Raw genomic sequence first — 481,398 nt, 5'->3', positions numbered from 1 at the left:
ATAAGCTGCTTGTCGAGTGGTTGAAAAGGACTGTAATTCTCGAACCAGTGGCTCTAATTTTTTTTTCTTTTCATCTATAGTAGTAAATGGCTGTAAATGAAAATAATAATTAAAGCCGTCTATTTCTCTACAGCGAAATGTAGAGGAAGCTCTTTTGCCCATTCACTCTTTCGCTGTTCATATCTTTCTCCATCTATTAACTTGAATGCTACGCAGAATATCCATGAGCCGGAGAGTCTTTACTGTGCATCTTGTAGCTTCAGAAATGATCGTCATCTTTCTGAGCTTAGCCGTATCGATTAAATTGTACAGTATTACAATAAAATCTCTTATCCCTAGCAATTCCATCTATCTCTCCAATCTCCAGATGCGTGAAAGCCCGAGCCCACCAATGAGCGTCATCAGTACGGCTCATATGAAATTTCCCCAAAGCCCACATCATCGTCAGCCATCCCCATATTTTCCCGCCTACTACAGCCAAAACGGTTACTGGCAGTCAGTAATCGGCAGCGTTCTAAAAAGCCGTCGGCTAATTTCTTTGCCCCCCCCCCCAGCTTTGGCCCCGACGGAAATTCGAGATGCTAATCACCGGGTGTTGGAGTCTCTCTGAGACTCAAATGAGAGGGAAAAGCTGGCTGCTGCGTAATTCAGTTATTCGGATTATTACCCGTGAGAACAATGGCCAGCCTCGGAGCGATGTGTCCAGTCTCAGCTCCTTGATTAGCGGAGATTTAACTCTCGGGTCGCCTTATCTCGAACGTTTATATATCGCCGTGAGCCGCAACAGCTGAGAGACTCGTAGATTCTTCACCTCACACTCTTTATAAACCCGCAGTCGTTTTAATTGGATTCCATTTTCCCTCAGCGAAATGGGCAACTCAAAGTCCGTCCTCCGATCCTCGTCCAAGTCCTCGGGCTCTCGAGCAACGCAGAATGGCTTCGTGAACAAGGATTCCCAAAAAGCCGAGATGGTCCAAAAAGCGCCGCAGGTGGTAGCAGCACCGTTATCACCGCCACCTGTTGTCATTGATGGAAATTTGGCTCTGAAAGGCAAGGTCTTCGCCATCACCGGTGGCGCGAGCGGCATTGGTTTGGCAACCGCCCAAGTGTTGTCAAGACGAGGAGCAACTGTTTGCATTGCCGACGTAGATCCGGAAGCAATGAAGGCTGCCGAAGTCTATTTCACTTCACTGGAAGTTCCTCACATGGTCACAAGAGTGGACGTTTCCAAGAGTAAGGAGGTCGATGCCTGGATCGAGTCGATTGTGAAAGCGCACGGCCGGCTGGACGGTGCTGCCAACGTAGCAGGGGTCATCGGGAAATATCACGGCGTTTCACCAGTTTCGGAGCTCGAAGATGACGAGTGGGACAAGATCATCGGTGTCAACCTTACCGGAACCATGTACTGCATGAGAGCTGAGCTGAGGAATATGAACGACCGCGGTTCCATCGTCAATGTTTCTTCTATTCACGGATTAAAGGGTGAGTTATGCTTCAACACATCGATGGGCTCATTGAAGATAGTTTATACTAACACAACATTGGTAGGCTTTGCTAGACATGGAGCCTATGATGCAAGCAAGCACGGCATTGTCGGCCTCACACGAGCAGCTGCGCTCGAAAATGGAGAGCGAGAGATTCGCGTCAACAGCGTTGCCCCAGGTGCCATTTACACGCCATTGATGCAGAAAAACTGGGATTTTGCCGGTCGCCCAAAGGACGCTCCCTTTGATGATCCTACGGCTTTCCAGCGACAAGGCACAGCTGAGGAGACGGCGAATGTGATTGCTTTCCTGTTGGGCCCGGAGAGCACATTTGTGAGCGGGAGTGTGTACAAGGTAGACGGAGCCTGGATTTGAACATGCTGGCTGATGCCATGGAGAGACGATCCCTTGGTTACTTGGCTAGGCGTGACTTTGCATTGTATTGCGGCGTTACATTGCTGGTGGACTTTTTTATTGTTTGTTTCTTTCTCCCAGAATTGGAGTGGCATTTTGTCTTTCGTTGATTATCGGAAAGTTCAGTTCATATACCAAATTCTTCGTATGTAGTTAGTGTAGCTAGCTCATGACTAGAAGAGACAAGATCTGATCTAATGCGTCTCCCGTCTACTTATGGAATTGTTCCAGAATGATTCGACAAAATAGGCAATTCGGTAAGTCGCTGAATAAAAGTCGTAAACCACGGTTTCATTTGAATATACAACTCGGCCTTACTTTCACATTTCACTAATCATCGGGCACAAGGAGCAATCTATCTCGATGGCCAGCCGACTCCACTCCTGTTTTCCTACGTTCCCCGAGATTGCTACACACAGCTGCTAGAGTCAGCAAACACCAGCATCCAGGCATAGTCCCAGAGTGTGCGTTCAAAGCGCAGCACTGGGTTACTTCGCGCTGTTCGTCCCAGCCACATCCCATCTCTGCCACTGAGGTGTGCTGTGGGATCGGCATCATGTGAGCCGCCCAAGAGGGGACGAAGCTCTCTCTGGTTGGAGCATTATTCCGTCGGCACCAAAAGCTGGTCCGGCCGCTTCGCCGCGATCCACCATCTCCACAATCTTCATCATCCCAAACCTGGGGTAAGAAGCGGCCCTTTGCCGGCACATCCCTGCAGCTCTGACAGCGAGAAAAACACGAGAAAAAAAATAAGAAAAAAAAATAACATAAAAAATTAAGAGACAGTGCAGGCACCAAGCCCTGAGCCTTTAGCGGCACTTTAGTTTGGCCGAGGGCTGATGGGACTGGAGCAAATGGCTAAAGCCTCACGAATAGCCCAATCTCCCCGCATTTGGAGACTCGACTCCGAATCAATGGCCAAGTACTAAATGATACGGCATTTGCTCTCGTTTTGAACGCAAACCCATCTCATCCTGCTTGTCAAAAAATCAAAGGCCGTGCGCGGCTCCAGTATCCGTCGGGTCCCCCAATTTGCATTGGGCCCTCTTGGGAGGACTTCCCCCCTTTTTACTTCTCTTGTATGTACTGCTACCAGCTATAACCACACGCCCGGATATTTCACCAACCGGCCCCCATTCTTTTTTTTTATGGTCTGATAGCGGGTGGATTCGATTCGGGAGCCAGCCCTGCGAACAGAGTCAGTCAGAGATAGGACAGCAACTCAAAAAGAGCCATGGCAACCGAAGCCGACGGTGAACAGCGGGATCGCCCTCAGCCTCTCGTCGCTTCTGGCCATGACCGCGGCTCGACGCCCGATGCGGAGCACGCCAGGCCTCGGAAGCGCACCCGAAGAGCGTGCGACAAGTGCAGCGCCTCGAGGACTCGCTGTGATGGAGAATAGTGAGTCTCTCATGCCAGGGTGTTGTGAGGCGTTGGTTGATTGATGATTGATGTCGAACCTGACTGACTGATACAAATGATACGTGTTAAAAGTCCATGTCGTCGTTGCGAAGGTAAGCAAAGTCTAAATCCTAACACTATCTCTCACGACCATCTCCTGTGGGATCCTTCTATTGTTCCCGGGGGCTCCATTCCTGGATGGAGATAGTAACGGCCCCCAATCTCCACCCCATGGCTTCATCCCACGTCACCACGTCATCTTCATAACTGTCATCTCTAACATGCTGTGTCTTTCTCTCTTTCTCCGCTGTTTGAAGACTACGGATATACCTGCCGTTATAATCGCGAAGTTAAGAAACGTGGGCGTCTACCGGCCTCAGCTACAGCAAACAACCACAACAATAGCAATGGTAGCATCAGTACTCGGAGAGACTCCTGGGCTTCGTCAGCTCGACGAGGGAGCATCATACGACGTGATTCTAATATAGGACACAGCGGCAATGGCAATGGAAATGGAAATGGAAATGGTATCTCACGGGCATCTGTCTCGTCTCCATCAGCCACCTCGGCCAGTATCAGCTCCAGCACGCCTGCACGACATTCGCTCACTGATCCAGTGGATGTGACCACGGCTACTACCGAAGATGATCAAATCACTCTACAGGACGCTCGACAAGATGTGCTGCATTCCATCAGTCAACCCTATCCTCAAAGTCGGCCAGCACCGCCGCTCAGCGTCCCGTCTCTCATCCAGGTCGGAATACAGCCACCAATGCCCCCGCGCTCCTCCATAAACAATTCCTTGTCTGTAAATGTGTTTGAAGGACAGTTTGGTGACTCGGAAGTTGCCTTGTCTGACGGAAGTGTTGGTTATCCATCGCCAGTCGACAGGCGATCCCATGTCGAGGCCGCTGCCAATTCACGACAACACAGAGGCTCTTTCAAGTCAACTCCCAGCATTGAGCGGAACCGAGAGTCATTCAGCACAAACAGCCACGATGCAGGAGGCCTGATGCTGGATTTCTTCCACAAGGCGCCCAACGACGACTGCTGGTACAAGTTTCTTGAGCCAATCTTGCCCTACATTCGCAACATCATTCCCGCCTCTGTTGCGTGCGACTTGCTGGAGATCTTCCTGACGGACCCGGGAAGTTCGCTGTTTCGCGTTGCTTCTCCGTATATATTGACCAGAGTCTTCCGCAAGAAGTCAATTACGCATCCGACCAACCCTCGATATACCACGCCCGCGTTGCTTGCGACAATTCTGTGGTGTGTGGCGCAAACTGCCGATGTGATGATGCTCCATGTTCCCGGCACGAGGGCAAAGATTGTCAACGACTTGTACGATTTGGCGACGTCCCTGATATCTGAACGTGACCCAGACCGATGGCGACGAATTCATGGTGAGCTAGATTGATACATGTCGTTATCAACAAACACCGGTGAGGCTGATATGATTTCCCATTTTTAGGTGGTCTCCGAGCAGAAAACGAGACTCCCCATCCTAGGATCCCCAATCCCGCGACAGTGCCCAAAACTACCGTAATCAACGAGCCGGCTGGCGAAATTGACGACGTCTTGACCTTTATTCTCCTCTCCATTGCCGTCTCTGGATCTGATTTCAAATCTGACTGCTACAAGTGGTGGTCCAAGGCAACGAGACTGGCCTTTTCGCTAGGCCTCAATCGAGAAGACGAGCAGTGTGCTGGACCTGTAACTCCATGCGCAAACCCCCTCTGCTCATGTCGAAAGGAGCAAGACGGCAGTTTATATAATCTCGAGCATCGAGAGGAACGCCGGAGAGTCTTTTGGCTTCTCTACGCTCTGGACAGGCATCTGGCTTTGTCCTTTAACTCGGCTTTGACAATCCCTGATTCTTACTGTGAAGTTTATTGTAAGTGGACTGAATAACCCATTCTGCTTTTGTGCTTGATTAATCAACCTTTGCAATCAGCCCCTCTGCCTGAAGCTGTTTGGGAAAACCTCGACACAATTCCTCCAAACGAGATGCCCGTTCGAACAATTGGACCACCAACGACTGCCTCAGGATCCGCCTTTTTCGAATATTTCTTACCGCTCATGGCCATACTAGGAGACATCATAGAAGTCCATCACAGGCGCCGCCATCCAAGACTTGGAGATCTGGACGATTCGCACTCCGTATCTATTATCCAAGGACTACTTACGACATACGAACTGAGTCTCGCGGCGCTTTCATCAGAAGGAAATGACAACGGCATAGTTTCCCTGCCTATCCACACTCCAAAGGGCATGGTTGCCGGCATGCCGTCGAGGTCATCCATGTCTCATCCATACCCACCTTCTACAGCGCCATACAACGCAGGTGATCCATCCAAGATGCGCCTAGCCAAGGCCTATAGCACGCATATCCTACATGTGCTGCATGTACTCCTACACGGCAAATGGGACGCTATATCCATGTTGGACGATGGCGACGATTGGATCACGTCTAAGAGATTCAACGAATGCGCATCACATGCCATTTCTGCGTCGCAGTCTGTCTCGACCATCTTAACGATCGATCCAGAGCTCACCTTCATGTCATATCTGTTTGGCATATATCTCCTGCAGGGAAGCTTTATCCTTCTTCTCTTTGCGGATAGGATGCCGCAGCTGGGCCCGAACGAATCAGTGGCGCAGGCATGCGAGAATATCATCCGAGCGCACGAAGTATGCGTTGTAACGTTGAGCACGGAATTTCAGGTACCTATATTCACAATCCATTACAGAAAGTGGAAAAACTAACATTGGTGTAGAAAAACTTTCGAACAGTATTACGATCAACTCTGTATAGCGTTCAAGGCGCAGGGATGACGAATTGGGATGATCATCGCTCACGACGAAGAGCTTTATCTTTATATAGGTGGACAAAGGGAGCTAGGGGGTTAGCATTATGATGAATTGCATGCCACCGAAAAGGGAAATGAAGCCAGAGAATGGCATGACGAATTGGGGACAAGTATTTTCGATAGTGGTCGTTTCTGAGTTGATACCCTAGTGTAATCGAGTATTTGAAACCAATCTCCTTTACAGCGTGTGATGGAAATCTCTACTCCTCTTGGCTTGAAGGATATCCAAGATCAATTTAGCCGCCATATGGGTCGGAGATTTTATTTATTTTGCCACCGAATTACGTTTGCATCATTGCATATGCAAGGAAAGCTTTTTGCTTGAAGCGGAGGAGTAACCACCAGGGATAGGTGTGGAGCAGAGATATTTAGGTTGGGGTAGATGTCAGTAGTGTCACTGACAAATGAGGTTGTCGTGGGAGCGTGAAGAGGCTTTATGCCGACGGTTATTTATCACGTATTTAATGTTTCCAAATCGCCTCAACATATTTATATCACAGCGACGTTAAGGCATAGTCTACATATATATACTTGACGAGTCAACTAAATATGAATGTCAGCATTTCACGATAGAAGATGGTGAATAAACTCAATAGATTATTGTAGTCTTGACCCTTCCTCAAAAATATCCATTAACCTGGGAAATTCGCTTCGCTCGACTGCATCTATCCATTGAGCAGTTCTCTTCAAGAAAAACCCGTCTCTAATCACATTCATAACATTGAAGAAGTCTTCTTTCAATATACTCTCTTTAGCTGTAGCATCCCAACCTGGCTGCAACTGGCACATCCGCTCATGATAGACTTTCCTCAACTGCGTTTGCTCATATTCCATAAGATGTATCCAATACAGTTGATTCTTTCCTTCGTTATCCAAAATAGTATCCTCATTGTCCTGGAGCGCTTCATCAGCATAATCTTGGCGTTTGGGTTCATTCGCCCTGGTTGGACCCTCGAGAAATCTTGGCATCTGAGTGGCCAACCACTGCGGCATGGCAGAGACGCATTCCCAGTCGATTATGGCCCCAATTTTCCCTTCGTCATCCACCAGTATGTTGCTCAAAGAGAGATCTTCATGCCAGATAACTGTTGGCTCTGCAAGACTCTCGGGTAGAAGGGAATATCTTTGGAAGTAGACTGATCAGTCTATGAGCGAGTGCCAATGCAAAGTTGATCTCTTCTTCATCTTCTTCGTCTTCCACTTCTCCTAGAGCTTCTAGTTGATCTTGGACAATAAATTCAAGGTATGCAGTCAGCCAGTCATGGCTTGAGCGAAACGGGCCTCGAGTAATGTCATAATCAAAGTGGCTACCCCAGAAGAACATGTTCGAAATCACCTCGCCAGGGCGTGCCTCTTGGCTGCTTTCACCTCTGCCGACTGTCAAAGTCCCAATCTCGGAGAATTCATGGCAAAAGCCACTTGTCGAACGAGGGCTATTTTCTGGGACGTGGTCAAGGTCTGCCATTGATTGTACGCTGGGCTACCAGGCATATGTTCCATCAGGATCCATTCAAATCCAATCTCATTCTCGGCAGAATCGTCAAATGCAACCACTTCTGGCACAGGAACAGTTGTCGCGCGCCGAAGGAATCGGAGAGTTGTGATTTCGCCTCGTGTCTTGGTTCGCGGGCAAACAGGCAGCGACACCCTCATGATGAACTGTTGCTGACTCGTACGAACCAGATAGATCTTATTGAAGCCACCCTTAGCATGAAAGGATACTTGGCATGTCCCCGCCTCCTCGACTCGCAGCTTCTCACGGCATACGTTTGTGATGGCGTCCAATGACGGCTCTCGAGTCCATACTGGCTTAAGATCAATTCCTTTATCGTCCCAAGCCAATCCATCTCGGGCCTTGGAGGACACCATCGCACTTTCAGCGAAAGGGCTTCTCAGGGACTGGGTAACAGGGCAGTGAGAAGAGAAATGTGAGCTTCCAGGCTGTTGAGCACTACCTAATAGTAGCCCAGCAGAGCAAATCGGCTCTTTCGGTTCAAATGTACAGCAAATTAATAAACTATTGTTAAAAGTATTTTTGTCTTCTTGGCGTGTTATAGATGGACACCCAACTATAAATGCAACAACTCACTTCTCACATATCTTGTACAATTTCAACTATTAAAGAAACAGTAAGTTACAGCTATTTTCCGGCTAATTGATGGAAACGAAATCTTGATACCAATAATCTTAGATTGACATATATTGATGTTTCTATTCCTGTTACAGTCTCCATGTGTCTTATGTAGGGTAGCTATTCGCGCCTTGTCCTCGGCGCCGGAGAAAGTTTAATGCATCTCCCCCAAAAGTTTGCCCCACCGCTGGCCAAGTACGCCGAATTGCCAGCAACCTCGATTGCTTCAACCATCGGACTCGGTGCCGCGACAAATCCGCAATTGTTTCAGCGAGGGCATCGATACAACTTTCGCCATGGTGTTGCAAGATCTCGGGCGTCGCATCAACGCGGCGGTTTCTAACCTCACGCGAGAACAGAATCTGGATGAAAAGGTCGGTCCATTTCAAGCTGCCCCGCGCCGTAGATGCGGAATTCCTAACTGACTGCGACAATAGGCTTTCGACTCCATGCTCAAGGAGATCTGCGCTGCTCTTCTCGAGGCCGACGTAAACGTGCGACTTGTCGGACAGCTCCGGAAATCGATTCGTAGCGCCGTCAACTTTAAAGAACTCCCGCCTGCCGTCAACAAGAAGCGTCTGATTCAAAAGGCCGTTTTCGACGAGCTGGTGAAACTCGTCGACCCCCATGCCGAGCCCTTCAAGCCCAAGAAGGGCAAATCAAACGTCATCATGTTTGTAGGTCTGCAGGGTGCGGGTAAAACGACGACGTGTACGAAGCTGGCGAGACACTACCAGAGCAGAGGACTGCGGTCGTGCTTGGTTTGCGCCGATACGTTCCGTGCTGGTGCTTTCGATCAGTTGAAGCAGAACGCGACAAAGGCCAAGATTCCGTACTATGGTTCACTTACGGAGACGGACCCGGCTGCGGTTGCTCGAGCTGGTGTTGAGCAATTCAAAAAGGAGAAGTTCGATGTCATCATCGTCGATACGTCAGGTCGACACAGACAGGAATCTGCCCTGTTCCAAGAAATGATTGATATCCAGGCAGCAGTCAACCCAGATGAGACCATCATGGTGCTAGATGCATCAATAGGTCAACAAGCCGAATCTCAAGCGAAAGCCTTCAAAGAAGCTGCCGACTTTGGTGCCATCATTATCACCAAGACGGACGGTCACGCGCACGGCGGTGGTGCCATTTCTGCGGTCGCCGCTACACACACACCCATTGTGTTCATTGGTACTGGAGAACACATGCTAGATCTAGAACGGTTCGAGCCTCAGCGATTTGTTCAGAAGCTATTGGGAATGGGTGATATGGCAGGCCTTGTTGAGCACGTGCAGAGCCTTAATCTGAATCAAAAAGACACAATGAAGCACATTCAAGAAGGTATCTTTACGGTGCGAGACTTGCGAGACCAGCTTTCAAATATCATGAAGATGGGACCCCTGTCAAAGATGGCTGGCATGATTCCCGGTATGAGCGGGCTGATGCAAGGCATGGATGACGAAGAGGGTGGCTTGAAGCTGAAGCGCATGATTTACATCTGCGATTCCATGACCGACAAAGAACTCGACTCTGACGGCAAGATTTTCATCGATGAACCAACCCGAATGACTCGTATTGCTCGAGGATCGGGTACCTCAGTTCGTGAGGTGGAAGATCTCCTTACACAGCAGCGGATGATGGCCGGTATGGCTAAGAAGATGGGTGGCAACATGAAGAATATGCAGAGAGCTCAGCAGGCCATGGCAGGTGGAAACAAGGCACAGCAACTGGCTGCTATGCAGAAACGACTACAGAGCATGGGCGGCGCTGGTGGCGCTGGAGGCATGCCAGATATGGGATCATTAATGAAGATGCTCGGTGGCGGAGGCATGCCTGGCGGGATGGATATGCAGGCGATGATGCGACAGATGGGCATGGGCGGTGGTATGCCTGGCATGCCAGGAATGCCAGGAGCTGGCCGTGGCCGGAGGTGAGGCAAGAGATTGGAGTGATTGTGGCTATGTGTGAATTTGATTTCGTTTCATCCTTGTTTCGGAGCTCCGGTAGGTTGGGCATTTTTACGGATGATGGCTGGTTGCTAGAGCTCATGTGCATAGGTATCGGCGTTTGGCAGTGATGAAGGGATTAAATGAATGGTGGCTCGAAGAGAGCAAGATGCAATGTCAGGGTACACGGTATATGATGCAATGTGTATCTGATTCAATGTCGGCGTCTGCTCACAATCTTGAACATACATGCTTTGCTTCACCGGGGCCACCAAGATATAATATACCAAGAAAAATAAGATCCTTTAATGCTGACACTTTTATACAGCGTTAAGGAGAATACCAATGCGCAGTGAATCTCACTCAGAGTGTGTGACACTTGGACCATTAGGCCATTGTAATAGTATAAGAAATAGTGATGGTTTAATAATCGCCCATACGAACAGTCTTTTGCCACCTCAAAGCTGGAAATATAATGTCTGTGTAATGTTACTTGACTTACATCGTAGGGGATGCGAACCAGAGAATCAATATGCCATTGATCAAGCCGCTGCCATCTCCGCGATGGAAGGCTTAGTCATCACTGCCTACAAATACACCATGCCGCCACCATGTTTCAGCCCCGCAGCACTATTTTGTCTAGCTTCCTTGTTGCAAATCCACTCTCCCGCTCCATTATTGCCTCTATTGTACTACGCCGGAGCTAAGAATTGACTCCACCAGCATCAGACTTTCTAGGTACTTGCGAGCTAGTCGACTTATACCGCCATAATGTCCTCCCGTGGCAGGGGAGACTTTCAAGATCGTGGGGGAGGAAGAGGCAGAGGCAGAGGAAGAGGCGATGGAGGCGGCCGAGGACGAGGTGATGGTGGTGGACGTGGACGAGGCGATGGATTTGGACGTGGAAGAGGTGATGATGGGTTTCGAGGAAGAGGCGATGGATTCGGGCGTGGTCGAGGTGATGGTGGAAGAGGCAGAGGCGGAGGAGGAGCTCCATTTCTAGGTGGCCGAGGCGGTGCCCCGCCGCAAGTTTTCTCGTGAGATCAATCACATTTCTTTAACATGTCTCATCTCATAACAAGCCAAAGACACGCACTCATCACATCTTACACAGTCCTGATGGCGGTGTTCCTGCACCCGACAAGATCGTGGCAAAGACCGAAGACGCCCTTCTGTCCGGCAAGGGAGTTGATCCCAGCACTCTGGGCCTGAAAGAAGCCTTTCCTCGTCGACCAAACTATGGAACAAAGGGAGCAGAAGTGGTGCTCTGGGCAAATTATGTTGCCTTGACGGCATCTCCTAAGCTTGTTCTCTACCGATATGACGTCTCAGTTACCCCGGCCGCCACTGGGGGAAAGCTGACACAGATCATTCACCTGGTGCTAGAGGCATCGGAGCTGGCGGCTTATAACCACGACATCGTTAGCGACTTCAAGTCTACTCTCATCTGCCGGCAGAAGTTTGCCGATTTGACAATCACGGTACCGTATCGAAAAGAAGGGGAAGAAGAGCCACGTGCCAATGCCACCAAATACAATGTGAAGCTTCAACTTACCAATACTTTGGCAACTTCGGAGCTGATAGGATACCTCACTTCAACAAACCCATCAGCCCAATACGAAGAGAAGCTGCCTCTTATCCAAGCGTTCAATATTTTCATCAATCATTATGCCAAGTCATCCAACAACCTCACCGCTGTTGGATCGTCAAAGACCTTTGCTTTGGGAGCAGATGCTGATACCTGGGATCTTGGCAACTGTCTCACAGCCATGCGCGGCTTTTTTGCGAGTGTTCGTGCGGCAACAGCTCGCGTGCTTGTCAACGTCAACCCTACCCATGCTGCGTTCTTTCAGGAAGGCCCCCTCGAACAATTCGTAAATCGCCTTGGCAGCTTTCGAAGGAGTGCTTACGAGCAGCAGAGGTTTCTAAAGAAGATCAAGGTCAGGACTACTCACTTGAAGGACAAGCTGGATAAGCAGGGTAGGCCAATACCGCGTATCAAGACGATTCATGGCTATGCCACCAAGAATGACGGCCATGGTCTTGAACACCCTCCTAGAGTGAAAGCGTTGGGAAGTGGACCGAAAGATGTTGAGTTCTGGCTCGAAGCACCGCCCCAGAAAGGCCAGTCTCAATCTACCTCTGCATCTGGCGGAAAGAAAAAGGGCGGCAAAGGCGGCAACCCACCAAGCGTGGCCGGATCGGTCGCAGGACAGTATATCTCTGTCTATGATTTCTTCGTCAAAAGTAGGCAATCAATGGTGCTGCGACAATGAATAAATCATCGGCGGTTGCTAACAGTCGCATAGCTTACAACATCCGTATAAACGACCCAAGGCTACCAGTCGTCAATGTTGGGAATACAGAAAATCCAACCTACTTGCCAGTCCAAGTGTGCCACGTACTGCCTGGCCAGCCTTCCAATTCAAAGCTTGACCCGTCCCAGACCCAGCAAATGATTAGATTTGCTGTCAAGCGGCCGGCCGAAAATGCTACGTTTATTGTCTCGCGGGGACTGCAAACAGCTGGCTTATCTTCTCAAGTGAACCCCTTGTTGGTAAGTTGCTTCAAGGATTGTTTCTTAATGTCCGCTTTCATTAATAGCCTAAATTGCTAATGTATCTCAGAGCCAATTCGGAATTAATGTCTCGCCAGGCCTCATCACTGTGCCAGGCCGCGTTCTTATGGGACCAAAGGTCGGCTATGGCCAGAATCAACAGGTATCAACGTTTGGGGGCAGTTGGAATCTGGTACCAAGAAACGCCCCAAGCCTAAAATTCAGCACCTGCGGCAGCGTGCAGAAGTGGTCTTGCGTCTACATCGAGATGCCCGACTACCCAAGAGCCCAGCATTTCACTTCCGATGCCCTTGGCAATATCGTACAGAGCTTCCACAGGGTCCTGCAAGACACAGGTATCACCGCTAGCGCGCCGCTACTTCCATTTCAAAGACTGCAGCTCAATGACACAGACGACGCTCAGCTCGAGGCTTTGTTCAAGCGTGCTGCATCGTCCTTACAGCTGCTCTTTGTTGTCCTGCCTGCGACCCCCATTCCACTCTATAACCGTATTAAACTTCTGGGCGATGTCAAGTATGGTGTCCATACCATCTGCAGCGTTGGTTCGAAAATTGCCAAGCCTAATGGTCAAGATCAATACCTTCGAAACCTGGCACTCAAATTTAACCTGAAGCTGGGTGGCAACAACCATCTCGTCGATCCTTCGCGCCTGGGGTTTATTTCAGAAGACAAGACCATGATTGTAGGCATTGATGTAACTCATCCGTCTCCGGGCTCGAAGGGTGCTCCTAGTGTAGCCGGTATGGTTGCTAGTGTAGATCGGTGGCTCGGCCAGTGGCCTTCGGTCCTCAGCATCCAGAAAAGCCGCAAGGAGATGGTTACGGAGCTTGATATAATGCTGAAATCGCGCCTCGAATTATGGCGTAAGAGGGGCAAACACACTGCATTCCCGGAGAATATTATAATCTACCGCGATGGCGTCTCAGAAGGACAATACCAGACAGTGTTGGATGAGGAGCTGCCGCTGATACGCGCGGTTTGTAAACAGGTTTACCCGGTTGCTGATCAAAAGAAGGGTTTGCCTCGCTTGACTATTGCTGTTGTGGGAAAGCGCCACCATACACGTTTCTATCCCACTGCAGCCTCTGACGCTGACAACTCGGGCAACACTAAATCTGGCACCGTCGTCGACCGAGGCGTGACAGAAGCCCGCAACTGGGACTTCTTCCTTCAGGCACACACAGCGCTACAGGGAACCGCACGGCCAGGGCACTACTATGTCGTGTTGGACGAGATTTTCCGGCAGAAATATGCAAAGACGCCGGGCAAGAACATAGCGGACGAGTTCCAGGATCTGACTCAGAGCATGTGTTACATATTTGGCCGAGCCACCAAGGCCGTGAGTTACTGCACGCCGGCGTACTATGCGGATATTTTGTGTGAGCGAGCGCGGTGCTATCTCAGTCACTTGTTTGACTCGCCGAGCAACTCAGCGGCACCGTCGGTGGCAGAGGGTGCGGAGGGAGGCCATGCGGCATCTGGGCAGGACGTGCAGATTCATGAGAGGCTGAGGGATAGTATGTTTTACATTTGAAGGTGGAGACAATTGGCAGGGAGAGTGGATATTCACTTGATACGGTCTTTGCAGGGAGAGTGGATATTCACTTGATACGGTCTTTTATGGAGAAATTTGGATGGAGAACTTAGGCAAATTGGATTTACCGGAATGAACTGTTTCTATTATTGGATATTATATGCACTTGATACGCTATTATACGCGGACTGGTCAACTCGGTGAACTCGGTGAGGCATGACCAGCCTTTCGGTGAAGCTTCCCCAAAACAGAAAGTGGGTGCGCCGCGCCGGAATCTCGATGACAATGACAAGCATATGACGTTTTGATTGGGCTCCCCCTTGTCCCACCACCCGGAATAAAGGCGCCGGCCCAAAAACAACTCTACTGCCAAGCTTGTTGCCGTTGTATGACGCTATTCATGCGCTGAGGGACTCTGATTTGTGGGAGCGTGCAGGGGGAGTTGGGCCAACGCCAGACAATCAGCAACGATGGTGAAGCTTCCAGAGCTGCAGCGGTTGTGACGATGACGGAAGGATTTGCTGTGTTGAGTGACATGGCTGACGTCAGGTTGGGCGACGATCCAAAATGCTGGTTGAGTGTGGTGTTGAAAAAGTTATATATTATATGTGGTAGAACGTGGTGTTGACAGCTGGAGAGAGGCGAAGGAACGATCAACCAGCTTTCCTCAGCATCTGTTTCTGAGTGCATTTGGGCAGCGCTAAAGCGGTGCTTTGTCCAGCGATTTTTCTTCTTCTTTTAATATCATTTGCTGGCGATTGCCTTTTATAGCTTTTCTTGTCTTGTATAGGGCCACAGCAAAGCGATAGCCATGGCTCTCTTTGGACGCAGAGCTCGGTCCCCGTCGAGGGCCGCTGCTCCAGCCGCCGACAATACGACGACGACGACGACGACGACGCGACGAGGCTGGGGATTTGGCCGTGGTGGCCATGGGAGCCGTCACCAGGCGTACTCGATGCACACGCGGCCCAGCTTTGGCCAGTGGCTCAAGTTTACCTGGCTGGATATCTTGACCATGGTGGCTATGGGAGCTATTGGTCTTGGTGTAAGTGATGGTTGCACGCTTTCGGAGATGAGATGATTACTAAACTGGCTTAATTTGAATAGATTTACGAGGCCAAACCTGCACCGACTCGATCGTTCCCCGTTACCTTCTCCGATGGCGAGATTGTCTGGCCCGAGTTTGGCTATCCCTATCGCAAAGAGATTGTCCCCATCTGGTTGGCCGCTTTTCTCGCCTCCATCATCCCCATTGCGGTCATCCTGGTTATGCAGATCCGCATCCGCTCATTCTGGGATGTCAACAACGGCGTCCTTGGCCTCTTGTATTCCCTCATTTCTGCCGCCGTATTCCAGGTGTTTTGCAAATGGCTCATCGGCGGTCTTCGGCCTCACTTCCTGGACGTGTGCAAGCCGGACATGAGCCGTGTCACCACCCAGGGCCTAGACAGGGCCGGGTTCCAGCAGATTTACTTTACACGGGACATTTGCACCGGAGACCCAGATCAGATTGACGACAGCCTGGAGTCGTTCCCCAGCGGCCATACGACGGCCGCCTTTGCAGGCTTCGTCTTCCTCTACCTGTACCTCAACGCCAAGCTCAAGGTCTTCTCCAACTACCACCCCGCCATGTGGAAGCTCATTGTGCTCTACGCGCCCATCCTCGGCGCGGTGCTCATCGGCGGCGCGCTCACCATTGACGAGTTCCACAACTGGTACGACGTGGTGGCCGGCGCCATCATCGGCACGGCCATGGCCTTTTCGGGGTACCGCATGACGTACGCGGCCATCTGGGACTGGCGCTTCAACCACATCCCGCTGAACCGGGGCGTGGCGTTTCCCTACGCGGTTGGCAATGGGGATTTGTTTGGGGCGACGTTTACGAGGCGCGTGGGGTGGGGGAGTGAGAGCTTTGCGGGGGGTGGAGTTGGTGCTGCCGGTGCTGGAGTTAGTAATGGGAAGATGGAGCCGTCGAATGGATATGGACACCATGGGAATGGATATCATAACGGTGTTGGTGGAGTGAATGGATATCATAATGGTGTTGGTGGAGTGAATGGATATCATAATGGTGCTGGAGGTGTCAGTGGAGTGAATGGCGAGTATGCGAACCCGACGGTGCCTCGGCGGGCGGTTGGGGGCACGACGCATGCTCATGGAGACCAGATGGTGTAGATGGTTGTTGGTTGATTTGCCGACTGGCTCTGCACTTTCAATTCTCTTTGTATGCCAATTTTCAGTGAGGGGGAGATTGGAAACGTGAAAGAACTGTTCACTGGTTGGCAGGAGGATGAGAGACTGCATACGTATAATGGTGGAAGATGATGAATTGTTGTGATTGATGCTTTAACGATAATACCCTGTTTCACTTTATACTCAATATAATTATCTATACAATCACTATGGCTTTCGTTTCCCATTGTTGATGGTTTCGGAATATCACCAACAAAGCATTGTTTCTACATTCCAGCCCAATCAGTTCATCATCTCATCTACATAAGTTAAATCATCTAATCTCATGCCACATCCAACGATATGAGGTCAAAACAGCAACAAGCCTCAATCACTGCTCACCACCAGTTTACTCAGCTTCGGCGAGTGACGCTGTCAAGCGAAGCAGATGCCCAAATCGGAGCCCCACCGGCCCGGGACCGACTCCGTAATCGGCAATCAGTGAATTTACCCGCTGACAGCCATTGGCGAATAGCAGAGGGTGGGGGGAATAGTCCAAGAATATCGATAGTAAAATCGCAGCTCAGCAGATATTAGTTCGTCAATAGAATGCGACGCTGGCTTATGCGATCCAGCCTGCTCGAGTGCTACATATTGGCTGGAAGCAAATAGAAGCTCAATTGGAGCATCTAGACCCGGTGGAGACTCCGGGCCAGGTCTCAAGCTAGGAAAAAGAGTCAGACCGTCGACTTGGCAACTCGCCGAGCTACTTCCGGGGGATGGGGATGACTCCGAAACCAATAGAAGAAAAAAAAAATACTAAGCTGGCCTCTATTTTTCCTTCTCTTCGTTCTTTTCTGGAGTTTTAATACTCTGTGCCCTGCTCCAATTGAATCGCTGGTGGTCTGTACTAAGCCCAACTTTAAATCTTTAGCTCACCTGCCATCTTATCTGGACCCAGCTTTCGAGATAGCCTCACTTTTTTTTTTTGCCTTCCCATTCTCCTACTTCCTCCCACCTTTTCAACACTCCCCTGCTGCCAGCCAGCTTCAACAGCAACAACAAAAAAAAGCAAAACAAAACAAAACAAAACACCATCGCCATGTCGTCCTCCACCGGCCACATCCTCACGCTCAGCTGCCCCGACAAGCCCGGCATCGTCCACGCCGTGACCGGCATCTTCGCCTCCAAGGGCCACAACGTGCTCGACCTGCAGCAGTTCTCCGACCCGGACACCAACCGCTTCTTCATGCGCGTGCACTTCGGCCCGGCCCCGGCCGCCGACGCCGCGTCCACGGCGCACCTCGAGCCCGACTTCCAGGCGCTCGCGGCCGAGTACGGCATGGAGTACAACTTCCGGCCTCTCAAGCGCAAGACGCGCGTGCTCATCATGGTGTCCAAGATTGGCCACTGCCTCAACGACCTGCTGTTCCGCATGAAGACGGGCCAGCTGCTGATCGAGGTGCCCATCATCGTGTCCAACCACCCGGACTTTGAGGCGCTGGCCAAGAGCTACGGCATCGAGTTCCACCACCTGCCCGTCACAAAGGACACCAAGCAGCAGCAGGAGGCGCAGGTGCTGGAGCTGATCAAGCAGCACAACATCGAGCTGGTGGTGCTGGCGCGGTACATGCAGGTGCTGTCGCCCAAGCTGTGCGAGGCCATGTCGGGCAAGATTATCAACAGTGAGTTCTGTTCTCGGGATCCATGTATGCCTTGCTAATATTAACCTCTTATTTATAGTCCACCACAGCTTCCTGCCCAGCTTCATCGGCGCCAAGCCCTACCACCAGGCCTTTGACCGCGGCGTCAAGATCATCGGCGCCACCGCCCACATCGTCACGGCCGACCTCGACGAGGGCCCCATTATCGAGCAGCGCGTCACCCGGGTGGACCACAGCATGGACCCCAAGAAGCTGTCTGAGGAGGGATCTACGGTTGAGACGCAGGTGCTGGCCGCGGCTGTGCGGTGGTATGCCGAGGGAAGAGTGTTTTTGAACGGACACAAGACGGTTGTGTTTTAAATGAATGGGCGTGAACGAACGAAGACAAGACCGAAAAGGGGAAAAGGGAGAGAAATGACTGAGTGAAAGAGAGAGAGAAAGAGAAGAAAAAGAACCATTTGGTGGCTGAGGAGAATGAGTGAGTGAGTGAGTGAGTGAGTGAGTGAGTGAGTGTATATAGTGTGGCTTTGATGATGATGAATGGGCATCTGTACATAACTATGATAGTCGAAACTTTTGCAAAGACTCCACATCCATCTATTCTACAACCCTACTGCTCGTGTGTTTCAGATTTGCAGCGCGATTATAAATCATCCAACACGCTACCAATAGTCTTGCTAGCACTGCTACCTACCTAGCAGTAGCTATAGCAGTCCTGTAGCACATCGTTGCAACACCCTTGGGCAAGGTAGCATTGGATGTCGGATGTCGGTCATCGGCCCCTCGCGCCGTGTTCCAAGACATGCAGGGCCGTCTTGGCCACGCCCAGCGCTGTAAAAGGGGAGGACCGCCTCCTTTCCCGCCTTGTGAGAGTTGAGTCTCTGCTCACAGGATACGCCGCGAGCATCCTCGGCCACATCGCATCAGCCAGGTGGCAACATACTAGGACCTACTACTGTATCGCAGCAAAATGGGCGGAGTGCCGTCCATCCCCACCGACAAGACGCGGACCGTGCAGGTCATCGGCGCCGGCTACTCGCGCACCGGCACCGTGTCCATGTCGCTGGCCTTGGAGAAGCTGCTTGACGGGCCGGTGCTGCACGGCGGCACGCAGCTGCTGGGCAGAGAGGACGGTGAGTCGAAACATCATTTCTGCTTATAAGCCAAAACATACATACATGATGTGGCATGATATGACTTGGATACTTTACTCATGGGATGAATATAAAGCATATGCCAAGCTCTGGTGCGACATCTTCGCCAACCGCCACAACAAGCCCATCCTGATGAAGCTCCTCCGCCAGGCCACCGCCGGCTTCGTCGCCGTCACCGACAACCCCGCCATCTGCTTCGTCACCGAGCTGGCCGAGCTCTATCCCGATGCCAAGGTGGTGCTTGTAGAGCGCGACCCCGACCGCTGGTGGAGCAGCATCATGACCTTGACGAAGCAGGGCAGCGTCAACGGGTCGTGGCGGCTGTTCACAACGTTGCTCTGGCCGTGCCCGACGTGGCGATGGGCGGGTGTTTGGATACGCGGGATTCAGCAATGGTGAGTTTTTTTTTTTTTTGTTTGTTTGGTTTGATCAGATCATCAGTCGTGCTTCGACGTGTCTGGGAATGGGGCTCTGACTTGTTTGATGTATTCTGGTGGGATAGTGACGAGGAGCGTTTGGGGGAGCCATTCTCTCGAGGTAAGTGCATCATCGTCTTGCAGCAATTCGCCATCATGTTTCATATACTTTACCAATTTGAATACTAATGTTTTTTTCCCTTCTTCTTTCCTTTCAATAGATTCTCTGTCCATATACAACAACTGGGTCCGCAAAAACATCGCCTCAGAGAGGCTGCTCACCATGGAGCTCAAGCAGGGCTGGGAGCCGCTGGCCAAGTTTCTCGGCAAGCCAGTTCCCGACGAGCCGTTTCCTCGCGCCAACGACAGCGAAGCCATGCAGCAGTTTGCGCAAAAGATGATTCGCACGGCGATGCTTGTCTGGGTGGGCATTTTGGCGGGTGCAGGGACGGCGGCGTGGATGGGGTTTGCGGCGTGGAAGAGATGGTGAGGATGAATATACCTTGGTGGAGCTGGAGAGTTTGGTATGAGTATGTACTTGCCTATATGTATACGTATATGTATTGATATACATGTACAAATGAATGAATGAATGAATGAATGAATGAATGGATATTAATGAGTGTATATATCCCAGCTGAGGATCAAAGATAGGCCCTGCGATGACATGTGATGGAGCTCCAAAGCTGGCTTGCAGCGATAAGGCGGACTGAGATATCATCACGTGACATGACATAACCAATTCGAAGCAAATTAGACGTCCTGTTGAATCCTCCACTGCTTAGAAATGCTGTGCTGTGATTTCCTTTGATTTGCTTTGCTTTGATTTGATCAATCTGCTTTATCTACTGTCTGCGTTGTCCTGCCTACCGCGCATCTGTAGCCGCGACATCGATTGACTTTGGCGCTTGCGCTGCATCCAGCCCAGTGGTGGGTAGCCACCAAGTACATGGTTCAAGCCGCCGCTCTGTGAAGCTCGATTGTTGATACTCTGCTGGGCATAGGCTTCTCAGCGCTGATTGGCCACCGACGACATCAACCCCCGGACCCGTTTGGGGATTAACAATTGTCAGCGCGCCAAACACGAGAAACCTTGAGGGCAGCGGACATTGTAAATTAAAAACAAATTGTCGTGCCTAATGCAGGTGCAAAAGTATGTGGCGAGTGCTAAAAATAAGCAGCAAACTCTCCGTGCAGTAAACAAGGCATGTTGATGGACGCACTGCTTCTTTGTTTACAGCATCCCTCATAGCATAGCAACCCACCACTTACAGATGGTACTGCTATCAATACCTGCAGCATATGTAATCGAGTAGGATTAACAAATCAGCATCACTACGCACGCCTTTTTTTTTTTTTTTCTTTCGTTGCTTACAGCATTCTTGCTTAGCGTTCCTGTCTAAAAGCCCCCCCCATCCCGTTCCGCCTCAATCTCCATCTCATCTCCATCTCATCTTATCCTGTCACGGGTTCTGCCGTCAATACTACTGCTCCCACCAGCTGCGATCCGCTCATGTCCCCTTTTCCTGTGGCCATTGCCAGCCTGCAGTGCCCAACGCAACACGACACGTCCAACAGACGGCCCTAAAAGCCGCACCCGCCCATTGCCCTCTCGCTGGGCATCAGTGGCCTGTTAGTGGTCCGCCAACAGCCAGCTATAGGGCTCCCGTCGGGCAGCGCACAGCCCGCGGCGCCTGATAATTCCGGCCCGGGCCTGCTCCAGCTCGCGCGCCCTCCCTTTGGACTCTGGAGAGGCCAGACCAGCCGCCAAATCTCCCCCCCAGCCAAAAGCCAAAACCCCTGCTAGCCTTTCCACCATAATTGCTGTACAGCACCCCTCATCATCGCCGAATTGACTGATTCTCGTCTCAGCCCTCGACCTGCGCTTTGGACTCTGACCGCGACCCGTTTTCCTTTGTTCTGCTGCCGGCAATCGCAGCTTTCTCTCCTTCGTTCTCTCGTTTTCGCTCTTCTGACGCCTCATCTTCTTGTAATACTTTGCGCCTCTGTGCCCACTTCGACGCCCAACTTGATGCCCTCCACGATCCCGCCCGAGACCCAGACGAACAACAACCAACCCGCCCTTCTTTAATCTCACTTTGCACCTTCATTTAATACCGCCTGCCCTTTTTTCTTATCGGCATCATAATCGGCATCATCACCGCCATCGTCGACGCCCGCCAAATCTCATTTCCGATCCCTCGCAGCTGAACTAGTCGAAACCTACTGCGGCCCGCTCGTTTTCAGCTCCACGACGCCCGCCGCCGTCGACAGCCTGGAGATGGATCTCTCCCAGCAGCAAGACTTCCTCCCCTCACACGACGCCGACATGAGCCAGGGCCCCGACGAGACCATGGGCGGCTTCGACGGCGCATCCGACGCCGCGCACAGCAACGGCTACCACCACCACCACCAGCAGACCCCGTCGCTCGACAACAGCCTCTCCGGCAGCGTCAGGCACGACGAAGACTCGCCCAGCCGGCAGACACCGCCCGTCGCAGGCCCCTCGTCGCTCTCGAGACCGGCCAGCGGCCTGTCAAACCCGGCGCCTGCGTCGTACAACGACTACCGGCCCAATTCTGGCGACCAGGCCAACGGACGCAACCACGTGGTCATCAAAGTCGGCATGGTGGGCGATGCGCAGATTGGCAAGACGTCGCTCATGGTCAAGTACGTCGAGGGCAGCTGGGACGAGGACTATATCCAGACGCTGGGCGTCAACTTTATGGAGAAGACCATTTCCATCCGCAACACCGAAATCACCTTTTCCATCTGGGACCTGGGCGGCCAGCGCGAGTTTGTCAACATGCTGCCGCTGGTCTGCAACGACGCCGTCGCCATCCTCTTCATGTTCGACCTGACACGCAAGAGCACGCTCAACAGCATCAAGGAGTGGTATCGCCAGGGTCGCGGATTCAACAAGACGGCTATCCCCGTCTTGGTCGGCACCAAGTACGACCACTTTGTCAACTTTCCCATCCAGGACCAGGAGGAAATTTCTAATCAGGTAAGCCCGCGAGCTGGCTGTCTGGCTGTAGCCAAGACTCTTCGCTGTAACCGGCAGGGTTGCTGACTTGCATACTCTAGGCGAGACGGTTTGCCAAAGCTATGCGCGCGTCATTGATCTTCTCAAGTACAAGCCACAGCATCAACGTACAAAAGGTTGGCTGCACTTTTTCTCATCTTCATACGGCGTACACTGCAGGCGAATAGCTAACGAAATGTAGATTTTCAAAATTGTTCTTTCCAAAGCATTTGATCTCAAATGCACCATTCCCGAAATCGAAAATGTTGGCGAGCCTTTATTATTATATCAGTCTGTCTGATGCATCATTCGGCGGCGCTTCTACTTTTTGAAAGCTTAACTCGACACTTGTCCATTTCTTTTTTTTCCCGCCCAATCATTTGTTTTACGATATCAGCATTAAACCATTAAATTGCTGCACACGCTATAACGCGCATAACTCGCATAGCCCCATATTACGCACTTCCAAACCAGCGACGCAGATGACGGCATCATCTTTTTTGAGAATACAAAACAGCCGTCGCCACAGAGAAAAGAGCCGATAAAATAGCAAATCGTGTACTTTTAACATGCTCTTTTGAAAAAAAAAAAAGAGTGCCTTACAATCTTGCTCAGTTGCTTTTATCATCTGCGTCTTTACCAATCGCACAGCAGGCATGAGAGCACAGCATTACTTGAGATGGCCCTCTTTAACTTTAAATACACATTGGCGATGGCTTACTGAGGCGCAAACATGGTGTGAGAGCGAAGCCGCAACCCACTCCTCACTACTAACTACTACTACTAAGATTTGGATTTTGGAAGAATGATACAATGGAGGGAGAAACCGTGTGCTTTTATCTCATTTTAAACCCTTTATTCTTTTTGTATTCTGCTCCTTTTTTCTTTTCTTTTTTTTTTTCTTCAACAGGGACCTCTATTTGAAAGGGCGCTCGACGGAAAGGGGGGCAAATAAATGAGAATTAGAAAGAGAGAGAGAGAAAAAAAAAGGGCCTTGTCTTTTTGTAAAAGTGTCTCTCCTACTTTATTATACAAAAGTGTTGTGGCCCCCTTTTTTTTCTTTTCTTCTTCTTCTACGAGTTTTAAGATGGAAGGGATGGGATGGATCGATCAATGCATTTTTGGGTTGCAGAGGAGGACATTGGCTGGGCCAGGTTCTTGTTTTGATCTATCTAGATACTTTTCGACTTAATGTGATGGTCCCATGAAGAATGCTGATGTTCATGTTGATGTTGATGTTTATATTTGTGTTTGTGTGAACCATGTCGTTCATATGATTAATGTTCTCTTATTGAAGGCTTGTTGCAAACTTATAAATGTGCTTATTTTGCCCATGATTTAAAAGTTGCATTCATTTACAAGCACTCCAAGAGACCATCGCCACCAACCACTTTCAGCTTGAGCCTGATGCCCAGTCTTGCGTATCAAATAAGCTCAATTCAGAGTGTCTAGAGTAGTATAGGGGCGTCTGCCTCATTCTCCCAAAATCCTTCCGATTTTTATATAATCCGTACATGTACACTAATAGCCAGCCAACTGCTAGAAATCTCCCAAGTGTATTTGATCTCTCCTTTAGGCTGCTATTTTCTTTGCGCAAGATGGTGAGATGGTCCTTTTTTTTGTGTGCTTTTTCAATGTCTTTATAACGTCCCACCTCTCGATCAGACTCCTCGGTCTGGATAGCAGAGTGGGAATCTCCAGGTAGATGCTACTGATACATCTCCTCTTGTTGAAAAGAATATGTCTCTCTCTGCATTTCGCACGTCTCTTCAGAGACACTCTTCCCTCTGTGCCTGTCTGCTGTTCCTCTTGTCTCTCGCTCCAGCAATCTCTCTGCGTGGACTCTCTACCACAGGGCGAATAGTGGCATCACTATCTCTTCCCCAAGTGCGAACGGTGGATGGCGTGTGCGGTGGGGGCGGGAAGACATCAATGTTACGAGCAAGAGGAGCGCGAGTGACGACTCGGTCAGGGGCAGATTCCATGGGCGGCTGGACATCGTATCCTGCCAGATCGAGGACGAGCCCTCGCTGGCCAGGGGTACTGGTGATGATGCCGTCAGAGGTGAGTTGCATTTCGGGAGCATCCTGCTCGTAACTGTGGCGATAGTCGTAGTTGGAGGCCATGACGGTACCAGCAGGCGTAGCTCTAGCTGCGATTACGCCGTCGTTGTGCATGCCGTACTGGTTCTGAGGCTGATACTGCGGCTGGGCGGTGTTAAGAGGGATTCCTCGAAGGGTCTCTTCAGAATCAGTAGCCCAGTACGCCCACGCATCAAGCTCGTCATCCACTTCGACGACACCGTTGATGATGGTCACCTGCTGGCCCTCGGAGCCAGAAATGTAGATGGATCTGGCCACGTGATAGCCGTGGTGAGGATTGCGGCGAGCTCGGTGGTAGAATCCGCCACCATCCTCGGCAGCGGCAGCGGCTCGTCGGTGGGCAGCGCCGTGGCATTCGAGCCAGTCTTTGGGGATGAGGAGATAGACAATGCCGATGAGGATGTTGAGGAAGATGAGAACGGCCAGGATGATGGCGATGACGAGGTGGACGGAGACGGGCTTGTGATTGTCGTCTGCGGAAGCCATGATGATGGGTGGGTTGGGTTGGGTTGGATTGGATTACCGATATCGGTTTGATCGAATGAATGAATGAGTAAACAGCGACAAATGTCTGGGCTTGATGGGTATTGGAAGCCAGTAGAAGCGGCTGATGAGGGTCTAAAGAGCGTTGGTTGCCTCAAGAGAAGATGTTGGAGAGGCGAAATCCACGGAAGCGGGGGAAATCAAGAACGCGTAGATGAGACTCGAAACATCAGTTTTCGTTTTGCGTTTGCAGAATCAGTGGTCGGGGGACCTTGGTCAAAGTTCCAGCTGGCAGGACCGGCCGACAGCCCTCTTGCCTGTTGTCATGGCATGGCAGCTGGCACGATATGCGTCAAGTCAGGTGAATGAATCGAGCTATTTGTGAGGAAAATACTGCAAGATACGGGAGTGATGTGAATTTATCATAAAACTAGAGTTAATATAAGATTTACATTCACTGTTGTTCTGTAGCAATGCCTTTACGTGTTGCTGCAGACCAAGTTGTAGTATCGGTGGACTGATGAGCTGCGTCATGGCATTTGGCTTCGGTACCTCCAGCGGATTATGTACCTAAGTAATTAAAGAAAATCCAGCGCAAATGCACTCTTCCTCTATAAAATGCCATCTTCTCTGTGCTTGCTTGTTTGCAAACCATTGCCCAAGTTACATCATATCGATATCTCATATCGATAGGCATACAGCATAGTATGTACAGGTATAAAGGTACGTACCCTGCCTGTCCAGATCCCTGCATCCTCCACCGACCGGTTCTCACGCTCCCACCAATAGCGGCATCCCCTCCACTACCTATTAGCATGGAAATGGTTCCGCCAAGAATACGTGTATACGCCAGCCCACCCAGTCCTCTTTTTCAGGGCACTCCAGCCTGTTCTCGGTAATTATTCTATACGTGTATTCATGGACGACACCTGGACCTTTATTTTACTTCTTCTCCATCTTTTGCAGATCTGCTCTGTATTTTGACATCCCATGCATATGCCTAGACTTGCAGACTCTGCAAACTTTGCCTAAACGAATTTCCAGCCACGGGGCTAGTATAGTACCTAATAGTATGTGTCTATGTACAATGGAAATTTTGGGGTGCAAACCAAGGTGCAAAGTACCAAGTACCAACACTTTGGCCGTGTCTCTTGTGGCTGCATGCGGCCATACATTATTGTCACATGTAAAAACACCACAGGCAGGCTCTGCGCTCTGCACCTCCGCTGCGTCAATTGGCGCCTGCTTTTCGGTCTCATTGTCCCGTCAAATTGCATCGCCCAGCTCAGCGGCAGCAGTTGCCGAGCCTGGATGAAAAAATCGTCAAATCGTCGTATCGGAGCGTCGTAATACAGCCAGACGCAAGCAAGCCCCTTACTGGGGTCAGTGCGCAATGTAACCTCATTTTCCAGCACCAACGCAGCCGGGAAACGGCCAGTCGCAAAATGATGAGAGCACAAGCCACGGTCACAAATACGCAACAAAGAAAGCAAAAAGTCATGTGTATGTGTTTCGTAGGCAGCATCGTCTCGCATTTGCTCGTATTTGATAGTATTGGAACCACAGAGTGGCCGGCTTATTGCCGTCGGCTTCTGCGCTTAATGTATCCCTTGATCTAGGTAAACTGACAAACAAAACCCGTATTCGAGGCTGGAGCTCGTACAAGAGGCGTAATTCCATCCAGTTTGCCTCTCCTGCGTTCATATCTACCATGTTTACACTCCAAGCATGGGAGCTCAAATCCACAACTCCATCAACGCCCGGCTATGATATGAAATTTCCTTGCCGCTGCTTTTGCAGGACAGTACATGATTAAAGACGAACAAATTCAACAAAAGTAGAAGAAAGAAAGGGAAAAAGAAGTAAAAGAAGTAAAAGAACACAACAAGATAAGAAGATGGGAGAAATGTATGACATAATGTAGGGAATGCAAGTCCGGTAGAGAGGATAGATTGATGCCAGCATGGGACGCCAGATCAGATTCGTGGTTTGATGGCAACATGAGTCTTGGAGGTGTGTGTTACTCATGCGGGCTTGACCCTTTGTCATTGTGCTTGAGGTGCTGGAGAGAAATGAGGTGGCGTGACGTTTCGTAGTCAGGCGCATCGTCGCGGGCATCATGTTTGCCTTCAGTCTGATTTCTTGCTGCCCCAGACCGGTGCGCCCACCGCTTTGCTGATACCAAGGCCAATGCTGACGCCGGCTCCCACGACTAACACAATGATCAAGATCTTGACGATGATCTTGTTGCGCGCGCTCAGCTTGGCCATGGGGGTGCAGCGCGTGCGCTGCATCTTGGCGTGCTTAGCCTGTTTCTTCCAGTGGTCCTTTCCAGGCCATACGGGGCAGTTCGCGGCGGCTTCCATGGTCATACTTTTCCGGCCTGATTTATCGAGGGAGCTGTGCGAATTGAGCGCCTCAATGTCTGCGTCGAAGGGGTTGGTCGTTGTCTTTTCGGATTGCGGGTTGGATGTGATGCTCGTGACAGAGGTGGCATGTGTTGGGACAGCGTAGACGCCCACGGTAGGGGCCAGAGCCTTGTCGGGCACAGAAACCTCCACGGTGACCTCAGTAGTGAGGACAACACTGGCAGTAGACTGCCTCTTGTCGAGAGAAGACATGATGGCGAATAGAGATGGGAGGAGAATGGAACAATTGTGTGAGGAGGGGGTAATATCAGAATGAGGCCTGCCAGATCAAGGGACGCCGAGAATCGTGTAGGCGAGCAAACAGAGTATCCAAGGAATATTATCTGGAGGGGAAAAGGTTAGCTTTTTGCATTTAAGAAGAGAAAGAGCACGGCAGGAAACACAACGTTAAAATGTGGGCAACAAAAGGGCAAAAAAACTAATTGTATGGAGAGCGCCTGACTGCAGCCACACTTCGCGGGTCACAGGGAGTGCTCCATCTGATATGGACGCATACGGAAAATCATACCTCTGAGTAGCGTGGCACAAAGTCTGGATGGAGATTGCGCAATGCCGGTCGTGGGAAGCTGGAGACTGGGCTCGCCAAGATGCTCGAGTGGCGTGGAAGAATGGCAAGCTTCGAGCGGTGCTGCCAGTTTGCGGCAGTGTCTGAAGAAGAGAAGGAGAGAATGTGGTGCGATGCAACCACGATGGATGAGATGCGATTTAGACGCTGGACATTGGGCGGAGCTTGGACCTCTGGAGTAGACAATGAGGAGTAGACAATGAGGAATGGCTGAATAGGTAAGCAACTTGATGTTGAAATGGGAATCCCGTGCAATCAGACAAAGAAACCCTGGATCCAACTCGGGTTGCCGAGAAACAAGAGAATCGTGGAGATGAAGAGGTCGAGGACGAGCGAGAGCGGCAGTGATATTGGAAAGGAGGGAGGCGACGGGCCTGGTAGGAGGTACCTCTGCAGCTGATGGCAAACGCAGTACAAGTACGGGGTACCGAGTACAAGGGTTGGAAGCAGGTCCAAGTGCTGGCACTAGCGTTGGCTGCATGGGGCAAACAGAGCCAGAGCGTTTGCGGCTGGGACGAGTCTGTCTTAGCGGACCTTAGTACAGTTGATACCTTGAGGGTAGAGATTCTCTGTATCTCATACAAGAGGTACTACTTAGCAGGAGACTGTAGCTCGCCAAGTATCTCTTTCGTGCATCATTTCAGCCGCCGGACTGTGCTTGGCCATGTCTGCTACTGGGTAGTGCCTTGACCTCGTGCTCTCGCCAGTCTGAATATCAGGTACAGATACAAATCGATCAGGACTCGCTTCGACTCGACTCGACTTTGCAAGTACCTAGCAGTATGTGATTGCAGCGGCCAGGCCCCCCAAGCTCCCTCCTCTCAGCGAGATTGCGTCGCCCAACGCAGGTGCCGCTTGGGCCATGCAGGGCCTAGAACGACGCTAGCAGCTCCCACTAACGGTCGGCCTTCCGCCACGTTTAGCGCCCCTGGGCCGCCTGGGGCCTGCCTCTAGCGCACCTGGTGCCCTGCAGCAGCTCGCAGCCGATGCTGTTAGTGCTGGGAAAGCACCAGATAGTGGCAGGACTAGTGCAGATACAAGGGCACAGATTTGGGGGGCATTTGCAGGGATGGGGGCCAGTCGCCGGGCGAAACGTGCCCAGATGAAAGGATTTGGCGTGGGCATGGGCCTGCACGCATAAGAAAAGCAGATGACGGCTGATTTCGTGGTTCCCAGCCTGCTGGAGTTTGGGCGGCATTGCGCCAATCTCAGAGGGTAAACGCTGAGATGCATACAGCTGTAACACAGACGGGTGAAGAAGTTGACGAGATCTCATATCGTATTAGATACATGTAATTGATGTTTCTATGATGGTGACGCCAAACTGTCTCTCTCTTCTTTCTTCTCTCTCCTCTTTCCACATGTCTCGGCCCATCATTTCAGCAACGGGCCCCCTTGGCGAGTACGAACACACCAAACCGTTTCATCAATTTGCTGCAGATGGCGATGCGACATGGCATGATGCCCAGATAACGCTACCTCGCAACGTCGGCACGGCTATTCCTGCTGAGCTGCAGGCCATGACGGAGCATGTATACAGATACGTTCGCAATGCTGGAAGATATTCCCCGTGCTAACCTCTTAGCACCAGAGCATCAGAGGCGAACCAGCAATCCGTCCCCGCTGTCTTTCCGCTGGCCAGCTAGGATCTCTTGTATACGACCCAAATCCTGGACGGCCACGCCCGTTTGCCATGCTGCTACTGGGCCGCCTGCCTGGCATCTGCTTTCTTTGCCTGGCGCCATTACGAGTACGAACGGTCCCCTCTAGCAGGCTCATCCGTCTATCTAGTTCTATGCTAGAGCGCTATTGCAGTAGAGGCTGTATCCGTTCGGCGCAGTCCGTGTCCTTAGTCATGTAGTACTTGCGCCGGTTGGCTCCAGGTTGGGGGTGCCTCGCATGTCGCATCGAATTGGTTCAATGGATCGTTGGCCTGTGAAAGGTGGCTACATGAACGTTGCATGACATTAAGGCTGCTCCTCATTCAATCGACTGGCGACAGACACTATTGGCCAGCTACGAGTTTCTCTCCGTCTTCTCTTCTGCGTGCCTCCATATTGCTTCCCGTCCGCCCCCTGAACGAACGAGACAGCCCCTTGCCGCCCATGAGGATCGCCGCTGGCTTTGATAACGAAGCGCTGCCAATTAAATGACTGACGACATGGAGATACGCGCTTGGCACACGGGCCACTCTGCACGAATCATGGCACCATATTCTCCAGCCCGATCACCATATCGCACAGCGCCATATCGATTGTACGCTTGCCCTACAGACGCAACTTACACTTCGCAACTCTGCGCAACTCAGCGCAACTCGGCTCAACTCAACAGAACCCCAAGCCCTATTCCGCTAGAGACAAGGAGCCTAGGCGAGTCATTGCGCAGGCTCAGGGGCCCGACTCGTCCCTAGCCTCAATGGGCCGAGTTTCAAAGACGCTCTGTGGCGTGGCCTGTGGCGCCAGGTGTGGATGCCGTGGCCCAATCCCCGCGTTTTGAGGTGCCCATTTCGGCAGTTTGTTCCAGGCTCTGGGCTGGCCAGCAGCGCTGCTAAAGGCTGTTAGCATCTCGGACTATCGAGATGTGGCTTCTTAGTGCGCAAAGTAACTTTTGCTTGTTGGTTGAGGGCAACAAGCAAACGGGCTACGAAATAGTACTCGTCCTATATCGATAGGGTGACATGCATGCGCCATTTTGCTGCTTTTGCTCCATGCGACGCGTATAACGGCTGTCACTGTGGGAGCAAAAGTACATGCAGCCATCCGCCAGTGGCTCTCGCTAGAGCAATTCCTGCCCCCAGCCGGATCTCGGCCCCTTAGCGCCCGGCTGCTCTTTATACCTCTTTCAACAGACGAGTCAATACCTGCGCCAGCACTGCTAAAACAAACAAAAGAGCATCAACGCCACAACAAAGAGAAGCTAAAACAACGTCTCATCTCACCGACAACTCGCCAGACAAGTGCATCCCCAAAACTCCATAGTCTCCGCTGGCACTCCCTAAAATGTCTCAGTCGTTGGAGAGTTAGTTTGCTGTCTCTAAGAGTGAAGGTCTGCGTGACTATCTTCGCCACAACACCATCGATTTTAGGCTCAAGGCATCCAAGAATTATCAGGACCTCCAACATGTACTGCTGTTAGCAGTTAAATCCAGAAGCCATACTGCCTTCCATAAGGTGCCTTACCTATTAATATTACCTGTAGCTTTCTTTTTTTCTTTCTTTAATTCCTTCTTCACATCTAGGCATGACAATAATTGACTACTATAGTAGGTAGGTAGATACGAGGCAAAGTACTTTCTATCAAGTGTGCGCTACTGCTACAAACCAAATATAGGCAGTGCAGGTGCAGTCGAAACATGGGAACTTGGCAGCTACTTAGGCGATGTAGAGTTAAAGGTAATGATTCACGTACACTGCAAGTGCATTAGAGACCACCATTTAGGCAACCACTCCCAAGACTTTATTGACTACCTCAGATATGAGGCTGCCACTTCCACTCGCTTAATTCTCTTTCCTTCCGTAAGCATCAAACTCGTAGACGTGTTTCTGTGGTCTTTTCTACTCAAATCGTACATTCTACTGCTCTCTCCCTCGCCATCATCGCTTTCATCACCACATTATCGCTCTCGTTACCAGCTTTACAGACCCAGCCATCATCATCATCGCCATTCGCTATACTCTAGTCATTCAGCTACCACCTCTCTTTTATCCACTAGCTTCTCATTTGCTGTGCTGGCTTCTCGCTGGTTGCACTGACTTCACTTGCTTGACCTCTCACTCTTCTTGGGCCACCTTGCTCCCATTCTGTTGCCTCTCGTCTGCTTTTTGAGTATGGATCAATTAGCAGCTCGTCAAAATGTGTCCATACCCGGGAGCCAATGACCTGCAAACCCGGATGGACACTTTCCCAAACAACCTCAAATTCGTCCAAGGAGTCAATAGCGCTCGTCAAACGGAGGAACGGAACCCATGGGTATGGGGCAGAGATGAGGACGAGGCCTGCTGCTGTTGTGGATGCGGATCCGAGACCGTTCTCTGCGGTTGTTACAGCTATTCGCGGGCGTGGACTCGACTGGAGATAGCTGCTTCTGACCAAGATGCAATCAACATACCCGAGATTCGGTCTTGTAATTCCGATTGTACTCAGTTTGCACTGGGCCTGCCATGTATGTCTTCTCTACACTAGCTTCGGACAAGCCCGCTAACAGTGGCGTATAGTCTACGCACTCTGTATTGGTTCACTGCAAAAGGCCGTCCGCAGGCACTACAGCATTGATGGCGATGACTGTCAAGACTATTGCGATGCCTGCTGTTCTCCGCGCCGAACACTTGTGCGAGTTGAAGGAGAGATTATCGTTCGCGAGCAAGCCCGAAATGGCAAAGGTGAAAAGCTGGAAGAGACGCAGTATCTCTGCTACGGACCAATGGCCTATCCTACCAAACAAGAGCAATTTACTCCAGCAGCTCGTCAAGAGGCCGCTCCACAGAAAGGCAAAGCCTATTTGTATCCGCAAACTTTGCAGGCCCGCGCACAGCCGGCCAAGGTCAACCGACGGCCCATGCACACCTTAGAAGACGACCTTGCTACGCCGAGCAGAGCTAAACAGCAAGAACATGTTCTTGGCGACGATGTAGAGAGCGCAGCTCCCACCGAACCTACCCCCCACGAGCTGGGGGCCACAGCATCACGAATAGGGCCTTTGAAGAATGAAAATGGGTAGGATCCCATTGTCCCAAAAAATCCTGCTGTTGGCGTTGCTCATTTCTTCCAGACCGGTGCCGTCATCACTGTAAACAACAACTCCAATCTTTCTCAAGACTCCTACGAGCTCTACTTCGACGCTCCTCTTGCAAAGGCTCTGCATGCTGATGCTATTCTTCACACCGTTGCCGGTGGATCGGGACATCATATTGAGGTTGATCAAGTAAATACAATTGCGAGCTTTCCTCGCCTTCATCAACTTGGGCAATAAAGATGGTTAGAGCGCGGAAGAGGCATTGTCTGTGCATTGACTTGGCATTATAGGATTATAAATAGTAATATCAGATTATTTTATACGCTCAACATACCGCTTGCTCTTGTTGCAGTCCACGTGAGATTGCCATCTATCATCTATCAAATGCCAATTTTCATCGAAGCAGGATTTCTATTACTTGGCCTCCTCTTCCTTCTACAGCCTCTCCCGTCATGATACCGTACACAAAGCATTCGCTGTGAAATGTTAGACTCACATCAGCCTCTTCGTCTGATGCTTTTGGTAGAGGGTTCAGGATTATAGGCATTCTACACCCGCCTACAATCCACAATTCTTGCCCTGGGCGAATATTCCGCGGGCCCAGTCCAAGCCGCCCATCCTCGGTGATAAAGAAGGCCTTTGTCCGAAGCATTTTCTGAACCCATTCGGCGAACTCGTTATTATCTTCGGATCCATCTGACACCAGATTACCAGTAATCAGGCTGAGGAAAGCAGTCATGCCGCCGTTGAATAGCTTATCCGGAAATTGTTTGTGGTACCGGGTCATGAGTTCGCCCCATCGGTCGCCATACAAACGGTAGAGGGCCGCGACTGTGACATCCTCTGACACTTCGATGTCTTCTGGGAGATTGTTCTCTACCATGGCAATCGGACTCAGTCGAAGACCGGTCACGCGGAGGACATCGCCGTCTCCTTCGACCCGCAAGCCCTCGCCCACGCCGTATATGCCCCGATCAGCGGTGAAGCCGCCAAAGTGCCACCAGTGGTGATGGTCCCAGAAGCTGCATTTGGTGCGCTTCGCGGGATCTTTGACGCCGTCCCAGTCTACGGCCCAGGAGGCGAGGCCTGAGATTTCAGAGCGCTCACCCCCGCGACCCATTAGGGGTTGGAGATCGGTGCTTATGTTGATGAGGTCTATCGTTACTTTTTGGTACAGCGTGCGCACGTCGACAGTGTAGTCGCACATTGTCACCGAGGGGAGAGAGACGTCATGCCGAAAACCCAAGAGGCCGTATACTTTATCCCGAGGATCCGTGGCCTTTCGATGTCTCCATCGCCAGAGCAGCATGAAGAGCTCTTCCTCGCGCGAGGCGTTGAGCCCGCGGAGCGCAGACGTCAGGTCCTCGAGGCAGCCGTTGTGCCAGAACTCGTCGGGCACGTTTGGCGCCGAGTCGTCGAAGAAGCTGTCGGATGCCTTGTCGAGGGTGGACCAGGGGATTTCGCAGGGGCCCCAGTAGATGATTGCTTTGGGGGGCAGGATGGCTTCTTGGACGGTCCAGATGCGGGACCACCAGGGGACGTTGATGAGGGTTTTGAAGGCGGCGGCGGCGGCTTGTCTCTTTAGGCTTGCGGCTTCACTGTCTTGTTCGCCGTGGTTGTCGTCTCCATCCTCCTCTTCATTGCCAGCTTCATCCTCATCCTCGACTCCATTGTCATCTGCATCACCATCTTCGCCGTCACATTCATCACCGTCTTCTTCATCCTCATCTTCATCCTCATCGCTTTCGCTGACTTCCATCCAAGATGGAGCCTCTTGCTCGCCGGCGATCCAGGAGATGGTGTCTAGCGCTGCTCGGGCATCATCTTGGGGAGTGTCACCTAGGGGGCCGAGCCAGATGGCGCCTTGCGTGCAGGTGCTGTAGATGCGGCCCATGATGCTGACCTGAAGTGACTTTTCATGGTCGTCTGCCTGGTTGATGCACAGCGCGTCGGCCCAGACGTGGCGTGGCTCATTGAGCAGACGCAGCCGGCGGAGGGCATTGGCCAGCGAAGGGGTGACGCCGACTTTGTGGGCATCGTCGTCGTCGTTGTCTCCAAAGTAAATGTCCTCGTGGGTGGAATTTTGGCTGTCGGTTCCCCAGGCGTAGGAGAGCGCCTCATAGGAGACGTCTATGTTGTCGAGAGTTGTGACGTGGAATTTGCAGCGGATGGGCGAGTCTGGGAATCCTGGTTTGATTTGGAGGAGTCGGATTTCTGAGTTGGAGTGGTTGAGAGGGGGGAGGATATGGTCGTGCCAGGAGACTTTTTTGGACATGTTTCTGGCGCTGTTTTCGATTTACTAGCTGTATCGCTCTACTGGAAGATGGGCTTTTTTTTTCTTCTGAAAGACGTGAAAAAGAATCGGTGTAGATGGGGTTGTCTGATGCGGTGGGCCTGGCTATCAGATGAGGCTCTTTTCATGTTATATGATTGGCGTTTCAATGACTTGTCATGTATGGGCAGTGGGTAGTAAGCTAGCCAGGAATGAAGTGAGATATCTTTTTTTAAACCTCTGTTTATGTAAAATTCGGTGTAAAAATAGCAATCGTTGCGAGTAGTGCTTTAGTCTTGCCGCCAATAAGCATAAAGTATGCTTTTTGAGGGCCTAGTTGGTGGATCCTGGTAATTCTCATGATGTGTGTGTGTTTGTTAGAGAACGGCTTACTCCAGTTGTGAACTGTTGAGTTGAGTGCTTTAGTTGTACGACAAAAGCGAGTAACTTTTCAGGCAGGTCGTTAATTGAGTCTGGTGCCATCTTGGCAACTTGAGGGATAAATGCCTTAAAGTTCATTGCATTTTTGTTGATAGCGAGCTTGGCGAGAGCTGCCTACATACTACATACTAGGTAGGTAGTAGATCACCGATGCTGATATCATGTGATGTACCTGGATGAAGTCATGATCGACTTGATATGGTGAGAGAAATATATGAGACGAAGTATTAATAATGGCTATTGCACTTTTCGTCCCAAGCACGCCGTAAAAGTTTGTGATGTATAAAGTGTGAGAAGAGAGATAGATGTTCCAAAGACGACGCAGGGTAGATTTCGGGCAAGATAATGTCTGGAGTACATAGTATAGACCTTGATGCTAAAGAAATGATATAGCAACAATGAGTTTAACACATGTAGATAAGCTCTCGAGGGGCCCTCTTCACTTACAGGCGCCTAGAATTAGTAATGTAAAAATGCTAACAAGAGCAAGAACATGACTGCATGTGGAGTTGATCAAATACAGGGACTCAACGCCTTGTAAATTCTTTTCCAAACGCTGCTGATTAATTCAATCATTGCATTATAATCTACTCATCGAAGGAATCTCTTCTTTGGAATCACGCACATAAAGATATCAATATCGCGTATTCTGAAAATGGCAAACGGTATGCAGAACAAGCCGCTAAAATAAAATATAGTGCGGAAGTTTGTCGCCTTCAAGTTTTTGGAGGGGCATTAAAGCTGAGATGACAGGAGCTACTGTAGAAGTTGTGGGGCTTCAACTTACAGTAGTGTAAGCTATCGGTTTTGAATAGCAGGGACTGGAAAGTTGCTTTTGATGAAGTGATGGAATGCATGTTTGGCAGTTGTGTCTTTTAATTAGGAGTAATTTCAGGGTGCTCGCTCTCGACTCGGGTTCAGGCTCCCTGGATAGAGAAGAATTGATAGACTCATTGCCTACTTTACAGATGTTACAGAGCAGGGTTGACACAGAGGCAAGCAGTATAAGTGTATAAGTCAGTATAGAGTAACATCTTGTAGTGTATTGTATTTTATTGTCAATAGCCTCCAAATACACCCACATATCTCTACATCTCTCAACGAGACACCGCCATCAATCAGTAAGGCACCGCCTTATTCTCCTTGACCCAAAGCGCCTCCCCATCGGTGTGTCTCTCCGGAGGCGTAAACTCGTTAACCTTCCACAGCCGCCGGTCCGTCTCGGCAATGTGAAACTCCCAGTCATATCCCATGGGCTTGATCTGCGCCGTCAGCAGCTTGTTGAACGTCTCGCCCGCCGCGCGGAGCACGGCATCGTCGTCCGGGTAGTTGTGCGCAATGTGCGTGGCGACGAGGCGGACGAAGGGCTTGTCGCCGGCGCTGCGGGTCTGGGCGCCGACGTACGTGCTGGCAAGGGGCACTTGGATGAACTGGACGACGACGTAGAAGGCGGGCATGCCGACGCCGGTGTAGAAGGCGGTGATGGCCTTTGCTAAAGTGTCTTTGGACTCGACGTCCTGGTAGGCGGAGGGGGGGTGGTAGATGAGCCAGTGAGGCATGTTTGCGGTTTGTGTTGGAGATGATGGTGTAAGTGGAAGTATAGGTGTCAATGTCGAGAAGTCGAGATTGTAGCGAGAAGAAGCTGGTGAGTGATGGTTTTCATTTTCATCTTTGAGGGACAACACTCTCTCTTATAAGCCGTCTAGGAATGACTGCCAACACCACAAGCATGACGACCTTAGTCAAGGACTTGGCTGTAGTCGAATAGGATGCTACGCCTTGGATATACCGAAAGGGGATAATCGTTTGCATCCATGGGCCAGACAATTAGCGTTCATCTCGGCATTTCGATATACTAATCACAAAATGCTGCTCAGAGAGGTGCGTATGCCTTTGGATCCCATGTTGCACTGATACCTCGGAAAGGGGATCTACAAGGAAAGGGCCGAGGATCGACGAATATATATAAGGCCGAATGCATGCACATCTTATCCATGTTGTTACAGTATAGCCCAGTTGTTGTATGATTGTCGGCGATGAGATGCATGACTCTGGTGGGGGAGGACAAATCAAGTGTGGCGCTGGGTCGGAGGGGTGAGGTAATCGCCAAATATTATAAGCATCTTTGATGGCAAATGTTGGCATATGTTGGGATATGGATGCAGAATATTATGATGCAAATGCTGGGGTTGTCTGGATTGATTTTCTGATTAGACGTCGCTGTTGGATTACAAAATCAGAGTTGTTGATACCGAGACGGGGTGATTAGTGATGCGTTGGAGGAGACAATATGGATGCACTTGGGCCATGTATAAGACGGGGTTCAATTATATATGAAGCGCATGAAAGGCCATTTTATGCAAGTCTCAAAGTCAAATATTATACCCATTCATTCTAATGAAGTGAAGATTGCATCACAATTCTGTCGATTTTTACGTTTACGCATAATGCCTTCCAAGCTTGCCTTTGTCACCGGCGCAACGGGCTTCATCGGCTCGCAGGTCGTCGCATCTGCTCTGCAAGACGGCTACACCGTGCGAGTGAGCGTCCGAAAGCCAGAGCAGATGGACACCCTCAAGGGCATCTTCCACGACGACGTTCCAAGGCTGCAGTTTGTCGTTGTGCCGGACATTTCAGTTCCCGGGGCGTTTGACAGTGCTCTGGACGGTGTGCAGGTCGTCTTCCATCTGGCATCGCCCATGCCTGGCCAGGGGAGCGACCTGCACCGGGACTATCTCGAGCCAGCGCGCAATGGAACGCTGTCGATGCTGGAGAGTGCCAGCAAGGTGGGCAGCATCAAGAGGGTGATTGTCATGTCTTCGATCCTGGGCATTGGGCCCGTCGACTTGTTTTACAACACAGACACGTTTGTCGCAGGTGAGTTCCTAGGATATATAGTGCATGCATAGGTATTAGTAGTAGTTCTTTGATAGGATTGAAGGGAGAAGCCAAGTCACATCACATCACATCCAACCAGCTAACACGACAACCACCAACGCAGCCAACACCGGCAAAAGACACGACATCGACCTCGACAAGGTCTTCCCCGGCGGCAAGGGCGACAACGGCCGCAAATACGTGGCCTCCAAGATCGTCGCGCACCAGGCCACGCGGGACTGGGTCGCCGAGCACTCGCCGGCCTTTACGCTGGCCACGATCCATCCGACATTCGTGCTGGGCCCCAGCCTGGTGCGCAGGACGGCCGCCGACCTGGACGGCATCAACGCCTGGTTCTGGCAGTCGCTGCAGCTGGCGGCGCCGCTGTTCCCAGCCGTGATTGTCGACGTGCGAGACGTGGCGCAGCTGTGCATCAGGGCCGCGGCGATGGACGTGCAGGCCGAGCTGGTGGCCTCGGGGGCGCCGACGAGCTGGCGCGAGATTGGCGAGTGGACGAGGGCGACGTATCCGCAGCTGGAGACGAGGCTGGACGAGGACGGGCCGGTGCCGTTCAGGGTCGACAACGAGGTGCTGGGGATGCGGTGGCGGCCGCTGGGAGAGACGCTGGGCGGGTTGATAGACCAGCAGCTGGCGCTACAAAAGGGCAGCGCTTAGGATGTGGATGTGGATGGAGGTGCGTGTGGTTGGTGCTGTTAGCCGCTGTGAATTATTATAGAGGGCGTCTATAAATGAATGCAAGGGCATTGGACAGGAAAGAAATTGAGGTTGGAAGAGGCCTGTCTGTGCTGTGTATATGTGTGTGTGTGTGGCTTGTAATAGTAATACCTAGTAGTAATACGATCTGCTACTGCTCATTCATATGCAAGCATTCAAAGATGCAGCAGAGACAGGGCAAAGGGATGCCATCGTCGAGATCAAGCTGAAACTGAAACCAGAGTGCACTTATGCGTCCCTTTTGCCGAGAGTCATGTATCATATCAGACACCAGATACTTGTGCCACGCAGGCAATCAGCAGCCAAGAACGCCGTACCGCATGTCGCACAAACCCATTAGGCCTTGCAGAAGAGCACGCAGAATGTCCAACATGGCCGCCCTCAAAAGACAATGTAAGAGGCGGGATCTGCAGCCAATGGCAGGTCGTGATGGCGGAGATGCATCTGCTTGGTGCGACTGGGGGGTTGAATAGTTGAAGATAGGTGGCTGACTGGGTGGAGAGCGATATTGGATTGGATTCTTAGCATGGGGCGACTATTGGCGGTGGTCCAGATTGGATGCCGGGACTGGACGCGTCGGTTTGGCGTGATCGGGGCAAGCCGAAGGCCCTGGCAGTGGCTTGACATCATCCAAGGCAGAGTCGAGATTGATTAATTACTATTGAGCGATGCTAGTATAGCGGCTGAGCGAGGCAATCGTGGACGCCGAGGTCCGTCTGTGCCATGTAGGCATATCGACATCCGAAGCCATCTACGGTATATCCATCCACCACTTACACGAGGCCAATCTTGCTGCTGCGTCGCCAATCAGACGCAATCGCCCATCATCCAGGCTTTCCCGCCAGGATCAAGATAAATATAGCCACATCTACATATCTACATACATACAATCTGCATCCATCCATGCCGCATCACCGCTGCAGCCCCCCCGGCCGCCGCCATCGCGTCCAGCTCGCGTCCCAGCTCTCAACCCGCCGGCGCTGCATCACCGACAGGGGTCCGCATCAGGGCGCATCCATGGCGGCAGCGCATCCCCACGCGTCGATTGGGCCTTGCAGCGCGGGCGGCCGTGGCCAGTGCTTTTCGTGACAGTTTGGCGGCAGAGTCGCGTTAAGTGCAGGATAGAGTTTGAGATTTTCGTGCGGGTGGATGCGCTGTCTAGCCCATGTCTTTGGGGCTGGAGTGACTGATGAGACGAGAATCTCGCTCTCCGTCTGCCCTGCAGCATCACTCACAGTGATCGATTTTGCCATTTCTTCGTCGTCTTCGGCTCCCGTCAAATCCATCCCTCCAGCAGCTGCCCCTCCCCTCCAATCCCCTCCATGCCCTCCTGTAAAACTGCGCTCCTCCAGTTCTCTTCTCCCTCCATCGTCCCCTGAAAGCTCCCTGAAGCTACTGCTGGCCTCCCCCACTCTTCAGGGCCATCCGTCCCGTCCCATTAAAGTGAAAACCCATCGGCGTGTGAGGCGCGTCTTGCGGTACCTCCCTTCAGCCAATCCGCGCACGAACCACCAGGTACCGGCGACTGCGTTGTGTACCATCGCCTGCTGGAACGCCCGTTGGTGCGCAGTGGTTACTCGCCAGCCGCAGCTGCGTGTCTCTGCCACACATTCAACCCCGCAGCGGTACCTCAGGGCTACAAACCCAGATACCTCGCCGCCAAGTACCGGCGCAGCGGGCGGCAGTGTCGCAGACACATGCCAGCGACGGAGCCCTGCGGCGTCTGACTTGTACCGCCCTCTGCGCCCCTCCCTGGCCAGCCCTCCCTCGTCGCCTCTCATTCTCGCTTCACGTCCATCTCGCGGCGTGTTCGTTGCTTGTTTATTAGTACTCGCTGTGTCCCACTTGGGCCTGCTTTTCTCGCGCTGCCTCTTCCCTCCCCTCATCCTTTTTGTTTATTCCGGCTCTCACTCTCTCAGAACGCCATACACACACCAACACGTTCGTTTAAGTCTGGTGTAAAAGGAAAAAAAGAGAGGACGATTCATTCCTGGGATTTTTGAAGCGAATACATACCACAAGCACAGAAAAAAAGAAGAAAAAGAAGAAAAAAATTAATCTGCAAAGCCCGTTTCTCGCCTCATCTCCAACTAATTGATACTCATCTCTACCTTACCGCCTTTACTGTGAATCATCTGCTGCCATCAAATCTCAAATCTCTGCCATCGATCTTCTGTTTTGCCCTCCCTCCACACCAGTTCGAAGGGGCGGTTCTCGGAGTGGAACCACTGCAACTTGTCGCATCATCGCATTTCGCTTTACATCGAATTCGCATCGCATCGAAATCGCAAAGTTGAATCGCTTTTTTTTTTTTTTAATTCGCCATCGACCATGGCCGCCGTCACTCGCCAGCCGTTTGCTCCCCTGGACGGAGCTCGTCTTCAATCATTAACCAGTCTGAAGAACAGACAAAATGGTATGTTGTTGCGTTGAATTTGTGCGATGAAAATGTGGCAGCGGCAGCATCAGATGCGCATTTTCCCAGCCTTGACATGAATAACGTCTGGCTAACTCCATCGCTCAGCCGCACCCGTTTCTCCAAAGCGCAAAGCAGAGTTTCTCGAGATTGACAACTGCGAGAATGTCGATCCGCTGCTCTTCTCCAAGCGCTCCAAGGGCGTCAGCTCTGCCAAGGATGGCCTCAAGCCCTCCAACTACTTTCTCACTCCCAAGATCAGCACTCCCGTGCGGTCCTCTCTCGCCACTCCAGTCAAGGCTGCTTCAACGCCTCGACGCATCCTCAGTGCCAAGTCATGCTTGAGCAAGCTCGGCTCTGAAAACGCCACGCCCAAGTCTTGCCCTCCTCCAGCCGGTCGCTCACCGACTCGTGGCAAGCGCTCAGGAATGCTGTCGAGCCGGCGACGCACCACTCGCCTGGACCCTCCCTCATTCATGGGCGCTTCTTCTGCCCCCTTTTCTCTCGATGCTGCTTTGAAGGGCACCATCGCGGGGTACACCCCCAAGCCTGCTGCCAGGAAGCCCATGTCTAGCCTGCTCGAGCCTGAGGCCAAGTCCAGCTGGTTCTTCGACATTCACGAAGACACCCCTGAACAAGAGATGACCAACCTTCTCCAGCACAGCACCTGCACACTCGACATCTCATCTGATGAGGAGACTGAGCAGCGCGCCAAGCGAGATGGTGCCGAAGGCCGTGACAAGGAGAACATTCCTCCTCCCGATGACGTCTCCCAGACTTCAGCCCAGCAGACCAGCCAGCCCAAGGGCGAGGAGATGGTTATTGAAAAGGAGCGAGTTGCGCTCGGAGAGATGAATGCCGCTGACTTTTACGCCGATGGCTGTGATGAGACGTCGGTGATTCTGATCCACGAGGATGACGAGGAGCCGGAAGCCCCTCATGCCATTTCAAACATTCCTGAAGAGGAAGAGGAAGAGGAACCCGAAGAAGACGAGGAACCCGAGCTTGAGATTCACGAGGATATCGATGACCTCATCTCAAGACCCGACAACTCATCATCCAAGGCCGCTGTCCTACAGCCCATTGAAGGCACAGGCGAGAGCTTTGAGCTATGGGAAAGCGGCAGCGCCAAGGATGAGGCTGAAAGCCCGTAAGGAGCTGTGTTTGCAATCGACTTCGCATAATCAACGAGGGAATGAGTGTACGCTTTCTAACGCTGGATGAAGAGCAAGCAAGCATTTGAGCCTTTCTGTTTGAGCCTTTTTTTTTTCATCTTCCTCTTTTTAAAAACAATTTCTCAGACTGTGTTTGGCCTGTTTTGCTCTTTTGTATTTTTCTTTTCTCTCTTTTTTTATTTATCCTTGTTTCAAAAAGGCCGTGACTTTGGCGCATCAGTTTTTTGCCCTCTTTTTTTTTCTTCCTTCAGGGCTGGGCGGCGTTATCTGGTTTTCGGTGCGGAATTGGTGATACCAGGAGTTGTTGCTTGATTTGATGCGCCGGTCTGTGGCCGTTCCTTGTTAGAGTCTTGATCAGAGTAGCAAGTATCGTACACGATTAATCGTATTGTTTGAACTCTATACTATAAACATCCGTCTTTTTTTGTGTGTGATATGTCAGCCAGCCACTTTGGTATGAATGTGACAACTGAGAAGCGATGCCCGATCTAAGCTGGAATTAGTTACACTGTGCTTCAGACCAGCCACCTCGCATCTCTCAGCTCAGCCACAGTGTCACAGTGCGGGCGTCCAATCTTATCTCTGCGATGATGAAAGCTCTCATGCAGCTCCCCCAGCCCGCAGCTCTGCTTTTTTCCTCATTTCTCAATTTCATCCTATTTCTACAGCCCAATTGACGGCTAACCGAGCAGTAAAATCTTCATCAAGGAAGGGGGTTCATAAAGCAAATAATCACATTAGAGAAAGAAGAGGGAAAAGAAATGTCTTCCATCCACGACCTGGCCGCAGCCGCCGTCGCGGGCTCTGCGTCGTCGAGCCAGACGGGCGAGGACGGCACGGGGGCGGCCAAGAAGAGGGGCGCCTTTATCGTGCTGGAGGGGCTGGACCGCAGCGGCAAGACGACGCAGGTGAAGCTGCTGGAGCAGAGGTTTGTGGAGGAGGGGAGACCGGCCAAGGTGATGAGGTTTCCTGGTGAGTAGTTTTTTTTTTCTTGTTGTGAAATGATGATCTTTTTTTTTTTACTGCTTCTCGAGAAAAGGAGGCTGCTTGATTGTGATGACTGAATGATGGCTGATTGATTGTATGTGTGCAGATAGAACGACGGCGATTGGGCAGATGATTGATGGCTATTTGAAGAGCAATGTTGAGCTGGATGATCATGCCATTCATCTTCTGTTTAGTGCCAACCGCTGGGAAGCTGCGTGAGTTGATTTCTCTGCGTCTGTCTTGGTTATTCATCATCATCACAATCCCCTGTATATCAATGCATACATATATATATATATATATATATATACGTCCAGCATTCAAAACGCACCTCTCGAGACAAGACATTTGCTCATCGCCTGATGCTAACCATCCATTCCAGAAACCAAATCAGGGCATACCTCGCCGCCGGCATCACCGTCGTCTCAGATCGCTTCTACCACTCCGGCATCGTCTACTCCGCCGCCAAGAAGAACCCCCATCTACCGCTCGCCTGGGCGCGCTCGCCGGACGTCGGCCTGCCGCGCCCAGACCTGGTGCTCTTCCTGGACCTCGACGAGGAGACGGCCCGGTCGCGCGGCGGCTGGGGCAGCGAAAAGTACGAAAAGGAGGAGATGCAGCGGACGGTGCGCGAGCTGTTCTGGGCGCTGAGCATGGGCGGCAAGGACATCAAGGGGCAGGATCTGCTGCAGCAGCTGGGCGGGATTGAGGGCCCGTCGTGGAGGCAGGACGAGGAGGACCTGGTGGTTGTGGATGCGAGCAGGCCGGTGGAGGATGTGGCCGAGGCGATTTGGAGGAAGGTGAAGGGGAGGGTTGATAGGGTTGATATGGGCGAGATGGGCAAGGTGGTGAGGACTGCGTTGTGAGGGTGGTGAGGGTAATGGTGATGTATGTGATGTGATGTGTTGTTTGGCATGCATGCTGGATACGTTTTCGTCTTGTTTAGTTTTGGTAATGTCATGGCTCGAAGATGTTTGGATTTGAGATGAGCGTCTGATTGGGGGAGTTTTCGACGAGGTCAAGTTGGGTCATAACTACATGTATGTGCCATATATGGTCATAATTTCTTATTTTTTTTGCAACAGACACTCTCATGACCATCAATTTATTGCAAGAATATGAAAATGGTCAGATGAATGAGCCGAAAGTTGACTTATGATGATCAAGACTGGAATATCTACTTTGTCTGTTCACCAGGAGGCCTTTCACAGGCAATATTACCTGTATCGACAGCACCAGGTAGTGATTAACAGCAAATTAACCCAACTGTAGAATAAATAATGGATTCTACTCGCATCTTGTCTAAAATATCGACAGCTCCATAGCTATAGCTCCAGCAAATAGTAGTAATCTCAATCATACGAGCACCCAGATTTAGCACCTGATTGGTACTCAATCCCCCGGATCTACTTCGGCAATGCCTTAACATGAGTCGTCGCGCCGCATCACAAACCGCAAAATCGAAAGATCCAGCCCAAGCAAAAAAAGCCACTAGCCCGAACCACCTGCGCTTTTAGGGCTTCCAGGCGCCGCTAGAAGAGAGAAAGAGCTCCAAACTAGCAGCTGTAGGGCGGGACTAACGCGAAATTAAGCTGTTTTTACAGTGGGAAAAGCTATTTTATAGTGGGAAAAAACTTCGCAGCACAAACCCATTGCGTTCTGAGATATGCCATCAGAGTTCTCTTATAAACTGAATACGCAGCGGCTTTCTTCCAAGAAGATACAACTCCGGGTGGTCTAGTTGGTTCATGGCGTTCGACTGTAATTGATTCAGGTTATCGAAAAGTCAGCGGTTCGATTCCGCTTCTGGAGATCTTCTTTTTTTGCTCTTTTTGAGGCCGTTCTCGCGGTGTGTAGACTATCGTGATTATGGTGGATATGAAGTTTTCGGCCACCCTTTTTCGCCCTTCTTTTGTATTTTTTGCTTCTTTTTTTTTTTTTTTCTTAATGCAACTTCATCTCAGTGATATGAACTATTCCGTCTCTTCTCCTTGCCGTTATCCCATGCCGTGTCACGCAATCCTCCAGCCCACAGCAAATCTCACGCCTCTCCCTCCGTAAACCCGGCTCGACCCGCCCGTTATCAACCATCAGAGCATCCCCATATTCCCCCATTCCGGTAGGGTAATGATTACCCAATTGGCACCTCTCAGTCCAGGGCACCAGCTGTGAAATCGCCTCGCCTGCCGCACATGATTGGTCCTCCCCGGCTGTAGAGCAGAAGCGATGCGGGTGCCGGCGCCTTGCATCGGGTTCCTCTATTGGCACGTCCAGCGCAGATGCACCTTTATGGCGGCGTGACTAAGCCAAGCTCTTTGTTCTTTTTTTTCTGCAAATCAACCCCACATCTGTACGTACCGAACAGCCCATTTAGCGCCTCCGATAAGAGCAAACAATTAACCGGCTACTCTTCGTTTTCGTCTCTGGGGGCGTCATTGAAGATCTTCTCTTTTTGTCTTCTCCTTTTTTTTCTTCAACCTCCTCTCTCTCTCTCTAAAAGGCTTCCTCGGCAAACAGAGAATCTCTTTTCTCCCCAAACACAAAATGGCCTCAATTGCTTGCTCCCTGCGCGCTGCCCGCCCCGTGGCCATGCGCTTTGCGCCCCGAGCTGCCCCGATGGCTCGGCTGGCGATGCCCTTCAGAAGCTTCTCCAGCACCCGTCTGAGTATGTGTCCATAGCATTCTCCTCGAATAGCCTATCCGTTGTAACGAATACTAACTGAGCATTAATTTCTACAGGCCTCGCCCGCAAGTACACCAAGGACCACGAGTGGATCGACCTCTCGGCCGACCGCAAGACCGGCGTCATTGGCATCTCAGAGTACGCCGCCGAGCAGCTGGGCGACGTCGTCTACGTCGAGCTGCCCCCCGCGGGCGAATGGACTGACCAGGGCGACTCCATCGGCGCCGTCGAGTCCGTCAAGAGCGCCAGCGACATCAACGCGCCCATCCGCTGCAAGGTCACCCACACCAACGCCTTGCTGGAGGAGAAGCCCGCCACCATCAACCAGGTGCCCGAGGACGACAGCGCCGGCGGCGGCTGGATCGTCAAGGTCGAAGTTGACGAGGAGGGCGCCGCGCAGTTTGACGAGCTGCTGGATGCCGAGGCCTACAAGGCGTTTACTTCCGAGTAAAGAATGAGGGGCGGCTAAAAGATTAGACGATTTGACAGACATGGCGTTGGAAATATGGGGACTGGATGGACACTTTAAACAAGAAAGAGAGAAGAGAGGGGGGGAAGACATATGAGAAGAAGAGAAATAATTTTTTTTTCTTCTTCATTCATGGGACGATGGGACAAGAGCTGGCCTGGACATATGGTGTAGAAAAACAAAACAAGCAAAACAGTTCAACCTGGTAATCAGCGGAGGCAAGGGATTTTTGAATCTTGTATATTTTTTTGCAGCAAACAAACAAACAAGTTCGCATTTGGTGTTACCATGCCATAGCGTGGGCTGCTCATATTTTACATCAGATGAGAGGGTATACATTTTTGGTTTGCTGTGCCGGTTTATCAGCGGCGTCATAAAAAAAAAGAGAATATCAAATATCAAACAGCTATGATGATGATAATGATGATGATGCAAATGTTTTCCTTCTTCCCTCCTCTCCCTCCGTTCATTTTTCCATTGTCCTTGTCCTTCCTTGTCATTCATACATAGTCGTACAGCAAACACCAGCATTTCTTTTTATTTCGCTGGCGCCGGTGGTGCCGGCTTGTTCTTGTTGATGTCGTCCAAGATCTTGTTTGCGCCCTTGCTCACCAGATCGGCGGCCATCTTCTCGCCAAACCGGTCGGCCTCCTCGGCCGAGGAAATCGCCTCGACGGCCTCGCCGTCCACGCCCTCTGTGCCCTGCACCGACACGACCGTGGCCCGTAGCCTCAGCTGGCCCGGCGCAACCCACTTCGTCTCGACGCCAATGGGCACGCTGCAGCCGCCCTCCAGCGCGCGCATCAGGCTCCTCTCGGCTACCGTTGCCAGAGCGGCGTCCTTGTCCTCGATCAGCTTGAGGGCGTCGAGCACCTTTTGGTCGCCTGCGCGACACTCGATGCCCAGCGCGCCCTGTCCGACGGCGTGCAGGATGCCGCCGTTGTCCAGCTCGAGGAACTGCGAGATGTGAGCGTCGAGCTTCATTCGCTGCAGGCCGGCCGCCGCCAGGATGATGCCCGTGAGCTCGGGGTCCTCGTCGAGCTTGCGCAGCCGTGTCTGGATGTTGCCCCGGTGGTCCTTGAACTTGAGGTTCGGGTATCGTCGCGCGAGCTGGGCGATTCTGCGCACGCTGCTGGTGCCGATGACGCTCCCCGCCGGCAGGTCGGCCAGGCTCTTCCAGCCGTGTTTGTCGGCCAATTCCTTCTTCAGCACCAGCGTGTCGCGAGGGTCCTCCCGCTTGGTGACACAGCCGAGCAGCAGGCCGTCGGGCAGCGTCGTGGGCATGTCCTTTAGCGAGTGGACGATGATGTCGAGCTCGTTTGCCTCGAGCTTATCCTCCAGCTGCGTCGTCCAGAGGCCCTTGCCGCCAAAGTTGTAGAGCGCCGTCGTCTGGTCGCGATCGCCGGTGGTTGTCATTCCGTGGATGGGGAACGAGTAGGCGGGCAGCACGGCCTGGAGCGCGGCGACGACGAGGTCGGCCTGGGCGAGGGCGAGAGGCGAGTTGCGCGTGCCGACCCTGATGGTCGTGGGGCCCTGTGCGAGGCCTGATGATTTGTCGTCGGCCATTTTGGGGGGGCTTTTTGGGAAAGGTTGTTGATTATGAGAGAGTGAGAGAGAAAAGGAGAGTTGCGTGTGAGAGTCCAATTTTCGTAGGAGGCGATAATGGCTCGATGAAGGATTCCGAATGCCGATGGAGGGGTAGTGAGCAGCATTGCATTGGCGGGGTATTAGCACTGTGCAGAGCTTGCACAGGTGTGTTAGCCAGTGTGGATTGAGATGCGACACTGTGATATGCAGGGTAGGCGATCACATACTTGTAGGAAGTATATGTGTGCAGACTATATATATACGAGTACTGCCTGCTTGATGAACCGATTGTAATTAAAACTGTCAAATATAGGATATCTTTAAGGCTTTTGTCACGCATGAAATTGTTTTGTCGGCTCATCGGGACCGACGATCCGAGGTAAAGATGTAAATTCGGAGACTGCTAATAAGAGCTACTTCTGCAATTGGTCAGCACAAGTGTCAAGCTCGAATATTGTGTATTAATTGGCATGTTTGTTTGCAATCCGTGTCCAAGTGAAGAGTCTATTACGTGATGATTGGGTGATTGTGAGATTGTAAAGGATCGATGGCGTGTTGTGACGAAATATGAAAGATGAAAGCAGAGCATTGAGCCGAGTTGGAAACACAAGCATGATTTCTTGTCAGGATTAAGAGCTAGAGATTCCTGTCGATCTCTATGATTTGGTATCACCTATTTGGATCGTAGTGCTATTTCATAACTGGATTGAATCATCTATCCTCAAGGGGCATGTCTATATAAAGCCGGGATGGCGAACGAATGCCTCGTCTTCAGCCGCCTCGAGACTGATAACATCTCACATCTGAATCTGATCTGATCTGATCTAATCTACCAACAACATTGCACTAGACTGCCTGTATAATTGAGTTTAACAACCTGCAAAAACTACGCTGCCCACAATGAAGCTGGCCATGGCTCTAGTTGCCCTGATTGGACTGTCTGCCGCCAATCCCAGACCCCAGATTCCAACGCCCGACACGCCCCCTCCGCCACTCTCCTCTCAGTTGCCGGAACCAACGACGACTAGCACTTCGACCTCGCCCAAGGGTGCGCCACCTCCTGCTCCCACCAGGGAGCCTCCCGTGCCGGAGGGGCCCATCTGTGAATGCGGCTATACCTATTGCGCGTCTGTGCTAATGGGCATGAGTACGTTATGCGAGCCCGTTTGACTGCATTTTATACAACAACCTGGTCCTTGGCTGATTAAGATGCTCTGTATAGAAAAGCCCTGGTCTCAGAAGCAGCTGGCCGAGGCATACTGCAAGACTCCCCACGCCTCGTGCAATGACAACGTCCCTGCTACAAACACCTCGTCTGCGCTGTACATCTGTCTTTGCGACGACATCGACCAAAAGGTCGGCACGCACTTGGATCTCGTTTGCGGGTGTGACAAGTGCTTGAATATTGGGCCCGACTTCCGGGGCCGTTGTGAGACTCCTTGCCACGGCGGGAACTGCCAGATGGAATTGTAGGACAGGGCGCCGATTTGCTGTATTTGCTTGCTTTGGAATGCATTGGTGCTTGCTTTGGATGGATGCTTGTTAAATGCTGTTCCGCGGACCACACCGTCGAATGACAACTAATGCTACAGACTGACCACTGCTTAGATGCAAGTATGTTGTTGAGAGTTGACAACTGTCTTACAACCAGTTGCTGTAAAACTTGGATAGTATTAACAACATCAATAGCTAGGTAGCCGCTACCACCAATAATGTCTAATCCATATCCATTCACTGTTCCTCTCTTCAACGTCCCATTTGCAAATCCTCTCGGCAAAATCCCACATTAAATCTCCTGATCATCATCCTCCCCCCTCCCGCACATCCCGCGCATCCAGCCCAGCTCAGCTCTGCCCTGCACCGCACTGCACCGCACTGCACGACTCCCCCCCTCATGGAATTAAGCTCGTATGTACGCTCGGCTGCGTCGGAGCCGCCTTGCATCGCAACCACACAAAACGCACGACTCCAACCTCCTTCAGCGCTCGTCTTGCCAATACGGGCTGCTGCCGCCTGCGCAACCGCATGTCGTCCTTCCCCAGCTTTTAGCGCCGATAGGCCCCCCCACTGCGGGGGATCTTTAGCGGCCGTGCCGCCTAAACTCCCCTCACGCCCCCCTGTAGGCTCTTCTGATCCCCTGTAAAAGCCGGCACAAGTCTTGGAGAGACCCCCTGAGGACCCCGCACCTGATGGTCGCCTCTTTGGTGGTAACGTCAGAAAAGAGAAGGTTGTCCGTGGACGCGAAGATCGAGGCGAGTACCTTGTTAGCCGGCGTAGTCTTGCCTGCGAGGCTCGTATCTATCGAGTACTGGAGGCTGAGATGCTCCGAAGATGTCACCACTCTTTGTTTTTTTCTTATGTGATTTTTTTTACCCGGTCGTGCAAAAATTGGAGTCGGCAGAGCGGGGGTATTCACCACCGAATACACTCTGTAGAGTAGAGGCCACCTTCTCCTCATGCGCACGCGCTGCCATCGAGTGATTTTCTTGCTCGTCTTCTTTCTTGCTTCTTCTGCTTCTTCTGAATCCCTCTTTGAGCTGTATCGCAATCTCTGTTGCGTTGGCAGAACCGGCGCATACAAAGTGCTCTCACTGCTGCGGCTCGCATGAGCTCTGCTGACGACTGTCGAGTCATCGACCGATGTGAGCTCGTATAGCTGATCCGGTATGTTTGTCTCTTTGGCGCATGATCACTAACTGCCTCTCGTCTAACTCAGTCTCCCGTACAGCTTCATCTATAGCTAGAATCCTTGTGTGCGTCGCGTATAAGTCGCCTCAGATGAGGGTCGATTCGTGATGGCGTCCTCTGTGCTTCGCCCACTGGCCACCGAGCTCTACTTTTCGCCCTCTACTGCTTCTTCGTCGCGCTTCTTGCGCTCTCGAATCCAAAGTAAGAGACAAAGGCCCTCCCATGCGCGAATTACTTGTGTTTTGTGCGCAGCAGCAAGCAACAGCTTCTGACTCCTTTGTCATCAGATGTCAAGCCCTTGGTAAGCTGCCACCGCCAATGGCACGCCTCTTCGGGGGCGCAACGGCAGACTGCAGTTGTCGCCGCGGCTGCAAAATCATTGGCGCTGGTTCGCCGTGACTCTCCGGTTCCACGAGTTCCCGCTCTTTTCCCAAAGGCATACTCGACGGACGCGACCACTGTGGTGCCACCCACGACTCCTTATAGTCAGCTCACGGTTGGTGTGCCGCGAGAGACCTTTCCGGGCGAGCGCCGCGTCGCATTGACTCCGGCCAATGTGGCTCTGCTCCTAAAGAAGGGTTACTCCAAGGTCTTGGTCGAGCGCGGAGCTGGTGCTTCGGCTGAATTCTTGGATGAGGCCTATGAAAAAGCTGGCGCCACTCTTGTCGACTCCCCCAATGGCATCTGGTCTGCAGCCGATATAGTTCTCAAAGTTCGAGGGCCCTCAAAGTCTGAAGTCAATGCTATCAAGAAAGACCAGACGATACTATCTTTCCTCCAGCCTGGCCAGAACAAAGATCTGGTTGAAAAGATTGCCGCCAGAGGAGCGACTTACTTTGCAATGGAAATGGTCCCCCGTATCTCTCGCGCTCAAGTTTTTGATGCCCTCAGTAGCATGGCAAACATTGCCGGCTACAAGGCTGTATTGGAAGCATCCAACGTCTTTGGTAGATTCTTGACCGGCCAAGTCACGGCTGCTGGCAAGATTCCGCCTTGCAAAGTTTTGGTCATTGGAGCCGGTGTAGCTGGTCTCAGCGCAATCGCAACCGCTCGTCGCATGGGTGCCATTGTTCGCGGATTTGATACTCGTCCTGCGGTCAGGGAGCAGATTGAGTCCCTCGGCGCTGAATTCATCGAGGTCGATATGCATGAAGATGGCTCTGGCGCCGGGGGCTACGCCAAGGAGATGAGCAAGGAGTTTATCGAGGCCGAAATGAGACTGTTCAAGGAACAAGCTAGGGAAGTCGACATTATCATCACTACAGCTCTGATTCCCGGAAAGCCCGCTCCCAAGCTCATCAAAATGGATATGCTTGATGTCATGAAACCTGGAAGTGTTATCGTTGATCTCGCTGCCGAGGCTGGCGGTAATTGTGAGGCCACCAAAGCTGGCGAAATGATTACATACAACGATGTCAAGGTCATTGGTAAGTTATGAACAGATCTATATCTGCTAGAGGGTTTTCCATACTGATATACAATTGCAGGATATACTGATCTCCCATCTCGCTTGCCAACCCAATCGTCTACTCTCTACTCGAACAACATCACCAAGCTCTTGCTGTCAATGTCTCCCAAGGAGAAGGAATTTGGAATTGACCTGTCTGACGAGGTTGTCAGAGGCGCCATCGTCATGCAAAAGGGAGAAATCCTGCCACCCGCTGCTCGTCCTGCACCTCCTCCAGCACCAGCCAAACCCGCAGCGGCTGCCGTAGTTGAAGCTGTAGAACTCACTCCTTGGCAGAAAAAGACTCGAGAAGTGGCTACTGTGACTGCCGGAATGACAAGCATGCTCGCTCTTGGAAAGTTCACTGGACCTCTGTTCATGTCTAATGCGTTCACCTTTGCGCTGGCTAGTTTAATCGGTTATCGTGTCGTCTGGGGCGTGGCACCCGCTCTGCACTCTCCATTGATGAGCGTTACAAATGCGATTTCTGGCATGGTTGGTATCGGCGGTCTATTCGTTCTCGGCGGAGGCTACTTGCCTGAGACAATTCCTCAAACCTTTGGCGCTCTCAGCGTGCTGCTCGCCTTTGTGAATGTTGGCGGTGGCTTTGTCATCACCAAACGAATGCTCGATATGTTCAAACGTAGGTTTACCGTCAATGAGTGTGGTAAAAGTGCATGCTAATAAGAAGTTAGGACCTACTGACCCCCCTGAGTATCCCTGGCTTTACGCTATCCCGGCTGCTCTCTTTGGCGGAGGCTTCATCGCCGCTGCGTCGACTGGAGCCGCTGGCCTTGTCCAGGCGGGCTATCTCATCAGTTCTGTTCTTTGCATTGGATCTCTCTCTGGTTTGGCCTCTCAAGCAACTGCTCGTATGGGTAATATGCTCGGCATCCTCGGTGTTGGCACTGGTGTGTTGGCTAGTTTGGCTGCCGTGGGCTTCTCTCCCGAGGTCTTGACACAATTCACCGGACTGGCTGCTGTAGGAGCTATTGCTGGTAAGTCAGTGTGATCCATGCATACGTTGAAGCTGCTAATAGTATCCTAGGCATGTTGATTGGAAAGAGAATTACGCCTACTGATTTGCCTCAGACTGTCGCTGCCCTGCACTCAGTTGTTGGTCTTGCAGCCGTGTTAACCAGCATTGGCAGTGTAATGGGCGACATTTCCCACCTCACAACTTTGCACATGGTAACTGCATATCTTGGTGTCCTCATCGGTGGTGTGACCTTTACTGGATCTATTGTTGCGTTCCTTAAGCTAGCAGGCCGCATGTCTTCTCGCCCCAAGCTTCTTCCTGGCCGACATGCAATCAACACTGGATTGCTGGCAACCAATGCTGCTACTTTTGGCGCTTTCCTCACCATGGCCCCTGGTGCTCCGATGATTGCTGCTGGAGCACTTGCAGCTAACACGGCGCTGAGTTTCATCAAGGGATATACGACAACTGCTGCAATTGGAGGCGCTGATATGCCTGTCGTCATTACCGTGCTGAATGCCTACAGTGGTTTCGCTCTGGTGGCCGAAGGGTTCATGCTGGATAACCCTCTTCTGACATCTGTGGGAGCTCTGATAGGCGTATCTGGTTCCATTCTGTCGTACATCATGTGCGTTGCCATGAACCGGTCCCTAACCAATGTCTTATTCGGAGGCCTGGGGACTCCGACACAAGCCTTGGAGTATAAGCCCGAGGGCCAAGCTACTGAAACGTCTGTGGAAGATGTTGCCGACCAGCTAGTAAACGCCGAGTCCGTTATCATAGTGGTTGGATATGGAATGGCTGTCGCAAAGGCACAGTATGCACTCTCAAGCATTGTCCAATCGCTGCGATCGAAAGGCATCACTGTTCGCTTCGCTATTCACCCAGTTGCCGGTCGCATGCCTGGGCAATGTAACGTGCTGTTGGCGGAAGCAAGCGTACCTTATGATATCGTGCTGGAAATGGACGAGATAAACGATGACTTCCCTGAGACCGATCTGGTCTTGGTCATTGGTGCTAACGATACCGTTAACCCGATTGCTATGGAGAAGGGCAGCTCCATTGAAGGCATGCCAGTTTTGCATGCTTGGAAGGCCAAGCAAGTTATTGTGATGAAGCGGACTTTGGCCAGTGGTTATGGTGAGTAACCGCCCTTCGTTTTAATGTGTATCATTGGAAGTGAAACTGACATGTGGTAAATAGCCGATGTGCCGAACCCCATGTTCTATATGCCAAACACTAAGATGTTGTTTGGCGATGCAAAGGTTTCTTGTGATGGTAAGTATCAATTTTCACAACAATTTTACTTCTCTCAGGTTTTTGATTTGCTAATAATATTCATAGCCATTAAATCAGCCGTAGAAGGGAAATTGTAAGATGTAGACGCTGTGGCAAGGCGTAGGGATTCCGGGCTTGATTTGATCATTTGTTGCGCCGCAATAGATGGGATTAGATAGTACAGAGTCTTTTTTTGTTGATATTTCTAGCCTGATTTAAAACAAGTAAAATGATTGTTCGAATTCACCGTCCAAGTCTCCAGCGTTGTCTCTCTTCTGATGGAATCACCGTGGAATGCATACATCTGTCTGTGTCTATTGTTGGATTTGTTTGTGTTTGCTGCTGTGCGATTTTAAAATATGTACACCATCTTTTACCCCCAACAAAAACCACTCATACCCGGTCCTTGGCAACTGGCTCCCAAGCATTGAGCTTCGGCTTCGTTCTGTAACCCCTCAAACGTTAGCTCAGATCCCATCTCTGCATATATAACCCATCGCCTCCCGTAGAGAACTCCTGCTTCGTGCTGCCAGGATCCAACTCACGTGTTGTACGTCTTGAAAGCGCCCCGTGTCATGGTATAGTTGGGCTTGGGAAGCGCCGGCTCAAAGTGTCTGGTGCCCGTCGCAATCAAGGGGTCCTCGGTCGGGGGCTTGTCGACGGCGTAGCTGATCCAGGCGTGCCAGCCGGGCTCGATCTGGCCGGCGTCGTAGTCGTGCTTGGCGTAATCGACCCAGCGGGTTCGGAGGGGCAGTTCCTCGAGGTTCTCGTAGAATTTGTTGCCGGCGCGATCGGTGCCGATGAGGGTACCGGCCTTGGTGTCACCTGTTTGCTGGGGTCAGAGGCCGTGACGCTGAGGGGTTGAGATAGATCAAGATGGGCATACCGATGTACTGTTCGAGGAGAATTGTGAGAGCTACATGTTAGCCATGCGTCGTCGTTTGTCGGAAGGGCTAGAAGTCAGAATGTCCAGAGACGTACCAGCATCTGGCGGAAGTAATCCTGCGCGGGAAATGTTAGCAGCTGGTGGCAATTGAAGAGACAGAGGCGCGACACATACCTTGATGCCAACCTTGCGCAGGTTGCCCAGAGTCCTCGTAATGGTCGACATGGTGGCGGTAACGGGCAATTCCTACCGGTGATGGGTTGTATTCGCTGGAATCGTCGCCTCGGGTGGGAGAAGAGGTCATTGAAGCTTGGGTTGAAGATTCCCGCGAGCGCGGCAAAAGTTCGGCAGAACTGATATACTTTGAGCTTTAGATGCAATGGATAGCCGCATGCCGATGGAATTTTTTTTTTTTGAATGTACTTGGACGATGGAATGTTGCTTTTTTTCTTCTTTTTCTTTCTTTGTGTATTTCTATTTGTGATTCTAGAATTGGAAGCATAGAGCATGATTGTGCGCAGCTGCGCGCGTTGCGCCTCCAGAGCGCGAGTCCTTCGATCGAAGCCGAGCATCTCACCACCGCGATACCAGTTCAGAAGCTATGCGACGCCGCATGGAGCTCCCGGAGCGCCAATTCACAGCGGAAATGCAGGATTGCTGGCGCCGTTTGTGAGCGAATTGGACCGCATGGCGCCGAGCTTCGACATTCGGGGAGACCAGGTCCGGATATTGAAGACGCCGACGGAGTTCTACGAGACGCTCAAGGTACGAAGTGCGCATCATGGAGGGGAAGCGATTCTGAGAGGCTGACGGCTTTGATGATGTAGGACCGGATACGAAATGCGAAAAAGAGGATCTTCCTGTCGACGCTGTACATTGGAAAATCAGAAAAGGAGCTCATCGAGACGCTGCGAGAGGCGCTGAGGCAGAACCCTGACCTGAAGCTTAGCATCTTGACGGATGCGCTGCGCGGCACTCGCGAGTCACCGAACCCTTCGTGCGCTTCGCTGCTTGCGCCGCTGGTGGAGGAGTTTGGGGCTGATCGGGTGGAGATACGGATGTATCACACGCCGAATCTGACGGGGCTGAAGAAGCAGTATGTGCCGAAGAGGATCAACGAGGGATGGGGTTTGCAGCATATGAAGCTCTACGGCGTGGATGATGAGATTATCATGTCTGGGTATGTTGGTGTTGCTGAACATGCGATTGTCGGGCTTTGAGTTGACGTGACATCTTGTTGAAAGGGCGAATCTATCGATGGACTATTTTACGAATCGACAGGATCGATATCACCTCTTTTCATCCAAGGAGGTGACGGACTACTTTTGGAAGCTTTATAACGGAGTAACGTCGTTTAGCTTCCTTGTCCAACCGTCAAAGGAAGATGCCGCTGGCTTTACTCTTACCTGGCCAGCAAAGAACTCTGCTCCATCGCCTCTGGAGAAGCCGCAGTCTTTTGTCAAGAGCACTACGTCTACCTTGCAGGCGTTGATATCTGCGCCTGAAAAGGTACCGGATAACGAGTTCAAGGATACTCGGGTTTATATGCTCGGCCAGATGTCTCAGGTTATGCGACCAGACACATCAACGGAACTTCCTATATTGACGCGGATTCTCGAGAGGCTGTCTCAGCCAGCATATGCGGGATCATCCTGGACGTTTACCGCGGGATACTTTAACCCAGCTCCCTCATTAACAAAGCTGCTGCTCAACACGGCTTCCAACAACAATGTTGTCATTACCGCAGCGCCTGAGGCCAACGGCTTTTACAAGTCAAAGGGAGTTTCTGGGTTATTACCAGATGCGTATGTGCTACTGGCGCGCCGCTTCCTGTATGCCGTTCAACAGCGTGGTCGCGATGGGGACATTACACTGAAAGAGTGGCGCTTCGGCACGACTGGCCAGCCTGGCGGGTGGACATACCATGCAAAGGGCCTGTGGATAACAATGCCTGGCGACGAGAACCCGAGTATGAGCATTGTTGGAAGCTCCAACTACACAAAGCGAAGCTACTCGCTCGACTTAGAGGCTGGAACCTTGATTGTGACTCGGAATGAGGCATTGAAGGCGCGGCTGGGAGAGGAACAGAAATGGCTGCAGGATCATGCGGCTGGAGTTACGATGGATGACTTTACGAGAAATGAGCGGAGAGTTAGTCTGAAGGTTCGGATTGCTATGTGGATTGTCAAGGTTGTGGGAGGCGCTTTGTGATTTGAATGAGGGGAGAAAAAAAAAAAAACTCGGCGTGATTGTATGGGATTGGCATGGGTCGGTTCAATTAGAGGGGGAGACTATATAAATATGAGATACCCGAATGGGATGAATAGATCTGGGGCGATTTTATGGGACGAAGGATTGTTGATTTATGCCGTATTCCCTTTGGAGCATTCAACTGTAGATTCTGATGGAAAATCCTCTACTACTTACCAGAATCAGTGAATAATTAGCTAGTGAACCACCTACTCATGAAAAGGACCCACAGTCCAGTATTTCAAGGGGATACGATATACGTGAGAGGCATTGGAGCGGCTATGAAGGGAATCACGGAGCATTTAAGATGTTGCGCTCACAACTCTGACGGTTTCCACCGAATACCACCTGTCATTTTGCAAGATACGTGTATTCTGAGTCTCCAGTTGCAAGGATCAAATGTCAAGGGGCTATCTAAAACACAGATTCAAGTGAAACTTGCCCTGTCGCAGCCTAAGGTACCCATAAACAGCTCGAATCCTTCGTGGATATAAAAATGTAAACTCCATGACACTATTAAGACTAGAATTGCCCCGCACTACAGCCATCTCTACTACTTACACGTTCAATCTGAGCATCGCCAACGTTCAATATGACTTCATCAGAGAAACCTATTGTTCTATACTATTATGAACTCTCTCCTTACTCAAAAAAAGTGGTGTGGTATCTTGCTCTTAAAGGACTCAAGTTCCAACAATGCGTATGTAAAAAAAAAAAAAAGATCCCGGCTTCTCTAGAGAGAATAATATCTGATCACGGAATGTAGATACAACCACGAATAATGCCCCGACCGGATCTTAGTCGTCTGGGCGTTAAGTATAGACGAATTCCTGTTCTTACCATTGGCAGAGACATTTATCTGGATACCCGACACATCATCTCAAAGCTCAGCGAATTGGAACCGGGAAAAAACGCTCGTCTCTCTGTTGCCACAACTCCCGAGCAGAAGGCACTGCAGCGTCTTTTACAAGCATACATGATAGATTCTGGCCTTTCGAGATGTATCGTGCAGTTGATTTTACAAAAAACCAGAGGCATGATGGATCCGGAGTTTATCAAAGATCGCACCGAATTTATGAGCGGTGCGTCGTTTTTTCCGCCAGAAGCCTTGGAGGCGATGAGGCCAGATACGATACGAAGAGTGAAGGATGGGTTTGAGTTTCTAGAACAAACACTGCTATGTGATGGGAGGGAGTGGCTGCTTGGGACAGCGGGGCCGACTATTGGTGATATTGAGATGGCTTGGCCGCTGCTGTGGCTGGAGAGGGTGCCTGGGGCGAGGCCTGAGGAGTGCATTTCGGAAGCAAAGTTTCCAAAGGTGTTCGCTTGGATGGAGAGATTTAAGAGCACTGCGCAGAAGAGTTTAGATGACTTGGGAGAACTGGCGACACTGAGTGGGGAAGAAGCCGCAAAGTTGATACTGAGCTCAGACTATCATGAAGCGGATGGACATGTTGACGAAGCAGATGTACTGGTTCAACACCAGAAACTGAAGAAGGGGCAACTCGTAAGGATGTGGCCGACGGATACTGGATCGAATCATAAAGACTTGGGAGAGCTGGTGAGCGTTACTGATAAGGAGGTGGTTATTGAGGCCAAGGCAGAGGATGGGGGACTGGTGAGGATTCATGCTCAGAGACATGGGTTTGCTGTTGCGCCTTGCGAAGAATAGTGCTGGAAGGAATTGTGCCATTGTTAAAAGTATATGACTATCGCTACTCAGTCTAGGAAGATAGAAACTAGTTATTATTAGATATACTATTCCATTCAACGTATTACTGTCAGTAAACTTCGGCCGTCTGTTCTAGGATGCAAATTTGCTGCTCTGCTTATGGTTAACTATGAGTTGAATTACTGTATTTAGATATCTGATTGAATCCTTCTCTTGTTCCACGAGGTCCGAAGGCTTGCATTCGTTTGAGACAACAAGCATCCAGAACGTTTTCAAACCGTTCTAGACTCTTTCACCACGAAATTAAGGTTAAAATATTGTCTCATTTCTATATCTCAATGCTAGCCGTGCTGACATGTAATACAAATCATTCTATTCTTCAGCTCAGCCATGAATATTGCTTAGACCAGATCCTCACAATTTCTTGCGGAACCTTAGTAGTAATTAGAATAATGAGGCGACTACATTCCCGCTCCCCTAACAATCTTACTGGTTTATAGTATCGTGTAGCTGAGTGAAACATGTACTTCGGGCCATTGCGATCAGGTGGCGGGCAAGGAAGTCACATTTTGTAAGCGAAAAATATACTCGTACAACAGGAAATAATTATTATCAATGAGGGAGAATATTCAAGAAATCGAAATTACGAGAGATTATTGGCCAAATGTCTTGATCTCTGAATCCTCTGCAATATCACTCCAGTTTAGTGGAACGGTAAGTGATGGAGACATCATGGGCACAACGTAACATCGCAAGGCTCGAATTATTATCTATTTCGATCCTTAATTTCGGCGTTGCGGTATATCAATTGTTTATTGTACACAGATGTATAAGTAGGCCCTCTGTGTCCGAAACTTGGGCAGGAATATAGAGCCTCTACACACACAACACTACTATTTCGCAAGTGAATTTTCCAGCACTGCTAAGCTAACACTGGATATAACTGGTCCCAACAATATGCACTTCACTCAACTTGCACCTTTGGCTATGTTTGCCATCCCTGCTCTGACCAACCCCGTCGAACCTAGAGCCGCAGACGTTCAATGCTTTCAGAACTTAGACACTGCTTGGTGGAAGCCCCCAGGCTCCCTGCAAACGCCGCCTACAGTGACCATTCAGGACATTTGCAACGCAGGTGGAGTTGGTGGATGCGTATCAGGGTATGGACGTCTATGTGTCCTTGGCAGCCTCAGCGATTGTCCAAGCCTCATTGCGACTGTGAACTATCTCCAGAAATTTAGAGGCAACCGCTGGGAGTTTCCTTCGGTTGTTGAATGCGGTAATATTGCGCTCAGCGTTGCCAGTAACTAAACCACTGGCATTTTCTGGCTAGTAAGTGTATTGCTGTCTCGTGGCTTGACTATAATGCTGATATTTTGAAAGGCGATAGCAACTTTCAAGAGGTTACTGGGATGGTGTCAATTGTTGCTCAACCAACTATTGGGAATAAGCTTCTAGTATTGCTTAGAGTGAAGTGGGGCTACAAGGAAACGGGAGTTCAACATCCAATAAGAAATATGCTGGCCTTGATGTTTTATTCTCTTGCACCCTTATTTTTAGAGAGTACTGGAGCCTGATTGTAAAGACGCCAAGGACATGTATTAGAATATGGCATTCATTTCCATTGCTTACAGTTTTCTGATAGAGGTTTGATGACCTCCTTACATATTTCACCCCAGAATTCATTGGTATTCCAATCAGCTCCCTTTTTAGTTGAAACTCCATAGATGCAATATCGTATGGCATCCTCATATAGTAACGGCGGAGTGTTATAGTCATCATCCAACCACTGAGCAGCCAGGGATAGACGAGAGAAATACCCCCCGGAAAGATCGGCAGTCTTATCGGAAAACTGGTCTTCTAATGAGGTTTGGTGCCATATTTCTAATAACAAGATCCCAAGTTCCAGAAGAATAGACCTTGGCTCAGCAGTGTTTACTCCGTCGACCTCGCTATTCTCAATTTTTGCATATGCAAAGGCTCGACTGAAGTCAATAAGAGGAGCTATCCCCTCGGGAGTTGGATGTAGCATAAAGTATATTGAATCTTTGGACCATGTTTGGCCAGACCAACGTGTCTGTGAGAACTGCAGCAAGCTTGAAGCTATCTTTGATGCGAGGAGCATGCTTGAGCGCAGAGGCAGCTTCATTGCGCGTGGATTATGTGATCCCGAAAGTACGCTTCTCAACGTAATCTTTTGGCAGTTATTTTTCTGCATAATGGTCTTTTCTTTCGCTGCCACGATACTCATCCGGCTGCTCTCGTGCAATACAAAGGCGACGTGCTGTGCTTTATCGTGAGCTGTTACGATGGTGGTGCAAAAGTCGTTCACTGGAGCAAATTTCGCAAGACAGTTTGTTTCTGCAGATTCATTACGCTTAGGTCCGATAAATTGCACCAGAGATGGCCTCATCGTCTGAGTGCTATCAAAGTTGTCATCTTCTTGTATACATTTGACTGATAGCTCATGCCACGTCGCCTGGAACCTCGCAGCAAAAACAAGCTGGAAAGCTAGCGATGTCTCGCTTTCTTTGTCCCACTGCAGCTTGGGATTTAGCAGTTTAGCGGCCGCATCTAGACGATCTTCAAGGAGAACGTGCGCATCATGTTCGTGTTCGCTGTGACACGTTTGAGTGCAACAAGAAAGCGCAGTGTATAAGCTTTTTGAGTATTTATGAATTTGGCGGAAAGCCTTGGCAAGCTTGACATGATTAGAAGATGGAAGCGAATTGACTGGTTCGTGTCGATTCATCAATATTGTCTGCGAAAATGTGTGAAGAGTGCTGGTGGCTGTATCAAGTTCACCGATGCTCTGTTTTATCTCGCTGCTTTTGAGAGCAACTTTGAGACGAGGAAGGAAATCTGGCCTGTATTTTTTTGCTGTGAGATTTGCTTCTATGATTCCAGCGAGGTCGTATGGATTGTCCTGCAAGCATTGGCAAAGCCGTTTAGCAGATGCCTTCAAGAGAACATTCACTAAAAGCTTGACGAACCTTGTGAGTAGGAATGACGCCATCTAAATGCCTAGCTACTTCTTCCAGAGTAGTTTGCATATCTTGTAGCCTTCCAATCAAAGCTTTATAATTCTCGTCGCCCAAGAAATCCAGCACCTGGGCCTGAATGTTCTTGTTTTGAAAGTATGTAAGAGGGTCCTCGTTAAGCAGCGATTCATCATGATCACAGCCGCTTCGCGTGATAATAAGCCGGACCGTTTCCCGGACTGTTTGCTGCTGGAGTAGGAGAGCGTTTGCAAGCTTGTTGACATACTGCCGCTTGCGAAACGCTACGAGGCTTTTGTCGCTTGCGAGAAAGCCAGCTCCAGAGATGAGGATGGGTATTGTCCGAAGAACAAGCCCAAATACTTCAAACGTCGACATGTATTATCTTTTATAGCACCTGTAAATATCTCGCCATCTCTTTGTCAAAAACGTTGACACTGCCGAGTGCATCAACTGTTTGGTCGATGAGGTCTTTGTGCGGGGATTTATCTGACCAGGCTCTAAGTAATGGGATACAGGCTTGACAGGGCTGTCACAAATTCACCCCTCAAAGCATGTAAGGAAGATACAACGCATAAGGCTCCATCAATTGGAAATGAGGAAGAGAGAATTCTTTGAAAGTGTAAAAAAGAAGTGCTTCTTAGATTACCGCTCCCGCTTTGATTTATCAAGATTGAATAGCGATGCTTCTAGACGCAACGCAGCATTCGATTATTTCTCTGTAATGCTTGCCTGGAACTCTGCCCACGATCAATATCCAAGTCTCAGGCTAATATTCGGCTTCCTGCAGGATGCATATTATATCCTGTTGTCGATTTTCCAATTGGCTTACTTTCCCCGCTTCAAGCTGCCAGAAATGGCGCTGTTCCACGTTGGCATGGGACCCTACTATTGCATTGTCCAAACTATCACTAATCCAGGCGTTTACTGCACAGCTTAAAAAACACGCTGCTGCATCTTTTAACATCGATATCCCCAAAGGTAATTCTATTCCAGTCTCAGTTTAAAAGCTGTTATGCCTAAGAGTCTTTTCTCATGGAGTCACTCGCTGCTGTTGGCCTCTCAACCGTACAGCGGTTTAAACGTCTCGAAGAAGTAACCCAGCCGGAATCAGCAGACAATCAATTGCAAGAATGGCCAAAGAATATGTTCCTTGCCCAGTTCGATCGATTTGAACTTTGGGCAGTAAATCTTGGTCTTTTCGTTATGGGGCATGGGTCGCTAGATTATAGAATCCGCGATTCCGAAAGTATGAAAGAGAGCATGTACATGATGATACAAAATCTAAACAGATCTCTTGACGAAGGTAAGAATCTATCTATGGACCTTTCCTAGCAAATTGATGAATTCATTTGCCAAAAAGAAAGTATTTTCTCTCAGGCGCCATTTAACTTTGATGTTACAGTTCTAGACTATGTCAACGGCAACATCGGCCAAGAAGATGACGACTCCGATATAGACTCCGAGTCTGAATCGGATATAGATCTGCTTCTTGGAAGCATTAAAGACCCAATCGATCGCTTGTACAAGCTAGCCGTTTGGATCCGTAACCCTGCGACAAGGCTGACGTCTTCTAAAGCCCGAAATTTCAAGCAGATCGATCCAGAATCTAACGTGGACCTATTCGAATCTTATGAGAATCATGACTACGACTATGTTAGCTCTCTCTTCTTAGAGTATGAAAAACATAAAGCTTTGCAAGAAGCTCCAGCAGTCGAATGTAAAGACAAAAACCCAGTTGGCGGCGATCGAGACGCTGACGACAAGGATCACGTCTGGGAGCCCATCCGGGGAGTATTGAAACTGCATAAGGAAAGAATATTACACTGTAGCGAATCTTACCTAGTTCGCCGCATAGCTCGTGCCAACGGACGCAGGAGACAGCAGTTTGCTTATTGGAAAAGGCATCAAGACAAGCTTCGCGAACATGCGTCGATGTTCGTAGAAGCTCCCGCACGCCAACTTTCAGATGCAGAGCATATCATCAATGGCCTTATCGGAGAGACAAAGACAGTTTTATCAGTCACCACAGCTACCCAGCTACGGATTCCACAGCTGGCTGGGCAGGAAATTCTCGAAAAAGAGGGTGTGCTTAAGCTTGACGTCTCTGAGTATGCCCCATCCGCGTGGAATCCCAGCAAAGACACTGTCAGCTTTCCTCTGCCGCCCAAAGTATCTACATCTGATAACTTCTTCGAATGTCCATATTGCTATACCATTTGTCCTATTTCTCTACTCTCAGAAAAAGCTTGGAGGTAATACTCCCTTTATGAGTTAATACGAATCTTGTTTTACATCCATCCTTTGGTCAATTTATGCTAATGTTTGGATATGAAAGGGCTCACATAATACGTGATTTACGACCCTATATCTGTACTTACGAGCAATGTTCAAATGCTGAGCAGCTATATGACACTCGTGATGAGTGGATGCAACACGAGATATCGACACATCAAAGGATATTTCGATGTTCCAAGCACGAGGAAGAAATATTCACCACCTTGGAAGCATACAAAGAACACGTTCAGAATTACCACAAAGGCGAAGCAGAGTTTTCAAAATTTGCGACATCAACCGTGAAAAATGTCCATAGAAGCTGTCCTGTTTGTTCGATAATACTGGGGTCTATAGAGAAGTTACAAAGCCATATCGCTCTCCACCTCGAGCGATTTGCCATGTTCTCGTTACCACGGCATATAGATAATGATGATCAAAGCGAGGCCGGGAGTCACTCTAATCACGCTAAACTCGACTCTATATCTTTCAATGAAGATCCAGATGTGGAGTCGACATGGACTGATGGAATCGGGGATGCTCAATCTGGTAACCTTACCAATCTGGAACAGGATATAATCCTCCCCGTCTCCGCCGAAGACAACAGCAGCGATGAGGGCAAGGGGACGCAGCAATGCGAAGTCCCCGGGTGCGGCAAGACCTTCAAATCTTTCAAGCAGCTCAAGCTTCACATACTCTTATATCACGACGAGTTACCTAGGGGGGACTTCATCTGTGGCTTCTGTACGGCTGAGAGGACATTCGCCCATATTGATGACTTAAAAAGACATATGATAGACGTTCATAGGCTTAAGCAGACTCCTCCCACCAGGCGTAAGGGGACCAACGTTGCACTCCTGACACTCGCTGACTACCCCCCCGGCGCCACTGGCAAGTGCGGCACTTGCCCAAAGACTTTCCCCAATGCTCAAGTCTTTTACGATCACTTGGATGGTTGCTTGATGAGTTTCAAGGACGAGGATGGCGGAGGGCGCATGAAATATGCGGAGGAGCGCGGCGAGGAAAAGGCCCGCCACCTCGCTCATAAACAGAAGCGTCGCGAAGAGGAAGAGTCCCGGCGCCTTGAATACGAAGCCGAGCGTCGGCGTCTGTCCGCTCGCTTTGAGAAGCCATTGCGCCAGGTTGCTGCCAGAGGAAGCCGCCGACGCAGCGCCGTCTACGAAGATGGAGTTGTCTACCGACTCGACGATGCTCTTGAGCGGACCCAGGATGGTACGCATCTACGAGAGGAGCCTCCAACCCCCCACATCGCTGCTGATTATAATAACGACAAAGAATCAGGAAACAGAGATGGACCCTCAACACGGGCAACAGCCCAGGGTGTTGCGTTTAGCAGTCCCAAAAGTCCTCAACAACATGATTCATCTCAAATGCAGGAGAATATTGGCCTGTCTAGCGAACTAAATGCAAAGAATGCCTACAAACCAATGCCGATGTATGATCTGGATATAACTGACAGCAGTCCCGCCGATCCAGAAAATATGGAACGTCGTGGTTCCCCCAATATGGATGACGCACTTAATTATTTAGATAAAGTTAAGGTAAGCATTCGTTGCCAAGGAGTTTACATATAAGGCTTTGACTAATGTATCGTCACGCAGGACCATTTTCAGGATAAACCTGAAGTCTACGAACAGTTTATTGAGATCTTTCAGAACATGAAAGAACAACAAGCACCATTACAGGACCTTTTGGAGGATTTCAAGCAGTTTCTGCCGGACTCTAAGGACCAAACCCCTCGAGGGCAAACACAAAACAAACACCGTGCCAAGGGTAGCATCAACGCGGATCAATTTATGAAGAATCTAATGGGATTTATGCGTGAAATGGGCCTCCCATTAGATCCGAAGCCTATGATCAGAGACAAGCCCATTAGCTTGGTGATCCTGTTCCACGCCGTGCAGGCAAAAGGCGGTTTCAAGACGCTGACCGCTAGGAATGGCTGGAGTTCCATGGCCCAAACCTTAGGACTTCAAACGCAAAACCCCAATGTTGTTGTGGCGCTGAGACAGATTTATGAACAAAATTTACTCAGGTTTGAGGAGGCCTGGGTGGCTCTCCAAGAAGTGGACCTTAAAACCATCCTGGGCACACCACAGAAACAGGTGCCGCCGGGCCAAGCCAGAGCATCTCTTGGTCGCCCAGAAGATGGCACAGCTGCTGGATCTGATTACACCCCTCAGCAACAAGTATCTGGCCACATGGGGAGTTCGACCGAGCCTACCCAGGATGGCACACATCTGCAAGAAGAAGCGCACACGGTGGTAGGAAGTCAACAAGCCTCTGGGGGAAATATTTTTAATTATTTCAGCGAAAGTAAATATTTTGCCTATCTAGACATAGTCTTAGATAATGCTAATATTTTTTCTTTAGGGCAGCCGGAGCCTCGACTACCATTAATTGCGCCGAAGCCTATTATTCCCCGGGTGATTTGTGTTAAATGCGAGACTTGCCTTAAACAGTTTGAATCTCAAGAAGCAGCAAACGCGCATATAATTGCCACTGGACATCGGAAACTAAATATCCCTTGTCAGACATGTGCGAAGAAATTCCGCAGTCGAGAAGCAGCTGATCAACATATGGAAGCCCAAAATCATTTTAAAAAAGTTTCCAGCCGAAAGTAACTGTTTGATGGTAATGGCGAGATTATTCTCCCATCGATTTGGGAGAAAGTCATTGAACCAGGTTGGGCCGTCACCATGACCATGTGGCCTCTTGATAAACCATTTGAGGATCCGGGGAGACTAGCAAAGTCGCAAAAACCTGAAGACCCTCCACCCTATCCCTATCCAGGATTCCGACGATTGAGCCCAAAAGAACCTGGTGTGAGGATCCCTCCTCCACCTCCTCGCGGACCACCACGTGTATCTCCCAATATTAACATCGTGGATGCGGCGTCGCCCAAGAGAAAGAACGATACTGACAGTAGCAAGAAAAAAGCGTCTATGCTTAATTTTTTGACTGGAATGCCTCCTACTAAAAAGAAGCCCGCACCAATGAACAGACGTAATAATCCTCCTCCTCCGAAAGAGTTGGAAAATATGAATGGTCAAAAACAAGATATGCATTCGGAAGTGGAAGGCGAGGTTATAGCTGAAATGTCTAAGAAACAATTAGAAAAAGCGGCTGAAAGTGAGGAGGAGGCTCGAATTCAACTGGAGAAACTTGTACAGGATAATGCAAATTTTTGGCCTAACATGGCCATGGAGAAGGCAGAAAAAAAGGCAGAAGAAGAAGGAAATGAAGAGGAAGAAGCTGCAAGAGAAGATGTGCTTCGTCCTCGAGAAGAGGGGGATCGGCATGGGCATTCTGGCTACTCTTAGTGAGACAGGCTGTGCCAAGTATACGCTGGTTATCAACTTTCTCATTTCATATTTTCTATGAACACTGAGGTATATTTATTACTAGACAAGCACGCTGTGATCTTGAGTATGCCATTCAATAACCTTCGCCATCAAACCATCTGGCCACTTTAATGTATAAATTTTATTCGTCTGACAAGGCACATTATGTCCCAGCTTTACAGTAGTCTCCCCGCCTTGGCCTTTAGCAGTTGGCTTCCCAGTCCTGGTGGGTTTTCCATAGCCATAGGCATAACGATTCTACAAATTTGGTGGCGACTTTTGCGGAGCGTTCCGATACTTTTCAAGGGCAAAAAATTGGACGTGATAATGCCAGAAGACCTGCTTACCATTTAGTTAGATACCAGAACATTGTTAAAGCTGGGTATTAATCTCAATACAAATTTATCTTAATGCTAGCATAATAAACCGTCTTACTAGTGCTTTTGATATATTGCTGCTGTTTCAGGCAGTTTTTGATTAGCGTCAGTATATGCCCATACCCACCCGTCGCCTGATTAATCACATGTACTCAACATACACATCAAGATTCTGCCTTATACACATGTGCATTGCGTATTCTATCACAACATCCACCGCATGTGAAAAGAAGAGAAATTAATTGCTAATAGATATGAGAAGGAGAGAGTGGGCTATATAGGCCTGCTTTCTCCCCAGCTCCTGCTATTTCTTATAATCTTTAGACCGTGAGAGTTATTTGAGGCGAGTGTATTTAATACGAATCATCAGGTACAGCTTCTGGGATGCCCGAGAGAGCTAGAACTCTAGCCATTAATTTCTCTAGCTTCTCATTATCAGCTCCTCCTATTGTAATGCCGCCATGGCTCAGTCCAATGGCCTCATCGCGTACCCAACTGCAGATAATAAGTGCTCCATCTGCTATTTCAGCTTTGAATGCTCTTTCAAAGTCATATCTTGAACATGTGAAATATTCCGTTATTATCGTGGCATTGGTCAAACCGCGCTGTGTAAAATGCCCAGCAAGTGGACCTAGAGGATGCGTCCCAGTAACACGAACATTCAGGTCAATTGTATAATGCTTCCCGTCATCGCCTGTCACAATATCCGCGCCTGCTGGTCCATAGTAGCCGCGTTGGTGCAAAAATTCGGCGATTTGGTTCATGATTCCAAAGTACTTCCGCTTCAATGTCTCTTGATCCGGATAGGAAATTTGTCCCCCGATCCAGTAGCCTTTGCTATCGAACCGTTGTCGACAGCAAGCGTTGAAAATCGCTTGGCCTTTTTGCGTGACAAACATAGATAGAGCCACCACCTCGCCAGGGATATAGTCTTGTAAGATAAAGGAGCTGGGGTATAGGTGGGTGTTTATTTGATTGATCTGCCCAAGCATTTCTTGAAGCTGCACACCAAGAATCTTCTTGATCTGTGCTCGGCGAGCCTCAGATGTTACAGCAAAGACGCCCTTTCCCGAAACTGATTGATTGAGCTTGACGAAAAAAGGGATTTGGTAGGTGCCGAGAGGCTCTAGCATTCGACGCATCGCTTGCTGAAGCCGTTGGGGATCCTGGACATCATCCGGGCCAAGTTCTGCATCAATGACAACCGTGGGTGGCGTTGGGAGCCCAGAAAAAGCCAGTCCTCGTTTTGACAAGAGCTCATAATGAGTATCGGGATCCACCGCATGTGGGAGTTTTAATATGCTATCGGTCGGTACCACTACTGCGACTCCAGTTTCAGGGCTCAAGATGATGTCGTCAGGGCTGGTAACGAAGCTCAAGTTAGGCGACTGGTCGTGTTGTATTTGCGAAAAAGTCTTCTCGAGTTCCACTTGATTCGGGCTCTCCCCTTTCTCTCCAAAAGTTGAGGTGGGTAAAATGATGTGAAGATTGCCAGCGAAGAAGCCATATCGCTGAGCCAAGCCCCTTACAACCATTTCCATCAGAGCATTAGGATCAGCTGTCGACTTCATCTCTGTCTCTAATCCGAAGTTATAGACGAATTTGACAGGTAACCCTTCGTCAGCTTTAAATCCAAACGGATAATAGAACAAAACTGGACGAGTGCTCCCATCATTGTCGACAGCATATAGATCATACAGAGTATAATCGAGCGAAATTGGGGCCTGGACCAGCATCTTTAGGCCAAAAAGCGCGTTGAAACTCTGTGAAAAGAAAATAAGCTTGTGGCAGTCAAGTTTAAATTCATGTTAGCTCTTTTGCTTCCACATGTTCTTTATATATACTTGTCTCCTCTTAGGGCTTACATAGGCTTACTGCTGCGTTTGTTAAGACTCGGTGACTGTGGCGACTAAATAAAGTTTGGGTTACAAAAGAACGCTGTCTTTTGCTAAAAAATGATTAAAAGCTTGCTTGAGTCCGTATTAATGCGGGCCACTTCGTTGTTTTCCCATCGAAGCATAGCATACTTGAAGCACAAAGAAAAACGCAATATAGCTCTAGGCATAGTTTATTAACAATAACTATATAGCTCCCAGCCGTTGTACTATTATTCATGGAATTTATGGATTGTCTGCTTAAAGATATTCATAGTCGGCTTAGGAATGGTTATTTTACTACTGACAATTTAATTCTCTCTTTTTCGAGCTTCATAGCAGTATGTTTCAAAGCAAGAAGGCCGACACTCGTTTCGGTCAGGCCTGTACTATATTGACCGCTATTATACGTATTAGGTTATTTTTACCCTTCAATTATGCACTGATGAAAAGAGTGCAGTCCAGGGGACTAAGGTGCACGGACAAAAGTGTGTAATTCAATAGATTACGGCATCCACTTTGTACAGGAGTATTTCAAGTCATGCGAATTCAAAACTATCGCCTTGAAAATGCATGTCTATATATGTATCATCTGGCTGTCCATCATCCAAATACGCTGGTGTAGTAAAATTATGTAATACAGCACTAGACTGCTCGAATAACATATTTAAACCAACATCATGACCGGAAGAAGTTGGTAGGCACTCGTTTTGGGTGGCTAACAGGCCGTTGATAGGGTTTGCAGCTGATTCTTCATTGGGAATCTGGCACATTTGACTGAATTCTGCCAGACACTCCGGAGTTTGCCACGACCAAGGTATACTGAAATTACCGTCAGCCTGAGATTGGGAGGAGCCAGCACATAAGTCCAGAGGTATACGTGTAGAGTTAGACACTGCTGCTTGCTGCATCTTCTCTAGCGAAAATGGTAACTCTGTCTGAGTGGAAACCTGAACTGCTGAATCTGCCGACGTTTCTAAGGAGCATTGGAGATTTCGCAAGTTGATTGGAGCATCCAGGCCATAGCCCTGCTTGAACAATTTAAGCCAAGCCAAGTTATCGGCTGGTGTGTTGTTTAGAGGGTCTTCATCATCGTAAAGAATTATTCGCGCCTCACGCTGCAGCATTTCATCACTAATTGACTTGCCCTCCGCAGCTTTTGTCTGCACAAACTCGCCCAATCGGGCAGTCAGGCTCTCAAATGGTGTGGGAAGTGCCTCTGCGCAACTTTTCCCTGCCTGCAGCGCAGCTCGTGAGCCACTGAATGGCTCTATATCATTTGATTCAATTCCGATTAGATACGGCGGTATCGCATGCTTCACGAGCAGGGCGACGGCGGGTTCCAGTCCTCGACACCCTTTCCAATCCTTCATTTTCGCACCTGCGCGGAAGTGCTCCGCAATATGATCGTTGCGATCAGACCAAAGGGAAAAAGTAGAATCACAAAATCCGCACCGCGACTTGACTCTAGTCACCTTGGATTTCCATTGCTTCATTGACGGCAAGATGTCATAGACATGGTGCGACGTTCGTAAATGTTGACGAAGATGATCACGACGATAAAAAGATCGTTTGCTTGAGGGCTTAGAATAACATTGGCCAGCGCCATGTGATACAAGGTGCTGATCAGTAGGGTTCACCTCATCACATAAGGAACATCGTATAGCATCCTCGCCGGGTTCGCTATATCGCGGCCCGAGTGGGAGGCAAGTCCATTTTTCAAGGACTAAATGAATACTCCCTTCATGTCTTGTCCAATCATACCGTGATGTAAACGTATCCGTGCAAAATGTGCATTGAAAGATGCGGCCGTCGTCATTTTTCAAACTCGTCAGTCGACTTCGATGGAGGGTTGAGCGTCTTCGTCTTGGCCGTCGCTCAGGGCGGCAACCATAGCCGTGTAAGCCTAGGAGTGACTCCGAGCTAAACGAATTTACTGAAGATTCGCTTGAAACAGAATAGCCCGAACTATCCGAGGAATTGAGAGATCTTGATGCCACAGCATGCCTTAGATCTGGCTCTGATGCATACGATGATAGGCTGTCTTTCAGCGAGTCGTTGATGACTTCCCATGGGACTGGTTCGAATTCTGGAGGTGAGCGTCGCCATCTTTCGAGCGGTGCCATATCGCTCCAAGACTTCACATCAGGGGTCTCCGTAACTGGCAATGCACTAGAAGGGGATTCGGCCAGTTGTTCCTCCGCCTGGTCCAATCTTGATACTATGTGTCTTCGACGAGCATTGACGAACCAGTACGAAATCTGCCGTCTGGTCATGCCGGTGGCTTCGCCAAGCTCGGTCTTTTCATCTTCGGTAGGATACGGATGTGCTCTGTGTGACGAGAGCCACTCTTTCAATACCTTGGTTGACCAAGCACTGTGTCTGTGCTTCTTCTTGCCTCGCCTGCTTGGATCTTCGGACAATTCAGTCTGATACGCGGTTTCCATGATTTGCTCAGAGAGATCGCCTTTCAATCACCAAAACCACTGTAATGGACATCTCAGTTAGAGCTCAGTCCAGAGATTTCGGCAAGGACTAGGCAAGTTGGGGTGGGAGGGTAAGATTGAGCAAGGAAGGGTGCTTCAAAACGCCGCTGAGTGAATTTTTCAATATACCTCGTACTGTGGAAGAATACACTCACCCCTGGGTGGCCACGTCCCCGCACTGCGCCGCCTGGTCCGTGCTGGCCGAAACTAGGTCTTGTGTAGAGAGAGTACTTATATGTTGTTCGTCAAAAGGTCTGTGAAGTAAGACGGGCGGTGTGCAAGTCAATAAAATATTGTAATATAATATACTTGTGACGAACCATACACTAGATACATATGTAGTTAGTAAGAGGTAGATTTCCAAGAGACAAACCTGGAATGAGTTCTTCGTGTTTATGTTGGCGGATGGGTTGGGAGATCTATGGGCAATGCAACCAGTAATAAGCGTCACTAGTAGGTAAGAGTTAGAAGTGTATTCCAATCTTAATTCTGTAACAACTGGCTATCTAAGTTATCTGAATAAGCATAAGAAGTGAACTTATATACTCAGTTTCTCCTGGATCGTACTGGATTAATAGTAATTCTCATCAATCCATTTATTGGATTGTGTGAAATCGATGATAATTCTGTTCGACCCGTTGTTAATTGGTCCATTTGTCCTAAGTTAATCCGATGTCTCCTACCCTGCCATTCTTGTGACTATAAGAGTCGGGATGAAAGGCGAGAGCAAGCCGAGACGCCATCGTGGTTACCTGCGTTCCAATGCTGGTATTCTAGCGTTTATACTATTAATATAAGAATTTACTTGAAATATCCACATTTATACCCCTACTTACATAGCATTCCATAGTAGTGTGCTTGTACGAAGATGACATAACATCGGTCTCTGTTTGCGTGCATTGCGATAAACCATTATTTTTCAGACAGTAGTAAACCATTATACTTGGCAAAAATCGTCTAACATGTCACCGAATCACAAATCACATGTAATAAATTCAAGAGTATGTATTGCTCTTCCAGTATATAGCCTCTTATTGGTTAAAAAAAATGCGTTCCATGATAGGCGTCATATTCGCCTACTAGAATAATATCAAACAGAGTGTGGGCAGCATAGCATGCTGTAAACACCGTGTCTTAGTTTAAAGACTACTACATCAGAAAGTCCAATTTCGCCTTTCCAGGCTGATATAATCGTACAGTGAGAGAATTTCGATGAAGTCGTTGTTGATGGCAATTTCAAACCAGACATTACTGTCGATCCCAACACCTGTTCGATGCCTCGACGGCAACTTTGAAGTCCTGCAAAAGCAGATCTGTTTCTTCAAGGCCCGCAGATATCCTGATCTGCGTCGGTTTCAGGCCATATTGTGCGGCCCAGTCCAATCTCTTCTTATATGTACACATTGTATATGCAAAGGCAAGCGTGACCGGCGCTCCAAGGTGAACGCTTTTATGGACATTTAAATTGTCGTAGAAAGCTTGCGTTGTCGGAATGTCGGTTAGCTCAACACTAAAGAGGCAGCCGTATCCAGCAGTGAATTCAGGCGTCGGCCTTCGCATGAAGCGCTCGTAATTGCTCCCTGACTGATTAACGGACGGGTAGTGTACTTGCTTGACCGCGCTTGTCGGGTCGTCTGCACATTTCTGAAGATACTGTACTATTGCGTTTGCGTTCTTGTTCATCTTGTCAGTACGACTGAGATAATCACGGCTGTTTCGCTCAATCGCTTCCGCATCGTCGACGTAAAGTTCTGGGACATATTTTTCATCGAACAGAGCCTTCAACTGGTTGTATTTTGGCGACGTAGGATTGAGTACAGCGCATCCAGCTATAGCGTCCGCGTAGCCATTGAAAGACTTTGTCATGGACGTGACTAACAAATCGGCATAGGCAATAATGTCGATATTGGACCAACTACCAATGGTATCGTCAATCGCGAGGACAACGTCATATTCGTCGGCCAATTGTCGTAGCGCGGTAATATCCGGTGTTACGAGAAGTGGATTGGCTGGAAATTCGGCCCAGATCGCCTGCACCTTTCGACCACAGCTGCGCTCTTCGTCAAGGAAAGTCCTGAGTTTAGAAACGTCCTCATCTGTGCCAAGGCCGAAGAACTTGTATCCGGGGCCAAACTCTTCAAATGCCGTCAAGGTGTTCATAAATGCCATGCCAAAGAGCACCGTGGTGCCTTGGTAACGACTGAGCATGTATGTGTGTGGTTTGTAAATTGCGGCCATGCCTGTTTGATAAAAGTAGACATCGGTGACAGACGGATGGGGTTGTTGGCTCGGGTTCAGAGGCGCCCGTTCAAGATAGTGGATGACCCTTTCGCGTAATAACTTGTGGACCGGACTCACAAAATTTGGCCTGGCATCTTGATCCTGGTTTGGTGGTATGGTAATTTGTTTAAGCTCATGTAGATGACTCAAGTTGGCCTCAGCAAAGCGAGATGAGACTCCCACACCTGGGGTGCTCCAGAACCCCGCAACCACAGACGCCTGGTCAAGTGGGAAAGTCACTGCAAAAATCATGTCCTTCACTGAGAAGGTACGAATTTTGATGTGCTCGACTGCCACGGGTCGTCTGTCGACGTCATTGTTTCGCTTTTCGGAGGTTGCGTACTCGATACATTCTTTGGCAGATTGTAATGATGAGAACAGGTAACAGCCTACATCGGATTGACCAATCTCTTCCAATAGTGCCTTAGTTAACTAAAGGATAATTTAGCAAACTAGTTTTAAAATCCAGGTTGACGCTGGTGAGTCTCACTTCAACAATATATGGATGGGGTCTCATGCGAGGATATACGTTTTTGAACTGAGCAATAACGCTGGAGGAGTTATTACCATATCGCTCGACATTATCCCAATCACCCATATGAACGGTAACCGAGTGGCGAGAGGCAGGTGGAACTGGTTCACCAAACTGGGTCTGGATTTTGTCGGACATGACTGGGAGTTTGCATTCAGACTGCATCCGACAGAAGAGTTGTAATGATCTGAGATTGGGTGTCAGAAGCGTATAGAAGAAACACGAAGTGAAGAGTTCGCCAACATGTTTAGGTAGTTGAAAATGTCGTGTCGATGAGTCTCACCCAAGGCCCTACCAGAGGTGTCACTCAACGCCCTACCAGAGGTGTCACTCAACGCCCTACCAGAGGTGGGGCCGAAACCATCCATTTGCAGTTCCCCCCAATTGCATTGACAACGCAAATGGAAATCGGTGACCCCCCTCAACGCTCCGTTTTGCACAACATATCGGATGATGCTTGCATATGTATGAAGATCCAAAACTTGTTGCCTGACTATAAATGGAACTCTAACACATTTGGACAGCATGCAGAAATATGAGTTATCAGAAGTCTACGGAGTCTATCCTCCACGGAGGTATTTACAGAGAAAGCTTCTCGGATACCGACCAGGTCCACAGCCGAAAAACCACACGTCAAGGCTCAATTTTACAATCATGATTTTTTCTGCTTGTCTGACCTTCACTCTTATTGGCCTGGTAGGTGAGGGCCGAGAGCATGAGTGACCGAAATCAACATAGCTCCAGCTTTCCTTACATAACATTATATTGCTTAATAATATGTTGCATCTAGGACATCACGATCCCAGCAATTGCTATTCCAGAGATGACTATTTCTTTGGCACAACAAAAGATGGGATGGTATGCATCAGTCTAGTGAGTGCATTTACTATATAACCAGGTTTGCTTGGTACTAATATTTTACCTTGCGGTCGACATATGACCTGCTCTTCCTGGCTACTCTTTGTAAGACTTTATACCATGTCCCCAGCTAAATTGCTGTTGCTCGAGAGATTGGCTATATTTTTTTTTTGCTGGAAGCCTTTTGGGTGGCTTTGCGCCGAAACTCTCCCATCATTCATAGCAGGGCGAGCTCTTACAGGGCTGGCAACCGCTGGCGCCATCTCTGGGGGTTTTGCGTATGCATAACACCAAATTCTGACTGTAAGCATTACGCTTACTGCCTCCCAAAACACTGGGACTGGAGTACTAAGCAGTATTATATTACCTTTGACTACTGAGATATAGCGTACTTGATATACGTATTAAATCATGTGTCTCTGCGTGTGTTGACAAATATTATCGACGTTTTTAGAACAGCACTAGCAGTGTAAATTATAAAACTAGGTCTATCATGCAGAATTGTCTATTCCAAATGACTGGGCTTTTACCTCATTACTGTCTTAAAGCACTCCGCGATGCTAAAGCTGAGCTGTACTGCCTAGAAGGTAGGAACCATAATGCTGTTTATGCTATAGATGATGACAACGGCTTGAGAATTATAAGTAAAATAAACTGGCAAATTGGATAAGACCACTTAATCGAATTAATTAGTAGGTCTGTCTACAAGGCGAGGCAGGGCAGTAATACGGGAATACTTGCTAGGCTGGTTGGGAGACATATTGAGCTAGATAGATATCTTAGAATACTAGCATGGCTGTCGCGAATATCATTGTGTAATAGGTCTTCACTCCATATCTATGTCTATCCAAGAACAAAAAATATCCAAGACACTATTTATTTATATTGTACCCAAGTCTTATATATGGAAGACTAAACTAAGACTATAAATACTAATATCGCCAGCTAATACGCCTTAATCAAGTGCCAAAAACGGCAAATCATTATAAAATTCCACCTTTCTACTTCCGCGTCCCATAATTTCTTGCGCTTTTTCTCTTCGAAGTTTAGTGGCTTCAATATTCGTTACTACAAAGAATTCATGCTCCAATAGCTTCATACCCAATGGGATACCGCACTTTTTCGCCATTAGTTCGGAATTGACCTCTTTAATATCGACGATCAACGACTTCTTAACTCCAAAGACGGGGTCATGCGACTCAAATCGATCGCCCCGTATTGTAAGAGCTCTAAAAGGAGAAGAGGTTAGCGCATGAATTATACTAATCTATAGCTTCAGTGATGGGGGCATACGTAATAAGGTGATCATATCCTGGCTTGTCAAACATGAAGTGAACGTGGGCCGGTCGGTATGGATGGCGGCCCATGGCCCTCAGAAAATCGCCAACAGGGCCATCTGTTGGAACAGGGTATGCAACAGGCACAATAGCCTTAAACCAGACTTGACCGTTCGCATCGGTTTTCAACACTGCGCGACCATGTGGGTTTTCTCGGTTGCTATACTGCACGTCGTAGAAACCCTTGGAGTCCGATTCCCAAACATCCACTTGCATGTTATCTACTGGTTTCCCCTGAAGATCCTTGACAGTACAGTGGACTAACATGGGGATGCCATCCGGGTCAGTTCCAATGTCATCTCCATTAGACATGTGATGCGCATCGTGGGTATGAAATGGGCCGAGCACTGTGCCTTCAGTTGCACCTTCAGGCTTGGGATGATCAATAGAGTCAACCAGAAGCGAGAGGCCAATGACATCGGACAAAAGAACAAACTCCTATATAACAGATTAATAATCCGCTTACTTTAAATGTTTCTTTCCTATTTATAGCACAAGAGTAACCAAATGGCAACAAACCTGCCGTGTAGGAGAGCATTTCTGGCCACATGCAGCTAGGAAGTCCAGCGCGTATTCCCATTCTGCCATACTCAATCTTGTCTCGCGTGCAAAGTCATGTAAATGGCGAACGATTGCCTCAGTTAAAAATCGTAAGCGAGGATTTTTAGCTCCGCTATTGATGGTATTAACATTCTCCGTGATATTGTCAGCAGTCAAGTCCTTCATAGGGGGAAAATCGCATTGGTCGGGATCCATGGCTGTAACAGTGTTGAATTGAATTGATGAGGATGTGAGATACTAAATAACATAGATAGATGAACGAATTTGATGGGAAATGTAAGGAGTCTTAGACGAGTAATATAAATAGAGATGTCCAGATTGCGTCTTCTGCATTATACCAAGATTTTACTCCCTCTTATAGAAACTCTGTTCTTATTACCCCGTAATTCGCCGTGTTCTCCAATGCGGGGATAATGGGATGACTCGCCACTTTTTTATGTCACCTCCGGGTTTGGCTACTACTACCATTGCAGTGTAACATCAAGTGATCGGTATGTTCGAGCTGCTGCGCACCAGTTGCCGTATGAGTTGAGTTGCTGATTTTGGGGCCCCGGCATGAGCGGGCCGCAGCAACCGATCCGCCTTAACCGGAACAATCATATCTTGACTCGACCAATAGTGACGATTCGCGTTTACGGGGCAAGGTATTCATATTAAATGGAATTGTTACGTATCGATATCTAAAGAAGAAGCCTTACCGGTGAATCACTGAACGTTTTACAGTAGTTGAAACATATGCTGGTCGTTGGCTCTTGGGCCATAGAGCAGCTGAGGCCCGGAATGTAATTCTAGCTTGTATTTCCGGGAATTAATTGAGATTTTCGATTTACCCGTAATAGATCTTCTTAAAGAGTCAAAGTTTCGACCTGAGTATAAGCAAATAGCCGTTAAGATACAATATATTTCCATAATGGCACAAGGCGATACAATAGTCACGATTCTCGGTGGAACTGAACTGTAAGCCTTATTTCCTATATTTCACTCCATATTCGCCAAGATATACATAGTATAAGGAAGCGTGGAACTCCTTGCCAAGAGTTTAGGAGTCGCTCTGTTACTGGTAGCGAGACGTGCAAGTCCTCCGCAATACCCGCACCGCACCGGTTGTCTGCACTAGAAGCGCGGATGCCATTCAAATTATTGACCGGATTGTCTTAAAGGATAGTAATACATTGTTATAAGAGACAGCAATGTATCAGATATATACCTTGGATCCGGCGCTCTCATTGTTGAGCATAAGGCGCCATTCTGAGTTATTAGAGATTTTATGATGTGCTATAATGTCTTCTTTACTGCGGCATTCTCTCAAATCTAGATCAAGCTTTAGTAGGACACAATCTAAGTTTCTACAAGCGTCATGGAAGCAATTCTCTTTTGGTAGTCAACGAACTTTTGCGACATCTGCCAAGCGTCCTGCTATAAACAAGATCTATGCCTCAGCTGCAGAGGCAATTGCAGACATGAAAAGCAACAGCACTGTGCTGGTAGGAGGCTTTGGTCTCTGTGGCGTCCCAAGTCAGTATCAGAGTATGAAAATAGGGATAACTATCACTAACTAGAGGATGAACTGTAGATACTTTGATCAACGAAGTGCGCGTAAACAAATCGCGTATCAATGGTCTTACTGCGGTCTCCAATAACGCAGGAACTAACGGTTCCGGCTTAAGTCTACTATTGGAGACGAGGCAGATTAAGAAGATGATTGCCAGTTACATTGGAGATAACAAGATATTTGCATCGCAATACGGAAATGGAGAACTAGAAGTGGAATTGACTCCTCAAGGCACAATTGCTGAGAAGTGTCGTGCAGGGGGCGCAGGTATTCCGGCATTCTATACGCCAGCCGCCATGTGCACAGTCGTACAGACTGGTGAGCTGCCGACAACACACCATCCAGATGGCACACCTGCAGAATTCTCATTGCCAAAGGATGTCAGAATCTTCAATGGAAAGCCGTATCTTCTCGAAGAGGCAATCAATGGAGATTATGCGTTCATCAAGGCATTCAAAGCAGACAGACTAGGCAATTGCCAGTTTCATCTATCCGCGGCCAATTTTAACGGTCCCATGGCACGCAATGCCAAGATGACAATAGTTGAGGCCGAGCATATTGTTGAAGTTGGGGAAATAAACCCAAGCGACGTTCATCTGCCTGGGATATATGTCAAGCGCGTCATCCAGTCACAAGTTCCCAAAACGATTGAAAAATACGTTAATTCGAAAGCGTTGGACACCTCTACAAATCCAGCTTCATCGACCCACTCTGCAACAGAGAACAGTAACAGAGAAAAGATTGCGCTTCGCGCGGCAAAAGAATTCAAGAATGGCATGTATGTGAATCTCGGAATTGGCATCCCAGTGTTAGCAAGCACTTTTGTTCCTCCAGAGGTCGAGGTGTTGCTTCACTCCGAAAACGGGATTCTTGGACTAGGACCATATCCAAAGAAAGGCGAAGAAAACCCTGATTTGATCAACGCATCAAAGGAAACTGCCACAATTATCCCGGGAGCCTGCACCTTTTCAAGTGATGAGAGTTTTGGCATGATTCGATCTGGCAGAATTGACCTTACAATTCTCGGTGCCATGCAAGTAAACGCAACTGGTGACCTCGCTAACTGTAAGTTTTCCAGTGGAGTTAAGCGATGATTCATTAATAAGTTTCATAGGGATGCTGCCAGGAAAAGTCAAAGGTTTTGGCGGAGCCTTGGATTTAGTTTCCAATCCTGAGAAGACCAAGGTGGTCGTGACTATGGAGCATACCGATCGAAAAGGAAACCCCAAGATTGTTCGCCAGTGTACATTCCCGCTAACTGGTAGGCAATGTGTTTCAACCATTATTACGGAACTGGTATGTGTTTCTACTCATCATAATATTAAGACCAGAGATCTAATGTTCAACCAGGGAGTGTTTGACGTGGACTGGAAAGAAGGATTGACACTGCGGGAAATTTCAAGTGGAGTGACAGTTGATGAAATTAAAAGCAAGACTGAAGCACCATTCAAAGTTGCTGAAGATCTCAAGACAATGGACAGCTAGAGCTTATACACTTAACGCCTTATTTAGACGCTTGTTGCTCATACAGCTAATGATCTGTACATAATAATCACTCACTCCAATGTTAATAATCATTAAAGATAAAGTAAAATTCGACTATATCACAATAAGATAAAAATGTCATATCTTTTCCCCATGTACTTCTGCCCGTATGTTTTCTGATAATTCTCATAAATGAGCCTGCATTGGATAGCCTGTTTATGAATAAGAGGATTAAATCCGTCCACAAGATAAAAAATGTGCAAAAGATGGCATGCGTTGCATGTTGTGGACTGCCAAGGCAGCAACGTTGACAATCCAAATTGGTTCCGGATAGTTTCGGTACACTAAAGGTATTACTAAATTGCCCAATGCAGCCTATATTGTAATGAAAATTGAAATCATTGGACATGTATTGTAAGCCACGATCACTCACCTCCTGAATAGCTCGCCGGGGCGAATTGCGGATGCTGCGGCCCGTTAAAATCCGCACAACGATTGATATGTTTGATATGAGAGTATGTCAACTTTAATCCGTATATAATCTTTGTAACATCAAATATCTCTCATTTCTGAGTATGTAATTACAAGCTGTTTGGTTTCAAATTTTCTCAGAGACTTGCTCTATTCTCCTAAACTCATTTATCTCAAACATCCATATTTTCCACCACAAGAATTATACTCATTGTATTTCTCACATTTTCAGATACTTTACTCGCCATGGCACATTTAAAGAAGGGGTTAAAGGCTATACTTGAAAAAAGTCCGGATGACATTGTGTTTTTGTCCGCGCTAAGAACTCCTGTGACGCGATCTTTTAAAGGAAAGCTTGCGAATGCTCATGCTGAGCAATTGCTTGCTACCGTAAGAGCTCCAGTCTCAATGATCATTGACTTAACAGAAAACGATTTACTAATTCTACGATTTCAGGTTTTACAAGCTACAAAGGCTCAGTTGCCTACTCTAGATCTCTCTGAGGTATCAGATGTAGCAGTGGGAACTGTTCTCTCAGAGCTAGGTGGGCAAAAGGCTGGTAGGGCAGCTCTCTTGCACGCTGGATACCCCGACTCAGCAGCCATTTACACCGTCAATCGGGCATGTTCGTCTGGTCTACAAGCGGTGACTAACGTTGCAGACGCAATAGCGGCTGGCCGTATGGATATGGGCATTGGGGCGGAATGGAGAGCATGACGAGAAACTATGGCTCGAAAGCCATCCCGAATATTGTGTGGGAGGAACTACGTGAGTCGTCTGTACAGGCAGCAAGAGACTGTCTGCTTCCGATGGGCATCACCAGCGAGAATGTTGCGCAGCGATATGGCATCTCACGTACGGATCAAGACGCCTTTGCTCTAGCCAGTCACGCCAAAGCTACAAAAGCGCAGGCCGAAGGTCGGTTTAAAAATGAGATCATACCCGTTGAGCTGGTTTCAGAAACAGGAGACGCCATCACCGTAACTCAAGACGACGGAATCCGACCCAACGCTTCCCTGGAGCAATTGGCAAAGTTGAAGCCTGCCTTTCTTCCAGACGGCGCGTCCACTGCTGGAAATTCGTCTCAGATTTCCGATGGCGCATCCGTCGTCCTAATGGCTCGCCGCAGCACTGCTACTAGGCTAGGGCTTTCGGACTACATTCTGGGCAAATGGGCTCGATCAGCAGTGGCAGGTGTTGCCCCTGATGAGATGGGTGTTGGTCCCGCCGTTGTTATTCCCAAGATGCTCGAATCAGCCGGAATTCTGGCCAGTGATGTCGGCGTTTGGGAGATTAACGAAGCTTTCGCCAGTCAAGCGCTCTACTGTGTTGACAAGCTGGGCATTGACATGAACAAAGTGAACCCTAATGGAGGTGCCATAGCGTTGGGTCATCCTCTTGGTGCTACTGGGGCTCGCCAGTTGACGACGCTTCTACATGAGCTCAAGAGGAGTGGACAAACTGTTGGCGTTGTTTCTATGTGTATTGGTACAGGAATGGGCAAGAGTGCTCTGATTATTTCCGAGTAAAGGCTCCCTGCCTAGAGTGCATGTAATATACTGCATATATAGGAGCTTCTTGAGCAAATATATAGACGGCATTAAATAATTCCAATAATGGAGCCTTCTTCTTTAATATCCATGCTACCCATCAGTATTTAATACAATTAATTGTTCACTTGCACATGTCTTCATGTCTTCATAACATGCTATAAACCTCAATAGCGGAGATAGTGGTTTCCAAACTTCACATGTATTGTCAGAACTGCGGTTTTATACATGACAGGTATATTAAGCGTCAGGTTATCCTAAATACATTGACTTTTATGCAAAAGGTAGACAAATATGCGAAATACAATATGCTACTAACCTTAAAACTACACCTAGCAACCCGAGCTTAACTAGCATGGCACGGCTGTTGCGGAGGGATGCTGCCACGGTCATTGGCGGGTATTGCGGAAATAGGTGTGCCGTACAAGACTCTAGGAACGTATTATAATGAGACTCATCTTGTTCAGCATTCTTTTGGCTAACTACCTTCAATTTGATATATTTGGACATTTAACTAAACGAACTATGGCAAGTCCTGTTGCCCTCATTACTGCCGGAAGCGCAGGCCTCGGTGCCGCCACCGCAAAGGCTTTCGCAGCCATGGGCCTGAGAGTTGCCATAAATTATTCGTCTGATGAATCTCGAGCCAATGCACTCATCTCTGAGCTAGAAACTACCCCATCGATAGGTTTCGGTCAACGTGGCGTGAAAGACGGGCCTAGTAACGACAGAAGATTTGTTGCTATTAGAGCTGACGTCTCCTCTCGCCCCGAAGTTGATAAGCTAGTATCAACTACAATTCAAGAATTAGGCCAATTAGACATTGTGTTTTCAAATCATGGATGGACAAGGTTGACAAACTTTTCGAATCTGTCAGACAACGTGAACGAGGCAGATTGGGATAAATGCTGGAACATGAATGTCAAAAGCCATTTGTGGTTGTTCAACTCTGCAAAGGGCTATCTAGAGCAAAGTTCTATGAAAGGAGGTGGCTGTTTTATCACCACCAGCTCTGTCGCTGGGGTTGGCGTAATGGGTAGCAGCCTGGTATGTTTACAAACATGACCATTTTCTGATGAGCGTTTAATCCCAGATCCCAGATCATAACAATTCTCCCACGTCATTAAAAGCGTGTGCTCTAGACTGATACGGCAATAGGCTTATGCTGTCACAAAATCAGCGCAGATTCATTTGTCCAAGTGCCTCGCCTCTATTTCTGGCGGCAATAACATTCGAGTAAACTCCGTCTCACCAGGAATGATGATGACAGAATGGTCATCATCGTTTCCCGAAAGCAAACGCAACGCTGCTATTAAGAAGACCAAGCTAGGTCGGTTGACCGAGGTTGAAGTATGTATATTAACTCAAATGCATACAGACACTTCCCATTGGCTGACAAATTGTTACAGGATGTTGCGGAGCAGGTGTGTTCATTCGTGAAAAACTCAAGCGTTACAGGAGCCAATGCGGTGGTTGACTGCGGGTCCATTCTCTGAGTTGTAAACCCAGGAAGACATAACAACTCGGCTTGATATGCCTAAATGTATGGGGTTGTGTCTTCATCTACTATCTACTTTATTCATTGACTTCAATAATGGATAAGTGCATTAACTTACAAGAGTCTCAAAAGACAAACTATTCTATGTCATTTTACCCTTACTGCCTTGATAATTGCTCCTATATAACGACGTCAAATGACAATATAAAAAGTACCATGTAAATACACACATATAGATGGACATATTTACAGAGGTATATCCTCATGGCTGGGAGGTATATACTCATGGCTGAGAGGTATATCCTCATGGGGGATGCCATTCCCTTTATCCAGGCCCCTAACATACTCTTCCGTTTTCTCCCAAGCTAGCGCCAGAGCAAATCTCTCAAAGCTGAGTCCCCCACTCTTATTCTTTGCCGGCATCACATACTCTGGCAAAACAACGTTGTCAAGCTGATACTCGAACTTGCCCTCGCTGTTTTGCCGTCTGGCATAGACAAGACCCTTATTTTTCACCCTTCCTAAGCCCATGGGAGTGTATCGGAATTCCTCGTCAAGCTTTTCAAAACAATGGTGTCGGTATCCAACCGTAGGATGAATTTCTTCATTAGTCTCTCCGGAAACGGTATGCTTTTTGTCCTTTTCGTAGGCTTTTGGCGTACGAGGCTTGGAGCCATTTGGCCAGTACATCATGATGTAGCTGTCAACTATGGTGCCAGTGCCCCAACCAAAATCATGGCGATTTTCATTTGGGTTTTTAGGTTTGCTCAAAGGATGCAGGAGTGCGCTTGCGGTAGTGCTCAGCGTTTGATTTGCCCATTTGGCCCAGCTTCGTTTGGCTTCTTCTTTTTTGCTATCAACTAGCTCTTTGTACTTGCGTTGTTGCTCATTAAGGTCATCAATGTGTTTTTGGCGGGCTCGCGAGTCTTGATATACAACTGTCTCATTGATGGAGACATAGGGGCTGATTTGATCGAGCATCCAAGCAAAAGTAATGTTGGCCATTTCTGAGAAAGGTTAGTCAGCTCTTTGTTCGCAGCGATCATGTAAGGAGATGTTACCTTCAAGGTCGCCTTCATTCTTTAGCGTGTCGCTGGAGCCGCCACCAATGTTGATGTGGACTCCTGGGAACCAAACTTGAAGCAGTTCAGATTGGCCTTTGCTATACTCCCGCATACGGCATAAGTCGCGTCGGGCATCATTATAGATATTCTTGAGTCTCTGTCTCTCTCCCAGAGGAGTCTTTTTATCATATGCTACTGCATACCAGTTGTTCATTGCTTCTTCGACTTCTTTTTCCTTTTTCTCCAGGTCTTCCTCTGTTATCTCTATATTCTCCGGCAAGTACCAAAGCGTAGGTGAAAATGCTTCACGGTGCTCATCTAAAGCAAGTGCATGATAGGCACGCTTGATGTCTGCCAAGCGTGTCAGAGAAAGGAGAGGTTAAGCAATGAATACCAAATACTGAAGTAATGTTACTTACTTGGGTTCAGCTTCACATTGTGGAAGCCATACTTGTCTGATCCCCACTCCAACTTGAAACCTTGTACATCTGGCAAGCCCAAGGCGCCGACTGTATCAAACACGCCCACAACTTCAATCTCCCTGGACTCTGGGCTAATTGCCCAATCGCCCCTTGGCGCCTTCTTCCAAACAAAGTTCATGTTCTTGTAGCCAAAGTCATCAGGCTGATCTTTGTCGTCGGCTGGAATGCCATCGAGGTAATCGAACCATGCTTGGCTCCCATGGAACCTCTTGCCCGATTTATTGGCCTTGTATAATTCCCAGATTTCGTGAAAGTCCTGCAACCTTCTCGGCTCACAGATGCCAATATCCGAGATAAGTCCAGCAATCGACCGGGCTGTGTAGGCACCCCTTGAGAAGCCGAAGCATAAAACTTGATCACCTGGCGACCAATTGAGCGCGACAAAATTATAGGCTTCGATGACATTTCCCTCGAGACCGGCACCAATAGCACCCTCTCGCTTCTTTCCGAGCCAGCTGGATGTCGTTCCAACACCGCTGTCATACCACACAATCTGCTGCCAAGTCTTGCCATCATCCTCAACGGCGACACGGTTCAGACAGCGGGCCAGTCGTGTGACATTAGAAGGGCTGTTCTTTTCACCCGAAACTGCAGATTGCCATGTACCATCACAGCATATGATGATGCGCTTGGGGATGGGTTTGACGGTTTCTGACATTCTTGATGCAAATAGCGTATTGCACGTAGGTATGTACTTATTCGAGATTGGTGATAGTTGATGAAGAGTGGAAAGCAAAAGCATCTTTATACCATCTCCAATTGCAGTGGCAATATCTGGTGCTAATGCACCCCATTCTAAACTGGGAGAGCTGAACCAAATATTGAACCAAATATTGAATCCACATGAGCGTATCCGCCAGCTGAACTCCAGGTTATGGGTACGCTATTGATTCTCCCCCCTGTCCCGCATGTTTGCTTATACCTAAAAGAGCATAAGCCTAAGCACCATGCTGATAGTGCCTGTATTCTGCTATAGTGGTTGTGTTCAAATAATTCCTTTAATTATTCACTTCTTATGGTAATGCTTTTATTCATTTGGTCTCTTGTGTAGTAAAGTAGAATAGTAAGTGGATAGCACAGAAGAATATTGGGGCGGAAATATGTTTCGTCGGGAGCGCATTCATAATCTCAGTGCATTGTAAAGTAGTTATGTAGTACTTGAGATAATAATTCCTAGTGTAATCCAGACGCTATTGAAAGCATAGGCCATAGTGCGGCAAGCAGGAAGCACAGCCTTTCTTCCCCCTACATATATAGCTTTCGATATGTCGTATATTACAGGTCAGTATTACTAGACACGTCAAAAGAAAAAAAAAAGAAAAGAAAGAAATTGGATCCTACTTCATGTAAAGAGTTTCCATAGGCAGACATACAAATTCATTGATCCTGCTAACCTGCTAACCTACTAACCCTAATATGCCAACTAAAGGAAAGAAAAATGTTATTTATCATCAACGGGGGCGGTTCCGGGCTTAGGACCATCTGTTGCTCGATCATTTGCAACATCTGGAGCATCCAGTATAACCTTGCACGGAAGGACAGAGAAGACTATTAGAGGCAAAGGCAGCTCTAATTGGAGATTTTCCCAATACCAAGCCTACATAAGCGTCACCGACATTGCTAACAAATATTTTGCCATAGCAGCTTTCGATGACCATCTCTTGACATGATGAAATAAAATATTTGCCAATAGAAACTGCTATAGTGGGACGTCAATGAGTTAAAAGCAATGCCTAAAGGCCTTTTACGGATTGAAAAGATTACTATTAGCGGGTTAGCATTGATATAACATCGGCAATGGGATCAATCACATGTATGGGAATCAAAAGAAAATGGGCCAAGTGTGCCAAGTTGTGACACGAAATTCTAACGGCGATTTATAAATCGTGCTCTTCCCCATGCTTTGGGCAGTTAGCCTATATTCCTGGCGATATTCGCACACTGTGGTTTGTCAAATCACAATTCATGTACTAGACTTGTATTCCTGAATTCATCCTCCCTCATATAAGCATGCCTGCCCAGACAATTACACGCGTTTCCATGGCATACTGAAACTGATTCATTGTCGTGTACTACAATGAATGTCAATATTTCCTGAAATTGACGGTATTGTTAGTAACTCACCTTGGATAGGACGGTTGCTTGAGCGATGCCCATGCGTGAACCAATCCACGCCAAACAGTCCCTTATGTAAGATTTTAGCTTCTCATCGGTCGTAGATACTGTTGATAGAACGAATAAAGTGTGCATCGACAGCAATCCCCCGGCTGGTCGACCGGGGACAATGGGAGGGGATCCTTTGGCGGCGTTTTCAACAAACACCCGCACATCTTCCGATAGAAGATATGGAATAGAAGAAACAATTCCTTCTGCTAGTTTTGTTGCATCTTGCTCTATTGAATCTTGGAATATTTGGTCGCTGAAATAGCCATTGATTCGACGGTGGCATCTTAATATGACATCTAAGACCAACAGAGCAGCTTTCCGATAGTTGTTCCATAACGAAGCAACATAAACTATAGTATGTTAATAATTATAGAGGTATCTGAAGCATGAAGCATGACATACAATCGTAATAACAAAATATGGTTGTTGGCCAGTAGCCTACATCGGGCCTTTGGTACCAAGGTTAGCAACTAATCATATAACCATATTATATCCGGATGACACGATTAACGAATCAACGAAAATCGAATGTTATTCAACAACTAGTAAATACTTACAGTGTCTCTTCATTGTTGGGTGAAATAACGCCAATTGGTTTTGGTATCCATGCGTGAGGTGCGGTTTCTGGCCACGTGTTATAGGCCTCTTTTAATAGTTCAGCCTCAGCCTTCAGTTGACAAATTTGGTCAACAGTAGCTTCATTTTCCAACAGAAATTCTGCTTTTCGCATTAAAAATAATGTACGTCCGTAAATGAAATCTATAGTTGAGCTTGACTGGTTGAATAGCGGTGTACACAGAAGACTGAACTTCTGTGACACCTTGTTGGGGGAATGTGAATGGGATGGAGGAGACTGAGAAATCTCCACTTCCAGATCCTCTAGTGGTATCGGACTTGAAATTTGGAATAGCTGGCCGTCACACAGCAGATCAAATGGCGAGAATTTGCTCACAAGAATAGCCGATATCCCCTTGGCATGAGCTACATGACAGCCAAGATACGTACCAGTACTGGTGATGATCTGTGATTGTCAGCTTGCCTCTTTCATTATGACTGGTGAGTCTTTACTTCGTATAATCCCAGTAATGCAGCAGTAATTAGCGATTCCACTGTAGCGAATATCGCTTCATTTGAAATACGCAGGCGGAAAGACCGTAACAATGAGGAGTACAGGCTCTCCGCCCTACGTCTGTGCATAGTACTTCCGAGCTTGTTTCCTATATTTGCCAAAGCAACGAGTGTACACGCTTGTACAAGTTCGGAGTTTGGGTCGGCTTTAGAGATCATAGCCTGGAGTCCATGTAGATATCCACGGGATAGACTCCTATTCGATGAGATAATGCAATAGTCATTGAAAAACAGCAGTCGAGCATTCTGCTCAACATCAGACCAATCTAGCGATCCAAGTCTGTCGGAGCTTGCTACTCGATGCGATAATTCAGAAGGCGGATGATGCAAGACATTGAAGCCCTCTTTTCCAATATAGTTTATAAACTTTCGCTCCTTTCTGGGCGCATACCCAGGACAAGTGCGTCGTGCTCGACCGCACCTGAGACAAGACTATTTCAGACAATGAATTAGCACCAAGTAAGCCGTATTAGCACCACGTTTAAAGAAAATGGCCGCCGAAAGTTTGTTCCTAGTAAACGGTGACCAGCAGCACATACAGGACGCCCTTTGTCACACTAACAATACGTCAGCATGCTGAAAACAACCATTTAGAAGGAGGTGTACATGCCTTCTTACGCTTTTCTTTGCATGCGAGGCATGCTCCTGATGGCCCATAATTGACCATTTTGTCATATCACGGGCTAATTGTTTGCCTTGAGAGAACAAGAAGAGTGGAAGACACTACACCCAAAGGAAGTTGGCAAACCCAACATATATACTGCAACGAGTTAGGTTTTGCGCGAGTACGCTAAACGGATGGCATGCGGGGGGCATTATGCTGCGTACCTCTAATAATAAGGTAGATTAGCATCAGGCCTGGGTGTGAAGTTAGTAGCCTGGAAATATCTATTCTATAACAGGCTAGGCTTTGCGCGAGTGGACCAGTAAGCACCTTGTCGATCCATAGGGATACACGCAAACACAGGCACATGTTTAAATCTCGAAGACGATTTGGTTCATATTCTGTCAAAATCGAAGTACATTTAGAAATCTGTGACTTGTATCGTAGCATTGTGATGGAGATAGCTAATAAATCCGAGTGTAAATCCGCTCCCTAGGACCTAAACTATTGATATAAAGAGGAGCGCATCAGACTCTATAATATCCATGTGCTCTACATTAACAGTTTCACTTGTCATCTCCCTCTTACCGATTCTTCCAAATCGTTTTCAACCACAGTTTTCGACCTATTGACAAGTGCATAATGACTGTTTCTTCCTCCTCAAAGATCGTCCTAGTTACAGGTGCCAACCAAGGCATCGGTTTCGAGATAGCAAAATCTCTGTCGTCAAAGCCAGGATACCACGTTCTTGTGGGCAGTCGTGATACTCAGCGTGGAATTGATGCGGCCCAGCAGCTTCAAGAGCAGGGTTTTAGTGCCGAGCCCATTGCCATTGAGTACGTTACCTTGTATTGCCCCAAAATAACCCCTCAAGGATGGATACACTGTGTTGGGATAGAGTACTACGCAATCAGGAATTTGAAGTTTCGGTTATGCTGTATGAAACTTCTCGTCGCACATGTGTTGCCTTGGAATGGCTTACATACATCTGGCAAACATTATGCGCCGACAGTGTGTATTTAAAGCCAGATCAAGGCACATCCAAACGCCCTCCTCGGCTCAACGTCCTATTTATAGAAACATTCCATGGAAAATAAACAATGCTAACATCTGTTATTAGTATCACCTCTGATAAGTCTATTGCCGAAGCTGTCCAACAAGTAACATCGAAATTTGGCCGTCTTGATGTATTAGTTAATAACGCCGGTATATGCCTTCACGACGAAATGACCTCTGCCCCTTCGCTTCGCAATTTCCACGAGACGTTTTCGGTTAACACTTTTGGCGCTACAATCACAACCGAGGCGTTTATTCCCCTTTTAACGGCGTCTGCTGCACCTCGAATCGTCTTTGTATCCTCTTCCATGGGTTCGCTCACTCAGCGGTGGGGATACCCAGCCGGTTGGCCAATCTACTGCAGCAGCAAAGCGGCGCTTAATATGATGATGCTTCATTATGCTTTCAAGTATAAAGACGCTGGGTGGAAGATTAATGCGACTTGTCCAGGGTACTGCGCTACCAATCTGAATGGCTTTTCTGGCAAGGATACTCCGGCAGACGGGGCTTTGAACGCAGTAAGATTGGCGACCTTGGGAGATGACGGCGAAACAGGAACGTTTTCAAACAAAGAAGGGACTTTGCCTTGGTAGATGGAAGTATCAAGAAATATGTAGAGAAAATAATGGCAGTAGAAGGATGGGGGTCAGATTACAATACGTAAAGAAGTAACTTGACTGCAAAAATGGTGAATATATAAATATCTTGCTGTCAAGCAGGACACAGATACGTCTATACTCATAGTAAGGTTGGCGATTCTACATTATTGTAGTCGGCTTTTATCCAGATTTTAACGGCACTGGCTGGAAGCAAGAGGAGAGAGGCGAGGAGTCGCTGGTATCATGACCCGTTGTAGACGTATCAGAACCAGACGACGACGAAAAGGACAATACAGGCGATGATACAGACTGGTCATCTTGGTAATAATTCAAGGATAAAACACATAGAGTTGTCGGAAACTAGCTACTGCTTTCTTACATTTCCACATACTCAACGTTGGAGAATGGTAGAGCGCGCACAGCATTTAAATGCCTGTTTTTAAAGCAAGATATACTTGTAGTTGGGAGTAGAGAGACCCGTCAGTTGATCGCACAACACATCTAGTCAGCTATATTCTAAAAAATCTTGTTGCATTCATTATTGTTATTACTATTCCTGATATAGAAGTCGGACAACAAAAAGGAAGAAAATCGAGGTATATGTAATGTTTTTTTGTTACTGTAGTTATACTTTACTGTGCTGTATACGGATAGCGGGCCAAGGCTGTCAAAAACTTCATTCTCATCTACATGTACCTATGCATAGATTAGTACATACGGTTGATACACGCACCTACTTTGCAGAATAGCCGCTTCTCAAGCGACTGTTTGCGCAAAACAGGTACCAACGCCGAGAATTCGGCGCATCCGATATGAAAGAATTTTTTTTTTTAACAAAACGCTAGTATACCGCGCCAGTTTTTGCCACCCCATCCACATACTTATATAAACTCCTCAATCCACTCTAAATCGTGCAGCGCAAACCACCCCTTGCGCTATCCATCAAGCAAAGGAAGCGGCAGCTGGAGAAACCGAGCGGTTCGGACTACCATCGCGACGAAGCTTCATAAACCGATTTCTAGTGTCTGGAGGTCACAAGCCCCCGTGGTGGAGTGGTTACCACTTAACTCTTATAGATCCAGCATTGTATCTTGGAGATATGTTAAGGTCGCCAGTTCGATCCTGGCCGGGGGCATCCTTTTTTTGCGCTTTGAGCCATGACCATCCATGCAGTTTATCAGTGGTATTTAGCTACACGTATCCTTTTTTTTCTCCCATGACTTATTTATTAATTCAACTGCATCACGATATTCTCTGATACCCTGCATCGCATCTCTCGTCTAGTCTACGTAGGTTGTTGTACGGTTAGGTCTGGGCATCAGTAGTACCTATACGTTTAGCTATAAAATCGTCGACTGTGAACGCAGTCTAGTCTGTATGGTATTACTACAAAGGTGGTCCATCTTGGTTTGGTACCCACGTCATATTTATTATGTTGTTGGTTGCACGCGCCGGCGGTGTTGAGCTATTTCATAGATGAAACGTCCGTTTCTATATATGAATAAGCTTGGCCTTGGATATATCTTTCTCGGATATGATGCCCACTTAGCAGTCCCCTGGCGATAATAGCGCAGTCGGGCAGTCCATACCATTACATGCATTGATGAATGAATGCTCTTCTTCTTCACGAAACTACTGGACATTGGTTTTTTTTACTGATTTCGATCCTTTTTAATCTTGATAAATATCATTTTCTCAATCGAAGCCTCGTTTCTGAAAGGGCACACACGAGACAGCCTTGCTCTGCGACGCGGCTGCAAGGATTCACTTAACCGCCCACCCTAGTCCTTTTATAGTCCTCGTAGCCGCGAATATGTTACGGGCGGCTACGTTTGCCTGCATCTTGTATGGTCCTCCATATCTCTCTCTGTATATAAATAAACAAGGCTTTTTACCCTGTTCGTGGGGCGAAATTAGGATTGCTAGGCACAATGCACCAACTATTCAGGCACCGTGTGCGTAACATAAAAGCGCCGCGATCAGTATCCTGATCATTGAAGAAATTGAGAACTACCTAATATTTGAAGTCCTCTGTCTTTGTCATTTTTTCTTTCAGGCTGTTTATTTCATTTCATTTATTTATTTATTTATTCATTTATTTTATCTTCTTTTTATACCCTCTTTCACTTCCCGCTAGAAACGAATAGCCATAACATCACGTAATATGCCTTCATCCGATGACACTCCTTTGCAAAGGACTCAAAAGGCCCCCAGCATCAAAGAACCCAGAAAAGACAACAGCGTCAAAGCATACACATCTATAATCCTGCTAGCCGCCGTACCATCCATTATTCTTTCAGCAGCAACCGCACTTCTCATCGTCTTCACGTTCCGTAACCGCGTGACTCTTAGCGATGGCGCAGGCGAACTACAGGTCCCCCATCAGTCAGACAATCTGTCTTTAATTTCGAGGACTATGACCGACTTTGTTAAAGATGGGGGAACCAATGCCTATTATGTCCGACTCAACCCATCTACTCTGACTACAATTGCTTCCATTACTGGGAAATTTGTCCCGTACCTATCAAGCGCCATCATGGGACTAGTGGCACTTTTCGCTGCAGATTTTGTTCTGAAAGCATCGCAAAAGGAGCAGAATGACAAGCTCCTGACGCCAAATCAATTGACGGTACTGATGGGTCTCTTGTCTGGTGGGTTGGTCGAGTTATGGAAAGCTACCCGTGCTCGGGCGAACATGGGAGGGAAATTCGTAGCCCCAATTTCATATACACTTGCCATCTTCATTATCATCACGGTCTTGAGGTAAGTATCAAATCTTGCAATTGATCAAGAAGAAAATTCAGTAATTCACACAAAGGCGTCATAAATAGTCGCTAACGTATACAGTGTCCTTATTCCAGCAGTTGATACCTGGTTTGGCATTGTTGTCAAGCCAAGCGAGCAAACACAACTAAACATCACCGCCCCTTCAAACCACTCCTTCGGTCGAGGACTTTTACAGGGAAATGACTGCATTTATTCTGGTTATAATTACCCATGCGATGCGTTGAAAGGATATGGGGCTGACGGCTCCTTTACACCATATATTCCCGCCGACACTGAGGCTTTCAAAATCTTAAACAATGTTTCCACTAAGAATATTGTATCTGATCTCTCCTCAAACTCATCACAGTCTCTCTTATATATTTCAGATGCAAGCTTGTCATCAGACCTGGACTTTAAGGCGAGCGCATTCGCCATCTCTACAAAGTGCGACATAATGACCGTTCGATGCTCAGAAGACAATCGTGAAGTTTTCGACTGTCCGGGTGATCTTTTAAATCAGATCACGCAAGTGACCAGAGTTGTTTTCCGCTTCTACAACGACTCGAGCCTGACGCACGCCATTTCTTACCCCAATTATCCTTTCCAGAATCCGTTGTATTTCACCACCAACATCTTAATAGGGGAACTCCATCAGCCGGAGCAACCCGACGTGCTGGAGGGCACGATGCAATTCGGCTGCTCCAGCACAATTTTCGACACCACCTATGCGTGGGTGGACGGATCCATAGCCCAATTCAACATGACCCCCGCGAATGGCTCTCTCGGCGGCATCATGTCTGCCCCTTTCATCAACGACAACGCCAACATCTCACAGCAGGCCGTAATCTCTTCTATGGTCAGACTCAGCACCAACTTCTCGAGTGCTGTCCCTCTCACGGCAGCTGCTTTCTCTCACAGCGCGCTGGCACTATCCTATGTCGCAATGGAGAGTCGAGTGAACGTGGTCGAGCAGTCCCGTTCAAGAGTGTTCCTCACACGGGTCCCAATCATACCATTTTATATCTTGATCGGGCTCAATGCATTGTATGTCCTGTGTACAATACTACTAGCTGCAGCTGCGATGATTCGAACGCACCCAAAGGAGTCGACGGCGGTAAAATCACAGCTTACTATGGAGGGATTCATGACGGCAGTCTTCAAAGGAGAGAGTGTCAAGGCTCAGACTCAAGTCTCAGAGACTTCGGATGGGTCATCAGACCATACCGAGGTTGTTACCGAGGAAGTGCCAAGAATTGCTATTTTAAAGACAGACCAGGGCGAATGGTCCTATGCCACAGTAACGACACATGGCAATGGAGCGGTGGTGAAGTTTATATAGTTAATTGGATGTACTTAACTTTAGACAAGAAAATATGTATTATTAACAGACAAACACGCAATCTTCTGTTTCGGCCACAGCTTTGTTGTTTTTCATGGAGCGCAAGTTACCCTATAAAACTATATCGCATTTTTTGGCCTTCATTATTTCTTTCCAGCAAGAAATAGAAAAGGATTGAAGACGGTGCTGTTTGATGAAATGAAGATGCAGAAAAAAGTCGAGAAAGGGAAGCCCTGCTAAAGAATTTACAAATCAGATGAGAACAGAGTTGCGGGGCTGTTGAGGTGAAGCGTTAACTAGGCCCAGTTTCTGGCACCGTCTTAATTCACGACAGCTCTACGCTTTACAAGACAGAATCAAGGGGTGGTTGAAACTAAAACTTAAGCACAAAAATTTCTGATAATCCCCGTGATGACAATATACGGGTCTAGTAATCAATTATGCAATCGATATCCAGCGTGCTCTCGTATCCAGCGCGCAATGAAGTACACAACCTATGGCCGTAAGCGGCATCTCCGCAGTTCTAACTCCGGGTCGTTAATTTGTCTAAGCTCCGGAGTTGAGATCTGGCGCCAGACACGATGGTTAGTGCCGGCAATCGTTCGACCGGATAGCGACCTGATAGTTGCAAAGGTCGGTATGACTCTTTTGATGAGAAATACACGTGGCAGCCAGTCGATGTGTCTAACGTGTATTTAAACTGATATCAGGGACTCACCACCCTGATAGCTACAGCTTCAGACCCAGCGACCCCTGAGGATAAAAGTCAATATTTCTGTAACATTGTAGCCATTGGAAAATTGAGGCGCGTAACCTGTAAGATGAAGTGGTTAAAAGCACCGCCATTTTACGTATGGGCCAGTCTGGCGGCATCCAGCGTCTCTATACTCTTTGGGTTTGTGACACCATCGTAATTGATGTTTCCTCTTCGTGGGTTGAGAGATTACTGACAATCTTCCGATATAGCCTGGATACGGGCAACATTGGCCCTGTCACAACGATGCCCGCCTTCCGCAAGACCTTTGGTGACTTTTCACCAACCGTTCATGGAGTTGTCGTTTCATCTGTACTCATTTCCGGCGCCTTTACGGCTCTCATCGCCGGCATCCTTGGCCACCGCTTCGGCCAGGTCCGCATCTTCGCCATAGGGTCCTTCATCTATGGCGTTGGAGCAGCCATCCAGTCTTCCGCTACATCGCTGAGCGCCTTCATCATTGGGCGACTTATCCAAGGCATAGGTGAGGGCCTGTTTGTGAGCAATGTATGGGTGCAGGTTTCAGAAATGTCCCCGACCAGAGTCAGGGGCACGTTGACAGCACTTCCGCAGTTCACAATCGTTTTGGGTTTGGTTTGTGGCTTCTTCATCTGCTACGGCACTTCACGTCTGGGTGCATCGACAACGCTTAGCTGGCGACTTCCGCTGGTCGTCTCATCGGCCCTCGGCTTTCTGCTATCGGGAACGTACTGGTTTGTCCCTGCTTCTCCGCGCTGGTTGCTGGCCAGAGGTCGATTCACTGAGGCGCGCGATGTTCTCATTCGCCTTGGCTTTGATGAGGTTGAGCGTGAAAAGCTGCTGGAGGAGTCCATGACCCAAGTACAGGCTCATAACCCCCATGATGTAGCAATTTGGGAAGAGTTCAAACAGACATTTGCAGGATTCAGGGAAGCCTTCTCAGCTCCCTTCCGTGCTCGAACCATTTTTGGCTGTTTCATTATGGGCATGCAGCAGCTGGCGGGGATTGATGGCGTCTTTTATTATGCCCCGATTCTCTTCGAAAAGGCCGGTCTTAGTGGCGAACAGGCGTCGTTCTTGGCTTCTGGCGTTTCTGCACTGGCTATTCTCGGAATTACAATCCCGGCTACCTTCCTGGCAGACAAATGGGGCCGAAGGACTTCCAGTCTCTTAGGCGGTGTCCTGATTACCACGCTGATGCTGTTGATGGGGTCTTTGTATGCGGCCGACAAAGTTCATGCGGATAGAGGAGCCGGCAAGTGGGTGGTGATTGTGTCCATCTATCTGTTCGCCATAGTATTCAACGGAACTTGGGCAATTGGCTTCCGAATCTTCTTGATTGAGAGTTTGCCTAGAAAGACCAGGAGCAGCGCGTCAAGTCTTGCTCAGAGTGCCAATTGGGTATGTAACTGAAAAGTCTCAGTTAGTTTGCCGTGAAAAAAAAGCTAATGGATACAGTTCTCGAATTATGTTGTCGCACTTATCACGCCGGTGCTCATTTCGAAGACGACGTATGGAGCCTACTATCTCTTTGCGTTTTCGTCACTCTTCACCACAGTCGTTGTGGCATTGCGTATGTTTGAGACGAGAGGGCATAGCCTGGAAGAGATTGAGCAGCGATATACTCAAAGCAGAAGTATCTCAACTGGCGTGTCCATGCCAATGTTGAGGATAAGGCGAGTCCAAGCCACACAGTGATTGAGAATGGGGATGATAGGAGCTGTTGGTATTCCATCCATTGAAAGTCAAAAGTTGTGATTAGCGAGCGAAACACGTCATTACTATATAGAATAACTCATAATTTAACAAAATCATTAAAGAATCACCATAGAAAGCATCATCGGAACTGTGAATTTGACCTTGCTTCCGTCGATGGAAGAGATGGATGATGCCTGAGAGCTGTCATGTGATGTCGCACGTGCAAAGTCTTTTATACATGTGTTTGCGGCTCTTTTGATGCGTAAAAATTGGTACCGAGGACCTGCCGCGCGAGGCTCCACCCGCTGCAGTCTGGGCCATTTCAGACGTGGAGCTGCTTTTTTCCGAACATCTCAACACCAACCAACCCATCGCAGACTCTCAAGCTTCCCACGAGGCACCAGAGCAGCGACGACGAGGCTGAGGAGCACCAGCTTTGTCAAAACCCACACACAATCAATTTTTTGAACAAACCAGAGGAGCTACTTCCCGTAGCATCTCATCTTCAACATGGCGTCCAACAAGCTTGGCAAGATGGTCAGTCCCTCTTCCTCTCTCCCAGCCCTCTCTTGGAGCGTTACATGTTGACATGGTTAGACTAACGAAACGTGAATTAGGCCGGTTACGTACGCAGATACCCCCTCGGTTGCCCATCGAAACTTGACGTGATTAGGCACTGACGACTTCTCCTAGATCAACTACCGCATGCGTGTGACCCTGCAGGACTCGCGACAGCTGGTTGGCCAGATGCTCGCCTACGACCGACACATGAACCTCGTTCTGGCCGATACCGAGGAATTCCGCCGCATCAAGCGCAAGCAGAACAAGCCAGCTGCTCCCGGCGGCTCATCAGCCGGCCAGACCGTGGTCCAGGAGGAGAAGCGAACGCTGGGCCTGGTGATTGTCCGTGGAGCTCACATCATCTCTCTGACCGTCGAGTCACCGCCTCCCGCCGATCCTAGCGCTCGACTCGGCAAGGCCACCACCGGCGGAATTGCTTCGACTCTTCAGGCTGGCCCTGGCGTTGCTCGACCTGCCGGACGTGGTGCTGCCGCTCCGATTTCTCTCGCCGGCCCAGCTGCTGGTGTTGGCGGAGCTGCTCCCCCTCCGGGATTCCCTTCTTTCCCTGGTGCTCCCGGCGCTCCTGGTGCTCCTGGATTCCCTGGACGAGGTGCCGGTAAGTTATACCACTCTCTGTATTTCATCGAAATCTGCATTGGTACTAATTGGTGCACTTTAGCTCCTCCTGGCTTCCCTGGCCAGTTCCCTCCACCTGCTGGTTTCCCCGGCGCTCCTGGCTTCCCTGGCGCTCCGGGTTTCCCTCCTGGAGGCCCTCCTCCCCCTGGATTCAACCCCCCTCCTCGACGATAAGAAGCTGAAAGCTGGCTCTAATTTCTGCGATACCCACGCAAAAAGCAATCTAGTCCAATATGATATCCCGGGATATAAAGGGAGAAATAAAATATCTGCGGCTGTTAGAGAATGGGTGATTTGGAATATTTTCGCTCGGAAACCACTGTTATGATCAAGGGTGGCGTTTGGTGATGCTCAAAATGACATCGGGCTTGTAATCTAGCATCGGCCAGGTACATTAAGCTATGAATCGGAACTTTTTTTTTCTTCGGCATACGATGCTGGTGTTTTGAATGGCCATTTTTGGTGTTTGTTGATGATTTTATGCTGAAATGTGGCTCCCGTTTGAATATCTACTTGGACTTTGATCCAAAAAGTATCTTGCATGTGATTGAATCCCTCTAGAAGCTGGAGACTACCGCACAAAACCGGATAATTTAGATGCCAACCACACCTGCTTGGAAACCAAACAAGCCGTCCCCGAAATATCGCTCCCAAAATTGCCCCTCCTGAATCCTTCAGGCTACAGGCACCAACCGCGCAGAAACCCATGAGACTGTAGCATATACAGGAACAAATGGCACAGGCACAGAATGCCAACGACCCGGCCGTCCGTCCCGTGAGACTGACCATCGAGGCCTGCAAGAATGACGACGTGTCCCTAATGGTACTGGCCATCTCACTGGCATCCAAGCCCGAGTCGCGCAACACGGTTCAAGAAGTCATCCAGGCCGGCCTCAACCGCTCCTTGAGAAGAACCGCACCCAAGATTCTGTCCTACCTGCTCGACCATGGCGCGGACGTCGGCACCGTATACGCCCATATGATTGGGCCCAGTGAAGAGCCGGGCAAGCCGTCGCTCGAGATGCTCGAGATGCTCATCGCCCACGGCTGGGACATTGACGCCCGGCACCCGCGCACGAGCTGGCCGCTGCTATGGAGCGTGCTGCGGTATCCCGACCTTGTGGAGTGGTGTCTCGCCCAAGGCGCCAGCGTCTACCTGCCTGGCGATACTCCGCCGCGGAATGCCAACGGCGTGGGCGAGACGCCGCGAGAATCGCTCCTTGTGTGCGCCGCAAAGCATGCAACCGTGGCGACGTTTGAGCTGCTGCGAGAGAGGGGCGCACCTTTGGAACGGCGGGCACTGCACGAGGCCGCCGAGTTCGCTGCTATATACGCGCTGCCGTATGGTTCTGCTGCCGACCCTGCCCACGTCGCCTTGTTTAGAGAGCGCGTGGACATGGTGCGGCACCTCGTGGATGTGGTTGGGCTTGATGTAAACTCGCAAGAGGCGTGGCCTGGCAAATGTCGCGGCACACCACTGTATTATATAGCGAGGCGCAACAACCGCAAAGATGCCAGAGAGGTGATTTGGTTCTTGTTAGACCGCGGTGCAGACCCGGATCTTGGCTCCACCATGGGCGATCTCCAAATTGAGAGCGCAATCAAGGACGCCGAGAAGCATTCTAATACGCGCTTTCTGGAGGCTGTTCAGGAGTGGCGGGATCGGCAGCATGATAATGTGAATACAGCCTGATGGGGGGGTTGAGACTTGATGATTGATGAGACTTTATGAGATTCTATGAGAGCTTACGTCCTTTACAGCAGGTAGTTGAAGAAGACAGTAGTCAATAGCGTAAGAAAAGACTATACCCAGCTTCGGATTCAGTGATTAAATCTTATATATATATATATATATGTTATTTTATAGATATTCACTGATATATATATCATCCATGACTAGTATACATTTATTGTTGAGTACATATCTCTCCATCATCCTGTCGTCTCAGTCCACAAACCAGATCTATAACCCCCATTGCCATAGAAATTGTGTAACTTTTCTTTTCTTTTTTCCTTTTTCCAACCCTTACAACTCCTTCTCTCCCAGTGCTGGCCCCCCCTTAGCAAATCCGTTAATGACAATCCGGCTCACCAAATCGCTCTGGTGCTGCTCAATCATCTCCCGCAGCACACTCCTCTCCATAACCACCTTGCCCGTCTCGAGCAGGTCCTTGACGTCGACATCCTCCAGGTCAAGAGCTCGTCCCTCCCATGGCACCTGCTCCATGGCCTCGTATAGTCTGTCCCTCCTGTCGCCGGTGACGAACAGTGTGCGGCCGTCCTCACGACCAAGGCCCAGCGTGTTCAGCATGCCAGACATGTACTTCTTCAGATATGCCTCCCTCAGGCCGTCCTTCATGTACTTATCCGCCACCATTTCGAAATCCTCGGGCATCGACAGCTCCATGCCGTCTTCGCAGATGATCAGCTCGCCCCGTCGATATCGGTAGCTCAGCGCCGTGCGCCACGCCTTGTCGTAGACCTTGCGGTTCAGTCTGGTTCCGAAGTCGCGGGGGTGAGGGCCGTGCGATTTACCACCACCGCGGAGCAGGGGGCTCTGTCTGCTGCCCTGGCGAGCTCGTCCTGTGCCCTTCTGTGGTCGCATCTTGCGGTGCGAGCCGTGTACGTCCCAGCGGGTCTTGGACGATGCGGTGCCCTGTCTGGTGTTGTCGCCCTCGTAGACGACGGCGAGGTGGAGGAGATCGCGGCGGAGGGGGAGGTAGAGATGCTGGACGGACCACTGCTCGAGGGACTGTGGCTCGAGAGACGGGAAGCTATGGATGGTGACGGGGACGGTTGAGACTGCATGGAGGGGTTAGCTGGAGCTTGTCATGAAGGTCTCGTGAGGTCGCCATACTCGGGTTCCAAGACTGCATCAAGGACTGCGCATTGGACGCTGATCTCGTGATGTCTTTTGCCGGTGCCTCGGTAGCCATTGATCGTGTAAACTGTCTGCTGAAGCCTGTCGTTGTCGCCAGCTATTCCGCAAGTCAGCCAATGACCCCATCGCAAAAAACTCAACGCAGAGACACATACCTTGGGCGCAGATATCCTCAGCGCACCCAGCGCCTCGCTGAGACACCCAATTCCCTTTCCAGCCATTTTTAAAGACGAGATTTCCCCAGAAAATCCAGGCTGTTCGGCTCCTCAAATCGTGCCGCTGCTGCTGCTGCTCTTGGGAGCGAAGCGAAAAAGAACGATAGTGGTGCAAGCAAAAGCGCAGCGGCGTTTTCCGCCTCCGGCCGCCGAAAATTTTAGCGGGGCTAAATCGCAACTTTGCACCACCACCACCACCACCAACCTCAGTTCCAGACATTGGGATTGTTATACTCACAAGCTCTGTTGTTTCCGCATAACAGCAACACACACAGCGTCGACCATGTCGCGGTGCCAGGCTGTTGCGAGGCCATTGGCACGGCAATTGCGCCAGCAATGCGCAATCCGGCCCTTCACGGCGGGTGCTGCCCGCGCTGCGGCTGCCACCGAGGAAGTACAGCAAACTTCTTCTTCAGCAGCGGCACAGCCCAGCCCTCTTGATCTCGATCCCAACAGCGTCTTGCCAGAATTCGAAAGCAACCTGATCAAAGCGGGCAAGATGCCCATCGGATCCCGGAGACGAAGAGTCGCCATGCGCACCACTGCGAACCTGCCCTTTGAGCAGCTGCCGTACCAGGCGTTCCAAGAGGCACGGGCCATTCTTGCGGCGGACCGACAGGAGAAGGTGACCAAGATCCAGGAGGAGCTGGAGAAGATTTCGTTGCTGGAGAAGAAGGACGCATCGCTGGTCAAGGGCGGGCAGGCAATGAAGGATACGAAGCTGGCCAGCTTGAGGCGCTATGTTGAGCAGCTCAAGATCCAGGCGGACATTAACGATCCTCTGGTCAAGAAGCGCTTTGAAGACGGTCTAGGTAAAGAACATTTTACACCTCTATGAAAACATGAAAGAAAAGAAGAATACAAGAAGAAGAAGAAATGCTAACTACATACCCTTTAGGAGACATGAACAAGCCCATCTATCGCCACTACGCCGAGCGCAAATGGCGCTCCTACGACTACCGCCTCATCACCCAACGCATCAAGCAGTTCAACATCGTCCCCGACGTCCTCCCCAAACTCGACCCCGTCGCCGACGTCCAGCTCTACTTCCGCCAGGCCAAGATCCCCCCGGCGAGATCGTCGACTCCCTCATCAGCGAGAACCCGCCCCGCCTGCGCGTCCAGGTCTTCGACAAGGGCCCGCGGCTCGTCTCTCTTGTCGTGCTCGACTCGGACGTGCCCGACGTTGAAAAGGACGCCTTCTCCAAGCGCTGCCACTTCCTCGCCGCCAACATCTCGCTCAGCCCCAGCGACACCTCCCTCCCCCTGAGCAGGATCCGCGCCGACGACCAGCTCGCCGTGCCCTGGCTGCCGCCCACCTCTCAAAAGGGCGCCCCCTACCACCGCCTGGGCATCTACCTTCTGGAGCAGAAGCCCGACACCAAGCTCGACGTTGCCAAGCTCAAGGAGCTGTACGCCTCCCGCGACGGCTTCTCCCTCAAGTCCTTCCGCGACAAGTTCAGCCTCACCCCCGTGGGCTTCAACATGTTCCGCAGCGTCTGGGACGACAACACTGCCGGTGTCATGGCCCGCCACGGCATTGCCGGCGCGGACGTCGAGTTCAGGCCGACGCGCGTGCACAGCTTGAAGCCGCCCGTCAAGCCGCGCGGTTGGGAAGCCAAGAGACAGGGTCCTGCGTATAGACATCTGTGGAAGTACACGAAGCGTATCAAGGGGTTGTCTAATGCTCGGGGATGGACTAAGAGGAGGTAAAGGAAAAGGAGAGGAGAATTCAGGGGAGGAAGGAGAAAAAAAATCAAAATAGAAGTCATGAAATCTGTACGATATTCTTGTTATGTGTATAAAAAATGTAGTAGTTGTGGGTAGATGGGCTAGGGAAGGATTGCATGTACTTACGAGAGGGAAAGAAAAAAAAAATTACATCTCAATAATCAAAACAATGCCCAACGTGAAGAAGTGCGTACCTTTAACATTCATGTTTACTTACAGACCTTCTCTTTCTCTCTCTCCCTCTCTCTCGTTCTTTTTTTTTTTCTTTCCCAACTTTATCAAGGACATGATATACCTAGGCTAAAGATCTGTCTATAAAATATCAACTCCCAATACTAAAAATTGCAACATGAGGGCGAGTCCTCAATATCCGTCTGTTTTTGAGACCATATAGTATCTCACCTATCTACTCTTCATTGCGCTTTCGGGATAAAAGCCAAGGCACAAGCCGTGTGTGCGTTTCTTTTTCTTTTTTTCTTTACTTTTTTTTTTTTTTCAAATATATACATATAGGTTTCTTGCTCCGCAGAAGCTAACATTTATCAAACCGTCACTGCAACCTACTTTGTAGATTGGAGTCCATTCCAGTGTAAATACGTGTGTAAGCGCCCAGCTCCTTAATTCCCATTCCGCCTTGCTTATGTTTTGTACCGTGGCATGTCGCCACCCCTTCCATTACTGCCAACCGTTCTTGTTCGTCAAGAAAAGCAGTGCGATACAGCCGCGGAGCTGTTACTTGTCCTCAGCTTGAAATGCTTTGCGCATCCCGTCCCATTAGTTCCGCCATAGAAATCCACGCCGAACTAGCTTCTCGCCACAGCTCCTCTCTGCCCTATTTTGAAATTTTCTTTTCTTTTCTTTTGTCTTCTTCTTCCTCAGACAAAGTCACCAGTTAGCAGCTCGTCAGGCATATAGTCAAGATTGATGCCGCCTTCGGGCTTGGGTAGTGGTGACTCCTGCTGAGACCGATTAGACTCTGCCGGTGAAGGCAATGTGCAAGATCCTGATGCGGCTGCATAGTAGATTATGGTCAGCACAAGGTGTTTGGACATTATTCAGAGTATCTACCTCGGTATCGTTGGGCAAGCTCACCATTGGCAACAATGGATGGACGCCGCTCCTGAGCGGGGTCCATGCATCTCTCAACGTACTTGAGCGCTTCCTTCTCGATCCAGAAGTTGATGTTAGGATCATTGCACGTCGCATGGGCCATGAGCTGATTTTTTATGCTTGTGACTTCGTCGAGCAGCTGGAAGTACTCCATGCGCAGAGTGTTGTGGCGTAGCTCCATGCTGGTCTTGGTCTCCTCCAGCTCGACCACCCATTCCTTCTTCTTTTGGCGACACTTGGATGCGGCTATGCGATTCCGCTCCAGATTCTTGGTGCGTTGGGCAACATCTTCCTTCTTTGCCGTTGAGCCTCTGCGCGAGGGTTTTCGTTTCGGCGGTGGCGGGGACTGACGTTGCCGCTGTTGCTGAGGTTCCTGGGGCTCTTGCTTGACGGTGATGGACTGAGCCGAAGCAGCCGTCTTTTGCTTCTTAGCGCGAGGTTGAGCTGCTGAGCTCGAAGCATCCACGTTTTGGGAAGAGGCCTTTCTTGTCCTTGTCAGCATGGGGGAAGTATTGGTGGGTGGTTGAGGAGCTGCCGTTGGCGTTGATGTTGATGTTGATACTGATGCCGATGCCGATGCTGAGCTGGGCGTTGCTTTGCTCGGTCTGTTGTTATTGCTTTTGGCATTGTTGCTGTGGCTGCCGTGACTGCTGTTTTTGACGGCGACAGTGTTAGTGACAGTCTCGTGAGGGGCTATGGTTGCTGTGTCGAGACTGCCAATGCTGTCTCTGTGGTCGGCGAAATACTCATTGCAGCTCGGCGGCGAAGGCAATGGCATTGGTTCTGGAGAGGTAAATGGCGAGTCTGGTGAGGTAGCGTATGGAGAGAGCGTCAGTCCCGGATCGACAGCTATGGGATCTTCCTTGTAGAAATCGAAGGGGAACAACGGGCCTGGGAGGTTGTGGATGCCCAGGCCACCGTACTCGGCGAATACAGGACTGTCGCTCATTGTCGCCTTCTTTCTTTTTCTTTTTCTTTTCTTTTTTTCTTTCTTTCTCTTTCTGTTTCGCTTCTTTTACGTTTTTTGTTTCTACTTATTTTTTCCGTGTCTCGGTTGCAGCTGCTGCGAGAAATAGAGCAGCAGGTGTTGGATCAATTGGCGTCCGGGCCCAGAAACAACCGGGGCGTTGGCAGCTCTGGTGAGGGGGTCGCTGGAGCTCTCCAAAAGCCGTTGCTCGCGCCGTCGCTGCGGGGCCGTAGCACGGGAATCCAGGAGCAAGGGGGGGGCTGATCGCTGATCTGGAGAGGGGAAGCGCAGCAGCTGGCGTGTCGCAGGTTTGCAAAAATAGCTGGGGTGGAGCTCTTCGGCAGAGCAGATCCAGATCAGCCGGACTGGCGACGATAACGAGGGCGGCTGGCGGTGGTGGACAAGACGAGGACGACGGCGACGAGGATGGTTTGGTGCGATTCGGACGAGGAGATGGGAGAGACGTGAGAGATTGGGAGGAAAATGAATTGTTGCAATTGAGAGGATGGGGTGGAGGGCGACGCAGAAGAGAAGGACGGAAGAAGTGGAAGAATGAATGCGCGGGCGGCAGGCGATAAAAAGCAGCCAAGGCGAAGTGGGATTCGCAGCGAGGCCTTAGCAGTCCAGTCGGTGGCCGTGGGTGCCAAAGTATGTACCGCCAAGTACTGCTAGGCCGACCTGAGGTAGTGTGTCGATGGCGAGTGGCAGCAGTGGGCTGTAGCTGTAGCTGTAGCTGTAGCTGTAGCTGTAGCTGTAGTAGCAGCAGCAGCAGCAGCAGTAGCAGCAGCGCTATCGTATTATTATTGATTTAGGCCGCAAGTGGTATTTTCTTCGCGGACCGGCCGATGCACGTTTCCAAGCCGCGGGTTGACGGAAGCAGAAACAGGCCGGGCAGCAATATTATGTAGGTACCTAGGTATTTATTACACGCAGCGTTGCAGCTTGTAGAAAGGGATGGACGTCCAGCTGAGATTGATACGGGAGAGAAAGTCACGAATCTAGACTGGAAACGGGAAGAGGAAGAGGAAAAAGAAGAAGGGAAGAAGAAGAAGCACCGCAAGACAAAATTAAAAAAATATATAGGACAAAGGACAATGGAGAAACTCATTGGGAGGTTGCAATCCGGCTGCTTTAATCGGCCGCTGTCACTCGCTCTAGAAGCAGCAGCAATCATGATACACATACACTGCGCGCCGTGGCTCAGGATGCCTCCACAAGGGGAATAGCAGGCCATGTCGCCGCATTGCTCAACAGGCGGCGAATCAGCGCCCGCCGTCGCTGCAGTGGATAGCCCTGCCCGGCAAAAGCCACGCAAGCAGTGCTAATGCCAATCGAGCCCGCCTGGAGGCATGCAATCAGGTCTAAGACTGGCAACCGCTTACAGTCGCTTACAGCATAGCACCGCAAGCAATGGATGCGCCGCAAAAAGTAACCTGGTGATTAGCCTTTGCACTACGGCCATGTATACACCGAGAAAAAGTGCGATAGAATTTGGACGAGGCGCGCCGCTAGGGACAAACGATGAGTGTTCACATGCTCCCTCTGGCTTTTCCTCGAGCTGAAAGGACATTTGGCTCATAATGCCTGCTGCTGCTCACCAACGCTTCTACAGTGGTCGGTGGACATGAAGAGAAGATGGCCTTGCCTTGCCTAGCCTAGGCTCTACCTCGGTCAATGCCTGTGCCTGTGATGATGCCTCAACTGCTATAACATACATTTACAGGGCATTATCTATGTAATCTGCTGGCAACCGCACTAGCAAGCATACAATCTGTGCGTCTCCTACACCTTGCACCGCATGCTTAGCCGTTCAAGCACACCAGCGTTTTATATATGAGTCGCACCGCAGCACCGGCCGTGCCAAATAGACAAGCAGGGAGCCCTCGCCGGATTCGATTCCGTGTCGCTCCCAAGCCAATTGGGCGCATCCATCGGCTTCATTGGCTCGCTTCACGCAATTAAGAAACAAACGCCCCTGTGGCAAAGATGCCTTGATTAAGCAATGCGCGATGGCTTGCGAGTTCCTCGTCGGTGCGGTAGATGCCCAGTTTCACTACAGTCCTTTTTCTAGCCGCTATCTATTCCTATTCCCGCTCCTTTCCTCTCCATTCGCCTCTCCTCTGTCTGACTCACGCATTCCCAGCGACACTGAGCGAAATTGAACCTTGTTCTGCCGTCCTAGGCCTCTGTGGCGATCTCTGCCCTTCTCGCAACTTGCTGCTTAGTGCGATCGCGATCCGAGCTCCGATCCATTTTCCCTTGACAGGGTACCCGAATCTTGGCCCCCACAGGTACCCCCCTTGTACCGCGCCCACCCACAGGACCACAGCAACCCTCTGCGCCCAGCAGGCATCAAATCGCATCTGCTGTAGCAGCTAGACTACCTGCTGCCTGCCTTAGTCGTTGTAATGCGCAGTGCGTGCATGCAGGTGCAGCTGCATGCCCTGGGCTCGAGCTTCCAGTTGTCCCCTCATCTCATCCCACAACAGGCCGCCACGCCCGCAGGTTGTCTTGTCTTGTAGAGCCTCGCAGGGGCTCTGCTAGGCATTTGGCATGTACTTGGCATGTACGTCTTGGCCTGTTCTTGGCCTGTCCTTGGCCTGTCCTTGGCCTGTCCTTGGCCTGTCCTTGGCCTGTCCTTGGCCTGTCCTTGGGAGGCCGCTCCGGCGCTGGCCTGGCTGGAACTGCGCCAGATGGAGCTCCATAGGGGCCCCTCTTGGCGCTCACATCACCTGGAGCGTGCTGGGGGAGGCCGTTTGCGGCAGCAGCTGGAGCCCACGGGCGGCCTCGAAACAAGCCACAGCAGCTACGCCACCGGCTCTGCACCTCAACCGTGCTGGGCCGGGCTGGCAACTTCAAACATTTCCCCTCTCCACCACCATCCCACTCCCCGCTGGCCACGCCTCGACATCTAGGCAGCTTGAGGTTTAGTCCCTCTCTATCCACTATCAAGGTTCCCTCTAACCTCTAACAGCTCTCGGCCATTCGTCTATTCCCCCCGAAGCCGCTCTGGCTTACTGGGCTGAGTGGTTGACTGGCTAGTAACGATAGAGCTTCTAGACGATTGCGCCTCCGGCCCAGTCCATCTCCGCGCTCTGCCCATTCCTCTTGCGTGAATAGTCAGCAGAGCCCGAGCTTTGGGCAGCGAGACAAACGGCGGTTGAGCTGAAATTGGATTGGGCTGGACCAGGCTGGTCTGGACTGGATCGCAAAAAGCAAAGTGCAGGACATCAAGGACGTTTGCTTCAGCAGCTCGAGCTAACAAGAAATAGTGCATCTTGCTGCAAGAGAGCTCAACGAACGGGCTGGGCGATACAGGGTCCTCCCGTCAATGCACCCGCAGCTTTTCGCCGAGATCCAGGCCCGTCCGTCAGGCAACAATTCAATATCTGGGCATCGTCCATGCAGCTCCCCATCATATCACGGGCAGACACACCCCTGGTCAGCGCCGAGCATGAAGCAGTGGCACCTTGTGCTCATTATGCACACTGACACGCAACTCACATGCCGGTGTCTCTGGTTTGCCAGGCTTCTCTCGTCGCCAATTGGTCGTGGCGCACCAGTACCACAAAAGCTTGGTGATGCTCCATCCTGCTTCGAACTCGAGGCATGGCTCCCCTGGCTACTGGGTATATGCTTCGGCTTTGCCTTCAAACAAAGCAGGTTTTTAGCCTTTTAGCATGTGCTGCCACAAAAGGGCCAAGTAACAAAACAGCGGGAGGGAGAAGCTCGACTACTATAAACTTTACTTTGAAGCGGATTAGATTTTTTTTTTTTTTCCTCTCCAATGCCGTAGGCGCCGGTCCCTCTGTCATCCATATTCTGGGGCATTCCCCCGACAGCTTCTCAGCCGCTAGACAGCTCCATTGAAGTTTAACAAGCGGGCGTTCCTGAGGATGGGACGGAGCTGAGCATAACGAAAGCGGAGCTCTTGTGTCTCGACTGATTGATAGTTGGTTTATGCCCAGGCCATGTATCCGAAAGTAGCCTTGGCTTACTCGACGCTGAGGAAGAACAGTAGAACAACCAGAGCGTGAGTACACGACACAAAAGCTTCTTTGCTCGTTTCGTTTGTAACATGGAGTTGAGAAAAAAAGAGTGGCAGATCGTGGCAACTCTAACGACCGTCCAGATTGGCTGATTGAAAAATGGGCTAACGATGGCAAATATGACACTCCATCAGTCGATCATACCACCATTTTGTTCTTGGCATCCAATTCCTACACTACGGCGACAGAACCCTTTGTTTTCCCATCAGCCCTTTTCCGGACTGTTGCAGCTCTAGTTTCGCCTTTGCCGTGATGTTAGCATCAATATGGAGGGGCAATGTCCGTTGACAGGCAACTGAGCACACTCTGTTTTCAAGCTAAGACTGTGATACCCAGAGTCTGGTATTATTATTGCAGGCCCCGGACAGCCTTCTCCGATGTAAGCCACTGAATATAAGTCGGTCGGCAATTCTGCCAAGGCATTGGCAAAAGCCATCAAGGTTAAAAAGATTGATCAAATAAATATGACAAACAGCTTTTGGGCCTTCATGAGCCGCGGGCTCCGAAATTAGGTGAAAAAAAAAAAAAGAAAAAGAACATCTTACGGCGCCGAGACTCAAGCAGAGCCGAGGCTGATACGAAGTACAGCAGCAAAAACTCCTCCTTCTGTAAGCCCAGCCGGGTCTCACTTACAAGTCACAAAAAAGAGAAGCGAACTTTACAAAGTCTAGTATAAGGTGGGATCCCGTCCCGACGCCGACTTCGCTCTCTTCCAATTGGCCCTCTCGCCCACATCCCTTCGGTAGCATTCCGTTCTACACAGGACAAGCTTCTGTGGCTCAACTCGAGAGACATCCTATCAGGACCTTCTCCCACACTTTTCGGCTCTCCGAGGGAAAATGCGAGGGCAAGCAAAAAGAAAAGAGGCAGAGAGAGAAATGCTTCCGGCCCCAGTGCCTGGCGTAGGTCGGCGCCAATGCTACCTAAACGTTATCAAAGGAGGGCACCAATCATGGAGCAGCACGACGAGACGCAGGTTTGCGGGAGTCTGGTGCCGTCGGGCGAGATGATGGGTGTCCCACCTTTTTGGGGGAATGGGAAAGCTTTCCAGGCCGGCAAGAGCTCACACGGTAAGGCGAGCTGTTTTCTCCTTGGGCAGGTTGGATGCGGAATGGGGAAAACTGCGGTCCAGGCCAGTCATGTACGAACAGGTGTGTGTGCATATTGTGTGTTTGATGTCCGGCGAATGGAAAAGCAAAACACACGCATCCGATATCTCGCGCCGGGTCTAAAGCCCCAAGGGCTGGATCGCCCGGACTGACAGGCAAGTACCGGTATGTAGTCGGTAGTAGCAGCATCCAGCAATCATTCCTTGTCCCTGCTGATATCTGCGAGAAGAAGAGGCTCGCTGTCAAGTCAGTTTTCACGCGGCCCACGCACGCACAGCATCCATCCATCCATCCATCCATCCATCCCAGCCTGGGTCATGATCTACAGCACCATGTCTGGGAACCGAGCCGCCGGTGACGAATCCTGGCCGTCGACAAGCCATCAAAGCCCGTGGGAGGCGATGCGCTCAGGCTGGCTGGCCATTGGCCGCCCGCGGTTCGTCTCGGCCAACTCGGTGGGCAATTGGCGAGCATCAGACGATAATCACAAGGTGGGAGCTGAAAGTCTTTTGCCACTCCCACTTGTTCCCAGCTCCCAAGCTCAAGCTTTCTGGAGGTCCTGGGGCGTCAAGATTGAGGCGACCAAGGGCCACTACAAGGCAGTGATAGAGTTGCCATCGTAGTGTGCTAGTAGGCTAGTAGGTAATCAGGGTATGTACTCGTACTTAGAGGTGCTAAGAGCCGACCACTGCTATAGCCGGTATAGCCGGTAGCGCTACCATCTCGGAGGCCAGGGAGACCCGTCAGTAGCTAAGCTGCCGCACGTGACGCGCCTTGGTGCTGTGTCACCTGATCTCGCGATCTCAGCGCGACCGCAAAGCTCGTGTCACCGCGTTGAGGGGTTCGTGATCGTAGCTGAGCTGAGCTGAGCTGAGCTGAGCATCCCACAACACACGCACAGGCACTGTTTCTTTTGCAACTGTTTCTCTTCTTCTTGGATTCAAAGATCTGGTTACTACCTACCTATTCTGCTACTACTCCAGCTCTACTTTCCTGCAGGCACACAAACACCGCTTCAACCACGCCTCAAAGCAGCAACACCATCATCGCCAACCATGGCTGAGCAAATGTCCACCCCCCGCATCACCGCCGCCTACCTCGACAGCTTCGTCGGCCGCACCGTCACCATCGTCGGCAAAGTCACGCAGTTGCGCGGCGACCAGGCCACCATTGATGCCGATGGAGTCGTCACCATTCTCCTCAACCGCGTATGGCTCTTTGCAATTAGCCGTGATTTGATACCGACACTGACAGTCTCTCTCTCAGGACTCCCACCTCGCAAACGGCAATGCCGCCCAGATCATTGGCAAAGTCAACCCAGACCTGTCCATCAAGGCCCTCAGCACGCGTGACGTCGGCTCTGGAGTTGGTGCGTCTGCCCTCAAGTGTCCCCCATTCCACCGAGAATGAACATACGACTCCGTTCCATCAAACCAACTTGTTGCTAACGCAAATCCCTCATCCAGACATGGCCCTCTGCTCCGCCGTCGCCGAACTCACCCACCGCCACAAGGATATCTTCGTCTCCGAAAACTGACGGGTTCAGCCAGGCCACGGCGTCTCGTCGCTCCACAACTACGAGCCCCAGCACCAACCGCGAATCGCCATGGTCTGGCCCGCGCCAAAACTCATTGAACCACCACCAAATGTAGCAACTCCGTCGTCTTCGCTTGTACCGCATCGTCGTTTGTCTATTGGCCGTCTGCATCGCACTGCGTCTCCTGTTCGCGTTTCTTCCAACAATAACTCCGATTCTTCTGCTTCGTCTTCCAGCCAACGAGACTGGCAACATCACCGCCAGCAGCAGTGGCTGGATCTCATCCCCTACGATCCTCCTACTCCTTCTCCTCCGCTTGCACAGCATCAGTATGAATCTACTCAGCAATCTTCTTCTTCCTCAATGCCTTCAACCGCCATCCCTCCCGGCTACAACCAAATGCCAGGGTCTTACTACTCCGACTTCGAAGTTGGCTCCCCGTCTTCCGAGGAAGAAGACATGTTCCGTCTCGTTCATGGTCACTCGCCATCCACCACCAACCCTTTTGACTCGCCACTCGAATTACAGCAAGAACCTCGCATCCACCCCTTTACAGCCATCCCTTCAGCTCAACCTCGCTCCAGCTTTCACTCGTCGTCTTCTCCACCCCCATTCACCAACATGTCCACATACTCTACCCAAGCCGCAACTTCTCTCCCCTCACCACCAACCTCCCAACTCGAACGACCTGAATCCCCCCTCTCCGTCGCCGACTCTCAGCCTACCCTCCGTCAGGGCGTTTCTCGGGCATTGTCTCCACCTATGAGTCCCATACCAAGACCCCAAAACAGAGCCAGTGGCGGCAGCAGCAGCAGATATGCTCGGAGTCCAGAGGATGTCGATGCTCAGGCGCTCAACGCGGTTGTGGATGGTATTGGGAGAATGCAAGTCAATATGAATCTGGACCCGGCAGGGAGGTGGAGGATTGCACGGCGGCCTGGCGCTCCTTGTTAGTGGTAAGAGAGCACCCAGTTCCGCGAGATGGCAATTGAATGAGAGGAATTTGCAGTACTAAGAATAGGATAGAAGATAAAATGGACATGAAGCGTTGGAAAAGAGAAAAGTAGATATAAATAGTAAATTGTCAAGAAAGGAGTAAAAGAAAAACGAGATATATCATGACGAAATAGATCATGACTCTCTATCCTAAAACTATTGCATGCTAACAACATTTTTTTCGAATCACAATTCAACCTAAATCTATACTATAAAACTACATCCATCTATCCATTCATCCATCCATCCATCCATCCGATCAACCCAAACAAATAAGCAAATAAACAAACAAACTACAAATACTAATCTTCTGAAAAACTCTCATGCTCAAAACAAGTGCTCGACTGTTGAGACGACGACGCCGCCTCCTCGTCCTCCATCCGCAACAACTCTTGCACAGCCATCCACAGCTCCACAAACGCAAGCCGAAACTTTGTCATTTCCCCATCGTCCTTGGGACTCGCCACACCATCCATACCCTGTAGTAGTAGCGCTTCACCGTCACCAGTAGCCATGGTCATAGAATCACCAGGTGACGAACCCGCCATCGTACTCACGTCGGAATACAAACTCTGCAACATCTTCGTCGCAACGACATCCCCGTCTTTTACACCTCTGATCTCTTGGTCCGCAGAGATATGGGCTCCTCCTCCTCCTCTCTGAATACCCTCAAGGGCCTTGTTGAACCGAACGCTATGAATCAGATAGGATCCTTCCGCATCACTCTCCTCTATAACAGCCGACTCGTCACATCCGCTGTGCCGTGAGCTATCAATCATGAGAGAGCCATGAAGGCGTCTGACCCTCGTCGTAAACTTTTGAAAAAGCCTCGCCTTTCTCTTAGCGGCCAAGGCTCTCTCTTTCCATTTGTCCAAGTCACTGTTTGCGTCTTGCAGCTGTTTACGCAGCGCTGACATGTCGTATTCTTTCAACTGCTGCACTTGCGCCTCGAGCAGTATCATCCTCGCCGACGACTCCTCACCCGACGGCAGAGATGCATCCTCTATTTTAGTAGTAGTAGTAGAGCCGCTTGGACGTGAAACTAGTCCGCCCCCTATTACGGCCAAGTGATCCGCCAAGCTATATTGTGTAGAAGAGGATACCGACTGCGGCATTGCTTCATCATCAGTCATATTGGTTTGCGTGCCCTTTTCACATGCAACTGTAGACGTATCTCGCTGCCTGCTGCTGTTGCTACTGAATGAGTGCTGTGTATCGTGCTTCTGAGGAGTCATTGACCATGTATTTGAAGATGGACTGTATTTTCCACCCGCCACCCCACCCGTCTCAGTGTCCCCAGGAGCTTCGGCGTGGGTATGCAGAGTCGTAGCCGAACGTAAAGATTTTGGAGGGCTGTTCTGTATGAAAAGAGACGTCGGCCTATCTTGACCATTCCCTTCCACCCAGTCGGCAACATCGTTTGACTCTGCGCCTGTCCAAGTCTTTCGAGTCAAAGGAGGAGAAGAATCGTATTGGCCCTCAAACATTGCTGCCAAAGCCCTGACAGACCTCCGCTTCGTAGGGGTTTTACCCTCGAAATGCTATTTGCGCATATTGCCCCTAGAGATCAATTTCGGTAATCTGGTTTCGTTATTCCCCTGGTCTTGTTCAATGGGAGGATGATTTTTAGCCAAGTCTACCAGGTACCGAGGTCGTTCTTCGGTACCTAGCAGGTCATAGTCACCAGCCAATTCCTCATCTGAAAAAAGTGGTGGCAGGAGACGATACTGACGACGACTCATGGAAGCTTCACGCTCCAATGGCCGAGATTGTAAAGTAAAAGGGCGGTTTGGCTGCTTGCGAGTAAGCAGATTCTTAAACGCACCTCCTCTTTCGCGCAGCCTCTCCGACAAAGGAGATCTAACGGTTGGGTGAATTGGTTCCTCAACAGGCTCCTCGCGTACAGTTACAAACGTTGTTTGGTCATTATTCATATTTTTCGATTCAGCTTCAAACGTCGGCGACATTGTGGAGACCCCAAAATGGCGGCTGTCACGGGAAGATATGCGCGGAGGGATAGCACCCATGGACATACTCTGAGTAAAGCCATCGGGAGCATCTTCAGCTGATAGCCCAGTAGTCTCTTGAAAGCTGCACGAATGTGTCAGAGGAGTACTACCCATTCGTCGGATGGCGCCTGAGCGAGACAATGAGCAAGAAACCGGGGTAGCCTTCCGGCCACTCGTCGCAGCTGGCTGAGTATTTGCACCAGCAGGTACTGTAGGAAAAAATTCAGGGCTAGAACAAGCTTTTTCCAGACTGCCCTGTTCCAAAGTTGGGCTCAAGTGTATGTAGGCCAGATTGGTAGATAATTCTCTGCCACTTGCTCGGCTTGACTGCCATGATCTTTCCCTCCTGGGCGCTGTCGTAGGAGTTCTCGGCTCAGGGCTGTCGTCTTGATCGACTCGATCTTCAGAATCTGCTACAGTAGAAACATCCGAATCCACAAGAAGGCTAGTTATGCATGGTTCAGAAACGGATGAAGACATCCGTAGTGATGACAAAGCATGGCGAGCACTTGTATTCAAGTCATTCATCTCATGAACCACGTCTCGCCAATAAGTAATAAGCATCTCGGCAACACTACCTGCAAGCATGACATTCTTCACTTCTGAGAATCCAGCTTTGGATTCTTTGTTCATTTTCAGCATTTGTCGACGATGCCGCTTTGAAGACAATGAAAAAGGAAGCAGGCCGGAGGTTGAAGTGGCCGACTTCATCGTATTGCGCTCGCAAGGATTCCCAATTAGCAGCGGGCCGAAACAAATTCCAAGAGCTTTATAATCCATGAGTTGATGATTAGCCGGGACAGACCGGCCGTCACAGTCTGGCGATAGTTCAGCAATTCTTCCGATCAAATTCAGCAAGCCAAAGACAGCGCAAATTAGAGGCCGCCGAAGCCGTGACTCGATGGTTTCAATGGCGAGTGCTATAAGTCGTGCACGAACCTTGTCGCGGTTAGTGCTTGAAAGCTCAGATGGGCCATTTAGCCGGGAATGGATTTCGACAAAGATTTCAAACAGTGGTAAAGATCCCAAGATGCCTCCTGGCATGAGGGATAGGAAGCGCTTGAACGTGGAAGCCACATCGTGGATTGTGTATGGAATGTGGGTCGGCAAGGTAGAGCGGCAGACTCCAGACACAACAGTGCTATAGTAGCCGTGGCAATAGTAGTACTCCACGAGAGATTTGACGACCTTTTCGGAGCCGGGTATTCGAAATAGACCCCGGGTATTGGCATTCTGAGCAATATAATGTGCACTGGCACGTATGCTCGTCGGTAAGACCAACGGGAAGGGGGCGTACTCCGGAGGCAGACGTAGCACGCTTTCCCTAGTCAGCCGTACCATGTCTGGAATATCAACTGGCTTGTACATCTCTGTCCTAGAGCGGAGGTGCCCCAAGTCTGAGACGCTCCGTTTGTACAAAGCTCGTGATGCTGGATCCAGCCTATTAGGTGCTAATTGGCCGGACGCTCCATGAAAGATTCGATGCAGCCATCCATGCTTCTGACTGGGAATTATGCTTTCCTATAAGGACAAAAATATCAGAAAACATTAATCAACTCTATAAGGCGATACATTACTTACCCATTGTGAAGGGTCAAAGGTAGTGTCACCAGCGACAATCGATCTTACTCCATGCTAATAACTGTTAGTCATAATTCGACCCATTCTCTTTGTATATTTTCCCATACCTGCTCTGCCAGACTGTTGTATTCGTCTAAAAACGCCGCCCGAACTTGGTCCTCGTCGGCTTCACTAGAGAAGGCTAGTGATTCACTGCTTGTTGTCCATTTGCAGCCGTTGGGGTCGTGTGGACGTACATCAAGTAATGCTTGAACGTCTGGATCGAGAGGAATCGCGAATACTAGGTTGATAGACGCTGGTCGTCCTTGGTTCCGTCGAATACAGGCTCGTCGTTGCAAACAGTGTTTTGGGTGGCGGTTTAGAGGCTGAGATGCCGACGATCTGAACTGGGGCTCCATGGTGAGAGGCGGAGAGGGCTACGATAGAGCCCTTGATCATTCAACGAGCCAGTGATTTAGAAAATGGGCTAGAGATGCTTGTCTAAATGTAGCCAAACGGGGTGGGATAATTTGATGCCTCAACCAGAGCAGCCTCGTGAATCTAGAAGATATACATTCCGGTTTCTCAAGTTGTACGTTGTAAAGAAGTGTCCAAAATCAAGGGCTCGTGGCTTCTTAAACATGATTTCGAGTCTCATGGCAAGGCAGAAGGAAAGCCCAAGCAAGGTTCGAAATAAACTGTATCAGGTACAAGCCTTGTAGGTCCACGCATCCTATTCAGTAGGTGCTCAACAGTAAATGCTGCAAAGCTAAAGGAAGGTCCCGGCCTATGCTTTGGTGCTACTTAAGCATAAATTGGATCCTGAGAGATCTCGGCAATACTGATCTCGGTAATACTGGCCCTGAAGTTATCGCACGTGGAGCAGGCTGAACTTATTTTGAGGGCACAAAGTAATACGAAAGAGCTAGAATAGAGTCAGTGCCCAGGTAACTCACGCCTCGGTCAAATAAAAGTCAGAGAAGAAAAAAAAGTGTAACACAAAATATATAGGTTGAAGCTATCCCAGCTTAAAACTCTCTCATTCTACAAGGTTCAAAAGTTTGACTCAATTTCTACCCAACAAGTCGCCGACTACCTCCTGAAAATAGTGAAGTAGTGGCCCATAGAAAGCGAAAAGAAACTTACCTTCCAGCATTCTATCAGTAGTTCAAACAATTAAAAGGGGGTGAAATATATATAGCAGAATCGTAGCAGCTCTCCTGGCATGCCTCTCCTCATCGTCATTAAATCACGAGTACGCCGCACCAGATGCATCCCTTGAAGCCTCCGTATCCCCAACCCATTTCTCCAGTAAATAGTCTCTCTCGTTGCCATCGTGCAATGCACCATAAATAGAAAAGAGGGGCTTATGACTCAGCGGTCTCGTCTTCGTCGTGAAGCAATACGTACTTGAGGATATCGGAAAGTGAAATAACGCCCTTGAGCTTATTTTCGTCATCCACAACGATTAGCCTGTGTACGCGGCTCTTGCGAATAGTGTCAAAAATAGAATCCAGCCTATCGTCTTCGCTGCACGTGAAGATGCCTGGGTTGTCTTCCGGTCTTTTGCACAACGCCTCGCCCACAGTCCCATTCAGGTCGTCGTAAGCCCCTCCTTTGATGCAGGGAATGACATCCACAGCCTCGAATGCGTTGAGGACTCTATTTTCGGAGTCAACGATGGGCACGCAGCTAATATTCCTGTTGACCATGAGGTCAATAACCTCGAGAACTGTGGATGCCATGCGCGCAACGGCGATGTCTGTGTATGTCCCTAGATGAAGCTCGCGAAGCGTCTTCTTGAGTAGAATGGTATTGTGCTCGTTATTGACCGCGATGAATTTGAGGATTCGATACTGGGTAATGACAGAGACGACAGTCTCTCTCCCAGTCTCGTCATCAACGTCGACAAGGGGAATTCTTCGTGCGCGGGTCTTGAGCATGCGTCGAAGAGCTTCGTAGAGCGGTCTCGAAGGATGGACAGAAACAGATTCAATGGGGGTTGCTCCAATTGCTTTTTCAATGTCTACCATCATGGTCAGCCTTTTAAGTGCAACAGTGCTGGGTGGGGCGGATATTCACCTCGTAAGCTGCTCAGGCGGAATTGGTCCAATTTGTTCATCTCGTCGGGGAACTGGCAGTGATACTGAATCACATTGATATAATCAGTCGCGGTCAAGATGCCGGCGAACCGCGAGGCGTGCGAGTCCCATAGAGGGGCAGATACAATGGCTAGAGGAGACTCGCTTGTCAGCATCGTGACACCCAACAGCCAGCCCAATGCCGGCGCCCAGCTAGCGCGGGGGAAGAGCGCGGGGCATGGCAGAGCTGGCCAGATAATCCCGAAATTTCTTCATTTGCTTTGCTTACAGTTCTGGATCAGGATGTTGAGGCTCTTCTTGATCAGCAGATCGGTGTCGAGCACAATGAGGCGGAACGACAGCGGAAGCACATCGTAGCTGGTGCGCTTGCGGAGGAAGTCTCGGATTGCTATCTGGAGAGGGAGAGATATCTGGTCAGCAGGCGGCTGGAGGAAAAGCAATGGCAGATGTGCACATGAATGGTGGTTTGGAGAGATGCATTGGATAGATTTGGGCGCGGAGGGAAAGTCTCGGGATCATCAGGAAGCACAGCATCACCCGCAAGCAGGTTGCCGCTGTCTGTGTTTGATGCCGGCGCTGAGGAATGGAATAGAATGGCAGTGCAACTAAGCAGAAAGCTCAAACGGCGAGACGCACCAGGCCTTGTCGTTGCTCCTTGTCGAGAGGACTCAGCGATTGCGGTTTGGGGTCTGGCGCATCGGCCATGACGCCGCCAGAGAGGGAGCTGGAGCGCAGATACGACGACGGGGCGACAAAGGGCGGCAAGGCGATGCTGGTCGGGCGCTGCTGCTTGAGGCCCGGCGCGGGAGTCGTCGCAGAGGAAGAGGCGGAATCAGCCTCGTCGCAGCCGGCGTCGGGGCTGTTGCGGGACGCAGATGCAGATGCAGGCGATGGTGATGATGCGAGGCCAGATGCAGATGCAGATTTGGGCTCCGGCTCGGGTCTGGGCGCGGCGACGGTTGATGCGGCCGCAGCTGGTGCTGGCGGTGATGCCGATGCCGATGCAGAGGGCGGTGCCGGCGCTGATGCTGCTGATGCTGATGCTATTCCGGCTGTCGACGCTGCAGCAAACCGGCTGTTGTTGTTGTTGTTGTTGCTGTTGCTGTTGCTTTCGCTGTCGTTGCCTGGCCCAGATGCAGATTCAGATGGCGCTGCTGCTGCTGCTACTACTACTACTGCTGCTGCTTCTGCGGCTTCAGCTGCTTCTGCCAAAGCTCGATCGCCCTTCCCACTGCCACTCCCGCTATCGCTATCAGCAGCAGCCGGTGCGGGGATTGTTGCTGCTGCTACTGGCCGCTGCGCCGCCGGCAGCTGAGCGCTAACGGCCTCTGCATTTCCCTCCATTCCAGCGTCTCACAGGCCCTGAAGAGGCGCGCCCCAGAAACGGTCAGATTGCGTCAGCTCGGCTTGCTGCAAAGGCGAGGGCTCGTAAGTCGGCGGCGATGTATTTTGCATGCGGCAGGCTTGGTGTTTTGGTGTTTTTGGACGCCACGGACATTAATTGTCATGTTAGATGCGAAATTGGACGAAACGGGCAGCCCTCTGGCAGATCTCCATCAACTTTTTGATTACCTGTACATTCTGAGGCGGCGGCTACGGCTATTCCATTCCGCGCAAATATTTGGGCCACAGCGCTAATAGGACTTGTTTAATCCGAGACAAGTGGCGTGGTCTTGGACGCGGTATTTTGTTTTTGCTCGTTCCAATTGCCTGGTAGCGTTGATACGGAAGATGCTTTTTTTTTTTATAAGTTTTTTTTTTTTTTGTAAGTTTTTCTATGTCTTATTTCAGCATCTCTTTGGTTGGTGGATGCCTACCGTCACCGTTGAAATCGCTTCTTCTCTTCGTCAGAATGGACACTCTGAACATGAAGTGGATAGAGCACCAAGGTATGCCCCAGAGTCTCTACCTTGGGAGGTGTACAATTGTAACTACATATAAAGCCACACATTTCAAGCATTGGACATTGAGTGTTGCTCTCACATTGTGCCCGGCTACATGGCGATTGACTGCCCTAATCGAGGCCAAAAAAGCCACCGATATCGTTATAGGCTCATGCTTCTATCACTTATACGCAATTGATATCCGACAGAGCCAGTTCCTCCTACGCCCGTAACGAGTCGCCATTGAACCATGGCCGATTTCTCTGACGTCACCATGCCGGATTCATCGTGGGACCCTCAGACCCTTGATGGTCTTCTTCTATTTTCTTTTCTTTTCTTTTTAAAAGCCTCCATCCACTAAGTAGTGAATACTCGTATTCCTGCAGGGCCCAAAGTGAGGTGATGTCGTTCCGCGCAGCTGCATGCTGACTGATCTATGCACAGCACGCCATCCCGCTCCCGTAGCAGCGATAAGATACCTAGTAGGATTGATTACATGTATGTATGTATCCATGATGATGCAGGGTGCGGTGCTTTAGTTTCTTGGGGTACAGCAATTATCGATTATGTCGCATGAAGTCATATTTGGGGCTTATCGCAACTTTTTTTTGGAGGGTCTCCAGGGTAGCCAGATATGGGTACAGTGCTAGGTAGGTATACAACATCAGCCCAACAACGGCTTGATTCAGCGGCACCTTCAGCAGTATCATTGTTTTCTCGCTGCCCACGACTTCGTATTGTGTGACCACGTTGATTTTGCCATTAGCGGAAAGCAGACGACCAACAAGAACGTCCAGGTACCTACATCCATAAACTTAGTGGTCACACGGTGCAGCCAACATTCGACCGCCAAGCCCACCTCATCTGGCGATTGCGCACCTCCGCCTTTTTGGCTCGCGAACATGCCCCGAATATTTTAGCCGACATACGAGCACCATTGGAGTGCATGTATGCGCTTCAACGTGAGACTATCGGTGTGCTTGTATACGCATGTATGTACGCATGTTTCTACGCATGGCGTGTCGGAGAAAAAAACTCTGACAAATTGCAATGACTTTCTCGGCCATCACGGTGGCTCGCCCCATCCGCCATTATCGTCGTAGCCGCCGTTTTACCACAAAAAATCAGAAAAACGGCTGCGCGCACCAATGGGCTCCATGACAGCTGGACTCGCAGGGCCCAGCCGAGCTGGCTGCGCTGCATTGATGAACGCAGACGGACTGCGCACACGCTTGTGTACATACATACTTGTGCCATTACATACGTGGTTTGCGGAGCCTCCCCTCCAATCGATGCGGTGCTCTGCTGGCTAGCTGCTCATCAGGCCCCGAGCGCTGCGAATGAGACGGCACTTGGCAGAGACCCTTGCTTGCATAGGCTGTGCTTTGTATGGCATGGCGTGAACACGTAGGATCCCGAGCACTTAATCATGCCGCAGAGCAGAGATTTCAGAAGATGCGGCCGGTCAACAGGCCAATGGACGATTTGCTTGGGACGGGAGCCTTGAAGTGCTATGTAGGAGGAGACGGGAGGAGACGGGAGGAGACAGGAGGAGACAGGAGGAGACAAGAAGAGACAAGAGGAGACAAGAGGAGACAAGAGGAGACAAGAGGAGAGGAGAGAGAGCATTTGCTGTTCTGTTGTGCATATGCAGCATATCTTGTACAACAATGGGCTGCATGGTTTGTTTCATCGATATCATGCCGCTCACCAATAGTCACTAACACACCAATGCACGCACGTATGCTCCGTACGTATGTATGTACATAGCATGTAGTCTCGCCATCACCAACCGATGGATGCCTGATGACCGTCCAGAGCCCCATCTGGGAACCTGATGCGACGTTATCGACAGTCCGTCCAAGTATGTACAAGCAGATACAGCAATACAGCACCACACTCAGTCTGCTAGATCCAAACTCTGCTGCTGTCAAGACCCCATCTGGGCATCCTCATCCAGGCATTATAAACGTAAACGTCCCCGTCCATGTATGTACGAAGTCAGGCGCGTACTCTTACCGCAAGTGGGCCAGCCATTATCGCCAGAGCCCGCCTATCTGAGCCCTTGACTCATGCCTTAGTGCTGCCAGCAGGCTCCGTACTATCCCCAAAGGCGCCCAAGCAGGAGGACCGCCTGGCAAGGCCTAGCATGGGGGAGGTGAAGATGATTTGGGGGATGCGTAGTCGACTGTACCTGGTGACAGCCCTGTTGCCATGCGTAATTAAAAGTACACAGAACTTCATGGCGATCCGTCACAGGCCCGACCTCTCCCCATGTCTCTCTCTCTCCTCTCTTTTTCTGACGATTTCCATCGCCCCCTGCAACCCAAAAAGTGCCTAACAGGTCGTTATGCAGCAGCAGTCCCTTCCAGCCCTTGCCCTTTTTTTCTTTTATTTTTCCTTCTTCCTTGGATCGGATCTTAAGAAAGGGCATCGCTGCATCGTCACCGCATCGCTTCTCCGATTCTTCTTGCCCATTTCGCCGCCCCCTCTCCTGCTTCCAGCACGTCTTTTTGTTGTTGTGCTGCGAGACCAGCTCTGCACGCGCCTCCAGCATTGAGCCAGACGGCGATACAGCGGGCATCCAATTACTACTCGACTTCTGCAGGCTGCTGCTGCTGCTATCGACAATTACAAGGCCCAGTACAAGTATTCCACTGCAGCGCCTTTAGTTCTAGTGGCCCAGCCAGCCAGCCCAAGCACAAAAGCAACTGCCCCGAGGACCCGCCCTTTCGTCACGTTCCCGTTGCCGTGGCCCAGACCGGTACTGGTACTCGCCCAAAAGTACCCTAGCGCCATCCACTCCCAGCAGAGGTACTTTGGCTCCGTGACTAGGCTAGGTGCCGTAGCTGTGCCCATTTAGAGGTGCCGCTAGCGGTAGCAGCAGCTCCATCACCACCGCCTATTAAGCACAGCAGCAGCGTCAACAAAGAACCGCCCAAAACATCAATTTCCGCCCGTCTTCTCTCTTCCTCCATCCTCTGCGCCCGCCCGCTCTACAGTCGACCAAGAGCCCCAGCCGTTGCCGCCATGGGTATTTGCCACTCGACGTGCTGCGGAGGTGAGTTTGGCGCCGGCCCTGATTTTCGTCGCCTTTTGCTGACGGCCGATTCCGTGCTTCTAGGGCGAGCCCGCGATGGCCTCTACGAGCCTGCTCTCGCCGACAGCGAGCGAGAGGCAGTTGCCGACCTTCTCCAGTATCTCGAAAACGTGCGTCCATCCACGGCTTTGATGGCGATGATGATGGCCGATGCTGTTGGCCGTCATTCCTCTCTCCTTGTTGTGTTTTGAGGCTGACCTTGTTTCTCCCCCCGTCTTCAGCGCGGCGAGACCGACTTCTTCTCTGGCGAACCACTCCGAGCCCTGAGCACGCTGGTCTTCTCCGAAAACATTGATCTACAACGCAGCGCCAGTTTGACCTTTGCCGAAATCACAGAACGAGGTATGCCGCGTCGCCGGACAGCTTTCGCAGCGGCTTCCGGAGCTGCCACGCAAGGGCGGTGACGCATTTGCTAACACCAAACCACGTAGATGTCCGCGAAGTCGATCGCGATACCCTCGAGCCCATCTTGTTTCTGCTACAGAGCCCCGATATCGAGGTACAGAGAGCAGCCAGTGCAGCACTTGGCAACCTTGCGGTCAACAGTAAGAGAGTTCTTCTACATCAATGCTGGGCAAGTTTCTAACTGCTGTGTGCGCGCATGTACAGCCGAAAACAAAGTCCTTATTGTCCAGCTTGGCGGCTTGACTCCTCTAATCCGACAGATGTTGTCGCCAAATGTCGAAGTCCAGTGCAATGCCGTAGGATGCATCACAAACTTGGCTACGCACGAAGAGAACAAGGCCAAGATTGCCCGGTCAGGGGCTTTGGGTCCCTTGACCAGACTGGCCAAGTCCAAGGATATGCGAGTTCAGAGGAATGCCACCGGCGCTCTTCTAAACATGACACACTCTGGTGCGTATTTTTTTTTTTTTTAAACAAAATTCATTTTGCTTTCGAATGTTTTTTTTTTTTTGTTGGTGCGGAGGGACATGTACTCGGGCTAACCGAATCTACCTTAACAATAGACGAGAACCGGCAACAGCTGGTCAACGCCGGCGCCATCCCCGTCCTTGTCCAGCTTCTGTCTTCTCCAGATGTCGACGTCCAATACTATTGTACGACCGCTCTGAGTAACATTGCCGTTGATTCCAACAACAGGCGGAAACTGGCTTCTTCAGAACCAAAGCTTGTCCAGTCCCTCGTAAATCTCATGGACTCGTCTTCGCCCAAGGTACAATGCCAGGCCGCTTTGGCTCTCCGCAACTTGGCCTCGGACGAAAAGTATCAGCTGGATATTGTCCGAGCCAACGGATTACACCCACTTCTGCGCCTCCTTCAGTCATCATACCTCCCCCTCATCCTCTCCGCCGTCGCCTGTATCCGCAACATCTCCATCCACCCCATGAACGAGTCCCCAATCATCGAAGCCAACTTCTTGAAGCCCCTGGTTGATCTCCTGGGCTCCACCGATAACGAAGAAATCCAGTGCCACGCCATCTCAACGCTACGAAACCTGGCTGCCAGCTCGGATCGCAACAAGGCGCTGGTGTTGGAAGCCGGAGCTGTGCAGAAGTGCAAGCAACTGGTGTTGGATGTCCCCGTTACCGTTCAATCGGAAATGACAGCCGCCATTGCTGTCCTTGCCCTGAGTGACGACCTCAAGTCCCACCTGTTGAACCTGGGAGTGTGCGACGTCTTGATTCCTCTTACCCACTCCGAGAGCATCGAAGTGCAGGGCAACAGTGCTGCTGCCCTGGGTAACCTGTCTTCTAAAGGTGAGTGTGCAATCGCTCCTACTTGGCTATCATTCCCTGGCCTTGTCAAGCTAACATTGATCATCAGTTGGTGACTACTCTATCTTCGTCCAGAACTGGAACGAGCCCAACGGTGGCGTTCACGGATACCTGTGCCGATTCCTGCAGTCTGGCGATGCCACCTTCCAGCACATTGCTGTCTGGACACTGCTGCAGCTGTTCGAATCTGAAGACAAGACCCTGATTGGCCAGATCGGAAAGGCCGACGACATTATCGAAAACATTCGAGGCATTGCCAACCGCCAAGTTGAAGCGGACCCTGAAGCAGAGGAGGAAGACGAAGGAGAAGTTATCAACCTGGCGCAGCGATGCCTCGAACTCCTGGGCCAGAGCAGCCAATCAAAGGCACACATCGAAGGCTAAATGGTCCGACCTGGTTTTGTTTTTTCCCGATCCCACGAGAACGATGGTATTTGACTTTTGCAAGTGTTGCTTTAAATCCCGTAAACTAGATTGCGAGGAGGATCAGCGTGGCATGGCGAGGGCGATGGTGTTTTAGGCGTCTCAAGCTTTTTTGTTCCAGACTAAGCCATGAGGCTCTTTGCCTTCACATCCGAGCTTCGAAATTCTCCTGGGAAGAAGCCTGTGCGGTTTTAACCCTCCTCCCTTTTTGCTTCCGCGGCTTTTTTGACTTGAGATTTTTTTTTTTTTTTTTTTGCTTTGGTACTTTCACCTCCCTACTTAGCGAAGAATTCCCCGAGGTCGTGTGCTATTTCAAAAGATGTCCGTTTAACGAAGACGACCACGATGTCGTATAACATCATCCGAAGGAGAAAGGCAATTCTGGGGGGCATGGAAGACAAAGTGCCATGTTCCTAAGATGACGGATGTTTGGCTTTTCTCTTCTCTTCTCTCTTCTCTTTTTCTCATTTCATTTTTTTTTTCTTTTGTACAAAACATATTACGCAGCCAAGAACTGCGGCCGGTTCAGCATGCCTGTTGGAATGAAAGTAGAAACAACAAACACAATGACGAGGGTGGACTTGAGATGCTAGGGTTTGAGCGAAGCAGATGTACTTAGACAAGGATATTTTTACACGCTTGACACCCAAATGCTCGCCTGTTTGACCCACGTTTGTCTATCTAGATGCTGGTGACTGGACTTTTTAATGATGCTATGCGTTACTTGGTACAACCATGCCGTGTGCCCCTCCTTATGTGTGTATGTAGTTGGATATCTTTTATCTTTTAATGATGAATCGTAGTGGCTGAGTGTTATATTATGAGTCTATTTTGAGAAGGCCGTCTTTGGCCCATTGACGGTCTTTCCACGGCAAGATTTTGCCGATGATCCTTCCCTGGACCAAAGCAAGTGGTAGAGGGCCGAATTGCCGTGAGTCTCGGGAGGCTGGAAGATTGTCTCCAACGATCCAACAATGGCCCTCGGGAACCTGTGACACTAATAAGTCTCTTTGTCCATGCATTTCTATTTTCGACAAGCCTTGGCCTTTGTAATCTAGGACTCTTACCTGAATCATCTGCTCCTCGCCCCTCTCGCCGGGAGTGCCCAGCGAGACGTAGTCGCCCGGCATGCCGATGACGCGCTTGACGCCGTTCTGGCTGGCGAAGATGGGGATCTTGTAGAGCACGAGGTCGCCGACTTTGATACGGCGGCCGAGGCGGGCGGTCATGTCGGCGGCAATCCAGTCGCCGTCGACGGTGAAGGTGGGCAGCATGGAAGGCCCTTGGGCGGGGGAGACTTGGAGGAGGTGAGAGAGGGTGAGGTGGGCGAGGCAGGTGATTTTGAGTGTGGAGATGGCGAAGCGGACGGGGTGGCCGATGAGGTGGGAGATCATTTCGGAGACGTGCGTGCGTGCGTGCGTGCTATGGTGGTGAGAGACGGTGATGTGGAGGGTTCATTGTTTTGTTGGGAAGAAGTGAGGATGAGTTGCAATTATGTTTGTATGAGATGAGATGAGATGAGATGAACTGAGCCGAGGTGCGTCTACGATGAGGCGGAGGTCTTGTAAGTGTGCAAGCAAAATTGACGTTGAGACGATATGAGGCCATTCACAAGTACGAGATGGGTGTACCTGATGGACCCTCTCACAGCGGGCGCCTCTAATTGGCCCATTTGCGCCTTAGTGCACCAGGGGTCCAGTAAGCTATGACGCTATTTTTTGCACGGTTGCTTGCAGGCACTAATAACCACTAAACTATCCTTCTTCCCCTCCATCCCATCTGCCGTGGAACAGCTACAGTGCAGCTTTGAACTGAGGGAGGGATTCGTTTCTGCTCTACAGCCTCGCATCAATTGGCAAGGGCTCTTCGACAATGGCCACTTCGCGCTGCGTCTGCGGCTCTGCGAGATTCTTCCTCTCCCGACCCGTCGCCTCACGAATCTCCTGCGAAGCTTCCCGGCCGAGCTTGGTCCCGAACGTGTCCGCGATATCGTCCTCGTCCTCTTCTCCGTCCTCGTCCTTCCAATTCCGACCCGTCCAGCGGCAATTGAGGTTGTATGCTGGTGCGTCTCGGCCCTATAGAGGTGGCAACAGGGGCCCGACAAGCGCTTCTTCCGAAAACGCAGACGACGACAAGGACCGCGGCTACGACCGTCGCTTCACCACCCAGAAAGACATTGAGCGATCGGGTCGAGACCGTCCGCCATGGGACCACGAAATCACCGATCCGCAGATCATGGTGATTGACAACGGCAGCGCCGAGGGCCCGCTCTCCACGCGCTACGTCCTGACGAAGCTGGAGGAGGGCGAGTCGCTGCGCATGATTACGCCGTACGTGCCCGCCAACGCGGAGAACAAGACGCCTGCGAAGTACGCCGTCTGCAAGATTGTCAACAAGCGCGACGAGTACGAGCGTCTGAAGCAGCTCAAGGAGAAGAAGAAGACCGCCGTGGCGGCAAAGGCCAAGACTAAGGAGATGGAGCTGACATGGGCGATTGGCGGGCACGACTTGGCGACGAAGTTGAGGCAGATGGGCGGGTTCTTGAACAAGGGCATGAAGGTGGAGCTGATGATTGGCAAGAAGAAGGGCGGGAGGGCGGTGGAGATGGATGAGGCGAAAGATATGCTGAAGAAGGTCAAGGAGGAGATTGAGGCGCAGGGGGCGAGGGAGACGAAGAAGCCGGAGGGACAGGTTGGGGGAACGATGCGGTTGTATTTGGAGGGGGTGAAGAGGTGAAGAAGACGTGGATTTACAGAGCATTGTATGGATAGATGAAGAGGTTTGGTGGCATTTGGTGTTATTTTTCTTGGGGGGTATCCTCTGTATAATAGAAGTATATATAGGTATGTACATGTATGTATGTATGAGTGTGTCCAAGTGTAGAGCCCATATATATAGCCTTGAGCGTTGACAGCAGAATCTATCCCAGGCTATATTCCCAACAACACACAAAAAAAAGACAATAACTTTCTAGATGAGCTGCACATTCATCTTCCCGATATGATCATGCCAGTCCCTCCTTTTTTTTTTCAGATGCCAACAACGCCCAAGTCCCACGAAGAAAAGAAGAAGAAAGAAAAAGCCATTAGTCGCCATGATTTGTTCGCCAGTCATAAAAGCCCATTATAGAATCTCGTCATCGTCGTCATCCAGCATTGGTGCAGCCATCGCCGGCTGGGGAGCAGCAGCAGCAGGAGGAGCAGGAGCGGCATCCTTTGCAGCATTTTCGCCATCCATCTCCTCGTCCGTCTCCCACTCCCTCTCTTCCTTGTCCTCGTCATCGCCGTCCTGCATCAGCACCGCAAAGGCATTCTCCTTGCTCTTCTGCGCGTCCTTGTTGATGTCGTCCCACTTCTTGGCCCGCGACTGCACGACGCGCGCCTTGCCGAGGCTCTTCTCCAGCTTCTTGCTCGTGCGCTCGACGACGGCCTCGGCCATCTCGAGGCCCTTTTCCTGGCGGCGGCGGCCCTTTGCGGAGACGGCGCGGCCGCGCCTGGTTTTCTTGGTGACGCCGGCGTTGTGGCGGGCTGCGAGGACGGACGGTCTGGGGAGGGCGGCGGGCGCTGAAGAGGCTGGGAGGGTGGCGTTCTTGAGAGACTTGTCGGTGTTGATGGAGGGGGATGTTGCGCGGCGGGCGGCGCGGGAGCGCCTTGAGGGGGCTTTTTGAGGGTGTGTTAGGTGGCTTTGAGTTTGAGGGTTGGAGATTGTTGCGAACCTGTTTTCTGAGTCTTTGCCATGGCGCAAGATTAGGGTATATTAGGAGAAGGAGGAGTTGGATGCTTTTGGAGGGTTTGAGGATTTGGTGGTCTACTTTTCGACTTTGTGATTGAAATTTCGATGCTGGCGGGCAATCGATAACCGATAAGACCCCACCAACGGGAACGGCAATCCACCGCTGTGGGAGGCGGCAAGTGGGGGGTTTTGGAGAGTGACATGCCTAGAGGTACGTACCGATTTTACATACCCTACTTATTAAGGTCCCCAATGAATTCGAGCATTCTGGCAACGGATATTCAATGGTCTCTTGCTAAATCAAAAGACGTAGATTATTACTTTTTGGGCAAGTACATACTTGGAGAGTACATTATTTGTTAACCAGTAGGGAGGGCACATCTGAACTAGTTTACTCCCGGAATCCTAGCCTCAATGTCGTGCTGCTATTGGAACCACGAGGCGAGAACAAGCAGTGTGACAATGTGATTTAGACAGGATGTACTCGTTCTCAAGAACAAAGCCGCAGATTGGTATTAAATTATACTACTTATACTCTTGGATAACATGCATTAGTGCGTAAAAGATGGTATTTCTTAACCAACTCCAGTTCAAGCAGACCATGTTAGAAGATAGCCGATAGCACTTCTGAGTTGACCTAAGCCAAGCCTCTCCCTGCAGACGGGTTCAGCCCTGTCCTTCCAAAGGGACGAGATCACGCAAGGGTGTCCAATTCTCATTTGTCTACAATCCACATGCTGATGAATGACATGTTCTAGTCTAGCCCAACATGGCTGAAAGCTGCCACGTACCCAAGGCAGGGCGACTACACCGAGGTGGTGATGCATTATGTACATGTATGCTGTCTCAGCCTGGCCCTGCTTACGTCAGTGCAAGTCAACAAGGTGCATTGTCTTACAGACTGGACAAAGTGTTACCAAGGACTCTGGTTCCCTACCTACTATTGTTTCTATATAAGTAGATGAGCATGGACGAAGACGTCGTGCCAGAAATGATAGCTGCGTCTTCTTTATACATGTACTTTGCACTAAGCTGATTAGACCCAATTGTCCAGAGCAAGTCCATTCTAACATATACAAAAATGGCCGACGTTTTTAGTGGAAGCTATAAACTATCAAAGAGCGATAACTTTGAAGAGTTCCTCTCAGAGCTAGGTAACGTTTCTATGGAATCATGCTTATATTGGGCTTGTACTTACTGTATGGCAGGCGTCGGCGTGATAAAACGCAAACTATTCCAAGCCGCCTCGCCAGAAATCACTCTAAAGAAGGATGTAGATGAATGGCATGTGACGACGAAAATTGCATTAGGAAGCAAAGATACTAAATTCAAGATGGGAGAGGAATTTGAGGATACCAGTTTCAATGGAGATAAAGTCAAAAGTCTTATCATTCAAGATGGCGACAAGTGGACTCAGGTGCAAACACCGTTTGATAGCGACAAGGTTACTACTATTGTTCGCCAATTTGGAGAGAGCCAGTTTACAGCCATCATGACCGTGGGGAACGTCACTGCTGTTAGGATTTTTAGCCGCCTTTAGAGCGTGTCACCATGGAAATGATGTGTCTGTTTGTATAGAGGCCACATTTTAGAATGTCTGCGCGCATCATCCAATGCGAGAGAGTTGAGAGGGAGATGAAACATTAGTATTCTCTTGCTGAATCAAAATGCATAGATTATCGCTTTGTATGAACTCTATAATTGATACCGTATGTATTATTTTCTTAATTCGTATTCGTGGCCATTTCTCCTGGCAAATCATTGCTCCCGTGCCATGTTATGATAGAGAGTCGAGTGTTTATTCCATCTCGTCCAACGCCAAAATGCAAACAAAAAAATGATTTCGATTTTATATCCATTACTTATACGGTTTCATCTCCACCCGCCCACCATGAAAAAGACATATCTGGCTGTGTGGCTGCCATGTTCCAGTATGCCTGCAAATTATCCATTGCCATTGAGTTGAGGGCGTCACTGCCGCAGGAGGCATCGTGAGAATTCGGCTCTGGAATCGACGGCGGCTCTGGGCTTGAAGATACCTGACTTAGTGGTGGTTTGATCTGTTTATGATTATTATGATTTCCCATCGGCAGCCCCAAGACTTCGCAGGCAATGGCCTGGACTTCGTGCAAGTTGCTTCCGGCTTGAGACCACACGCTTGCCATTGCCTTGTGGCATCCGATGCTCATGCGGATCTGGTCTCGCGCCACGGCGAGTTTCTGGCCTCGGAGGGTGTATCGGCAGGCAGCCAGAAGCGCAAGCGTGCCTGTGGTGAGCATGCAAACTACGAATGGCGTGTGGCTGCATGGCTTTGTGGGCAAGGCGAGAAGACCGATTTGTGCCTCGGCTGCGCGGATGCATTTGATTGTATGGATGCTTCTGAATTCATTGCTGGGATCGGAGTGAGATCCTGCTGGCGGAGGCGTGGAGCAGCTCGAGATGCATTCTAGGGGATCGAATGCACAGTTTGAAAATGGTCTGTGGAGTCCTACGGTTGTTCTGCAGTAGTAACACGCAAGGTTAGCATAAGGGCCCTTGATGGACGGGCAGCAAATACGAACGCATGGAGAGCCATCATGGCTTGGAAAAGCAGCTCGTCAACCTGGCCGTCTGCTGAGAAGATGTCTCGTTTTGACTCTGGCAACAGCAGAAGCCACCCTTCGATGATGGAATCGACGGATTCCAGCACTTTGGGCGAAGAGCCTCCAGCCTCAGATGAATTCGTTGGCAAAGAGAGAGCTCTGAACATGGCTGAAGCCATGCCGCGGATGCCTCCGATGAGGTAGGCAAAGGATGAAAAGACAATGTCTTCGGCGAGAAACTCCCGAGAATCGAATTCTTCCCACGTCCTTGGCCGAGGAATAGTCTTGGATAGATTAGTTAGTCATTGCATCTATGCATAAACAAAAAAACAATAATTTCTTACCCCACGCTCGTAGTCTTCTTCCTCGCAGGGCAGGTCTGTTGTTGATTCGACACGGTACGACGGGAAATCGGCACTCCGCTTGATAGCGGAATACATTGCGTCGACAATGTACACTTGCCACCAGGTCCGCCGCCATGATTCTTCCAAAACAGCATCGCCGTTGCCGTGTTCTGCTGCGAATTCACGGCGGTGCATGCCTACGTCGAGCGCGAGCTGTCTCGCCATGCCCATATGCAGTCGTGATTTGGGGACATTTCCGCGCCAGTACAAGCATATGGAAAAGATGAGATGACACTGGACCATGAAGAAATTCATCGACGTTGTTGGCATCTGGGCAAGTGTCGAGGACACCAGTTCTTCCAGCTGAGAGCACTTTGGTCGCAGTGAGGGCTGATGGGAGCTTAGGTAGATGCTGCCGACGAAGCGCATCAAGTACACCAGCGGCTTCAGCTCATCTTGCCGGTTTGGATCCTGTAAGTACTGCTCGAAAAATTGCCGGGGAAGCACACAAGGGTGGTAGCGGTGGAAGCAGTTGTAATAGACATCGATGAAGGCGTCTCTGGTGATGTCGATGGATTGCAGGTCTGATGCGGGCAGAACAACGCTGGACGATGACCATGAATCGTCTGGAGGAGTAAACAGGCTAGGATCCAGCGGCTGATGTGCCATCAAGCTATCCTCAAGCACATCCATCGACGCCTGTGGATCATCCCTGCTCATCAACACATCCGGCGTGCTGCTGGTCCCGTCAACGCTGCCCGCTGGAGAGAGATGGCCGCCATTCTTGGCTGCAGTCAGCGCGGCAATTTGGCTACGGCGAGCTGCCAGCGCTGCTCTGTCAAGGCCGCCTCGCCTCGACTTCGTATAGCTGCACTCCTTGTTCTCCTCACAGCAGCGATTGCACCGCGGCTTCTTTGCGTCACAGCGGACATGGCGGCTCCTGCACGGCAGACAGGCTAGTGATACGCGGGATCCGGATCCTCCTTTTGGGGAGTCAGTCTTGCCCACGGACGGTCGCCGTGAGGCCTCTGCATCTGATTCCCTCTCCTTGTCCCGTGGCATGATTAATGACAGGCTGGGTTGATGGCGGACTGTGATTTGATTTGCTGGCGGCAATTTGATGCCGTCCAAGACACTTGATCGAGGGGCTGGTAACCATAAAAAGGCCGGATATCCACGATAATGCGGGCAGACACCCACTAAGCAGAGAGAAAGGCAATGCGTTGCCAGTCCTACGAGATGTCCAAGTACAATGGGGATATGAAGAGGGCAATTAGCGACTTTGGGATCCAGCACGTTGTATACCGTTTTGGAGCCGCCGGGTATCCGATCCGGGTATCCGCAACCGCCGATTACCCGCCAGCGATTGAAGCTTATATCAACCTTTTTCCCTCTGCCGGAGATGCAAATTTTAGGCTGACCGTTGATTATAAGCGCGGAAGCATTCGAAGCGGACCGGCCGACCGGCGAAGAATTTCGCTGAGATTGATAAAAGGTGGTTGAAAAATGGAAGCCCCCAATATGGCGTTTTTGCTGCGAGGGCTGTCGGCGTAGGACCTGGTGATATATATATATACGCGTACTGTGCGCAATTGACATGTTATATTTGAGTCACAGTTCGGAAAAAGTAGGATGGAAGGCTGAATAATTTCCTGAAACTTTCTATTAGTGCTGAGAATGAGATATTCTATCCATGGCAACTGCTACGTGCTGGAGAGTATTTGATTTTGTCGTATTCACGCCGACTTGGACAGTATGCGAGTCTCCGCGGAGTGAGTTAAGAACTCGTGACAACCCCAGCAGCAACTAACCAGTCCTTAACGTAATACGCTGCTGGAAAAAAAAAAGAATAAAGTAGCTTCGTAAAAATCTGTCTCAACAGAGTTAAATTAAGATAGTAATAGCTGTTTATTTCTCAAATTTCGCCTGCCCATTCACTTACTTTGTATTGCCCAACTCACGTCTCGAGACATTTTCGAATGGCTTTTACAAACGCCCAATGAGGTAACGCCCTTGGTCCGCGTACTCCATATTTCGCCTGTCGGCTACGCATCAATGTCCGCCACAACGGCATTATCCAAGCGACAACCGCCGTAGCCGGCTTATTAACGGCGGAATTCACATTCCACGAACAGTCGTTCAGGTGCTCGGGGGCCGGGTTCCGACGTTGCAAAGCCTTGCTAAATTACCCAATGACTAATACTACCTAAACAGGCCACTCTAAATAAGTCATGACTTGTTGAGAGAGCGAGAAAAACAAGACACTCATAAATAGCCATATAATCACATACCGCCGCACGAGCGAGCGCTTGACATTACCTGTTCCTGAAGCCAACTCCTCCCGGAAGCTAAACTGCGTAATGGGTCCTCTCTAAACTGACAAAGCGGCTATGAACTAATCTGGTTGTTTGGCTGGGCCCATAGTACAACAATGGCCACCAGCTCGGGTATCCGTTTAGCTTGGGAGACTACAGACGTCAGAATGGCAAAGGCTTTTCAATTGCGCAATTCTTCGTGTATTGAAATGTTTCGGGATACGTTTGAAATCGTCTCTCTCTCCCGTGGCAGGCTGCAGTGTGATAGCAATTCTTTATAAAAAGAGACTTGGCTGGAGCTTTCTGTCGAAAACTACTCTATGAATAAAATCAAACTACATCAACTCATCGATTTGTATACAGCCTTCTAGCTCACTCATTTGTCATATACTCAAAAAAATGTCTCAAAAAATTGTCATCGTTGGTTCTGGTTTCTCCGGCCTCTACAGCGCATTATCCGCCAGGAGACTCATCGAGCAGAACAAGGACCGCGTTGGCAATGGCATCGACGTTGTCATCGTTGCCCCTGAGCCTAAGCTCGTGACTAAGCCGCGTCTATACGAGGCCAACGCCGCTGGCATGTCCGCGCCCCTGGAAGAACTTTTGAACGCTACCGGTGTCCGTTTCACTCGAGGAGTTGTTGACGTGATCCGGACTAAGGATAGGCAAGTGGAGGTGGTCAGTCCTACGGGCGAACGCTCGAACCTTTCATATGACAGACTGGTTTTGGCTGCTGGCAGTCGTCTAGTGAAGCCAAACATCTCTGGTCTTAGGGAGCACGCGTTTAGCATCGATAATATCGCCGATGCCGCCGACTTGGAGGCTCATCTTAAACGCCTGGCATCTCTGCCCTCCAGTCCGGAACGCAATACTGTTGTTGTGTGTGGCGGCGGATTCACTGGTATCGAGCTTGCCGCGGAGCTGCCTCGGCGCTTACGGGCTATTCTGGGCATGGCGGAGAAGGTGAGGGTCGTTGTTATTGAGAAGTCAGATGTAATTGGACCCGACTTGGGAGAGAACCCTCGCCCGGTTATCACCCAGGCTCTTGGTGATCTCGAAGTCGAAACTAAGCTGGGCACTGCCGTTGCCTCGATTGATGCCAACGGTGTCGTTACCGCTTCTGGAGAGCGCATTGACGCCCGAACCGTTGTTTGGACCGCTGGAGTGGAGGCTACGCCGTTGACGAAGCAGATTCCTGGCGAGACGGATGACCGAGGAAGGTTGATTGTCGACTGCGACCTTCGTGTTCCATCAACTCCTGACGTGTTTGCCACCGGCGATGCAGCTTGCGCCCAGACAGACGATAAGGGTAACCGTACAATGATGTCGTGCCAGCATGCTATCCCTCTTGGCCGCTCTTGTGGTTACAATGTTGCTGCTGATCTTCTCAAACTTCCCGGCCAGCCCTACCTCCAGCCCTCGTATGGGACATGCCTGGATCTTGGTGGCTGGGGTGCTGTCGTATGCGATGGATGGGATCGAAAAGTCGTCAAGTCTGCTGGACCGGCAAAGGAGATCAAGGCCTGGATCAATGGATGTGTCATATACCCTCCCAAGGCAATCGCACAGGAGGCTTTCGATGCGGCCAATCCTATGGTCAACCAGCTTCCGGTGCTATGAATTTTCCATGACTGCAGAGCGCTCTGATTGTTCGACATCCTCCTGTGTAGCTATTAGAATTGTGAAGGATATAGAGTGTATCTAGGAATAGAGTAGAATTAGAAAGACTAGAATGAAAAAGATGGATTCGATTTTCACTCACATATTGCAGCCTCATTAGCACATATGGTGTGTATCATGAATTAGTGGGCAAGAGTTCAATAAGTCTAAAAAAAAAAAAAAAAGAAAAAAGAGAAGAAAAAAAAGTATGTTCTTGGCCCTTAACTATCGTCGCGCGGTAGTAGGAGAAGAAAATGCCATATTGGTGGTCATGGCTAACTCAACCGCGGTGCAGCCTCTTTTCGTAGCATTCGTAATTAGATTGAAACCTGCAAGACTCGACTTTTCACCGCAAGTCTGTACTGTCGCTAATACATCAATTTTATGGAGTAAGGCGAGCCTTATTTCCTTAGCATTTTTCTTAGGTTGATGTTATTTCGACATATCCCTGTCTGTGGATCATCCTTTTAAAATCATAGATGCAATTCAGTATCATGGCAGTGTTGAGACTATGTACTGTTAAAATACATCCACTATCATCAATTCGAAGTTTTCGCTGATAGCCGAGATAGCTGAAGCCGACTTTAGTCTCCTAGGCGGACTTATTCGGGGTTTTGCGGTAAATTTACCAAGGCGGTTATACGACCGCAAGGCTTCGCGGAAAATCTTCTGCGATGATAAAGCCGCAAAGTTCCACCATCTCCCGGATGGTAAATTGCTATTTTGATTTGTGATGTAAAAAGCAAAGTAAAATATTAATTCGGAGCTCAAGAGATGAGTTGCGTTTGTCATCAGTTGCAATTGCCTGCGAATAGGTGGTCATGGGGGGGCGATATTCGATGAACAACGCATGTATATAAGGTCCGGAGCCACCTTTGACGTGAAAAACAACAAACAATTCTAATCGATTCTAAACTATACAAATTCACTTCAGAACTTGCAATATGACTGCTACAGATCCGCTTCAAGGCCTTCCTGATGACTATGTTGTCACGTCTCAAGCCTTCACCAAACAAGTCTACCGAGACGTATATCCAGCCATTGATCCATCAAATCCCGCCTTATCACAGAAAGGAAAAGTTGTAATTGTCACTGGTGCAAGCAAAGGCATAGGGAGAAAGGTATAGAGCCATATATCAACTGGAAGCGAGTATCTCACTAATTCTGTATTCAAGGGATTTGCCCGTTCCTTCGCTGCGGCTGGAGCTAAAGGAGTTGTGCTTGTTGCCCGCAGCCTCGGTCAGTTGCAAGAGGCAGCTGAAGAGTTGACAAAGGAGTTTCCAAAGACTCAATTCTTGCCTCTTGCGTGCGATGTTCGGAGTGAGACCTCTGTCAAGGCAGTGTTTGAGCAGGTCCGGGCTGCTTTTGGCGCTGCTGATGTGCTGGTGAATAATGCGGGAGCTAATGATGAGGGCAAGCCGCTGCGCTCTGCGTCGATAGCCGCCGTTTGGGAGGGATTTGTAAGCACTGCAAAGATTGCAAGTCGATTTTACGAGTGCTAATGTCTCTCTAGGAAATTAATTTGAAGGGTTCCCTCCTCATGGTCCATGAGCTTCTCAACCATGTTGGCACTACGAAAAGGGCCACCGTTATCAATGTCTCATCTGCAATGGGCTTCATCGTCATGCCCGGATCGACCAGCTACTCTCTATCAAAACTTGCCCTGACGCAGCTGTCTCAATTTATTACAATGGAGAATCCCAATGTGCGAGCCGTCAGTATTCATCCGGGGACCATCATGACGGACATAACCCCCCCTTGGCTGGCCCGGTTCTCCAAGGACACGCCAGCACTGGCTGCGGGATGCGCGCTCTGGCTGACGACCAAGGAAGCGGCCTTTTTGAATGGACGATATGTCAGCGCTAATTGGTCTGTTGATGAGCTTGTGCAGCGTTCGTCGGAGATTGTTGATGGGAAGAAGCTGTTGGTGAATCATACAGGAGAGCTTGCGTATTAGCAGATGACAAATGATTAGCGAATAAACGGCAATCGTGACCGCCTTGTTAATGACATGCACCTACGCGTCAATGCTTTTAGTCAACGAATACAGCACTTGTATGATACATAAGCGGTACAAGGTAATATAATGTGTGCTATAGTACATGTATGGTTCTCGTATCGGGAGGCCACTGACTGCAGTGCTCACCGCATGCATATGATTCAGACCCCATTGTGTGTAAATGATATGCACGCATGCTTTACATTAGTCATTGGTAACTGCTGCGTGTATGCTTTTGCCTTGGAATTTTCAGCGCCCCAGATATCAGATGGGCTAGGTTGTCATTCCTCCAATTTACTTATGCGTAGCATCCGAACTGGAAATGTGCGACCTACAGACAGGGATTGGGGCGCTCCCAGCCAATCACCGCGCCCAGAGTAAGACACAGCATATAAAGCAGCAGGAAATGAGTTTCAATAAACGGTTGTCCCGTGTCTCCTGTTCTTGTGGCTTTTCCTTTTCCTTTTCCATTTCTGCCATCGTAGCATAGCTGAAACGTGTTTTCTCCCGGTTGTCATCATTGGGATAAGAGGGATAAAAACCTCGGATGGGGCCGCGGGGTTTGCTTTAAAGGCAGATCCCCAGTTATCCTATCCTCACTTCTTTTGGTGGCCCAAGAGCAACGCAGAACCAGCACCAAACCTTACAATGAAGAATCTCTTCACCGTCGTCATTGCAGGTTCTCAGTATTTGCTGCATCCTCAAAAATTGGTATGATGAGACGCATCAATTGCAAGCTGCGAGAGCTTGGCTCAGGGTTCGGGCAAACCTTGTTTATGCTAACATTGGGCAACCTTGTTTAGGGCACGATTGAACAGACAATCAACCCTGATGCACTTATTCCAGTCACACTTCTCACGACCAGCGAGATCAACAGCGATGTAGACGGCATTCTGGATCTATTTGCAGCCGTAGATGACGTTTTTCAGTCTGATTTTGGCGGTATCCTGGTAGAAAAGCCAGAGAAGGACAACACCATCGGCCTCGTTCAGAATATAGTCCCCCGTAGCAGCAGGACTGTGGTCAGGTTACAGCGAAGTGAGGTTGAAGACAGGGCTGAAGGTGATGCGCCTGGCTTTCGAGATTTGCCTTCTGGCCCGTATTTCCTTCATGGGCCGAACCTTTACCAGGCGTGGAGACTCTATGACGACGTCTTGGATGCATTTACCTTTGGAGTAATCCCCAATAGCATAAATGGCACTGATGATGGGTATGTATGCTCTCTGTCTCGTGCTCAACCAGTTGGCTACGCGATCTAATACGAGAATCCAGATATGAAGCGCTGTCATCCCTCTCAGACAATGGCTCGTTCAAGTCAATTGCCGTACCGTCTCGCCTCTACCATGCAGCACCGTCTATTCGCAAACCCTTGTCTGGAGTCCGAATATCCATCACCGATGTGGCGTCCTTGAAAGGTGTTCGCACGACCATGTCGAGCCGAGCCTGGACTGAGCTACACGACACTGAAGCAACCGAGACGGCAAAGTTTATCGAGAGCCTCATTGACAGGGGTGCTATCATTGTAGGCAAAACTAAATCGTCGCAGTTTGATTCCGGCCGAGAATGGATCGATGTCGAAGCTCCGTGGAACCCGAGGGGTGATGGATATCAAGATCCAGGTGGAAGCGCAGCCGGTGCTGGGGCTAGCGTGAGCGGCTACGACTGGATGGAATATGCTATTGCGCAAGATGGTAAGTGGAGCCAGAGTATTTTCTTTTTGAGATTCAAGAATAAGGAGTCTGCTAACTGTCCAGGCTTTGACGGCATCCGTGAGCAAGCCCGTGTCCATGGCGTGTACTCGATTCGACCGTCAGCCGGTGCTATACTTCTGGATGGATGGCAGGTTGATTCCCAGTAAGTCAAATAAAATGACAAAAAAAAAAAAAAAAAAAAAAAAGAATAGTCGAAGAGTTATGGTGATGAATTTTATACTCATGTGTATATACAGGAATTATGCTGCGGCTGGCTTCTCGAGTCGTAGCCTGAAAGACTTACTCAAAGTTGTGCAGGCGGCATCGAATATGACGGATGACAGCGTCGCATTTCCCAGACGGATCATTTATCCTTCGGACTTTGCTTCCGTTTTTGAGGGAAATCAGGCTCTTACAGACAAATTTGTCGCTACATTGGAGCATTTCCTTGGCATCCAAGCCGACAAGGTAAGCCTATCAGAGATTTGGGATTCCAAGCCGCCAAGCGAGGCCGATGGACAGAGCCTTGAAGAATACATGAGGCAGGTGAGTACTACATTGCATATCTGCCAACTATCTCCTACGGCAATATGACTAAATATGACTCAGGCTCCCTTCAGCTCCTTTTGCGCCGATTTCTATCACCAATATGAGGATTTCCGCCGAAGCTACAAAGAGAAACTTGGGCGTGCGCCATATGTCGAAGCAACTCCCCGTTTCAGATGGTATGTCTCCTCGACAGAGTCAGACAACTGCCCTGCAGCCCAGTAGTTCGTCTGATAAGACGGGCAGCAAGCCAAGATGCATATGCTGAATAGTGGATTACCATGACTAGGGGCGTCGGCGAAAACGAGTCCGCAGACGACGACAGGCGTCACCGCGAGCGCATTGAAGTCTTTAAAACGTGGTTCGCCGAGAACGCCATGTCGACACTCCGGGGCTCCGATAGCATCATGATCCTCCCTTTCGGGTCTCATCATACAGTGCATTACCGCGACGACTTACCACAGTGTGTTGACAATTATCCAAATTGCATGAAGGATTCAGTGCATGCAGCTAATGTAGCTTAGAACACCGAGCAGAATCGATGGCATTGGGCCTGGGACACTCGCTCCTCTTCTGGGACTGCCACATCTTATCGTGCCTTGTGAGCTTCCTTTTCCCCCCTTTGCTGACATATCCCCCCCCCCCCCCCCCCCCCCCCCTTTACTTGTTCTTCTCCCTTTCATCTTTCATTTTTCTCCGAATCAGTTAATGTCAATGGGCTAACCAACAACTACTACAACAGTCGCACAGACGACATATCACTCGCGAGTAACCGACAGGACAGAGAGCCGTCCCTTTAGCGGCTCCATCATGGGCCCGGCTGGAAGCGATGTTATGCTCATTCAGCTGGTCAAGGCGGCGTTTGAGCATGCAGAATGGCGGTCACAGGTCGATGCCGGGCGCCTGGCTTTTCCAGAAGGCTCTAATGCGGAATGAAGCAATAGATAAAGCGTCGGCCTGTCGTGTCCATGTGCCATGGGCTGCAGCGCCGGTGGCGTTATGCTAGCTTATACTCGTAGAACACGGCGCTGGCAGATCGGAAGTGGGCTGGGGCTCGTTTGAGGCGCTCAGCTGGGCCTCCGCGGCCGCGATGCAACAGGGGCTTCGGATGTCTTGCCTCATCGTCGCGCTGCTTGTGCGCCGTCCTAGCATGCGGGGACAATGAGGCTGCCGCGTTACTGCATTCGATCCACGGCCGGGCGCCACAATTAGTGGTTAAATGCGCGCCTCTCCACCCTTGTGTGCCACTGGCTTTGATTCTCTCGGGCGTTGGTATAAGCCGCGAGCCAGGCTTACACGCTCCCCCGATCCGGCTCCCTACAGCACGGCCGCAAGACGTGCGGAGAAGCAGACAATAGGCCCACGAGGGACGAGACATCCGACACTCGGGGGCCATGGCGTTGGATTTGTGCTACCGTGACGCAGACGCTTCTTTGAGAGTCGATAACGACGATCGGCCGCACCTGGCTAGAGCTGCGGAAATTGGGGCTCGAGCCGCGGGCGGCTCCCAGACCCTGTCAGAGCAGCGTGGTTGCATTGCATGGTGCAAGGATGAAGCCAAGCAAACAGGCCTTCGGACGCTCTCCGTGCTCGAGTCCGATGACCCTGTTTCTTTCGGCGCAGGCGTCTTTGCGGGTTGGGTGGGAAGAGGGCGAGAGCTTGAATGATGTGCTGGAATTCGGACTTGAAATTCTCTCGCGATGAGGACGAGGTCGAGCACGATAAATTCCAGGCATTGGCCAGTCGCCATGCTGCGTTTTAGCCAGAGGTTGTCTCTTGCTTCTGTCAGTGCTGTTGGCGCGTTTTCCAGCGTCTAATTCACGCACCATTGTTGGTGTTGATGACTGATTAAGTACGGTATATACGACTTTCATTCACGACAAGCACGAAATAGTACACACACATATATATATATACTTGATACCCTTCTGTACACTATTACCATTGCTGCTACTCCAACCGTTATTTATGCAAAGAGCCGGTTAGGTGTATATCGACAGCAACAACAACAGCCACAACCGTAGCCATGGCGGTCGGATCTGCAAGGGACAAGTTCCCCAACGATTTACTTCTGGTGCAATTCCTTCGATCAGCCAAGAGATGCGCCGGCCAAGGGCCTTGCATCTATGACCAATTCGGGTTTGAGAAAACGCTCGAGGAGCTCATAGCAGATATTTTGCGCATGCGCGACCTCATGCGCCAGCAATTACCGGCGTCTGCGTTTAGCGAACGAGGCATCTTTAAAGAGGAGACGCCGTATGTTGCGGTGCTGACAAGGAGCGGCTATGAGTTTATCGTTGCCTTCTTTGCGACTCGAGTGCTGGGGGGAGCAGCGATTCCATTTGGTGCGTATATTGCGCATAGCATGGTAGCATGGCATAGCATGCTCTTTGTACCATTTGAATGTGTTCAATCTAACCAACATGATAATGTCTAGGCTCTGGTATTCTCCCGGAAGAGGCGCGATATTTTGTCGACAGCGCAGAATCACTCTGTATTCTAGCTGGGAAGGATTGCTTCGAGAAAGCCGAGCGAATTGCTGCCATTTCCGGCAACTTGACCGATTTCAGGCCTGTTGCTATACCCATCTCATGCGACGCCGAACCAGTGGGTGCAATTGACATCACCATTGATGAGACGCTCAATATGGACCCTCACGGCCCTGGTCTGGTCATTTTCACGTCTGGCACCACTGGGCCACCAAAGGGCGCTGTCCTTCCTCGAATCTGCATGGTCTTCCAGCCAGACGCGCCCCCAAACTGCCAGACTGTTTGCTTTCGACCTCCTCATTGGCTTGGCGGCGCAATCAGTCTAGTCGAGCCCATGCTCACCGGCAAGAAACTTCACATACTCAAGGAGCGGGCCGGCGTAGAGCGCATCTGGGAAGTCTTGCGCAGTCACCACATCACTGGAACGGGATTTACACCAGGCGTCTTGCGTGAGATGAAAGAGTGGTTAGAGGCACGGAGCGAGGATGAGCAAGAAGAATATATCAAAGCGTTCAAGAATATCAGTGTCATTCATTGCGCCGGTGCCATGGTGTCGCCGTCTGTGTTGAAATTTTGGAAGAACAGAACTGGATTGCCGTTTAACAATGTCTACGGCTCAACGGAGGTTGGCGGCCTGGCAACATTCAAGTGTCTTGATGGCACAGAGCGATCGGTATGCCTTTCACTCTTCCATTTCATTTCGCTTTCATTCTCATTTTACAATTGATCATCTGAAAATTCTAACATGACGGTATGTAGGATGCAATTGGTGTCGCATTTCCTGGCATCAAAGTCAAGCTGGCGGATGGCGATCATGGAGAAATCTGTGTCAAGAGCCCATTCATGCTTACGCAGTAAGTCTGGATAATAGCAGTATGATTGTAAGAAATTGGGACTGTACTAATGGGGCTATCAAAGCTATATTGGAGATGAAGAAAAAACAAAAGCCGCTTTTGATGACGAAGGGTATTTCAAGACGGGAGATTTTGCGGAACTAAAGGACGGCGAGTACATCTTCTCTGGCCGTGCCAATACCGACTGTACGTCTTTGCTCGCAACTGCTCCCATACCTAAGTGCTTTCCATTGCGTTGCCTAGTATACTGATTAGTATTCTCTAGATATTTTGTTCCGACACTACCGAATACCCAGCGTCCAAGTCGAGGTTGCACTTACAGCTCTCCCCTACGTGACTGAAGCCTGCGTTTTGGGTGTGCCGGATAACGAAGCCAAGGAAATATGCGCCGCCGTCGTTCGTCTTACCCCGGAGCAAGAGCAGCTGCAGAGCAGATATGCCGAGCAGACAATTGACCTCGCACGTCTCCGAAGAGATATGAACGAGTCACTGCCGAAATACATGCTCCCTGTGCTGGTCAAGATTCTTGGCCCTGGGGAAGAGATGCCGCAAACAGTTTCGCAAAAACCTATCAAGAGTCAGATCATCAAGAAATACTTTGGAGTGGACAAGTCATGGTCTGCGGAGAACTCTGTCCTGGGGGTGGAATATTGGGGAAGCATGCCTACGCCAGTGGAGGCAGACACGAAGCTGTGGGACTGGCTTGGCTTACAACGAGCTGATTTTAAAAGTGAAGCTTGAGGATATTCAAACGAAAAGAGATGGGAAGTTGGGCCAATCATATGTGATCCAGTCATATTAATGATTGCGAGAATTAGGGCTATGTGATGCAAAGGCGATGGTTCATGTGTGTTAAATAGCTGGTATGCGGAAATGGTTCTGCTTCAAAGGCGTATTGGTGGTATACTGTAGCTGCATTGATGAATTAGCTTCTCCGATAGGCAGATGATGCTTTGAAATGATTATACGATGGCATGATAGACTGGGGCTCATACTTAATCATGGGTGCAAAATCATAATCTAGAGGCGGTGGTTTTTGTCGTTCCTCTGCTTGGCCTTCTGTTCCCAGTCCCATGTTTCATGACGCTCGGGAGTGTTCAAGTACCTGTTCAGGGAGTAGCTTTGTGGATTCTTCTTAGAGCTGTAACACGATATTAATAACTTTGCACTTTTCTCCTCTTGACTTGACATCTCTCGTACCTGGATGACGATTCCCCATGCTGTCTACCCGCGGAGTTGCTGCTGCTAGCCGGCGTTTTATAGCCTTTGTTTGCGTAACTTTTGCTGTCCATGATTGCTTTTCTTGCGTGAGATTCTATGGAGGAAAAATGTGTGAACAGTGGTTTTTTTACTGTCGGTCTATTATGAGAAACTGGACTCTATTATATGGCTACTGGGATGAATGATCGCCATTATCAGAGTATGGGTTTCCGTCGCCCTGCCTGCGAGGTAGGTGAGGCCTCTTCATTAGAGCAGACAGACCCCTGGATAATGTTTCACTTGACCTCTACCAGGTGACGCTTTTTTGGGTGAAACTTCACTAAATCTACAAATTTCGTGCCAATAATGAAGTAAATCTCCAAAAGAATTTGGAGAGAAAAGAAGGGCTTGTTGAAGCACTGCCTCTCGTTGGCATTTCGCGGTGGGGCTGCTTATTATTGCTTCAATGTTTGTAAGACAGAGCGGGCTTATGCTTCTTTGCTTCCAATACTCAATTACAATATATTGTCGACCATGGCCCATATAACACTTGTAGGGCAAGATGCAATGAAATTTTTTTCACTGCTGACGACGATTAAAATTTGTGTATAATTCGTAGCCCTGTGGTTGATGATTAGATAGGCGGTGGGAGTGATTGGGCACAACCAGCATAAGCTGACCTATAACATGAGCCTGCAGACCATTCTCACGTAGTCCAGGCAGTTACTGATTGGCGCATTGGGAAACCAGTTTATTGTGACACCATCATATTAAATTTTGACTTGAAAAACAAAATGTCAAATCTACGAGGCGCTCAGGCACACATCAGTGGAATACTTTGCTGGGTCTCCACACACATTTTCCAGTTGGTGCCTGATTATAATTTCTAGCAGCGTGTCAGCCTGCTGCCCTGTTTGAGGCTGATCCGTAGGTATTCTCCAAGGCGTATCGGGCTCTGTGCTTCATTGAACTGACTCTTTTCGCCTTAAAATCACATTTGAAAGTTGGGCTTGGGTTGCGTACCATTGTGGCTTGTTTCTTACGCCTTCTTGTTCTCAACTACGTATCGTTGATGGGCGTCTCTGCTGTCTAATAGGTGGACTCTGTACGAGGAACTGGAATGACTAGGCTTAAGCTTGATGATTGGCAGCCACTGGACATAAACAATGAAGCCACATGGCTTCGAGTGGTAAAATGCAAAACATTTTGTCCTGGTCACGAATGACATGCAGATCAGTGGTCTTTATCAGCGAAGTCAATCCAAGATCTATAGACAGCTAAACATGACGGAACAATGGCTTCAATCATTACTGAAAGCATATTTATTGCCTAACTATTCACGGAGATCTACAGACAGCCAAAGTCGTATTTTTTTTTATGAATTGAAGCTGACAAACTATATATTCTGAATTTGACCTCCATTTGCTGGTTGAAAGCTGAGAGAAGCAATCTTATGATCTCCGGTGAACTCTAATTCCAACTTCGATGTAGCCGACTTGAACTTGATATTCTCGTTGTCATCTTTCTCCAGAATCACTTCAAAATCTCCAAAATTGGGCGGTTCCCTGCTAACAGTTTTTGAACTCGTCGATGTTGTAGTGGCTTTGCGCCATAAGACTATGCATGGCGCTCCAGCTCCAGCCTTTGTGGGAAGAATAGCCGTGACCGATTCAACTCCATCGGGGTTGGCTTTCAGCTGTCCTTGGTAAACAAGCATCTTCGCTTTAGTTCCAGAGTCACCTTAAAGATATTGACCCCAATTGCAGCTATAGAAGGCACAGTGGCACAGTGCATAAGTGGCATATATAATGGCGCACAGGCTCAATTGCAATTTGTGCGCACACAATTAATCAAAATTCGAGGATATACATGTCAACGACATGGATGGAGGTCAAACCTAGGGATTGTTGTAACCGTCAGCTTCGGGCGAGTATAAACAGATGAATAGCGACACGAGCTGAAAGCGCTAGTGTATGGCTGGTACTTATGGATCTAGACATTTTGTAGACTCGAGATGAAACAGCTGTTGTCAACCAAATCATGGGCTTCGGGGCAACAGGCTAATTTGAGATGTAAAAACCGGTTGAGTAATTTTCGGTTTGCACTCAGCTTCACTAGTTTCTATCTTGGCTTGCAGTTCAGCTCATCATTTGTATAGAAAGTAAACAACGCATAGATAAGATTAAAGAAAAGGTAAGATAGATGCATAGTAACAATGGTATTATTAAATATTGCAGGTGATAATAAGCCAACCGATCTAAACGCATTTTCTCTACCACAGCCGGAACTTCTTCTATGTTACCCACTGAGGCCAGATGTTTAGTTCCCTAGTGCGTTTCGTCAGTCAGATTATGATTCGGACCCATTTTCCAAGGAATTGAGCCGGTGCGATGATGCGGTTCAGGCAACCAATCGAGGACAAATGAATTGGCGATTATTGGTGCCACGATATATCTGCTCATCAGCAACTCAAGATTGAGTGCCGGCGCGACGTAGCGGTCCCATATCATTCCAAAGCGCGAATGCCAGGCGCACAAGCGTGTTGTTTTAGCGGAAAGATTGCTGAATGTTTTCATGCTTTCCATCCTCTCATTCTGATATTGGGAGAAGAGCGCTTTGATAGCTTCATTATCATGAAGACTTCCTCCCTTGTTTTGAAGACGTCGAATGCCATTTGCAATCACCGCCAAATCTTGCACGCCACTATTGAATCCCAGTCCAGCGTTTGGAGTCACTTTATGTGCCGCGTCTCCGACGAGAACAATGCGATTCCACCACCATTGGTCAAGAAGCCCTTCTTCAAGATCAGTAACACCCGAGCTACTTCGGCCTTTATACACGTCTCGAAAGAAGAGATCTTTCGTGACGCGATGGTCTGCATAGCGGGCAGCGAATTCATCAGCATCTTTCTGCGTGTATGACCTGTGCTCAGACGTGGGTTTATCCAGCTCTTCATAAAGAAAAAACCACATTTTCTCCTCACCGACAAACACCTGGGTAGAACTTCCAAATCTATGGCACTCGTAAACGGTGGCAGGCTTAGTATCGCCAAAACGTGGAGCGCTCCCGAACAAGAGTCGATATGTTGTTCTGAACGCCTCGTTATTTCCAAAAGCTTTGCTTTCGGAAGAAGTTTTACGAGCAAGTTCTTTTGTGCATTCTCGCACCGCGCTCTGCGACCCATCTGCACCGACGATGATTGATCCTTCGACCTCAGTTCCATCTGAACAGCGGACGCTGACACTCTCCTCTTTGATATCAATAGCGACGACCTTCTTATTTACCAAGATCCGCTGCTTAGAACTTTCCGACAATGAGTCGTACAGCGTTTGAAGAAGGCTGTGCCGTTGGAAAATAGCTGTTTTATAACCAAATCTAATCCGAATTAGCCATGGTCATTTGGCAAAAAGAAGTCACTACAGCACCTTTTTTCGTTCACATAAAATATTGAACCTGAGTGAATGATATCTCCTGCTTGCGTGAAAGATATTTTGTCACACATTCGGTTTATTAGAGGTTCAAATGCATCCCACATCCCTAGTTGATCAATAATTCGCAGCGTAGGTCCCGACATGCCGATGCATGCTCCAATGTCTGGGGTCAAGTTATGATGCTGTTCAAGGAGTAGAAAATCCTGACCAAGTTTATCGAAGATGTGAGCAGCCAACAAACCAACTGGTCCGCCACCAACGATAACGACAGGAAGCGTCTTGGATGACATTTTGGGGATATGTTAGGGTTGGTTCAAGAAACTAACGCGAAAAGCGAAATACAATCCCAATATGAGAATGATTTTAGAGAATGAGTCGGATTGCATTTGACAGAAGGTCTCGCGGTTCGTAAACAGAAGTATTGCTGAAGAATTCACCTTTTAATGTCATTGCTTAGGCAAGCTAAGAGCTAAGCTATCTTAAAGCTTAGCTACATACCATACATGGGTGCAGAATGATGAAATACGGTATAACGCGAAGCTAACTAGGTTTACTATCCAAAAATAGGGAGCGAAGGAAGAAAATATATTGCGAAGGAAGAAGCTAAGGAACCAACGAACCAACGAACCAGGGAATAGAGAAAGATGTGAACGCAATGAAACCAGAATTTTATTTATGTATTTATTTCGGAAATTATCGTGACAACTAGTAGCAATCTGATGTAGAATTCAACAACTCGATTTTCTAATGCATAAAGACCTAGGATATTTCTGAAATACAAGAACCGCTCGGCCCCTTTGTCCATCGTTAGCTAAAATGCTACCCTCATCTCGCTTCAGGAATTCCACCTATAACATACGGCCATGTGTTGGGTGACATTGGTAGCGGAAATACGGCTCCAAGAGTGGACCAACAGAACCCTAAGTTTGATAGATGCTCATATGGCGATGGCTGGTCATTTGTCTATCGTCTGGAGTAATGCGTGGCACGCTATCGTGCATCCTTCAAACTTATGTAATTTCCAATCGCGAATCGCATAATAATATGATAGGTGCCCGCTTCAAATCAAGCCCTAAATCGTGCATCGGAGTCATATATTAGGTAGTCAGCTGAGAGGCTTTTTATATCGTCTTATATTATAGTTTTTTTTTTGTGTTTTAAATTTTTTTTGAAAGATAGTCTCCGTCCATGCATACACTTTTGTTATACGTATATTAATATCTGCCAACCGTATGTTGAATCTCTCAGATCAGGTGTTGTAAAATCTTACACTAGAAATGCGGGGTTGTATCTCTGTCCAAGTGTGACCTTCACTACCAATGGTTCACGTAATTGCCGTGTAGCTGGTTAGACCACCAACATTATATTAATACGGCTGCTCTGTAGCATTTGATATACTTTTTTCGGATTCCATATAGGCATATATCTTCTAATTTTACTTCCGTTGTTGAACGTCATAACAGAAAAGATAGGTGCCAAAATCTGCATCCTTCTCACAGATGATGTATTACAGAGTATAGTTAATCAGATGAATACCTACGTTGGCGGAGCCATGCAGATCATACATCAAAATTGTCTCACATATGCTGCTATGGGACAAAAAGAACCAATGTGTTGCCCAAATGAACGATGCCATGGACGCTACACTAGTTTGCAGTAATATAAGCATGGTCCAGAGGGGCACTGGCTTATTTTCAACTATATTTGTTTTAACAGTTCCTCTTTTGCTTCAATAACTCTTCGTCATCACACATCAGATATCATGGTTTACCGTTACAAATCTTTCTGAAGACCTCAGAATGTGGGCACTACAACAAATGCTTTTCATCGCATCAGCCCCTCTTAATGACTAACATATCAACCTTTCACCAAAGGTCTCATACAATCGACATTTCACATCTTCGACTCAAATCATGCAGCGTATTTAGATACTGCTGGTTCAGGCGTCGAGACAATTTCTCATATATACGAGAATAGGAGAGTCACTCTCATGTTTTGTAGTCTAGATGGAAAGTCTCAAATAATGCGGCTTTTTGCACTGGTTCAGTTGTTGAACGAACTGATTCAAGATTCTCCAAGCTTATGCAATCTATAGGCCCAGACAAATTTCTTAGACCAAGAGCAGCTGTAATGCTTGAGGTATTCAAGGTTGGTGTATTTGTACACCCTTGGATTTATTCGGCGGGAGACTGACCCTTGAAACAAGGTTCAAACCTCGTGTGGCTACGGTGTGGCCATACTCGATCGTGATGCTCACTCGAAACATACGGAGGAAATGCCATAAAATTGCTTTTGCTACAAAGAACATCCAAATCTCGAAAAAGCACTGGATAAGATGGTAAGAAAGGGCGCACTTGATGCATATATTCGGGACAATAGCAAACGCAATTTGGATGGCTTATTAGGTCTGCGTGAAGCGAGAACAATGAATGGCTGGGTCGAAGACGGCAACCGAAAGTCTGTATCCTTCCCGTCCAGCAAGGACGACGTTGGAATCGCGTCCGCAAATAGTCAATGTGTGGAGGTGCCAGATTGGAGGGCCATCGCCGTCAAAGAGCGAGAGTGAAAGACGAACGCGAGATCCCGGCGTCTGCAACAATTATTTTTTTGCCTGTCAAGAAGCGTGAGTCCATTGCTTTTATTGTGGGTAATTTCTTTCAGCCATTTCATTTTTCTTCCTGCGCTTCAATTGCGCAACGCTTTATACATATAGATAGCATCATGATATGAGCCGGTATTTACCAAGCCCGAGAGCCGGCCGCTGACGAGGTGGCGCCACTTTCGTCTTCTGGTCGCTGACGGCTAAAGCCCGAAGTCCGGCAGCGATATCCCTAAGTGACGAGAATATTGCCAAGAATGAAGATGAAAAACTCGTCCATTGTTGACAATAATAGGTTTTTATTTGTAACAGCTGACAGATATACATGATTGTAATTCACAGTCTTAAAAACCTTCTTTTCGTGAGAATATTGTATAACGTTTATCGTCCATCGCGGAACTAGTCATGCTCTTTGATGCCGAGGGTAGAGATGAGAAATAAGAAAATAGCATATAAAGAAGCCAGGTCGCTTTGTAGACTTTATCTGTCGTATCAAGAAAGGGAAGATGTGTATATTGAGATTCTCCATATGCTTAAATCAGCATCGTCCTTTTTAGCGCCAGATGGAGTGTGATTTAATACAAAAACGTTTCCAGCGCAGCTCAAAATCGCAATCCTCAGAAACATTTTTTCGTTAGTGAGGGAAGATGTTCTTCTAATCCATTATCCAGTCCTCTAGAGAGGCTCTATATGCGCCGGTCAAGTATAATAAACCAAAATTCCAACTTTAGAAAAAACCCTGTGAGTTGCCGTTTATATCCGGAATATCAGTAGAGAAGCCTTCGGTAAAATTCATCATATCATCATCTAGCTGCCAGACAGCGAATGGTTGGCCGCTCTGATCTTGTTGGAAATCACTTAAATTATGCTCTGGGTCACTTCCTGCGTTGCCCGGCCATGCGCTGCTACTACTGGATCCCGGATCGCTGCCCGCTCCTTGGCCAACGGGTGAGAAATAAAAGTGTGGTGAATTGGTCTGATGGGGAGTTGTAAAATCTCCTGATGTAGGTGCGCCGCGAAAACATCCATTACGTATCGCTGCCATAAGTATCTCTGTATCCGTACCTGTTGTGGACTGAGAGCTCGGGGATTCTCGCTTCCTTTTGTGAATGCTATCAGTGGACCGGGGTGCCAAATTTCTAGATATAGCACCAAGAGCAGGCCGGAAGCTCTCTGTGATGCCCATTCTGCTCATTTGTGCCGTCACACCCGTCAATAATGGAACGGATTTTGTCATTCTTATGTTCATTGGTCGTAAGTGGCCTAGGGGTTTGCCAAGGGGCAGTCGCCCGGGCAATGGAGAACTCATTTGCGTGTGCTTTGAGATTGGGCTTCGAGCTAGCAAGGGAATGTTGGAAGCAGGGCCGCCAAAGAAATTGCGATATCGGTAGAGGACTGGTATTTTGATGATTGATGAGAGGCCGTTATTGTCGATATCAAGACAAGTTTGCTGCAAGAAGGCACATGTGGTCATATGAATTCGTCCGATAGCTTCCATGGCATTGATTATAAGTTCAAGATTGGACATGTCGATAGGATTTACTCCTGTAGATGGATCCTCTTTGGCCAGGTAAACGTACACCGTTGTCGCGCTATATAGCGAAAAGGCACACAAGGGGTTGCTCTATGGGCTCTGTTAGTCCTATGAGTCTCCAACGTATATAAGAAAAAGCTCTTACAAATAGTGATGAATGGTGGGATGCCATCTTAACAATGCTAGCAATCTCGTCGGCGGCATTTTTCAATAGGTATCGACTGTCTCTTCTCAAAGGATCGCCAAGGCCTTGCTTTCCAATCACCTCAAGGGCAACATGATGCAAGCAAATAACAGATGCATGAAAGTTCAGGTTGATGTAAGTTGCTAGAGGATCCCGTAAATTCTCAGGAAGACGGAACCTCTCTGGCATGAACATAAACAGAGTTGACAGCTGGTTATCTAAACGACGATGACGCATCCAAAACTCTCCGTGAGTGGCATCTTCAGGTCGGTCAGATGGTCTAATCAAATGGACATGAGCCATGATCGCCTTTAAAATTTTGTTAAGAACAAGGGAGCCAGAAAAGCCGCTATAAGGTGCGCCTTTCATAACATCATCTAAAAAAGGGCAATCTTCTTCCTGGCCAGACGCAAAAGCCTCTTCGCTGGCTGGGAGTCGAGTCATGATCTATGCAAGTTAGTTCTGTATAAGCCATATATTGGTTAAATTGAGAAAGGACAAGCTTACGTCTTCAGAACTAATATAGCTAGGCCAGCCAGTGGCGATGCTTGATTGAGAATCGCATGAGAATGCCACCCAAAAGACTCTCCTGCGCTCCTCTAGCTCTATCCAATCTTGTGGAGGGCCCAAGGTCGCAGGGGGACTGTCATCTAACCCGTCGATTTTATCAAGGCCCAGCATATGCACAAGACGGCAGCACCTAGCGCAGCTCATTCCCGCTCTGGTATAAAGCATGGCTCTCGCTTCATAGCAAGATATGAGGGCCCAGGCTTGAGCATGCGCAATCGTAACAAAATATTCTCCACATTCCTGGAGCGCTAGTTAGTCATTTGATGGTTCATTGATTGAGATGCGAGCCGATAACGTTGGCTTCTCACCCTCATTTCGTCAGCCTCAGCATAAAATCGAGCTCTCTTATAGAATACATCGGCGCATCGATCGTACTTGGGGTGCCACAGTGCACCCATTGCCCAGATAGCATACTGCAGGCACATGGCCGGCTTCTTCAGAGGACCACCGTAAAATGCCTGATAATAGCGGCCAGAGTGTATAGCCGGCATGTAGTGGTATTGCGTGGAAAAGAAATGTTCATGCCTACCCAATACATTAGTCTAGTTACAAAAAAAAGAAGAAAACAAGGGACATAACACAGCTTACAATTCTTCTATAACTTCGAGAGGGGGCAGTGATTCTGACATGCTGAGATCTATCAGCTCGTCATTACCGAATTTCTGGCCATTCAGATATTCGAAGTCTGGTAGTTCGAAAGGAAGGTTATCACCAGATTTGGCCTGATCAGCAAAATGATTGGGAAGGGTAAAGTTTCCTGGTGGGATAGTCTGCTCATCCAGGGCGGCGGAGTCTTCTTCATCAGTTGACGTCGCGGCTCTCGGTCGATCCTCTGTACAATCATCACCATCTTGATTGCCATCGAATTTGCCTCTTTTCACGTCTCGACTATCTTCGGTAGCTTCCTTGAGATAGCCCTCTACTTGGGCTATTTATGCGTATAAGTGTCAGTATACTACTTCATAGTGCGATGGATCGCCGTGTTTGATACGTACCCAGTCTAGCCTCCAGTTCCTTGACATTGCTTCGCTGGATGGTCGGCTTGCGTCTTGATTCTGGGTATATGCACTCGCTGCCGGCTTTGGTACACCGAGTGCAAATCGGCTTTTCATGGTCACATTTGAGCTTTCGGACTTTGCAGGAAATACAAGATAAGGGCTTCCTGGTCTTCTGAAGCTTTTCCTGGGCATCACGCTGCGTTGCTGAGTCCACTGATGACATGTTGGTTGCGGATGTTCATATTCTTAGGCTGACTTTTCCCGATCCCTGCAGTGATGTCGCGCTGCGTGGGCCTCAAATAGTCTTATAGCCAAGTAGCGAAAGATACGGCTAAGACATCGCGAATTCTAAAGACGTTTAGCGCGCGATGTTTCAGGACATTCGGCATTGAGTCCGTCCATGACCAGGCATCCCAGGCATCAATTCGAAGTCACGTTTCGAGCTCCTTAGCGCGCTTACGTTTACGCCTGAATGCGGGTACTGGATCCAGCAGCCCAGCGTGTGGCATTCAACACTGCTAGAGAACAAGAAGAATACGGGTATCAAATTAAACTTATTCCGGGTTTAATATGACTTTAAATTACTGAAATATACAATATGGTCAGTTGCGTAGGTGCTGATGTAAGTGTGCCTGTCTATTATGGAAGCATTGCTGAATAATGCTTATTAACTTATGAATCCTAAATCCTCGTTGACATGATAGGCTGACTCACAATTAACCACCAATGAATGATGTTGTCGTAGCCGGCTTGGCTGAATTGAGAATATCAATTTACTTTCCCTATTTTTTTCTTCTTCTCACTCTTGTTACTCATATCCCCTCTTTCTTCTCGTTCTCTTCTCTTCAGCAGTTGTAAGCGCAACGTCGAACTTGTTACAATCCTATAGGTTAGTGCGGATCCATGAGTCTCGTGTATACCCGATGAGAAGTCATGACAGATATGGAACAATCCAATGATGGAAACCTGTGGGGTATCTTTTACGGAAGCGCTTAAATGACTTTACAACGGACATTAACACACCTGAATATTAGCTACTAGTTGATATTTTATACCACATACCATGTAAATATGCTATTATAATGATAGAACAATGGTAGAGCATATGGATAGCAGAATAATATTACTGTTATTATTTTTGTTTGGAAAAATAATAATAATCGCATAACAGATCATTGAGTAGGTATTCAAAGCGAAGCATGTGATTTGGAGTTGAAGAATAAGATCAATGTGTATATTGTTGCTGTGATCCACAAGTGCGTGTAGTTCATGCTAAACCCCTGAAGGTACATGAACCACACCAACGCCATCCTCAATCGTAATCTTTGTTCCAAACGGCTCAGAGTACTCACAAAGTCGGCCAAGAATCTCGTTGGCAACTTCAAGGGTGGGCTTTGTAGGCGTTCCAACCATAGAACCATTACGACCGGTCTTCCCCAAGTCTGCCGGATAGACCAGCACGCGAGATAGCTTTCCGTCAGCGTAATCAGCTGATACCAGCAACGCTTCTCTATTTTCTGGCTCATCTAACCAAGCCCAGCGCATTTCATTGGTCTCACCATCCCCAACGGTAGGGCCTTCTAGAGAGGCCGGAGCTCGTCCAGCGGCATCATCGCGCCAAGAGCGAAACTGAGAATTTTGGAAAACAAAGTTGGATATTCCATAGAATATCGGCTTTCCCTTGTAGATTTCAACCCCTTTGAGTGTATGCACACCGTGGCCGAAGAAAAAGTCGGCGCCATTGTCAATGACTTCGCGAGCGAACTTAATCTGATAATCTGCCGGATAGTGGTCGAACGAATAGTGCTGGAAAGAGAAGCGATTCTGATGCCAGTGGATTGTAACGCTGAGGAAATCAGAGAACTGCTTCCCAGTACGAACCTCACGAAGAATATCGCGGAAATCTTGGGGCTCCATCACAAAGCTATACTCTCCTATATTTGAACCGACTCGAAAGTGAACGTCAAAGGCGTCCAGAGTCTCAGAGCTGTCATTTGTATTGACGCCAGCAATGGATCGCAGCTGCTGCATTTGCTCAGCGGTGACGCTATGGTAAACGTTTAAGCGGACTGAGTTATTTCTATATGTGATTTCTCCCTTTGACTCTAGATGGTGTTTTAGTCGCCTTTTAATACTGTTTATCTCTTCATCGGCGTCAGCACTGGCGTTTTGAATCCTGAATTGGCGGCCAAAAACAAGTATAGATCCTTCAGGGTCTGCATTAGGCATCTCAATTGGCGTCTTAACTTCAGCACGCCGGGCAAGAATGTTATCGCGCATTGCTTTCAATTGCGCAAGTTGGGCTGGTGTTACAACAATTGGGTCTTTCATTGGTATACCAAACAGCTGAGAATGATCTTCTGTTTCGGCATAGGCACCAATGAAACCCACGATGCCTTTAGGCGTGGTTTTAAAGCGGGCAAGCCTTGCCTCAGCAGTATTGTAGTCTGTGCCAACATACTCAATACCCACGCGGCGAAGTTGCTCGAAATTTTGGACAAGACCAGCGTCACCACAGTCGAATGTATGGTTGTTAGCTTTTGTGACCATATCGATGCCCATGTTTCTCCAGTCATCTGCGACGTGCTTGTCTGCCTCCATGTGGGCAATAGGGCCGCGAAATGTGAGGCGATCCACGATTGTGTTTTCGTTGTTCGCAAATGTGATGTCGGCATTTTGCATCAATTGGACGAGAGCTTGTATGTTTGAGTCATTCCTATTAGAGAAAGGCATCATTTGAATGATATCTCCAACAGCCACAACATTGAAAGGCTCTTTGATGCGCATCTGAAGCTCGCTTTCCTTGTCCCGAAAGCTGGGAGGTTGGCGTGGCGTGAGTGAGATGGGCATTATGTATTTAGAAGCCGCAGTGATAATATGGATGAAGATACTAAAGAGAAAGAAAGGCAGAGTTTTGACCAAGAGTTAGCACCAATATATATTTTCTTCTTTCAACCTGATTGAAGCTCCGCCAGTGCGGCTAACATCTTTGCAGATGGATTTGAGTGGAAGTTTCCGAAATCCGTGTCAGATACAGGCGATAGGTAGCGGAATAGTGTTTGTATTCCTATGGAATTCAGGTACGTGGAGAGTCCAGGCTGTGAGTTGCTAGATGGCCAAGGAAGCACGTAGACCGCCTGTCTTCGTCACGCAGAAAAGCATCGCCTTGGCATGTTCCCACAGTTTCTACACCTAAAGGGGGCGTATGCTAATTAAACTGACAAAGGTTGATAATATCCCGCTTAACGTACATCTGAGTTTCGACGATTACTTTCCGCCAAAACATATCATTGACAGGGAAAATTGCCACTTTGGGCATCCTTGGGAATCCCTGTTAAAGCTACTGCACCTATCGCGATAATTTCCTATTCCGGCAAGAAGCCAAACCCATGAACATCGTAGCGCAGCGCTAAGCTGATCATTATTCTTGGCCTGTCGAGTTTCATTGCCTCAAGTCCCGGCCGCTTCTGTATTTCACATGCGGAATTCGGATCTGGGGATATCGGCATCCGTAGTAGAACCCCGCGTTTTCGATGCTCCTAAAACTTTTCCCCCCATGCGTTTACAGTATCTTTACCAAGCAAGATGTGGCTTCCTATAAAAGTTATAGAAGTTCTGTTTTTACCAGTCAAATTCATAGCTTCATATTATATGTTGAAAGTCTTTTGAGCTTTATGCCAACATGGATTCTAATGAAGGCGTCATCGATAAAAATGAAGTTTCGATCAAGTACGTTGAAGATGGATATGTAGCGACGGATCCAATTCAAACGCTCAACAAGAAAAATCTACAGAATGGGCTGCTTCTCAAAGTTGATATCATTCTGGTTGGGATGATATCTCTAATCATGTTAGTGAACCAATGGGTGAGTAGCCTTAAATCTTATCATACTTGGGAATATCACTTTTAATAATCTGATTACTTAGGATCGAGGAAACATTGGAAACGCTCGCATCATGGGTCTACAATCTGATCTCCATATAACGAATGGACAATTTTACAATGTTCTTTCTTTGTACTGTAAGCCCGAGCCGGTAAATATCCTCAAAATATCTCTTGCGGTAGCTAACTAAAGTAAGATGTCGGCTATATGGTCTTCATTGTACCTGCCTACCTTACGGTTCGTTACTTTAAAGCTAATCGACAGATTGGCGGTTGTGTTATCTTGTTTGCAACATTTTCGTGCTGTACGGCAGCAGCCAAAAACGCTGCTGCGGTTCTTGCACTTCGAGTGTTGATTGGAGCTGCTACTGCCTTTCTTCAGTCTCTAAGCCTATACACGAGCCTTTGGTATAAAAGAGATGAGATAGCAACTCGCTCCGGTACATCACTCTACCTTCGCCAAAAAATAACGGTTTAAGCCACGATACTGATATTGAGGTTAGGCGTCTTTTACTCTGCTTCAACAATTGCTGGGGGCTTTAGTGGTCTTATTGCATACGCCATGCAAAACAATCTGGACGGAGCTTTGGGCTACGCTGCATGGCAGTGGTTATTCATCATCCAAGGCTGTGTTGGTATCTTTGTTGGTATATGCTCCTGGATATTGCTACCTAATCCTCCAGATCAAATCCAGAGCAAGAAACATTGGATCTTTTCTCAAGAGGAAATAGAACTTGCTGTTGAGCGTCTCAAGAGTACGAATTTGGTGACAATTCATATGAAACAAAACAGCTAACTCTGAGTAGCTTATAACACGGTGGGAGCTGGATTTGATTGGGTACAGGTACTGGTTGCCTTTAAAGATTCTAAATTGTACCTTTTCTCGTTGATAAATATCGGGATTTCTCTCTCTCTCTCTTCTATAAGCTCTTTTTTGCCAACATTTATCAATGATTTCAACTATTCACCCGGTAAGACTCTTTCTTAATTTCCAACTCTAGGCTTAAAATTGCATTTGCTAATAAATCCAAAGTACAAACCCAACTCTTCTCTATCATCCCATACGCATGCGCTTTCGTCACTCTTCTCGTTCTCAATTTTGCCTCCGATCGCTTGAATATGAAAGGACCATTCTTAATGCTTTGTCATATTATCTGCATCGCAGGCTATATTATTCTAATGCTGGCAACCGACGATGAAGTCAAGATGTTCGGGACTTGTCTTATAACCACTGGAGTTTTCCCCTCTTTAACCATAGTTGGCGCTTGGACAGGCATTAACATTGGAGGATTTACCAAAAGGGCCATTACTTGGGCTGTCACCCAGGTGGTTGGCCAGTGCTTTTCTATTATGGCGTCTCATATCTACACGGATCCTCCTCGCTACCTCAAAGGCCACAGCATTTGTTTGGCATTTCAAGTCGTAGCATTTCTTTCGACTTGTAATTTGTGGTTCTTGATGCGGCGTCTTAACAGGAAGAAAGATCAAGAGGCGGAGCACCATCGTACAGCTGGGACTATTGATCCAAAGTCTTCCCATTCTCTTGAGGAGGCATACGACTACCATCCTAATTTCCGCTATATTTTGTGAATAGAGCAATCAAGAGCATCTTCATTAGGAATTTTGGGTCTTCTTGTCATATTCGGTTTAGCTGGTGCAGTCTGAATGAGAATAGAGATAGTAAGACGTGAATTTCTTTTGTATGCTTCGAGGTAATTGAGGGCCCTGGTAGAGTAATTGTGTAGTTTCTGTATTATGATCAGTTATTACTGCAAATAGCGGAGTTGAAATAAAGCCTCTTGTTTGTTATGCCCAATTGCCTCGTAATCGCATTTCTCCAAAACAAGTAAGGAGAGCATGTGTAGTCTATGCTAATGAGAAGAACTGTGATTAATACAATGCCAGAGTGTAAAGCGTAAGAGCAATAAAATGTAGCTACCATGTCGTGCTGCAGCTGTGATGCCGCCATGGCTCTCCTCATCTTCCGCTATATGGAGTATTCAATATGAGATGTTTCGCTTTCTCGACTGAATTTCAAAGTTGGGACGCGAAGCATTTGGCGAGAACACTGCTAGTCTGGCGCCACCTAAAGTTCGGCTCCAGGCTAAAATTGGCCATTCAGCCATTCTGCAAGGGTTAACCCACAATACGAAACAGTTCATTATTACTGAACAGTCGTCACTGCTGTGGCTTATTGTATTCTGCACCCCACCATTAGGCTGCTAAAGCAGTGCATTAACCTTCTGTTGGCAACTTGTTAATCTCACTGTAACATTTCTGACTCTCTTCCCGGAAGTAAAAACAGAAACAGAAAGGCATTCCGTACACTGCAAAGGTTCACGGTCCAGAGCAACGAGAGCTGCAAACCAGAATAGATCAGACCGATCGAGGCCGAGACCACTGGAGCCTCCGTTTTCAGGGCGATGTCTGCTATAACCGTTCGCCGCCCACCGCGCAGCAAAGGCTGCGAACAGTGCATTTTACGGCGCGTCAAGGTAACTACAACGTCCATACCATCTTTTTATTTACGCTTCCTCATGATATGATTGCCTATGGCTATCTATTGAGTATTTGAAACTCACTCGATTGGCGTAGTGCGATGAAAGAGCTGGATGCTGCAGGCAATGCACCCGCTTTGGCCTGCCTTGTTCAGGGGCAGTACGCGGTGCAGTCTTCCTCGACATGACTGAGAAGGTATCCTGTAACAAGCGAAAGCCACAGAAGAAAAGGAAAAAGAAGACGACAAGCACACCCAAAGCTACCGAAGATCAGGTATATGGGTTTGTTACCGGAGATGACATTGCAACATGCCATGTCGGCGTCGAGGAGAGGAACTGCCCAACAACCCCCCTGTCATCTTGCGGTCTTACGGCGGAAAATGAAGATACGTCTCTCGAATTTTGTCTCTCTGGAGATGAATATAGAGACGATATGAGCTATAGTAGTATTATGAACGGATCAAATACTGAGCTCTCGTTTTCTCTCAGTAACGATCAATTCTCCGACGCAGACGTCTTTAGCTACGACGCATCTATTCCGCCCGCTCTAGCCACCTCTGCTTACGATGAATACTGTTTTGTGAGCAACTTCACTCAGCTGCTTACTAGCTCTCGCCGAAATTACTCCAGTCTTAGACCAGAATCTTGGATACCCAAGCTTCCCTACCTTGTTGCAACGAATTCATTACCCTCTCCACTCAAGTATGCGCTACACGCCGTTGCGCTCTTGTACCATGCCGTCACTCATGATTATAGAGCTGAAGTACCCGCTGTAAAATTTTATGTGGCTGGCATAGAGAGCTACCGCTCTATGGTACTCGGCAGCCAAGCAAAAGAAACGCCAATGCTTTCGATATCGGGAGAAGACTTAGATACAGAAATGCCTCATGCATCGAATATTGTAGCAGTTTGTGGCCCAATACTGTTCTCATTCTATGAAGCGCTCCAAGATGCTGGATCTGACGCGGAGCTGCTCCATCACTCAGTAGCTATAGAGATGTTGCAGGCTCGTGGTCCCGAGAAATGCGTTGATGGCCTTGATCATAGCGTGATGCGGTCTATGAGAGTCAAAGAGGTTAGATATTATATATCCTTATACATGTAAAGGCTTGTAACTTTTTTTTTTTTTTTTCACTAACTAGCTGTCCACTAGGCATTCCATTCTATTATGCAAAACCGATCTGCAAGCTTTTCTTCGCCTGAATGGCTGTCTGTACCGTTTCAGCAAAAGCACAAAATTTGCTATGACAGATTAATTGATATCCTCCTCTCCTTTACCACGACGCTCCATCTTCCCCATATGAATCAGCGCGGTGCAAAATTGAGAAGTTCGATACACCGCATCCACGACCTTTCCACAACTCGCAAAAACGTCATTGAAAAGAATGTAACGGTTCTCCAAGAACAATTACAAAACTGGTGGTTAGAATTTCAAGATGAGCACCGTGAGATTAGTGCTCAAAATTCTGGAACCTCATCCATTCTTGATGCTGCCGATGTAGCTGCTGCCTCTCCCTCATCCGTCCTCCCGTTATCTGGGCCGTGGATGATAGCCAATAAAGAAACGCTCACTTCGAGTATGGTTTCTATCTATAGTTCTATCCACATCATTCTTCACTCTATCCTTCTCATAATCTCATTATCGAGGACCCCAGGCTCGATCGAGCCCGGAGGTCAGTCGGCGGTTGATATTCATCAGGCCGCAATTTCGATGTATGTAACAAGCGTTTTCAATGCTGCCCTATATCTCAACATGGTCAATCCGTTTTGTGGCGACGCTCTCCGTACAAGTTCTCTATAAGTATTGTTGCTCAGTTTGCCTTGGAAGATGGGCAGCGGGATGAAGCGCAGCGAATGCTCAGCCAGTGGAAGCTTCGAGATATGGCAACATCTAGATAATGTGGAGTACTATATTATGATCATTTACTGTTGTGTTTTCTGCATCTTTACGATACAAGCTATAAACAGCACTTTATACTTGGAATACTGATAAACACTCGTGCAGATTTATTTTGAGGCATTATCTTGTCTGTAGGATATGATGATAATACCTGTAGATATTTATATATACAGTGGATTCAACATGTTAGCCTTCACCCCCTTTCATGGGTCAAATTCTCCAGCGTAGAGTACATCTCCTGGTACATTCATGCGCGACCACAGGATCCGCATATGATCTTGCAAATCTCGCTTAGATGATGAAGCTGCAAGTTTAGCCTCAGCGTTCTCAATCTCAAGCTCAACTAATCGGAAAATAGTGGTCAGAGACATAAGTAAAAATTACCAAGGCAGAGATACCATCCCTCACCTTGAATATGGACAGCTGTTTTCTTCCCACTGTACATGGCGTGTGGGATATTTGTGACGTTGTCCGAATTGGCATCACCAATGGCGAATATACCATGGATATTGGTAACCAAGCCATTATTTTTATCTGCGGCAAGTCTACCACCATATAATACCACACCGGTCTCTTGGCCCAGATTTGACTTCTGCGCGGTATCACAATTAGTCAAAATGGCCGCGCGAAGCACCGGTTCACCAGTCTCGAAGTTGAGTTGAAAGAGATCGTGCTCAGGGTGAGATGGTAGGCTAGGATCCTCATCTCCTACCGTTCCGTTGGCAAGTCTCCTGATGGACGAAATAATACGGTTTTCGATTTTTACATTGTGTAGCTTTAGATATTTCTCCCATTCTGGGAATCCTTTTTCTGCGACAGCTCGCTGCTCGGGAGTATCCGTCCCGTTGACAAACAAGATGATATCTCGGTTTAGAGTGACGATTTCTCGAACTGCATCAGGACCTTTAGAAAAAGGCCCGAGTATTCCAAGTTGCTGATCTGCATGCTCATGTCCATCACACCATGGGCACCAATAAATCCCTTTGCCCCAATTCTCCCTAAGTCCGGGCGTTGATGGAAGCAAGTCCCGTAAACCTGTTGCGAGAATCACTTTTCGCGAAGTGAAAGTGACTTCATTATCGCCAGGATAATTTGCAGATACTGTGAAATAAGAATTGTTGGCTTCTGGCTGGATTTTGGTAACGGTGCCATTTACTAAATCAACGGTGCCGTAATCGAGGATTTGTTTGCGAGCCGACCAGCGGAAATATGCTGGTGTAACTCCTGTTGATGGATTCATTAGCGTGTACGAAATGCATATTTTATGCAAATGTGTACCACGGTTTCTGTGCTTCTAAAGAGATCACTTACCGTCGAATCCAATAACATCGTGCATATGCCGAGTAAGAGCATTGCGGTAATCTCCCGAGTCGATCAACAAAACGTTTCGGCGGACGCGGGCCAGACCACTGGCTGCACTGAGACCTGCAGGGCCCCCTCCGACGATTATCGCATCATAATCAGCTTGAATTGTGAGTTCGCGGGCACTGCCGTTTGACACAGCCGTAGAAAGGCCAGCCAGGGCGGGCAGAAAGATAAAGACACTTGGTATCCTCATTTTTGGAGCAAGATAACAAACACTGACTAGTGAATCAAATTAAATCGCCTAAGTCTTTTTTCTTTTTCGAAATTATGGTATAAGTCGCTATAGCTGGCATGCGCGGGAGAGGCAATCTCTTATGCGAGTGCAGCCTCCACCGAGCGTAAGATTTGCTCGATGTAATCATCTTCGCAGACGCCACTGCTTGTATGCAGTTTGTCGCTTTTCAACAAAGTACAATTATTCAGTATTCACATACCCATCCTCAGGCCAGCCTCAGGTGCACAAGAAAACCGGCAGCTGGTGCGCGGCATTGCTTATCTGGTGTAAGATACTGTCTCGTTTACCCGGTGCACGCAGTCAAGTGCTGTGGCATCTGACCCAAGAGAATGATGCTCATTTTTAGTGAAAGGAGCGAGTGCAGCGGCTGAGATACTCAGATGCTACCCAATGATACTACCTATAGATGGCGTGCGTACACATTTTAGCTGTAACTCTATAGCATATGAGGCTTTTCCCTTGAACGGACGGTACACATATAGGCACATGAATAGAAAGATGACATCTGCAAATGACGTCGCTGCCAGCACTCCGTAGAGGTTCAACTGCTGAGACAAAAGCACTTCAGCTGGCTGTGCTTTTGTCGAACCCACTCATCGTCACCAGCTCGCGTCTCGTTGCTGTGTAAAGTTTCCTCCTCGCCTAGACGTATTTCCACTTTTTAAAACTTTACTTTCATTAAAACTTGCAAAGATGAAGGAGAAAAAAAATACTTGACATGTTTCAGTTATTCTTTATTTAAGCCGTTGCAGTGATAAGTCGCTGCCGTCGCTAAATATGTCTAGTAGTTAGGATATACCGAATTATACACCATGTTCGGCTTTGAATTGGTTCTTGATGATATTTCTTATATACTCTATCCTAATATGAAGTATCAAGTAGAAACAACGCACTAATGCTAGCTATTATGCAGAATAAGGCGGTTAGCATTCTGTAAGTACATCTGTAATGATTGCGTCCCCACATTGGCAGGGCAAATCTGACTACGCCGAGAAGCTGTTGGTTTTCTCTCTCTTTATAATCCTGCCCGTTCCCACAGGTAGGGGACGTTAGTAGAGACACAGAATTGGCAATTGCTATTGAGAAGGTGGAAGATAGGACCATTACATTATCACAGACTTGCCGTAACTAGCAAATGCTAGCAGAGGCACATCCTTCTTAAGAGCCATAGTAATGATGATACACGCTAAGTATATTTCTAGATAATCTCTAATCAAGACCCGCTGGCCCGTTTTCATGTCCGAATATAACCATCTAGATAGATAGTAATGTTGCAGCTTTCCACTTATCGTCCGACACCGCGAGCTGCTCCGCGGCTTGCTTTACCAGATCCACTGTCTCAGGACCCAGAAGAAGTCTCAGGGGCGGCTCTTCTTCCTTCGAAATCTTGACAATTACATCAGCCACCTTAGCCGGTTCAGACCGATAATTCTTGTATTGTTCCCGCAGCTTCTGGAATGCTCCGACTGTTTGCTGATACGGCTCGCTGATGGCGATTTCATCGTCTGCAAAACCAGCCCAATCGGTCTTCATACCGCCAGGCTCCAGCACTGTCAGCTTAATGCCGAACGGTGCAACTTCTTTAGCCACAACGGAGGTAAAGCCGCCAACAGCCCACTTAGCGGCCTGGTAGGCTGATAGGCCGGGAGTTGCTAGCCGGCCGCCGACAGAGGATACCTGCAGAATGCGGCCGGACCTTTGCTTGCGCAAAATGGGGAGTACAGCCTTGGTGACATAGACAGTGCCGAGAAGGTTGGCGTTGATTTGATCCCGGTAGATGTCAATGGATGTATCTTCAAGTGCTCGTGGAATAGCATAGCCGGCATTGTTGACTACAACGTCGATGCGGCCGAATTTATCGACTGCGGCCTTGACAGTGCTCTCAACTTGATCGTTATTGACGACGTCAAGCGCTAAAGGCAGGATGCGATCCGGCCCATACTTCTCAACAAGATGCTTTACCGTGTCAGGATTTCGGGCAGTGGCAACGACGTTATCACCATCAGCCAGGACCGCTTCGACAATGGAAAGGCCGAGGCCCTTGGATGAACCGGTGACGAACCAAATGCGAGCCATGACGGTATATCTGAATGCTTGTTTGCGGGATTCACTTATAAATCTTGATGGGCGACGTGTCCTCTCTCTGCAGAGATGTTTAGGGTGTAGAGATGATAATGTTTTGTGCTTGTTGTTCTTCCATCAATCTATGTGGCATCGTCCTCACCTTTATATATCTGTCAATCGACTCAAAACTCCTCACCCCCTCTCTTAACTCCGACGAAGATGCCATCATCTACGCTTTAGCTGTGAGTATGATGATTTACAACTCGAGCATCTTGAAGAATCGCTATCCCCGGAGCGGGAAAAACCCGCTCGAGGCGGCGGCCGCTCTCAGCTCCAGAACTCCGCCAACCCACTTTTAGCAAGTTACAAGCACGTTATGCGGAACCTGGTTTTTGGAAAGCCTGATTGTTTAATAATTAATACTCAAAGAATAGTGCTTTATTCAGCAGAGATATTACTATTTATTCCTCTATTACATCCCATCGAAATCCTATCTCGGCTTTATCTGATACTGTTGTTTTACAATATGCTATGGACATTATTTTTCAGCTCAATTACACGGCAGGAAGCTTGGTTCGACCTACATGCACTTTTGTCTTCTCATCGGAACCACTAGCAATTAGAACCCTATAACTCTCCCACTGGAATGTCCTGCAACCTATGTTCTGGCCCTGCTCTGCACATTTGTTCAAACACAAAACCAAACCGAGCCAGCAGCCGTTGCATCTCGCCTGCACCAAACACAATGTCGTCGAAATAGACTGAAACCGCCACACCAGCTTCAGTAAGATAGCAGTCCATCAAGAACTGGCAAGGTGCTGCGCGGAACAAGCGCGCAGAATCGAACTGCAACTCAGTGGAGCTGCTGCCAGTCTGCGGATGAATAACTATTGGCATAGCCGCATCACACGCTGTCGCAGCGTCATTGCTAAGGCTTCGGATTCTGTGCCAGCCGATATGCTCAAACTGGGATACTTCTGCCCACCATTTCTGGATATTATGGAGAAATCTGTGCGTGTGTTGCTTCTCATCCACTCGAAGCCGGTGTGGCACCGTTGTTGCCGTTGGTGCCATCATCTGTTCAATACCAGAGATTGGTGCATTACGGCCCGTCAACGTCAGCTTCAGCGTCACTTCATTTGAGTGTATAGAGTTCGCGACGGTTACTGCCCACGCTGCCTGTAATATTGTGGGGATTGTGACATCTAGACTCGTCTTCTCGGAATAGCTGATGTCGTAACGCAAGGTTGACTTTGCAGCAGGCTGATATGAGGCTGGCCAGGTTCCGAAGGGCTTGGAGGTCGAACCAGTTAGTTGAGTATGCCAGAAACTGTCCGCATCAGAAAGATCTCTTTGTGTTACGTAACGGACGTAGTTATTAAATTTCACTCTTTCAATTGACGGCGTGGAATCGCGGTAGGCGCGCTGAAGCTCAGTAAGGAGAAGCTGCCGAGACCAGCCGTCGTATGTGGCGTGATGTGTAGTCCATATCCAATATCTTTTACCAGTTTTATCTTCATTGACTATGGCACACCGAGTCAACTGTTGCCCCAAGCCTAAGGGTTTGTTCATGTCTTGCGACAGGTAGGACTCTAGGTTCTGCGCAATGTCACATGAGTCTGGAGACTTCATGACCACTTGGTAGAAGCAAGACGATGACTGGATGATCCGTGTGCGAAGAACTGCGTTGGAAGCAGCAACAACATCCCATGCTCGGCGTAGTCTTTCTAGATCCAAATCATCGGCAAAAGAGTAGATGAATTGGATTGAAAAGTAGCCCGGGTGTGCCAAAGAATTCTGCATGAATTCAACTTGTAGCGGCGTGCAGGGGTATATGTCCTCAATTTCACTCCTATGAACTCCACATTGCTCAATCGCCGCTGCAAAAATGGTGTCAAATGTTTGTGTTTCTTGAAGAATTGAGAAGGGCTCAATTTCATCGACTGTCTCCTGTCCGACAGCTTCAATCTTTTTAGCCATGGCAGCAAGACTTGGATATTTAAAGATATTAGCGACTGTGAGTTGAACGCCGCTAGTTTGGGCAAGATTAGATAGATGCATTGCATCTAGAGAATCTCCTCCCAGACGGAAGAAGCTATCTTCAGCTCCAATTTTATCCGTATCAATGTTTAGTACTTTGTTCCATAGTTTTTGCAGCCGGATTTCAGCATCGGTGCTTGGAGCCACCTTTTCCTTTTCCGTGGCCATAAATGCAAATAAATGCTCCTTAGTAAGTCTCGATATGGTGTCTCGCAGGTATTTACGATCCAACTTGGCGGAGGTTGATAGTGGTAACCTGGTTACTGGTATATAAGCCGAGGGAATCATATATCCAGGCAGCACGTGAAGTAGTTGCGCTTCTAGCCCTGCAACAGACTGTTTCAGCTTGGTTCTGGACGCTTCCGAGTTTGCAATAATATCAGCATCAGTTGCTACTCCAAGTTCGTCAGTTATAACTATAAAAGCAGCAAGAAGTGAAGAGTCCTTCGAATCTACAGGAGTGACAACTTCAACAGCTAGGTCGACTATGTTAGTGAAGCAATTTTTCAGCTGGAATTCAACCTCTCCAAGTTCAATTCGCTGCCCTCTAAGCTTCACTTGCGTGTCCTTTCGAGCTATGTATTTCAACGTTCCGTCTGTCATGTACTTGACAAGATCTCCGGTCTTGTATATCCGAGATGGAAGTCTTACAGCGCTTGAAGACGAGGTCCATTCTGGGTTATTGATAAATGCCGCATTCGTCTTTGGTGCATCATTAAGGTATCCTCGAGCGACTCCAGGGCCTTCAATTACTAGCTCTCCAACAGTACCAATAGGAGCAAGCTTGTTGTGGTCACCTTTATCAACCACCCAAGTTACAGCGCCGATGCCGCGCCCAATTCTTGCAGGATCGTCAACACGTTGAACATTGTTCTGACCTGCACACCAAATAGTACACTCCGCAGGACCATAGATGTTAATAAGGTGAGTATTTTCCGCCCACTTATCAAGCACCGTTTTTGTTACAGCCTCTCCACCGACCGCCAGTGCTCGTAGCTGGCCGACATCAGAAGGTTCAAGTCGAGCCGCAACTGAGGGAGTGAGCTGAATTTGATTCACTTTCATAGATTTTATGGTGTTGGCAAGGTCATTTAACCTCTCGTGTTCGGTGGGCACACATACGCAGCCTCCATATAAAAGAGTTGGGAAGATGTCTCCAAAACTAACATCGAAAGTATAAGCTGCGAACTGGAGTACCCGAGAGCTTTTGTTCAACATCATTGCAGCTCCCAATGCAGTCGAGCTTGTACTGAGGGCAGAATGCTCAACAACGATGGCTTTGGGCACGCCTGTGCTCCCGGATGTGAACACTGCATACGCAGCATTAGAGGGGGAGACATTGGTTGCCGGTGATGAAAGATCGGGTGATAAGTCTTGCAGTATGTCCTTGTCTACAACGGTTACATCCAGACCTAGAGATCGCATAGAAGAACTATGGGCTGATGATGACAGGGCGACGAACGCGGAAGTAGTCTCCAGGATAGATTTGTGCCGGCTCTCGGGATGAGATGGATCCAGAGATACACAAGCCGCTCCAGCTTTCCATACAGCAAGCATAGAAACAACTGCCCAAACTGACTTCTCAAAACATAGAGGTACAAACGTCTCGGTGCTGACGCCAAGCTCAATGAGCCGATACGCAAGTTTATTAGATGCCTGGGCGAGCTCTCTGTAGGATAGCTGCTCGCTCGTGGAGGCCAACGCTGGTGTATCTGCATATTCTTCAATTCGGCTATCCAAGAGTTGATGGAAGCAAAAGTTAACCGTTTGAGGAATTTCAGAGTTCCAATTGGAGATTTCGAGTTGATCCTCTGGACTGATCATTTCGATATCACGGAGATTTGTTTCTGGACTGCGCTCAGAGAGCTGTTTCATCACATGGCTAAATTGCTTGACAATCCGCCACATCTGAACATCGTCTATGACCGCTGAGTCAAATTCCACCTTGACCGATGCGCCATCAGAAGTCAAAGCGCATTCCACAACGAGCGCATGAGCGTGGAACTTGGTTTGAATCACCTCAACAGGCTCTAGGCCTTGGATAACAACCTGGTCTTCATCGTCATTGCACGCGATACATTCGCCACCAGTAGTCCCCGATTCCACCGCATTTTGGATGAGAAGCATGTTCTGGAACTGGCACGCAGCGCGAGCCCCTGCACCCATCTTTCTGATATTTTGCAGACCAGTTTGTTCAAACGGCATTGCCGACGTCGAAAGGCGCTGAATTTCTTTCAAGAAATCGGCTACTTGCCAGTCGCTATTAAAGCGAACTCTGAAGGGCATGGTCGCAATAGTAGGGCCGACAAGACGATCAATGCCAAGTATAGGCGATGTCCTTCCATTGGTGGTATGGCCAAATACAACATCTGCAGAGTCGGAGTATTTTGAGAGGACGAGAGCCCATGCTCCCTTGATAATGGCTGATACAGGTATTTCTGAATCAAACTTTTTCGAGAACCGAGCCGTATGCATTAAGCCAGCACTTGTTATTGGCTGGTAGTTATCTGATGGGAGTTCTGGAAAGCTTGGTAACGGCGAGCCTGCCAGCTCTTGTTTCCAAAATTCTTCTGCATCGGCCAAGTTTACCTGGTTGATGTGCTGGATAAAGTGATTGAAGCCAAGAGTTGGTTTCAGGCTCATGTCAAGATATGCCCTTTCCACATTTTCCTGAATCAGCCGGGCTGACCATCCGTCAATTAAGGCATGATGGGCGGTCCAAGAGAAATATCGCTTATCTGATTCATTTATAATGGCGAAGCGAATGAGAGGGTCTCCCAATCCCATGACTTTCTCCCTGTCACTCTTCAAATAACCCTGGAGGCTATTGCTGGCCTGCCACTCAACCGAGGTATCCAAGATGAGCTGCATCAAGCCCAAGCTTGTTTCAACAATGCGAGTGCGAAGAATCGGCATATTTTGGACTGCAGTGTCCCATGCTGCTCGATATCGGCCTACGTCTAATGATTCGGGTAATGACAATGCAGCTTGCGCAAGGTAAGTTCCAGGCTCTTTGATTGAGATAGCTACCAGCCCATCTTGAAGTGGTGTACAAGGATATATATCTTCAATTGTAGACTTGGAATATCCGTACTGATTGACAACTTCTTCAAGAAGCTCACCAACTTCCTCAATATTATGAACGGTTTCGAAAGGGAGAATTTCAGGAATGTCAGGTTGATCCGTGAGTTGCACAGAGAGTGCCAATTCGGACAATACTGGGTTTTGGAAGATGCTTGCCACGGTGAGTTGAACCCCCTCAGCTTGTGAGGTTGCCACCAACAGCATCGCACTGATAGAATCTCCTCCTAGCTGGAAGTAGTTGTCGTCCAGTCCTATGGAGTCTGGATCCAAGCCTAGATTTTCCGCCCAGAGGTCACGGACCGTAATCTCGGAAATCATAGAAGGCTGTCTAATTCCATCCATGGCCGAAGTAAAGGAACTTATCTTCTCGATGGTCATTTCTGAGACTATACATCGTAGTCGGTTACGATCCGTCTTCCCTGCCACAGAAAGTGGCATTCGGTAGAGAGGAATGAAGAGCGACGGGATCATATACGAAGGAAGTGATTGTGCCAGGCGAGAGCTTAAACCAGTTGTCAATAACGAAAGTGCCTCTCTTCCTGTTCCAGAGTATGCAACTTCTTCAGTTGTTATTGCAGAATCGTCTTTGTTGCCTACCACAATAAATGCGACAAGCATGGGGACACTTCTTCCGACTGGAGTGATGATCTCTGCGGCAACTTCGGTGGAGGGCAAGCAGACCCGAAGATGATGCTCAATCTCACCGAGCTCAAAGCGCTGTCCATGCAGTTTTACCTGACTGTCTTTGCGTCCTATGTAGTAGATGGTCCCATCTGCACAATAGCGGACTAAATCTCCGGTTTTATAGACCTTTGTCGACTCTGGTCTAAAGCGCTGAAGCCAACCTGGAGCTTTTATAAATACCGCAGCTGTTTTCTCAGGATTGTTTAGGTACTCTCTTGCAAGCACATGCCCTTCAATGAGAAGCTCTCCAACCGAACCCAGAGGTGCGAGACGTTCATGATTGTCAGCATCCACAACCCAAGTTGCGCAAGCAACCGCATGGCCAATATTCCTTGATTCTGCTCCCACACTCAACCCAACATTTATAACGTTGGTTACAGAACATTCGCTCAGACCGTAAGCATTGACTAGCCTCAACTTCGCTGCCCAGTAGTCAATGTCATCTCTCCTGGGGGCCTCGCCTCCCAAGACCATGGTCTCCACATTAGGAATGCTTTCTGCTTTAATCATCCTTGCAAAGGATGGGGTTGGATTCATCCAAGTAACTCCCATCTCGTTAATCAGTCGCGAAATGTCATTGAGTCTGTCGATTTCATCTGGCACGCATATACATCCGCCTACAATGAGCGTAGCCAATATTTCTTGTATGCTGACATCAAAACTGTATGATGCGAACTGCAGAACGCGAGATCCACTATGGATATGAAGCTCCCTGGCGCATTCTACCGCGCTCGATGAGTATGCTCGGTGCTCAATAATGGCACCTTTAGGGTTTCCGGTGGATCCAGACGTGAATATTACATATGCTGCATTGTGAAGCATGACTCCCGTCTCAAGAATGTCGTCCACTTCAGCAAAACTAGCTATCGTTTTAGCGTCGACGACGCATATCTTCTTCTTGATCGATTCAGAGAAGATTGTAGAAGTTTTCTCTGAGGAGAGAACAACTATGGCCTCAACATCGTTGATTATAGTCTCAAGTCTGTTCACAGGATGGGACGGATCCATCGAAACAAAAGCCGCCCCTGCTTTGAGCACACCCAGTATGGCCACAATTGTCCATATGGATTTCTCGAAACAGACTGGCACCATATTGTCCGGTTTGATGCCAAGGCCAACTAGATGATGCGCCAGTTTATGAGCCAGTTTATGAAGCTGCTCATATGTGAATTGACCATCCCATCCAATGACAGCCTGTTTATCAGGATGCAACCGCACTCGCTCTTCAATGAGATGATGAACACAAGAATCGACCGCAGGAGGAAGGCCACGGTTCCACTTCTCCAACTGCTGCATGTCGGCGGGACTTATTAAGCTGATATCACCAACTTTTGCGCCGTTGGATTCATTATGTAGCTGGAGAATGACATGTTCCACCTGTTTGGAGATCCTTTCAATCTTGGTAGAGTCCACGACTTGAGGGTCAAATTGAGCATGAATTTCCAATCCTCCTGGGTAGGCACTAAAAAGCAAATTAATGGCATACGTATGAAAGTTGGCTAAATCTCCGTTCAACTCACGGAGCCCTAACACGATCTTTGAGCTTTGTTCACTTGAACTTCGAATATTCAGTAGGACTTGAAATTCGCATGCTCTACGGCCATCGGCGTTGAGTGCTCTGATGTTCTGAATGCCGATATGCTCGTGAGGCATTATATCACCGCTCCGCTTTTGTATTGCCCGCAAAAGACCTGAAACGTTTTGATCCGGTTGAAACTGTACTCTAAAAGGGACGGTCGCAAGAGTTGGACCAACAATGTTTTCTATGCCTGCCACAGATGATGTTCGCCCGCTAAGAGTGGTGCCAAATATTACGTCGTTCATGTCAGAATACCGCCCAAACACTAAAGACCACGCAGCAAGGATCTTAGTAGAGAGCGTGAAATTTGATACTGAGACATTAATAGGCAGGGGAAAAGAGTGTCGGAACTCTGCACTTGCAAATGGGCGATAGTTAATAGATGGAAGACTTGGAAAACTCTGCGCAGGGGCATCGGAAACTTCTTCGCTCCAGAATCTTTCAGAAGAGGCTCGTTCGGTGTTCTGAAGGTACTTGATGAAGTGATTGAACCCCACAGCGCTGCTTTGAGTACCATTCGTGTATGCATCTTCCACATCTTGTAATATCCTAGGCAGAGACCACCCATCGTATAAGACGTGATGTATTTTCAGCACAAAATATTGGCTTCCTGTCTTTTTATCGCTAATAATAGCGTAGTGAGCAAGACTGTCTCCATAATCCATGGCCACTTGCTTATCCTGCTGTAGATATGCATCTAACTCCATGTTTCCTGAGAAGAAACTAGGCAATTGCCTCATGACAACCAAAACAGTACCTAGCTCGCTTGCTTGTACCATCCGAGAGCGAAGAATTGCGTGATGTTTGAAGACAGCTTCCCAAGCCTGTTGGAAACGATTAGTATCTAGCGTACTGGGCATCTCAAACACCAATTGCGCGATATAAGAACCATGATCAGTTAAAGAGAGCGCCATAAGACCCTCTTGTAATGGTGTACATGGGTAAATATCCTCGATATCGTCTTTCTTGACATTACATAAAGCAGCAATTTCTTCGAGATAATGATCAACCCCAAGTATATTGCGGTCTTCAATGAGTGCAAATGGCAATATTTCCGACACATCTCTTTCTTGGATTCCGCGTGCTGCCAAAGCCATGTCTGAGAGTTGGGGATGCTTAAAAATATCGTGTACAGAAAGGAGAATCCCGGCGACTCTAGCAGCGGTGACAAGTTTAATAGCCGTAATGGAGTCGCCACCGAGCTGGAAGAGACTATCTTCAATTCCAAAGCTATCTGGGGCTATATTGAGTATCGTTGACCAGAGAGTGTGCAGACGACGTTGCATTTCCGTTTCAGGTGATCTAACCTGTTGAGACGAGGCAGATAAGGCCAGAAGCTCGGTTACATTCATGTTGGACGCAAGTTTCCGTAGTGTTTTGCGATCAATCTTCCCCGAAGTTGAAAGAGGCATCTGTTTCAGAGATACAAAGGCGGATGGTACCATATAATGGGGTATCGCATTCGATAGCATAGCCTTGATTGCCGGCAATTGTGATTTCAACCACCCATTTGCCAGGTCTCTCTCTTCAACATCGGAGAGACTGTTTTCTCTGGAGCTTGATTCGTCCCTTGTACTCAAAAAAGCTGCAAGCATTGGCTCCCCATCAACGGGAGTTATTAGCTCCACAGCCAGCTGCACTTCTTCGTTCGTAAAGCTTGGGATGCACTGCTGGAGATGATATTCCACGTCTCCAAGCTCAAGTCGCTGTCCTCTTAGTTTGACTTGCGTGTCTTTTCGTCCAATATATTTGATAGAGCCATCGGAATTATATTTAGCCAAATCGCCGGATTTGAAAATTCGCTCACTCCGCCGACCTTGTGCTTTTTGAAGCCACCTCGGACTAGTTGGAAACGCTTCTTCTGTTTTCTTGGGATCTTCAAGATACTCTCGTGCTAGTATATCGCCTTCCACGACCAACTCTCCTATAACACCGATAGGCACAAGCCGGCGATGGTCGTCCTTGTGGACAATCCATAATGATCCTCCCACAGGTTTCCCAATCGTTGAAGGATCTGAGTCTGGCCCCAGCCATGCATTATAGGCCGACTTCACAGAACATTCTGCCTGGCCATAACTGTTTAGAAGGTTGACTTTGGTTGACCATTTCACTATATTATCTTGCGTCATTGACTCTCCACCCAGTTTCAGATACCTGAGGCAAGGCACCTCTGAAGGATCTAATAGATTTGCTACAGCTGGAGTCAGGCCAGCCTGGTTGACTTGCATGCTGTTGATAAACCCAGCCAGATCGTTGAGCCTCTGCAGTTCTGATGGAATACAAATGCAGCCACCATACATCAATGTCGCAAAAATATCGCTTATGCTCACGTCGAAAGTGTACGCCGCGAATTGTACCACACGGCTTTCAGGACCCAAACATTCAACAGCTCCATGCTCATACAAGCTAGTGCAAAGAGATTTATGTTCTAGAACGATGGCCTTGGGTATGCCCGTACTCCCGGATGTGTGCAGGACAAATGCGGCGTCGCCAGGTTGAATCAAGACAGAGCTAGACTTGGTTGGTGCCTGTTCCAGTAGACTTCTATCCAATACTATCACTTTTTGATGTAGACCCTTGAAATCTGGCGCATGTAAAGGTGATGTAAGCAATAGCTGAGTCTTCAGGCGGGCAAGAATTGTTTCAAGGCGAGATCGTGGGTATGAAGGATCGAGGGGAACACAAGCTCCCCCAGCTCTCAATATTGCTATCATACCAATGACTGCCCATACACTCTTTTCGAAAGAAAGAGGGACCATGGTTCCGGAGCTGACTCCACAAGTTGTTAAATAATTTGCTAATTTGGAGGATTGTAGCCTCAATTCCTCGTATGTCAACTGGCCATCCCAAGAGTCAATCGCCACGGCGTTGGGATATTCTACGGCGCGCTGGTCTAGGAAATCGTGTATGCAAGAGTTGACTATGTTTGGGAGTGTTCCGTTCCAGCCGACTATTTCTGCCAAATCTTCCGGGCTAGGTCTGTTGATGTCTTCGATGGTCAATCGAGGATCTTCATGACAGAGTGCTCCAAATACATTTTTAAAATGATTCATCATTCGTTGCATTTGAACGGCAGGAATTAAATCTGAGTCGAATTTGATGTCGAATTTGATATCATCTGCCCCCAAATTACATACGAGAGTGGCTGGATATCGGGTGAAGTCTAGACGGTTTCTGGAGATGTCTTCTACTCGCAAAGAATAATCCTTTTCATCCACAGCTACCTGCTGTTGTTCAACAACGAGTAGGGTTTGGAAGTTGGTCGCTACCCGAGCCTCTGGGGACGCTAGTTGAATATTCTGCAAGCCAGTTTGCTCATACGGGATCATTCCATTGGATTGCTTCTGGAGACTTTCAAGGTATTTCGAAATATCATGGGCGCTGTTTAGTTGAACGCGGATTGGAACGGTCGCGATAGTTGGGGCTACAATCCGATCGATACCCACCACAGGGGCGTTACGGCCGTTCAGAACGCAACCAAAGATAACATCTGACGAGCCTGTGTAGCATGAGATTACCAAAGCCCATGCACCACGTATGCGCGTTGACATAGTTGTTTCAGAGCGTAGCCGGCGTAGGACTGGTACTGTTATTGACAGCGTTTCATCTGCACAAGGTTCATACGCAGATGAGAACGAAAACAAATCTGATGGCGAAGATCCAAAAAATTGTTCTCGCCAGTACTCTTGCTGAGCAGCAGTGTCAATTTGCTTCAAGTATCTCACAAAACTTTGAAACTGAGGCGTTTGGCATGAACCACTAGTGCCGGACTCATACTCATCTTTGAGATGCTTGAATACCATTGGCAGCGACCAACCGTCATACAAGGCGTGATGGCAAGTCCACACAAAATGATACTCATCCCTCGGCTCACTATGGATTATTTTATAGCGACTTAAGCTATCTCCAAAATCCATTGGGGTACGCCTATCGCTCTCGAGGAAGCTCTCTAATTCAGTTTTTGTGATCTGAACCTCGGCCACTTTGGAGAGTACAACCTGAATTGTACCATCAACTTCCGTATGGATCAATCTAGTTCGCAGTATAGGATTCTGTGATACAACCGAATTCCATGACTTGCAAAACCGGTCTATATCGACATCAACGCTCAATTTTAATATTTGCTGGGAAACGTATGATCCGACATGCTTAGTTGAGAGTGCCATGAGGCCCTCTTGAAGTGGAGTTGCAGGAAAGGCGTCTTCAATCAATACTGAATCAACCTTACATAGCCCAGCAGCCAGCTGTTTAAAATCCTTCACTGCCCAACTTTCTTTCAATAAAGTAAATGGTTTTACCCTGCCTTCTGTCTTGCTCTCAGGAACACAAGAAATGTTTTGTGCAAGGTCGGAAAGTTTAGGCTTCTTGAAGACGTCTTCGACAGAGAGATGTATTCCTATTTCATTTGCTGCAGAAACCAAATTCATTGCCCGAAGAGAGTCACCGCCGAGGCGGAAAAAGCTATCTTCGGCTCCTATAAGGGCTCTTGGTATAGCCAATACCTTCTCCCAGAGGCCCTGTAACTGTAATTCCATCTCGCTAGATGGTAGTGCTTTTCCATTTGTTGAGTGCACAGAGATCAATTGCTCTATAGAGAATCTGGCCGCTAGATCTCTCAGCCTTTTTCGATTGATTTTCCCAGATGTCGTTAGAGGCATGGTAGTAATGGGCACGAAAATAGAAGGTATCATGTGTCTTGGTAGATAGCTTGAGAGTTGAAGACCAACTTCTGGATACACTTCCTGCAAAGATTGTGGTGCAGCGAGGTTTTCACTATCCTGCTGTTGCATCTTTCCGTCATAGTGGCCCCCACAGATGAAAGCCATAAGAACTGAATGGTTACTGTTTGAGTGTTTGATGACATCGACAATAACCTCAACGTGTTTTGGCAGAGATCGCTGGATGTGGAATTCTATCTCTCCCAGCTCAACACGCTGACCCCGCAGCTTGACTTGTGTATCTCTTCGGCCGAGAATTATTATTCCACCATTTGAATCATATTTGACAAGATCTCCCGTCCGATAGAGTTTTGGCGCTTTTCTTCCAGTGTTGGCAGAATACCAGGCCGGAGCTTCTATAAAAGCTGCTTCCGTTTTCGCCTGGTCATTCAGATACCCTCTTGCTAGAACGGGGCCTTCTATGAGAAGTTCACCGACTGTTCCAATAGGAGCAAGCTTGGTAGGATCTTCAGCGTCGGTAATCCAACTGATTCCGTTAATATTTTTGCCAATGTATCCAATCGACGTGTCTCGGCTGACGCCAGGGTTGCAGTGAGTCCAAATTGAGCATTCTGCAGGCCCATAACTGTTTATCAAGTACACGCCATTCGCCCAAGTAATGAAGTTCTGCTTCGTCGCTGGTTCACCCCCAAGCACAAGAGTCTTCAAGTTAGGCACATCTTCAGGTTGTAGGAGACCGGCAACAGAGGGCGTTAAAAACATCCAAGTTACACCCATCCGTTGAATCGCTGCCGCTAGATTGTTAACCCTATCATGGTTTGATGGGACACATATGCAGCCGCCACATATGAGTGTGGTGAAGATTTCTCCGACGCTTACATCGTACGTATAAGCCGCAAACTGCATGACCCTAGACTCCTCGTTTATCCGGAGAGCTTTTGAGTGTGACCTAGCACTCGTGCAGTATGCTGTATGAGTTATAATGATTCCTTTAGGTAGTCCTGTGCTTCCAGACGTAAAGAAAACAAACGCAGCAGAGCTGGACGAGACACGTTCTCGGGTCGTAGAAGTGGCCAGAGGGATGTTGCCTAATGAAGTAGCATCAACTACAAAAACAGTGGTTCCAGTTTGTTTGAGTAGTTCTTGTTGGGCGGGGGAGCAGAGCACCAATTCTGCATCAGAGTCTTCTATGATAGACTTCAATCGCATTACTGGATGCGAATGATCTAGCGGCACTATGGCGGCTCCGGCCTTCAAAACGGCCATCATAGTAAGAACGGCCCATTTCGATTTCTCGAAGCAAACTGCAACAAAGGCATTTTTAACACCACTTTTGCTAAGATGCTGAGCCAGGCGAGACGAGAGATCATCGAGTTCTTTATAAGTGAAATCGCCATCGTGTGCGTGGACTGCAGTCGCATTTGGTGATTTCTGTGCTCGCTGCTCAAATAGATAGTGAACGCAGGTATCCGCAACAATTGATTCCACTGAATTCCACTCTTGAATTTCTTTCCTGTCTTGAGGAGATATCATATCAATATGTTTCAGCTTCTGTTCCGGCACATGGCTGTGTAGTTGTCGTATGATATGGACAAGTTGGTTTAGTATGCGCTCCATCTGTTCTCTCTGTATTACGTTCTCATCGAAGGAGGCAGTGATGTGTAGAATGCCGCTAGTAGTGCTGCAATTCAAGACCAAGGCGCGTTTCATCCACGTATTGGACAGGGCTTTGGCCTGAGAACCATTTTCGCTGAAAAAAATCGCACTCAATGGGGCGTTGGGCAGCCCAGAGCTGGAATTTTCGTGCCCGTTGCTGACTTTTTCTCTTTCGGAGTGCTGTACACAGGTGGCATTTTGGAACTCTTGTTCAAAATCCAGAATAAATTGGTCTATAGGCTTTTCATGATTGACTCGTACCCATAGAGGCACTAGTATCTCATCTTCATCGCCTATAATATTCTCTCGGGCTGGAAAGTGAGAGCCAGATGTTTCAAAAATCACGTCTCTCTGATCAGTATAGCGAGCAAGAATAAGTGCCCATGCAATTCGTACTACATTTGAGCTTGGAATTGGGGAAGAAGTTCCGAATCCGAAGTCAGTAGCCAAGCGTGACTTCGCACGGGGCTGGTAGTTTGCGGATGGCAACGTGGGAAAAGTAGTACTGAGATCTTCTAACAGCTTGCTTCTAACACGCTGGCAAGTAATATCTTCCCCAGCAGGATTGGTCTTTTTCGTATCATTTGTCTCAAAGAGACTCACACCTCCATTCAGTTCTAACGGAGAGCCCAAAGGAGAAATTGCATCGCCCATCGTATCTTGAATGATATATGTTATTGGCCAGGATTTTCAAGAAGATATAAATGAACATTCGTTTGCCGTTTAGGTATGAGTTACTATCGTTGAATTAGAACAGAGTCTGCCACAAGTAGCCAATTTCTTATAATGCGTAAGACTAACCAAAGAGAACCGTCAAATAACTTCTGATGGCCGTTTCTAGAGGAGGAATTTCTCTCCTACGTGTTTGTATGTTCGTTTAACCCGCCGAAATCGCAACGATAAATCTATGTATCGGCCATCTAATTGCCTCTATTCATGCGCATCTTGTTACAGACACTGACTAGTATGCAGGCCGAATAGGTAGTCAGTGCTAGGTACCGACAAGGGTAGGTATTTTAATGAAAGGTAAATGTATTGAAAATTAATCTTTTTATTTTTTATTTTTTTATTTTTTTATTTTTTTAATATTCTTTCTGTACATTCATTTCTCCAAAATAAATGGTAGAGGGAGCTCTATGTGCGCCCCAGGGGGTGGGGTGTCTATGGATGCCATATCGTGTATCCTTGCCCTCGCTATTTTTGTCCTATATTGTAATAGTAGCAATAATGGCTATTATTTTTGATTACCTCTATGTATCTGTGTTGTCGCTCTTTCTTACCTAAGTCGTAATGGTAACATGTATTATCATTTGCCGAATTTGCTATCTGTACGCCGTACCGGCCGCACCAATCGTACTTTTTGGTGCAGTATGTGATAGCCTCATAACTAGTTACTTGTCTCGCTTATGCCCTAGTTAGCCATCACCGTGTTATTTGCTTTCCCCGGTCACGCGCTACTCATAAACCGGGGCCAGTCATCTCTGCGGCTGCTTCATCCGTCATCCATCAATAAGCTGCTGATCATGTATTGCCAAAGACTTACCAAATTCAGGGAGGGGGGGGATACTTTGTAGTTGCCTCCGCCTGCAGGGTTGCGAAATGGTTTTCGTATTCCGCAGCTGCCCATTGGTTGGCCACTGGAATTGGGACTAATGGGTAGGTACTACTAGAAACAAATTCAGATAAATTTGATCTTACTTGTACTAAAGCTAGTGTTCAGGCGGGAAGTAAGATGCACCCCTGTCCCGCCAGGATTTTGACAAAAGTGCTGATAAAGTACCTGGTACTAGATCCGCTATCACACTCTATAATATTTCTAATATGTTCAAAATTAAGACACAGTATCTTAGTACCATATGGTATATTTCATAATTAAAATATTTTAAATGCAATCATTTAATAAATGAAAAGAAGAAATAAACAAAATAAATGGATTAGTATACTTAACAAAATGAAGCAATATAATATATTCAAGATATTACAACATAATATATATATATATATATATTGCAGTAGGGTTTAATAAAGAATTTTATAATGTCTTAGTGCTAAAGGTAATATTTGTTAATATTAATCTTTTGTACTACTTTGCAGTCCTACCTGGACACAGAACACTATGCTGACATAGCACTCCACCTATACAGAGCTGGAATAAGTCCTTATTAATTTGTTGACTGCGATCTATTGTAGTTTGTATTCCATTCCTATACCATACGTAAATGTCTAAGGAATCCCGTTTTCTTCTCAAGTATTAGGGTTTTGCCTCCAAGTGCTGTCCCCAATGGTGGATGACAGTTCAAAGACCCCGGATTCAGGGCTAGGCCATGAAACTGAATCCGCGCAGTCACCAACAGCGATTAACGACAACTTGCCTATAGAAAGCCAGAATGCTGTAGACAGCCATGCAGATGATACTTCTGATTCAGGTCCTCTTCAAACTGGTTTAATCCTCATAGCTCTTGCGCTATCCATTTTTCTCATAGGGCTGGTAAGTCACAGTATTCTTGTCAAGATAGCAAGCTTACCTTGGAAGTAGGACGGTACTATTGTGGGAACAGCCATTCCAAGCATCACTCAGGAATTCAAGCAGCTCAATGATGTGGGTTGGTATGGCTCTGCTTAGTAGGTTTTCGTATTCTCTTCATTGCAGCCTATTATATGTTTTAGCTAATGATTTATAGTCTTGTTACTACATGCGGAATGCAGCTCTTCTACGGGAGGCTGTATACTATCTTCCCTGTGAAGATCTGTTTTCTTAGTTCAATCTTCATTTTCGAAATCGGGTCGTTGGTTTGCGCCGTTGCACCGAACTCAGCTGCGCTTATTATAGGGCGTGCAATTGCCGGCTTAGGTTCGGGGGGTGTTATATCAGGCGTATTTATGTGAGTATGGAGATTTCATGATGATTTCATCCCCTAAGGTCTTCGATACTTCGAGCCATCTCATCGAACTAACCCTTGCTATAGAATCCAGTCATATGCCATTCCTCTTCGCTTCCGGCCCACGACTGGGGGTCTTCTGGGAGCAATGGAGGGCATTGCAATGGCCGTCGCGCCGCTTATATCTGGTGCCCTCACCCAGCATGTCACATGGCGATGGTGCTTTTATATAAACTTGCCTCTCGGTGGCTTCTCTTTGGGAGTGATCATCTTGTTCTTCCGAAACCCTAAGAATCAAGAGCTTGCCCCATTGACGTTTAAAGAGAAACTATGGTCTATGGATTTGCTGGGGCTCTTCCTTCTCGTACCTGGCGTTATTTGTCTGCTTCTCGCTATGCAATGGGGCGGAACAACATATGCCTGGGGCAACACGCGAATCATAGTGCTTCTGATCCTCGCGGCAGCGTTGTTCAGTGCTTTCATGTCTGTTCAGGCATATAAAAAGACGAATGTGACTCTACCTCTTCGAGTTTTGAGACAGCGCTCCGTCAGTCTTAGTATCGCGTATGCATTTTGCATGGGAGGTTCTATATTTTTGGTGGAATACTATGTAAGCTTTTCTCCCGGCATCCTTTCAAAATTGATGAATTCGCTAATGGATTAATCTCTGCTAGCTTCCTCTATGGTTCCAATCAATTAAGAATACATCTCCCGGCCATTCGGGAGTAATGTTGTTGCCCCTTCTCATCGCCTTGGTCCTAACGGGGGTGATGACTGGCTTTATCGTTACCGCCTTAGGTTACTACGCACCATTTATGATTGCCGGCAGCATATGCATTTCAGTCGCGGCAGGACTGATGACAACATTTAAAGTTACTACTAACCATAGCAGCTGGATTGGTTACCAAGTGTTATTTGGCGTCGGAGTGGGCATGGGTTTCCAACAGTCCTTTCTAGCTGTGCAAACTGTGTTACCGCAAAAGGACATCCCAATAGGGACGACGGCGATCATCTTTGCCAACAATTTAGGCGGTGCAGTATTTGTCTCTGTTGCTAATAACCTCTTCACCAATGAGCTGTCAAAAGGCTTGCATCAACACGTCCCGGCAGTGGATCCCGCACTTATCCTAGAAGCCGGAGCCACAGAGTGGAGGGACAAGGTCAGTGCTACGATTCTGAGCGAGGTTTTAACGGTATACAATTCCGCCGTCACACGAACATTTTTTGTTCCTACGGCCTTAGGTTGCGCCACAGTCGTAGCAGCCCTATTGGTAGAATGGAAATCTGTAAAAAAAGGTAAAGTTGCTCAGGAAGAGAAGCATGTGTCCCCAACCGCGGGGTCTGCAGAATTTGAGAAGATCTGCGATTCCAAGGCTGATGAGACGGAAATATAGATCCGGTAAGACCTAGGAACCATTGGGTGAAATTGCACTTGCAAGGGGAAAAGGGGAGATCTGTTAGGGTTTAGGGTACATATAGATTACATGGTGATTACTTCGATTTATCTTAACATGTACGAGTAGAATAGCCCTCACTCTATTAGTTTAAAAATCAATATTTCGCCGTAAGATAGAGTTCTCGTGCAATTAATATTATAGTAAACGACGGAATGCATCTGAACGAGCAGTATAATGCATACACAAACAACACCCGTACCTCTGCGGATTTCACACTAGTATCTAAGTACATAAGTCGGACCACATACTAAGTGGCCACCCCTACTAAGTGGCCACCTCCATATAAGTTTACAAAGGCTCTTACAATATTAATAATAATATAAACACTAATAAAAATTATAAATAGTTATTTATTAGAATATAAGCACTATATATATTATGTTATAAAAGTAATATTACTTTTTTTTATTTATTAATATTATATATATTATTTAATAGTTTATTACTGTTAAGATTTATATATAAATTATATATTAATACTAATAAATTTACCTTTCTTTTTTATAATTTAAGTAATATATTTATTAATTACAAAACATTTAATAATTTTATTTTATTTTATAATATTAATAATATTATTTATATAATTACTTTTTTTATGTCTTTAATTTTTTTTATAATTAATTATAAAATTTTAAAAACTATAAGTTTTGGTGTAATTATGTGGCCACTTAGTAGGGGTGGCCACTTAGTATGTGGTCCGACTTATAGCGGGGGAAATGTTAACGCTGTCCATGTATTGTAACAAGAAGAAGGCGAAAAAGTTTTTTCTTTTTTAAATTATTATTATAATACTTGCTCAAGATAACGCCTATGCTGACGAGGGCTATCTTTAAAGTCTTACTGCATCCTTGGTTGTTTTTGCTTCGCCTTGGCAAGGTGATCGTCGCCGGACGGCACACGGGTCGTGCCAGCCACCACAGCGGTTGCTAATGGAGCATTTGTCTTCGTTACCAGCCAATAGAATATATTAATAGTTAAGAGTATATGCAATCCCCAAGGTTGTAAATGAGCTACTAAAAACGAGTTGTTATTCGTTAACGAAACACAAATAGTTTCGTGGAAACGAAACGAAGCGCGAAGAGCGAAAAAACGAAAAACGACAAACGACAAACAATCTTTGCAACCCCTGGTACTACCACAGTAGTTAACACCGGGAAGGATTTTAGCGGCGAAACAAGCCCTATGACATATGCATCCTCGCACTCCTTCGACGCCTACAGCCTTTCAGTAATCATAAGGGACTTATTTCATTACTGCTTACCGTAATAGGAAACTAGATCGATGGAGATATATACATTTTTGACCTATTGAGATTCCACAAAGGCCACCTAAGCTAATTGCACTATTTTCCAATGCAGGCTTTAAGCGGGCATAGCGCCGTTGTATAGCACTTAATATACTCCGTATCGTATAAGCTATAGCTGCTGACTAGAGCCGTACAGATGTGGAAAAGGAATGCTCCGTATAGTAGCTTAAATGACCCTCCATTTACCCTTTTAGGCTGGCACTTTGTTAAGAACTCTCGACATTCCTTGCATGTGATTGAATGGGTATAATGAAAACACATATAGCCCCCACGGGAGGGGGACTGTGTAGCTCAGAGAATGGCAAAACATTCCCATGCTAAGCCAAGAGTAATCACCATGTTAGCAGCGTAGAGCCAAAGTTACAATATATCTTTCTATACTTCTATTAACGTCCTAGCTAATAGGATCATCTTCAAGTTGGGCAAAAAGGGCGGCTGGGTATCACTGCCTTACACGTGATACCGATATATCGGCATTATAATACGGAATATCTCAATGTTGCATAATTTGTGATAGCCATCGATGTTTTAACCAAATGTGGACATGTAAGATGAAACCCTGCATTATCCGATTCCGTCGCAGCTAAAAGCCTTTCTACTGGGCTCCAAGATACTCGTACACAGCCTTACACCAGAACGGACGCTTCTTGTAGTCCCCTAGCTTTTCAGGCATACTTTTAATAGCACTTAGAAGAGACGGACCGTTTCCCTCATTCCTGATATCTTCCAAAGAAGTAAGATATGAGCGCACACAGAAGATGACTGCCAGGGATTTTGGCAACCGATTCAAAGTTTGGTGCTCTACCCTGAGATAAGATGTGGAGAGATCAACACGTTGCTCTTCCTCTGGTATCTCCTCTCCCAGTTCGGGGTAATAGTTATTGCCATCAAGACGGAAGAGGTCTGAGCCATCTACTTGGAGACTCCACTAGATTTAGGAAAAATTCAAGCAGTTAGCAATCGTCTTTCCACATAATAGAGAAGAAAAAGAGGAAGAGATATTTAAAAGCACCAGAGCTTACATTCATGCGCTCAATGTAGTTTCCTGGTTCGAGTCGTTGCAAATGACGGTCGGCCCCTTTTCCAATTCTCTCTGCATATCCGGGAACCGGCTGGTGGATCTCTCTCATAGACATCCCTACTTTTGCACGGCTGAGGAATCCACCTGGAAAACAAGCAATGTATCCTTGAAGGCGAATCTCACCTTCCTCATCGGGACACATGATATAGAAGTCCTCTTCAACGCTCTCGCCCAAGTTTTGTAACATTTCAGCGTGGCTGAGCTCTTGCATCTTGATTGAGTGCGATCTGCCTGTGACGAGGTTGAGTAACCTGGTTCCCTCAATACGAAACATCGTAGGGAACCTATTTGGCAGATGATTAATCATAATTGCTTCGTAGAGCTCGGCAATTGCGGGGTTTACTATATCGCTGGTGCCAATCGCATCAGCAGCATGCTCACGCATCACCATCTGCCGTTCTTTGATGCGATTCATATAACCACGGTCAATGCGAATCCATTCATTTCGAGACATCTTTTTGATTCCTTCAAAAGTCAATATAATGATTTTAAAGCAGGTGTGTTCATGGCTACTTACCCATTGAAACATGAGGCATTGTAAGGAATGGCCTGTACTGGATAGGAGGCACTTTGGTATAATCAAGATCATTCAGTGGCTCGATTTCTGAATCTCTCGAACCATCAAGGACCGCATCCTTGGTATCATTTTTCCATCCCTCAGACGTCTGCTTCTCAGCTTGTTTCTGTAGCAATTATATTAACATTCATCAATCGTTTGAAACAGTGAAGAAAAGAGATAAACATAAAGCAAAGAAGATGGAGCATACGAATGCTAAGAGCTTCCACAGCATATAGGCTACTGCCAAGACTATGAGAATTGCAGCTATCATTTCTTTCTCTTGGGCGAGTATAATAACGGCACACTGTGCTCTGAAGAGAAATGGTAGTAGAACAGGCAGAGCAAAGAGAAAAAAAAAGACGTAAAGAACACTTACCTATACCACCTTATAAACCAGATGGTATCAACGATAACCCACTTTGCCCAAGTTATACCAAGCTATATCAATGTGGGGGGTTTGAATGGGTTATTTTATCCCAATTCCCGAGTTATAATCGTTCTTACACTACGATACCGATTCGGTTAATTTTGTCATACAAATTGCGCTGCAAACCTTGTGATTTAACAAACAGGTTGATCATCCCATCTTTGCTTTCTCGCCTGTCAATTACTTAGCGAAGAGTGTGGATAGCAAAGCGTAGATGATCCACAAAACATAGTGGCAATCCTTTCAAGTCTTACAATGTGATACCAAATATTGATCCATGGATTGTACCTTGTACATGTCTGTGTGCAATAGTAAGCCCTCGGATTAGTCTCATATACCCTACTCCTATCTCAATAGGCTTAAGGTGAGAATCTCGTATCCGCCGCAAAAGGTCTCAGATAGGTGTAATACCGGCTTTAAGTCCCAGGATTCAACTAAAAGAGGGTTCTACGTAAACTGTTTCACTAATTAAAGACTTATTAGGTACTTAACTAGTTTTAGTAAGTAGTAGAGGCATAATCGTTATTAAATTATAATCCACTGGTGCGGCAGAACGCGGCATCTCCAGGTGGTGATGATATCGGGGAGGGGGGGAGTGTGATTACACTTATAGCTTGTCACACGCAACACCACTTTAAGCGGTGTGAATAGGGAAAATATTGCGGGGGGAGAACAACCTTGAAGACAGCAACATCTGATCAAAGTGTGAATTTGCTGGGCAGCACGGCGACGTCGACTTTTGCATAGGTGGTGTCGTACAAGCTAGCTCTGATAGAGAGACGTTATTTGCCAATTACGTGACATAGTATCAACCGTCACAATGGCTACATGCTTTCCTTTCTCATAGTAGAAAATGACGCCATTTTTAACGATAGCAGTCATTAACTCGCTTTGTTGGGATTGCGTGATAGGATTTTTCTTCATACAGTCTCAATTCTTGTGTGCTGTTGACCTAGCCTCGCGATTGCAAAATGTGCTTCTAGCTCTACCTATTCTCTCTTTGACCCTTCAATTCCCTCAAAACAACTTTTAGATTGACCACCTGGCAAAATTCGGTATCCAGGCCTGATAAATGAACTGCATGAACAGTCTCAGCATCGTAGTATCTCCCACCGAAAGTAGTATCATAAGAGCCTGTTGCATCCTGTACAAGTAAGATACGCCCTTTACTATCTTCTCCATCGACGCCGTCTACAACCCCAAGATCTGAGGCCATTCTCAACGTGGAGCTAACACAGTGTTCCGTCATCAAACCGCAGACAACGAGGGTGGTAATTTTGCGTTCACGAATGGCTTCCTCGAGATTTGTGCCGTAGAATCCCGAGTTTTTATGCTTAGGAAAGGTTGGCTCAGAGGGCAAGGGAGCAGCGTATGGTTGAAAATCTACTGCACCATTGTCTGGATGCAATGGCGAATGCGGCAGAGTTGAGAGATGGCAAACATGAAAAATGTTGTTAGGTGCAACAGCACGGAAAGTGGCCAGAAGCTCTTTGACATTTTCCTCAAAATTGGGCGTTGAGCGTTTCCTTCCCCAATGATTTGGGTCGTTAAAGCCCTGTTGGATGTCGATCAAGAGAAGACCATATTCTGAGTTGATGGAAGACATGGTTGAACGAGAAGGGAACCTGAGAAAAGGGGGGGAAAGTCCAATGATGATTGTTGTAAGACTCCCTTTGACAAGTACACAAGAGAGCTTTTAAAATGACGGAACATCAAAAATTAAATAATATGGTAGGACATCACTATTGGTGCTGATGAATAGGTCACTGAGAAGCGTCTTGGGAAAATGCTTAAACTATCTGTAAAATTGTTAGTTAAAGTAATATTTTAAAAGTGAAATAAAAATTATTTTATACTAAATTAATTTTTAAAAAATATATAATTAGCTTTTAAGTTAATATAATTCATGTATACTTGCAAGTATTTTATATAAAATATAGTTAAACAAGACTAAAAATATATACTAGTATACAATTTAAAATATATAAAATAAATAAATAAAAAATTGGTGTTTATAATATAGCAAACATTATAGGGTATTATAATTTTTTAATTATTAACATTTTCTTTAAAGGAAAAACTATAAAAAATTATATATTTTATGTAATTATTAGTTTTTTTCTCCTACTTTAAAAGTGTTACATTCTGCAGCCAGTATATCTCCATAGCCTCATACACATAGGTACTTTACTCCGTTCCTCCAGAAGTGGATAGTGCTTATACCAGGCTCATAACCTAGCACGTAAACCCTTGTAAATACGCGACTCCGCCAGCCCTTTGCGATCCTGTTAGGCAAATCTTATAGATCAATCTCAGATTTATCCCGCTTAAAATGTCTTTCACGTGGAGCAAATAGTCCCAATGTCTGGGCCGGCAGTTGCGGCAATGATGAAAGAAAAGAGGTGGCACTATCACGTCTCACCGAGCAAAAGTTCCAACACCCCGAACTAACACGGGCTGTCTACCTTGCTATACTATGTCTGTTCATTTGCTCGCTTGCTATCAGCGACTGACCCTGAGCGTGAATCCCCGAGTGGGGGTAAATGTGTTCTCGGAATTAACTACAAATCAGATAATTCCCATCCGTATTACATACCTTTTCAAGGGTCGTCATTCGCGATACGTGACAGGTAAAAGAACATCAAATCACTATTAGTGCCTTGCTGAATCACGACCACATAGCCTTTAATGGTAAGTGCAAGGTTCAGTCTTCGCGGGATGGGGTTGGTAGATGAAGCTAGGGGCGGGCTTTTCAAGTAACACCGTCCTTGGCTAGATTGCCGCTGACGGGCGTCCATGGACCGATACGTGCAGATGATTCTCCGATCCACTATACGAGTATACGAGTATACGAGTAGGTAGTAGGTAGCAGTTATGCAGCTCTGCAAGCATTGGCAGTAACTCCTTTTTGTTTGGGAGGAATGCAGGTTATACTACATGTATGTAGTTCTTTCCGCTGCTTACACGTTGGTGGCTTGTGTATCAAATTGTACATCGTACCCAATACAGCTAGTATATGTATCATTCAATTGAATTTGAGTCACATATGACAAAATAAGTAAATATGTGTGTTTTCCATTTGTTTCTTCAACAGTTTTCATCTGGGGACAAGCAATGGTGATGCACATTATCTTCAGATGACTAATAACTGCAACCCCCACCTTTGCACAAAGTGAGACTTTAAACTCTTTGGAGTATCAATTGTGCCCCGCAGATGTGCAGCCTCTTGAACAGGAACCACACTGCAGTAGGTCATCAGTAAGTCATATCGAAGCTGTTTCCATGAGTGGCAATTGACAGCTAGCCACGGCGGAGAAGAAACAGTTGCTTTTTCCTTGAAAGTTTCCCACAGAGTGAGATTCTGGTTTACACAATCACTTACACTTCTTTCTTGCACTCCGTCGCGCGCTCTAAGCTGCACTCATCGCCAGAATGGACCACCCTCCGGAAGTCGTCGCATTACTAGAGAAATATCCTGTATTAAGGAAAGCCTTTGAAACGGGCGTCGAGGTAATTTCCAATCTTCTAAGCATTTGTTCTCAAGATAGCCGTAAAGTAAGCATCGCTAAGCATTCGCTAATTAGTCCAACGATGGCCGTGAAGAGAAACTTCTCTCCTTCATCCTTTCGCACCCCGACATTGACAATCTACGAGGCTCTCCCACAAAAATACTCTCGGCCATTGACGATTTCTCGGCCAATCATGACTTCCTTATCAGCATTGGTGGCCATAAGGCGGGGATTTTATCCAATCTGATTACTGAGGAAAAGCCTCAAACCGCCGTTGAGTTAGGGGGCTACCTGGGATACTCTGCTATTTTATTTGCAGATGCTATGCGTCGCAGTAGCCCATATCAACAGCTTCGCGTTTTCAGCCTTGAACTAAGCGCCGAATTTGCTTCTATCGCTAGAGAGCTAATCCAGCTTGCAGGGCTGTCTGACATTGTAACAGTTGTCACCGGCCCCGCAGAAGAGTCTCTTCGCAAACTACATGCACAAGGCACTTTAACCAGCGTTGATTTCTTGTTCTTGGACCATGGTGAGGATTTGTATCCTGCTGATTTTAAAGTCTGCGAGGAGCTAGGCCTCTTGCACAAGGGTACGGTTATTGCCGCGGACAATGTTGAACGGCCAGGTGCCCCTGAATATCGTAAATTGGTCAGAAGCCATTCAAAATTACAGAGCACCGGGGTGAAAGGGTTAATCCAACCTGGGGATTTCGAGGTAAGAGCTTGATCCTAAAGTGAATTTAGTCACTAACTTTAGTAAAGGACGAAATCGAAATCAGCCGCGTCATAGCTTGAGCATGGCTCCAGTGCTACGTTGCTTGAAAGAATGCATCAAATATGGAGTAGATAGAATCCATACCCTAGGTCTAGGATGTAGTATAACGGTTTATGCCGTTTTGAATAGTAATCAGCTACAATGATGCTCAAATTACTCCATATTATGGCGACGTAGCTACTCACGGGAGCTTCTTTCGCATTTCAACTAGTTGCATATGCATCAAGCATGTAAGCGCGAAATGCTTAGCCCTGAAACGCTTGTATACAAACTGAGACTAGAAAGATTATGAACAACGCCTACGGAGTGCTCCATAGCCTAAAAAATATTCCGGCACACCCCCTTTATGGTCCATAACGCCAATATAGTTAATTCGGCTGTATTGCAGCGGAGCATTGAACTACAAAGCAGTCTGACACCTCTAATACTAAATAGGCAATATCAGCTTGAAGTATCTATAAGTCTAGAGGAAGAGAAATAGTGCTTCGTAAATGGACTTGTGTTACTTACTCCGAGCCTGGTGTGAGAAGTTGGATCCGAGTCTCGGAGGTGTCATGCCGCCATGCTACCTAGTAAGCTGTAGCATGGAACTTTTGCCACCAAGCATACTAAGGGATAATGGCGGTAAGAAGTGATCATCGGTACAGTAAGCCGAGGTTCAAATTGGACAGTCTGTAGAGAGTAGGTCTCTTGTGAATTCTTTCTCAACTTTTCCTTCAACTATCAACGCAAAATCTTTGTCCAATATGGCTTCTCGAGTGAGGAGAATGCCACCCATCAAGGTGGATGAGTATCGCTGGCGATCACCCCCCAATGACACAAGATTGAGAGTACGCCGTGCCTGTGCGACTGAGGCCATGTTTGGCATTGAAGCAAGTAATCATAATGGCGAAAATGACTTCTTCATTGCAACTACTGTTCGCTTCCACGCTTCGTCTGCCGGTTCTAAGATACTCACACTCCGTGATTTAGAACGGATGACTCAGTCCTCCTTAGTACAGCTCAGGGTGTCACAGCCACAAGTAGCCGTGACTCTCTCATGGGACAAGCAGGGTAAATGTATGCTCCAATATCGAACCCCAAAAGTCGTGGATGAAGTACACCAATGGGCAGCCAGTATTGTGACTGCAGAGGCGAATTTACATAGCCCTATCGATATGCGAGATCAAGTGGAGGAGAAGAAAAACCAGGAATCCAGCATATCTAATAATAACGCCATCACGGTGTATATATCTTCGCCCGTAACCGCATTGGATGCGGGCCTGGAGAATTCTGAGGTGCATTATCTCTTCCGCTTCAATCACTGTCTATTCGATGGGATCGCTGCACGGCAGATAGTGGCCATGCTTTTTCAGAGTCTGGTTGCCGAGATGTCTGATTCTTCATTCAATAAATATGAAGATGTAGACTGGAAGCAAAGCACAAACAATCTACCCCCTGCTTTTGTAGAATTGATGGACTCTGAACAGGATCTATGCGGCCCTAGGTTCGATCGTACTGTGCATGACCATATGGCACTCATGAAAAAGAAGGTTAATCCACTATAATTGTCCTTGATAATTTAAAGACGGCATGCTAATCGTCCCCAGAGTACCTTAGGGTTAAATCCACTGCAGTCAAATCCTAAAAGGCCACAGACGGAGTTTTATACTTTCACAGAAGCTGAAAGTCAGTCTATGTTGTCTAGTATTCGTACTCGCCTCCAGCCTGGGCATAGCATCACACATCTAGCGATGGGTGCAGTATTATTGGCTCTGATGAAGGCCGATAGTGCGCGAAACGCCACAAGTTTCAGCAGTATATCCGTCATAGATGGTCGGCGGTATCTGAAAGAGGACTATAAAAAGGGCGAAAAGCCCTATATTGCTTCTTGTCAAGCTCCAGCCATCATATTATTTGAGAATGTCAATGAATTAGCCATCGGCGATATCTCTAGCAAAAGAGAATTACGAGATAAACTAGTGAAGGCCGCAGGACTCGCGAAAAATTCCTTCATCAGCAATGTAGCTACGCCTTGTAAGCTTTCCATGTCCGTTCCAGTTATGGAATTTGGAGCAGTGTTAGCAGCCATGTATGCAGTCACCAATACTCTTACCCGTTGTTCTATTGCTAACCATTGTTGATATTTAGGAGCCAAAAGCCTTTAGCGCCGCCCCAGATAGAAAGCCCAGTAAGTTTCATATGAATATATTATGTTCTTAAGGGTAATCAATTCTCTCCTGCTAACTAAATCTAGGTATTTGCCAGCGATGGAATTAATGAACGGTATATTCCTCGAGAATTTTACGCACATTCAAACGAGAAAGCCATTCATGTGGATGATGTATATTTCTTCTCAAATCAGTCATTATGTACAGTGTATGTTGGATTCACCATTTCCATGAAGTCATATCTCTACCTAGCAATCAATATGCTAATATGTACACTAATCATAGTTCCGTTCGCCTATCTAGTTGGAGAGATTGTGTAAGGCTCTCCATAGATTATAATGAGGGATGTCATGATAAAAAAGATATGATCGCATTTGTAAACGAGATTGCAAAAATAATGTTAGTCTTGTCAAATGAAACGGATTAGATTCAGAATCTGGACTTTAAAATGAACTTAAATGCGATGATCCAGCATTTGGTATAAGCAATTCTAAGCCCATTTGCATATACAGTTACTGAAATGTATAATTTCTGGTCTACTCCGAGCTACAAAAACAGAAAAAACTCTTTTCTTATTAATTGCAGCCATTATGGTAAAGCATGCCTTAGTCCTCTACCATATTACACTTGTGTTCCAAATCGTACAGTATTCATGAAGCGACTATTTAGACATGAGAGAGCAAGCATGACCTTTTCCCTCCCCTCAGCTACTTTGCCATCATCTTTTCCTTTTCCCATGTTCCGTGAAGGCATGTTGTCACTCGAGAAACAATGGCTTCATCATATGCACCTTTCTAATAGAAGTAACTCTTGTGGTGCAAATCCCAAAAAATGTTACAACGGCCACAAGAGAAGCAACATAGCCTAGTACTACAAGCATCTATATTTTACATTCTCAATTGACCTCACAGCACCAGCCAGGCCTTCTATACCGAACAAGATGGTCGAATCATGATGCTTGGCGCGAATTCTGCCACTGCCTCTGTATGAAAACCCCCAAGGGTGGTCACATCGTTACAATTAACCGTCACTTCGCTTGCTTGCCTCGACAACCTCATTACGACATATACATCTAGTGTTTGTGCTGCAGGCCTGCCTCAATATCAGCCTGAATGAAAAGTTAGTCATGTTTCTAGCTCGCTCTCGGATCTCACTGTGAGACTACTGCTCTTCGTCGTGGCTGACATTTCTTACATCACTAGCCAGCTTCGTTCAAGTTTGAGAACTTCTCTTGTAGGGATGCTGGTAACTAGAGCTCTATTTTTTAGCCCTTTTCAATCGCCGTTTCTGGCAGTGTAATTAACAGCATACATGTTGCTAGGAACCGCAATACCGTAACGGTGAGTTTGTTGGAAGTTGCTCTTTGCGATACAGGTGTTGGACCCATAGTATCAGGAGTTATCACACATCATCTGACCTGACTTGCCGATGGGTCTTCTCTATCCATACTATATCTGTGGACTAGTGGTTTCAGCGTTTATTTTGTTATTTTTCAATGCTAGAATTAATATACTGTTAAGCAACGGCCAAGAAGCTCAAACTCTGGTACGCAAAAGTTAATGCAAATGGGTTGGACGGGAGCAGTTGTGCTTTGGGAGATTGAGGGATATGAGGAGCGTTCAGCACTCGCCATATTGATTAAAATAATCACTACTGTAGCCCATTCATCTGCTCGCCACCGAATCTTTTATATTCGGGGTCTCGCTGTTGATGAGTTTCGTCTTGCCGATTCACTACTTGGCCTTCGAGGCTGTAAAGCTGATTTTCGTCAGAGTTTGCGGTTCTTGCCGCAGGCTGGTGCCATCTGTTTCCTTGCTGTTAGTGTTGCATCCATGGCCAGCCTCGTTGTTGCCATGGGCCAAGAATGAGTATTCTTGAATGTCGTTCTCCTCACGATTCTCTGGCCTACCAAACTCGAGATTATTCATCGCTTGGTGGTCAGAACCCTCTACTTTCCTTTAGGTTATTCTACCTGCAGTCGCACTATGCTCTATGATCCTTGGCGGGTTTATGGTCTACCTTGCTATCTCCAAGTTATTGTTTGGGTACCAGCCCTATTTCTATTCAAGTAGCTATCCTGTTGCTATTTTATTATAATCGTTTGTGGGGGTTCTGTTTGGCCCCTGCTTAGCTTAACAACTAGCTGTTGGATTGCATCTGCCACATACATATACCATTGATGCACCTGCTTCAGGCTATTAAGTGCAGGGATAACTCTGTAAATGTACATGTATTTAATGAGTTGTTGCTGAACAGCGCCAATCAACTTGCCATCAAAGACATTAATTGCCACTTTATTCATGCAGTTGGGCTGCAGCACCTTTTGCAACCTAGTAGCCTCACTAATATGGGCGACAAAGAAATTGCAGCAACCTTCAAAGTGTAAAGCTCTGCGTATAATATTAGCACTGAGCCTGTATGCATTGGCCTTTATTGCAGCGGCTGCTCGTGCTTGGCGCGGTATACACGCAAATATCCCAGTACCACCAATATCTGACATTGGGGTGGCTAGCATGGGCTTTCCAAGGCGAGGATTGCGTTGTAGTGCAGCAAGTCCAATAGCCACAATGTTGTCGGCTATTGCGCATTGTTGTTTATGTCCGGATTGTTCCTCAGAAGCAGCATATTCATCATTCCAGCTCCTGGTATTCATGGTATTCGTGGTGTTCATGGCATTCGTATTATTCGTATTATTCGTGGCATTCGTGATATTTGTGGTATTCGTGATTTGGACTGCTTTCCCCATTAGTTTACCACAGAAGATTGATCTTGGAATATGTGCACAAAAAGTGATCTTACCGCTATTCAATGGGGGCTGCTCTAGGTTGCAAGGATATGTTGATTCTGATGAGGAGGAGCTAAAAGACTGCACCAATACACAGTCATCTGCTCTTGATAGGACAATTTCTTGTGATTGGATAGACGAGGCTTTTTCGTCACAAGACTCGGTAAATTCGGTATCTGGGGAATTCGGCCTATGATGCCCCAGATTTTCGTCCCACGGTCTGATTTCTGCACTATTCGTCATATCAATATTCGGGTGCATATAGCTGCGTATACTAGCAGCGTCATTGAATTGACTACAATCCTTCTGGTTCTCCTCGTCACTGCTACATTTGGTGCGGACGGGATCTGGCTGTCCTGATCCCGAGTTTGCAAAGGGCTCATAGAGCGGTCCGTTGCTAATGCCGACTATTAAATCAGAAATTCCTTCTAAAAGCCGCATGTTATTTTCAAGGTATGGCGCCGTAATACCTAGCATAGCAACAGTTGTCGCCAGGAGGCCAGTCCGCGCAGCCCATGGCCCCAATGCCGCATTGGTAAGATAACCCTTGTGATAGCCGACATCTTTGAGACTTAGCTGGAGGACATGAGGATTCTCAACACCCTTAAACTGCGAGCGTATAGAAGGGATGATCTGAAATAGAAAATCATCACCGGTTTCACCAATCAAATTTAAACCGCCGCGTATTACAGCATACCGAAGCTGCTCTATAAAGCTCAGTCTAGCAGGCCAGGCGGCCTGTCCTGAAGGTGATGCCAATGTTGACATGCCAAAGTTGACCAAACCCGAAATTATAGTCATTAGGGTCATCATAATGCTGAAGTGTATCCAGTCAGGCTTTGTGCCAGATGTGTTTGGATTATGCAGCCGCAACCGTGATTGTACCATTAGGTCGCGCATCGCTGTGTAGAGAGTGAAGGCAACGTGTGTTGAAGCATTGCCCGCGGCGGCGCCAGTATAAAATTCACCCATGCCTGCGGCGAAAACTGTACTGACCATAATAGCTCGCGAACGGCGACTTGTCGATGTTGCCGTCCCTGCTTTCTCATCCCGCCAGGTCCCAATTGCATGGGCCATCAAGGCTATGCCGGTGCCAAAGAGCGTACCAATTATCGACTTCAGCTTGGCTGACGAATTAAGCTTGTGAAAACCAGCTTCGGTGGTGTAACTAATAAATTGTCGCAATATTGTTGGAATAAAGACTGATATAAAATTGCGTATTGATATATTGACAATGGATACAAGTATTTGGCCATGAGTGCTTGTGAAAACTTGATTATCTGCAACTTGCCGTATGAACATCGTGGCCGTAGATGTAGTATTTCATAGTATATTGGAACAACAGGGACAACTTGGAAGGATTATTATCAGGAAGTTCGGTAGGGGCTATGCTTTCCCGCTCTTAGAAAAAAAAATGCATTAATGGAGAGAGAAAAGAAAACTGTAGATAGCACCCGAAGTGTCGCGGGCCTGGGATTTGAACTTGTAAAGTATTGGATTTAGCCATCTTCATTCCAGGTGCTATACGAGACTGCGATTTACAGAGAAGCGTAACGAAATATGGTCCTTTTTTGACGGCTAAGACAAGTTACATAGCATCCTAAGCCCCTGTGATGCAGTGCCTACGCGTCTGGTAGGCCCTATGCGCGTTCACTGGATAAAGCAGTCATTTAAATCTGGCTTGGGTATCCGTTCTTTGAGACCATCCAGTGCATGATCATCTCCTCCCTTTAACAGCATTCCATTGGGGGGCTCGTTCTCCTACACGACTGACGTAGCCAGCAAACGCGGCACCACGTGGACCTGAATTTTAGTCATTACATTCGTGCCTTCTACCACGCTAAAGCTCCCAGCGTTCCTAACATTGGCAATAGCTAACCTTTATGTACAAAAACACGCCCAACAAGCAAGCCCCAGCTTGAGAAGACACAGTAAGTCCTGAGTCGTCCAGGTGCTGCAGTAACTATTTTAGCTAGGCTCAAGACAAAGAATTGTCTTTCCCTTGATACAAAAAACGTAACGAATAAAGGTCATTACCTCCAGCTATCTATTGGTCGATAGACTTGCTGTCCAGCTAGGCAGGACTCGAAGAAATAAGATCACGTAAAAATGATAGATTAAGACTAACACCGACTCTTACCGACATATTGCTTGCATGTATGCTGTGCCGTGCACATTCATATACTAATAGCTGTTGGATCAATAGCAATACCAACAGTAACATAGTCTCCTAAGAGAGCTCTTTGCATCTCTCGTTATCAATATTTATGTATTAGTATAATATTATAATGCAAAGAGAAATATCTAAGGCTTGGTTTATTTTTTTTTAACTTCTCTTTATACATACATATTTATATTTGCCAATATGTGAACTCGCGTCAACCTGAACTTGCTCTGTGTATGGGCCCGTGTCGGACCTCTAATCAATCTATTTGTCCTGTTGGCGAATTCCAGATTACTGACTAGTATATTTCCCACTGCAGCGCTTGTATCCCATTCTGACACCTGGGCTCTTATTTCCTGTGTGAGGGCATTCCTTGGGTCCCTGGTTCATATGCCTCTATGGGATTAGCGATTCCTATATTTGTCGAGTATATCTTTGCTGCGGTACTATGAATATGGGAATATCCTATGAGATTATAGTTATCGGAATTTTCGTTATTCAGCCCGGCAAGTTGAGAAAGAGCTAATGTTATTAGTTCCGGCGTAGCCCTCACTTATTAATAACACAGATAATTTGAGAGGGATATCACTAGCTCCCGCCGTCGCTTCTATCGATTTGCGGGACCGATTTTGGTAGAACATAGGCCTAAATGCATCATGATTCAGCATTCTTTTCGGGGAAGGGCCTATATTGATAACAGAGCTACTGTGATAATTACCCAATACGTTTAAACTGCCTAGGCTGTCCCTTTGAATATCTTGCTAAATGTTAGCTCACCTTTCCCTATAAATCCCCCAGGGAATAATCCCTGTAAGAACTGCGTCAAAAACGAAATAGGCTGTGGGGCGAGCGGCAAAAACCCGCTCAGAAGCGGCCGCTCCAGCTCCAGAATTCAGCGTTGTGGGGTATCTTCTGCTCTTCTCAATTATTAACTGACGAGAGCCATTCTCACTTGTGCAAAGCGTGGCATTCGCAAAAGGACACAGGCAAACCAAAGTGAACAGATGAAATTTGTGGAATTAATAGAACCAATTCATTCGACTTCGACTTGCCATCGGGCTGTTTCCCGCCTTCTAATCCGCTGCCCATGTTTCAAGTGCTGTGAGTGGACCGATCTTCCGCGTATCCCGATCTGTAGGGCTGCTGAGCGGCCGCTCATACATACATCATTCCCGGAACTATGGCTACTTCGCCATCAACCACCATGTCTGTGTTACTGACCAGCGCTGTGAAATGGGAGCGGCTCTAGATTCGACTCGTCCGATATGAGCGAGGTATCGTCTCCATCCAGGCAAAAGGCGGCACGAGCCTGCGCAGCCTGTCGAAAGTACAAGCGGCGCTGCGATAAGGCGCTGCCGAGCTGTTCTTTATGCACCAGGTATTTGTCTTACATCCACTGGAACTTGATTCAGAGCACCGACAAATCCACGCTTCTGGCCTGTTGCCTTCCAGCGATCGCTTTACAGGCTTTTGCTCCAGGCCTGATTCTTACCTCTATTTCCTATCTTGTAGACGTTCTACACTCCCATTGGCTAACTGCTCATATCAATAGACTGCGCCGGCATTGTGATTATACTAATCGGCAATCCGAGAATGAGCTCAAAACTCGTATACAGGAGCTCGAGTCACTCGTCACTAACCATGTCACAAAGCTCTCTCCTCAGACCCTATCCACGCCGGCATCTTCCAGCCAAGGCGCTGGCAGCTTGCCAACTTCGCAGACGGCGTCTTCCTTCTATCCAGCTTCCCTACGCTTCCAGAAGCTCTTTCTAGATTCAGATATTCAGACCCGTCCGGATGCGCCACCACCGCCGTCCAGCGACATGATCCCTGTTGCTGCTCTCTCCTATTTGAGTGATCAGGCACAGAGCGCCACCGCCATGTCACAGTACTTTGAAACTGTCCACAAGTGGATGCCCATTATCAGTCGAGTTCGCTTAACCTCTTTAGCCGATGTAGAGCTTAATAGCCGCCCCAGAGCTGATTTTGCTCTGTTACTCCTGGTCATGAAACTCATCCAACATGTGCCGGGAAGCTCGTTCGACGCTGTTAGAGATCCTTTGTACATATGCACCAAAGAATTCGCAGCCTCTTTAGATATTGCGGGCGTATATACACTACTCAAACTTCAGGCTCAACTCCTCATTGCTGTTTATGAGATGGGTCATGGCATTTTCCCGGCTGCCTATGTTTCGATAGGCTATTGCGTTACCCAAGCCATGGCCCTCGGCATCCATAATCGAGAAGCACCCCAGATATTAGAACCGCCGCGTACTTGGATTGACTGGGAAGAGAGACAAAGAATCTGGTGGTTTATTGTAATACTTGAACGGTATGCCCCTCCATGTTTAATTTCTACGCAACGCAAAATATCGCAGACCTAACCACAAACAGATACGTCAATTCTGTAGGAGATAACAGGCCTCTTTTGTCCGCTGATCCGCAGACTACATCTCACTTACCTGTTGACGATGACGCTTGGGACTCTGGCGTAAGTTAAAACTCCTTTGGCGATGTAGCAAAACACGCAGAACTAATGTTTTATTTAGCAAGCAATGTATCCTGAACGGCTCATTCTGTCCTCGTCGAAACATCTCTCTGCAAGTCCATTTGCCCGTCTCGCTCAAGCATCCCACCTGCAGGGAGAAGTCATTAAGCACTGTAACGACGAAACACAGAGTCTATCACACGTGAAAAATAGTGTAGAAGTGCTCAGCCAAGTGTTATTGAGTTTCTTAGAAGTCATCAGCAAAGACAGAGCTAGTATGATACATTTTTATAGCTCTGTCGGTGTTTGTTTAAGGTAAGAGTGAATTTTTGCTGTTCTTTTCTCACATGAGGCAGCAAAGCTAAGATCAAGACTCATTTCATAGCGCATTGATGAAGCTTTGCGACTACCATTCCTGCGACTCATTCGCTATCTATAACGATAGATCCCTGAATGTATCGGAATTAGCCCTCGCTCGCGAGATAGCTCTAATGTGCCAGAGCATAATGAAGGACTGCATTGTAAAGGCAATGTCTTTCTTAAATGTCCTCAGGGAAATGATACAAGACCAAGAACCCACTGTAGACCTCGCCAGCTTGTCGCCTTGGTTCTTAGATAGTCTATACCAATGTCTTGCTAATATTGTTTATCTCATGGCTACATCTCCCGCCGTGGAAGCGTCGGGATATCCTTCCCAGGCATCTCTATGTCTCGATCTTTTACAAAAAGCGAACCAAAGATGGAATGTTGCAGGTGAGTCCAAATTCGCCTTTGATATCTTCTGTCTGAGTCAGTATACTAAAATAAAGATTGCAGGAGCATACCTCGAAACCATTGACCTAATAGAGAAAGAGTTGAAATCGGGCAGATACTAGCATTGTTCGCGAGGAGGCTACTTATTGTGGTTATATGTCGGTGCTTACATATCAGGGCTAGGATGGGATATCTTTCAGCTAACTACCTACTAAAAGTAGGCCGTAGTTTATATATAATTGGGTAACTCAATGATTCTATATATTAGCTATGATAAATAGGCAGGAGGATATTGTCCGGCTTTTACTCTACATAGGCCGAGCCAAGATCGATGTAAAAGATGTGCATGGCCAGACATCACTCTCGTGGGCGGCAAGAAAAAGAACATGAGTGAGGGTGTAATGAATCAGCTTAACCAATATACTGCCTCTTAGCCTTAACCGGCCACTGCAGTTTTCTACTACGTAGTAGTATGATACATGCAAGTCCAGAGACAAGATAACTGCTACACAGATGTTTCAATCACGAAAGAGTGTAGATCATCCAATGAGTATAGTCTCGGATTTAGGTTGCTAAATCACATCGCAGATTTAATGATTTCTCTGCATCATTCCGTTTTGGTTTGTCTTAAAGGTTTTTCGTATGCAGTCTTTGGCTGCCAGCTACAAACATAAGAAATGTATTACCAGCAAAAATACTGATCTATTCATATCGATATGGATGTAGGGAAAAGGCGACCCATCAAACTATCTCATCATGACAGGCATCCGCCTAGCAACCACTGCTACTACGAGTAATGTCATTCTTTTGACAGTAGCCCAGGGTTCAACCGTGAACCACATTGCCATCTGCTAGTCAGGGGTGAACTAAAAATAAACAGCTCTAGTCAGGTTATAAGAACCGGCGAAATCAGAGAGTCCCGCTGTTAGCAGCGTTTCAACTGAGCTCGATGGACCCCGGGTGGCAAAAAGACAGATGAGTGAGGTTTTTTTTTTTCCCTTAGCGTATTTCCATCGTAGTGCATCAGACTCTCTGGTTATTAATCATGATAAGAGTGTAAGAGAGTAGGCATAAGCTTCTACTTTATTTTTCTTCGCAACTTGTTATTCAAAGACAAATTGGCCGAGATTATGCTTGATAAGCACTCACCATGATTCATCAGTCGCTCATTAACCGCACACCCAAACACAAAGCCAGGGACACTCAATGTTAAAGCTCTTGCTGACACTTGCTAGTCTACAGCTACCAGAACAACTAGCCTCCATAGTATAAGCCGGTACGCGGCTGATAATAAAAAAAAAAAAATAATAAAAATTCCTTATTCTAAAAAAAGAAATCCAATTCGCCGAAAACCCGCTCTGATTGGCCAATTGCGAGGCGGGCTGTGGCGACAGGATAATTAGAGCAGGTTTTTACCCGAAGAATTTTGCCATGAAGGGGCCTGGCCGTGGCTCACGAACTCCCCACTCCTATTACCAGATAGTCGGAACGACTGAGATTCTAGGAAAACGCTAGGCATTCAAAGCAAAGCATGAGTAGGAAAAAAAAAATTGAGGAAAAGATGTCACTGAATGAACATGGTTCGCAGCGAAGACTTTATGTACACGTAATATTGAAGAAAGCCAAGCCCGCCTAAACTCCATACCCGAGACGCAATTGGCAGAAAACGCCATGCAACGTGTAGAAACCACCCTAGTTCTCAAGACCCTGAAACCATGACAAGTCCATTATGTACGAGTACATGCCACAATGAATAGATCTGATCTGATCGGAGTGGATGCCATGCCATGCCATGCTCGATCGATAAATTAATGTTGTATTTTGCCCGGGGCCCGATGCTCGCCATTTAGGAGAATTTTGCCCATCGCCACTTTGCCGGGTGAGAGGTTGCAGCCAGGGGGGGGGGCGCGGCAGCCTCATTTCAGCCGGATATCGTTGATTTCAACGGTTAAATCTTGTACCAGCGCCATAGCGAATCGGAAGATTTCGATGGGACGAATAAGGCAATTGTCGGACGGCACGGTTGATTTAGACGAGATCTGGGGTTAAAAAAAGGGAAAAAAAAAAAATCAAGCCGCCATATTATTAGGTGCTCCCTAGGTGGAGGATGTTTCTATATCTATCGAGAGTTGGGGTACGTAAAGCGTGACGGTCTTGTCAACGGAAAAGGCCTCGGAGCCCAGAGCCAGGTATCCCAAGTAGTCGCTAGACTTGGGAATATCGGTAACAGTGGTGAGCTTGAACACGCTGTTGATGAGTGGAGATATGTCTCCATTGAACTTTTGTATAGGCGTGTCGGTGTACCAGGTCATGACGTTTTGCTTGGTCGCTGTGTTAATGCCAGCATAAAGATTGCTAGAGACAGACGGTTTTCAGTATGCGTACATGACAGGAGTATCTAAGAAAGAAAAGGGAAAGAAAGAAATGGTACTTACAATGTGTTGCCATTAAGCGTTTGGGTGGACACAGCACCGTTGCTAAAACCGATGGGCTGAGTGGAACTACCATAGGCCGCAAACCAAACCATGAGTTCGAACTTGGCCTTGGCAGGGTTCTGAGCGGCCGTCTTATCGCTGTCAATAAACATATCGACAGCAACGTTGGTGTTGAGATTGTCGGCAGTAAGATCCGCGAGGGTAGAAGACGTTGTGGTCTCATTGCCAACGCCGTAGGACCATTCGATGTCGATGTCGACTTTGGAAATGCTGTTCACAGTGGCGGGAATGACGTCGGTATCAATCTGGATGTTGGGGAAAGCGTGTACAGGGTTGTCCTCTGGGCCACGGGGATATTGCCATGAAACCATAAACTGAGGAGCGGTAGTGCTTGTGGCATATGTGCCGTTGTTAAACGTGGTGACCTTGACGTTGAGTATCAGCACGGGACATTTTTAAATGTCGAATCAGATCGGGCGTGGAACTTCTAAAACGTACATTCATACACAGGCGTCCAGGATCGCCGACGTTCCAGTTCCATTGATTAGGATTTACTAAGAGCAGCAAGCGTTAGTTGGACATGTTGGGTCAATATTTGCATAGATGGAGTCCAGGGACATGAAATAGAACAGAATGAAGAAGCAAGCAGTCGGAGACCGGATATCTCGTCGGGCATCCGCCGACTGAGACCCTAGGCGTACTGCGAATGGGCGAAAAGGCATAGATAGGTATAGCGTGACCAAAGTCTTAACGCTGAGGTATCGTGGCATATTAACAGCCACCATACAAGCTTCAATCCAGATCAAAATCAAGACCCTTTTTGTGACTGATGTTGAATTACACCAAAAGTTGTGAAATGCCCAGCTGACATCTCCGGAAGATTGCTGTCTCTGCTTGCGGTGACATTGCGAAGAATACAGTAGCTCGGCACCTACATATATACTGCTGCCCAGTGGTATCTGGTGTAATTCCATACGACTTTTGGCAATATCTCGTCTTGGTGACGCCATTCTTTGGGGGTTTCGGCGGTGCAGGAGTTGGAATCGGCGGCGGTTGAGGCGCAAACAAAGGCGGCTGGCCCGTGGCATCTCGGTGCGATTGGAGGCCGAACAAGATGCCCAGCGTCACGGCGATGGGGATGGCCAGCAGCGCAGCGTTGACGAGGATGCGGATCGTCATGGCTGGCGAAAACGAAGGGAGAAACGAGCGTCTAAACCGCAGAGCTGCGGATGGTGAACGAGCGAGCGTCGTCGAGGGTCGCTGGAATGGCGCCGCCGAGCAAGATTTGGCGATGGTTTTTGTCGGAATCGTTGGAGGGGAGAGGCTTCAGGCCTTCTCGAGAAAAGAGAGACGAATTCGCAGGCAGTCTGTCAGTCAGCGATACGAGGCCGCTTCGTACAGGTACCAGCCCATGTACATGTACCGGGTGCCTGGGGCGCATGTACACCAGGTACGATGCTGGTACGAGCGCGAACAGCCGTCTCGTCGGCGGTGCGCTGCCAGCTGCAGTGCACACTAGCGGGCGCGGTGGGCGGGCTTTAGTGCGCCGCAGCGCCTCCGCGACGCAGAGCTGGAAGAAGCACACGAATAGCGCCTGGGCAGAGCGTTCTAGCGGCTCTGGAGCACAAGTAGCGGAACATGTGCCTGTCTGCTCGTATACACAGGTACTTGCCGGTGCTCAGCCCAGGTCAATCAATGGTCAGCTCCGAAGGCCCCGTTGTACTCGTATCAATTCAAAATACAGGTGCTCCATTCGCTGAGGAGAAAACTGGAAACATTGAGACAAGTGGGCAGCGCCACAGCACGCACAGCCAGCACAGTATCATTGATGGATTAGCTGTATCCGTTGATCGCCAGGATCGAAAGGGAATAAAAAAACTCAAAACATGCGACGGTGGATCGCCGAGACGGGGATGATGCACACAGCGCGGCTCGTTGTCAGCGAGGAGAGTTTCTCTGTCCTGTGCTGTAGGGGCGATGGACGATCAATCAAGATGTCAATTACTTGGCATGTGGGCAGCCATGTCGCACAGCTGCTGGCGGCGGCTTCGCAGAGTTTCGGGCGATTGGGTCTCGGGGCACCGAGTGAGTAGCACTACATGTAAACATCAATGCGCGGCTGCATCGCCATGGGCAATCAGACGTCACCTGTGTGTGCCAGAGTGTGTGGCAGAGTGTGTGGCAGAAGCTGCGGTAGCAGTAACAGTGCCGTATCACGCCGATAAGAAGCAAATGGAGGGCCAGATAAACAAACAAACAGGAAAATATCCCGGCCAGCCTCGTCACCCTCGCTGCTCCCTCTCGCTATTGTCTCTCTTACAGAAGCCGATCGTGCCGGCGGCCCACGACCGGCCATCCCCGATGGATGATTATGGGCAGCTCGACCAAGTCCGAATCTGACACCGGCCGCCTTACCGGTGCAGGCATCATTTCACCCAGGCCTGCGCTGTTCGAGCAGCACGCCGTGTAGCGGTACATACAAGCAGTCCTTACGCATCTGGCTGGGCTCGCCGCCATGGTGCCGAGAGCGTGCAGTGACAACCTCAGCCCAGAATGTACTGGACTCGCTACGGAGCTCCCGCCAAAAGCTTCTGGGTGCCATCGTGTGCCGTATCCACGATTGCGGCGATGCGATACCACGGTCGTGGAAAAAAAAATACCCTCCCCACTTAGGCGACTCGCTGTCCCCAGTCCCAATCGGCCAAAGGGCCCGAAGTGCGCATGGCATGGGCTCCATTCTGTACGAATCGCTACCGTGATATTGGGCACATGATCGCGGGAATTGGCTCACTCTCACGAAAGAGCCTCTTATTGTTTGGCGCTGTCAGCGCAATCATCACCTTGTTTCTGGTCTCGCTGTCTCTAGCCAACACGGTCCTGTACATGCATCCTTTATACGGGCTCTGTACTCTTACAAGTTTTGCTTCTCTGCATCTCCCCTTGCCGTTCGTACCGCTAAGCCAATCATGGCCTAATCCATTTTCCTTATCCCGAAGAATGGAGCTCCAGGGATGGCCCCTCTTCTCGATCCCAGACCATGTTACGCTGAAAACAAGAGTCAAAGCAAGACAAGATAATGAAAATCAGCCAGCAGCACGAACCACTTGACAGCCAACACCATCCCGTCTCTCAAGTCTCACCACAGAACGCCCGACGATCACGGCTGCGGTGAAACGCGTGCACAGAAAATCTCTGCCATGGAAGAAAAAAGATTAAAAGTGGACGGTGGGAACGGGTACCTTGAGTCGGCCCAGGTAGTTTCAGTCAGCGGTCCAATCACACCCTTCTGGAATGCTTATCTCGAGGCTGCTTCTGACTGTGCAAGAAGCTGCTCACCCTTTTTTTTTTTTTTTTTTTTTTTTTTGCACTCCTCAGCTCGCTGTTTTGGGGGGAAGGGGAGGCGGCTTAGACAATGAAAAGCAGAGACACAAACAAAGAGCGCATGCAGAGAGACTTATAATTTAGCATCACCAGTAAGCTAGAATCCATGGCTTCAAGCATATCCTGTAGCTTAAGGTAACGCTCGTTCTTTGTACATACATGCACATCCTAATTTTCAAGTCTCCGCAAGCCCTTCTCCTCGCTGCCGCATGTCAAAGTCGATGTCAAACAAGTTGACGTAAAGTGTAAACTGGTGATGCCCCGGTTTGGCGTGTGAGCCAAATTTAGCAGCATGCTCCTCTTTGCTGCCAGGCGGCTGTAGCTGGAGTTGAGAGTAGGTACATGTACGAATGCGAACAGAGACGAACTGTCTCATATCATACGTGTTGGATGTACTTGTACTCTTTGCAGCGACGTCTGTACAAGTACTTGTGCATGCTTCCCCCTTCCTCAGACCCACGTCACGCCACTCCGGCCTCGTATTGGAGGAGCAAGAAGGGAATCACAGAGACAGGAAACAGAGCAACGGCAAAAAAAGAGGGTGCTGACTGACTGGTAGTGTGTCTTACAGTATTCAGTGTGTGTCAACGTTGCTTGCGTCGTGCTGCATCTGGTCAGTTTCCGAGCCTGCCACCAGCCCGTTTTGATTGCTCCCCCGGCCAGGCTCAGGCCTGGGCCTATGACGACGCTGGCCTGCTCTGCCTTATCCGCCCAAGCCGCAGCGCCAGCGCCAGAACACGAGAAAAAAATGGTGCGAACCCTGGTCGGCTGCACGCGTATCCAGTACAAGATACGATGCGAAAACTGGGCCCGCGCACGGCCCAGCCTGCGCTTGTGCACGCCCGCGGTCGCAAGTACTGTGTACCTGCGTCCGCCGGGGCGCCATCGCTAACCTAAAGAGCTGTGGCTAGCGGCAGCACTACTGGTAAGCTGCACCGCCGCCTGCGTACACGGCCGTCAGTCAACAAAGAAACATGAGCCTGTTGGCACCTGCTACGGCGCTCCCTGCCCGGGCCTAGCTGGCTGGTGCTAGCACTGACTGGGAGCTGCTGCAGCTAGCGCGAGCCACTGACAGCCCACCGGCACCCGCTGTTCCCGCTGGGCTCGCAGCGCTGCTGCATCTCGCAAAGTACCGTGGCTTTGTCTCGATACCTGCAGGATGGAGGCTGATGGCGCATCTACTTTATCGGCCTTGTGAATTTTAAAAGCAAACGACGAGAGTTTTCGCAGAATGCCGTATCCTCCAAGTCTCTTCTACCATGTCCAAACTCTATGTGTTTCTGCTGCCTTTGTGCATCGCACAGCCAGCCCGGAGTGCGCACACGCTGGCGCAGAAACAGGTACCTCGTACTGCAAGTATACACCCGCCCACGCTGGCAAGCTGCGCGACCCAGAACCAACCTCGTACCACGGGCTAGTGGTAGCTCCAAGTTCCCAGATCGGTGCCTCAGAGGGTCCAGGTACCTCTACTTGTGCCACACCACACACACCCTCCATCGCTACTAGTATCCGACGTCCTGTCTCCTTCCCTCTCGGCCGCTTCCTTTTTCACCTCTCTCTTCTCTCTCTCTTTCGCTCCTCAACCTCTGCTATTTTTCCTCCTCCCACATCGTCATCTGCGGCGAACTGCCTCGCTGCTCACATTCGTTTAGTACCTATCAATTTTCGTAGGGGGAAAGCCCGCGCAGCCTCTCCTCCGGCAGCAGTCCAATTACACCAGCTCGGCTTGCCCACCGCAGGCCTCTGCCGCCAACCTTCGTTTATTTGGCCGAGGATACACTTTTTCTAGCACAACTAATACGGAGTCCTGCCTGCATATATACAAACGCTATTCACCATTGTCCCGAAAACAAGCTCGATTAGCCCGGCCTTGACGGTGTTTGCCTCGCTAAAGCCCCGGTTAAGGCCTCTGCAGCTGCAGACATTTCTTTCGCTTGTGGCCGAGCCACATAAACTTGGAGCTTGCCCATCATGATGCAAAGCCACCAGGAGGAGTACGAGGAGATGGTAGAGATTGGTGGCTTCCGGCACCATCAACACACTGCGTCCGATGACTCCCATCCTCGATTGCTCAACGACAACATGAGGTCCAACCGCTCCAGTCGGGTCAATCCTGACGACTACGCATCGCCTCAGTGGCCGCCGTCGATTGCAGGAACTGGAAGCTCCCCTTCCCTAACGTTAAGAAGTGGTGCCACGACGCCGTATGACCACATGTCTTCGTCTAAACACTTAATTTTTGCCGATTCAAGATCGTCCACGCCAATGGTACTAAACCCCCCCTCCCCCCCTTCTTATACACTCTCCGAGATCCATTGCCCCCATCCCAAGCGTCTCCCTTATTTCACTTATACCCCCAATTGTCAATTATACATGCTCTAGGTTTGTATCGCATGCGTATATTCCCAAGCCTTGACTCTTGCCGCGAAGTCGCCGCTGACGTCCCTCCTCCTTTTCTTCGTTGAAACTGCAGATTCAAAGTCATATAAGCCTAACAGCGCTTCTGCCACAGACCGGGCGCTCTCCGAGCAAAGAGGTTAGCAGTAGCGACAGTGACGATCAAAATGGAATCGCTATTCTGCACGACCGAGACGATGCCGACATCTGGAAGGGCTGGAAGAGGTATCTCTACACCCTAACGCCTCTTCTCACGCTGCTCAACACCGGAATCTACTTGACGTACCTTGGCCTTCGTATCGCCTGTGTTATTCTGGCGCAAAAGGCGTCTGGCCTTACGTTCGCCGCCGCCTGGGTCTTCATTGCCGTAGAACTAGCAGTTGCCGTTCCATCACTCATGCACAACACCTGGACCATGTGGTCCCTCAAGAAGAGAAACAGGCCTAAGATGAGGTTGACGGGAAACGACGTACCCACTGTCGACGCTTTTATCACCTGTTGCGGTGAAGATGACGAACTAGTCATGGATACGGTTCGCGGCGCTTGTGACCAGGATTACCCCATTGACAAGTTTCGAGTTATTGTCCTGGACGACGCCAAATCGGCTGGCTTGGAGCGATCTTGCGCTATTCTCTCGCACACCTATCCGAACCTCTACTACATGGCCCGAACAAAAATTCCTGGACAACCCCATCATTTCAAAGCAGGAAACCTCAACTACGGCCTGGAGCAGTCTAATTTGTTACCCGGTGGCGCTGGCCAATTTATGGCGGCCCTGGACGCTGATATGGTAAGTTCTTTTTTCGTGAATAAGCAAATTGGTCTTGGTCGAATAAAATTGGGCGGGAGGCTGTTCAATCGCCAAGTTTTGTTGTTTAGTTTTGGCTAACCAACGCCGCAGATTCCCGAGAGAGACTGGCTTCGCGCTTTGCTTCCTCATGCTGTGATGGATCCTAAAATGGCTCTGGTTTGTCCTCCCCAGTTGTTCTATAACACGCCGCCATCCGATCCCCTGGCGCAGTCCCTGGATTTCTTCGTCCACGTTATTGAGCCTATCAAAGACGCCATGGGCGTCGCCTGGTGCACTGGATCCGGCTACGTAGCTCGACGAGAGGCTCTGGAGCAAATCGGCAACTTCCCTCTTGGTTCACTGGCTGAAGATGTGGCTACCTCGACCCTTATGCTCGGTAAAGGATGGAAGACGGCTTACGTCCACGAACCCCTCCAGTTTGGAACTGTTCCTGAGGATTACGGCAGCCACTTGAAGCAGCGTACTCGATGGGCCATTGGTACTGTGGACACGTCTTTCAAGCTAAACTTTTGTCTATGGGGCGAAAAGGTCCGCGAAATGACTTTTGCTCAGCGCTTCTCTGGTTTCCTCTACGCAGCCCTTAGTGTCTACACCGTCCTGCTGTCCGTCTCGCTTTTCGCAATTCCCATCATTTTGATCATGGGCAAGCCTCTTGTCGCATACGCCAACGATACACAGCTGCGATGGCTCATCCGTGCGTGCTTTGCCAACACCATCATCAACCGTCTCTGCGAGTTTGTTCTCTTCATTCCTGCTGGCTATCACACTGGCCAGCGTGGTTCTCGTTATCAGCTCTGGATGTCGCCTTACATTGCTCTCTGTCTTGTCCGAGCCTTCATCTTGCCCAAGTGGCTCGGAGGGCAAGCGCAAGCTTTCAAGCCCACTGGCTCCATCTCCTCGGCTCTGAATGAGCGCGACCCCAAGCTGAAGAAGAACATGTTCCGTCGCTTGTGGGTCATCCTTGTCAACTATATGGCTGGATTCCACTTCGCGTTTGTCTACTTGACTCTCGTTTCCGTCACCCTCGTCACGTACCGCTGCTTCTTCCAGCAAAGTCACACCACCAGGGACATCCTGATAGCCCTAGTGACACACGCTTTCTGGCCACCTCTTACCTTCATCTTCATTTGCAGCTCTCTCTGGACTCCCGTCGCCTACGCCATTGACCCTCCTCGAATGCCAGACCGAGAAGATCTCCTGATACGCGACGCCGAGACCAAGGTTGCACACCCCACGGCCCAGAGCAAGAAGATTGCATTTGGCGGCCAGGCCGCCTGGTTCGAGTTCGAATACACGTTCTCAACCTTGTACACATGTCTTATATTTGTCCTATCTTTCCTTTTCTAAAGCATTTTGGGGGACCTTGAGAGACACAAATGCACATTTTCACGTGTCTCTTAGCCCTCTACAACGTCGGAGTAAGGGTTTATAGCCCGAGCGGGCATCAAGGAGAATTTGGAGGCTGCAGCATACGAACCAATCGAGGGGTTTCTGATGGAATATTTGTCCTTTGTTTTTCGATGGTAAAAGGCGCATGGGATATGTATGAACATAGACGGGACGGAACACGTGAATAACTTTGACTTGACATTTAACGTAATTAAACAGCATGTTCGGCTTGGTCGACGACATTGCAGTTATAGATTAATACGGCGAAATTCGCCATGTATCTAGCGATCAAATAAGTACATGTTTTACAAAGGTCCCCTCCTTTTTTTTCCCTTGATTCGGTATATTGTTTAGTCTACAACGATGGAGCAACCGCGTCCGTTGATGAAGAGTGAGACGCTCATCGATATCTTGACACGGAAATTTCGGCTCAGCCCATGGCGTTGTTATACTTTTGTCTCGGCAGATGGACATTCTACTAGCTCCTAAAAGAGAGAACCGGCGTAAACAGTAACTGACTTTCCCATGCGCCCAAGAGGCTCTATTAAATGAAGTAGAGTAGGTATTACCACTCGGCACTACTACAAGTAGTAGTAGAAGCAGGCCCAGATCCTGTCAGATCTCTGTGCGCAGAGCATGGCGCTACGCCGGGCTGGATGGACGGAACCTTATGATCCCCTTTTTTTTTAGTTTCTAATACTCAGACCATGCTGACGTTCATGATGGTGGATTCGATTGGTGGAGTTGAGCGCGTCACTCGTACTTTGTATTTTTAACGGAGAAGCTCCGTTTTATTTGTTTGTAATCACCCATTTACGGGCACTTTTTCTTACATAGATGTTACTAACTCGACACAATACGACGGCGATACGAATGGCTTTGGGAAATAGGGGCTATGTTGAGAATGAGGATGACACGACACGATAAGGGAGATGGAGGCTGCTTGCTACGATGAGATTTACGGCCTGGGCAAGGCAATTGAGACTTGAGAGTTGAGAAAATATACATAGTTTCTGCATTTATAGAAGTGTTGTTTGAGTTCGATTTTGGAACCTTGCGCCTTGCATGGCTGGTTTGAACCGTTTTCGGTGATGGAGCGCGATGAGGGGGTGTGAACTTTGAATGCCTGATATGTACAGGTACTCTAGAGCAGAATTAGGGAGGCAAGGGAGAAGAAGGGGGGCGGCTGTGTTCCGTATTGTTTTGTCTAGATGGTTCATCTACAATTTTTTTTTTTTTTTTTTTACATGCCACGGGTAAGCAGGAAAATGATTGCGAGTGTGCATGTTCCGTATCTTGAAACGGATTGCGCGGCAATGGGTGGATGGATGGTGGACTTGGGGATGAACAAGCTACAACATCCCGCTGGGTGATGGGCGAGCAGGGCATGTACTCAGTATTTCGGCCCGTATAAGTGGTTTTTGTTGCATTTGAATCAAATCAGACCCAAATATAGACCAGAGAGGACAGGACTCTGTACAGATTCTCTCCTCGCAGGTCACTGGCTCACCGCTATTGCGGTCTTATGAGCAATGATACTACTCATTTCGTACAGTACATTGCACTACTGACTGGCATCATCACCAACCGGGCGAGTCCCAGAAAATAAAAAATTGCGGCGGTCCTTCGGTTGGTTGGGCTTGTTGTGAAAACCTGACTGGGCGACCTTCCATTTCCGTCAACGCCTCTGACCCCATCATCCGCTACAGTAATGGAGAGACGAGAAAAACGCACTGCCTTTGCTGGACTAGGTGGGATATGGAAGGAAGAGAGTGAGAAGGATGTTTTGTGACTAGTTATAGAAAGCAGGATTTTCGGCCGAGCATTGTTGGGATTGGAGCGGGAATAAAATACTATCACTTTTGGATGGCTGTTGGACCTTGAAGAAATGGCACGAGATCATCTCTTTTGCCCGAATCTAATGTATGGGATGGTAACTGGAGACTTGGACGGAGGCAGCTCGGCTCCATGCTGTGACCATCTTGTCTGCCTGTTTAGCTGCTCCGCTTTCCCCGCATCTTGGCTTTTAATCTGGTGGTTGGGCTGATGCTTGTTCCTTTGGGAGCGCACCGTTCTAGGCCTAGGAGGAGCTGGATTGAGGATAGAACAAGCAGAGTATGCATATGAATCTGGGCGATGCTCCGTAGTAAGGATTTATACAGATTGCATGCAGATGGCTTATACATGAGAAGATGACGGTGTTTATAAGCGCGGCAAATATAGAGACCGGGTGAGAATACGTCGACTCCAGGGTAGGATGGCCTTTTTGACGCGAAAGGTTCATGGTTGCGATATGGGACTATGACGTAGTGACAAAAGCCAGTTTAATATTGATTGAGAGTCGCACGGCGCTTAAATGGAGGAGTACGGTTATGTGAGTGGAAAGGAATACGGTCTAAATCGGTAGTGTCTACAGCATGGCGTCTGTAGCTTGTGTTGGTAGTTGAAGTAACGGGAATACCGCGTGGACTGATATAACTCGGTTAACAGCAGCAACCGGCTGTGTCGGATAACAGATGCAACACTAAAAGGTCTCAGCTGCTTTGTTCTGCGCGACGCTCTAGAACTCAAAAGCAGGCCCATGAGCGGTTGCTGGTACCTGAGGAATGGAAAATGCTACCATTCGTCAGCTGCCGCCTCGTGTGATGCCCATGCCCTGCGCCTATTCTCGCGGCGTCCAAGGCACGAGCACCGCATTGTTCCCGCCCCAGCCATGTGATGAGGCCGTCATGTCCGCCGCGCGCAGACGCGGATCATCGCACACAATCAACCACCGCCTGTTGATGCCGCCTCTCTCTGAGCCGGCGCCTGCTAGGAGCAACCCGCGCGCTATTGGCCCCGGCGCCCAGCCTCCCTGCTTTTAGGCGTCTCAGGACCCAAAAACCCCGCCGGAGAGTCGCACCGGCCATCGCTCAGGATACACGATGTGACCTCCGTCCCTTACATCTCGAGACGCAGTTGCCAATCACAGCATCTGCCATCGTGAAATCAGCCTCTATCCGCGGCTCGGCCATAGCAACGGGATCGTCACGCGGCCGCAGCCTGGTGACGGCGGCGAAGAAAGAAGTCATTTTTCACCCTTTTGATTGCTGTCTCAAGGCGCGTGCCAAAGGAGGGAGACGACGGAGCTAGAGACTCAGAGAGAGAGAGAGAGAGAGAGAGAGAGAGAGCGTGAAATAGACAAGAGGAGAGCGAGTGAGAGAAGAGGGGAAGAGAGGGAAAAGAGGACAGAGAAAAGAGACAAGGATCGAATAGAAAGCCCGGTTGCCGTGCAAGTGGAGGTTTCGAAATTAAATTGCCAAAATTCCAGCCGGCAGATGTTTGTATAACGTCAGGGAGAGCAGGCATAGGACAATAAAGGATAAAAAGAACTAAGGAGACGATGGAAATACACATCGGCTCTGGATGGGACTGTAAGACTCCCTTTCTCCCCCTTTCTCCAGCCCTGTTGCTTCTCTTTTGCGGTGATCACAATCTTGAGAGGAGAGAACAAGGCAAATCAAAATGATATCAGACATAAAGTTGACCCTTGCTTTAGCTGTAGCACAGATACCGCTCAGTGGTGCTGCCACCGCAACTCGTGAGCCTTTCCATCCGCATCGCCTCAGATTATCGCAGCCTTGCCTGCTGAGATTCGTGATGGTGATTCACACTCCTTCATGAAACCCATGCTTACTTTGGCAAAATAGTTCGGCCATGGAAATTCTCTCCGCTTCCCCTCGGCTCAGTCAAGCCTGGAGGATGGATGCTCGGTGAGATGACCGCCATGGCGAATGGCCTCGCGGGCCATGAGCACGATTTTTACGTCTACGTCAACCAGTCTAGCTGGCTAAACACGCCTGGCAATGGTGGATCCGAGTACAGCTCTCTAAACGAAGGGCTGCCGTACTGGTTCAACGGGCTTGTCCCACTGGCGTATCAGCTTGACGACGCGAGGCTCAAGGCGCAGGTCCAGGATGTTGCCGACACCGTCTTGGGATTCCAGGCTACAGACGGCTGGATCGGGCCAGAGGTTGGCAATGCGAGGAACTTTTGGGCGCGGACGCCTTTCTTCCTCGGCTTGACGCAGCTTGCAGAGGCGGATAGCTCGTGGGAAGATCGAGTTGTCACGGCACTTCGTCGCTTCATGACGTTGGCGAATAAGATGCTCAACAATAACAGCCAGGGCTTTGTGAACTGCGCGAGCAATGTGGACTGCACTTGGGGACAGGCGCGCGTGCATGACCTGATCATTACTATCCAGTGGCTGCTGGAGAAGTACCCGTCTGATCAGGATTCCCTGCTGTGGGAGAATATGAATCTGTTTTACTCGCAGACTAACTTTAAGTGGGCGGATTGGTATACCGAGGGAGTGTTCCAGCAAGTAGTGGACCCAACGAATTCCTCCAACTTTGTTTATATCCACGGTGTGAATGTTGGCCAAGGTATGTTTCCATCTTATGTCGGGGCAAAGATGACTTACTCATGGCGTTATAACAGGCCTTAAGGCATCCTCGGTCATATACAGAATGACTGGAGACGATGAGATGATTACAAAGAGCGAGAATGCCGTAGACTGGAGCTTCCAGTACCACGGCTCGGCCTCTGGTTCTATCCTCGCAGATGAGAGGGAACGTGACTTGTCATCCTACATTGGCAGCGAGCTCTGCACGGCTGTTGAGACGGCCTACTCAATGGCCTACATGTACCAGGTCCTTGGCAACAATGCCTATGCTGATCGTGCCGAAAGAACCATCTTCAACGCCTTCCCCGTCATGCTTACTGGCGATAAATGGGCCCACCAATACATGGATAGCCCGAATCAGCCATATGCTCTCAGCATTATCCAACCCGACGGCAGCGTGCCGCAGGTGTTTACGACAGCAAACAGCGGCGTGGCCACGACGTATGGCATGGAGCCACTGTATCCGTGCTGCACGGTGAATCATCCTCAGGGCTATCCTAAATTTGTGGCCAACAGCTGGGTATTGTATAACGGTGGTTTGGCGCACGCTTTGCTTAGTCCATCAACTGTGACGACTGTTGTCAAGGGAGGTTCAGTAACGGTTGAGTGTGACACCAACTATCCGTTTAGCAACGTTCTCACATATTACGTTAACGCTGATAAGCCATTCACTTTATACTTGCGTATGCCGGAGTGGGCTGACGGCCAGATGTCGACCTTGACACAGTCTGGCGCCTCTTCGTCTCGCCTGACTCTCGATGCTGATGGGACAACTGGCATGACCAGGATCAATCTTAATGCCGGCAAGACGATAATCACCTACATCATTGTCGCGGGCGTTAGAACAGAAGAGAGACCTAACAACAGCGTGGCGGTCTTTTATGGAAACTTGCTCTATGCGCTGGATGTTGGCTTTGCGGAGACTTCATCACTGCCGCATGCGTATTACAATCCCACTGGTCCTGGCATTTCGGGCCTGCCATTTTCAGAGCTGCGCGACTATTATATCAACAGCACCAAGCCGTGGAATGTTGCCATTGATCCTTCTACGATACAATACCACGGAGTCAGCAGTAGTGCGACCCTCCCAGATCCCATTTTCGAGCAGGGCGCTCCGCCGAACTACATGACCGTTGATGGCTGCCAGATCGACTGGCCGTTGTATCTCGGCGTCACGCCGGATGTGCCACCCCAGGGTAGGACATGTGTGGGGCCGAGGCGGTCGTACAGGCTGGTGCCGTATGGAGGAGCAAAGGTGCATATGTCGGATTTGCCCACCGTAACCTTTTAAGGCTTTGGGCGAGAATGAGGATTAGCATGAGGTATGAGATGCAATGAGGTATGAGGTGCAATGAGGCATTGCCTGACGAAGATGTACGGTTTTTGACGTCTTTGTTTTTATTCAGTTATTGTTTTTGTACATATGGGATGGTGGGATGGCCGGAGTGATGCATAGATACATACATGTATACAGGGTGTCTCTAGACGGAGGAAGGAGAGTATGCAATTCTTTACATTTCTGTTTACTTTGTATTTGGCTTAGGTTCTACCTAAACAGTTGACAAGATATCCTACTTCCGCGGGCGCCTATCAATGCGCGTAAGGATCGTGGCTTGAAGTTAGCTAATGACTTTCCATATTCCTTATTAAGTTTTTCTCATGCGATATATTTTCGTCCGATATCATAGCTAATACGTTCGTAAACCCTACTTTTCCGATATGCATCATAGGCTGCTCTATCTTGCCGAAGGAGAAAAAAAAAAAAAAAAGGCTCGGATGGGGGGGCTCCCGAGCTATGTGAGCGATAAGTACGGAGTACAGTGAAGTCCATATCGGTTGGTTCTTTCGGCTAGAAGGAAAATAATACGCGTATCCAAGATTTCGACTTGAACCGACATAGAACTGGAGCTAGACTAGCTTTTACTACCTAATATGGAATCCATAGCTTTGAGCTCTTGCTGCCGCCATGCTCGGATAAGGCGGTTACAGACACGCGGGCTCAAAATGGGGACTTTGGACGATTCCGTACCTCGGAAAGAATAAGAAGAAGTTGGATGTGGATTATGCTTCAGCTTGTAGAACTCGGCAGTGAATGGGTTTTTGCCAGCAGTCGTCTTTCTCGGGAGATGAGGCAAAAAGGTTGTGAACCCACCACCCGGAAGCCGTACCGAATCTACCAAGATCAAACAGAACTAGTCGGGCGATATCTAAAAATAGGATCATTAATGCCAAGTCATTATACAACATAGGGTGAATTAAGAGCCATACTAATACTGTTAGCTGAGCGTTCTGTACTGATATAGCATATTAATTTTGAAACCTATGTTCAATCTTTATACAGTGCATATCCGCTGTATATTTCTTGTAATAATTGTGATAAATATAACATATAATGTGGTATAAGGATATCTATGATATATTCAATGTGAATACTTAAAGCGCAATTATTTGAGGATTTTCGCTGCCAAGTTCGCAATAAGAAAGCAGTATGTCTTTAGCAAGTTAGTCAGGTACGTTGCGTAGTTTCATGTATGTACGCTTGCCAAGGTTCCCCTTACTTCGGATCATCCGGCTAGCATAAAAAGTTGTTACGCGGCCTGTATTAAGGAAATAATTCTTTTTAACAGTTTGACGCATCTTCCTACATCATCAACGTCCCGAACATATTGCGATCTCATCTGTGGTATGCCGGCAGTGCCAAAGTGGCTCATGCAAAGTGCCGGGACGCTAATACAAACCTCGGCAAGCAGCGTATTAGCCAATCGAAGGCTAGTATTCTCACGGCTACGTCAATAGAAGCCGCTATAGAAGCCGCTATAGAAGCTTCCACGAAAGATCCACATAGCGAGGCTCGGAAACGGCATTCACTGTGTAGGGATTTCCTAATTTGTACGAAGTACGTACCTTGAGAGCCTCGAGCATTGTCGTTCGCCAGCCATGATGGTGTTATCGCCAATCAGGGCTTTCCGAACCGGAATCGCAGCTTTGCTGGAGTTGTATCAGTTTGCGAGATAAGGACTTACAGAGAGGGATTAAAAACGAATAGGCTTCAGCCGCCACCATATAAGCCCGAGTATCCCCTTTGTTGTTCTCAAATCCGCCACACTTCTCAGCACGTCAACTACCATACTTGAATCAATTATAGTAATCGAAACCGTTAGCCAAATATACGCTATAATGGCCATCACGTGGCAGCCTCCTTCAAATTACAGAAACAGACCTGTCGCAGTCTTGGGCGCTGGAGTTCTGGGGCGTAGAATAGGTATGTGGGATCTATCCATCTTGAAAGCAAATACTAACGACTTCTCATAGCTTGTATTTGGGCATCGGCAGGATATGATGTGCGGATGCGAGACCCCAGTGCACAGCAGCGAAGCGACGGCATCGCCTACGTCGAAGAAAATGTAGCCGCATACGCTCAGAAGACTGGAAAGACGCCAGGCAAGACCCAGGCGTTCGAGAATATACCGGAAGCTGTTGCGAATGCTTGGCTTGTCATAGAAGCTGTTCCAGAAAAAATTCAGCTGAAGATTGATACCTTTGCTGAGCTGGACGCTCTTACACCAGCGGACTGCATCCTGGCCTCGAATTCATCCTCATACAAGTCTTCTGAAATGATTGAGAAGGTCTCCGCTGCCAGGAAGACTCAAATCTTGAATATGCATTACTATATGCCTCCAATGTGTATGATCGTGGAACTCATGACGGACGGTTTCACAACGCAAGATATTTTCCCATTCATGGTTGAGCGGTCAAAGGAGGCCGCAACTTTGCCGTTTGTTGCGAGAAAAGAGTCAACCGGCTTCATTTTTAACCGCCTTTGGGCCGCTATTAAGCGCGAAACTTTGACTATTTTAGCTGAAGGAGTTTCAGTTCCAGAGGAAATCGACTCCCTATGGACAGAAATGTTCATAAATGGCGGCGCAACACCCTGCAAGTTGATGGATAGTAAGTAATTCCAGCATCGTTTTACGCACTCTGATAATAGATTTCAGCTAACGCTAGGGATGTTAGGCGTCGGCCTTGATACAGTAGCTTTTATCGAAAGCCACTACGTTGCAGAGCGTGGATTGTCTCCTGAGAAGACTGTCGACTTTTTGCAAAAGAATTACTTGGACCACGGTAAACTGGGAGCTAAATGCGCCAAAGGCGGTTTTTACCCTTCGTCAGAGGTCAAGCCCACCACCACCAATGCCCACTTGAGCGAACCCAAAATTGTTGTCTTGGATGTCGGCCTGGCCGCTGATGTGCTAGACATAAGCTCAGGAGGCCAAATCCTTCAAATAGGCCAAGATGGAAAGATTCAAAAAGTTCTAGTCGACAAAACGTCAATGCCCGATGGCATTTATATAGACCGTGAAAATGGCCGTATGTTCTGGACTTGTATGGGTGTTATGGGAGATAATGACGGCGCTGTCTACTCTGCAAACATTGATGGTACCGATATCCGTACCGTCGTTTCTCCTGGTTCTATCAACACTCCCAAACAGCTGACTATTGACCGTGAGTCGGAAAAAATCTACTTCTCTGATCGTGAGGGCCTCTCGGTTTTCCGATGCAACTTCGATGGTTCCGATCTAGAACTCTTGATCAAGACTGGAGACTCTGAGAATCCAGAGGATAAGGGGGACCATACCAAGTGGTGCGTTGGTATCGCTGTGGCTCCTAAACTGGGTAAATTCTATTGGACTCAGAAAGGACCCTCCAAGGGCAACAAAGGTCGCATTTTCTCGGCCAATATAGCAACTCCCGCAGGTCAGTCTGCCCAAACAAGAGATGATATTGTGTGTCTCTTGAACGGTCTTCCTGAGCCAATTGACTTGGAGATGGATGAAGAGACGAATACCCTCTATTGGACTGATCGTGGTGAAATGCCCTTTGGAAATTCCTTGAACAAGGTCCAATTGGATGAAGCGGGACTTTTGGAGAAATCTGTTTCTCCCAGGGGATATGAAATCCTCACAAAACATCTTAAGGAGGCAATTGGCCTCAAACTAGACACCAAAAATGGTCGCATCTACATTGCTGATCTGGGCGGTAACATTTACCAGTGCGATTTCAATGGTGGTAATAAGAAGGTGATTCATTCTGATGAATACCGAGCCTTCACTGGCATTGGTCTCTTGTAGATGGTGGATGCTTTAGAATCTCCGTTATGTATGAGCATAGAATAGAGTTTCCTATTTTTGTGACAGTTTTAGAATAGAATAGAATAGAATAGAATAGACTTCATTATCATTTACAATTTCTGCTGTTGTAGTTTTGATTGTTGCTTTGCTTTTCTCTGTTTGGCTTACCAGCAAGATTGAGTAATACGTTCCAAGAGAACGACGTTGTACTACAGCGATATTACTACTAGGCCGCATGCTTAGAGCTGAGACATGCCCGTTATAAGTTATCTACCGTGCTATATTATCGGCGCTGCATGGGTGCTTACCGAGCAATACTTTTCAGCTGGCACGCGTTCAGCCCCAATTTCTCCGACGCGTTATCTGCTGTCTATCTCATGGACATAAACTGATCTCCCTTCACCGCCATCTATTACTATCTGTGATATCTGTGATCTCACGGGAGCAAATTCGCTTAATCAAAACGCAGGAGCTGATCGAGATAGCACGCAGAGCGTATCCGTTGAGATGGCTGAACAGTTACTCTCGGCCAGATCCTGCGTCAGCAAGCTCTCCCCACAGCGCGAACTCGCGCCCTGTTACTATAACCCGCCTTCCCCACAGCTGACGGAGCTTCCTATCGAGCTTCTAGTAGATATCGCGAATCGTCTTGGGAATAGCGATATCAAGAATCTTCGTCTGGCATGCAAGCTTCTCGCCAGCACATCAACGCTGCGCATCAGCCGCGTTTTCTTGTCCGCGAATCCCCTCAATGTTGAAGTCTTCCGCGCCATCGCCGACCACGAGACTTTTCGTCATGGCGTCATCGAAATCATCTACGACGATGCCCGGCTTCCACGGTCCGCGTATGAAGATGCATCAGCACGGCGGCCCGACTTGCTACGTTATAGCGGCTCTGAGCAGATAGGCGTGCAGACTAATGAAAATTGGTTTAACAATGAGCGCCAACAAAACATTCAGGAGATTGGCCGTCATGAGTTCCATACCGGAGGCCAGTGGGACAGTCCTGCTCGAGTGGAGCAAGCGGCCGCTGAGATGTCAATGCAGGCATCGTGGACATACTATCAAGATCTAGTCCGCCAGCAGGACGAAGTAATTGCAAACGACTCTGACCTAGAGGCCCTGCGATATGGGCTGCGGCAGTTCTCATCATTGCAAACCGTTATTATTACTCCAGCTGCTCACGGCTTACTATTCAGCCCGCTGTACAAGACGCCGATGATTCGGGGTTTCCCTCCCGGCTTTAACTATCCTATCCCGCGCGGCTGGCCTGCACGTCACGAGGGACAATCTTCTTTCGGAGCCGCTGCATGGATTAACGAAGAAGATACCATCTGGGCTGAGCGGGTTAGAGGTATGTGGCGTGGCTGTCAGATTGTTGCCCGCGCTCTCGCACAAGAGCATCGGCACCACCACGTGTCCGAGTTTCTCATTGACTCAAATCAGCTTCTCACTGGGCTTAACTGTCGTCTTTTTGAGCAACGATGCAAAGCGTACAATGACATAGTGTCGGTACTTAAGCATCCTGGCCTTCGGCGCTTCGATCTTTCACTCCACATTGACGGACAGCAGCAATTGAGCTGGCCAGCTTTTCGTAGCGGCCTGTTGCGTCGTGCTCTAGCTAAGGCTGTGGATTTGGAGCATTTTTCCTTTGCGGCTGACACAGATCCGGACATTGTCGATGAAGGAGATTCGCCCCCGTTGCTGGAGACGTATCTTCCCATTGATCGCTGGCCCCGGCTTCAGCATCTCAGGCTATGGAATTTATCTGTCAAAAAGGTCGAACTGCTCTCATTTTTAGCCAAAATTCCACCAACACTGTCTTCACTTGAGCTCGGTCGTTTAATATTTTCCGATAATGGAGATTATCGCAGCCTGCTTAGTGATATACGCCGAATTCTCCGCTGGCAAGAACGGGAGATTCGACCCAGATTCAAGATTGCCTTGCCTCGCAAACCATATTATAGAGATGGACAGGCTGTTTGGCTCGAGAAGGAGGTTAATGAGTTTTTATATGGACACGCTGTTAATCCATTTGATGCGAGACTGGGTTTGAATAGGGTACGGCAAGGCGTGGGTGTCATACGTGATGCATTTATTGCAGACTATGAGAAGCCTTGGTAAATGAGCTTGAGAGTGTGAATTTTCCATTAATAGTCGCACTGAGTAATATACTTAGATTTTATTTACTCTTGAATACTTGTTTATATCGAGCACATAGCTGGGAAATGTAAAATGTAGTGTTAGGAGAAAAGGAATTGTCGATATCACTCAAAGAAAAAGGTCTATATATGTATCTATCTATATATGTGTCAGGAAAATAAAAGTCTATTATAGCAAGAGCATAAATGCGTTCACTATAAGTATAGTTTTAGAAGCAGAAGATTTGATCTGTAATCTTTGAAACAGCTCCTGGCGCTTCGAAGCCCATAGCCACCAATGCCTTCTTTGAGGCATTCACCATTCCAGGAGGCCCGCACAGCATAACCTTGGTATCAGGAGACGACTTAGGTAGCTTAGAAGTCATGACAGCTTGTGTGACGAAACCTTTGCCGTACGGCCACTTCTGTGGAGGCTGGTCTAGCATGTACCAGATCTTGAGGTTCTTAGGATAGTTTCTGGCAAAAGTATCAAGCTCTTTACGAAGAAGAATATCCTCTTCGGTGCGGTTGGCATAGATCAAGCTGATCTCGGTCGTATCTGTATCGTCTTCGCAGATTGCACGAATAAGTTGATACATGGGCGTAATGCCAGTTCCTCCTGCAATCATTCCTATCTTCTTGCAAAGGCCTTTTTTGTATCTCATTGCGCCCTTTGGACCGCGGAAGAGAACCTTGTCGCCAATCTTAAGATTTGCAAGGTATTTTCCGGTAAGTTGACCGTCCGGGTAACACTTGATGACCAACTCCAGTTTTCCCAGGTCGGTGTTATTTGAAACTGGAGTATATGACCTTGAGACATCTGCTCCATCGATAGTCGCTTTAATAGCTACATGCTGGCCGATAGGGATACCAATAACATCGTTTTGGTTGGGTAATTGGAAGACAAAGAGAAAGACGTTTGGTGACAACACATCCTTTCTAATTAGAGGAAGACCTTTGTATCCCTTAGGCTCCAACCAGCCTCTGGCGAGATTTGGGTTGGGCTTTACCATATTCTTGCTCTTGATGTGCGGGGGATATTTGGTGAAGCCTGACTCAATCTCAGTGAATTTAGATAGTTGAGATCCAATAACACCCCCAACAGTGGCGCAAAAGAGGGAAGCGGCAATAAATCCGTTTGCAAATCCTCCTTGTGGCAAATGAGCGGCCGGAAGCCAGTGTGATGATAGCTGAGGGAGATGAGAGATATTGGTCAAGGCGGCAGGAAGGTTGATGCGTCTATCCGAAGCAAGCAGCAGAGAAAGACCAAGGCCACCTGCTAGCGGGATAGCTGCCATTGTAGCTATGCCAAGAGCGGAGGACGAACTTTTGGTAGGTTTTGTATCCTCGACAGTCCTCTGTACCAGCCGAACAGTTTTGGCAGGGCTGCTCTTTTGAACATAATCCTTGATAGTGCCAACCAAAAAGCTTTTCAAAATCTCATCTGCATCTTCTGAATGTCCAGCCTCTTCATATGCAGCAGTTGCATCTGTCCCGGCAACTTCAATAAGGACATCAACTCCGCCAGGATGATCTCGCACATATTTCGAGACATCGTAGACTAATGAGGCCTTGTTAGAGAAATGCAAAGAACGAACGACAGTGTATTTATATGAAGATTTGTTACCTTTTCCCTGGATTACAACCCACAGATCTTCTCTTGTTTTGTGCACGGCAACATCTTCCAATGTGTACTCCTGCATGGTTATGAGGCGGTATATATTGGATGTTGTTACGTAGAAAGGCTGGCAAGACTCCCAGGAGGTTTTATTCCGAAAAATAACGAGACAATTTAATGAGGCAAGATTAGAGAATGAAAAGCCTCAAAATTATAAAAATCGGGCTTATATAAATAAATAGAGAATTCTCTTATGGATCTTACGAAAGCCCATTTGCTCACAGATTTCTTTGTTCCATATATATGCAGAAAAGCCCAAGCACTCTGATTGCAATCAATCACCATCATGCAGACTTGCCCCACTAAATTGGAGCTATCCTAAAACGGCTAGTTTCCGCGGCAATATGAGTCAGGGGTTTCTTCCCGAAGATTGATAGCTACCTGGTTGGGCTTACCGAACCAATGAAATGGATCCGGAGAAGCCGATTCCTCGGAAAGCTGGAAGATGCCGAGAGTGGAATGTAAGTCTGAGCTGCCGGTATGCCGTTATTTACAGCAATGAAAATATCGCGATGGGGCATGTGCAAGATACTGGAATAGTACAGTAATTCTATGGGGAATTTTAGTTATAAGGATGAAAGTTCGCACAGGTTGAAGTCTATAGAAACACAGACACACATTTTCAAAGTAAAGCGTAACACATTCAAACATTATGGCGATACAACACTTTTTTCTCCTTGGAGAACCGGCAACAGCTACAAGAGCAATTGAGATCGATTCAAATTTAGACTTTGACGGACTCAAACACTTGGTTGCGTCTTACTTTGCTATTGTTAACCCCAATGGTGAGTGCAACCGAGAGACGCGCTTTTTAGCCCGCCTTATATTGTCAGCTGCTAATGGCTAAACAGGAATTGGGTTTCAGAGTCAAGAAAATGCGCTTCAAGAAGTCTCAGACGTCTCCTCTGTTGAGGGTCCTGTAGCTATTTCTATTGACGGACATGCTGTCCGTGATGTGCCTGGCCCGAAGGGCTTGCCTTACATCGGAAACTTCCTTGAGATATATCCTGATCACCTTGGCAACCACCAACGTCTCTTTGAGCGTTATGGTCCCGTCATAAAGACTATCACCATGGGTCGAACCGTATACCAGACAAACGACCCGGATATTGCTACCATTGCTTTTGCAGAGTCTGACTTCTTCACGAAGAAGCTTACTGAGGATCATCCTCTTTATGCATTGAGAACTCCGGCCGCTGGTATCTTTTTGGGCGACACCGATACAGAGGAATGGAGGATCGCTCATAAATTTCTGCCTCCTGCCCTTGGCCCTAAAGCGGTCCGTCACTATGCACCTACTATGCAGAAAACAATCGAAGACGCTATCAAAGTGTTTGACGAGCTCGATGAGCAGGGTGAATCTTGGAATGCCTATCAATACATGTTAAAGCTTGGTTCACAAGCCGTTGGCAAGCTCACTTTAGGCATCAATTTTAACCACTTTGCTTCGCCCGATGCACCGCTGCACGAGATGACCCTTTTGATCGCTGAGCTATTGTCCTTAAATAAGAAAGTGACGTCTAAAGGCAACTGGTATAGCAACCTACCTTTTGGCGATCCACAACGTCTAAAGGAGGTAAAGCGTCGCATTGAGGAAATGGTCGAAGAATCTATTCAGGCAGCCGCCCGTGGTGGTGTGGAAGACCTCCCACTTCAAGACGCTGCTTTGAAGGCAGCAAACATGGTTGGTGAGTAGCACTATATACCTCTATATGATATTCTCGCGCTAATGTAGGAAATTACCTAGACTATGCAATTCGTGCAACCGACAACAAAGGCGAAAAGCTGCCAAAGTCTAGTCTTGTTTGGGCTCTTATCGTCGCCACTGCCGCTGGTTTCACAACCACTAGTTCGCTGCTCTCTTGGCTGCTCTATGGGCTGGTTACCTACCCAGGAATGCAAGAGAGACTTCTCCAGGAGCTGGTTGACAACGACTTTGATGAGGAAGCACTACTTACTTCTGACTATACCGATCGCTTAGTCTTCCAGGACAAATATATCAAAGAGATGCAGCGCAAACACAACCCATCTTTCCAGCCAGGACGCACAGCAAAAACCGATCTTATTCTCCCAGGAGGCTATAAGATGCCTAAAGACTCTGTCATAATACCTGCTTTGCACCATATTCACAACAATCCTCAGATATGGAGCGATCCTGCTAAATTTGATCCCGATAGGTGGGACACAGAGGAGGTAAAGAATAGGCCCAAGGGATCATATCTGCCATTCGCTGTGGGCTCACGAATGTGTATTGGATTCAACTTCGCACTGCAGGAGGTCAAAGTCTTCTTGCCAAAGCTGATTTATCGATATAAATTTACTCAGGAAGGAGATACAGCCGTGGAATATGACCCGATGTTCCAGCTAATCAGACCGAACAACTTGTACCTTCGTGCTGAAAGGCGTGTCAAGTGGCCGCCAAAATCGAAAGCCACCACTTCTAACGCTTCTTCTTGAATCTAGAAGCCTGTTACGGATATTCGGCTACTCTCTGATAGACTGTATGACTGAGATGAATGTCAAATCTTGACAATCACCTGTGCCTTTTGCTATCACTTCTCTAAGGATATTTTTGTTTCAGTTACATATTATAGAGGGCTTAGACTGAAGAATCATTAGACTACAACGACTGCTTCATCTTAGAAATATTGTATTTAGTTACCAACATTAGACTTAGACAAACTGTATATCAAATATTTTTCTAACTCTCGTGGTGTTTTACACAAATTCTAGGGAACTATGTTCTCCAAAATCTGGCGAGAACTTCGCCAATTTCGATGGCTTCGACAATCAACGCTTAACCAAGGAATGGCGTGTGTTGACAAGGAAATAGCAACGGCGAAGCTAACTCGCTAGCCTGTCCCTACAGTGCTGCTATGATAATGCCTTGTGTCAGATACACATCTATTTGGGCGAAGTTGGTGACGAGAGGCAACTTATAACAGCTCTTTGAGGCTCAATGCACCCAAGTGTCCGGCTCTTGTAGGGGAACGTAGCATTAAAGTGCAGTGATAGATGACTATCGAGTTTTGCATTGAGCGGGATGTAATTCATGATCTCATTAGTTACAAACGCATTCACTAATTTAACGCAGGGAGTGGATAACCTCCCCAGCGTGATCTACGTGAAAAATACAAAAGTGACTATTCCTTCCTGGTTGCACCACTTGAGCTCCGATAAGATATCGGTATGGTAATAATTGTTTGACGAGATACACTTGTTAAATGCATTCGTACAACAGCCCATGCAGCGAAGTGATTAAACCGAATGTTACACAGGTTCGAAAATTTACATGTATTGTATTTTCGGTGGTTGAGCTTGAATATTCTCGAACTACCTCAGCCCTAGTTAGTATTGCTGCGGAATGGAGAGTCAATCTTGATCTTGGTAAGCGATGGCATCGACTAGACTAGAAGTTTAAACTTTTGACATGAGGTATAGGCTTGAATCATTTAGAGAGGTATGACGGTGTCTCCTCGTGCCGTGTCTTGCTGTGCTACGTCATAGTGTAATCTTTTGAGCGTATTACGTTATGAAGAGCGGATTGGCTCATCATCGGCCTGGGATACATCTTCTGCTGTGCTTGATTGCCTTGGTGAAGTTGGATTCCGAGGCAAGCTAAGGCAAGGCCAGCAAACAACAAAGACGTAGGGCGTTTCCCTACATAGTTCAGACAGTTCCTTGAAGCTATCACCCACAGGTCCATCGAGCAGTGATACCATAAAACTCGATGAAACGGGGCATATGGATGAGCGCAATACCTAAGAAAAGAACGTGAACTTGAAATGAGACACTCTCGTCTTGACAATCGCTAGTCCCTAGTGCCGGATTTTAATGAGTATTCTTTATGGCGTATTACTGTCTAATTTCTTTGTATTCTGCAGGGTGAAAACATCTTAGCTATGTATAATTAGGCGCCAGGTTATATGTAGCCTTACACAACGTGTCCGACTCTAATTGGATGTAGCATTATACGGTGGATGCGCACATGCCATCATCTCCACTTTCTCTCTGCTACATATAGGAAGCCTAGAGTCAGAAATGTCTTACCATAGCTGCTGGACCTATGCAGGAGAGGTTACCTACCGAGCATTGAGAGAGGTTGGGTCGTGTGGCGGGAAAGAAACGGGATCCAGTACAGCTTCTCTTAGTAGTTCTTTAGTAATATATTGGGCCATGCAATAATACATGCGATGATCTATAAATGCAATATACTCTCGCATCCAATTTACAAGAGTAAGAGACGAAAAGAAATAGCGGCTCTCTCCTTAAAGATGATTGAAAATTATTCCGCATGGCTGCTCTTGATTGGGGCTTTCACCTGGTTGCTCCTACGTTTTGTGTGAGTTGCTAGCTGATTAGATCAGAGAGAGCGAGATTCAGAACTCTGTTAACCTGGCTGTTTTCTTTTTTTCCTCTGAAGTTTTAGAGCGACTGCGGCACCCGGGGCATGGAAAGTCGTGAACAGTCGCTTGGATCGCGCTTTTGATCCTCTTGATGAGGCACTGGACGCCATGCACAACTTTTCAGTTGCTGCCCGAGCTTCCACAGCCGGGGCTTCTTCTCTAAGGGAAACCTTTAGGCTCAATAACCCTTTCACAAACGGGTCGGAAGACTTGCGCAAGGCGTACAGACAAGCTCTCATAAAGGCCTTTGCCAAAACGAACGGCGATGCCTGGGATGCCATTGCACGCTCCGTATCCGCCTCAGTCCAGAATCTAATTTTGTCTGAAAACGTTCCAGATGGAAGTACCATCCTAAGGGCCAATGTTATGGAAATCAGCCGCAGTGCGACACTGGTGGCCGTACTCAAAGCACTTTTCGACATTGATCATATCCCAAGAAGCACGCTTGCGTATATCTGTTCCGAAATCCATCGGCTCACCGTATGGAAAAAGAACATGAATGCTGCCTCATCTAAACTGGGCGCAGCCCGAGGCCTTTGTACAGAACATGAACCGCCTGATAAGCTGCCTCTGTGGCGTCTTCTCAGAGGCCAAAGAGAAAAACGGCCTGGCGCAACTGCTACTCTGCACCGTATCTGGGACTCCTGAGACGTTCAATCCCCTCGACCTGGTTATGCCCGCCTTCGAGGTGCCCTGGCGAGCCGTCTTTTACACGTTGCTGGCCGTGCTGCAGGACCGTCCATCAAGAGTCGATGAGCTGCTATCTCTTCGCGACTGCTCAGCACGTCAACGACCCTCACCGCAGGCCAAGGCAGTTGTGTTTGAGTCTCTGCGCCTCTATCCGCCTATTCGAAGGATGCGGGTGAGCCGAAAGGCCAACGCCCAGCGAACATTCAACACCGGGGGAACCTCCGACGTTGACCGAACTATTGACGCCGAAGCCATCCTTCGAGACTCGAAGTACTGGGGCCCGGCTGCTGCTGAATGGAAGCCGTCTCGATTCTTACACTCAGATGGAGACCTTGACAGCTCGGTCCTCAGTCAAAGCAATGGGTGGATACCATTTGCCGCTGGAGGGATGAAGTGTCCAGCTTCTGGGGGTTTCTCGGTCCGTCTGACCATAGTCGTCGCTGGAGAGGTGCTGAGACAGCTTTTCCCGCGCCATGACCAGCTGCAGTGGCATTTAGAAGGCCCACAGTGGGATTTGTCTTCCGCAGAAGGCCACCTTCTTCGGGCTGGAAGAGACGAGTATACACATGTTGACATAGTTGCGAGAAGCAACAGGCTGCAGGCAGCAGACGTGTAGGCACTGACTAGCCTTAACTAGTTTTTTTATTCATAATATTTGGTTGAACGTTCCACTGCGAAAGATAATCAGTAGATACTTAGAGCAGAATCGCTCCAGCACACTCAGATGCATAGCCGCCGTTACCTTGTGAGTCCGCCTATAATCGATCCAGAGGCGATTTGCATCACTGCTGCCGATATGTATCAGAAAGTCCTGGAAAGTTCGACGCAGGAAATTTTGCTCAGATAAGTATGGGACACTTATGATTGGCTGAATGGAGCGTATCTACTTTGGTTTGTTGAGGGTTTCTTGTATTCAAACTGGGGAAGGTGTTGATAATGGACTTGGAAGACCGATTTGAGGGCAAGATGGCATATACACAGCATCTAGTAATACATCACGGTACCTAAATTCCTGTAAGATTAACATTTTTTTTTTTTTTTTTCATTATTGAGGATTTGGTTCTTTGATTAGAGTTAATACTCGCGCCTTCTAGGACCAGCAAGTGGGCCATACTCAATGAAGAAAGTCCTGGTCGATTCGGGTAACCCGTGTCAATGCACGACTCGTCTACACGTATATAGGTCGTGATCAGGGGCTTGTACGCACATTCTTTTGGCCAATGACCTGCTTTGATCTTTTACAGGTAATCCCGTTGCAATACAACATTATTAAAGTAGGCAGCATGTAGTTTATTTGCATATAAGCAGGGCGTATCACTAGTATTAGAACGGGGCGTCTAACATAGATTGCAAAATCTCCGCGGTCCGAGAAGTTCTTTTCTGTGTTATGAGGCAAACCATCTACTAGGACAGTCTCATATTTACTGCCTTGGTGTCTGATTGGAGGTCTTTTCGCAGTATAATGGCTGCTAAACTTGCAGCTAATCGTATGGTGTTGTGTCAACTTTCCAATTAGCGTTAGATACCTCATGTTTAGTTGGATCAACCATAATGTAGGCTCATGGCTAATATTTCTCCAATTTTGTTCATGGGTGAATTAACTACATTTAACCAGGGTTAGTGATCTTTATTTATAGCTCTGACCAGGCTCAGGTAAATATATCTCGTCAATGGTATTGAAATTGGGTAATTATATTTTTGAGTATTGCATTTGTTAATATTGAACCCTATACAGTATCTTTCCGACAATAACGTCTCTAACAATTTCTATATTCGTAATAATTTGCTACATAACAGAGAGTATAGCAGCTTCTAGGGGTAGTGCCGTATTACGGGAAAGAATTTGACCAGTGGATAGCGTTGGAGATTTTGCGATGGTCTAGTAGTGTCGCGGGTTGAAAAGGGCTCTTTCCTGTACAATAATACTAGTGGTGTGCTAGCTAGGGCACTTCGGGCGACAAGGAGATGCAGGAAGAATATTGCTGTTGGCTGCAATCGATACTATAGGGCCCGAATAGCCCTCTTAGAGAACTGTCATAGGGGAGGCAGCATGGAGCACAGATACGACACCATACAGAAGTAGACGATAGAGACAATACAGACAATGCAGACCTGATATTATTAGAAGCTGAATATCAGTGCCTCGGGACCTCTAGTCATACGTCTACGAGATCAAAATTAGAAGTAAAACGTTGACCAGGAAGCAAAAGAATGGAGAGTTTTGAGTTATATAGATGTACAACGGTGAGATATTCACTCAAAGAACCACAAAAATTGACTCATGCTGCATGATACGAGTAAAGAGATAACGGAAGCAGGTTTTAATTGGAGGATTATGAACTCCTGAAAGTAGCGTTTATGGCTAGTTGCAAATAGAGGACTGGAGACTCCGATACAAGGGGTATGGACTTAAGTTAGGCACTGCTCCGGTCTATCCACATATTCATGTCACATTCTCTCTTCAAATGAGAACATTAAAGCTTCATCACCGTGATTGTAAATGGCTTGGGAGTCTCTTGCAATTTGGCAGTACATGCAGTTGTGTTAGTCGCTGCGTTGGTATATGTAACATCTGATAGATTCTCACGATTGGGCTTTGGCCCCCTGAAGCAGGGCGAGCCTTCATTCTCCACACAGAAGGCGTATCAAGGACGTTTATATCGCACCCAGTAACCCCTTTTGCCCTATCTCAACTTTAGGGCTATAAAAGACCTGCAACCCTCAAGCTCCCATCAGTTTCCACAAGTATCCTTTGCCTCGGTAAATCACGTGATCCTCTCGCCGAGAACCTCGGAACCGCCGCCCCAGCTATCCGAGTAAAAAGGGCCTGGTGGCCTGTCTTATACGATGTTCTCGCCTTTCCTTGATCTAACTGGCTACATCGCCATGTCGACTCCTCGCCGCCATCGCTCGGCATTTGCTTGCCAAAACTGTCGTCGGCGCAAAGTGCGCTGCAGCGTCTCAGTGACCGGCATCCCGTGTGTCGGATGCACCCAAGATAGCATCGACTGCATTGTCCATCAGACTCAGGGCCTAAAGTGAGATTCGGCATGTGGAGCTTGATTTCGGAAAGACACCTGCTTATGTTGTTTTACATGATTCTAGGCGGCAGCAACCAAAGGAGCCATTTGGTCATCAGGACTCCTTTCGTGGGCCTGTTGATCTTGAACTAAGCCTTCCAGAAGCTGAATGTAGGAGAGTGCAGCAATCAATGTCTCCGGCTTCTTGTAGGAGAGTGCAGCAATCAAGGTCTCCGGCTTCTGTAGAACAGGGACTCAGCGCAACCACAAGCTATACATCTCCAAGTGATGAGTCCAAGAGAGCCGGAGAAGCCCGAAGCTCTCATTCTGGCACTGATATTCGCGGCAACCAAGACGAACAGCGTACCGGGACTGAGATATCCTCCGCAGCATTAGGCCAAAATAATCAGGCTGCCCGTGTTCCGTTTTATACAGGTATAGCCAATATGCTGCAACCTTGTCAGGTCATTATGCTTATGCTCGAATTAGGGGAAGCCCCGGGGTTCACATCCATTCTCGATGCGTGTTCGCCGTCACAGCAGCCTGCCGCGCGGCATATACTAATATCAGAAGCACCCGTCTCATTGTCAGATGAGGACCGCGAGTATCTCCGATGCAAGGGAGTCTTCACTTTACCTCAGAAAAGTACATGCAATGAACTCCTACGCGCGTACTTTCATCATGTCCACCCAATCATGCCGGTTGTTGATGCCTCGGTGCTCCTCAAATTGCATCAAACGGGCAAAGCCAGTGAGTGGAATTTGCTATTATTATGGAGCATGTTCTTCGTAGCAGCAAATGTAAGTACACTTGATCTTGACATCGAGATTTCCTTTGTAATGTTAATTTATTTACTAACCATGTCTCATAGTTTGTCGACGCCCATGTGTGGACTCTGGAGGGCTATTCTTCGCGCAATGAGATGAAATCTGCCATGTATTCACGTGCAAAGGTAGATAATCACTATTCTCTAACTCTCGCTGCACTGTTCCGTTGGTTATCTCGCTAATACTCTTTGGCATCATAGTGCATGTACGACAATGGTGGCGAGACAGATAAACTAGTTCTCCTACAATCGGCTCTCCTCATGGGGTTTTGGCACTCGAAATGGGATGGACACTCACAGCCGTGGTATTGGACCGGAGTCGCCATTAGCCTTGCCCAAATTTTGGGCTTGCATCGAGACCCAGATTCGGTCAAGTTCAATACATCTTTCCCTAACCATCGGCGTCGTCTCTGGCGTCGTCTCTGGTGGTCTTGTTTCTTCCGAGATCGATCACTAAGCCTCACACTGGGGCGGCCAATGAGGATCAACCTGAACGACTGCAATATGCCGATGGCTTCAGCCGTCGATGTCGTCAGCGATCTAAGTCAGATACCACCTTCAGTCGCCAAGGGATATATCCCAGATGATTTGCCTCAGCTAGCTGAGTACTGGGTTATCTTAATCCAGCTAAACAAGCTTTTGGGTGATGTTCTCACTTTATGCTATCAACCTTTCGGCCCAAGCCCCATGCTCCAACAGATACAATCTCTTGAAGCAAAAATATTACAGTTCCACATTCCAGAGAAACATGGCAACGAGCAGAGTCGTCTCTCATCCTTCTATCTATACCACCTACAATTAAATTATTAGTGAGTCTCCATTTACCCCTCTGTATCACAATACTACTTGCTTACATGGTACAGTGCTATTTTAATCACTCTATATTGTCCTTACATTGCCAACACTCCAACAGACATGCCTCTTGAGAATAAGCAGGCATGGCAAGTTGATGTACGAAATAAAATGGACTCCGCTGCTCTCCGTTCAAACGCTATCGTGGACAATATTGTCCGGGACAAGCTTCTCCCCTTTGCTAGCCCTATGACGTGAGTTTCTATCTCATTCATTAAAATTTCGGCCACGGCATCTAATTCCTGGTAGTGCTCCACTATTAGTATCGGCCATGCATGTGCATCTTCTTAATTGCAAATCTGAGGATGCATTATCTCGGCGTCTTAGCCTCAATAAGCTTGAGCTTTGCATGATGGTTATGGAAGAATTAGAAGAGATGTATACATCAGCTTCTGTTTACCGAGGCGTCTTCTTAGAAGCAATCCGCCAGCTACACCCAAACTATTCTTCCAGCTCAACGATGAGTGAATCAAACTCGACTGATTTCTCCCAACCTCGCGGGTCTTTTTCGAACGATACGATGATGGTACCTCTGGTTAATGACGATATTCTTAACGCTTTACTAGACGAGTCATCATGCTTTACGTTCTGGGAGTCATTCAGCGATATCCAGATGGAACCGATGCAGCCGGCCTTATAGATGGCACACAGGCTTATCTGTAATTGAATTTAGGAGCCCATGATATTATTAGGCCAATCACTGCCTTAGCTTTATTCCTTATATGCAAAATAAGAAATGATACCCAACAGCACATATTGTTGCCGAATTGTCGCCGAAGTGATCTTTCATTGGCAGCCCTTCCACGGGGGGCATGCATGGACCAGTCGAGTTTCAATGCTTGTTTTAGATGAATTATCGCAGTCGGCCAAGCTTTGCCGCATGTGACTCAAACAAAGAAAATAAACGGCCACTGGCTGAAGTATTCTTTTTGTCCCAGTATCCATGCTACGCACATAAAATCAAATAATTAAAGGCTCCTTACAAGGCGTCCCCGATGCGAATATAATTATTATAACAGTCGAGTTTCCTAAAAAAGCAGCAACTCGATAAAATTATCGGCGGGCATTTAGGGGGCCGCTCTTATTAGCTCATGTCTTTCTCCATCCTCGCTGTCTACAGCCAAGTTGAGCTGTTTTCATTTTCTACATCTTTTAGCCACTGGGTTTAATAGAGGCGAATGTAGCTAGCAATTAGCAGCGATGTATGTCACAGCCTTTGCTCTGACTGATGACCTTGAACTCATGATTTTTTTTCTCCAGGCTGATGAAATCTCGCCTCGAAGCTTTGGGCCCCCTCATTGTGCAGATCTGTAATATCACCGGAACTCCTGGGGTTTCTCTTGGTGTTTTGCATGATGGCGAAATTCTTCATACCACCAGTTACGGGTTTCAAGACGTCGAGCGCCAAGTTGAGCCTAATGTTGACACGAGCTTTCTTGTCTGCTCCATGACGAAGGCTATTACAGCTTCAATGATCGGCATGGTGATTGACGAGGGGAAGCTAGACTTTTCAACCCAGCTATATCAAATCTTCCCGGAATACCAGCGAAATGATGCTCAGGCGAACATCACGATTGAAGATCTCCTAAGCCACAGAACCGGCCTCGCATCCTATGATGGTCTTTGGCTTAGCTCGGATAACCAGATCCTATTAAACCGTTCGGAAGCGATTCCGATTTTGAACTATTCACCAGCTGCTAGCGCCTTACGTAACGAGTTCATCTATAACAACATCGCCTACGAAGTTCTTGGTCAGGTTCTTGAGAAATCGACTGGTTCTACCTACTCAGAGCTACTTCATAAGCGTATCATCGAGCCACTGGGTTTAAATCGGACTTTTTACGCTGAGGAACCGTTCGATAATAACACTGCCAAATCCTATACTACGTTGGAGGACGGTTCCTTCTATGAGGTTCCGCCGTGGGGTCATGGCAAAAACTTACTAATTGGAGCAGCGGGCGCAATACGTAGCTCTATCAGCGATCTTTTGGTGCTGTATAAGGCTCTGATCAACGCCGCGAACTCTCAAGTAGTTCAAAGGTCAGTGTCAGGAGCCAAAAATGTTTTTAAACAGATGCCACAGCTCTTACAGGGTAAGGTTGGAGTACCCAACCAATCTCTCAGAGAATATAGTTATGCTTCAGGGTGGATTCGGGCAGAACTCCCCGCCATTGTTGATTTATTCGCCGATTACGCGCCACCGCTTCTGGGTAGCGGATCAGCCTCGCGCCTCATGATACATCATCAAGGATACATAGCCGGAAATGTTGGTTATGTTGCGCTTTTTCCAGAAACATCGACTGCGGTCGTCGTTTTAGGGAACTCTGCCGGATTAACTGACACTATGAGACTTCTTGGCCAAGTCATTGTGGAGACTGTTCTAGGAAATAAAGTCGATGCGGATACATATCTCAATATAGCTATCGCTGCTAGTAAAAACACTATTGAGTCTGTGAACACAGTACACAAAGAACTTTTAGCTGGTAAAACTATCGACCAGCCCACGCGAGATATTACAGCGTATACCGGCCGCTATTATAACGTCATTGAAAACTTCTTCATCGACATAATTGAAATAGATGGGAGAATTCAAGTAGCATACATGGGTTCCTCCAACGATACATTCGACTTAATACCATATGAATCCGACAGTTTCTTTTGGTGGTTGGATTTCAATGAGAGTGCAAAACGGGCAAGATTACCAGGATACCCTAAAGAATACTTCATTCTAAAGTTTAGCTGCCCGTCAACATCTTCGTGGTTGAGGTCTCGTACCGACGTTGAGATGGGCTGTTTAACTTGGAAGCATGAGTTTCAACTTGCGGGTCCGGGAGAAGTTTTTTGAAAGAAGGTCAGAAAGCCGTATACCGATGTCTTTGGAGCCCTTGGTATATTCAAAGAATTGAGATGATCATATTGTGGTGAAATCCTCTACATTTAGTTATTGGCTATTTGTACTTTTCATGGCTCATGCGGGGCTGGCTGTACGCGTACACGCAATAATATTTTGGAAATAGAAAAACGGTCCGTTATTAGGTGCTTGAGAGAGATGTAAAAAGCCTTGTATTTGACCGAGAAGAGGGTTTCCATTGTGGTATTTAATAGCCAGAAACCGGTTATTGAGCCTGGCTGTTGCCATCTGCTACACATTTAGGCTTATCGAGCTGCAATTCCTATTCCAACACAATACAATAGGCCTAGGTTGGGTTTTTAAGCGAAATCGGGCGCAGTCAATGAGGTTCATTGTTCGAAATGTTTAAATACCTTCTGCACCTTGTCTTCTCTCGAAGAAAGAACGTCCTCTAAATCCAGTTTCCTCGCTGAAGCAACTGCGTGTTGATTGTTTACTTAATTCAATTTCAGCCCCGCAACTCTTACTACCCCTCACTCCGTTCTTGCGTTCCTCTAAAAATTCCACAAAGCCGAAAAAACAGCGTTTCAATTACAGCTCAGTGTCTATTTCCGTCTAAATATACCCAAAATGAGCGTCATCCACGTTGTCTTGTTTAAATACAAATCTTCCGCCACCGCCGAAGCTGTTCAAAATGTGCGCATTTGCGAGTGATCAGCGTTATCCCGGTACTAACCCAAACATTTGTTACACCAGGTTTGCTCGGAAATGCTGGCTCTGAAGAGTGGCTGTTTGCATCCAACGATGCAGACGACTTATATCAAGTCCTTGACGGGCGGCACAAACAATTCGCCCGAACCTCATCAAGTGGGTGGCAGACTTGACGATTGTAATGCAGCACGCACCCGGTTGCTTTAACTGACATGAGCTTTAGAATGGGTTTACGCACGCCTTTGTTGTCGAATTTGCGTCTGTTGAAGACAGAGACTACTATGTTGATCAAGATCCTATACACCAGGCGTTTAAGACGAACGCCGGGCCTATTATTGAGAAAGTATGTGTGTTAGATTATACAGTCGGCGTATTCGAGTAGCTGGGCTACGTTTGGCGTTAATGGTCTATATATCTATAAATTACCGGTAGCATTAGAGAGGTGGTTGCAGACATGAGAATCAACAGATGATAGCACTCGTCGAAATTGTTCAACATTCCTCCATTGGAAATGACGACTGCCTCTCCCAGTCTTGCATTTGCCGCCGATTTTGAGCATTAGCCATCTTCGGTTTAGATCATCTATTAATACACTTGCAGATGCTCAGTTAAAACTGCAATTCCCTAGATTAAGATCTATAAGAGCATCTTCAAAATACTTTATTACGCTCTCAATTATTTGCGTCTTCTCTTGTCCATGCCTCCAGCCAAGATGATTTCTTTAAAATGTTCAAGATCTTGTGGCGCCAAAACTTGCCTGTGCACAAGTCAAGATCCCAAATTGGGGAGCGCCGCAGGCTTTTCGTCTCCGCAATTTCCCCAACATTGTCATCACTAGGGCTGTCCGTTCCTGGCCGCTCCTCGGAGAAAAGTACATCATTTCCTGGTTGGAATCATCCACGTTCTGCTCTCTGTCTCTGCTAAAAGGGAGGGGGGCAAGATCCGCTGCCATGACTCGTGCATTAACCGTAAAACAACCAAACGTCGAACGGCTAGCCCACCGCATGGCTGTGACCCTCACGTCACTTGAGCGTCTCTCTCTTTTTCTTTTGTGTGTGTGTGTGTGACGGCAAACTCCCATCCCTGCTTTCTGCGGGCACTAAACTCCACTGCCGTGGTATCAATGTGGAGAAACACGCTCGTGCAACTTCCGATACCTGGACTTGAATCGCCCAAGACCAACCCCCCCCCCCCCCCCCACATAAGGCATATGTGAACCCTTTGCCATAACGAAAGTAACAAAGGGCGGGTATCCGTTCTTTACGCGGTCTTGAATGAATAGCGTGCAACTACAGTTCTGATGCGTAAGACGCTTCTCCAATGATATCCCCATGGTAAAGCCACTCATTGGGCTTGATGACGATCTCTCCCCCACATAGAACGTGTTTGGCTGGGGCTAAGGCTTGTCGGCGCGACGAAATAGCTTCCTTGCTAGCTTTTGGTAGCCTTGCACAAGGAGGGGAAAATGCGGAGAGCGAGTGCCGGGTCCCAGGGCGACTGTCACCCTGAGTGCGGTCAAACATGGGGAGACCCGTTATTGTGGAATCATATCAAGGAAAAAAGGGAAGAAGGAGCTGGGGAAGAGGATCAAGTATAAAGGTCTGCCGATCCACTGCAGTTTGCGGGTTCTGAACGACATGTCTTAAAGTGTTCTTGTTGCAGTGGATTCTCAGGTGCCTTTTTGACGGTTTTGGAAGAACATTGCAAGCAACGAGACTCAAGATGTCGTCAAATCCAGCTGACGGCGCTGCATTGCAGCCCACAAAGGGCGTGTTTCGCCAACTTCGCGATAACCCCTATGTATTTGGCCTTTCAGCTGTAAGTTGGATCTATTCAAGCTATACATGCTCTTGAAAGAAATGGCAACATCCACTAACATGCATGATAGTTTGCATCTCTTGGTGGTTTCCTCTTTGGATATGATCAGGGCGTCGTCTCGGGCGTTCTGGGGATGGAGAATTTTGGCGCATTGTTCCCAAGGATTTACTTGGACAGCGGTTTCAAGGGCTGGTTCGTCTCTACGCTGCTTCTGACGGCATGGTTTGGCTCGCTGGCGAATGGACCGATTGCGGACCGCTTTGGCAGAAAAGGCTCGATGCTGGCTGCTGTCGTCGTATTCCTTCTTGGATCCTCTCTGCAAGCTGGCGCAAGCACCATCGGTATGCTGTTTGGTGGTAAGTCTCAGAGAAAAGCCATGGCGTTAAATCTCCCAAGGACTATAGTTGGTAACGATTTGAATAGGACGAGCCGTTGCCGGTCTGGCAGTTGGTATGCTCACAATGATTGTTCCCATGTACATGTCAGAGGTCTCTACCGCAGGTATTCGAGGAACTCTTGTGGTGCTGCAGCAGTGTAAGTCATGATGACCAGTTTGTTCCGACTACCCAAACACCTTGCTAAACAAGAAACCACTTATACAGTGAGCATTACTCTGGGTATCCTCGTCAGCTACTGGCTTGAATACGGCACTCAGTACATCGGCGGCACTCGTTGCGCCCCCGATATCCCCTACACAGGAGGCACGCCTGATAAGCCGACTTTCGATCCCGCGCACGACGTCGGCCCCAACGGCTGCACTGGACAAAGCCAAGCCGCCTGGAGAATCCCCTTTGCTCTGCAGATTGTTCCCGCCCTCGTTCTCGGCGTTGGAATGATCTTCTACCCCGAGTCACCTCGTTTCCATCTTATGCGAAAGAACGAAGAAGCAGCTCTTCGCTCATTGGCTCGTCTCCGCCGCGTTCACCCCGATTCCGAGTCGCTGAGAGAAGAGTATCTCTCCATCAAGGCCGAAGTGTTGTTCGATGAAGCTCACTCAAAAGAAAAATATCCCGGCAAGAGCGGTGTCAGCCTTTTCTTCGCCGAATACTACGGTTTACTGTCATCTTGGCCCAGCTTCAAGCGTGTGTTCATCGGTAGCGCCATCATGTTCCTGCAGCAGTTCCAAGGATGCAACGCTCTGATCTACTATGCTCCGACTATCTTTGGACAGCTGGGACTCTCGGGAAACACCACCTCTCTTCTCGCAACTGGTGTGTATGGCATTGTCAATACCTTGAGCACTTTGCCTGCCCTCTTCCTTATCGACCGAGTCGGAAGACGGCCATTGCTCATGTGTGGTGCTACGGGCACATTCATCTCGCTCATTATTGTCGGTTCAATCGTCGGAAAGTACGGCTCTGCCCTTGCCGATCATCCTTCTGCAGGATGGGTTGGCATCGCCTTCATCTACATCTACGACATCAACTTCTCGTACTCTTTTGCCCCCATCGGATGGGTCTATCCTTCGGAAATCTTCAACTTGGGCAGCAGATCCAAGGCCATGGCCATCACCACAAGTGCTACCTGGATGTGCAACTTTATCATCGGGTTGGTGACGCCAGATATGCTTGAAACCCTCAAGTGGGGAACTTACATCTTCTTTGCGGCCTTCTGTCTGATTGGTCTGGTGTTTACATACTTTTGCGTGCCCGAGACCAAAGGACGAACCTTGGAGGATATGGATCGCGTGTTTGGCGATGATGCCGCTACACAGGAAAAGGAAAGGCTGTTTGCAATTGCGGCCTCTCTTGGTCTGACAGCAACGATTCCTCCGGAAAAGGCTGAGGCAATGACAGCAGAGGCTAAGGAGTACGTTTGAGGATATGGGTTTGATCAGCGATTCGGGAGAACTTTAGGGAGTAGTAGCAGACTTTGTATGCACATGTTCAAAATGTGGATGCCATTAAAGTCGCAATGATGCAGATGATCTATATAATAATATTTTACTTTTTTTATCCATTTAGTGCTTTGGTTTATACTAGCTACAGAACTCTGCAGCAATTGCTGTCAGTGTATCTGCAACCTGATTTATTGAATCAACCTCGACATATTCCACCTTTCCATGTAGTCCAGCTCCCTTTGGTCCCCAAAGCAGCACGGGAATACCCTGATCGGCCAGTAATGCGCAATCGGTCCAGTATGGAGCTCCAACGACCACTGCTTCTTCGCCTAGAGTGTGAGTGATCTGTTTCCGAACGAGTTTGGTGAATGGATGGTCAAGAGAGGCTTTGAAAGGTGAGCGTTGGAACGTTGCGCGGATGTCGTATTTGAAGTTGGGAATTCTTTCAACTAGCCCATCGAGAATTTCTCGCAGTTCCTTTTCAACAGACTCTTGTGTTTCGCCGGCGACGGTTCGACGTTCCAGCTGAATCTGCGTAAAGGAAGGGTAAGATGAGATCTCCTCGCCACCGTTGATGATGGAGGCGTGTATGCTTCCTGGTCCAAGAGTGGGATCGCCAGCCTGCTGCGTAAGATGGGTTGCATGCTTATCCAGCTCGACGAGAAAATATCCTGCTTTACAGATGGCGTCGATACCAAGATCATATCGTGATCCATGAGATGCAAGGCCATGGATATCTACCTCGAACCAGATGAAGCCCTTGTGTGCGTACATAATTTCCAAGTTGGTCGGCTCATTCACGAGAGCGGCATCGGCGGTCCAGCCTGCCTCTAATACCTGCTGCGTGCCGATGCTGGCAAACTCCTCGTCTGCTACTCCAGCAAAGATGACGTCTCCTTTTAAGCCTTGCTTCTTCGCATTGGCGAGGGCGACCATGGCGGCCGCAACACCGCATTTCATATCGGCAGCTCCACGCCCATAGAGCTTGCCATCTCGGATATCGCCGCTGAGTGGATCACCCTCATACTCTGTAATATTCACGGTATCAGTGTGACCGTTGAGCATCAGACTCTTGCCGCCGCCAGATCCTCGAACAACTCCCACCACAGAGGGTCGCCCCGGCGTTGGCTCGATCCAGTGGGTCTCAATGTCCCGATGCTCCATCCAGGCTGTAATGTAGCGGGCGATGGCTGTCTCTCCAGGGCCAGGGATAGATCCTAAGGAGGGGCTAGCTGAGTTAATCCTAACCAATGTTTGCGTCAATTCTACGGGGTCATCGCTGGCCACGTCATGAGGGACCTCATAATCTCTCACGCCTTCTGTGCAAAGGATGACAACAACAGAGTCCCCGGTGAGGCCCAACTTCTCTCTATCCGAGGCCTCCAGCCTCCTCAAAGCGGCAACAGGGGCGGCACCACAAGGCCCGACGGGTATGTTTTGGGACGCCAAATATCCGCAAGCCTGATGGGCTTCAAAATCCGAAATAGAGAGGCTCGCGTCGACTCCGTGCTGAAGCATTGACCAGGAGATGGATGAAGGAGTGCCACAATCTAGACCGGACATGATACTAGGCGCCTTTTCTGATATTGTCAAGGAGTTTCCGCGCTTGAGACTCTTCCAGAGACTAGCAGACGTATCTGGTTCGACTGTCAAAACTGCGCTTCGTTTTCCCTGCTGTTTAAAGTGCGTTACGACGGCCTGGGCAAAGGAGCCGACGCCTACTGGCACCACGACGAGGTCAGGGGTAGTAGCTCCTAGCTGGCTATCAATCTCCAGCATCATCGTACGGTATCCATCGACGATCCACTGGCAGATAGAATTAGAGGAGAGGGGGGTTGCATAGGCGGGACTGGGATACTTGCCTGTGGAATCTGAAGATAGTCCCCCGAGGCAAAGTCCTGAACCACGACGGCGGTGTCATCTTGCGCAGCTGCCTCTCGCGCATCCACCACAGCTTTGTCGTAGAAGCCATCTGAGACGACAACACGGGCGCCTTCTGACTTGATCAGCTCAATGGTAGCATTGTGCATGCACCTGGGCACATGGATCTGGGCTGGGACACCCAGGATGGACGCCATGCGAGCCACGGCCCGTCCATGGTTTCCATCGGTGGCTGCGTATAGGGAGACGCTGGTGGATGATAGGGCCTGTTTGACGGTCTCTAGGGAGGCGTCCAGAGGAAGGCTGAGTTTCTGGGCGATGGCTCGAAAGGTGCCCCACGAGGCCCCCAGGATCTTGAAGGAAGGGAGTCCAAGCCGGCATGTCTCGTCCTTGAGGTGGATGGCACGGACGCCAAGCTGCTTGGCCAGGGCCTCGAGAGGAATCAACTTGGTTGGCTTATACTGCGGCAGCTGTTGGTGGAATCGATACGCCAACTCTGGGGAATCTGTCGGCGGCGCCGTCCACGATTTGGCAGCGGGATTGAAGAAGACGGGGCGGCGACCAGCACGAGTCATGGCTGCTGCGGAGGATTGTGCGATGTATAAAGGGAAAGGGAAAGGGAGACAGACACGAGGGAGAGGCGGGAATGAAGGGGGTGAGGATGAGATGATGACATGCAGTTGACCAAGGCACTCGAGGAGAAGAGACGCTGATGAGCGGATGGGGAGGAGAGAGACTGAGGGGATTCGCCTCCCTTTTAACTAACACAAAGGCCCTATATCTTGCTTGACTCGCTGTTTGTGTGTGGTTTGCCATCCCTGGGGCGATCCCCAGGCGTGGCATGGCGCAAAAAGCCAATCTCCATCTCCATACATGCACAGACACTACCTATACATGTACCCGGAGCTATCTTTTGCGCTGGCGCTCTACCTGCAAGATTCGCCCAAGACGGTAAGTGCTGGCGACGCCGGCGCGGGCGGGAAGACATCCGCAGCGCTGGCTGGGTTTTTGCTTCAGCTGCTTGATTTTGTCTCATCGTGTTGTTTGCTTGCTGATGCTGCCGCTGCTTCATCTACACGAGAGTGCTTGGAGGGTACATGCAGGTACCCAGTACATGTACTTTGCGTGCATGTATGGGCTGATATGCTTGTAGCACCTAATCTCGAGCGCCGCCCCCTCTTTACATGCAGAAGGCGCGTTTCTTCGACAAGTCCGCTGTAAAAGCGCTGTAAGATTGACGCTATAATACGGAGAGCTGCTGGCCTGATTCGTCCACACGCGCTGTAAAAATGAGCACGCACGCCTGAACATCGATTTCGGGCGCGCTGAAAGCGCCCTCCAAGATCGAATCCGGGTCGTCCATGCAGGTAACTGATTTCATATCAAGCACCACGCAGCTCGTATCGCAAACCTTGAAACCAGCTTGATTGGAAATTCCCTCCATCTCTTTTGGCCCGGTCTTGTCCTTGGAAGGCGCTGTTGTTGATTTCAAGCATCGTGTCCATCTGACGCAGCAAAGCACCAAAGGCCCGGATATCATGTAGAAGAAGGCGTGCTTCGTATGTGCATACATCTCATACATCTCGCGCAACGTACCTATATACCTATACCCTACTTGTGTAAGGCATCATTGCCATCGTACTGCTCAGTCATCATGTCGCCACATGGATTAGTATTCCATAAATGTTGCCAAAGAACTGCACCTGGCATTATAGCCATCTAGATACACTTGGTCTTACAAATCTGCCCAAGGCGCCATTAATACGTTCGTATAAGCATTCAAGTCAGTGGTACCAGAGCCCACGTCCATATCGTACCTACAAGTACTCCGTAGATAACAGGCACCAAGCCAGACACTGCAAAATGGGCGCAGATGGGCCTGCAGTATATCAGAGGGCGCACGTGCTGGGCCCCCGCTTACTACATACATGTACCTCGACCGCTGCATCTGCCCAGAAAAGCGCCCTCCTGCTACGACCAAGGCAGAGCCACCGGGCCATGTCGCTCCATCTTAGCACTCTTCACCCTCCAAGCGTGCGCCTTCTCCGCTTCCCGCCAACCGCAATTCTGTGCTCGGCCAGACGAGCGAAAAAGGGACCCCAAACGGAGACCCCAACAGCAGCTCCAGCGAAGGGGCCCGCGCCGAAGGGCCGAGACACCGACTCGACGTTGGCTGCTGGTGGCCGCACGCACCGCACCACGGGGCTGTGAAGCTGGTTGTCGATCCATGCCCCAGCGTGGCGATTGGGCGCTGGCAGTGGCACGAGAATCCGTTCCAGATCCATCCGGCCAGGGCAGCAGCAGAAGCGTCGACCAACCGACACAGATTCGGCCTCGTGTACTCGTGTAAGCGCAATCGACGGCGGTTTCCGCAACGACTCGCAGCCAAGGCGCGTTTTGCCGTGTCGTGAGACGGCGAGGAGGAGGCGAGTCAAGGTGGGCGCTTACGGAGCACTGGGTGCTGATCCGGGACCAGAACTACAGCAAATTCCGAGACCTTTGGGCAGATGGATCCCGCGGATGACGGCGTCCTGGCCTTTGTGGCCGAAGACGAGATCGGAGGTCGGCACAACGTCGGCAATGCGGCGCAGATGCAGATGCAGATGCAGATGGACGACGCTTTTGCGCACCAGCCTCATCTCCAGCCTCATCTCCAGCCCCAGCTCCAGCCCCAGCTCCAGCCCCAGCTCCAGCCTCACGCGGCCGCCTTGCCGCTTCAGCCTTCAAACTCGGAGCCGCTGCCGTTCCAGCACCAGCATCCACATCCACATCCACCGTCACAGGCCTCAGACCAGCACCCGCGTCAGCTGCAGACGTCCGTGTCCATGGACCAGTTTGGGCCCTCCTTCTTCTCTGCCTCCGATCCCTACGCCGCCAGCCCTTACGCCAGCCCTGCCGGAAGAGGCCCCGGCTTTCCCGCCGAGTACCAGTATGAGCTCGGTCCCGCAATCGGCCCCGGCGACGGGCTCCTGCTTGGCGACGGCTCCAGCTCTCCCTTTGACGGCACCGCACCGCTGCCATTTGCTGCTGCAGACTCGGTGAATAATTTCGTCGGCGACGATTTCTGGGCATCCGGCCAGCAAGCATCTCATCAGCAACAGCAGCAGTTACTGCAGCAGACATCGCAAGGCGAGGATGCCGATGCCGCCAGGAGCCTCCACCTCAACGCCATCGACGAGTTCTTCATCAAGAACGGCGCCCATCGCCCGCCTGTCCCCTGCAACTACTGTCGACGACTGCGCCTCCAGTGCCTCATCCTTCAGACCACCTCTGCAAATCCAAATCCCATCAGCTCTTGCTCTGCCTGTGTGGCCCTCTACCGTGACTGCAGTCTTGCTGAGCGCAGCAAGAGAGAAGCCTCCGCTTACGAGACTGCGCTCCCTGTCATTGGCCATCTGCATGGTGTGAATGAAGAGGGAGACGGGGCTACTGCCGTCGATGGGACGAGGCAATGGCGAATCGAGCGAGGTGCTGGCCAGGTTGCCACTCGATCTTCATCTATTGTCTCATACAAGAGAAATAGTACTCGGTCCGTCAAGAAGACTCGGGTGCTAAGGAACTGGTTCGCCACGCATCAAGAGCACCCATACCCATCCGAAGACGAAAAATCCAACCTTGCTGAGCAGAGCGGCTTGAGCAAGACCCAGGTCATCAACTGGTTCGCCAATGCTAGACGCCGACACCGACTGACCGCGCAGTCGCACCATAACAATAGCAGCAAAGTCTTCTTGCAAGGATCTCCCATGCCCCAGACCTTGCTGACCGGCATGTCTCCGATGGAACGATGGAGACATTCTCCGCCAAACGAGGAACCCGTCTCAGCTGCAGCTATTGAAAAGGCCATCTCCAATAGTCAAATTGATGGCGGAGACGCTTACAATTACAACTCTGATGGCAATTATGGCACCGATGGCGCCGCTTCCTCAGCCAGTAGCGAGTCTGCCATTTTCAACCACAACATTGCCCGCGGCTACGAGGCGTCGTCCAACTCTGGCTCGTCCGCTTTTTCCTTTTATCATTCCGATGATGCAGGCATATTCTCCCTATCAGCGCAAAGTTCCATCCATAGCGGCAACGGCGGCGATCTAATGTCCGGCCCATCAGCGACCACCATTCCTACGGGAGCTGCAATTGAGCGTGGAAAAGCACTCATGTTTCAGTGCACTTTCTGTCTTCAGGGCTTCAAGAAGAAGTACGACTGGGTGCGCCATGAGAGATCTATTCACTTACCTGGTCTCGATTCTTGGATCTGCCGAGTGCCTCTACCCAAAGACCAGTCATATCTCGTTTGGCGCGTCAATCATAGCGAGCCGGAATGCATCTTCTGTGGACAAACATCGCCAACAGACGAACATCTCCAATCTCACGAGTTTCAGTCGTGTGCAGAACGTCCCGTGTCAGAGCGAACCTTTACTCGCAAAGATCACCTATGGCAGCATCTGCACAAATTCCACCGCTGCCGCAAGTGGGAAGGGTGGAAGCCTGACCTCCATCTCTTACAGCATCGGCAAGACAAGTTTGAGAGCGTGTGCGGTTTCTGCCAGCTCAAGACACATAGCTGGGACGAAAGAGTTCAGCACTTGACATCCCACTTTCGGCGCGGTGTGACCATGAGCGAATGGAAGACTAGCAGCGATGCCAACATAAGTAGCGGAGATGGCGGCCGTGGGATGCTGTCGAACAGAGGTCCCATTACACCCTTAAGTGGTGACGAAAGTGACCCTTCAATACCACTATTTGCAAGTTAAAAAAAAAATCTAACTTTGACCTGAGCATTTCAACTTGACTCAAATTGGCAAAAACAGGTTCGCCTTGTCTTTCAAATATAACTATCTTATACCTTGTATAATTCATATATCCACTCATATTATGTCACATAGAGCTCGAAAATACTGGGAAATTATTGGAATCGTATTTATATATACATTATACCCACTCATTAGTGCATATCAATAAACATAGATGAAATCTTCATTTTGCAAGTCCGTCACGTCTTCGAATGCCTTGTCTCCAACATTCTCGTCTCCCATGTTGAGAACTTCCTCGTCATACTCACTGCCACCTTTCTTCCTGTCCATCATGCTCAGATCGCGTAACACTTCTGACTTGCCCAGCTCTCGCCGTCTAGCCGCTTGTCGTCTGTTGAGGATCTTGATCCAAAGCATGCCTAGAACGATTAAAACTGCCAGCACCACAAAGAGGGCCAGATTTGATCGCAGGCCGCGGTCGTAGCGCGGCTTCTCACTGGGCTTGAAAAGCTGCGGGCCTACAATGTTGCCGACGCTCGCTCCAATAAAGAGCATAGCGGTGGTTACTTTTCGCTTTGTATCACCGGCGGTATTCTGCCCGGACCAAGAGTAGATGAGAGGAGAAATTCCCGGGTACACGGAAATGATGTAGTATCCGACAAGGAGAACAGCTCGGTCAGCTGGAGCACGGCCTGTGACGAGGAGTACGACGCAGCCTGCGATGGGGGGGAGGCAGAGGAACAATAGAACGGCGGACTTCATGTGTATTTTGTCCGAGACCCAGGCACCACCAAGAGTAGAAATCATCTGGACGGCGCCAAAGGGGATATAGAAGAGGATCGTGGTGAACGAGTCAAAGCCGAAAGACTGGATGATGAGAGGACCAAAAGTAGAGATGCCACCGCTAGGGATACTGTGGTGAATGTCGTCATTAGTGACGTTCTTTGCAGTAGAGTAGAGGTTTTATGCAACTTACGAGATCGTGAGCATGAGGCTGAACCAGAGCCACGTCTTTGGGTCGAGCATGGCTTCGCGGACATGGTCCCATTTCCAGACACCAGAGCCAATGCCCATCTGATTCATGCGGAGACGCTCAATGGCAATGACTTTTTCGTCGTCTTTGAGGAACTTGGCCTCCATGGGTGAATCAGGCATGAAGAAGCTGTGCAAGTATAAGTAAGCTTGCTTTGGGAAAGGAAAAATCAAGGAGGGGTTGCCTGCAACGTACAACATGACGACTGAAAAAGCAACGGTGATGCAGCCACAGAATAGAAAGATGATTTGATATGGTCGGAGAGTCGATTTGATGTGACCTAGGCCGTATGCGAGGAGACTTCCGAGCTATGGCTCGATAGTTAGAAGGGACTCAGTTGGCTTTGAACAACATCGCGGCTTGTGTCTCACCATGTTGACAACTCCAAGCATAGCATACCAAGATGCATTACGGGTTGTCTGCTCCTTTCGTCGATACCACATCTGAACGACCGCAATAAACGTCGGGGCTAGTTTAGAGAAAGATCGTTAGTCTATATCTCGTGCATCGTCATAGTCATTCGTCTTCAAAGACTTACCAACTGAGGCTTCAAAAGCACCCAATAATAATCTCGCCGCCATCAACCCCCCAAAATTCGTTGCCGCCGTCATCCCACAAAGCACCGCCCCCCAGCAAAACACCATCGTTGCGCAAAACTTTCCCACTGGCCACTTCACCAGTGCATACGCCACCAGCGGCTGGAAGACCAGCTGGGCGACGTACACCACGGAGCCCAGCCATGAAAACTGCTCGCCCACCAGGTGCGTGTCGTCGATGAGTCCGAAGACTGAGGCATAAGAAAGGGTGGTCTTGTCTAGAGACTGGAGGCAGTAGACGAAGAGGATGATGGGGAGGATGTGGAGGTCGATCTTGCGGAGGATGCGAGCATTTTCGCTGGGGGTAACGACAACGGCGGATTGGTTGGCTTGTTTGAGAAACTGGGCAGCTTTGTCTCTGCCTGCAAGGGGAATTTCAGTATTGGGCTTTGGGACAGGAGTGATCTCGCTGGTGATATTCTTGGAGTTGTCTTGTGTAGGGGGAGTTTCGAGATGGATGATATCAGGGTTATTATCTTTCTGAGTAGCCATCGTAATGATCCTGTATGATCAATACAATACAATCAACGTTTATAGAAGCCTATATGAGTGTGAATGCAGCTTCAATCACCATACTTGACCGCTTCAACGGAAGGCAACACTCTATGATATTTATAAATGCTCACATCTCATGTTTCTTCCCCAAGACTGCATGAAAAGGGTAAAGCATCAGCCGTTGAAGACGCCACTCAACCCCATGGGGGGAACCACAGGGCTCTTGGAGGGTAGAATGCGGGGAAGGATTCGTGTTACTTGATAGGTCAGCCGGACATGGTGATTTTTGTCCGTCGGCTTTCACGAAGCTTTCTCCGGCTTAGATTACCCCCCTCAGCGGACATTCTTCACAATTATCCGCTTGACACATCTTTATGCCCAGAACGGGGGATTCTAAGAGACGGTTATAGTAGTAGAATTGTTGGATCGTATGCTAACAACTGGTGGATGGAAAGAATTGTAAAAATTACGGGGAATCCAGACCCGAAATCGGTCTCTATTCCCGTGCAACTTGGTCCACCTTAGTGAGGGACCGCCAGTAGCAATCTCCAGATGCATACACGTGTAATACGAACATATAAACAGCCTCCAGCACCCTTTGGTTCTTGGCTTTGCAAATAGTTATTTTTGTCTTCTTTCATTCTTTTCCTATTGTCATAAGTTTACTTATCAAACATCTCTATTGTTCTACATCATAGCGATGCCTCAACAAGAGCGCGTCCCGTCGACATGGGTCGAGAGCACAGCTAGCTCAGGCAAGCTGCTGCAGCTTGATTCCGCAGATTCTCAGCTCCCCTTCCAGTTCACACTAGATGCCCTACGCCACAATGTATTTCGGACGACGTTCACGTCTAAAACGCATCCTCTGCCTCCTCATCCAAGCGTGTCCCTGCCAGAGAAGCAGGTAGATGCCGCTGCTGTAAAGTCATCATCTACCAGCACCAAGAAGGAGATCAAAATCGGGCCAATTACAGTTGCAATTGACTGGACTGAGTCCTCCCCCTTGTTATCTGTCTTCTTGGAAGGCCACGAGAAGGGGCCTCTCCATGAAGATCTGCCAAATCGCTCATACGTTGTTGATGGCGAAGGCGTTGCCCATTACTCGCGCTACAACAGAGATACCCTGTACGTTGGCCTGGGCGAGAAGGCTGCGCCAATGAACTTGGCTGGGCGAAAATTTGAGCTTTCGGCAACAGACAGTTTTGGATACGATGTTTATCGCACTGATCCTCTGTACAAAAACATTCCGCTTCTCATAAATGCGACGCCCAGCGGCTGCGTGGCTCTATTTTCAACGTCTCATGCGCGGGGCTCATATTCCATAGGAGCTGAGATGGACGGTATGTGGGGTCGTTATAAGGTGTATCGACAGGACTACGGCGGATTGGAAGAGTACATCATCGTTGGCAAAACTCTTAAAGATATTGTCACGACATACGCTGACCTAGCGGGATACCCTCTTCTTGTGCCAAGATGGGCATTTGGCTACCTCTCGGGTGGCATGAAGTACTCTATGCTCGACGATCCTCCAGCTTCTGAGGCACTGCTTGATCTTGCGCGTAAGATGAAGGAGCACGACATCCCGTGCTCGGCATACCAAATGTCGTCTGGTTACACGGTGGCAGAGAAGCCTCCGAAAACACGAAATGTCTTTACCTGGAACCGTCATCGGTTCTCTGACCCAGAGGGGTTCATCAAGGAATATCACAAACTTGGCATGAGACTCATCGCCAACGTCAAGCCATATGTCATCGCAACTCACCCAGAGTATGAGAAACTCAAGGCAGCAAATGCACTCTTCATTGACCCTCACACAAAGAAGACGGCCGTAACCCGACTTTGGAGCGCCGGCGGTGGCGAAAGCGCCGAGGGTGGACACATTGATTTCACTTCTGCTGCTGGATTCAAGTGGTGGTACGAAGGCGTCAAGAGGCTGAGTCAAGAAGGCATTGACTGCATCTGGAACGACAACAATGAGTACACAGTTACTGATGACGGATGGATCTGTGCGCTGGATGATCCCTCTCTCTCTGTAAGGGACGATGTTAAAGATACGCCCCAGATAGGTCTATGGGGTCGCAGTCTACACACAGAACTTCATGGCAAAGCGTCCCACGATGCCCTTGTTGATGTTAATCCTGATGTGCGGCCGTTTGTCCTTACTCGCAGCGCCACGACCGGCACTATGAGATATGCCTGCAGCTCATGGAGCGGAGATAACACCACCAGCTGGGCCAGCATGAAAGGCTCTAATGCTCTTGCTCTTAATGCGGGCATGTCCTTGCTGCAGTGCTATGGCCATGATATTGGAGGCTTTGAGGGCCCTCAGCCATCGCCCGAGCTTCTTCTTCGATGGATACAGCTGGGTACCTACTCACAGCGCTTTGCCATCAACTGTTTCAAGACCATTAATGAAAACAGCATTGGAGATGTCATCGAGCCATGGATGTACCCTGAAATTACGCATCTGGTCCGGAAAGCAATTAAGCGAAGATATGCCATGATTCCCTACATTTATTCCCTGATGCTGGAGAGCCATCAAACGGCTATTCCGCCTCAGAGATGGACCGGTTGGGGCTACGAGGAGGATCCAGAAGTATGGACAGGATTGATTACAGAGGGAGAAACGCAATACTGGCTTGGCGATTCGCTTTTAATCGGCGGCGTATATGAACCTGGTGCAACCCAAGCACGGGTCTACCTCCCCAAGGCTTCTGATGGCGACGAAGGCTACATTAATCTCAAAGCTCCTTACCAATATTTGGAAGCAGGACAATGGGCCACGATAGATGCAGAGTGGCACGGTGCTGGCATTCCGGTGCTCGCCAAGGTGGGAACCGCCATCCCGGTGGGTAGAGATGTGCAAGTTCTGTCGCCTGGCGAAAAGGAAAACGTAGCAGGCCTTCCATTGGACGACTATCGCGCAGTCGAAATCTTCCCGCCTCGCGAAGGGTCCAATAGTGCGAAGAAGTACAAGACAGTTTGGTATGAAGACGATGGTGTATCGGCTGTGGCAAAGAACAAGGTTTCCAAATATAGCATCGAATACTCTGTCGAAGGGTCGGCAATCAAGGTTCAGTTTTCTAGGGACGAGACATCAGGATTCGTGGCGCCTTGGAAAGCGCCTGTTATTGTGCTCCCTCCGGGAGACTCGCGAGTGGTTATCTCAAGCGAAGGGTTACAGGTGCATGGGTTGGGCACGGATGACGAGGGAAAGAGAAGATTCCAGATTGGTTAATTTAGGAAGAAATAAAAACGCAAATAGATTTCATTGTAATCGAATACATATACATATTATTATTTCCACCTACATTCATCCCTCAACATCTGCCGGCAGCCATCCGAAAATGTCTTCCCCTCCATTAAGCGCTTCAACGAGAATATCGTCAAGCCAGGCAACACCGGTGGCCGACGAGGAAAATAAGGTGAGGCCAGGGAAGTCCCACTCAAATATGAACTGTTCGGGTATAAATGAATCCAATTCCACGCGATTTTGTATACCGAAACCCGGCGTTCGTCGAGATGAATAGCCTTCGTCATTTGTGGCACCCAAGGCCACATCCTGAGTCTCGTAAGTCACGCTGCTAAATTTTTCAATGCCGCTTTGGAGGAGCTGTAGATATTGCTTTCCGGTATTACTTCGACTCCCGTTATGGCCACCACCGCTGGCTTCGCTAAGTTCAGTAAGAAGGATATTCCCGTGTGCCACCAGCTCTCTGCTAGAGCGCCCTTTACTCTCAGGTAGAAGGATAGAAAGCTTGAGAAGAAGTAGATAGCAAAAAGCGCATTTTGCCCAGACAAAGTCCATCGCGAATTGGAGATTACGTATATATAACCTCGTTTCCTCAATCATGATGTCTAGATGCTCTTCTAGCGCGTCCTTTGCCATGGCAACGACCGATCTTTGAGCGGGAGACATAAAATCGACATTTTCAACTCCAGACGCTCGCACGACGCGGCAAAGCGCCATATTTTCAGCCCAGCACTTTTGAACTCGAAGGTTGGTGCTGAGCCACGGCGATTGTACTTTGTGCTTGTCAAAGATGTGCGCCCAATCGTCAAACCAGATGGAAATGTCGATTTTAGCCTCACGGACTGCGTCCATCATAGTTTCATCGTCAAAATCCATGTGATTAGCTAATGAGTCGTAGATTCTTCCACGAATGACATTCAGCTCGACTTGAGAGAATAAAAACAAGTCAAGTTCAGTCGCAGCAGGGTTTTTTAAAATGATTCGAGACCTCCGAGAATCTCCCACGAATTTAAACGTTGGTAGGTCCGAGGCATCGACATGTAAAATGTGCCCCAAGACAAAGAGATGAAGCCACGTCCTCACTTTTCGCATTAGAACGAGTGTCTCTTCATCGACACTTGCCAAAGTGTTTCCTCGCGTTGCTGGTACTACAGATCGATTGATCATGGCATCGTATGAATCAGGAAAGTTCAAATCAAGTGCCATGCGGGTTGCAGCTGCGACGAGTAGAGATCGCTCAGAAGCATAACAAGAGCGGACCAAAAATGCTTGAATCGTCTCCAGCGAGGCCATATCAGGCCTCGCCAAAGCATAGTTTAGCATTCTCTTGACATGGAAATCCAGCATATGCCATTGTTGAGTGTCGGTCCCCGTTACGACGCGGCAGCCCACTGTGCATATGGCGCTGAAAAGCAGACTGCTTCTTTCGCGAATGCTGTGAAACGAGTCATGTTTAGGGTCGAAGATTGGGACATAATGATTGCATCCTTGAAAAAAGACGGCGAAATACTGATTGGCCTGCTCAAGGCTAAGTAGGCCAGCATCAACGCAATCGGGCAACGTAATAGTCCCAATTTCGAAATGTGATTTTCCGTGCTTATTGGACAACGCACTATCCGTAGGAGACAGTGTGTTTGATAGACGGATGAACGACGTTGGTCCATTGGAGTGGATATGATCTATTGTAGTTCTCGGCGTGGAACATGGTTGTGCTAGTTGGACAGTATCATGGGGCGTTGCCGGATGCTCCAAATCATGTAGAGCTGGCGCACAAACACCCGATTGGCTGTTATGCAAGGCTGCTCCGATATCTGCATGATGAGTCTCAAGATGGGAGCCAATCTGAGCTATTGGCAATTCTCGGAGCTGATCCTTTAGGGCTGCTACCTCCTGCTCAAGCTCCTCTATCCGGCTGTGACAGTTGATGAGATGGTCAGTAATGCACCAATGAATACGCGCCAGGGAGTTGATGTTCAGATTGATCAGGGGCTACTCATTGTGTAACACGTACAGCTGATGGGCCTCTTTCGGAGGATCAATAAAGGCACAAGTCTTTTTCAAGTAGCAACATCTAATGCATCTATTAGCGGGAGTTCAGACAGACAGAATGTCACCCTTCCCCTTCCTCAAAGCCACCGGCAAACTTACCGTGAGCACGGCCTTTTGCCGTCACACTTAGCCTGAGGCTAGCTATCAGCTATTGTTCTCTATTACAAAGTGCACACTTGAAGTTGCATTTACCTTGGCGCGGCGGCATGCACCGCACGATTTCTATGTGTAATGTGTCAGTTACGGAGCATTCCGAGCCGCAGACATTAACGTGACATGGTGGCGGGCCGAAGCCTCCACGCAGATATGCAGTGCTAAAGCGGAATGCTTACCGGAGTCCTTTTCTTGCGGATACGTGGGGTATCTGATGGTCTTGAGTCTGCAGTTGCGATCGGCGAATCGCGGGTCGCTGAGATAAGGCGAGAGACTGGAGTCACGATCTTGTCCATTGCGCCCTACATTATGGTCGCGAGGAAACGGCTAAGCGCAGATCGTATAGCTGATGCAACATTAGAAGGCGAAAAGCGCTTGTCATAACGATGAAGCCATCAACATAAGGGGACCTGGCATCCACGATCAAGCTGGGAAGCATCACAGGGGGATTTCGACAGGTGGGGGGGCTTTAAGTCGTGCCGACGGCTTGATGACTAAACAGTGTGAATTGTAAAGGGCACTCACTCAATTGCTTCCTTTGTCTCTCTCTGCTTGCTCTCTTTGGGGTAGCTCAGCCCTTGCTTCATTACGCATACTTGTAAGTGGTTTTCAAGTAGGAAGCACTAGTAATAGAATAGTGCTATGGGAGCACTCTGTGTTCCGTACATCCATGCCATTCGAGGGCATTACGGTACCCCAGACTTTGCAGCTTCGTATCCCGGGTGCGACTTGCGATCCTAGTCAGCCGATAGTTTGCCCAACTAAGCTTATCCAGTGGTGGAAAATTCAGGCTCAGGCTAGCTACTCCGCACATTTGCTATCAAGCGAAGGATCCACTGCGGAGTAGAGCAAAGATATGGTTGGATGGGTAACTGATCTGCAAACAAAGAGAGCTGTGACTTGGCAAGCTTGGGCATCGAATTTTGCTTCTTCGCTGCAATGGCTTTATTACAGCGCAATGGGGCTGATGATATCTATTCTCCTAAGAAACAAATCAATTGCCTGTTTAAGGATGTGTTGTTTCCAACGCAAGATAACCTTGTCAACCCACATCGTCTGATATGCTTACTTACATGAAGATTTAGGTTAGAGCAAGCAGTTGCGGTAAACAGCTAATATACGATAATGACCAACCCCTGTCCCTGGCTGTGCTGTGCTGGCTTGGTTCCCCGCTTCGATCAGGAACAAGCAAGCTGCCAGAATCTCTCAAGCTGCAACCTCGCCCACTGAGTGGGCGGCCGAGGTTTTGTGTACTTTGCCCAGTTAGTAAGGTAACGTTGTATTACCTCCTAGCATTTTTTACCGCCCAGAAGCCTATGGAAAAGGCATTCCGTGTTAGACATGGAGCAGCGAGTCGAAAAAATGCTGCAAGGAAGGACCGCCTTGCTGGAAAAGCTATACTGTTGCTGGGCGAGCCATGCAATTAGCCCTATAGGGAAAGAGGAATTGACGTCCTCGTTTTTATAAAGAGGGCCAACAGTCCAGGATTAGAGACAGACAGAAAGACGTCAACGTGAGCATCGCAACTCTGGTCGCGTCTACGCAACACCTCGGCCACAAACATGATCGGCCACGCTGTCGCCCTATTGCTGGGCAGTGGTCTTGCCTCTGCAGCTGGCAGTCCTTTAACGTCCAAAGCTGGTGATCAGGTTGCAATCCCAGACTGGGACCTCAAGTCATCCTCCGACGTCAGCAAAGATCTTAAGGGGCTTTCAAAGCCCGGTGTTGACACCTCATCATGGTATCACGCAGGCACGTCGAAATGCACCATCATGGCATGCTTAATCAACGCTGGAGTTTACAATGACGAGGACTTGTGGTACTCTGAGAACCTCAATGACGTCAACTGGGGTCAATTCCTCGTTCCTTGGATATATCGCCATGAGTTCGCACTGTCTCCGGCCAAGGGCAAGCACTTTATCCTCCAAACCAACGGTATTACTTCTAAAGCCGATCTCTTTTTCAATGGCAAGCAGATTGCCGACTCTAATTATCAATCTGGTGCTTATGGCGGCCGCACCTACGACATCACCAACCTCGCCGCCAAAGAAAACGCCTTCGTCGTCCAAGTCTACCCGACTGACTACCTTTATGACTTTGGACTCGGATTTGTCGACTGGAACCCTTACCCGAGTGACAATGGAAGTGGCATTTGGCGAGATATTACTATCAAACAGACGGGCTCTGTCTCTATGGGCCCAATCTCGGTGGTGGTGGACATCGATGTTCCAGTTGAGAGTAGCCCCGCAGAGGTTACAATCCGCACTGAAGCGCTGAATCTGGAGAGCTTTGCAGTTACTCTTGATGCCGAGGCAGTTGTGGCTGGCGATGCTTCATGCTCTGGAGATTCTATCAAGCAAACCGTCAAGCTTGGCCCCGGCGAAAAGAAACTAGTCGAGTTCAAGAAAACTCTCAAAAGCCCGAAGATCTGGTGGCCCAAGCAGTGGGGGGATCAGCCTCTTTATAACGCCAAAGTTACCTTCTCTGTTAACCATGCGGTTTCAGACACAGCCCAGACCAACTTTGGTGTTCGTAAAGTCACCTCTTTTGTCAACCAGCACAACGACACACAGTACAGCGTCAACGGCCATCCTTTCCAAGTTGTTGGTGGTGGGTATGGCGCTGATATGTTCTTGCGATGGGACAGCGCACGCTTTACCCGTATCGTTGAGTATATGCTGGACATGCACCAGAATACCGTTCGTCTCGAGGGAAAGATGGAACAGCCGGAACTCTACGAGATCTGTGATAAATATGGCTTAATGGTCATGCCAGGCTGGGAGTGCTGCGATAAATGGGAAGCCTGGGCTTACAATGACGAACTGGCGATTTTCCCACCACCTATTTGGGATGATGGAGACTACGAAACTGCCAACTATAGCATGATCCATGAGGCTTCTGTGCTTCAACCACACCCCAGTGTGCTGACATTCCTTGTTGGAAGCGACTTCTGGCCGAATGACCAGGCGGTTGCGCTGTATGTTGATGCTCTAAAGAATGCTGGTTGGCAGACACCCATCATTGCTTCTGCAGCTAAGCGTGGATATCCAGCAATTCTCGGTCCTTCTGGCATGAAGATGGACGGTCCATATGACTGGGTGCCTCCCAATTATTGGTACGACACTGAGCCTTCTGCTGATCGGTTAGGTGCCGCTTTTGGTTTCGGTTCTGAGCTGGGTTCTGGCGTTGGTACTCCTGAAATTGGCTCATTAAAGAGATTCCTCAACCAGGGTGATCTAGATGATCTGTGGAAACACCCCAACAAGAATCTGTTCCACATGTCAACCAACCTCTCTTCGTTTTATAACAGACAGATTTACAACGAAGGCCTCTGGAAGCGCTACGGCGCTCCAAGCTCTCTGGACGACTACCTCATCAAGGCCCAGATGATGGACTATGAAGCGACGCGAGCTCAATATGAAGGCTTTGGGGCCATGTGGAATGCCAATCGCCCCGCTACTGGCCTTATCTACTGGATGCTCAATAATGCTTGGCCAAGTCTCCACTGGAACCAGTTTGACTACTATCTTCACCCTGCAGGCTCTTACTTTGGCACCAAAGTTGGCTCCCGTATTGAGCATGTCGCGTACAACTACCAAACCAAGGAAGTGTGGGGCATCAACCACTCGCTTGACAAAAATGGCCCGCGGAAGGTTGACATTGAGCTTATTAATACTAGCGGCAAGCAACTTGCTAAGAAGTCTGTCAACTTCAATACCAAGGCCAACTCGGGCTTTAAAGTCGTTGATATCTCGAGCCAGATTGGCACACTCTCAAGCGTTGCCTTCTTACGCTTGGTCCTGTCTGATAATAAAGGCAATGTCTTGAGCCGCAACGTGTACTGGGTTACCAACTCCATTGATAAGCTCGACTGGGACAACTCGACTTGGTACTATACCCAAGTCACCAAGTTTGTCGACTACACACCTCTCACTAAGCTGTCTACAGCTCAGGTCTCTGTTACCACTGGCCCTGGCAAGTCCACGCCTGGTGTTCCAGGCACGCAAACCCGTACTGTGACGCTTGAGAACAAGTCTTCCGTACCGGCCGTCTTTATTCGCCTAACTCTTGTCGATAAGAGTGGCAACGATGTGAACCCTGTTTCATGGTCCGACAACTATGTCACCCTTTGGCCACATGAGAAGCTGCAGCTTGAAGTAGGAGGATGGGATAAAAGTGGCGACAGCATCCAGGTCAGCGGTAAAAATATTAAGGCTAGCACCGTCAAGCTATAATGGCGAATTCCACTGGAGTAGCGGTCTATAAAATTAGCAAGTAATAAATAATGAAGTTATGTTATTGTTTTATTGTTATTATTCTGTTGATCAATGCTGAACTGTTTTTTCGTTTTTTTTTTTTTTTTTTTTTTTTTAAATCTCAGCGTCAGACAGAATGCAGTGCTTATGTTTCCTAATATTACAAGATTCTTTTCATTATCATGACATATGTCGCCATCTCGTGCAATCTTCCGAGACACTTCTTATCATTACCATCGTGCAAATTCATACAAGGTAGCGGAATCCCTTCCTCATCCTCAAAGCTTCATCCAGATCCTCAAGCTCCGTCTGCGTTGTCTTCTCTGCATCTACAGCTACCTCAGTAGCCTCAAGCTTCTTGTTCAAGTTCTGGAGAATCAGTCTGAACAGGAAGCAGCCAACGATGGTGACACCAAACATGGACAGAACGATGCCGTAGCTCTTACGGAATCCGTTCTCAGGCAAATCCCAAACGTAGGAACCAGCTACATTACCAAGCTGGCTGAAAGCGTTGACCATGGCGATGGCAACAGCACGCTTAGCCGGGGGACGAGGGAATGAGGAGCTGATCCAGCTGTAAAAGACGATGAAACCGGCATAGGAACCAGCTTGAAGGAAGAGAGCGAAATATCGAGCGGCGACGTTCAGGGTAGACATGGAGATGATAAAGCCGACAATGCCCATGAGAATAGGAGAAATGATGTGGAAGAACTAGAACGATAAATGTTAGGCCCAAAAATTGCATGTACAAGGGTATGAAATAACTGCGACTCACTTTCTCCTGTGTACGATCGGCGTTCCACGAAACAACGAGAGAGACGAGACAGGCAAAGACCCATGGAGGGGAGCTCATGAGAAGGGTGGGGACATAAGCAAAGCCAAGGGTTCCAGTCAAGGTTGGCTGTGAGAATAATTAGCACTTTCTCATGTAAAACGTACACGGGCGCGAAATTGAGATGCACTTACGAAAAAGGCGTTGAAAGAAAGGCCAACGACATAAGCAGTCAGTGTAAGCATCATGAGATACACCTTGATATCCTTGCCGCACATAATGAGACCGTCAAAGACGCCCTGTCCGCTGGAATCGGTGTCTGCTTCACCAACATCCTCAAGCATACGCAGCTGAGCCACCTGCTTCTCCTCTTCGGTGAAGCCACGGGCATTGGTGGGCAGATCAGGCAAGATGAGAGCGGCCGAAATGGCGATTGCCATGGTGGCAGCACCCTCAATGAAGAACAGCCATCGCCATGCGGCATGTCCCAAGACGCCTTGCATGTTTGACAAGACTCCGGCAGCAACAAGCGAAGAGAAGGCGTTGGAGATGAGGTTACCGCAGAAGAGGAGCGCATTGCGGGTGGTCAGTTCGCGGCGAGTGTACCACTTGGACAGAATAAGCAGAGCACCAGGCAAGAAAGCAGCCTCGACAAAGCCCAGGAAAAATCGAATGACAACCAGGTCCTTGAAGTCTCTTGCAACACCAGACAGTGTTGAGATGAGACCCCAGACAGTCATGGCGCAAGCAATGTATAGAGATGGTCGCTGGATGCGGTTGATGAACATGTTGGAGGGGACTTGCATGAGAATGTACCCAACATAGAGAATGCTGAGACACGTCGCATACTGGGTATCATTGAGGTTGAGGTCCTTTTGCAAGCCCTTTAGACGGGCTGCACCAATGTTGTTGCGATCCAGATAGTTCATGATGTAGATGAGAATGAAGAGCGAGCATCGGGCATCCAGCTTGCGCTTGAGGCTCTTCTCAACCTGGGCTCGCCGCGCAGGGTCCATGGCGGCCGCAGGGTGAGGCTGTGGGAAATCATTTGATGCAATGTGCTCGAGGCTCTCAATGTTCTGCTTCTCGGCGTCGAAAGCCGGCTCGTTGGCCCGGGAAATATCGTCGGTCATTGTGAAGGTGTAGCAAGACTAACGACGAGCTTTGGGGGTATCAAAACAACGATTCCTAGACGACAACCAGTAGACCAGGCCTCTGTGAGATGCAAAGCGGGCAGAGCCTTTTATATGACAAACAGACGCGTGCTGTATGTACTCGTAGCAGTGCAGCTACTTCTTCACAGTGTCACATGGCCGGCCCGGACAAGGGGAATAGCGATCTAGACGGCAACAGCGTTGTATCCAAACCCCAGCCCCCGCCAAGTGAGAGCCTGTCGGTCCATGTTCTCCCCAAACTTTCCCCGGCGGTATGGAGGTATGGAGAGACATGGAGAAGAGATCCCCGTTTCTAGGCAGCCTAGTTCGAGCATAGGCCACCCAGAAAGGGGAATTGGGGGGACAACCCCCAGCCTACCTCGTGAGGAACGATGGACTGGATGCATCACGACGGTGGAGTCGTCAAGGGAAGCTGAGTCAAGCTCGGCAGCTATTGGCGCCAGCTTGGGGTTGCAAGAGCTGATGGAGTTTGCTAACGAGAAGATTTTTCTTCTGCTCTAATTTCTTATTACGTTTATGATCCAATACGAACGAGTCGCTGTTTCAATCAGAGCGTACATCTAACGTACGATGTCAATTTTTCTTTTCTTTTCCTTGTATAGATCACGCGAAGTATAGAAACTTCTTTGAATGGGGATAACGCCACTTTTGGCGGCATTTTCTCTCCAAGCTACAAGAGCCGCCGCCCTATGTGGGGACGCCTTTTCTGCCCTTTACTTTTCTTTGCCTTCTAGATTGCAGATCACCCATGTCACTTTTACGAGTGCCAACTTTTTTTCCTTAGGCGGGGGGACAAGAAGCAAGGAGAAAAAAAAAGTTGGAGACTGGTTGGCACACCGATGCCATCAAGTACATATATGAGGCGCTCTCTAACTCTCTTCTCCGCACTGAAAAAATACCTGTACAAACAGTTTGAGAGTCAGTAGTCCACATTTATTCCGACCGGGTTTGGGCGATCCTTTTTTCTATTTCCCCGGGTGCTTCCCCCGTCTTAAGCCACATGTCTAGCCTACTCTATTAGGATAGACATCTCGACATTTTACACAAAGACAGCTGCCGGTGAGAAACAAGTCGAACCACTGTCCTCTCAATCTTCCGCATGCCGTCGGTTCAGAAGCGAGCAAGGCCTCGGACCATTATTTGCTAGTTCTGTCCACATGATTGGCGAGTCGTTGGTCCTAGGCCCTCATTTGGGGAGCATCACAACCCCCCCACGCTTACTTGGGCCATGGATCCCTGCCGGGAAGAGCAAACCAGAGCCGCGGATGCGCTTCCTAGCTTCGTCGGAAAGCCGGCACTGGCGTCATGGTCGCCATTTCGCCGATGGAATGCCGGCGATGGAGCGCCTCTGCGTCCCTAGACTGGCTGGACCGAAGTTTTGAGAACAAACTCGACTCGCTAACGAGAAAAGGGTCATGTATATGTATTCGTGCTCTCCGCATTTGCCCATTTAGCCTATTGTGCTAGGCCAAATCTCCACTGAATTAGGTGAATCATCACCACATGAATGGTCACATTTCAATAACCTTGTAACGGGTAATGGTGCTTCCTAATCTCAATGCGTGCTAAAATATTAGCAGCAACAAGTGAGAGCTTGGACGCGGCTATTCAGCTGACTCGCTGGCTTGCGGCAAATGAAGAATTTTTAAAGCAATAGCCGATTTATTGACAAACGCGGAGTCTCCCCGTGTCGGCATGCGACCTCATATCCACATGCTGTTATGACATGTCGATATTCTTTGCACCTGCGTATTCAGGAACAGACACGGTTTTATCGTTTCTGGAGATGAGCCTGCTTGTTTCAGTCTTATATTCATGAGTTCCTAGCATCTAATGCTCATACAAAAATAGTTTAATGGCACATTTCCCCAGAAAATTCCCAGCTCCACGGGATTTGACATCTGCAAGTACAAGGCACAGAGCTTATAGCTAGTACCTAAATATTGCCACGTTTTTGCTGAGGCGGCAAGTCTCCGACGTACCCTGAATTACCATCCAAATATACGGGGATCACTCCTAGGCCCACTACTTTAATACTCGGTTATGCTGTAGCAAGTAGTCACCATAAAAGATGTTCGAGGCCATGGGAAAGAAAGAAGCCACGCCTAGCCTCCTATTTCACCTGTTTGTGAGAATATAGATGTTTAAGAAGTTTTACTATAATCTCAAATTCATCAACATATGTCTTTAGGGTGTCGTACAAACCGCCAATCAGCCTTTTCGGCACTCTACTATGTACTTCACTCGGTGACATTCCGCCAGCTAAGCCGTTTGTGAGTTTCTAATCAACCGAGTTAGCGACGGCTTCTCAATAGCCGTGATGCTCCAATTAGTGGGCTCGTACTCCCTATATTTACCAGATCACTAACTCTAAAAGTGTAGTTTGCGCCCGTAAACATGGCGTTCTCCACCCTAAACACTCCGTACAGCAAAAGGTAGAAAGCCCACCTCTGTATAAGGCTCAACAATTGAGAACACGCCAAAATGTAGGAGACGATTGCTATCAGCCCCCCTATGACTTCATAGCCCATCCAATGAAGCTCTCTATCTACTAACAAGTATAAAATCTCGAGAAACCATTAAAGCATCCCTTTACTTGGAATCGTTTTCTGATCTCTCAGAATTATTTGAGGTTTTTTTTTTTTTTTTTTTTTTTTTTTTTTTTTTTTTGAAAAACTTAAGTTTTTGTAAATTTAGCACACTGGTCGCAGCTTTGAACAGACCAAGGCTATTTATCATACGAAACACACAGTATGATATTAAAAGAGCTATTCTAGCTACTCCGTACATTTTTTTTTTGTTGTATTTTATGACCAATATCATAGCAAACATATGAAAGAGATGGCTATTGTATATGTTACCCGAAAGGACATACTGATTTTGCGCCATCCTCATCCTTAAGAAGCGCATGGCAAAGAAGTAGCTTCCATCGCGACGGCAAGAATTCGTGGCCTAACACCATTAATGGGAGCCATTTAACGAGTATCTTACTGAGGCATATACGCATTTAAATATCCAGCGAAGCAGTCTTGCAAGAACGAGGAGCAGAGCAACTCGCAACTAATGGCACTCTAAGCCAGCCCCATTAGATAATTCAACTCAATCTCATAGCGGCGAGTAATTTCTAATTAGTCATCTCGTCATTACTAACCAGCGTCACGCTCATCCCACACAACGGCGCTAAAGTGGGATCCCTACAAACAGCAGCAGGAATCCCAATTGCTGCGTCATGAAAAAAGCAATGAGATTGATAAGACAAGAGTTCAGCTATCAATCTATGTGGATCAATCAAGATCTCTCACGAACTCATGACGCAGACAACGAGAAGCGCCACAATTTTGTTAGACGTATACAAATGCTGATTTGTAACAACGCTCCAACCCAAGAGAGCTTGTTAGTACAATCGACGGCATATAAAGCTGAACCTACGACAGCCTTGAGGATATGCTATATTAAGCCAGTCCTTAAAGAAATATATTATCAATCTCAGGATAATCGACAGTTCAATCAAGATCATTGGATAATAACTGTCGGCTACCAACTCTTTTAATCAACCTATTTACACTTCTATAACAGTGACCGAGAGTAGTCGCTGCGCACCGACACTACCCGCTCATTCGGTATTACGACGTGCTCCGAAGTAGTACGCACATTCACCTCGCTGCAACTAAGCACGCAATCTAGCTCCTCGCAGAGCTTCCAACGCCAATTGCATCGGAACTGATCTACTTTCATCCACCGAATATTCTTCGATTTATCAATAAGAAATGGCCAACCCTTTGAAATACAAGTATACTTCGCCCCTAGCTGGTTTCGAAAACGCGCCCCCGCTCTCAGAAGAGAGGAATGAAGATGGAAAGAGCCTTGTGAATCCCCAACGTGAGGGTCTGAGCGAGGCTTATAACACCTTCACTGAGCCACTGGATAACGGCCGGAGAGGAGCCTTGTGAGTTTCTCATCTTGCCATGCTCTCTTTTCGTATTGCGGCGCCTGGGCTACTGGTGATCAAGCGCTGACTTGTCTCCAACAAGTGATATCCACATCTATTATTTCCAGCACAGCAAGGAGCAAACCAAATATGCACGTGAGCTATGGGAGCGCATCCGAAGAGAGTGTAAGTAATTAGACTACTATACTACAGTACGATCCATCTACTCGATAAACATACTGACCGAATCTGCCGTTCAAAGTCCCGGAGCTGAGAGTTTATGCCTTTTGGGATGGGCCAGTCGGCCCACACCCGGTAGCCATGTTTGAAGTTAACGTCTTTACTCCTGCTCAATTCGGCGCATTTGTTTCTTGGCTAGCCATCTGGCGGGGCCCCCTCTCGGCTCTTATCCACCCCAACACGATTCCAGAAGAGGGAGTGCCATCTTCCGAGTCTGCATTCCGCGACCACTCACAGCGGGCCATTTGGATGGGCGAGAAGGTACCTCTAGATTTTACCTTGTTTGCTTCTTCTTCTTAGGTCTTTGTACGTAGATACTCATTCGATACCTTTATGTCCGATTCCATCTCCATTAATCCTCTGCTGTCTGCTGCAGAGTGTCTTTGCCTCAGCAGTGCTTATTGCATTGCTATTTGCTTGTGTTTGTCCATCTTTCGGAGCTTTAATGTGCCTTACGTCTCATATATTGATTTTATATCCATACAAACAGCCTTAACATATAGAAACGGATTAGCTTACAATCTATATATTGAAACGGGATTCGTCCACTCATGGACACTCGACGTTATCTGCCAGTGTGTCTTAAACCATCAACATGGCATTACTACTAGGTAAATATATGCCGTGTCGTATACATCGACATCATTATATCATGATCAAGTCTTATCGTCTCTTGCAAGAAATCTCCAGAGCCCTTGGTCGAATCAGTTGAAGCATGCGCTTATCTAATATAATTGATAGGAATGCTTTGAGGGTCAATCAAAGTTTACCTTGCAAGAACTATTAAAACTGAATGCTTTTGAACCGAGCACAACTCTCAAATAAATGAGCCAAATACTGAGAACGCATATTGATTCAAACTCTTAACATGGAGAAGCATATCGTGATTTTCGAGAGGGCTTTCGAGGATGAGAATGATAAGTTGGAATTGTCCAAGAAAGAATGAAAGTCTTTGTATTCCACCTTTCGTTATTCCAGCTAACTAGAAGCTATCAACTCTAGCACAGCTCTTGGAGAGCCTCCTCATGCGACACCAGAGAAATATTGTCCCTCTGCCTACTTGTGTTATTCGGAGAATCTTCAACACAAGTAATTGGGGCATTTTAATTACGAGAGATTCTGTTCGATTGCCCTCTTTTCACTTTCTGCCTACCTACATGCAACATCTGCGCCTTCTCCGTTGTGCCGATTGTAATAACCTCGGTCTTGATCAAGTGCGGGACACAGCCTGATGTCATACTAGCCTGAACGCTGCAGTTTGGTATTTGTCCTGCCAAATATATGCGCATATGCTACCAGGGCCTAATTTAAGGGCGTAACAAAATGCGATAGGGCAGTTTACTAGACGCGTTGATTTGGAATCAATCTTACACTACAGTCGTATTGCAGTCTTACGTTTAGAACTTAGAAAAGCTCGAGTCGAGATATATAAAGGGACCAATGGCTGTTAACTCCAAGATTGATTGACGGCAGAGTTCATCACACAAAACGGTCTATTTTGCATAAGTCAAACAGTGAGGTTCGCCATAAACGGTTTCGCAAAGTTAGTCCTCCAAACCCGACAATGCCAACATATGTTGTAACGGCTTCGAAAAATGCCCTGTCGCCAGAGGCGAAACAAGCATTAGCACGAGTTATTACCGCTACTCACTGCGAAGATGCAAACATACCCTTTTATTTATGCCAGGTGGTGTTCCAAGACGTTGAGCCCAGCCAGCAATTTTTGAACGCGGAACCTGTGGCTGTTGACCAAATTTGGGTTCGTGGAGATGTCAGGGCCGGCCGCTCAGAGGAGCAAAAGGCACGTATCATTGAACGCATAGTCGCGGAGGGTAGCCAAGTGACTGGAGTTTCTGAGTCGAAATTTTGGGTTTACATTTGTGATATCCCCAAAATGGCAGAATACGGACGAATCTTGCCTCCTCCAGGCCAAGAAGCAGAGTATATCGCCAGTCTACCTGCTGACGTTCGTGCAAGGTTCAATATTCAATGAATAGCCAATGTATTTAATTATTAAATATCAAGGCTTTTGTACAAGCCCAAGCATGCACCTTTGCATACTGTTCAATATAAAGTCGTTTACATACATCGTGCAAGACACCGAGGAAAACGCATCCAACCAAGCGCCACCATCGCCAATCCGATCAAAATTTGAGATGGGGTTTAATCACAAGTGAAATAACCACCTTTACTAAATCGGACGAACGATTCTTTACTACATTGAGCGATGTTAATGCGCCTCATCCTCCCAGCAAATTAGGATGAGAGGCATCGTTAGCGTGTATTAGCAAGTCGGTGTTTAGCGGGTGGTATCCTCGGCCGAGAGAGATGCACCTCCACTTGTCCAACAGAGCTTCTCATGTGAATTCAGCTCGGATTTATTTTGACGGGAGACTCATCGTATTATTCAATGGTCTTGAAGATTGCCATTATTGGTACATAGCATAATCGCTAATTGTGCCTCTGAGAATTAAATCCGAGCATCCTCCGCTCTTTGCAGAAAAGTCCGAGGGCAGGCTGAGCACCGCTTCTAAGCACAGAGAGACTCGAGAGCTGAATCTCAGACGCTGCAATAACGGCACCCTAACAAACGTGCGGCCAGCATAGAATAATTCATCGCAAGTTTTCTCAAAAATCGTCCATTTCGGTCTCCTCCACGTATCCGCCCGTCTCTTGAAGCCGCCAGCGTTGACGGTGACTCTCAAAATGCCCAACATCAGACAGATAAAGACCTGCAGTCGGTGTCGCCTCCTGAAGCTTCGCTGCGACAGAATCAAACCCTCATGCGAAAGATGCGTTCAGGCCGAAGCCAGTTGTTCATTTCTCCACAGCCACTCGCCACAGTCAGTTGTACAAGCGGAACATCTCAATTCTACGCGCTCAAGCTCGGAGCAGTCATCATCTCCAAGTGATGAATCTGTACCATCTTCCGATATCGCCGCCCAGAAAATCCGGAAAACAGTGAAGAGGAGGAATCGCGCACATCTCTCTTGCACGCGATGTCATCGACTCAAAGTCCGCTGTGACAAGGAGCTGCCGTGCTCGCGATGTCGCGGTTCTGGCTGGGGCAAGCTATGCACCTATACACATCGGGTTGAGAAGGATTCTTCACCTAGCGATTCAAGTCGAGATACTCTGTGCGCAGCGGCACATGAAGATCCCAAACACATCTATACGTCGTGGCATACGCGACGCCGGGGCGCGACTCATTGGAAAACCCTTGTGTCACGGGTAAGTTCTGATCCCATGAGATCCCAAGCATCGTGTTAATAAAGGAGAGTATTTGCTAACAATAGTTGATCAAACCGACCTCAGATTGAGGCTTCAGCGCGCAATCTTGGACATGTGTTTGTACACGGCGTCCACATGACAGTGCTTCATGCTGACTGCCATACCGACATTGCTCTTCCTTGCAATTTCCCTTTCAATAGTCCTGGCGCCGCCAAATTCTCCTCTCTCGATAAAGTCTACAGTCTCCTCCACGGCCATAGAGAGCACTGCGAGTCTTTTGTTGATGGCTACTTTGCCTTATACCAGCCCGTGCATCCAATCATCGACCCTGTTGGCTTCGCTGATGAAGTCAACTGTTTCTGGGACGACCCAACACAGGCTGATATCTCCTGGCTATCGTCATTTCTCATGGTATTGGCGCTGGGCTGCTTCACAGTGACTCGAGATACAAAGCTAATGGTCGAGTTTTGCCTTGCGGCCGAAGCCTGTCTGTCCAAAACGGCATTCCTGGTCCGGCCAAGCATGTCAGTAATGCGAACGTTGTGTCTAATTGTTCTCGTTAAACAGCTCTCGAACGGCACATGTTGGTCTTTTGATGCGAGCTGGACACTGTTGGGTATAATTGTTCGCCTCGCTGTTTGCATAGGTCTTCACAAGCCCCCGACTTCAACCCCTGTCGAGGAGAACGCGGTGACTTACTCTGAATGGCAATCTGGTCATATCTTATGGATAACAATAGTCTACTTTTGCATACAAACAGCAGCAGTTACCGGTATGCCAACTCTCCTCTCCTCTGATGATATTTTGGAGAGAACAGATGTGCAGGATGTTTTGTTACCTCATGCTGAGGGAGTTGGCCCGTGGTTCTCGTTATGCGATGCATTTCCAATAATATGCAAAATTATTGCGAGAGTCAATTCCGGTACAAAAGCAACATCTTACGACGAAATACTCGAATACAACGCCACCATCAGACGGCTGATGGCTGCCTCTATGGATCACCCCGAGTGCAACGACTCGTTACGTGCCATCCTAGACATCTTCTTTCGCCGTGTCTTGATGGTACTCCATCGCTGTCACGCTCTACTTCCCAATGCTCCGGAACTATATCCTGTCTCTTACTGGGCTTCTCTCGAGTGCAGTTTGGCCATACTAGTTCATCATCGAAATCTCTGCGAGCACCGCGGTAATTCCATCTATCAGGATTTATTAGGCCGTCTATACAAACTTGACTTCTTCGCCGCCGCGCTGACAGCTAGTCTCTATCTATTACAGAGAGATGCACCACTCGCAGTCGGATTTGCCATACCGCCTAGACAGACAATCCTCGAGACATTGGAGACCTGCACTGAGATATGGGGTAGAGACAAAGATAGATCCATTTGCTTTCGTTCTGGATACAGGACGTTGACGTTCATTCTAACTATGCTGTCCGGAATGGATAGCATGACAGATTATGGACTGCCACACTCATCGGTAGCGTGTACGTAGAACAACAATACTATTATTATCTACTCTTCTTCGGAGAGACCAAACTCAGCAAATATTACCTCATTGTGCTGTCCTACGGCTGGAACCTCTGCAATATTGACCTGCGAAATATCGTCTACGCCAGGGGGTAGTAGCCCAGGCACGAGGCCACTCGGTGTTTCTACATCTATCCAACGCTTCCTTGCTCGAAGCTGAGAATGCTTCCATACACCTTGCATGTCATTCATACTAGCATTTGCGATACCCGCCTTGTCCAACTTTTCAATAACTTCGTCTGCAGAGAGCTCAGAGAAGCGAGCGCAAATAATCTTCTTCAACTCTTCTCGATTACGACTTCTAAGCGTGTTGTTCACAAAGCGCTCATCTGTTGCCAAACTCGCATCTCCTAGTACATCTCGGCATAGAATGGCCCATTCTCGTTCGTTCTGCACGCCCATCATAACGGAAGCTCCGTCGGTGCCTGTTTCGAATGGCCCATACGGGTAAATTGTCGCATGGGATGCCCCTGCTCGGCTTGGGCCCGGTTGTCCGTCGAAAGCATAATACATGGGAAAGCTCATCCATTCAGCCATACTCTCTAACATCGAAATGTCAATTCGGCGCCCTTTTCCTGTCTTCCCCCGCTCCAGTAATGCTGCCAGGATATTCGAGTAGGCGTACATTCCAGCTGCTATATCAGCTATGGATATACCAGTTTTGCTTGGCTCAGCTTCACTGCCTGTTACAGAGAGCATACCTGCTTCGCTCTGCACAAGCAAGTCGTAGGCTTTCTTGTCACGGTATGGCCCATGTGATCCATAACCAGAGATATCGCATACAATAATACCTGAGTTCGTCTTCTGGAGCTCTTCATGCGAGAGTCCTAATCTTTCTGCTGCGCCTGGTGCCAGGTTCTGCACCATGATATCCGCCTGGAGCAGGATTTTCTTTAAAACCTTCAAGTCGCGTGGATTTTTTAAATCAAGTGCAAGGCTTTCCTTGGAACGATTGGTCCATACAAAGTGTGATGCCATTCCATTAACACGCGTATCGTAGCCTCTAGCGAAATCGCCCACTCCAGGACGCTCGACTTTTATGACTCGAGCTCCCAAGTCAGCCAGCTGGCGAGTACAAAAGGGCGCTGCGATGGCTTGTTCCAAAGAGACTACTGTAACACCGTCCAAAGGCAGGCTTTTGCTGCGTGTGGTGGTTACATTTCGCCATTGGAAAGATTGAAAATGCGGCGCGATATGAGAGCTATTAGGCTTTAATTTAGACGGTCGATGGGAATGTGTATAGAAAAATATGAAGCGTTTTTGGGCGACCTTGCAGTTGGTAAACCTTGGGTGTAAAAGTGACATTTTAACGAGATGCAGTACGCACCAGGAGGAGACAGAGCGAAGGCCGACACTGTATCAGTTCAAGATCAAGTGTATACAATTTTTTGCTAAATTAAAAACCTAAGATGGCATTTAATGTTTATTGAGGCATCTGCGCTGGTAACATTATCTATTAGGTAGTTGATGTTAAGTAGGCTACTACAGAGTACGCCTTTTTTAAATTGCCGAAAGGAATGAGGTGGGGTTTCTACGAAAATAATAGCCCGTCAAGCGCTCCAAGTCTTTGTATATGCGGAGGAGCTTTCATTAAGCCAAATCCATGGCCTTTGTAGCAGCAAGTGAATGAATTGACCATATCGTAATAAATTCTCTGTTAAAAGAAAAATAAAAGATAAAATAAGACTGCTACAGACTTAGTTGTAATTTTGTTGTGGTGGCGATAACAGTGCGCCATGACAGATTTCCCCGGTTTCAATTAATGTATGTAGCGACGGATCCGGCACAGATTATGTAATGGATACTTTGATAACATGGACTGCTTGGATGTAGCATTTCTCATCATTATTTCTTCATTCTGCGAGAGATACAGGTACCTTTACCTGTGTGTGCTAGTTAGCGTTTCACTGTTGGCTAATGTTCTCTTTGTATTCTTCTCCATCCTTTTCTTTAGGTAATTGTATCGAATGACGATATTGTTTACCAAGTAGTCATCTTTTCGAGAATCTAGCTATGAAAAGACAGAGGGTGCCTCAAATTGCTACTAGGGGTGATTCCGGCTACCACAATTTTGTAATCCCTGTCTAATAGTTGCAGCGATGTAGCAGACCGGAATGATGCTCCCCAAGTTGATGTATTTTAAGAAGAGTCGAAGCAAGAAATAAAAAAAAAGGTATCCCATGGATTAAATCTCTTTTCTTTGTTGCTTCTTGCTCACAAGTAATTTAGTAAACATATTCAAAGGGGTGATTACCCCTTTATAAAATCTGCATTAATTCGTTCAACAGAAAAAGATCAATAACTTGATAGAGTTGACATAGCACCAGTCTTGCTTTAGAGACAAGATTTACACGCGTCCTTGTCTTTGTGTCTAATAAGAGAAAGTCAAATTACGGTCACAGTCACAGTCACAGCCACGGTTTCATTATCACTCACGCAATGCTTCGCAGCCACTACTATCATCTTCGCCATTGTCTCCTACCACCAGCACTTCTTCGGTACCAGCAACATCTAGAACCAGTATAGTAACAACCTCTAGCATCACAACAATTTCTGGCCCAACAAAGACCTCTAAAACAATAACTTCCGGTACTACTATAATAACAACCTCTGACACTTCTTCGGCAACGTGCAATCCAACAGCTACGTTGGCAATCACGTTGAGAGCCACTCGGACAACGACGTTAACGGCTACTTCAATCATCTGCTCAATCGTTGGTTCCATCTTGACTGACTAGACGCCTTTGCTGCCACGACATGCATTGGCCTTCGACGGGCGAGCGTCCTTGGAGCTATTCTGACTAGGGTTGGCATTATCTTCACAGCAGCGTGCACCACACATAAGATCCGTCACAGGGTCTAGTGTTGATGCTACCACCAGAGCTATCTTGTCTGTTTGGGCTATTTTTTGTATATATTTTGGACATTTTTATGGTGTTTGAGTCGCTGTTTACTCAACGCGCCAAAGCGCACCATACGTATTTAATGTTATACTCCATATACTCTCACTTCCGCCAACCCATTGGAAGCGAAGAGTATCAGCTCTTAATAGATGCTCGTCAAGATGTTTCTTCACATCACATACCAATATATCCCTCAAATAGCTCAAATAGCTCAAATAGCTCAAATAGCTCAAGCAGTTCCATTCGATCTAGCCCTCAGCCTACTCTAGCACCGGTAGTCAATTCCAGCCTATAAACGCCTCACCTAAGCTATACGGCATATTTTCCTATAAACCCCTCTAAGCCCTATCTAATAACCCCTCTTCCGATCTTCAAGGCATAGCCGAGCAGCGCGCAAAGCCAGTCCAGCTAGTTCGACGCCGCGCAAATGTTTCGACGCCATCCCGTAGTGCAGCCGATATCTCTTTCGCTCAACACCACCACCACCACTTACACGAGATTTTTTTTTCCCCCATGGAAACGGGACATGCACGACATTTCGCTTATTTATTAATAAGCCTCCGCATTTTCTTAAATTGGGCGCAAGATAGAGTTGGACGTTAGAATCTAGGGAGTGTGAGATCTGGGATCCGCTAATATCCACCCTCGGGTATCATCGGTACGATTTGCGGCATCGTATTGCATGAAAAACACGGGGTAGCGTAAAAGGTTAACGCAACGAAAGCCTCGCCTGTTGAAACAATTTAACGACCTCAATTACGCGGAACGTATTATCTTAAAAATTAAGCGTAGATTATAGAGGGTCTCGTATGGTAAACAATTAGAAGCGCTTTATCCATTGTATCTCTACTCTATGGAAATCATCATATAGAAAATAAAATACATGTCTTCATAAATAAATATACAGATTCATAAAAGCAACGCCGTGCAAGCAGATTTAATTTACTCAAGAGGCGCGCAGGTGAAAGGACCACGGACGGTCTTGGCCTTGTATTGGTTCATCTGTAGCGGTGGAATTAGTCTTTGGTCTACAGCGTGTAAAGGATGCCGAGAGAGAATCAATACTTACAATATCAACAATACTGGCGTAAGTTCCGCAGACCAGCACAACAAGTCCAACAACCATGGAAAGGCTGCTCAGAATGAAGTGGACAAGGTTCTTTCGCTCAAAGACGCTTCCCTCCTTGAGGAGCACAAACCAGAAAATGGCGGGGAAGTAGTAGGTGAAGCCGGAGATGAAGAGGGACGATGAGATGGACAGGAGATCCGAGAAGAAGGGAATGGCCTCGGCGATAACCCAAGCGAAGACGGTGATGGCGGCAATGAGAGCGACCCAGGTAAGCCATCCCATAGGAGTGTTGACGTATCGGATGACGGAGTTCTTGTAAATTCGTCCGTGGATGAAGCGTCCGACGACGGTGCCGTTGATGGATCCAGAAATGAAGATGACAGGCAGACCAATACCAAAGGCAATCTTGGAGATGAGGTGGCCACCAGACAGCAGAGCGGGGGACTTGACATCAACTCCGACAAAGGCGTAAATGACAGCGCCGGTGATGGTGTAGATGGCAATCTCGATGAGACCAAGAGCCCAGATAGACTTCTTATAATCGGTGGGGGTGTGCATCTCGTCCATGAATGAGAACTGGCAGATGGAAAAGCTGTAGGCGAAGACAATGTTGGTAATGGCGATGAAGGCATCAGCAAAGGACAGATCCTCCTTGGGCCATGGGGACCAGTCAACGGCCGACAGTCCACCGGCGGAGTGGTTAGCCTTGATACCAGTGGCAATCATGGTGATACCAATGGCAAGGATGATGGAGACGAAGTCGATGTAGCCAAGAATGGCAAGCTCGGTGAAGGACGGAGGAATGGCCAGGATGAAGAGGATGATGGCGGAGACAACTCCAAAGACGAGGGAGCAAGTGGCGTTCTCTGTGATGTTGAGGAAGGCAATGGTACCGGTCAAGCAGTGAGAACCGACAAGCAGGATCAGTTGCAGGGCAAACATGGCTCCAACAAGCTCGTATCCAAAGCGACCAGCAACCAGTCTACCGGCATCAGCGTAGTGGGCAACCTCGGGAAACTTGATCTTGACCATGCCGACAAGGTCACTTGTGTAGATGGCGAGGAAACCAAGACCGACGGAGCAGATGACACCAGCGACCATGCCGAGAGTGGCAAAAGCACTGGGCAGAGACAAACTACCGAGAGCAATAGCCTCGACGATGAGGACAACAGTCAGACGCTTCCATCCCAGACGATGAAACTTCTGCTCGCCCTCCTGTGCCTTGGCTCGCTCAACATCCTCACGGAACTCATCGCTTGTTTCGCCGGCGATGGGTGCATCGTCGAACATGTTAGAGGTGGGGTTCTTCTTGTCATCGTAGCGGTGGCCCTTTTCAGACCCCGACGGGGAGGTGATGGATGTATCAGACATGGTGGATGTGTGTGTGTGTGTGTGTGTGTGTGTGTGTGTGTGTGTGTGAGGGTATACTGGGGTATCAAAGATTGAGAGATGAGTAAAGACTGTGATTGGGTATCAGGTATAAGGGAAAGGAGCAAGAAAAGAAAATCAAGCTGAGGCTCTCTATCCCAGGCCAAGAACAGACGAGATACCCAGGTCTATATAGCCCGCCGTTGTTGTTGAGGAAAGGGTTGGAAGAGTGAAAGAGGAAGCGAGATGGGAAAAAAGTGCGGAGGTGGAGGCGAACGAGGGAAGTTTAATACCCAGCCAAGGTGGTTTGTGCAGATCCGAGGTCGATCCCCAAAGAGCGGCCAGTCAGTCATTACGTGCCCTTTTTTGCTCACGTCCAAGTTGGTAAGGGCTCGTTATCAATGGCCAGCCCAGTCCACAAAGGGCCGAAGATGGAGCAAGGGCAAACAACCAAGCAACCATCGTCGAATAAGCTAATAGCATAGAGTTGCCAAAGTCTGCATTGAGCAGCGCCAGAAGAGGCGAAACCGGGGTGGCCGTGGTGTCGGCGCAGAAACGCCACGTCCGGGGTGGGCGTATCACAGAATCCCGGCTTTGGGATAGGCTCCTCTGAGATGGGCGCCTCCAAGATGGCTGGCGCCTCCCAGATAGCCTCCGGCCACCGGATCTCGCGAAGAGTCGGTTCCTCCTCGTACGATGGATGCCCTAAGGAGAGACGTTGCCAACATTCCTGGCCCGGCGAGGGCTCCGAGGTTCGGTATTGCAGGCTCTTGCTCTTCTCCATAGATAAGAGAGAAACCGCGAACCCATTCTGAGTGTTTTGAAATGGGCGGGCAATCTAGACTGTCGCTCGCTGGCAGACCCTCCACTTTGCCCAACTCATGTGCTCCGACCATGATATGCGAAGCTCATCTGCTGCAGGGAGAGACACACGGTCCAGCCTCAGTCCGGGTCAGCTCAGCTCGGCTCGGCTCCCACTTCCACTCACGAGGCATCCAATGTCCATCCATCCATCCATCCATATACATGATGCATCGTCACAGTCCCCTATTTGCCTGCTCGGGACCTTTACCCCAGACCCCCCGCAAAACGACAATCGACAGCATCTGGCGTGTCGGAAACGCTTCTCCGCAATCTTGTACGTAAAAAGAAGCCATCGTGGCCAGCACAAACCGGGAGCAGAATCAATCTCGCACGCACATTGACGTGATCTCAAGGGAGCAGGACCCTGCCGTGCGTGCCGGGTCCATGCGGAACCCTGAACAGAAGCGGAAATCAGTGAAATGACTGACGGCCGAGAGTTTCGCGGTGGATTGCGGTTTTGTGATGGAAGCGAGTTTCTGCCAAGTGGACCGCTCGTCGTCAAGATTTTTTCTTCGTTCCTCGCGCGGCCGTGTCATTCTCTGCGCAAGCCCGCAAACGTCATTGTGATAGGACGGATGTGCAGCCCTGCCCTCAGTGTGGACGCCGTAATAGCGGGCCCCCTGCCCTAGCGGTCCACCGCGGCCCACCGAAGCCACTGATGCAGCCCACCGCAGGTTCCATCGCATCTCCACCGCGAGCCCACTGAGGCCATCGTCCGGCCACTGTGCTTTCGCTGCGACTCTGCGAGATGGAGCCCGCTGCGACTCAGGGCCAGTTTCGATGTGTCAACAGGCCAGCGGAGATGGCTCGGGCGACCAGGTTTTTGCTCGAATAATGCCTCGTCGAGGGAGGCGAACGCTGTGACCACGCGGAATTCTCGTATGAGTGCCCAGACACGGACAGTCTCCAGAACAAGTGCTGCTCTGGGGGATCCATCCGGACTGACAATGGCGAGCCTGGCCGCGCAGGGACCAGAGCCCGACTCTCTTTTTCTTGCTCTTTTCGTCCGGTCGATCAAATGCGAGTAATGCGGCGCGGGTGGCGCAAACGCAGATTCGCTCCCAGGGCTAGACGCAGCCAAAACCGGCCTTGAACCTTCTGGCTTGTTTCGGGAAAAAAAAAAAAATTGCCTTGCTTGGTTGAGACTGCCGACCGATCTTAGTCATCGGCAGAGCGCTTCTGCACACCACCTTGCGGCACTGAGTGCCGGCCGCCAAGTTCGTGCCTTGCGCAAGCCTCGCTCGGCCGCGCCAGGCATGAGCAGCGCAGGGCTTGTACCCGGCCTGGCGATTGCAGTGGGAACGGAGCCCAAATTGTCCGCGCCGGTACATGCGCGCAGGCCGCCTAGCAGCGCCGCTAGCAGGCACCGGCGGTGTCAAGCCAGTCGTGGCCAGCGCCTCGCCTAGCGCTGCTGCTTCCAGCAGGCCTAGCATTACCCCGGGGGCCTCCTAGCGAACCTTACGGGGGCCGAGCCGCTGTGCAAACCCATCCATCTCCAGCCACCGCTGGCTCGCAGGCTGATGGATCTCGCTCGGTTTTCTCACTCCCAGCCGCCTGCAGCAGCACCCCTCCAGCCAGTGGCCCTTTGCGGCCTAGTGCGGCGACGCTACTGCCGGCGATCACTTCCACGCGCCTTCTCGAAAGCTGCCTAACGGGGCTATTCCAAACTCACGTTCGTATTACTGTGCCTAATTGTTGTGTTGTTCGCAGTCGCCGTAACCTTCATCAGCGCACCATGGATGGGCTAGTTTTGCCTGTTTTTTTTTTTTTTTTTAGCACATTTGAAGCAGCTTCAGGCCATGCCGAGCAGCTGACATTGAAACGCCCGTCCAGCAACTGCCGTACCCGTTTCGAGACGCATATCCCGACTCTATCGGAGTACGGTGTGGGAGTGGGAGTGGGAGTGTGAGTGTGAAAGCTGTAATCCCTACATACCTACCTATCTACTAGTTACATAGTAGTATATACAGTAATATGCGCGCGTCTCCTCCCCCTCCCATCCACCACCATTGCAGGCGGGCGACGCGGAACAGCGGGAATCACATTGGTCCGCCTCATTCTGCCATCATTCTTGTTATTGGTGGCCCAGTCGCACGCTCCAGTCTTCATCAGCCGCCATCCCATGTCTGCCATTTCGCCGTATTGAGCACAGGCCCGAGAAGCCCTGGCCTGCGTAGCATCACGGACGAGCACCGTGACATATCCTGCCCCCTGCCTTAAGCCGCCGGCTGTTGAACCATCCAGATACGTGTAATAAAGATGCGTAAAACATGGCGTTGCAGACCGCGTGTTCTCCACGCCCTCTACATGGGGCTGGTGACTTAGGCAAGAGGCAAAAAAAGAGATTCGAGGGAAACACACTGTGGCGGAGGTCAAATTACCTTTGAGAAGCGGACGGAACGAGGCAATTTCTCTCTCCACATGGACGACCCCAACTCCAGCTCCAACTTTGTCTTGCTTCTATTGGAGGAATCGTAATGAGGGCTCCAGTCAGGTTGGGGTAGCGTGGTGCGGGCATTCAAATGACAGAACATTATTCAATCGATACTCTGGGGTTCTCCAACCCCAGAAAGATCCTCGAGGCGCTCCTTGCATGCCTTTTCAAAGTTTCGTAATAGCCTTGTTCGTCATTCGTTGTTCCGAGAGCCTATGGAGTCGACCCTTAGATAGAGTAGTGAGCTCCGCCGGCGTTCCCCATGGGCATTACTCAACATTGTTTCAAAATACCACGCACGCAGCACAGATCGTTCCACGTCATGCATTAGCCTCCTCAGAACAATGATCGTTGCACCAGCTCTGATCGAAGCATCCTTCGCCGATTTTTCTTGCTCAATCCGGACAGGTTACATGCGATCTGGGTGCTTCCGGGTGGCGAGCAACGCGCCCGAAACATTCTCGAACAAATGGAAACTTCTCAGCTAATGCAGCGAATGATTTTGATCCTTGTTACGCCAAAGGAAGCTGCCCGATATATCCCGTGTGTCGCATAATCGCTACACTAGGACAGGCAGACATCAATAGTCAATGCATGGACCACCGTGCATACATGTACATGTAACACATACGCAGCCGATGATATGTAGCTCGTCTCAAGTGGAATTGAAATTTTCTCACCATTCAATAAATGAAAGGGCGTCGAACAGACCATCCAGCAACAGGGAAGTGGCAACTCCAGTCATTTTTTTTTTTTTTTTTGGTTCTATGCCGGTGCGTATACTCGGCCCAGTTCCACCAGTGAAGAACCAACACCCAAGCTGTGAACAGAGAAGAACAGAGATAAGAGGCAGGGTAAAACATCATCCTAGACAGGGAGTACAGTAAACCAGATTGGATATAGCATGAATAGCGTTGCATCAAGAATAGAACCATCCACCTCAGCTTTGAAATGGAATCATGGAATCATGCATTTAGTGCAACACGCTATCTCTCTCGTATCCCGTAAACAGGAAGCAAATTCCGAGCCAAGTGCTGATCATTTTCAAGGCCTGTCTATGAATTTGCATGGGTTAACAGATAAGCGACTGCTCGACACACTTACAGGAGCTGCTGTCTGATACATATCAAACTCATCGTCTGATTATCATGCGACCTTGCATGTAGTAGGATACGTGTAATCGGGTAAACAAGCCCGTAAGACCTTCCTTGCTTGCATATCTGCTGTTTTCTACTCTCTAAATTCAAAGCTCCATTTACGTGCGTTCACCCCAGAAGTTGGAGGGTTGCTGTGATAGTTTAGAATCTTGTATTCCACGCCCTTTAACCCATGTCTCCCCAACCTCGCCTCGCGATGCGACCCCCCCGCAAAGCAGGGCACACTAGTCAGATATTAGAGATGCTAATTCGAGGGGAATGATGACTTTTTAGCCGTAAATCTACCTGTTCCTCTTTTTCCATTATGTACAAGTTTGATTGTAAGAAAATACAAAAAAGATGTAAAAAATAGACGGGAGGTATAGGGTAGGTAGCTGAATACGTTGCATGCTGAGAACTCGAGTCTACTAGGCTAGTGAATGCAGTATGAAGCGGCTCAGCCTGTGCACGTGCTTTCCGCTTGGCGCTTTGGCAGTCTCACAATTCTTATCTTATCGGCATCTAAATTTTGTGTGTAGCGATATTGCCCCTCCAAAAAAGCGACATACAAGCATCTCCAAAGCCAATTTTTTTTTTCAGCCATACCAGCCCGGATCCTGCTCCCTTGTGCAAATTTGCCATTAAAATAGATTCAAAAATACTTTGCGACTTGAAATACTAACCCCAAAAGGTTCGAAGATCTCTTGCCAAATCGCTATACAGGACGCCATCATGGCAACTCCGCCGGCTCAACCCACCGAGCCATCTGCGACTCCCGCTGTCGCAACGTTCAAACCGATTCACAGCCTTGTCCTGGATACCGGTCCATTGATCAAGAACGATCCTCCTGCCAGCGTCCTCATCTCCAAAGCCGAAAAGCTATACACCCTCCCCAACATCATCAGCGAAATCCGCGACGCCGCGACTCGCTCTCGAGTCGAAACGACGCTGCTACCGTTTGTCACTATACGATCCCCAAGACCAGAAAGCCTAAAGTTTATTGCCGACTTTGCGAAGAAGACTGGTGACTATGGAGTGCTCAGCAAGCCAGATATGGAGGTGCTCGCGCTGGGATACGAGCTAGAGTGCGAGAGGAATGGCGGCGATTGGAGACTGAGGAATACACCGGGTCAGAAAAGTGTGAACGGACGGCCACAGCAAAATAAGCAGACGACGGAAGAAGAACAAAAGAAGCCGGAGCAAACAGAGGAAGCTCAGCAGACTGATTCCCAACAGAGCCCGGAAGCCGCTGATGTCCAAACAGAGTCACAGCCTCAGCTAGATACCGAGACAAAACTCAACGATGATATGCAGACTCTGAGCCTGGGAGCCTCGGGCAGCAGTGAAGAGCAAGCTGAGGAGTCCAGCACACCAGCAGCCGTCGAGAACGCTCCTGAGGCCTCTTCCCCGGCAGCACAGTCTGAAGAACAGCCCGAAGAGGCGTCAGAAGACTCTGATGACGAAGGCTGGATCACTCCCTCCAATCTCAAGAAGCAGCAGGCCAAGGACTCTGGCGCAAATGGCACCAACGACAATGGCCCTCCCAAAACTCTGCAGGCTGCCATCCTGACCTCCGATTACGCCATGCAAAACGTTGCGCTGCGCATCAACCTCAACCTCGTCACACCGTCCCTATCTCGCATCACATATCTCAAGACGTGGGTGCTACGCTGCCATGGCTGCTTCAACATCACCAAGGACATGGACAAGCAATTCTGCCCCAAGTGCGGCCAGAGCACTCTTACCAGGACGAGCTGCTCAACGGACCAGCATGGAAACTTCAAGATCCACCTCAAGCAGGGCTTCCAATGGAACACGAGGGGAAATGTGTTTAGCGTGCCGAAGCCGGTCCATGGCAGCGCCAACGGAAGACTGCCCAAGAACGTGGGCGGCAAGAATAACTGGGGCAGAGATTTGATCTTGGCTGAGGACCAGAAGGAGCATACCAAGGCCTTGGATGAACAGCGCAGACAGAGGAAGAAGGACCTCATGGACGATGATTTCTTGCCGGGCCTTTTGACTGGTCACAGGTCTGGGGCGGGTGGTAAGATCAAGGTTGGTGCTGGGCGAAACGTGAACTCGAGGCGGAAGAGGTAAATGGAGATGGGATATTGGCTGGCTGGACTTGTATATAAAGAGTAATGAATGAGACTGGGGGGAAAAAAATGGATCAAGATAGACGGCAAAAAAAAGCAATTGCAAATTCAATAACCACGATGGTGAAAATTCAAGACGAGGTGAAAAAATAGCCAGTAAATTGCCTGTATGTTCCTCTTGATGAGGCTTGTATTTTTTTTTAATCTTGCGTAGATGCAAATGTGCCCAAGAAATACGTAAACAGCTGATATGAAACATAGAATCTCCCACTACCAGTCGCCTAAGAAACGCCAAATTCCCTTCCCAATCATGGAGAAAAAAGAGAAGTTTATCCAATCCCAGATGGTCTTTTTTTTTTTTTTTTTTTTTTTCCCGAACTGCCTCCCCCCTCCATTCAGTCGAAAAAAGCTCTTCTTTGCCAGACTTGCCTGCAACTTCCGAGGCAGTCTCTTGTCGTGCAGTTCCTCCTGCTCCAGTGCTCGCCCGCGTATTCTATCAAAGCCCGTTCATCTCTTGTTGGAAGCCGTAGAGAGTGTTGTCGGTGATTGAAGTTGCTTCAAAAGAAGATGTGCTCATTATGGGCTCTCTCTCAAGCGAGTTGCCTATGGCTTGCTGATTGCCTCGATGGCATTTCAATGCCGCAGATTTACATAGCCTCAGCCTCTGGACATAAGAGCGTTAGACAAAGGAGTTTAAAAAAAAAAATAACGAATAAAAAGAAAAAAAATTAAATTCTTGCAACAGCAAAAACTGCACGAGGCTTCACTCACTCTGCTGGGTCAGGAGCAGAGCAAATCTGCGCTTCAGCGTAACACGCTGGCGAGACCACTTGTCATCGGGCGAGAAGCGCGCAGGGTGCGCAGACTTGGTGACCTGGCCGTGGGCGACCTTCTTGAGGGTGTAGAGGCGGTTGCCGCTGGCGTCGAGGGTGTACATCAGATGCATGGTGGGCGGTTGGATTTGACGGTTCGAAGGTGGATTTGATCGATGAGACGGTAGTAGAGGGGGGATTATGGTGGACACAGGACGTGATGTGGCGCACCAATTGGTCACTGATTCGTATGCTTGGCGAGGAGCGAGGATGAAGTTTTCCGTGATGCGCTGCTGGCCCTGGGCGAAAAAAATTGGTGAGTGGAGGTCGCTGTTATCGATAAGAACACGGCACTAGTACTAGAACGGCCAACTGTGATCAATTCCTCCAAAGCTGAAGAGTCTAGGACGGATTACTCTGTACATTAACAATACTTGCAATTATTATAATACTCGCATGTATTTATATTGATACTGGTCACTTTCAAGAGAACGACGTCAAAATAGCAAATCATCAAACTTGGAAGTTGACATCTTTTCAATGAACGAGTAAGCAACAGACTATGCAAAAACTACAAATAACTTCGGCCAACGGTGCCAAAACTAAAAACCAATATTCAAAATAAGAGGGTGAAAAGAAATTCGTCTCCCCCCCAAAAAGGAATGTCCAGAATGAAACTGAGAGAGCATCTTCTCAAGACCCAGCCCAAATCCAACACATCTTTTCTACATCCCACTGTAGCCGCCTGGACCTCATCACAAGCTGGCATCCCAGTTACATCTCCTCGCCCACACGTGCCTTCTTGTCTCCAGCCCATCCTTCGCGCTCATAAAAGCGGAAGACGAGGTCGTAGTCCTCGAAATCATGCACAATGCGATCAATGCGGCGGTATCCGCGCACGGAATCAACAAGTCGCAGAGCCGCAGCACCCTTGGAATCGGGGTTCGCCAAGCCATAGGGGTTATCGCCACGGCCCTTGGCCTCGAACAAGGTGACGCTAAAGCGGCCCGGCTTGAAGATCTCAACGACGTGCTCGATGATCTCGGCGGTGGTGCGTCCGCTCTGACCTCCTGGAACGTTGGTCTCGAAGGAAGCAAACGAGAAGCCGGTCTCGGGGGTTACGTGGACACTGAAGTAGTGTCCGGCATTGCTGCCGCCCTGGCTCTCCTCCTGAGCAGAGGGGGGAGGAGGGATGATGGCGTTGGCAGAGAAACCGCATGGGCTGAAGAGGTAGGAATCAATGCGGGCATCTGGATAGACCGAGGTAGGGTACACATCGGCGAGTCCACATTGCTCCGTCACGACCGTGCCCAGGGCGTGGCCCTCAGTAGTCAAAGCCTCAATCTCATTGAGCTTCTCGCACGGCTCATGCAAATCGGATTCGATGCCGTCAGCAAAAACGTCCACCTCCTCAAGAGGAGTCGAGAGTCCACCAAGGCTGTCAACAGCATCGTGGCGAGCCTTTTTGGCTTCAGCGGACATCTTATCACACGCGACCGCACTCGCGTGTGACAAGTAGAACTGCTTGGCATTCTCCGGATCGAGGTCCGTCATCAAGATCTCGAGCGTCTCGTCAGAGGCATTTGCCACAGATCCCATTTTGCCAAAGCTGGCGGGAATTGTGAAGCTGGTTGGAGCCACCTCATTGCTCTCCGAGTCAGGAGTCAAGGGTGGAGTGAACATTCGGTTCGGGGACGTGATATAGAGATACCAGTGGTCACCGTTCATCTTTCCAACCATGTAGGCGCTGCCGCCGTCAAACATGTCGTCCAAGTACTTAACCTCCTGCTTCCAGCTGCGGTGGGGGCCATGCTGCTTGTCGGGGAAGAGGAAATTCTTACGGCTGTAGAAGACGCGGTAAGGAGTGGCAATGGCCTTGATTTCCGTGGCAGACGCAGCGTTGCCAAAAGTGAAGCCTGCATGCTCAGCAGCAATGTGGAGCATGCGCTGGAGTCCCAGGAGAAGGGTAGTGGTGCCGCAAGTCTTCAGGATGAGCTTGTGGGGGAAGACGAACATGCTAGACTCGGAGAGAAGATAGGCGTCCACAGTCTCAGACTCGAGAACGGAGAGGATCTTGCAGTTGACCATGTCAAGCATGGACACCCAAGTATCAGCAGCCACAGCTTTGAGACCATTAGGTCGCGCGCCTGTGGGCAGTGCCGAAGCGCTGGGCGCAAACCACACCTCTAGCAGCTTTTCAGGCCCTGGTTATTTACGAATCAGTCGACAAATCCTTGGGACAGAAGAGATTGTAAGTGAATGCTGATGGAAGCAACGTACCTTCAAAGGCATAAGTGGAGTCCAACTCGGCAGCAACATCGTGGTTGATTGTCAAGTGGGTTGCCGAGGAAGGGGAAAAGGTGTAATTATTGGGGACTGAAAGATTGGCCATTGTTGCTAATGACTGTGCAGCTACTGCAAGTAGCCAATAGCAGAAACAACGGTTGAGAGAAAACGCTGCAATGCCCCTCTGACGACGAGTCCGCGGAGCACTAGCTGCCACTCAAACAGACTTTGCGGCGTCTGCTTGAGAGAGTAGGCCCACAGGAATGTGGTGAGTCCAACGACGCTGGCGGAAGCCAGCAGCAATGGGGGATAGAGTAGGAATGCCTAACGTCTGTAGAAAGACGTCAAGGAGGCTGAGGACAGAGAGGGTAGAAGAAGCGTTTCTGTGGCGAAATGTTGCGCGGAGTGCTGTATTTCCCGATGCCTGGGGAGAAGTACCGAGAGCGGTGGTTGGACTGGTATAGACGGGGCGTAATTTGGAAGCTATTCAATATCTGTGTTGCTTGAAGGGGTGCTATCGGGGCCTGGACAGAGAAGCAGGGTCAGCTCTTGAACGTGCACACACGAGCATGCCGATTCATAGATGGAGCTCTGGCAGCTCAAGATGGAGAAGCCAGCAAGTAAGCATGAGCCACAACATACTTGGAAGGTCGCGAAAAGAGGAATCGCAAGAGATCAGTTGATCGCATAGAAGGCCAAGGGAAGAACCAGAGGAGGGTCAGTCAGGCCACTGCAAGAAGCGGCCGGTTGAGAGTGTCTTTCGAGGACAGGCAGAGCGTCTAGCTACTCATATCCAGCAATGTAAAATCACCAGAGAAGAGCTGTAAGAGGCTGTTCCCGAATGGACGAGCGGTCGTGTGACGGTACGCGGATAGGCGGTGCTGCTGCGAGCAGATTGGAGGCGCAAGCAGTAAGTAGGGCGATATTTTTGCCTAGTTTTTTTTTTTTTTTTTTATCTCTCTATCTCCCCGCGGGGACGAGACGTGTCGCTAGTTGGCCGGCAGACGCAGTGGCTGGTGGAGAGTGGATGCCCCGGCGATGGACGCAGGATGGACGGCAAGGCGCGGACAGCAGGCGGCGGGAACAGGGTTTTGCAACTGTTTGTGCGGGTTTGGATTTTGATTTTGGCCGCGAGGGTTGTGTTTGTGTGATGCTCGACGCAGCCCAATCGGGAGTCGGTGATGGGTACGCTGCAGTACTTGGCTGCGGCGCTAGGAGGCCTGGCCCCCGGGTCTGTGCAGGTACTGCCAGGTACATTTTCGCAGCGCAGGTCTCCACTACCACGCAAGGCGTTCAATGGGGGGGAAAGGCAAAAAACTATTGAAACGAGAGCTGCAAATGACGAGGCTCTCCCTACATTGGCTACGACGTAATATTATGGCTCAGACAAAAACACGAGACAAAAGACAGTTTGGCAGACCGTATGTGTGAGAGTTACGAGTCATCTTAAAAAAAAAAAAAAAAAAAAAAATTCTGTGCTCTGCTTGCCCATCTGCAAATCATCCTGGTGTTGCAGCTGCACATACTCAATGACAGCTGCAGCTCACAAACTCTGTGATTTTTTCTCTCGAGGTACCCACAATTGATGGCCAGGTACATACATGGCAAGATACGTAATGTTCCTTTTGCTGGCCAATCACATTGCGGTATTGGCTGGGCGGGACGGCGGGGTGGCCGCCGGAACAAGAAACAGGCTGTGCAGTAATAAACGCCGCTGCCTCGCGACTTGCAGTGGCTTTCGGATGACGAAATTGAAGCTGTGAATATTACTAGGCAGACTCCCAGAATTTGATGCCGTCCACCAAGACTTGCTTTGCTGAGGGAATGCTAATACATGCTACAGCGACTCTTTCACCGCCGTCGGTGTTTGCGCCATCTAGGACCGAGCAATTGAGTTTCATGCTTTACTGCTGTGGGCTAGACAGATCTGTTGTACGCCATTGATATTGCTTGCCATATTCTACGTGGGCATCTGACAGAGAATAAATGAAGATTTGGCGATGTAGCTGAATAAACGCATGTAAATCACCGGCTCCTATTAATGGCATTCGGCTCTTCCTTGACAAAGTCGCATCTGGCACAGCTATCCATGGGCAGCATCTTGACGACTGACTACAAGGTGCTACCACGGCTTGCTGACAGAAGTCCCTCACACATGTACATAATAAAGACCACATGTAGGCAGGCAGCAAACATTGCGGAAGCGCCCGCCATCTCCAAAGGGACATGTGGATGTCTCACGGCGCTCACGGCTAGCCACAGCCTCGCTACTGCATATTGCACTGCCGCACACCACCAGGGACTGGCCGACAAGTGTAGGCGTAACACAGATTCATGTATTCTCTATCCCGGCAATCTTCTCCCCAACCTGTGTGGTGATGCCTGCAAAGATGTGGAAGAGCGAACAGTCCCTGTACTTGTCCACCAGTGTCCCGTCATCTTTGCTGTCCTGTTTCTCGCCGCTCTCTGACGGCGCCGTTGAAATGTCCCGGCCGTTCACTACTGTGCCCACTGGATAAAATGGTCGCTTGCCCTCTTCCACGAGAGCAATAAACTGCGTATCGATCGGTACGGAGCCCAGAAAAGGCACTCTAAACTCCTCTGCCATGGACCGTCCGCCCCCGGATCCGAAGATATCGGTGCACTCTGAGCAGTGCGGGCACACGAAGCCGCTCATGTTCTCCACCACTCCAAGCACGCGAATGCCGGTCTTGACGCAGAAGTTTAGCTCTTTGCGCACGTCCGCGGTCGCCACCGCCTGCGGCGTCGTAACAACCACAGCGCCGGCCACCTGACCCGGCCGAGCGTCCTTTTGTAGCGATTCGGCCAGCGAAATGTGCTCGTCACTGGTTCCCGGCGGCGTGTCGATGAGTAGGTATTCCGTCTCGTCCCACAGCACATCCTTGAGGAACTGTCGAATCATGGCCGTCTTCTTCGGGCCTCTCCAAACCACTGCGTCGCCTCGCTTGGGCAGCAGGAACCCCAGGCTCATGGCGTGCAGGCTGCCCACTCCCTTCTCCGGATCGGCCTCGTGGACAGTAACCGGCGCCCATCCTCCTGGCACCTGAGTGACCTTGGACGCTTCGATCGATAGCATGCGCGGGATGGACGGGCCGGTCAGATCGACATCGAGGATGCCCACCGAGTGGCCTGCGAGTGTGAGGGACAGGGCCAGCTGCGTCGTCACCGAAGACTTGCCCACGCCTCCTTTGCCGGACAGCACCTAGAAACCGTAAAACGCAGGTCAGTTTATCTGATGCCCCGCCAGTGTTGCATGTCAAGTGAACGATATGATACGATGAATGGGATGCGGCGGTGCTTCTGGGGACTGTTGGACGTACCAGCACAATGTGCTTGACCTTCTCCAAGCCCATGATGATTCTGCTGCTCTGCTTACTCTATGCGGAGATGGCGCAGCGAAGCGCATCAGAAGCGCTGACCAGAGAGGCCAGGAGGATGCTTTTGCGAATTGCTCTCGGCGGCTGATTTGTAAGATGGAGATGGAAATGTTGCGCGCAGCTTCCAGCAAAGGCGCCGATCAACGGAGCTCGGCGGCTTTTTGCCCCGCCATGATCACATGCCGATGCTACCTCTTTTTGCCTGACCCCTCCATCGTGCAGCTTGTCACTGGCACATCTAATATGTTGCACCAAGCATAGGTAGGTAAAACAAATAGTCGCAGAGATCATTTCCATGCGGCATCCTGGGAGGCGTTGAGAGACTTGTATTTGTTTTTCTGATGGTGATTGTGCCTAGGTAAATACGGAGGGGGGGGGGGGGGGGGGGGAGCATATTGCGTGGAGAAGCTCCTTTTGCAGTAGATAAACTGGCAGTCTGCTCGCACATAGATCGCATTGAATACAATAAATACACCATCACGCAGCTTCAAGACTCCAACTCCCACCGTTATATAGTCGTGTGCATTCGTCGCTTGTTCATGACGATGCGATCTTATCGAGGTCTGCGTTTGAATCGTGCATCGGCTTGTCACACCAATTCGAACCAAGTATCCTGGCGCTCGAATCCTGAATCATTAAAGCCGCGAGGCTCTCTTGTAGAGATGTACAGCGATAAGCGTTTCGGATTCGTAATACATTAAGAAATTGATTAAGAATTAAGATTTCACAATGCCTCTAAAAAGTGTAAATAAAAAGAAATCGTGTCATCTTCTTTAATTAACAATAATAGTAAATATAGCGTCGCGGGCTATTCGTCAACCAGGTATTACACGTCGGAGCATTTACAGTGTCTTTTCGACTAGTGGGAAATAGGTCAAAGCATTGATACAAAAGCGGTGCAATAGATACTGGAATATCACAGAGGGAGAGGGAATAGACCGGCTAGATGAGAACTGGTAGAGAGTTGTACTCGAATTTTCAACTCTAATACTTTTGGCATTGCTTTTTCAAAAGCATTGACAAAAGCTATTATATAAAACAGTTTTTACATGCGTATATATGTCAAAAAGCTAACAGAAAATACATAATCTCCTCATCACCCCTGCTCTCTAAATAGTCTCCGGTAGAATTGCCTGTGCCTTGTCCACCGATTTTTCCTCTTGTGGTGGCTGAGACTCATTTTGGTCGCGCGTTTTGCCTTTTGATGGCGTAGACAAAAATTGGATGGATCCTCTTTTGTATGCTATCACAGGTTGAGTGCCATCGTAATATCCTAGCACCTCGGGTCTACTATCGGAGTTGAGATTTAGGGGGATGGGACTGCTGAAGCGGACAATGGGGCCACCATCCACTGTGAATCCTATGAATTCGCCCGGAACTGAAGGCGAACTCTCAAAGTCATCTTCAACGTTTCCCTGAATAGTATTCCTAAAACACCACCGCCGAGTCCTGTTAGCGAGTGAAAGCTGTAAATGTGTATAAGTAGACTGTCTTACACTTCGCTCACAGAAAGAACGCTATTCTTCCTTATAGGGCCTTCCTTGATCTTGTTGATTCGCTTCATTATGCAATCGTGAACGAGGTGCAATAAGCCGGCGGTAACGAGGACTGGTGTTCCTAACGCAAGAGCCCATGGCCTTGAAGCGATGATTAGTAATTTGTATTCCATTCTACTATGAGATTAAAGTAACTTACGGATGCCTTCTGTTTCTCAACGAGTGTGCCATGGCAAGGATGATACCCATCATCGCTATAAGCGATCCGACTTGAGTCATGGTCCACGTAGACCAGTATAGGGATATCAGATTCTCGCCATCACAAAACTGCAGAGCCAGGAGAGCAAAGGCTTCCATAATAACGATTGCCGTCGACACGATTACGCAACCAAGACACATCAGCATATACTTGACTAGGCTTCTTGAACGCCTCTGAGGTTCATGACTGTATAGTTCGATAGCTTCTTGACCTCTGTTATTTGGAATTGTATGTTAGTTTGCATATCATTTTGTGTATATGACTTTACTCGAGCTTTCAATAGGCTAATGAGAGAAATGCAGATGACGTACTTTGTGTATGTCCAGGATGCAATGAATAGAATCATGAGATTCAGCACGAACATAAACCAGTAGATAATCTTAAAATGCCATCGGTCTAAATCGGATGCAAACTGCGCATATTGTTTGCACAGTTGTTCATCCCTCACAAATACCTGGGCCATAACGTCTATTGTATCTCAAATTCCGCCCAAATTGGATGCGTCTAGAAACAGACGGCCAGAATGGGAGTGAAAAGATGAATAAAGTAGAGGAAGGCGCCTTGTAGACGATGTTGAGACCAGAATAATAGCAGATATGTTGACTAGTGTTGAGGCCGTGCTGGTCACTGATGAAATAAAGACTTGGATGCTGCATGCATGAATGTAATCTAGCTTGGGCGTTCTTGGTTTATATACACATCCCGCCCTTGGCCACTTCCCCCTTTACATACACTTCTTGATTGGGAATTGGCCACTTCTTCATGCATAAAGCACTTATCCTCAACCAGAGCCATCGGGATTTGGTCTTTAGTCACACAGACCCTCCACGATAAGCGATAGTAGCATTATATATATCAAAATAGGACAAGAAGGAGGTTTCGTGCAAACAAGTATGTGTATGGAAGCCAATCATTTCTCGCTACGAGGCAGTGGCAGCTGAAGATCCGTGTTTAGCTCGAGCCCCCAACTTCTCCAAGCCGCAACAACATCGGGGAACTGACGTGTGGCGTTTTGGGAATAATTGATTCGTCATTTGAAGGCGTATAACTGTGTGGCGAGCGCTGTCGACGGCCGGAAACGGGAAAACAAAGACACTTCTGCGGCAAGGCGCATATATATGCCTGGGTAAGTGCGCATTGACGATTTACGGCTATATCTGTATAACCAAGAGGGAAGAGCGAAGTGAACAAGCAAAGCTAGCTACGATCATGTATATTGCTGTTTAGCTGATAAGATGGACTTCTCAAATGAAGACGTAAAAGCCTTATTAGGCCACGCTCGTTTACTGAACCGTCATTATACGCCATCTACGACGCTGAGGAAGAACGCCATTCAGATGCAGTGTCAGGCAAACAGCTGACCAACGCACTGACATCTTCTGGAGTTACACCCTCTCCACCCCTCCTCCACCTCTTCTGTTCTACCCCTCTTGCCGGATCTGAAGCCAGCCCTTGGGACAGTGAAGGGTAGTAATAGTAGATTGTCTTACCTTAGTCTATGTTTGACTACTGTAGCGTCAACATGTGACTTGTGTCCTTATTGGCATATCTCGAGCTATCCCAGAAAACTCTAGAATGCCTACCCTACCTTTCCCGGGAGTTTAGTATTAGTATACTGTACAAGATGCAAAGATGGTATAAGCTTAAAATAGCAGTAAGGGGTAATGGTTACTTAGTTACTGAGTACATACTATATTTCTGATCTAGGTTTTGATGTACCTTAATTTGCAGTTTGTTTGCGCGCCAAGCATGTCTCTACATAAGTATTCGGGCTGGGAGGCTGAGTTAGTTAGAAAAGACTCTATCCGTATCTGTATCCTTGCAGCTCTTTCAGCTAACCTTGGCGCCAAGTAGCGGCGTGTAAGAGGACTTGCCAACGTGTTTTACGGCCCTCAGATAAGAGGAAAACAAAAAGAAATTTGTTCAGCTGCGACGCAAATCCGAAAATATCACGGGAGATAGCGTACATGTAGCCAATGATTCGCAGCGGGGGAGCCTTGGCGTAGATTGAAAGGAGCGTAAATTGATTACTATTCGAAACTAAGCGCAAAGGCGTGCCCGCAGATGGCGTGCATTCCTCCTCGCTCGGATCAGGCCGTCGTATACGTCGGATTGAGATCTACCCGATAATTGTCTGATCTACCTTTTAAGCTTATTTGTACTGCACGTCTGTATCGCCTAACGATGTAATGCATGTTTCTAAAGTTTGAACTGAACAACACAAGTTTCAATTCTGTTACATCTAGATCTTAATGAGATTGAGTAGTCGTAGTCAACCATTTTTTATCGCTTAGTTGGAAGTAGATCTATCAGTCCGAAAAGTATTGATCAACTCTCCCAGCAACCCCATACCGAGTAATAGTAACGGTTAAGCTAATTGTTTGGGTAGATCAAGGTATTTCAGCTAAAGGATACTTTGCCAAGATTTGGGCTGCAAACAAACACCAGTGGGATTTTTGAAACAATTAGGATGACGGCGAGTCTTGGCATATCCTTCAGATAATCTTTTCCGCCACATATTGCACTGTCATCAAACCCGATAGCCCTGTAAGGGCTTATTACGCAAGAAGCTCAACTGTAAAGTGCAAACCTTTGAGGCCACTCACATAGCAAGGGCTATTAATGAAACAGGGTTTGCTGCAACGTGTTACACGCACCTACCTCTGCCATTATTTCCAGAGCCTCAGTATTACATATAAGAGGCAACGAAAGAAGAAGATGTGCATATGACAGGCATAAGGCTTACGCGTCCAAAGGCCAACTGGTGCCAAGAATTGCCAGTCTCGCAACTTATTTCGACCTTTGGAAGTAAGGGGGAATTGTGGCTGCAATAGCGGTGTGCGTTTGCATCAAAGAGGCACAGCTTCGCCACGTATGCCGGTCTGAGCTCAAAATTATCGATTCTACCTAGACATAGAGAGATTCAGCAATCATCATGGATCTAAATTGCCGCATAGTACTAAAGAGAGTGGCGGCTGAGACGTCTCGAAAGGCGTGGCCCCCATTCTTATTAAGTGGTAACCAATCTCAGTCAGTACCGGATGCCCGGGGCTCATCTTTTGAAGCAAATAAGTAGCCTCCATTCATCATGGAGCTAGATGAAACTCTGGTGGATTAAAATGGACAGATGAGTCGATAATTCTAGGTAGCCACATAACTTATTGTGTGGTAGACAAAGTGCCATCCTTTCCTGCAATCAAGATTTTACTCTGTGCCTCGTCGACTGGATCAATAGCCTCTGTGATGATGCGTCCAGCATGGTCGTGCTTCTTGTCCCACTCCTCGATTTCAGAATTTGGCACTTTGACCAGTTTATGACTCTTTGCACCATCATCGAGGGTAACCACTTCTTCTCGGATTTTGTAACCTCGGAGACGAGGAATGCCGTGAACCCAAAGCCAAAAATAGGCCGCACAGCCCACGAGGCTTTAAGAACATTAGCACCTGAACTGCCAAAACTGCCACTGTATGCTGAATTGTAACTTACATGCCGACAGAAGTAACTACATACGTAGCGTACCAGAAGCTAACGTCGCCACCAGTTGCTCCTCCTGCAGGAGGGTACCACGGCATGATGAGTAGGTAGAGATTCTTGAGAATACTGAAATAAATAGCGATATCCCAGGCTTTGAACACAGGCCTTGGCAAATTGAGGGCTTTTCGCTTATGTCGTACAATAAGAAGACCAACACTCATTAAGAAGTCAAAGAAAGAGCCAGGGTACACACCGAGGTCAGTAACTGCAAGCTTGATTAGTATTAAGAGAAGAAAAGCGGCAAACCAAAGATAGAGCTATTTGATTACATACCAAAGTTGAAGGCATCTCCAGCAGGGGGTGCTAAGATCATTACGAGAGTAATGACATATTTGAACAGGTATGGTCCAAGGGCGGTACCGAATGGATAAGTTGAAACCCAAAATTTGGTGAATGGGAGGACACCTTGTCGACCGCATTCACGAATAACCCTCGAGGATCCGATTAATACGGCCACCAGATTGCCAAAAGCACTGATTGCAATCAAGAAGTTGAGAGCCCTAATACCCTTGCTGTCTCCAAAGACATTTATGAAAAATAGATTGGCGACAGTTAGCTTGCCGCCCACAATGTCTTCTTTCGGAACTATAGGTCTCATATTAGAGATGGAATGGGTCTTTCATTTATATCTTGTTACTTACCGGCAGAATAATAGGCAACAACCGTCAAAATGTATAGAACTGTAACTGTGCATATGGCAATGAAGCCATTGCGACGAATTTTCTTCACGGGATTCTGCGAGAAATTGTTAGAAAGATAAACGTCATGGTTATCCATGAAATGCGACTTTAAGGCATACCTTGACTTCATTGGCAACGTTGAAAGAGTTTTCGAATCCAGCATAGGAGAAAATAATTTTGTATAAACTGTTTGTTGTTCCGTAAGCAGTAGCTTTTCCCTGAAAAGAATTTTGAAAATTGGCCGTCGGATTCTTAACGCGGGTGTGCCCTCCAAGGACTACGAATCCTGTAATGGATATGAAGAGCAGCGTGGAGATTTTGATGAAACCGACCACGTTGGCGAAGTGATACGCATGTCTGTTGTGCAAAATCACAGCTGTTGTACTAGGTAAGCCCTTTTTCTTTCATTTATTCTTTCTTTCTTTCTTTCTTTCTTTCTTTTTTTTTTTTTTGCGCATCGTTCTTTATATTGCTCAAAAGAACTTACCAAGGACTGCAACAGTGTAGCCAGCTACAGCTACTCCCTTCAACTGCCAATCAGTAGGGGTGTGATCTGACATTTTGAAGATATACTCAGCCAAAACTGTTGGTAGATTTAATATCAGCTCCCATCTACCAATTCCATTATCAATTCATGCGCTGCATGCTTAAACTAACTGGAATCTTACCGTAACAGTTTCCGCTGCTGAATGACAAAATCACTGTCTGAAAAGCGAACGCCGTTGATATCAGCCAACGCGGCCGTGGGAATGCTTGCTCGAGATACACCACCTCGGCTCCTGACCGCGAAGGAAAATAGGATGTGAACTCGAGATACACAGAAAACGCGCATGTGGAAGTTAAAAATCCAAGAGCCCACCATATCAGACTCAAACCGATGCTGCCGGTTCCGGAAAGAATGCTCGAGGCTGCCAATGCTTTTTAGCCTCTACGTGAAAGAGATGTGGAGAAAGAAGTTTGCTCACGAGTCGAGAAGATGCCTGTGCCGATCATCTTACTCACGTTCAGAAACAGAATTGTCATAGGCCCAACATTATATCCTAAGGGCGATGACTCTTCAACGGGTGCACCAGAGGCATCTTGATAGGATACCTCTTTGTTGTTGGCTGCTTTGCCTGCGACATAATGCGTGCCTCCGGCAATGAGCTCGGATGGATCACTGTCCGATGATGATCCCCTCTCTTCTACTTCAGTAGATTGAGATTCTTCACTGCTCTGAAAAGGACGCCGCCAGAAGGACGGCATTGCGTTTCAATGTATCCGAAGCAACTGGATATAATCAGGAAGCAGACAGTATTAAGGGATGGCTTTCAACAAGAGATACTTGGCTACAAGGGCTTGTCGATGAGCTTGCTATATATTAATGAGTGAAATGACACACTTGGGACGTGGTTAAATAATTAGAGCTGTGTCTCAGCGTGCTGTTTTCGTCTTTACTGCTGTGCAATGCCACATAGACTCAGCTCTCTCCATAAATTACTACAAGCAGCTGATCTTCGCCCACTGCGTGCTATAATGAGGAAACTTGGCACTCCGTATTCATGACTAGCGGATGTGATACCATTGATGGCGATGATACAAGGCTCCGATAACGCCATTGATGTAGCTACCAACTCGCCATGTTTTGCTTAAGCCACCTCTGGACTCACTTCTAGACTACATGAACCCTTGCCTGCATGTGCAACCAAATACAAGGGGTGTCGACACACTACATGCAAACCATTTATCGTCCCTTGCCTGTTATTGCACTAGAATGTATTACATACAACCATACAAGGCTTTGTCGGCTCGGGGGATGTGTGGGGGAATAGGCTCATTCAGCAAGCGTGGAGAGCGCCATATGGAGCTTTCTTCGGGGCCTGGTTGTTACGCCCGAAAATACCCTGAAGCTGCAGATGAGGAGCTTTTTCTGAGAGGTTTGCGTAGAATGTCGCCATATTCGCAATTGTGATGTGATGTGGTACCAGGATTTTGTTACAGGCCTTGACCTAGTGTGTTGGTAGACGATTATGCAAGCTGATAATGCATGTGCAAGTGATTTGTGGGAACGATCAGCCTGCGACCTAGTCTGGATGCTACGATCTGGGACCAGCACAGATTTAACAATATAGGTAATAGTAGAGGTCATGCCATTTTAGGAAGATGTAAGGCGACATGAGCTTAATCTTTACGAAAGACGACCTAAGAAGGCTGAACATTGTTGGATGAAGCTGTCTAAAGCTGAAACATTCTGTAGTAATAAACATCCATCCTTAGAAACAACCCTTACAATGGGTGTGAAAAGGCTGCCCGCCCGCCGTGGGTTATTGTGGGCCAATAACCCTTTCTAGAATCTCCATGCATTTCTCCTCTACTCATACTTTTTAGCAGTCCCATCACTGGCGCTGCGGACTCTTGGTTCTAAAGGGAAAACAGTATTCTCAGGCTTAACATCTTTGTAAACCCTGTCCCAGTTCTCATTCAGCGGCTCGGGTGTCTTCCATGCTAGCTCGGGGTCGCGTAGCCAAAGACGAATGAGATGGCGTCTATCAATAATGCATTATTAGCAGAGATGCGTGGTGTCAAATCTCAAAATTCCTTTGTGGCATCTATCACTCACTTTTTCTCCGCCGAGTCTCGGAATTTCTCACGAGCATGGAAGATGCTCAAGTTGTTGGCAAACTGAATGTCACCCTTGTGGAAGTCAAGCGCAGCGCGGTATTTTTCGGCTGTGAAGTGCAATGCATCCAGTGCCTCGGCTTGGGCCTCAGTAATCGGGGGAATCTCAGTTGATCGAGGAAGCCCCCAATATCCGGTGAAGGTTCGTCGTGCGTATTGAATGATCATACGTTGAGGGGCATCCTCTGTGGCTGGCTGGAAATATAGAAGAGGTCTCAGCGTATGTGTCCTGCCACGCTTTCCAAATCTTTAGGGAAGATGAGTTAGCAGCGGGATCTACATGAATCTGTTTGTTGTGAAGCCCTCTTAACATCAAGATTCACTTACTCATCGACTGCCCAAGGCTCAGATAAGGTGCGAATAAGATCGGGGCGGTTGGCCGCGAGCTCGTTGTATACATGCCAGCTGCTGGACAAGAAGCTCTGGCCACCTTCTTCCGGCTCTCCCAAAGCAAAGAGAGCAATTACGTCTCCAGAATCTGTGTGGAAAACCTGTTTGTCGGTCGTGTAGGCCGGCGCGCCTATCTTGTGGGGATCAATCTCCTGGCTGAGATCTTTGATATGTGCAAGGACCACGTCGGCTGGCTTTCCATCCCATTGGTAATCTTGGCGGCCTCGGATAGGTGCAATGTGAGAGGCAATACCAGCATAGATTGCGACATTGTCTTCACGACTGTAGTTATCAACAGGCACACCCTTGACAACCTTGAAGCCGTGACCCAGATGAACCTCTTTGGAGATCTCTCGTAGGGTAGCATGCAACTTTGGTAGTGGAAATGTCTCTTGGGTGATGTAGCCCAGGCCCAGATTCAATGCTGTTAATAATGATGTGAGCATCAGCCTCTGTTTCACCAACTTCATTGGCCGAGAGCTCGTTTGATAGACTCACATTTGAAGTGGCGAAGAGCCTCGTCGATCTCGGCAATGTCACTCTCAGTCAAGATGTAGTTCCAATCATATGACTCGGCCAAATTCCTTCCATCCCAGACTAGATCGGATTCAAGCTTGGTAGGGAAACCTTCCGGGAGGGTCTTTTCTAGCTTTTCATTCTCCTGACGACGTTTAACACGGCTGAGATAATTATCGTAGTCGGGGGCATATGAAATGTCTGGCTGTCTGGGAACTTGAACAGCGGCGGCGGCCATCTTGAATTTGGATTGGCTTTTGCGATTAGTGAGAACCAATTCGGCTGCAGAGATGCCTTGGTGTAGGGATTTATGCTGGATATGGTGGTTTGTCTAATCGTGTGTGTATAATCGCCGGTGACAGCGAATTTATTTGTTTGCTTGCTTCCATCGGCATATCATTTTGTTTGACAAATCATTACTCCGCCATCGGCTAAACAATGCTAGAGACTCTTATACTCGGTATGTCGTCATGAGCATTGGGCGAATTTGGCCCATCTGATAGGATATTAGTCCTGTTACCTAAGCCGGAAATCAGCTGCTCTCATGTCGCCATCACTGGCCAAAGACTCGCAATCCTGCATAGCTTCTTTAGCTGCTGCTTGTTACAGAATGATGGAGCAGAAACGAGCCAATAAAGCTGGTCTTGATTATTAGGTTCTCAGCATATGTACCGTTAATTTTACATTGCGCCCCGCAGATATTAAATGCTGTCGTTAAACACGCTCAAACCGATGTGTCGCCTCCACGTTCGCCATTGTTGCAATGGCCCACAACGGCGGGTTTTAATCTATATCAACACTGCCGCGGAGATGACATGCATGATTGATGCATGTACATTTAGGTGTAAGCGCGCATCTTTCTTCGGAACCACCAGCAGCGAGCAGCAGGGAACAACAGCTTGAGGCAAAAAAGTTGGCCAAAGAATTGCCAAAAAAGAAGAACCTCTTGGAGGCTTGGCGGATCTCTCCCGCCGGGAATTGAACCCGGGTCTCAAGCGTGACAAGCTTGCATACTGACCACTATACTACGGAAGATGTAACAGTCTTGACTAGGCTGTTGTAGGTGGATCATTGGATGCGGTGAGCAAGACAATATTCTACCTATATTCGATTGGCTTCGGGAGCTTGAGCTGTGTATTGTTCCCCGCCCGCTCTTGGGATAAAACAGCAGCGATTCGCTATTGCAGATTAGACGCTTTTGAGTTCTTGATCTATGCCGTTACTTGCCACTGGCTGAGTAGGGCTCAAGAAAATAATATTTAAGCCTGTGGCGCTGGCGCCATGAACGATAGCGCTTGGAGCGAGAGAAAAATGTGCTGGTCATGACGTCTACGAACTTGAAATAACAGAGAGGCCAACGCAAAACAATCAACACCAACTGGGACATTTGTCATGGCTGACATATCGCCTTCTCCGACAGTAGATGATGTTGATTTAACAAGACGACTTTGACCTACCAAAGATTGACTGAGATCATGTAGGCAGCCCCCAATAAATCGTATTAGATTTAGAGATTTCGTACATATAGAATAATTAGTTGCAGAATTGAAGCTATTTTCCAGAGCTGACAAAGTTGCGCGGTAAGCGATTTTCACCCTCTGCATATGGCTGGCCAGCCTCATTACGAGCCATATCGTTAACCCACTGGGCGTTCCCAAGCAATTCAAGCTTTGGGCCTCTTTGTGACCACTTCGTGGCTAAGTAATACCACGAAATGGCGTTTCCCACCGTCCCTACCTCGTCACTAACGCCAGTCTTCGCGGCATATGACATTCGATCGTGCAGCTTTGGATCCGTAAACAAATCCATCAAATGAGCTGCAACGGTTTTCCAGTCTCCCGGCTGAACAAGATACCCATTAACCTTGTCCTTCACCTGAAGAGGTATGCCACCGGCGTTCGTAGCGATGACGGGACGGCCAGCGTGTAGTGCCTCGGAGACCTTGATTTCGAAGCCCTCATAGGTTGAAAGCTGCAAAACGACATGGGCGTTGGCCATGAGACAATTTAGCAGTTGATCGCAAGGATCCAAGCGCATTACGCTGACGTCGCTTAGCAGGTGAGGATATCGCGTTTCTAGCTGTGTCATGACTTGTTCATAGATAATGGTGCCGTCAGGATCGTCGACAGAAGCATTCCCGCAGCTTACTCTGTTAGCCGAAATGTATATATGGAACTGCTTGGGAAATTGAAAGAAAACTTACATGACAAGCTGAGGAATGTCGATAGCTTTGTATTTTTCAAGCTGCTCCCGAAAACATGCATACGCATCCACCACAGTTGGCAACCCTTTGGCGGGATCGAAACGAGACACTTGGATAATATATTTTCCTAGTGTACATCAGTATATGAGTTTGAGTAATTGGTTGCTTCAGTCACTCTCCGCTTACTCCTTGGCCACTCTAACTCTGTCATACGTTGCGAGCGACAGTTGATGTTATATAAATGGCCGTAATAACCGTCATCCCATATCTCCATTGGCTTATTCAGGCCATCTAGCCTATAGAGCCTTAAGTCAATTTTATATTCCGATGAATTACAGCAACTTATACATACCAATCAGTTGTTGCAGGCATATAGACGACCTTCTCTCTGGGCACATTATGAGGCACAAATGACGGAATCGGGTGACTGATAAATAAGTCGGCTTGTTTGATGTTTTTCCAGAGAAAATCCCAGATATCTGCTTGAGGAGAGCCCTCTACATCAATTAAATCTGCTCTAATCTGGATATGCGATCTGTAGAAGACCGGCCGTGATGGCGTGAGCTTCTTGATGAGCGGGATGAGACATGGCATTTGAGGGTCGTCGATCTGTTTACTCAATTACTAAAGGAAACAAGATAATGGGACATGGTGAACGGGGGAAATTGTATAGCAGAACGATGTCATAGACAAAAGCCAGCGATACAGCCACAGCCCGTTTTGCAGCGGCGAGACTCACAATAACAATATCCGCACCGCCCTTATCTGGTCGGCATAATGGGCCACCATCAGAGAACCAGTAACGATCAGCGTTGTCACTAATCCAGTCGACGATTGCCTTCTTTTCCTCTGCAGAGATGTGCTCACCCTCAGGGCTCACACCTTGAAGCGTATTATGAATGTTTTTGGTGATGCGGAATACACCCGGATGAGGTTTTGGTACTGAAGTTATCAGCTTACACCTGAACTAGCGAGATGCTAGGGACAAAGGTGAAAAAACATACCATACCAACGCAGATCTACTCCCAATGCGCGCGAGAACCGTACAAGCGCATGTCTCATCAGGGCAACGCCGCCGCCCTGAGGAGTGCTGCTGAAGAATGCTATTTTGGTCTTGTGCTTTCGTAGACTCTTCGCGTAATGCATAACTGCCTCCCAAGACGCAGGACCGCAAGTGGTCTTGTAATTTTCGACCGTTAAGAGTGGCGCTTGAAATCCGGCATCGACTTCGACGACACCACTCCAAGCGACTTGCAAGAGAGGGGTTAAAGAAGGGCCAAAATTCCTAAATTCATTCGACACTTGTATCAGTAATTATTGCCAAATTCTATTAATCTTGCATTGGAATGTCGCTTACATGATGCATTTTCGCGCCATGGAATCAGCTTGTTCGTCCACTCGTTTGCTAAGCCAGAGGCTTATCCTTTCCTTGTGTTCATGTGGCTGCTGAATAACAAGAGGCACAATGTCCAGTTCTAGCCAGAGGCGAGAACACAGCGTTGGGCTTAGCGACTGTAGTGCATGGGGAAGTCCAGCACCTATGACCTTGGTAAAAGTTCGATGTTCGTATCCTCTGATGGCTTTGATGATGTAGTCTGCCAGAAAATCTTGATTGTTTGTGGCACCTTGTTCAGCTGCAGAAACAGTTTTAATGGCAAAATCAATTAGATATGTAGAATCGCGAACGGCAACGGAAACAAGGTACGTCCTATATCCTGATAATGTGGCTGAGATGCCAATGAATATAGGCTAAGCAATCGTCATTAGCTTATAGAGAACTCAAATGCGATCAATAGTAGTATTACCCCCCCCTTTCAGAACGGTGATGTTTGGCATAGAGATATGATGAAGCAAAACATGAGCATCGTGATGAAGACTGACCGTTAGGTTGAGGCCGAAACAGCCTTCTTTCTCGACGACTTTTTCAGCTTGCGATTTCCGACGAAGGGAAGCGCAGACATGAAATTCTTGGCTAAACAAATCGGTCATATTGGAAACTGGTGAATACAATTTTATAGCTGAAAATACGATGTGCCTATTGAAAACACTCGGTATTGATACAGATGCATGTGCCTTATTCTCAAGTGCAAGCTCAGCTGCTAAAACGACGCACTAGAGCTTGGATTTATCAGTTCTTGCTTAGGCGATCGCCTCAGATGCAGGAAAATAAAAAAACGAACAATAAGCTATTTTATGGTAAACATGACGTATTTATACCCCTAACCAACGACGAGAAAATGGACAGATAGAACGATTATTGCTTGGCTGAATGTGGTGGCGTGGTGCCACAACAAAAGAACTAGCAAATGGTATGATGAGATCTAGTATCGTGCAAAGGAATAGATGTCGCAAGTGGCATCATTGTGACATCAAAGAACTTCGGGCCTGAATCCTTTCGGCTGTCCAGGAGAATGAATAAGCGCGCTACAGGCAGCACCTGGAGAAAAAAGGCTTAGCTCCAAGGTCAGCAATAAACTTTATTATAATGGTTATTCCCAAGAGACAAATGTTGTGGGTTTCTTGATCGATTTCTTTTGATGACAAGTTACTAAAGGCGGGGTTAGCCGGAGGAAAAAACATGGCCTTGCAAGCTAATAGACAGGCAGATCTGGGATCTGGAGACGGTACGATTGGAAACATGTGATATTAGTATATAGCCTGAGGTGCTTGCTTCGTATTACCGTCTTCTGAGTCTGAAGTACTTTATAATCTCATTAAGATATGTAATATTAATATTAGCTAAACATAAATTCCCTTACAAGTTGCATATACGCTTGATGTTCCTTTTATTTATTGTAGCGCCAGCGCTTATAATTTTCGTCTGTCCACCACCGAGTAACGGTTGCAGCCTCTTTCACCCACGTCGCGGCCTCAGGCCCAAATGCTTCCTGCACGATACGCAAGAGAGTTTTAAAGTCGTATGACACCAACGGAGCGTCTTCGTGCGGATCTGTTTCTAGGTTTGTAAACCTCCATTCGTAGTTTCCGAAGACGGGCACAATCAGTCGCCAGTTGGGCTGGCGAGCGTCCCGAACAGAGACTGTTGAGCCGCCGGGATTCATAACTGTATGCTGCCAGCCTCCTTGTCCATTGATCTCAGAAAATTTTTGCAGTGGCCGTAAGAGGGATTGGCCCTCATAGTTTTGGATCATGTCGCGCACTGCCTCTGCCTCGGATTTTGCGAGAGACTTAGTCTCAAGGAGAAGATCCAGAATGGTTGGCAGAATTTGTATGGAGGTGACCGGGTCATCGATGGTAATGCTTGGAAGCTTGGGATGCGATAGAACCAGCGGCACGTGGTAATTTGCAACGTGTGGGTTGCTATACGGAGTGATGCTTCTTCGCTCTGCGATGGAGAGGCCGTGGTCTCCAACAGCGACGAGTAAAGTCTCATCTGCAACGCCTTCTTCATCCAAGATGTGAAGAATTCTATTCAACCAGCGATCAACAAAGCCCACCGTGTTGAGGTAGCGTGAAAGATCTTCAAGGTCGGGGTCGTTAGCCAGCGGCACACGGTTCTCGTCTTTTGGCAAGCCAAAATCGTGATGCGTCGAGCTCGTCAAGTGGGATAAGAAGACTCTTTCATTATTTTTCTTAGCTGACGCAAAAGCATCCCGCAAGTAGTCTTCTATAGCACGTTCAGGCATGCCGTAGTAGTTAATATCGGGTAGGTCGACTGGTCCGAGCTTGGCTGCCTTATCCTTCAATTCAAAAGAACCTAGCGGGTGAGTGAATCCTATCTTCGGCATGAGGCGATCCTGTTTGTCATATCTTAACGTTACTGACTGCATGAAAGCAGTTTTCCACTTGTACGACGTAAAATTATGGCTCGATATCTCATCGTCGCTGTGATTTAGCTGGTTCAATGCTTCAAAAATATGAGGCAGACAGGGTTGGTAGATATGATGGTCCATCTCAACGTTGAAATCAGCAGCTAGTGGGCTTATGCCGCAATGCGTCCCAACTAAGCTCTTCAACGTGTAAGTACTGGCAGTAAAAGCGTTATTCGCATTGATACCACCGCGTGGTGTGCCAGATTTTTCACCAAAACCGTCGCTCAAGTCTCCGGTAAGGTACTTCGCAGTCGTGGTAAGGGTAGACAGCCTTTCTTGCGCTTCCGCCGGCAGCGACGAATTCCCAAATGAATGAGCGAGACGATTCCATATATAGCCGTTTTTCTTGATTGGAAAGACATCTTTGCGCGTGCTCTCAAGTTTGACTAGCAAAACATGTCGGATGGGAACATCGTCTAGATTGGCCCGGAGAGGCAGAAGCAAATCTTCTTCAAGATTTGAAATTTTCAGTGGGTCAGCCAAAGCTCTGTAATGTTTTTTGCCCGTTTCATACCAATCTTCAAACCCTTGAAGTGACATGTTATTTGGTAACCAAGTCCACGGAATCGGTTCGCCTAAAGCCGTAACGTTATGTAGCGCGTCATCGACATTGCCTGACATTGCAAGGAGACTGGCTAAAGAAGGCGCTGAGAAGATGACATCCACAAATGGCATAAGCGGTAATGTCCAGGACATGAATATAAGCGAGTGATTTGTTGGCCGCGTAACTGTACACATGACCTGGGCTACCAATACAAGGCCAACAAATAGTCTCAGATAAGATGAGCATTTGGCTGGCTGCACAGTATCGTTCTCTAGTCTCTGATCCTCAAGTTCATCGTCCTTGTAAACCTCTTCAATGTATTCCACATCCTGTTGAGATAGATGCTTATACGTCGCTCCTGATAAGCTGCAGTGATTCAATACCGGCAGCTTATTGGAAATAAATGAGACCGGCCACTTTAATATCTCCAGTGCACAGCTGGATACTCTATCAAAGGGATACTGGAATATCTGTGCAATCACAAACAAAGCGATAGATGATAATAAACATGATATCCACCCTGCTGAGAGTGTTGACCATGAAGACGAATCACCGGCCAGAGCAACATTGCGCCACTGCAGTTCTGTCCCTGTAGTGAAGAAAAAGGATTCGGATACTGCGGCTGTCGCAAGCAGAAACAGCACCATAAGTGTGACCAATGTGGATAAAGCGCTGCCCAGGGACTGATCCATGACCATGCGAATAACTAATAGAAATACCGTGTCTTGTGAGAAGAAAGAGAGCCCCCAAAGGAGCAGATCTCTCTTCTGCAACGCATCGAGATGAGCATATATGTGGACTGACTTGGCGCTGAACGTAGCTGTCGCTGCTATGGCAAAAGCAAATCGACGATTTAGGAGGCGAAGGGCAGTCGCTCTCAGAATACGCCTGGAGAGAAATTGAGCGCCACTCATAGTGAAAGAAGCATGTGCTACTGAGTATATCTCAGTGACGTAGTCTTAGAGTAGCCGGGACTGCAGTTGGGACATGGAGGGCTCCGTAAAGGCAATATGTCCAGCAAGCGATTGGAATATATATTGAGCCAAGGGAAAAAGTCAATTTTATTCATCAAAAGGGAATATTTTCTCGGACAGCCCTTGGTAACCGCATCTGTCGGCGCAAGGGAGCGCTGTCGCGTGCGTATTTTCCTGAAGCAGGTCAATGACCTACTCCGAGAGATCCGTTTTTAGAGTTCCAGTGTCTATGTGGCACAACTCTAGTTTCTAGTTCATATAATAGCAGGAATTTGTCTAGCTGATGAGTTTAAATTAAGCACGAATGTCCAGTAGCCATGTAGAAAGAGACTAGCCTGATCGCGTCTGAGGTGGTTGGTCTGAGACAGGAGATTGGCTGCCTTCGACAAAAATGAGAGACATGTGGGCGCCAGGATATATAGCTCTCGGCTACACCCTCTCAACCATGTAAAGGGTAGAAAGTGAGTAATACGCATAGCCAAGGGATGCAAAAGGCTGGAGCTTTATCAATATAGAAGTGCTAAAAGGGGATTTTATCCTTTTTCGCGAATAGGTATAGCTCTTGTACTTGGTAATGGGTATGCAGAGGCAGTACTACGACGTTTTCCGTGAAAGAAACATGCTTAGAGTTTTTGCGGCAGCTAGCAAAGTAATAATAACGCTGATGCTTAGAAGGCCGATGTTATGAAGGAATAGCTGTAATCGCCTAATAAATCTCAACGCAATTAATACATGTATATGGTAGTGGTAATTCTCAAACCATTGACGGTCTAAGTTGACGATTTATGCGCTCAGAGCACAGTTGTTAGCTAGAATAGTTCGAGATGTACGGCGTTGAATCTTTTTTTCTTTGGGCGGGGGGGAGGGGGGTAAGATTGCCGGGATATCTGGGAAAGAATAAGAATAGAAAAAAAAAGAAAAAGGAAAGAAAAGAAAAGAAAAGAAAAGAAAACAGCAGCTGTTTGCTTATAGCTTATGCTGCAAGCAGTTTTGAAGTTTGCTTGTACACATTACTTCAGGCCTCGGCAAGAAATATTGTGACAGATGCATTGCGCTATTTACTAAGCGAAGTCTAGCCTAATCAATCACCGACGACACGTCTCAAGCAGAGCTGCATGTTTAGCAACTGTTCAGATCCAGTTGAACGTCTTCGCCAATGACATTACACGATCTCCGCACGAGTAGCGAGATCTAGTTTTTATAGCGTATGGACGAACCTCAACAAAATATAGATGCAGTGGAGAGATCGACGGACGTATTCCCAAATATAGCAGCTCAGATGCCGAGTTGCAGCACGTTTGTATAGTCTCCTATGAGAGCCGAGGAATTAATAATGATGCTGGCAAATGGAGTAGCAACTGTCACATGGGAGCTTAATGAGTAGATATATATGCATAGACAAATATATATATATATATATATATATATATATATATGCATAAACCACCCTTCCAAGCTCTCGTTTATTTTTGCATGAAAAACTTGACTGAAGATCTATTGTTCTTCGCCCAAGATCTTGCCCTTATCAAGATGGTGTCAGCTTTTACTTCAGCCAAAGCTCTTCCAGTGCTAGCCGCTGGTGCTTTTGCTGCTGCTAGCTACCCGCCTATCCCTGCTGATTTAACAACTCCCGTTCAGCAACGCATTGCAGTCAACGGACCCAACAGTATGTCCATATGACTAGTGATGAGCAAAATGCATTTCCAGGTATACTGACATTAGAGAACAGGTGTATCAATTGGGTGGAACACGTATCAGCAACTCAGCCAGCCATGTGTTTCTTATGGAGTTTCTGCTACCTCTCTTACACAACAAGCATGTTCTCAAAATTCCGTTACATACCCGACCTCACGTACGTGGTCAAATTCAGTGACTCTCAATAATCTGTCCCCGGCCACTACCTATTACTACAAAATTGTCTCTACCAACTCAAGCATGGACCATTTTCTGAGCCCCCGCATTGCTGGAGATAAAACCCCATTCTCCATCAATGCCATCATCGATTTAGGAGTGGTAGGCCCTGACGGCTATACCATTCAAAACGACCAGACCAAGCGTGACACAATTCCGACCATTGACCCGTCGTTGAACCATACAACTATCCAGCGTCTCGCTAATACTGTTAACGATTATGAATTTGTTATACATCCGGGAGACTTGGCATATGCTGACGACTGGATTGAGACGCCAAAGAACATTTTTGACGGGACAAATGCATATCAAGCTATCCTGGAACAATTTTATGACCAACTGGCTCCCATCGCTGGCCGCAAGCCTTATATGGCCAGTCCAGGCAATCACGAAGCGGCCTGTCAGGAGATCCCCCACACAACGGGACTATGCCCCGCTGGACAGAAGAACTTCACTGACTTTATAAATCGATTTGGTAAGACCATGCCAACGGCGTTTACTTCTACTTCAGCAAATAGTAGTGCGAAAATCAACGCAAATAAGGCTCATGAACTCGCCAATCCTCCCTTCTGGTTCTCTTTTGAATATGGAATGGCCCATATTGTCATGATTGACACTGAGACTGATTTTGCTAATGCTCCTGATGGACCCGATGGCTCTGCTGGCCTCAATGGCGGACCTTTTGGAGCTCTTAACCAGCAGCTCGATTTCCTTGAAGCGGACCTATCATCTGTTGACCGTTCGGTCACGCCTTGGCTAATCGTTGGAGGACACCGGCCCTGGTACTCGACGGGAGGTTCGGGCTGTGCACCATGCCAGGTCGCTTTTGAAGGTCTCTTCTACAAGTACGGTGTCGATTTAGGAGTCTTTGGACATGTCCACAATTCTCAAAGATTCTTACCGGTCTTCAACGGAACCGCCGACCCAGCAGGTATGACTGACCCGAAAGCGCCAATGTATATTGTCGCTGGTGGAGCAGGCAACATTGAGGGCCTCAGCAGCGTTGGATCAGAGCCGTCTTATACGGCATTTGCTTATGCAGACGATTTTAGCTATGCGACTATCCGATTTCTGGATGAACAGAATTTGCAGGTTGACTTCTACCAATCGTCAACTGGAACTCTTTTGGATAGCTCGAAGCTTTTCAAGTCCCACAATCAGCAATTTGTTGTGCAATGATGGAATTGTTCTAGATAGCGAGGACATTTTTTTTAAAACACTGCCAATAGGCACGATTTTTTGCTCTACGCGATGTTCGTTCACCAATCTAATATCATGAACTGCGCATACACAAGGAAGTAAATGTCGTTATAGGGGCAGCTATTTAGGTACATTCGCCTTTTCGACTTGAAAAATTTATATTTCCCTATAGTATCGAGAAACTTTCACCATTTGTAAGCCGCTCAGTCTCAGCGTATAATGCAAGTTTCTATAGCATAACCCATTCAAGAAATTAAACTTATTTATAATGAAAATACTTAATAGAATATAAATTAGTTAAGGATGTAGAATTTACCTTACTTTAGCCAGCCATGAAATATAAAATGCTCTTACGCTTAAAGTTCATATACGCGCACACACACACATACACATACCTTTATCTTTTCTCTGACTATAAATTGCCCCAGCAATAAATTTACTAAATCTACTTATATATACTCTTATACTATTTATCCTTATAGAAAAGTACCTTTGTTCCTGCATTTATTATATAATGTTAGTTATTTTTTACAACTTAGCATACTAATACTCGCTTACTATTACTACTTTACCTACATACTAAATTATAGTGCCCTGTCCGCTAAAGTCGCTGTGAAATCCTACACTCTAATTTTGCTGTTTTAGACGGGTTTAATTTCCGAAACGGGCTATGCAACACAGCACCAAATAATTTCACTGCCCATGACCTCCAATATTGACCATTTCCTTTTTTTCTTCTCTTCACATATAATGCCTTATAAATCATTTAACGTGGATAAATTAGTGTAACACGTCATCTCTTGCCTGTAGCTTAGTTCAATCCTATGTGTTAGTGGATATAAATCTCTCGGCGAGGCTATTCGGGGATAGCCATTTTACGTCAACCCGATCTGCCTGCGCGAACATGGCGTATAAACTAACTGAATGACAATCTGCGCCCTTCAATTTAGGCGGCCTGCAAGTTACGTATGTACTCAATTTGGAGCTTAAAAACAAGCATTTTTCACTCCATAATTTCTGTCATTGAGCAGAAGTGAATTTGGTGTTCACGAACTTGTAAAAAAAGTATCAAGCAATATGTCTCAGATTACTCTTTTCACTGATTCTCGGCTGCCTTGCCCTCAGCGATTGCTACTCACTATCCATGAACTTGGGCTCCAGATCAATGATATTCGAGAGGTTGATATTTCTAAATTTGAGCACAAGGTAACGCAGAGCACATAGTGGTCCTGACACCTTCGTTTACTGATGTCTTTTTAGCAACCAGATATCTTAGAACTCAACCCTTTCGGTGCCGTACCATTTATTCGAGATGAAGCTCATAAACCCCCGCTGATGTTAGCCGAGTCGCGCGCCATTGCAAGATATTTGGCGCATTCGTATGGCAGCAACGATACATCAGTTTCCCTGCTTCCCGATCCAAACGACGTTGTCGCGATAGCCAAGTTTGAAGAGGCAGCATCAATTGAGCTCACTTCTTTTGACGCTGCTGCCAATCAGCTGGTCTTTGAAGAACTGTTTAAACCGTTCGTCTTTTGATATGTGACAGCTACATACGTTCAAGAGCTAACGATAATAATAGCACTTGGTTCCACGGCGAGACGGACGTTGAGAAATGTAAGCTTCTGAGAGAAAGGCTTGAGCAAGTCGTTGACTTATTAGACAAAAGACTTGCAAGTCAAGATTTCATGGCTGGAGATGTAAGTGGCAGAACCTAAAAAGTATGTGAAAGAACCAAAGACTAACTCAAGTAGACATTAATGGTAGTGGATCTTTTCTTTGTCCCTTACATGCATCATTTGGACAAGACTGTGTATCCAACTCTGTTGGATTCTCGGCTGCATCTGAGCTCGTGGTGGAAGAAAATAACCAGCCGTGAATCATACAAACACCTATTTGGCAACTTGAAAGTTGACTGAATGTCAATGTTTCCATGTCCTGTTTTGCGAATACTGAAAGGAGCACCCGTAGTTCTTTATCCAGTTGGTATGACAATGTTATGTCGCTGAATTGAGAAATATTTATAAGAAGCATCAAAATGTATTATTTCTCTCTGAATGACCTTTTATATTAATCTTTTACACACTGATGACAGACAATCGCTCATAATAGAGGTATTGTTATAAGCTAAACATGTCTGATGTATCAACTATAAGTTCGCCGCGAGCACGCATGATCCTAACTTTTTATGAGAGAAATAGAGAGATAAAAATTACAGTACTTTGTCCGTGAAAACATCGTCAAATGGATACCTGAGCATGCGTATCACTGGATACGAAATATGGTAATCGATATTAATACCGTAGCATATTAGACTAATTGGCCACCAGATGTAGGGCGCTTAAATTGGCTTTCATACTGTCCTCGTAAAAGACGCCAAACAAGTCTCGTGGCAAATTAGCCGCTACGCAGAAGTCTCCGGGACATCGTTGTTCCCTTGGAGCGTGAAGTATTGTGGAGATCTGTGAGCCCCATAACTGGTGTGCTTATTTGAGCAAATACGTTATTTGAAGCATCTACTCAGACACTTGTTACCACAAGATGGCGTGGTATTTTGCCAGCTTACATTCAGCTGAAACATAATAATCGTAATTTTTATAAATGGATTCTGCTAGCTTGACGCCCTTGGGGCAACCGAGCCCTCTTGGGTACTCTGATCAAGCGTGCAAGGAATGCCGACGGAGGAAGTCAAAATGCGACAAGGGGATTCCGACATGCAACATGTGCCTGAGATATAGAAGACATTGCCTGTACGAGAAATACTCGCGTACACCACTTACGAGGAAGTGAGTTGCAATAATTCATGATAGACTCTGGATAGTACTAACCGGTATCGAAACAGACATCTCACAGAAGTTGAAGAAAGATTAGAACAAGCAGAAGCTCTAATTCGGCAACTGAGAGCTGCTCTCCCTCCCCAGACTCTTCAAAAAAAGAGTCCCAATAGTAAGATTGTCTTTCTCAAACGTCTCTGCGAATTGGATGAGACTCACTGAATATTTTGTTATTTAGGCGTAGACATTGATGGAAATAACATTGCTAGTGGCGTTCAACCAGCTATTGGCGACCAAATACATGAAGATGAGTCAAATATTCAACCTGCAACAACTCAGCCCACCGTTGAGGCCTCGGCCTCTGATGCTTCATGCCTCACGACGGTTGGAAAGCTGGGCCAAAGCGATATTTCATTGCCGCCGCAAATCACAGAACCATCAGAACATGTAGAAAACTCAGAAAAATCTCACGAAGATGATTTCGAGAGCCCGCCATCTACAGGGGAATTTGGATGGGATGAGCATAGGGCTGCCCATCAAGCATCACCAGGAGGGTCCCCAGCGAGCGATTTCAACGAAACAAGACAGATCTTAGATGGCATGGCCTCTTTGACAGTTTCTGAACAACAAAGTGGTTATCTTGGAATTGCGTCAGGTGCCGCTTTCCTACGCCTTCTAGAGCCCGTCCAAGCTAAGAACACATATGGCCATGCGCAAGCTGGGGCGGACAGTCATTTTTCACTCATCAAACTACCTAACATGAATAAACACATAGCCGACAGTATGATTGATGCTTATTTCAGGATATATCATCTTAGCTATCCCATCGTCCATGAACCGACCTTTCGCGCTCAGTACTCTGAAGTTATTCCAAGACCTAGTGGAGGATCTTGGTTCATCTTGGCCTATGCCATGGCAGCTCTTGGAGTATATACCACGGCTACTACAGTGAACAATCTAGATCTTGATATCTTCAACCATATTAAAACCCTGCTGTCTTTTGACTTGCTGGAAATCGGCAGTTTACCATTGGTCCAAGCTCTGACTTTAATATCTAATTATCAACAAAAGAGAGATAAGCCCAATGCCGCGTATAGCTACTCGGGATTGGCGGCTAGGATGGCTATGGCATTAGGGTTACATAAGGATTTCCAAGGATGGAAAATCTCACCTTTAAGCATGGAAATCCGACGCAGGGTGTGGTGGACGCTGAGTATATTTGACATCGGCGCAAACATCACATTCGGGCGACCCCAAGTGTGTCCGTTTGATGGTGTGGACATATCATTGCCAATGAACGTTCACGATAAGGTTACACTTCTCTCAATCTGCTACCTAGCATGAAACTGACTCTTATAGGATTTAACTGCCATGTCCAAATCATATCCTTCCGACCCACACGAAATTTCTGTGTATACAGCGGTTCGAACACAAGCTAGGTTCCACATAGCTACAAACCCGATATACATTCGAATAATTTCCAAGCCTTTACCGAGTGCAAAAGAGTTGCTTCAATTGGAGGCCCGTTGCTTTGAGCCATGGGCAAAAAACACACCCGAATATTTTTCAGAAGGAGCATCCGTACCAGCAAAATACGCCTTTGCTCATTCTGTTATGCAGTGGAGGTGGCGAAACTTTCGCATGATAATGTACCGGCCATTTGTCATTAGACGTGCTTTGCTTGCGCGCAATGGCCGTAAAGACAACTTAAGCCCAGAGTCACTCCAGGCTTACGATCGATGCTTATATGATGCTAAGCAAAGCATAGTATCTATAAGCGAGTTTTGGGCCACGTACGATCATATCCGTCTATTTGCGTGGTATGCACTGTAAGTAATTTCGACTTTTAGGGCCCCATGAAAGTTCTCTATTGATCATAGCAAAGGTACTTCCTCTTTCAAGCTGCTTTAATCCCATGTTCGCGCTGCTATCGAGTCATTGCTTCAATTACGGGCGACTGTCACCCTAGCCCCATAGCAACCCCACTATATCTCGCATAGTTTACGAAGTACGCCGATCCCTCCGCACCACTGGCATCTCACTCACCCTGCGTGCGTGCTCCAGTGGGTCACCCATAATTTTACCATTGAAATGTCCGATCGCCTGCCACTTAGGCTATAAAATATGTGATACATAATTTTTTTTCTGTCTGTTATTAATTTGAGTATTACAGCACTGGATGCGAAGTATGATATAGCTAGAGGATTATTGCTCAAAATAATAGCTCAAATTGAGGCTTAGCAGAATGCGTGTACTCCGTACGTATATACCAAAAACACAGTATGGTTACTGTAATGCTTTCGATTATAGCGCTTTATAGCATTATAGAAGTACTTGGCTCGATCCAGTAAGATTTGTGCGACCGTGATCAAGCAAGACCAATACTTCTCGTAGCCAAGCTTGGCTCTTGTCACCAACTGTAATAGACAGAAAGAATGTTTCAATCACTAATAGATCAGTTGCGCGGTTAATACTAGCTGACTGTGTTTTATTTATGGGTCGCTGAAAATCAACTTCAAGGATTTGGGCAACATAGTCGACATAGAGAATTCCAAAACATCAACTTGTCATGTATGTAAAGATGGCAAGGAAATACCGAGAACAATAACTGACTTCAACATGAAGCAATTATAAAACAAGGTGCTATGTCATTCAACTATGACACGCTATGCTATTTCTCAATTGTCTACATCGTTTGGCTCCATCGTGGACTATGTCGTCTTACATTCTGCATCACTCACATCTTAAGATTAGTTGGACGCGCAATCAGTAGAAGAGCTCCTCTTTTTTCTAAATTGTAGTGTTACCTTCTTTGTTCCGGTTGACCTGCATTTACGCTGACATTATGCCAGATGCTCGTCATATGCAATCCCTTTTTCCAGATAGAACGAACATTCATGGACTGAGTATTTACTGTCAGGATCTTGACATCGGACAATGAGCTCTATTTACCCTTCATATCACATGGAATTAAAGTGAGCCAAGTCTTTCTGGCATATGACTACTCCTCGTAAAGAGAATCCATAGATCTTCGGCACGGATTGACCGTTTACCAAGTAATTTGTTGGCTTTGATCTCGACCAAGGCGCAGAAATCACATAGTTCATATAATCTCGGCGTTAAAGCATCATTCTGCGTCACACAACTTGATATCCCCCCCCCCCCCCATTTTTGAGACTTCCGCAATAACTAATCACTTTTAAACGCTGACGCCAGTCCGTTTAGCAGTGCAAATGGCTCCTTCAGCCCATGGAGCATTAATTATTTCTTAACCCTGCCGGCATGCCCGCCGACTTTCCACCGTGTTTAGTGCCACTATATTGAATGGGAGCAAGTATAAAAGTGCTCGAGAACAGAACCTATTTTTAAAGATCATCTAATATGAGAAATTTGGGGTTATTTATTAGACCGTCGAGTCGGTGGTTGAACTCCATTAATATTAGGGATCCCACCGTGGTTGCAAACAAAATGGAGATCAGTCAGGGTCATAATTTCTTTAGTAAAAAGGCCTTTAGTAGCTCACCATTATATGTAAATTAAAGGAGGCGAAACATATCTAAATGTCTTTGCATTTTATAATATTAGTTTATTTCAATCTCTCTTTTCTGGGGGATAGTCCCACAAGCACTGTCCAAGTTATTTACAGGGACCTTAGTGAGAGCCCCGCTAATTGCCTTATGCCACAATTTCCGCCGAACACCTTCAAGTACGAGGTTCGTCCCCAGTTGTAGTTCAGAGGGAGGTAGAAATGTGTGTTGCTGAAATCCGCTCGCGAGTATTGGCCTTTTCTCTAGGCGTTCTACCACTTTAATTAGCCCTTCCAACGTTTCCTCTCTTCCTCCACAACGTGTGCCGAATCTACGTCGCCGATACATCATGGAGCTCTGTTAAGTGTATAATTGTCGCTGACTTATACTCGGTATGATTAAGACTATTCTAGTTTCGAAGGCTTAATTAAACTAGATCAAGACTTTGATCTAATTTCCATTTGTTTGGAGGCTGACGCATGATGGCGAGAAATGCTTGTTCATTAGTCTACTCGCTATTAACTATGCTCACCTGATGGCCGATACGCCGTTTGCGATCAAGGTCCATTTCGAAATATACTTTGAGTACAATAGAATGAATAAATGCTGTTCTATGCTCACATTTCATAAATCAAGCTCGAGATATGTATAGCTTGTTAAATATGTTAACTTAAATTGGGCATCAACAGCCAAAACCTCATCAAGACAGTTTCTTAATGCGGGGTTTCAGGCCAATCATCTGCAGTGGTTATGTCACTATGATCAAACACTCTTGCATAGCTGTTCTCTTGTCGAGGTCTATCGTGAATTTTCATTGCATCCGACCACGAGAATAGATGATAGCGAGTGAAATAGTGAAGTATTGCTCTTGTTTTAAGTCTTAGAGCATGATTGCGGGAAATAAGACGTAGCAAATTAGTCAATAACAGGGAGCTAAACAGCAATAGGTGAGCTTGCCTTGGTGAAGAGGCTCTTTAAGCTTTTAGTCGTTGGCTAGTAACTTTGATGTCAAAATTTCCAGTTCAGAAAGTGGTGCGAAAGGGGAACAAAAAGGGACTGCGAAATAAAACACACACTTAATCTGAAAATATGAACACAATTTTACTAGTTAAATAGTAGATATCAATATCGTCGTGATGCACGAAGTTGAGAGCTGTGTGTTTATCGTTTGAGAACTTCCTATTATTATTCATTGCACACCTTATGCAGGTAGGCGATGCCACTTTGAGAGTAGAAGCAACCAGTGGTTTTGTTAACTGATTCAAATGTTGACTGGAACTATGCTGTATAAAGTCCACATCTCTTTCCCACCCTAATTCGTTCATAGCCATCAATTCATCATCTCGCCCATGGTAGCTTGCTACCAAGATCCGTATCATAAGTCTCAATGTTTATAGCTTGTATTTTCATTCAGTGCGAAAGCCATGTATTATTCAACTTCGCTTCCAGATGGCCATGATATCACGAATCCAGGCCAACAATCCCCGGGCCTTTGCTGCAGCGTTCAACAGCCATAGGTATCTCTTTACGAAAGTTTCTACCTGGTCATAATCGTGCGCGTAGCATTCCCAAATAGCTTGGCCTTCAATAGCTTCTCCTCCGTTCGCTAAATCACGGCCTTGATCGAAAATTTCGCTGTCGTAAGGCTTCAGCCGTGGACCGATGACGAGAGCGCGACCAGCTACTGTTTCATCAGCAATCAGTCGTGTTGCTGCATCAATGACGTCAGGAACCTGTCCTGGCCCAGCAGATCCTGCAAGCATAAGGGCTTCTGTTGTTGCCTGTAGCATTTTGGTCTGTGCAGTGTAGTAGGGCGCGATCATATTTATGCGAATATCCTTCAGGAAGGCTGTTCCGCGCAGCGAGCGGAAGAGACCCAGAACAGCATGCTTGCTCATGCTATATTGGCTCTGGCCGGGAAGTGGAATAATAGAAGCCACGGAGCCCACGAAAAGAAGGCATCTATCAGATCTCTTATTTTGTGGAAGGTAGTATAGCGCAAGATGAGAGGTGTAAATGACGCCTCTCACGTTTACATCCAGTGTTGCTGTATTAGGCTCCGGGATTCTGCCATTCACAAACTCTGGATTCTCAAATTTTGTGGCCTCCCCGGGGAGAATAATTCCGGCGTTGGGAACCACGACGTCTACAGAGCCGTATGGACTGACTTGGACGGCGGTCTCGAAGAGGCTGACTTGAGACTCCCAATTCGTGACATCGCAGTGCCGGAACTCGAAAACTGCCTGAGGGTATGCCATCCGAAGTGAAGCCACAAGCTCTTCGCCAGCCTGGTCCGCAACATCTCCAATGATGATATTTGCACCGTGAGCGGCCCAATGGCGAACCATATGTGCGCCTAAGCCATTGGCGCCACCAGTGATAAGAATCGTCTTATCTTTGAGTGTTGAAGGATCATATGGCTTGTTGACGTCTACTGGCATCGACTGCTTTACCGTCCGCCGCACGTCGCCCATTTTTGACTTTGGGTATGATGGCGATATCACTGACGCAGAAAAATTAATGGCATCGGCAGAATGCGAATAGAGATACCGAAGCAACGAAAAGACGATATTTTATTGGGACTCTAAAAATGGCGACTTTTACCTAGTATCTACTAGTCTCGTGCCCCTACAATTGTGGGACTCATAGAACATTGAATGCATGCATACGCTGTAATAGTCTGTTTCAATAGCGTGAAAATGACATGCTTGAGACATGCCTTAAGCAGCGAGAAAATGCCACATCCCAATGTCAACGGATGCTTTGAAAACTGGCTAGCAAACAGTGTCCTATAATTCCATGCATACAAATATCTACGCAAACATATATCTACAAAAAGATATTAAAGTCTGTCGCTACCATGCGCTTTTGGATCTACCATCTGTGAGATTCCCTTGGCATAGCCTGTGGATTCGTCTCCACACCAATGCCAGCAGTAACACTACGCACTATTGAGAGGGGCCAGATATAGAGCGAGTAAGCAGAAAGCCCTAGTATTATTATTAGGTTCCAACAGCGAATTACAGTATATACGAGGACAATATCAAGTCTTTAGCAATTTTCTGATGCAATGCATTAGGTACTATATTGGGTGCCCGCCATAGCATCCGTCACGTATTGAAATGAGTGGCGCAACCTGTTAGCAAGAAAGCAGCCAAGACGGCCTACCACACAATTGGAAATGGTATTTATGTGGTTTTAGAGTACGGAGCTGAACTCCTTTACTCCACCCTCTACAGAATTCAATGGCTTGGTATAATCATGAGGCACAACCATGGCATGTCCACTAATTCTTCCGAACTCGTCCGGCCGCCAGTATGAGGCCGTCCGAGGTTAATTCTGAGCCAGAAACTTAACGGCTATATCGGCGCCATAAATTAAGAATCTTAAATATAGGCGCATACAGATTGGGGCATGGTAAAAAATTGCTAACCCCGAATAATATACCCAAGATGAATCCTCATTTATTGATAAGCTTTAGATTCGAAAGAGCTACAAATTTCCCAAGGTGGTTGGTCGTGGAAGTTGAGGATAGAGTGATCTTGGATTCTCCTCTTGGCACAGTCATATAGTGAAATCTCACATGAGGTTGGCTTCCCCAACTGTCACTGCCGACTTGATACACAATGAGCTGATTTAGCAAATCTCAGCTTTTATAACTACCTGTTTTTACATCGCTGGTTGTTGCCAGGTCTCTGCATACACTCCTGACTACCCTACAGCCTCGTACATCTCATCTTACTCAGCTTACCGGACGAAAAATATTCGGTGTAAGTCGCAAAAATTTAAGCATCATTTATTTCAGTGACATTCATCGAGCATATGTTAGCCACCCTCTGAGTATAGTTAGCTCCTTAAAAATAATTCATGTAGCCCCGTATTTGGTTATTAATCGCTTGAATAGCCGCAATGGTAGATCAGCTATAATCGCTTTGTGTTCTTATCTAAGCAACGTTGTTGTTAATTTATAGAGGCAATACAGTATTATAACTTTACCGTAGCTCACCTATACACTGTATCAGTAAATAAATATTATCTGTAAGCTTACTGGTCGGTATTTACAAATGATTACATCCGTACTCTCTGTAAGAGCTTTCAACTTCATTATCGACGAAGTCAAATATTAAAGATGAAGTATAATTCCCTAATTCATTTTTTCTCTTTTTTTATTATTTCTTTCCAAAGTAGGCATATCTTGGAATCTCACCTTTTATTTACATATCAGAATGTCGAATTCATACCAAAACATCTCTTTTCAAGCGTTTGATAAGGTGACTCTAAAAGGCTGGTTCTTTCCAGCAGGTACAGAGAAAGGCCCATGTATTATTATGACCCATGGAGTATGTTTGATGAATCTATTTAAGCAAGAATGAAAGAAAACTTTCGTCAACATTGACAATACTTAATATTAGATCACAGCCCTTAAAGAACACTTTCTTGATAATTTTGCGCTTGAATTTCAGAAAGCCGGTTTCAGTGTCTTAATCTACGATAATCGTGGCTTCGGAGAAAGTGGTGGTCTCAGATACGATGCCGATCCTGTCAAATTCCAGGATGACTACATTGATGCTTTCGACTACGCCGCGTCTCTTCCACAGGTGGACTCGCAACGCATTGTCTTTTGGGGATCAAGTTACTCAGGGGGAGTTGCTATTACTTCTGCGGCAATTGATCGTCGAGTCAAAGCTGTTGTTGTCCAGGTGCCATTTGTATCGGCGGAACTATTAGTAGGCACTGGGCAGCCATTTCTCGACATGGTCCATAAAGATCGCGCTAAGATACGCAGCGGAGAAGAATGGCCTCTTACTCGTGTCGTTGCTTCCACACTTGACGAGGCTGAGGCCGGCACTGCACCCGTCATACTCCGAGATACGGCTAGCTTCCGCTTTTTCCAGGATGCCTCCCAGCAAGGCGGTAATTGGGAGAATAAATTAACAACGATGTCTCTTTTTAGATTAGTTCGGTTTGAACCTATCCGATATATCCATCGCATTGCACCCACGCCTCTTTTGATGGTTGTAGGAGAAAACGATAATAGCTTGCTTACCCCCCAGTTGCAAGCATTTGGATTAGCTCATGAACCCAAGCAGCTCCATTTGCTGAAAAACTGCGGTCATTTTGACCAATATCGCGGTGATATTTTTAAGGAGAACATTGCGGTTCAAATTGCATTTATGAAGAAGCACGTGTAATTTCATCAATTAATGGAAGCATACAAAGAGAAGAAAGGACTATCCGTAATCTTTCGTCATACTTACATGAGCCTAAAATGGAAAATGAATCGAATAATCTAAATTTGTTCCTCATGCTTTCTGCCAACTCCCAGCTCAGAGTTAAGCGTAAGCCTGTAGATGGATTAGCACATATTTTTAATCAGTGACCGTAAGCTATTACAGTACTCCAAGGTGATTTGTTGCTGTACTAGATATTGGGTATAGTGTTTGTTTATTTTTTTGTTTGTTCTGGTTTTTTATTTTTATGCCTACGGAGCATTCTCTATTGTATCCGCTGACGAAGAAAAAGCCGCCTCGCATGCCGTTTGCCGCCTCTTACCGCAAGAATCGTCAGTGGCCCTGTGAAACAGCGACGACGGATAATTCTTTATCCTAACGCTTTATATTAGCGTATTGTTACAGCATGAAATTAACTACGTCCAAATTTTCGATATTCTTGCAATTGCTCGGAGCATTGGCAGAATCACCTTCCCATTCGGGCAATATAAAAAGTTCCGTTGTTCAGCAGCCCCTCCTTTTTAAAACTCGATAAGGCGCCGGCTGCGATTGCGCTATTAGAGCATTGCCGTGCTTTCTATTCAAAGGTTCCCAAAGTATCGGACATGAGGACATAACAAGCAGGTGCAAAAATATTGGTGCAATTTTAGCCTGCATGACATTGGCTATAGTATCTGTAATACAAGCAGCACACTGAGCGTTCGCTTTTAAGCGTAAATTAGTGAATTTTAGTTTATAGACGTCAATTAACCTTAAAGAAATCTTAAATTTAATATCATTAGCTTTTTTACCATATGTCTGGCAGCGATGAGGAGACGTAAAAAAAAAAAAAAAAAAAAGACCCTGTAGATCAGTGATGAGAAGCAATATGTCTACTTTAGAACTTTGGCCATGCCTATTGAAGTCTTGGAGATAATGTTGCTTTATTATTCTGCTTTCCGCATTCAAACTAGCTGCCAAGAGCTGGGCGTTGTGGCTGCCGTGACACAAACATATAGTCTTGGCGTGATATACTCGTTCTAGGTCTTTTTAGGCAGCTTGGTTATCTATACTCAGAGACTTGGCAGATAATTCGCAATGGATTGATGCTGGTAGACGTGATGGAGGCTTCAGATAGCGAAATCGATTATTGAATCCGCAGTGATAATGAAAACTATTTAAGTCGACTGCATTCGCATAAAACCAATAGGTAAATCAGAGCAGCAATCAAATACTTGTTTCTTCTCTGCCACTATATAAAGCACATCATAGCAATGGCCAGCATCCGTCGTCTTGCTCTCTATCTCGGAGCCTTGCTCCCGGCTGTCCTCGCCGCTCCCGCAGCTCTTCATAAGAAGCCGGAGGCTGTACCTAACAAGTTTATTGTCACTCTGAAAGAGGGCGCTTCCATTGATACAGACTCTCATCTCGCCTGGGTAAATGACCTCCACCGTCGATCTTTGACCAAGCGTAGCACTGCTGGTGTTGAAAAGACTTATAACATTCATACTTGGAGTGCTTATGCGGGCGAGTTTGATGACGAGACAATTGAGCAGATCAAGTCTAGTCCCGATGTAGGTATTTGCTATATCCTAACGAAGAGGGAAAAAAGTTAATCACGATGCCAGGTTGCGTCTGTGGAGCCAGACTACATCATGTACCTGTCGGACATTGTTGAAGACAAGCGTGCTTTGACTACACAATCCGGTGCTCCTTGGGGTCTCGGCACTGTTTCCCATCGCACATCTGGGTCCACAAGCTACATTTATGATAGCTCAGCTGGCGCTGGAACTTTTGCCTACGTAGTTGACTCCGGTATCAACACCTCCCATCAGCAATTCGGCGGGCGTGCCAGCCTTGGCTATAATGCTGCAGGGGGGCAGCATGTTGATACTCTTGGTCATGGTACTCATGTTTCCGGAACAATTGCTGGATCTACATATGGCGTTGCTAAGCAGGTGAGTTATTTTTCCTTCCCCAATCCTTTTGTCATCAATATACAAGAGCATTCAAGACTGACTCGATGATGTTAATAGGCTAGCCTAATCTCCGTTAAGGTCTTCTCTGGAGATAGCTCCACCACCTCTATTATCCTCGACGGCTATAACTGGGCCGTGAACGACATTGTCTCGCGGAACCGTGCTAGCAAATCTGCTATTAATATGTCGCTTGGAGGACCTGCTTCATCTACCTGGACGACCGCCATCAACGCAGCCTTTAACCAGGGTGTGCTTACCATTGTCGCCGCTGGTAATGGAGACTCTCTAGGAAACCCCCAACCAGTCTCCAGCACTTCTCCTGCTAACGTACCTAACGCCATCACTGTTGCAGCACTGGACATCAATTGGCGCACTGCTTCCTTCACCAACTATGGTGCTGGTGTTGACGTTTTTGCCCCTGGTGTTAATGTTCTGTCCTCATGGATTGGATCTAACACTGCCACCAACACAATTAGCGGCACTTCAATGGCTACACCTCACGTTGTCGGTCTGGCTCTCTATCTTCAATCCCTTGAAGGTCTCTCCACTCCCACCGCTGTCACTAATCGGATCAAAGCTCTGGCTACCACTGGCCGCGTAACCGGCAGCCTTAGAGGTAGCCCTAACTCTATCATCTTCAACGGAAACAGCACTTAAACAGGCTATAAAGTGCAATACTTATGACAAGGCAACTTAGCTATCGCTTGCTTAACCTTAAAAAGGATGATCACCATTATGGGGTGTGATCGATATATGGATTCTACAGCATTTCTAACTAACTAAATATTCTCCTGTAGGCTGCTAAAAGAGAAAGATACAATCAATAAGTACGCTCGATGTTTCAATGAAATTGCGCAATTCGTTCAAGGATCGTGAATATTGTGGTGCTTTGACTGCCAATATAGATCTCACTACGACAACGATGGCCGTAAATCACAATGAAGGGAAATTGGTAGATAATAAGTACATGTACATATGGAACACGGTAATTAAACCGCGTATATGTAATACACCGATAACAAATGAATTTTTAAAGGGTAAAAATATAAAAAATGCCTTCGAATAGAGAGAATACAACGCACATGAAGGGCTCTTCTGACGCAATATATGCTAATGGCAATACTATTTAGAGAGTAATATCCAAATTGTGCATGATGTCAATAAAGATATCCTGCAAGATCTTCCTCATAAAATCTCTACTGAAGTATCCATCGTTATACGCCACTGAGATTGCCAGCCTGTCACGGAATGTATAGCCATGGCATAATGCTGATGGGGTCGCAATAATACTGGCCTTCCACACATTTAATACTTCGATTCGACCTTTATCGTCACCGACGCCATAATCCCTCTGAAGATACTTTTCAACCAATCCAATAGAACTATAATCAAAAGGTCGAACGTCGGGCATCTCCGGTGGCGGTGATGAGCTGAAAACCGTCAAAACATCTCTAGTCAGGCGTCCGTTTATGTCGATTACACTCTGCGGTGAGTTTCCATCTCTCGGCTGGTACTTCTTCTCCGGTACACTTCGGTAAATGGAGTTTAATTCTGCCGAAAGATTTGCCCAATCTTTTGCTGGTTTGCCATTTGTTCCTGGTAGTATGCCTCGGACAGCTATTGGTAGCACTGCAACCAGAGAAGAGGCACCAAGGGTAGGTCCAGGGTTTGGTAAGTGGGGTCTCATATTAATATATAAGACACTCGTATAAGCTTGAGCGGCTGGGTGTTGGGCAAAGCGACTGGTGATACGTATCAAACTGGTATGCAAAGCACTGTTGACGCTAATCCCGCGTTTCTGACACTCGGTAACTATTGCAGCAGTTGTTTCCGACTCTAAAGATATGGCGATGTGGCTAGCATTTCCAGGAAGGCCGCTCTTACCGTCTGGTTTAAGAGGCAATCCAATAGTAGGAAGAGCTTGCAAAAAAGGTGCCAGCAAATCCTGAGAAATTTCTTTGAGACGAGCTGCTTCTGTAGAATCATCATCCACGTAGCCAGTCAACTCATCACCGCTTGGACCGTTTGTCTCGTAAGAAACTTGCTCACTAGCATAGCTATCTAATGTTTTTGATAGTCCCTCATTAATAACAGACACTAAAATGGTCATAAACCGATGTGCGAGTATGAGAAACCCGGTGCCATCGGTGATCCAATGCGGTATGTACATGGCCAGTTCCTGTGAAACAGGCAGCCAATAACACAAAGGAATTTCTGTGTATTTTAAAGACGAGAGAAGGGCATGAGCTTCTGGAATTGATATATTAACAAAAAAAGTGTTTTCAAGCCAGTTATCATGATCATATGGTCCCAAATCCGTAGTAACGGCGTCTCCAGCTGATGAGGGCGTGAATACAGCGCCAAACTTGGGGTGTCGGTCTCGTAACGCAAGCCATGTTCGTTGTAGATATGGCACAGGGTCTTTGATGTATGAGGGAAGCCGCAAGTGATGAGCTTGGAATAATCCAAAATGGGTCTTATCATAAGGTGCGCCTAATGTAGCTGCCCATTTCACAAACTTCTCGTTTGCGTCTAGAGGGCGGGTAATAATACCGCCAGGTTTCGCTCCTATTGGGTCTGCCATAGTGGCTATTCTATAAAGTTTGGGTCAAATCTTTAAAGGCGAATGGTGAAAAACGGAGAGATTTCGCTACACAGCGAGTATTTATCTTGTCAAAGTATGAAGTACGGAGTACTCGTAGGTGAGTCGTAGATTAATATAAAAAACAGCAAGGCAGTGGATCAAGGTAGTATCTTGCTAGCGCTTATGGGAGTTGATACTGTAAGCTGGTACAGTAATAAATATGCCACAATGAATTAGCAAATAAAATACACAATTTCTGCATTAATTTTTTTTTTTTTTTTTTTTTTTTTTTGCATGAAAATGAAGGTTGTTTTAATTCCTTATATCTGTATTGTCTGTTTTCTAATTTATATTTATATTTATTTATGTTTTCAGTTTCAGTTTCAGTTTATTTGACTATATATATATATATATATGTACATAAATCTCTCGCTTTTCTACCTCCTCTTTATCCACTATTCCTTCGTTCCTTCGTTCCTGTAATCCTTCTCACCCTTTCCTTTTCTAGGCGTTTTTCTTCAATAGTCCTCGTCTTTCTCTTTCCCCTCTTCATCATGACTATTCTCTTATCCTAGTACTTTTAAACGCTATCTCAGTGGCAGACTCTTACCAGTAAAATTACAAACTTAGGATTATCACAAAGTTCGTGCTAATTGCTTTATCTTATTTTTAATTCAGGAGGCCGTTAAAATTGTCATTATGAATGATGGTAAATATCTTGCTCGCGTCGCATTATATAGTCTGAAATAATATCTTAATATATTCATTCGGGAAACTGTATTTTATTATTTAAGTAATTTATTTTTACTCACCACAACGAGTATTCCATTATAGAGTAATGATAATACCGCATACAACACGCCTAGAAGATATGAGATATAAACTTATATTAATTATGCTTCGTATTCCAAACAAGAGGGTGTTGGCATTTGGCTAAACTGGTCCAGGCTTACTTGCACCACATGCATGTGTCTGGTATATACAATTACTCCTAATCTGAATTCATTGGTAAACGTGTTTACCTGCTAGATCCGTCAACTCATCTTAGCTGTTTGATAGAACAACCAATGGATATGCAATTTATTTTACCATTGCATCAAGCGCATCAAATGCATCTCCCGTAAAAGAATGCCATTATCACTCTATTTGTTATCATATCATAATATACATAAACCTGAAGCTCACCAGCTCACGGAGAAGTAATAAGATACAGCATCTAATGAGAACGTTAACTAACTGTATATTATATGACTGCTTAACTCATTGATCTCATCTGTCACCTTAAATCTTTCTAAACATATTTAATTCTTTTAGTATTTGCCGGCGCTTTACTCCCTAGAGTACAGTGAGTATCCGGTTATGAGACTTGCAAGTTCGTCACGGAGTGATTGATTGAGCTCCAGGGCGGGTTCAAGCACGATCATTTTCAAGTAGTGGGAAATTGAAGAGTTTGTCAACATGACTACTAAGATACAAAGACGACTGGTCTAAAATTGCTTACCACATACTCTCATGAAGTGATCCAGTCCCAATCGGGGCTTACTTGCAGGCAGGGTTGTAAAAGTAGTCAGTTGGTTTTCATTATTCGTTTCATTACTATAGATTAATTTAGTTACTAAGAAATTCGTTAATAGTAAGCAATTTAGTAACTAATTTACAACCCTGCTTGCAGGTCTTGATAAAACGCCTTCATATGGCGACTACGACTAACGGATTGGGCTGTAGCGGGAGAGCTTTCTAAATCAAATCGTGCAGTAGTATTCCAACAACATCGAGTACAATTTGTGAGATTCTGCTATCGAAAGTACTTCCAGCATAATACCGCATCGGAGTTTGTTTTCTGCTTCGGAACTAGTAGGTACACGTGTTCTGCGTTTCGTCAACATAGATTCTGACGGTGCAATTGCATACGACAGTGTCGCAAGGGAAATAACTTGGAGAACCGACATGCGACTACGTATGGTATGTGAAAGGATATTTCTCTGCTCTTAGTTGCGATAAAAGCTGACTGCGCCCTAAAAAGATACCATGGGCCACAGTCACAAGACCCAACTGTGATGAACCGTCATTCATAGTGGTACTTTTTCACTTTTTTTTTTACTGGCACCTCATATTGGTTTTCATGCAAGAATTAGTGAACTAGACGCTCGAGAGCAAGAGTAAATTGTAAACTCAATATTTCGGGATTGGCGGGGTCTAGGATTACTCCAAGCGGCCATAAAGCGACTCATCGCGACCATCATTCGAAATAAACTCGCATCTTCTCTAACGCGACGAACCAGGATTTTAATTTCGCATATTACAGACTAAGTTTTAAGCCATATGATGAACGGACACCGTATTTAATTTTTAAGATTAACTGGAGTTTTGTTAGCTATAACGAGGTGGGCTGCAATTGTACGAATAATAATGCAATCTTCGTTAAGTAGACTAAGAGTGCTACCCATCTAGCCAATGAAATAATTATGAGAAAGATTCTTATGATATTATTAAATACAATGACTGTCTTTGCATTTGTTTATATAATTGAACATTGTGTTCCCTATGCTCCATATACAAGTTTCCAATTTTACAAGCTTATAGAAGTATAGCAGTAGTTTCAGGTAGGGTCTATCTGGTATCCAAGTAAACACATTTTGTATCTAGAAAGAAACTATATTAAATATCCTACATTATGCGATTTAAAAAAACTCTACATTTTATTAAATAAATATTATAGTTTAATATCTAAATGTTAATGTTTAATATAAAAATGCTTTAGTCTACTATACAAATACATAAAGTTGGTTTATAAACTAAAATACTATAACTTAGTGGATAGTGCTGTAATTTAGTAAATAAGCGCTATATTATAATGCACAAGCGCTGTAATTTAGTGAATTAGTGCTGCATTAGAGCACTAGATTATTCCCTACACATATTGTTGTTAATGCTTTCTTTAAGCAGCTATAATCCCTTTTACAAAACCCTCTGTTTTCGACACAGAATACGCCTGCTCGGATATTGGACAGACCCTAGTCTTATAACTTTGCATATTACTAAATTCCTGCGTTTAGATCTATTAAAATGGCATGTTATTTTGTATGTGAATTTTGAAATTAAATTTCGAAAATAACGCTAAAGAAGCTTTCTATATTTATAAACGTAACCCATGATCTATTAATTCAAAATGGGGTAAAAATATGTAGCTCGCATGTATGCCATCATTTAGTTAACCACCTTCAGGGTCTCGCTGAGCGGCAGCTTCTCGGGCACAGTAGTGTTATGCGGGCCGGGCTCGTCACCATAGTTAAGGTGGGCTTTTAGTGAATAGTCGTCAGGCACCTGAAGGAACTTCTTGATCTCTGCCTCAACAGGGGGGATCGCTTGTAGATGCTGGAGATTTGCACCCAGTCCCTCTAACTCCAGAGCAGTCCAGACGAGAATCTGAGCCATACCCGTCGTGTGCTCCGCAAACTGACCGAACATGTGTGCGGCAGACTGGTGCTTCTCACCTGCCGCCTTAATGCTGTCACCACTTTCCCAGAAAACAACCTGTCATTATGTCAGTAATGAGAAAGTGACTTCTCTAGACTAGCCTCTGTAAAGAGAATAATGCACCTACCGATCCGTATGATGCTTTGTGCGATTCAAAGACACCGCTCAGGGTAGCCCATACTGCCTCGCCGGCGCCTTTCAGGATAGGCTCAGATGTCTTGATGATAATGTCCCACAACTGCTTGTGCTTCTCGCCAGTAACAAGAGTAATGCGAACTGGTTGAGTGTTGTAAGAAGACGGCGAAAATGAAAGAACCTCTGAGACTATCTCTTCAACTCGCTTGTCAGAGACAGCAGAGGTTCCCTTGAGGCCGTAAACCGTGCGGCGATGCTTAGCGGCAGCCAGCCATTGATCAGCGGATACAGACGGAGACATATTGGTTATGAGGGTTATGAGGTGTAATTTAGCTGCAAAAAGAATTATCTTGCGATGATGCGAAATCTAAGGGATGCAAAATTTCGAAAGTGGCTGTAGCATAATAAATAGAAATTTCTTGAGTCTTTTATTTACGTCAATTTACAACCCCCTCTAAATTATTCAAGCTTAGAAATGATTATACGCTGGCATTACGGAGTAGCTTGCTGACACATAGTTTGTAATGAGGTCGCCATTGATTTCTCGGATGAGCGTAGGTTTTAGTCCAGAAAGTGGCAAGCACGGCGATTAGATAATTCCCGCGCGGGTAGCGAAATAGCCAGTGCCTGCTAGTTACATTTATAGATAGGTGTCAACTTTCTAAGATGTTAACCGCCCAAATGATTGGTAATACAGCGCTTGCGGATGCAAAGGGAATAGATACTGCACTTAGATGTTTCTAACCAACTGCAGGTGGGAGGAATGTAGGACGCAGGCGACAACTTTCTAAGTGGTCAGCTCATCATCGATAGCGCCACTCGTATTGGAGTTTGCAGTGTGTGTATTTCGTACACCGTAGATCATTGGATTATAACGCATTCTAATTCAGAAAAGAGGATCAAAGAAATATATGGATGGCCTTAATAAAAAAAAAAACAATTAAAATAAAAGGTAACAATAAGAGTAGCATGAACGATACTAAAATATCGCTAGTTCACCGTAACTGCAAATCCCGTATAGGCAGCTGGTTCCGTTACAGTAACTACTACAATAGTGGTTATTGGCCTAATCTTTTGCCCTGTTTGGCTTAACGGTATAACGGATCGTTACATCGCTGCACACTCATGTACAGCAATCAGCGGCTTCTGTCAATTGCTCCGTCATTGTATTTACACAAATGTCTAGTTCGCTAAACACACCCAAGACAATATTACTGTATTCGCTGTGTGAATGGAGTCACCAAAATGACGGGTAGCCGTTCCAAAGAAGAAGAAGAGTTTAATCAATATAGCCCATTCTTATAAAATACGCAGACTGTTCTGCAAGTGATTAAGGCAACAAATTTTACTTCCAAGGACAGGAAGTCACTATTTGTCGCCATTAGGTTTCGAAACCTCGGAAATTCTCTTGGATTTTTATCGAAGTATGCTCTACATAGGTCTTCACAAAGATTGCCTAATTAAGCGTTCTAAACATTTCCATAAGAAATAACTCTCTTTTTATGAGCGCTAATAGTGAACTGTTTAATGCGCATATTTCTTTGTGATTACTCAGTTCTTTACCATGTCACTTTGTAGATATACGCGATATAGTTTTCTTTTGTAGTAACTAATTTATTGACCTTTCAAGCATGATTAACTAGTAAAAGGACCAACAGCAGGTAAAGATTCTTGACTATGTTTTCATCACATTTCAATTTCATTACATTTTTAAATCTCTTCTTTTGATCATTCTTATAGCGTACACCTGCTGAATTAGTATCAGCCATAACTGAGCCGCTATCAAAATAATTCGCATCAGCGAAGCAGTTTATAGGACGTACAAGTCGACAGTTATTCGAGGTTTAAAACGTCGAAGTTGATTCACTCATAAAAGCATCATTATTCTATCTAAGCAATTTTCATGGCCGTTTATTGCCTTGTTTGAGAGCTGATTCAGATGTCGCTTGAATGGGATAAAGAGTGAGGATGTATGATAATGAGATATACATATATACTCGCATGATATATATGGCGTAATCTGAAATGGCAAACACTAAAAGTATATGCTGTATCTATATGTATATATATTACGACATTTTATATACGAAATATATTTTACACTCATTATTCTGTTGCACTAAGTGTCTTCCTGAGTTAAAATCTTCTATTGTGGCAAATTACCAGTATGTTGCAAATGAACTTATTCCGTTGACAACATCCATAAATTTTGGGCTATGATGGGGTGTACTTGCTCAGACGGATGAAGAGAGTCATAAAACATGAATGAATCCCGGTCGCCAGGTAAATCTGTGCAATCAACTTCTCCCGAAGAACAGTGATGTATAAAATCAAGGATATCGAGAGTACTTGTGCCGTTAAGATATTTCTGAGGATTTTGATGAATTTCCTTGAATAAAGCATTGATGTCTAATAATCCAAACTATGGTCAGTCATATGTCTATTAAATACGAGATGGACTCACCATAGATTGCCCATATCGCACCGGGGTATCTTTGGCTATATGTTGCTGGAATGGGACTTGGAATTTGAATATTTCGTTTACAGTCCGTGAATATTCGTACATTTTGAAAGATACTTCAGTCAAGTTGGATGGCTTATCTGGGCAATTGGCTGAACCTGGAAGTAGAACTTTACTTTGAGGGGTAGCATATAATGTATGTAACTCGAGTGGGGGAACATTCAAGAGAATGATTTTCCGCCCGCCATTTCTGTAAATGCTGTCGAAAGCCACAAAGACACAATCAGTATAAGTTGTGAGGGATGTCCCAGGCTCCTGGATATCAATAAAAATGTTCTTCTTGCCGATATCATTGACACCAATCCACATTTCGTATAGAGTATTGTCGGTTGAGCCAGTGTAAAATTTTTCACCTGCAGAAGCAGCAATGAAAGAGTGTGAATCAGCAATCCAAGCAGGCATGGCCGTTTCTAAAATGGCAGCATATATATCTTTAGGTGTTGCTCTTGTTCGCGGTACAATATTATTAGTGCCTAAGAGCCCGATGAATTAATTTCTTTTTTTCTATCATATTATATGGTTCTTGAGTTAATTTGGAGGAGCTGCAAGGGTTTACATACAGATTCCTCCAGCTATGGCATAGTTATAAAGCTTCGCCCCGGAATATTAACTCACAACTATCGTAGTTTCTGTTAGTTATGTAATTAATAATGGAGTTGAAATGATCTAAACATACATCTAGGCCAAACGCGACCTCCATCGGAGGCATCTAAAGACTCTGGAAGTAGTAGCCTAACTGGCGGAGGCGTATTATTGTGCTTTATGAAATAGTCCAATCTCGACTCATCAGTGTAGCTGTCTCCAAAAACAACAAGATTTTCGAAATGACCTCCAAACCAAGAAGAGTGACTGATGTGGTTTGGTACATTAGGTTTGATGCTGTGGTCATTTTGAGCTCCGACTAAGCCAATTGCAATTAAAGAGAGGTATAAGAACTGTTGCATATTGTTATCAATGGCCACTGAGAATTTCACAGAGTGGGCGAAGAAATATACAATGAGTAGAAGCTGGATAAAAATGATGGGAGGTGGTCTCCAGAAGAAGGGTTCTTTAGAGGTCCCTAGGGCCCACTCGATTGATAAGTACCGTGCAATCCTTGCGATGCTGGCTATATTATAACATTTAAGCTACTTACTATTACCTGCTGCACTCCGCAGCTTGGTCCGATGCAGGCTACCAAGGATTATGATGGACTTTGGCCAGAATAGGCAAATGGACCATTTTGCTTGTAGCGAGATGGAACATTATTCTTCTTGTTTTCTAAAACACACGCACCCACGAACACGCACACACATATACACACGGAAAAATAAAGAAATTAAGCAGCCTCGTTATTATATGAGGCGTAGCTTCAGTATCAGCGCGTAGCGCTGGGTAGCTAAAGAAGCAAGGCGGTTCGACCTCAGCATTAATAAACGCTACTATTGCTTTCTCAATGATAGAACAACTCTTACCCTTGGACAGACATTGGCCCATACTATGCGTGGCGCCTAATGCAATGGCCAAAGAGATCGGAATCAGTGTACCAACTATCTTAAGGTAGTATGCCTGCCCGCAAATAGCATGTTCAAAGTAGCTCGGAATACGGAGTTAACTTGTCTAGCATTGCCTCGCGTATGATACGGTGTCAGCGGATACGGTGTCGGCGTAAATTATTTTCCCGTTTGCCAAGCTTTCTCAAGCATATTGATTTTGGCGCGGTTCCGGAGGGCCATCAATGGTGCGCGTTGATTGAAATCTGGAAAGAGGTATAAATAGAACTAGGCGACATTTAGATGGGGCACGGCCAGTATTTAGACTAAGTTTGAGGATCGATCCGATATAGTTAAGGTACCATCTTGAAGCTAGTAGCTTGTTTCTGTCACCTCTTGATTTACCAATAATATAGGTGACGACTGCTTATATTAGTGGTATTTCAGCGCCGAGTCAAATGAGTAAAACAAGCTGATCCCAAGAAATCTTGTTAAAGCAAAGATTGTCATAGTCAGTCATGTCTTATAGTGAATTAATGGCATGAGAATATTCACGTGATGAAAACAATTTTTTGTTAGTTCGATAAATATATATATTATATGTACTTATATGATAGTATCTATTTATACATGAAATGGTACACGGGCTGAGATTGTTTATATACAACAAAAAGGGTTTAAAATCTCATTTTAGTAAGCAGATGTTATCATTTCTGCAATCACCCAACCCCACTCTGTCCAACCTCTCAACAACATAGCAAAGCGACGATGGCGAATTTATATGGCATTTCTGACTTGCACGTTGCATATCCTCTTAACGCTTCCCAGTGGGATCTATTGCAGCCTAAACCGCCTGGTACAGGCTTGATCCTTGCGGGCGATATCGGTGAATCAGCTACGCACTTGATTGCTGTGTTTGAACGCGCCAAGGCCTGTTTCACGCATGTATTTTGGGTCCCAGGAAACCATGAGCTCTACTCCGTCTCTCCATCCGTGGCTAAGCATCCTGCTGATAATCTTCGAGGAGAGGCAAAATATAATGCCCTAGTGGAGCTGGCCCGGCAGTACGGTGTCCTTACTCCCGAGGATGATTGGATGCTATGGCGGAGGCCGGATGGAGTTGACGTCGTGATTGCACTCATATTTACGCTATACGACTATTCTTTTCGCCCAGTAGATGTCTCTCGAGAAGGCGCGTTGGATTGGGCGATGGAGGAAAATGTTTGGGCAACGGATGAGGCGTTATTGCATCCAGACCCGTATGAATCACGGGACGAGTGGTGTACAAAACTATGCGAGAGGTGGGAGCAAAAGTTTTTCGAATATTCAGCACGATATCCAAATACCAAATTTGTGATTGTGAATCACTGGCCGTTACGAGAGGACTTGGTATACATTCCGAAAATTCCACGATTTTCTTTGTGGTGTGGGACCAAAAGGACTCGAGATTGGACGGAAGCTGGGCGTTTTGGTGCTGATTATGGAGGGGCGCAAGTGGTCGTATCGGGACATCTACATGTTAGACGTACTGACGTAAAGGAAGGCGTGAGGTATGAGGAAGTTAGCTTGGGATATCCCAGGCACTGGGAAATGGCACGGGGTGAAAGTAAAGGAGTGAATGAGATGTTGAGGGAAATCTTACCAGGGAATGAATCAGTGACAGAAGGGCAACGTGTATGGCGACCACGAGGTTAGTGCCTACTTTAAAATGTGCGAAGTCATAATTTGAGATGGCTTCATCATCGAATGAGAGGTTTCGGTTTTATCGAAGCATGTCCGAAAACACAATTAGCAACATCGCGAATGAACTTTGACTTTGACGAATTATGATCCTGCACTGTGATGTGATTGTACCGATAGGTGTAAAAATTATTAACTTGTGAGAACGCTTATTGGGCTGTTTAAGGGTTTCTTAATTGTTGACCTCTGTATATTGAAAGGGTTCTCGATTCTGCATCCCTGCGGAACAGCTGCGTGTGTACTTCACATGAATCGTTTGTATTCTTTGTTTCGCAGTAATACTACAACTGCTTTCTTCGTTTGTATAACTAGCTTGAAGATAAATGAATAAAAGATGATGAAAAGGAGGGTTGAAAAGATTAAGAGGTCTTAGTTTCCAAGAAAGCTCTGCTTCGTACTCAGAGCGCTAACGTTACAACCTGGTCCCTACGCTCACTTGGTGCTTGTACCAAATGATGTACTGTAGAGATTAATGGCTAAAGGGAAGCCTAAAGTGAGTGTAGCATACCTTGACGTTTATCCGGGAAAGGAAAGTACTGCTGCTGCTAATAGCAACAACAAAAGAGCATGCTGTGGACCCCGGCTTGGAAGCCCAAGACGGTAGGCGTAGGCAGAGATATTTCTGCCGTTGGTCGGTGCACGGCCCCCCATTATGGGACAGATTTGTCCGTGTCAGTCGTAGTTATTTGTTCACTCTGTTCACTCATTCTTTTGTATATGCTTTTTTCTTTCAGTATGTAGCATTTTCGATGAGCATCGTATCTTCATGTTCTATCCTGATGGGAATAAAGGCACGTGCTACAGTAACAGCACGTGCAAGACTTCCTGCGCCAAGCTGCTTCGCGCCCTGATGTTACATGCTCTCGAGTTGCTAGAGCATTGATGTAACCCATGACTAAGTCACAAGTTTCAAACCCATACTAGTGCCAAATATTGTAGCGAATTACTCCATACTTTCTCTTATACCAAGGAAAGCGGGGTCTCCGCCATTGCGATTACAGGCCCCTAACACTGCTAACTTCCATCTTCAGGCGCTGAAGGAGCGTTTATTTAACCACTGACTGCCCTAGATTACATGTACTCTATGTTGCAGCAAAATCCTACGTTACGCGCCTACGAGGGGGGCAGCATTCTATTCCACCTTCCTATTAATGCATGAAACTTCATATTAGATAAGATAAGTGATTTTCTTTCATCCTTTATCCGGCTGGAAGGCACCGAAAGGCGCTGAATATGAGAAACATGCGCCAAGCTTTCGACTCCTTGTACTGGAGGGAGAAGAAAAAAAAAACATTGTGTGGCCCTTTGTATCGCAGTAACTTCAGCGCTCTTCTTTGCATTGGGCAGAGTCGCGGTGGAAGAAGAATGAACTTTTAGAGCAGATGAGCAACTCACAAATCTTCATTTATCCAACGACATAATGTTAGGAATGTAGGGTTATCATTTGACAAAACGGATGATCCATGGAATGGAATTTAGCTCACCAGACTAAGTCATGATACTACCTTCTTAGAATAGGCAAGGAAGGAGAGAGATATATAGGAAGCCAAGAAATCAAAGGACTATGCTCTATAAAAGCGCTCTATATGCCAATCAATTCGTATGAGTTCTTATCGTTTGTCAAAAAACACTTTGACCTGATCTAGACCTTTGAGTATATAATTTGACTAGGTATTATTACCTTATTTTATATCTTATCAGGCATCCTAATCATGACACGCCTCCTCGACGCCAGCTTTCTGCTGCTGCCTGCTATCGCATCGACGCTATTTGGCACCGCCTCTGCACAGAATGCGACATGCGCACTGAAGGGAAAGCCGGCAGGCAAAGTCTTGATGGGATATTGGGAAAATTGGGATGGAGCAGCCAACGGTGTTCACCCTGGATTTGGCTGGACACCGATCGAAAACCCCATCATTAAACAGAATGGCTACAATGTGATCAACGCCGCCTTCCCCGTTATTCTGTCAGATGGCACAGCATTATGGGAAAACGACATGGCTCCTGACACTCAAGTCGCAACTCCAGCTGAAATGTGTGAGGCTAAAGCAGCTGGTGCCACAATTCTGCTGTCAATTGGAGGTGCTACTGCTGGCATAGATCTCAGCTCCAGTGCAGTCGCTGACAAGTTCATCGCCACCATTGTACCAATCTTGAAGCAGTACAATTTTGACGGCATTGATATAGACATTGAGACGGGGTTGACCAACAGCGGCAATATCAACACACTTTCCACATCCCAGACCAATTTGATTCGCATCATTGATGGTGTTCTTGCTCAGATGCCTTCCAACTTCGGCTTGACTATGGCACCTGAGACAGCGTACGTTACAGGCGGTAGCATCACGTATGGCTCTATTTGGGGAGCGTACCTACCTATCATCCAGAAATATGTTCAAAACGGCCGGCTGTGGTGGTTAAACATGCAATATTACAACGGCGATATGTACGGTTGCTCTGGCGACTCTTACGCAGCTGGCACCGTCCAAGGATTCATCGCTCAGACTGATTGCCTAAATGCAGGACTTACCGTCCAAGGCACCACAATCAAGGTTCCATACGACATGCAAGTACCAGGCCTACCTGCGCAATCAGGAGCTGGAGGTGGCTATATGAATCCAAGCTTGGTTGGACAAGCATGGGATCACTACAACGGTGCTCTGAAAGGCTTGATGACGTGGTCAATCAACTGGGATGGAGCGGGTAACTGGACATTTGGCGACAATTTGCTCACTCGCATTGGCTAGAAGAAGGTGATGGGAGGAAGATTAGGCGTTGAAGTCAATATATTTCTTGACTTCATGCCGGAGATACACCATCAATTAGTCATTGATATACCTTCCAGCAGTATATAGTTGGACTGACTATTTAGTCTATGTACATAAAAAACTAGCTTGATATAGCCTTTAATGAATATGGGCACTTTATTTTAATATTTTTTTTTTCTTAAAGATCAAGAAAAGAAAATAGGCAGTTTTACTTGTAGTAAGCTACTCTGATGTATTGACTGAAGACTCCGTGTAAACTCGACGTTATCCGCCTGTGGCTGGTAGTCATATTTCCTCAGGTACTGCAGGTAGTCTAGTAGGTAGGTACCTTATGTGCTGAGAGCCAACGCTACGCGGCACTGTTCCAAGGATCCTTGTCTGAGCGATTACATAATCCAAGATAATATGAATATTTTCCAAGTTTGTACGGAGAACAAATTCTGTAAACTTCAAACCATGTCGCTTGAATAAGTACAATTGCAGACCCACGCTGCCCATCATCATGAGCCAGCATAATGAGCCGAGCCACATCGCGGCTATTATGCTTTCTTGGCTAGACCTTGAGCTGATTTCATGCACAACAATCCAAGGCCTCTGGGCAGGCTACGGCCACATTTGTGCTATTTCTGCCAAACCAGCCGCTAATTGCGCGTCCGCAAAGTGGCATCGTCTCTCCAAGGCTCAGGGGAATGACCAAGACAGTGCTATCCGTCTCGTCCTGAAAATCGTCCACCCCCCCACTAAAACAGGAGATGAAGGACATCTTCGCAAGATGTTCAGCTATGAGGTCGAACAGTATTTCTATGATGAAGTTGCACCTCACCTCGCTAGTAGCGGTGTTCCCGTGGCCCAGTGTTTTGCTTCGACACGAAGTATGAAGCAAAAAGCCATTGATCACGGGATTGACCACGTAATGGCTACTCTACTGAACGATTTGAGGCCCGAGTTCCCTGTTGCGGGTGAAAAAAGGGCAATTTTATCTGCCAATCAGGTATATGCAGCTTTGGCATGGCTGGCCAAATTCCATAGTAGCTCTTGGGCTCATCTGCCTCAAGATCTGAGCGATTTTCTTCAACCACCACTTGAGGAAGCTAAGAAGCGTAAAGAAGACGCCAAATGCGGTGGATCAAACCTCTGGCTGAACGGTGGTTATACTTATCTCGCCACTAGGCAAGAAGAATATCGATTGCTCGCTCATGATCACTTCTCAGAATGGTCTGATGTATTTTGCAGTTCCGTAGATGGCTTGCCATCCCTTGCTGAATCTGCCGCCGACTTTCTAATCCCACGGGGCAGGCCGTTTGAGACATATATCCATGGAGATGTAAAGTCTGAAAATCTCTTTTCAACTGAATCTGGCGATGATGTCGTGTTTTTTGACTTTCAATATGCGGGAATCGGGCTGGGTGTGTGTGACCTCGCCAAGCTTTTCACTTGCTCTGTGCCACTCGGTCTTCTCACAAACCATAAATCGATCCCTTCTTCATTAAAATTGGACGAAAATGAGAAGATATTGCTCAAGCACTACTGGTCTATCCTCATGAATAATCGACCTCAGGGTGATATACCTGTATATGAATGGGATGTTTTTCTTCGGCATTGGGAAACCGCACTTGTAGACTGGTGCCGATTTCAGGCCTCGTGGGGTTTTTGGGGACATACAGAATGGTTAGAGGCTAGAGTTAGGTTCATTACGCAAGATGAAGGCTGGAGAGATTGGCTTCAACGGCAGCTTCAAATCTCCAGCAATTAAATCAGGCATGGCTATCCTGCTCCAAAAGAGCCGGGCTGGTATTCTTCATTTTCATAATGTAACACACGGCATATGCTTTCACTAGGTTACTAGGTAGCTTCAAACGGCTAGACAAATTTGGGGATCAATGTATAGTGTGTCAAATGGGTAGGGTGGCCCTTGTAAAAATACTTGTCCTCTGTCGTCAAAGAGTGATATAAGCACGGTTTAAAATTGCAAATCAAGAAATCTAGGGACCACAGTGTCTGGAGAGAGCTCGTTGAGTAGTTTTTTATTAATTGGCAGCAAATTATGGGATAAAGCCTCAGTATTTGATAGATTGGTAATTTGACAATATATGCAGACCGACCTGACGAAGAATTCTTTCAAATATTGAATTAAAGATTCAGCTCAAGTATCCATCTAGTATTGAATTGCGTTCATATACGGAAATAGATAGCCCATTATGAAGCTTTTAACTATTTAGCATCGTTATTAGGAGTAGCTCCCCCCCAAAAGGACTCTCAAAGGGTAGTGTATTGTATGTCTGGATACCATTTAGGGTGTAACGACAGCAACCTTGCTACGAACTGGCACATTTTCGTGCCTTCCTACCTCGGGGAAATCGGAAACCTTAACCCCTTTGCGGAATAGCAAGCAGTGAGTCGAACCACCAAAGTGGAACATGCCAGTCTGTTCACCTTTCTTCACATGTTGCCCCTCTTTTACGGTAATGTCAACCGAGCTAACTTCATCCATACCGATAGCAATAAATGCCATCAAGCCAATTGCCGGATTATCCGCTTCGATGAAGATGATACCTCTGGTTGCTAGTGCAGAGAGGTAGCCCTGGCCAACTGTAATGCCGCCGGTATCAATTTCATGAACATCAGGATCCCCAACACCTTCAAATAGAGGTTCACTGAAATATGTGCCATCTTGGACGAACGCACGTCGAATTGTTCCTGAGACTGGCGAATGCCAACGGTGGTAGGAAAGAGCAGATAGAAATGCCTGGTAAACTGTTGCTCCCGCGAAGTGCTTGGCTAGTGGATCATGTGCTAACATATCAAGCACTGAGTAAGGCTGGCCTTTGGCGAAAAACCTATCCCGCAATTGAGCATTCCGCTGAATGTTGAACACCTTGGATTCGCATGCATTCGCAATGACGTTATCATCATCTGGGGATGCTACAGGTCTTGCCTTATCATGTACCTGTCGAGTAAAGAAGTCTAAATAGTATAATTAGTATTTCTATCCTTCCTTGAGACACGATGCTAAAAAAGAATTGCTGGGTATTAAGCTGGAACTCGTGATAGCCTTACCATCCCAGGATTTGTAGCCATAATATTTAGCTGATGGCTCGCATACAAACATTTCTTCAAACTTTAAGGATGACTTATAAGGAGCATTCGCAACTTGCATAACATCGCTTAGGCCAGTTTCGCCGAACCAGCCTAGCTTGTGGTCACCTAAGGCCTCTGCTGATTTTGGCGTCTGTAGTCAATCCAGCTCATGTCAGCTAATTATCAATGCCTCCAATCGTTTTCTGAAACGTAATGGTATTAAAAAAAAAAAAAAAAAAAAAAAAAAAAGAAAACCAGATGCTGGACTATGTAGCATTACCTCTAAAAATTTACCCCATTCATTCAAAACCTTCTTGATTGCCTTATTCACGTCTGGGTCCAGGAATGCAGCGTGGCCACTGTTGAACTAAATTAATAAATCACCTCACCTATGGCGTAGACAAAGTTCAAATGCTTTGCTACCACGCGCATGCCGGCTTTCTTACCTTGGTGTACCCATGGGGTAATCAAGAATGGCACAAAAAGGAACCCCTACCACACCAGCACTTTCGGCTGCGTCTGTCCACTCTGGAGCTTTTGAGACGACGTGATTTAGCACCTGTAGCATATGACGGTAGTCGCGGATCTGCTTTGTGCCTGTGGGATCCCGCCAGTACGGCCTTTTGTTCGGAATCTCCTCAAACATCTGATTGAAGTACATGTAAATTCGTGTGTTGCCTTCAATAAGTTCTTTAAATTCTTGCAGGGCGGGCGTTAACTTTTCTTCGGGATGCTTGTCAACGTGATGGGTTACGCGGCGAAGAAATTCTCGATGAACACGATGATCCGCTGGTAGCCAGGCGCCCGGCCTAGACGACGATAACAGAAATAGTTAATTTTCAAAAATTTCACTGAATCAATCGCAAGAGAGGTACATGTTCATACTTGTGGATGCGCCATTGGCTTGGGATATCATGGTGATCACCGTGTTGCCAAACCATTGCGAATGAAGGGATAGTGGACAAGGAAAGTGGAAGCTATACAAGTGAAGTGTGTATGAACCGTAGTTAAGAAAACTATGCTGTGACATATATTGTTATGGGGTTTAATCTATTCTTTATATGTTTTGTTAATTGGAAAGCATGACGTCTGGTGGCCAGATGGTAGATTCATCAGTTCATTCTGCGTGGCTGAGGGATTTCGCTAATATAATGATGCAATGGTGATGTGAGCGCCGCCCAATAGCGTATTGAGATCCAGCTTGCTGTTTTAATACAAGAGCAATGAGCTCCGTAATCAGCGATCGTCAGCCGCTAAGCTGCCGGTTTCCCGCATGCTAGTGCAGCAGTGGCTCAAAGCTGATGCGGTCATTTATTTCACCTCGAGGTACGCGGATGCGTGAAGCGATGCCATGCTACAATACAACACAAGGGGGAAAAAGTCAAATTGATAGAAATTATTGCGCCCTGTAGTAACTTCACTATGTACTCATCCTTTTTTGCAGTGCTTCATTTTGTCTACCTACCTATTGTGATCACTATGACTTCAAAGCGAAGCTAATCAACCGAAATGATTCACACCAAGCATATGTATAGTCGATTCTTAAATGAGCTATCGATATCCGCATTAGGCTTTGTTGTATCTAACTTTGCAGCAGCCCAGACGAAATAAACCTTTTCACCATTATTAGTGTTGAAGCGGGGCAAATGAATTGTTATGATGGACCCCTTCGTTTACGGGGGGCACGGCGCTAAAAGGCTCAAGACGACCAACACGCGGCAACCCCCTCAAGAGCCCCAAGAATTCGGCACCTTTTGTTTTTTAAACCTTTTTTATTGAATTCCTTTCTTTTTAGTCTTTGCAACACGAAACACATCACGCAAAGCTCTCTTAATAGCATATCATAGGTCTGTTAAAACATGTGTTGGTTATTTTTGTAAACCCCGCTGTGTTACACTTTCTGTTTACCTTTCTCTATATTACAGGGCTTAGTGCGAAAGCCACTGGAAGCTTCTACTAAAACTATAAAAGCTCCCCTCGTCGATCCTCTTCACATAGGCGCCCCAAATGTTTATCCCTGAAATAAAGTTACGATCTCGTAGACTAATTATATACCTAGGTAGGTGGTAACAAAATCAGGTTTTGTATATATATATACTCTACATGGACCCATACAGCTTGCGCTTCTGCAAGAGTAATCTTTAGGCCATACCTCGGCGATTATCATTGCTGGACTTCTTCTTGCCACGCTTTATTGTCGTCAGCTCAGCAATGCTAGAGCTGGAATATCGCATCGACAAAACTTCTCTCCTTATAGCCATATCCTCTTGATTAAAGCTCCAACTATGGATTCCAGCCTCAAACAATCGAACTCTGGTATTGACACACGGCTTCTCATCATTTCGGATACACATGGAATGCAATTCCCTGTCGGCGTTAACAAACCTGTAGATGTGGCAATCCACTGTGGCGACCTCACCCAGCATTCCAAATTAGACGAATTTCGGGCTGGTATTAGTCAAATGGAAATGATTAATGCGCCTCTCAAGCTCATTATCGCCGGGAATCATGATTTTGCGCTCGACATACCGATTCTTAGACAGAAGATATCTGAGGCATCCAGATTAGAAACTCTGGATGATGCACTAGTCAAAAAAGAATATGGTGATTATGGCGCAGCTCGAGAAATCATGGACCAAGCGAAAGATAAAGGCATAATTTTTCTTGATGAAGGATCGCATAGATTTTTTCTGAAAAATGGCGCTCTTTTGAAAATTTACGCAAGCCCTTATACACCATCGACAACATCGTCCAACGAATGGGGATTTCAGTACAGCGACAGTCACAGTTTTAGTATTGACAGCGGAATCGACATTGCCATTACTCATGGGCCACCGCATGGGATGATGGATATGTCTGCAGAAAGAAAAAGGATCGGATGCCCGCAACTCTTTGCAGCTGTAGCAAAGGCTCAGCCTAGGATTCATTGTTTCGGGCATGTCCATGAGGGATGGGGTGCAAAATTGGTTACTTGGAGATCCCAAATCTCAAATAGTCCCTCTCATTTTGCTGATATAGACAACGACAGGTCAACGAATATTGAGACGCTATTGAGCATAAACGGATCAAAATTCGAGTCTCCAGAGGAAAAGAGAATGAGAGAGAGAAAAACTGCGGAGCTTAATTCACGTGGATATTGTCAGATAGAACCCTCTATCGATAATAAGGGTTCTCTAGGGAGAGGAAGGACTCTGTTCATCAATGCAGCAATTAAAGGCCACGGTGACCTGGAACAACTCCCATGGGTTGTCAATATCCAGTTACTAGCTTATGCACCGCAGATCTTGTGAAGCGGGAAATGGTCTATATCTACTAGTAACGGGCATATTATTGGCATTAATTGTTATTAAGCCAAAGACCACCTTGCTTGACACTGGAATACAAGTATCCAATTGATCAATTATCCAATATTATACTCTTTTTGATATAATATTTATGAAGTTATCGCAGCCCGAGTAACCGCAGAGCTGCATCTTCATTATGCATACCCATAATGGCGGCCAGAATCAAACGATCAAGTTGTCCAATCTGTGTACCAACAACCAAAAAATTGCCAATTTCTCTCTTGTTCAATTTTGGAAGGCTTTCACCCTCTCTGGCTACCTCTCCCAATAACCATCGAAAATCTACCATATCCCCGTCCTCTTGGCGTTCTACTATCGTTGTCGCTCTTAGTCTCAAAAGGTCCATCTTAGATGCCAGGGAGGCTCCGAAGTATGGTGCTGTGGTGTATATTTGGCCGACATATTCACTGGCCTCGAGAAGATCTACTCGAACACGAAAATTTTGTTTAGAGTCAAACGCGATTCTTCCATCAGCTTCGAGACTAAAGCCAGCAACACCAAGCTCAATCGCGTTCCATATTTCGATAAATGCATCAGCAGGTCCCAAAATGTCGACATCTTCGGTATACTATGTAGAAGAGTGAGCCACGCTAGCTGCGCCGCCCACAAGGACTAGTTGCTGTTGTATTTCAGGCCGAACCAACGGTATAATCGATTGGAAGCATTCTGATAGTGCTTCACGTAGCGGTGCCGTGATAGCTCGATTAGGTGATGGCATTTGGAGAGATGAATGGGTCTTCGAACGTTTGTCTTATGCCAAGATTTACTGAAAAATTGGAATCCCGTATAGTTATTTATAAAATTTTGAGATTTGTGGTGCTTATGTATAAAGTTTGCCATCGCTATAGAAACATCGGTATACTTTCCCCTTTTCGCGTCAAGAAAGAAACAAAACAACAAAACAATGACTGGCGTCTTTTTTCTGGCTATAATTTGAACTAAAATTTTGTGTTAAATTTATTCATCGGTATTTTAACTACATAAAACCCAATGAGAGAAAAAATGACTGGTCCCGAGCTGAGACTGTTTACGTGGCTTGCGCGTGAACGAATGCTCAGCGCTAATGCTTTGCAGTGGCTTGCTGTATAAAGAACCTTGCTCATCGCGGAGAATATGGCATGCATACAAAGTCTAATGCGCAGCCTGCTGGTCTGAGATGAGATAGTGTTAGTGTTCGAAATTTACCCGATTTTGCGATATTTTATAATTACTTCACGTCATGAAAGCGCGCTACCAGCTGTGTAATAAACGTGCCCGACGTCTCACTAGATGCTTCGTCGATAATTTTCAACACCCCTTCTACACTGGACTCTACTGTCTCTGGAGGTCCAGAAGCAAAGCCTCATTGCTCAGCGGCAAATTGACCCGCGCGTGTTTGTACTCAGCCAGGATGAAGTGTAATGGTGATCAGGCCGCAATCTTTATTCTCGAGATGCAAGGCTCTTCTCAACCAATTTTGAGCTGTCTTACTTGGGCCATAAGAGCCACCGGGCATTGGCTCAATCTCTGCAATGCTTCCGACTGAAGAAGTAACCATAATAAGCTTTGGCGACAATGACTTTTGTAAGGGCAGCCATAGAGCTTGAAAGACTAGTAGAGGCTCAATGCTATCCAATTCAAAGGCTGCAAGGAAATCTTTCGCTGTAGTCTCGGTGGCCGGCACCAAGGGCGATATCTCTCCAGCAATATTGATGAGGACATCGATGTGATCTATACCAAAACTGAAAGCCTCCCTGACTTCGGTTATGGAGCGAATAGCCGATAAACCCAACTTCAGGATGCGCAGGCTGCTACCTCTACCCTTTGGAGCTGCCGTGCTCTCTCGAGCAAGAGTAGAGCAAGAGTAGAAGCGCCGTTTTCATTACGAAATGTTCAATAGTAACAGCCTATTACAGCGAAAGTAGCCCCTAGATAAAATTCATTTGAAGTATAAGTAGTAGACTATAATTATAAACTATCTTCGGGGCTCCTCTCCTTGGTGGTATAATTCTAATACTTATCACGCAACTGTCCTGCTATCATATCATTAAAATTATCTCGCATTTGTCAGTTCTTCATAGCGATTGCTTCATATCGATTGAGTGATCCAGTCAAATGCAAATACGAATGATGCTCCTCGCCATAATATACTCACGCTTCAACATATATAGACAAGACATGTATATGCTACCGTAAAGGATATATGATATTTTACCATTGAAAGTAAAGCATAGAGCAGGCAGTCAATAACAGGACATGTGCATGTGGCAGTGATGATGGCTACTCAGATGCTTAATATTATCCACCTACCTAGGTAACTACAACCACGTTCCGAGAGCATGTCTGTTTTATTCTTAAATCGAGAATGTAGCTATTATTTCAAAGAATAGAACCTAGATGGGCCCAAATAACTCTTTTTTATAAGTTGTTTGTTTTTTTGCCTTTAGATTACGTGCTTGTGGTTGCAAGGCTCAAATGTAAGATGTTAAACAACGTTGAGTTCTACATAATGATACCAAGGACTGTGATTCCCAGTTATTGTAAGGTTACTATCATAAACTACCGGAGCGAACAAGTATCTTCAAGGATTGACCTAGCATATACGTATTGCATTCTTTTCCTTTATTACTCTAGACGAGAAATGTAAGTGTAGCGTCTGCATATCGGCCCGATTTTTCTCTTGGCCTACATATCTCGGGCATGATATCATGGTGTCCCGATTAGGTAAACGCATCGCCTTTTTAGGTTTAGATTCGGGCTCAGCTAGCGTCAGCCCGACTTGGAGGTGGGTGCAGATAGTTCATCTGCCGGTTTGACGATGTTTATAAAAAGGCATTTTAGCCGTACAGCGAACCCATTGAGTTTTACAAATCCCGCTCATAATCCAGCTATATCAGTTAAATTTTGCCAATAGTACTATTTAAAGTATTAAGATGACGGAACCCAACATTCTCCTTCCCTCAGACGGTGCCTCTGGAGTCAAACCTGACGGGACAGCGACAGCGACTTGTCTCTGTGGTGCTGTGCAATTGTCGTTCGTAAGTTATTTCAACATGGCATTAATATATATATCACTAATAAGTGTTATTACTAGCCTGTCGAAGGCGAAGATTTGATTAACACGTTTGTCTGCAACTGCAGTGATTGCCACAAACTCAGTGCCTCCATGTTTTGTTCAAACTTCACTGTCAGCGACAAGAGCCTTAAGCATGTTCGAGGGGAAGATAAATTGACCAGATGGGCTCAGAGCAAAACTATTGCATCCTGCGCTACGATGGAAGACAGCTTTTGTTCCATCTGTGGCAATTTGATGTATAGGAGAAGCAGCAGATTCCCGGGAATGAGCATCCTGAGAATTGGGACTGTGGACGACTTCAACTTACATGAATCGAAGCTGAAGCCACAATTTGAGCAGTTTATAGATAACAGAGCCAACTGGCTAGCTGGGGTACAGATTGAAGGAATACCACATCACGCAAAGTCTGGATTCTAGACCTGGCGGAGACTTGTGCTCTATTCGAATAGCTAGCTTCCATGGCAATATTTGCTTTCATCTATAAGTGGACGAAAGAGCGCAAATGATTAAAACCCTACTCCTACAGCTCATGTTGGAAGAGAATTCACTCATTTTATAAGATTTTGTGAAGACTTGATTACGAAAATTCTACTGTAAAGCTTACTGGGCCACGTGAATAGAATATTGACACGTATAAATGTAAGAAACGACATATTTGAGAATGTCTCCGAGTAAGAATCATTGAAATGGGTAATCAAACTACTATAAATATTTCTCCAATAGAGTGAACTGGAACACGTATCCGTTTTCTTGTAAATGAACCCCTTCCTCCAGGCGATACAAGCTTGCATTGGTATCTGACACGTGTGACTTGTGGATGGCTTTAGGCTTGATGGCGTTTGAAAGCATATTTGCCCCAAACCCGTTGTAAATCAGCGTGAAAGGCTAAGCCGAGAAGCGGTGACGTCATGCTTCCCACCAATATATACGGCGGCCAAAATGAAAACTCGATTTTTGCAGTGTCAAGAGTGGCTCATGTTTTGAATTCTTTGCTTAGCCGCCATGAACAGAGGCCGTGGTTGCTTGGCATGCAAAACTGCAAACGTCAAGGTGTGTAACTTGTTCTATTCGTAAAGCGCATATAGTAACACAGTATGACAGTGCGATCTTAGCCGTCCGGCCTGCGGACGCTGTACTCGGCAGGGATTGGTTTTCTCTGGCCTTCCGCTAGATGCTGTATTCGTGTTTCGCGACGAGAATGAGGTGGCCAGGAGAAACTCCCAGCGTGCAAGGAGACAACTGGGACAGAGTTTCATTAGAGAAGGGGAATCTTCAGACCTGGTCAATTCCGCTTCGCAAAGCTGGCCATATCAAGCGGCTATGACGGTCGGCTCGTCACGTCTACAACAACAATACTCGTGGCTTAACGATTATGCACTGGCAACAGTACCGGAGCCGTTGAAGAGAGATGTTGAGACGAGAGCCGTAGAACGGTTCTTTGTTAATTGGACGTTACATCCCAGCAACCACGGAGGGTTACCAGGTGAGCTTATCTTGCTGAGCCGGCGGGAAATTCTTCATTTAGTAATTATGTTAATCATAATTTACAAAGGCTATATGCATGAGCTTCCTATACTTTTTTTAAGCGTACAACAAGATTCTGTCCTTTGGCTTGCGGTTCGCGCAGTGGCTTTTGCAGGGATAAGAAATGAGAGTGCTGGAAATGTCTCATTTCACACCAAGTCACGACAGCATTACGGCGCTGCGTTGAATCGAATGAGAACAGTATTAAACGATCAGCAAAATCTTGGAGATGATAAAATTTTTTTTCCATGCTATTAATTGACAATTTTGAGGTATCTCACTCTCCTATTATATGCGAAACTATGCTAATGAACATGGGATAATATAATAGTTAATATATCTGGGTCGAAATGATCCCTTTAGTCCCCATGGTGAGGCTATCAAACATATTTTGCGCTCTAGAGATGATGGGCAGTTGTACAGTCCGAGCCGCTTTTCGCTTTGGCGTTTGACTCACTATCGACTTCAATTTTGGCAAACCTTGTTCTGTGAACACCCTGATGCTCAGCAAATCGCATGGGTCAGCAAATTAAACATGGACCACCCAGATTTGCGTATCTGCTCCTACGTTCTACATATGAATATTCTTACTGCGCTGGCAAAATCTCTCGTGCATACAAGCGAGAACGATGCGACGATGCGACGAGAGAAGCTCTGCCGAATAACTCAACTTGCTAAAGAGATGCAAGAACTTATTTCAGCTATCGAGCAATGGATGTCGGAAATGTCAGAGCCATGGAAAGCTAAAAACCACGACTTCCAGAATAATATAGTTTCCGGAGATGTTGATGAAGTTTATAGCTATCAAATTCCACGTCTACACTATTCCTAGATTCTTAGCTACGACGATATTTGGCTGGTACGAGACGCACAAAAGGTACAGTACATAGAATGGCGCTAACTATAAATTAAGGCTTATATCTGGAACTTCCACGCGTCAAGCCAGATTATATTGCGAGAGTCATTAGTAGAAACCATTGAGCGTGCCTTTGTACTACAAGGGAGAGACGAACTCGATGAACATGACAAATCAGTTACACAGAAGCAGCGAGAACAGGTCGACAGTTTAGCTGCTACAATTTTAGAATCATTTCCTCAGCTTTTGGGGTTTACGTACAAGTATCAAAAAGCTGGACAACCGCAAATTTTTCTACAGGGAAGGATGGTTGGACGACTCTTCGCCCTTTTCTCCATGTGGGTAGTACAAAAGGCCAAATTTACATCGGCCCAGCAAAAGCAGACTGCGTCCGAAGTAGTGTCCTGGATTAATAACCGTCACGGGTTAGATTAGCAGGGCAACTGGAAAAATGAATACATGGCTCAAGCATAAGAAACTTCACATGCATAGCTAGGATAGAGACAGAACACAATGGCGTTGTGTTCTTTACTTTGTGCACCTCGCGGCACGCAGCTATCTTTTCTGACGTCGTGTTAAGCTATTCCCTGCAGTCTCCAATAAGGAGATATTACTCTGATTTATAAGCTCGACACTGCACAGCTTCATCGTATGGACATTATGGAGGGGAAGTTCCCACTAGGTCTAACAACTCTCGAGCATAATTCTTCCCATGCGCTTGCCAAGATAGATGCATACCACAGCGTGTTTCTAACACTCCAGATCACCAAAGAAATGATTAACTTATGGTTTCAGTCATCTCATTCCCTTGCCACTAAAACAGCAGCGCCCGTACGCTGAAGCTGGCAAACTTATGATATGGGCATTTTATGTAACCTACTGCACTGCTTTCACGGAAACCTTTTGTGCCAAAATATTAAAACTCATTGAAAATCAGTATCCTTCTATTCCTTTGTCTCTTTTTTTATTCTGATTCTAACCTGTCCGTAGACTTCGTGGTTTCATTAGTATTAAATGTGTTGAGCTGCCCGGACGTTGCACTTAGTAATACTCAAGCAATTGCTAATCTCTACCATACAATTAAAATCAAAATATTCTATTTATGACACTGCAGTATTAATTTTGGCCGAATTTCGACCTCGCACACATAGCTGCTTGCCGAAAAGGTATAGAGCAATTGTCCAGATGACACTAGCCGCACTCACGCCAGCAAGGAAGGAGCAGCCTCTCCGCGCGCTCAATTTAATGACAATTGGTAGAGCTTGGATGCAGCCTGAAGCCACTGTGGGTTTACCAAAATCGTTGCCCGTAAAAAGGGAAGCGTCGTATTTTAGATATGACATTGGGATGTGCATAAACAGCCGTTGAACAATCAGATAGCCTAAAGTCTCCCACCAACGGGAGGTAAGCTCCCTGCATCAGTTACCCACGAGATGGCAGAAATATTAAAACTGAAAGTGCAGAATGTTTCTTTATTATATAAGAAATGACTGATATTAGATTGCAAGTTTTGCGTTTCGATTTGGCCATTTAGTGACACTTATTTAACTACTTGTTATGCTATTATATTTCGAAGAATACTTTCGTTCAAGTATACAGGGTCTTTATATATTAATCGTGTTTTGGGGCCCTATATTTCTAGGGACAGGTTATTTCGCATCCAAGCAGCCGTAATCTAGTTCTAAAAGAATACAATCTGTGGTATTTATAGTTACTATAACTAAAATTAAAGTATACATTTAAAATATTTGAGAGTATATTCTATAAAATATAGTTTTGCTATATAATGGCTATTAACTATGTTATACTGAATAATTATTATATATAGCAGGGAATGCTATATTTTAATAAGCAAGCGCTGTGCTATAATCAATATATACGCTTCTGCTGCTATATTCTAGTTAATGCAAGCGTTATATTACAGCAGCTAAAATACTATATTATAGAACACACGCGCTGTATTATACAGGGGAAGTAGTATTTTATTGTCATGATTACAGCAAGCAAGCACTAGGGGCAAGTATATCAGCCGGAAAGTTTAGCATCCATGACCCATTTCAATTGAGAATTGTAAATCAGCGCTATTTCATTTGCTCTACTGGAACAAATAGAAGTCAATTGCCAATTGCAACACGTTGAGCATCAGTACCTTTAAAATATAGCCAGTGAAATACGTATTCAAATGCTCTTTTAATGTTATATTATAAAATAACTAACATTTATACATAAAAGATACTATGACATGTATGCGGATTATTTTTTAGAGATAGCTATAATCATAAATATTTTGCAAGTTTTTTTAGGAAAATGCACTTTTAGTGCAATAGTTCCACCTCCATTTTCGTAATTTCCAATTCACAAACATGGTAAATATATATGTTTAAAATACATTAACTGTTCAAATAACATGCGAATCAGCTGCGTCCGTTTATTCCTTCTTTCCACCATCTCTTCTTCGTAGCATTGTACATCCAATCTATCTACGTCCCCCAGCAGAGATGAAGCGCCAAAGCGAATAGCGGGATAAGCCCACATTTTAGCTGCCATAAGAGGAAAGATGATGATGTAGGATCTCACCTAATCTGGACCAGCATACTTCAGTGGTAGTTGCTACATCGGCGATCCTCGATACTTCTAATAATCAGATTATGTCAAATCCTCAAGCTCGTTTCACCACTGTCGCTGAGGTAACGCCTGCAGACGATTCTAAAACACTTAATACGGTCCATTATGTTCTATATTTCGCTAACTTGTCTTAGCTATACTCCAAAGTGCAATGTAGATCTCTTGATTCCTCTCCGCTAGAAACTCTTTATTAAAAGGAGTGCAATTCTAGTATCCCATTATTGCGAATATCTTTTACAAAGGCTATACAAAGTATAAATTCTATAAACGCAAGGTGATCTATAAATACTTGAGCGAACGGTCCCTAGTAGCATGGCTTCTCACAATATTTCCAACACCACCAACTATTCGAGTCGGTGCCCTTATTGTCTAGCTGTATGTCGATACAACTGCTTCTAGTCTTGTTCATTCTCTAACCGCTTTGCCGAGCTATACCAATATCATCCCTCGAAAAGCTAGGCTGTGTATTGTATGAAAATTTCTTTACTTTTACTATAATCAGCCAAGTATTCCGCCGAGGGGAGTTTATGAGTTACTTGTTTTATATAGCAACACCCACAGTCCAAGTTTTCACAGAAACACAGTAGGCGAGTCAGCAAGCTAGCTGCCTCCCGACGCTGTTCAAAAGCTATGTTATAGGACGGACCGTTTTACTATATGTGGATAAATCTTCTCTAAATTGGGAAATTTGTCGCACCTACTTACCAATTCAAAACAACATTAATCATCTTCAGTATCTCCCATGAATGATAAAAGCGATGGCTAATTTCTCTCGATATGTTTAGCTCATATCTGAGCCTCCAACATGCCAATGCTTGCAATATATATTAAACTATCTGTTTGCCAAGGCTGCTACATATCGACTGACCGGATCACATCACAAGCCCTATTCGGAGCTACGATACCTTTCTATGTGTATAGTACTTGTCTAACAAAGTCCGCAGCGCCTACAGCCAAGTAATACCTTTACATCAAAGCCTCTTCAAATATATTTGTCTGGAACAACTACTTGGCAATTCGGAATTACCGAAGAGATATTAGCTTTTGTCAGGGCAAATAGCTCAGCTGCATCAGAGGCACCTGCACATTTACCGGATATGCCTTTTAACGATGGCTCAGCCACAACCAGCGACAACGACAAGTCCACTGCAGGCAATGCTGCGGCGCAGCAACCACTGCGGCCCCATCCTCCCCCAAATGGCGGCCTTACGGCTTGGATCCAAGTGCTTGGAGCACATTTTCTCTTTTTCAATTCATGGTTAGTCAATCTCTCCTTTGGAGTCGCTTCTTTATCTTTTCTAATCATTGCTAAAATAGGGGTCTCGTGAACTCCTTTGGCGTCTTTCAGACCTATTATCAGGATGATCTTCTGAAGTTGTCCAACGCTTCTGACATCTCATGGATCGGAACCTTCCAGGCCTTCTTGCTTGTAGCACTTAGTGTCATTGTAGGCCCAATTTTTGACCGTGGCTACTCTCGAACACTCATCATCGTTGGTACAATTTTTCACCGTCTTCGGCACAATGATGCAAAGTTTGGGAACAACATATTATCAGATATTTCTCGCACAAGGATTAACCGTTGGCCTTGGCACTGGCTTTATCTTTTTGCCCAGCGTGGCTATTGTTACTACGTACTTCACAACTAAGCGAGCTCTAGCTATTGGAATTACTGCTTCCGGTGGCAGTTTGGGAAGCGTCATATATCCTATTGTTTTTGAGCGGCTCCAACCTAGAATCGGCTTTCCTTGGGCTACCAGGGTTCTCGGGTTTATTTCTCTGGCAACACTTATAGTCAGTATTGCGGTGATGAGAACGCGTCTGCCTCCGCCTAAACAAGCCCGTGCATTGCTCGATCTACACGCTTTTCAGAGCATTCCGTATTCCTTTTACAGTCTTGGTCTCTTCCTGTCTTTCGCAGGTTTATACATACCGATATTCTACATTATTATTTGGGCGCAGCGACATGCAAACGTTGATTCCACATTATCATTCTATCTTTTGGCGATCTTAAACGCATCTTCAATCTTCGGAAGAATAATTCCCGGCCTCATAGCTGATAAGTATGGGTCATTAGAAACGGCTATTGCCTATACCTTGGTCGCCGGCACCCTTGGATATGTCGCAATTGTTATCAAGAACTTAGGCGGTCTCCTTGTATTTGCCATATTATACGGTTTTGTTTCTGGGGCAGTTGTCTCGCTGCCCTCTGCCATTGTTGCTTCCCTAACACCCGATATGAAATTGGTCGGCACGTGGATGGGACAGTCATTTTTCCTTGCGGCACTTGGTGTCTTAATCGGTAGCCCTATTGCTGGAACTAGTATCAATGTCCCCGAAAATAAGTTCTCCGACGGATTTATCTTTTCTGCCACCCTTGTTATGGCTGCTGGCGTGTCTTATTGCCTAGCCAAGGCGCTGAAAACTAAAGAGTAGCGCTTGACGAGAAACTACAGTGGGGTGTCAAAAGTCTCTTGTGGGCTTATAGTGCACACCAAAATCTACCTAAACTTACCTTTTTTAGATACTAATAACTATAGACCTACTTATATTAATAAGCTAAAAGTTTATTATTATCTATATTTCTACTTGATAATTACTATAGAACCTTTTTTAAATTAAAACTAAGACATTTATTAAAATATACCTTAATATATATATATAATAATAATAAATAACATTATACATATAAAAAGTAAGTTAAAATATATATACCTAGTTCAATACTTTAAAGCTAAATAATTCTTATATAAAAGATTATTAATTTTTAAGAATATATTTCTTATATATATATTACTAATATTAGCTTAATTATTAAACATTTTAATATTATTATTATATTCCAGGGTAGACTAAGCGCTAACTCTACAAGAGACTTTTGACACAGCGCTGTACATGTACGTAGTACAACAATTAGCTAGCCTTAATTAACACTGAGGTAATTCACACATATTTATTTTGTAATAAAGATTGCGGCTTTATCCATACGATAACATGTTGCTTGTTATCTTTTCCCAGCGCCCACTAATTAATGGGCTAACTCTTACTGAATTACATACAAGACTAAGACCAAACACAAGATAGTAATCGACAGGGGAAATACCGCTGATTGACGCAGTAAAATATATGTATCACAATATTCGAAGTCCCGGCGCTGAGAAATGGATTTCCAAGATCAAACCTCAGGTTTCTAATTTTATCAATACACCAATCGCATATTCCCCTCTAGTAGGTTCAAATTATAATGGCCTTCAAAAATGACTGAATTATTTCCTTAAAAGTACAGGAGTATTGTGCAAATGTATCAAGTATTACACACACTATACTTTTCAAGATGGTGTCCCGTACTTTTTCTTTTTGTCGGCACTTGCGAAAAAACCGTCTTGGCAACGTCTCTGGTAGTGTGTTACATAGCTAACGAAGTTGTTGAATAAATAGCCTCTAGACTTGTGATTCAAGAGATAGCACAAATATGTTACACTTCAAATTCTGAAGACATTTATTGTTTAATAAAACCCTTGAGAGGCGACGTGCTAATGGCTTTCATTTGCTGACCACTAAACCCGCGTCCTAGAGCGCTGTAGCAGCGCCTGTCATATAGGCCCCCCTCCCCCATACACGCCGAATATTGCTGACCTTACCTAACATTGAAAGTTCTGCTTTTTGTTAACACACTTGGAATAATTTGAGCAGGAAACCGCACAGATATATTGACGTCTACGATGAGTGACTCAACTCTTATCTAGACTAGTAGATCCGTGGATGACGGATTCCTGAAGGTTATAACCAATCTTCCATATCAACAAAGCCTAATCCGTCTGTCGTAAAAGATTATGATCTTGCCCATGATATACAGTAAGGGGGCGTTGAACACATCGCCAGAACACGATGGTTGAAGGTAAAGGTTTACGCACGGTAACCTGTTACATGCCAAGCAGTGTCTAAAACGGTCATTCCATGGCGCACGGTGTAAACTGGATCCAGTCGAGATACACTATCGGTGGCGGCTCGAGTGGATTAGTGCTGCGTCAGCCTAGAATCTCCCAAAATCTTAACGGCATTACCGCAGCTGAGTCTAGCTCATTACCAAAACAAATTGTAAAACTGACCATCGCTGGGGACATTTTAGGAATGGCAAAAAGGCACTGCAACCCATTGTTAAAATATCTTCTATCATTTAGAGTATAGAGTATCGAAATATACAATTGATTGTAATACAAAAAAAAGAGCTAATACTTGTATTTTCTTATTTCTGCCCTCCTATATATATGCTTATTCATATATGCGCTGAGATCATACCATTATATTTCTCCTATTCTGTTGTTAAATGTACTGTAGGTAGTAGTTGATACCTCCATATGTACACTACCATATGAATAAGAGATAGCATAGCACACAGGAAAGGAAATTATCACTTGGGAAGAGCAAGCATTTCTCTTGCAGGGTCCAATGTTATCAGTTTGAGAATTAAACCAATTCTTTTTTATTGTGAATAAACTATTTCGGCCAAAATAGTCTTAAAGAAAGTAGGTGGGAAGTAAAGACAACTTGGTGAGAGCTGTCTTACGACCCAAATAGAAAAGAACCAAATTCCCCTTTTCAACACACAATCTCACAATTTTGAACCTGAATCCATGGCTGACAAAATAGGCTGGGCATATCTTATAAGACTAGAAGACATGTCAATAAGATAGCTGCAGGTCTCAGACTTATGCAGACAAATTTAAATGTACACCACTTTCTGTGATCCAAAGGCGCTGCACGACTGGTTGCCACTGCCGTTGTCCTCGCTGTTGTTGTTTCCCTATAGTTCGTGGTCAGCGGATACACTTCATATTTGGACCACGTATAATGCACTTAAAAGTAGTCGCAGACATAGTGGATATTGAAGTTGTTTTAGGACATACCTGCTGATTGTTGTTTTGGTTGTTGTTACTGCAGCAAACAGTAATAGAATTGCAGGTACCGCCGGCGCCGGAGCACTCAACGTAGCTTTCACCAAGTGCAGAGGTTACAGCGTTGCAGCAGTAGGGCGCGGCACCATTGCCACAATAGTTGGACTGGGTGTTGGTGTTGGTGCCCACGTTCTGGGGCTGAGAAGGAGGAGGGGGAGGGGGGGAGGGGGGGGAGGTGGTGGTGGAGCAGGATGGCCCCAGCTACCACCGGGAGCTGCAATGGCACCAGTGGCGGCGCTGAGAAGAAGAGCGATGGCAGTAGTGAATTGCATATTGACAGATAGAAACGTTTTTAAGGTAAAACGAAGAGTGAGATGTGTTGCTGTGATGATTGCTTTGTTATGAGAGTGTCTGGGACTGGCAAGAAAAGTTTTGAGCAGGGCAGAGAGGCCCTCTTTATACTTTTCTCTCAGCAGATTGTTTGTGAGGTTCGGTTAAACGTTCTAATAATAACGCAGTGTAGAAACAATACGAAGTGGCGACAAATAGAGATCGCGGGAGGAATTAACATTCGTGTCCTTGGCACTATTGAACTTACTTCTTACAGTTTTAACGCTGGTTTCCCATATAAATTAAGTTATAGACGTTAACTATCTGTGCTGCATGCGAGCTCGTTTGTTTGATTGACCAATGGCAGTAGATCAAAAGCTGGCAGGCTGGGCTATAGCAGGTCGGGACTTGGAGTTTTAACTTTTGATCTTTCAGAAACTGACAAATCTAAGCGGAGAATATATTGGTGTAGTATTGTTCAGGTACACTATCTAGGCGCTGGCATGTGAGACAACATTCTTTTCAGTCAACTGAAGTCAATGTTTGCCGTACTTAGTTGAGACTTAGGAAATGGATCTATGTTTTTGAAGGCTGAAGGTTTAGAACATGCATTAGGTCGAACTTTCGGAAGCGTTGAGCAATGGTGCATGAGCAAGTTTGCAGTGTTGAGCTACGTCTGGAAAGATAATTTAACAGATCCACAAGGGTAAATCACAATTATCCAAAGTGTTGAATAAATTGCCATATGAACTAATCTTTGTTGGGGTATATTAACTCTGTATTATGCATGAAGTGATACAAAGTTAGTTAAGAAGACGTAACTCCCCATCATTACAGACTCTACTACAGCAACTATCTCTTTAGACTTTTGACCGTCTCTTTGTTTGCAACGAGTTATTTATCTTCTATTCAGTGATCCATAGAAATAGTTCGTGAAAACGATAATATTTTGTATAAGAAGGGCACATTCCCTCCACTGTGGCTCAAGCTACTCAGTACAGTCAGACACCCCCTTTCAACCAATATACCATTACCAATCTTTAAGACTCAGCCATGTATGCTTCTGTGATATTCTATACCCTTGCTGCCCTTAATGGCATCATGGCATCTCCAGTCCAAGAGGCTGAGGTCGAACCACGAGCCATTGGGCCTCGTGCGCCATCACTTGGAGATATTCCATTTCCAGCGATGCCTGTCCGCAACCACAACAGCAACGCAATGGGTAAGTGTTTACGGATTCTTAAACATGCTAAATTAACTTGGACTCCAGGACCAAGCGGAAGCGACTGTGGCACGAACACACAGACAAATGCCTGTTCTGCAGGAAGCCCATACTGCTGCAGCAGCGATGGAAATGGCGGTAAGTGATGGCTGTCATTTCCATATAAGAAAATATCTGATACCTTTCAGGTCACATTTGCTCCAACACCACCGCCTGCCAACAGACTATAATTTGCTGTAACAATAACAACGGTGTAAGTTTGTTTTCCCTTCTTAAGCAGTGCTGTTGTCTGATTAGTATGTGTAGTTCCAAATCTGCATCGGCGAGCTTGATTTCAACATGCCAATCACTATCAATGTCTATGAGTGAGAAGGTCAATAAGTCAATAAAGTTGTATAGAGGATGGTGGGAGATAGACCAAAAAAAAGAAAAGAAAAACACCTTAGTTAGTGTATTCGTATAATAGGTAGCCAACCTATATTCAGAATACATGAAAATATACAACCTAGTTAAAAAATAAAAGTGGACAGTAGTATATATTTCAACCCTGAGCCGTATCATATAGTGAAACGAAGGCAATTGAAAGGATAGATTAAGTTGAAACGAAAGGAAATAAAAATATTAAGCAAGATTGCAGCGGCATTAAGGTTAATTATTGAAGGAGGCCCTGTTGAAAGAGTGAGCCGACGAGCCGACGGGCATCTTTTGCTTGGCAGGGGTTAGAACTCTATTGAACGGGTAAATAAATAATAGGGGGAAGGTGTGCGGAGATCAAAAGCTTCTTTCAGCTCCGGTCAGATAATAGTACGCTGGGGTTATGGGGAAAAACCGCACATCAATATTTCTTTTTCTTCAGCATTGATGGAGTGGCGTTATTTAGGCTTTCGGCAGTGCATAAAATGTGGTTAGTAGGCTATGCCATCGCAACCATTGATTGGGCGGTGCCTGAGCCTCGCACGGAAGGACGGATCTCGGCACATGACCGGCATTGAAATATGGCGGTAGTCACATCTCCCCCAGGAATTAAAATTAAACTATTGTTTAGAAGACCAGCTGTTCCATTCCTATAGGCAGGCGCGGTGGTAATGGCTTCGGGGCGCAGAGCTAATTGATGTTCTATTATTAGCAGGGTTAGAGGTAAGTAATAGTTTGCGCGGCTAATGAAAGTAAAATAGAAATAAATATAAAATATTAAGTCGTTTAGTAATTTCCTTTTCACATGAAAAGAGTTAGCAAGGAGGTTCCAAGGACAAGGTATGGACTTCTGAACAGGCACAGGATGCTTGCCAACTAGTTCTTCGAGTTTGCCAATGCCTACCCTATTCTAAATAATGATGTCTGTTATCATATTAGAAGAAGAACTTATTTTATAAAATAAGTTTCATATTAAAAGACAGTACTAATATATCATGAATAATACAATTTATTTCCGAAGTTTATGTACATATATATATGTTATGTTTCGCAAGCTAATCTAGATCATATGAAGACGAAATACCCGGCTAGATATGTACGTAGCTCTCATTGTGGTTATGATGGTACAGATACCAAAAAGAGGGGGAAAAAAAACGTACACCACTTTCCAATCAATAGCAATATGAAACTTAGTCCACAGCTTCCTGAAGTGCTGATGCTCTACCAGCTGAAATCTATTTTCCGCCAGCTTGGGGAAATAGCTTTATGTACGGCGCTCAATGTTAGATGATACCTATTTGCTCGTAACCCTTGAACATATGATAAAGCGACGAGAAATTGGTCATCAGAGAGGTAGAAAGTGTCCCCAAGCAGGTAACCTGATCGTATATGTCTGTTTGCAACATGGCAACCTGGGTAAGCCCAATAATGACTGGCGATTCATAACTCGCATTGACTTAAACCGACATTATCATATCACTACTTATGTCGACTCTGAAGATGGCACATTTCTGACAGTCTTGCCTTGGGTATTTGCCTAAATACCAGTTCCGCATGCCAGATCTTGAACTTCCGATCTATTCAAAGAATTTAGTCATACAAAGTTGATGAAATAAAATCCGTCACGTACCAATAGGGATTTCTGGTCGTATAATCCTTCGTCTGGATAAAAAATGATCATGTTTTAGTCCAACGAGTGCCACTTCAGAAGCTCAGTAATGCTTCGTGATTACCTGAGACGGCCGCAGACACGAGAGTGTCATTGATAGATGAGTCATCGATTGAAAATATTCTGGATGACGTTCAAGTCTACTTATTTCCAAATCCCGGCTTAAGAAGCGTTTACAATGTCAACCCAGGGCCGTGAGACTTAATCAGGTTTGTTACATGAGTTTATTATCTTAGGTAAGTAACACGAGCTCGACCCGTATATTATTCACCACATTCCTTGCCTACCAAATGGAACTGTATCACTGTAGAGATAATTGTCTTTATACTTAGTACAATATTTTATATTTGAAACCTGTCAAGTAGGCTGACACTAGAGCATGTGTTCTCTGTATTACGCGTCGTATTTGAGAAAAATGTAGTGAGATATGAAGCCCTAACCAAAATACGAGACTTGAGGGCCCCGCTGAGGTATCAGTTACTGAACCCCGATTGGGAATCAAAATTTAGGGTACCGGGTTTAATTCATAAAGTACGCAACCTGAGTGCGATCCTTTTATTTTTATGTTATTTTTATTTATTTAATTTTTTTTATGATAAAGATAAGAAATTAGCAAGGGAAGTGGTAGGCATAGGTCAGTGATATATGCACTCATCTGATTTTCGATCTGTGCTAGCCCGTTCATACGCCTCAATACCCACCCCCGCCGTTTGAGCTACTAATTCAAGATCCGTGAGTAAAAATAGGAATTGATTACACGGCAACCCTATTTTGTGACAAGGGACGCCTATATACTGTATTTCTACACTACACAGAGGTCGCTGGACTTATTTATATGTGACTAACTAGCCACTAATCACTAATGTAGTAGTATGAATAGTATATAGTAATACAGTATAAGTAGTATAATAAAGCGATATAGGTGCTATAATATAGCAGTATAAGCGCTATAATATAGTAGTGATTAAATAAGTACTTAGTTTTACAGTATAAACAGTAAATTGGCTAACTATAGGATTGTAAGTGTTTCTATAGTAAAAAAGTCACCCCCCCCCTCTTTTGGGGTGCCGTGTAATCAATCCCTAAAAATAGCTACACAGAAGCTCAATCTTGCGTCATGCATGATATACCTGACCGCATTATTAGCAAAGCTCCGCAAAATAGCCTTTTATTGTCTGATTTTAGGTATTCAGCGTCTTCCTGCTTGAATTGTCTACGAGAAATGCATTTCAGTGGTTCTACTGCATTTGTCTTTCTATAAGTCTTCCCGTTCTCACTCAGTTTCTCTAGTACGAGTGATTGTTTATTCTGTAGAGTAGATTATTCTGTGGTCTTCACTTTGAAGGTCCTATCTATTACCATCCACACGATTCTCGTTTAGAATAGTGTCTAATAAGCCCAAGTTCTGTAATTTATCATGCGCTTTGAGACTGATCCAACCTATATCTATTTGACGTCGTTTCACCATTCTCACGAATCTCATCAATGCGGCCGAAAAATTAATATGCCTTCTTATACAACTATACTGTATTACATATATATGGCGTCATGTGTATGTCAGGTAGTAGAATACTCAAATTCCCCATGACTCGCAATCCGCATACAAACATGCATGTTCTGTAGAATTATTTTCGTTTAGATACGACCTTTCAATCTTTTATCTCGATTGCCAGAATGTCAAAAAGGGGTCAAACACGCCATCTAGTTCTTGACCAATTGTCTAGAGTCTCGTTACTTAGAGATCAAAGTGGAATTGGAGATCCGTCAACCGGGCTACCTATCAAGGATATCCGCACACATCCTACCAGTTCAACTGGCAAAGAGGATGCTGGTGTATTCTTTATCGGAACTGCTACCACAATTCTTGAATGGCGTGGTATCCGCGTCTTGACTGATCCAAACTTTTTGCACGCAGGAGACCATGTCCATCTTGGACCCGGAGTGACTTCACAGAGGAGGACAAACCCAGCTATTGAACTTGACAAGCTACCTGAATTGGATTGTATCTTGCTGTCACACTACCATGAAGATCATTTTGATCGGATAGTCGAAGATTCGCTGAATCGGGACTTCCCTATCGTTACGACTCCGCATGCGAAAAGATGTCTGACTTCCTCGTCTAGATCAGAGCCTTTCAAGTCTGTCTACGCCCTCGACTTCTTTGAGAGCATGCTTTTGGAATGCCGGAATAGCAGCGAGACTGGACATGACGAATCAGCAACACCTGCGATAAAAGTGACTGGAATGCCAGGAAAACATGTCCCTCCAGGTCCTATCTCAAAATTGAACGACCTGTTGAATGCGGTACCGCCCACAAATGGATGGCTACTTGAGCTGGGCTGGGCAACTGGTATGAGAGACATCAGCCACCATGGCAATCCAGCGTCAGAATTTAGAACAAGCTACCGCATATATATATCAGGCGACACACTATTTGTCGACGAGTTGAAGGAGATTCCAAAGTGGCTTGAAGGGAAGCAAATTGATCTTATGTTAATTCATCTTGGAGGCACAACCATTCCAGGTGCCCTCGCTCCGTTGGTAATGGTGACTATGGATGCCAAGCAAGGGCTCCAGTTGATTCGTCTCATCAACCCAGATATCACAATTCCTATACATTATGACGACTATGATGTTTTTCTCTCACCACTGACGGAATTTATGAAAGAGATCGAGCAGGCCGGGTTACAAGACCAAGTTGTCTATCTCGATAGAGGAGATCAATATCGATTTACTGTATAACATATGATAGTAAAATTTTATTTGCATTAAAGCTTTAATATTTGTAGCTAAAGATACTCAGCATTATTGTGAAGATTTTTAGATCTCATCTATGTTTTGCTTAAGCTTTTCAAGAATTAAATCAGCGCCTTCATTACCTATCTCTTTCGGATCTGCTAGCACCCAAAGTCGAATCACATCGTCACCTGGAAAAGCAAGTATTGTCGTCCATAAAGGGGTTGCAACGAGTTCATTCTAACCTATTGTAATCTGTTCCAGGGTGCCATCAGGACCTGTCTTAAAACCGAGAGTCGGATAGAAGGACATATTTAGAAAACGAACAGTTGACCAATAGCGGGTCTCCCTTGTGCCAGTGTGTGCATGTATCAAACCCGTCGCTGGAAAGGAGATCATTTGTATCACTAATATCTATGCTCAAGACCGATTCAACATAGCGCGTGATTGATGGAACATCGATTGAATTGAGTAGAAGACAAAATGGCTTGTACACGTCCTTCTCAGTTATGCCAGGTCTCAAAGGTATCATCAATTGAGCAAGAAAAGCCAGCTGTGGAGTCTGAAAGATATCTCTAGTCGACAGAAAAAGTCCTTCATCGTGGGCAGTCGTCGACAACCGCATTACGTGAAGAGAATCGCCACCCAATCTGAAAATGGGATCTTCGCGACAGATATCGGAAGCCCCAATCATTAAGTCCTGCGCCTAGAGCTTTGCAAACCTGTTCTCTGAAGAGCTGCTAAAGGGAGTTCGTGCAGAGAGCTCATCAGGATAATTCACCAGCCAAATTAGCTGAGAAGAGGAGAGCATGTCAACCATAGATCTGAGACGGTTATGATTTATCTTTCCCGAGCTGGTTGTGGGCATAGATCCCATTAAGACCAATGCCTCTGGCTTCGGATAGGATGGAAGAATTTTGTTAAGCTCAAAATTAAGACGAGCAGCTAGTGATTACATCTCAGCATGAAAGTTATTCCACTGATGTAATTTGACTGGGCTCACGATTACTAAAAGCCCTTGGCGAGATGCAACGTTGGCTCTTAAGGGAATCCGCGTAATTTCCACTGCGGTTGTAAGTGCATGTTGTCGAGGAATAAGGCGTCGGATTGTATCCTCTAGGCCTGCTATGTCGATCCGCTGTCCTCTTAGTTTTATCTCGGACCCGATGTGGTCGACATATACAAGCGTTCCATCTTCACTGCATCGCACCTGGTCACCTGTCCTAAACAGTCCACCCTTTCTTCCGAGCTCGCCGTCAATACCAGCAAGGAGCCATGGTGGATCAATAATGAATGTTTGTGAGTTGCTAGGCTTCTGCCCGATGTATTCTAATCTCATGAGCGGCCCTTCAATAAGAATCTCGCCAATAGATCCAATAAGCGCCAGTCGAGATGGATTGCCAACCTCAGTAAGCCAAAGATTTGTCCCTAAGCCGCGGCCAATGATGTTAGCCTGCGAAGGCTTCTCAATGGCGGAGGAAGCACAGAAGACATGATGGTACATTCAGTGGGCCCATATACATTCATAAGACGCAAGCGAGTTCCCCCACGGCTCAATGTCACTTTGTGTCAAAGGCTCTCCTATAAGAATCAGGGCCATTAGGGTTGTAGTACGCCGACATCTAGGGTTCGTGAAATGGATGGGATAAGCTGGGCTAAATTGGCCTCGCGCTTAGCGATGAAAGAGCTCAAATCCCCCTTTCGGATGCTGGCATTGGGGACACTGAGACAAGCCCCACGTGCAATAGTATAAAAGAAATTGAAGATACACGCGTCGAATGCGTATGAAGAGCCATCGAATGATCTTGCGTTATTGGCAAAGCCAAGGAAGTCGGCCTGATGGTGGATTGCGCTAGAAAGGTTGGAATGGCTAATTTGTACTCCCTTGGGTGTACCTGTGCTGCCAGAGATGAACAGAGCATAAGCTAGGTCATTTGGCTGTGTGTTATGTTCTCTCTCCCTATCAATGGAAGTAGTATAACTTACGAGGCCGAGTGACTTATCGATGATGAGGCTATGAGGAGCAAGCCGTGCTGCCTGGTCGTTCATTTTCGCAGAGCATAGAATTGTATTAGGCTTTAAGGGTTGCATGATGCCTCGCAACATGCCCACTGGGTGTTCTGTATCCAGTGGAACGAATGCTGCACCTGCTTTGAGGAGGGCAAGCATGGCGACGTTCGCCCACTTTGATTTTTCGAATAACAGAGGCACAAAACAATGAGTTGTGACGCCATGTTGACGGAGCAGCGGCATCAGCTGGGCTGGGACGAAAACTGACCTAGCTCTTGGTAAGTCAATGTACCGTCTTAAACGTCAATTGCGTGCATTGCAGAGTGCCGTTTCGCAATCTCAGACAATGTATGGTGAATTGAAATATAAAACGGCTGTGGTACCGTCTGGTTCCACCGCCAAATATCTTTCAATTCATAAGGAGAGATAGTATCGACATCCTGGATCCGAAAGGAAATATCGTTGCTGACCAATGACAGCTGCTGATGTATATGTACCATATTTTCGACAGTTATAGCAATGAGCTGGCCGCGCTTTAGCACATTCCTTGCTGTGCTCGGTTTTCCTGACGCTAACATGGACTTTTGACAGCGGTAGCACATCCGGTACTCGCAGCCCGGCCTTTAAATGTTCCTTGAGCTCAGGGGCATGCTTCCAACGCCTGCTACATGTGAACGTTTTTGGGCCTCCACATTCCTGAGCATGCTTCTCGTTCTCTGTCAATAGAATTTTCGCCCTGTTGCATTTTCTGCGCATCCAAAATTTGCAATTCTCGTAGTGTGCTTTTGCTTCGCTCTTGGGAAGCTGTAATTTGCATTTATAGCAATTTATAAATGGCGACCCACAAGTATGTGTATCTTTCTGCCAAAGCATCATGTGTCTCTTACAATTAGGGCATTTCCATCTGGCCTTGGGACGATGGAAATCGACAGGGGGGTTGATCTTGTTTGCCTATCAGGGGTTTGATAACCCAGGAGCCATTTGTAAGCTTCATAAAAATATGCCATCTGTAGAGAGTTTCTTGGCTGTGGATAAGTTGAGTCTTCAGCTATTTGCCGCGCAGGCAGCGGAAGCTTTTGCGAATCAAATCGCCTGCAGTGTTTCTTTGGATTCACAGGTGCATCTTGTAAAAGATCTTTGATCTTCTCTGTAGTCTGTTTAACCCTTATCCCATCAGACAAACTCAGTCGAAACAGTTGCCTTCTCATGGATGCCTCCTCGAAAATGAAAGAAATATCAGCCGAACCCAAATATTTCTCTAGTAGGATCGACCATGCTAGAAATAATTCCACGGTGGTCCAGCGATCATAATGAAGGTTGTTGGCTTGGTTGCCACTGGAATTGCAGACTTCCATCGATTCCTCCCTCCCTTGATATATGACAAGATGGAATACCGATTAATTTGAGTTTGCGACCCTGACTGTGAGCCTTAAGAGGTGTAACACAACAGTGGGATTGGATTGCCTACCAAAGCAGACAAAGATGCTGGGCGCGAAGCCAGATGCTGTGACGCGATGAGTTTCACGCGGCGAGGAGGCAAATATGGTTCTGCACGCGTGTGTAACAATTCCTCACCGTAAATTAAGGGTTCCTTTATTGAACTTTCCAGATCATTTGGTCAATTACGCTTTAACCCACAGGTTAAATGCGATTACTTTAGTGTCTTGGATGCTATAGGCTGCTACCCCTCAGCTCAGAGCTCGTGAGAAGAGTGCCTAATTCTATGTCGCTATATCGCAACTCCGCGCCTGTAATAGTGGAAAACAGCATCCCTATAGTGGGTATTCTGACTCTTTTCTATTTAGCTATTTAGCTACGGGGGGTTCACGATCCCTTTCGATAGCGTCTGTATCGACGACATTTCACCAAGTATTGGGTAGAAGAGTGGCGAGGCCTACAAAGGTATCAGAAGATCAAGAAAATTACTCTCAGGACACTCGTACCACTGATGGAAGTATTCTCAACTTAGTGGCCGTGTTTGCCACCAGTGTCGGTGAAGTTGGCGCACATATGCATCTCGCATGGGTTAATTTTCCTCTCCAGATTACGGTTGCATCTTTGGTGCTGTACAGCATACTTGGAATTAGTGGCATTTTAGGTGTGATCATGATGCTTGCTGCCTTGCTATTGAACGCCCTGGTATTCAAACGCCAGGTGACAGCTCAAATGAAAGTGTTGGGCGTAGCTGATTCTCGTGTGTAAGCGAGCAATGAACTTATTACCAATATCCGCGTCATCAAATTCTGTGCATGGGAAAAAGAGTTTGCAAAAAGGTCGATCGTTTACGGAAATTAGAGCTCTCAGAACTACGTATCCGTTTCTTCTAGTAGTCAGTATCTATGGCTGTCTTCTATTCCTTACCTTTTATTACTACACTCTTGATTTTATTCATCTACAATGCCGTCGAAAAAACAGTCGTTGGAAACTAAAGCCGCTTTTCCCGCTCTAGCTATATTCGCAGTCCTACGCATCCCGCTGGATAGAATGCCGTCCATAGTATCGTCCATGCTTCAAGCACAGGTCCCTGTCAGCCACAAAGAAAAATTCTTAAATGAGGGAGGAACTAGTCGACATAATCAATTAATGGAAGGTAATGAACTGATAGTTGGCTTTGAAAATGCCACCCTTGAATGCCAGCTCAAAATGACGTCGACACTAAGGCCAGTGACGATACGCAGCTTGCCCAATCTTCGCCCACATACGCATTTCGCGTATCAAATCTTCAAATAAATTTTCACAAGAATAGTCTCAATGTAATTTGCAGGCCTAGTAGATCGAGCAAATCATCGCTGCTGTTGGCACTGCTAGGAGAGATGGAGCTCTTGCGCGGCCATGTACATCTACCGCTGGCGCAACTGCCGATCGACGATGATTCCAGAATCGCCAAGACAGCATACCGTTCGCAGGAGCCTTGGATCATGAACCAAACTATTCGAGCTCATATATTATTGGAGCTGCGATTCCAAAATCACCGGTACAAGATAGCCCATGATGCAGTAACTTTGAGCCGTGACATTGCAGAGTTTGAGGACGGCAATCTTGCCCATTGCGGGGGAACTCGGTAGTCGCTTGTACGGTGACCAAACGCAAAGAATTGCATTAGCGAGAGCATTGTACAGCCGTGCTCCTATCCTTCTTTTGGATGACTGCCTAAGTGCACTGTACTCACGCACTGGAAGACATATACATTTCTACGCAATTAGGAGTCCCCTGATGCAAGGGAGAACATGTATTCTTGCGATACATCATGCTCAGCTTGTTCTTCCCCACTACGACTATGCGGTCTTTTTAGAGAATGGAACTGTAAAACAGCAGGGAAATACTTAAGAATTGGTGAAACTTGGCATTGTTATGACAGATGGATTTGTTACCAAAACGAAAGGCGATTCTAAGACGATGGACTTTACATATATTCCAGAAGTGGTAAACCCTGGTGTGCTCCATATCCAAGTATCCGAATCATCGGATAGCTGGGCCAAAGATATAAATGCATCTTTGGAGACCAATGTTGACCCGGTATACCATAAAGACAAGGGGGCTGGAGTTGTTCCTTTTTCTGTTATCATAACCTCTCTTAGATCCATTCCAGCGGGTTCTGGACAGTCGTTTTCTTCGCATTTGCTCTTCAACAAATTGCCTCTCTAGGAACGAGTTTCTGGGTGAGGACATGGACTCATAAGTTCGACTAATTATCTGCTTGACATACGTCCTCGTCTCACTTATCCGTGATCTCATGACTTTATCTGGAGCTCTCAAAGCCTCAGTTCGAATATTCGATAGCTTGCTGAACTCTATTCCCCATGCCCGCTTTCTATTCTTCGACAAGATTCCATTTGACCAAATCACAAGTCTATTTTTTACAGATGTGGAAGCTCCTCACTCAATAAGCGCTTTTCATACCTTCCTGCTGTGTGGCCTGGATAGAGGAACTGTGAACCCCTGGGAACGCTGGTATAGCACTTATATATACTGCAACGTTTAGCGGCAATGTAATTTGGTTTGTACAACTATATGCGATTGTTCAGCAGAGTTTCAACTCGGTCGGGCGCATCGTAGAGTACACAGATATAGAGCAGGAGCCGAGTGAACCACTCGAGTCAAAAGAGCGTTTCCATACTCGTAAAGAGCTTGGCGAACAATAATTATGCATATGGTTTACATATTTGACTAACTAATTATTTAGCCATAGACTATGGCCAAAGATAATTGAATAGGGCTTAATACTGGTTTCGGGGAAGCGTTGATATGCGTACCAGCGAAGTTATTGCATTACAAGAAGCAGTGATGCAAATTACCCTATCAGGTGTCCTCACATTTGCTATAGGCTACAAAACTTTACTCCCAGATAATGATTTGCAAGCAGCCTGGGTACATGCCACGATCACCGTTCGTCTAAAAGCAACACTGCGAGGCCATTCCGCTATATCAATTCCCGTGCTTGAAGATTCGAAAGGACTTTAGAGGCACAAATTTCCACCTCTACCCTACAAGGCTCTGCCTCAGCGTCTGGTGATCTTACAACAGTATTGTCGTGGCCGAAAGAAGGCATTGATTTAGTCAACGGCATTGCTGCTTCCACGACAGTTAGCATCTTTGCTATGCACCATGCAAATCATCACGCAGTGCTGACGTCGGCTCTTTCGGCAATGGTAATCCAGGATTGTGAGCTCTATACGATATGTAATCCTTTAGATAGTGATTTCCCATTCAGACATCTTTGGAGTTGATTCTGATTGAATGGTACCGAGACGCACCCTGGACAGATTGAATGTGCCGACAATGTTAGACGGCTACCCCAAGACTCACATCTTGCCACTGATCTCCATGCACCAAAGAAGTATTGCCTGGACGACATGATACAAGACCGATATACTTCGCGATCGACTGCGCAAGAGCTAGGTCCCAAAAGTGAAGACATGGCACTGATAAATATATAATTTATTATATATATATATTATTATTATTTTATACAGCAGCTACTGTAGTAACCCCAAGAAGCTTCTGTCGCTTCATACATAATGCTGCCAAGATCATAACACCTCCTGCTACTGGAATTAAAACGAATACTCGCTGCATTGCGTACACTAGAGCTAAGACAACCTCCTGTTGCAACCCCCCCTGCGCTTTTCCTAATACTTTGCTCTGGACACCTGCAACAGCGCTCTCGATATCTTGTTCTGAGAAGTTCTGGTCGGATAGGACGGATCGCAAATTTTTGACAGCCGTTGAATGGTAAATCTGCCCCGCAACGGCAAGAGCGATGACTTGGCCTCCAAGTTGCGATACGTTCTGCAGGCTGAGCGCTGCCCCAGCGTTCTCTGGTTTAGTGGTAAGCGTGGCGATAGAATAGCCAGACAACATGGCCAAGCCACTACCGATTGCTGTGACTACACACAAGCCGTAAATAGTTCCGGCTGATGTGCGTGGGTTGAGATAAACAGTAAGGAGTGCGCCGCCAACCGTCAAGAATGTGCCACCAATGACGTAGATCAACATGTATATCTTTATGGCACTTAGGAAATACCCAGATGCAAGATTTACGGAAATGGCAACGATGACAAAAGGAAGCAAACGAACAGCTGCTTTTAGGGCACTATCGCCACTAGTGAACTGGAAATACACCGGAATAAAATACATTGCAACGTAGAGTGTTGTGATGCCGGCTGCGGTCGCGATATAGAGTAGAACTTGTGTGCGTTCACGTAAAAGATGGACAGGAAATGCACGGTGAGCTTTGGTGGTGAAGATGGCGAAGTACTGCTGGAGGACATATGCGACCAAAGTGACTCCCAAAACCACCAAAGTCGCGATAGTCCTTCCATCGTGCCAGCCCCATTGGCCACCTGCCATTGAGAGTGCTAAGAGAAAAGTGACCCAGATGCCAGCGCCAAGGATATAGCCGACAAAGTCAAGATGGGCAACCCGTTCACGTATACTGACGCCTCGTGAAGGGCGGATTGAGGGAAGGCAGAAGATATATGCCGGAGCCGAAACGGCAAAGATGACAAGATTGATGTAGAACGCCCAGCGCCAGGTTGCTGACGATGTTGCAAATGCTCCACCAATGACAGGGCCTAGGATAGCGCCAACGCCCCAGCAGCTTCCAATGAGTGCCATGTACAAACCACGTTCCTCTGATGCTGTCATGGCCAAGAAGTAATTTAAAGAACCAAGGTAAATGCCGCTACCCCCGGCACCGGCGATAACACGACCGACAATCAAAGCACTCATGGTTGTAGCGGCACCACAGAGAGCCGAACCAATCTCGAAAAGCACCACAGTTGTGAAGAAGATCCATTTGATGTTGAAAGAGTTGTACAGGTTTCCAAGTGGAAGAATGACGCATACTGAGCCCAGAGGAAACCCTGCTCCGACCCATACCAACTGTTCGACATGACCAAACTGTTCGATAACGGATCCTTGTACATCTGCTGCAATAGTGGTATCAAGACCATAGAGAATGCAGCTGATGTAGAGAGCGACACAGATTACCAGCCAGCGAAGACCGCGGATCTGTCGCCCTTTGACCCCCAGCTTGGGATTAATGCTATTTTGGTTTGATGAGCCCTCTATGGTGTTGACATTGTTTGCGTTATATTTCTCTTCTCTATGCTCGTGATTCGATTCGGTCGACTGAGCCCCTGGCTCCTGGGAGAGAATGGCAGACTGGAAAGGCATGGTGTTGGTGGCTAGTAGTAGTGAACACTGATGGGTTGTAAGAGAAGGCATGGCATACCAGCCAGATATACTTATTGCTGCAACAACAGAATGAAATATACAGAAAAAAGAAAGTTCGCTGACCCAGCAAAATTACTTAACAAATCGGTGTATTTATCATCTGATGCCTAAGCATGATGGTATCCTTATCTGTATCGGAGGATCATACGGATGCTATAGACAGTATAAGGTTGGCTAAAGCGATAGCCAAATTGATGCGGAAGTTATGTGGAGCGTCATATGGTGTGCGAGAATCGAGCTCGATCCAATTGTGGCAAAGCATCAGAAAATTTCCTCTGGTGTCTCGAGCTTCATCCCTTCAACTCCGCCAGCGACTAATGCCCCAGAGCCTTCAACGCATTAGCGCTAGAGCATTAGTGCACCCATGGCTTCCAGGTTTGAAACAATCCCCTACCTAGTGCCGCTTAGGTTCCGCGGATGCTTTAAAATGCTATGGTCCATCGAATTAAGGTTATCAATCTTCCATTATTTGTCAGCGGCCGGTAGCGATGTGCTTCCGCGGAGGCTCTAAAAACGACCTCGTTTCTGAAGCGAACACAATCTGTTTTACAACGGATGAAAGCGTCATATTAATTTCCATTTGGCTCAATCATTATCGTTGTAACGATGATGGAAGGTTCGAAAACTACTAGGAAGGTATAGACTACGATTTCCACCTCGTCGCAGAAGAGGCAATGAGCTAATCTAGCGAAAGTCGTGTGACTTCTGTTACCGGCGCAAAATTAAGTGCGATAGACAGAAGCCTCACTGCTCACATTGCATCACGTATAATCTTGACTGTACCTTTACAGCACCCAGCCGCAAGCCTGGACCGAAGAAACGACAGAACTCTGCAAATATCGAGGGTGGCACAAGTAATACGCAAGGTCATATGCGGCAACTAGAAGCTATAATCCAGCAGCTCATTGACCGCTTAGAACTTGCTGAGGAGAAAAGTGATGTTCAGTCTTTACCTCAATCTGACGGGGCCACGGAGACCACCACAACGACACTGTCAACCATCGTAACAAAGCAAGACGACAATGGTGTTTCTAAATCGATGATCCTCCCTCCTCGAGAACATGCCCTACCTGTCATACAAATCTACCTCAAGGATTTTAATACAGTATTACCCTTATTTGATGCCAAAGCCCTTCTGCATTTAGTCCACAATTGTTACAATGTTGGACCCGTACAACGAAATCCGGTGGCATGGGCTGCCATAAATATTGTTTTAGCTCTCGCACAACGGTACACTCTTGTGGATTGTCATAATGTCCCCTCCCCGGCTGAGTGTATTAGCAGAGCAGAATCAGTGCTCTCCACAGTGGTGCTGGGTGAGATCCAGCTGCTTAATATCCAAGTCTTGGTGGGCATGGTGATGCTACTTCAGGCCTCGCAAGATCTCCAGCCTTCGCTGATCTTGATTGCCACCACAATGCGTCTCGCACATGCGATTGGCTTGCATGACTGTACCTACTCGGCGCATCTGGATACTCTCCACGCGAGACAGCGTGCTTATGTGTTCTGGCTAGCGTACATCCTCGATAAAGACCTTAGCATGCGCTCGAAACAGCCATCGATACAGATTGATGACGACATCAACCTTGACTTGCCGTCGCCAACAGTTGTCGAGTATCAGATTGCGGGCATGAGTGGAATCAACGACACCGGAAACGATACTGGCATCATCGCTACCACCGACAGAACCGTCAAGATGAATTACTTTGTAACTCGCATCCAGCTGGCCACGATTGAAGGCGGCGTATATGATTATTTGTATTCAACACGCTCTCAAAAACGTAGTCCGAAAGAGCGTTCTCATGCACTACAGAGCGTAGCCTCCGCCCTTGAGCAGTGGAAAGTCTCCATCCCACCCGAGTTTAGCGCCTCTGTGGCCCTAATGCGAGTACCTTATGATGTGCTACGCTTTCTCGGAGAATTGCACTCCACTACTCTGGCTTGCACAACTCTCATAAACCAGGCCCATGCGTGGGACGCCAAGTGGGTGGCCAGCATACGCAGGTATGGTAGGCAAGGTATTGTACCAATTCTGCCGCCAAAATGGGAGGTGTTGGTACACGAGGCGCGTGATCTAATGGTTTTGCTTGGGACATTGGGCATGACAGATTGCTGGAACTTCTGGTAAGGTAGCCGAGGCTGCATCCTCGTTGGACAATCACAGCCCCCAGTGTGTTTTTGCTTGTTTGGTTATATTGATTGCTGTTCAGTCAAGATCACTAACAATGACATTATAGGAACACTGGTTGCTCTTATATGACAGCTATGGTGCTCTTAACAGCCAATAGCATGCATAGGCCGCAACACAATAAATTGGCATTAGATAGCCAACTCATTGAAGTTGGGTTGCAAACACTGGAAAAAATGGTGCAGGAGACGGGGAGTGAAATGTTAAAGTCATTTCAGGCTACTTGTGCAGAGTTGTATCAGCACACCCAACGACGATGCGACGAAGCAGCTATAATAGCTAACAATGTTGACTATTCATCGGTGTTTCTGGACACAAAATATGGATCTGAGGAAAATGGCCAAAGTGATGGTGTTTAATTAAACTAAGCTAGATCAGTAGAAGACAAAAAGATTCCCCCTTTGACAGGAAATTAATTCATTTCCACAAGTCTGGCGCACACTGCCGACTGGATCCTTGCGTTAAATACTATATATAGAAAGCTATGGCCGAATAGAAGAAAAGCCGCGGAAGCTCTCTCAATATCATTTATTCTGCATTGGTTATTAATATCTGAGATTGCTTTTATATGCTTTGTAAGCCGCTATTTGTAACCATCTCCATTGTAGGGCTTTCGACAGCTTTACAACCATCCGCGGAACCTCCATATGGCGAAATTGGCAGAAATATACGTGAAACAAAATTATCTCAAATTTTCTTGCTTACATACACTACCTAGTAATAGAGAATACCGGCTGGTCATGATATCTCTGCGTGTAGTATATATAGATTGAAGCTCAACTGCTCATTATCAAATATGTCCTCTTCTTCAAAATAATGCTAAACGATATAAATTACTCAGTCATCTGATATAGCTTAATACTTTCCATCTGATTTCTTGTTCACCGCTGTGGACGATTAATAACCCCTGTCGAGATATTCCCAGTGTACCAACTCAAAGATGGCCAGCTACGACGGTCCGTATCAAGGCAACGAGATGTTTAAATCCTTCACTAAGACTTGGCATACTACGGTTTACCCTGCAATCTCGCCTTCCCTGCCCGAGGTCAGTGCTGCTGGAAAAACGGTCTTCATTACGGGGGGTGGTAGCGGGATTGGGAAGGCCACTGCTATCGCCTTTGCAGAAGCCGGTGCCAGAGTCATCGCAATTTTCGGGCGCCGCATTGAGAAACTGCAGTTGGCAGCAGAAGAAATCTCCAAAGCCAACCCCGAAGGAGTCACCACCGTGGTTGTTGAGGGTGCCGATATTAGCCAGCGTCACGCTTTGGAGGCTGCCTTCGCCAGCGCTATCCACAAGGCTGGCGGCGGCAAGATTGACATCTTTGTCAACAACGCTGGCGTCCTTAAGCCGTCAAACTCTCTTGCCACTTACGGCGAGAAAGAATTGCGAGAGAGTATTGAGGGTAACATAATCGGTTCGTTCAACGCCATACAGGCGATGGTCCCCTTGTTGGCGCCGAAAGCAAAAATCTTAAATATCTCCTCGGGCCTTGCGCATATCAACCCGCTCCCTGGCTATTGGGCATATGCATCCTCCAAGCTAGCAATCGTTAAAATGTTCGATTTTCTACAGGCTGAGCATTCAGACCTTAGCGTTTTTAACATTCAACCCGGCGTTGTTACAACTGAGCTTAATGAAGTTTCCGGTATCCCAGGCCAAGATGATGGTAAATTCACTGTCCTTTAGTTTCCTAATGCCATCTGTCCTTATTTTACAATAGCTGATTCCTTTCTTAGTTGCACTTCCAGCACACTTTCACGTTTGGCTTGCATCCCCTGAAGCTGAATTTCTTAAGGGAAGGTTCGTCTGGGTGAACTGGGATGTAGACGAACTAAAGTCTCACGCAAAAGACATTAAAGAATCAATGCTATTGAAAGTGGTATTAAACGGCGTGCCAATGTGAGCCTAAAGCACAAATAGAATCTTACTATTATATAAAGCTAGATAGCTCAAAAGATACATTATATTTTATAAAATTGGGTTCAAAAATAAATTTTTAATACATTTTAAACAAACTCTCTGACTGATGCCTTCAGTTCCTTATAAATAAAAGGTAATTTTTATAAGAGCTTCTAGTTATGTCATACACTCTCTTCCCTGTTAAAAAACTATAGCCAGTACAACTAAAACTCACCGAGGTTTCTCCAATTGATAGGCATCGTCGGATAACAGCGTGTGTTAGCTGATGCTTGCTTGACGCATGTTGACATGGAGTTGATATATTGTTATCTTACAATGTCAACAGCTGACCTGCCTCTTCGTCATTTGCAGCCGGTGCTCTGCCGAGTGTTGCATTACAATACGCTACCTTCCTCCATCTGACTTTCGCCATTGCTGTTGTGTACAAAGTCCAACTCACTCCCCACGATTAAATTGAAACCCACGCTCTTGTCAATTGCCATTGTTGTATCAGCATTGAAGGTGCGACTAAGTCTCTAAGCAATGTAACGCCTGGAGATCTTCGTATGCTATATTCCGCTGCAGTTCTCCCATGTCTCCACTACTTGATTTTGGGCCCGCCACTAGGCGAATATCTGGTATTTTGTGATGGCGAGTACAGCGGCGACAGTATTTTAGTCTTGCTCTGCGGCATTTGATCTATCCAGGGCTACAAAGGCGTCGCGGCCCACTGTCCCACGATCATGGTAAACAATTATCATCGATATTAAACGCAGATTCTAAAAACAACGACTGTCAGCCTCACCTTTAAAAATTACAAAACCTCTTTATAAGCATTCCAGACGCTGAATTTGGAAACAAATATCTCGACGCGCTTCATGAGTTAGAGCGCTTTTTTTCCTTGCAGATGTCAATAGCTGTAACAGCACGCTAGGTTAGCTTTGAGCCATTTTCCTCATGGCTGATTATTCTGCGTGTCCGATATGTTCGTGAAAATGGTAAAAAGGCAAGAAATTCCTCTCGCTCGCAATTTTTGCGTACTTTACAATAGTTCTTGAAGAGCATGAATCAGAGTAGCCAACACCTGGGTGGGCAGAACATATGATGTAAGGTATATGAAAGATCTCAAGCCTTGAAAATAGGAGATTGGTATATTGACCAGTTCAGAGATGGAGAGGAGCCAGGTTCTTTGATGTCTAATATAAGAATCTGACTTTCTCTCCATCCTCAAGTCGTACGATTTGGCTGGCGCTGCTGTCACATTTGCAACCAGGTCTGTTTCATGATAAATAACCATGGCCGAATGACAGAACATATTTGCCTATCCCGCGTCTCCATAGAACGCCTTCAAGTCACACAAGCCACACCGCCTTATATAGAAATAAGAAATCTATGGCCAGTCTCATAGAATAACAATTAAACAAAAAGGAGGGGCACGAGACACAGGCTTGATTAAGTTATTCAAAATGATCTGTTACAAAAAAGGGCTCAACGGTTAATAGTTGATGGCCTTAGTATGTATTTGAGATCTCTTCCCAAAGCATCGATGCGTCCGAAATGAATGCAACGTCTGACCAGATAAATTGCCTCAAGATTTCAAGTATCCTTGAAGGAGAGCTACAGATCATAGAGAACCTCGCGGTTATATTCGCCCGAAGAAGATCAATATACCTTGATCTAACAGATCCAGGCGAAGCAAATGTGCCACCGATATACAGGAGCCAAAGCAGCAAGTCAGAGTTTTCATCCCATATCGTATCCTTTTCAGCCTTTTGAAGTTGATCAAGAAGTTTTGAGGATAAATAGGACTGCATAGCACACATCAACATAATTTATCCACGATATACCAGGATAATAGAACATGACCTACTGGAATAACTAGTGCGCACCAAGCATGACAACATAACATGACAGAACAAATATACGCTGCAGTAGCGCAACACTTCAGCATGGGAGAAGGTATTACCAGATTTACAATCCTCGATTGAATAAAGGCCGTGTGGTTGTTTATGTAGGACATAAAAAAAGGATCACCCTTTTTATAGCTCGAACAGTTTCGTATACATTGTAACGCATATATATCCTCCAGTATTTCGAGAAAATCCTCACTAAACAAATGTGATATTATCTCAAACCCTGATGGAAGTTGGTAGAAAGTAGGTGTGAATGAGTCTCGCCGCCAGAGGAGTTCCGAGAACGTAGTGTGGTCAACGATTCGATCAGAACCTGAAAGAATTGAGGCATTCAAGTCTTGCCTATACTATTGTTAGGTATTGTTCTTTCCCTTCCTTGGATGTGTGATTCACCAGAATATGGCACGCTTGATGCCAACCGTGAGATAGATGCCTTGACTGCGAGAGATTTCGAGTAGCTGGCTCACTGCTGCCATGTGAAGTTGGACTTGAGAGGTCATTCCCATCTGAGCCTTGAGCAAGAGCATTTAGTATTCCTGTAAGCTAAATCTTGAATAGATACCTACCTCTACACCCACAAGTAGAAGAATGGCTCCAATTGTGGACTCTAACACAGCACCTTTGATATAGGCTACTTTGTCTCTAATACAGCCGATAACGCAGACCTTGTATTTCAGGCATTCGAGGTCCAAATTTCCCTCCGTCACTGCAAACAATAGCGAAAACATAACTGCATTCGAAAGGGCTGGGTCAGTCAAGCCCGTACGGAAGACGGTGTGAAAATTTTGGAATGCGAGCTCCTCTGTAATACTGAAGACCGGCTCAGAGGCTTTCCTAGCTCTGCCTAAGATATTTAATGTTAAAAAAAAAAGACTTTTGTCCTTCGTGGTAGGCAATTCCTTACTGTCCCCTAGTAGCATCTGCAACCTTGAAGTGTCCACAGGGAGCATACCAAACGGATCGATCGCGCTCGCGGACAAAGAAGGGGTTAAACTCGGATGATTTGTAAAATATGATTTATTTATCAGTGTATTATGCTCCTTCAAAAGCGTTACTCGAAAGTTGTCAGTTGATTTTTGTTCAAGTAACCGTTTGGCCTTGAGGGCTTGCTTAACTGCGTGTGATTTAGCCGAGCGATTTGCACCTCGACCCTGTTTACTGCAAGGGCCATAAATTGAAATGAATTTAAAATCTTTGGCTCATGGTATTCAGAGTTTAGTTAATACAAGATGAATTGGATATGCATTGCCTACCATCTGGCTTGAGCGGCTGGGCAACCATAATGTGCAACAGTCACCCGTCTGGAGGGGACCACGTTCTATCTTAACTCGTAAAGGGTCTAGTAACAAGACACATTAACTGCGCTCTGCTTCTCTTGTTCTTGCATCAGTCTGTACAGACTTGCCAGGTGGATTTAGGACTGGAGCCTGGAAAGAGTGTCAGTTGCGTCGCTTATAAATCACCAAGCGCTATAGTTTCTTCTACTATGGCGCCAGCCCCACTATACTCTTTGGGATAAACCTTACTACCCGATTTGGAAGTACCTCAATTGGCATCTCCGTCGTACAATCGGAAATACATCAATTTGTTTACTAACAGTAAACCTCATCAATTTAGGTTCTGGAATACGCACCTGGCTATCTCCCGAACTTATTCTACCTGTATTATTTGTCTATTCTACATTAACTACAGCCTAGTATAATTTCGTGCAAAATAATAGGAGAATGCGGGCCGTAAAGCACTGTCAAACTGTCAGCCAAGAAAAAAAAAAAGGTTCAAAAAAAAAAAAAATAAAGTTATAGTGGCTGCACTGTCAGCCAAGGAACAAATAAAATACAGAAACTACACTGTCAGCCAAGAAAAAAAAATTACAGGGACTGCACTGTCAGCCATAATACTAAAACCCCACTAAATCAGGCTAAAGTGGTTGATAGAGTATACTTACTGACCAATAGAAGTGCCAGGGATGTCATTGTTCTAAATACTCGGTGCTTGCTATCAAATACTTTTTTAATCTTTTATACGAAATGAATTAACATGAATTAACTAAAATCTATTTTACTAAAATACAAAAAATACATTAAAAGACACATTAGATTTTCCTATATACTAAATATTGTACTAATAGTTAACTATTTATTAGCTTATATCCTAAACAAAGGAGATACATGTAGTTCTATAACATCCTTGCCTTGTCCTTATATACCTAATAATACACTACACGAAGGGCCCTAGATAGTGTACCTGCACTGGTGAACAAAGCGGGTAACCCAAAACCAACTAAATAATACCTCTTTCGAATTACAGCATACAGAGCCGAATAAATACTATAAAAATACAATGTATTTATCAAATTGATTAGTAAGGTACTAATTGCTCTAGTGTGCTGCTAAATATCGCTTACTTCATACATTTGACAGTATCATGCGCATACTAATTACGTGTATAAGGGAAGAGCTACTTGATATATAAATATGTCTATATGATTCCCCGCAAGTAAGTCTCAGACAGACTTATCTCACTTTATCTTTTGAAGATTCTTAGAATCATCCCTCAAAATGACGACAACGGATGGAACGAATGGGGTTCATACTCCTAGACACCTTGAGGCTACTATTGTCGACCAGTTCGATGAATGGGCCACGAAAACACCCAACTCCATTGCTGTTGAGTGGCGGGGAGAACAGCTCACGTACGCTGAACTACGAACGGCCTCGTTTCGCGTTGCTAGAGCTCTCTTAGCAGCTGGCGTTAGGCCCTATGACAAAGTTGCGGTTCTGACCGATATGTCTCTTGAGATGCTACCCTCTGTCCTCGGCGTCTTGAGGACTGGGGCCGCCTACGTGCCTATTGACGTAGCCGCCTGGAGCCGTTCTAGAATCGAGGCGACCCTGTTCGAACTCTCTTCCCCATTTGCCATTGTCACAACCTCGGTCCCTGGACTTCAGCTACCAGTTTCCACGGTGAATTTCCAGAAGCAGTGGCTGCGGTCTCCGTTAGGAAACGCGGCTGAGCTGATTGCTCAGCTGGATGCCCTTCGCAGTGGATTCAAAGACGATCTCCTTTCATGGATTATCTTCACATCGGGAACTACTGGCAAACCAAAAGGAGTCATGGTATATCACAGAGCTATCTACGCCCTCGCAATCTCCTTCAACCACAGTGATTACCTCGAAGCAGCCCTTGGAAAGGATATCCGTGTCATGTTAGCCTTCTCCGTTGCATTCGACGCATGCGCTGCTGTGGTATGGAGCACCCTCACCAAAGGCCGCGCCGTGGTGATGGCTTCGTCATCGAGCTTCCCAGATGTCGCTACCACTTGCGAAGTTCTACACTTGACACCGTCCATGTTGGCTTCATTAGTCCCGTCAAAGGCATACGATCCTGTGGTTTGCATCTTCTTAGGTGCCGAGGCACCCAACGTAGAAGTCGTCCGCGAGTGGGTCAATCCCAACAGAAAAGTCTTCAACACGTACGGTCCGACAGAATCGACCTGTGTAATCAGTCTCGGGGAGATCGACCCGGCGAAGGAGCCTCCGTTTGGCGAAATCGTTGCTGGCGCCAAGATTGTGCTCGTAGATGACAAACTGGAAGAGTGCAATCAGGGTGAGGTCCTCATTGGCGGGCCTAATTTGGCTGCTGGGTATTTCAACAACCCCACGCTGACGGCGGCTAAGTTCATCCAATGGAATGGTGAACGTTGGTACAGGACCGGCGATCTCGCACAGCGGACAGAAGAGGGAGACTTTGTGTGGGCGGGTCGAACAGATTCTCTCGTCAAAAACCGAGGCTTCTTAATCAATATCGAAACTGAGGTTGGGCCCGCGCTGTTAAGCTTTCCTGCAGTGCGTGTCGCTTTGGCACTTATATGGCGGGACAAACTTGTTGGTTTCGTTCAGCCAGCCTCTGTTGATGTTGACGAGCTACGTGCCTTCCTGAAGGAACGATATGATCCGTTCGTTATTCCGGATGATATCGTAGCACTAGACAGTTTCCCTCTCACTGTTAACAGTAAAATTGATAAGCGTGCACTCTTGGCCCAGAGAGATGAAGAATTTTCCCAAGATGATGAAGGCTTGGAAGAGGAGGGGAAAGAGATCTCTGGTCATGATGCTTTACGCTTAGCCTTTTCGAAGACCTTGCACGTCGCCATCAAGAAGTTGGACGACGATTCATCGTTTACTAGACTCGGTGGAAACTCCCTGACGGCTATTAGACTTGCCAATGTCCTCAAGAGTTACGGATTCTCGGTCTTAGCCATTCAGATCTTGAGACTGGACACAATAGGAGCATTGGAAAAGTCACTTACGAGGATTCATGAGGCGGACGAAGCAAAAGACTACACAACAGGGATAGCTGTCGCTACTGACGTTCAGAAGTTATTCCTCCGAAAATCGCTTCAGAATCCGGATTTCTGTGCTCTTATCGGCACAGCCAGGTATGTTGGAGACGCTCTTGCCGTTCCAAATACCAGCGAGCTACACGATGCTTTCATCAAGGCTTTTAAAGCTCACAGTATCTTTGAGACACGTTTTAAAACGTCCGATTTCTCTCTTTCTGACCTTGGACGGTTGAATCTGAATTGGAATGAAGTGAGCGTAGGAGAAGCCGAGTTTGAAGGTACTATTATTGCGGAGGAGGAGAAGGCCTTCCAAGCCATGAAAGATGTTTCTCTTGTTGATGTTGAGGTCCCTTATTTCGATGTCACGGCTATCTCCATTCCAGAGCGAAAGGACATTGCCTTCGTTACACGTGCTCATCATGTCTTGGGGGATGTCTTTTCGACAGCTATACTGTTTCGTGACGTGGAGCGCGCGTTGGCCGGAGAGCAAGTCCCCCAGGGCACTCGATGGGATGACTTTGCACGTTTCATGGAAAGTTACAAACAAGAAAACTTGCCGAGAGCCATTTCCACATTTGAAAAAATCTTGGGGCCACTTCCTTCTACATCTGTGTTGCGGTTACCAAAGCCACAGAATCCTCCCCAGACGGAAAACTACGATTTAAAGATTCTTAACTCTCCTTGTGCCTTCACCAAATCTGCACTCGATGCCGCAGCGCGTGCTCGAGGTATTACTGCTACTACAATGGTCTATGCTGCGTGGGCACTGTTCCTGAGTAAGACCACGGGGTGGGACCGTGTCGGGTTTTCGATAAGCTTGTCAGGACGCACAGTTCCCTGGCCACCGGCGCAGGCTGTCGTAGGTCCTGTCGTAGGCAAGTCTCCCTTTAGCACTGCTGTTCCGGCCCAGAAGAATGTTCACGAGTGGTTGTCCGAAGTCCACAAGACGACTCTAGACATTATGGAATTCGACGGTGTGACAAGCTCTCTACCTGAGACGATGCTAGCAAATCCAACTACGAATTCCACCAACGTACTCTGTTTTCTCGACATGCCCCAGGCCTCTACCAGCTGGACCTTTAAGGATAAACAGAAACACAATTACTTGATGGATTGGTATCTATTCCCACAGGGGGACGGCTTGAAGACCGAATTCGAGTTCAACTTCGCAAAGATCGATGAAGACTGGGCGAGGGAGGCGGCTAAGATTCCCGGGAGAATGCTGGAGGGGTTAGTCAACGCTGGAGAGAAGACATTGGTAGGGGATCTGTTGAAATAAAATATCCATGTGGCATGGTATGCACTTCAAAGTAGCGATTCAATATACTTAACAATATGGATGCCCTAGATCAACTGAGAGATACTGGTCTCGCATCCAAATCGCCTCTTTATGCTTTTTGAGGATAATGTTTCAATGCCTCTCATGTTCTCCTAGATTATTCTACCGCCAAAAGCCGTAATCGTAACAATACAGGGTAGACGTAAAGAGCTCAACATGGACGTGATGTGTTCCTGTGTTTCGGTGTCGGCGAACTGGTCGTCTGGACGAACCTCAGCAGTAGTGGTATTATATCACACATTTTTATCAGATGGCGATGCATAAGGTAGATATACATGCGGAGTAGAACAGCTTGTGAGCTACGTAAGAAAAAGAATTCGAGTTTACACAAATGCCAGACTGCCAGAAACCTAGGGTTTGGCCACTGAAATACATCCTCTAGCCAAAGAACAAATGGTACAAAAGTCAATTATAATGTCAACGGTATTATTGAAAAGCATATGCGTGTTGAGAAACCGCCAATTATGTGAGGCATTCTAGACAAGACTAAACTCTCGGGGGGCGAATACACCATCTACGCCCATTACTCGGCACTATAGTGATAGCTCATAGATCGCTTACCTATTTATTCCTCACTCTCACTAAATCCCCAAATTTACTCTCCGCCTCTCGCGACAACACCACCGGATTTCCCACCTCAACAATCTCTCCTGTATCCATGACCACCACCCTGTCAAAGTCCATAATCATGTCCAGTCGGTGACTTACCGCAATAACTGTATAATCTTTGAACTCAGTCCTGATAATCTCCTGCATGACGCGTTCTGTCTCTTTATCTACGCTAGAGCTCACTTCATCCAGCAACAGTATACCGCCATGTTTTGTATTGGTCCCGGATTTTTGTTTTCGAATGGAGCGTTTGAGCAGCGCACGCCCAAGCGACATGAGCTGCCGCTGTCCAGCACTGAAAGTTGATGCGCTCATCCCCGCGTCAAGGCCGCCACGCTCCTGAATAAATTTCCATAAGCCGACAGCGGCAAGCACAGCCTCGCATTCTTCGCGTGTTGCTTCCTCGGATACATCGAGATTGGCCTGGAAAGTAGATCCGTCGGGTAGAAAAACTGCTTCTTGGGGCACTGCGATAATGCGCTGGCGTAGCACAGACCGGTCTAAACGGTGGAGCGGCAGATCATCAATCCAGATGTTCTCCGCCGTTGCTGAGATAGGATCGAGAATCTTGAGAAGCAGGGCGATTAGACTGGATTTGCCGCTACCGGTACGACCGCAGATGGCAACCTTCTCTCCCGAATCAACCATCAGATGAATGTTACGGAGGGCGAGATTGGTTACGGCACTATCTCGATCTTCAACGCTGGTCGGAGAATTAGCATTGCAATAGTAACATAGCTGGTATATGACCCTTACGCATAATTGGCGGATACACCCTTTAACTCCACCACGCCACGCTGAGGCCACTGTTCAGGTGGAATAGTGGTCTCCTCCTCTCTGTCTTCCGGCTTCACAGTCTCGTTGAAGGTCTTGAGTCTAGCAATCGCCCCGAGAGAGGTTTCAAGATTGGTCCAGAAAAGCACAATACCGGCAAGATTTTCTCCAAAGCTGAGAAGACTGTATAGAGCAGCACCCGCAAAAGCAGAATTAGAGTGAAGGCGAACGGCAAGAGTTGTCATGGCTACTGCTAGCAACATGACTACCACATTGAGAACGAGATTTAGCCATTCTTGAATCATGAGAAGTAGATACGAGGGTCTTTGACTGGAAGTGAGTAGACGAGCGTTCTTGCGGATATCGTCAGGAATAAAGCCTGGAGGTCTCGTCTCAGCAATAACGTCATGGTTAAGTGAGGAAGATATAAAGCGTTTTGCACTCACCGAATGCCCGCAGAGTTGTGATACCTCTGACGGTGTCAAGGAAATGTGTACTAATCATAGTTTAGTAAAGACCACGGCATCATATGGCGAGAGGCTTTCATGGACTCACTACAGGGGGCTCTTAGCTTCTAGGTCAAGCAGCCGTAGTTGCCGTGAAGTGCGGAGGTAAAATCTCTGCACCATGTATAGCAGAGCGATGAGGAATGGGAAGCTGATGGCCAGGTAGCGAGACGAAGTAAGCATAACAGCCATTTGCCCTACAACTTGGGTGATCTATCATCGGCGTCAGCTGCTGAATTTGAGTCTTCTGAAAGTTCCATCACGGCAGACGTACTGAAAACAGAGTGCTAACCACTGCATCTGGAAGTTCTGTGTCTATGAGGTTCAAATCTTGCGAGAACAAGTTCGTAATAACGCCAGTGTCAGTATCAGTGAAGAAGCGTAGTGGTGCTCGAAACAGCGTTCGCAAGATATCCTGATGCAAATTGGCACCAGCCTTTTTGATTGAGACGATCCAGATCGAGGCACCAAGGAGAAAGAGCGATATCAAGGCGCAAGCCTGAAGCAAAGCATATAATCCAGCCCAGTAGGCATAAGAGTGCACTGGATGTTCTGCGTTGATATCATCGACCCAGTATGTGAGCCCTGTAACGTAGTGTTAGTTTAAGTAAACCGACTCTCCCAATATATCTGACGTTAAAACATGAATCACAAAGACGGCTTACAGATTGTAGAGAAGTTTAAGAAGAAGCCCCAGAGTGAAGCAAAGAATAAAGCGCATGTTGCCAGGAACCATCCCATGCTCTTCATGTAATGCTTGTATACTGTGCCGTCCCCAACTTGCCGCGATGCATCCATCTCGGGCGCGATAGTTACATTGGCCGTCTTCCCTTGGTTTACTTGCGACTTCAATTCCTGCACGCTTTGCTTCGAGGTTGATATTTCCGAAGAGGTATCGTCGTCAAACGAATTCTTTAAACCCAGACGTTGGAGATAACCCTGATTAGCCATTAGTTCCTTAAAGGTTCCTTGTTCGCTAATGGTGCCGTCTCCAAGCGCTATAACATAGTCTGCAGAGGGCAAATTTCGAATGCTATGAGTACATAGCAAAACCGTAGAGCGTCGCCGTTTGAGTAGTCCATCTACCCCAAAAACCTTTCGGAAGACCTGCTCCTCTGTATTCGCATCTAAACCGCTGAAGACGTCGTCAAGAATAAGCAAATTAGTTTGCAAATATAGGGCTCGTGCAAGAGAAACGCGTTGTTTCTGGCCTCCGGATAGAGAGATGCCATCCGAACCAACATTTGTTTGGTCCCCTTGTGGAAGAGTGGCAAAATCGAAGGCCAGAGCTGTAGCATCAATGACTTCGGCATATCTCTCGTTATTGACTGGAGAAAACCCCACGATATTATCTTTAACTGACCCGTTCGAAAGGAATGCAGTTTGGTCGCAAAATCCAACGTGCGGAACCCTTGTATTCAAAATCAGATGACCTTCGTGGAAAGGAATCTCTCCAAGTAGTGCCTTGCAGAGCGTAGATTTTCCAGAGCCAACAGGTCCGACCACAAGAGTAAGTGAAGACTTGGGTATCTGAATGTTAACGTCTCGCAAGACAAACTTATCTGCCTCCCAACCAAAATTTCCATTTTGGATGACCACTTCCAAATCAGACGAAGGTACATTGTCTATTGGAGCTTTCTCCGAACTCCGCCTAATATCAGTAAAGACTTGGCGGAAATCCTCACGAGTCTCGCACTCCAAGAACGCCTGAATTCGACCTATGCAGGCTAGTGCTGAGATGACCTCGGGGATTGATTGGAATACTTGAGATAGCGGCAACGTCAGAAGCGTAAGAAACGAGAGACTCGTAAATACCCTTGAGGCATTTAGTTGATTTTGAGTGAATGCGAAGGTAAGGGCTGGGCTGATCAGCAGCGGAATAAATCCTAGGAGAGCCGCTCCAATGAATATCTTGCGGAACCGAACTCCAGCGACTAGTTCCTCAACGCGGAGATTCTGTACAAAATTGCTAACAGAAGAAGAGATACCGGATATCTTCAGATTCTTCATACTAGCGATGACTGTGGCTGTCAGGCCAACTCGTTTCTGGACCAATGCCATCCAATCTCTCTGTGCGTTCCCGATGAAGTTCATAAGGATCACCAGGCCGATGAAGCAAAGAACAACTACTCCAATGGGTGCGACAAAGACTGCTCCAAGTTGACTATTTAACATCCATGCAGACAGTGCGACTTGGATCACGCTTGCCCATATATCATGCAGCTGCCTAAAGCCCATCCTAATTCGCTCAATGTCTGTGCTCATTAGAGTCAGCGCAGCAGTGTCATCGCCCGTCCCGATACGAGCCTTTGTAGCTGTGATAAAGGTCTCGGTGACCAGTATCGACCTCAACATAGTTCGCATTCGATGATGGTAATACCTGGAGATATGTATCAGCAGTGTATATGGTTAAAACCCCTTTGCGAATGTGAGCATACCGGTGGAAGGCCCAGCAGAGGGCAATTCCTGCGTAAATGAATAAACTGGCACCGATGAAACCGTATCCAATGTTTGGATCAAGTTCGTCCTCAGCAAGATAATCTAACAGCCTTTCAATAAAAAAAGGTTGAGCGAAAGTAAATCCAAGTAATCCCAAACGTGGAATTATAGGAAGGAGCAGAGGTCCTTTAAGTGTGCGTATGAGAACTTTTGTAAGACCAAATTTGTCACCTTTCATTCTAGAATAGTTTAAATTCTGATAGAACTTTTCGCGGAGCGTTTTGGGGTCCAAGGAGCTGTCAAGGGAGTAAAGATCGTCGATAAACAGAACTTTCTTGTATCCAGCCAAAAATAACCTGTTCATCCAGAAGAAGACGCCAAGAGAGAAAATGCCGCTTGTTTCCTCTGGGCTATGCTCCTTCTCATTCCAGCTTATCCATTTAGACTTTTGCTGTGACTCCAACACAAGCACTACAGCTTTCAGAGCTGTAGCGGCAGTAAAGAGATTGCTATAGATGCGCTCAGCTGAAATAGCTGATGAGAGATAAAGCGTTCTTGCCTGGGTCACATCGAGCAGAAGAGATAGGAATAAGTAGCCGGTCAGTAGTATAGAAGGCCTCGCAGATCTGCTGTGTTCAACGATACTAAGAGGTATCATGAAGACGCCTGAAAATAACTTTAAGACCGATGCAGCTATGAATATGCGTGTTGCGTGGAAGTGTCCAGTTGCAGCCAGAACGAGTAGCGTGAGTTGAAGTATGGTATAGATTGCGATAGCGCCCTACGGCGACGTAGTTAGTACCCTGGAATTATGCGTTCGAATACATGGCAAAAGAACATACCACTTTGATGAACCGGAAAATTGGCGCATTAACCACAGCAGGTTTCCGTGCCTGGGTGACCGACATCCATAACGACGCTATTATAAACAGAGCAGAGGGTATAATAGATAAAAACACCTGCTCAAACTCTATATTGAAGTCGAATTGCTCGTCATTCTGCTGGAACAGTTGGCCCTCTCCAGCAGTAAAAGGCATTTTGGACAGTTGACACGTCGAATAATTCGACTCGAATTGAATTAATGGTTACCACAAGTGTAGATTGTTGAAAGATGAAAATGAAGTGTATGGTGCAATAGCAGCCATGCAATCAGCCAACTGTCGGGGTAGCGGAGTTGCGGAGAAATCACTGTGGCTGGCAGCGGACTACTTCATGGCTGAACACGGCACGGCCCATCATTGGATCCAAGTGTGCGGAGTATACTTCAAAGGGCTATCTATAGGTCACTGCCAGTACTTTATGAGATAGGAAAGCTGTATAGGGTACTACATGGGCCTACCGCATACACGGTATGTATATAAATAATAAGCTAACGCGCTAAAACAGCTAACTTAGTCTTGCAGAGTAGCGGCGTGCGATTAGCGCCATAAACCTTACAATAGACCAATACCTATTACTATAACAGCTCTTTATAAACGAGTACCAATCGGAACAGTAATGACTAGTACATGCCTACCTAGGTACCTACCTATCTAAAAAGTACCTAAAATCTCGTCAGAACTTATATAAGTACCTCCATTTAGTCGTTAATAACGACCCAGCAGCGCGAGTGCTCTTTTAATACTAGGTATACCACCTTTGTGTTATGGAGTATGATTGACTAGGCTCTAAGTAGGCTCGTCAGCCAAGCATATGCACGGTCAGCCCTTTGCGCTCGAATGTATTTCTAAGCATGTATCGGAGCAATTGTGATAAATTTTAGCCGATTGAGTGTTTTGAATAACTTCAAGAGACGGCCTTGTATTATGCCTTCTAGAAGATAAGCAGCCATGAAGAAATCCAAAATCAATGCCTATCATAGGGGCTGTGCAATTTCTCCATCGCCTCTCTTAAATCCCCAACACTGCTACGCGCAGAGGCAATCGACAGAGTCGATAACATCAGTAACAACGGGCCTTTGGGGGTAGTATCAAAATTATATTCGATTCCTATACGCCTTCTCTTGAAGCTCTCAAAGACCAGTTAGTGACGCCCATACAAGCAGCCGAGATGGAGGCGAGCAATGATGGAGGGAGAGAATTTGTAACGGAGGACTTCTTGGTAAAAGTCTCTATTTACCAAGGCAAGCATATCTTGATCTTAACAACCTCGTATATGTATACTAACCTAGTCAAATGTGTAGCTCCCGTGAAAATTTCAGTTCGGTGGAGCATCTCTGGGTCGTCACTGTATTTTCAAAGTCTCGATCTGCTGCTTCGCCTATTCCCAATATCGGCCCGCGACGAGGACCTAGAGGAGCGTATCAATATTCCTAACGCCTCTGGGACTGCGCTTGAGACGCTGGTGCGTCGCATATGGCATCTGCGCCAGTTGTCGGTCCACAAAACAGATGTAGCCATAAAGGTGATACTTGCTCCACGGGGCGGATACGTGTGCAGGAGCGACATCCTTGACGTTCGAATGCAACACTCAGATTACGTCGACAACGTAATTTCCTTGTCAACCTGGGACAAATGTCTTCCATCAGTATTATCCAATAACAGGGCTCTTTTAGTCCCTTTGATGTCATCCGCCACCGGAGCACTGCTTGTAAAGCAGTCTCGACTTCCCACTTCGGAAACTCTGAAGCTACTGCAGCAAGATCTGGATATGCGTTTATCCTTTAATTGGATACTTCCAACAAGACCAGCTGCTCGCCGCGTGGCTGTCGTCGGTGGTCGTCCCATGCCCGATCCGAAGAGCGGGATACATAATTCGTCAGGCTTCTTCCAGGCTGCTCAGGCGCTTGGTATATCGATCGTAGTTTTTGATGAACAAGGCCATTGGCTTGAAGGAGAAAGATATGCTCATCTTCGTGAGGATTTTATTGCAATTGATATGTCAAATGTGGAAGAGTTACCCCACAAATTAGTTCAGGCCGTCAGAAAAAGACATGATAAAATAGACGGCATCGTTACGTTCACTGATGATTACGTTGTCGCAACTTCTCAAGCGGCAGAAATACTTGGTTTACCGACCGAACCAGCTCAGGAGATGAAGCGAGTGCACTACAAGCACGAAATGCGCAAGGTCGTCCACGAAAATAACATCCAGGCCGTCTCCCTAGACAGTGTGCAGCAACTGGACGATGCTGATATTGCGGAGATGCTCAAAACCTTACAATACCCGATGGTAGTGAAACCGTGTCGCGGAATGACCTCTAAGGGCGTTAAGAAAGTCACCGACGAAGCTAGCATGCGTCAAGCCGTTCACATGCTACATGAAGATGAAGGCATTTCGACAGAGTATGGCATCTTGATCGAAACTTACGTCGACGGACCTGAGTTTGATGCAAATTTTGTACTGTGGGAGGGCCAAGTCCTCTTTCTTGAAGTAACAGATAACTTCCCCTGTCTCGCTGATGCGAGCAGTGCCACGCTAGCCGACAATTTCGCTGAGACGGTACAGATCTCGAACACGAGACTACCTCCTGATGAAGTGGAAACTATTCGTTCATCTGTGCTTCGTAGCCTTTTGAAACTGGGTTTAAAGTCGGGTGTGTTTCATTGCGAAGGGCGGATCATGAATTCATCTATGCGGTACAAAGACGTCAACGGTAATGGTATTGTAGACCTTGTCGCCAGCAACGCTGCTACTCCAGGTCAAAAACCAGAAGTATTTCTCATCGAAATCAATGTTCGCCCGCCTGGAACGGGCGGTACATGGGCAACACTCCTCACATATGGTGTCGACCTCGGCGCTCTGCAATTTCTCCGCGCTCTCAATGATCGTACCCGTTTTGAAGCCTTATCAGCACCTTTTGCCTACTCCAGCTCCAATCCCGGTGATGGCGGTGGTGCTCAGTGGTGGACTGCGCACTGCATGATTCCCATCCACTGCGACAAAATTCGAGTCCCCGAAAACTTTTTCGAGAAGCTGTATCAAGCAATTCCAGAGATAGTGCCTCATGTTACTAGAGCTGAAATGTACGCGACTCCTGGAACTGTTGTATCAACTACGGCGGGTATTGGATGGATAGCTTATATGTTGCTGGGCACGAGGATTAGTCGGGCGCATGCACTGTATATGTACCAGCACGTTGCAGAGACGAGTAAGAAAGTATTGAATGCGAGTAACTATGACTCGGGGTATGAATCGTAGTTAGTTTCTTTGACGATTGGCATGCATGCTGGTAAGCAAAAAATATATATTTTGTTCCAATACGTTTGTTCCGGTATCATATCTTACGAGCTACGACGGCAATTTCATAAAATTAAGCTCACCATATATGATCACAATATACTTACTTGACCGTTGATCTTTAGTATCACTGTATATCTTTTATTCTAAAAAGATAGTGCCGATTATTTTCGTAATTAGGGTGGTAAAATTCTAACTATATCCAAGTCTAAACAGAAATTATGCACGACTTATGAGAACTCATTCTCCAGACTATCATACCGTGCATTAGTGGTGTAAAAATCTCACATACATCTCAAGGATTCATAATACTATAAATGTGCCTTAACTATTGCGCGACTAAAATCTTATGACCACTTTCCACTAATCTATCGTTTTCTTCCATCATGCCCGTCAAAAATTGACCATTCGCATCCAAGGTACTCGGGTTCTTGAATACATCAAACTTGAAGTCATGCCACCCTTTCGCTGTCCACGTCTTCCCCGTCGAGTCACAGAACATTGCATCATCATTCAGGCGCAGAAAATATGCAATGCTATATCGATCCTCTTCCTGTCTCTCTGTAAGTGGAACTACGCGATGCACAACGCTTGCTAGCTTTCCCCCAGATGGAAAACGTAGACTGTCGCCGACATTGATAATAGCATGGCCAGGTCGAGGTTCGACAAGCTCCCAACGTTGTGTCTCCGGAGAGAGGAATTGTAAACCCCATTGTCGGGCAAGCAGAAATGTGAGAGAACCGACATCCGTGTGCTTATTGTGGCCTACGTTGGTGGGCGAGGCGGCTTCATCGTGTTTTGGATAACGCAAGAGGCCGAGAGTTGAGAACGATGGTCCTGGGTCGGTGTGGTAGGACTCGAAGCGTGAAGAACCGGTGAGGCCTAGCTGAGAAGACAATCGTGAGAGGATCATAAGCGTGATGGTGTGGGCGTTCTTGATGAAGGCGAAGAACAAGTCTGATTCAGAGCGGACAGAGGTGGTGAGATCGGTTGAGCCTTTCAGAAATTCTCGGCGGGAAATCTGAAAGGGAGAGGTTAGTTGGTTTCGGATACGGCTGAGGACACTATGGAATAGCATGTACGTCCCTTTAGAGATTCATAGCCGTCTCTAGTTTTTGGTTTAGGGCCCTCTTCGGTGCCTATGGGTTCGTAGCTGGAAATATTAGTAACTCGTAAAATACTGAGTTAGGATCTAATGAACTCACCCGTAGTTGTCACTCCCTCGAGCGTCTTGCATCTTAACTTCAAGCGGCTGCTTGAAGTACTGCTTTATCACTGACAGCATGTCTTCCCACTGTTTGCATAGCTCTGAATCGCTAGTCAAATCAAGGTAGAGGAATCCGTAGGTTTGACAAGCATTGAGCAACTTCTTACACTCTGAATCATTCTCCGCTCGAAGGAGGTCCAGGTGAATTACTGGTAAAGACCTCGAAACAACAATAGAGCCACTGGTAGCCATTGGTGAAGATCTGAAGTTGTGTTGATGCTTAATTGAAATGTATATGAAGTGATAAATATTTGGATTAGAGTCTCATTTTCAAGTCAGAAAAACTTCAACTTGAGAGCATATTGTGTCCGGAGAGTTATTACTCCCGTGGGGAGTATCAGCAAATGTCGGCATAACCACTGTCCGCTACAAACACTCAGGTCCCGACCAATTTACCAACAGCTAGAAACGGCGTGATACATCTGTGTTACCCAAAAAAGCATAGTCTACGAGCGAACGAGATACCTCGTATCTCTGTAACCTCTGGGCTAAGAATTTACGCGGCGTATGCTGTTTTACACGTTGAACCAGAAATTTTAGGCCGATCCAGAGAGCTAAGAGATCGCTATTGGAACAGGGAACAGATAGCCTTATTTTCAAACATTATACAAAGTAATACCATCAGCATAATAGCCTTGATAATTTGTTAGCGGTTGCGCAGTTGTTGAAGCGCTTAGGTAATTGTTTTGAGCGGTACTAGCGCTAATCATGCAATGTCAGCCACAAGAAGATTTACTCTGTACCTGTATGAAGTACTGTCAGCCATAAGGATATTAACAAAGTGACGTGCGGAGTACTGTCAGCCAGGGAAGGATTTCGCTATGCTTGTGCGGAGGGTTGTCCTTCCGAAGGCTAAGATGGTGGAATTATATTTGATAGGGATCGAGGCTATTCTCGGAGTAGTATCATCCATTAGAGGGTTAACGCCATGCCTGCACAGAGCGCTGTCAGCCACAAAGGACACTTACTTAATACACAAATGGTACTCGCAAATTCACAAGGAATGCACTGCTGCATTATTTCTTTCCTAGCCTCGATTAAAACATAATCAATGAAATAGTTTATTAAATGAATAAAAGGACGGCTTATCTAGTATTCAAAGAGGTTTATTTCAAATTTAGAATAGTAACATTTATATTAGTTATAAATAAAAGTAAAACATATAAAGTTCTATAAATATGTATTCAATTATTTATATAATTTAATTTATAATATAGCAATATAATATATATTAGAGTAAATAAACGCTATATTATTGTAAATAAATTCTGTATTATAACAGATCATTGCTGTATTATAGTAGATAAGTGCTGTAGAACAGCGGTTATATGCTGTAATACAGCGGATAAGTACTATATTATAGTGGAAGGCCCTGTATTATAGGGGCTAAAACTATAAAAACTTCCCTCTACAAGCCCTGCTATTTTAGATACCAAATACGCCGGGGTGCTTGAATACCGGATAAGCCGTCCCTAAATAAAAGCACTATATTATAGTAAACAAGCGCTATATTTATAATGTCTATACTGTATTATTGCCAAAGGTTTTATATTATAGCGAATATGCGCTCTATTATAGCAAATAAGCTTTTATTGTATTGTAGATCAGTGTTATATTATAGTAAAATACCGTATATTATATCAATTGATGGTATACGAATCTTCTTTCACAAAGCATGCTGTTTTAAATATTGAATACACATGCTTGCATACTGGATATGCCGTCTTTAAATCAAGTCCCTTATTTAAAATATACCTATAGAGTCAATTGGTGCTAGACTGATACTCGATAACTAATTTGTGAACAACTTTGCATATTGTAACAATCTGTCGTACCGTTAAGCCAAACAGTGTAGAGGATTGGGTCAATAATCGCAATTGTAGCAATTACTGGAATAAAACCAGCTGCTTGAAGAAGGTTTCATCTGTTACAACTGATATATACTCCCTCCAGGACTTGACCTCAAGCCCTATAGCTCTCTAAGATAATGGAGTAAAGTTATCTTTAGCAGCCTGATCAATATCTTTTCTAACCCCCAGGGCACTACCTAAACGCTTCCTATAGCGTTAGCTACAAGCCTTGTCATCAACAGGGGTCCAATACAATCTAGGTCGCATTGCCCAAAAAGCTAGAATAAATCTCTTGGCCACCAGCCTCTTACAATTATGGCATAACAATCCGTTATACCGTTAAGCCAGATAGGGTGAAAGACTAAGCTAATAATCGCAATTGGAGCAATTTCTATAACAGAACCCGCTGCTTATAGGAGATTCAATTTATTACAAGGGACCAAGTGATAACCTTACTTTCGACTATGCAATTCTTCAGATAGAAAATGGAAGCTAGCTCGGCTATCACCTTGTCGCTCTATGTAGTAGGCCTACTTAGTTTAGACTAGGGTGTCTAAACGTCCTTTGTTGTCTAGCATGAACCTTTTACAGATTCATTAGTCGTTCATAAAAGTAGAGATACCTGTTAACAAAAGGTAGAAGTTCGAGAATAGAACAAGGGGGATGCTTATGGTGACAAACAGCTTTGTAGCGTCACATAAGATGTTATTGGTAATTAAATCATTGGAGAATGACCAACATGATGCAGAAAAATGTAAGAAGCGATCAATTTCAATACGCAAAGAGCCAGCTGGGGAAAAAAAATAGAATTAAAAGAAATCAACGACTCCGAATAGACCCAGACTGACTACAAATAAGGCTAATATCAAGTGTAAGAATAGATTGAAAATTAAGAATATATTTTATGGATTAGACTAACTATTAGGTCAGTACCCTGTACACTTATAACTGTAGCAGAGGAAGTTTTATGCGGTATTTGTTAGGTAACGAAGCCGGCGCAGTCATTATATCTATTTCTGTTGATCACTAGATGGATACACTAGATTTTTGTAAACACTTGACTTACAAAATTATGAGCAAAATATATTGTGGCGTTACTATATGGTTCGATGCTAGATTACTTAATTTTCAAGAATCTTTCATCACTCCCACCCGTTCGTTCCTTGCATGGCAAGAAATTCTCTCATCGAGCTCGGTATGACATTCTTTGACTCGCCTCGTTCGATTGACAGTATCTCATCCGCCCACTCACCGACGGCAGTAATTATCTTATCAACCTCTTCCTTCGTGTTATGAGCATGGAACAACATTCTGACCAATGCCGTGCCCTTTGGTACAACGGGATATGCCATGGGATAAGCGTTCATGTTGGCCTTGGCCAAGTGGGTGAAGAGAAAGAAATCATGGCCCGGTTTCACCTTAATGGGTACGACGTGCGAAAGTACAGAGCGTTGTTCGTAGTCTTCGGCGAGCGGAACGGATATGAGACCTTCATCCATGGCTTCCTGCCAGATGGGGTGGTCAAGAAGAGATCCGAAGAAGTATTTTACTATTTCTTGGATATGGTTTTGTTCCTATAAAGAAAAAATGAGTTAGTATTCATAGTCATATATCAATAGTATGCTGAATTTTGTAGGGTATGTACTTTTTGCGTCTGGCCGCTCGATAGCAATTGGTAGCCTGCCCGAATGGAAGCGACCATGGGTACTGAGGGTGCACCACTGTATGTCAAACATCGTGAGTACTGAGCAAGAGCACTCCGTACTGTTTGGTTACATAAAATAACGCCTAGTGGGAATTTTAGTAGTGGGTCTATAACAGACATGACGAGAGAGTTGACTTACCCCCAGTTGATCCTAATGCCTTACTACACATGTGAACTCGTATAGCGATCTCCTTCTCCAATCCCAGTAATTGAACCTATGATGCAGCAAATCAGCTCGAATGTGGGAGAAAGGAAGAGCAGCGATTTGAGGAGTATGAGAATGCAGAGAAAGTTGAGAATGACACAATTGTATGAACTTGAGAACTTACCAATCCTCCACCATTAGGGCCAATAACGCCATTGCTATGCGCTTCATCTATTATGAACTGCGCGCTCCCATTCGGAAAGACCTCCTTTGCTACACTAACCAGCTCTTTCAGCGGACACAGATCACCTTCCATGCTATACAGACTCTCGACACAGATGAGAATAGATTTTTCCCCCTTAGTAAATCCTGGATCCAAATCCTTGAGCGAAGTTAAAACATCTCTCAAGGAGTCCGCGCTATTATGTTGGAATGGGATCTTGTGCGCAGCCACACTGACTTTCATGCCAACGCCCGTACTCGCGTGAGAAAATTCATCGAATACAATAGCATCTCCCGGGAGCGCAATGGCTTCCAGCACACCAATATTAGCATAGAACCCTGAGTGACAAATCCACGCCGTCTCTGCTCCGTGAAAAGCGGCAATCTCACGCTCCACCTCAAGAATGTATTCGTAGTTGCCGTACTGCACTCTAGAACCCGAAGCGCTTAGTCTAAAGTCGCCGCAGCGGGCCAACTCAGCGAGAAAAGCCTCTCGTATTCGACCTGTGCGACTAAGAGAGAGGAAGTCACTGGTTGTGAGGTCAAGAACGCTGTCATCCCATCGCGGTTTGAGCACGTTGAGGCGGATCTTTTCACGATGGACATCCATAGCCTGTTCTAACCTTTGAAAGAACGCAGGCTCGCTTTTTTTCATCGCGGGGCGGCGGAGCTCCTGCCCCTGGAGCATCTCCTTAAAGAGAGACTCATAATACACCATCTTAGAATGAGGGAAGACTATTGTTCAGATTTTCTGAAAATGAGCGTAGGAACGTCCTGGAGTTGGTGGTTTGGTTTGTAAAGAGATACCGCTCAACAAACTGCTTGCGGTGTTCTCCTCTTAACGCTTCCAAATAGGTTTTGTAAACATGGACAGATCTTAGAAATTGTCTATAGACACTTTACAAGCTTGTAATTGAATCCCTGTTTGTTATCTTTGAGACTCAATTTATTCCGAAAATTGGCCCTATGCTTTAGTGTCTAATCTAAAGAGACCGTGTCTGACAGTAAGGCGCCGATAGAGTTTGTACAAAAAGAAATAAGCCACCCAACTTAATTTCTCTTGATTTAAATAAATAATACATTTGGTATAGTTAATAAAGAAATTACTTAATATTTATTAAGTAAGCGCTATATATATAAAAGCTAATTTATATATATAAAAAAAGTCAAAGTTATAAAATTAAATTTTATATTTCTTTTATTTATTAAATATATAAATATATATTATATTAATTTAAATTTCAAAATGTTAAATTATATAAAGCAGCATTTCTTTTGTTATTTCTGAATATTATTTTCTTTTTTGACTGTTGCTAAATAAATATATAATAAATATAATAATTAGTTTTCTTAATTACAATTATTCTACTTTTTTTTAAACCCTATACAGTACCGGTATACTACTTGCTTGTTAATACTTACTTTTATATATTAATAAAATATATCTTTTAAAAATTATTGATTTTATTTTAACCTTGTTTACTCTTTTTTACTTTATATTACCGTTGGATATTACCCTTTAAAAGTGGCTGATTTTTATTTGAGTAGAGTAAGTTGCGTCTGAGCCTAAATGTTAGCTAGAAGTAGCAGTGGCTAGCTTATTGCCTAAATTGGTAAGTAGCTGACAGGCTGACTACTTGTTACTGCGTTCATCTTGGCTGAACGATTACTGTTTCTGCATGATTGCTATGACGAGATGTCTGCGAGCCTGAATTTGTATCTACGTCTGGGCTAAATTATCCCAGGAAAATGAAAAAAGAACAAATGTATTTTGTACAAGCAACAACAATACGAGCACTCCCTGGTCAGAAGTCTAAACCGCAAATGCCCCTTCTCCCGCAAAAGGAAAGAGGAGAGGCCCAGCAGTCCTGACCGCTAAAATTCCCAACTGCAAAGCTGAGAGTCTCCTTGAGACCGGGGTTAAGTCGTGGTGGTTAATATCACATATATCTTTACATAGATACATACATGTACACATATATAGGGTATATATATACGCATGCCTGTGTTCCAACAAGATTCACAATCATTATTACTATAAGACCAATGCTGCTTACGGAGCTTGGAAATCGTTGAAGCTGCTCGACAACGCCAGATATATATATATATATATATTTTGCAACATTACTCCTCCCTATCCTCCTACCCTCCTTGTTAAGGAAGATGCCACAACTTAACGATGTAAACGGAGGCGCCAACTCCACCAACGGCACGGGTAACACAGAACACCATACTAATGGCACAAGTGGTTATACCAACGGCACAAATGGCGAAGCCAATGGTCACGGTAATGGCATAAACGGGCACAGCAATGGCATAAACGGTGGCAGTAACGGTACAAATAGTCACACTAATGGTATAAATGGTTATAGTAATGGCACAAATGGCATCAGTGGCAGTATCCCCCGCACCTCTACGCCTACAAACACAAAATTTGAGCCTATTGCTATCTGTGGAATGGCCTGCCGGCTTCCCGGCGGAATCAAGTCTCCCAAAGACCTCTGGGACTTCCTCCTCGAAGGTCGCGACGGTCGCAGCCGTGTACCCAAAACCCGCTTCAACATAGACGGCTACTATTCCCCCACCAAGAGAGCCGCAACTGCAATTACTGAGCATGGATATTTTTTGGACGAATCTGTAGACCTAGGCGCGCTCGACACGTCGTTCTTTTCTATGACGAGGACTGAGGTTGAGTACCTCGATCCACAGCAGAAACTTATGCTCGAGGTTGCAAGAGAGTCTTTGGATGACGCGGGTGAAGTCGGTACCAAGGGCTCTAATATCGGTGTTTATGTCGGGTCTTTTGGCCAAGATTGGTATGATATTTTGGCTCGAGAGGGCTTGAGACAGAATTCATATACTATCGTTGCTTCGCACGATTTCATGCTATCAGAGCGCATATCGCACGAGATGGACTTAAAAGGGCCTAGGTAAGTTGTTACTGAACATTTAAAAACCGTATATCCGTATCCAGATGCTTACTGGCTGTCTCGCAGTTTGACCATCCGCACAGCTTGCTCCTCCTCACTCGTTGGCCTTAACGAAGCCTGCATGGCCATTGCCAAAGGCGACTGTGAATCTGCCATCGTAGGCGGCACTTCTTTAATCCTTGCCCCCGACGTGTTCACGCGGCTGTCTTACCAGGGAGTCCTCAGCCCCGACGGGTCCTGCAAAACCTTTTCCGCTGATGCAAACGGCTACGGCCGCGGCGAAGCCGTCGTATCCGTCTACATTAAATCGTTGAGCGCGGCGCTCCGCGATGGCAATCCGATCAGATCAGTGATCTCGGGTAGTGCGACAAACTTTGATGGAAAGACGAATCCATTGACAACGCCGAGTGCGAGCGCTCAGGAGCTGCTGATTAGAAAGGCTTACGAACATGCTGGAATTGAGGATATTGGAAAGACGGGTTTATTCGAGTGTAAGTTACTTGGCTGAGTGAAGGCTGTTCATCTGATGAAAACAAAGGTTGCTAATGTGTTGTAGGCCATGGTACTGGAACGTATGCTGGTGACCCGATTGAGGCTGAAGCTATCGCCTCTGTCTTCGGCGAGAAGGGCATCTATGTCGGTGCCGTCAAGCCCAACCTTGGACATTCAGAAGGAGCCTCTGGCTTGACTGCAGTGCTCAAAGCTACCTTAGCACTTGAGCATCGTATCATCCCCCCAAACATCAAGTTCTCTCCGTTGAACCCCCGCATTCCTTTTGAGAAAGCAAAACTTCGGATCCCCGAGCAGCCCACAAAATGGCCGGCCGACCGTGACGATCGTGTCAGCATTAACGCATTCGGAGTAGGAGGAGCAAACGCACACGTCATTGTGGAATCGGCAGCGAGCTGGCTGGCGTCTCATCAGAAACCCAGGCCAACAGGCTCGGAGACGACGAAAGCTGCTGAGCCGCAGTTGCTCTTGTTCTCTGCCAACACCGCCCAGTCTTTAAAAGACCTTGTTTCAAAATATCAAATTCTGCTTAGCGAGACATCTTTGGACGTTGCCAACGTTGCATATACGCTTGCAAACCGGCGAGAGCATTTCACCAATCGCTCATTCGCTATCGCCACCAAGGACAAGTTTGATGTGGCCGCTTCTGTTACTGCTCAAAAAGACGGCTCGACGCCGCCGTCTGTCGTTATGGTGTTTACAGGCCAGGGAGCTGCATGGCCTCAGGTTGGACGCACACTGCTACTCTCCAATACCACATTCTCGCATACTATCGACTTGCTTGACAAGCACTTACAGCATCTTGGAGCCATTTGGTCATTGAAAGAGGAACTCCTCAAACCAGCCAGGACAAGTCGAGTATTTGAAGCAGAGTTTTCACAACCTCTTTGCACAGCCCTTCAGCTTGCTTTAGTTGACACGCTAGCCGCCGTCGGGATTAAACCAGCCGCCGTTGTCGGACATTCCAGTGGTGAGATCGGAGCAGCATACGCTGCGGGAGCTCTCACAGCAGAAGAGGCCATTACCGTGGCGTATCTCCGAGGAACTGCAACTAAACACAAAACACAACATGGAGGAATGGCTGCAGTGGGACTTGGCTGGGATGATATACAAGAGTATCTTGTTCCTAGAGTCGTCACAGCGTGTGATAACTCGCCAAGCAGTGTTACTATTTCTGGAGATGCTGATAAACTAGAGACGGTCATAGCTGCCGTCAAACAGGCTCATCCAGATGTACCTACCACTACGTTGAAGGTCGAGCAAGCTTATCATTCACACCACATGCTTGCTTTCGGACAAGCCTATTACCAAGCCATGGTCAACTGCGGCGTGGTAGGTAGGACGCCCACGGTACCTTTCTTCTCCAGTGTAACTGGTGAGCTCCTCACAAGTAGCAAAATTAACCCGCTCGGTCCTTCATACTGGCAAGCTAATCTGGAGCGTCCTGTCCTTTTCAGGTCAGCCGTTACGAACATCCTCAAATCTGCGGCAATCATTAATCCAGTGTTCCTTGAGCTCGGCCCGCACTCAGCACTCGCCGGTCCGCTAAGGCAGATACTAACGTCTGAGTCAAGCGGTGCGTCTTACGTTTCATCGCTCGTACGTCGACAAAATAGTGCAGAGAATTTGCTTCAAGCAATTGGAAAGCTTTACATGCTCCAAGCAAGCATTGACTTTAAATCTATCTCGCCCACTGGTTCCTGCCTCCCAGATCTCCCTGCTTATCCGTGGGATCATTCGCGTAGACACATGTTCGAATCCCGAGTGACCAAGGAGTGGCTAGGAAAGAAATATCCTGACCATACACTTTTAGGAGGAAGAGTGCCAGAGAGCACTGATCTCGAGCCTGTTTGGCGCAATCTCTTACAAGTTGATACCACGCCTTGGATTGTGGACCACAAACTTGGCGACAACATTGTCTTCCCTTTGGCAGGATACGTAGCCGTTGCGGCCGAAGCTGCGCGCCAGGTATCTGGGATCGACGATGGAGTTAGCTTTCGAAATATTGCAGTTAGTTCTGCCTTAGTTCTTAATGATGATGCTCCTACGGAAATAATCACCACGATGCGTCGCAAGCGGCTGACGGATAGTCAAAACAGCGAATGGTGGGAATTTGGCATCGCGTCTCACAACGGTCATGTATGGACCAAGCACGCCTCGGGTGAGGTGAAAGGCGAGACTTTCGACAAGATGCAGCAGCTTGATGATACAGAAGAAGAGCTACCCCGGAAGGTTGATAGCACTAAGTGGTACGACTCGACGGCACGTCAAGGCATTACTTACGGGCCGACCTTCTCCGGCCTTGAGAATATCAAGTCATCCACGGGCTGGCCTAATAAAAGTACGGCCACAATGAAAAATAACAAATGGGGAGATGAGGCACAGCACCACTTGCACCCTATCATCCTGGATACTTACTATCAGCTGATGAGTTGCGCGCTTCACGACGGCTTAGACCGAGACTTCCGCCGAACTCTTGCTGCAAGAATAGATTCGATGATAATGTTCCGGTGCTCTGAAGACAACTTGAAAATTGCGGTCAGATCTGAGCCCACACAAGAAGGCTATATTGCATATGGCTCTGTATCTGCAGGCTCCAAGATCGTCTTGAAAGTCGATGGTTCTCATTCTACGCTCTTTGAAGAAGCAGAAGCCGGAGACAAAAGCAGCATCCCAATTACCGCACGGACAGAATGGGTACCTCATGTAGACTTCATCGACAGGAATAGCCTTATTAAATCCCGCCCAGACCAAGAAACGATCATGCCTCTTATCAATCAACTCTCACAATTGGTCATTAGTCTCGCTAGTAGAGCCACTATAAAAACACAAGTGCTGGCTCCTCACTTGATCAAGTATAAGAAGTGGCTCCATGAGCAAGCGCCTTCCGGCATTGACACATTGGATTCTGCTACCTTAACCCAATCAATTCAATTACTCATCGACAAACTTCAGGCTACTTCTGCCGGACATGCGGCAGCAGCCATTGTCGCTGTTTCCAGCAACATTGAAGCTCTGTTGAGTGGAGAGAAGACTGTATTGGAAGTTTTGAATTCCACAGGTAGCCTTGACAGCTTCACAGAGTTCCTCCGGGAACATGACGATGGAAACTATCTACGGTGCATCGGCCACTCTAAGCCAAATATATCTATCCTTGAAATTGGCGCAGGTCTCGGTGAAAAGACTTCAAAGATTATAAAGTATCTGTCCCGCGCCGATGGACAGCCTCTGTACTCGCAATATGTCGTCGTGGACGCGTCGTCCGGACTGGTCAATGCAGCCAGGGAAGGTCTGAAGGGTGTTCCCAACCTCGAATTCATAACGCTTGATGTGAGTCGAGATCTAGCTGAACAGGGGTTCGAGGATCGTCAATTCGATGTCATTGTTGCAGCAAACATCGCCAGCACGGGAAACATTCTCCAAGATAGTCTACGTAACCTCTACCGACTCCTGAGGCCCCATGGAAAGCTGATCCTCGAGGAGTCGCGCCCTGGCCTGAGTTGGGCAAAGTTTGTTTTGGGGCTATTGCCTCGCTGGTGGGCGCATGCTAGCGATATGGATCGTGTTGGCGAACCATTCATCGGTCCGGAAAGATGGCAAGATGAACTTGCGGGAGCTGGTTTTGCGGTCGTGGATCATATCAAGCCAGATTCGGAACATTGGACCAATAGCGTACTGATTGCAACACCCCAGCATTTAAACACCCCTGATAAACATATCACTTTGCTGAGTCTTACAGATATGACGCAACCAAGCCTGATCGTGCAGGAACTTGAGAATCGGGGCTATAAGATCGATCGTATTTTGCTTGGGGAGACTCCTCCGGCGGACCAGGATGTACTAGCTATCTTGGAAGAGGAGCAACCTTTTTTCGAGAATTTGGATGCGGAAAAACTATCACAGTTTAAGACATTGCTGACTGACCTCGGAAGCGCCGGTCTCCTCTGGGTTACACGTCCCTCTAGTATTGGTGTTACCGACCCCAGATACGCCCAAGTCATTGGCTTAGTTCGCACTCTCCGATCCGAGTTAAGTATTGACATTGCCACAGTTGAGACAGATAGAATTGAAACTCCATTAGGAGCTATCTATCTAGCCGACGTTGTGAGCAAATTCCTGGCCAGAGGAGATGATGGCGCTCTGGGCCCTGATCTTGAATATGCTATCCACAAGGACCAAATACTCGTCAATCGTATCTTTCCCTTTTCTCTCGAACAGGACCTTATCGTATCGCAAGCATCCGCAGAAGCAGTGGTAACTCAGACCATTCCAGGCCGCCTCAACACAATTACATGGTCGACCTTATCTCCAACCGCTCCTAAGGATGATGAGATTGAAGTCGAGGTGTACGCTAGTGGAGTTAACTTCAGAGATGTTCTAGTGGGCATGCAGATCATCCCTGGACGCCATGAACCTAAATTTGGTTACGAAACAACCGGCATTGTGCGCCGCGTTGGACCAAGAGTAACAAAGCTCACTGTCGGTGACCGCGTTGTCGGTGTAGGTGCCAGGACATTCACGACCGTTATCACAAGCCGTGAAGTATACTATGAGAAGTTGCCTGATCATATCAATTTTGTCGAGGCTGCTTGTATTCCTACTATATTCCTCACAGTTGTGCACGGTTTGCGTGATTTGGGACGTCTCGAGAGGGGTCAATCCGTCCTCATTCATAGTGGTGCTGGCGGAGTTGGCCTGGCGGCTATCCAGGTAGCCCAGATGCTCGGCGCCGAGATTTACACGACAGTGGGCAGCGAGAACAAGGTAAAATATTTAATGGATACTTTCCATCTTCCCAGAAACCGAATCTTCAACTCAAGGAATGAGTCTTTTGTGCAAGACTTGCTCCGCGAGACAAATGGAAAGGGTGTGGACGTGGCCTTGAACTCCCTTGCTGGTGAGCTTCTACACGCGACTTGGAAGTGTGTTGGGAGATGGGGAACCATGGTAGAAATCGGAAAGCGTGATCTTATTGGCAATGCACAGCTAGATATGGGCCCCTTCCTAGCCAGTCGCAATTACTGCTGCATTGACATCGATCAGATGAGGTCTGAACGGCCTGAGATGATTAGCAGACTGCTACAAAGTGTCATGGATTCTTTTGCCAAAGGATTTCTCAAACCTATCCGGATCGATCGTGTCTTTAGCGGGTCTGAAGTACTGGAAGCACTCAGATATATGCAGCAGGGCAAGCATATGGGTAAAATCGTGCTCGAGATTCGCGAGCCTTCAGGAAAGCTTCTTGTCGACAACGTAGACGCCACAAAGAAGTCCGGTGCTGAGTTTGATGAAGCAGCATCATATCTCCTTGTTGGAGGCCTTGGAGGCCTTGGTCGCTCTATTTCAGTCTGGATGGTCCAACGCGGCGCTAGAAACCTCAGTTTCTTGTCTCGAAGTGCGGGAAGTGGAGAGCACGATGCCGATTTTGTTAGGGAGATCGAGAGCATGGGATGTACCGTCCAGCTGGTCAAAGGAGACGTTACGAACGCTGGCGATGTTACACGTGCTGTTGATGGGGTATTAGCTCCCCTAAAGGGTATCGTTCAGATGTCGATGGTACTTCGCGATCAAATGTTTGATGGAATGAGCATCGAAGACTGGAATGCTGTAACAAAGCCCAAGGTTCAAGGCACCTGGAACTTGCATAATGCCACTTTGTCGAAGGGAATTGATCTAGACTTTTTTCTTCTCTTCAGTTCATTGTCAGGCATCGTTGGGCAAGTCGGACAGTCCAATTATGCCAGCGCAAACACCTTCCTCGATGCATTTGTGCAGTACCGCGCCAGACACAATCTCCCATGTACAGCCATTGATCTTGGCGCAATGAAGGGTGTCGGCTATCTGTCTGAGAACACGGAGCTTCTTAGGAAGATGCAAGGTACCGGGTGGAGCGTGGTCCAAGAAACCGAGCTCCTTGGAGCTTTGGATCTAGCCATGATGACTCCGGCTACCCGCAACCAGCGCAAAAAGGCTAACTCTTTCGGGGACACCTTCCTTCTCGGTCTCGTTCCGACTGTTCCTTTGAACAGCCCTTCAAGCAGCTCTCGTTTGAAGAGGGACGTTCGAATGGCTATCTACCACAACATTGACGCTGGCAACCACTTGAAGGCTGGCTCAGCACCCGATGGCCTCCGTGCATTCCTTGCGTCTGTTAAGCAGGATCCGAGTGTCCTCAAGACTAGCGAGGCTGTGGAGATCCTTGCAGTAGAAATTGCCAGGAAATTGTTCAGTCTGCTCTTGGCAGAAGATGCCGAAATTGATATCACCCAGAACACCGCTGATTTGGGCCTGGATTCGTTAGTCGCGGTTGAGTTGCGTGCTTGGTGGAAGCTGAATCTGGGCTTTGATATATCGACGCTTGACATGTTGAGTTTAGGAACTGCCGAGGCGTTGGGTAAGCGCGCTGTGGATGGGCTCATTGCATTGCACGGTCCTTAGATGATTTGCAAAAGAAAGGGCACGGTAAGGTACGTCAATCGTTCGATTGGCGTTGGCGAGTGATGCAAATGTTGGTATTTTTGACTGAGAGGACTAGCTTTATAAGTCGGTAACAATATAGTATATACTCTCTTTATAAGATTCCCGGTGTTACCAATAGACTTATGCACAAATTAGTATTTGTCCATGTTAGATGCTCCTTTCCTTGGCGGGGCATCGTGGTGCTAGTAGATGACTGCTTAAGAGCAAATTTCAAGTATTTTCCCCTATATTCTTGGCCGCTGAAGTAAGGCATACAGGTATTGCACACAATCGGCTTCAATTGGGAATGCCACCTTGTCTATCGCTCCTATCTGTTCTCTACTAGGTTAATCCTCAGGCAGCTCTTTGTGAATGATATAGCCCTTAAGGGGGCGCATTAGATAATTTCTCAAAGAGAGTTTTGATGGCGATAACCTTCCCAAGCGCACCTTGAATATTGCGAGTCTTTCTATTATGGGAAGTCCCTATAACATAATTCCTATTATACAGACTATTACTACCCTACTAAAGTCGTTATTTAATTAAACCCCATGTTGAACATTTACCTTATATATAGATCTCTATTTTATATTAAACAGGGCTAATGAGAGGTTCTTAAATATCTATACTAAACAGTACATCGGGTAACTACTTTGCAGATGTTTTAATATTTTTTATAGTAAAGTATTGTTAATATTTAATAGAAATTACTAAACTATATAAATATGATAATATAAATATATTTACAAATATTTCAAATACTAAAGAAAATATTTTTTATTTAATAAATAAAATTTTTTTAAATAAATATAATATATTATTTATAAATATATTAAAAATATTTTTAAACTAACTTATATATATAAATATAATTATAACAACCTAGTTTATTATATTATTAATAATTAATTTATTATAAATATTAAAAACAAATTATAAATTATTTTAATTATTAACCTTTTTTAAATTTAAAAGCTATTATAAATTCAAGCCTTTTTAAATTTTAAAAAATATAGCTATATATAGCTAGTTAAATAAAATAATATATATTTTATATAATATATATTTTTATATATAATATAACTAAATAGCTCCCTAAAAAGCCCTAAAAGCTATTATATTAACTAATACTTAGCCTCCTTAAGGTTAATCTTTTATAAAAGCTTTTAATATAAATTTTATTTATATAATATATTTCTAAAAAATTAAATTAAAGAAATTTATAATATTTAATTATTAATTAAAAAAAATATAATAAATATAATAACTTAGCTATAAAGCTACTGTAAATATATAATTAAAAGTTATTATTATATTACAGAAAAAAACTACCTAAAAATATAATACAACAGGCACTTATATACAGCCGGGTAAGTTATATACTAGAGTTTCTTTATCATTTAATTAATTAACTAAATCAAAGTCTCTAATATATAATATTTGTATTTATTTATATTTATTAAATAGGCCGCTATTTATATATTATATATAATAAAAGTAAAATATAATTTACTAAGTTATTAACCTTAGTAGTAACTAATTAATACTTATTATTACTGCCTATCGATCCCTAACCTATCTGCTAATATAAACCTTAGACCTAGGTTTATTCCTTGGGAATTCCTCTGTATTACTAACCCGTCTAGGAATTTAGTAACCGGGTTGTTACAGTAAAGAAAATTATAAGAGCAATCTAGTCATTCGACCTAGTAAGCTATCCGAGGTGTTTTGAGTGGCAGGAACTATTGTAGCTGCGGGGCCAAAAAAAATATATATATTATGAGACATGGGAGCGGCTTAGTAGTGCAACCCTGGTGCTCCTTCCTATCCAAAGGATCGTGGTCGACACCTCCAACTATTGGTTGATAGCATGCCGACTTTGTAAGCCGGTCTCGAGGGATTAAGACCTCATTGACCTATTAGCTTATGCGGACTTGGGCATTTTATCTTGCTAGATTACTTAGCAATTATTCAAATAAATAAATAAATAAGTAAGTAAATACTCTACAAGGCGTCGAGGCGAAATACAGAGTTTAAATCGGATTTGAAGTGCCGCACTCTTGTAAAATCAGCTTGGCCTATCGGCTCCACGAGATAGTCATTAGACGGCTTGATTAAATTCATAATGTATCTTTACTTGGATGGCATGATTGCTGAAAAGCTAGCGCTGATACGGCACGATTGTGTGCACCTGCTACGCTGTATTCTGTAATCGAAGCAACTGTACTACCAGCTATTGTTCGTCCTTGAAACAAGAAGAGAAGGACCGCCCCAAGCGAGACATAACGTTGGATATATACTAATTGCATATATAGCTGAGCAAAGCTCGTTCGAAGCAAAAGCATTTTACCTGGCGGAATTCGGATTTAAATTGCGGCGCGAGTTAAAATGGGCAAATGTTTAATTTGCTGTATGTGGTAGGAAGAATGGTCAGAGAGGCTTGGGTCCTCGATTTTCCGCCATACGTTCAAGATACATTTCAACCCTGTAGTTGGTCATCAAGCAGCTCAGCTAGTTTAGAGGGCAAATTGCTCCCTCAACCGCCGTATAATAATTGGAGGTCAAGGTTCTTAAAACATAAATAGAGAGCGTTTTGGAAGTTATTACAACAACTGAGCACATACATAGAGAGCGAGATTTCGTCATTCTGTTTCCAGTTCTTGCGACATGTGGTACAAGGATGATTACGTATGAAGATCCTACGCTAGTGCTGCTAGCGAGGCAATCTGCCGCTGAAAGGAGTTTGGAGGAGCCAAGTACATCGGGTCACATACTAATGTTAGTTAGGCACAGCGGCGCACTCATCTAAGCAGCCCCGAAATGCTAGCTGTTGATCCGCAAGCCAGCCTAAAAGGATTTCGCCACAAGAGGAATTATCCCACTAAGATTCGCTTGCACCTGGATTTGGCAGGCAGCACATGTCTGAACTCCTTTATCCACCTAAATTTCCACTCCTTACCGAGCAGTCGGCGCAAGAACAGTCGGCCGCCGAAGGCGATGTTATGGCGGTGCGGTTTTCTTCACTCATGAGTGGTGGGTGTGTGCATTCACCGTGATCAGCCCAGAGAATTTATGGGAATTGCATTTTCCAAAGCGATGCTCTCTTCCGGATTGATTGTTTCAGTCCAGTAAATATTGCCAGTCAAAAGGATGAATCAACGTATAGGGGAGGAGGGAAAGGACTGTAGAACAGCATTCAGTTTGTTGTATCATATAGCAGTGTCTTGCTGTCGATTTGTTTATTACTTGCGATCTGTGATGAACTTTGCTTTTATCTTAGGATTAGCGTACTTGCTTGCATGGGCAGCCAGCCACACTTATCGGACATGTTTGGCGGCCCGTGCAGTTCGCTCATCTAAGATATCCTTTAGCGCCGATATAGAGGCTAAGTGGAGATGCTAAAGCAAGATCAAAACACCACCAATAGTTCCTTTGGAATCTAGATACAGGCATAACCAAGTAAATTCCTACCGCCTACCGCCTAATTTTAAATTGGTAGTAGGACATACAGCTTAATGGATCTTTAGCCCAAAGCTCAATAATAACAGTCTATATATGGTATGGTTGGTCGCGGAAACATTAAGTTCTGCTGTAAAAGTTTAATGTCTAACACCGGTTTTAATACAAGGTATTTGTACATGACAGAAAAAATACATAATTCAACTGCCTACACATCTAATTAGTACCTTAAGACTGACTTGTGTTACTACTCTACTTTCCTTGAATAAGATTCAGTCTCTCCTGGCTGCAGACTAATTACTTCTCTCCAGGTTTCGAGTTGCAGGCTGCTAATGTCTTGGAGATATTTCAATGGGCGCCAGTGTTTCCTCTAAAAGTCAAAATATTCTAGCGGAGCTTGGTGGCCGATTGTAGCCGCAATTATCAAGCACAATTACTTACACCAAGTACAGAGCACTTTCCTACTTAAACACCCCCTGCAGTTTGCTAATAAACCAGAAAGTCACTATGCACCTATTAATCTAGTACCCTAGATATACACTTTCTATGTTTTAAAGATAGTTTAATATTGTTTATATTTTGGTCCTTGTAAAAGACTTGATAGTGTAATTAGATTGGTCCAAAAGTTCATGTCCCAGGAAGTATATATATTAAATAAGTAAAATATTTATTATAAATCCAGCTTCCAAGTGTTTTTTTTTTTAAAGTTATATACACAAGTAATATATTCTATTTACTATATAGTCAAAATATTACATATTTATATATTTTAAATAATAGTAAAAGTAATTAACTTTTTAATTAAATTATGTCGAAATATATATATTATTTATTTCTATTTATTGTAAATAGGTTTTTGTATTTAAAGCCTTAGGTAAATTAGACCTCTAGTGCACAGACCCCTAGCTGTACAACTATAATACAACTGCTGTCTAAATACCAAAAATCTTAAAACATAGCCCAAGTGTACTAAAGATTTCCTCTTTGGGTTATGACCGAAACCCTTGGCCTTTTGTAATATTGATAGGCTGCAATAGCTGATTCGGGTGATCAAACCGATGCATGTTGGCTGAACGGATTGCTGACTTTGTATTGCCAGCATCAACGGTGGCGACATTACTCCATGTAATGAGATAATAATGTGCTTTGCCCCCGAACTGGCGTTTGACACAGAGGCCAATAATGGCCGATATAATTATTTCAGGCAAGGTTGTAAGATAATAATTTGTCCTCTGTAGGATTTCGTATTCCTTTAGTACCTAACGCCGGCATTATTTATAAGTTAGACCAAACCCTATATATACATTAGCTCAGGTACTTTTTTATTATTATAAATATCTAATATATATTTAATAAAAAAACATATATAAAATATATTATATCTTTTATTAATAATTTATATATATTTATTTAAATAATATTATATAAGAAATATATAATTTTATATAATTTGGATTATATATTTATTTTTATTTATTTTTATTTAACTTTTCTTTATTTTAAATATTTATAAATAATTTTAAAACAAAAAATTAAATCCGAACCCTGCAGTATAATATACATGTAAAATACTAGTAACAGGCTAATAGTTTTTGCGCTAGTATAACAGGTCCTTGGTTAATATAAAAAGCAAGCACTCTGCTTTATCTTTTTTTGCTGGCTATTATCGAATATATATATTGGTTAGAAGGCTATTTCTGGAACTGTTGGCTTTTTTTTCTGCTGACTGGCAATTAATTCCTGCATCCGGACCATATACAAATATTTCTCGCTACCAAAATTGTCGGTCACGAATGGTAGGTAACGTACATGTTTTGAACATAACAACCTTTCATCACCCAAGGAACTATGACGGCACAGCATGTTCGCGACAACACAGAACTCTTCAACAGCTGTTAAAAAATCACGTCGGTCAACGAGCCCAAGAGCAGTAGAACTCAGAAGGTGGGTAATCATGCATTGCTAATTTGCCGATTAAATTTCAGAATTATTTATTCAAAGCCGTGTTGAACAGCACTGATAAGGATCATAGACTTCAAAATAGAATAGCACAGCGTAAACATCGTATGCGTCCAGATTCACGAAGTCTATATTTAAATAAGAGCACATAGAAGCAGTCGCTAATGTTTCAGCTTATTATAGGCCGAAAGATTCGAGAAGCCAGCCAGGCACACCAACAAACAGACAGTACTTCTACAACAGAAGAGACCCACGACGAGAGTCAACAAATCAGGAGCAACAAACCTTCCAACGCGCACAGTCTTTCTGAACAACAAATATCAACTGATTCCAGTTCAAATCATCAATCAAGGGCCCCCGAGTCTCCAATTTCCGCGGCTTCCTGCCCAGACTCTCCTCCTTTCGACCCATCGGCGAGCGAACTTGACAACATGATTATGGCAGAGGATATGCTGGCCCAGCAAGAACAAAATTTGTCACATATGGACTTGATGATGAATAACGTGTCGGAAAATGAGAACCACATGCCTTTATCAAGCTTCACACATCAAAATTGCACTTGCAACGCCGTAACAGGCCCCTGCTTTAACCACCTTGAGAAGATACGCACACAATTCATCGCCGAGATGGCATCCCCCCTGCAATTACAACAACAGCACCAATATCAACAGCAACAGAGCCATCATGGTGCTAATTCCAACATAACAAGAACACATACGCTGCCTCCGTCACCAAGCAACTATAGCCACTCTACATCAAGGTTCGTGATTTCTGGAGAGTCTATCTTGTTCTAATACTCCCTTTCATAACCTTTCATAATGTTAATACGGTTGTGAACTAAATCTGTCTGTGGGAGTGTGGTGTTGTTCTCTTTGGCCTTTAATTTGTACATCTGGTCTGTCATCTGTAATAATTCCCAAGTTAACAGCCTTTTCACATATCTAGTGAGTCAAGTCAGCGGCCTATTTATCTTCCCAATGGAAGCACACGCATGGAACAACCTCCACAGTCACCTTCAGTTACATCAAAAAGCAGCGAATTCTCTTTCACCATGAGAAATCGCATGCCCTTACCCCGAGATCATTCCCTTGCGGCGCAAACGGATGCATCACCAGAACCATTATCAAACAGAACACGGATATCTACGACGTCTGCGGCGGAAAACACACGTCGTTTCGGCATTGTGCTTGAGGCGATGTCGACAGCAGGGTTTCACGATTTTGATGCAATGGCGTTGGCTTACTACACTGCTCGATTTGAAGTGGGCAGCTTTCCGGCCATGGCGCAGTGCGCTAGTCGCAGTCGTCGTATGAAGACAATGCTTCAGGAATTGCAAGAAAACAGTAGTCAGTGGCCACGATGGGAGTCTCGAGGGCTTCACGAAAGTGTGTCGCAAGCAACCAGTAGGTACAATTGTTATCACATCTCAGAGCTTGTAATGACAAATTCGTTTTAGTTTCTCTCTGCTTGGAAGAGATAGAGCGCCTGAACAAAACCCAAATGCCCAACCGACCACTTCAAAGCGAGCCTGCAAATTTCATTACTGCCTTCGAGTCCCTGATAGAGTCTAGAGGACAAGGCAACCTGAATGTACTGGAAGAATTGAAAATGTCCGGAAAAGTCGAGGCAGCGCTAGACGAGGTAAGTTAAAAGGGTAGCATTCTCTGTGCAACATTGGTTAATAACATGACTAGATGCCATATCTCCGGTCACTTCTTACTGAACTAGCTGGGCCGCGAGGCTTATATTGCGATAGGATAGCAAGGGTTGTAATGGTGGTTCTTCTCTATGCGAGATGTACATGAAATCAGTAGTAAGAAAGATAGTATGTTCAAGTTTCGTTCCATTAAGCTATTGGGCTAGAGGAGCATTTATTCTTATAAAAAGTAAGTTTAAGAGCGTGGGTAAATATTTTTAATAATCTACTGCCTAGAGACTTGGTTTCAATACAGTATTACTTTTCCTAAAGATAGAAACTGTAGTAATTTTAGGAAATTTAGTTTAAATAATATTCTATACTACTCCTGTACATAAAGAAATATACTACCTACTAGTATAAGGTGTTATTATTGTTATTATTATTATTATTAAAAATTCTTGTAGGAATTATAAATAGCTATACCTTTACTATAATTATCAATATAGCTTAAGTTCTAGCTGTTATATTAAAAAATATATATATATATATATATATATTTGGTTATTTTATTAACTCTAAAGTATAATTAGCTACTAGTAGGAGGTTCTTTTTTACTATAAAGTTATCTTACTGTAATTTTGCCCTTTGGCAATAAATGTAGCCCGGCTTTCCCTGGCTGCTAGATTTTGCTAAGATGCAGTAGTATCTTTTTACTCAAGAACAACGTCGGCACCTCCATGCGGGACTCATGATCCATTCACTACCAATCTGGAGGTAGCTTGGGAAGGTACCTAATCTTATAGTACTTGTCATGAACCAACTACATAAGTTCCCTTTAGTATATACCTCTAGATAAACTACAGATAACGCAACTAATTAAAAGAAAAAACTATACTCTTAATAAAGTATATACCTACCTATAAAATAAAACTATAACTCTAAAGAAGCATTTTTATTAAATATAATAAAACTTATATAAGTAATAACTATAAAACAACTTACTATATAACACCATTTATTATGCTTATTAAATAGCTTAAATAGTTAGTTATTAATATAGCATTTATATAATAATTAGACTAGGCTCTTATCTAAAGTTATTAGCTATATAACTAAAATTACTTATAAAATCCCTTATATCTCTCTGCCAATATAAACCCAACGTTAGAGGTTTATCCCTTAGGAACTAATTACCCTATACTAGGTATAGGATTGGAACGTCATAGTACTTCCCGGCTACCTTTACAGCTTCTAGCTTGCGTCAGAGAACGGCAGACTTCGAGTAAGAGCAGAAATATACTTTTAAGAATACTCACAAATAAATAAAGCAACCCAATCTTCCCGCTCCTCCTCTTTGATTTGTCTTTTCGTCACTTTAATGAAGCATTGGGGGCCTCATGGTGATGTAGACACCTCAGTTGCAGTCTGCGTTCAATTCATAATTGCACAGAAGGAGTAATTCTTGGATACATATATTCAAGATCATATAGGAGCATGCTGGAACTCAAATACAGATAGAGTAAGTATTGCTCTTTCATCTTCCACTCCTTGTTTCAGCCTTTCTCCAAAAGCACCAGTCCGACACAAACGGATCCGCTTGACATACCCAACTAACATCAGCCCATTTTAATACTGCCCACGAACATCTTCGACGAGTTTTGTCCGATCCGAACTGGTTTCATCTCCAGTATTGACTGTGGACTCATGTTCTATCAACATGATAGACGCCTCATCCGCAACAGGACGATGTCTGATCCCCTTTGGAATCACAAACATGTCCCCAACCTGCATCACAACATCATCCTGGCCCTCAAGCTCGATGGTCAATTTGCCTTCCAACAGATAAAAGAGTTCGTCTGAATTCGGATGTGCGTGCCAGATGAATTCGCCATCTAGTTTGGCAACTTTGACGTGGTGATCGTTAATTGCAGCGACAAGGCGCGGGGACCATTTTTCTGTAAATGAGTTGAGGAGTCTTGGGATGGATTCTGAGTTTGGCATGGTTTTGGATGTAGTGGTTTAATTGATTTGGGTTGATCGAATAAGTCAAAATGCTTTTGAATCAGAATCAGAACCTTGAGTTACCCATTTGATTCATTTATACTACTACTCTTTTTCTCTACGAGGGCACTTCTCAGCGTGTGGGGCAAAGGGCGCGGGAAGATTGCTAGCTCGCGCCCTTGTATTACAACTTATACCAGCATAGGCTGGCCTCAGTTAGCGTAGAGCCTCAAATAGATAAGCAAAGAGAAACACAAGCCTTTAATCAATGAAGCAACAAAAAGTATCGGAATCACCTGGAAGATTCTAGAAAACGCAGGAGACTCTCTCAGTAGCACAGGTAAAACATTCAGCCGAATTTTCACCAAGCATTAACTCAGTTGCATTATAGCACTCTTGACCCTGGAGCACAAAGTCTGCATATACCATGGCTTTGCATTAGCTTTCTTAAAGCTCACATCAGAAAACCGATATTACTTGTGAATTATACCTAGCACACAGATCTAGCTTGAAATCCCATACGAGTGACAGCAAGTTCTAGTTTCGCATACACAAGCAGCGCACGCCAGCAGACTAACGAATAACATGCCGCCTCGCATAGATCGCTACCTTTGTGAGACAAATCTGTCAGCGACTGAGGCAATATATCATTAACTGCATAGTCCCAGCACTAACGCCTCAGCAGCGCAGCATGTGCGAAAGCACTTTTGCTTAGAGGATTTTGTCTTATACTAGGTCTCCCAGGGCGCAAATGTTTATAGTGTGTTGGCTACGCGCCTCTCGATCACGTTCATTGTCTCCGCCGCTTCCAGCGCATCCTTTCGTACCTCATCTCTCAAGCTAGCATTTTTCCCCAGCTCCTCGAATCGGGTCTGCCAGAAGCCCCACCGCTGCAGGCACACGGTGGGTGGCCCTCGGTACAATGGGCCTCCTAGAAAGTATTGTGTGCTGTCTTCTGCAACGTCAAAGTAGCCAATGTTCTCCCGAGCCCACCAGGCAAGGGGCTTGGCGCCGTGGGCAATCCATTCACAGGCGACCTGTACCTTACACTCTGCCCTTGCGAGATCTCGTTCAATTCCCAACTCCTCCTCAAGAGCCCCCCGCAGCGCGGTAATCACCTGCGTGTAGGGACCTAGGACACCCGCGCGCCCATGCATCGAGCTGCAAAAGAGCTTAGGTTACGCCACATCTGTGCACTTTCTGGAATAAACTCCTCCATGTCTTCCACAGGGCCTATGTGATGTAAATTTAGAATCGTCTTGCTATGTAGGCATGGCTGAGGGGCCTACTATCGAGATAAGCGTCCATGCACTGAGGAAACAGAGGCAGGTTCCCCCATACCTGCCGTTTCGCCTAGACGTCAAGACCATTAGCAAATCTTGTGCAGTGTCGGCATCGCGCAGTTATTCCAAGGAAATGAGTAGTCGTGCTAGGGGCAAATGCCTGGAGTCAATACTCACATTCCATACCACCAATTCTCCTTTCGCAATGAGCACCAGACCTTGGAGAATGCTGACAAGATGTTTGTGTATCTCACTTGTTGCGTGCGGGCTTCTCACGACGTCAACCATTACCTCCCATACCGTCCATAGATAGCTGGAGGCTTCCTTTTGCTCCGCAAAGAGGAGGACAGAAAGAATCAATCTGGAAGGCAGCTTCATCGGCGTTTTCGCAAGCAAACAGCTTGAGTATGTCGACTTCTTGCGGAGATAGGGTTTTTTTAGTTATCAATTCAAGGCCAAATATAGCGCTCTCACGACCCTCCATGGTTTTTGCTGATATATAAGTAGAAATGGACCGACTGAGACGAGAAGACAGACAGAAATTGTAAGTTAAGGCTTACAGTGTCGCTTCCCACACCTTTCCCAGCCAATAACCAACCGACTCCACTTCTTCTTAGCGCTTAGCAGAGTACCATCCGGCTCCAGCTGTTCTAATGTTCGGCGCTCCTAAAAAGAGGACCCCCTCTCTAATTTCTTTTAGCATATATGTGTGTGCGTCCTTTTACTTTTGATTATGTTGGCTTTGTAAGGTGACAAAAATCCTATGATTCTGCCCTGGTTGTTACAGTGCTTGCGGAGAGTTGACAGGTTGTTATATGCGGAGAATATTGATTGGCATGATGTATCTTTTGTATTGCTAATATCCAGTCTCCCGAAATTTAGCTTATTTTAAAGAGAACCAGTATTATTTTCGAGACCCTTGCTTTGCTGTTTTGGCGCCCTACCATTGACTAACTACTGTTATCGAATTCCCTTGTAATTATACTGTAACTACTGTACCCAATATGGCCACTTATTACACTGTAACGCAGCTGCGTTACGGACAGAAATTGTAAGTTGAGGCTTACATTATTACAGGCATTATAGATGAGGCCATGGTGGGGTTAACACCAGCGGGAGGCTTAATTAGGGACTGTACCTCACCTGGTGCCCAGGCCGGGCAGGCCCTGCTTACCCGGTATCCAAATAGGCGTGTTTGGGATTAGAATGAACGAGACTTGTAGAAGACAGTTCTTATACCTTTTTGGCTGGCGTAAGCATAGTGTTATTACTATTCCCTAGATACTCGCCTTCTTCAGAAAAGAAGTCAGCTGATACTGGAGCAATGTGTCATGCATCAAGATCGTCTCCTTGGTTCACAGGAGGCCAAATTTGGCAAGGACTGGGGGATGAAAACATATCTTTGTAAACCAGGCCAAACGACTTTAAACTGGATATGTAAAATCCAGGATTATTTTGTCTGCCACGGACTATGAAGAATTCGGGCTGGAATACTCATTAGGATTTTGCTAGCCAAAGCAATTTGATCATATGATCTACACCAATTTTTAAAGCGCTTATTATTCTTAAAGGGAAATTCGCTAACCAGTTCAGCCACCTCCTCTTCTGAACAAATATGTTCTTAATTGACCAGGCTGGTTTCGACGTTTAATTACCAAAGACCCTTGCTGTTGTAAGATGTTTGACGAACAGCCAATTCAGCTCTGGGTTAATCTTATTACATTAGTTTGTATGGACTTTCAGTGTCTGACATAAGATAGAAGAGGGGAAGGTCGTTGTTTAATCAACTATATATATATAAACAACTTAATGCGTAAAAGAATTGTTTCCTTCTTTTGAAAGTACTAAATAATTTCTAACCACCAACAAGAGCTCAAATCTTATGACACCAAAGACTCAAACATCACGTTTTTAATCAACTGGCTTGCATATCTTACGTGAGCTCGTCAGCCCTCAGAATATGTGGAGACGTTAAATATAGGAATACGCAAAACGCTGCCAGGTGTATACGCAAAACGCTGCCAAGCGTATATGCACAACGCTGCCAGCGAATACGCTAAACGCAATATACTAAACGCGCACTGAATACGGTGATGATAAATGCCAACAAACAAAAGACGCAGTTTGAGGTCTAAGAACAAGTATAAGAAGGGAATTTTACCACCAAAGAGTATATCTGATCAGAATAGAGAAAGTATTCGACCTTCACACGCTCTCTATTGTAAACTCACGGCAAAACAACACGCAATGGGCGGTATTCTCCCTCTCGTTTCACTTGGGGCTCTGTTTCTTGCTTCCACCACAGCGAGCGCCCCTACAGACTCTGCTACAGCCTCAGCCACCAAGCTATGCGTCCAACTCCAGATACCCGTCCCTGTGGTGGCCACCAACTACCACTATGACCAACCCCAGGTTGATAGCAGTATTGACGCTATGGACTGGACCGTGAATGTTACCACGTGGAGCAGCTCCAACTTCACTGCCCGTATTACTGGACGCGTGGACATCAACAAAACATTCGAGATCGGCGCACAATTGTGCGTGCCGTCGCAGAAGACCAGTAAAGCAGGCATTTTGCAAATCACAACCCCTGGTCTTGGGTTTGGCAGAGAGTTAGCGATGAAACCTATGACTAAAGTCAACTACGACGGCTCGCTGATAAGTCTTTGATCCAGATACTTTGACGTGGAGGTTGATCCACGACAGTACTCCTACGTTGATGCCGCTATTAACAAGGGTTACTCCATCCTTTCTTACGACCGACTTGGCACCGGTAGATCCGAGAAGCCAGACGCTTATGATGATGTCCAGATTCCAGTGGAAATTGAAATCTTGGCAGGCCTGACTAAAATCGCCCGCAGCGGAAACCTATTGAGCTCCTCCAAGGCACCGTCAGCTACCAACAACGCAAGCGCCGAGTTCGACTTCCTACCTACCAAGATTGTTCATATCGGCCACTCGTTTGGCTCATATATAAACTCGCTCATGCTTACCAACCACCCCGATCTTATCGACGGCGCCATTTTTACAGGTCTTTACCCTAACAATATAGAGGCCACCGATCCACTGAACGTCTTGAATTACAATCACGCATTCGCTAAAGAGAGCGATCCCGTCCGTTTTGCTGAATATGGCTCGGGATATTTCGTTTTGGATAATGAGGAAACTCTTCAGAAGCTGTTTTTCCAAAAGGCCACTTTGGACCCAGCGCTGCTCACCTACGCCGAGAGTATAAAGCAACCCGAAGCCGTAGGCGAGTACTCGTCTGAAGATGGCAACCCACTCGCACCCGCACCCGATTATAAAGGCCCGTTAATGGTGAGTTTGGAGCAGAGTCATACTTTGGCGGTCTCCAAAATGCTTAAATAAAACCAAGATGACTAACCCATTTTCTCTCACAGTTTTTTGTTGGCGAGTTTGATAATTTCGTATGTAATGGTAATTGCAGCGGTATCTATAGCGAAGCCTTTGCTCGCCAGCTTTATCCGGGCGTGGCCATAGACGACCTTACCTACTATCTGCAGCCGAATACGGGTCATGCCTCAATGTTGTCGACAAATGCTTCTGCCGGCTATGAGGTTATGTTAGAGTTCTTGGATTTCCGAGGCTTGTAATTAAGTGGCCCATTATCTTACAGGCCACTTTGTTCCATCAATTTGTGTTACAGGTGGTATGTTTATTTGCTTTAGTATTACTTTATTTTTCTTATTCTTGAATAAAACTCTTGAATATATCCTGTGCCTTTAATACTATAAAGTTGGACTATTGATAGCATGAAGGATATGTAGTGCCTGTACATACACTATGCGTACTAATGGAGCCAGTGAAGCAATCCTTGGCTCTGCAAGCAGCAAGGATTAAATTTCACGCCCCAGGTGCTGTATTTTACCAAATGTGGGCACGCGTAAACTAAAAGCTGCAAGGCTCCAGTATAAGAGCCCCTAACAACCACATTGAGCAGACTCTTCCTCACATTGAACTAAGGCACTTGTCACCTTAAGAGAATCAATCATCATAGCACCTGTCCTTCTTGCTCCCGGAATCTTACAGCGCATTATATTCTTTCTAACTCACGATCCTCGCCCCGGCCTCGAAGCCCTTCCTCCTGAGTTCTGGAACAGATCACCCAGACGCTCGTCATTATGCCAGCGTTAGCCGCTTTTGGCAACAGAGCGAGAGATTTTTGCCTATCTGCATCTTGACTTGCATCGACATTCACGGCTCAACTCCATCGTGACGGCACGGCGCCGCGCGTATGTGCGCAGCATCCGGCTCCACATCAAGCTGCCTGATCCTGGGCCGTGGCGAAGCAGGGAGACTGATGATGAGAAGCTACGGAACAACTAGGCATTTTAAGTAGTGTTGGAAGCATTTCTACAGTCTCTGAGCCAGTGGAATGCGGTCGAGGTGCACAAAGGTGGTGTCGAGCTCATTTTTTACGTGCCTTTACCGCCTGAGGAGCCGCCTGCTGAGCTGCGCGGGATATGTCTACCGCTAGGTCAATGGGAACCCAGGTATAAACAATCGGTGCGGAGCTGACTGATCTCGAGCGCATTGCGCGATTGCCCCCTGCTGTAGCCATAACTAAACTCGGAATGTCCATTCCATCGTATCGAGAGAGAAATCTCTCTGTGGTGGCCATTTGTGCTTTGTTGGCGAAGCTACCAGCAACAACGGCTGTGGCGCTCGATTGGTGGAAAACGTTGCAATTTGCGACCATGCGAAATGGTAATTCTTCTAGCCTTCTTCCTCTTAAACAAATACTCAATTTAGTAATACTTGGGGTAATAGATATTGCCGATGCTGTGTCTCGGGTCGGCCATCCAATCGATGAATTTGAATTCTGGGACTCGCACTATGACATTCATGGCCAGGCTCTATTATCTACGGCTACTGAGATTTTGAGAGAAGGGGAAGACAGGCTTTCAAAGTCCTTTCATGTCCTATCTCAAAGCGTTAAAGATTTCAGCATTCACATGATTCCAGTCAGCGATGAAATATTCTTTCCTCGAACATTCCCTGCGGGTTTAACAGAGCCGCGATGGAACCGACTCGTCTACTTCATCTTACATTACCCACCGTTTGATCCCTGGGGTGAAATACTGTTCCTTCCCGACCCATATAGAGATGAATCATCCTCTGAGAGTGCAGCCTCAGTATATTTTGGTAGTGTCTCGACAGAGGCATCGTTGCCTAATCTAGATATTGCAACTCTAGCCATACAGCGGTTATACCTCGCTGCGGCACGCGTGGCCTTGCAGATGCCTGTACTAAGAGAAATGGAACTCGTGGCAGAGCTGGGAATGGGAAAATATTGGCATGGATTTCGGTATTTCGTACAAGGAACTTTAGCAACGGCAACTTGGACGAGCAGCTCTGGGTTTATGCCAGAAGATGAAGTATTGGAACACTGGCACGAGGTGCCAAAGGAAAACCTGCAACTAGAGCTCAATGTGGTGATTTCAGGCGACAAGAACGCTGTATAGTCAAGGTTGTATTACAGATACTGATGGGATGGAATTAAGAGAGGACTTTTTAGCTTGGTACGGTCAAGACGGTCTCCTTGATTTTAGCTGACGCAGAGGTCTTAAATACCATTACCGAGAACGGACGTATATGCTATTATGACACATGAGTACATGTATCTATGAGATGGATCTAGGCATTAAATTTTGTAGAATGGTAGAGAATATCCATATATATTTGTCCATCCCCAAGGTAGGCAACATCCAAGCTGTTGCAAGGCGCCGTCAGCGAGAGGGGACCCGGCATCGCTAAAGGTGTAGACGGTGCGCAGGCAGCTGCGAACATCCTTGGCAAAGAGCGAGAACACATACGTCGACACAGGGCTGAGAACCGTGTTGCGGACCTCGTTGGCACGATAGGTGAGGATGATGGCATTAACGTGATCGACTGTCTTGAAGAACTCGGACATGGTCGTTGTGACAAAAGCATCGCGTTCAACGCCCCAGGAGTCACCATAGCCAGGCGTGTCGACGATGAGCAGCGTTTTGCCCTGGAAAAGTGATGATAGTGGTCGGATGCGGAAGTAGGTGACGATTTGTGTCACGGACTCGGACTGCTTGGCACTGCAGTCGTCGATGACGAAAATACGTGCCAGATCGTCGACTTCGCCGCTAAGCAGGTATGAGATGAAGGCATTGATCTGCGTGCTCTTACCATGGCCACTGGTGCCCGCAAACACAACCACTACAGTCTTATTTTGAGCTTCTATTGGTGCAGCCTTGATCTTGGGCTTGAAGTCTGCGGCGACGTCGACGATGCGAATAGCAATCTCGCCTTGAAATCGGTTTTCTGTGCTATAGCGCCGCGCCACTTCGGTGAGGCCAAGAGAAAGTGTATCCTTGCCACTCCCTTTGCCGGGAGAATATAGGCCCCACGGCTTGCTTCGTGGGATGTCACCTGGCTTAAGAGACTTTTCCGGAGTCGCTTCTGATAACTTGTCCCTATTCTTGTTCAAGAAATGGATCATCTCGGAAGCTACAGATGGCATCTTGGCAGTGTGGTCCACGACAATGGGGCTCCATGCCGACATTCCCACAGTTGTTTGAACGCTAACTGCGATTTCGTAGTCACAGCCGTCTGAAAGCGAGCCAAGTATTGCTTTTGTTTCGGAAGCTGTGTAGTTGACCCCAGTAACGGCCTCGTTTTCGCTTGCCCGAGGAAAGGCACCGTCCCTGGAGGGATTGAGTCTACGGCTGTATTTGATTGTGTAGCCTGTCGTTGGCATGGCCAGCTGCTCGAGCTTCTCCCATTTTTGGAACCAGTTCACAGTGATGGGTTGGCCATCAACTGTCAGCTTCGGAGCCGTGGGGGCCTTGGGTAGCATTCCAGTAATAATGAGAAGCTTACCATGGCTATCCAAAACAATATCGCCAACATTGGTCTTGGTTTTCTTCGATTTTCCAGGACGATATGCAGCATCAATGCTTGCTACTCCAAAGCGACGGTGACGCCTGGGGCTGCCAGTAATCGCTGTTGGCGTAGGGCTGCGCAAGATTGTTTTACGTTGGCAACAGTCTGTTGGTTTTCAAACCACTCTTCTTCTTCGTCATCCGATTCGTTGTCATCTCCGGGATCCTGCTCTCCCTCTCCATTATCACCAGCATCAGTTTTGGATGACGCAGACTTGATGCTCACCTGGAGTGGGTGTTTGGCGCGCCCGATTGAGGGACCAACCACCAAAAGATAATAGTAGTCTTGGAGCTCCACCGTCAATCAGCGACTGGGGTGTTAGCCCGCCGAGACGATCCTCGAAGTTGTCGGCCAGCAGCGTGGCAACTGTTGCGCGAAGAGCACTGGCTTCAGTGTATTTCCTAGTGAAGAACTGTTTAGCAAACTCGGTTCGCTGCTGGAAGAGAGCGACAGCCTCTTGGAGCTCGGTAATCTTGGCATTCTCATCTGTAGTGCCGTCTCACAGTTCGGGCAGAAGACGTCGTGCGTTCTTTGTGAACTGAGTCTCAGCTGCTGAAAAAGCAGTGTGAAAGTTTATGATCTGACGCTTTATCGCTGGAAATTGCTTCTGGAACACTTCTTGCGTCACCAAACCCTTGATCCCGAGGGCTACTATAATGCCGGCCTGAAGTGCCGCAGCTGTCTTGGTGACAAGGCCAGTATCAAGACTACGGATAAGGCGGTTCGCCTTAGTTTCGAGCACCGAAAGAGGCAGAAGCTTATAATGGAGCGTGTTGAGCCGTTTTGCCAGATTTGTCGGCATCGTCGCTACGACGCGGCGGGCGTCTTGGATGCTGGACACGTTCTCGGCCATTGCACCGCTGTACGAGATCTTGACATTCTCAAACACAGACTCGTTCTGCTCCAAGAATTCCACCTCGGCGCTGCCTTTGACTGTAATTTTCACAGCGCTAACCTTAAGCTCGCCCGTAATCTTCTTCGCTTCCTCGGCAGTTGAACAGGGCTGGATGAAGCTAAGGGTGGCACATCCACCCTCAACCACTTCAGCAACGAAGCGCATGTAGCTAGGGTCAGCAAGATACTTCTCATACTTCATAGACACCAAGACTTCCTGTGGGATGCGGCGGGTGCGACGCACAACGTTGCACGACACGTCGACAGGTGCCTCATGTGTGCTTGACTTCTTATCATTCAGATACTTCGCTGAGCTTGTGGCACTAAATATTGAGATCAAGGCTCAATGAACCCTCGACATTGAGGGAACTGTTGCTGAGCGCCTCTTCAAGAGAGTACGAGAAGTTATAATCGGCGTTCTGGACCTTTTGTTCATCTAGTTCTTGCTTTGCATTGACGACATCATTGTTCCAGAGCGAAACGCCAGCGAAGAATTGAGAGGTGCGTACATCGTACAGCATACCTAGCTGTACATCCTGTCCAAGGGCAGGCCGCGACAGAGCCATATCTTGAGAAACAGATCCCATTTTCTCTAGGCCAAAGATTAGACAGGAATAGCCAAAGCGTATACTGTCAGGGGATAAAAAAGTACGAAGTAAAGAAGAAGACGAAGGGGTATTGGGACAAAGTAAGAGGAGAGAACTTGTGAGATCAAATGTTTTGTTGGATCAAAGTATGGGTAGATATAAAGAGCGTGGAGCAGGGCTTATATAGTAGCGATCTGGAGGTTTGAGTTGATATAATAACTCCATCAGTCGCAACATGCCTATGCTCAACTCCGTCAAGAGCTGTGATAACGCCCAATATTCCAATGACCCTAGTGCCCAATTCTGGAGTCTCGTAACAGAATACATCGTTACATCGAATAGCAACCAATAATCTAGGTTGTCAATCAACAGCTCTATTCTAGCTTGAGGCAATATTATCACTATTCCTCTTTAAACCAATAATAAGCCCGGGCTCATAAAGAGTGCATTCTCAGCTCAGTGTGATCAATAATCGGGATCCGCTTTCTGGCACAAATGAGGCGAAAACTAGACTTATTAACGATATGATTTGCTACAGTGGCACGTAGTTAGTTTTCGACCCCCCGAGGTACTGAATATCTAAGACTAGCTTCCTTTGGTAGAAGTAGAGGCGCCGCTTTTAAAACACACTAAGCCTGCTATATTATAGTGCATAGCTTACTATAATACAGCCGTTTATACACTATAACTATTACCTATACCTTTATAATATAGCGCTTTATTCTACCGCTGCCTTACAATAAGTTAGTCATTTAAATATAGTAAACTAATTGCTATATTATAGCAGTATTAGTGCTATATTATAGTTATTAAAGCGCTATAATTTAGTACCTTAAATTCTATATAAAGCAGCAGCATTATGCTGTTTTAATACAGATAGACTTAATAAAAGGGACTTGAAAGGGGTTGAAAACTAACTACATGCTATTGTAAATGTAAGTAATAACAGCAATCCTTTTAAATTAAGCAAGATTTCCTATTACCTGGTTTAATAAACCTGGTATAATATAATATAACAGCTTTTTAAAAGGCAAAACTTTCAGTTTTGCTAGGGGTAAGAACCTAAATATTATCAAGAATATCTCTAAAAACCTTCTTAATATACATACACATTTCTAGTAAATTTCTTCTACTTTTTTTAGAGTAAACCAGAAAAGAACCAATATGCCCAGCCCCTCCTACAGGCGACACCCTCTTTCCTGCTGTAAAACATTCTGTTCCAGACACATACGGTGCGACCTCGGGCAGCCGCCTCAATATCTCGGTACAATAGTTTTCTGGTACGAAGACATTCTCTCTGTGGATGGGAATAACCAAAATACATGAGTAGTACTGTGTACCACAGGTAAAGGGGTGGCACAGGGCTGTGAAACGCGCACCATCGTCAAGGGCTCGCAGCCAATGAAGACTGTTGAAGTCGACACCATAGGTGTACGCAATTCCGTAAATGTTATCAAAATCCGCTGGCCGGGGGTTGACTTCAACTAGAAATACTTCAGGTTGCCTTCGGTTTCCCGCTCCTTCTGATATGCCGTCAGCCGACTCCAAATCGACGATGCCGTTGGTATCTTGGTAACGCATTGTCGAGTTCTGTATCCGGGCTTCCACGTGAAAAACACCCGAGCGGAAGCCCAACTGAAGAAGCGAGTTGTGTAAGGATGACCGAACCAAGTCTCTCTCCTCGCGCGGTAGGCGGCTGGGCATAACCATGTTGTCTTCGGCAAAAGTATCGGAGGTCGTGGCGTCTTCCGCATCGGCATCACAGGGGAAATCGTCACATATTTCGAAAAAGAGTATCTCGCCTTCCCAGAGCGCAAAGTTGGCATCCACTTCTGGGCCATCGACATAGGTTTCTATGAGAATGCCTTGCTTAGAATAACCCCAATCCTCCACTTGACGCGCAGCCTGACGCAGGCTCGCCCAGCTATTCGCTTTCATAACCCCTCTGGAACCCCCACCTCGACATGGTTTGATGATCAAGGGGTAGCGTAAGGATTCTAATTGCGGTAACATCGACGGGTCATCCAACAGTCCTGCATTGTCGAGAAGAAGTATTTGGATAGTTGTGTTGAATAGCTTGCTTGTTTCGTGCTTGTCAAGAGCCCGCATGTATGCCGACACGGGGTCGGTTGGAAGACCCAGTCTTTCTGCTGCTTGTGCAGTTGCACCTACAAGCTCATCTGCGAATGAATCGATGCCGTCAATCTCCAAGTCTTTGACAGCGTCTGCAATTCTCGATGGTAGCCCCTCGTCTATGATCATATCAATAGAAACAAAGTCACTCCGAAGCTGAGAGTATGCCTCGTCTTGGAGCCAATATCCCGGTCGGTCGACCACAACGACAGAAATTCCAAGAGCTTCAGCAGCTTCATATGCACCCCTATAGCAGAATCCCTTGTTTTTTGCGTCAAACATGCTCCGTCCGCCTACCATAGCCACTTTTCGTTCCGAGGGCGGAGTCGGCAGTACCCAATCGAATGATAGTCGTACCTTCAGATCCTCTTCGACGGTCTTCATCGTCTCTCGGTACAAAGTATTATGCGGTTTTCTCAGAAGTAAAGCTCCAGGAGATGATACTAGCAGAGCGAGAAGAACATTTTCTGCGTCTCGTTCAACGGAGGGATAGTAGCCGTTAGCGGTTGAAAATGGAATCACAGATTCAATCCATTCGGAATGACGCATCCTCAACTCCAGAATATCTTTCCTGCACAGGTAGCCAGCGCGAGCCACAAGTATGATTTTGATGGCCATTTCAAGTCTATCCTCACCGGGCTTTGCCCTCAAATTGTAACATGTACACACCAGACGCTCGAGCTGCACCTAGTTCTTGACTTTTGACTGGTAACCGTTGGCCATACCACCGTCGTCAGCTCCGAAGAGCTCGTCGGAAGTTGCTGTGGTGACATTCACCACCAAATCAAGGTAAAGGGCGTTTCGTAGCACATCTTTGAGTCTAGATGTAGGGCTCGAAAAGCTCCAAAGACAGCGAACTTTTGAGAGTGCTAATTGAAAAACCCATGCTTAAGTCAGTTTATTAGGGAAGAGTTTTGACTGTACTTGCGCAAATTTCGCAACTTTGTTACCGGCTTCAACATGGATTAAAAAAATCCTGAGAAGTGTACATTTCATTGCCCATCTTTCCGGTAAATACACTTAACATATAGTACTGGGTTTTGTGGTTCAGAGTGGCACAGATAGTTTGCAATGTAGAGTAGTTTTTAGATACTAGTTCGAAGAGATCTGGAAGTCCAAAGATCGACCAGGAAAAGAGGCAATGTTAGTGTTTAAAACGTGTCTCTGGCACTAATATACGAGACCTTGGTTACAAAAGTCTAACTAATCAGACCTCACCACAGCGAAGATTCAATGCGACGATAAGTCACATGGTTCCTTCACAGAAGATAGACTATTGGGGAAGCAAACCAGACCACTAACAAACGTAGTTAACACCGAATGGAACCTGCAGGTTGGGCGGGTCTAGCGTAATGTAACCCAAGCGGAACTGTTTCACGGAACAACATCCTTGATTTGTCTCACATGCAGGGCATTACAGGGCACCAACCTAGCTTCCCATTTTTATCATAGATCCCACTTACGGGGTTAATATACTCCAACGTGATTATTAAGGACCAGGGACTGAATTGGTAGACATGGTATGTGCTTCGCAAATATGTTGCACACTAATGCCTTGGCATACCCAGGTATTGAGGCTGATGCTCAAACCGAACGCATTTGCCTTAGCCGATCAACACAGCAATGGGTGTTGCAGCAAGTGTGGAATTCGCCGAAAAACTAGGCAAGACTTGTGAGGGCTTCGACGCAAGTGACTCATTGCCTATAGAAAATGTATGTTGTCGCTTTTCTTGTCCTCTTTCGATTACAACTTGCCCGCCTTTAATAGTTCCTTGATGATCTGTCGAAGTTTTGGAGTAGTGCTCCAGAATCAGTCAAACGTGTTGTGCAGAAAAGGCTGGGTTTGAGAAAAAAAACAAGACCAGTTTTGGAACAGCGCCACCAAATCGACGCGTAGAATCGAGATTCAAAAGGCGGTCAAAAATCAACTGCCAATATGGCGTGATAATCCAACGTCTGTCCTGGGCCTGGAAGCTGCTTCTCAGCCTATGACCGATGACTACGCCGTTTCTTTATATTATTCTACAAATCGACTCAGCACCCAGGCGTCGCTTGTGCCTGTTCAACTTAGACTAGCCTACGTTGCAATCCATCGTTTACGAGAGCAGCTTGGCCCCGAATTCCACATCTTAGCGGACTACATTTGCGTTACATCCGTTTGTACTTCCGGCGATACAACCAGTCCAGAAAATGTTGGGAGATTGATATCTGAATGGAGCCGAAAGGGGAAGCAATACGACTCAATTGCAGCGAGCTTAGGGGGTACGGATGCGCTGTTAGTGCTTCCTGAAGATATTTCTCCAACTGTGTAAGTAGTGCTGCATTTTGGTTGTACTTTTGCTCCCATCTGATCAAGAAAGCAGGTGGGAACGCCTACCTGTGATAGGAGATGATCGAGATAACATGATCACAGCTCTTCTTAATAGGGGAATTAAAACAGCAGTGAAGGAATGTGACCATGTGACTGAGCTAATTTTTGGCCATTTGACCTACAAGATGATGGAATGGATTCAAGGGAATTTTCTAACATGGGCCGCCACGAACAATATCAATTTCAGATCAAAGAAACCAACCAGGTCGAAGTCAAATCCGAATGGTCGACCGGTCAAACGTCGGAATCTGTCTTCTCATTGCGGTAAGGTTTTTCTTTTCTTTCTTTCTTTTTTTTTATTCTACCCTTTAATATGGGCTGAAGAACTAGCGAAATAGATCATCATATAACGAAAGTATTGCAAGAGAGCTCGATGGGTCGGGGTTATGAAATCCAAGAAAATTCTGCTTGCTGTCAAGCTGCGCATTTGGCCGGGTTTTATGTCGACTCCGCGCCATTCGTGAAGGCGCTGTGTGATGCCCAAAGGCAGCCCAGCTCTACAAACGAAACTTTTCCGATTTGGCCTACCCGACTCTCTGCTGACTTGCGAAAATACAACGTGCCGGATATTGTTACTCGAAACACAGATGGAGGTGGCGGGTACCCAGATAAGGACATGGCAACAGAACTCGAAAAGCACAACAAAATCCTGCCAGAAATCTTAGCGAGTCGTCCACAGCAGTTCCAGCAACCTGTTACAGTTACAAAGAGTGATGCAATTCCAATGCTACCCTACTGGCCTTGGGAGACGGAGTTAGTAGAATTGCCACTAGTGGACATGCGATAGTGCGGTGGGGTGAAGTCTTTCGGAAGAACTGATAAATATGGAGTCTTCCCTGTTAGTTATGAACTTGGGATTAATGTTAGGGACAAAAGCTTTATCCTGTGAGTGACGTCTAATCGCGTTTATTTTAGTTCTGATACTAATAGTTTTCGTATTGAGGAAGGGGAATTGGTTAACTATTGTATTTCTCCCAAAATGGAAAGGTATGACTTATGGACCCAAAGGATATGAGGAGATTTATGATATAATCGATCCACAATTGCAGACCGACTCTCTTACGAATATTACTTGTTAGTCCATATGCATGTTATACGTATGTTTTGTTGTAAAGTTGCCTACATATAATTAATAGAGCCAGGGTTTTTCTCAAGAACGCAACACTTTTTTAGTGGAGGGGGCTCGGGAACTTTTGACAGGAGCTTATTGTACCTAACCCTAACCATTTGCTAATTTTAACCTTAAAAAGCGTTTATGCCTTAGCAAATGGTGTTGTAGTCAGTCTAACCATATCTACCTACGGAGCATAATATAACAGATCCAACATACAACGTTACCTAATCATATCCGCTTTATTCGGCGCTCGGATTAGAACTAGTTAGATTGTAAATAAATGCACTTGCACTTGCCGCAATCCTACTGCCAAATCCATTTATCCATACTTCTATCCCATGAACTACACGTATTAGCTCAAATCCCCACCATGATTATCTCTGGACTTGAAATCGTCAACCGTCAATTGGTGCGCAACCTACGCCATGCCTCTGAGCAACAACAGCCATGTGGAGTCGATCTGACTCTGCGTCAGGTTTCTCACTGGACTTCAGCGGCCATAATCGACTTCGATAATAGCAAGCGTGAGGCAGCCAAAGTCTCCAGCCTGCTTTTCGATAATACCAGCCACAAAATTGTATTACCACCTGGCGCCTATTTGGTTGACTTTAACGAGACAGTTCAGATCCCACTGAATTGCATTGCAAGTATATTTCCTAGGTCATCGCTATGGCGGTCCGGCGTGGGAGTCTATGCTGGCGTGGTAGATGCTGGTTATGAGGGTGCTATGGGAGCTTTGATGGAAGTAAAAAACCCCCACGGAGTTGTTCTCCATAAAAACGCCAAACTCGCTCAAATTGTGTTTGATGAAATGGGACAAACGGTCGAGGGATACAAGGGCATCTACCAGTTTTCAACGAGTAGTGTTGGCTGCGATGGCACAGAGAAAGCGTGAGATTTCGGCTGTGCCCAGTTCTTGAACTGAAGGAGAACACACCCGTTCTATCTAGGAATAACATCCGGGAAAATTTTGTAATAAAAAGAAGATTGATCTGGTTTGCTATATAGCTATTCGTGGGCGTCAGGTCTGATGACATCTGGGAACCTGATGAGACTACTAGCTATATAACCCAATGTAGGAGCGTATGCGTTAATAGGGCGAGTAAAGTAGTAAAAATACTACACTGTACCACATAGTAAAATCAAGCTTCCCTCCTACATCTACAGGTACCCCACCTTTTGGGTGCCTAACCATCAAGAACCTCACTCCGTTTGACTTGCTATCAAACAAAAACGCCTTCAATATTTACCTTCACGGCCCCCTCTGGGGACTCTGGAGAGATAGGAACATCTACAAACCCTCCAGATACCCAGAGCACAACCACCACCGTCGCCCCCGGGCCAGCGACAGCACCACAACCCCAGAAGGAGGCAACTCCCTCGATCCCAGGAACAGGGGAGACCACCGTGCTCCCCTTCACTCCCAAGAAAAGAAAACGCTTCGGAGAAGACTTCAAAACAGACAACATGCGATCACTCAGCTTCAACAGGGCGAAGCCGAGCGCGATCGCAGCCACACAGAAACCGTCGAGAGGCCTCACCTCCTCCATCTTCAGCGGCCCGAAGGAAGCCACCGCACCCAACAAAGAGGGAAAATCCCTCACCAAAAACAAAATCATAAGCCAGATCGAAGAGATCAACGCACAGCAATGGGCTAGACAGGACGTGGTATTAAACATAGCTACAGCTATCGACTCCTGTCTAGCACAATATACCACCAAACCCTCCTCCGCAGTGGCAGAACAAATACGAGCTGTCCTTAATGCTGCCCTCGAGACCTTCGTCGCCTCCCACATGAACCCAGCGGGGAGGCCCAAAAACCCTGAGAAAACGGGCAGCGACTCGAAAGATGCCCAACCAACTGAAACAGCGTCAGCCAACACACCTCGCAGCGCAAGGAACAAATCAAGCGGCCCGAAAGACCCCACTTTGACGGGAGCTCCTGCGCCCACTGGAAAAGCGGACCACAAGAGCGCCAGAGTCACGTGGGCACAGGTCGCGTCACAAGATGCTACTCACAACAAAAAACCGCAAAGAAGCCCCGACTCCCAGAAAAACTCTGCTCCCGACAGCGAAGGGCCGGCCCCCGCTGCCAAAAACAAAGAAAACAAAACCATCAAACCCCAGGAAAAACCCGATGACCGCATCTTCGTCCGAGTCCCGCCAGACCACGCATGGAGAAAGCTGACGGCCATCGGGGCTAGACAAGAAATGATCAGAACGGCGAAGATCACCAACGAGGACATTACTTACTTTAAGGAAGTTCCGACAGGCTTCGCCCTCAGGGTCAAAAATCAAGACATCAGAAGCAAAATCATCGCACTCAGGCCGGAGGCAGAAAGCAACAATTTAAAAATCGAAGAAGCATGCACATGGAAGGTCTTCCTTTTACACGGCGTGTCAAAAACATACATGGATTTAAGTGGGACCCACTCCACGGACGCGCTAGTCCCAGAGGAGGCACGCGTCAGGTCCGGAGCCAAAGATCTCCCGGTGGCCTGCCACAAGGCCCCCTTCGGAGAATCCCTGGACACGTGCTGCTACTTCATCTCGTTCAAGGAGGACGTCAAACCCGGCTTCAGGCTATTCAACAACTCATCCCCAGCGGAAGCCCGGGTCCAGAAACCCAGAATCATACAATGCCGACGGTGCCTCGGTTTCCACGACCCGCGGAGCTGCACCAGGACCGAAAGGTGCCTCAAGTGCGGCAAGCCCTCGGACAAGCACAACGACACCACCGTTAACTGCCCTGCCCCTCCACAATGCGCCAACTGCAACGGACCGCACAAGGCGGACTCCCCCAAATGCCCCGCCCGGCCAACTATAAGAGACGGAAAAAAGGTTCATGCCACCAAAGAGCAGCTCAAGGCAATCAGAGACCTAGGACGACAAGAGTTTACTAAAGCCAATCCCCCCAAGCCTGCCCAAACCCCGAGCTCCTCCCCAGCGAACAAATCCAGCACAGATCCCAAAGCCCCTCGAATGGGACCGAGGGTCCGGCTCCCACTATCAAGCTCAGCTCCTATGCCCCCTGCCAGGACTCCTGCTCAGACCCTCACGATCGAGGTCGACTCCGACGAGGAGAGCTCCCCAATGGAGAGCTCCCCAGCCAGGTCGGAGATCCACGCGGTAGGGTCGGACAACGGCGAGGAGGAAGAGGATGAAAACATAGACGAAGCCCCGAACGGGGAAAACGAACCCCCTAAGACGGACCTATGAACAGTAGGCCCCGTCGCAGCCGCCGAAGAAAAACTGGCCTTAAAATCTTCCAAGCTAACGTCGGGAAGAACGGCCCCTATCAGGACGTCGCTCTCTCACTAGCATGGGAAGGTGGCTACGACATCGTGCTCATTCAGGAACCCTACGCCGAATGGGACAGAACCTCGAACAGGAGGCAGACCAAAAATCACCCTGGATTTCAAGCATATAACCCCCTAAACGACTGGAGGGACGCCAGACCCTCAGTCCTCACATTCGTTAGAATCTCACCCAACCTCCCCAGCAAACAACTCTCCCCTCCAGGTCTGGAGAATGGGTGCGTCTGCTGGGTAGAGGTTTGCGGCTACACAATCGTAAACATCTATCGGAGAGCCTCGGAGGATACTACGACAGAAACCCTTATTAAATGGGGTCCCCCCCCTCCCCATTCCATCATCGCAGGCAACTTCAACGCCACCCACTAGACCTGGCAACCGGGCAGGAGACCAGACACAGCGGGCAACAGAATAGCAGAATGGGCTGACGAGTGCGACCTCCTTCCCTCCCTGGTGGACTCTCCTACGAGAGACTCAGGGAAGTACATCAACCTCGTCTTCACAAACTGCTCTACCTCGTCATAGGTAAAACGCTCCCTAGATACGGGCTCAGACCACTATACAGTCGTTACCACTCTACCGGAACCCACCCGCTCCACCCCAGGAGCCAGGAAAAAATACCTCCCCTTCAAACAATACAAAGCTTTCAGTCAGCTAATGCACTCCTTTGCGTAGACTCTCCCCACAATCAACCTTGAAGAACCATCAAAGGACAACCTAGACGGCTGCGCCAAGGCTCTCCAGAACCTCTTCAGAGACGTACTGGAAGCCACGGGCAAAACAAGACACCAGAACGGACACAGCGCTCCCTGGTGGACCAAGGAATGCAAGGCGGCCCATAGAGCGCTGGAAGCGAGCGCCAAGGGCTCCCCCGAAAGGGCAGAAGCCAAGAAACGACTAAATCTCATCGTCAGGAAAAGCAAGAGAGCTCATTGGGACAAGATCATCGCGGAAGCAAGCGCGGACAAGAACATCTGGTCCCTGGCCAAGTGGCGGAAAGCCACCGACCGTTTTCAGCCCCCTCCATTATTAAACAGGAATAAAAGCATCTCCGACCCCATTGAAAGGGCAACCTACCTCAGGGACAAGCTACTCAAGAGAAAAACCACAGAAGAAGACATCTCAGATCCCTGGGACGGGGACTTCCCCCCTGACGAGAAAATCAAATGGAACACAGAAGTTACAGAGGAGGAAGCCAGAAAGGCCACCACAGGCTCCGGCAACACTGCCCCGGGGGCAGACGGAATATCAGTAGCACTTCTACAGCTCGCCTGGCCGGCAGTCGGTAACTTCATCACGGACCTCTTCCGGGGGTGCCTAAGCGTCGGGTACCACCCACTCCCCTTCAGGAGTGCCGAGGTGACCATCATCCCCAAGCCCGGCAAACCCGAGAAGGCGTACACCACGCACAAAGGGTACAGACCGATCTCACTGTTGTCTTATATCGGAAAAGGGCTAGAGAGACTCCTCGCTCGGAGAGTATCTCTACTGGCCTTAGAACACAAAAGACTACCGGAGCAATATTTCGGTGCACTCCCCAAACGAGCGGCGTCGGACCTGGTGGCCTGCCTGGTCCATGACATCGAGGCAGCCCTCGCCAAAGGACTGGTCGCCTCACTGCTCACCCTCGACATAGCCGGGGCTTTTGACATCGTCATGCACAACAGGCTGGTTCTCAGACTCAGAAAACAAGGCTGGCCAAAGCTCTTCGTCCTGTGGGTGGACTCTTTCATGAGCAACCGCGAGGCGCTAGTTCGCTACGGATACGGCTCCAAGCTACAAGGCACAAGCCTGGAATGTAGCGCCCCACAAGGGTCCCCCATCTCCCCGATCATCTCCATGCTATACTTCTGCCCCATCCTTTAGCTCAACGACCCCAACACCAGATTCAGCTACGCGGATGACGTGGGCATCGTGGCCATTGGAAAAGACATAAAAGAAACCACTAGAATTCTATAGTGGGAACTGGAAGACACCCTGGACTGGGGCCGACGGAATGCGGTATCCTTCGACCCAGACAAGGCTGAGCTGGTCCACTTCCACCACACACGGAAGAAGACCCATCCCGACGACATTAACTTCGAAGGCCGACCCATTCCCCCTCAAAACTCGATGAGATGGCTAGGCGTACACCTGGACTCCAGGCTCTCGTTCAAAAAGCACGTTGAGGTCATGACGGGAAAAGCCCTAAAGGCAGCCAACTTCCTAAGATCCCTCAACAAGACAATCAAAGGGTCCCCACCAGATGCGGTAGCCATGGCGGCCAAGGCATGCGTCATCCCGGTCGCTCTATACGGGCTGGATGCATGGTGGCCAGGGGAAACCAGACAATGCCGGTCAGATCTCTCCAAGACCACAAGCACTGGCACAGACAATTTAGTCGAGAAACTAGATAAAGCCTTTAAGACTGCGGCCAGGGCAGTGGTCCCAGTATGGAAAACCACCAACTTGGAAGTTATACACAGGGAATCAGGCTTTCCAAAGGCCTCACTGGCCATCGCGCAAGCGAGGGTCCGGATTGGGGCTAGGTTTGCATGTCTAGACAGATACCACCCCATAAGCAAAAGAGCGGACAGAAAAGTCGCGGGGGTCCCGATGACTAGACTCCAGCGAACGACCTCACTGGCGGGTCGCACGGTCAGGCCCTCCCTCTTCGCCCACAACAACGGGGCTGTCCTCCCAGGCCCGGATTATCGGGGGTCCACGAAGGACGAAGCCGCCAAAAGACACATCGAACTCCTGGACGACCTCCCCAGCTCCACCCTCGTCGCATACTCAGACGGTTCACAGGACGAGCTAGGCAACACTGGATGGGGAGCGGTCACTTTCCACAAGGCTCGCGCCACCAAAACGAATGGGTGCCTCCCCAACGCAGAGGTATATGACGCAGAAGCGGTCGGAGCTTTTGAGGCGATCAAACTCGCCAAAGAACGCATCCAATCCGACCCGGACATCAAAGAGCTCATCCTCTTTCTGGACAACTCAGCGGTCGTGGATGGCATCCTCGGCCTCACCCCAGCCTCCACACAGGGTGCCTATATGGGCCTCAGAAAAATAGCCAAGGATCTCTCACCTAACACCGTCACCAAGGTGGCCTGGGTGCCAGGACACAAGGAAATTTACGGCAATGAAGTAGCAGATAAACTCGCAAAGGAAGGGTCAGAGCTTCCGACACCACCCTCCAGGATTGCCACAATAACCCACATCAAGAGGTGGGCCAGAAGCAAGAGGAGACGGCTCCGGGAGCTAGACTGGGACCAAAACCAACCGCCCTACTATAGACGCTGGCGACTGGACGCCCTCCCCAAACCACCAGAACTACAGCTACCGAGGGCTATACTTCATAGGCTGTACGCGGAGAGGACAGGGCACGGAGACTTCGTGGAGTACCACGAAAGGTTTAGACACAGCACCAGGCCTACCTGCAAGTGCGGTAAGCCAAGAACACAAGGCCACTTTGTAGAATGCAGGATGGTCAGACCCTTCCTACCGGAAGTCCCTGAAAAAGACCTCCAAATAGGCATTACCCCCCTCACCTACTTACTAGGACCCGAAGGATACAAACACTTTCAGACATTAGTGGAGGACACAAGCCCCTATGGCCCTGCCCCCCAAAACACAGATTGACACCAAAAACTTTCCTTTGTTTCGTACGACACGTAGCGAACGCGGACTCTGAACCTGCGGCTCCTACCGTCCTATTGCCCAGCAGGGATTTATGTAACTAGCTTACTTAGTGGACGTTAATAATAAAACAAACAAACAAACATAGTAAAATCAGAACAATATTTAGTAACGAACCTTTACTGCCTAGGTCGGCGACGGCTCTGGATATGGTAATAACTTTAGCAATGGAGATTCTTCACGTTGGCTTTAGTTCGACTTTTCCGCTTAAACGATTCAAGAATCCCCAGACGGCCCACCTAGAGGACTTGTCTGGACAGGAAACAAGAAGCTATGAGCAGGCAAAGTCTGTTGGCACTACGAAAATCGACACCCTATAAAAAGATATGTTCAATTAGTGGTCTTCTATCCAGGAACATTTCTTCATCACCCTAAGAAAAAGAGCAAAGCCCATCACTTTATTTACAATGACGCTTGTCTCCCTCACCCGAGCCAGACCTCCTCGTTGCACGGCAACTGTCGAAAGTCATACTATGGGCACATCCTTGCATAGATATCTTGAAATCAAGATGCATCAAGCAATTCGAAGCCGAAGATATGACAAGATTACAGTTGTTGGCGAATATACTCGAACCAGCCCATCAGAGATCTTCCATGGTGAGAAGACAGACAAATCATTCAATTGGCAGTGTCCGACTGCTCTTATTGTCGGCAATGAGCTCCAAATCCAGTGTTTCCCCGGCTACGACCACGTTGAGCATTATGCTGAGTTAATTGCCACGTATCTTGACCTTCAGCAACGAGAGGGTAACGAAGCGCTGACTATACCTTCGAATGTCAATTTTATTCCCTGTTCCTGTTCAGATACTCAGAGAGCCCTCCACTCTACCAATCTGAAAGAGCTTCCGTCTGATGTCGACACGGTGGTTCTTGGTCTCGTCCATCGCTTGAGTCGGCTCACAGGAGATGTTGAATGGCGGGGCGGAGATGGTTGTTTCGGCTGGGTAGTGAGACGGTTCAATAACCGAGTGGTCGCTTTTATAGGGTGCCGACCATCATTCTGGGGCGACATTGCTGGCGAAGTCGTGCACTACCTGGCCTCCTTTCTCTCTGTTCGCGAGGTTATATACTTTGGTAAAATTGGCAGCGTGAAAAAGAGCATCAGACCAAATAATTACTTGGCAACGGGAGGACGATCGTACGTGCAAGGTCAGCTCGTGGAGTGGGAGAATTCTCTCGAGTCTTCAACCCTTCTTCTGGCCTTGGATTGCGTAATTGTTGGAAATCATGTCACGCTGGGAAGTGTCCTGCATGAAACCAAGGATTGGTTAAGTACGTTGCCTGTCTATGCGGATTTCGTGGATCCCGAAGTTGGAATGATGGCACAGGCAGCTATTAGGAGCAGAATTAAATTTGGTTATTTGCACATTTTCTCGGATAATGTGGCTGAGAAGTACGTCGAAGATCTCTCAAACGAAAGGGAACGAAGCGTCTTAGTGGGAATATCACATCTCTACGATGTTGTTCAGGATATTCTGCATCATTATCTCTCTACCAATCCACTGAAGGCTAATGGGCACAGAAGCTGAACAGGTTAAGATTAGTACTACTAGTCAAACATTTCTATAAAACACTTTACGAAAGAAACCTTGTACAATAATTATTGGGTATCTATTTTATTATCTGCAACACTGCTATATAGTCAAGGATGGAATTCCATAAACTGTGTTTATAGAACTTTAATATAGTCGCTAAAGAAAATTAAACTATAAATTAAAGAAAAAATTAAAGTAACCCTAACTAGTATTTATTATAATATTTCATTTATACTATACTAGCCACAAGCCCTACATTTTTATATTTATAAAATAAATAATAAAATAAATAATTCAACTAATAGTAATAGATATTTATTTTACTATGCATTATCTATGTTTTGCTTTTTCTTTATTTAACTTCTTGAGGAACTTTCGGCTGAAAGGGGGCGGTGCTTAGTAAATATTACTAGCGCCAACAAGCTGGGTTTTTACAAAAGTCCTATATAATATTAACAAAGATTATATGTTTAAGTATTGACATGTGATTGCGCGATTATTAGCTTTTTAAATCTATCTGTATTAATAAAATTTAGAATTGGTATGTATTAGGGTTAAGGGAAATTAAATATAGAAAAGAAAAAAGAAAGAGTATATTTGCCTTGTTGTATACTTACACATATATATGTATGTATATATAAAGCTAACTCTAGCTCTTTTTCATATAGTTGTAAGGATATTTTCAATTGTATTATATACTTTTTATATAATAGCACAATACTTTTAACATATATTGTAAAATAGTAATAGTAATAGACATATCAAATCCATAAAGATCGCCTAAGCTGTCCCTTTCGGTGTATCTCAGCTGACACGCTACAAATTACTTATCCAAGGATAATATTCGTCTTTCACATAAACAGTCACTTGTTTAATTTAAAAATAGTGTAGGTCTCTTAAAAACTTTAGATATAACACGCAAAATAAGACAAAATATATGATTAGGGGTGTACTCCGAAGAAGAGAGATAATAGTATAGAGTAAATTCCACATACTGTTTCTTGGTTTGTCTAAATTCAAGGTTTTGATGAGTTATTTACAGATACATGCGGCATCACAGGATTGGTGCCAGGAGATCTACAAGGGCCTTTGTGCTTAGTTGATTAAGGCTAGCTTCATCAACATGATGGGGCTTAGTCATGATCTCTCGCAAGTCCGTAGAGTTTATATCAATGGAGTTTGGTTCGGCAAACTGCAGGTAATAACCCGCCGTAAAAAGAAAAAAAAAACCCAGAACTGCAAAAAAGGTTCCCTATAATGTGTACGTTCCGAATGCTTTATGGTCGCCTGATCGGTACGTACCTGGATTATCTACGGGCCGATCCGCCAATAAGGAGCGAGTCGACACGAGTCGCTCGTCGACCTTCAGCGACCAACGATTCAAGTCGCCACAAATCCCTCGTCAAGCTCAGTCGATTTGAAGATATCGACTGAATATATAAGATTCAGTTACTACATTCATTAGATAGCTTAGAAAGCCAGTCGTTAACATAGCAACAAGATTAATCATTGCATTCAAACTACTAGCTCCGTAATAAGATTGCCCACAGCACCCTACCTGCTCTGTCAACATAAACTGCGACTAGTTTATTACCTTGAGAAGCTACCCTATACTTGGTATAGACCGGTTCGTTACAAGTGGCTAGATAATAAACTTCTTAATATTATATAGCCTTTATTTACGGAAGATATTGTGTATGCTAATGGTTCTGCCAGCTTTAGGGATTGAAGACTCATTAAGCTATTGGAAAAGATGTTTAGCACATGAAGACATAGGGATGTATTGCTTATTGTAAGACGCCAGATATCTGAAGTATTCGCAGCACCAAGACGGAGGCAAAGTCAACTTAAGGCTTCTCTGTCAGACTTGAAAGACAAAACGGTCGCATATGCAAGATCTACCTCCTGGACCAGAAGGAGATGGTCAAAACACGAGACGTGAAGTTCAGGAAGACGAGTGACCACGAATACCACTTTGTTGACAGCCAGGGACCGCGCCTTAGAACTTTCACTAATCAAGTCTATCACAACAAAACCTAGGCACTATTTGACCATAGCGTTAGAACAAATTCACAGAACCATTTGATCTAGCAGCCATAGCCTCGTTCCAACTGGAACGAGGCCGCTGGCAAAGCTAGGGGTCATTTCGTGGGGATAACTCGTCTTGTTCTTCTCTATCTACCTGAGGAAACATTCCTCTTTTGTATCTAGCAGCTGAGCTCTTCCCGTCCTAGTCACTAATCCTAGCCATAGACCGGTCACAGGGCCAGTCGATTCCCTCTATTAAACCACATCAGAGGTGTATATCAGGTTGGGTTGGATGGGAAATTAAGTGACAGCGAAAAGTAAGTTATTTATATTAAGATATATATTATAAATATTCTTTAAAAATTACTTTTAATAATAAAATAAAAAAAAGAAAATACTTAACAAGCTTTTTACACTATAATTAATATAAATATTTATGAACTGTTATTGTTATTTATATAATATAGCTTTTTTTGTATGAACTTAGCTAAAACTTACTTAAGAAAATGCCTTTTTTAAGAATTATAGTATGAAGAAACTGACTCAGAAGGGCTGTCACAGTCACATTTGAGTCTCTGTTCCTCATTATGCCACATTTTCATCCGCCAGCGACATATTAGCTCATGTGAGACCCGTGTCTGACCATCTTTATCTGCCGTAATGGCCCCCTTTCCAATTAACCGCTCCATGTTTTTCAGCTGCGTCTCACAACCAAAGCCTTCTTCATATCTTTGTACTGCATATAAAAGCGGCGAACGGCCTTCGCCATCAGCCGCTTCAATATCAGCGCCGTTTTCAAGCAGTATATCAATTATAAAAGGATCGGGGTTATGAATTGCCAGATGCAGTGATGTTTGACCGCCGTACGTCACAGCGTTAGCATTGGCTCCCTGCTCCATCCAAAATGATAAAACTTTTGCCACGTAACGTTCAGCTGCGAATAACAGTGGCGTATAACCCATATTATCTATTGCTTCAATATTGGCCCCCTCTTTCAGCAGTAGCTCAATAGCGACACTACCATCAAAAAGGTCAAACATCGCAAAGATGTAGACAATCATAAATAAAGGCGTGCGGCCTTCATTATTGCGGGCCTCAATGACAGCGCCTCTTCCAAGTAGCAACTTAATACAGGCACTTGAATACCGTCCATACTTGGCTGCTACGTGCAGGGGCGTGTCGCCATTTGAGAGCTTTGCATCAACTTTGGCACCTTTGTCAAGCAACAACTCGGCAATTTCCTCTTGGTCAAACTTGATTGCTACATGCAAGGGCGTTTTACCAGTCGAGAACTTTGCGTCAACTTTGGCTCCTCTGTCGAGTAATAACTTAATGATTTCCATTTGCCCATACTTGGCCGCCACGTGCAGTGGTGCATAATGTGACTTTGGCTCCTCTGCTTGTGTATCGATATCGACACCTTTGTCAAGTAACAACTTGACAATCTTCTCTTGCCCATACTGGGCTGCAACGTGCAGTGGTTTATAACCAGTTGGCCCAAAATCAGTAAAGAACACTACATTCACGTCTGCACCTTTTCGAAGCAACAGCTTAACAATAGCCTCATGACCGAATTGAACGGCCGGCTCTAGGCAGGTCGATAAAAATCCCTTGTCATCAGTTTTCATTGCAATAAGCGCCTCGACAATTTTTTCGTCGTAAACCTCTGGTTGCATAGCCGCATCTAAATATTCCTCGTAGATTTTAGGTCCGCTGTCAATTAACATCCTGGCGATACTTGTGTGTCCACCGGCTGCTGCTATCAACAACGGCGTCATTGAGACCCCTGCGACGCCGTTTATGTCGTACCCGGCGGCAATTAACGACTTGACTGCTTCTTCGAGTTCGAAATGTACGGCAAGATGCAAACCTGACGTTGGTAGGTTGCGGTGCAGCTTTTCTGGGTGTAGAATCTCTACGTTAACATAAAAAGGCTGCTTATAAAAGCGCTCCAGCATCACTGTACAGGCATTAGATGCTTTAGCTCCGCTCATGAGAAATTCCATAACAATGTCATCCAGCTTCTTTCCAACCACGCGTGCGTGGTCGCCCCAGTAGTGACAAGCGTACTCAAGAAAATGTTGAGAAAGCAGTTCTTTCTCCAAGCAACATTTTCCCACACAGCAGTTTTCAAACGCCGGAAAAGAGAGGTAAGAAATGCATATTTCAGCGATCATAGCCTCCGCATCAGGGAACCAATTGCTCTTCTTTTTCTCGAAGTATTCTTGGGTTGTATAGTGCACCAGTCTGATGACATTGCTTTCTTCATCAACAGCGACTAACCCAGCACAAAAAGCAACCAGGTCATGAACTTGTGGGATAGCATCTTCATCTACCTCATCCGTTCCAACTTTAACAGCGAGCGCATATTGGAGTTCTTTCGTAGATAATGGTCGCTTTGCACATATGATCCATCCCAGAACGCGCGTGGCAATATTCCGAAATCCTTTTTTCTGCCCAATTATTCTCTCCCAAGCCAATTCGTATGCTTGGTTCAATATCTCTAGTCTTTGGTCTTCCCCAGAGCCTGTTGTCTGCTTTGGTAATTGTGCCACTGCCTCCCTAACGTCTGCGATTGTGACTTTATCAACGAGTGTGTCTAGATAGATCTTCGCCAAGAGGAACCTAAAAATTATTAGCATTTAAGGTATTATGTAGACAATCGCAAATTTAAGAACGTACATTCCATCAACAGCATCTGATATCCCTTCTATAATCTCATCTTTTAGTGCTGGTTTGTTCTTGATTAGAGAAGGTAGATGTTCGATGTTGCCTCCCTCCAGTTGACCTCGCACATATCTTCGCACGTCATACTCATTTGCACGAATTTCTATGCGCTTGCATGCTTCAAATTTTTGGGTAATTTCCGGAATGAATCTTGAAGTTGCAAAAATATTCACTTTTGTGCTCTCTTGTAGAAAGAACATCACATCCAGAAGATTTGTTCTGCATCCATCTGATGCCTGGCACTCATCTAGAGCATCAAGAAGAATAAAAACTCTCGAGTATGAAGCTGCCATTTGCTGAAGAAGCGTTTTGGACTCTTCCAGAGATGGGCGATTAATTTTTTCTTTGTAGGTATCAAACGCTGTTCTGGCCTCTTGCGATAAACAGCTCTGATCACGAGCTAGTTGTTTCATCAAGCTTGTCAATAGATTGTGAAGCTTCTGCTCGTCGTGTCGTCGAAAGTTGCAGTAAATGTAGGCAATGCCTATCGTGGTGTCATTTTTAAACCTTTTGAAAAGATCGTTGACGATAATTGACGTAAAGATGGTTTTGCCAGCCCCGGGAATTCCCGGGCAAAACAACGTCTGCTGGCTAGTATCAACCCAACCTTGGTATATTTCAGAATTGAGAAGCCATTGGCCCGTTCCGGGCTGCCGCTTGTTGAAATAATCAATTTGCTGTAAGGTATAGTCGATCGGCGTCAACCAGTCTAGAAATGCTTGGTGGCCCTGAGCTGACTGCCGAGACGTAATTTCACCGACCGCTGTTCGTATATTTCCAAATTCAGCATTGATGTTAGACAAAATGTCTAATCAAGACGGAGTTAGTGGCTAGTGATTATAATTGGATGAACATAGGGATGTATATGGACATGTATATATAAGCAAATCATTAATGATGAAATTACATACCTCTAACTGGGTCCATACGTTCCACAGCCCAGATTTGCAATGTAAAAAGAATTTCTTTCGCAAAGGCTGCTGCCACAGCTGCTGCATACTCTTGCCAGTCTTTGTTCTTACCAGAGTCTGCATAATCACAGATGCCTCGGACAACGAGACAAGGAAAGTCGTTCATTAATCCTGCTGCTTCCATTTCGATGCACAGTAACTTCTCGCCAAGATCCTCGTCAAGGCGGTCACGAACTGCAGCATCTTTGATAACTTGATTACCGGATGCGATTAAGCCGTGGTGAATATCTGGGCATCTTGTTTGAAGCTCATTAGCGGCGATATTAGTTGCTACATTCGCCGCTCTCTCTCTATCTTCGTCTTGCGGATCTCTTAAAGAATCATTCCAAAAATATTTTGGATATAATTTCGGCCATTTCTGTTTCATCTCGTTCAAGAAACCGGGAACTTTAGACTCTTGCATCTCATGTTCAGTCTCTAGCTTTGCCAAGACTTTGAGGAGAGCGTTCGGTGGGCTGTTTAGCGACCCAGTTCGTCTAAACTCACCACCTTCCTCAGCTTTTCCAAAATCCCACTGGACAACTCCTGGATACTGATCAACTGGCGTGCTGACCACAACATCCCCAAGTCGAACCTTGGATGGGATGCCACCTCCTATGCCAACTAGCAGACCAAATTTAATCGAAGGAAACGAGCCAATCATCTTTGTCGCGATAGTTGCTGCAGAATTGGTGCCGTATCTCCCCTTTGGTAGACAAGCAATCACAATGTTATGGCCACCAATCGATCCTAGGGTATACACATTGTCATCGTTGGTGGGAGACGGAAGGTCCGGGTGTTTTCGGTCCAGCATGGCAATTGCCGCGGTTTGCTCCTTTGGCAACGCACAAATCCATGCAATAGTATAATCAGCGTGGTTGAAATTGATCGCCTGAGACGGACTGCCTATTTTGGGTTTTTTTGCATTGGGGGCCACATGCCCATCATCAGTTTCTTGAGGTCGCTTTGGCATGTTTCACAAGAAGAGAGCTTTGGGGTGGGAATGAAGAGCAGTTAATACAGGAAGGGTTTCAGAGATAAATATATAAAAGGGCATTACAGGAACATAATGAGATTTTGCATCTGGCTCCGAGAATGCCTGGCAGAATATATAGGCCTTAGGCGTCAACGGGTATCAACGTAGCATTATGCGGGGCCGCTCCTTGTATTCGTACATGGCATAGACAGCCAGCAAATAGAGGGCGAGGCTCGGTGAGTTCAGGCCAATTAAAACTAATACTTCTTATATCCACTGCCAGGCGCAGTATAGTATTACCTAACCTACTGCACCAATGCCTTGTCTAGATCGGCCAAATGTTAGTAATTCTATTACAACCTAAACCTTATGTTTATATATTAGTAGCCTAGAGGTATATACTTAAGTGTTATAACCCGACTCTTATAGTTGCAACAATAGGCCTACAGGGTAGGTTCAACTGGATTAATATTAGAATAGCAGACTAATTATAAAAGACTTATTTACTTAATTATTAAGTTAATAAATTAATTTATTAAAACTTATTAATAAATTTTATAAAATACTATAATTTAGCTTATATAATTAAATATATAAGTTTACTTTACTATATTTATTTAAATAATTTAAATAGTTAATTATTAATATAAAATTAAAATTAAAATACCTTTTTAAAGCTTATATATTAATAATATTATATTATTATTATTATTGTTAATAAACTAATTTATTTACTAATATAAACTATAAAACTAGGTTTATTTTTTAAAGATTTTTTAAGCTATTAACTTTTATAAAACTTTAGTAACTAGGTTATTATATATTAATAATTTTTATTTAAATTATTATTAGACCTATAGGCAATAATAAAATAACAGGTAATAAATAATAAAAAACTACTTTAACTTTTATATATAAAAATATTTATAAAGGTATTTATAATTAAAAAAAACTATAAATAATTATTATAAATTAACTATATAAGCTTTTTAATATTTATTATTTTTAGTAGTTAATAAATAGTAATTAATTTTATATAGTAGATTTTTTAGTGCTAGTAAAATAAAAAATAACTAGTAATTATATAAAAATAGTAATTATTAATTATTTAATATAGTAATATAATAACTTTAAGCTTTATAATAAGTTAAATATTATAGCCTAATATATTTAGTTGCAGCTTAAGATATATACTATAGATTAACTATAGATTAAATAATTAATTATATATAAGTTAATAATAATTTAGCATTAACCTTTATATAAGTTAATATAAATTAACTATTAACTTTAGTTAACTTTATAAAATAACTTATTATATAATTTAATAATATATATATTTATTAAATAGCTTAAATAGTTAATTATTAATAATATACTAATATTAAATATAAGTAATATTTTATTTATTAACTATATAAGCTCCCTTCTAGTATATACCTTTAGGTTAACTATAGATAAAGTAATTAATTAAAAAAAAAACTATACTTTTAATTAAATATATACTTACTTATAAAATAAAACTATAACTTTAAGGAAGTATTTTTATTAAATATAATAAAACTTATATAAGTAATAACTATAAAATAACTTATTATATAAAAGTATTTATTTTATTTATTAAATATAGCTTAAATAATTAATTATTAATATAGTATTTATATAATAATTAAATTAAACTTTTATTTAAAATTATTAATTATATAATTAAAATTACTTTTTAAACCTTTAAAATACTGCTAGGCCTGCTAGGTTAGGTATACCTTACTGTAGTTTTTTATAGCTCTAGCAGATATTAAGTATATAAGTATTCTTAAGTATTTATTACTTTTAAGCGCTGGCTTTTTTTTAGCCTATATATTTATTAATAAGCGCTTAATTAATAGCCCTTTATTTACTTTTAATTTTTTTAGTTATTAAATAAAATTAAATTATAAGTGCTTTAATTTACAAGTCCTTGTAACTATATAACTTATAGTTTCTTATAAATAATAGCTTTTATTTTTTTATTTTTTTTTAACTTTAATCTTTAATATAATATATTTTTTATAAAATATATTAAAAATAATTAATAATGCTAATATAAATGCAAATGCCTGGTTATTAATCTACCTATTGTTCAGCTGCAACAATACACTAATTACTAGTAACTGCCAATATATATAAACTATATAAAGCTAAACAATGCAACCTAAAATAACTATTTTTATTAGCTAACTTTAACCCTAAAGTAAGGTTTATTAGTATTAGTTAAAGTTAGTATAAATTATCTAGATATTATAACCTCTTTATTGCTAAATATATTTATTTTATTAAAGCTTTTATAAAATATATTTTACTAGACCTTTAGTAAAATATACTTTTATAAAATATTTCTTAAAGTATTTATATAAGCTTTAATAAAATATTTATTTATAAATCTATTATTTAAATTTAATAATTTATTAATTATTATTTTATAATAAATTATTAATATATATAAACCTTATAAATTTAAATAATTTATTTTAAAATAACTATTATAATTAATTTATTTTAAACTTAAGTAAAGTTTATTAGCTTAAGTTAAGTATATTAAATATATAAACTAAAGTAAAGTTACTATAAAAAAAAGGAGTTTACTTTTTATAAAAAAAGTAAATAAATTTATAGTAAATAAATATTTATATAATTTTAGTTTTTATACTTAAATATTTATTATAAAGTAATTTATTAAAAATAAATTTATTAATTTTTATAAGCTATATAGTTTATTACTTTATTTAAAATATTATATTACTTTTTTACTTTTATAAAGCTTTATTAAATTTTATTTTTAAAAAAAGTATAAATTAATAATAGCTAAATTAAAAAATATTATTAATTTTTATTTTTTAATTAATTTAAAAGTTATAATAAATAATTTATAATTAGTTAAGCTTTTTAATAATTATAGTTTATTTATTAATTACTTATAAAGCTTTTAAAAATATAGCTATAATATATATTTATATTAAATAATAAATAAAAAAAATACTATTATTTATTAAACTTAAAGTAAGCATAAGCTTAACTTAAGTAAAAAAGAGTAAAAAGCTATTATATTATAAATATTTTTATAAAGTAAGTAATTTAAGTATTAAATTATTAATATAAATAGCTAATATAATAATATAATTTATAGTTATAATATTATAAGCTTAGCTAATATAAAGGCAGGTAATAATAATAGTAATAATAATAATAATAATATTATTATATTAATAAAAATAGCTAAGGTTTATAAGTTAAATATAATAAAAAAAAAAAAAATAGTAGTTTATTAAAATACTAGGCAGGGTAAATATAAATTTAAAATAAATTAAATTTATAAAACTTATTTATTATTTAAAATAAAAAAACTAAAAAATACTTTATAAAATAATTATATTAATAATTATAAAAGTAATTAAAAAATAATAATATTAATAAAAGATAATTAAAGTAAATTAATAGCTTTAGTAACTTAATGCTAGCTTTAATTAAGTTTTTATAAAATATATAAAGTAGTTTAATATAATATTAAATTAAATACTAAAGTAGTTTAATAGTATTAATATAATAAAGGCATTAAATAAGTTATTTAATAAAAATTAAAAAACTATAATAATAAAGTAATATAGCTTATATTAAAAGTAATATTTTTACTACTATATTAAAATTTAATTACTAAAGTACTTTAAGGCTAAAGCTAAGTATAAAATTTAATTTATATATCTATAGTAAAATAAACTTAAAGAAGTTATTTAATAATTAAATATTTTTATAGTAATTTTTAAAAAAAAAATAATTTAAAAAAAAATAATAGTAATAAAAAAATATTAAAAAAAAATACTTTTAATAAAGCTATTTTTTAATATTATATTAGCTTAATTAAGCAATAGTTAAGTAAAAAATAATATTTAATTATTAATTTACTTATTATTTAACTATAATAATATATTAATTATTAATAATTATTAATATATATAAATTATATAAAGCTAAATAATATAACCTAAAATAATTATTTTTATTAATTAACTTTAACCTTAAAGTAAAGTTTATTAATATTAATTAAAGTTAATATAAATTATTTAAATATTATAACTTTTTTATTATTAAATATATTTATTTTACTAAAGCTTTTATAAAATATATTTTATTAAACCTTTAGTAAAATATACCTTTATAAAATATTTTTTAAAATATTTATATAAGTTTTAATAAAATATTTATTTATAAATTTATTATTTAAACTTAATAATTTATTAATTATTACTTTATAATAAACTATTAATATATATAAACTTTATAAACTTAAATAATTTATTTTAAAATAATTATTATAATTAATTTATTTTAAACTTAAGTAAAGTTTATTAACTTAAGTTAAATATATTAAATATATAAACTAAAGTAAAGTTATTATAAAAAAAAAGAATTTACTTTTTATAAAAAAAGTAAATAAATTTATAGTAAATAAATATTTATATAATTTTAATTTTTATATTTAAATATTTATTATAAAGTAGCTTATTAAAAATAAATTTATTAATTTTTATAAGCTATATAATTTATTACTTTATTTAAAATATTATATTATTTTTTTACTTTTATAAAACTTTATTAAGTTTTATTTTTAAAAAAAGCATAAGTTAATAATAATTAAATTAAAAAATATTATTAATTTTTATTTTTTAATTAATTTAAAAGTTATAATAAATAACCTATAGTTAATTAAGCTTTTTAGTAATTATAATTTATTTATTAATTACTTATAAAGCTTTTAAAAATATAGCTATAATATATATTTATATTAAATAATAAATAAAAAAAATACTATTATTTATTAAACTTAAAGTAAGCATAAGCTTAACTTAAGTAAAAAAGAGTAAAAAGCTATTATATTATAAATATTTTTATAAAGTAAGTAATTTAAGTATTAAATTATTAATATAAATAGCTAATATAATAATATAATTTATAGCTATAATATTATAAGCTTAATTAATATAAAGGCAGGTAATAATAATAGTAATAATAATAATAATAATATTATTATATTAATAAAAATAGCTAAAGTTTATAAGTTAAATATAATAAAAAAAAAAAAAAATAGTAGTTTATTAAAATACTAGGCAGGGTAAATATAAATTTAAAATAAATTAAGTTTATAAAATTTATTTATTATTTAAAATAAAAAAACTAAAAAATACTTTATAAAATAGCTATATTAATAGCTATAAAAGTAATTAAAAAATAATAATATTAATAAAAGGTAATTAAAGTAAATTAATAGCTTTAGTAATTTAGCATTAGCTTTAATTAAGTTTTTATAAAATATATAAAATAGCTTAATATAATATTAAATTAAATACTAAAGTAGTTTAATAGTATTAATATAATAAAAGTATTAAATAAGCTATTTAATAAAAACTAAAAGACTATAATAATAAAGTAATATAGCTTATATTAAAAGCAATATCTTTACTATTATATTAAAGTTTAATTACTAAAGTATTTTAAAGCTAAAGCTAAGTATAGAATTTAGTTTATATATTTATAATAAAATAAATTTAAAGAGGTTATTTAATAGTTAAATACTTTTATAGTAATTTTTAAAAAAAATAACTTAAAAGAAAATAATAATAATAAAAAAACACTAAAGAAAAATACTTTTAATAAAGCTATCTTTTAATATTATATTAACTTAATTAAGTAATAATTAAATAAAAAATAATACTAAAATTTACTTTTATATTTTATAGCAGTATTTAATATTAATTAATTAATTAAATTATAGATTCTATTATACTTATATATTTGCTTTATAGCTAGCTTTCTTTATTATAAATAAATCTTAATATTAAAGTACTTTTTTAAAAGTAATATTAATAAATTAAATAATTTAAGTAAATTAAATAACTTAAATAAAAAATTAAACTATAAAATTAATTTTAAAGCTATAGATTACTTTTATAAAAAATATTACTAATAGCTAGTAAATAATTTATATATGTTATTTAGCTTAATTATATAGTAAATAATATATAAAAAAGGCTATTAAAAGCATAAGGCTAAATTAGCTTAACTAGTATAAAAAAGCAATAGTAAAACATTAAGCTATTATAAAAACTAAATTTATATAAGCAAGTTTTAATATATAGCTTAAGCAGCTATTATTAATATAAAAGTGTGACGAACCGTACACTAGATAGTTAGTATAGGGTAGATTCCCAAGGGACAAACCTAGAATAAGCTCTTTAGGTTTATGTTAGCAGATGGGTTAGGAAACCTATAGGCAATAATATCACAATAATAGTCACCAGTAGGGATTAAAAGTGCTTTCCAATCTATAGGTATAAAACTATATTAACAACTGGCTATTTAAGTTATCTAATAAATGTAGAGAAGTAAACTTATATATCCAGTTAACTGGATGTCCTTGATGCACTCAATGGTCGAGTTTATTGAGTCGTACTTAATATACTTAATAATAGATTCCATTAAGTAGTATATAATTAGTTAATGGATTATAGTTAATCTATTTATGCCTACCCGGTAGGCCCATTATTGCAACCTTAAGTGTTGGGTTGTAATACAATACTCCCCTTCTGTTGGTCTTGTCCCCAAGACCTTGTTTTTAAATCCATTCTTCTCCACCATCCATAAGTGTTAATTCTTACTTCCTTTATTCTTTAGATTTAGCTGATATAATAGCTGACAGCAAACGCAAGCATTCTGAATTTTCTCAAGTTCTTTAGCGCAACGCGCTTAAGCATTCTATCTTACTTACGCCATTAATTATAAAGTCTTATCTTTATTATAAGAAGCATAGTTATAAGTATCTTGCTTCTGAAGAAGATTCCCTGCACTATTCTTAGTGTATTTATTATCAATAGTTAAATTATAAAGCTTTCAGTCTTTCTGCAACCCAGCTTTAGAGGATGGCGACTAAAGGTGCTGTTTTTAACTCTAAATTAGAAAAGGCAGAGGAGGCCTGGTTAAAGGCTAGTGTGCGTATAAAGCATCTTTATACTTAAAAAAAGGAGTGGTCTAAAAAGATAAAAAGAGCTATTAAGCAGGGAATTAATAATTTAAAAGAGTTAAAATGGGTTAAGCGCAAAGAATGTAAAGCGGAGGCCGTTTATTAGGCTGCCTTGCTGGCGCCTAGTTCTGCTATTACCAGCCCATCCCAGTCCATCGGCGATGTTAATTAATCTGCCTTTAAGCTAGACCCATTATTATTTCTACCTCTAGCAACTAATAGAATTCCTGCAGAATCATCTAAGCATTCCTCTTGAGTTCTTTCTCTAAGACCCAAGAGTCTTTGCTGGAGTCATATCCCTTCTATCTAGCGAGATATTCTTATTTTCCTATTTCTTTATTTATTTACATGTGAATTAGCTTTTTAATTTTATATTCTTCTTCTTTATCCTAGATAATGATTTTATCTATAATTAGCTTGCCTGTTTCTTCATCTACTAGTGCTTTTTCTAGTAGTAAAATGTAAAAAACGGCTGTTTTTAATTTTATGTTATCGGGTAGGTCTAACTCATAGTTAACTTCTTTAATTTTCTTTAAAATTTTAAATGGTCTAAGTTTTCTAAAATCCAGTTTGTTACTTAGTCGATTTATTTTAATGTTTAGCAACTTCTTGTTGCATAAGTGCTGTAGTAGGTAGGCTATGTCTCCCTCCTGAAGGGTTGGTCCTCCAATCCTCATATAGTCTGCTTATTGCTTTATACAATCTTAAATAAACTTAAGTTATTCCTTAAGTTCTTCCTATAATTAAATTATATCTTTAGCTAAAATTTAAGCATTTTCTACATTTAGACTATTATGAGGTAGTCTATAGGCTTCCAGTGTAAATCTATAATTAGCATAGAACAGTATAACTTCTGTAAATTCTAAAATAGAGCTGTTGTATTAATTTTATGCTGCAGGGAGTTTTTCTACTCAATCATCTTATGCAAGGTTAATGTAGCATTATAAATATGCCTTAATAACCTAATTTATTCTTTCCGTTTGGCCATCTATTTATAGGTAGTATACAGTGCTTAACTTATAATAAGTTTCAAGTTTAGCCATAAGCTCTTGCTAGAACTTAAAAGCAAAGGTATTTCCTCTGTCTAATATAATTTCTGCTGGTAGTCTATATTCTATAAAAATATATTATATATAGAGATATACTAAATCTTTTGCAGTGTAGGATTTCTTATGCAATAAAAAGTAGGCTTATTTAAAGAGTTTGTCTACTACTATAAAGATGCTGTTATAGACTGTATTAATTAATAGTTTTTTTAACCCTGGTAAATTAATGATATAGTTAAATATAACGGTGTACTAATTCCATTTAAGAACTGGGATAGGTTATAATTTCCTATATGGCCAATGTCATTTATCCTTTGTTTTTTTATATATATTACATTTCTTAATAACCTCTTTAACTTTTTATTTAAGTCTTTTAAAACAGTAATAATGTAATATATAATTATAAGTGGTTTATACACCTTAATATGCTGCTGCAATTATGCTACAATAAACGTCCTGAATTGCTTCTATCTGCAATTCCTCTAGTACCCAGATTTATTCGCCCCATCTTAGGAGTCCATTAATTATAGTTACTTCCTTAAGGAACTGTTCTAGTTGCCAGTCCTTAATTTAATCTTTAATTTTATTAAGGATAGGATTATATTCTTCCACAATAAATAAGGTATTAATTTTGATTTATTTATAATTCCCTTAGTTATTCCTATGCAGGATTTATGCTTTAAATTCAGGAATTTCTTTAAAATGTTCTTCTTTTTAACTTAAAGCATCAGCTCTTCCATTCTCTGTTCCTTTGCAGTAGATGATCTTATAGTTAAAGTCTGTTAGGAACTTAAAATAATAAGTTTATTATGCAGAGAGTTATTGCATAGTTATAAAGTAAGATATATTTTAGTGATTGGTGTAGACCTTAATCTTATGTTTATTTCCTAGGCAATAGTATTGCCATTCCTTAAATGCTTTAATAATTGCTAAGAATTCTTTATTGTAGATGGGATATCTTAGCTCTAGACTATATAGTTTTCTAGAGAAGAAAGCTACTGGCTTAAGTCTTCTATCTTTATCTTATTATCCTAAGGTTCCTCTTAAAGCAAAGTTAAAAGCGTCTGTTTCTATTTCAACAGGCTTACTTGGGTTATATATAGTGAGTATTGGTTTGCTTATAATGGCATCCTTAAGTTCCTAAAATGCTGATTTTATTTCATTAGTCCAGGATAGTTTCCTGTCTTTCTGTTTTTTCTTACCCTTCTTATCTTCCTTAAGTCAAGTGGCATTAGTTAATGGTTTTGCGATTTTGCTGTATCCTTGGATGAATCTTTGATAATAATTGGCAAGTCTTAAGAAACTTTATAATCCTTTGCGGGTTTCCAGGAGTTCCCAATCTTAGATAGCAGCAACTTTATCTAGATTTATTTAAACTTCCCCTGGTGTAATAATGTATCTAAGGAACTCAACTTGTTGTATGTGAAATTGGCATTTATCTAGGTTAATAAAGAGTTTGGCGTCTTGTAGTTTCTATAACACCTTATAGATATATTCTTTATGTTCTTTTAATGTCCTTAAGAAGATTAAGATATTGTTAATGTACGCTACTATAAAGTCATCTAAGTATTCCTTAAGAATAAAGTTAATTCTCTTCTAGAATAATGCTGGCGCATTTATAAGTCCTTGTAGCATAACCAAGTATTTGAATAGTCTATATCTTATTTTAAAGGCAGTCATCCATTTATATCCTTCTTTTATTTTTATAAGTTTATAAGCTCTGGTGAGATCCAGGGCTGTAAACCAGTTCATGCCTTATAACCTTTCTTTAATCTCAGTGATTAGTGGTAAAGGCGTTCTATCTTTAACAGTTATTTTATTAAGCTATCTATAGTTAATAACTAGACAAAGCTTCCTGTTCTTTTTTAGTATAAAGATAATGGAGTACCCTGCTGGAGAGTTTAACACTCTAATGTATCCTTTATCTAATTGTATTTATAGCCATTCTTTAAGCGTTTTAAGCTCTGTCTTATTAAAATTGTAAATCTTATGGAGTTTTAGCGAAGTTCCATCCTTAAGTACAATCTCATAATCCCATTCTAAGTAAAGTAGTAGTCCTTCCTTAAATACTTACTGGTATAATTTCTTATACTTCTAATATTGTTATAGTATTTTAGCTAAAGGCTCCTTTTCATCAACTTTAGCTTATTCTTTTGCTTTTGCTAATACAGTATTAAGTTCGGCTAGTTCTATGCAATATCTAGCAATAATTCTATTAATTCATATAATTTTTGCTTTTTATCGCCAATTGTCATATTATAGTAGTACCGGTAATTTTTCAAGGTTAAATCTAACTTTCTTTTATATTTCCATTTTCTTAGCCTTATCTTTCTTATTTTATTTCTTTTTCTTTGATTGCGCAGGAGGTTTTAGTTGTAGGTCTATAAGTACATCTTTGCTTTCCTTACCCCCTTCCTGGCCTAGTCATAACTTCAGGGAGATATCTTCTTCTCAAGTTATTTCCTTTATTTTCCAGTTAATCATAGGGTTGTATTTTTCCAACCATGGGTGTCCTAGTAAAATATTGCAGTCTCTTGGGTTCAGTATGTCAAACTTAATATCCTCAGTTCAATTGGCAATTATCACAGGGAGATAATCAGTCTCATGAGTAATAGTTGTTCCCGTATTTATGCTTGCAATACTAGAGATAACCAATAGTGTCTTCTTAACAATGCATGGTATTCCAAGCCAGTCTACCAAGCTGTCAGCAATTAGGTTGCAATCTGAACCGCTATCTACATAAATCTTAATTAGTTGCTGGTTTAAATATCTATTAATTACCAGCTTCTTTTTTAATATTCTAATTAAGTCAATAGTAATTATATCCAGAGGGCTTTCTTGCTACATCTTAAATTAATATTTCTCGCACTATTGGCATTTAATTTAATTATTTCATTCTTTAATCATTCGGTGATATTTCTTAATCAAGGTCTTATTTCCTTGTCCTTTGTTTAAGTGGTTATTAAAGTTGTAGTTTCTTTGTAAGAGTTTCTGAGTTATTTAGTAGAACTAGTGTTTCTCCTTGCAGTGTTTTCTACAGTATTATATATTGCAGTCTAGAAAGTGGTCTGTTGGGCAATTTTATACTTTAACTCTCTTTAGTTGTTTGCTCTGCCAATCTGCTAATTTATCAAGCACATGCATTTAGCAGTACATGTTGTTACATTCCTTCCAGTAATATTTTCTACAATCTTCATTAAGAGCGTCGAGGATGTTATAAATTAAGACGCAGGTCTTTTGTAGTAGGTGTTCCTTAAAATATTATTGTCTTTCTTTTCATTTTTCTTCTTCTTCTGCCTATGCTCTTAAAATATACATGCAGTCATATTCCTCGTCCAATAATTCACAGATGTCGCATCCTTTACAGTCATGATCGGGGTCCTAAGAGTAACAAAGGTTATATTAATATATATAAAATAGGATTAATTTATCTAACCTTTGTGGTTTTTTGCAGTAGTGGTTTATATTCCATAAATAGCATCGTAGGCATTTATACATTTTTCCATTGAACTTTAGGCAAGTTTCATTGTGTTGTAGTTCCTGAGAACCGCATTAGTAACATTTATCGTTATAGACAATTTCAGTTTCGCTAGTTTCTTTATCCAGGAGTTCCCTTTCCTATTCTTTAAAATACTCCTTGGCTAATCTATCTTCTTCTTTAAAGAGTTTACACATAGCTTCCATATTTCATCGCCATTCGCCTTTACAATTATATTAATATCCTTCTATGGATCTACAGTCTAGGCATCCTTGGCATTTATAGTTAGGGTTTTATAAGTGGCAGTTATTGCAGTTATAGTTTTCTTTCTAAATTACTGCTTGTTTTCCATTGCACTTGTAAGTAGTGTCAGTAGATCCGCAGTGTCCGCAGATCGATTCTATGCTAAAATCTAAGTTTTTATTGCTGAGTGGCTTATAGGAGGTTAAAGTGTTAATTTTAACTTCCTTCCAAGATTTTATTTTTCCTGGCTTCTTTAGGTAGTGTCCTAATCCATCCTTATTACTTCTATATATAAGGCATGCATTATTATAACAGGCAGTCTAACTAAGGCTGTTGTAAGGTAGTTCTATAATAGTGTCTATTTAAACTTTATCGGCCTTATTATTTTATTCAGGGCTTTTTCCATTTTCTTCCTGCTTTTTCTTAAAATAGCAATATGCCTCCTTATGGCCTAGTTTACCATAAAAATAGCATTTTCCTTTAAACTTGGTTGCTTTAATGGTGTTAAGGTCCATTCGTCCTGGTCGGGTTCCATTGTCTTTCGCAACATATTCTTCTCATTTCTTGCCTTAGTTTACATAATATTAAGATTTCTATTAAAAGGTCAATTAATAGCTATATTTTTCCAGTTTACATTCTTGGCTTCTCTTAAAGTTGCAGTTATTAATGTCAATGGCCTTCTAAGTGTATTTAATAAATCTAATTTTGCTTTAATTTTCCTTAAATAACTTATCCTTAACTTTAGACTTAACGCTGTTATAATAAACTTCTTTTTTTATTTCCTTAGTCTAGTTTACTTTAGTAAGCAGGCGTAAGAAGGTAGTAGTATACTTAAATAAGGCTCCTTTTTGTCATAGGAACCTAAGTTCTCTTTCTGCTTCCCGTTCTTCATTTATGGTCCTAAAGGATTTTTTTAATTAATCTTTAAAGGTTTTGTAATTACTAAAAATCTCGCTTATTTAAATCTTTATTTTAGTGGGTTCTTCCTTTATAGCGTTATAGTCCATTAGAATAGGCCTAAACTATTTAGCAGCAGTTCCCGTAAGGCAGTTGGCTGCAAAGAGAACTTGGTCCTCATTGTCTCCTAAATTAATTGGGAAATAGCCAAAATAAATATCTAATTCAGCAAAGAATTTATTTATCTTTAAGGTATCTCCATTAAAGTCATTAGGTCGCTTAGGCCTAAGGATTTCTTCTTTTTCCTTTTTCTTATTCTTTAGTTAATCCTCCAGCTTCTTAATTTATATAAGGAGTAAATTAATTACAGCTTATTCTGCGGTAAGAGGTGGATGTTATTTATGAGTTTCCTCATCTATATAAGTAGTTCCTTGCTGACCGTTGCCTGCTATATTTTCATTATTGCCCATAGGTCTAGTAACCATCTGAACAAGAGTTGTTAATATATAACAAACCATACACTAGATAGTTAATATAGGGTAGATTCCCAAGGGATAAACCTAGAATAAGCTCTTCGGGTTTATATTGGCGGATAGGTTAAGAAACCTATAGGCAATAATATTACAATAATAGTCACCAGTAGGGATTAAAAGTGCTTTCCAATCTATAGGTATAAAACTATATTAATAACTGGCTATTTAAGTTATTTAATAAGTATAGAGAAGTGAACTTATATATCCAGTTGACTGGATGTCCTCAATGCACTCGACGGTCGAGTTCATCGAGTCGTACTCAATGTACTCGATAATAGATTCCATTAAGTAGTATGTGATTGATTAACGGATTATAGTTAATCCGTTTATGCCTACCCAGTAGGCCCATTGTCGCGACCTTAAGTGTTGGGTCGTGACAAAAAGCATTGCTTAATAGTCTTATATTTAGCTAATAAAATAAGCTTAAGGAAATAATTTATTTATAAAACATTATTAATAGCTTAATCTATAAAAGGCTAGAAGATTATTTATTAATAATTAAAAGAATGTATAGCTGTTATAATCCAGGTCTTGCAAGAAGAGTAATAGAGGATTAAGTGGGGCTAGGTGTGTCTTTATTGCTAGATAGCTGCTAGGTATTATTAAAAGACTATATTTATTTTTGCTTTTTTTTTATTTTTATAAAAAAAAGTTCTTTTTTTTTATACTTTCTTTCTTTATAGTAATTAGCTTCTAGCTAGTTGCATTAGGCCTTTTATTTTATATCCTTAGCTAAAGACTTAAAGTTTATTAGTATAGTATAAAATATCTATTTAAGCTTAAAGGACAATAGCTAGTTTCTAGCTAGTTATATCCTAGCTTTTTTATTACTTAATATATTACCCTTCTTTTATAGCACTGACTTAATACTGCTTAAATATAACTTATATAGCTTTTTAGATTTATAAATAATAATACTTTATTAAGCAGTATTTTATAAATAAATAAATTAAATTTAAATATAATTTAGCAGTAACTTTTTTTATAGTCTTACCTTTTTTTATCTTTAAAAATATAAAATAAAATAAATTCTTTTTATTTCCTTTTTATTATTTTTATTTTTATATCTTTTATTAAGCTCTTTATTAAGCAATATTTTTACTATAGCTAGAATATAAGGTACTATTGTTAAAAATAAAGGTAAGTAAATAGCTTATGCAGGACCTTTAAATACTAAATCTATAATTAATATAATAATATATACTTGCTTAATGCCTTTATAACTTAATATTAACTAGCTTTTAAAAAAAACCTTTATTATTATTATATATATTATTATTAATATTAAAAACTAGGTATAATAAAGCTAGCTTATGTTTATATTATAAATTTATTTAAGGTTATTTTTAAAAGAGTTACTTTTAATTAACTATAACTTAAGTAGTAGTAATAAATATACTATTTATGCTTATATTAAAAATAATAGTAATAGTAAGGGTAAAAAAGGCTGTAAAGCTATAGATAAAGGTTATTAAACAGTATATTACTATTTAATATAAAAGATTATAAAAATAACCCTAGATATAATAATATTTTTTATATTCTTTTATTTCTTTATTATTAATTTCTAGCTAGTTTATTATAGTTTTTTTATAAATAAAAACTAGGAAATTCCTTTAAAAATATAAAGACTATATTATAAAAGCTAAGTAAAAAGCAGTAGTAGACTTTTAAACTTTTAATAACTTTTTTATAATTAAATTATTGGTTTTTTATATTAAGGCTTATTTAATTTTTATTAATTAAATTTATTTAAATATTACTAATTCTCTAAATATATTAATATTCTTTATTACTTTAATAGCTATAAGTTATTTTTTAAGTTAATTAAGCTTTATTTTTAACTTACTATTAAATTTATATATAGGCTATTAATAAAATTAACCTTTTAAATTACTGCTGCCTAAATTCTTTAAGGGAGTTAAAATATACTAAAAGTATTTTAGTAAATATAAAGGATGTTATAAAAAAGAATAGGGCTTTTAAAGAAAAATTTAATAAAAGTAATAATATAAATATTAACTAGCTATACTATTTCTTTTATATGCTCTTTTTCTTTTAGTAATATTTTAATGTCTTTAGTATTTATATTATTTTAAAATAAATTTTCTTAATTAATTTTTATTATTTTTATTTACCTAGTAGTTAATAGTTTTTCTTTAATATCTAGCTTATAGTTATTTAATTATAATTTACTTTTTTAATAATTATAATTTTACTTTTAGCCAGCAGCTGTATTTTTTTTATAGCTAGAATTTAAAAATAAAAAAGCAGCTTTCTTTTTTTTTTTTTTTTTTTTTTTCTTTTTTTCTTTATATTATTTTAAATAAAGTTTATATACCTTCTTTTTTAAATAGCTTTATTTTAGCAGCTAACTTACTATAAAATTACTATTATACCTCTTAAGTTATTATTTATTAAAAAAAATATAGTTATTAGCAATATAATTAAATATATTTTTATTTTTAATATACTAAAGGCTAGCTTTTAATTTACTGCTTAATTACTATACTTTTTATATTTATTATTTTTATTATTTTTTAAGCTATTTAACTGCCTATAAATAAAAAATAAAATAAAAGCTCTGCCTCTGCTATAATAATAAAAGTAAATAAAAGTTAAATAATTATTAGTCTATAGCTAATTAATAGCTAGGTATATTTAAGAAATATATTTATTATAAGCTTTTTAATAAATAATATATATTTATTAATACATTTGCTTTTTTTATTATTTAAAAGCTTTAAAATTTAGCTATTAAATATAGCTATTTAATAAATATTTAAAAGTATAGTAATTACTAGCTAGTAGTTAACTTTTAATAATTTAAATTCTAAAAGTATTAGTAGTTTAAATATAAATAAACTTAAGTAATAAAGCTTAAGTATAGTTATACTATAAAGTATATTATTAATAAAAAAGCTGCTAAAAAGTAATAACTTTAAGATATTTATATAAATATTTTTTATAAAATTAATATTAATATTATTAATTTATTATTTATTTTAGCAAAAAGTATAGCTACTTATATTAATATAAGTAGCTCCTGGGTAGCTTATAGCTAGCTTTTAACTTATTGCTTAAAACTATAAACTTAATAAGTTAATTACTATTACTATTTATAAGTATAAAGTTTAAAATAAATTTTTTAAGGTTATTATAAATAAGCATAAAGATATTAATGCTTTAAAAGAAATTTTAAGTAATAAGTAATAAACTAGCTAATATATAACCTATAATTAATATTTAATTTATAGCTAATTAAATCTTAAGTTTAAATAAAAAAAAGATAGTTTTAATTTAAATTAATACTTAATGTTTTAATAAAATACTATAGTATAAAATATATACTGCCTTACTGTTATTTTACTATTACCTTACTAAAGGTTAATATTTAATTTAGTATTAGCTTTTAATTTTTTTTTTTAAAAAATCTAAATTTTTTTTTTTTAATAAATTATAAGTAAGTTACTTTTAATTAGCTAGTAACTAGCTATAGCCTAGCTAATATATTTTTATAAATTTAAATTAAAAATTAAAATATAAGTAGATTTTAAAATTTAATATTATATTATTAAGCATTAATAGTAAATTCCTTTTAACTAGCTAAAGGTTAATTAATTATTATATTTTTATTAAATTTTATATTTAATAAAGTTTAATTTTTTAATTTAAATATTTTTATTATTTAAATAGTTTTTTTATTTAATATAATAAAAATATCTTTTACTATTATACTTATAAATTATAATTTTTTTAATTTTATATATTTTTTTTATTATAAAAAAGTTATTTAGCAGTAGGCTAAGTTTTAATTCTCTGCTATTATATAGTTCTAGATTTATAATATTAAATATATTATATATTTTAATTAAAAATAATAAAGATAATTTATATATAAGGCTACTACTATTAATAATTTCTTTAATTTAATAAAGTTTTATATATTTCTTTATTAACTTATAAGTTAATTGAGTTAAGTTAAAGTATTTAATAAAAATAAAAATCTAATTACTAACTTTAAAGCTTTTATTCTAGTATTTATTATTATACTACTTTTAATATACTTTATTAAATTCTTATAATATAGTAAAAGTTAACTTATATATATTTTTTAATAATTTTACTTTTTTAATTATTTTTTAGTTTATATTAAAAAATATAATTTTTATAATAAAAAAAGGATTTAAATAATATTTTAAAAGCAAAAATACTAAAAAGTAGCTATAAATTAAATAAATAGCTATATTATATATAAATTAAGTAAATAAAAACTTTTTAGCTTAATTTAATTAATTTTTATTATAATATACTTATAAATAATATTTTAAGTTTTAATTTTACTTTTTTATTTAGCTATTAATTTAAAAGTAAAAAATAATATTAAATTACCTTTTGTAATTAAAAAAGTAATAAAAGCTTTATTAAAAGGCATTTATAAATATAATTCTTTAATTTATAACTATACCTTATAGTATTTTATAAAAAATATATATATATTAAAAAAATTTATTAATAAGTATACTGCTAATTATATTCTTTATATATAAAATATATAAAAAATATTTAATAAATTAATTTATAATTATAAAAATAATATTATAATTATATTTTTTATATTAAATTTCTAGTAGGTTTATAATAAAATCTATAAAGATCTTTTACTATAATTAAGTTAGCTATAGTAAAGATATTAACTTACTATATAGTAAATAATATCTAGCTTTTATAGTTTAATAAACTATATAAGTATTAATATATATTTTTATATTTTATTTTATACTTTATTAAAAGAATATATTAATTATTTTTTTAAGTATTCTATTAACTTTTTAATATTTAATAGTTAAGTTATTATAAAATAATATAAGTATTTTTATTTATATATTATAAAAAATAAATATTTAATTTTAATAATATAATAGCTTATTATTATTTATATATTAGTATTATTGCAGTAACCTATCTATAGAATTAAGCCTATTAACCTTTGCTTTTATAAGTTCTATAATCTAGGCATTTTTTTTTAAGCTTTTTATAAAGCTTATAAAAGTATATAGCTAGCTTTTAATAATATTTTAATATCTTTTTATTAAGTTAAATCCTAGCTATTTACTTTAACTTTTTAAGTAGCTTACTAAAGAAAAACTACTTACTTAATTACAGTTAAAATTCTTTTAGCTAAAGGGGTTAATGCTAGTTATAACCTAATATTTAAGCAGTTTTTGTAACGAACCGTACACTAGATAGTTAGTATAGGGTAGATTCCTAAGGGATAAACCTAGAATAAGCTCTTTGGGTTTATGTTGGCGGATGGGTTAGGAAACCTATGGGCAATAATATTATAATAATAGTTATTAGTAGGGATTAGAAGTGCTTTTTAATCTATAGGTATAAAACTATATTAATAACTGGCTATTTAAGTTATTTAAATAAGTATAAAAAGTAAACTTATATATTTAGTTAATATCTCTAGATTATAATAGATTAATGTTAATTTTTATTAATCTGTTACAACCCAACTCTTATGGTTGCAACTATAGGCCTACCGGGTAGGCATCGTTAGATTAACTTAGGCCCAGCGCACCAATCAGCAATGGGTCAACATAAATCATGTTCAATCCATTTTAACACACACTTAGGATCGATGAAAATTAACATCAATCCATTACAATCTAAAGATACTAACTAAATATATAAGTTTACTTCTTATGCTTATTTAAATAACTTAAATAGCTAGTTATTAATATAGTTTTATACCTATAAATTAAAAAGTACTTTTAATCTTTACTAGTAACTATTATTATAATATTATTACCTATAGGTTTCTTAACCCATCCGCTAATATAAACCTAAAGAACTTATTTTAGATTTATCCCTTAGAAATCTACCCTATACTAACTATTTAATATATAGTTTATTATATATTAATAACTTTTGTTTAAACAGTTATTAAACCTATAGGCAATAATAAAAATATAGCAGACAATAGTTAGCAAGGAACTACTTACATAAATAAAGAAACTTATAAACAATATCTACCTCTTACTGCAGAATAAGCCATAATTAATTTACTCCTTGCATAAATTAAAAAGCTAGAGGATTAACTAAAGAATAAAAAAAAGAAAAAAGAAAAAATCCTTAGGCTTAAGCAACCTAATAACTTTAATGGAAATACCTTAAAGATAAATAAATTCTTTGCTAAATTAAATACTTATTTTGGCTATTTCTTAATTAATTTAGGAGATAATAAGAACTAAGTCCTTTTTACAGCTAACTGCTTTATAAAAACTACTGCTAAATAGTTTAGGCCTATTTTAATAGATTATAACGCTATAAAGAAAGAACCTACTAAAATAAAGATTTAAATAAGTAAGATTTTTAATAATTATAAAACCTTTAAAAATTAATTAAAAAAATCCTTTAAAACTATAAATAAAGAACAGAAAGTAAAAAAAGAACTTAGGTTTTTATAATAAAAAAGAGCCTTATTTAAGTATACTACTATCTTTTTATATTTGCTTACTAAAGTAAACTAGACTAAAGAAATAAAAAAAAAAGTCTATTATAACAGTATTAAGTCTAAAGTTAAAGATAAGTTATTTAAAGAAAATTAAAGTAAAATTAAATTTATTAAATATACTTAAAAGGCTATTGACATTAATAACTACAACTTTAAGAAAAGCCAAGAATGCAAACTGGAAAAATATAGCTATTAATTAATCTTTTAATAGAAATCTTAATATTATATAAACTAAAGCAAGAAATAAAAAGAATATATTATAAAAGATAATAAAACCCAACCAGGATAAATAGACCTTAACACTATTAAAGCAATTAAGTTTAAAGGAAAATACTATTTTTATAGTAAACTAAACTATAAGGAGGCATATTACTATTTTAAAAAGAAGCAGGAAGGAAATGGGAAAAGCCCTAAACAGAATAATAAAGCCAATAAAGTTTAAATAAACACTATTATAGAACTACCTTACAACAGCCTTAATTAAACTGCTTATTATAATAACACATGCTTTATATATAGAAGTAATAAAGATAAATTAAAACACTACCTAAAGAAGCCAGAAAAAATAAAATCTTAAAAGGAAGTTAAAATTAATACTTTAACCTTCTATAAGCTACTTAATAATAAAAACTTAAATTTTAGCATAAAATCAATCTATAGATACTGCAGATCTACTAATACTATTTATAAATGCAATAAAAAATAAGCAGTAATATAAAAAAAAAACTATAACTGCAACAATTGCTATTTATAAAACCCTAACCATAAATGCTAAAGATACCCTAACTGTAAATCTATAGAAGGATACTAATATAGTTGCAAAAGCAAATGGCAATAAAATATAGAAGCTATATATAAACTCTTTAAAGAAAAAAATAAATTAACTAAAGAATACCTTAAAGAACAGAAATAGAAACTCCTGGATAAAGAAATTAATAAAGATAAAATTATCTATAATAAAACTAAAAAAATCTATAAATATAGCTTCTATAAAATTAATAAAAAACACTAACAGTAGATTAACACCCTTTTAAATATACACCCCTTTATAAAACATAAAGTTACCTTTAAAAATATATATAACAGCAATAACATTAACAATAATAAATATTATTAATGCAGCTCCTAAGAACTATAATATAATAAAACTTGCCTAAAGTTTAATAGAAAAATATATAAATGCCTATAATACTATTTATAGAATATAAATTACTACTATAAAAAACTATAAAGGTTAAATAGATTAGTCTTATTTTATATATATTAATATAACCTCTATTACTTTTAAGACCTTAATTATAACTATAAAGGATGTAATATTTATAAATTATTGAATAAGGAATATAACTATATATATATTTTAAGAGTATAGGCAGAAGAAGAAGAAAAATAAAAAAAAAATAACAATATCTTAAGGAACATCTACTATAAAAGATAAGTGTAGAACAAGCACAAAAGTAAATAAAGGCTACTAAACTAAACCTCAGGAATGCCTATACCTATATCTTAATTTACAACATCCTTAATGCTTTTAATAAAGATTGCAGAAAACATTACTAGAAGGAATGTAATAATATATACTATTAAATGCATGTATTTAATAAATTAGCAGATTGGTAGAGTAAATGACTAAAGAGAGTTAAAGTATAAAATTGCTTAATAAACCACTTTCTAGACTGCAATATATAATACTGTAGAAAATACCGCAAGAAGAAACACCAGTTTTATTAAATAACTCAGAAACTCTTATAAAAAAACTATAACTTTAATAACTACTTAAATAAAGGATAAGAAAATAAAACCTTAATTAAAAAATATTACTAAATAATTAAAGAACAAAATAATTAAATTAAATACTAATAATATAAGAAATATTAATTTAAGATGTAGTAAAAAAGCCCTCTGGATATAATTACTATTAACTTAATTAGAATATTAAAAAAGAAGCTAATAATTAATAGATATTTAAACCAGCAACTAGTTAAGATTTATATAAATAGCAGTTTAAATTACAACTTAATTACTGACAGCTTAATAGACTGGCTTAAAATACTATACATTATTAAAAAAACATTATTAGTTATCTTTAGCATTATAAGCATAAATACAGGAATAACTATTACCTATAAGACTAATTATCTCTCTATAATAATTGCTAATTAAACTAAAGATATTAAATTTAATATACTAGACTTAAAAGACTACAATATTTTACTAAAACACCTATAGTTAAAAAAATATAACCCTATAATTAACTAGAAAATAAAAGAAATAACTTAAGAAAAAGATATCTCCCTGAAGTTATAACTAGGCTAGGAAGGGGGCAAGGAAAGCAAAGATATGCTTATAGATCTATAACTAAAACCTTCTATATAATTAAAGAAAAAGAAATAAAATAAGAAAGATAAGGCTAAGAAAATGAAAATATAAAAGAAAGTTAGATTTAACTTTAAAAAATCACCGATACTACTATAATACAATAATTAGCAATAAAAAGTAAAAATTATATAAATTAATAGAATTATTGCTAGATATTGTATAAAACTAGCTAAACTTAATATTATATTAGTAAAAGCAAAAGAATAAGCTAAAGTTAATAAAAAGGAGCCTTTAGCTAAAATACTACAACAATATTGAAAGTATAAGAAATTATATTAGCAAGTATTTAAAGAAGGACTACTATCTTACTTAAAATAGAATTATAAGATTATACTTAAGGATAGAACTTTACTAAAACTCTATAAGATTTATAATTTTAATAAAATAAAGCTTAAAATGCTTAAAAAATAGCTATAAATATAATTAAATAAAAAATATATTAAAGTATTAAACTCTTCAGCAGAGTACTTTATTATCTTTATACTAAAAAAAAATAAAAAGCTTTATTTAGTTATTAATTATTAATAGCTTAATAAAATAACTATTAAAGATAAAATGCCTTTACTACTAATTATTAAAATTAAAGAAAGATTATAAAGCATGAACTAGTTTATAGCCCTGGATTTTATAAAAGCCTATAAACTTATAAAAATAAAGGAAGGACATAAATAGATAACTGTCTTTAAAACAAAATATAGATTATTTAAATACTTAGTTATACTACAAGAACTTACAAATACACCAGCATTATTCTAGAAAAGAATTAACTTTATTCTTAAAGAATACTTAAATAACTTTATAGTTGCATATATTAACAATATCTTAATCTTCTTAAAGATATTAAAAGAATATAAGGAATATATCTATAAGGTGTTATAAAAACTATAAGACGCTAAGCTCTTTATTAACCTTAATAAATGCTAATTTTATATATAATAAGTTAAGTTCTTTAAATATATTATTACATTAGGGGAAGTTTAAATAAATTTAATTAAAGTTGCTGCTATCTAAGACTGGGAACTTTTAGAAACCTATAAAGGATTATAAAGTTTTTTAGGACTTGTTAATTATTACTAAAGATTTATCTAAAGGTATAGTAAAATTATAAAACCTTTAACTAATGCTACTTAACTTAAAGAAGATAAAAAGGGCAAGAAGAAATAAAAAGATAGGAAACTATTCTAGACTAATAAAATAAAATTAGCATTTTAAAAGCTTAAAGATGCTATTATAAGTAAACTAATACTTACTATATATAACTTAAGTAAGCCTATTAAAATAGAAATAGATGCTTTTAACTTTACTTTAGGAGGAATCTTAAGATAACAAGATGAAGATAGAAGACTTAAGCTAGTAGCTTTCTTCTTTAGAAAACTATATAATTTAGAGCTAAGATATTCTATTTATGATAAAGAATTTTTAGTAATTATTAAAGTATTTAAAGAATGGTAATACTATTGCCTAGGAAATAAGCATAAGATTAAGGTCTATATTAACTACTGAAATATATTTTACTTTATAACTATATAATGACTCTCTGTATAATAAATTTATTATTTTGAGTTTTTAATAGACTTTAACTATAAGATTATTTACTGTAAAGGAATAGAGAATGGAAGAGCTGATGCTTTAAGTTAAAAAGAAAAATATTTTAAAGAAATTCCTGAATTTAAAGCATAAATCCTATATAAGAATAACTAAGGGAATTATAAATAAATTAGAATTAATACTTTATTTATTATAGAAGAATATAATTTTATCTTTAATAAAATTAAAGATTAAATTAAGGACTGGCAACTAAAATAGTTCTTTAAGGAAGTAATTATAATTAATAAACTTCTAAAATAGAGTAAATAAATCTAAGTATTAAAGGAATTATAGATAGAAGTAATTTAAGATATTTATTATAGTATAATTACAGCAGTATATTAAGGTATATGAACTACCTATAATTATATATTATATTATTACTGTTTTAAAGGACTTAAATAAAAAGTTAAAGAGGTTATTAAAAAATGCAATATATATAAGAAAACAAAAGATAAATAACATCAGCCATATAAAAAATTATAACCTATTCCAGTTCTTAAATAAAATTAATATACTATTACATTTAACTATATTATTAATTTACTAGAGTTAAAAAAACTATTAACTAATATAGTCTATAACAGCATTTTTATAATAATAGACAAACTCTTTAAGCAAGCCTACTTCTTACTGTATAAAAAGTCTTACACTATAAAAGATTTAATATATCTTTATATATAATATATTTTTATAAAATATAGACTACCAGCAGAAATTATATTAAATAAAGGAAATACCTTTATTTTTAAGTTCTAGCAAAAGCTTATAGCTAAACTTAAAACTTATTATAAGCTAAGCATTATATACTACCTATAAATAGATAGCTAAATAAAAAAAATAAATTAAGTTATTAAAGCATATTTATAATACTACATTAACCTTACATAAAATAATTAAGTAAAAAAACTCCTTACAGCATAAAATTAATATAATAGCTCTATTTTAAAATCTATAAAAGTTATACTATTCTACATTAATTATAGATTTACATTAAAAGCCTATAGACTACTTTATAATAGTCTAAATATAGAAAATACTTAAATTTTAGCTAAAGATATAATTTAATTATAGAAAGAACTTAAGGAATAACTTAAGTTTATTTAAAATTGCATAAAGCAACAAGCAGACTATATAAAGATTAAAGAACTAACCCTTCAGGAGGGAGACATAGCCTACCTACTATAGCACTTGTATAATAAAAAGTTACTAAACATTAAAATAAATCAACTAAGTAATAAACTAAATTTTAAAAAACTTAAACTATTTAAAATTTTAAAGAAAATTAAAGAAGTTAACTATAAGTTAAACCTACCTAATAACATAAAGTTAAAAACAGCCGTTTTCTATATCTTACTACTAGAAAAAGCACTAGTAGATAAAGAAACAGGCAAACTAATTATAGACAAAATCATCGTCTAAGATAAAGAAAAAGAATATAAAATTAATAAAATAACTTATATATAAATAAATAAAGAAACAGGCAAACGAGAATACCTCATAAGATAGAAAGGGTATAACTCATCTAAAGACTTATAAATTCCTAAAAAAGAACTCAAGAGGAACGCTTAAGCAATCCTGCAAGAATACCACCAGTCTTTAGAAATAGAAATAGCAATAGATCTAAATTAAATACAGACCAATCAACAACGTCAACAGACTAGGACAGGCCGGCGGAATTAAGCGCCGCTAAGGCAGCTTAACAAGCAACCTCTATAGCTTCCCTCTCCTTGCGCTTAACACACTCCAATTCCTCTAAATCATCAATACTACAGAAAACAGCTTATACTGCTTTCTCTTTCCAATCCTTATGCTGCTTATAAAAACAAGCAATTTTAGCCATTAAGTACATTGCCTCCTCTTCAGCAGCCTTAACTTTATTATCTAACTAATCCTAATAACAGGAAATTTATAATAATTATTAAGCAGTAAAAAAAGCCTTATAATAAGACCTATAATTTTTTATATATTTAGAACAGCAACTTAAATCTTTTACTAAAGCAAGGCATTAAATACCTTTTTTTTTATATAAATAATAAAGCTTTATTTTAATAAAACAAAAGAAAATAAATGCAGCAAATATTATACTTTTATTAACTTTCTTTTACTTTTAAGAATTAGAAACTTTTAATTTTTAAATACAGTAAGATATAATAAACACTAGAAGAAGAATATAAAGAAGAAAAATAACTCACCAGGAAGGATATAGGTACTTATACATTAAACAACCAGGTCTTAAAAACAAGACCAACAGAGGGGGAGTATTATATTATAACCCAACTCTTATAGTTACAACTATAGGCCTACTGGGTAGGCATTGTTAGATTAACTTAAGCCCGGCGCACCAATCAGCAATAGATCAACATAAATCATATTCAATCTATCTTAATGCATACTTAAAATCAATAAAAATTAACATTAATCCATTATAATCTAGAAATACTAATTAAATATATAAATTCACTTCTTACGCTTATTTAAATAACTTAAATAGCCAGTTATTAATACAGTTTTATACCTATAGATTAAAAAGCACTTTTAATCCTTACTGATGACTATTATTATAATATCATTACCTACAGGTTTCCTAACCCATCCGCCAACATAAACCCAAAGAGCTTATTCTAGGTTTATCCCTTAGGAATCTACCCTATACTAACTATCTAGTGTACGGTTCGTCACATAATCTTAAGTATACATTAAGATAGATTAAATATAATTTATATTAACTTATTGCTAATTAGTACACCAGGCTTAAGTTAATTTAATAATGCCTACCCAATAGGCCTATAGTTGTAACTATAAGAGTTAGGTTATAATATAATACTCCCCCTCTGTTGGTTTTATTCTTAAGACCTGGTTATTTAGTATATAAGTACCTACATTCTTTTTAATAAGTTATTTTCCTTCTTTATATTTTTCTTTTAGTGTTTATTATATTTTACTATATTTAGAAATTAAAAGTTTTTAATTTTTAAAAATAAAAAAAAGTTAATAAAAGTATAGCACTTACTGTATTTATTCTCTTTTATTCTATTAAAATAAAGCTTTATTACTTATATAAAAAAAAAGGTATTTAATGCCTTACCTTAGTAAAAGATTTAAGTTACTATTTTAAATATATAAAAGATTATAGGTTTTATTATAAGGCTTTTTTTATTGCTTAGTAATTATTATAAATTTTCTATTATCAGGATTAGTTAAATAATAAAGTTAAGGCTGCTAAAGAGGAGGTAATATATTTAATGGCTAAGATTGCTTGTTTTTATAAGTAGCATAAGGATTAAAAAAAAAAAGTAATATAAGCTGTTTTCTATAGTATTAATAATTTAGAGGAATTAAAGTATATTAAGTGCAAGGAGAGGGAAGCTGTAGAGGTTATTTATTAAGCTGCCTTAGCAGCGCTTAATTCCGCCAGCCTATTTTAGTCTATTAATATTATTAATTAGTCTGCATTTAATTTAAACCTATTGCTATTTCTATTTTTAAAGACTAATAGTATCTTTATAGGATTGCTTAAGCATTCCTCTTAAGTTCTTTTTTAAAAACCTATAAATCTTTAGATAAATTATACCTTTTTTATTTTATAAGGTATTTTTATTTACCTATTTTTTTATTTATTTATATATAAGTTATTTTATTAATTTTATATTCCTTTTCTTTATCTTAGATAATAATTTTATCTATAATTAGTTTACCTGTTTTTTTATTTATTAATGCTTTTTTTAGTAGTAAGATATAGAAAATAGCTGTTTTTAACTTTATATTATTAAGTAAGTCTAATTTATAGTTAATTTCTTTAATTTTCTTTAAAATTTTAAATAGTTTAAGTTTTTTAAAATCTAGTTTATTATTTAATTAATTTATTTTAATATTTAATAACTTTTTATTATATAAGTACTGTAGTAGATAAACTATATCTCCCTTCTAAAGGGTTAGTTCTTTAATCCTTATATAGTCTGCTTATTGCTTTATGCAATTTTAAATAAACTTAAGTTATTCCTTAAGTTCTTCCTGTAATTAAATTATATCTTTAGCTAAAATTTAAGCATTTTCTATATTTAGACTATTATAAGGTAGTCTATAGGCTTCTAATATAAATCTATAATTAGTATAAAATAATATAACTTCTGTAGATTTTAAAATAAAGCTATTATATTAATTTTATACTGCAGGGAGTTTTTTTATTTAATTATTTTATATAAGGTTAATGTAATATTATAAGTATATTTTAATAACTTAATTTATTTTTTTTATTTAGCTATTTATTTATAGGTAGTATATAGTATTTAACTTATAATAAGTTTTAAGTTTAGCTATAAACTTTTACTAAAACTTAAAAGTAAAGGTATTTTTTTTATTTAATATAATTTCTGCTGGTAGTTTATATTTTATAAAAATATATTATATATAAAGATATATTAAATCTTTTATAGTATAAGACTTCTTATGCAGTAAAAAGTAAGCTTACTTAAAAAGTTTATCTACTACTATAAAGATGTTGTTATAGACTATATTAATTAATAGTTCTTTTAACTTTAGTAAATTAGTAATATAGTTAAATATAATAGTATACTAATTCTATTTAAGAACTAAAATAGGTTATAATTTTCTATATAGCTAATATTATTTATTCTTTATTTTTTTATATATATTATATTTTTTAATAACCTTTTTAACTTTTTATTTAAGTCCTTTAAAATAGTAATAACATAATATATAATTATAAGTAGTTTATATACTTTAATGTGCTGCTGTAATTATACTATAATAAATATTTTAAATTACTTTTATTTATAATTCCTCTAGTACTTAAATTTATTTGCCTTAATTTAAAAGTTTATTAATTATAGTTACTTCCTTAAAGAACTATTTTAGTTGCCAGTCCTTAATTTAATCTTTAATTTTATTAAAAATAGGATTATATTCTTCTATAATAAATAAAATATTAATTTTAATTTATTTATAATTCCTTTAGTTATTTCTATATAGGATTTATGCCTTAAATTCAAGAATTTCTTTAAAGTATTTTTCTTTTTAGCTTAAAGCATTAGCTTTTTTATTCTTTATTCCTTTATAGTAAATAATTTTATAATTAAAGTCTATTAAAAACTTAAAGTAATAAATTTATTATATAAAGAGTTATTATATAGTTATAAAGTAAGATATATTTTAATAGTTAGTGTAGACTTTAATTTTATATTTATTTTTTAAGTAATAGTATTGCTATTCTTTAAATGCTTTAATAATTGCTAAGAATTCTTTATTATAGATAGAATATTTTAGTTTTAGCCTATATAGTTTTTTAAAGAAAAAAGCTACTGGCTTAAGTTTACTATCTTTATCTTATTATCTTAAAGTTCCTCCTAAAGTAAAGTTAAAAGCATCTGTTTTAATTTTAACAGGCTTATTTAGGTTATATATAGTAAGTATTAGTTTACTTATAATAATATCCTTAAGTTTTTAAAATATTAATTTTATTTTATTAATCTAAAATAGTCTTTTATTTTTTTATTTCTTCTTGCCTTTTTTATCTTTCTTAAGTTAAATAGCATTAGTTAATGGTTTTATAATTTTACTATATCCTTAAATAAATCTTTAATAATAGTTAGCAAGTTTTAAGAAACTTTATAATCCCTTGTGGGTTTCTAAGAGTTTTTAATTTTAAATAGCAGTAACTTTATTTAAGTTTATTTAAACTTCCCCTAGTATAATAATATATCTAAGGAACTTAATTTATTATATATAAAACTAATATTTATTTAGGTTAATAAAGAGCTTAATATCTTATAGTTTTTATAATACCTTATAAATATATTCCTTATGCTTTTTTAATATCCTTAAGAAAATTAAAATATTATTAATATAAGCTACTATAAAGTTATTTAAGTATTCTTTAAAAATAAAGTTAATTCTCTTTTAAAATAATACTAGTGCATTTATAAGTCTTTATAGCATAATTAAGTATTTAAATAGTCTATATTTTGTTTTAAAGGCAGTTATTTATTTATATCCTTTCTTTATTTTTATAAGTTTATAGGCTTTTATAAGGTCTAGGGCTATAAATTAATTTATGCTTTATAATCTTTCCTTAATTTTAGTAATTAATAATAAAGGCATTTTATCTTTAATAGTTATTTTATTAAGCTATTTATAGTTAATAATTAAATAAAGCTTTTTATTTTTCTTTAATATAAAGATAATAAAGTACTCTGCTGGAGAGTTTAATACTTTAATATATCTTTTATTTAATTATATTTATAGCTATTCTTTAAGTATTTTAAGTTTAGTTTTATTTAAGTTATAGATCTTATAGAGCTTTAGTAAAGTTTTATCTTTAAGAATAATCTTATAATCCCATTTTAAGTAAGGTAGTAGTTCTTTTTTAAATATTTATTAATATAATTTCTTATATTTTTAATATTATTATAATATTTTAGCTAAGGGTTTATTTTTATTATCTTTAGCTTATTCTTTTACTTTTATTAATATTATATTAAGTTTAGCTAGTTTTATATAATATCTAATAATAATTCTATTAATTTATATAATTTTTACTTTTTATTATTAATTATTATATTATAGTAATATTAGTAATTTTTTAAAGTTAAATTTAACTTTCTTATGTATTTCTATTTTCTTAGCCTTATCTTTTTTATTTTATTTCTTTTTCTTTAGTTGCGCAGGAGGTTTTGGTTGTAGGTTTATAAGCATGTCTTTACTTTCCTTACCCCCTTCCTGGCTTAATTATAACTTCAGGGAGATATCTTCTTTTTAAGTTATTTCTTTTATTTTTTAGTTAATTATAGGGTTATATTTTTTTAACTATAGGTATTTTAATAAAATATTACAGTCTCTTAGGTCTAGTATATTAAACTTAATATCTTTAGTTTAATTAATAATTATTATAGGGAGATAATTAGTTTTATAGGTAATAGTTATTTCTATATTTATGCTTATAATACTAAAGATAATTAATAGTGTTTTTTTAATAATGCA

General features: G+C 45.3%; 165 protein-coding genes and 3 non-coding genes across 174 annotated transcripts; 92 read left to right on the top strand and 76 right to left on the bottom strand.

Moving 5' to 3' along the window:
* The first annotated feature begins 600 nt into the window (after positions 1–600).
* On the top strand, positions 601–2,090 carry TrAFT101_008332 (uncharacterized protein). The gene is made up of 2 exons (XM_024899926.2): positions 601–1,482; positions 1,549–2,090. The coding sequence occupies exons 1-2, from the start codon at positions 870–872 to the stop codon at positions 1,857–1,859; spliced, it is 924 nt and encodes a 307-aa protein (XP_024762256.2). The 5' UTR covers positions 601–869; the 3' UTR covers positions 1,860–2,090.
* A 485-nt stretch (positions 2,091–2,575) lies between these two features.
* TrAFT101_008331 (uncharacterized protein) lies at positions 2,576–6,351 on the top strand. Its single transcript, XM_024899848.2, has 6 exons — positions 2,576–3,299; positions 3,393–3,412; positions 3,617–4,702; positions 4,771–5,193; positions 5,254–6,023; positions 6,077–6,351. The coding sequence occupies exons 1-6, from the start codon at positions 3,133–3,135 to the stop codon at positions 6,215–6,217; spliced, it is 2,607 nt and encodes an 868-aa protein (XP_024762257.2). The 5' UTR covers positions 2,576–3,132; the 3' UTR covers positions 6,218–6,351.
* An 890-nt stretch (positions 6,352–7,241) lies between these two features.
* On the bottom strand, positions 7,242–7,493 carry TrAFT101_008330 (uncharacterized protein; the record flags this gene model as incomplete). Its single annotated transcript, XM_066128309.1, has 1 exon — positions 7,242–7,493. One exon carries the CDS (start codon positions 7,491–7,493, stop codon positions 7,242–7,244), a length of 252 nt encoding a protein of 83 aa, XP_065984427.1.
* A 56-nt stretch (positions 7,494–7,549) lies between these two features.
* TrAFT101_008329 (uncharacterized protein) lies at positions 7,550–8,038 on the bottom strand (the record flags this gene model as incomplete). Its single annotated transcript, XM_024910578.2, has 1 exon — positions 7,550–8,038. The coding sequence occupies one exon, from the start codon at positions 8,036–8,038 to the stop codon at positions 7,550–7,552; it is 489 nt and encodes a 162-aa protein (XP_024762258.2).
* Positions 8,039–8,522: 484 nt separating this feature from the next.
* TrAFT101_008328 (uncharacterized protein) lies at positions 8,523–10,704 on the top strand. The gene is made up of 2 exons (XM_024901861.2): positions 8,523–8,674; positions 8,738–10,704. Exons 1-2 carry the CDS (start codon positions 8,597–8,599, stop codon positions 10,220–10,222), a joined length of 1,563 nt encoding a protein of 520 aa, XP_024762259.1. The 5' UTR covers positions 8,523–8,596; the 3' UTR covers positions 10,223–10,704.
* A 118-nt stretch (positions 10,705–10,822) lies between these two features.
* TrAFT101_008327 (uncharacterized protein) lies at positions 10,823–14,346 on the top strand (the record flags this gene model as incomplete). The annotated part of the gene is made up of 4 exons (XM_066128308.1): positions 10,823–11,271; positions 11,349–12,481; positions 12,544–12,791; positions 12,862–14,346. The coding sequence occupies exons 1-4, from the start codon at positions 11,006–11,008 to the stop codon at positions 14,344–14,346; spliced, it is 3,132 nt and encodes a 1,043-aa protein (XP_065984426.1). The 5' UTR covers positions 10,823–11,005.
* Positions 14,347–15,157: 811 nt separating this feature from the next.
* Positions 15,158–16,521, top strand: TrAFT101_008326 (uncharacterized protein; the record flags this gene model as incomplete). Its single annotated transcript, XM_024911130.2, has 2 exons — positions 15,158–15,391; positions 15,454–16,521. 2 exons carry the CDS (start codon positions 15,158–15,160, stop codon positions 16,519–16,521), a joined length of 1,302 nt encoding a protein of 433 aa, XP_024762261.2.
* An 828-nt stretch (positions 16,522–17,349) lies between these two features.
* Positions 17,350–18,773, top strand: TrAFT101_008325 (uncharacterized protein). The gene is made up of 2 exons (XM_024899766.2): positions 17,350–18,203; positions 18,262–18,773. Exons 1-2 carry the CDS (start codon positions 17,621–17,623, stop codon positions 18,540–18,542), a joined length of 864 nt encoding a protein of 287 aa, XP_024762263.1. The 5' UTR covers positions 17,350–17,620; the 3' UTR covers positions 18,543–18,773.
* Positions 18,774–18,805: 32 nt separating this feature from the next.
* TrAFT101_008324 (uncharacterized protein) lies at positions 18,806–20,475 on the top strand. The gene is made up of 4 exons (XM_066128307.1): positions 18,806–19,315; positions 19,413–19,731; positions 19,839–19,873; positions 19,974–20,475. Exons 1-4 carry the CDS (start codon positions 19,153–19,155, stop codon positions 20,240–20,242), a joined length of 786 nt encoding a protein of 261 aa, XP_065984425.1. The 5' UTR covers positions 18,806–19,152; the 3' UTR covers positions 20,243–20,475.
* Positions 20,476–22,033: 1,558 nt separating this feature from the next.
* On the top strand, positions 22,034–23,078 carry SPG1 (septum-promoting GTP-binding protein 1; the record flags this gene model as incomplete). The annotated part of the gene is made up of 3 exons (XM_024899834.2): positions 22,034–22,759; positions 22,840–22,914; positions 22,980–23,078. The coding sequence occupies 3 exons, from the start codon at positions 22,034–22,036 to the stop codon at positions 23,076–23,078; spliced, it is 900 nt and encodes a 299-aa protein (XP_024762265.2).
* Positions 23,079–24,546: 1,468 nt separating this feature from the next.
* TrAFT101_008322 (uncharacterized protein) lies at positions 24,547–25,365 on the bottom strand (the record flags this gene model as incomplete). Its single annotated transcript, XM_024899870.2, has 1 exon — positions 24,547–25,365. One exon carries the CDS (start codon positions 25,363–25,365, stop codon positions 24,547–24,549), a length of 819 nt encoding a protein of 272 aa, XP_024762266.2.
* A 2,126-nt stretch (positions 25,366–27,491) lies between these two features.
* On the bottom strand, positions 27,492–27,983 carry TrAFT101_008321 (uncharacterized protein; the record flags this gene model as incomplete). Its single annotated transcript, XM_024905406.2, has 1 exon — positions 27,492–27,983. The coding sequence occupies one exon, from the start codon at positions 27,981–27,983 to the stop codon at positions 27,492–27,494; it is 492 nt and encodes a 163-aa protein (XP_024762268.1).
* A 3,914-nt stretch (positions 27,984–31,897) lies between these two features.
* TrAFT101_008320 (uncharacterized protein) lies at positions 31,898–33,416 on the top strand. Of its 2 annotated transcripts, XM_024901862.2 has the most exons (3): positions 31,898–32,518; positions 32,571–33,069; positions 33,125–33,416. In XM_024901862.2, the coding sequence occupies exons 1-3, from the start codon at positions 32,209–32,211 to the stop codon at positions 33,144–33,146; spliced, it is 831 nt and encodes a 276-aa protein (XP_024762269.2). In that variant the 5' UTR covers positions 31,898–32,208; the 3' UTR covers positions 33,147–33,416. The 2 variants fall into 2 exon arrangements, with proteins under 2 accessions (XP_024762269.2, XP_065984424.1); XM_066128306.1 differs by having other exon boundaries at positions 32,571–33,416.
* TrAFT101_008319 (uncharacterized protein) lies at positions 33,365–35,363 on the bottom strand (the record flags this gene model as incomplete). The annotated part of the gene is made up of 1 exon (XM_024905150.2): positions 33,365–35,363. One exon carries the CDS (start codon positions 35,361–35,363, stop codon positions 33,483–33,485), a length of 1,881 nt encoding a protein of 626 aa, XP_024762270.2. The 3' UTR covers positions 33,365–33,482.
* Positions 35,364–36,828: 1,465 nt separating this feature from the next.
* Positions 36,829–37,704, bottom strand: TrAFT101_008318 (uncharacterized protein). The gene has a single exon (XM_024901863.2). The coding sequence runs from the start codon at positions 37,358–37,360 to the stop codon at positions 36,920–36,922; it is 441 nt and encodes a 146-aa protein (XP_024762271.1). The 5' UTR covers positions 37,361–37,704; the 3' UTR covers positions 36,829–36,919.
* A 519-nt stretch (positions 37,705–38,223) lies between these two features.
* On the top strand, positions 38,224–39,483 carry TrAFT101_008317 (uncharacterized protein). Its single transcript, XM_024910579.2, has 2 exons — positions 38,224–38,678; positions 38,803–39,483. The coding sequence occupies exons 1-2, from the start codon at positions 38,249–38,251 to the stop codon at positions 39,351–39,353; spliced, it is 981 nt and encodes a 326-aa protein (XP_024762272.2). The 5' UTR covers positions 38,224–38,248; the 3' UTR covers positions 39,354–39,483.
* Positions 39,484–41,264: 1,781 nt separating this feature from the next.
* TrAFT101_008316 (uncharacterized protein) lies at positions 41,265–43,406 on the top strand. The gene is made up of 2 exons (XM_024901864.2): positions 41,265–41,829; positions 41,938–43,406. The coding sequence occupies exons 1-2, from the start codon at positions 41,745–41,747 to the stop codon at positions 42,981–42,983; spliced, it is 1,131 nt and encodes a 376-aa protein (XP_024762274.2). The 5' UTR covers positions 41,265–41,744; the 3' UTR covers positions 42,984–43,406.
* Positions 43,407–43,655: 249 nt separating this feature from the next.
* On the top strand, positions 43,656–45,179 carry TrAFT101_008315 (uncharacterized protein). Its single transcript, XM_024902476.2, has 3 exons — positions 43,656–43,976; positions 44,098–44,206; positions 44,374–45,179. The coding sequence occupies exons 1-3, from the start codon at positions 43,766–43,768 to the stop codon at positions 44,855–44,857; spliced, it is 804 nt and encodes a 267-aa protein (XP_024762275.1). The 5' UTR covers positions 43,656–43,765; the 3' UTR covers positions 44,858–45,179.
* Positions 45,180–45,717: 538 nt separating this feature from the next.
* On the top strand, positions 45,718–45,804 carry TrAFT101_008314. The gene has a single exon. It is a non-coding gene; the product is annotated as a tRNA-Tyr (tRNA).
* A 594-nt stretch (positions 45,805–46,398) lies between these two features.
* On the top strand, positions 46,399–47,558 carry TrAFT101_008313 (uncharacterized protein). The gene is made up of 2 exons (XM_024899872.2): positions 46,399–46,656; positions 46,731–47,558. The coding sequence occupies exons 1-2, from the start codon at positions 46,536–46,538 to the stop codon at positions 47,123–47,125; spliced, it is 516 nt and encodes a 171-aa protein (XP_024762276.1). The 5' UTR covers positions 46,399–46,535; the 3' UTR covers positions 47,126–47,558.
* A 5-nt stretch (positions 47,559–47,563) lies between these two features.
* TrAFT101_008312 (uncharacterized protein) lies at positions 47,564–48,792 on the bottom strand. Its single transcript, XM_024909708.2, has one exon. It carries the CDS (start codon positions 48,707–48,709, stop codon positions 47,681–47,683), a length of 1,029 nt encoding a protein of 342 aa, XP_024762277.1. The 5' UTR covers positions 48,710–48,792; the 3' UTR covers positions 47,564–47,680.
* A 709-nt stretch (positions 48,793–49,501) lies between these two features.
* On the top strand, positions 49,502–50,351 carry TrAFT101_008311 (uncharacterized protein). The gene is made up of 2 exons (XM_024905152.2): positions 49,502–49,877; positions 49,953–50,351. Exons 1-2 carry the CDS (start codon positions 49,631–49,633, stop codon positions 50,201–50,203), a joined length of 498 nt encoding a protein of 165 aa, XP_024762278.1. The 5' UTR covers positions 49,502–49,630; the 3' UTR covers positions 50,204–50,351.
* A 664-nt stretch (positions 50,352–51,015) lies between these two features.
* On the top strand, positions 51,016–55,376 carry TrAFT101_008310 (uncharacterized protein). Its single transcript, XM_024899925.2, has 8 exons — positions 51,016–51,394; positions 51,459–51,619; positions 51,706–52,845; positions 52,906–53,508; positions 53,561–53,863; positions 53,914–54,984; positions 55,048–55,122; positions 55,189–55,376. The coding sequence occupies exons 2-8, from the start codon at positions 51,526–51,528 to the stop codon at positions 55,218–55,220; spliced, it is 3,318 nt and encodes a 1,105-aa protein (XP_024762279.2). The 5' UTR covers positions 51,016–51,394; positions 51,459–51,525; the 3' UTR covers positions 55,221–55,376.
* On the bottom strand, positions 55,278–56,299 carry TrAFT101_008309 (uncharacterized protein). Its single transcript, XM_024906639.2, has 5 exons — positions 56,183–56,299; positions 56,104–56,124; positions 56,009–56,015; positions 55,668–55,947; positions 55,278–55,567 (listed from the first exon to the last, which is right to left on the bottom strand). The coding sequence occupies exons 1-5, from the start codon at positions 56,231–56,233 to the stop codon at positions 55,516–55,518; spliced, it is 411 nt and encodes a 136-aa protein (XP_024762280.2). The 5' UTR covers positions 56,234–56,299; the 3' UTR covers positions 55,278–55,515.
* Positions 56,300–56,439: 140 nt separating this feature from the next.
* TrAFT101_008308 (uncharacterized protein) lies at positions 56,440–58,481 on the top strand. The gene is made up of 3 exons (XM_024902477.2): positions 56,440–56,773; positions 56,836–57,188; positions 57,253–58,481. The coding sequence occupies exons 1-3, from the start codon at positions 56,516–56,518 to the stop codon at positions 58,217–58,219; spliced, it is 1,578 nt and encodes a 525-aa protein (XP_024762281.1). The 5' UTR covers positions 56,440–56,515; the 3' UTR covers positions 58,220–58,481.
* Positions 58,482–58,813: 332 nt separating this feature from the next.
* On the top strand, positions 58,814–60,030 carry TrAFT101_008307 (uncharacterized protein). Its single transcript, XM_024905153.2, has 2 exons — positions 58,814–58,958; positions 59,025–60,030. Exons 1-2 carry the CDS (start codon positions 58,851–58,853, stop codon positions 59,928–59,930), a joined length of 1,014 nt encoding a protein of 337 aa, XP_024762282.1. The 5' UTR covers positions 58,814–58,850; the 3' UTR covers positions 59,931–60,030.
* An 803-nt stretch (positions 60,031–60,833) lies between these two features.
* Positions 60,834–61,742, top strand: TrAFT101_008306 (uncharacterized protein). Its single transcript, XM_024905409.2, has 2 exons — positions 60,834–61,262; positions 61,314–61,742. The coding sequence occupies exon 1, from the start codon at positions 60,888–60,890 to the stop codon at positions 61,239–61,241; it is 354 nt and encodes a 117-aa protein (XP_024762283.1). The 5' UTR covers positions 60,834–60,887; the 3' UTR covers positions 61,242–61,262; positions 61,314–61,742.
* On the bottom strand, positions 61,358–63,653 carry TrAFT101_008305 (uncharacterized protein). The gene is made up of 2 exons (XM_024901865.2): positions 62,924–63,653; positions 61,358–62,856 (listed from the first exon to the last, which is right to left on the bottom strand). Exons 1-2 carry the CDS (start codon positions 63,305–63,307, stop codon positions 61,546–61,548), a joined length of 1,695 nt encoding a protein of 564 aa, XP_024762284.2. The 5' UTR covers positions 63,308–63,653; the 3' UTR covers positions 61,358–61,545.
* A 135-nt stretch (positions 63,654–63,788) lies between these two features.
* TrAFT101_008304 (uncharacterized protein) lies at positions 63,789–67,624 on the top strand (the record flags this gene model as incomplete). 2 transcript variants are annotated; one of them, XM_066128305.1, is made up of 6 exons in its annotated part: positions 63,789–63,910; positions 63,971–64,235; positions 64,335–65,184; positions 65,268–66,765; positions 66,826–67,488; positions 67,598–67,624. In XM_066128305.1, the coding sequence occupies exons 2-6, from the start codon at positions 64,076–64,078 to the stop codon at positions 67,622–67,624; spliced, it is 3,198 nt and encodes a 1,065-aa protein (XP_065984423.1). In that variant the 5' UTR covers positions 63,789–63,910; positions 63,971–64,075. The 2 variants fall into 2 exon arrangements, with proteins under 2 accessions (XP_065984423.1, XP_065984422.1); XM_066128304.1 differs by having other exon boundaries at positions 63,789–64,235.
* Positions 67,625–67,923: 299 nt separating this feature from the next.
* On the top strand, positions 67,924–68,692 carry TrAFT101_008303 (uncharacterized protein; the record flags this gene model as incomplete). The annotated part of the gene is made up of 1 exon (XM_066128303.1): positions 67,924–68,692. One exon carries the CDS (start codon positions 67,924–67,926, stop codon positions 68,545–68,547), a length of 624 nt encoding a protein of 207 aa, XP_065984421.1. The 3' UTR covers positions 68,548–68,692.
* A 606-nt stretch (positions 68,693–69,298) lies between these two features.
* Positions 69,299–70,681, bottom strand: TrAFT101_008302 (uncharacterized protein; the record flags this gene model as incomplete). Its single annotated transcript, XM_024906640.2, has 1 exon — positions 69,299–70,681. The coding sequence occupies one exon, from the start codon at positions 70,679–70,681 to the stop codon at positions 69,299–69,301; it is 1,383 nt and encodes a 460-aa protein (XP_024762286.2).
* Positions 70,682–71,228: 547 nt separating this feature from the next.
* Positions 71,229–73,366, bottom strand: TrAFT101_008301 (uncharacterized protein). The gene has a single exon (XM_024907987.2). It carries the CDS (start codon positions 73,264–73,266, stop codon positions 71,359–71,361), a length of 1,908 nt encoding a protein of 635 aa, XP_024762287.2. The 5' UTR covers positions 73,267–73,366; the 3' UTR covers positions 71,229–71,358.
* Positions 73,367–74,318: 952 nt separating this feature from the next.
* Positions 74,319–76,401, bottom strand: TrAFT101_008300 (uncharacterized protein). Its single transcript, XM_024910580.2, has 3 exons — positions 76,361–76,401; positions 76,076–76,304; positions 74,319–76,017 (listed from the first exon to the last, which is right to left on the bottom strand). The coding sequence occupies exons 2-3, from the start codon at positions 76,280–76,282 to the stop codon at positions 74,554–74,556; spliced, it is 1,671 nt and encodes a 556-aa protein (XP_024762288.2). The 5' UTR covers positions 76,283–76,304; positions 76,361–76,401; the 3' UTR covers positions 74,319–74,553.
* Positions 76,402–77,865: 1,464 nt separating this feature from the next.
* On the bottom strand, positions 77,866–79,137 carry TrAFT101_008299 (uncharacterized protein). Its single transcript, XM_066128302.1, has 3 exons — positions 78,832–79,137; positions 78,269–78,750; positions 77,866–78,204 (listed from the first exon to the last, which is right to left on the bottom strand). The coding sequence occupies exons 1-3, from the start codon at positions 79,066–79,068 to the stop codon at positions 77,931–77,933; spliced, it is 993 nt and encodes a 330-aa protein (XP_065984420.1). The 5' UTR covers positions 79,069–79,137; the 3' UTR covers positions 77,866–77,930.
* A 1,196-nt stretch (positions 79,138–80,333) lies between these two features.
* TrAFT101_008298 (uncharacterized protein) lies at positions 80,334–81,910 on the top strand (the record flags this gene model as incomplete). Its single annotated transcript, XM_024909709.2, has 4 exons — positions 80,334–80,388; positions 80,447–81,490; positions 81,540–81,721; positions 81,776–81,910. 4 exons carry the CDS (start codon positions 80,334–80,336, stop codon positions 81,908–81,910), a joined length of 1,416 nt encoding a protein of 471 aa, XP_024762290.2.
* A 1,184-nt stretch (positions 81,911–83,094) lies between these two features.
* On the top strand, positions 83,095–83,910 carry ACAA1A (3-ketoacyl-CoA thiolase A, peroxisomal; the record flags this gene model as incomplete). Its single annotated transcript, XM_024899943.2, has 1 exon — positions 83,095–83,910. One exon carries the CDS (start codon positions 83,095–83,097, stop codon positions 83,908–83,910), a length of 816 nt encoding a protein of 271 aa, XP_024762291.2.
* Positions 83,911–84,456: 546 nt separating this feature from the next.
* On the top strand, positions 84,457–85,427 carry TrAFT101_008296 (uncharacterized protein; the record flags this gene model as incomplete). The annotated part of the gene is made up of 3 exons (XM_024906491.2): positions 84,457–84,978; positions 85,090–85,281; positions 85,341–85,427. The coding sequence occupies 3 exons, from the start codon at positions 84,457–84,459 to the stop codon at positions 85,425–85,427; spliced, it is 801 nt and encodes a 266-aa protein (XP_024762292.2).
* Positions 85,428–85,675: 248 nt separating this feature from the next.
* On the bottom strand, positions 85,676–87,633 carry TrAFT101_008295 (uncharacterized protein; the record flags this gene model as incomplete). The annotated part of the gene is made up of 3 exons (XM_024899787.2): positions 85,676–86,436; positions 86,491–86,844; positions 86,913–87,633. 3 exons carry the CDS (start codon positions 87,631–87,633, stop codon positions 85,676–85,678), a joined length of 1,836 nt encoding a protein of 611 aa, XP_024762293.2.
* A 1,342-nt stretch (positions 87,634–88,975) lies between these two features.
* Positions 88,976–90,701, bottom strand: TrAFT101_008294 (uncharacterized protein; the record flags this gene model as incomplete). Its single annotated transcript, XM_066128301.1, has 5 exons — positions 90,210–90,701; positions 89,699–90,162; positions 89,544–89,590; positions 89,100–89,491; positions 88,976–89,047 (listed from the first exon to the last, which is right to left on the bottom strand). The coding sequence occupies exons 1-5, from the start codon at positions 90,426–90,428 to the stop codon at positions 88,976–88,978; spliced, it is 1,194 nt and encodes a 397-aa protein (XP_065984419.1). The 5' UTR covers positions 90,429–90,701.
* Positions 90,702–91,515: 814 nt separating this feature from the next.
* TrAFT101_008293 (uncharacterized protein) lies at positions 91,516–92,522 on the top strand (the record flags this gene model as incomplete). The annotated part of the gene is made up of 2 exons (XM_024909711.2): positions 91,516–91,709; positions 91,994–92,522. The coding sequence occupies 2 exons, from the start codon at positions 91,516–91,518 to the stop codon at positions 92,520–92,522; spliced, it is 723 nt and encodes a 240-aa protein (XP_024762295.1).
* A 1,044-nt stretch (positions 92,523–93,566) lies between these two features.
* Positions 93,567–93,663, top strand: TrAFT101_008292. The gene has a single exon. It is a non-coding gene; the product is annotated as a tRNA-Ile (tRNA).
* An 894-nt stretch (positions 93,664–94,557) lies between these two features.
* Positions 94,558–96,733, top strand: TrAFT101_008291 (uncharacterized protein). Its single transcript, XM_024910959.2, has 2 exons — positions 94,558–95,291; positions 95,376–96,733. Exons 1-2 carry the CDS (start codon positions 94,693–94,695, stop codon positions 96,631–96,633), a joined length of 1,857 nt encoding a protein of 618 aa, XP_024762296.2. The 5' UTR covers positions 94,558–94,692; the 3' UTR covers positions 96,634–96,733.
* A 721-nt stretch (positions 96,734–97,454) lies between these two features.
* TrAFT101_008290 (uncharacterized protein) lies at positions 97,455–99,134 on the top strand (the record flags this gene model as incomplete). Its single annotated transcript, XM_066128300.1, has 3 exons — positions 97,455–97,528; positions 97,600–98,767; positions 98,825–99,134. 3 exons carry the CDS (start codon positions 97,455–97,457, stop codon positions 99,062–99,064), a joined length of 1,482 nt encoding a protein of 493 aa, XP_065984418.1. The 3' UTR covers positions 99,065–99,134.
* A 635-nt stretch (positions 99,135–99,769) lies between these two features.
* TrAFT101_008289 (uncharacterized protein) lies at positions 99,770–100,435 on the top strand (the record flags this gene model as incomplete). Its single annotated transcript, XM_024907989.2, has 2 exons — positions 99,770–100,241; positions 100,305–100,435. The coding sequence occupies 2 exons, from the start codon at positions 99,770–99,772 to the stop codon at positions 100,433–100,435; spliced, it is 603 nt and encodes a 200-aa protein (XP_024762298.2).
* Positions 100,436–100,994: 559 nt separating this feature from the next.
* TrAFT101_008288 (uncharacterized protein) lies at positions 100,995–101,954 on the top strand (the record flags this gene model as incomplete). Its single annotated transcript, XM_024907990.2, has 1 exon — positions 100,995–101,954. One exon carries the CDS (start codon positions 100,995–100,997, stop codon positions 101,952–101,954), a length of 960 nt encoding a protein of 319 aa, XP_024762299.1.
* Positions 101,955–102,133: 179 nt separating this feature from the next.
* TrAFT101_008287 (mitochondrial 54S ribosomal protein uL4m) lies at positions 102,134–103,438 on the bottom strand. Its single transcript, XM_024909712.2, has 3 exons — positions 103,298–103,438; positions 103,119–103,239; positions 102,134–103,063 (listed from the first exon to the last, which is right to left on the bottom strand). The coding sequence occupies exons 1-3, from the start codon at positions 103,361–103,363 to the stop codon at positions 102,288–102,290; spliced, it is 963 nt and encodes a 320-aa protein (XP_024762300.1). The 5' UTR covers positions 103,364–103,438; the 3' UTR covers positions 102,134–102,287.
* Positions 103,439–103,558: 120 nt separating this feature from the next.
* TrAFT101_008286 (mitochondrial 54S ribosomal protein mL38) lies at positions 103,559–105,264 on the top strand. The gene is made up of 2 exons (XM_024901866.2): positions 103,559–104,169; positions 104,256–105,264. The coding sequence occupies exons 1-2, from the start codon at positions 103,641–103,643 to the stop codon at positions 104,624–104,626; spliced, it is 900 nt and encodes a 299-aa protein (XP_024762301.2). The 5' UTR covers positions 103,559–103,640; the 3' UTR covers positions 104,627–105,264.
* A 698-nt stretch (positions 105,265–105,962) lies between these two features.
* TrAFT101_008285 (uncharacterized protein) lies at positions 105,963–107,146 on the bottom strand (the record flags this gene model as incomplete). The annotated part of the gene is made up of 2 exons (XM_024903782.2): positions 105,963–106,099; positions 106,180–107,146. The coding sequence occupies 2 exons, from the start codon at positions 107,144–107,146 to the stop codon at positions 105,963–105,965; spliced, it is 1,104 nt and encodes a 367-aa protein (XP_024762302.2).
* Positions 107,147–112,639: 5,493 nt separating this feature from the next.
* TrAFT101_008284 (uncharacterized protein) lies at positions 112,640–112,945 on the top strand (the record flags this gene model as incomplete). The annotated part of the gene is made up of 1 exon (XM_066128299.1): positions 112,640–112,945. The coding sequence occupies one exon, from the start codon at positions 112,640–112,642 to the stop codon at positions 112,943–112,945; it is 306 nt and encodes a 101-aa protein (XP_065984417.1).
* Positions 112,946–113,377: 432 nt separating this feature from the next.
* Positions 113,378–113,859, top strand: TrAFT101_008283 (uncharacterized protein; the record flags this gene model as incomplete). The annotated part of the gene is made up of 3 exons (XM_024909713.2): positions 113,378–113,530; positions 113,589–113,691; positions 113,789–113,859. The coding sequence occupies 3 exons, from the start codon at positions 113,378–113,380 to the stop codon at positions 113,857–113,859; spliced, it is 327 nt and encodes a 108-aa protein (XP_024762303.1).
* Positions 113,860–113,928: 69 nt separating this feature from the next.
* TrAFT101_008282 (uncharacterized protein) lies at positions 113,929–114,813 on the top strand (the record flags this gene model as incomplete). Its single annotated transcript, XM_024909714.2, has 1 exon — positions 113,929–114,813. One exon carries the CDS (start codon positions 113,929–113,931, stop codon positions 114,811–114,813), a length of 885 nt encoding a protein of 294 aa, XP_024762304.2.
* Positions 114,814–115,157: 344 nt separating this feature from the next.
* Positions 115,158–116,342, bottom strand: TrAFT101_008281 (uncharacterized protein; the record flags this gene model as incomplete). Its single annotated transcript, XM_066128298.1, has 1 exon — positions 115,158–116,342. One exon carries the CDS (start codon positions 116,340–116,342, stop codon positions 115,158–115,160), a length of 1,185 nt encoding a protein of 394 aa, XP_065984416.1.
* Positions 116,343–116,396: 54 nt separating this feature from the next.
* TrAFT101_008280 (uncharacterized protein) lies at positions 116,397–118,232 on the bottom strand (the record flags this gene model as incomplete). The annotated part of the gene is made up of 1 exon (XM_066128297.1): positions 116,397–118,232. One exon carries the CDS (start codon positions 118,230–118,232, stop codon positions 116,397–116,399), a length of 1,836 nt encoding a protein of 611 aa, XP_065984415.1.
* Positions 118,233–118,308: 76 nt separating this feature from the next.
* On the bottom strand, positions 118,309–118,843 carry TrAFT101_008279 (uncharacterized protein; the record flags this gene model as incomplete). Its single annotated transcript, XM_066128296.1, has 3 exons — positions 118,309–118,368; positions 118,446–118,499; positions 118,553–118,843. 3 exons carry the CDS (start codon positions 118,841–118,843, stop codon positions 118,309–118,311), a joined length of 405 nt encoding a protein of 134 aa, XP_065984414.1.
* Positions 118,844–119,791: 948 nt separating this feature from the next.
* On the bottom strand, positions 119,792–121,870 carry TrAFT101_008278 (uncharacterized protein; the record flags this gene model as incomplete). The annotated part of the gene is made up of 4 exons (XM_024899862.2): positions 119,792–120,450; positions 120,507–120,656; positions 120,795–120,918; positions 121,163–121,870. The coding sequence occupies 4 exons, from the start codon at positions 121,868–121,870 to the stop codon at positions 119,792–119,794; spliced, it is 1,641 nt and encodes a 546-aa protein (XP_024762306.2).
* A 2,533-nt stretch (positions 121,871–124,403) lies between these two features.
* VAC8 (Vacuolar protein 8) lies at positions 124,404–128,659 on the top strand. 2 transcript variants are annotated; one of them, XM_024909715.2, is made up of 7 exons: positions 124,404–125,470; positions 125,534–125,619; positions 125,731–125,851; positions 125,941–126,054; positions 126,119–126,364; positions 126,478–127,227; positions 127,295–128,659. In XM_024909715.2, exons 1-7 carry the CDS (start codon positions 125,440–125,442, stop codon positions 127,627–127,629), a joined length of 1,683 nt encoding a protein of 560 aa, XP_024762307.1. In that variant the 5' UTR covers positions 124,404–125,439; the 3' UTR covers positions 127,630–128,659. The 2 variants fall into 2 exon arrangements, with proteins under 2 accessions (XP_024762307.1, XP_065984413.1); XM_066128295.1 differs by lacking the exon at positions 124,404–125,470 and having other exon boundaries at positions 125,597–125,851.
* On the bottom strand, positions 128,156–129,248 carry TrAFT101_008276 (uncharacterized protein). Its single transcript, XM_024903783.2, has 2 exons — positions 128,736–129,248; positions 128,156–128,657 (listed from the first exon to the last, which is right to left on the bottom strand). Exons 1-2 carry the CDS (start codon positions 129,060–129,062, stop codon positions 128,487–128,489), a joined length of 498 nt encoding a protein of 165 aa, XP_024762308.1. The 5' UTR covers positions 129,063–129,248; the 3' UTR covers positions 128,156–128,486.
* A 195-nt stretch (positions 129,249–129,443) lies between these two features.
* TrAFT101_008275 (uncharacterized protein) lies at positions 129,444–130,647 on the top strand. Its single transcript, XM_024907991.2, has one exon. It carries the CDS (start codon positions 129,541–129,543, stop codon positions 130,402–130,404), a length of 864 nt encoding a protein of 287 aa, XP_024762309.2. The 5' UTR covers positions 129,444–129,540; the 3' UTR covers positions 130,405–130,647.
* A 144-nt stretch (positions 130,648–130,791) lies between these two features.
* Positions 130,792–131,405, bottom strand: TrAFT101_008274 (uncharacterized protein; the record flags this gene model as incomplete). Its single annotated transcript, XM_024906642.1, has 2 exons — positions 130,792–131,327; positions 131,384–131,405. The coding sequence occupies 2 exons, from the start codon at positions 131,403–131,405 to the stop codon at positions 130,792–130,794; spliced, it is 558 nt and encodes a 185-aa protein (XP_024762310.1).
* Positions 131,406–132,410: 1,005 nt separating this feature from the next.
* TrAFT101_008273 (uncharacterized protein) lies at positions 132,411–133,113 on the top strand. The gene is made up of 2 exons (XM_024910581.2): positions 132,411–132,554; positions 132,609–133,113. Exons 1-2 carry the CDS (start codon positions 132,482–132,484, stop codon positions 132,938–132,940), a joined length of 405 nt encoding a protein of 134 aa, XP_024762311.1. The 5' UTR covers positions 132,411–132,481; the 3' UTR covers positions 132,941–133,113.
* Positions 133,037–135,598, bottom strand: TrAFT101_008272 (uncharacterized protein). Its single transcript, XM_024902479.2, has 3 exons — positions 134,327–135,598; positions 133,962–134,266; positions 133,037–133,899 (listed from the first exon to the last, which is right to left on the bottom strand). The coding sequence occupies exons 1-3, from the start codon at positions 135,386–135,388 to the stop codon at positions 133,263–133,265; spliced, it is 2,004 nt and encodes a 667-aa protein (XP_024762312.2). The 5' UTR covers positions 135,389–135,598; the 3' UTR covers positions 133,037–133,262.
* Positions 135,599–136,617: 1,019 nt separating this feature from the next.
* TrAFT101_012049 (uncharacterized protein) lies at positions 136,618–138,382 on the top strand. The gene has a single exon (XM_024907992.2). It carries the CDS (start codon positions 137,041–137,043, stop codon positions 138,259–138,261), a length of 1,221 nt encoding a protein of 406 aa, XP_024762313.1. The 5' UTR covers positions 136,618–137,040; the 3' UTR covers positions 138,262–138,382.
* Positions 138,383–139,244: 862 nt separating this feature from the next.
* TrAFT101_008271 (uncharacterized protein) lies at positions 139,245–140,257 on the top strand (the record flags this gene model as incomplete). The annotated part of the gene is made up of 3 exons (XM_024899945.2): positions 139,245–139,421; positions 139,476–139,760; positions 139,814–140,257. 3 exons carry the CDS (start codon positions 139,245–139,247, stop codon positions 140,255–140,257), a joined length of 906 nt encoding a protein of 301 aa, XP_024762314.2.
* A 91-nt stretch (positions 140,258–140,348) lies between these two features.
* On the top strand, positions 140,349–143,472 carry TrAFT101_008270 (uncharacterized protein; the record flags this gene model as incomplete). The annotated part of the gene is made up of 7 exons (XM_066128294.1): positions 140,349–141,990; positions 142,054–142,153; positions 142,248–142,536; positions 142,600–142,715; positions 142,826–142,999; positions 143,061–143,137; positions 143,279–143,472. The coding sequence occupies exons 1-7, from the start codon at positions 141,516–141,518 to the stop codon at positions 143,470–143,472; spliced, it is 1,425 nt and encodes a 474-aa protein (XP_065984412.1). The 5' UTR covers positions 140,349–141,515.
* Positions 143,473–143,930: 458 nt separating this feature from the next.
* Positions 143,931–144,203, top strand: TrAFT101_008269 (uncharacterized protein; the record flags this gene model as incomplete). The annotated part of the gene is made up of 1 exon (XM_066128293.1): positions 143,931–144,203. The coding sequence occupies one exon, from the start codon at positions 143,931–143,933 to the stop codon at positions 144,201–144,203; it is 273 nt and encodes a 90-aa protein (XP_065984411.1).
* A 359-nt stretch (positions 144,204–144,562) lies between these two features.
* On the top strand, positions 144,563–146,620 carry TrAFT101_008268 (uncharacterized protein; the record flags this gene model as incomplete). The annotated part of the gene is made up of 5 exons (XM_024905411.2): positions 144,563–144,881; positions 144,974–145,698; positions 145,785–145,879; positions 145,944–146,065; positions 146,145–146,620. 5 exons carry the CDS (start codon positions 144,563–144,565, stop codon positions 146,618–146,620), a joined length of 1,737 nt encoding a protein of 578 aa, XP_024762316.1.
* A 1,855-nt stretch (positions 146,621–148,475) lies between these two features.
* TrAFT101_008267 (uncharacterized protein) lies at positions 148,476–148,796 on the bottom strand (the record flags this gene model as incomplete). Its single annotated transcript, XM_024906643.1, has 1 exon — positions 148,476–148,796. The coding sequence occupies one exon, from the start codon at positions 148,794–148,796 to the stop codon at positions 148,476–148,478; it is 321 nt and encodes a 106-aa protein (XP_024762317.1).
* A 412-nt stretch (positions 148,797–149,208) lies between these two features.
* TrAFT101_008266 (uncharacterized protein) lies at positions 149,209–150,940 on the bottom strand. Its single transcript, XM_024899846.2, has 2 exons — positions 150,505–150,940; positions 149,209–150,454 (listed from the first exon to the last, which is right to left on the bottom strand). Exons 1-2 carry the CDS (start codon positions 150,798–150,800, stop codon positions 149,407–149,409), a joined length of 1,344 nt encoding a protein of 447 aa, XP_024762318.1. The 5' UTR covers positions 150,801–150,940; the 3' UTR covers positions 149,209–149,406.
* A 2,483-nt stretch (positions 150,941–153,423) lies between these two features.
* Positions 153,424–156,862, bottom strand: TrAFT101_008265 (uncharacterized protein). The gene is made up of 6 exons (XM_024909716.2): positions 156,393–156,862; positions 155,986–156,325; positions 155,706–155,922; positions 155,335–155,637; positions 154,789–155,274; positions 153,424–154,733 (listed from the first exon to the last, which is right to left on the bottom strand). The coding sequence occupies exons 1-6, from the start codon at positions 156,616–156,618 to the stop codon at positions 153,837–153,839; spliced, it is 2,469 nt and encodes an 822-aa protein (XP_024762320.1). The 5' UTR covers positions 156,619–156,862; the 3' UTR covers positions 153,424–153,836.
* An 805-nt stretch (positions 156,863–157,667) lies between these two features.
* TrAFT101_008264 (uncharacterized protein) lies at positions 157,668–159,245 on the bottom strand (the record flags this gene model as incomplete). The annotated part of the gene is made up of 1 exon (XM_024906492.2): positions 157,668–159,245. One exon carries the CDS (start codon positions 159,243–159,245, stop codon positions 157,668–157,670), a length of 1,578 nt encoding a protein of 525 aa, XP_024762321.2.
* An 832-nt stretch (positions 159,246–160,077) lies between these two features.
* On the top strand, positions 160,078–160,468 carry TrAFT101_008263 (uncharacterized protein; the record flags this gene model as incomplete). Its single annotated transcript, XM_024909717.2, has 2 exons — positions 160,078–160,260; positions 160,322–160,468. The coding sequence occupies 2 exons, from the start codon at positions 160,078–160,080 to the stop codon at positions 160,466–160,468; spliced, it is 330 nt and encodes a 109-aa protein (XP_024762322.2).
* A 2,491-nt stretch (positions 160,469–162,959) lies between these two features.
* On the top strand, positions 162,960–164,576 carry TrAFT101_008262 (uncharacterized protein; the record flags this gene model as incomplete). Its single annotated transcript, XM_024909718.2, has 2 exons — positions 162,960–163,850; positions 163,929–164,576. The coding sequence occupies 2 exons, from the start codon at positions 162,960–162,962 to the stop codon at positions 164,574–164,576; spliced, it is 1,539 nt and encodes a 512-aa protein (XP_024762323.2).
* Positions 164,577–164,771: 195 nt separating this feature from the next.
* Positions 164,772–166,325, bottom strand: TrAFT101_008261 (uncharacterized protein). Of its 3 annotated transcripts, XM_066128290.1 has the most exons (3): positions 165,987–166,325; positions 165,084–165,899; positions 164,772–165,018 (listed from the first exon to the last, which is right to left on the bottom strand). In XM_066128290.1, the coding sequence occupies exons 1-3, from the start codon at positions 166,231–166,233 to the stop codon at positions 164,879–164,881; spliced, it is 1,203 nt and encodes a 400-aa protein (XP_065984408.1). In that variant the 5' UTR covers positions 166,234–166,325; the 3' UTR covers positions 164,772–164,878. The 3 variants fall into 3 exon arrangements, with proteins under 3 accessions (XP_065984408.1, XP_065984410.1, XP_065984409.1); XM_066128291.1 differs by having other exon boundaries at positions 165,084–166,325; XM_066128292.1 differs by having other exon boundaries at positions 164,772–165,899.
* A 1,124-nt stretch (positions 166,326–167,449) lies between these two features.
* On the bottom strand, positions 167,450–168,561 carry TrAFT101_008260 (putative secondary metabolism biosynthetic enzyme). Its single transcript, XM_024907994.2, has one exon. It carries the CDS (start codon positions 168,349–168,351, stop codon positions 167,530–167,532), a length of 822 nt encoding a protein of 273 aa, XP_024762325.1. The 5' UTR covers positions 168,352–168,561; the 3' UTR covers positions 167,450–167,529.
* A 245-nt stretch (positions 168,562–168,806) lies between these two features.
* On the bottom strand, positions 168,807–182,715 carry TrAFT101_008259 (NRPS; the record flags this gene model as incomplete). Its single annotated transcript, XM_024905412.2, has 3 exons — positions 168,807–168,868; positions 168,924–175,991; positions 176,085–182,715. The coding sequence occupies 2 exons, from the start codon at positions 182,713–182,715 to the stop codon at positions 168,967–168,969; spliced, it is 13,656 nt and encodes a 4,551-aa protein (XP_024762326.2). The 3' UTR covers positions 168,807–168,868; positions 168,924–168,966.
* Positions 182,716–184,342: 1,627 nt separating this feature from the next.
* On the top strand, positions 184,343–186,334 carry TrAFT101_008258 (uncharacterized protein; the record flags this gene model as incomplete). Its single annotated transcript, XM_024906494.2, has 5 exons — positions 184,343–184,549; positions 184,598–184,683; positions 184,743–184,943; positions 185,028–185,550; positions 185,615–186,334. 5 exons carry the CDS (start codon positions 184,343–184,345, stop codon positions 186,332–186,334), a joined length of 1,737 nt encoding a protein of 578 aa, XP_024762330.1.
* Positions 186,335–188,301: 1,967 nt separating this feature from the next.
* On the bottom strand, positions 188,302–189,578 carry TrAFT101_008257 (uncharacterized protein; the record flags this gene model as incomplete). Its single annotated transcript, XM_024905413.2, has 4 exons — positions 188,302–188,634; positions 188,729–189,252; positions 189,305–189,470; positions 189,555–189,578. The coding sequence occupies 4 exons, from the start codon at positions 189,576–189,578 to the stop codon at positions 188,302–188,304; spliced, it is 1,047 nt and encodes a 348-aa protein (XP_024762331.2).
* A 1,084-nt stretch (positions 189,579–190,662) lies between these two features.
* Positions 190,663–191,508, bottom strand: TrAFT101_008256 (uncharacterized protein). Its single transcript, XM_024901867.2, has one exon. It carries the CDS (start codon positions 191,377–191,379, stop codon positions 190,759–190,761), a length of 621 nt encoding a protein of 206 aa, XP_024762332.1. The 5' UTR covers positions 191,380–191,508; the 3' UTR covers positions 190,663–190,758.
* A 1,495-nt stretch (positions 191,509–193,003) lies between these two features.
* Positions 193,004–194,229, top strand: TrAFT101_008255 (uncharacterized protein). Its single transcript, XM_024901868.2, has 3 exons — positions 193,004–193,283; positions 193,358–193,996; positions 194,044–194,229. Exons 1-3 carry the CDS (start codon positions 193,206–193,208, stop codon positions 194,074–194,076), a joined length of 750 nt encoding a protein of 249 aa, XP_024762333.1. The 5' UTR covers positions 193,004–193,205; the 3' UTR covers positions 194,077–194,229.
* A 573-nt stretch (positions 194,230–194,802) lies between these two features.
* On the top strand, positions 194,803–195,603 carry TrAFT101_008254 (uncharacterized protein; the record flags this gene model as incomplete). Its single annotated transcript, XM_024906644.2, has 1 exon — positions 194,803–195,603. One exon carries the CDS (start codon positions 194,803–194,805, stop codon positions 195,601–195,603), a length of 801 nt encoding a protein of 266 aa, XP_024762334.2.
* Positions 195,604–198,008: 2,405 nt separating this feature from the next.
* On the bottom strand, positions 198,009–200,419 carry TrAFT101_008253 (uncharacterized protein). Its single transcript, XM_066128289.1, has one exon. It carries the CDS (start codon positions 200,291–200,293, stop codon positions 198,290–198,292), a length of 2,004 nt encoding a protein of 667 aa, XP_065984407.1. The 5' UTR covers positions 200,294–200,419; the 3' UTR covers positions 198,009–198,289.
* Positions 200,420–202,420: 2,001 nt separating this feature from the next.
* Positions 202,421–204,696, top strand: TrAFT101_008252 (uncharacterized protein; the record flags this gene model as incomplete). The annotated part of the gene is made up of 6 exons (XM_066128288.1): positions 202,421–202,533; positions 202,708–203,487; positions 203,550–203,646; positions 203,705–203,958; positions 204,029–204,396; positions 204,460–204,696. The coding sequence occupies 6 exons, from the start codon at positions 202,421–202,423 to the stop codon at positions 204,516–204,518; spliced, it is 1,671 nt and encodes a 556-aa protein (XP_065984406.1). The 3' UTR covers positions 204,519–204,696.
* Positions 204,697–206,492: 1,796 nt separating this feature from the next.
* Positions 206,493–208,010, bottom strand: TrAFT101_008251 (uncharacterized protein; the record flags this gene model as incomplete). Its single annotated transcript, XM_024909719.2, has 4 exons — positions 206,493–206,751; positions 206,832–207,256; positions 207,330–207,385; positions 207,767–208,010. 4 exons carry the CDS (start codon positions 208,008–208,010, stop codon positions 206,493–206,495), a joined length of 984 nt encoding a protein of 327 aa, XP_024762337.1.
* Positions 208,011–211,771: 3,761 nt separating this feature from the next.
* Positions 211,772–215,149, top strand: TrAFT101_008250 (uncharacterized protein). Its single transcript, XM_066128287.1, has 3 exons — positions 211,772–212,480; positions 212,686–213,399; positions 213,511–215,149. The coding sequence occupies exons 1-3, from the start codon at positions 212,184–212,186 to the stop codon at positions 214,765–214,767; spliced, it is 2,268 nt and encodes a 755-aa protein (XP_065984405.1). The 5' UTR covers positions 211,772–212,183; the 3' UTR covers positions 214,768–215,149.
* A 2,266-nt stretch (positions 215,150–217,415) lies between these two features.
* On the top strand, positions 217,416–217,673 carry TrAFT101_008249 (uncharacterized protein; the record flags this gene model as incomplete). Its single annotated transcript, XM_066128286.1, has 1 exon — positions 217,416–217,673. One exon carries the CDS (start codon positions 217,416–217,418, stop codon positions 217,671–217,673), a length of 258 nt encoding a protein of 85 aa, XP_065984404.1.
* A 518-nt stretch (positions 217,674–218,191) lies between these two features.
* On the top strand, positions 218,192–220,544 carry TrAFT101_008248 (uncharacterized protein; the record flags this gene model as incomplete). Its single annotated transcript, XM_024905415.2, has 4 exons — positions 218,192–218,222; positions 218,348–218,389; positions 218,499–219,233; positions 219,289–220,544. 4 exons carry the CDS (start codon positions 218,192–218,194, stop codon positions 220,542–220,544), a joined length of 2,064 nt encoding a protein of 687 aa, XP_024762339.2.
* Positions 220,545–222,430: 1,886 nt separating this feature from the next.
* On the top strand, positions 222,431–224,382 carry TrAFT101_008247 (uncharacterized protein; the record flags this gene model as incomplete). The annotated part of the gene is made up of 3 exons (XM_024899744.2): positions 222,431–222,515; positions 222,566–223,201; positions 223,268–224,382. 3 exons carry the CDS (start codon positions 222,431–222,433, stop codon positions 224,380–224,382), a joined length of 1,836 nt encoding a protein of 611 aa, XP_024762340.1.
* A 176-nt stretch (positions 224,383–224,558) lies between these two features.
* On the top strand, positions 224,559–226,717 carry TrAFT101_008246 (uncharacterized protein). Its single transcript, XM_024907996.2, has one exon. The coding sequence runs from the start codon at positions 224,890–224,892 to the stop codon at positions 226,504–226,506; it is 1,617 nt and encodes a 538-aa protein (XP_024762341.1). The 5' UTR covers positions 224,559–224,889; the 3' UTR covers positions 226,507–226,717.
* A 36-nt stretch (positions 226,718–226,753) lies between these two features.
* On the bottom strand, positions 226,754–228,226 carry TrAFT101_008245 (uncharacterized protein; the record flags this gene model as incomplete). Its single annotated transcript, XM_024905157.2, has 2 exons — positions 226,754–228,084; positions 228,151–228,226. The coding sequence occupies 2 exons, from the start codon at positions 228,224–228,226 to the stop codon at positions 226,754–226,756; spliced, it is 1,407 nt and encodes a 468-aa protein (XP_024762342.2).
* A 627-nt stretch (positions 228,227–228,853) lies between these two features.
* Positions 228,854–230,658, top strand: TrAFT101_008244 (uncharacterized protein; the record flags this gene model as incomplete). Its single annotated transcript, XM_024899857.2, has 3 exons — positions 228,854–228,986; positions 229,053–229,889; positions 229,949–230,658. 3 exons carry the CDS (start codon positions 228,854–228,856, stop codon positions 230,656–230,658), a joined length of 1,680 nt encoding a protein of 559 aa, XP_024762343.2.
* A 1,608-nt stretch (positions 230,659–232,266) lies between these two features.
* TrAFT101_008243 (uncharacterized protein) lies at positions 232,267–234,337 on the top strand. Its single transcript, XM_066128285.1, has 2 exons — positions 232,267–232,543; positions 232,625–234,337. The coding sequence occupies exon 2, from the start codon at positions 233,107–233,109 to the stop codon at positions 233,911–233,913; it is 807 nt and encodes a 268-aa protein (XP_065984403.1). The 5' UTR covers positions 232,267–232,543; positions 232,625–233,106; the 3' UTR covers positions 233,914–234,337.
* Positions 234,338–236,144: 1,807 nt separating this feature from the next.
* Positions 236,145–238,635, top strand: TrAFT101_008242 (uncharacterized protein; the record flags this gene model as incomplete). Its single annotated transcript, XM_066128284.1, has 6 exons — positions 236,145–236,335; positions 236,403–237,117; positions 237,189–237,269; positions 237,345–237,952; positions 238,007–238,189; positions 238,245–238,635. 6 exons carry the CDS (start codon positions 236,145–236,147, stop codon positions 238,633–238,635), a joined length of 2,169 nt encoding a protein of 722 aa, XP_065984402.1.
* Positions 238,636–239,259: 624 nt separating this feature from the next.
* TrAFT101_008241 (uncharacterized protein) lies at positions 239,260–240,840 on the top strand (the record flags this gene model as incomplete). The annotated part of the gene is made up of 1 exon (XM_024899751.2): positions 239,260–240,840. One exon carries the CDS (start codon positions 239,260–239,262, stop codon positions 240,838–240,840), a length of 1,581 nt encoding a protein of 526 aa, XP_024762347.2.
* A 569-nt stretch (positions 240,841–241,409) lies between these two features.
* On the top strand, positions 241,410–242,259 carry TrAFT101_008240 (uncharacterized protein). 2 transcript variants are annotated; one of them, XM_024901869.2, is made up of 3 exons: positions 241,410–241,542; positions 241,603–241,713; positions 241,781–242,259. In XM_024901869.2, exons 1-3 carry the CDS (start codon positions 241,477–241,479, stop codon positions 241,937–241,939), a joined length of 336 nt encoding a protein of 111 aa, XP_024762348.2. In that variant the 5' UTR covers positions 241,410–241,476; the 3' UTR covers positions 241,940–242,259. The 2 variants fall into 2 exon arrangements, with proteins under 2 accessions (XP_024762348.2, XP_065984401.1); XM_066128283.1 differs by having other exon boundaries at positions 241,410–241,713.
* Positions 242,260–242,844: 585 nt separating this feature from the next.
* Positions 242,845–245,417, top strand: TrAFT101_008239 (uncharacterized protein). The gene is made up of 4 exons (XM_024899781.2): positions 242,845–243,375; positions 243,446–243,731; positions 243,799–243,909; positions 243,978–245,417. The coding sequence occupies exons 1-4, from the start codon at positions 243,280–243,282 to the stop codon at positions 245,192–245,194; spliced, it is 1,710 nt and encodes a 569-aa protein (XP_024762349.2). The 5' UTR covers positions 242,845–243,279; the 3' UTR covers positions 245,195–245,417.
* On the bottom strand, positions 245,254–248,288 carry TrAFT101_008238 (uncharacterized protein). The gene is made up of 2 exons (XM_024909720.2): positions 247,078–248,288; positions 245,254–247,021 (listed from the first exon to the last, which is right to left on the bottom strand). Exons 1-2 carry the CDS (start codon positions 247,669–247,671, stop codon positions 245,354–245,356), a joined length of 2,262 nt encoding a protein of 753 aa, XP_024762350.2. The 5' UTR covers positions 247,672–248,288; the 3' UTR covers positions 245,254–245,353.
* A 671-nt stretch (positions 248,289–248,959) lies between these two features.
* Positions 248,960–249,307, top strand: TrAFT101_008237 (uncharacterized protein; the record flags this gene model as incomplete). Its single annotated transcript, XM_066128282.1, has 1 exon — positions 248,960–249,307. One exon carries the CDS (start codon positions 248,960–248,962, stop codon positions 249,305–249,307), a length of 348 nt encoding a protein of 115 aa, XP_065984400.1.
* A 296-nt stretch (positions 249,308–249,603) lies between these two features.
* On the top strand, positions 249,604–251,844 carry TrAFT101_008236 (uncharacterized protein; the record flags this gene model as incomplete). The annotated part of the gene is made up of 1 exon (XM_024898597.2): positions 249,604–251,844. The coding sequence occupies one exon, from the start codon at positions 249,604–249,606 to the stop codon at positions 251,842–251,844; it is 2,241 nt and encodes a 746-aa protein (XP_024762352.2).
* A 146-nt stretch (positions 251,845–251,990) lies between these two features.
* Positions 251,991–253,965, bottom strand: TrAFT101_008235 (uncharacterized protein; the record flags this gene model as incomplete). Its single annotated transcript, XM_024899890.2, has 5 exons — positions 251,991–252,757; positions 252,821–253,006; positions 253,073–253,185; positions 253,249–253,346; positions 253,416–253,965. The coding sequence occupies 5 exons, from the start codon at positions 253,963–253,965 to the stop codon at positions 252,046–252,048; spliced, it is 1,659 nt and encodes a 552-aa protein (XP_024762353.1). The 3' UTR covers positions 251,991–252,045.
* Positions 253,966–254,546: 581 nt separating this feature from the next.
* Positions 254,547–257,275, top strand: TrAFT101_008234 (uncharacterized protein). Its single transcript, XM_024907998.2, has one exon. The coding sequence runs from the start codon at positions 254,669–254,671 to the stop codon at positions 257,204–257,206; it is 2,538 nt and encodes an 845-aa protein (XP_024762354.2). The 5' UTR covers positions 254,547–254,668; the 3' UTR covers positions 257,207–257,275.
* TrAFT101_008233 (uncharacterized protein) lies at positions 257,246–259,823 on the bottom strand. Its single transcript, XM_066128281.1, has 5 exons — positions 259,603–259,823; positions 259,463–259,492; positions 259,370–259,401; positions 259,233–259,292; positions 257,246–259,133 (listed from the first exon to the last, which is right to left on the bottom strand). Exons 1-5 carry the CDS (start codon positions 259,717–259,719, stop codon positions 257,282–257,284), a joined length of 2,091 nt encoding a protein of 696 aa, XP_065984399.1. The 5' UTR covers positions 259,720–259,823; the 3' UTR covers positions 257,246–257,281.
* A 555-nt stretch (positions 259,824–260,378) lies between these two features.
* GLS1 (1,3-beta-glucan synthase) lies at positions 260,379–263,747 on the top strand. The gene is made up of 2 exons (XM_024899793.2): positions 260,379–260,451; positions 260,509–263,747. The coding sequence occupies exon 2, from the start codon at positions 260,986–260,988 to the stop codon at positions 263,656–263,658; it is 2,673 nt and encodes an 890-aa protein (XP_024762356.2). The 5' UTR covers positions 260,379–260,451; positions 260,509–260,985; the 3' UTR covers positions 263,659–263,747.
* Positions 263,720–265,895, bottom strand: TrAFT101_008232 (uncharacterized protein). The gene is made up of 3 exons (XM_024899815.2): positions 264,646–265,895; positions 264,455–264,580; positions 263,720–264,390 (listed from the first exon to the last, which is right to left on the bottom strand). Exons 1-3 carry the CDS (start codon positions 265,582–265,584, stop codon positions 263,926–263,928), a joined length of 1,530 nt encoding a protein of 509 aa, XP_024762357.2. The 5' UTR covers positions 265,585–265,895; the 3' UTR covers positions 263,720–263,925.
* Positions 265,896–268,874: 2,979 nt separating this feature from the next.
* TrAFT101_008231 (uncharacterized protein) lies at positions 268,875–270,333 on the top strand. Its single transcript, XM_024899942.2, has 3 exons — positions 268,875–269,572; positions 269,658–269,740; positions 269,817–270,333. Exons 1-3 carry the CDS (start codon positions 269,394–269,396, stop codon positions 270,092–270,094), a joined length of 540 nt encoding a protein of 179 aa, XP_024762358.1. The 5' UTR covers positions 268,875–269,393; the 3' UTR covers positions 270,095–270,333.
* A 1,025-nt stretch (positions 270,334–271,358) lies between these two features.
* Positions 271,359–271,787, top strand: TrAFT101_008230 (uncharacterized protein; the record flags this gene model as incomplete). Its single annotated transcript, XM_066128280.1, has 1 exon — positions 271,359–271,787. The coding sequence occupies one exon, from the start codon at positions 271,359–271,361 to the stop codon at positions 271,785–271,787; it is 429 nt and encodes a 142-aa protein (XP_065984398.1).
* A 477-nt stretch (positions 271,788–272,264) lies between these two features.
* TrAFT101_008229 (uncharacterized protein) lies at positions 272,265–275,902 on the top strand. Its single transcript, XM_066128279.1, has 2 exons — positions 272,265–273,025; positions 273,110–275,902. The coding sequence occupies exons 1-2, from the start codon at positions 272,501–272,503 to the stop codon at positions 274,514–274,516; spliced, it is 1,932 nt and encodes a 643-aa protein (XP_065984397.1). The 5' UTR covers positions 272,265–272,500; the 3' UTR covers positions 274,517–275,902.
* TrAFT101_008228 (uncharacterized protein) lies at positions 274,537–275,831 on the bottom strand (the record flags this gene model as incomplete). Its single annotated transcript, XM_024905159.2, has 1 exon — positions 274,537–275,831. The coding sequence occupies exon 1, from the start codon at positions 275,527–275,529 to the stop codon at positions 274,537–274,539; it is 993 nt and encodes a 330-aa protein (XP_024762360.2). The 5' UTR covers positions 275,530–275,831.
* Positions 275,903–276,979: 1,077 nt separating the features above from the next.
* On the bottom strand, positions 276,980–277,276 carry TrAFT101_008227 (uncharacterized protein; the record flags this gene model as incomplete). Its single annotated transcript, XM_066128278.1, has 1 exon — positions 276,980–277,276. The coding sequence occupies one exon, from the start codon at positions 277,274–277,276 to the stop codon at positions 276,980–276,982; it is 297 nt and encodes a 98-aa protein (XP_065984396.1).
* A 1,120-nt stretch (positions 277,277–278,396) lies between these two features.
* Positions 278,397–279,894, bottom strand: TrAFT101_008226 (uncharacterized protein; the record flags this gene model as incomplete). Its single annotated transcript, XM_024899847.1, has 2 exons — positions 278,397–278,456; positions 278,524–279,894. The coding sequence occupies 2 exons, from the start codon at positions 279,892–279,894 to the stop codon at positions 278,397–278,399; spliced, it is 1,431 nt and encodes a 476-aa protein (XP_024762361.1).
* Positions 279,895–280,261: 367 nt separating this feature from the next.
* On the bottom strand, positions 280,262–280,675 carry TrAFT101_008225 (uncharacterized protein; the record flags this gene model as incomplete). Its single annotated transcript, XM_066128277.1, has 1 exon — positions 280,262–280,675. One exon carries the CDS (start codon positions 280,673–280,675, stop codon positions 280,262–280,264), a length of 414 nt encoding a protein of 137 aa, XP_065984395.1.
* Positions 280,676–281,380: 705 nt separating this feature from the next.
* TrAFT101_008224 (uncharacterized protein) lies at positions 281,381–282,188 on the bottom strand (the record flags this gene model as incomplete). Its single annotated transcript, XM_066128276.1, has 2 exons — positions 281,381–281,822; positions 281,902–282,188. 2 exons carry the CDS (start codon positions 282,186–282,188, stop codon positions 281,381–281,383), a joined length of 729 nt encoding a protein of 242 aa, XP_065984394.1.
* Positions 282,189–284,922: 2,734 nt separating this feature from the next.
* Positions 284,923–286,557, top strand: TrAFT101_008223 (uncharacterized protein). Its single transcript, XM_024907999.2, has one exon. It carries the CDS (start codon positions 285,058–285,060, stop codon positions 286,420–286,422), a length of 1,365 nt encoding a protein of 454 aa, XP_024762363.2. The 5' UTR covers positions 284,923–285,057; the 3' UTR covers positions 286,423–286,557.
* Positions 286,558–286,563: 6 nt separating this feature from the next.
* Positions 286,564–287,528, bottom strand: NOP10 (snoRNP complex protein). Its single transcript, XM_024908000.2, has 2 exons — positions 287,193–287,528; positions 286,564–287,085 (listed from the first exon to the last, which is right to left on the bottom strand). Exons 1-2 carry the CDS (start codon positions 287,365–287,367, stop codon positions 287,069–287,071), a joined length of 192 nt encoding a protein of 63 aa, XP_024762365.1. The 5' UTR covers positions 287,368–287,528; the 3' UTR covers positions 286,564–287,068.
* A 178-nt stretch (positions 287,529–287,706) lies between these two features.
* Positions 287,707–290,656, bottom strand: TrAFT101_008221 (uncharacterized protein). The gene is made up of 3 exons (XM_066128275.1): positions 290,162–290,656; positions 289,514–290,043; positions 287,707–289,437 (listed from the first exon to the last, which is right to left on the bottom strand). The coding sequence occupies exons 2-3, from the start codon at positions 289,623–289,625 to the stop codon at positions 288,008–288,010; spliced, it is 1,542 nt and encodes a 513-aa protein (XP_065984393.1). The 5' UTR covers positions 289,626–290,043; positions 290,162–290,656; the 3' UTR covers positions 287,707–288,007.
* A 465-nt stretch (positions 290,657–291,121) lies between these two features.
* Positions 291,122–293,260, bottom strand: CFD1 (cytosolic Fe-S cluster assembly factor cfd1). Its single transcript, XM_024899797.2, has 2 exons — positions 292,861–293,260; positions 291,122–292,742 (listed from the first exon to the last, which is right to left on the bottom strand). The coding sequence occupies exons 1-2, from the start codon at positions 292,891–292,893 to the stop codon at positions 291,852–291,854; spliced, it is 924 nt and encodes a 307-aa protein (XP_024762368.2). The 5' UTR covers positions 292,894–293,260; the 3' UTR covers positions 291,122–291,851.
* Positions 293,261–293,955: 695 nt separating this feature from the next.
* On the bottom strand, positions 293,956–295,212 carry TrAFT101_008219 (uncharacterized protein). The gene is made up of 4 exons (XM_066128274.1): positions 294,984–295,212; positions 294,613–294,885; positions 294,414–294,554; positions 293,956–294,345 (listed from the first exon to the last, which is right to left on the bottom strand). Exons 1-4 carry the CDS (start codon positions 295,133–295,135, stop codon positions 294,027–294,029), a joined length of 885 nt encoding a protein of 294 aa, XP_065984392.1. The 5' UTR covers positions 295,136–295,212; the 3' UTR covers positions 293,956–294,026.
* A 2,618-nt stretch (positions 295,213–297,830) lies between these two features.
* Positions 297,831–300,132, bottom strand: TrAFT101_008218 (uncharacterized protein; the record flags this gene model as incomplete). Its single annotated transcript, XM_024899896.2, has 8 exons — positions 297,831–298,098; positions 298,160–298,412; positions 298,481–298,792; positions 298,849–298,942; positions 299,007–299,263; positions 299,375–299,470; positions 299,556–299,795; positions 299,853–300,132. The coding sequence occupies 8 exons, from the start codon at positions 300,130–300,132 to the stop codon at positions 297,831–297,833; spliced, it is 1,800 nt and encodes a 599-aa protein (XP_024762370.1).
* Positions 300,133–301,237: 1,105 nt separating this feature from the next.
* TrAFT101_008217 (uncharacterized protein) lies at positions 301,238–302,689 on the bottom strand (the record flags this gene model as incomplete). Its single annotated transcript, XM_024899842.1, has 4 exons — positions 301,238–301,412; positions 301,487–301,792; positions 301,873–302,359; positions 302,434–302,689. The coding sequence occupies 4 exons, from the start codon at positions 302,687–302,689 to the stop codon at positions 301,238–301,240; spliced, it is 1,224 nt and encodes a 407-aa protein (XP_024762371.1).
* A 725-nt stretch (positions 302,690–303,414) lies between these two features.
* TrAFT101_008216 lies at positions 303,415–303,486 on the bottom strand. Its single transcript has one exon. It is a non-coding gene; the product is annotated as a tRNA-Asp (tRNA).
* Positions 303,487–304,002: 516 nt separating this feature from the next.
* TrAFT101_008215 (uncharacterized protein) lies at positions 304,003–306,643 on the bottom strand (the record flags this gene model as incomplete). The annotated part of the gene is made up of 8 exons (XM_024899811.2): positions 304,003–304,594; positions 304,655–304,781; positions 304,841–304,950; positions 305,007–305,263; positions 305,394–305,596; positions 305,659–305,939; positions 306,012–306,403; positions 306,536–306,643. 8 exons carry the CDS (start codon positions 306,641–306,643, stop codon positions 304,003–304,005), a joined length of 2,070 nt encoding a protein of 689 aa, XP_024762372.1.
* Positions 306,644–307,295: 652 nt separating this feature from the next.
* Positions 307,296–310,835, bottom strand: TrAFT101_008214 (uncharacterized protein). The gene has a single exon (XM_024906645.2). It carries the CDS (start codon positions 309,943–309,945, stop codon positions 307,441–307,443), a length of 2,505 nt encoding a protein of 834 aa, XP_024762373.1. The 5' UTR covers positions 309,946–310,835; the 3' UTR covers positions 307,296–307,440.
* Positions 310,836–311,476: 641 nt separating this feature from the next.
* TrAFT101_008213 (uncharacterized protein) lies at positions 311,477–313,471 on the top strand. Its single transcript, XM_024899772.2, has 2 exons — positions 311,477–311,671; positions 311,735–313,471. Exons 1-2 carry the CDS (start codon positions 311,479–311,481, stop codon positions 313,093–313,095), a joined length of 1,554 nt encoding a protein of 517 aa, XP_024762374.2. The 5' UTR covers positions 311,477–311,478; the 3' UTR covers positions 313,096–313,471.
* Positions 313,472–314,098: 627 nt separating this feature from the next.
* TrAFT101_008212 (uncharacterized protein) lies at positions 314,099–315,165 on the top strand. The gene is made up of 4 exons (XM_024899923.2): positions 314,099–314,322; positions 314,377–314,642; positions 314,699–314,816; positions 314,871–315,165. Exons 1-4 carry the CDS (start codon positions 314,194–314,196, stop codon positions 315,033–315,035), a joined length of 678 nt encoding a protein of 225 aa, XP_024762375.2. The 5' UTR covers positions 314,099–314,193; the 3' UTR covers positions 315,036–315,165.
* A 552-nt stretch (positions 315,166–315,717) lies between these two features.
* On the top strand, positions 315,718–317,234 carry TrAFT101_008211 (uncharacterized protein; the record flags this gene model as incomplete). Its single annotated transcript, XM_066128273.1, has 3 exons — positions 315,718–315,902; positions 315,959–316,062; positions 316,129–317,234. The coding sequence occupies 3 exons, from the start codon at positions 315,718–315,720 to the stop codon at positions 317,232–317,234; spliced, it is 1,395 nt and encodes a 464-aa protein (XP_065984391.1).
* A 3,313-nt stretch (positions 317,235–320,547) lies between these two features.
* TrAFT101_008210 (uncharacterized protein) lies at positions 320,548–321,951 on the bottom strand. Its single transcript, XM_024908002.2, has one exon. The coding sequence runs from the start codon at positions 321,889–321,891 to the stop codon at positions 320,851–320,853; it is 1,041 nt and encodes a 346-aa protein (XP_024762379.1). The 5' UTR covers positions 321,892–321,951; the 3' UTR covers positions 320,548–320,850.
* A 1,794-nt stretch (positions 321,952–323,745) lies between these two features.
* On the top strand, positions 323,746–324,609 carry TrAFT101_008209 (uncharacterized protein; the record flags this gene model as incomplete). The annotated part of the gene is made up of 2 exons (XM_024903786.1): positions 323,746–323,757; positions 323,830–324,609. 2 exons carry the CDS (start codon positions 323,746–323,748, stop codon positions 324,607–324,609), a joined length of 792 nt encoding a protein of 263 aa, XP_024762380.1.
* Positions 324,610–325,861: 1,252 nt separating this feature from the next.
* PRB1 (proteinase B) lies at positions 325,862–327,706 on the top strand. Its single transcript, XM_024901871.2, has 3 exons — positions 325,862–326,201; positions 326,256–326,585; positions 326,664–327,706. The coding sequence occupies exons 1-3, from the start codon at positions 325,902–325,904 to the stop codon at positions 327,261–327,263; spliced, it is 1,230 nt and encodes a 409-aa protein (XP_024762381.1). The 5' UTR covers positions 325,862–325,901; the 3' UTR covers positions 327,264–327,706.
* TrAFT101_008207 (uncharacterized protein) lies at positions 327,619–329,258 on the bottom strand. The gene has a single exon (XM_024899871.2). The coding sequence runs from the start codon at positions 329,188–329,190 to the stop codon at positions 327,733–327,735; it is 1,458 nt and encodes a 485-aa protein (XP_024762382.1). The 5' UTR covers positions 329,191–329,258; the 3' UTR covers positions 327,619–327,732.
* A 2,994-nt stretch (positions 329,259–332,252) lies between these two features.
* On the bottom strand, positions 332,253–333,241 carry TrAFT101_008206 (uncharacterized protein). The gene is made up of 2 exons (XM_024903789.2): positions 332,795–333,241; positions 332,253–332,724 (listed from the first exon to the last, which is right to left on the bottom strand). Exons 1-2 carry the CDS (start codon positions 333,101–333,103, stop codon positions 332,398–332,400), a joined length of 636 nt encoding a protein of 211 aa, XP_024762383.1. The 5' UTR covers positions 333,104–333,241; the 3' UTR covers positions 332,253–332,397.
* Positions 333,242–334,984: 1,743 nt separating this feature from the next.
* Positions 334,985–335,725, bottom strand: TrAFT101_008205 (uncharacterized protein; the record flags this gene model as incomplete). The annotated part of the gene is made up of 2 exons (XM_066128272.1): positions 334,985–335,224; positions 335,267–335,725. 2 exons carry the CDS (start codon positions 335,723–335,725, stop codon positions 334,985–334,987), a joined length of 699 nt encoding a protein of 232 aa, XP_065984390.1.
* Positions 335,726–337,563: 1,838 nt separating this feature from the next.
* Positions 337,564–338,344, top strand: TrAFT101_008204 (uncharacterized protein; the record flags this gene model as incomplete). The annotated part of the gene is made up of 2 exons (XM_066128271.1): positions 337,564–338,184; positions 338,339–338,344. The coding sequence occupies 2 exons, from the start codon at positions 337,564–337,566 to the stop codon at positions 338,342–338,344; spliced, it is 627 nt and encodes a 208-aa protein (XP_065984389.1).
* Positions 338,345–339,652: 1,308 nt separating this feature from the next.
* CHIT37 (Endochitinase 37) lies at positions 339,653–341,456 on the top strand. Its single transcript, XM_024908004.2, has one exon. The coding sequence runs from the start codon at positions 340,248–340,250 to the stop codon at positions 341,280–341,282; it is 1,035 nt and encodes a 344-aa protein (XP_024762386.2). The 5' UTR covers positions 339,653–340,247; the 3' UTR covers positions 341,283–341,456.
* A 316-nt stretch (positions 341,457–341,772) lies between these two features.
* Positions 341,773–343,307, top strand: TrAFT101_008202 (uncharacterized protein). Its single transcript, XM_024908005.2, has one exon. The coding sequence runs from the start codon at positions 341,806–341,808 to the stop codon at positions 343,054–343,056; it is 1,251 nt and encodes a 416-aa protein (XP_024762387.2). The 5' UTR covers positions 341,773–341,805; the 3' UTR covers positions 343,057–343,307.
* Positions 343,302–345,514, bottom strand: TrAFT101_008201 (uncharacterized protein). Its single transcript, XM_024908006.2, has 5 exons — positions 345,267–345,514; positions 344,828–345,190; positions 344,662–344,740; positions 344,361–344,532; positions 343,302–344,267 (listed from the first exon to the last, which is right to left on the bottom strand). Exons 1-5 carry the CDS (start codon positions 345,320–345,322, stop codon positions 343,594–343,596), a joined length of 1,344 nt encoding a protein of 447 aa, XP_024762388.1. The 5' UTR covers positions 345,323–345,514; the 3' UTR covers positions 343,302–343,593.
* Positions 345,515–345,822: 308 nt separating this feature from the next.
* Positions 345,823–347,790, top strand: TrAFT101_012047 (uncharacterized protein). The gene is made up of 2 exons (XM_024908007.2): positions 345,823–345,910; positions 345,979–347,790. Exon 2 carries the CDS (start codon positions 346,667–346,669, stop codon positions 347,669–347,671), a length of 1,005 nt encoding a protein of 334 aa, XP_024762389.2. The 5' UTR covers positions 345,823–345,910; positions 345,979–346,666; the 3' UTR covers positions 347,672–347,790.
* Positions 347,791–347,820: 30 nt separating this feature from the next.
* Positions 347,821–348,390, bottom strand: TrAFT101_008200 (uncharacterized protein; the record flags this gene model as incomplete). Its single annotated transcript, XM_066128270.1, has 2 exons — positions 347,821–348,293; positions 348,370–348,390. The coding sequence occupies 2 exons, from the start codon at positions 348,388–348,390 to the stop codon at positions 347,823–347,825; spliced, it is 492 nt and encodes a 163-aa protein (XP_065984388.1). The 3' UTR covers positions 347,821–347,822.
* Positions 348,391–350,537: 2,147 nt separating this feature from the next.
* TrAFT101_008199 (uncharacterized protein) lies at positions 350,538–351,331 on the top strand. The gene is made up of 2 exons (XM_024910583.2): positions 350,538–350,742; positions 350,799–351,331. Exons 1-2 carry the CDS (start codon positions 350,638–350,640, stop codon positions 351,195–351,197), a joined length of 504 nt encoding a protein of 167 aa, XP_024762392.1. The 5' UTR covers positions 350,538–350,637; the 3' UTR covers positions 351,198–351,331.
* Positions 351,332–352,552: 1,221 nt separating this feature from the next.
* Positions 352,553–353,136, top strand: TrAFT101_008198 (uncharacterized protein; the record flags this gene model as incomplete). Its single annotated transcript, XM_066128269.1, has 2 exons — positions 352,553–352,576; positions 352,636–353,136. 2 exons carry the CDS (start codon positions 352,553–352,555, stop codon positions 353,134–353,136), a joined length of 525 nt encoding a protein of 174 aa, XP_065984387.1.
* Positions 353,137–356,882: 3,746 nt separating this feature from the next.
* Positions 356,883–358,220, top strand: TrAFT101_008197 (uncharacterized protein; the record flags this gene model as incomplete). Its single annotated transcript, XM_066128268.1, has 3 exons — positions 356,883–357,043; positions 357,103–357,277; positions 357,342–358,220. The coding sequence occupies 3 exons, from the start codon at positions 356,883–356,885 to the stop codon at positions 358,218–358,220; spliced, it is 1,215 nt and encodes a 404-aa protein (XP_065984386.1).
* Positions 358,221–360,177: 1,957 nt separating this feature from the next.
* TrAFT101_008196 (uncharacterized protein) lies at positions 360,178–361,114 on the bottom strand. Its single transcript, XM_066128267.1, has 2 exons — positions 360,642–361,114; positions 360,178–360,588 (listed from the first exon to the last, which is right to left on the bottom strand). The coding sequence occupies exon 1, from the start codon at positions 361,009–361,011 to the stop codon at positions 360,796–360,798; it is 216 nt and encodes a 71-aa protein (XP_065984385.1). The 5' UTR covers positions 361,012–361,114; the 3' UTR covers positions 360,178–360,588; positions 360,642–360,795.
* A 767-nt stretch (positions 361,115–361,881) lies between these two features.
* Positions 361,882–362,739, top strand: TrAFT101_008195 (uncharacterized protein). The gene is made up of 4 exons (XM_024908009.2): positions 361,882–362,231; positions 362,280–362,369; positions 362,420–362,484; positions 362,538–362,739. The coding sequence occupies exons 1-4, from the start codon at positions 362,063–362,065 to the stop codon at positions 362,598–362,600; spliced, it is 387 nt and encodes a 128-aa protein (XP_024762396.1). The 5' UTR covers positions 361,882–362,062; the 3' UTR covers positions 362,601–362,739.
* A 3,249-nt stretch (positions 362,740–365,988) lies between these two features.
* On the top strand, positions 365,989–367,056 carry TrAFT101_008194 (uncharacterized protein; the record flags this gene model as incomplete). The annotated part of the gene is made up of 1 exon (XM_066128266.1): positions 365,989–367,056. One exon carries the CDS (start codon positions 365,989–365,991, stop codon positions 367,054–367,056), a length of 1,068 nt encoding a protein of 355 aa, XP_065984384.1.
* Positions 367,057–367,333: 277 nt separating this feature from the next.
* Positions 367,334–367,744, bottom strand: TrAFT101_008193 (putative secondary metabolism biosynthetic enzyme; the record flags this gene model as incomplete). The annotated part of the gene is made up of 1 exon (XM_066128265.1): positions 367,334–367,744. One exon carries the CDS (start codon positions 367,742–367,744, stop codon positions 367,334–367,336), a length of 411 nt encoding a protein of 136 aa, XP_065984383.1.
* Positions 367,745–367,926: 182 nt separating this feature from the next.
* TrAFT101_008192 (uncharacterized protein) lies at positions 367,927–368,577 on the bottom strand (the record flags this gene model as incomplete). Its single annotated transcript, XM_066128264.1, has 3 exons — positions 367,927–367,995; positions 368,054–368,478; positions 368,553–368,577. 3 exons carry the CDS (start codon positions 368,575–368,577, stop codon positions 367,927–367,929), a joined length of 519 nt encoding a protein of 172 aa, XP_065984382.1.
* Positions 368,578–368,649: 72 nt separating this feature from the next.
* On the bottom strand, positions 368,650–369,219 carry TrAFT101_008191 (putative NRPS-like protein biosynthetic cluster; the record flags this gene model as incomplete). The annotated part of the gene is made up of 1 exon (XM_066128263.1): positions 368,650–369,219. One exon carries the CDS (start codon positions 369,217–369,219, stop codon positions 368,650–368,652), a length of 570 nt encoding a protein of 189 aa, XP_065984381.1.
* A 4,758-nt stretch (positions 369,220–373,977) lies between these two features.
* Positions 373,978–375,850, bottom strand: TrAFT101_008190 (uncharacterized protein). Its single transcript, XM_066128262.1, has 2 exons — positions 374,638–375,850; positions 373,978–374,562 (listed from the first exon to the last, which is right to left on the bottom strand). Exons 1-2 carry the CDS (start codon positions 375,787–375,789, stop codon positions 374,026–374,028), a joined length of 1,689 nt encoding a protein of 562 aa, XP_065984380.1. The 5' UTR covers positions 375,790–375,850; the 3' UTR covers positions 373,978–374,025.
* Positions 375,851–376,378: 528 nt separating this feature from the next.
* On the top strand, positions 376,379–378,383 carry TrAFT101_008189 (uncharacterized protein). The gene is made up of 3 exons (XM_024908010.2): positions 376,379–376,434; positions 376,493–377,922; positions 378,036–378,383. Exons 1-3 carry the CDS (start codon positions 376,405–376,407, stop codon positions 378,343–378,345), a joined length of 1,770 nt encoding a protein of 589 aa, XP_024762402.2. The 5' UTR covers positions 376,379–376,404; the 3' UTR covers positions 378,346–378,383.
* A 543-nt stretch (positions 378,384–378,926) lies between these two features.
* Positions 378,927–379,890, top strand: TrAFT101_008188 (putative secondary metabolism biosynthetic enzyme; the record flags this gene model as incomplete). The annotated part of the gene is made up of 2 exons (XM_024903794.2): positions 378,927–379,653; positions 379,724–379,890. 2 exons carry the CDS (start codon positions 378,927–378,929, stop codon positions 379,888–379,890), a joined length of 894 nt encoding a protein of 297 aa, XP_024762403.2.
* Positions 379,891–381,332: 1,442 nt separating this feature from the next.
* On the bottom strand, positions 381,333–383,211 carry TrAFT101_008187 (uncharacterized protein). Its single transcript, XM_066128261.1, has 6 exons — positions 383,053–383,211; positions 382,704–382,991; positions 382,366–382,643; positions 382,193–382,311; positions 381,757–382,141; positions 381,333–381,694 (listed from the first exon to the last, which is right to left on the bottom strand). The coding sequence occupies exons 1-6, from the start codon at positions 383,078–383,080 to the stop codon at positions 381,398–381,400; spliced, it is 1,395 nt and encodes a 464-aa protein (XP_065984379.1). The 5' UTR covers positions 383,081–383,211; the 3' UTR covers positions 381,333–381,397.
* A 1,112-nt stretch (positions 383,212–384,323) lies between these two features.
* Positions 384,324–387,526, top strand: TrAFT101_008186 (NRPS). Its single transcript, XM_024908011.2, has one exon. It carries the CDS (start codon positions 384,358–384,360, stop codon positions 387,418–387,420), a length of 3,063 nt encoding a protein of 1,020 aa, XP_024762406.2. The 5' UTR covers positions 384,324–384,357; the 3' UTR covers positions 387,421–387,526.
* A 515-nt stretch (positions 387,527–388,041) lies between these two features.
* TrAFT101_008185 (uncharacterized protein) lies at positions 388,042–392,845 on the bottom strand (the record flags this gene model as incomplete). The annotated part of the gene is made up of 8 exons (XM_024901872.2): positions 388,042–388,792; positions 388,846–389,242; positions 389,310–389,359; positions 389,419–389,582; positions 389,644–389,954; positions 390,035–391,749; positions 391,808–392,589; positions 392,651–392,845. The coding sequence occupies 8 exons, from the start codon at positions 392,843–392,845 to the stop codon at positions 388,042–388,044; spliced, it is 4,365 nt and encodes a 1,454-aa protein (XP_024762407.2).
* Positions 392,846–393,555: 710 nt separating this feature from the next.
* TrAFT101_008184 (uncharacterized protein) lies at positions 393,556–396,088 on the top strand. Its single transcript, XM_024901873.2, has 2 exons — positions 393,556–393,930; positions 393,991–396,088. Exons 1-2 carry the CDS (start codon positions 393,858–393,860, stop codon positions 395,946–395,948), a joined length of 2,031 nt encoding a protein of 676 aa, XP_024762408.1. The 5' UTR covers positions 393,556–393,857; the 3' UTR covers positions 395,949–396,088.
* A 227-nt stretch (positions 396,089–396,315) lies between these two features.
* TrAFT101_008183 (uncharacterized protein) lies at positions 396,316–397,065 on the bottom strand (the record flags this gene model as incomplete). Its single annotated transcript, XM_024901874.2, has 1 exon — positions 396,316–397,065. One exon carries the CDS (start codon positions 397,063–397,065, stop codon positions 396,316–396,318), a length of 750 nt encoding a protein of 249 aa, XP_024762409.2.
* Positions 397,066–400,192: 3,127 nt separating this feature from the next.
* TrAFT101_008182 (putative secondary metabolism biosynthetic enzyme) lies at positions 400,193–402,087 on the bottom strand. The gene is made up of 4 exons (XM_024899849.2): positions 401,139–402,087; positions 400,949–401,024; positions 400,750–400,892; positions 400,193–400,678 (listed from the first exon to the last, which is right to left on the bottom strand). Exons 1-4 carry the CDS (start codon positions 401,892–401,894, stop codon positions 400,247–400,249), a joined length of 1,407 nt encoding a protein of 468 aa, XP_024762410.1. The 5' UTR covers positions 401,895–402,087; the 3' UTR covers positions 400,193–400,246.
* Positions 402,088–405,573: 3,486 nt separating this feature from the next.
* TrAFT101_008181 (uncharacterized protein) lies at positions 405,574–411,221 on the top strand. Its single transcript, XM_024901875.2, has one exon. The coding sequence runs from the start codon at positions 405,694–405,696 to the stop codon at positions 411,052–411,054; it is 5,361 nt and encodes a 1,786-aa protein (XP_024762411.2). The 5' UTR covers positions 405,574–405,693; the 3' UTR covers positions 411,055–411,221.
* Positions 411,222–416,230: 5,009 nt separating this feature from the next.
* On the top strand, positions 416,231–418,433 carry TrAFT101_008180 (uncharacterized protein). The gene is made up of 6 exons (XM_024910961.2): positions 416,231–416,478; positions 416,567–416,598; positions 416,677–417,253; positions 417,439–417,896; positions 417,950–418,134; positions 418,188–418,433. The coding sequence occupies exons 1-6, from the start codon at positions 416,396–416,398 to the stop codon at positions 418,296–418,298; spliced, it is 1,446 nt and encodes a 481-aa protein (XP_024762412.1). The 5' UTR covers positions 416,231–416,395; the 3' UTR covers positions 418,299–418,433.
* A 1,325-nt stretch (positions 418,434–419,758) lies between these two features.
* Positions 419,759–420,133, bottom strand: TrAFT101_008179 (uncharacterized protein; the record flags this gene model as incomplete). Its single annotated transcript, XM_066128260.1, has 1 exon — positions 419,759–420,133. One exon carries the CDS (start codon positions 420,131–420,133, stop codon positions 419,759–419,761), a length of 375 nt encoding a protein of 124 aa, XP_065984378.1.
* Positions 420,134–420,888: 755 nt separating this feature from the next.
* On the bottom strand, positions 420,889–421,290 carry TrAFT101_008178 (uncharacterized protein; the record flags this gene model as incomplete). Its single annotated transcript, XM_024903796.1, has 1 exon — positions 420,889–421,290. One exon carries the CDS (start codon positions 421,288–421,290, stop codon positions 420,889–420,891), a length of 402 nt encoding a protein of 133 aa, XP_024762414.1.
* Positions 421,291–421,381: 91 nt separating this feature from the next.
* On the bottom strand, positions 421,382–421,794 carry TrAFT101_008177 (uncharacterized protein; the record flags this gene model as incomplete). Its single annotated transcript, XM_066128259.1, has 2 exons — positions 421,382–421,486; positions 421,594–421,794. The coding sequence occupies 2 exons, from the start codon at positions 421,792–421,794 to the stop codon at positions 421,382–421,384; spliced, it is 306 nt and encodes a 101-aa protein (XP_065984377.1).
* Positions 421,795–423,504: 1,710 nt separating this feature from the next.
* On the top strand, positions 423,505–425,145 carry TrAFT101_008176 (uncharacterized protein). Its single transcript, XM_024902480.2, has 4 exons — positions 423,505–423,557; positions 423,606–424,028; positions 424,092–424,734; positions 424,818–425,145. The coding sequence occupies exons 1-4, from the start codon at positions 423,517–423,519 to the stop codon at positions 425,028–425,030; spliced, it is 1,320 nt and encodes a 439-aa protein (XP_024762416.2). The 5' UTR covers positions 423,505–423,516; the 3' UTR covers positions 425,031–425,145.
* Positions 425,146–425,426: 281 nt separating this feature from the next.
* On the top strand, positions 425,427–427,133 carry TrAFT101_008175 (uncharacterized protein). Its single transcript, XM_066128258.1, has 2 exons — positions 425,427–426,144; positions 426,208–427,133. Exons 1-2 carry the CDS (start codon positions 426,012–426,014, stop codon positions 426,900–426,902), a joined length of 828 nt encoding a protein of 275 aa, XP_065984376.1. The 5' UTR covers positions 425,427–426,011; the 3' UTR covers positions 426,903–427,133.
* On the bottom strand, positions 426,958–428,545 carry TrAFT101_008174 (uncharacterized protein). The gene has a single exon (XM_066128257.1). The coding sequence runs from the start codon at positions 428,264–428,266 to the stop codon at positions 427,082–427,084; it is 1,185 nt and encodes a 394-aa protein (XP_065984375.1). The 5' UTR covers positions 428,267–428,545; the 3' UTR covers positions 426,958–427,081.
* On the bottom strand, positions 428,546–432,645 carry TrAFT101_008173 (uncharacterized protein; the record flags this gene model as incomplete). The annotated part of the gene is made up of 4 exons (XM_066128256.1): positions 431,213–432,645; positions 429,606–429,838; positions 428,856–429,532; positions 428,546–428,753 (listed from the first exon to the last, which is right to left on the bottom strand). The coding sequence occupies exons 1-4, from the start codon at positions 432,582–432,584 to the stop codon at positions 428,546–428,548; spliced, it is 2,490 nt and encodes an 829-aa protein (XP_065984374.1). The 5' UTR covers positions 432,585–432,645.
* A 793-nt stretch (positions 432,646–433,438) lies between these two features.
* Positions 433,439–435,390, top strand: TrAFT101_008172 (uncharacterized protein). Its single transcript, XM_066128255.1, has 6 exons — positions 433,439–433,486; positions 433,575–433,679; positions 433,735–434,274; positions 434,327–434,601; positions 434,676–435,222; positions 435,285–435,390. Exons 3-5 carry the CDS (start codon positions 433,955–433,957, stop codon positions 435,122–435,124), a joined length of 1,044 nt encoding a protein of 347 aa, XP_065984373.1. The 5' UTR covers positions 433,439–433,486; positions 433,575–433,679; positions 433,735–433,954; the 3' UTR covers positions 435,125–435,222; positions 435,285–435,390.
* A 375-nt stretch (positions 435,391–435,765) lies between these two features.
* TrAFT101_008171 (uncharacterized protein) lies at positions 435,766–436,596 on the top strand. Its single transcript, XM_024908012.2, has one exon. The coding sequence runs from the start codon at positions 435,822–435,824 to the stop codon at positions 436,344–436,346; it is 525 nt and encodes a 174-aa protein (XP_024762421.1). The 5' UTR covers positions 435,766–435,821; the 3' UTR covers positions 436,347–436,596.
* Positions 436,597–437,090: 494 nt separating this feature from the next.
* TrAFT101_012046 (uncharacterized protein) lies at positions 437,091–437,805 on the bottom strand. Its single transcript, XM_066129453.1, has 3 exons — positions 437,705–437,805; positions 437,471–437,651; positions 437,091–437,312 (listed from the first exon to the last, which is right to left on the bottom strand). Exons 2-3 carry the CDS (start codon positions 437,644–437,646, stop codon positions 437,153–437,155), a joined length of 336 nt encoding a protein of 111 aa, XP_065984372.1. The 5' UTR covers positions 437,647–437,651; positions 437,705–437,805; the 3' UTR covers positions 437,091–437,152.
* Positions 437,806–442,958: 5,153 nt separating this feature from the next.
* TrAFT101_008170 (uncharacterized protein) lies at positions 442,959–443,978 on the top strand (the record flags this gene model as incomplete). Its single annotated transcript, XM_024899844.2, has 1 exon — positions 442,959–443,978. The coding sequence occupies one exon, from the start codon at positions 442,959–442,961 to the stop codon at positions 443,976–443,978; it is 1,020 nt and encodes a 339-aa protein (XP_024762422.2).
* A 2,475-nt stretch (positions 443,979–446,453) lies between these two features.
* On the bottom strand, positions 446,454–450,719 carry TrAFT101_008169 (uncharacterized protein). Its single transcript, XM_024901600.2, has 3 exons — positions 449,651–450,719; positions 448,695–449,547; positions 446,454–448,637 (listed from the first exon to the last, which is right to left on the bottom strand). Exons 1-3 carry the CDS (start codon positions 450,660–450,662, stop codon positions 446,528–446,530), a joined length of 3,975 nt encoding a protein of 1,324 aa, XP_024754385.2. The 5' UTR covers positions 450,663–450,719; the 3' UTR covers positions 446,454–446,527.
* Positions 450,720–481,398: the final 30,679 nt, after the last annotated feature.

The sequence above is a fragment of the Trichoderma asperellum genome, chromosome 5 (assembly GCF_020647865.1).
Source record: "Trichoderma asperellum chromosome 5, complete sequence".
In the NCBI taxonomy this organism is placed as follows: Eukaryota; Fungi; Ascomycota; class Sordariomycetes; order Hypocreales; family Hypocreaceae; genus Trichoderma; species Trichoderma asperellum.
This window is presented reverse-complemented; position numbering and strand designations above follow the sequence as displayed.

What these genes read in the sequence shown, in the direction of transcription:
- TrAFT101_008260 (XM_024907994.2), bottom strand. Translation starts at nt 168,351, where the DNA reads ATGGCTCGCATTTGGTTCGTCACCGGTTCATCCAAGGGCCTCGGCCTT.
- TrAFT101_008190 (XM_066128262.1), bottom strand. Translation starts at nt 375,789, where the DNA reads ATGCCTTCTCTTACAACCCATCAGTGTTCACTACTACTAGCCACCAAC. An exon ending in ATAGTGCCCTAAAAGCAGCT is followed by an intron (nt 374,563 to 374,637) that starts GTTCGTTTGCTT and finishes AGTGCCATAAAG; the next exon opens with ATATACATGTTGATCTACGT.
- TrAFT101_008276 (XM_024903783.2), bottom strand. Translation starts at nt 129,062, where the DNA reads ATGATCTCCCACCTCATCGGCCACCCCGTCCGCTTCGCCATCTCCACA. An exon ending in GCGAGGAGCAGATGATTCAG is followed by an intron (nt 128,658 to 128,735) that starts GTAAGAGTCCTA and finishes TTAGTGTCACAG; the next exon opens with GTTCCCGAGGGCCATTGTTG.
- TrAFT101_008184 (XM_024901873.2), top strand. Translation starts at nt 393,858, where the DNA reads ATGGAGGCGAGCAATGATGGAGGGAGAGAATTTGTAACGGAGGACTTC. An exon ending in AAAAGTCTCTATTTACCAAG is followed by an intron (nt 393,931 to 393,990) that starts GCAAGCATATCT and finishes TCAAATGTGTAG; the next exon opens with CTCCCGTGAAAATTTCAGTT.
- TrAFT101_008286 (XM_024901866.2), top strand. Translation starts at nt 103,641, where the DNA reads ATGTCGCGGTGCCAGGCTGTTGCGAGGCCATTGGCACGGCAATTGCGC. An exon ending in GCGCTTTGAAGACGGTCTAG is followed by an intron (nt 104,170 to 104,255) that starts GTAAAGAACATT and finishes CATACCCTTTAG; the next exon opens with GAGACATGAACAAGCCCATC.
- TrAFT101_008182 (XM_024899849.2), bottom strand. Translation starts at nt 401,894, where the DNA reads ATGGTGTATTATGAGTCTCTCTTTAAGGAGATGCTCCAGGGGCAGGAG. An exon ending in GCCCTAATGGTGGAGGATTG is followed by an intron (nt 401,025 to 401,138) that starts GTAAGTTCTCAA and finishes GCTGCATCATAG; the next exon opens with GTTCAATTACTGGGATTGGA. An exon ending in GGCATTAGGATCAACTGGGG is followed by an intron (nt 400,893 to 400,948) that starts GTAAGTCAACTC and finishes AATTCCCACTAG; the next exon opens with GCGTTATTTTATGTAACCAA.
- TrAFT101_008213 (XM_024899772.2), top strand. Translation starts at nt 311,479, where the DNA reads ATGAAAAACTTGACTGAAGATCTATTGTTCTTCGCCCAAGATCTTGCC. An exon ending in TGCAGTCAACGGACCCAACA is followed by an intron (nt 311,672 to 311,734) that starts GTATGTCCATAT and finishes ATTAGAGAACAG; the next exon opens with GTGTATCAATTGGGTGGAAC.
- TrAFT101_008317 (XM_024910579.2), top strand. Translation starts at nt 38,249, where the DNA reads ATGCCTTCCAAGCTTGCCTTTGTCACCGGCGCAACGGGCTTCATCGGC. An exon ending in CACAGACACGTTTGTCGCAG is followed by an intron (nt 38,679 to 38,802) that starts GTGAGTTCCTAG and finishes CCACCAACGCAG; the next exon opens with CCAACACCGGCAAAAGACAC.
- TrAFT101_008318 (XM_024901863.2), bottom strand. Translation starts at nt 37,360, where the DNA reads ATGCCTCACTGGCTCATCTACCACCCCCCCTCCGCCTACCAGGACGTC.
- TrAFT101_008315 (XM_024902476.2), top strand. Translation starts at nt 43,766, where the DNA reads ATGTCTTCCATCCACGACCTGGCCGCAGCCGCCGTCGCGGGCTCTGCG. An exon ending in CAAGGTGATGAGGTTTCCTG is followed by an intron (nt 43,977 to 44,097) that starts GTGAGTAGTTTT and finishes GTATGTGTGCAG; the next exon opens with ATAGAACGACGGCGATTGGG. An exon ending in GCCAACCGCTGGGAAGCTGC is followed by an intron (nt 44,207 to 44,373) that starts GTGAGTTGATTT and finishes CATCCATTCCAG; the next exon opens with AAACCAAATCAGGGCATACC.
- TrAFT101_012049 (XM_024907992.2), top strand. Translation starts at nt 137,041, where the DNA reads ATGTCTCAAAAAATTGTCATCGTTGGTTCTGGTTTCTCCGGCCTCTAC.
- TrAFT101_008305 (XM_024901865.2), bottom strand. Translation starts at nt 63,307, where the DNA reads ATGTCGACGTTTGAAGTATTTGGGCTTGTTCTTCGGACAATACCCATC. An exon ending in GCGTCATTCCTACTCACAAG is followed by an intron (nt 62,857 to 62,923) that starts GTTCGTCAAGCT and finishes CAATGCTTGCAG; the next exon opens with GACAATCCATACGACCTCGC.
- TrAFT101_008196 (XM_066128267.1), bottom strand. Translation starts at nt 361,011, where the DNA reads ATGCAATTCACTACTGCCATCGCTCTTCTTCTCAGCGCCGCCACTGGT.
- TrAFT101_008266 (XM_024899846.2), bottom strand. Translation starts at nt 150,800, where the DNA reads ATGTCATCCAAGACGCTTCCTGTCGTTATCGTTGGTGGCGGACCAGTT. An exon ending in TTTTATGTGAACGAAAAAAG is followed by an intron (nt 150,455 to 150,504) that starts GTGCTGTAGTGA and finishes AATTCGGATTAG; the next exon opens with ATTTGGTTATAAAACAGCTA.
- TrAFT101_008287 (XM_024909712.2), bottom strand. Translation starts at nt 103,363, where the DNA reads ATGGCTGGAAAGGGAATTGGGTGTCTCAGCGAGGCGCTGGGTGCGCTG. An exon ending in TGAGGATATCTGCGCCCAAG is followed by an intron (nt 103,240 to 103,297) that starts GTATGTGTCTCT and finishes CTTGCGGAATAG; the next exon opens with CTGGCGACAACGACAGGCTT. An exon ending in GATGCAGTCTTGGAACCCGA is followed by an intron (nt 103,064 to 103,118) that starts GTATGGCGACCT and finishes CCCTCCATGCAG; the next exon opens with TCTCAACCGTCCCCGTCACC.
- GLS1 (XM_024899793.2), top strand. Translation starts at nt 260,986, where the DNA reads ATGATCGGCCACGCTGTCGCCCTATTGCTGGGCAGTGGTCTTGCCTCT.
- TrAFT101_008180 (XM_024910961.2), top strand. Translation starts at nt 416,396, where the DNA reads ATGTTCGCGACAACACAGAACTCTTCAACAGCTGTTAAAAAATCACGT. An exon ending in AATAGCACAGCGTAAACATC is followed by an intron (nt 416,599 to 416,676) that starts GTATGCGTCCAG and finishes AGCTTATTATAG; the next exon opens with GCCGAAAGATTCGAGAAGCC. An exon ending in TATAGCCACTCTACATCAAG is followed by an intron (nt 417,254 to 417,438) that starts GTTCGTGATTTC and finishes TCACATATCTAG; the next exon opens with TGAGTCAAGTCAGCGGCCTA.
- TrAFT101_008308 (XM_024902477.2), top strand. Translation starts at nt 56,516, where the DNA reads ATGATTGTGCGCAGCTGCGCGCGTTGCGCCTCCAGAGCGCGAGTCCTT. An exon ending in AGTTCTACGAGACGCTCAAG is followed by an intron (nt 56,774 to 56,835) that starts GTACGAAGTGCG and finishes TTGATGATGTAG; the next exon opens with GACCGGATACGAAATGCGAA. An exon ending in GATGAGATTATCATGTCTGG is followed by an intron (nt 57,189 to 57,252) that starts GTATGTTGGTGT and finishes TCTTGTTGAAAG; the next exon opens with GGCGAATCTATCGATGGACT.
- TrAFT101_008195 (XM_024908009.2), top strand. Translation starts at nt 362,063, where the DNA reads ATGTATGCTTCTGTGATATTCTATACCCTTGCTGCCCTTAATGGCATC. An exon ending in CCACAACAGCAACGCAATGG is followed by an intron (nt 362,232 to 362,279) that starts GTAAGTGTTTAC and finishes CTTGGACTCCAG; the next exon opens with GACCAAGCGGAAGCGACTGT. An exon ending in GCTGTAACAATAACAACGGT is followed by an intron (nt 362,485 to 362,537) that starts GTAAGTTTGTTT and finishes TAGTATGTGTAG; the next exon opens with TTCCAAATCTGCATCGGCGA.
- TrAFT101_008238 (XM_024909720.2), bottom strand. Translation starts at nt 247,671, where the DNA reads ATGACTCGTGCTGGTCGCCGCCCCGTCTTCTTCAATCCCGCTGCCAAA. An exon ending in ACTATCTTCAGATTCCACAG is followed by an intron (nt 247,022 to 247,077) that starts GCAAGTATCCCA and finishes TCTATCTGCCAG; the next exon opens with TGGATCGTCGATGGATACCG.
- TrAFT101_008306 (XM_024905409.2), top strand. Translation starts at nt 60,888, where the DNA reads ATGCACTTCACTCAACTTGCACCTTTGGCTATGTTTGCCATCCCTGCT.
- TrAFT101_008255 (XM_024901868.2), top strand. Translation starts at nt 193,206, where the DNA reads ATGGACCACCCTCCGGAAGTCGTCGCATTACTAGAGAAATATCCTGTA. An exon ending in CCTTTGAAACGGGCGTCGAG is followed by an intron (nt 193,284 to 193,357) that starts GTAATTTCCAAT and finishes TTCGCTAATTAG; the next exon opens with TCCAACGATGGCCGTGAAGA. An exon ending in TCCAACCTGGGGATTTCGAG is followed by an intron (nt 193,997 to 194,043) that starts GTAAGAGCTTGA and finishes ACTTTAGTAAAG; the next exon opens with GACGAAATCGAAATCAGCCG.
- TrAFT101_008232 (XM_024899815.2), bottom strand. Translation starts at nt 265,584, where the DNA reads ATGACCGACGATATTTCCCGGGCCAACGAGCCGGCTTTCGACGCCGAG. An exon ending in TTTCTTTCAACGCCTTTTTC is followed by an intron (nt 264,581 to 264,645) that starts GTAAGTGCATCT and finishes TTATTCTCACAG; the next exon opens with CCAACCTTGACTGGAACCCT. An exon ending in CCGATCGTACACAGGAGAAA is followed by an intron (nt 264,391 to 264,454) that starts GTGAGTCGCAGT and finishes TTATCGTTCTAG; the next exon opens with TTCTTCCACATCATTTCTCC.
- TrAFT101_008175 (XM_066128258.1), top strand. Translation starts at nt 426,012, where the DNA reads ATGTCCATTCCATCGTATCGAGAGAGAAATCTCTCTGTGGTGGCCATT. An exon ending in ATTTGCGACCATGCGAAATG is followed by an intron (nt 426,145 to 426,207) that starts GTAATTCTTCTA and finishes TTGGGGTAATAG; the next exon opens with ATATTGCCGATGCTGTGTCT.
- TrAFT101_008231 (XM_024899942.2), top strand. Translation starts at nt 269,394, where the DNA reads ATGGCCAACCCTTTGAAATACAAGTATACTTCGCCCCTAGCTGGTTTC. An exon ending in AACGGCCGGAGAGGAGCCTT is followed by an intron (nt 269,573 to 269,657) that starts GTGAGTTTCTCA and finishes GTCTCCAACAAG; the next exon opens with TGATATCCACATCTATTATT. An exon ending in GGAGCGCATCCGAAGAGAGT is followed by an intron (nt 269,741 to 269,816) that starts GTAAGTAATTAG and finishes TGCCGTTCAAAG; the next exon opens with TCCCGGAGCTGAGAGTTTAT.
- TrAFT101_008202 (XM_024908005.2), top strand. Translation starts at nt 341,806, where the DNA reads ATGAGCCAGCATAATGAGCCGAGCCACATCGCGGCTATTATGCTTTCT.
- TrAFT101_008324 (XM_066128307.1), top strand. Translation starts at nt 19,153, where the DNA reads ATGGGCGGAGTGCCGTCCATCCCCACCGACAAGACGCGGACCGTGCAG. An exon ending in ATACGCGGGATTCAGCAATG is followed by an intron (nt 19,732 to 19,838) that starts GTGAGTTTTTTT and finishes CTGGTGGGATAG; the next exon opens with TGACGAGGAGCGTTTGGGGG. An exon ending in GGGGGAGCCATTCTCTCGAG is followed by an intron (nt 19,874 to 19,973) that starts GTAAGTGCATCA and finishes TCCTTTCAATAG; the next exon opens with ATTCTCTGTCCATATACAAC.
- TrAFT101_008250 (XM_066128287.1), top strand. Translation starts at nt 212,184, where the DNA reads ATGATGCAAAGCCACCAGGAGGAGTACGAGGAGATGGTAGAGATTGGT. An exon ending in CAAGATCGTCCACGCCAATG is followed by an intron (nt 212,481 to 212,685) that starts GTACTAAACCCC and finishes TTGAAACTGCAG; the next exon opens with ATTCAAAGTCATATAAGCCT. An exon ending in CGGCCCTGGACGCTGATATG is followed by an intron (nt 213,400 to 213,510) that starts GTAAGTTCTTTT and finishes CCAACGCCGCAG; the next exon opens with ATTCCCGAGAGAGACTGGCT.
- TrAFT101_008256 (XM_024901867.2), bottom strand. Translation starts at nt 191,379, where the DNA reads ATGTCTTCCATCAACTCAGAATATGGTCTTCTCTTGATCGACATCCAA.
- TrAFT101_008331 (XM_024899848.2), top strand. Translation starts at nt 3,133, where the DNA reads ATGGCAACCGAAGCCGACGGTGAACAGCGGGATCGCCCTCAGCCTCTC. An exon ending in ACTCGCTGTGATGGAGAATA is followed by an intron (nt 3,300 to 3,392) that starts GTGAGTCTCTCA and finishes ACGTGTTAAAAG; the next exon opens with TCCATGTCGTCGTTGCGAAG. An exon ending in TTCTTACTGTGAAGTTTATT is followed by an intron (nt 5,194 to 5,253) that starts GTAAGTGGACTG and finishes CTTTGCAATCAG; the next exon opens with CCCCTCTGCCTGAAGCTGTT.
- TrAFT101_008299 (XM_066128302.1), bottom strand. Translation starts at nt 79,068, where the DNA reads ATGGATCCCGACCAATGCGATTTTCCCCCTATGAAGGACTTGACTGCT. An exon ending in AATGCTCTCCTACACGGCAG is followed by an intron (nt 78,751 to 78,831) that starts GTTTGTTGCCAT and finishes TCTGTTATATAG; the next exon opens with GAGTTTGTTCTTTTGTCCGA. An exon ending in GGATATGATCACCTTATTAC is followed by an intron (nt 78,205 to 78,268) that starts GTATGCCCCCAT and finishes TTCTCCTTTTAG; the next exon opens with AGCTCTTACAATACGGGGCG.
- TrAFT101_008187 (XM_066128261.1), bottom strand. Translation starts at nt 383,080, where the DNA reads ATGGTTGCCCAGCCGCTCAAGCCAGATG. An exon ending in GCAGATGCTACTAGGGGACA is followed by an intron (nt 382,644 to 382,703) that starts GTAAGGAATTGC and finishes TAAATATCTTAG; the next exon opens with GCAGAGCTAGGAAAGCCTCT. An exon ending in GGTGCGCACTAGTTATTCCA is followed by an intron (nt 381,695 to 381,756) that starts GTAGGTCATGTT and finishes TGTGCTATGCAG; the next exon opens with TCCTATTTATCCTCAAAACT.
- TrAFT101_008328 (XM_024901861.2), top strand. Translation starts at nt 8,597, where the DNA reads ATGGTGTTGCAAGATCTCGGGCGTCGCATCAACGCGGCGGTTTCTAAC. An exon ending in AACAGAATCTGGATGAAAAG is followed by an intron (nt 8,675 to 8,737) that starts GTCGGTCCATTT and finishes CTGCGACAATAG; the next exon opens with GCTTTCGACTCCATGCTCAA.
- TrAFT101_008261 (XM_066128290.1), bottom strand. Translation starts at nt 166,233, where the DNA reads ATGAGGATACCAAGTGTCTTTATCTTTCTGCCCGCCCTGGCTGGCCTT. An exon ending in CGATGTTATTGGATTCGACG is followed by an intron (nt 165,900 to 165,986) that starts GTAAGTGATCTC and finishes ATCCATCAACAG; the next exon opens with GAGTTACACCAGCATATTTC. An exon ending in AACAGCTGTCCATATTCAAG is followed by an intron (nt 165,019 to 165,083) that starts GTGAGGGATGGT and finishes TTTTCCGATTAG; the next exon opens with TTGAGCTTGAGATTGAGAAC.
- TrAFT101_008214 (XM_024906645.2), bottom strand. Translation starts at nt 309,945, where the DNA reads ATGAGTGGCGCTCAATTTCTCTCCAGGCGTATTCTGAGAGCGACTGCC.
- TrAFT101_008212 (XM_024899923.2), top strand. Translation starts at nt 314,194, where the DNA reads ATGTCTCAGATTACTCTTTTCACTGATTCTCGGCTGCCTTGCCCTCAG. An exon ending in TTTGAAGAACTGTTTAAACC is followed by an intron (nt 314,643 to 314,698) that starts GTTCGTCTTTTG and finishes CGATAATAATAG; the next exon opens with CACTTGGTTCCACGGCGAGA. An exon ending in AAGATTTCATGGCTGGAGAT is followed by an intron (nt 314,817 to 314,870) that starts GTAAGTGGCAGA and finishes TAACTCAAGTAG; the next exon opens with ACATTAATGGTAGTGGATCT.
- TrAFT101_008246 (XM_024907996.2), top strand. Translation starts at nt 224,890, where the DNA reads ATGGCTGAACAGTTACTCTCGGCCAGATCCTGCGTCAGCAAGCTCTCC.
- TrAFT101_008233 (XM_066128281.1), bottom strand. Translation starts at nt 259,719, where the DNA reads ATGGACAAGATCGTGACTCCAGTCTCTCGCCTTATCTCAGCGACCCGC. An exon ending in GTGCATGCCGCCGCGCCAAG is followed by an intron (nt 259,402 to 259,462) that starts GTAAATGCAACT and finishes AGCTAGCCTCAG; the next exon opens with GCTAAGTGTGACGGCAAAAG. An exon ending in CCGAAAGAGGCCCATCAGCT is followed by an intron (nt 259,134 to 259,232) that starts GTACGTGTTACA and finishes CAACTGTCACAG; the next exon opens with CCGGATAGAGGAGCTTGAGC.
- TrAFT101_008181 (XM_024901875.2), top strand. Translation starts at nt 405,694, where the DNA reads ATGGCTGCAGTGGGACTTGGCTGGGATGATATACAAGAGTATCTTGTT.
- TrAFT101_008174 (XM_066128257.1), bottom strand. Translation starts at nt 428,266, where the DNA reads ATGCTACCCAAGGCCCCCACGGCTCCGAAGCTGACAGTTGATGGCCAA.
- TrAFT101_008300 (XM_024910580.2), bottom strand. Translation starts at nt 76,282, where the DNA reads ATGCAGTCTGAATGCAAACTCCCAGTCATGTCCGACAAAATCCAGACC. An exon ending in CCCATCCATATATTGTTGAA is followed by an intron (nt 76,018 to 76,075) that starts GTGAGACTCACC and finishes ATTATCCTTTAG; the next exon opens with TTAACTAAGGCACTATTGGA.
- TrAFT101_008313 (XM_024899872.2), top strand. Translation starts at nt 46,536, where the DNA reads ATGGCCTCAATTGCTTGCTCCCTGCGCGCTGCCCGCCCCGTGGCCATG. An exon ending in CTTCTCCAGCACCCGTCTGA is followed by an intron (nt 46,657 to 46,730) that starts GTATGTGTCCAT and finishes TAATTTCTACAG; the next exon opens with GCCTCGCCCGCAAGTACACC.
- TrAFT101_008201 (XM_024908006.2), bottom strand. Translation starts at nt 345,322, where the DNA reads ATGGTTTGGCAACACGGTGATCACCATGATATCCCAAGCCAATGGCGC. An exon ending in TACCCCATGGGTACACCAAG is followed by an intron (nt 344,741 to 344,827) that starts GTAAGAAAGCCG and finishes TTAGTTCAACAG; the next exon opens with TGGCCACGCTGCATTCCTGG. An exon ending in AATGGGGTAAATTTTTAGAG is followed by an intron (nt 344,533 to 344,661) that starts GTAATGCTACAT and finishes GATTGACTACAG; the next exon opens with ACGCCAAAATCAGCAGAGGC.
- TrAFT101_008199 (XM_024910583.2), top strand. Translation starts at nt 350,638, where the DNA reads ATGACGGAACCCAACATTCTCCTTCCCTCAGACGGTGCCTCTGGAGTC. An exon ending in GTGCTGTGCAATTGTCGTTC is followed by an intron (nt 350,743 to 350,798) that starts GTAAGTTATTTC and finishes TGTTATTACTAG; the next exon opens with CCTGTCGAAGGCGAAGATTT.
- TrAFT101_008311 (XM_024905152.2), top strand. Translation starts at nt 49,631, where the DNA reads ATGAAGCTGGCCATGGCTCTAGTTGCCCTGATTGGACTGTCTGCCGCC. An exon ending in GTCTGTGCTAATGGGCATGA is followed by an intron (nt 49,878 to 49,952) that starts GTACGTTATGCG and finishes TGCTCTGTATAG; the next exon opens with AAAAGCCCTGGTCTCAGAAG.
- TrAFT101_008206 (XM_024903789.2), bottom strand. Translation starts at nt 333,103, where the DNA reads ATGTCTCCGTCTGTATCCGCTGATCAATGGCTGGCTGCCGCTAAGCAT. An exon ending in ACAAAGCATCATACGGATCG is followed by an intron (nt 332,725 to 332,794) that starts GTAGGTGCATTA and finishes ACATAATGACAG; the next exon opens with GTTGTTTTCTGGGAAAGTGG.
- TrAFT101_008332 (XM_024899926.2), top strand. Translation starts at nt 870, where the DNA reads ATGGGCAACTCAAAGTCCGTCCTCCGATCCTCGTCCAAGTCCTCGGGC. An exon ending in TTCTATTCACGGATTAAAGG is followed by an intron (nt 1,483 to 1,548) that starts GTGAGTTATGCT and finishes CAACATTGGTAG; the next exon opens with GCTTTGCTAGACATGGAGCC.
- TrAFT101_008253 (XM_066128289.1), bottom strand. Translation starts at nt 200,293, where the DNA reads ATGTTCATACGGCAAGTTGCAGATAATCAAGTTTTCACAAGCACTCAT.
- TrAFT101_012047 (XM_024908007.2), top strand. Translation starts at nt 346,667, where the DNA reads ATGGATTCCAGCCTCAAACAATCGAACTCTGGTATTGACACACGGCTT.
- TrAFT101_008310 (XM_024899925.2), top strand. Translation starts at nt 51,526, where the DNA reads ATGGCGTCCTCTGTGCTTCGCCCACTGGCCACCGAGCTCTACTTTTCG. An exon ending in AATGCTCGATATGTTCAAAC is followed by an intron (nt 53,509 to 53,560) that starts GTAGGTTTACCG and finishes ATAAGAAGTTAG; the next exon opens with GACCTACTGACCCCCCTGAG. An exon ending in TGCAAAGGTTTCTTGTGATG is followed by an intron (nt 55,123 to 55,188) that starts GTAAGTATCAAT and finishes TAATATTCATAG; the next exon opens with CCATTAAATCAGCCGTAGAA.
- TrAFT101_012046 (XM_066129453.1), bottom strand. Translation starts at nt 437,646, where the DNA reads ATGGCCGTCAGCTTTCTCCATGCGTGGTCTGGCGGGACTCGGACGAAG. An exon ending in CTTCTTTGCGGTTTTTTGTT is followed by an intron (nt 437,313 to 437,470) that starts GTGAGTAGCATC and finishes ACGCTGTTTCAG; the next exon opens with TTGGTTGGGCATCTTTCGAG.
- TrAFT101_008229 (XM_066128279.1), top strand. Translation starts at nt 272,501, where the DNA reads ATGCCCAACATCAGACAGATAAAGACCTGCAGTCGGTGTCGCCTCCTG. An exon ending in GGAAAACCCTTGTGTCACGG is followed by an intron (nt 273,026 to 273,109) that starts GTAAGTTCTGAT and finishes AACCGACCTCAG; the next exon opens with ATTGAGGCTTCAGCGCGCAA.
- TrAFT101_008240 (XM_024901869.2), top strand. Translation starts at nt 241,477, where the DNA reads ATGAGCGTCATCCACGTTGTCTTGTTTAAATACAAATCTTCCGCCACC. An exon ending in CCGCCGAAGCTGTTCAAAAT is followed by an intron (nt 241,543 to 241,602) that starts GTGCGCATTTGC and finishes TTGTTACACCAG; the next exon opens with GTTTGCTCGGAAATGCTGGC. An exon ending in ATTCGCCCGAACCTCATCAA is followed by an intron (nt 241,714 to 241,780) that starts GTGGGTGGCAGA and finishes CATGAGCTTTAG; the next exon opens with AATGGGTTTACGCACGCCTT.
- TrAFT101_008239 (XM_024899781.2), top strand. Translation starts at nt 243,280, where the DNA reads ATGTCGTCAAATCCAGCTGACGGCGCTGCATTGCAGCCCACAAAGGGC. An exon ending in ATGTATTTGGCCTTTCAGCT is followed by an intron (nt 243,376 to 243,445) that starts GTAAGTTGGATC and finishes CATGCATGATAG; the next exon opens with TTTGCATCTCTTGGTGGTTT. An exon ending in TCTTGTGGTGCTGCAGCAGT is followed by an intron (nt 243,910 to 243,977) that starts GTAAGTCATGAT and finishes CCACTTATACAG; the next exon opens with TGAGCATTACTCTGGGTATC.
- TrAFT101_008234 (XM_024907998.2), top strand. Translation starts at nt 254,669, where the DNA reads ATGCCTCAACAAGAGCGCGTCCCGTCGACATGGGTCGAGAGCACAGCT.
- VAC8 (XM_024909715.2), top strand. Translation starts at nt 125,440, where the DNA reads ATGGGTATTTGCCACTCGACGTGCTGCGGAG. An exon ending in TTCTCCAGTATCTCGAAAAC is followed by an intron (nt 125,620 to 125,730) that starts GTGCGTCCATCC and finishes CCCCGTCTTCAG; the next exon opens with CGCGGCGAGACCGACTTCTT. An exon ending in TGCCGAAATCACAGAACGAG is followed by an intron (nt 125,852 to 125,940) that starts GTATGCCGCGTC and finishes CAAACCACGTAG; the next exon opens with ATGTCCGCGAAGTCGATCGC.
- NOP10 (XM_024908000.2), bottom strand. Translation starts at nt 287,367, where the DNA reads ATGCATCTGATGTACACCCTCGACGCCAGCGGCAACCGCCTCTACACC.
- TrAFT101_008320 (XM_024901862.2), top strand. Translation starts at nt 32,209, where the DNA reads ATGTGTCCATACCCGGGAGCCAATGACCTGCAAACCCGGATGGACACT. An exon ending in GTTTGCACTGGGCCTGCCAT is followed by an intron (nt 32,519 to 32,570) that starts GTATGTCTTCTC and finishes AGTGGCGTATAG; the next exon opens with TCTACGCACTCTGTATTGGT. An exon ending in CCTTTGAAGAATGAAAATGG is followed by an intron (nt 33,070 to 33,124) that starts GTAGGATCCCAT and finishes CATTTCTTCCAG; the next exon opens with ACCGGTGCCGTCATCACTGT.
- TrAFT101_008316 (XM_024901864.2), top strand. Translation starts at nt 41,745, where the DNA reads ATGGCCGCCGTCACTCGCCAGCCGTTTGCTCCCCTGGACGGAGCTCGT. An exon ending in TCTGAAGAACAGACAAAATG is followed by an intron (nt 41,830 to 41,937) that starts GTATGTTGTTGC and finishes TCCATCGCTCAG; the next exon opens with CCGCACCCGTTTCTCCAAAG.
- TrAFT101_008207 (XM_024899871.2), bottom strand. Translation starts at nt 329,190, where the DNA reads ATGGCAGACCCAATAGGAGCGAAACCTGGCGGTATTATTACCCGCCCT.
- TrAFT101_008171 (XM_024908012.2), top strand. Translation starts at nt 435,822, where the DNA reads ATGATTATCTCTGGACTTGAAATCGTCAACCGTCAATTGGTGCGCAAC.
- TrAFT101_008272 (XM_024902479.2), bottom strand. Translation starts at nt 135,388, where the DNA reads ATGCCACGGGACAAGGAGAGGGAATCAGATGCAGAGGCCTCACGGCGA. An exon ending in AAGAAGACTACGAGCGTGGG is followed by an intron (nt 134,267 to 134,326) that starts GTAAGAAATTAT and finishes AATCTATCCAAG; the next exon opens with ACTATTCCTCGGCCAAGGAC. An exon ending in GCCATGATGGCTCTCCATGC is followed by an intron (nt 133,900 to 133,961) that starts GTTCGTATTTGC and finishes TTACTACTGCAG; the next exon opens with AACAACCGTAGGACTCCACA.
- TrAFT101_008169 (XM_024901600.2), bottom strand. Translation starts at nt 450,662, where the DNA reads ATGCCAAAGCGACCTCAAGAAACTGATGATGGGCATGTGGCCCCCAAT. An exon ending in ACGTATGGACCCAGTTAGAG is followed by an intron (nt 449,548 to 449,650) that starts GTATGTAATTTC and finishes CGTCTTGATTAG; the next exon opens with ACATTTTGTCTAACATCAAT. An exon ending in TCAGATGCTGTTGATGGAAT is followed by an intron (nt 448,638 to 448,694) that starts GTACGTTCTTAA and finishes AATAATTTTTAG; the next exon opens with GTTCCTCTTGGCGAAGATCT.
- TrAFT101_008210 (XM_024908002.2), bottom strand. Translation starts at nt 321,891, where the DNA reads ATGGGCGACGTGCGGCGGACGGTAAAGCAGTCGATGCCAGTAGACGTC.
- TrAFT101_008291 (XM_024910959.2), top strand. Translation starts at nt 94,693, where the DNA reads ATGCCTTCATCCGATGACACTCCTTTGCAAAGGACTCAAAAGGCCCCC. An exon ending in ATTATCATCACGGTCTTGAG is followed by an intron (nt 95,292 to 95,375) that starts GTAAGTATCAAA and finishes TAACGTATACAG; the next exon opens with TGTCCTTATTCCAGCAGTTG.
- TrAFT101_008189 (XM_024908010.2), top strand. Translation starts at nt 376,405, where the DNA reads ATGATGGAAGGTTCGAAAACTACTAGGAAG. An exon ending in GTTCGAAAACTACTAGGAAG is followed by an intron (nt 376,435 to 376,492) that starts GTATAGACTACG and finishes ATCTAGCGAAAG; the next exon opens with TCGTGTGACTTCTGTTACCG. An exon ending in ACAGATTGCTGGAACTTCTG is followed by an intron (nt 377,923 to 378,035) that starts GTAAGGTAGCCG and finishes ATGACATTATAG; the next exon opens with GAACACTGGTTGCTCTTATA.
- CHIT37 (XM_024908004.2), top strand. Translation starts at nt 340,248, where the DNA reads ATGACACGCCTCCTCGACGCCAGCTTTCTGCTGCTGCCTGCTATCGCA.
- TrAFT101_008186 (XM_024908011.2), top strand. Translation starts at nt 384,358, where the DNA reads ATGACGACAACGGATGGAACGAATGGGGTTCATACTCCTAGACACCTT.
- TrAFT101_008176 (XM_024902480.2), top strand. Translation starts at nt 423,517, where the DNA reads ATGCCAACAAACAAAAGACGCAGTTTGAGGTCTAAGAACAA. An exon ending in AGTTTGAGGTCTAAGAACAA is followed by an intron (nt 423,558 to 423,605) that starts GTATAAGAAGGG and finishes TGATCAGAATAG; the next exon opens with AGAAAGTATTCGACCTTCAC. An exon ending in ATTATAAAGGCCCGTTAATG is followed by an intron (nt 424,735 to 424,817) that starts GTGAGTTTGGAG and finishes TTTCTCTCACAG; the next exon opens with TTTTTTGTTGGCGAGTTTGA.
- TrAFT101_008219 (XM_066128274.1), bottom strand. Translation starts at nt 295,135, where the DNA reads ATGGCCCAGGTATTTGTGAGGGATGAACAACTGTGCAAACAATATGCG. An exon ending in TTGAGAAACAGAAGGCATCC is followed by an intron (nt 294,555 to 294,612) that starts GTAAGTTACTTT and finishes CATCGCTTCAAG; the next exon opens with GCCATGGGCTCTTGCGTTAG. An exon ending in GTTCTTTCTGTGAGCGAAGT is followed by an intron (nt 294,346 to 294,413) that starts GTAAGACAGTCT and finishes GTGGTGTTTTAG; the next exon opens with GAATACTATTCAGGGAAACG.
- TrAFT101_008243 (XM_066128285.1), top strand. Translation starts at nt 233,107, where the DNA reads ATGCTGCCTCATCTAAACTGGGCGCAGCCCGAGGCCTTTGTACAGAAC.
- PRB1 (XM_024901871.2), top strand. Translation starts at nt 325,902, where the DNA reads ATGGCCAGCATCCGTCGTCTTGCTCTCTATCTCGGAGCCTTGCTCCCG. An exon ending in AGATCAAGTCTAGTCCCGAT is followed by an intron (nt 326,202 to 326,255) that starts GTAGGTATTTGC and finishes TCACGATGCCAG; the next exon opens with GTTGCGTCTGTGGAGCCAGA. An exon ending in CATATGGCGTTGCTAAGCAG is followed by an intron (nt 326,586 to 326,663) that starts GTGAGTTATTTT and finishes TGATGTTAATAG; the next exon opens with GCTAGCCTAATCTCCGTTAA.
- TrAFT101_008325 (XM_024899766.2), top strand. Translation starts at nt 17,621, where the DNA reads ATGTCGTCCTCCACCGGCCACATCCTCACGCTCAGCTGCCCCGACAAG. An exon ending in GTCGGGCAAGATTATCAACA is followed by an intron (nt 18,204 to 18,261) that starts GTGAGTTCTGTT and finishes TCTTATTTATAG; the next exon opens with TCCACCACAGCTTCCTGCCC.
- TrAFT101_008221 (XM_066128275.1), bottom strand. Translation starts at nt 289,625, where the DNA reads ATGGCCAATCTTTCAGTCCCCAATAATTACACCTTTTCCCCTTCCTCG. An exon ending in CTCCACTTATGCCTTTGAAG is followed by an intron (nt 289,438 to 289,513) that starts GTACGTTGCTTC and finishes GTAAATAACCAG; the next exon opens with GGCCTGAAAAGCTGCTAGAG.
- TrAFT101_008312 (XM_024909708.2), bottom strand. Translation starts at nt 48,709, where the DNA reads ATGGCCGACGACAAATCATCAGGCCTCGCACAGGGCCCCACGACCATC.
- TrAFT101_008223 (XM_024907999.2), top strand. Translation starts at nt 285,058, where the DNA reads ATGGCAACTCCGCCGGCTCAACCCACCGAGCCATCTGCGACTCCCGCT.
- TrAFT101_008265 (XM_024909716.2), bottom strand. Translation starts at nt 156,618, where the DNA reads ATGTCATCAGTGGACTCAGCAACGCAGCGTGATGCCCAGGAAAAGCTT. An exon ending in GGAACTGGAGGCTAGACTGG is followed by an intron (nt 156,326 to 156,392) that starts GTACGTATCAAA and finishes ACGCATAAATAG; the next exon opens with CCCAAGTAGAGGGCTATCTC. An exon ending in CTCGAAGTTATAGAAGAATT is followed by an intron (nt 155,923 to 155,985) that starts GTAAGCTGTGTT and finishes TGTATTGGGTAG; the next exon opens with GCATGAACATTTCTTTTCCA.
- TrAFT101_008275 (XM_024907991.2), top strand. Translation starts at nt 129,541, where the DNA reads ATGGCCACTTCGCGCTGCGTCTGCGGCTCTGCGAGATTCTTCCTCTCC.
- TrAFT101_008301 (XM_024907987.2), bottom strand. Translation starts at nt 73,266, where the DNA reads ATGGAAACCGCGTATCAGACTGAATTGTCCGAAGATCCAAGCAGGCGA.
- TrAFT101_008273 (XM_024910581.2), top strand. Translation starts at nt 132,482, where the DNA reads ATGGCCGACGTTTTTAGTGGAAGCTATAAACTATCAAAGAGCGATAAC. An exon ending in AGAGTTCCTCTCAGAGCTAG is followed by an intron (nt 132,555 to 132,608) that starts GTAACGTTTCTA and finishes ACTGTATGGCAG; the next exon opens with GCGTCGGCGTGATAAAACGC.
- CFD1 (XM_024899797.2), bottom strand. Translation starts at nt 292,893, where the DNA reads ATGGGCTTGGAGAAGGTCAAGCACATTGTGCTG. An exon ending in AGGTCAAGCACATTGTGCTG is followed by an intron (nt 292,743 to 292,860) that starts GTACGTCCAACA and finishes TACGGTTTCTAG; the next exon opens with GTGCTGTCCGGCAAAGGAGG.
- TrAFT101_008309 (XM_024906639.2), bottom strand. Translation starts at nt 56,233, where the DNA reads ATGTCGACCATTACGAGGACTCTGGGCAACCTGCGCAAGGTTGGCATC. An exon ending in TGCGCAAGGTTGGCATCAAG is followed by an intron (nt 56,125 to 56,182) that starts GTATGTGTCGCG and finishes TTTCCCGCGCAG; the next exon opens with GATTACTTCCGCCAGATGCT. An exon ending in GCTTTCAAGACGTACAACAC is followed by an intron (nt 55,568 to 55,667) that starts GTGAGTTGGATC and finishes GAGGGGTTACAG; the next exon opens with AACGAAGCCGAAGCTCAATG.
- TrAFT101_008172 (XM_066128255.1), top strand. Translation starts at nt 433,955, where the DNA reads ATGACCGATGACTACGCCGTTTCTTTATATTATTCTACAAATCGACTC. An exon ending in GAAGATATTTCTCCAACTGT is followed by an intron (nt 434,275 to 434,326) that starts GTAAGTAGTGCT and finishes TGATCAAGAAAG; the next exon opens with CAGGTGGGAACGCCTACCTG. An exon ending in GAATCTGTCTTCTCATTGCG is followed by an intron (nt 434,602 to 434,675) that starts GTAAGGTTTTTC and finishes CTAGCGAAATAG; the next exon opens with ATCATCATATAACGAAAGTA.
- TrAFT101_008307 (XM_024905153.2), top strand. Translation starts at nt 58,851, where the DNA reads ATGACTTCATCAGAGAAACCTATTGTTCTATACTATTATGAACTCTCT. An exon ending in GACTCAAGTTCCAACAATGC is followed by an intron (nt 58,959 to 59,024) that starts GTATGTAAAAAA and finishes CACGGAATGTAG; the next exon opens with ATACAACCACGAATAATGCC.